Source organism: Malaya genurostris, chromosome 2 (assembly GCF_030247185.1).
Source record: "Malaya genurostris strain Urasoe2022 chromosome 2, Malgen_1.1, whole genome shotgun sequence".
Taxonomy (NCBI): domain Eukaryota; kingdom Metazoa; phylum Arthropoda; class Insecta; order Diptera; family Culicidae; genus Malaya; species Malaya genurostris.
In genome coordinates, this window is record NC_080571.1 from 218,807,756 (window position 1) to 219,321,704 (window position 513,949).

The following is a 513,949-nucleotide window of genomic DNA, read 5'->3' on the forward strand; positions in this document are numbered from 1 at the left end:
AAATTTGTAAGTTATTCAAGTTTTTGATTTTTATTCTGGGTTTATTGTTTAATATGTGAGATTTCGTTGCCCGCAGTAGAATAAATTTGTCCTAATTTCTGACATAATAAATAATACATAAGAAAGTTTGAACGGAAGAATTGAAACATTTTCACGAAAGTGTGTTTGGATACGCAGGCTTCACTTTGTGCTGTCTAGGAGTGTACGTCTAGAATCTGATATCATACCACCCCAGTATTCTAAAATAGAGTGTAATCAAGCTAAAATATTTTTTGTGTAAATTATTGATGTCGTACTCATGTGTAAAAATATTAGATGCTTTGACTCAAAAATGTTTAAGAAATGATTGCATAAACTGTAATAAATAAGTGTTGGTATTTGTATCTATTTAAAAATCTTTCGAACATTATTAATGTTTATGTATGACTGTTCTAATAGTTTGTGGCACAAATCGTGACACATTTAAATATAATCAAAAATCACGTTTTGATCAGCCTACCATCGTTAACATAGAGGGGCGAGTCAGTCGGTCGTTGAACAGTCGTTCGCACCGCACGCGTATAGCTCTTGGCTTTTGGAAATTTTTTCTGTCTACCTAGAGTTTCATTGATTCAAGGCTTCAGTCTTTTTCAAGGCTACCTCAATCACTAACAGTCTTTTTAAAGACTAACAATTAGTCAGCCTTTCTCAAGGTTATACAAAGAGTGATATTCTAATATAATCAGTTTTTTCAAGACTAAGAAATTAATCAGCCTTTTTAAGGCTAGCTATTCAAAGAACTACACTCTTAGAAAAAACGAAATTTACGCTTGACGTAAATTCAAGTATGCCGTAATTTCTTCGGTGATGACACAATATTACATCTACTAATATGTAAACACATATTTTGCGTCTGTATCGATGTGAATTTCAGCTAAAACAACTGTGAAGTTAATGATATGACTTATCTTTAGATGCTTTGTATTGTGAATGTAAGTAAATCGCGACGCTCCTTTTATGTGCATCTATAAAGACGTAACATTTTTTAAGTGTGTATTCTTCGAACTAATCAGTCTTTATTAAGACTACCACAAAATCAGTCTTTATTAAGACTACCACAAAATCAGTCTTTATCAAGACTTTTCCAAACTAGGAGTCTAATCGAAGACTAATTTAGCCTAGTTAATTTAATTTCAAATTTCATTCATTTCAAAAATGCCTGCGTCCAACTGGAAAGGCAACAAGCCTAAGGCTAAAAATAATTCAATACGGAATAAATCACAATCCGTTATTCAACAACGGATTCCCTTCCGTTGATTCTATGCCGTCTAACAATATTCACGAGATCCTTCCTGAATCCGATTGTAGCGACATAGAAGAAAATTCTTCAAAAATTCCCAAAATGGACGCTTGTCGTTCTGGGAAGAAACATCAATCTATGCCTCCAGTGACGGTGATGATTTCCGACTTCAAAGCATTCCGTACTGAGCTTTCTATTTTTCTCCCGGAAGTAAAAGTCTCATTTCAAATCGGACGAAGAGGAGAAAGTCGAGCTTTGAACTAAAGGAATTGCTTGGTTTTGCCCCTTCCCAAGAAATACTTATGAAAAAGAGAGCGAATGTTACTTCTAAACCACGCTCTGGAATTTCCCATGAACTTTACTTAATAAACTTTAGTAAAAGTACGTTTCATTTCCCACATTAAAATTCATTGGGAACATTATAAACGGCATAATCGTATTGCAAACTTAACGCAATGTCGTCGTTGCCAAGGCTTCGGCCATGGAACCAAAAATTGTCATATGGATATACGGTGTTTGAATTGTGGTAAATCGCATTCGAAAGACGTTTTTCCAATGAATGAAACCACTGATAAATTTTCATGTTCAAATTGCGATGGAAATCATAAATCCAATTATTTGAAATGTCCTGCCAGGGAAAAAATTTTAAACGCTCGTTCGCTTAGACAACAAGTCAAATCAACGACCTTAAATTTGCAGAACATACCTGAAAATCAAAAAACCGTTACAAATGCCACGCCTAATTCTTCTAAGGCACTTATTTCTTCGAATTTAAAACAGAAAAACAAGTACGTCTTCCAATTCGTCTTCTCACGAAAACAATTTATTGACAGGTTTATTGACATCATCTTCTACTAATGACAGTTACGCTTTGGTAACAGGTAGAAAACTATCACTTAATTCTTCTAATGTAAATAATCAAAACACAGGAACGCATTGCAGTTCATCTTCTAACGAAAACAATTTATTAATAGGTAAATCGGCCAAATCATCTTCTTTTAATGGCAGTTCTAATGGCAGTCTACTTACCAATATTCCTTCAATGCCATTCGCTTCTTTAAATGAAGTCGATTTAGGTGACAAACATTTCAACTTATGTGTTATTCAAGATGACCTACAGGATCAACTTTTTCTAATGATCATCCGAATGAATTCGACTTCATCACTTTTTGAAGCATTTCAAATCGGATGGCAACTTGCAAATAATATTATAATAAATTTAAAATTTAACAGTGATGTTAAATAATTATTTGAATATTTTAAATTGGAATTTCTCAAAGTTCACAAAATTCATATTGTCATTGTGACAGAAACTTTTCTTAAACCAAATGTCAAATTGAGAAGCAATCCAAATTATGTGGTTCATTGATTTGACAGGTTTACTTGAATGGATGGTGGAGTTGCCTTTTTTGTCCAACGGCAAATTAAACATCGAATTTTACCTTCTTTCAATACTAAAGTTATTGAAAGCTTGGGAATCGAAGTTGAAACCATTCATGGATTTTATTTCATCGCTGGAGCATGTTTGCCATTCCAATGCACCGGCGAACAATTAAATTTCTTTAAAGGCGATTTGCAAAAACTCACAAGATATCGACCAAAATTTTTCGTAATAGAGGACTTAAATGCTAAGCATGTCCAGTGAAATTGTAGACAAAATAACAGTAATGGTAAAATACTTCATAATCAACTCTCAGCGGGTTACTTCACAGTTCTTCATCCCAGTGATTCGACTTACTTCTCTTCGGTGAAAAATCCCTCTACAATTGATCTGGTTCTAACAGATCAAAGTCACATTTGTAATGAACCGATTACACATGCTGACTTTGCTTCAGATCATCTTCCTGTAACATTCAGACTTTCCAACGAAGCTATAATTAATCCAATTAGTTCTATATTCAACTATCATGAAGCTAATTGGTTGGATTACAGATCTCACATTGAAAATCATGTGGATCATGAAACTATTTTAGAAAATTCTGCGGACATCGACACAGCAATTGATAATTTGAATCATTACATTATCGAGGCTAGAAATCTTTCAGTTCCCAAAGCTCCAACTAAATTAAATTCTCCTATCATCGATGACAATCTTCAACTGCTCATTCGGTTGAAGAATGTTCGTCGACGACAATATCAACGTTCTCGTGATCCTGCTATGAAAAACATAGTTGAGGATTTACAAAAAGAAATTAAACAGATTTACTCTTTTGCGAAATGAAAATTTCGCTAAAGAAGTTGAACAAATTAAACCTTATTCTAAACTTTTCTGGAAACTTCCTAAGGTTCTTAATAAACCTCAGAAACCAATTCCTGCTCTCAAGGAAGGAAATCAAATACTTCTTGCAAATGGCGAAAAAGTTCAACATGACATTATTGAGACGAATTTTGATGAAATTAAGTCAATTATTAGGAATGAAGGCTCCTGGTAATGATGGAATTTTTAATATTCTAATTAAAAATCTTCCCGATGTTGCCTTGAGACTCCTGGTTAAAATTTTCAACAAGTGTTTTTCATTAGCTTACTTCCCAAAAAGATGGAAAAACGCTACATTAATTCCTATCCTAAAAACTGATAAAAACCCAGCAGAAACATCAAGTTATCGATCAATTAGCTTACTTTCTTCTATCAGTAAACTTTTTGAAAAAATTATCTTGTTGAGAATGATGTCATATAAATGAGAATTCATTTTTTTTACCACAGCAGTTAGGATTTCGTCATGAACATTCAACTACTCATCAACTTGTCAGAGTAACGAAATGGCGAATTGGCAGCGGTTTTTGGTTGCGTCCATACTTTCTGGGACAGTTTTTACTGGTAAAAAATTTACCAACATTAGCGAATCTCAAGTTTTTGATGAAAAATAGTCATTTTAACACGAGAATATAATTCTACAGATCAAAATAAATAAATTTTCTCGAGATATTCAAAAAGACATGAAAGAACTCAAGTTTTTTGTTGATGTACGTCGTTTAACACAACAACAATATCAACAACTTCGATAAACAAATGCCGGATGTGTGGCGGATATCCACAATGCTGTAAACGTCTTCATAAGATGATTTCGTCTTACCTGATATTGATAAGTGCCACGAGTATCCTTGTAAATCGCTGGAACTGCGAAAAATATCAGGTGTACAACTTTGCTTCCGCCGTTTTCTGATAGATGGCTGTACCAGCTGAGGCTGGTCAAAATACATAGATGATAATGCCTTTAAAGTGAGTGTGTACAGTGCCTAACAAATTGTCATCGCCGTTTCAGTGACAGTTGTTCTTGTTTTCGTATTATTCACGCTCAAAAATGTCTGTTTATGTGCCCAATTCTCGCCATTTGAGGGAAGTTTTATTTTTCTGTGATGAAAAGTGGGTTCGATACCATAATTCTAAACGCAGAAAATCATGGGGAAAGCCCGGTCATGCTAATTCGTCGAAGGTAAAACCGAATATTCACGGTGCCACGGTTATGATTTGTATTTGGTGGGATCAGCTCGGTGTGATTTACTACGAGCTCTAAAAGAAAAGCGGCCACAGTATCAAGAGCGAAATGGCGAAGTCATCCTCCAACACTACAATGCTCGGCCTCAGGTTGCAAAAGTGATCAAAAAGTACCTGGAAACGCTGAAATGGGAAGTCTTGCAACACCCGCCGTATTCCCCAGATGTCGCTCCTTCTGACTTCCACCTATTCCATTCGATGGCACACGGCCTGGTAGATCAACATTTTTAATCCTTCGAAGAGTTGGAAAAATGGATTGCGATAAAGCGACCACCGAACATGGAAAGCCTTTGTCTTGTAAAATATCAACTGCTCTCATTATAAATCAAGACAAACCCTTAGTGGGATACACGGATACAAATCCATTGCCGGTACCATGATTAAGAAATCATGAAAATCGTGAAACATTATTTCACATGAAACCATGCCTATTAATGATGATTTTTGAGCAAATTCCAGGAAAAATTTCATGATTTAAATCATTTTGCTCTTCATATCATTAATGATAGGAATGGTCTCATGAGAAGACACATTTAATGATTTTCATAATTTCTCAATCATAGTACGGGCAGTCAATTTTGTATCCGTGTACCATTTCCAATACACCAAGGAGCATTGAAGAAACAAAAAATAAAAACACAAAACGACACCTCTGGGAATACGAAAAACAACAAGAACAAATGAAACGACGAAGAAATGAACGAAGATTTGAACTGTGAAACAACGGAGCCAGTTTTATTTGTATCACCCGGTGGATTCGTGTTCCCTGACAATCATCGAAAACTAACAAATCATCTACAAACGACTTAAAAAATGAATTTCATACAAAATATAATATAATTCGTGTAAGCAAAACAATTAGGAAAACCAGTTATAAAACTTTGCCGATTTTCAATGATAGCAGTGCTAACGGATCGTCATATAAAATTGAAGACACGGAACGCGGGCTAATTGAGCTCATCATCACCATCGTGTCGAATAAATAAATGAGTTCTGTGCTATCCAATTCCTTCCTGTTTTGATTTTAATGATTTTTTTTAAATTTTATTTTCGCTGTTTTATGCATAAATAATAAATATGTTGCTGGGTACTGATTTCACATTGGGGTATTTTGAGGTTGTTGAGGTATTTTAAACCATGCAACGTTAGAAACAATAAAATTGTTTTCAGCTAAGTCAACCAATCTCAATATGAAACAGCCTCCAATATCCATTGAAAGTTTAGGTTTAGTGTATCCTATTGTCGATTACGCTAGCACACTCATGAATCATCGTGGTTTGGTCACATTCATCAACGCGTCTCAGTACAATGAGCACAGCGTTACAAAAGAATGTTTTCGGCACATAACCAAGGACCGAAAAATTCCGAACATATGTAACGACAACAAACATGCCCATTGTTCTCACCGGAGCGCGTCGATTGTGTTGTAGCAAGCGCCGGGAAAGTCCCCTAAACGTAGAGGGTAGCCTGCTGCGTTTGCGGATTGTAGCGGACCAAGTGTAAACCCATCGTCGACGGCGCAGGACATCCCTGAACCCTTAATTGACCTCCACCGAAACAAAACTACTATGGGTACTGTAGTCGCAATAACAATAAATCAAACCATTAATGCTTCTTTAAGGGTGTCACATTAAAAAACGCTTTTTTTTTCTTTTGTCCTTCATCTCCGCTATGCTCTATTGGCACGAAACATGAAGGTAGAAGAGCCGAGTGGAAAAAAGAAATCAAAGGTTCTGTCCTTCTCGTTCCGCGTCGGAGCGAGGTGTTTGATATAAACAGTAATAACGCGAGGTCCAACATAAATCATTTGGACAATTTCAACAAATTATTGTTTTTCCGTCTTTTGTGTCATAAAAAAGAATGGATTGATCAGGAGCGATGCGAATGCGCTCGTGCCGGAGTGTACGTGGAAGCAATTACTGGTGCCTATTGAATCGTTTCGGGTGTCTGTTGCAATGCAATGCAGACAGAAAGCAGTGCGGAACGGACGTGACCTACAACGGATCATTTTTATTGCCGAAAACGAGTTGGGTGTAGCAGAGATTTAGAGCTCCAGTGACAGATACTTCATGTATAAAACATGGTTTGGATGGAAGTAATCGTCGTAACCTCAATGTCATGTGACAACTTTGATATCTGTTTTTTCCAATGGAAGATTGTATCAAACTATACTTTTTCCAGCTTTTTAAATTTCGTGTTATATGATACTAGCTACAAGTGTTACTAGTCAAGAAAACCTGCGGTAAATATAAAACTATTCAAATTCACATTGCATTCACCGAAGACAAATGTACACTTTTATACAGTTATTTCCTCCAACACTGCTATCGAATTTTCAAATGCGTGATCAAAATTAAGTCAATGTCTACTTAATAAACGTATCAAAGCGACTCACAATAAATGAGACATATTTTTTGCATCCAAAAAAACATTCCTAACTGCAGACAGATAAAAGCGAACACAGATATATTGACTTTTACAACTGGTTGTATTTATTTCACTGAACATAAATGAATGTATGTGAGTTGTTGCAGTTGAATGTGAGTCACGTGTAGATACAAGAAAAAAAAATAACGCTCTCATGGGATTCTTTAAAAAACTTATCGTATGGCCTATTGGTGACAAAATCTGAACAGATTAAATTAGAAATGAAAAAATAAATTGCAGTTAGTTCAATTCAAGATGCATTGTTTATTCATTTAATCGTGCATTTTAGTCACTTTAAAACTAATTACAGTTACTTAATTCCGCTACATGAACAGATAACGAACTTTTGGGTTTATTCCAGCCATTAGGGTCTTCGCAGATTTCTCTGCAATCGATTAAGCTGCTTTTGTCAAAGATTTTCGAAGTTTTTCTATGGTTGTTTATATTGAGAGAGTTTTCTCTTCACAAGAGCCAAATACCGCTCGATAGGTCGAACTCCGGGCAGTAAGATGGATTCGCCTCTTTCGGTATAACATGGACTTCATTCACTTTATAAAGAGTGTATCGAAAATAAGCTATCCACATACATTTGTGTTGTACGCATGTATTTGTGATGGTTTTTTATGTTCAGATCACAGCATGCTGTGCGTTTTGCTGCCAGCTTTCGTTTATTTTCTTGTTTGTGCGGTTGAAATTCTGCGTTTCAAAATGTCGCGTATTGAAAAGAAAGTGAAAATTAAGCTTCTGGACACTTGGCTAAATGAGAACTGTGCGAAAATTGGCAAAGCGGTTTGGAATTCATCATGCCAGTGTTAAAACCATCATTATCAAGTTTGGGGAACACTGTTCTTTGGATGAGCTACCAAGAAGAGGCAGAAAACCTAATTCTCCCAACCCGAAACTGAACCAGAAAGAGGGTATCTCTAATCATGAAGAACAAATCAATGTCAATACGTGATTTGGTAAAAAAGCAGGAACAAGTGTCGGAATAATCTAACGTATCAAGAGGCAAAATCACCTGAAGACCTACAAGAAGCAGAAAATCTCGAAACGAAGTGTAAAACAGAAGAAGCGAGCAGCAACAAGCGCCCGGAAATTGTACTCGCGACTTTTGCAGTGTCCGGATGCATGCGTTTTGATGGACGATGAGACATATGTAAAGGAGGACTCAAAAATCCTTCCAGGCTCACAATACTTTACTGTCGTCGTTGGGGAGGATGTGAGCGATGCAGACAGGTCGATTCAAGTGGAGAAATTCGGTCGAAAGGTACTGGTATGGCAAGCAATATGTTCCTGTGGTTTGAAGTCAACCATTTTTTCACACTACAGGAACTATAAAAGCAGAAATCTATCGATCTGAGTGTCTTCAGAAAAGATTACTGCCTTTATATAAGAAGCATAGTACACCTCCACTGTTTTGGCCGGATTCAGCGTCGGCTCACTATGCCAAAACCACTCTCAATTAGCTTGCGGAAAATGGTACAAATTTCGTTGAGAAAAATATCAATCCACCAAATTGCTCTCAGTTTCGGCCTATCGAACGTTACTGGGCAATCGTGAAGAGGGTCTTCAAGAAGACTGGTAAGGCCGCTGGGAACATGCAGGAGTTCAAAAAAATTTGGGCTCAATCGTCTAAAAAGTGCGATGCAACACTTGTCCGGTACTTGATGAAGAGCGTTCGATCAAAAGTTCGAAAATTTGTGAAGTAATAACTAAAATTTCATCCTGTTTTCATTATGCACAAGTTTAACCTCGTACAATAAAGGATCAATTTTTAGTTTGAATAAAATATGTTTCTTTATCATAATTTGAAAGAAAAATTTGTGGATAGCTTGTTTTCGATACACTCCTTACTATTACAAAACATCTTTGGTCTAGTGATAAGATGCCAAATCACACCAGAATAGCTAGGGAGCGTCTATGCAATGTAGGAATGGTAACAATTGCTTCTTTAGGATTTCTTCACTGGTCTTTTTTAACGCGGTTTTCTTATTTTCGGCTCGGTTTTCTTTTTACGCAGCTTTTTTACGCGGATTTCCGAAGATACGCGATTTTTTTACGCGGATTTCCGAAGTAAGTTACGCGGTTTTCTTGCTTTGTCTTAAAAATGCATGAAACTCCGAGATCTGTTGTTAACCCGAAAAAAATTTTTTTTATGTCAGACACTTAGAAAATTTTCGATCTAAAAAAAATGTTCAGATTACACCAGATCTGTACGTTTCATGCATTTATAAGAAATTATGCATCAAAAATTTTTCTTTTTATTTAGCGGCTTTTTTCTACGCGGGTTGCCGAAGTGACGCGGTCTCAAATTCTTTAAGTTCGAAAGTCGATTTAAACAAAAAAAAATATTTAGATTACACCATATCTGGTCTTTTCATGCATTTCTAAGATATTTGGCATTAAAAAATATTTTTTCTCTAGTTTTGAGGTTTTTTTTAACGCAGATTCCCGAAGCTACGCGGTTTTTACGCGTATTTCCAAAGTTACCCGGTTTTTTTTACACGGATTTCCGAAGTTACGCAGATTTTTTACGCGGCACATATCCCCCGCGTAAAAAGGGACCTCAGTGTATTTTCTTTTTAGTTTTTTTTTAATTTCATACGGTTTATTTCCCTATTTGTTGTGCCAGTTATGATGAAGCTTTGGTTTGCTCGAGCACAGCTGCATATTGCCTGCTAAACTAAATATTTTTTGGGACGTGACTTTTTTCTTCGTCTTGAATTGCTTAAATTAAGTTTACGTTTCGTCTTCGACTCATCAGTGCGTCAGCAGATTATGCTGACGCAAACCCCCGGATCAACATAATCCGCTGAGCAGACGTAAAGTTAATGCTATTTGCAAGACACTTTTTTGTACACAAGAAGTGTAACGTCTAAACTGACGTCTCGAACGAAACAAGTTTCGGCTTACTGGCCGTACAGATTGTGATAATTTGAAGGGGAAAAAGCTTGCTTTTACCCCCAAATTTATGCTAGGTGCACATAACCATTTTAAATTAAGTTTACGTTTCGTCTTCGTCCATTATCAAGCAGGAAAAATTTCGTCAAATAGTGTTCCAGTTTCGTTCAGGAGTGTTCCAGTTTTAAATGCATAGTTTATGTTAGTTTTTAAATTTAGATCTGAAAATTATAACAAGAAAAACTGGCAGCCCCTGCAGCGTATTACTCGTGTTTCAAAAATACAAAAAAAAATAGAACGGCAGCTTATATCAGTTTTAAATTTGACAGTAGAACTGTTCGAATAATTAAAACTAAAACGGTTTCCTGGAGATACGTTTGTTCTAGTTCTAGTTCTATTATAGGTCGCCCATATAGAAACTTCCAGCTGCTGAATCTGCTCTAACGGTTTGGTACTGTTTTTTAATCTTGAACGACTTCATACTTTGTCGGTGCTTGAAAGTATGCACGACAGTTGGAGACATTTTTATTTTTCTAGTCACAGTACGTACTGAAAGATCTGGCTCTTCTGCAATATTTACTTCCTTCTGTGTCATAAATGAACGTTTTACATGAACACTTGTTCAAATTATTTCAACTTGCAAAGTGCAATTGGCATTTGAAAAAATTACAATTTTTGGATGAATTATCAGTCAGAATTGAAGAGTGGTTCGAAATTCCCCACTATCCCCTATACGATTCGATAGAATTCGAAAATTCCTAATATTTATCAGTAACGATTTTTTATATATCCTGAAATATAGAGCTTTGCGAAGAAAATTAAATTTTGCTATCATTGATTGTAAATTATTCGAAGAGATATTAAAAGTTCAGGATTTTAATTCGGTTACGTTTATTCTAAAAAACCTTTTTTAATCCACCTAGTGGTGTAATGATGACTTTCGCATATTACCTATATTTTCGAAAACATCACTAGAACATTCCTTCGGAATTTTTTTTTCAAACTCGAATAAAGTCAAAAACTTTCTCTGGTATAAACTACCATCACCTTTTCAATTTGCCCTAGCACAAAATAGGATTATTTCCTAAATGACGGTTTCGGTCAGTATTAGTCGAAACTTGTTTTCGTTCGGCACGTCAGGAAAGACTAACAAATAGCAATAACTTTACGTCTGCTTAGCGGTTCAAATTGAATTGTTTAAGCTTACAGTAACCAGTTCAATTTGAACTGCTCTGCACTGACGAGTCTAAGACGAAACGTAAAGATTATGTCAAGTCATAAATAAAATAAACCTACACACTTAAAAAAATCCCTGTGATTTCCCATCTAATTAGATGCACATAAATGGGGCGTCGCAGTTCACGCAAATTCACGTGGAATTAATATTGTGTCTAAAACTCCATGACATGAAATTCGTTGAAATAAAACAAAAAAATATTATAGCAACCGCCGCGACTTGAACCGAGAATCATTGGATCGCAAGTACGTCTGTTAATCGACTGAGCCACAGAAGCATGCATCTGCTTGGTTGGTAAAAGGTGCATTTAAATTCATACAGTCGCACCTGCTAGCAGAATGCAAGTTACAGTCGAAACCAGTAAAATTCAAGCTTATCTAACATTAAGTCATTACAAATGAAATTTTCCATCGTTTGACAAATTAGGTCTTTATGAATTACATCGTACGAGGAATTAAGTCACCTGTATTATTCAAATTTTTTTGGTGTGTAGATTCCCCAGTGTAATAGTACTGTAGTTGAGCAGCCCGTGACACCAAAAACGCCGTCTGGTGTAGAATGGGTGCGTGAATGCTCCTAAAATTCATGTACAAAGTTGCCTGCGCATTTAACACAACTGCAGTAGCTAACTTGAAGTGCTGTCATTGTCACCGTACAGTGGGAAATCTATGCTTACTTAATTTGTGGTCAAGTAGATTTAAATGTGGCAACCCTGCACGCAATACAAAATTGAACTAAGCACGCTGTGTGCTAGGCGGTGGCATTCTATTCTTCGGTACCAGCACATACCGATGCGTACCGATTTTCCATCATTTTTTATGACAGTTTGAGAGTTTGAATACGCATTGCCTTATAATTTCGGAACCGGAAGTAGGATCTGGATGAAATGTATGAATGCACATTATCTTTTAAAACACTGAGAGATTTAATTTGAATCTTGTTTTGTGAAAATCGGTTTAATTGTTGCTAAGAAATCGAAGTGAGTTCCGGTTTTGGAGCTTTGCTTCACTATTATCGGTGCTTCCGGAGTTGGAAATCTGGAACTAGTAGTCCCAAAATAGATTTATATTTCCACAAACTAACAAGATCGGCCAGCTAGATGAGTTATGCAGTAAGTTTTATAAAAATGTGCACCTCGTTTCGCCATCGGTTGTGAAAATATACTCATGAAATTGAAAATTTTCACTAATCGCTCTTTAATACCGAAACCGGAAGTCGGATCTGGATCAGCTTTTCGAGGACTTTTTAAAGAATATCAAGACCGTTTATTTGCATCTTAGTTTGTAAAAATCAGTTGAGAAATTTCCGACAAAAGTGAGTGCGCATTTTCTCATGGATTTGAACATATTGCCTTGTAATTCCGGAACCGGAAGTCGGATAAAGATAAAATTCAATAGCAATCTATGGGACCATATGGCCTTTCGTTTGAATCTAAGTTTATAAAAATTGGTCACGCCACCTCTGAGAAAAGTTAGTGACATTTTTTTTTCATTTTTTTTTTGGTGCGTATCACCCACTTTTAATTCCGGAACCGGATAAAATTCAATAGCGATCTATGGAACCGTAAGACCTTTCATTTGAATCTGAGTTTGTGAAAATCGGTCCAGCCATCTCTGAGAAAATCGAGTGACATTATTGACACACACACACACACACACACACACACACACACACACACACACACATACAGACATTTGCTCAGCTCGTCGAGCTGAGTCGAATAGTATATGACATTCGGCCTTCCAGGCCTCGGTTCAAAAGTCGGTTTCCACAGTGATTGTATAGCCTTTCTATATGAGAAAGGCAAAAAAGAGAAATTTTCTTTGTACTGAATGAAAAAATAACTTTAACTTTGAGTCTGCTGTTTAATATCATCGAACATAAATCATAATTTATTTTAATATTTTGATCCAATTTCTTACGACATGGTTCGATTATTCGACTTCTGAACTTCAATTTTCCTTGTAACGAAAAATGAATCGTCAAAATGTTTCATTCGAAAATCTGCCACCGCAAAGCTTTCTTTTCGCAAGAATTCCTAGTTTTTAGGTCCATACCATACGAGAAAAGCAGTAACCAGGAGGAAGCGTAGAATCCTTCGCATAAAATATGGAACAAGAATAAATGTAAATGTTCACATTCATTTAATAACCACCGGTCGGAGGAACGGTTGACGTCAGCAACTCCAATATAAAGTCGATGGAAGCGAAGGGTTAAGCCGAAAGCATAAAATAACATGAAGCGGCCGTATTTACTGATCGATATCCATTAGGAAAATTAAAAAATATGGAGCTGTATGGCATGTGCCCGCCCGCGATACGGAAGACTTTTCCATTGCAGCTGTTTTCAGCAGTGTGCGTTCGGCAAAGTTTTGCACGTGGGTGTGCGTGTTTTGTAATAGGTAAGTTTAGCGAGGGGAGCGAGGTGAGTTTCGTAGCATTCAACGTACCGTTTTTCATCATTTTCTGAGTCGGGATAAAGTTTCCTGTCGGTGATGAGTAAAGGTACAAACTGTTGGGCGTTGCTGAACGGAAGTTTCTTATGTCGTAAGGTGAAAGAAGGTATTGAATCTCAGACAAACAAACGCTGCAAATGTTGAGCTAAACTATTCGCGGAAGGACGTGGAGCTATTCGGTTTCTATCGCCAGACAACTGTCAAAATGTGATGTATTGCATCATCATCTACTAAGAAAAATGAAATTAACTAAACTGGAAAAACACATACTATGAAATTATTTATAAATATGTATTTATATTCATACTTTATGCGGTGCCAATCTATTCGAATTGTTGTTCTATGAGGAAATATAAGTTCGAAAAATTCTGAATTTATTCCAAAACTGCTTTTGAATCTATTTCTGTGGTTTAGTATGAATAAGTATAAAACCGAATCGTTAGTTGTAATGATTTATTGTATAACCGCAAAAAAATCGGTGTAGTTTTGAATCACTGATTCGCTTTTAATATATTTCAATTAAGAATTAGGAATTAAAAATTTTAGGGAATAAATCAAAAAGTAGGCTACAGTGGGAAGAGACTTTTCATTAAATTGAGATAAAATGAACCGTTACTATGAATAATTTTAAAAATACTAAAGGGTGATTTTTTAAGAGCTTGAGAACTTTTTTAAACAATAAAACGCATAAAATTTGCAAAATCTCATCGGTTCTTTATTTTAAACGTTAGATTGGTACATGACATTTACTTTTTGAAGATAATTTCATTTAAATGTTGACCGTGGCTGCGTCTTAGGTGGTCCATTCGGAAAGTCCAATTTTGGGCAACTTTTTCGAGCATTTCGGCCGGAATAGCCCGAATTTCTTCGGAAATGTTGTCTTCCAAAGCTGGAATAGTTACTGGCTTATTTCTGTAGACTTTAGACTTGACGTAGCCCCACAAAAAATAGTCTAAAGGCGTCAAATCGCATGATCTTGGTGGCCAACTTACCGGTCCATTTCTTGAGATGAATTGTTCTCCGAAGTTTTCCCTCAAAATGGCCATAGAATCGCGAGCTGTGTGGCATGTAGCGCCATCTTGTTGAAACCACATGTCTACCAAGTTCAGTTCTTCCATTTTTGGCAACAAAAAGTTTGTTAGCATCGAACGATAGCGATCGCCATTCACTGTAACGTTGCGTCCAACAGCATCTTTGAAAAAATACGGTCCAATGATTCCACCAGCGTACAAACCACACCAAACAGTGCATTTTTCGGGATGCATGGGCAGTTCTTGAACGGCTTCTGGTTGCTCTTCACTCCAAATGCGGCAATTTTGCTTATTTACGTAGCCATTCAACCAGAAATGAGCCTCATCGCTGAACAAAATTTGTCGATAAAAAAGCGGATTTTCCGAATGGACCACCTAAGACGCAGCCGCGGTCAACATTTAAATGAAATTATCTTCAAAAAGTAAATGTCATGTACCAATCTAACGTTTAAAATAAAGAACCGATGAGATTTTGCAAATTTTATGCGTTTTATTGTTTAAAAAAGTTCTCAAGCTCTTAAAAAATCACCCTTTACAAACATCACTTTTCAATTCAATGTATTTGTTCGGAGAAAAATCAATAATTCAGTTCGGTTTTACATCTCATCCAAGTCAGTCGATAAAACAAAACCGCTTACGTTCGGGACAGAAGAAACCAAGTACAGTATTGTGTAGTGAACAATAGAACGACGTCGAAATGAGTGAACCAAACGAACAAAAGCTACCGCCGACATGAAAGAATACAATTGTTGTTGACTTCAGGCAGTGCAAAATTCGTCCTTCGATACGAGAACTTGAAGGTTTGCTTAAAGAGCAAATGCATCTTGACATTAAACGTGTGCATTTACTTCAATGCAATAAGACAAATAATGTTGTTTACGTCCAGTTTTATAAAGAGTTGGATGCAATTCAATTCGCAAAAGACAATAGCAATGTGCACTATGTGGAGCACGAGAACATTAAGTACAACATTCCTGTATATATGGATGATAGTGCTATAGAAGTGCGTGTGCATGATTTTCACTCAAGCGTCACCGATTCTTATATTCGCAAAACTATGTCCTAATACGGAGAGATTCTCTCTATCGAAAAAGAAAAGTGGAAGAATATTTTCCCCGGTATTCTGAATGGCGTACATTTATTACGCATACACTTGAAGAGGCCTATACCTTCTTATGTGACTTTCGGTCAGGATACAAGAGTTCCGTGCAAATCACTTGTTACCTATGACAATCAGATGTCCACGTGTCAATATTGCCAAAAAGCTGTTCACTACGGTAAGCCATGTGATAAACTGGACAAGGAGACAACTACACCCAAGGACAACGGTGCTTCCTTCACACAAACCCCAAGCAACCCCAGTACACCTGTGACAGTCACCAACAACAGTGAAGCATCCCCTTCAACGAAACCATCAGTATCCTCTATAGAACAAAGTACACCGGCTGCAGTTAACAACTTACCCTCCAACCAACCAGCAACTGCAACCAATGTACAACAAGGTGCATCTACAGCAACTAGCAACGAAAAGAAGACGGATATCGACAACAATACCATCGATGCGGCAATGGATGACGAGACGAACCACGAACGAAGTGCCCCTCAATCCTCGCAGGAGGGAAATGGAAGCTCCTCTCCCCCTAGAAAAAGGGTGACAACGAGATCCAACTCAAAAAAAAAATATTTAAAAAATCGGCTCAATCGGTCACGTAAAGCTTGTACGCAAAAAGGCCTGAATAAAAAATATCTTTAAAAAAAAATTAATAATTATCATAATGAGTTATTGACAACAATGAAAAGAGCCGAGAAGCTGCTCTACAGGGTGGGATGTTGTTCGTTAACCATTTTCACAAAATGTAGGATCGAAAATTGAGAAGAAGAAACATTAAAAATTTCTACTGTCCTTATTCGACACATTTCATGGCTGCTTCTACACTTTGGGGTGACCGCAGATTTCGCATTACATTAGCTTGCCTTTTATATTGGGTACATAGAAAGAAATTATGAAATTTACACGACATGTAAATCAATACTAACACGGAATATAGACATGAATTGAATCAAAAGTTTGATTAAAAACCATCATCGATGCAAAACTCAATTTAATTTCATTGAATTTTAAATGAATAGAACTGTATCTTTCAATTAACGCTTAGTTTTGCGATTAAATTATATTGAAACGTACAGAATTGTATAGTAAATCTATGATTAATTGCCTGCTCCAAACATGTGCATGAAAATAGATGTAAATTCACAAAATATTTTTATCTGGGTAAGCTTTCTGCATGCTGTAAATAAGAAACAAAACATTCTTCGTATTAAGAATATGCGCAGTTTACGTCACGCGTTTTTCTTATTGAACAGGAGCAATTCCAGGAATGAGTAGACGAAAAAAGAAACAAAATCAGAATCGACCTTCTCCGATTTGGATGAAACTTTGCACATGGCTTCAGTATGGCAAACCATAAGATTTGAACCGATTGAGAGGTCAATCCGACTCACGACTGATTTTTAAAAAGGGCGTATGTATTTTTGCATTTCATAAAAATTGCCTTTTTCAAATCGTTGTAACTCGGAAACCCGTAATTGTACAAAAATGGCGTTCAGGAAGAAGTTGTAGGGAATCGATTGGGAACTCACTCGAAATAATATTCGCTGAAAAAAATTATTGATTTTTTTTCTCAATAATTACAAAATAATCCGATAAAATTTTAATTTATTTTTGATAATTTTTATTTTAAAGCTGTTATGAAAACCTACAGATTGATGGCTGTCCCATCCGTGCCTTTTGAAAAATGAAGAAGTTACAGCTAAAACAGTTTACGGGTCTCGTTGTAATTCTGAAATTGTTCGTCGTACAAAAATGACGTCCAGGAAGAAGTTGTAGGGAATCAATAGGGCACTTTAAAAAAATATATACACTGAAAATTTTTTCTCAATAATTTCAAAATGAACCAAAAAAATTAAATTAAAATAAAATCAGGGTTTCGATTTTTTTGATAATTTTTATTTTAAAGCTTTTATTAAAACCTACAGATTGATGGCTATCCCATCCGTGTTTTTTGAAAAATGAAGATCGTCATAAGACTGTATTCGAATGAAGATGCACGTAGTACTCATACAATTTTCAATAACTTCAAACCTTAAATATAATTAAGAATTATTCATGTACATGTAACAATTGTGGATATAGCAAGCAAATAAACAATTGATGGAAATATAAAAATTGGTGTTATAATTAAATATCCAAGTATCTCCAGAAAAGCTATTTTTAGTAGAAAGGATATCATGAATAAATTTTTTGCCTTTATCCTGTAGAATAATATTCTACTGTTTAAATGATTATCTTTCAACGAGAAATTGAAATTTCGAATATATCTGCAAATTGTTTTAGCTGTAACTTCTTCATTTTTCAAAAGACACGGATGAGATAGCCATTAATCTGTACGTTTTAATAACAGCTTTAAAATAAAAATTATCAAAAAAAATTAAAAGCATGCTTTTTTTTATATCACTTTTTCGGATTATTTTGTAATTATTGAGAAAAAAAAATTTTTTTATAGTGCTAAATCGATTCCCTACAACTTCTTCCTGAACGCCATTTTTGTACAATTAACGGTTTCCGATTTAAAAAAGCAATTTTGGTGAAATACAAAATACCCACGCCCTTTTTAAAAATCAGTCGTGAGTTGGATTGACCTCTCCATCGGTTCAAAACTTATGGTTTGCCATACTGAAGCCATGTGCAAAGTTTCATCCAAATCGGAGAAGGTCGAGTCTGATGATCTGCTAAGCATTTCTGGAATTGCTCACGTAGGCGGCATCCTTCCCATACTTTTTTGCGGAGTTTCTACCGATTTGGAGGTATAGACGGCGCCTAATTCCAAATGACGAAGAAAAAAATCAAACCACGAGGTGAATTAATACGGACGCTCACAACTCTAGATGCATTTCTATAACTACAAACTTGAAAATGCGGCAATTATCCCAGAGCGGTATCTCATCCTACTGTACTCTATCAAATCATAAATAATAAAATAAAATTGAAAACATTGTAATAAACAACGAAATTTTGCTATTTATCATAGACCTGTTTATTAAAAACTATGAATATTAGTCGGCATTTTAATTTCGGTAGAATGCTCGTACTTTGTTGACTGATTTTGCTTAAAACCGGTCTCTTTGTGCGGCAACAAAAACCCAGTTTGTGGGAGGATCTTGTCTATTATAGCAACTAAGTATATTTTTATTAATCAAGAATTCAATTGAGAAGAGTTTATGTCATTAAACAACTGTTGCATAATTACTTCTTTACTTCTTGTTTAGTTCTGAGGAAAAATCGGGAAAAGAGATAACCTCCACAACAATTTTACACAAATATTTATTTATTTTTAAATATAACATTTGATTTATTTTCATGCATGCTATTTTTTATTGTTTCTATACAAGGAAAATATTTTTGGTTCATCTTCCGAATCCGAATATCTTTCGGCCTCTACTGTATTATCAAAAGTAGGACATGGTTCTTAGGTAGAATTTACAGAAGCACGTGTGAATGAAAGTTGTTTCAAATAAACTTCAGGAACTTTATTCCAAATTCAACATAATATTAGATTGACACTTGCAATCGAATTGTCAAACAAAAACATAAATTGATGAAAATGCTTCGATGTAAATATTTGAAGGTTCATTCTTTTGTGAAAGAAATGTTAATATTTAATTTTCAGTTTTGTAGTAAATATGATTCATTTCAATAGATTCAAGTTTTGAAAAAAGTCAAAGTCTTGGCATTACATTCCTTTTGTGGAATTTGGCCTTTCTGTTTCAACAGACTTCGCAGCCGATTCTTAGCGTACAAAATCATTGTATCATTGAAGTATGGCTAGTACTATGGATTCTACTGGCACTAAGAACCCTTCCAGGACGGGGCTCGAACATACGACACCTGGCTTGTAAGACCAGCGTCCTATGCATTGAAAATTCAAGTTTTGAACTGCTGTTAAAACTGTTATTTTCGTTTTCGTTGACTGATTTCAATCCATGAACTGTTATTCATTATTATGCACAAATCGATTCATATCAGCATGGCCACGCTTGAGATTCAAATATAATGACACTCGCTAATGGCATATGGCTTCGCACTTTCATACGCGAAACATTTGAAACAAAAATAGTATGCACATTTTTTTTGACACACTTTACCCTATTATTTTGGAACTGGAAGTCGGATCCAGATGAAATTGAGAAAGTATGTAAAGGACTATTAGACCATTTGAATCAGTTTGTGTAAGTTTGTGGAAATCGGTCGCGCCATCCCTGAGAAAAGTTACTAAACAAATTTTATGTTTTTGCACATTTAACCCATAACTCCGGAACCAGTAGTCAGATCCAAACAAAATTCAGGAATTTGTATAAGACCTGAAGAGCTTTTTTAACTGATCCAAGTGTGTTAAAATCGGTTTATTCAACTCCGGAAAAAGTTGGTGTACTTATTTTCACATTTTGTACGAGACCTCAAGACCTTTCATACACATGCGCACATACAAAAACAGACATTTTGCGTACTCGACGATCTGAGTCGAATGGCATATGACACTGGACCCTCAGGGCCTCGGTTAGAAAGTCGGTTTTCACAGTGATTGCATAACCTTTTTGTACGAGAAAGGCAAAACACATTTAACAAAACTGTATTCAATTCTAAAGTTTTCTAATTTTTAGCTGTATATTTTAATCAACCGGCAGGTTTTTTGCAAATGTTTCTATTCTTTACGTATTTAATAGACCTGTTTATTAAAAACTATGAATATTAGTCAGCATTTTAATTTCGGTAGAATGCTCGTACTTTGTTGACTGATTTTGCTTAAAACCGGTCTCTTTGTGCGGCAACAAAAAATGTTTCTATTCTTTACGTATTTAATAGTACACAAAAAGCGATTTTTTTCAAAATCCTGACTCGAATTCCTGTTATGAAGGCGGTGAGGCATAAAACAATCTCACAAGCACATTTCCTACACTTAAACAATTAAGTTCCAGTTTAGACTGACCGATTTAAGAAAACGTACATCATATGGTTTGGCACTGTTTTGCAACGCACTTAGTTTTATCTCAAGATATTTGAGATCACTTTTTCTATTTATAAAAATTTGTTTAAAGCTCGGAGACACTTAACGTTATATATCATTCAAGTCAGCTCGATGAATGATGAACTAAGACATTTTAGTTCTATTTTTGAATAACCACAGTTTTCCATCCAAAAGCGTTCAGTATATGTTTGAAACGTCGACGACCGTATTAGAGAGTAAACACATTAATCAAATTGATTTTTGCAAAAACTCATTGAGGATGATTTTCGGACCTACCTTCCTGTACAATTTTGGCTATATAAAAGATTTACTTTACTATCACCTCCTTTTGTAACACCTATTACCAGTCACCATGTGTTACATATATAGATAGTGGAAGGTATCAATGGAGGACTATGACTTAACCCTCAGGGTACGGACTATAAAAAAGTTACGTTCAGTACGGACAGGGTTAGCCTAACCCGGCGACTTTGATTGGGTGTATATCGAGCTGTACTTTGTCAATTTGAATAATTTTTTTTTATTTTGTGTGAAATTGTCTCAAAAATATAATAGAATTGTCAGATTAATCATTTAACTGATTGAAAAAAAATTTTAATGAAAAATGTGAACGGGTCTTGAATTTTTTTTGTAAAAAACGTTTTTTTTTCAAAATGCTGTAACTTTTTGAAAAAAAAAAATATTAACATTGTATAACTCGAATTTGAAAGGTAAAAAGTAGTTCTTATAAATGTCCATAACGGTTTTTTGATTTATTCCAAAAACTATATTTTTTTTGAAAAATGAAAATACGCGTTTTTTCGAGTTAGCGAAGAAACGTTGTTTCGTTGATTTATGATGATAAAGGTTAAAATTAATTACTTTGTGGCTGCTCGGCCATCCATGGAAGTTGACCATCAATTTCAATTTCCCTCTCTGAGCAGCCTAGATAGCCGTGTAGTGCCGGTAGCGGTTTCCCAACTGGCTAAGAATAACGCTACGGTCCACCTGTACCGGTGGTATAAGTCCACCAAACAGGTAAGCCGTGTGGCATCCGGCGGAATTATTTTTTACCAAGAATTGATCCACTGGTTTCCTGTTCCATGTCGTAAAAGGCCACAAAAATAGGAACTCCTAAGTCAAGGTGTTTATCCGTGCCGATGGCTGAATGGCTGCAGGAGGTTAAACAATGCAGTCGTGAACGGAATAACTTGGGATTTTCCCTTACTGTGTTAAGCGAAGCTCTGGCACAGTGGACGACTTCTTTCTTCGCAACTCGTGGGATTTAAATGATTAAAACATTTAAAAAAATCCTTACATGGTTCGCTATAGGCGATTATAAGCCAATATATTTGGTTTCTTGTAGTTGTTGTACGGTAAGTGCTGGAGGTGGAGTGTTCGTTACTTTAATTGATAATGGTTAGAGTAGCACAAATCAATCTCCAGCATAAACGTACAGCAACTATGAATCTATCCAGACTTCTGCAAGAAGGTAAAGCTTCTTTAGCTTTGGTTCAAGAACCATATTTCCAAAAGGGAAACTTCTACGTTGGAAAATTGTTAAACCCAGTCTTTGTTGCCTTCAACAAGACCGGAATGACTAATCCACGTGAAATGCCTCGAGCATGCATACTTGCAAATAGTGCTCTCGATGTTTCTCTCATATCGGAGCTCACAACTCGGGATATTTGTGCTGTCACAGTTGGTATGACTATTGATGGCATAGACAGGAAATATGTCTATTGTTCGGCATATTTGCCGCATAACCAACCTTCGCCAAGCGATGACTTCAAAAAGGTTGTATCATACTGCTGCAAAAGTGATTTACCGCTTGTAATCGGCAGTGACATAAATGCTCACCATATCATTTGGGGCAGCACAGATATAAATTCGAGAGGCTCTGATATGATGGAATTTGTGAGCAGTACAAACCTGCACATAGTCAATGCAGGAAACCGTCCAACTTTTGCGAGATCTGGAAGAGAGGAGGTTTTGGACGTAACTCTCTGCTCTGATAGAATTGCGCATGAGTTGGTAAATTGGCTCGTCTCCGATGAGCTCGAACCTTCGTTGTCTGATCATAAGTACATCTTCTTCGATCATTCAAACGTTAAATTTGATATTATCACATATCGTAATCCCAAATCTACAAACTGGGACCTCTATGAAGAGGGCTTGGCGACTAGATTTTACGGGTACCAACCAACAATTGAAACCCCAATTGATTTGGAAAATGTTGTCGACGAGACAAATTCACTCATAGTTGCAGCATATGAAGAGGCTTGTCCACTTCGGATTGTGCGAGCTACTAGAGGAACTCCTTGGTGGAATGCTGAACTTGCTAGACTAAGGAAACTATGCAGAAGAGCTTGGAACCACCGACGCAGAAATGGGTCGGAGGCATTCGTGTCGGCTCGAAGGGCTTACAAAAATGCTCTTCGATCGTCTGAGCGAAGTGGTTGGAAAAGCCTCTGCACAAATGTCTCTAGTCTCAACGAGGCTAGCAGATTAAATAAGTTACTTTCGAAGTCTAAGGACTTTAATGTCAGTTTCTTAAGAACTTCAGATGGTGAACACTTGTCTGATGAAGGTGATGTACTTCACTATCTTTTTAACACTCACTTTCCAGGATGTATGGATCCATCACCGACAGCTCTTCCCGAGACTTTATCAGGTAGTTACGATTCTTGGGCCCTTGCTCGAAGCGTTGTGACGATTGAATCGGTCAAATGGGCAGTTGAGAGTTTTGCTCCGTACAAGTCTCCTGGAAAGGATGGAGTTTTCCCAGTGTTACTGCAGAAAGGGTATGAACATTTCAAACATGTTTTGAAGAAAATACTTACTTTTAGTCTTGCGACAGGATATATTCCAAGAGCCTGGCAGGAAATAATTGTCAAATTTATTCCCAAAGGCGGTCGCAACACTTATGAGGAAGCGAAGAGTTTCAGGCCTATCAGTCTAAGCTCATTTCTTCTTAAAACAGTGGAACGCATAGTCGATCACTATATCAGGAATGTTAGTTTGGGCGTGCATCCGCTACATGGAATGCAACATGCTTACCAGCGTGGAAAGTCCACTACTACCCTGTTACATGATGTTGTGTACAACATTGAAAAAGCTTTCTCACAAAAGCAATCTTGCTTGGGAGTTTTCCTAGATATTGAAGGTGCCTTTGATAACGTGTCTTTCAATTCAATTCTGGAAGCAGCCCGTGGTCATGGCATACCTTCAAGTATCACAAATTGGATACACGCAATGCTTAGCAATCGACTTCTTTGTTCATCGCTTCGGCAAGCAGAGATTAGAAAACTGAGTGTCTGTGGGTGTCCTCAAGGTGGTGTACTATCCCCACTTTTATGGAACCTAGTCGCTGATGGTTTGTTAAGGAAACTTAATAACCTTGGATTTCCGACTTATGGTTTTGCCGACGATTATCATATATTGATGACCGGTATAAGCATTAACACTCTCTTTGATTTAATGCAGCAAGCCCTGCGATCTGTTGAACAATGGTGTTGTCAGGTTGGATTATCTGTAAATCCGGGCAAAACATCAATGGTGCTCTTCACTCATCGTAGGATAATCACAGGAGCTCGTCCGTTGCAGTTCTTTGGTTCAGAGGTCACTGTGGTCGATCAAGTTAAATACGTCGGGGTTATTCTTGACTCAAAACTGAATTGGTCTGCTCACATTGATTTCAGGATTAAAAGAGCTTGCATGGCTTTCGGCCAATGCAGACGAGCTTTTGGAAAATCATGGGGACTCAAACCCAGATATATTCATTGGATCTACACAACTATTGTTAGACCAATTTTAGCATATGGATGTCTTGTATGGTGGCAGAAAGGAGAAGTCGCGACAGTTCAGTCAAAGCTAAATCATCTCCAAAGGATGGTCCTAATGGCGATGACAGGAGCATTCACGACAACTCCTACTGCTGCTCTAGAGGCGCTACTGTGCATTAAACCACTACATGTGTTCCTAAAACAAGAAGCATTATCTTGTGCATACCGTCTTAAGGTTACAGGGCTTTGGAACAGTAACCCATTAGATTATGCTACCAGCCACACTCGCTTGTGGTCTCAAATGGTTACGTGGGATGAGTATTTACTCGCTCCTAGTGACCTAACTCTCACATGCAGTTTTCCTTTCAAAACATTCAATGTGAGCTATCCTTTTCGTGAGGAATGGTTGTCTGGTTGTCTGGAACGACAACTTGATGAACACATAGTTTGTTATACGGACGGTTCTCTGTTGAATGGTCGTGCTGGTGCTGGTGTCTACTGTCGTGAAATGAGGCTGGAGCAGTCTCATTCACTTGGTAGATACTGTACTGTGTTTCAAGCAGAAATCTACGCGATTCTGTGTGGAGTACAATCGGCACTTCAGCAGAGGATCTGTGGTAAGCGAATTTATTTTTGTTCCGACAGTCAGGCAGCCTTAAAAGCACTCAGTTCGAATGACTCACGGTCGAATCTAGTGATCGCATGTCGAACTCAAATTGAAGACCTCAGCATTTCAAATGCTGTTTACTTCTTATGGGTACCCGGCCATTCTGGTATTACTGGAAATGAATGGGCTGATGAGTTGGCTAGAGCTGGTGCAACGAATGATTTCGTTGGTCCTGAACCAGCTTTACCACTTTCAACTAGTTGGATAAAGCACAAGATTCGTTCTTGGGCTGTATCCAAACATGCCAGCTACTGGCGCAGCTTGCAAACTTGCGCTCAGACAAAAGCATTTCTACCAGATTTAAATCTGAAAATGTCAAAGTGTCTACTGCATTTCTCCAAGCATCATTGCAGTATTCTGGTCAGAGCTCTGACTGGACATTGCAAACTCAATTATCACATGGCTACTATTCAACGTGCTGAGTATTATTCGTGTGATTTGTGTGAATGCGATTATGGTACTTCATATCATCTGATATGTAACTGTCCCGCATTGACGCAGCTACGTATCCGGGTTTTTGGTTCTCCATACATGGTTGAGTCTGTGTATGCGGAGCTAAAATTGAAGGATATTCTCTCGTTTCTTACCCAATGTGGTAAGGAGCTATAGTCAGAAGGGTTCATCGTTCTTCCTGGAGTGAATGAATCCCTTCTGTATTCACCTTAAATAGGGTTTAGCAGATTGTTTGGCATCTTTTAGGGGGTGCCGAATTTACTTCTGCTCGTACATACTGCGAATCGTTCTGCATTCTTCCGGGAGTGCAGAATGGTGTCGCTTTTGTAAGATCTTCAAATCCTCTCGGGGGTTGGAGGTTTTATTAAGAGCAGACTGTTCGGGACCTCGTAGAGGTTCAGAATTTACTTCTGCTTTTATGTGTTTTTGTGTCGTCAATTTTTCCCATCCTCCTAGTCCAACCCTTACCATTTCCTTTCAATCCTTCCCTCTTATATATCGGGAAAATGATGCTAAAAACAAATTGATGGCAAGGCACAAATCTCCAAATATCAAGGGGAACGTGCCATTTGAGCCAATTTGTTCTGATTCCTGATTGAGCAGCAACGCTTCGAGTGATTCGACGCGTTGCCATGTTTTTAATGCGTGTTCTTTAACAAAAAATTACAAAAAACAAAATTTAACGAGTTATAATTCACTACGAGCAGCAAAGATTTCGATATAAGACGTACGTTCAAGTGATTGAGATCTACTACAATACTTCGCTTACACCATGTACAACGCGTTATTTTGAGGTTAGAATCTACAAAATTAAGTAAAAAGTACGTATTCTTACTTACCTTTTTATTCCTCAGCGGCAAACAGACGAAAATGAAAACTTAATATTTTTGAAAATTTTGGATTTTGTAACGTTCGATACGGACTGGGTGTACCACACCCGAGCACAATGTTTATATGTGTCTAGCTCGGACACAAAGCGGAGACTGACTCTGCCGCTTGGGCCTCTAATAGTGTGTACCTATAAGTTTTTTCCCCCCCTGGTCCGGACCCCCCTCGCCGACTTCTCTTCGTATGGCGCTTCTTTCAAATTTCGCTCGGGTTACGGTAACCCAGTCCGTACCCTGAGGGTTAAACAATGAAAACCTTAGTTACTCAATAAATTGAGAATTAAATTAAATAATATTTGCAAAATATAGCCAACATAATTTTACATTACATAAAACATTGGACGGATTACAATAAATTTTTTATTCATCAAGTGTGAAAGTACTGGAGTACAGAGTGAAAGACTTGGATGTGATTATTAGAGGCACAACATGGTTTGTTTTAAGCGACTCTTCCCATTTCGAAAATATTAATACTATATAGGATACGATTAGCAATCCACTAATATTAAAACATTATTTTCTACACAATATGCACTAAATCAGCTCCGAAAATACCCATTATGTAAGGGTTTTCAAGGAATATCAATAAACCGGAAGTCGCCATCTTGGAAATTGATGCTGCTTAGAACATCCTTTTCCTGTAAATACTCATAATTTTCGTTCCATAACTATCCAATATATTATACATATCTAATAATACATATACATAAAGAATTCTTTTTTCGTTGAAAATTCCAAATAACGTAAACTTTTTTTACGTCATAATTCGATTTACGTAGTCCCGACTATTACGTAAATGGAGGTTTGGGTGTACTATAACAGATCGGCTGAAAAGTTCGTATCGTTTCTATGAGAGGGCGTCACTAGAATTAAATCCATACCATTTTCAGTTAGTACCAACCTTCAAAAGATACGTGTATAAATTTGACAGCTGTCTGATTATTAGTTTGTGAGATATTGCATTTTGAGTGAAGCTACTTTTGTTATTGTGAGAAAAATTGAAAAAAAGGAATTTCGTGTGTTGATGAAACACTACTTTTTGATGAAAAAAAGTGCCGACTACCTTGAAAAGGGAAAAACCATCAACAGTGACTATTATATAGCGTTATTAGAGCGTTTGAAGGACGAAATTTTAAAAAAAAACGGCCTCATTTGAAGAAGAAAAAAGTTTTGTTTCATCAAGACAATGCACCGTGTCACAAGTCGATGAAAACCGTGCTGAAATTGAACAAATTGGGCTTCGAATTGCTCCCTCATCCACCGTATTCTCCAGATTTGGCCCCCAGTGACTTTTTCCTGTTCTCAGACCTCAAGAGAATGCTCGCTGGTAAAAAATTTAGAAGCAATGAAGAGGTAATCGCTGAAACTGAGGCCTATTTTGAGCCAAAGGACTAATCGTACTACAAAAATGGTATCGAAAAGTTGGAAGATCGCTATAATCGCTGTATCGCCTCTGAAGGCAATTATGTTGAATAATAAAAACGAATTTTGACAAAAAAATGTGTGTTTCTATTAAACGATACGAACTTTTCAGCCGAACTGTTACTTTTTTCGGTTTATTTTATCTAAAACTTAACCAACGTAACTTTCGTCAGAAAGTTTATCTCAGAATTCAATGAACCCCAGTTTGTGGGAAGATCTTGTCTAATATAGCAACTAAGTATATTTTCATTGATCAAGAATTCCATTGAAAAGAGTTTATGTCATTAAACAACTGTTGCATAATTACTTCTTTACTTCTTGTTTAGTTTTGAGGAAAGATCGGGGAAAAAAATAACTCCCACAACATTATTTATTGAATTTTACACAAATATTTATTTATTTTTATATATAACATTTGTCTTAAAGCTATCTTCATGCAAGCTATTTTTTATTGTTTCTAAACAAGGGAAATATTTTTGGTTCATCTTCCGAATTAGAATATCTTTTCGATTGACTCTATTATAAAAAGTAGGAAATGGTTCTTAGGTAGAATTTTCAGAAGCACGTGTGAATGATCTAGACCAGCTCTAGTTCATTTTTAGTGGGTAGTAAACTAAAAATTGACAACAGGTGGGCAATGCATCGCCAATAGTGCGCTTCGCGCCAATCTATTGGTTGAAAGAATGATGTGAATAATAAATCACTGAATTCTTGTGAGATTTGTGAGTAAGCAAATGGAAGTGAGAAGATGAATGTTTGTGTGGTGTTGCGGATAAAAATTGGTTAAATAAGAATGAGTGTAAATAGTTTAAATGTTTCATTCAAATCATGACTTTTTTACAAATTGAATTTATACAACATACAGGAAAAAAATTTAGGTCCAGGTACAGAATTCAGAATTAGAATTAAGGTCCACATTCATGATGCCGAGGCTACGACTCGGATCTCAGTTGAGTTTTCAGAATTCGAGTCCAAAATCTTGTTCAAATCCAGAATTATAATCCAGAATCCTTCTTCTCGGATCAGAATTTAGGTTCAGATCTAAAATTTCTGCAGGAATTCAGACCCAGAACCTAGATCTGGGATAAGAATTCATGCCCAAAACCGAAGTCCAGGTTCAAGTTTAGAATTCAGGTCACGGAAATCGGATCGTGATTTCCGCTGAGTAATCCAGCTCCATGTTCTGAAACTATGTTCAGAATTCAGGCGAAGAGTCAAGATTCAGGATCTAGTTTCAGGTTCTGAAACTCTGTCAGGAGTTCCGGTCCAGAGTCCAAATCCGGGATCAGGATTATGGCCCAGAACCAAAGTCCAAGTCCAAGTTGAGAATTATTTTCCAGAATCCAGATCCAGAATCCAGGTAAAAACCTTATCAAGAATTCTGGTCCAGAATCGAAGTCCCGATTTTAGTTTCAGAATTCAGATACTGCACTCAGATCTCAAATTCATATTCAGAGGTTAGGTCAAGTTACTCCATTCAGGTCCAGGTCCTGAATCCAAGCAGAGAATACTAGTTCAGGGTCACAATTCAGAACTCAGTTCCAGAATTAAAGTCCTTAATCATGAATTCAAGTCTAGAGTTCTGTTCCTGAATTCAGATTCAGGCTCAGAATCCAAATTCAGGATCAAGTTCCAGGTTCATGATTCTGGTGCATGTCAAATTATCAGAGTTAAAAATCTTGTTTAGAATCCTGAATACAGGTTCAGAATTAGACTCAAAATCTACGTCAGTAGTTCAAGTCCAGAAACTAGGCTCAGGTCTAGAATCCGAATACATGCTTAGAATCCAAGTGTAGATTTCTGCTTCAGGTTCAGAATTTTTCTGTCACAATTCTGGTTCAAAATCCATGGTGTTACAGATCTAGAAAAACTTGTCGGGCCCTGGGGTTCAGAATCCTGGGCTAGGTTTAGAATCTCTGTCAATAAGTCAGGTTCAATCTCAGAATTGAGAAATCCTAGATAACTCAGGTCCAGAATCCAGTCCAAATCCATCCAAGGGCAAAATACTTGTCAAGAAGCCTCACGTCCACAGTCTAGGTGCAAAGTTTAGTTTCATAAACTCTGTCAAAAGTTCCAAGATCCAAGTCCAAGCCCATGTTTAGAATTTAGGTTCCGATACAGAATCTAGGTTAAGGTCTCCGTCAGGAGTTCAGGTTCACAAACTCGGTCCAGGTCTAGAATTCAGATCCATTTTCCGAATCCAAGTACTGAAATCTGCTTCATGTTCTTCCATATCCGAATAAAGAATCTCAGTCCAGAATCCAGGTTCAGATTCAGTATTCTGATTCAGAAACCTTGTTCGATAACCAGATGCTCTGCACTGACTGACAGTCTAAGATGAAATTTAAAGAAAAGTAAAAACGGTTATGTGCCCTAAGCACAAACTTAGATTAACCCCTAAATGACAGTGTTCAGGATCAAAATACCGATCTAGATATCGCTTATTTACTAATTGAGTGAGAGGACTCGCGAGTTTTCTTAACAATCAAAGAACCAAGTACTAACAAAAGTAATACACACAATCATTCACATCTTTATCCCCAAAACTTAATTTTTGTCTTCATTTTCTACGTGGAACCTTGTGTGTCGCAAATAAACTGTTTGATTTCACATGTTTTCGTTTTTGTCTCTTAACCAAAACCATAAATGACTCGAAAAGGTACTTTTGGAGGAACACCTGAATTCACAGTGTTGCCATACACACACCATAAGAAAACACACCTAAGGGAGAACTTTACTCTATTACTCAACGAAAAGACCGACTAAAATAATGACTGAAAAAATCATAAAAAGAAAAAAAAAACGAAATCGAAAAACTGACGTCACAAGCTCTCGAGACAGTTACAAATCGAATCGTTCTGGGAAATTGTTCTGAAACCGAACTAAGGAACTTGGTATTTAATCTGACTGTTCAAGGCCGGTATGGTTCACATTTTAGTCCATCTCTTGTGGTAGAATTTACCAGACGATCTCTCTTTAATTTGCCAATTGAGCAATTGTGTGTTAGATTTCGTTGTGACTCTATTGACTTCTGTTTTGCTTACCCAATGTTTGATCGATAGGATCTTGAATTAACAATTAATTTCCACCGCGTTGGGATCGGGAAGAAAATTATTTTTTAAACTTTTTCTATCTATTTTATATTTTAATCTTGAGTCAACTGTAAAATGATGATTCGATTGCAGGAGAATTTTAATAATTTTTTTTCTACTAGGTGGGAAGTAGAACGAATATTACTAGGTTTTCACGGAGATGGGATAACCGATTTTGACAAACTTAGATTCAAATGAAAGGTCTCGTGGACTCATACGAAATTCCTGAGTTTCATCGGGATCCGATCTCCGGTTCCGGAGTTATAAGATAAAGTGCATTATATATTGTATATCGTGACTTGAACCGAATTTTTTCTTAACTGGACTCAACACTACACAAATCGATAGCCATTATTAGTAGGCAACTAAACAAACCGATTCCAGCTATCCTGGCTCCCGGTTTTCGATTAATGACGGAATATAAGAGTCAAATGCTCCAAAATGGATCTTACTCACTTTTCTCAGAGATTACAAAACCGATTTTCCCAATATTAGGGTCAAATGAAAGGTTTTATGGTCCTACCAAAAACTACTACATATTTTCGGATTCAACAAAACTTTAAAGCGTCGTTTGGGCATTTGGAGTATGATGGCAAAATCCTATAAAATCTTCAAAATTTGAATAAGAACTGGTAGAGTTTGTACGTCATGTTAGTTGGTGGCCGTACGAATCGACTTCGATTGTACCGGTTCTCGGGTTCCGGTGCTGGAAGTACCTATAATAGTGAACCTACTTCGTTTTCTACTAGGTGGGAAGCGCGAGCAAAGCACTGTTTCATTCTGTATGTTATACTAGTTAATGCACAAACAATCCCTTGGATTCTTTCCAAAATCGAAGAGAAACGGTTTGAATAAAATATCACAGTATGATATATGAGAAAGGCATCATTACACCACTAGGTGGATTAAAACAATTCTAGTTTGTTATGAATATCTACCAAATTCGTTACTGATACTTTTTGCATGTATCAGGTAACTATCAGTTAGGAAACCTGTGAAATCTACACACAAATTGAATTCCACTGAATTCTGAGACGATTATGACTTTTTTTGCGAATAACTTTTTTCTTTTAGAAGTACCCACTTGAATTTTTGACTGTAGGTAGGGAACATAATCATCACTTATCTTGTTTTTTTTTGCAAATCGACTTTAAATTTTGAAAATCGATTTTTTCTTTGTTTAGGAGTCAATCAATGGAGTTTTTTCATTGAAAAACGTGCTTAATCCACCTAGCAGTGAGATGATACCTTTTTTGTCGTGAATACGACTTACTTTACTATGGGGCGCTTTTTCAAAATTTACCCTCTGAGAGAGTGATAAGTTTTTGATCGTGAATATCTCTTGTTGTATTTAATGAATCAACATAATTCTTGCTACATTCCATCGAAAATATGATCACAATTTTATGATAAAATACCGGGCCGGTACACACCAAAAACCATCCTCAGATCTAAATGCAGATCTTGTTGATTGTGACAATTCAAGGCACTTCTTAGTGCCTCAGATTATCAGTTAATTAAACTTTCAATATTTACTACCAAAAATTCATCAAGATGGAAGTTAAAATAATTTGCACCGTCACTAACACATTCAATTACGAACGGCAATGCGAAAGCGAAATTGATGATGTTGAACGCATCTTTATACTAGTATGCAAATATGCCGTGCAAAATAGAGTTGCCACGTATACAGATCAATATGTATTTTTGTCGTGAATATTTTAGTATGCGGCCGAAAACAAAAATGAACAAATTGTTAGAACAAAGGTTTCCACTTGATTTGCGCATTCTACTTTCCAGGCATATCAGAACTGGCTAAACTTAAAGCAATCTTAAATTTTTCTTTATCACAGTGATTTGGTCGTCCTGAAAATGACGGTGTTTTTGTTCAACTCCTTGTCGTTACGGATAGCCAGCGGCAGATAGCGAGGGATGATTCTCGTTTTCTTGTTGTCACGGGCAGCGTTACCGTCCAATTTCAACACTTCGGCAGCCAAGTACTCCATCACTGCCGCCAGATAGACCGGTGCACCGGCACCGACACGCTCGGCGTAGGATTCTGCCAACTGGGAACTGCAGACCAGCACGGTTTGAGCGGGACTTTGCCATGCCCATAACTGTTCCTCCTGTGTGCGTGTTTTTGCGTGAAAATTCCACGAGATGCTGTTAACAGCTAGACAGTCAATTCAGTATTACTGGCTGCCGCTCTACTAACTCTCTCTATTATATCGTCTCACTGTTTCCCGTTCTGCGAACAGGACAAGGAATTTTGGCAAAGGGGCTGTCCGTACACCGCTGCCAGTAGCAGGTATAAAACGAAATGTCATGTGAGAAATAGCGTCATTTAAGTTGAAGCAGCTACTCTGAACGCACGAGAAACCGTCAGCACAATGGCACCGACAACCAGTGAAAAGGCAGCCAAAAAGTCCAGCAAGGCCCATTCAAAGCACTTTTCAGTGCTTTTCAGACAATTCGAGGACTTTTAAGTGCTAAAGATCATCATAAAGAACTAGTTGAATTTTGTCGCTTTCTTGAATTTTCTAGCAACTGTTGCCGAAACAAGACACACACGAAAACCATCTCAGATATCAATATTTCCTACCAAAAGATTTATCAATATGGAAGTTAAAATAATTTGCACCGTCACTAACACATTCACTTACGAACGGCAATGCGAAAGCGAAAGTGATGATGTTGAACACATCTTTATACCAGTATGGGGTCGTATGAAAATATGCCATGTGAAACAGGGTTGCCATACAGATTAATCTGTATTATTATTATTATTATTATTATTATTATTATTATTATTATTATTATTATTATTATTATTATTATTATTATTATTATTATTATTATTATTATTATTATTAATATTATTATTATTATTATTATTATTATTTATATTATTATAAAAATTACTTTTGCGTACTCAAGATCGTCGATACATTTCAGAATCAGATATATTCGAACTTCATAGCTTCAATAAAAATAAACTCTAAATTTGTCGTACCTAGCCTATATTAGCAAATTAAAAAGGAATTGTTTCAAGTTTGGAATATATAGTTGTAGAATAGTAACTGTTTAATGTAACTAATCTGTACTTTAATGTAGGTGCATCGCTTCAAATTCTAGTAGTGAAAAAGGGAAAAGCTTTCACAATTCACACAATCAATCAATTAACAGATATTCGGAAAAGTGATGGAAGGGTGCCCGTTTTTTCGTATTCACGACATCCAGTTATGTCTCTGTGATTACCCACCCGCCTTTTATCAATCCGCATGTGTTTTTTGCATGAATATTCTTCGGTATTTTAGTTTTTATGACATTATTCCAATGACCGTCGTTTTGAGCGGCAGTTTGAGATTTTAATCACTCATTAATCTTAACGTGTGACAATCGATTGAACATTCTATGAGATGACGAAGTAAGTTCCATTTTAGAGTTTTTCGTCATTATTTACGGTACTTCCACAGCCGATATTCAGGAACCAGCATAACCCAAAACTATTCGTACGGCCATAAATTAATATGAAAATAAATTGCAATAGTTTTGAGTTCAACTTTTAAGCTTTTGATTATCATCTTCTATATCGGTTTGAGTTTTAAACACTCATCACCCTGTAATTCCAGAATAGAAATAAATTCCGAATAAATTTCATTAATTTTTTATGGGACCATGAATCCTTGAATTTGAATTTTTGTTTCTGAAAGTCGATTTGGCTATTTTTGAGAAAACTATTGAGCTTTGAGAAACGATTCGATACTGGAACCGGAATTCGAAAATCGGTGTTGTCGAAGTCAGTTAAATTCACCTGAGGAGCTGTATAGATTACAAGTGATTCAAAATGTTTGAAAATCAGTATTGACATCTTAGAGAAATCGTAGTGCGAATTAAGTTTTTGGGTACCTTCCGAATGGAAAACTGAATACCACTAAAAATGAAATAAATTTATTTGGTTATCGACTATCAAAATTTGCAAAGCTGATTAATTTATGTGGGATGGACACTTTTATACTATTCACCATGTATCCCCCAAACTGGAAGTTGGATCTAGATAAAAAGCAAGATGTTTTATAGGATCTTAAGACTTTTCATTTGAATCTTAGATCGATTCAGCCATCTACGGGAAATATTTTAATTTCGTTTCACATATCATCTTGTAGTTCCGGAACCAGAAGTCGGATCCAAATGTAATTACGACATACGACTATTTATATGAATCTGAGTTTGTAGAAAACGGTTGAGTCATCTCCGAGAACATTGAGTGAAATTATTTTTCACAGACACATTTGCTGACCTCGACGAACTGATTCGAATGGCATATGGGTGGTATGTTCTTCCAACATTTATTGAACATCATTTGGTTTACATATGTCATATTCGAATAATTATGTTGCCAAAAACGAACCGTTCTATAATCGGTCCGAGGCAAAATGACATGATAAAGGATGCTGTATACAGTCTTTTTGGTATTTAGAAACAATTGTATGTAACAGTATAAAAAATCGTGTTTCACGTTGCTCCCAAGCATTGCTTTATCATACAGCGCTCAAAATTCATACTGCTGGAATAAGGCGAAAATTCAAATACACAAAAATATCGCTATCTCCGTTGAAAATAGACGGATTCTTACAATCTATGCTTGTTGGATAGCCATTACCGTGCGGAATCTAAGTCTGAAAATATATTCTGTTTTCAAGGTCAATTGTGACAGATATTGTTAAAAAACTGAACACTTTGGCATAAAACTTCGTATAACTCAAAAAGTAAACATTCGATCTCAAAACTATTCGATAGCGTTCAGAGTGACGGGGAGACCTTTCATTTTTTTTTTTTTATCAAAATCGGTCCAGTCCTGTATGAGATCTCGACCTCCTTGTTGACAACACACAAACACACACGGACATTCGCTCAGTTCGTCGAGCTAAATCGATTGGTATATGACACTTGGATTTTTGGATACAGAGATACAGTGGACTCTTGAAATCATGATTTAAAAAAACGCGTCCTCTAAAATACTCCGTCACCGACTTTTTTCTCAATCTTTCTCAATATTTTTCCACGAAAAACTTACAAAACGCTGTTCGAATGATGCTTTGTATTATGCAAAATACTTGAATTTATTTTTTTGAGCTGGTGTTTTTTTCATCCGTTGGACTGTACTCCCTCCTTAGTTTATAACGGATGACCGCTCTAACTATTTAAATAAATTTTTTAATAAATTTGACAATTATTTCCTGCCAAGTTCTTCGAATATATTTGGAATTCAATTATTGGATGGTACCCGTAGTATCTGGTCACGAAACCATCTTGATAAAGTGTATCCAGAACTTCAATCCTTTAGTGAACAATGAGTACAATATTACCATTTTCTTCAAAATTTGATCGAAGCTCAAAATTTTAGGATTCTCCAACTGCAGGGGAAAAACTCCAGTTTACCAGTTAGTGCCTTCGGAAAATCTTTGTTGTGTTGAAAATTGAATTACGTTTCATCAAAGAAGCGTGTTTTCACATTTAAAATCTTCTTCCATTGCATGAGAAAGTAGTTGCCATAATTCAATAAATAAAGAATAATGGAAATTTGCTTTCACATTGTGCACCTTCACAGTTCCAAGGATCGGTACGGTAAGTGAAGAAGACTTCCTTATGTTGGTCCGATGAATAGGGATGGAGTTGCAATTCATTGCATGAACCATAAATTCAGATATTGCATTATTTGCTCCATTTGATATGGGTGTATAGCAAATACCGCACAGTTTCGAAATGACCGACACACCGTCACGTCACAAATTATGATGTTCATTTCATTAGGAGCGACTACTTGACAAATGGCACTCATTATTGGATAATGGAAAATCATCTGACCGTTGCAATATAGGTTATGCAATTGCATTTCCCTATTCCCATTTCATTAGCTCACTGAGTGTAGGACCCATTCCCGTGTTCGATTTGTTTGTCAGTCACTGTCTCCAAGGAATTCCTGCTGAAGTTGGCTTGTTCACATGTGATTCGTTGTAATCCGTTTACTCGCCAGCCATATGCGAAAGCAACACAAACCATCATCTGTGTTTTCCTGTTCCATATTGAACCACCAACCAGATGGACAGCTCTCACTGGACCGAGACAGATCCGTAAAAGGATAAACCAATCTGGCGTTCGGTAGCCACTCGATGGCTATGATGGCATGGCGCCTTCGTCAAGGGAGTAACCTGAAACCAATTTGCAATTTATGTTAAAATTTATGTTTCAGTTAATCTTCATCGTGATTGCCAGCAGTGTGGAACGTCTTGCTGGTCGTTGGTGCGGCCTACCAGGAAAATTCGAAAGAACATGGTAGGCTGTGGTTCGTTGGTTGGTGAAGCTGCCACAGACAAATAAATGAAGACGAAAACGAACCAAAGAAAAATCCCTGATCCATAAAATTGTTACATCGTAACTGGACAAACCTTTCGGTTCGTTACGACAGTGATTTTGACGCGTACCGGTTCAGATTCAAAAGTAGGTTTTTTGGCATTAAAAATGCCTTACTCTTCACTATATGGGGCCGGGTGTCAATTAAAAGTTTCAAAAATAGTCGCGTAACCTTTTTGTGTCATAATTTTGAACGTTAATAACTCGGTCATTTGTTGATGGATTGTTATAATTTAACAACCAATCGATTCGGAAACTTTTAACTTAAACATGTATGACGACGTCGTTTCAGTATTTCAATAGTATACTATTGAAAAAATGATTGGAATCGACCTATGTTTTCATCCACCAATCCCTGTTGTACAAAATGACGTCAACTTCTTGTTCGGCATAGGAGGCTTTGCGTCATGCATAAAAAACACCGCATCGTTATGCGTAGTATGAAGACAAATCTATAAATATAGGCTGCACAATATTTCTTTGCCTAGTTGATGTTTGACTGTGAATGAAACAAGTAGCTTGTCCATTGAGCTAATAACTGGATTGTATATGCGTTCACTTGCTGGATTGTCGCTTTTGCATTATGTGTTGGTGAAATTTCCTGTTGTCTGCACAACACCGCTTCGTGTTCGCTTGAATATCTTATATATCATCTAGCTATTGAAGAACCGAATCAGCGTGGTTATCGGTTCTTTTGAAATATCCCATGTATTTAGCAAATTGTTGGTCGATTTTGCATTAAAAATGCCTTACACTTCGCTTCTCGAGGCTGGGTGTCAATTTAAAACATGCAAAACTAATCGCGTAACATTTTTCTGTCATAATTTTGAACGCTCATACCTCAGTCATTTGTTGATGGATTTATATAATTCAACAACCAATCGATTCGGAAACATTTAACTTAAACTTATGAGATAACGTCATTTGAATATTTCAATTGCATACCATTGGAAAATTGGTTTGAATTGAGTATTTTATTTTGGTTTGGAATTATCGGCGATAGATTTTTCGGATCTAATTTGCAGCGCTTGTTCCTCGATGATTTGTTGATGGATTTTCCTCATTTAAATAATTCGAAATCTTCAATATTGTACGCTTAAAAATGTTTTAATTTATCAACGGATCGGTAGCATACTTAAATCTCCATTCCCATACGAACAAAACGGTGGAGCGCAAATGAATTCAGTATAAAGTTGTATTCATCTTTTTCATTGAATGTGACTGAACAAGTTTTGTCCCACCATGAATTAAACGCTTCAAAAGATTCAAAATTAAATTCTGAAACTTGTCTGAAAGCGGCCACCTCGGTTTAGTAGTATAAATGAGTTCCACAGGCTCACATATACAGTACAGTTAGATGCAATATCATATAGTATCAAAGATAAACTAAAGCTAAGTTTACCTGTGATTTTACATGTATCGTTTGAATAGGAGCCCTCGTAGAATTTGGTTAATGACCAGTTTTAGTTCAATTATTATTTGCTTCACAACAATAAGCGTCTGATGGCTACACGCGTTGTAACTATGACAATGTTCATTCATGTGTTAATAACATCAAGTTACAATATGAACAAAATTTCGGAATTTTGTTGCGTATCCATTCCGTATATTCCTAATATGCCAAAGCGAAAATCAATGTAAGTAACTAAATATTTTACGCGGACTGTTTCACATGTTTTCTTCCTGGTATTGTTGCCATATTATTTACCGACACTTTCCGAAGATTATCGACGATTTTGAAGAAGGATTAATACAATTACACTATTACTGAGTTTATTAGTACAACATTTTTCGTTAACAATATATAAAATATTCTCTTGGATCGATTAACTGTTTATTAAATTAATAAGTTTGTACGTTTCTCGAAAATTATTATCGTTAAATAAAATAGTTTCATTTGTTCAGGTTTGTATCTTTAGGTTGTTTGTATCTGAAATTGAGCTTTCAAGTAACTTTGAATTCTTCATGATTGACTTCTAGTTGAAGGACGTTATTCAAAAACTTAACAATGTAAAATTTTGTGGAAAGGGATCAAAATTGAATAGAATCAATTATCAAGAAAGAATCTAATTGTCAATTTTATCATTCGCTAACAATCTAAGCACTTAAACTAGAGCCAGTTTGTAATTAGTCAATTGAATAAGTTTTAGTTTAGTGTATCATCATCATTATCATCCTTTTTTGTATGTACGTTCCATTTTTAATGTTATTGTGCTCGGTCGTGTCTTGAATACAACCCTCTAATTTTTTTATTAATGTCATGAGTACAGTGTTCCATACTTACGCTTCGGATACCAAAATACTTATGCTTTTCGATAAAAAACATTGTATACAACATTTTATTCTCAGAAGTTGATTGATCAAATGTTAATTATTGGACAGAACAATAGATTTTCACTCATCAATAGTGAATAGAAAGTAATTTTTGTCGAAAGTTTGCTGAAAAATATTCGATTTGGTAAGCAATCTTCTCATGTGGATAGCGGATCACTCCAATTGTGACAACCGGGACGAATAAAGGAATGCCTTCAAAAGCATCTGCTTCCTTTGCTACCCAAGGAGCAATTAGAACTTGAGGATAAATTGGAAGGTGATTAAACTATCGCGTTGCAATTATAAGTCGTCCTAATTTAATTTAGTGTGCACATATGTTAAGTACGCTATGTCGCATGTTTCGGAACAAATATATGGGAAAAAGATTTTTATTTTTTTTTTCATTTAAGAGTTAGTCAAATTTGTGCTAGGGGCACATAACCGTTTTTAATATATTTACGTTACGTCTTTGACTCATCAGGGCAGAGCAGTTCAATTTGGATTGTCTAATGCTAAACTCGACAGTTCAATTGGAACCACTAAGCAGACGTAAAGTTTCTGCTATTTGCAGAATGCTTAATTTTGCAACGGAGTGCAATGTCTTTACTGATGTGCCGAACGGAAACGTGTGTCCGACTTTTTTATGGGTAAGCCAAATGTTGTGCTAGGGCACATACCCGTTTTTAATATTTTTACGTTTCGTCTTTGATTCATTGAACTGCTCTGCACTGATTAGTCAAAGGTGAAAAGTAAAAATATTAAAAACGGTTATGTGTCCTAGCACAAAATTTTGCTAACCCCTAGATGACCAAACCTGCGTCAGCCAGAAAATAATCGGAAAGACGTTTTCGTTCAGTGAAGACATTGCACTCCGTTGCAAAATATAAAGTGTTCTGCAAATAGCAGAAACTATATGTCTACTTAGCGGTTCTGATTGAACTGCCGAGTTTAGCATTAAGTTTTTCAGTTTGAGCTGCTTTGCACTGATGAGACATAGTTGAAACGTAAAAATATAGAATTTATATTATTTTGATTATAATTTATTTTGGTTAAAGGACATATGTTACAGCTATTTTTTGAAAATAAAATCGCGTAAATGGTCACATTTGGTCTTGAGTACAAAATGTACCCTGTTTCCGTCGTTTGCATCGTTTTGGCCAACGTATCAGTCGATATGGCGGCGATTTCACGTCGTATGTTGTCTTTGAGTTAAGCTATGGTTTTTAGTTAATCAGCATATACCTTGGATTTCAAGAAGCCCCACAAAAAAGTTTGGTGGCGTCAAATCGGTTGATCTCAGATCAATCACCGGCTTTCGATATGACTCGTTCGGGGAACAAGTCGATTGTTAGTCGAGCTGTATGGCATGTTGCACCGTCCTTTTGAAACCAGTAGCCATTCAAATCATTTTCACGAACAATGGGCATCAAAAATCATTTATAATAATGATAATAATCGCTCGATAATGATTGCCATTAACAGTTTTCGTTGCTCTTTCATCGTATTGGAAAAAACAGGAACCAATCAACATATCTGCACCAACACCACACAAAACTGTAATATTTTGGTCGTTGCCCGATGCTTTCACTTCAAATGGCTCACCTTGTAGTTCAATGAATCGTCCTGGACGAGTACTTGACTGCTCCGGGTGATCTTATGCCCATGGTTCAACATTCCCGATCAACACATAGTATCTAAACGATTACTCTTTTTGATACTTGTTACAAAATTTACATATTTTCACTACTAACGAAACCAGATTTATATCAGCAATTACTCTGAAAACAGCGTTTTGTTATAAACTGGTTACGGCTTGATGGTCAGGTTTCTTCACTGTGAAGAAGTGACAACTTGAAGAACATATAACTTATTACACTAACTGTTGGTTGTTACGCGATCAAGTTAGTGCTGGTGTGTAATGTAGTGAAATGAAACTAGGGTTATTTCTTTCAATGGATGATGTCGGCACCGCATTTAAAATAGAGTCCTTTGCGATTTTTCACGAGGCACTGACAGCTTTACACAGGCACGAAACTAGGCCCCTCCCGAAATCAGCCAATTGTTCTTTCACATCTTATTTATTCATACATATTTTATACGTATAAATTAAAAAAAACAAGGTTTTCGTTCTATCAAAAACATTTTCATGGGAGGCCAAACGGCCAAAAAACATAGAAAATGGTCCTTCAGATTACACCATCAAATAGTGGTTTCGAAAACTCCACTACGATAAGACAAGTACTGCCGAAGTGTCGTGAATACAACGTACCCACGCATCACCTATTCATTGACTTCAAAGCGGCTTACGACACAATCGATCGAGAACAGCTATGGCAGATCATGCACGAATACGGTTTCCCAGATAAACTGACGCGATTGGTCAAAGCAACGATGGATAGAGTGATGTGCTACGTCTGAGTATCTGAGACGCTCTCGAGTCCCTTCGAACCTCGGAGAGGGCTTCGGCAAGGTGTGATTCGAAGAGCGAGGATCGACACGAGTGGCACGATCTTCCGAAAATCCGTACAACTTTTTGGCTTCGCTGACGATATTGATATTGTGCAACGTAACCTTGACAAGATGATGGAAACCTACATCGGACTGAAAGCTGAAGCTGGGCGTATCGGACTGGCCATAAATGCGGCAAAAATAAAATACATGAGAGGAAGAGGCTCTAGAGAAGAAACACTACGCCTCCCACCGCGAATATTGATAGACGGTGACGATATCAAGGTGGTTGACGAGTTTGTGTATTTGGGCTCACTGCACTATGGTCCGAAACAGGAAACTAGCGTGACAAAAATATTTTCACTATTAAATATTAGTTTTTAGTAGTTGGTGTCTTCACAAAAGTTGTTTGTAATCAAATAGTTGTCTTCAGAAGATTTGTTGAACTTTGTTGTCCACAATTTTGCCAACCAAGCTTTTTCATATGAGCTACCAGTAAAAAGTTGATTGTTTTTTCATCGAAAGCTAGTCAAGCTTCAAATCAGGGGTGGAAATAAGCAAAGTTTTTGATTCACAGACTCATATGAATTATCCGATATCAATAATTTTAGGCTTGTTAAGTGAATTTATTTCGTCGGTCGCATCGAAATTTCATGTTTCGTGATGTATTTGAAATTTATTCAGTAATACCGTCATGGTGAAATAATATCATCAATAAAAACAGCTAATAATATTAACATACATGCTACAATGAATAATAATTATAACGATAAGAAAAACATACTGATGCTTTAAATCAAATTCATGTCAAACAGCGTTTCATTAGGTTTAATCTAAATAGTGCACGAACATCATCATCAGCATCAACCAACTGGAAGTAAAACAAAGTCTTCTGTCGCTACAATCATTATTTGATGTGGTGATTTTCTTCCACAATGCTCAAAGCTGCTTGAATCGTCCAGTAATTTGATCTTACAGAAATCAGTGATAATACTAGCTCAAAATCACCACCGATCTGTATTGATTTTGATCGATGTGATTCAAAGATCACTGATCAACTGATCCTAAAAAGATGAGATCAGTAGTGATCTTTATAGGGAGAGATCACAATCGACCATCTTTGCTAGTGATTACGATTTAATGATTGTTTACACTTGATTTTTCCTCTTCGAATAGGATAACTGGATAAAATCTTAGCCGGTACTTTCAGAACAAATGTGTTGATTTTTACACGGAAACTTTCTGCGTGTTTCCCTCGGCTGCGGAATTCGTTCCACATATTTATTGTTATGTATTTTATCGAACAGATTCAAGGTAGTTTGCTGTATTAATTAAACGTATGCGCTTGTAGTCCACACCTACATGTTGTTAGAGATCTAAAAGATTTTTTGTGTACAATTTTTTAATTCACGGTGCTCGGTTTTCTGATTCACAATCTGAAACCTTGATTCACATTTTCCTGCACAAAATGGGCTTACTTCCACCTCTGCTTCAAACATCAATATTCATTAGATGCCAGATCGATGAAAATGTATCCTATGCGGTTCCTGAAAGGTTATAATATAAGTAAAAATTTAAGAGAAAATTGTAAGGGTGTTATTTTTCTAACTTATTTGAACTAGTCTTAAAAACACCTTCAAAAATTCCAAAAATATTTCATACCTCTTAAACGCCTTAACGTATCAAAATACTTCCTTTAGCAAAATAATAGTATCCAAGTAGTTCTACAAGTGTTCCAAACATTGTCCTTTCGAGAAATGAGACACACAAAAACTACAGCTGAAAATAGATTTTTTGTACGTCAAAGCACTTTCTGAAATCCAAGAAAATCATTAGTTTGTTAAAATGAGTAGAATGTATTTATTCGAATCAAAACTCATTGTGCGTCGTTTTCCGGCTTTAACAGGCTATTCGGTACACAAGTGGATGAGAAAGAAGGGCCAGTGTCATAGGCGTCTTGGCACAATATGGATAAAAATATTTGCATTTTACTAACTTCCATCAGCTTGTTGGAATGGTTGTCGAGATCATGAAAATTTCTGTTGATAAATTTATCATGGCCAACTAGTTCGAAATAACCATACTACACAGTATCTCTAATCCTCAGTTGCTCAAACTCACTTGAAGTAGTTATTTTGGTAATAATTTAATTAAAATTGTTCTGCAATCTATTTTCGGCTGTAATTTTTGTGTCTCATTTCTCGAAAGGACAATGTATGGAACACTTGTAGAACTAATTTGAAACTGTTATTTTGCTGAAGGAAGTATGTTGATACGTTAAGGCGTTTAAGAGTTATACAATATTTTTGAGATTTCTGAAGGTATTTTTGACTACTTTGAATAAATTAAAAAAATAACACCATTCCAATTTTCTCTTAAATTTTTACTTATATTATGACCTTTCAGGAACCGCATAGGATACATTTTCATCGATCTGGCATCTAATGAATATTGATATTTGAAGCTTGACTAGTTTTCGATGAAAAAACAATCATAACTTTTTACTGGAAGCTGATATGAAAAAGCTGGGTTAGGCAAAATTATGCGCAACGATTAGTTCAACAACTCTTCTGAAGACTCTCCCGTAGAACGTTTCACAAAAAAGTTAGAACAAAAAAAGTGATAATTCAGGAGCCACCCTACTTTTACTCGGGAAAATTGATGTAACTCGATCAAATGAAGAGCTAGAAAGGTGCTTTTTTCAACAAAGTTTCTCAAAATAAAATTTCCTACAACTTTATTGTACAACAAAATCATTTTTGAGTTCAATTACGAAAGTTAGATTTCAGATTTCAGTCGAATTGAGGACCACCCTAGTAACTTTCTTCATCAAAAGGAGCGCCATTTGAATACAACAACTTTTATGAAGACACCAACTACAAAAAACTAATATTTAATAGTGAAAATATTTTTGTCACGCTAATTTCCCGTTTCGGACCGCTGTGACCGCCGACAATGACACCAGCAGAGAAATACAGAGACGTATTTTGGCAGGGAATCGTGCGTACTTTAGACTTAGAAAAACCCTTCGATCAAGAAAAGTACGCCACCGCACGAAATTGACCATTTACAAAACGCTTATTAGAACGGTTGTTCTCTATGGCCACGAGACCTGGACTATGTCGGCAGAGGACCATCGCACCCTTAGTGTTTTTGAAACAAAGGTACTGAGGACCATCTATGGCGGAGTGCAGATGGAAGACGGAACTTGGAGACGGCGTATTAATCACGAATTGCAACAGCTGCTAGGAGAACCACCCATCGTACGGACAGCTGAAATCGGACGTCTACGATGGGCAGGGCATGTCTTAAGGATGTCAGACGACAGCCCGGTGAAAATGGTTCTTGAATCTAATCCGACTGGTACAAGAAGAAGAGGAGCGCAGCGAGCAAGGTGGATCGATCAAGTGGAGGGTGATCGCAGAAGTGTCCGTGCCTTGAGTGGCTGGCGACAAGCAGCCATGTACCGAGTTATATGGTGACGTATTCTTGATACAGCAAAGGACACCCCAGGCCACTTGCTGTTAGGTAAGGTAAGTAAAACTCCACTACCGATCAAGCTCGCAGCGAAAGACCCTACAATGCGGTTTCATTAGATTGTATCGAAACTACTTCAAATGGAGCTGGATGACTCTAAACTGACTGCGCGAAAAAACAGATGCTACTAGGATTACTACTAAGCGCACACGTCTGTTTTCTGGCATTGTCATGGTATAGTTTTGGTAGACTAGCCTTGGAAGGTATAGTAGAAGTAAATTTGTTCTGCAAATAACCATAAATAATTGCAAACCTGATAGTTTTTGACAGCGTGCCGAGAATTAGATACATAAGCAAGATCATCAGTAAGACAGTTTGTTTTGGGCCCCTTCCGAAACGAAACCCTGGGTACGGGCCTGGCTCTATGTTTATGTCTATTTTTATATTCCCAAACAAATTTGCAAAATTCTAGTCATTCTACTATTCATGTAATATTTGTGAATCCGATACGTAGCTTCGTACCATTTGATATGCTACTGTCTAATAGTAACACAATTGCGAATTGAACTTTTCGGTTTCCCATACTAGGATGCCAGATGAGGTTAGGTCGTAATGGAAGAGATTCTCGAGTTCCTCGAAATTCTAGAATCTTACTCCGATTCAATTGTACAGTAATGTTGTCCCCTGTAATGCTATCTATCAGTGTTGGTGATTGCTGAAAATTTGACAGAAGCTGCTCGATTTTTATCTATATTGTATACAACATTTTCAATCCGGTAGAAGATGCTACAAGAATTCGAGTCTCTCAATGCATGAACCTCGAGAGAATTTTTCTACATTTCTTCGCTCCACTTCATACTCTGAGTATTTCATGGCTCTTAAAAAAAATTTCAGTCTGATAATGATCGCCGCTGTGTGGAATTTACCAAGAGAGAATCGCAAGTTGACAATTATCGCAGAAAATCGAATCGATGATTCGACTTGATGATTCTCATACTAGGTTGCAATATTTAAAAACCCTTGTGTGGAGCATTCACGTGCATTTTCATAGACACAAATTATACAAAGGTTATAAGCACATAGTTAGAATAAGCGGCAATAGTAAAATGATTCTATCGCAATTATCCACTGCCCATACAGAATCGGATCGCGAAACGAGAATAAGCGAGCGTTTGTTGCTTCAGAGAGAATCCCCACAGCAGCGTGCTAGCCGTTGATTCTCAGACGTTTCACCGAGAGAAATTCGCTCTCGCACTAGTGTCTATTCTATGTACCATGCCGGTTTTTTTTGTTGTTGCGATGATTTCCGATTCTCTTTGATGGCACCGATTTCATCGTGGACGAGTTGCGAGTGAGCATTCTTTGATACGATAAAAGCCATCCTTGCTATCTATTGTTTCTTTTATCTATTTAATTTCCCATTAAGAAATTATAACAAGACACGACAAAACTTAGATTTATTTTTTGAAAATTTTATTTCATTTGAGAGATTCACTGTTTCATATTTACCTTTTTAGTATAAAATGTTTGAATGTAATAGATTTATTCGAAATTTACCTGGTTATTAAAAATTGCTCAGTATTTTTTGTTTTTGAAAATGTACGAGTCCACTGTATTCGTCTATTACCCACCTGTTAAAAACTTAGAGATTATCGCTCACAAAATGTTAGTTAGCGCCCAGTGGTGGGCTGTAGAGATCATTTTGGGAATCACTGCTTCAAACAATGAATGCTAATCTCTGCGAGTAGTATAATACTGATCAGTACAATAAACCAATGTTATGGCGCCTAGTTGGCCGAAAACCTTTTCACTAGTTATATTACTTACGACCGACACAGTGGAGTACATATCTGACACCGAAAGTGAAACAACCCCGTTGAAACATAAAACACGAATGCAAGTAAGTGTCGTTACATGCATCATCTGCTGGGCGCAAGAGCATAACAAGCGCACATGGTGGTGGTGCCATTTCTGTCGGCATCACGCCACACGAATCAATCCTTTTATGTGCAGCATATGTATGTTTTAGTTCGCTCTTTCTTCTTGGAAGCTTCTCGGTCTGGTGACGAGTGCTTGCCCAGAACCAACGGTTGCTAGTTAGCTGGTTATCAGTCAGGGAACCAATGCTTCCCTGACAAACTTGACGGAAGAGTCTCTGATGGATCCTGGCCATTCTAGTCGATATAGAAAGAGCAAATGAACCAATTTTGATAATTCCTTATATGAAAACGCAGCTGTTTGTAACGGACCGTTCTAGCACCGGTTCACTTTATTATCCTTTCAGCGATGCATACTTTTTTTAAGGATCCGAAACAAGATGAACTGCTCGTTTGTCCTAAACTTAACGATCGATCTCAAGAGGATCACCGGTCGGTCGGCGTTCTTTTTCTTCTTATTTTTTCAGGGAGGCAGTAGTTTACGCTGTGTCGTTCGTCGTCGGGACAATAAAAAACGAGGAAAACATGAACGGAAAAGAATGCGACTACACTAAAATCAAGTAACGATGCCGCCACGACTCGGTACTTTTCAAGTGCCATAAAATATGTTCATGTTGTGGGAACCACTTACGATTGTACTAACCGGCTGGCTTTAGGTTTTTCACTATGTTAGTTCCTACCGTTCCCAAGTCATACTGCTCTCAATCTCGCTGTTAAAATCTAATAAGTAAAAGTCATAGCCTCTATTTTTTAACTGAAAATGTGCAATGGCAGTTCTAAAAATGTATTACAAAAGCGGTTTCGAGAAATTGCATTTCTTGAAACAAGAATATTCGCTATTACCCTTCCAAATTTGATTGACATTGTAAGCTTATAAATAAACCTACACAGATAAAAATGTTTTGTAAATTTACATCTATTTTCATGCACATATTTGGAGCAGGCAATTAAACATAAAATTACTTCACAATTCTGTACGTTTCAATACAATTTAATCACAAAACTAAGCGTTTGTTGAAAGATACAGTTCTATTCATTTAAAATTCAATGCAATTCAATTTATTTTTGCATCGATGATGAGTTTCAATGAAATATTCGATTCAACCCATATCTATTCCATGTCAATTCTGAATTACATGTCGTGTAAATTTCATTATTTCTTTCCGTGTAAGTTTATAGAAATTTGTTGAGCCATCTTTGAAAACAATCAGCCGATGAAAAATGAGCGGTTAGTCATTTACGTCACTTATACCATTGTATTACCGGAACCGGAAGTGACAACCTTTTAAGCTTCAAACTTGATAAATGGGACAATGGTACATTCTATAGCTCTTAAACGAACCTAAGCTTGTTTAAATCGGTTCAACCGTCTTCGAGAAAATTGGTTAATTTAAATAGTAGACGAGCCTTGGTTTGTTAAACTCGGCTTAGGAATCTCTGAAAAAATTGAGTGGTAAAAAACAACGTATTTTGTTGCTTACGTCACTTATAACGATATATTTACGGAGCCGAAAATGCCATTTGATCCAATTGATCAACAATTCAATAGTAGCTTTTTAATGAGCCTAGGCTTGCTAAAATCGGCTTAGGCATCTCTGAGAAAATTGAGCGTTAAAAAACAAGGCGTTTTGCCGTTTACGTCGCTTATAACAGTATATCTCTGGAACCGGAAATGCCAACCAATCAAAATCAAAATCTTGAAGAAATGGTTTGTATCCGATAGTATCCTAGAATTTCAGGAGTGCATGCATATCTGATTATTATAAGAGAAATTTTTTATTCAGCAAAGTTACTAGAAATTACAATGACTACAGTATTATCGAAGACAATCTGCTCTCTATCTGCTTCCAGTAAAAAGTTCGTTTTCCACATCACTAGAAGAATCTGTCAAGATTCTTCTTTCAAACTTGATTTAAAAAAAACCTTTCTCTCGTATAAACTACCTTCACCTTTTCAATTTGTAAACAGTTATCTCTAGTTAATATAAATTTTAATATGTCAAGTTAATATAAATTTAAATTGAACAAAGCACTCTGTGTGCTAGGTGGTGGATTTTTCTTCTTCCGTACCAGCACGTACCGATGCGTACCATCCAGATCCGACTTCCGGTACCCTATAATTTCGGATCTGGATAAAATTGCACAGTATCTTTTAAGACATTAGGAGCTTTAATTTGAATCATGATTTGATGATTTGAGAAAATCGGTTTTGCACCTCGTTTCGTCATTACTTTTGAGAAAATCTTCATGATATTGAGAATTTTTCACTTATCGAACTGTAATACCGCAACCAAAAGCCAGATCTGGATCAATTTTTTGAGCACTTTTTAAAGAATTTCAAGACCTTTCATTTGCATCTTAGTATGTGAACATCGGCTAAGGAATTTCGGAGAAAATTTGCTTGAATTTCACAATGGAGTACGTTTCGAACAAATGTATCCTAATATGGGCCGTGTTATTCATCCACAACTTGCTGGATGTGGTTGCAAAGTAGATTTCTTCGTATTTCACCTTGGACTCGAATAACTGGAAAAAAGTGAATTCGTTAGATGATTTTTGTAACGATAATATCAAAGAAAATAACAGTTTGACTCATGTCAACTAACATAAAGACTGTCCCAGAAAGTATGGACGCAACCAAAAACCGCTGCCATTTCGCAATGGTTCAGAATCTGTCAATTTTTATGGCTGCGTCCTTTTGTTTACACTCTTTTCTAACCATATGTGCAGTTGTTTATTCGTTTTCATTAGTTTGTTTCAAAATGCGTGGACTTTCAGAAGAACAACGTCGAAAAATTGTGTACAAATGGTGCACAGAACGCGGACTGTCACTGAGAAAGATAGCAAAAATGGAAGGAGTAAGTGAAAAAGCCGTGAGAAATGCAATCAGGAAGTTCGGTGAGGATAACACCTTTGAGGATAAACTGAAAACGGGTCGAAAAAAAGGTCCTGCTAACCCTCAGTTGGATAAACGTATACTGAAGGCGTTCGAGCAAAAAAAAAAGAGATTTCAGTTCGAGATGTGGCCAAAAAAGTGGGCCGAAATCAAATGTTCTTCGTGCTAAGGAACATTTGAATCTTCGAACCTATAAGAAGCAGAAACAACCAAAACGTAGTCCGAAACAAGAAGCATCGATCAGGTCGAGAGTTCGAAAGCTGTACAATACGATTCTTGCTGGAAATTTTAACTGCATAATCATGGACGACGAAACCTACGTGAAACTCGATTACAAATCCTTGCCGGGACCACAATATTATACGGTGCGAGAAGGGCAAGTGTTAAACCAGTCCGAGATTGAAGTCGAAAAATTTGGTAAGAAAGCTATGGTCTGGCAAGCAATTTGTAGCTGCGGTAGGATTTCGAAACCCTTCATCACCACTGCTTCAATGAACAGCGAAATATACATCAAGGAATGTTTACAAAAACGACTTCTACCCATGATTCGAAGCCACAAGGATTATGTTGTTTTCTGGTTAGATCTTGCTTCTTGTCACTACTCGAAATCAACGGTAGAATGGTATACTACCAAAAATGTCACTTTCGTCCCAAAAGACAAGAATCCACCAAATTGCCCACAACTTCGACCAATTGAGGAATTTTGGGCATTAACGAAGGCACATCTTAGGAAACATATCTCGGCAGCCGAAACCATTCAACAGTTCGAAAAAGATTGGAAAAAAGTGTCAAAACTTGTCGCCAAGAAGTCTGTACGGAATTTAATGAGGAACGTTCGCTAGTCTACAATGGCTAAGTAGCAAATGTTGAGAATAATATTCTGTTGTTGTATTCTAATATTATCAGTATATTGAATAAAATTTGAATATCCAACACTTGTGAATTGTTTACATCGAAATCAAAATGCGTCCACACTTTCTGGGACAGTCTTTACAATCGTAATGCAATTCCTTATTTGTCTGCTAGTCATATAAAGGGTGAAAGAAAATTAATTAAATGTGTTTAGGATTCATTTATTTTTCAATATAAAATTATGCAACATGTTCTATATTTCAAATTTAGTAACAAAATTTTCTCAAGGAGTAAAATGACAATAGTTGACATAAATTAAGCCTGATTCATGATGATTAACAAACAGGTAACTAATTTTTCAAATTTTTCACGTGTAAAAGGAATGTCAAGTTAATATAAATTTAAAGCTCACTGAATCTTGATTACATGGTCATTCAAATTGTTTTCTCATTCTCATTGGATTCTTCCATTATTTATTGCATTGAATGACATCTTTCGAAATCCTGTAAGCGTTTTCTTTCAGTGTAGGCCTCTGCCTCGTTTGTTAACTGAGCAAAATCGATATGAAAACTATGGAACATGATTTTCTTCACGAAATGGAACTTCAAAACAAACGCATACGTTTTCATTCCAGCATAAAGTGTTGAATACAAAAGGCAGATTACTGACAGTTAAAGCAAAGCAAAGTCTTGACATTACATTCCTTTTGTGGAGTTTTGCCTTTCTGTTTCAACAGACTTCGCAGCCGATTCTTAGTGTACAGAATCATTGCTGGGCTAGTACTATGGATCCAACTGATACTAAGAATCCTTCCAGATCGGGGTTCGAACATGCGACAACTGGCTTGTAAGACCAGCGTCTGACAGTTAAATAAACAGCATTGATTGAGTGGCTAAGATAAATAGAAATAATCAAAACTAGTAGCCAATTATTAAAACGCATTGATTTCGCTTTGAGTCTTTCAACGATGCTTGATAATCCAATGGGTTAAATAGATGGAAAAGAAAATTATATCTATGTATGGGCAGAAAAAGACTCTAAATCACAGTTATTTAAATTTGTCACAAACATTATCTAACCCATTCCCTAACTAATCCCATTTCAACTAACAATCGGGTTGTGCGTCTCCATGATCAGAAAGCAGCATCTTGTGTCATAGATAATAGAGTTGTTATGTATGTGTGTCCGATTTTGATTCCCAAGAGATTACACGTAATGCACACTTCGCGCTCGTCGCAATATTCTAGTGGAAGATCCTGGTGACGCATTTAATACAAAAGTTTCAACAGAAATAACTGGGATTGCTCTAAATCTCAGCCAAAGAAATTGTGCTTGCTTCGTATGCATGTGCCCAGTGACAAGATAGTTTTATGATTCTTGCACTTGAGAGTCGCTGTAAAGCAGACAGAAACAGAGGCAACGGAATGCAATTTTCATTCATTGTCTAATGTCTGTTCCGATGTATGGCACATTAAATCGGAACATCTTCACCAAGCTGTTCGGATAACGTCACATCTTCTTACAGGAAACACTGAAGGCCAAAGTAAAACAAAGCGAGGAAATCATAGAACAAAAAAAAGAACTGAATAAGCTTGCCGAACAAGAGGAAACAAGCACTAAAAGGTGATAGGCAAATAGTGACCGAGGATTGCGGGTACGATTCTATATCCTGCTGGGTGGCGCCTTTCGACTTCCGTTAGCCGAGAACAAAAAACTTGTGGATCGACTTTTCGCTGGCACTAGGCTAAAAGTTAAGCTGTTTAAAGTGGCAATAATGATTTTGTTTTAGCATAAACATAAAATCGGAACAGGTATACGACAGGAGCAAACATCCTGTAGCTTTCGATGCAGAGTTCGTTCATGAAATTCGACACATTTCGGGCATGCATCATTACTTTGGTTGGTGCTTGAAATACTGTGATGATTGTTTCTTATACAGTACGATAGGAATGGTTAAGATCAAGTTATCATATTAATTTCTGTGTCGATATTGAAATATGACAGCTACTGGCATGATAGAGCATTTGATAATTAAAATATTTTCAATAATACTTGATGAATAATCAGGCGCGGCAACTATGTAGGGCAAGGCACTTTTTGCCCCCCAAAAGATTTATTGGAAGAGATTTTTGCAACTGGAATAAATATTAGAAAATATGCTAGAAATATCTTATGATATAACACTTTTTTTCTGCTATCCCCATAGTTCGTCTCCGTAATCCTTCATATTTCTTAACTAAGTTACTACAATGTGAAATGTGCTATACTTTTCCACTTTCGACTATTGGTTATTACTGGAATAGTAGGGAAAATGTTTGTGATTTTTACTTGGTAGATTTTTATTTGTTCTAACCTCTCCGTTCCCTTATAAAAATGCTTTATTTATTGCAAATATTATCTGATAATATTATTGCTAAGTTTCAAAGACAAACTTTCGGAGATGCAGTTCTTGGAATTTGCACATGCCATGCCGTTCCTCTGAAGTACTAGAGAAGTAATCTATAAACTATAACAATAGAAAAACGACCAGTTTGTTTGGAGGATTTTTTCAAAATAAACTGATGACTTTTTCTTGAAGATTTATCAAGCAGTAACAGAGAAAACTGCGTTTGAGCCATTCCACAGCAAAGGCGCCAACTCAGAATCGACATTCTTCGAGACCAATTAGTCTCAAGACTGATTTTAAAAAAGGACAGATGTATTTTAATATGCACTTTATTCAAATCGTGGTCAAACTAAAAATAATACACAAATAATGCCCAAGAAGGAAGTGGTGGGAAATCAATTGAACACAGAAAAAACATTTTTTTATCCTCCTAGTAGGTAATGATACCTTCCTCATATTACTCATACCATCATAAATATTACAGTGGAGTTCTAAGCACAACTGTTCATTGAATAGTAAAGGGAAAGTTTGTTCGAACGTAATCTAGCAAAGTCTACAAATCAAAACACCCTATAGTTCCGGAACTGTAAGTATTCGCCCTTATTCTGAATAACGACGTATTGGTTTTTCGATCGAATATGGTTCCATCGAATCCTAGCTACCTTTGATTTTGCTAGCGTTATTGGGAATACAAATGAAATACGAGGGAAAAAACGATACGACGTTATTCAGAATAAGGGCGATTATCTACAACGAATTCAGGGATTCGTTATAAATCCGTAAGACTTTTCCTTTGAATCTATAAGTTGATGAAAATCGATTTGGCCATCTTGAAGAAAAGTAGGTGGACCCTTCATACAGCTTTTGACCACTATTTCTAATACTTCCAAAACCTAATTTCGAGGACTGGGATAGCCGAAGTTGGTTCGTATGGCCAGCAACAAACATGATCTACAAATTGGAGCAGTTTTGAACCTAGTTAAAAACATTTCCCTCTTTCACTTCGTCGCTTTACGTGGCGCTATAAAATTCAGGAATTCTTTTGGAATTATAAGACCTTCTACTTAAGCCAAAGTTCCTGAAAATCATCCAAATCTGAGGAAATGGTTTCATGTTTGAATATTCAAACACTATTTTCGATGATTTCGGAATTGAAAATCGGGATCCGGGATAGCCGGAATTAGTTTGTAAGACCGTCTACTAACAATGACTAACGGTTGGAATAGTTTCGAGTCCAGTTTAGATTTTTTTTTTTGGCTTCGCCGCTTAAAGTGACATAATACATTTTTTAACACTCTTCACCCTGTAATTCCGGAATCGAAAGTTGTATTCGGATGAAATTCTAAAGTTTTGTATGGGATCATAAGACATTTAATTTGAACCTAAGTTTGTTAAAATCGGTCACGCTATATCTGAGAAAAATTAGTATACTGTCTGTACATAAGATCATGGGTGGTCACGATTCCTCGCGATCGGTAAAGTGGAATGGTGTGATTTTTTTTTAACACAGTAGTGTGCAGTGCAGTAGTGTCCTTCATGCAATGCGAGAATAAAGCAGCTTACAGTTTACAATTCGATTTTTCAGCATTTTTCCAAAATGAATACCATGTACGCTTTGCGCTTCGAAGCAATTTTTTGTGCTCACACCCGAGAGGTCAAAAAATGATCCAAGCTGCCGCTGCGAAATACATCCAAAAGTCGAAACAGTTTGTGAGTAAGTGGGTGAATCGTTTTAAAGAGGTGAAAAATGACACTACTGCCCTCTGTTTAAAAAAAAATCACACCATTCCACTTTACCAATCGCGAATAATCGTGACCACACTCTTATGTAACAGACAGTAAGTAATCAGCATAGGTGTTGGTTTTCGTTTTCTTTATTGCGTGTACGAAATTGAACAATTACTGTGTGCATTGTTTGCAAAGGCGAGTTGTGTTTTTTCTTCCGTGCCAGCTTGTACCAGTGCTTCTTTGTTTTGTATCGTCATTTTATATGGTGGTTTGAAAGCTTCAGCACTCATCGCCCTGTAATTGCGGAAACGGAAGTCAGATCCGGATGAAATTTCACAGTAGCTTTTGAAACAATGTGACCTTTAATTAGAACCAAGATTCGTGAAAATTGGTTCAAGCGTCGCTGAGAAATCGAAGTTAATTCTGTTTTAGTAGTTTATTTTTCACTACCTTCGGTGCTTCTGGAACAGAAAATGGGGAACTATTAGTGCCGAATCAAGTTTATATGCCTACAAACTAACAAGTTCTGAAAACTAGCAAAATTTATCAGTCAGTTTTATTAGATTTGTACTTATTTTTGACATCGTTTGAGAAAATATATTCATGAAATTGAAAATTTTCCGCTTTTCATAGTTTAGTTTCGAAACCGGAAGTCAATCTTTTAACAGAAACTAAACAGTCGTTCACAGCTCCAATCAGCCGAAATTTGATATACTTTAGGATTCCTTCTTCACGTCCTCGGCAAACAGCGTTGTAGCAGACTTCACTGTACTTCTAACGATGACTTATAAAATTGTATGACGGTTGTTAAATCCAGATAAGCATTATAAGCAACAGTACGCATCGTCTTTTTTTCTTCAGTCAGTGTTACAAAAAGTAGCTGAAACGCCTTCTGAAGTCATCGGGTTGCTTCGTTCGTCATGAGTCATTCACTAGGCATGGATTCGAAGTCTCACCTTTTTAGAATCGAGTGGTTTGTGGATAAAGGTAGTTTGGCAATGGCCCAGTGAAATGGTTCTTTTCCGTCGCGAGCAGAATCTTACTTTTACTTTTAATCAAAACTCCCTCAGAAAGGCCAAAATTACCTTGCAATAGAAAAGTGAAATGCCAATAATACTGTCCAAGAATGCTACTGCAGCTTTTCTCTTCATCTCACGCGACGGTGGAATCCGGCGCCGCCCAACTTAATTGTGGCGCCAACCGGCTAATCTCAAACTTCTGAAAACTGTCACCTTGTAGCTGCTTGGAGGTCCTATATGCTCCTACGGTTTTCTTTTTCAGATTATATTGTGCTCCTATACAAAGCCATTTTGGAGCCACTTTCACGCATGCATCCAATCTTACGGTTCGGACTTCGTGGCGGTACCCGGGAATGTGGATCTTATCTCGGGTAGTTGACACTGATGCTGCAGGCGGCAGAAGCTACCCCACACAAAGCAAACGGGAAACCGCCGAAAAGCGATTATGAGACCGACATCGAACATACGATGCTGAACAACAGAAATGTAACAGAATGTTTTAAGCTCATTTGAGCTGATTAGTGGGATAACGATGCGAGTATTATTATCGTTCTTCTTTGGAGCATTGGCGCCGAATTTAACGCTGAAAAAGTTTGAATGGTTTCTCACGACGAATTCTCATACCCAGTGTTAGATACTTTTAGCAATGAGCTTTTCATCGTGTGACAAGTGGAATTACTCTAGTATACCGAAAAAGTCAACACGGCATAAAGTAGTCTCATCCAAACAGAGAATACCGTCCTTGCACCGCCTGTCATTTCAATTATCTGTAATCAAACATATGCGCTGAAATTGATCGCAAAACTCCTGCCGTGCATAAAAAGCGCAACATAACCCCTAACACAAACTCTTATCGGAACCCTAAAATCACAGGCATAAGCCGTAGATAGATAGATTGGATCGGACAGGGAGAAGCACTGCTCTTACCGAAGTTGCACCGTAGCGGCAAAAGCAGAAGCTAGAAGCAGAACCTTGCCAATGTAAATATTATATGACCACATCATTGGGTGCAATAACTTATGAATAAATTTGCCCGCGGCTGTTGGAATAGTAATACGAATAATAACAATAATCAACAAAGTATCATCGTCATCGTCATCTCCGTTCGATCGTCGTTTTCTGGTTGTCTAGTCAGCAACTTTTTCCCTTCGGAACTAACAGAACCAGTTCTGGGTGCGGAACTACCGGTAGATTATACTATACAGCACGGGGATCTGATGATGTAGGTAGAATGGAAAGTGAAATTAATGAATAGTTTTCTATTCAGTTTTACCGTTCCGATCGATCCTACCAACCGCATATTCCGCATGCAAAGGGAAAATATTTTCATACAAACAAAGGGCCCTCCCTGTACGCTATCGGAGGGGACTAGCGACGCACATCAGGTCGGGTTACAATGGAAGAGGTGCAAGGGAAGCCAAAGGGCACTGTAATTCCACTAGTCATGGATAATCAGCGGAAGTGAATTAGCAACGAATGATGTTCATCTAGTTGCCACAAAAAGGCTCGCTAACATGGGATTTTAATCTTGGATCATCGGTTTCCAGTTTTACTTGCAGTAATAATTTTCATCTAACATAATCTAACTCTCAGCACAAAGGTGATTATTTTCGGAAAACGACTAGCAACTCCTTCTTTTTTTTTGTAAAATTCAAAACTATTTCAGTCATGAATTGGTCGCAAAACCCCTTGAAGAAATGTGGTTTATCCATTTCAATCAAAGATTCAGTGAAAATTTAACAAAATTGGCATTATGTTCTCTCCAACAAGTTTGAATAAATAACGAAAACTATTTATCAATTCATTCGCATTGAGAAATTGAAGATTGTTTTTTTTGTGCTATTTGAAATCATGAGTTTTATTTAGAATCCAAAAAACATGCTTATTTCTAATTCTAATTTATATTTTTCACATCTCTAAAACGATTCACCCACTTACTCACAAACTGTTTCAACTTTTGCATGTATTTCGCCGCGGCTGCTTGGGTCATTTTAAGACCTTTCGGGTGTGAACAAAACAAACAAAACAAAACAGCGAAGCGTACGCGGTACTCATTTTGAAAAAAAAGGGAAAGATCGAATTCCAAACAATAGTCAGGTGATTTATTCACATGTAACACACTGTAGATGTAAACCCGGACTAGCGGTTCAATGCAAAGGGCGCTGGTCTTACAATCGTAATACTAGCCATACAATGCTTTACCACTTTCGAATATTGCTTATTACTGGAATAGTAAGGAAAATATTTGTGATCGTGTTAAAACATTCGGAAGAGGAACTAAACTGGCTTACTCGGTTGCTTTTTATTTGCTCTAACCACTCCATTCCTTTTATAAAAATCTTTTATATATATTGCAAAGTTTAATGATCTGTAGTAATAATTTTTTGTGTACCCTCTAAACACCCCCCCCCCCCCCCCATTGTTTCAGGAAACTTGCCGCCCCTGGTAATAGCTATCCAACAAGCCATAGATTAATAAAATCCGTCCATTTTTAACGGATGTTTTTGTGTAAGCGACTTTCCGCCTTATTCCAGTAGTAGGAGTTTGCTAGACAATGCTACTGTTACTGCTTACAACAATAATTATTGCAAGAACACAACTTCTTACACTCTTATACCATTCGAAGAAATTCGTCAATATATGCAAATTTGTGTGTGAAAAATAAATCATTATTTCTTTTCGTAAACTTTATAAAGACTTAGACTCATATGAACAGTCCAATGCTCCCATATAAGGTTTCTGAATATTATTTGGATCCAACTTCTGGTTTCGGGCCTACATGATGATTTATGTAATGAAATTAATATAATTTCAATAATATATCTTCAAAGTTGGGCTCAAAACTATTTCAATTTATTCGTCATACTAATTCATGGACATACGAACTATTTTTAGTGATTCTGGTCTCTTAATACCGTTTTTTAAGTACCTTAAATAATGACAAAAACTTTACAGAAGAACTCACTTCAACATTTAAAGTGAATGTTTGAACGATTAAAACGTGTGAAACACAAAGCACAAATAGGTCCACCTAAAAAATTGAGGATGCCGAATTGCTAGAATTTTTTTTAACAAAGACAATACCTAAAACCAAAAACCAATGGTGAAGAAATGTATCTTTAGTCGCCAACCTATTACTGATCGTCTGCAGATTCAGATCGTCGATTACTGAGTTCCTAATGAGCTGAATGATAAACAACAGCAAAAAACAGCGAGCGAAATATTGCTTTTCGGTATGAAACAAAAGGTTTTCTGGACCGGATCATTACAGGAGATGTGAAATGTTTTTATTTTGAGAATGATGAGAATGAACATTAGTAACGCCTCCCCTCCCCCCCCCCCCCCCTTCTCACACACACACACACACACAAACACAGTGAAAGCGGTCATAATCATTATTCCTAAGCTCAGATGGGATCTTTTAACCGCCTTACTATCCGGACTTCGCCCCTTCTGATTATTATTTGCTTTCGTCGATGTTTTACGCACTCGTTGAGCAAGACTTCATTACTTATGAGGATAAAGAAAAACATCTTCACGACTGCATCGCATTGATAGATGAACAGTGAATTCGACGTGGTATTCGAGAGTTGATGGAAAAAATGCATAGCTTCCGAAAGCAACTATTGGAAGTACGAATTAGTTCCGTCCGTTTTCAAAAGATGTCTCTGGCTGTTATGTTTATTGAACAGTAACAGCTAATGCCAATAGTTTCAAGAGGTTGAACATCTGTCATTAATAATTAATAATCAGTTCTTATTGCTTCGAGTTTTTTTTTCAAAAACCTGTATTTCACTGTGGTAATTATGATGAATTTTGTGTTAACTATGCAGCATTTGCGGGAAGTTTTAGTGCAAGAAAAGTGCATCTGAAGAGAATCAAACGATTGTGGATGTTTATGGTATCAAAGCTCCAACTGATAAATCATGTAGGGAATGGTTTCGACGTTTCAAGAATGGAGATTTCAGCGTTAAAGACAGGCACCAAAACAATTCGCAGATAAACAGTTGGAAGCATAACTCGATGAAGATCTGAGTCAAACGGAAGAAGAGCTGGTAGAATAATTGAAAGTGAGTTACCAAGTAGTTTCTGTACGATTAAAATTCATGGAAATGATTCAAAAGCAAAGCAGTTGGGTGCTTTATGAACTGAAACTGAGAGAAAATGAAAGGCGATTTTTCCCTTTCGAGCAGCTGATCCAAAGGTAACAAAGAAAGAAGTTTTTTTACATCGAATTGTTACTGGGGATGAAAAATTGATTCTCTATGAAAACCACAAGAAGAAAAATACTACGCTATGCCCAGTCAATATTCATATTCATTTCTGAGGTGTACTTTTTTCGAAATTTTCTACTTAAGTTATTTCAATCATCTACCCTTTTTGTATCTGTTATTCGCTGAAGACGTCTTCACGTCGTAACATAAAAAAGATTAGCTTTTCGGATTCGCTTCAAGAATAGAGTTTTAGTTTTCTGTTAAAGACAAAAGTTAAAGCCTCGTTCTGGTCAACCAAAAAAAAATCGAAGATAAACAGAGAGGTATTACCCGATGTAGATCCGAGTCAAGAGGAGCTTGAAGGAGGAATCATTGGAAGTGACTCAACAAGCAGTTTCTGTACGAATAAAATCGATGGGAATGATTCAAAAGCAAGGCAGTTGGGTGCCTTATGTACTGAAACCGAGAGACATTGAAAGGCGATTTTCCACTTGCGAGCAGCTGGGTATGGCTTTCTGTTCCGGAATTATAACTAACGCAGTAGTGTGGTTTCGTTAACTTTTGGTCTGCTTAACTCCCGATTCAAATTTTTGGATTTATGAACCTTAAACAGGCACGTACTCAGAAAGGCTGAGGTAAGGAGCTCTGGCCCCTCCCGAAAACAGAAGCAGAAACCAAATTGTATGATAAATATTTTGGGGCTATTGATCCTGCTAATTACACAGTGAAATAATTGTTTTAAGAAATCAAATCAAAACTGCATAAAATGGAGGCTAAAACCGGGGCCAAATAAATGACAATTATATTAATAATACATAAAATTGTATTGGATGACCAAATAGAAAAAGTGCGCGAGTATGCCAAAGTTGCTCAAGGGTCTGCAGAAAGAGAAAGATATCCAGCCAGCGCAAGCGCACTTCGAATACATGTTTGGCTGAATCCATTATTATATGCTAGAGAACAGAATGACTACCATACAATAGACTGAAGTCGGCACGAGTGCTTCCAAGCGGCACAAGTGCCTCAAAGGAGGCTTAATGGTCATTCAAGGGGGGGTTCAAATGGTGAGGAAGGCGCGAAAATTGGAAAGAAAAGTGCGTCATCCACAATATTGACACTGTAAAACAAATTCTGAGAACGAAGTATTAATTGTCAAGTTATTTGCCGTTTTATATAAAAAGGGCCTGTGATGCCGGTTTTCTGGGATTACCATCTGCCAGTATACCTTCTTTTGGAGGACTACTTCGAAACAGGAGTGCAAGTATTATCGCGCATTAATAGAGCGATTGAGGATCTAAATTGCAATGAAATGACCTTACCTGAAGCATATGAACATCGCTACCATAGTTAAAATCAACGGTTCAGTAATTACTTACCCATCCACCTTGCTTCCCTGATTTGGCTCGAACTATTACATGTGAGTTTCATTTTGGAATTGTTGACCACTACTTTCGGAACCTGAGACCAAAACCAATATAGCCAAAGTAAGTTTATTTTATAAGATATATCCCAATCTCCACGAATCAAAGTAAAGACGCTATGTGGGACCAAATCTATAGCATCATCAAATGTCTTGTAGATTGTTGTGTTCTATAAATCTGGAAATCTGGAAAACAATCTGGAAACAGTCTTTTATGTTTCCAGTTTTTAAAAGTGGTGATCGCCTGAATGTTCGAAGCTATCGTGGTATAACTAGTTTGCCAGCAGCGTCGAAATTATTTGAGCTAGTAGTTAGCGCTTCAATATTATCTCAAACGAAGACATACATATCCACCGACCAGCATGGTTTTATGCCTGGACGATCAGTGAATACGAACCTACTGGATTTTACATCGACATGTATTACGCGGATCGAAGAAAAGTCACAAGTTGATGCCATCTACACCGATCTAAAAGCTGCATTTGATCGAATAGATCATGGAATACTAATAGCAAAATTGTCTCGATTAGGCGCTTCGAGAACGTTTGTAAAATGGTTGAGCTCTTATCTATGCGACAGAGTACTACGTGTGCAGCTTGGCTCTTGTACTTCTTCTCCGTTCACGAATAAATCGGGTGTTCCTCAGGGCAGTAACCTTGGTCCACTACTGTTTGTGCTGTTCTTCAACGATGCTGCTTTACTACTTGGCGTCGGATGCAGATTGGTTTACGCTGATGACTTAAAGCTGTACCTGGCAGTCCGTGCTGTTGAAGATTGTGTCCATCTTCAGGAGCTCCTAGATATTTTCGTAGACTGGTGTCGACGAAACTTTTTAATAATCAGTACCGTGAAATGTCAAGTTATAACTTTTCATCGCAAAATAAATCCAATAGTATTTGACTATCAAATTGATGGACAAACGCTTGATAGAGTCGAATTTGTCAATGATCTCGGAGTTTTGTTGGATGCTAAACTCACCTTTAATCTACACCGATCAACTTTAATTTCCAAAGCAACACGGCAACTCGGATTTATTGCAAAAATTAGTCGGGACTTCAAGGATCCGTATTGTTTGAAAGCGTTGTATTGCTCATTGGTGCGTCCACTAGTTGAAAATGCGTGTTTAATTTGGAGTCCTTACCAACTGGTTTGGAATTTACGGATAGAACGTGTACAAAAGAGATTTATTCGATTTGCTTTGCGGGACCTTCCCTGGCGGAACCCACTGGATCTCCCACCGTATCCTGACCGTTGTCGCCTGATTGGACTGGAAACACTAGAGCGACGTAGAAAAATACAGCAAGCGTTACTTGTGGCTAAAGTGATCAATGGCGATATTGATTCACCAAAATTATTATCTCTCCTTGACTTCCGTGCTTCTCAGCGATCTCTACGCTCGACGAGTCTACTTCAACCAAGATTTCATCGTACTACTTTCGGACTACATGAACCAATGACAGAATGTATACGTGCATTTTCCAAAGTTGAGCATCTGTTCGAATTTGGGGAACCATCGCATAAGTTTGCACAAAAGTTATCAAGTGTTTCTTTTTTATAAATTGACCGTTTGTACCTTTTTCCTTTCATTTAGACTATTATTTGTCAGATGAATTATTTTAACAAATAAACAAATAAATGGATATTTTGAAGGTCTTAGTTATGTGGGACAGAAATAGCATAACTGTAAAGACTGTCCCAGAAAGTATGGACGCAACCAAAAACCGCTGCCATTTCGCAATGGTTCAGAATCTGTCAATTTTTATGGCTGCGTCCTGTTGTTTACACTCTTCTCTAACCACTTGTGCAGTTGTTTATTCGTTTTCATCAGTTTGTTTCGAAATGCGTGGGCTTTCAGCAGAACAATGTCGAAAAATTGTGTGCAAATGGTGCACAGAACGGTGACTGTCACTGAGAAAGACAGCAAAAATGGAAGGAGTAAGTGAAAAAGCCGTGCGAAATGCAATTAGGAAGTTCGGTGAGGATAACACCTTTGAGGATAAACCGAAAACGGCTCGAGAAAAAGGTCCTGCTGACCCTCAGTTGGATAAACGTATACTGAAGGCGTTCGAGCAAAAAAAGGAGGTTTCAGATCGGGATGTGGCCAAAAATGTGGGCACTTCGAAGTCAAATGTTCTTCGTGCCAAAGAACGTTTGAATCTTCGAACCTATAAGAAGCAGAAACAACCAAAACGTAGTCCGAAACAAGAAGCATCGATCAGGCCGAGGGTTCGAAAGCTGCACAATACGATTCTTGCTGGAAAATTGAACTGCATAATCATGGACGACGAAACCTACGTGAAACTCGATTACAAATCCTTGCCGGGACCACAATATTATACGGTGCGAGAAGGGCAAGTGTTAAACCAGTCCGAGACATCGATTGAAGTCGAAAGATATGGTAAGAAAGCTATGGTCTGGCTAGCAATTTGTAGCTGCGGTAAGATTTCGAAACCCTTCATCACCACTGCTTCAATGAACAGCGAAATATACATCAAGGAATGTTTACAAAAACGACTTCTACCCATGATTCGAAGCCACAAAGATTATGTTGTTTTCTGGTTAGATCTTGCTTCTTGCCACTACTCGGAATCAACGGTAGAATGGTATACTACCAAAAATGTCACTTTCGTCCCAAAAGACATAAAAAAAGTCCTGGCATTACATTCCTTTAGTGAAATTTGGCCTTTCTGTTTCAAAAGACTTCGCAGCCGATTCTAAGTGTACAGAATCATTGCATGGCTAGTACTATGGATCCCATACTGACACTATGAATCCTTCCAGGTCGAGGCTCGAACATACGACAACTGGCTTGTAAAGACCAGCGCCCTATGCATTGAACCGCCAACCCGGGACAACCCAAAAGACATGAATCCTCCAAATTGCCCACAACTTCGACCAATTGAGAAATTTTGGGCATTAACGAAAGCACATCTTAGGAAACATGTCTCGGCAGCCGAAACCATTCAACAGTTCGAAAAAGATTGGAAAAAAGTGTCAAAACTTGTCGCCAAGAAGTCTGTACCGAATTTAATGAGGAACGTTCGCAAGAAGGTGCGCCAGCTAGTCTACAGTTGCGAAGTAGCAAATGTTGAGAATAATATTCTGTTGTTGTAGTCTAATATTATCAGTATATCGAATAAAATTTAAATATCTAATACTTGTGAATTATTTACAGCGAAATCAAAGTGCGTCCATACTTTCTGAGACAGTCTTTAAATGTATAATATAATAACCTGATCCCGAACACAGTCACCAATTTTATTTAAATAATCAATAATGACACTTCCAGTTGGAAAAGCTTTGTCTGTTAAAAACGTAAGCTTCAATTGTCACACTACGAGAATCGCTCATCAACCCTTCGATTATGCGAAAAAAGACGAGCACTTCTTCAACTATATAAGAAGTCAATGAAGAAGCATAACACATGTGTATAACACATGGGCTGAAAATTCCCGTGCCTAAAACATAGATGGCGCTAATTTTATTGCTGTCGTATTTTTTTCAGTTAACACTAACTTTTGAAAGACAGCTGTTAAAATTGTATGATATTCCATATATTAGTGTGTGAACTATTGTGCTAAGAGTGATGCTACTTTTGTTATTTTCAAAACAAGGAATCAAAAACAATTTCGTGTTTTAATTTTACACTGCTTCTTGACGGGAAAAAATACCGTTCAAGAGAAGCAATGGCTTGAAAAGTGTTATGGAGACTCTGCTTCATTAGAAACAACAATAAAATGATGGTTTGCTGATTTCAAAGGAGGTAGTAGAGAAACCGATGATGCAGAACGCAGTGAAACTTTAAACGTAACAAAGCAGAGTTTTTGCGACGATATGTGACAATGGATGAAACATGGATTCATCACTTTACTTCGGAATCAAAATGATCGTCATCTAAGGATAGCAACTTGTGAACTTCGTCCAAAGCAACCGATAGCATATCAATCGGCTGGAATGGCCTCGGTATTTCGGTTTGTGCGTGATGTAATGTTTATCGACTATCTAGAGAAAGGAAATACCATTAACAGTGAATATTCTATAGCGTTATTGGAACGTTCGAAGGCTGGAGTTGCAAAGAAACGACCGCATATGGCAAAAAAATAATTCTGTTTTATCAAGACAACGCACCGTGAAACAATGGCAAAACTACATGAATTGAACTTCGAACTGTTTCTACAACCACCGTAATCGCCAGATTTGGCTCCCAGCGACTAATGGCTGTTCGCGAATTTGCAAAAATGCTCGCCAGAAAGAAATTTTTGCACGAATGAAGAGGTTATCGTTGAAACTGAGGCCTATTTTTGGGCAAAAGATAAATCGTTCTACAAAAGTGGTATTGAAATGTTAGAGCAGCACTGGAATTATTGCGTTGCTCTTGATGGAGATTATGTTAATGAATAAAGTTAATTTTGATCCAAAAAATCGTGTTCTCTTTGTTAGGCCTGGAATTTTTCAGCTCATGTGTTAACTGTTTGAGATTTTGAGCACTCAAAACTTCTGGAACCAGAAGCCGGATTCGAATGAAACCTTCCATTCAAATTCTACTTACCATTTGTGAAAATTTTATGCGTTCTGTTTTGGAATTTTTAGCCTCAATTTCCGGATCCGAAAACCGGTGATGACAAGTTTATATAAAAACCGTCTAACAAGGCATTTAAATTGAAACAGTTTTCATTCAAGTGGAAAAAATATTCTGTTTTTATGCATCTAATAATCTAATGGCGATTTGAAATTTTTAACACTCATTACCCTGTATTTCCGGGCCTAGAAGTTGGATCTGGATAAAATTAATTGAAATTTCATTTGAATATAAGTTCGTAATAGGCTAATTAATATCTAAGAAATCGGTGTAAGTTCCTTTCCAACGTTTTTGATAGCATTTCCCGGTTCTTCCGGAACTGGTAAAGTCAACTGACCCCTCCCGAAATGAAATCCTTGGTACGGGCCTGACCTTAAACGTACGGTCTCAAGCTCGATTTTTTGTATTCTGCACAAAAGTCTTGTTCTCATGTAACTTTTTCGTTCAGTTTTTATTTGTGATCGTTGTGTTTGACCTGACGCTTTATTTCCGGATCTTCGCTTCGCTTCACGAATGACTGTCAGATTTTCTTCGAAACATTTTATGTTACCACACACCGTGTAATTTTCGATTCTCAACTTTATTCCAACGGCGCGATGTGACTGATTCTCATTTTTAAAGTACATGTGCAAAACTTTTTCGCGTTAAATTATCAAATTATTGATTGGATTGAATTCGTATTAATTGGAATATTGGATCGAATTTGTCTTTGACAGATGATTCAAAATTGAAAATGTATTCCGCTGTGCTATACGCAAAACGAAGTAGACATATTGGGCCGTATGAATAAAATGTAGTAAAGTCTTTTGTTTGTAGTATCTTCTCAAAAACATAGTCCACATAGTAAAACAAGTTTGGTTTGGTTTTAATTTCTCTACTTCACTTCATCAGCAAACACACGAGTACCAACCTCTGTAGCTACCTACCGAAAAATTGTAGTAAATACTACATGTTCGAACGTTGTTGTGTAGTAAAGTCTCTGCTTTTGACAGGAACGTGATCCACATGTAGCATTTACTACCGAAATTCAAGCATGCTACGTTTTATTCAAACGGCCCATTATCCTTTGCTTACAAGAGAGCTTGAAAACTATGCTTCTTCAACTCATAAATGGTTGATCGGAAAAGCTTCAGCTTGACTTTAACCAAGCTTTTTCAAAACTACTCAGAAAAAATTCATGAATCATCAATTTTCACATCTGACATAAATTTGGCAGATTGAATTGTGATCAATAACACGATAAGCTACGCTATTCAACCCTAACCAAGTCCGCACATTGGCCATCCACAACAACCCCACACAGATCTGATAGTGCTAATCACGATAATACGTAATGTAATCAACTAATAACGTCATTGTAACCCCCGCTAGTTTCTGCCAGACAGTGGCTGCACTTGGAAGATCGTGGGCCTTCCTCAACCGCATTTTGCTTCGATTATTATCCAAAGTGTAAATCCGGATGCCTCGACAGAATGAAGGGTGCAACATTTCACTCGACTATAAAACTGCGAAGAGCTTTGGGTCGAAACATTGTCGTCGTCGTCGTCATCCTCGTCATCATCGTCATCAACGTACTCATAATCATTGTTGTTATCCCTTTAGCCAGGGCACCGCGATAATCAACAACGCGCTCGTATAATAATCACCGAATCCCACTCCCTGTCAGTCTGCACAGTGACAATCATGCACCAACTGACTCCTGCAGTCGACCGGAGACAGCGGAGGGCTCGCCACTTGGAACCTGGAACAGAGAAATAAAAATCAATCAATCCTGATTAAAAACACCCTCCGCAAGAACAACAACAAAAAACAACAACAACAACAATAACGACGTAACTGCCGCAAATGCAACAAACGCAGCGACACGGCTCGTGGTGCGATTTTAATCTACTATGCCCAGAGTCTCTGGAGATCTTCCCCTAGTTAACATTCTTTTTTTTGCTTTTGGTTACGGTTAGTACTGCACCTATGTTCGATTCGCCATGTACCAGTAAGGCGCAGCAGTACGGTGCTATGGTGGAAGATAGTTACAGCAAACATCCGCTTGCCAGACCTAGTCAGGACATACCGAACCAGGGAAATTCATTCGCAGTGAACTGCAGAGCAATGGTGGCGAAGGCGGAGGCGGGGGCGACTACGATGATGACTGCGGAACACGATACGGTGATTCGGACTGATTTCGTGAAAATTATATGAAATCAATTTAAAGCCCAAGAGAGCCATATGGCCTCGTAAAACTATTAGAAGAGCCGCTGTTGAAGGATGTAAAAAGCAGGCCGTACACTATTAGAGATCATTTGCCATTTAAATGTGTGTGGTTATTTTCAGAAACTATGAATGTTTATTCATAGAAACTTCAGAAAAACATTTATTTCGGATTTTAGGGTTGATAGCCAATGGTAAAAAGTATTTCCGATTTACTTTTAAATGTGATGATTTTTGTTCACAAAATTGTAGGTTTTTACATCAAGACCTCATTTGTTAGTATTGGATACTGCTTAAGTATTCACTGAATGTAATATAATAAACCTTTCTCCATTAATTCGGAAATACACCCAAACCTCCATTTACGTAACTTATATATGTATATATGTATTAATATACGTACGCATGTGTGCAAATATTTGTATTTCCTAATACATATAAATATTGGTGAAGTAAAAGCGATAATTTATATGTATAAATATATACACATATACGCAAACGAGTGAGTGTGTAAGCATACATACATACATATATAAGGTTCGTAAATGGAGGTTTGGGTGTATTACTAACGATTTCCATGCAAACATATAAAATGCCTGCTATTATATATCTGTCCAACGATATCTAGCTGCACCTAAAACTGCTTAACATTGACGAAATTTCTATAAGTAGTCCTTTTCTAGAACATCATATTTTGCCACAATTTTTTGTGTTTAAATTTCCAATCGACACTAATATTCGTTCTAATCATATGCACATCAGTCCGGTTATGTCTCTGGCATTATCCAGCCGCTTTGGAAAACATGTAAACTTTCATCTTCTGCGACCGACGTTATGATTTGCGAAAATGACAAACTTTTACTATTGCTTAAACACATGATTCTAGAGCAATTTATTTTGGATTCGAAGGACGATTTTTGCTGGTATTATTTTCTTATATGAGGCAAATTTCGCGACAGATATTTGCAGCAAACTCTCAGATTTCAATGAATCTATTTCCGGATGCCGGCTCTTCTAAAACACTCACTACACTGAACATAATTTGTACTCTAGCATCATGTGCAAAGCATTTGATTTATCACTGCTTGTAGAACACATGAAATTCATGAAAATATACACTTAACTCATAAAATGAGTGTATAAACTCTTGATATTTAGTGGAAATCATGCTACGTTTATATGAATTGCAAATAAAAACGATAAGATATATCGTTACCTCTAGATTATATATGCATTTCATGTGAATGTCACATTGTTTTCCACGTAGATTTCCATAGAAACAGAGTGAACCGATTCAAGTGTTTTGCACATACATTTGTGCTGAACTCATTTCCACTAAAAAATGAAGTATTTAACACATGTAGTTCGATTCAATAGCAGAACCAATCACATCCAAATGAAAAACACATCAAAGCTAAGTGAAAAATAATTCAATCCCGCATCTTAGTGAATTTTCACATGAAATCTTAAACAAATCGCTTTGGTTCTGTATTGAAATGAGAAAGCATATTAAATTGAAGTGGTGTTTACATATGAATCGATCGTGCAAATTTTTATAAGTGTAGTTCAAAACTCATAGACGTCTTTGTTTTGTCAGTCACGAAACATCTACAACTTGTTCTATAACAATAGTGCTAAAAAAGTGTTCGAGCAACGTTTTAGTCCCACTGTCAATGTATTCAACTCATCACTCACCTCAGGAACGTTTCCTGACATTTGGAAGAATTCATATATCTTTCCAGTATTCAAGAAAGGAAATAAGTCTGACGTTTCCAATTATCGTGGGATGGCGGCATTATGCGCAGTTTCCGAGTAACTCGAAATTTTTTTCCTGGATTTTATCACTGTAAGTATTGCAGTAACTACATCAAAGAATTCAAAGAATTTACTCTCCTACACATCTTTTATCATCCATTCTCTTGAAGCACATCTTCAAGTTGACGCAATCTAAACAGATTTCCGCAGCCTTCGACAAGATAAACTATCAAATAACAGTTACCAAGCTCGATGCGCTTGTTTTCAATGGATCTTTTCTGAACTGGATTCACTCATATTTAACTGGTCGCAAAATGTCTGTAAATATTGTAGACTGCTTGACGACACCTTTCGCCATTAGCTTTGGAGTATCTCAGGGCAGTTATTTGGGACCATTTTTATTTTTACTATACCTTAATGATATCAATTTTTTTCTAAAATGCTGTAAGCTGTTCTTTGCTGATGATTTCAAGCTATATCACCAGGATCAATCTCAAGAAGACACAATATTTTTTACAATCACAGTTTGATTCATTGATGCCAATTGGTGTCAAATCAACAGAATGGCATTAAACGCCTCAAAATGCTCCTATTTATTTCTCTAGCAGACAGTCGTTCATAAGATACGAGTACAAAATTACGGGAAAAGTGCTGAATTATTCTTGATGCCAAGTTAAACTTCAAAATCCAAATTGATTATATGATTTCCAAGGCCTCCTAGCTTTTAGAATTTATTTGACGCGTTACCAAAAACTTTGTTAATCTACACTGCCTTAAGGCATTATATTGTGCACTAGTTCGTTCTACGCTTGAATATGGCTCTATTATTTGGTCACCTTACTATCGACGATGAGCGTGTCGAAGTCACTTATCATTTTAGTTTTAGAATCAATGGTAATTTGTAAGTTATTTTATAGGCTTGGTCATGTTTACTTTAGTATTAATTATACGTGTATTATTTGGATGTAAACTATCTGTTGGTACAAAAGATCAGGAGGTTTTATGCCTGCTGGAGGCAGTGGTTTAATAATTCTCAACTCCAGCGGGCTTTTCCCTGCTCCTTATCTATATATATAAAAATGGATGTAAGTTTGTATGTTTGTAACGCGATAACTTCGGAACTACTGAACGGATTGCCACCAAACTTGGCACAGGTACTCTTGCATTTCAGAGATGGTTTAGGGAGTACGTTTATATGGTAGGGAGCGTAGCAAGTGTCATAAACAAGGGGGGGTGATGGAAAAATTCATATAACTTAACAAGAATCGATACGTTTTGAAGACCGTAGAACCATTTTGCATACCTTAGATATGACTATATGGGGGGTGGATGTAGCAAGTGCCTTTAAATAGGGGGGTGTAATGTTTAAAACGGCATAATTCCGAAACTACTGAACGGAATGCCACCAAACTTGGCACAGATACTTCTTGTTCTTCTGAAATGGTCATAAGGATATTTTAATGGGGGAGGGAGCGTAGTAAGTATTCTTAACAGGGGGAGGTCATGTAAAAATTTGTCTAATTTGACGAGAATCGATACTTTTTTAAGACCATAGAAACATTTTACATATATTAGGTAAGATTATATGGGGGGTGGATGCAGCAAGTGCCTTTAAAAAGGGGGGGGGGGGTTGTAATGTTTGTAATGGCATAACTCCGGAATCACTGAACGGATTTCTATCAAACTTGGCACATGTACTTCTTGCTCTTCAGAGATGGTCATAAGCGTATTTTTATGGGGGAGAGAGCGTAGCAAGTGTCATAACCAAGGAGGCGTCATGAAAAAATCCACACAACTTGATGAAAACCGACATTTGTTGAAGATCTTAGAAACATTTTGCATACCGTAGATTTAATTTAATGGAAGATGGATGCAGCAAATGCCTTTAAAAAGGGGGGTGTGATGTTTGTAATGGCATAACTTCAAAACTACTTAACGGATTGCTATCAAACCTGGTACATGTACATCTTGCTCTTCAGAGATGGTTATATGAATATTTCCATGGGGGGAGGGAGCGTGGAAAGTGTCCTTAACAAAGGTGGTCATTAAAAATGTTATCTAATTTGACGAGAATCGGTACTTTTTGAAGACACTTTTTGCACAACTTAGATAAGATTATAAGGATATTCTGTGGGGAGAGGGTGTAGTAAGTGCCTCTTAAAAAGTAGTGTAATGTTTGTAACGGCATAACTCCGGAACTATTGCACAAATTGCTATAAAATTTGGAACAGTTATTTCTTGCTCTTCAGAAATTGTCATAAAGGTGTTTTTATAGAGGAGGAAGCGTAGCAAGTATCATTAACAGGAGGGGCCATGAAAAAAAATATAAAATTTGACAAGAATCGATTATTTTTTAAGATAATGCAAACATTTTCCATACCTTAGATATGAAAGATATAGGGAGTGGATGTAGCAAGTGCATTTAAAAAGGGGGATGTAACGGCATAGCTCCGACACTACTGAATGGATTGCTATCACACTTGGCATAGCTGCTTTTTGCTCTTCTGAGATAGTTGTAAGGGTATTTTTATGGGGGAGAGAGCGTAGCAACTATCCTTAACAGGGGCCATGAAAAAATTTATTCAATTTGACGAGAATCGATACTTTTTGAAGAATATAGATACTTCTTGTGCAACTTAAGGTATTCGTGTGAGGTGGATGTAGTACGTCCCTCTGAAAAGGAGATGTAAAGTTTGTAACGGTGCAACTCCAGAACTACTGAACAGATTGCTATCAAATTTGGCACAAAGAAGCTCTTCAGAAATGATCATTAGGACATTTTCAGAGTGGAAAGTGTGTAGGAAGTGTCCTTAACATGGGGGGAGAGGGTCAATGACGAAATTTGAAGAGAATCGACTAGAATATTTAGACTAGAAGAAGGGGTTTTTGAAAATAAATTTTATTCTCCCATTTTTTATAAAACAAGAGAGTGGCAAGAACTTCAAGGTCGAATTTTTCTTTAAATAATTTCAAAAGATTTGGTTCCATTTTGCCGGGGAATTCAAAGAACTAAGGGAAAATAATCTTTGTCTGCCTAAGAACGTGAGTGTATTCAAGTCTCAGCATGTACCAAAGGTGGGAATCGATATTTTTTGAAAAGCACAGATACTTTCTATACTACTCAGGGTAATCATGAAGAAGATCTGTAGTAAGTTCACTGACAAAAAGGAAGTTAAATAAAAATAGATTATATGGTTACTTAGAGTGTGAGAGAGTGGGGTAAGTGCCCCGACTTGGATAGTGAAAGGGAAAATTAATCGGGTTTTACGAAAAATTTACGAGTACAGTATATTTCTAGCAACTAAGTGAGGTTCACAAAAATATTCACAAGAGTGAGGGGGAATAAGTATTCGCAACATTGATCTGAATTGACGAAATCATACAACCAATGTGCATTTTATTATGTAAATTGAAAAAATTGTCGACTCAAGGTAATGGAAATAAATTTACAACAACAATTGTATTAACTGAATCGTTATTCCATAAGTTTTCCTCCCTGATGAACGGCCAAAATGGTTAAAGCCTTGGTAAAATGAATTATATTAAAATGTTATTCTATAGTACGAATGCAGTTATGATGTTAAACAGCCTTTCGTTATGAAAATATCATTATCAGATGGATTTTTTGAGCAATGAATGATGTCATAAATATTTTTATAAAGAGGAGAGAGTAGTAAGTGTTCATAGGTATGGAAGCCAAAGGTATTGTAGATCGCATGTGACGAGGAAGTACGGAAGTGCGTTACAAGCACATATACATATGAAACTCGGAGGTTACTAAGAGGGTATTAATAGAGAGAAAGGTGTTTTAAATGTTTCTAACAAAATGGTTCAAATACAAAACTGACCCAGTTTGTCGAGAATACCATGAAAATTATGATTATTGTGAGTTCTGAGATGGGACACTGATCATTCGCCATCTGAACATGAACGGAGTATTGTTCAATCGAGTTACCGTCTAAGTTATGTTTCACTACAAGAGTATTTCACTAAGCAGGACAACTTCGAGAATTTTTTTCGGCCTTCCCTTCACGAAACATTTCCGAGCAACGCCGGGTAATTCAGCTAGTAAATAAATAAATCGTTCTTTCAGAACAGAAGTGGGAATAAATCTACATGTCCAGAAAGAAAGATTAATTGAAATCTACAATACGAACCGTCCTTAGAACCCAAAATAAATTGCTCTAGAACGCTTGAATCATGTGTTTTCCATTTGGTTTTATTCAAACGGATATAATGGACAAAATGAAAAATCCTGCAGAAAAGTTTTGTATAAGTGACTTTTCAGTTTAATTCAAGATGGTGAAAATCGGTTGAGTCATCTTTGAAAGAAGTTACTGACATTATTTTCATGTTTTTGGTGCATATCACCCTGTTATTCCGGAAGTCGGATTTAAATTAAATCCTGGAACTTTCATGGGACCATAATTTGAAAATAAGTTTCAAATAAATCAGTTCAGCCATCTCCGAGCGAAATTAGTGTTATTACATACATGCACAGGCATTAGTTTGTCGAGCCGAATCGAATGGTATATAACATTCTGCCCTCCGGGCTTCGGTTGAAAAATTGGTTTTTGTAGTGGTTGCATAGCCTTTCTGTATGAGGAAAACAACTAATAGGGGTTTTAGGGCATGTTCAGGAATGTTCTAGTTCTAGATGCATAATTTATGTCAGTTTTGAAATTTAAATCTGAATGATTATAACAAAATAAACTGGCAGCCCCAGAGCGTTTTATCTGTGTTTTAAATATAGAAAAATAGAACGGCAGCGTATACCAGTTTCAAATTTGACAGTAGAACTGTTCGAATAAATAAAACTAAAACGGCTTGCTGGGGATATTTAGACCACCCATATGAATCTTGCAGCTGCTGAATTTGCTCTTAGTCTTATTTTTTTTTGTAATTTCAATATTTTCGAAAAAAAATTCCTCTTTTTAGTGCATGATTTATGAAAAGTGTCCTATTAAATGTAATACCACTTTTTCCTGAACAATATTTCTGCACATTTGATAGTTTTCGAGCTACAACGGTTTGAAGAAAATGAATTTGCCCTATTCAAACATTGATTTTTATCAGGTGCGTATACAGGGGGGGAGGCATTTTATCCACTTAACCCCAAAATTATAAGGGGAGACAAGGGCTAGACCGGACACGTGGTTAATCTGAACAGCTTAAATATCTTATAAACATGAAATTAATTCGATTCATGGATTGACTTTGCTAATGCGCTTAGAGATGACTTGGGTAAAAACCCAGTTTTAATGAATGTTTTTTCCAATTTCTAAAAAGTGTCCGTTTTAGCCCCGGTTTCCCCTATATTATGAAAACACCCCCAAACATTTTTTTTGGGTGCGCGCCTGATCTTGATCCAAATCGGTTTCTCTGTTAGTGAATAAATTCTCGAACGCGGATCGTCGTTAAAAAATCTAGGTGTACTCCTAGAATCTAACTTGAATTTCAAGAAGCGTATTGCATTTACAATCTCCAAAGCCTTCAAACAGTTAAGATTCATTTTACGCGTTACTAAAGACTTTGAAGATGTACACTGCTTGTAAGCACTTTATTGCGCCTTGGTGCCCTTTTTTTCCATTTCCGACGCGATGTTTGCAAAACTGTTTTTGTAGCAGATCTTCTTCAGTTACTCGGTTACTCGGTTTGCTCTGAGCTCTTACAGCTGTTACAATTAGATGTTCATCGTCGTAATCTTTTCACCTATTCATTTCTTCGGATTCCCCGCGCTAGAACTAATTACGGATTCTACGAACCCTTTGCCAGCATGTGCCACGTGTTCAATCACTGTTTCAGTACTTTCGACTTTCATCTATCACGTAATGTTATTAGGAAACTGTGGCTCAGATTGCCTGAGATTAGATTAGATTTAGTTAGTTTGATTCTAATCAATATTAATATAATTTTAGTCTATATAGTATTAATAATATTAATTTATGTATAAGCAAAATGTGTCATTTGGATGCTTGTAATCTGTTGATGCAAAAGATGAGGAGGTTTTATGCCTGTTGAACAGCAAGTGTGACAGAAACTAACTCCAGTGGGCTTTTCCCTGATTCTAGATAAACAAATAAAATAATGGTTTGCCGAGCAGAAGTCGTGCACAAAGTTTCATCCAAATCGGAGAAACTCGATCATGATTTTACCATCATTTCTGATGTTAATTTCTGGAAATTTCGGGAAAACTGGTGGCAATTAGCTTTTTGTTCGAATTGTAATTTTAAATGAAACGAATCAATCGTTTTTGGGTTATACCACTGTGTTCTGTAAGGTAAGAAAAACTAGCATCCGTTAGTAACAAATATTTTTAAAGGAGGATTTCAAATCACCGTTTCGATGTCAGTTTTTGATACGTCAAATAGTTTTCAGTAGACGGATTTTTCGCTAAATTGTATTCAGAGTTTGCAGCACCCTCTCAGATTTGAATGGAACTTGATGTACATGAAAAACCATTTTGCATACTTTGTTTTCCCAAAACTGATCTAGACTGTCTTTAGAAAAGGGCAAAACTTTTTACAAAATTAGTAAGAATTTTTACGAAATTAGTTTTCGAATAAAAACATGGGAAAAAAACCTAATCGACTCCTACACTGAAATATATTGTATTCGAATATTTAAAGTCGATTTACAAAAATTTTTTTTTTTTTATTAGGATGAAATTTTGTTGCAAAATAAGTGTTTCTGTTCCCTACATACACTTTGGAAGAAAAGATGTTATATGAAAAAATCTTTCCGTTGCCTAAACTGATTTTTTTCGGTGTAATTTTAACGAAAACTAAACAAATGAAAGTTTATATCATTAAAAAAAATATTGAATTAGCATTTTTTTCATTTTCTTGTTTAATTCTGCGGAAAGATCGGCGAAAGAAATAACCACCACAACATTACGCATTAAATTTTTTACGAATATTTGTTTATTTTCATATATGGCATTTCTCTGAAAGCTATCTTTATGCATGCTATATTTTATTGTTTCTATACAAGGAAAATATTATTGATTCTTCTTCTTAATTAGAATACCTTTTCACTTCTACTTTTCCACCAAGAATAGGCACAAAACTGAAATTTCTGAGTGGCAGGTATTGATTTGGCATTTTTATGCAGTTGTTCGAGTTCTTCGGATATGTTGTTGTACTGTTCAGTGAATATGTAGCAGAAATTTAATTTCGTGATATTTTTATCAGTTTGTACAACTGCACAGTTATATAACTCTCGGGAGGTTGTTATGGTATTTCCATAGCCGCGAGCAAAACCGGCTCTTTTTGCCATTCGTTTGAGAGCGTCACCAATAGCATCACAGGGACCTTTTCCATGAGATGTGGCAAAAAAACAATGCCATTCTGCCCTTAATTCATACTTTGACGGGACTGGGGTTGCAAAGTTAAGTAAACTCAAAATGGGGATGTATTGTTGCTTGCGAATTATTCCAATGGTATCCTTGAGCAGAATTTCGTCTTCTTTTAATGGATCTTTTTTTATTTATTGGAAACTGTTCTGTTAGACTGTTCTCTTCGAATAAAGTAATGAGTTATAAATTTGTCAATTTTATCAACAAAGTGCGGAAAAAATTCTTTTTCTCAATCACTAGAACATTTTACTGGAACTGCTCTTCACAATTATTGACTGACTAGACTTCTTTAAAGCCGTAGTTTTATAGTAGTTTTATTGGTAAAATGAATATCAATGCAGGCAGTACCGTAGTGAAGGTGAGGCGAGTAAGACGATTGCCTTAGGCGCCAAAATCCAGGGGCGCCAAAACATGGAATTGGTAAAAATTTACTGCACGATTTTTTATTTATTATTTATTTATTTATCTCGTTAAGCAAATGTAGACTACATATAAATGGTATACAATGTTTACTTAGATACTACGCATTATTTCTTCGACTAAGCTGGAATTTCATTTCATTTTTGGACATGCCAAGGTAAAGATGTTTGCAATATTGATTGTATTAGCGCATTATTCGATTGATTGGGCTATATTTTGCATAATTTGTTCTAGTGTTTCTTTCTAAAAATAATTTCCTGGTTTGTAATTGACGGCTAGGTGTATAAAAATTTATTTGCGATAATAAAGAAGGTGATTGAATGCGTTGAGAAATAATGTTGCTGATAAAATAAAGCATTGCAAGGTCGCGGCGTTCTTTAAGTGTTTGAATATTGATGAGCATGCAGCGTGCTTCATATGATGGTAGAGGAAATGCTGTCCAGTTTAATTTACGAAGTACATATAAAAGAAATTGTTTTTGAATAGATTCGATGCGTTCTTCGTGAATAATATTGTATGGATTCTATACTAGGCTGCTATATTCCAAAATAGGTCTGACATATGTACTGTATAATAATTTAATTGTGTATGGGTCCTGAAAGTTATGACTGAAGTTCTTAATAAAGCCCAGCATGCTTTTTGCTTTTTATTTATTATGGTATTGTAGTGTTCCACAGAAGTGAGCTTGGAGTCTAAGATTACGTCTAAATCTCGCACAATTTTACATTTTTCTACAAGTTGATTTCCTAGATGTATTTTTATAGATATAGCTTCATTTTTCCTGCTGAAAGTTATTGAGTTACATTTTTTTACATTGAGCTGGAGAAGACTTTTGCAGCACTAAATGTGGAATAGATTGATTTCGTTCTAGAATATTACAGCGTCGTTGATATTTTTAATTTCCATGAAAAGTTTCATGTCATCTGCATATATAAGCACTTTCAGATTTTTGAGTATGAAGGAAATGTCGTTTATATGTAATAAGAAAAGGAGAGGCCCTAAGTGAGAACCCTGAGGTACGCTAGAAGTTACATTAATTGGTTCAGACAGTATATTTTGGAAGCGGACTACCAGTACACGATTCGTTAAGTATGATTTGAGCCATTCCAGAAGAGTATGTTGAATCAAAAAATTAAATAATAAATAATATATTAAGTTTAAGATTAGTATTGTACTGTTACATGAATCCGATGAGATGCCGCCGTATTTATAATCATTTATTTTCATGAAAGTGCAACTTTATAGCCATTTGGAATACAGAACAGCTATTCAGCGACGACCGTAACAATTATCTTTCATGACGGTTTTTTTTGTTTCGATTATAGAGGTTTTAACCATGAGGTCATTCACCTCTTCGGGCCAGAAAAACCTTCTGACCCTATGTGCGGGGTTAGGAATCGAACCCAGGTGGGATACGTGAAAGGCATCGACTTACCCATCACGCTATACCCGTCCCCAAATCATAACGGTTCTCTGTTGGATGGTCGTACTGCTTGTGTCTACTATCGTGAAATCAGACTGCCACATCTACTCGGTAGATACTGTACTGTGTTTCAAGCAGAAATGTACGCAATTCGGTGTGGAATATAATCGACACTTTAGCAGAGAATTTGTGGTTAGCGAATTTTTTTTCTGACAGCTAGGCAGCTGGCACTCAGATCGAATGATTCACGGTCGAATCTAGTGATCGCATGTCGAGCTCAAATAATTTAAAATACTTTATTTATTTATTTATTTATTTATTTATTTATTTATTTATTTATTTATTTATTTATTTATTTATTTATTTATTTATTTATTTATTTATTTATTTATTTATTTATTTATTTATTTATTTATTTATTTATTTATTTATTTATTTATTTATTTATTTATTTATTTATTTATTTATTTATTTATTTAATAAAACCTCCTCATCGTTTATATCAACAGATTACAACAATCCAACAGATACATGAACAGTACTTAATACTATCAATTGAAACTAACCCTAGCTAACTAACTCTATAGTAATTAGATGAAACTAAACCCATCGGGTAATCGATGGTGATTTTGTATTAAAACTAGAGAAGTTTTCTGTTTACTTTACTGTTTTCTTCTTATCGGTATTACTGAAAATAAATGATGCTGATGGCAAAGCTTTCAAACTTGCGCTCAAACAAATGCCTTTTTACCAGATTTGAATTTGAACATGTCAAAATGTCTACTGCATTTTTCCAAGCATTATTGCAGTATTCTGATCACAGCGTGCTGAATACTATTCGTGTGATTTGTATGAATGCGATTACGGTACTTCATAACATCTGATATGTAATTGTTCCACATTGACACAACTACATATCCGGGTTTTTGGTACATGGTTCAATTTGTGTATGGAGATCTTGAATTGAAAGATATTGTATCGTTTCTCACCCAATGTGGTAAGGAGCTATAGTCAGAGAATTCATTGTCCTTCCTGGAGTGAATGAATCGTTTCTGTATTGAACCTAAATGGTTTTTTTGTGGTACCGAATTTACTTCTGCTAATAAATATTGTGAATCTTTCTGCATTCTTCCAGGAAAAGTGGTGTCGCTGTTGTAAAATCTCTAAATCCAATTGGGAGCTGGAGGTTTCTTTAAATGTGTATTTTGGCACCTGCAGATCGTTCAGCATCCTTTCGGGGAAGCTGAACGAATTGTTGCTTTTTGTTTTGTGCTGTTTACCTATTTCGCCCAGTGTATAGTTCCTTTCCATATACCTTTCGTCCTTACCTTCTTATCAGGAAAATGATCAGAAAAGGCATAAATCTCCAAATAACGTGCGACTTGAGCCAATTACACCCATTTAGAATAGAGAACTATTATTCAGCGATGACCGTAAAAATTATTGTTCTTGAGCAAGAGACGCCCCCTTCTCGATTGTGGATGTACACTTGGACCTACCGAAGAGCAGATTCTCAAACGGGAAACCTTCGAACCACTTAAAGAGTGTTTTAGCAATAAGATTTTGTAAAAGAGAAAAATCCACCCTAAGCTTTGTGATAGATACAGCTCTAAACTAGGCATGATAAAGTGTACATCGAACATGGTCTACATCCTAGCCGTCATACGACTGGTCGTGTTTTAGAGCTGTGTCTATCACAAGGCTTAGGGTGGCGAAATGGTAGCGCGAGTTAGCAACGGAACTACCCGAACGAGGGCAGCGAGAATCGCTGACGACACGTTAGCATCGGCGCCGACCCGACGGGACAGACAGGAGCGCCGACGGAGCATTTTGTACCTGAGGGCATCGATCCGTGGGAGCGGAGGAGCGTCACGTTGACTAGAAAGTGCAATTCGGCAGTATGAACTGTAGACATAATCGAATGAAAGAATAAAGTTTAGTTTAATTCTAGGCAGGGAACCAAGTGGTTGTTCTTTTTTAAAAAGAGGTTTAGGTAAGGAATTATTTAACTGGAGGCTCCGGCGAGATACTCCGAAGCGGGAACAGGATAAAGTGATAGTGCAGTGCAAAAATCTTCAAATCAGTGTAACAAAAATCTTAAGAAAATCACTTGGAAAATAAGTGTTCATTGCTGGTTCAAAGAGCCAAGTTGCATATGCTGGTTAAAAGAGCCAGGTCTGGCTATCACGAAAGCGAGCTACGAGACACCGAGGATACCTACCGGACCCGATCGGCACCGCTGGCCCGAAGTAACGAATAGTAAAACGGATCCACCAAACGTGCCTGCTCGTAGATTCCCCCGTTTGCGGAGGACAGCCACAACAAAAGTCCAACCGATGTTGGCCGCAACTAAGACACGGTCTTTTATGTAAGTAATTAGTTATACAATATATATTAGTAATTTTTGTTCAGAAACGAACGAAGGAAATTTAGAGATATTGCTCAAAACCAACGGAAATAAATAGTGTTTTTGTTCGCATTGCCACCATTAAATTAATTGTGGAAAAAAAGCCAAGAAAATCCAGAATACTGGTAAAACAAGTGGAAAAAGTGTTCATCAGTCTCGGTTAAATTCTTATTTCACAAAATAATGGCAAATCCAGTACCGAATCCGGTTGCTGCACCACTGACGATGCAACAATTCATTGATCTGGGAAAATTACCAGATTTCATTCGAGATTTACAAAATTATGATGGCAAGCCAACAGAACTATTAGCATGGCTAACGGATGTTGAGGGCATTTTCTGTATGTACAGAGATGCACGAGCCACGGAAGCGCAACTTGAATTAATCGAGCGCTCCGTGAGACGAAAAATCAGAGGCGAAGCAGCCGATATCCTTAATTCAAATAACATTGTGCATAATTGGCAACAAATAAAATCTACGCTGCTTCTGTATTACAGGGACAAACGTGATATAAAAACGTTGGACTTCGAATTAACCACAATAAAAAAGAACTCAAACGAAACTTTAGGCAGTTACTACTCCCGGGTGAACGAACTACTTTCATCCATAGTAGCTCAAATCCAAACAGAAGAAAAATTGGCCCCACACGTTAATTCACATATCGATTACTTTAGAGAAAAGGCAGTAGATGCATTCATTCGAGGCTTAGAAAAACCTTTGTGTCAGCTACTAAAAACATTTAATCCAAAAACGTTAAATCAGGCATATCAGTTTTGCCTAGACTACTACAATATGGATACTAGATCGGCACCTTTCCGAAATGAACATTTCACCCCAGCTCCCAAACCAAGAGATTTGGAAATTAATAGACTTCCTCCCAGACCACCTCCACGGAGATATCCACCTCCACCAATTCCAGCCCCTAGAAACTTAGGCTTTCCACAGATGCCACTATTTGGCAGGCAATATTTCCAAGCCAATCCCTTCACCCAGACCAGGCCTCAGTACCAACCCAATCCGTTTCAAGCACCCCCACGACCATGGGCTGCAAAACCATTACCAAAACCCGAGCCAATGGATATCGATCAAAGTATGAGAACACACAATGTAAATTATGGCAACAGGCCATCAATGGATCTTAAAAGACCGCCGCCAATGTCGGGGCAAACATATCCGTACCCCTTCAAAAGGCAAGCTCACCCGGTTGATACAAATTTTGATGATCAAACAGATGATCTCTATAATTACGAATATGATTATTACAATGATCTATATCCATATTATGATATTCAACCTTCAGTAGAACCGGAACCAAAATTAGACACGCAAACCGAACAAGAACCGCAGCAAGATGAGGCTACAGCCTCTAATTTTTTAGAATGGAACCCAAGTTGGTGAAACCTATTTTGCTCTACATCAACTTGAAGACTACGAGTGGAGAGTTTCCCTTCTTAATAGATACAGGAGCGAACATAAACTTAATTAACCCAAAACTTGCCTGGGCCTACAAGGATAGCAGGCCGTACGACTTTAATGCCAAAGGCATAACTAGTGCTAACGGTAAATTTAACGCAACCTCTGCGATAGATATAAACTTTTTCTATCCGAAAATTAATTACATTACAAAATTCGTCTTACATAAATTCCACTCATTTTTCCACGGGATCATAGGGACAGAAATACTGAATGACTTAAATGCAAACATTGATTTTTCTAATAAGATTTTGACCTTGTACTCTGATAATCAGAAACTTGTCATTCCTCTTTGCGTATATTCTCAGACAAACTGTGCTTCTAATAGTGTTTTTCGAACTGCTCATCTTACTGAAGAGGAGCATACTAAACTAAAAGTCGTCCTCGACAACTCCAAAGAAGTTTTTCATGAAACCAATGCAAAATTAACATGCTCAACAAATGTTGAATGCACAATCAATACCACTGATGATACTCCAGTTCATCAGAAGGTATATCCTTACCCCGCTGCCTATGCAGACGAGGTAAAGAAACAAATTAACAAACTCCTGGAAGATGGTATTGTTCGACCATCTCGTTCAGCGTGGACGGCACCAGTATGGGTTGTACCGAAGAAACCCGACGCTTCAGGAGAAAAAAAGTTCCGAATGGTGATCGACTATCGGAAGGTGAACGAAAAGACAATTCCCGATAAATATCCAATGCCAGAGATAGGGTATGTTTTAGATCAGCTCAAGGGTCAAAAATATTTTACCACTCTTGATTTAGCGTCTGGGTTCCACCAGATTAAAATGAAGGAGAAAGATATTGAGAAAACTGCTTTCGCCATTAACAACGGGAAGTACGAATTTACTAGAATGCCATTTGGCTTGAAGAACGCTCCTGCGATCTTCCAACGGGCAATTGACGACGTACTTAGAGATCACATAGGGAAAATATGCTATGTGTATATCGATGACGTTGTCGTGTTTGGAAAGACCCTAGATGAACATTTGGAAAATCTTAAAATTGTTCTAGAAACACTAAGTAATGCAAATCTCAAGATTCAGTTAGACAAATGTGAGTTTTTGCATTCTGAGATTGAATTTTTAGGGTTTGTTATTGGAGCGGAAGGAATCAAACCTAATATTAAAAAAATCGATGTTATCAATAGGTATCCAGAGCCTACGAATCTCAAAGAGCTCCGTTCTTTCCTCGGAATGATGAGTTATTATCGAAGATTTGTAAAAGACTTTGCGAAAATCGCAAAACCTCTTACAAACCTTCTTCGGGGGGAAAGGAATCCCTCATCAAATAGGAAAATTTCGCTTTCATGTGATGAAAAACGATGCTTCGACAAGTTGAAAAACGTATTGAAATCGTCTGACGTCCTCATTTACCCGGATTATGGGCAACCTTTCATTCTCACAACAGACGCATCTGATTTTGCTATAGGTGCTGTCTTATCCCAAGGTGACATCGGAAAAGACAAACCGATTCACTTTGCTTCCAGAACTTTGTCTTCGGCGGAAGAAAAATACTCAGTACCAGAGAAGGAAATGCTAGCAATTTTCTGGTCACTGCAAGTATTTAGGAATTATTTATACGGGGCAAAATTCAAAATTTTAACCGACCACCAACCGTTAACGTTTGCTTTATCCCCAAAAAACACAAATGCCAAACTCAAAAGATGGAAGGCATATCTAGAGGAGCACGATTATGAAATCGTGTATAAGCCGGGAAAAGCAAATGTGGTGGCAGACGCCTTAAGTAGAATTGTATGCTCCTTAACAGCAACCCAACATTCAGCCGAAAATAGCGACGACTTTTATATACCCTCAACGGAATCGCCAATCAACGTATTTCGTCATCAAGTAATAATAAAGAAAGGACCCGATAAAACAATAACAGAAATTCCATTTTCAGGATACACAAGAATTACGGTTTACATAAATGAAATTAACGACAATTTATTATTACAGGTACTAAAAAACCACTTTAACTATTCTAAGGTAAATGGTTTGTTAACAGATGAGAACATAATGGGAAAAATCCAAGAAGTCTATAAAAGACATTTCGGACAACAAAATCTGTTAACGATTCGTTTCACTCAGAATATGCTCGAGGACATAACAGAAGAAGATGACCAATGGAATATTATTCGCACTGAGCATCACAGAGCGCATAGAGGTGCACAGGAAAATAAGCAGCAAATATTTCGGAAATACTTCTTCCCAAAATTAGCTCAAAAAGTAGGAGATTTTATCACTAACTGTCAGATTTGCCATGAGTGCAAATATGATAGGAACCCGATAAAGTTTCCTATACAAGAAACACCAATTCCAAAGGCTCCATTCGAAATAGCGCACATCGACATTATGTTTTTGGAAAGTCTTCACTTTCTAACATATGTCGACAAATTTTCAAAATTCGCTCAAGTCACACAAATTGAATCAAGAGCAGCCATCGACCTCATACCAGTAATAAAGGATATTCTTTTAAAGTACAAAGCACCAAGCACACTTGTGATGGATGGCGAGAAATCCTTTATGACGGGAGAGCTCGTTAATTTCTACAACATACATAAAATCAACCCATACGTAACCGCCACCGGACGGAGTGAGATGAACGGAATCGTTGAACGTTTCCATTCAACGCTCCTCGAAATTTATCGAATCACAAAAACTGAAAACCCGAATCTAGCAACGCCAGACCTGATCCAACTATCTGTACAGAAATATAATTCTTCTATTCACTCCTCCACAAATTTCACTCCTTTGGAAATAATTCTCCCCTCTTCTCGTACCCCAGAAATTATTGAAAAAACCTACAGAAATCTACTGCAAACTCAGAAAAACGCGTTGGAACACCATAATAAAAAAAAGAAACCTATACCAATCGAGGAAAATCAAGACGCATACGAGACGACACGACAAAGACTTAAACACAAGAAAAGGTACAAGAAAATAAAAATTTCGAAAATAAACAAGAGCACAATTACAACCGACGATAATCGACGAATTCATAAAGATGACCTAAAAATAAGGAAAATATAAAACACGACTTCTACTTCTACGTTTCAGATTGCTACTGCTATTATTCATTCAACCAGACCAACTACTATCAAGACACGATGTGACAGCCGACTTACGGGACGTAGGACGCCAGCCAGTCCTGATCTTCGATCAAGGCGAGGCACGGATCAAACTTGACCACACGTATTACATTCACTACTTCAATTTAACGACCATTAGAATGCAAGTAAAAAGCCTTAGGGATCAGTTCGAAAACTTTAGCCAAAATCAATTTTCTGACCTAGTAGAAGAAAAATTCAACGAAATAGATTTCGCATTAAAAAGCATAGACCCAATCAGACGGCATAAACGTTGGGATAGTGTAGGTACAGTTTGGAAATTTATAGCCGGCAGTCCAGATGCCAATGATTTGAGAATCATCAATTCTACCATAAATAATTTAGTTACGAACAATAATGAGCAGATCAGAATTAACCGTGAGATAAACCTACAATTGAAAGAAGCAATGTTCGAAACCAAAAAGGCGATTAATTTGTTCAACACAAGATCAATCGAAATGTATTCTACTAAGATATTGTTTCATCTGAATTACTTATCCAAGAAATTGAACCAAATAACTGATGCAATCATGTTGGCTAAACTAGGAATAGTAAACGAAAAAATTCTAAGCCAGCGTGAAATAGATATCTTAATTAATGATTTAGCTAGGGAAAATATAACAGTTCATACTGCTTTGGAGGCAACGAATTATGCGACGACATCAGTGGCAACTAACAATCTGGAAATTGCTCTCATGATAAAAATGCCAAAACTCGACCCCAGAATATTCAACAAAGTACGACTATACCCGATCATTCACAAAAATAAGCAAATTCATATAGATCATCGATTTTATCTAACTCACAAAGATGAGGTTTACTCCATAAACTCAATCGAACCTACTATATTCAATGCAAACGAAATCAACTTGGACAATTCAACATGCATACCGAAGCTATTGAAAGGAGAACAGGCAACTTGTAATTTCACCGTCAACCCAGTCGAAGAAGAAGTTATCTTTCTAGACAACCAACACTTGTTCATAAACACAATAAAAAATTTCACCCTATCATCAAATTGTGGCATAACAAACAGAAACCTGACCGGACCATTCGTAGTTTTCTTCAGAAATTGCCAGTTATACATCAATAACGCTTCATATAACTCAAGAATGAAAACCTTACCGGGAAACCCAATACAACTACCCTTAGACGGAATCGCGGTAAAAATGCACCAAGAGATCCTAAACATCAGCCTGGACCATCTACATAAACTCCATCTGGAAACGAGGAAGGAGTTAGACGTTATCCGACTATCAACCAATAGTATAAAGTGGCCAACACTGTCTCTTTTTGGGGGAATTATGTCCCTACCTAGCTTAATCGGTATAGCATTTCTCCTTAGATTTCTCATCCATAGATCATCTACAATAAACATACAACAGGCAGCCCCGACCACAACAGTCGAAGATCCAGTACCAGACATCCAACCCAACATTAGACATTTGACAATCAGAGAAGTGATTCGTACGGAACCTCATCTCTTAGGAAGGACGAGTTAGCAACGGAACTACCCGAACGAGGGCAGCGAGAATCGCTGACGACACGTTAGCATCGGCGCCGACCCGACGGGACAGACAGGAGCGCCGACGGAGCATTTTGTACCTGAGGGCATCGATCCGTGGGAGCGGAGGAGCGTCACGTTGACTAGAAAGTGCAATTCGGCAGTATGAACTGTAGACATAATCGAATGAAAGAATAAAGTTTAGTTTAATTCTAGGCAGGGAACCAAGTGGTTGTTCTTTTTTAAAAAGAGGTTTAGGTAAGGAATTATTTAACTCGCGTATGCACGGAATGCATAAGAACGCAGGTTCGAGTCTTGTCTCTGAGCATATCTTTTTCCAAAAAATCATCTTTTCTGTAGGTTTCTCATTCATTTGGCTTTTCCAATATATGTTTGCACTCAGTCATTCCAAAAACTGACTTTAAATTCTTAAAATCGATTTTTATTCGAAAACTTGACTACTTTTGAATACAGCTATTTGAAAAGAATTACTGAGAAAAGTTTCGCCCTTTTCAAAAGACAGTCTAAGGACCCGAATGACTTAAGCTGAAAGGTTCCATATAAAATTCTATATCATTTTTGGTAAAAAGGAAACAAAGTATGCAAATTGGTTTTTTTGGGACAAAGTCTTCATTTACAAAAAGCTTAATTAAAATCTGAGAGGGTGCTGCCAACATTTGTTCGAGTTAGCGTGAAATTCGTCAATAAGTTGCTTCCAGATTTGTTACAAAACAGACGACTACAACAGCTCGATTCTGAATGATAACATTATCACGTATACAAAATTGGTGGAGAGAGATCTTAGAACCGATACCGAACTAAACCATCGGTTTTTACTGGTCATTCCCGGATGACAAAAATTTATCTAAGACTTCGTACACTTAAAGTTAAATCAACTCGTCCCACAGAGCATCTAGAAAATAAAACGCTGCCAATTTGAATTAATTGCTTCGTTTGTAGTTTCCCGCCAAAAACAGTTCAAGTCAATTCCACAATCAGCCGCTTAAGACACAACAAACCAGAACAAATCACAATCACTACCAGCCGCCACTTATCTAGAATCTTAATTGAGCTAGAGGAAACACAAGATGAAAGCCAAGTTCCCTAAACTGGTCATTACAAGTTCCATCATTTAGCTTGTGGAGGCCATCGGCGGTGAAGATTTCTTTCGACTTTGCTGAAACGAACTTTAAAACAGTCGCCAGACAAGTCACGATTTTTGAACGAATAAAATGCGTCTGTGTATGAACATTTCGACGACGCTACGTGATAATATTATTTATTTTTATTGTCGATTAACGATTATTGTGGGAATTACTGCCCACCGCTTGCTGCAGAATAAATCATTCGTGAATTTCCAGCTGGTGTCTTCCGTCTGAAATGGTCACTGGTTGGCCCACGGTAGAGGTGGGTTCACGAATATGGTAGGTCTGCTAAAATCCGGTAGGAAGCTTAAATAGATGATAAAAATTTTGAAGAGCTGTATACTTTGAAAGAAACAAATTAGTATTTATAGAATTCGTTTTAAATTTTGGATGGAAAGTTGAAACATGTAGAGAGGATCCTTGAAGATAAGTAATTGGACTACTTATTTCTTATCCTTAACTTCAGTTTAAAGTCAGCATCGAAGTGCAAGTATTTTAGTTTTACGGTAGCTATAAAGACTTCTATCGCCTTTACTCGCCAATAATGCAACAAACTCGGAACGGAGCAGAACAGTACCGAGCCACGTGTCGTAAATGTCATACGAACTAAGGCTACTCCTACGCTTGCATTTTCGGGCACCCTTTCCGTTATTTCGCCAGAACCATCGGTGATTTAATGGTCATCTGGACTGTCATTTGCCGTTGTCCCTTTACGTTACACCTTTCTGTTTGAGCAACTGTGACCAGAGCGGAACATCTGATGGTCGATTTGAACAAGGGTTTGTGCCACTCGATAAGTAGCCGTTGTCGGCTCTGGTTTCCCACTTGGGTTTGAAGCTGATTTATTTTTACGACTTTTCAGTTAACTTCTTCTACTGATGAGTTAGACGCTGATGAACACATTCCCCCGAACCCGACAACCCTCATGATCAACCACTTCACTTGTTTACGCTCTCCATCCTCATGCACCGGGCAAAGGATACGAACTGGACAGTTCCAGTGTGAGTTGCATCTGCCTTTCAACCGAACAAGGGCTACAAGACAGGAGAAAAAGTACCCGAACATGCCATTCGGTGTATATTTATCTATTTGTGCTACATGCATTCGGTCCGTTTTTTTTTGTTTACGGCCGGACACTTTCCGCCGCAGCCAAAACAGTTATTAAATATGATTCCGGCAGGTTTGGTAGCGATAAGGGTTTCAGCCTGGTGACTGGCGACTAGCGTCGTAGGGTCAGTTAGACAAAAACAAAATACACACGGTCAGAGGATGAAAAAATAATTTCTGATTTCCACTGTTGACGATGACCAGTCGGGTTTCACCGCGTTATCCGTTTTCATTACCATATTTTTCCGGCCAGCCCGTGGTATGATTATCGTGAGTCACGATCAGCGTCATTAGTTGCAGTAGGAAAGGCTATACATTCTTGGAAATACCATTAGAGTTGTTCAATTTTTTTTATCTTGCACCAAGTCTACTCCTGGCGCCACATCATTTGAATTTTAACATATATTGTTTTTTTTTAGAGCGGGAGCCCTGCTTTGGAAGATTAAAGTACTCGATAAAAATGGCCCACCGGCCTTTAGAACAGTTTGTTTTAAAACCTGAAAATTTGAATGCATTTCATTCGTAGTGTGCTGTTTAACTTTAAATCCGTCATGTTTCACCACTTGTAGCTACAGTCATGTTATCGAAACAACAAATTGTCCGTACAAACTTGTCAATTCCAAGGTCCAAGGTGTTAATCGGTTTTGTACAGAAAAATAACAGAGTTTTGTGCGAGACACGACCGAACATAATGACATTGAAAATGCAATTTTTAAACTTTCTCATCAACAGATTAAATTTGAAAAAAAGGGAAATAAATGTGAAATACTAACGTTACTAATATATTATCGTCAACTGCGTTCAAGAAGTATATATAACAATATTCTTTACTTTTATGCGAACTTCGGCTTCCGTTCGTAAATAAAGATTTCTGATCACGGCCAGCGAAGTCGCAACCTAATCTAATGTTCATCAAGAAATAATATAATTCCATCTTCAAATCCTCTAAGAAGAAGAATTGAAAACTACGGTAATTCGATTTGTGCAACCCATTGGGTTACCACCTGAACGGCATTCGGCTCGGGCGCAACGGTTTAAGAGGGGCGGCAAAGTAATCTTTGGGATCTTTTTTTTGCTCGCCCAAGTCATTTATCCGGAGATGGAGTTCAGCTTTGTTTTTATTTATCACTAAACGCAAATGGGGGCGACAAATTTCTTATTTTGCCCCAGGTGTCAAATTTCCTCGGTACGCCACTGGGTGAACTTGTCAGTAAACAACAAATGTACCGAAATCAGCAAAACCGTTTACCGAGATTTCGAACAGTAAGATAGTTTTTACTGAAACTCGGTGAGACACTTGTCATCTAATGTCTCTTTTCGATTTTGCAAAGCACCACTTCGCCATTGCTCGTGGAGCTGGTAAACATTGGAAGAAGGAAAACAGATTTTTTATATTTCGTGACAAGATAAGTGAAATAAGGAAACTATCTGCTTCGCAAGTATAATTATTAATATCTTCTTATTTCCAGGTAGGTGCGTTAAGGAGTACAAGAAAAAATTGACTTTAGACATGATTTTTTTTAATTACTATTTATTGGAATATGAGGTAAAATTAAATTATTAAGATTTAAATTGGGTGTTCAGCCACAAGTGGTGACTTTTCAGCCCTATTATATATATATATATATATATATATATATATATATATATATATATATATATATATATATATATATATATATATATATATATATATATATATATATATATATATATATATATATGATTTGGTTATCACCATGAGGACATCATTTGCTTCCGCAATTCTGGGATTTTTGTGTAGGGAAAATTCTAAACCTACTTGTATTGTGTAATGGGGAAAAAGAACTTATACGAGGTCTGTTCAAAAAGTACCCGGAATTCTCATTTTTCTAAAAAAATATTTATTTATTCGTCTACATCTATATGGTCCCCTTCAAAGTAATCCCCCCTAGATATAATACACTTATGCCAGCGTTTTTTCCAGTCTTCGAAACACCCCTGATAGTCACTTTTTGTAATGCTCTGTAGCACTCTCAGCGATTCTGCTTTTATCTCTTCAATCGATGAAAAACGCTGTCCTTTCATGCGATATCTGGTGAATAAGGAGGTTGGGGCATGATTAAAGTCTTGTTTTTAGTCAAAAAATTACGAATAAAATTCAGCAGTTTTGGAACGAATTTTGCTGCCACTCGTTTCATGCCCAAAACATTTGAAAAAATATGATGGCATGAGCCAACTGATATGCCAACTTCATCAGCAACTTCTCTAATAGTGATTCGGCGATCATCCATAATCATTTTTTCCACTTTTCCCACATTTTCATCGGTTATTGACGTGCTGGGTCGACCGGAGCGTTCGTCGTCTTCAACGTCTTCGCGGCCATCTTGGAAACGCTTATACCACTCGTAAACACTTGTTTTTTTTCATAGCAGACTCACCGTAGGCTCTCTGTAACATTTCGCACACTTGGTTACACTTTATTTCATTTTTCACGCAAAATTTAATACAAATTCTTTGACTCTTCAATTTTTCCATTGTTTAAAGTAACAAAAATCGCCGAGCTCAAAAAAACACGTCTACACCAGCCGCTACAAGACAGGATGTAAACAATGAATACAGCTGAAAATTTCACCACACATTAGGGACATATGTACCAACAATAAAAAAAAATTTTTGACCACCGGACTCTCCAGACGCGCGCAATTAAAAAATTCCGGGAACTTTTTGAACAGACCTCGTATACTAACTTACTAGCTAATACAGAGAGCGATTCGATTCAATTGAAGATTGCATCGATTTTTGTCGGAATTTGCTTATAATATTATGTGACATTACATTTAATGGTTCTATATTTGTGAGTCTGTGTAACTCATTTGTACTAAACCTGGAAGGACGCTTCAAAATCATTTTCAGAATTTTATTCTGAATCCTTTGAAGCGTTTTGTTCCTGGTGGAACAACAACTTGACCAAATTGGTACTGCATAAAGCATGGCTGGTCTGAAAATTTGTTTATAAATTAATAATTTGTTTTTTAGACAGAGCTTAGAATTTCTGTTTATAAGTGGATATAAACATTTAATATATTTATTACACTTTGCCTGGATTCTTTCAATGTGATCCTTGAAAGTGAGTTTTTTGTCATACGTTAAACCTAAGTATTTAGCTCGATCAGACCATGTCAATTCCAAGCCATTCAATTTGAGAATGTGATTATGGTTTGGTTTATGAAAAGCTCTTGGCTTATGAGGAAAGATAATTAATTGCGTTTTTGCTGCATTTGGTTTAATTTTCTATTTTGACAGATAATCACTGAAAATATTTAAACTTCTTTGTAGGCGACTGCAGATCACTCTTAGATTTCTACCTGTGGCTAACAGACTTGTGTCGTCACAGAATAGCGATTTCTGACATCCAACGGGTAGATTTGGAAGATCAGAAGTGAAAATATTATACAAGATTGGAGCTACGCTCGAACCCTGCGGAACACCGGCTCGTACGGGTAGCAATTCAGATTTACAATTCTGATAGCTAACCTGAAGAGTACGATCAATTAAATAATTTTGAATCATTTTGATCAAATAAATAGGAAACTGGAAATCAGACATTTTTGCTATTAAACCTTTGTGCCAAACACTGTCGAATGCTTTTTCTATGTCTAGAAGAGCAACTCCAGTGGATAACCCAGAAGATTTATTTGCTTTTATCATGTTCGTTACTCTGACAAGTTGATGAGTAGTTGAATGTTCATGACGAAATCCAAACTGTTCTGGTAAAAGAATTGAATGCTCATTTATATGAGACATCATTCTCAACAAGATAATTTTTTCAAAAAGTTTACTGATAGAAGAAAGTAAGCTAATTGGTCGATAACTTGATGTTTCTGCTGGATTTTTATCAGGTTTCAGTATAGAAATTACTTTGGCGTTTTTCCATCTTTTTGGGAAGTAAGCTAATGAAAAACACTTGTTGAAAATTTTAACCAGGAGTCTCAAGGCAACATCGGGAAGATTTTTAATAAGAATATTAAAAATTCCATCATTACCAGGAGCCTTCATGTTTTTAAGTTTCCTAATAATTGATTTAATTTCATCAAAATTCGTCTCAATAATGTCATCTTGTGATAACACTTGGGTTGAAATATGTTCATATTTCAATGTTATGTTATGTTCAAATTAAAATTGTGGACACTCTCGAACTGCTGAGCAAGTTTTTGAGCTTTTTCGCCATTTGTAAGAAGTATTTGATTTCTTTCCTTGAGAGCAGAAATTGGTTTCTGAGGTGACTTTAGACGTGATGTTTTCTTCTTGTATGCTAGATTCAAATGAACATAATAACCACCATCTTTGTCCAACCGTTGTTTTAATGACTTATTTTACATACAATAATAAAGAAAAATCCATTCCACTTTCGGTTACTGATGACTCGGCAATTCATGATTCAATCCTGATCGCTTTTGCCGAACTAACAGTAAAATTTCTGCTGACAAGTTCGGCAATAATTGACAGTTAATAAATTGGTTTGGATTGCCGAGATTCTCAGTAATTATACATTTTGCCGAAACGATTACCGAGCACTCGGCTGTGCCCGGGCCTATTTTTAAAACATTAGTTTGACAAGTACAACTCGAATTTCCGTGTTGAGCATTCAGACGTTTCTAATCTCCAACAGTTTCATTGGTGTTCAGTTTCAGCTTTCCTCAATTCATGAAACATTCCTCCTCGCTTACGTGCAAATAGTTTTTTTCTTGCCGGGCGAGAGAAGTTAACATGGTGGTAACCCATGCAACCCAATCGCTCACCGGTGAAGCGAATTGAAATGCAGTGAATACACACACAAACGAACACATATTTGACATACAGCGCCACACTGCACACATGTTAAATAAGGCAAATCCATCAACAAATTACCGAGATACAAGCGCTTCAATTTAGGTCCAAAAAATCAATCACTGAAAGTTCAGAATTGGCCTGCTAGCTCCCGTAGAACAACAGCTGATAAACGTTAATGCGATGCAGAAGAGAACGATGCAGACCAACGATCGAAGCCGTCGGCCGTAACCGAAAAATCAACAAGATGACTTCATTTGCTCTTCTGTAATTTTTTTATGAAAACATAGGTCGATTCTAAACAATTTTTCAATAGTGTGCTATTGAAATACTGAAACGACGTTGCCATACATGTTAAAGTTGAAAGTTTCCGAATCGATTGGTTGTTAAATTATATTAATCCATCAACAAATAATTGAGTTATTAACATTCGATATTATGACAGGCTATTTTTGAAACTTTAAATTTACTCTCGGCTCCATATAGTGAAGAGTAAGGCAATTTTAATTCTAAAAATCGACTAAAAATTTGCCAAATACATGGGATATTCCAAAAGAACCGGTAACCATACTGATTCGGTTCTTCAATAGCTGGATGATATATAAGATACTCAAACGAACACGGTGTGCCGCAGACAGCACGAAATTGCACCAACACACAATACAAAAGCGACAATCCAGTGAGCGAACCCATATACAATCCAGTCATCGCCTCATTGGACGAGCTACTTGTTTCATTCACAGGTATGCATCAACTAGGAAAAAAATGTTATTCGGCATATATTCATATATTTATAGATTCCTCTTCATACTACGCAGAACGATGCGGTGTTTTTATACATGACGTAAAGCCTTCTATGCTGAATAAGAGAATGACATCTTTTTGGACAACTGGGATTGGTGGATGAAAATATAGGTCGATTCAAACCATTTTTTTCAATAGTATTTCATTTCAAACCATTTTTTCAATAGTATGCTATTGAAATACTGAAATGACGTGGCCATACATGTTTAAGTTAAAAGTTTCCGAATCGATCAATATTATATCAATCCATCTACAAATGACTGAGTTATTAATGTTTGAAATTATAGCAGAAAAAGGTTACGCGGCTATTTTCAAAACTTTTACTTGACACCCGGCCCCGTATAATGAAGAGTAAGGCATTTTCAATGCCAACAGATAAGCAGATACCTGAGCATCCCTACATTGTCTATTCTTATGCCAGCGAGTCCCTGTCTGTGCATAAAAACTTTCTTTCATATTTTCCCCACACACGATTTTCCGGAAGGATTCCCATCAATTAGAAATCTATTTCCCAATCTTGCTTTCCTCGTTATTCACCAGTCCGTTGGCGGTCAGTGGGACCACGGTTCGAAATCTTGCGTGACCAGACCTCATTGTCGTCGTTTGACTGCCGTTGCCGTCTCGCACGTCGTATAAGCAGTCTGACTTTTCAGGAAGTCGAAATCGGAAATGAGCTAACAGAGCATGGCGTGCAGCACGCACCGCGCATCACTCCCCGTCGTACGAATGGAATCAATTCAGTGGCGATCATTCCGAGTTTTTTACCACAAAAAGTGGTAAGCGAAAGTATAACACTCGTAAATTATGATGTTTTGCTTATTGCAGAACATGTTTCTGATCCAATGGGATTAGAAAGATGAAATCATTATCAGATAGGGATGTTTTGTCATAATAGAAACTGTATTTTGTTGAGCATTTGTGTTTATACACCTGTTTGCGATAGTACCTTGTAGAATCATAATTTTGCTACATCGTCACAAAAATATAATTTTTGTGTTAATATTTAATGTGATAAATTTCTATCACTTTTTAACGCTACAGATCTTAAACAATTCTCAACCGTCAAAGCTGTGAAATTCTTACGTTACGATCTAAGTAAGCAATAGTTACTTGTTCTCTCTCATTAAAACCGATTCTGTTTCATAACTATAGGAGAATATTTCTAATGTATTTTAATAAACTGATCCATGAGCTAATACGAAGGTCAACAAAGCAGACTAACTATGAAAAACCAGTCGATGAACGAAATTTCACGATCATCCTAAAATACTGAGGCCGTTTTCTGTCATAAATGCCATAAAAATGTGATCCGATTTTTTGCACAAAACGACCTCTTGAAATATATGCTCTGTCACATTTTCCAGCTTAGTCGGTGGCTGCCTTCATGAGAAGCGGATGATTGAAATTCGCTTTGCCATCCGCTCGACGAGTAGTCAACTGATCAGTGGGCAGAGTTACAATATTCACAGATTTTTCTGTTTTTATCACATTTTATATAAAATCATAAAAACTGACAGATTATTTAAATGTTTCAACAAGATATCCTCAGATTTTTATGCAGTTCATACTTCAATTATGAAAGGTTTCACCTTTTACGGAAGCAGTTGGAACAAACAGACAAGAAAGCGTAAAATTGGCAAGACGTAACGTATAGGACATACATTTTTCACACATAGTTATCTGTTGGATAAGACCGAGACACCACGATGTCAACTGTGCAATAGCATACTATCGGTTAAACATGTGATCGTAGACTGCGCAGCACTGACGGAAAAGCGTGAACAAAAAGGACTGTCACCCAACCTGCGGGAAGCCCTCGCGGATGACCAGGAACGAGCAAAAACAGTGATAAAATACTTCAAAGATATAGCAAATTTGATTACTAAATAGTACAAGCGAACTGTATTTATAACTTTCAACGGACCTAAATGACTTTGTTTAAAATGGTCCCTAAAAAAATAAAAAATGATGAAAGGATTTTTTATTTTGAAAAACAGATTTTTATATGGCAGCTCAGATGCGGGTATGCCAAATATATCAAGCATGTTCATGGACACTGTGTTCATTTGTGTTGGTGTTCATTGCACTACAAATCGCTATTAGGTTTTGCACGAACATGACATAACCTCACAAAAAAGAACAAAATGAATTAATTTTGACAGCTATCAGTGGTTTGTTTACAGTGGATAAGTTCATCGTTTGATTTCGAATTTTGCACGCTGCCTTACATGAAACGAAGGATCATCAAATTTAGCGATATGGATGCAGTTGAAAGCAAGCAAAATCACAAACTATCCGCATACGCACAAGGATTGTCCCCCGCTGACAGAGTGAACGGAAACCTGCACTCAGTCTGAGGGCTTCAATCCACTTCTCTCTCCTTTTTTCATTTAACCTATTCATAAAGAAATTTCTGCTTGGTAGTGGAAACGCAAACAGAGCAATTTTTTTAGTTCCTTTTACCGAGGAACACGATTTCAACAAACACTTTTTGGTCATTTCCGAACTTTGAATCTTCATCTGAAAATCAAAACAAACCACTGATAGCTGTCAAAAGGTGAACTTGATTCATCGGCAGTTCATTGGTGGTTCATTCGAGTGGTCATCGTGCAAAACCTAATTATTTTGATTCACCGGTTGCAGACAAAGCTGCATCAACAGAATTAGATTTTTCATCGTGACGTCACAAACGAACAAGCATTCATCCGTGACAGCTCAGCGGTACTGTTTACAAACAAGCTTGAACAAAAATCGAAGCAAACATCTTAAAGAATCATCTTTACACATTGAAACTAGTCACTTTTATTTCATAAATCTGAAAAACAAACCGTATCGAATCGTGAACAAATGTTTCAAAATTCTACTATTTAGGCGATATGAACCGTATATGGTCTCATCCAATTTGTCAACAGACAAACAAAAAAATCTCTGTTTACAAACAGTACTACTGAACTGTCAAAATGTGTTCATCCGATTGAGGTTAGCAGTGACGGTAAAAAACCCAATGGGCTCATAGTTACCGCAATCTCAAACGTTTATAACTATAGGACCGTTTATAAACCACGTAGACCAAAATTTGGAACTTTTTAAGAACTAAGGAGTGTATCGAAAAGTAGTTAGCAACATTGATTATTGAATAAAAAAGCAAAAAAAAACATATTTTGACATCAGTTTTCGATATATTGTAGAAAAATTACATTTTTATGCATTTCACTGATTATATTGAAGAAAATCCTAGTTTCTGTGAAACGCTCGCAGTTTGGACTTGACATTGTTCATTAAATTTTGCACAGTTACTTTTGTGACTTTCCTGGTGGCAGCTGTCCAGTTTTTTTTAACTCCTGCATGTTTTGGGACACTGTACCTTCCTTCCGAAAGTGCCGCTTGACAATTGCCCAATACCTTTCAATTGGCCGAAGATCCGGGATCTTCGGTGGGTTGATGTCCTTTTCCACAAATTGTACATTATTTTTTGACAACCACTGTAGAACGGAGTTGGCGTAGTGGGCTGAAGCCAAATCCGGCCAGAAGAGAGGAGGAGCCTTATGCTTTCTGTACAGTGGCAGCATTCTCTTCTTAAAACATTCTTCCTCGTACACCTTAGCGTTAATTGTGCCCTTCTTGAATAAAATCGACGACCGCAAACCACATGTACAAATTGTTTGCCAGACCAACACTTTTTCAAACGTTTTTACGAGATAAACGATAGGAAACAAAATAGGTTTTCTTCGGAAAAAGATTCAAAGGAACAATTTTACTAGAATGGCTCTAGTTCTGCCTTTGATGTGTAGTTTTCGCAAATTTGCACTTCCGCAATGCTGGACATTTATTTTTTTCGAATCTCTTTCCTAAGCTGATGAAACATTATTCTGACTTGGTTGACTAATTCTCGTAATTTTATTTTTAAGAATAAAAAACACAATCCACCTGAGTTCTTATGCCTTCCGTGCATACGCGCTACCATTTCGCCACCCTAAGCCTTGTGATAGACAACGCTCTAAAACACGACTAGGCATGATAAAGCGTACATTGAACATAATCTACAATATGTTCAGTAAAATGTTCAAAAAAATATCAACTCATGTCTGTCCCATATGCAAAGTATCCGCATATCAGTCCTAACCAGTGCAAATTTCAATAATTTCATTTGTTGCAATATTGGAATAGCAAAGGTGTATTACCGATATTTCATGTAATAACACCATGATTTAGTATTAGATAGCACAATAAATCAAAAAATTCGGAAATGAATTTTGATCGTCTCTTTCTCGACATGCCGATTTTCCATATGGGATAATGGTCAATTTTAGAAGCTAGTATTATTCTCAAGTCCCTAATTCTTTCGCATTTTGAAACTGTTTGACTTCCTAGAGTAAAGTCTGGCGTATTTCGTTTGTTACTGAATGTTATTCGACTACATTTTTTAAATATTTAGTTGAAGAAGACTTTTGTTACACCATGTATAAAAAGAAAGAAATTCTTCTTGTAAACCTTGGCATCCTGAGTTTTCTCTATTTCTAAAAATAATTTTATATCGAACTTTTATTTTGCTTAGAACAAAGGCATTTCCTTCGTTAATGAATAAGATAAATAAAAGAAAACCTAAATGAGATCCCTGGAGGAATTTTACAATTTGTTGACGATTTGTTAGATAAAATTAAAACTATTTAAGAAGACCTGGTAAGATTCCCAATTTTTGTAATTTGAACATAAGCATAGGTATGTCAACATGCTTTGCTTAAATCTGTATAAAGAGCTTCAATGTGATTTCCCTTGTCCATAGCGATCAAGGTATAGTGAACGAATTCAAGTAAATTAGTAGTAGTGGAACGTCCTTTGAAAAATCCATGTTCTATGTGAGTAATTCTATTTTTGTCGTGAATATGACTTACTTTACTATGGCCTTTTCAAAATTAGCCATATGGAAGAATGGGCAGAACTTAATCGTGAATAACTCGACTTGTATTAACGGCAGCAACATAATTCTTTCACCATTTCATCAAAAATATGATCAGGAATTTAGGATAATATTTTGAACAGTGTGAGATAACCACAAACAACTCAAAAATAAAGTTTTCTAAAACTTTGAAAATAACGCGGAAAAATCTTTTCGTTTGCTTGGCTTTTTCGCGCAAGGACGACGATTTTGAGGTAGTCCGGCACATATCTTCATCCGTGGTCGAAAATCGATCATTTCTTCTTGTGTATTGGATGGAAGCAGATGTCGTGAGAATGATTTATCATTTGTTTTCCGGTCGTCGAGGGAGCGATATCATCAATCAACAGCGACGGAGAGTGCACCTTCTGCGTGGTTAAATTCTCAAACACACAGGTAGCAACTCTCATTCGCATTCTGGAACTATATTCCAGTCCAGGTCCAGTTCCTTATTCCAGAAATCTTCTGTTCGGTTCTTTTTAGAATCATAATAATACTCCCAAAGAATTATGTCACATTTTACTGTACTCTATGCATCCCATTTTGGTAGTCGTGGCGAGAAATCGTTTTCAAGTTTCAGAGCTTAGTTCCGGAATATGGGTTTAGAATTCAGAGCCAGCGTGCTGAACTGGATTCTGGAAAAAGATTCCGGAACTTTGGTTTGAAATTGTAGTCTACTATAATCCAACTGAATTCTGAGTCTGTTCTAAGTTCTGAATCTAGTTCTTGAGCTCTATATTTCAACAATAACATATTTTTTCTACAAGCTATCGGTAATATGATCAGGAATTCGTGATTAAATTTTCAACAGTGTGAAAAAACACTAAAAATAATTGAAAACGAAGTTTTCTAAAACTTTTGGAAATAATGAGAAAAATTCATCACACATCATTTTCGCATCCGGACGACGGTTGTGAGGTAATCAGGCACATATCAGATTCTACTGAACAAATATAAAAGGCTTGATGAAAGGTAATCTTTGAATAAAAACTGTTCATTTCTCTTATTGCTACAGATGAAACTGAATGTCGAAGTGAGGTTCTCCCACCAACATCAGCAAGAACAAATCAAGTATAAAGCGTGAAACGCTCAGGTCGTCCTCTCATTTGAGCTTCGGTCGTCAGGAGGAGCAGTCGGCAATGAAAGTAGACCTTTCCCGCTCGTGAGGAATTCTGGCAACCGTCAGAAGGCTGGTTGCATTCCAGCTGCTGTCAAAATTTTACAGGCGAAATTGCGTCATTATCTCGCCGTACGTGTCTTGTTTATTCCCTCCTATTTTTTTCTTTTTTTTATTCGACTTCAACGGATATTCGTCAATCCCGCATGTACGTACAAAAAAAACGAATCTTGAGACAAGGTAAATGAGATTGAAATATGGGTACGTTTGGTAGTGAGAAAGCAATGTTATTGGCAATAACATTATCCATGATTAGTATATATGAAGGGCAATAACTTATTGCCTTTCATATGTATCTTTTATAAAAAAATAAAACCAAGACGCTTAAAATATAGAACCGATTCAAAACGGTTCTGCCAATCTTGTATGGCAAGAATCCGACAGAAAAGAACCGTTAATAGCCGCTAGGTAAAATTCTCTACCGGAAACGGTTGTCGCATTGTTACCAGACTTTTGCCGGAGTTCTGGCAGAACTCCGGATAACATGGCTGGCAGACATAGCCAGCCGTCTGGGGGCAAATCTGCCCGCCGCGTACAAGTGGGTTTGCGTGGTGTAAAGCCTCAAACGTTCAGGTCACAGAGTCAGTTTTCAGGATAATTTGATTAGCTTTGTGCAATTTTCACAGCGCAAAATTCGCAATAGTGTTTAATATTCTAGAGAATTACACAATTTGGCCCTTCTGAATGCCAGAATTTTATCTGGTACGGCATTTTGATGACTTTTTTCACTGCAATATTTAAATTCGAAATGAAATAATTGACATCAAAAATCTGCATATTTCTATTTAGAGCAATAATTGTATACCCAAAGAATTATGGGAAATTTTCTTCACTATACTGCATACGGCCCATTTTTCAACCACTTGTAGTTTGTAGTAGAACTTTCTGCTGATTTGCTATATAAAATGCATAACACCGGCTTAGAAGCCATTAATGAAAGGTTCCTTTCAGAACTACCATTATTTTATCATAAACTATACTGGTTATTTCGTAATATTTAATTGTGTGTCAGAATGTTTAATATAACTAATCTGTACTTTAGTTTAAGAGTATCGTTTCAAATTTTAGTAGTGAAAAAGAGGAAAGCTTGCACAATTCACACAATCGATCAACTAATTGATATTCGTAAGTATAAAGAAATAGTGTCAGTTTTATTCGTATTCACGACATCCACTTATGTCTCTGACATTACACACCCGTACATTTTTATTTAACTAAACAGCTTGCCATTAACTATCGCTTCAAAGAGCTGCGAAATGCAAGAAAGAATGGCAATCTCCCGAAAGTTGCTAATGTCTGATTTCTTCCCATTTTTGTAGATAGGTACAAGGAAAGAGTTTTTCTACGTATCTGGAAAAACTCCAGACTGAAGTGAATTTTTAAAAAGCCAGAACATAGGGGTTGCAATATCTAATGCAAAATTTTTCATAAATATGGGTAGAATTGTTTAGGGCATCTATTATGTCTAGCTCTTCGATCTGATTTACATTGATATCTTCAGTAAACTACGTAAAAAAAATTCACGATATTCACGATCATCTTCAGAAAACTTCGTGTACATTTGGTGAAAAAATTTAGCGAAAAGATTACAAATTTCCTGTGAGTTATTACCAATGTTTTGCTGTACAGCTGTTAGTTCACATACTTACCGGAAGGCCGAAGCCTCATTCTATAAGTGTCATGGAATTCGTGAATCAGTTGGCTAAAAAGTCAAGGATTTCTGTCTGAGCGTTTGGTTTATTAAATGTTTGGTTTATTAAATGTAATTAATAGTTTCTAATGTAGACTTTGGAAAAGGATTCGATTTGTTTATTTTGAATGCCTTAGGTTCGGAAACTGGTCACTTTCCAAGAATAAACTTTACTTTCCAATATATGGACGATCCTGAATAATCGATGGAATTTTAGCCGCCAAACAGACTTAAACACAACTCTTATTGCCAAACACTATTTTAAATTGATGAGAATATTTTTTTCACGGAATCAAGCCTGCAATTAAAAATAACTACGATTCGGTATGTTAAAAGAAACTAGAATTCATCGAATGCTTTTTCTACCGATGCTAAAGTTATCACATTTGAGACTGAATATCATAACAAATTACACAAGAACTTCGGTCTTTAGGCTTTGTTAAGTTGCAAATTGAAAGCGTAAAAGATCACCTCGGTTCTATGTTCGATAAACTGTTGATGCGAGTCGTCATCCTTCACTTTCGCTTGCATATGTCATGAATATTTCACTAATCATGCTAGATAGCAGGAACCGTTCCCTTGCTCCCATCTATTTAGGGGTTCGAAGTCACTCGTTCCACTCCCATCTGGAGTAGCTATCATAACATCAGAATCTGATGCGTCACAAAAGTAACACGCAACCCTCCTCGTCAATTCGTTTCAGCAGATCGCTGGTTGATTGTATCGATTGGGAAGTGCCACCCTCGCCCATAACGGTTTCTCGTCATTGTTTTACAACGCCCTGCACAGAGGAAGTTCCTGCCGTACCGCGTGCTTGTGCATTTCAGACACTCTTCTCTTCGTCTAAAAGCATAATGCTGTTTCGAATTAGAGAATAAATTTTCAATGTTGGATAAAATGTTGATGATACATCATCAACTTCTTAGCTTGGCTCGACCCGAGCAGATCAACGTAGTATAATCCTAACATGATTTGATCAAAAGCTATTTCCTTTCAATTTGTTAATTTGAATACATTTGAAGATACTTTTAAATCGAGTTTTCTATGCTGAAGAACCTGATTTGAATTGATTTATTTACTTTTAACTCAAATAACCAACTCAAATTGATGCAAATGTGTTATATCCATCTGATCGGGAACTGCATTGGTATCAAATAGTGTAGTGGAAAATGGAGTGTAGACGATATCACATTGGAAAGATCCAATCATTGAACTTTCTGACGCTGATTTATATAAATTGGGTAGTCTATCAAAAGCTATAAATATGTTCATTATAAATAGAAGGTTCTATTGACTAGATCTCTTCACAAATAAGTCAAATCGCCGAGTGATTGTATTTTTGTCTTTTTTATTTCGAGTTGTAGACGATTAGGATGCTTGTACACTTAATTGCATTTTAATGAAATAATTTATTTATTATACTTTCAGGATTATTTAAAAGTGTTGAAAAAAAAGATTTAATGCCGAAAAACACGAATCGAAACTTACTTCACAGCAAAAAAACAACAATCTGCATAAATTTCATGTTTCTAGGCGCACTAAGATGTCAAGTTAGCTTCATTTGCTTTTCAAAAGTTTAGCGTATGCATATAAAGTATGTTGTCACTTGGCAGATGCAAGAGTCATCACATTTGAATCTTAATTACGGGCATGTTGATATCGGATGCTTTGACATAAGACTTAAATGTATAACTTTCTGACATAGATCAATGTCATAACATGCCAGTTTGAAGTTATTATTTGACAATTGCGACAATTTCAAGTGTCATATAAATAAAAAGTTTCGAGAAAACTAGCTGCAAGAATCTTCGTGCTACTTAATGCTACTGAATTGATCTGAATGTGAACTATGTATTTTTGAGATGGTGGACTGTAAGTATTATCATATAGATTCCCGGCGAATTTGTCTAAAACCGGTATTAGCAAGGAACTGATTCGTTTTGTTTACTCTATTTTCTCACAACTCTTTGTAAATCAAAGGAAACCAGAAATCATCAAATCCTGGTTATTACTGAACAACGAATGAAAATCTTTGTGATCGCGTCACAACAAGAGTAAAGGAAAACTTGCTTGCTAATGCAGCCTTTAGTGAAATCAAGAAGTGTTTCACTTATATTTATACACTGAGGTATTTTTCTACGCGTTTTTTTGCGTTTTCTTTTTACGCACCTTTTTCACACGGATTATCAAAATTGCGCGGATTTCCGAAGTCACGCGGTTTTTTTACGGGAATTTCAGAAGTTACGAAACTAATCTAGTTAAATTAGTTTTGTGAAATAAATCATATATATCATGTTTTTTGAAACTAATATCTAATTGATGACATTTCAGACATACATTTATTTACATGGAAGTGTAGCTCTACAGCCATTTATATTGCAGAACCACTATTCAGTAACGAACGTAACAATTATTTTTTCATAAGGAAGAGACGCTCTCTTCTCGATTGTGGATGTATACTTCGACCTACTAATTCTCATATCGGATTGCACACTGATATCATTACAATTTCGTATACATAAGATAACTTTGCAAAGAAAAAAGAATTATTTGCTCATAAGCAAATAGACCTTCTATTGATTTATATGCGCCGTTCACCTTGCTCGAGAGGCAATAATATTTGTCGAAGAACTGCTGAATTTTCGCATTAGAGATGCTGAATGACACTAGGCATTATGCATCCAAGTCGAATAAACTTGTACGTGCAAGTGTTCGTACAATAAGTCTCAACACCTCTCATCATGAACATGAACAAACTAACTGTACTTTTCAAAAAATTCATAACTCTACAAGAATTTATCGAAAGTATATTTCGCCGTGATACAAATAAGGATATGAGGAACAGGAAAGAAATTTATACCCAAATGCTCGAAACAGAAATTAACAATGATTTTGACAACAGTTGTGTCGTCAATAGACGTCAGTCGACCAAACCCAAAAAATTATACCTTGTAGTGTTTCATGTTATGCACATGTAACATATACCCAAGTAACAATTCGAATATTTTTAAGTTTTATTTAAATATCATAAGAGTTCTGTAATTAATTCAGCAACGACTACTTTTTTCAGGGTAGCTAAAATTATTTCCTCTCTCGACAAGTAATATAATAGTTTTTAGGTCTATTGAAGCATTCATGAATCCTTCTGTACGGATCAACAACTTAGCAAGGTTTTTTTTGCCATACCATTGATTTTTAATTTTAAATTTCAGAATATAAAAAGGACGAAATAAGAGTAACTTTTATGATTCATTTTCGGAACGCTTGCACAAGTTTTGAAGTAGCGGAACGGATATATATCAAAATAACGATTTTAATTAATTAATGAATCATGCAGACTTTTGCTAGAAGCGCACTAATTCCAAGGCGATTAGTTATAATTCTATTTTTAATCTGTATATTCGCGATAAAAATGAAAGCGCGTATTTTATTCTTTAATACAGAGAAATTCTTACTATAAGGTTCATCCGTATAACTTTAATGTTTAGGGGCGAATATTTTTTTTAGTTCGCCTCGGGTGTCAGAAACGCTCACTACGCCTTTGGTAACATGTGATTAAGGTGCTACAGTGCCAATCATACAGTTGGAGCTTACAATGTTGAGCTATTTGAAACTATCAGAAAATCGCTGAATTCAGTGTAAAGGATTTGTGAGAAGAAATCTGGTTTCAATAGCTACTGAAATACTGCTACTGAAAAGTTCATTAATTTTTCATTAAGAAGATAAACAATTTTCAAGTGATATAGCTTCTATTGTTTGGTAGATCGCTTACATTTTTCACGTATCAAATTAAGCTCTACATAAAAACAGCACAACACGCTTGACGCCATGTTCAACATAGAGCATACTGTTCCGAGATTCCTGATAACGGAAGTCGACCTCCCGTACGTGCATACGGCGTGAATTGAGATGAATCAGAAACGATAAACTAGGTATTAATTTGTATATCATCGCCTTTGATGGTAGGATAAAAGGATATTCACAAACCCTCGTGATGCTGTTGAGATACGGTTTTTTTTACTTCCGTCAATCTGTCGCACTTCTGGGTGTGCTTTCTGCTATGTCCGTATATGCAAGCAGGATCATCATCGTGTCGCCCTTTTTCGAGTGGTGGATGATATTGTAAGTAATTGATTTTGATGTCGACGAGGAGATAAAAATCACGACAGTTGGTTACCGTGTCCTGTTTCAATTGGCTTTGGGCTCGGTCATTGTAATGCGGATTTCGTGAAACGCTTACCTGAAATTTAGTGATCTCGAAACGAAACCGAAATGCCGTTTTGTCGTGTTTAGAAATTTAATAACTACACTACTACTCTACAACTTGTTCATTGCGAGAAAGCATTTTCAATGCAGTAAACAACATCATGTAACAGAATTATAGTCAGTTCCCTCACTGATAACAATTTATATCTGAGCTGTCCCAAATGATTATAGTGTAATGCTTATATATGCAAAATTCCGTCACAATAGGTACCGAGCCCGACAACAAGTAGCGCTATTCGTGGCGAATAGGCGAAATAATCCTATCATAGTTTTGCATAGTTACCATTCGTCTACGCTAAATTAAATAATCGTAAATAGTTCAACGTTTCAATAAATTAATTATTGGTTGTTAGTTTTGAAGCTCGTATTTTCAATATAAATGGAGAAGAGAAGAACTTACGTTTACGTTTAATAATCACTCTACTCTCTCCATCTGCTTCAAAAAAAATATTATTTATATATTCCAAGCTAATCAGTCATTTTCAAGTCTAATAAATAAATCCACTTTTTTTAGGTTATTTATCCAAAGAATCATTCTACGAATTATTCAACCTTTTTCAATACCAACACTAAATCAATCTTTATTAAGGTATGCAATCGTGCGCCTACTAGTGTTATGGATTCCGATATTTCAGCTTCTCTTCGTCAAGTTTGTGGTCAAGTTTTGCATACATATAGTTATTTTGATAGCGTTATTTTGATATATAGTTATTTTGATGTCTCTTTTGAATATGGAACATAGTAATTTGTAATAGTGATAATCCTGCGATTTTGGTTGACGCGATAAACTTATTCTCAATATAAACCGAGTTCATCTTGTTTGAATAAAAAATCGATCTTAAGCACTTAAGATTCACCCTGGGTCAGTTGCAGGTTTCCCATAAATCACGCGCGTGCGAATTAATGAAAATTGATTAAAGCAAACCACTTAGAGTCAGGGTTGCCGCATTTAAATCTTTTATTTTCAGGTGAAACATCTATCAATCTGTATCGGGAGATCAAAAATCAGTACATGAAAATGATGAAAAATCACAGCACAACTAAATGAAAAAGTCATTTTAAGCCGAATTTAAAGATACCAACATTTTACTATGGAAATAATTTCTGCGTTTAGGAGTTTCGTAATGACGGTTTGATAATAAACAATAAAAATCCAGTTTTAAAATGACAAAATATTTCTCTTAATTTCCACTAAAGTTAAGTATAATGTATATGGCAATCTTTATGACAATATAAAAAATTACGCTATAATAATTTCAGAAAAGTGATCGTAGAAAAACCGTCATTAGCAGATGGGACCATTTTTAGTGTTTACCATCCTTATATGTATATACACAGAAAGAAAAGATGAAACTTACACGACATGTAAACCGATAGTACTACAGACGTCAGATGAAACGAAAATCTGATTTAAAACCATGATTGATGTAAAATTACATTGAAATGCATTTACTTTTTCATTGAACAAGGCTGTATATTTACAAATCGCTTAGTTTTGTAATGTAACTTTCCATTCAATTACCTGCTCCAAATATGTGCATGAAAATAAATGTAAATTCACAAAATATTTTTATCTGTGTAGAGGTCTCGACATAGTACGCTATTAATAAAAGTTCATATATAATTGAAAATATGTGGTTTGGTACATTTAAATCGACACGTAAAAATATTTCCAATCAAAAGGTTAAATAATACTAGTAATTAATACAAAATTAGTTCAGCTGTAAGTGTTCAAAACCTGATCACATTTCTACATGTATTTTTCCTAGAATTTCTAATTTGCAACCCTATACAGAAACCAAGGATGTATCCAAACTTCAGAACATCATAAAATACACGCAGGAAACACGCTTTGCACTGGCGTGCTGAACGAAAGCGAGTTCTCGTCCTTTTCTGGCTGATTTATAAGGATAACCCCAAAAAGGTCAAACATGTTCGAGGCAATTTACGTGAATTAGTCACATCATTCTCGTTGAAAGCCACAAAGGCTAGGTTTAAAAACATAAAAGTTCCTTTTATGGAAATCTGATTCTTAGACAAGAGCAATCTCTTCTTCATAAGTAACCATAGATGAGCTTGAGCTGATCGACCACTTCTGGTTGCCATTCCGTTACTGATCGGGGTCAGCTAGAATTGCATAGAGCATTTCCTGGGATTGGCAAATAATCTGTTAATGTACATCTACCACAGAATAAAATGATCAGTACCGGCGCAGGCCAGGTCCGAATGTAGTACGAGTAGGGGATAGGAAGTGCTGTTAGTCCAACGCTTGTTGTTACTAAATGACGTATACACTACTGCCACGAAAGAGGGATATTTGTTAGTAATTATTTCAGTAATGGTAAAATCAGTGTTATTTTATAAAGTAAATTCTACATAACGTAAATTTTTTGATTCGATTTTCGAACCTCCGGTTTTGGTGTACGAGTGATTGTCATTTGTGCTGTTCAATTGATGTGCTAAGAAAAGATGCTCCCTTCCTTTATTTGGTTTCTGAAAAGTATGCTGGGAAGTGCTCTCGGCTCAATATTCTGGAAGTTGTCCTTCGATAACGATAAATAATATAATCAACAACTGGCTAGGAGGCTAGGAAAATCAGTAAGTAATTACAGCTGCATGTATACCAATGACAATATGCAAAAACCTGTTTTAATACACATATTGGTGTGATAATGCCTTTCTCATATTACTCATACCGTCATAAATATTACTGTGGAATTCTTAAAAAAAACTGTTCGTTGAAACAGGAAAGTTTGTTCGGACGTTCGGACGAAAATCTACAAATCAAAAAACCCCGTAGTCCGAAACCAGAAGTAGTATCCGAAACAAATTTAGGAGTTCCGTATGAAACCGTAAGGCGTTTTATTTGAATTTAAGACGATCTCACTCTAATTAGTAACGGTATCACTAAGTATCACACCCTATATTCTCATTAACAAAATGAATTCGGCAGATATTTGATCACGATTGTCGCTTATTATAGTATTGAATGTAAGTCCAACTCTCATTACTTTAACAAATAATTATTTTATCTTTAATGATTTGTTTTAGACTTGTTAAGATGTAGACCCGCCTTGTGCTAGTTGTAAATTTGATCAGTATGTAACGAGGAAAATAAATAGATTTAAAAAGTAGAAAATGCGAGTGCATCCATGTAATAAAAACCGCGAAAACGTTATCGCAGAGACGGGACCCGTACCTAACTCCTATCCGGGGAACGACGTGTATGTGATTTCTGGCGGATGTATTTCTATATTTATTTATTTTTTATTTATTTGGGAGCAGGGAAAAGCCCGCTGGTGCTGAAATCTACAATCTCTCTCTCTCTCTCTCTCTCTCTCTTTCTCTCTCTCTATCTCTCTCTATCTCCAGCAGTTATCAAACCTCCTCATCTTTTTATATCAACAGATTATGAAAATCCATCCGATATAAATGTTACTTAATACTAAGCAATAATTTCGAATTGACTTCAAGCATATCGATCTGGTTGCGAAATGATAGTGAAAATAGGAGACTTTACTACATCACCATTCGCCGTTATCTCTGGAGTTCCTCAAGGAACTCATCTTGGACCGTTCATATTTGTACTTTATCTCAACGATTAACGCAGATCATCGGTGAAAGATCTGGGTGTCCTTCAAGGAACATATCGAATTTACTATCGTCTAAGCCTTCAAAAAGTTAGGATTCATTTTACGCGTTACTAGAGACTTCGAAGATATACACTGCATGAATGGACTTTATTGGTGCGCTCTCCGCTTGAGTATGCTTCGGTTGACTTCCAAAACGATATCCAACGTATTGAAGCCATCCAACAAAATTTGTCTGTTTCGCATTTCGTCGTCTTTCATGGAGAAACCTTTTGAGTCTTCCGAGTTACCAAGCCAGATGTAAACTGATTGACCTTGATTTATTATCTGTCTGCCGCGATGTTTGCAAGGCTGTTTTTGTAGCAGATCTTCTTCAGTCACGAATCAATTGCTTAGTGCAGACAAGCAGACTTTTTAAGGAAGCACTTTAGGTAAAGGCTAGAAAATTCAATTTTAAAAGCTGTTTGAAATTGTGTTTAAAAACAAGCTTTCTATGGTGTTGCGAGACAGGATAAAATCAAAAACACGACAACATCGATTGAATTGGTGAAAAGGTCATTATAGCCATAATTAATGTGAGTGGATTGAATTCTCAGAAATTGATAAGATTGAAGATTTCAAGAATGAATATCTAAACTTGGCTAACAATTCAGGGCAATCAGTTTACAGCGTCCCCGATAGCTTGAAAGGTTGTAAGGATCGCTCTAAGGAAGATTACGAAGAGCGAAGTGAAAAAATTTATGCTAAATATCTTCGATACGTTGGATATCGAGTTGATAATAGGGGACCTAGACGACAGAAGCGTATTCCAGAATAGAACGAACCGATGCGCAAATTGTGCTTGTAGGGAATATTTCCTTTTAAAAATCTTTGTGACACGAAAAATAAAATCAAGCGTTTAGGAAGCCTTAGAGATAATATATTCGTCTTAATTCTTGAAATTGAGTTCAGAATTTAGCAGTACTCCTAGATCCTTCACGATCGACTCCCGCTTGAGAGCAGTTTGGAAAATAGCGTAGGTAAATTCTACGGTTGTGCTTTTGTAAGTAAAAGAAATCACGGAACATTTTGACTTATTTAATAACATTCTATTAAGGTCGCACCAGTTGGAGAAAATATCCAACTGTGTTTGCAGGAGTCTGGCATCTGCGTGATCTTTAATAAGATGGAACAACTGAAAATCGTCAGCTAAAGATAATTTTAAACATCGTATCGAATGGTTCAAATCATTCAGATAAAGTAAGAATAAAAACGGTCCAAGATGATTGCCTTAAGGTACCCCCAGAGTTAGCTCGAAAAGGTTCCGCTGTACAGTCTCCGATTTTAGCTATCATACTACGACCAATCAGGTACGAATGAAGCCAATTCAAAATGATCCATTGAATCCAGGTATTTCCAGTATGGCAATAGCTATTTGGTGATTTATTTTGTCAAAAGCAGCAGTTTCCACAGAGATATGACTATAATTGAATGCTGTGATGCCCGAGTAAAACGAAGCATGCTTGGTTCTTCTAGTCAATTAGACTGTCTCTTCATGTGTTTTCATAAGCAGGCTAGTTTGATTGGCAAAACAATGTCCCCGGACAGGAGCTAGCTACGGGTTCGAGTCCCGTCTCAGCGGTAACATTATCGCGTTTTACCTTTTTTTTATAAATATAACAAATAGGCATAGAATTCGCTCTAACTTTAGAAAAATTTTCCGAGGCCAATCGATTTAGCTCGACGAACTGAGCAAATGTCCGTGTGTTGTCAACTAAGAGGTCGAGATCTAAGAGATGGCTGAACCGATTTTGATCAAACTAGTCGCATATGAAAGGTCTGCCCGTCACCCTGAATTTTGAGTTATACGAATTTTCAGTTTTTTGACAATATCTGTCACAATTGACCTTGAAAATAGAATATTTTAGTATTAGATTCCGCACGGTAATAGCTATCCAACAAGCCATAAATTGTCAAAACCCATCCATTTTTAACGGAGATATCGATATTATTGTGTAAGCGACTTTTCGGCATATTCCAGTAGTAAGAGTTTTGAGCTCTGAATGACAATATAATGCCTGGGAGCAACGTGGAACACGATTTTTTATACAATTGTTTCTAAGTATCAAAAACACTGTACAGTATACTTTTTCATGAAATTTTGCCTCGGACCGATTTTAGCACGGTTCGTTTTTAGCAACATAATTGTTCGAATATGACATATGTAAACCAGATGATGCTAGCTTTTTCGAATTGAAAACAATTCCATAATTATATTGATTTAAACTACTTACAGAAATAAATGCTGGAAAAACATAACACGCATATACCATTCGAATCAGTTCGTCGAGATCAGCAAATGCATGTGTGATAAATAATTTCACTCAATTTTCGCGGAGATGACTCAACAATGTTCTACAAACTCAGATTCATATGAAAAGTCGTATGCTCGCAAACAAGGTTCCTGAATTTGGATCCGTCTTCTGGTTCCGGAACGTGAAATAGTGTTACTCACTGAAACGAAATTGAAATAGTGTTACTCATTTTTCTCGTAGATGGCTAAACCGATCTAAGATTCAAGTGAAATCTAGGAACCATACAAGATTAAAATGTAAGATCTTAAGATCCTATAAAACATATCGCTTTTTAGTCCGATCCAACTTCCGGTGTAGTTGATATAGGGTGATTAGTGTAAAAATGTCACATTAATTTATCAGGTTTATCGGGTTAGCAGATTTGGATAGTCGATAACCAAATAAACTTATTTCAGTTTTAGCGGTATTTAGTTTTCGATTCGGAAGGTATTCAAAAATCGTACTACGATTTCTCAAAGATGTCTGCACTGATTTTCAGTGAAATTTCAACAGTTTGAATCAGCTCCTGAGGTGGATTTAATTGACTTCGGTTACACCGATTTTAGAATCTCGGTTCCAGTATCGAATCGTTTCGCAAAGCTAAATCGTTTTCTCAAAAAAGGCCAAATCGAATTGCAGAAACAGAAATTCATATTAAAGAATTTATAGTCCCATACAAAATTAATAAATTTTATCCGATTCTGGAATTACAGGGTGGTGAGTTTTTAAAATTCATACCGATATAGAAGATGATAATCCAAAAAAGTTTCAAAGTTGGACTCAAAATTATTGCAATTTATTCGTCATATTAATTTATGGCCATACGAATCGTTTTCGGTTATGCTGGTTCCGGTAATTCTGGTAGTACCATAAATAACCGTAAACTCGAAAGTGGAATTTACTACGATATCTCATGGAATGTTCAATCAATTGTCACACGTTTAGATTCAAATTTGATCCGATTTGCAGTTTCGACATTACAGAGTAATGAGTGATTGAAATATCAAATTGCCGCTTAAAACGACGATCATTAAAAAAATGTCATAAGAACTAAAACACCGAAGAATATTCATGCAAAAAACACATGCGGATGATAAAAAAGGTATCATCTCACTGCTATGTGGATTAAGCACGTTCTTCATTGCATAGTTGCAGTCGCAAGTCATTTTTTTATCTCTGTTCGTTAGGATGCATGAAATAAATTTAACTTTTTGTTAGATGTTGGCTGTTAATATTATCTTAGCTTCATTATAACGAATTTAATTTTGAATAAGTTTTTAGGTTGATTAAAATTGTAATTGTAAAATAATGGACGCTATCACGAAAGAACAAAAGCTTTTCATCTCTATGCTCCGGAGTTTAATTTTTTTTCTTGCCTACGCTGGGTTACCATGCTTGATGCTTGTGAACTCAGGCTAGCTTCAAATTGCAATTAGTCAGGAATCAAGTTCAGCTCATTTTTTTTCTCCTCGTTAAAATTACCAATGACCGCATCCTATCGATAGCTCACGTGCGCGAGATCTATCTTTATAACTCTTTCTCATTTTGGTGGCATTTATTCCCTTATTTATAAGCTCATAATTTATTTATTATGCCTTTCATGTTATATCCTAATCCCAAAACCGGTCAAAAATAAATATTCGGCTCATCGGCCTTCGTCTTGCGAATGTCGGTGTCTCTCTTGTTCTGTCTGCTCCATCGCGAATTCCGACGAAGATGCCATCTATCATCGCGGTTGATAACGGCCCGAGTTTATTATTTTATAAGACCCTCGGCTGTCGTCGTTCTCTGCCACGACCCGCCTCGGGGATTAGGAGTTTTATTTCGCAAAGACAATTCGGTCCAAACGGATTGAATAAACAAAAACAAACATCCAAACCTTTCAACACACAATTTAGAATCCCGGTAACCGGACAGCACTCGGATACCGGTTCAGCATTTTGGAAACATTTAATAGTGACAGCATGCATACACAGGAGAGAAAAAAATTGGCACGGGCTAAAAATCGGGAAGAAACAAAACTTCTTCGAGATAATCTTGTATTCCTTAGGATAGACAGTGGGCTAAATTTGTAATTTATATATGTTATAGGAAATCTTTTTTCCACAAATAGATATTTCCATTCTTTAATTTTTACATGTACATAAGCAAGATATTTCTTTTCTGATCAAACGTTTATTTGAATGCAAACAGTTTTTAAACAAAATGCAAAATTTTTGCAGCCCACTGTTTGCTATGTAGACGGTGACCGTCGCGTTTTTCATTTTACGACGTGGTGATGGGTTGAGACAGACAAGAGGGACGTTAGACACCTGCCCAGTGTCACTTTTTTGGGATATTTAATAGATAGTTAAAGCTAAATTTATTGCATTTAAATTTACCTAATTTGAATTAATAACCAACATTCTTTTGTTCCTTCAGTGGTTGCAATCGGGTTTACTATGGACTCATAACGACAATCGAATGAAATAGTTGAAGGATTTACTTGGTTGATGGAGTTTTTTCTTCTGTAAAATGTATTCAAGAATATTCAATAAACAGATAAGATTTACATTTACAGATAGATGGATGCGGTAACGAACCGACAGTAAAATTAATTAATCTAGTTCAAGTAAAGGAACATGGGGCAAGATGGCGAATCGAATAAAAAAAAATCTGTAATGAGCGCGAAAATAAAGCAGAAAATAGCGGATGGGTAGTTTCTGAGAAATAAATGGGTTACATCAATACAAATAAAACTGATATTTTCAAATATAGGTAATCGTTCTCAATAATTGATTGATCGTGTGAATTGTACAATAGGGTGGAACAAAATTTAAATTTCAGCTCCAAACTTCTCGTGTTCCTTTTCTGTCCCACAGGAACTAGAAATATTTGAGCTCGAAGTTCGTATGGGATTTATTATGGGTAAACGTCAAAGTCTGTCAAAAAAAAATAAGCGAGGACTTCATTTGTGACAACTAGTATTATCAATAGGCACGTATACTTAACGGACTGCCTCCAAAAGAGTCCACTCCCACTTCTAAAATGCTTTTCTGATAGGATTCATCTATCAATCCCCCGAACGCACCGGAACTCCGACCAATTGAAAAGTACTGGGCCGTCATGAATCAGGTGCTTCCGAAGCATCCAAAGGAAGTGAAATCGGAGGGAGATATGAAGAAAAAATTGATTACCTCACAAAACAACGATGGTCCAAATGTTGTACAAGACTTTATAGGAGGTGTTGAGAAAAATGTTCGTGCATTTGGATATTTTATTGAAATTGAATAAAGAAAACATGGAAAAAGTTAAATACTATCTTTTGAGCAATTGCATATAAAATCGAAGGTCGATTTTTCTTGCATTTTTTGATTTGGCTCAAATTTCGCATATGCATTCTTCAAAAATCAAAAGAAACTATTTGCATCGTAAATTTGATATTTTTACTCTAGCCTTACTTTTGAGAAGGGACTAAGGCAAAATCTCTTGAAAATTTTCAATTATATATATCCCAGAAGCGGTGAATCCGATCAATTTGGTTATTTAAAAAAAAACACATAAAATTCAATTCTCTCAAAAAACATATATATTTTTTTTGATATATTGTAGCTGAAGTCCAAAATAAAATACTGTTTTAGAATGGAGAATTTATATTCGACAAGGTCAATATTTTCAAAACAATGTACATTTTTAAAAGTAACAAAAATTGTTTTTTTATACATTTTACAAAAAAATTTTATGGAAAAATGCTGAATTTTCAATTAAAAAATGTAAATCAACATTTTGCTATTCTACCGGTCTAGAGATGCAGCGGTTTGGAAAAGAATCGGGAAATCGGAACGAGTTAATTAAAAAAACTTTATTCCCGAAAAATTTTATTTGAGGTTCTTATACAAGTTGCGAGAGTTGCGTTTATTAATAATTTTTTATTGTTATTATTATAGATATTATTAATAATATATACAACTTTTACGCATTGCAATTTAAAAATGTTTTAATTTCTATTTCCTCTACAGAAACTGAAATGAATGAATGGTGTTTTTGTGTTTCTTGAATAGTAAATATTGTTCATTAAGATTTTACTTGCTATTTTCATACTCTAATGCAGTTACATAGGAGAAGGAAATTCGTTTCAGTTGTTCCTACTTTTGCTTTTTAGTCCAATCGAATAGCTCTTTTGCATTTTTAATGTGATGTACACATTTCTTACCAAGACTTGCCCACTTGTCATGCGTTTTATTGTTCCTCGTACGACATCACATGGTTCCTTACCATGCGATGTTGCGAAAAAATTCCATTCAACATCTATATCATAGTTATTCTTATATTGGCAAAGACAGAAAAAGTTCTTTCTATTTTTATATCGTGATGCAGCTCAATCGGACATGAAATAAAGTTTGTTCGCATGTAACAGTTTCTCTTGTCGTATAAAATCATTCTTTTTTGAGATAAATAAGGTTAACGGAGTTGGCTTCTCCAATACATGTTTACACTAAGTCATTTCAAAAAATGATTCTACTGCAACATTGTCACATGTTAAACTATTTGTACACAATTTCAATTCATTAGATAAGCCATATTTTTTTAAGCTATGTATGATGAGATTAGCATTTTCGTAGATACACGTTATGAGTTCCTGAGTCTGTTAATAGTTTGCAGTTCTCAGGTCGAAGTTGAGCATAGGCTAAAAATCCAATTTGTATTTCAGAGTTCAATTTCTTAAATCGGTTGTAGGCTTCTCGCAATGTATTAATCATTAGCCTTTTTTAACAGCTTGACGTCCTCCGTCCATCCTAATTGTTACACAATCTCGTTGACCAGGCACTGGTCGGCTGATTTCATCATCCTCGTAAAATGTCATGACGGTGTCCTTAATATTTTCATTTAGTCCACTGACTGCTCTCGATCCAATAGTAGAATGCACACCGCTATCATTCAGTAATGTTTTTGTTTTCGTTGCTGTATATATCGTCCTATTGAATGTTTTTGCTTTTCTCACATGGAAAGGTTATGCAATCACTTGAAAACCCGACTAGCAAAAATTGGTCCGGAGGGCCAAATGTCATATACATGTGTGTGTGTGTTTTTTTTTTCACAAGGTGAAATACGTTATGTACTTTCCCAGCTCACGCGCTCGGTAGTTGTCAAGCTACCGCTATTGTATGAGCACAGCCTTCCCGCTCAATACTTCGGGGGAGGCTGCGCTCATGCACTTTTTTGTTTGGGAGAAAATGAGCTCTTGCGTTTCCCTCTTTATCCATCTCGATCCATCTTTGGCGCCTCGACGACCCAATTGCGGCTACGTCGCGCCAGAATACTCGACTGATCCCCGACGATGGATCTAGCCTACACCGACAGAGAGTTTCCCGGAGAAGAAAAATTCTCCCGCAACCGGCGCATCCGGTACCCGTCCACGGCCCGACTATAAGGATTCCTGGGTCGATCCAATAATGCCGATTGACGGATGGCTTTTGGTTCACTGGTGCCCCGACGATCTTAACTACGTCCTACGCTACGGTCTACTCGTCTAGTCCCCGACTAAGGACCTAGACTACCCCGACGGAGAGTTCCTCGGCGAAGGAATTTCTCCCGGCACCGAATCCCCTTTTACGCCACGCGGGACACCCGAAGGAGTGCCAAGGACGGTGTGTGTGTGTGTGTGTGTGTGTATGTCAAATAATCTCACTAAGTTTTCTCGGAGATGGCAGAATCGATTTTGACAAACTTAGATTCAAATGAAAGGTCTCACGGTCCCATACGGAATTCCTGAATTTCATCCGGATCCGACTTTCGGTTCCGGAGGGTGTTGAATATTGTACAACGTCACTTAAACCGGTGAAACAAAAACCGTAGAAAAATCTCTTAACTTGTCTCAAACTACAAACTACACAAATCGATAGTCATTATCAGTAGGCAACTAAACAAACCGATTCCGGCTATCCTGGTTCCCGGTTCCTGTAGCACCAGAAATAGAAAAGGATCTCACTCACTTTCCTCAGCGATGGGTTTACCGATTTCCACAATCTTAAATTCAAATGAAAGGTCTCACGGTGCCATACGGAATTCTCGAATTTCATCTGGATCATAGAAGTGGTGGAATTTACTGTCATTGAAGAGACTGAATTAGTACGTTCAAGTTAGTACGAAAATCATGACAAATTTATGTTTGCTATTTTTTTTATATGCATGTAATAAAAAAACTGAATATAAATATTGTTGAAATTAATTGGTAATATATGCTAGTTATAAAATTGTATAATAGTTATTATTATAGTTGATAGATTAAGAGTGGAGTGTAGATGGGAATTCAGTAACATTAAACTTCTACAAAAAATGTATTGCATCTTTGTATAGATTATACCTCTTGTTTTGTGTGGAAAGTATATTGTAACGTTTTAACTTTTATTGGATCCTATCTATTCTACTATTATTTAATTATTCTACTTGTAAACGTTTGAACATTTATTTTTGCAGATCTAATCTGATCCTCTTAGTGTGCCTGTTTATCCTCATAAATAACCCTCAATTCCTTTGTCAGAATTCATGCATGTAATTCCGCCAGTAAAACAGTTCTCATCAAAAAATACATGGTATGTACAATTCATGGGAGTTATAGTGAGTAGAATGTTATTGAGAAATGTTACTACCGGTTACAAACACGGATAAAGAAGAAATTATGCTTTTCTAATCTCTTACAATGAGATTATCGTTTCGAAAGTCTTTATATCTAAAGTACTAATTGCTAACTATTCAATCGATAGGATGGTAAATAGTGAATTGTGGTGTAAGGTTGAAAAATTTATTTCTATTATTTTTTACCCCCTAATTTCGCCCCTTTACTCCACTTCACCAGTCGGTAGCCATTATCAGTAGACAGCCAAACAAACCGATTCCGGCTGATCTTTGAATACTGGATTTGTCTAAATAATTTATTTACTGTTTCAAGAAAACTTGCTTCTATGTTAACAAGATTCAAAGATCATCCAAAAACGGTACAAAAATAAAAATTTCACGAATTCGTTTTTCAAACCGCTATATCTGGAGAAGTGTAGTATGCATATAGCAAAATTTTGAATAATATGTTTTTATTGAAATCTCAGTTTTCTGTCATAAAATTTCGTTAAAAAATATTAAAAAAAATTTCAGGGTTTTTTTCTTTAGTCGCTTCTCAAAAGTAAGGCTAAAGTAGAAATGGTCAACTGATGATGCGAATTGTTTTGTTTGGCCATAAATAACTCTTATACAAAATTTCAGCCGAATCAAAATTGCTCCTTTTTAATTACCTAAAAATTTGAAACTGATAGGTGAATTTTGGAGTATATTTTATGGGGATTCAATTTGAGTCCGGACACCCTTTAATTTTTTGCGATTTTTCCTTCATTTAGTTCGCAACTATATTTTTTCTTTAACATGGCTCCGGGATAAATCAGTTTCTTCTGGCGTCCAGATATTCAATGACTCAAGCTTTAAAAGCATTGCGTTTTGACGTAAATTTCGAATCAGTCAAAGAAAATCGTTTTTTTTTCTTGCCCCCCATGGACATGAATTGCTCTGCCAAGTTACTTTATAGAGCATTTAAAGCGATCAGGAGTAAAACGATTTCATTTGAGGTGGTAAAAATGAATATTTTGGAAGCAGGTATCTTTGAATTTTCCTTGGTCTTCTTTCGGTTCGGTTTTGTGATAAGATATAGAGTACGTGCTTCCGACATTATCTAGAAACAAGTTAATGACTCAATTTATCAGTTTAAACTTAATTCAGTAACTTTTAGGCAGCCGTTCATTGTTTCCATTTCCATCAAACGACCACCGACCTGTGTTTGCGTGACCGCATTATCGGATCCACCTGTTCCAGTTTGAAAGGAATCATAACCGGAAAAAAATAAAAATGACACATTTGGTGTTCTACTATACATTCCTTTTTTCAGGATGTTATTTTATCTATGGCATAGCCGAAGTTAATTGGCAGCAGCGCACGAGCGGCGCCATAGAAAGGTGGTACGCAGTGTTACCTGAACGGTGGTCGACACGTGTCTCGTCTATAAAAAAATAGAAGCGAACGTGCGAATCCCAAACCGCCATGCCGGCGAGGTGCGTAGCAGATGCGGTGTGACATTAAAGGTTAGATTTCGACACGTGACAAGAGCTACGGCTGATGAAACCTGTACACATAATATAATTTGGTAATCAATGTGACCAACAACTTGCGGTGTTTCTTCCCGCTCCCCTGGGACTGGAATAGTGCGAAGGTGTTGAATCTTCTATTTTTACCAGTTCAGTAATACAGGGTAAACTTGCGCAAAATGGCTTCTGTTGTGTCTCGAAGAAGATAAAAATGTTAAAACATATTACATGTATAAATAACGAAAATTGTACCAATGTATTACCCCTCTAAATCGCAAATTTACAGAATTGAAAACGATGGGATCTTTTTCTTTGTATTTTATGATCATAGAATCCTAAGAAACCGCTCATAAAGTTCTGTCCAGTTAGAATCCGGAATCATTTATTGCGTTGCAGCGGCTCAGAAAGGGACGCTGCAAGAATTTTTTTACAGCGGTTTGTTTACCTAGGACGCCACTTTCTGTGGTATAAATTTCACGGTGCTTTTTTGTACAGTGAGTCGAAAGTTATTCCAGATGGAAACGGAGAGGAGAGCAAAATTCTGCCGACCCACTTTGATAATCCAACGCAATAAAAATCGCAAAAACGTCGGAAATCGCCAAATCAACCGTGGATCGAGTGCCTCAAGGTAAGCGTCGTAGTGGGACATATGACCGCAAGTTGAACCAAAAGGTGTTGAGAACCGTTAGAGGAAACCCAGATAATGAAATAGCACAAAAATACGCTGCTGCTCGCAGTACCGTTTAAGTGTTTCTGATGTATGGAACTCTAACATATCTATTGCATATAACAGAGCTTAAAATTGTCACGCATTCTCAATGAAAGAAACAAATCCAATTTCTGTAGGGAGCATCAGCAGGATTTCAATTCTCATTCCTTCATCGATGTATTGAAAATTTGTAACGCTTGGCTGTAAAGAGTTACTAAAATATGATAAACCGAAGTAATTACACCCCAGAACCTCTTTGGAACCCAAAATTACTACAAATTCGAGCACCACCAGGTGAAAGTCATTGTGAAAACTTTTTCTGTCATTTTCGATTCTCAATGCTTCGGTTGAATACCGACACTGCATACTATTGGATTATACTGAAAACCGCAAATGACTGAAAGGGCAAATGAAAGAAAGAACACAATTTTGAAACTACTGTTCCGCTTATGTCATTGACTGGACATGGATTTCGTGCTCATAGTTTGCAAGCGAAGCTGAGAGTGACATTGATTTCTTGTCATTTTCGGCTATAATGACCGCTCGAAACTCATTGCACACGCAGCGAAATGGAGCATGTTTAAAATAACAAAACTGTTGGTAGATATTTAAATTTGATTTATAATTATTTCTATCTAGAATATGATTGTTTTTAATAAATTTCTTCCTTTATCAAATGTTATCTGAAATTTGAATCTGAAAATGTCAAAGTGTCTACTGCATTTTTCCAAGCATCATTCCAGTATTCTGGTCAGAGCTCTGACTGGACATTGCAAACTCAATTATCACATGGCTACTATTCAACGTGCTGGGTATTATTCGTGTGATTTGTGTGAATGCGATTACGGTACTTCATATCATCTGATATGTAACTGTCCCGCATTGACGCAACTACGTATCCGGGTTTTTGGTTCTCCATACATGGTTGAGTCTGTGTATGCGGAGCTAAAATTAAAGGATATTCTATCGTTTCTCACCCAATGTGGTAAGGAGCTATAGTCAGAAGGGTTCATCGTTCTTGCTGGCGTGAATGAATGCTTTCTGTATTCACCTTAAATAGGTTTTTAGCATGTTCCTTTTATTCTTCCCTTCCTATCAGGAAGCTGAAGCTACGGCAAGGCACAACTCTCCAAATAACTAATCAAAACTGTTTATAGCGTAAAATTCTCTTAAGCGATTGAGCGCATTTTTGGTTGAATTGATACGTCAATAAACAAAATGGCCGTATTTGGAGCAAAGATAATCCACACACCATTCAAGAAACTTTAGAGCAGAATTGAGCTCTCGTGAAGAGAAAATTCTCTCAGTATGAACAACAAACTACAATTATATGAAAAAATCTAAAATCCTGGACGACAGCAGCTAAAACGGTTCCAGAGAAGTCTGTACAGACTCTTATGGCTGGAGTAAACTCAAAAGTTCCTTCATGCAGCCAAATTAACTAACTGTAGTTAGTTTCAAGATGACTAATAATGCACAATTAAACGAATAAAAAATGCATCTTGGATTAAACTAACAGCAAATTTGTTTTGTTATATTGTACCCATTTTGTTACAATATATAAGTGCAACTTTCTTACGTTGAATATTCAAAATAACGACAAGTTTTTTTACGTCATGATTCGATTTACGAACCCCCGATTATTACGCAAAATGAGGTTTGCATTATAACAATTTAAGCACATGATCAGTTTCCAAAAATAGTTTTTTGTTTACAAATCCAAATTTGGCAGTGAAAGAGAAAATCATAGCAATCATTGTGACGGGCCGATATTGGTGAATTTCCCTCTATGAATACCATTTAGATTCTCACACGAACAATGCCTCGATGACCAACAATCGAAATCCGTTTCCGCACTCTTCCGGCGTTTTGAGAGATAGTTTTCCGCTCGGTCATAAATTTTTTTTTCTGCTTGATTCGGTCGATACTGGACGGGCCACATCCCGTTTCGTGTGTGTCATTCGAACATCATTTATATTCGTAAGGGCCCCAAACCAACCACCGTATGCGCTTCAAGGATTTCTCCGGCCGACGAATGCCTTGGCGAGCGATGGAGGGTGCAGACTCTCGAACTACAATAAAATACCGCATCGGCAGAGTTCCACATTCAGTTGCAAAAGTGTGTATTTCCTGTCTGGCTTCCGGTGAGGTCTGACTGCAGGAAACGCGTGTGCGATGGCAACGGTATTGTGTTGCCGTCTGTATAATGGATGGAAAAATTTCAATGGATCGTGAAATCTGGTTTCGGGTTCGTAAATATTCCTGATTCAATTTCGCATTCTGATTTCTCATGCATAGCTAGTCCGACGTCAAATGTGGACGTTTTCGAGGAACCGCTTGGTCGAACAAAACTCTACATTGCAATTATCTTTTCGGGTTAATTCTTAAATAACTCATAAGAATTTTGGAGTTTGAATATGAAAATGTATAAAAGTGATAAAAATATTCATGTAATTTCGATAAATATTGAATTTCAGAGTTATTTTCCACAAACAACTTCTTCAAAAATAGCTTATACTACATTTGCACAGGGAAAAATCTCATTAGTCGACGGTTGTTTTTACAATTGAATCTGAATCACCATTTGTACCGATCTAATGCATTTCCTTTCTATTAAAAATATGTTCAAAAATAAACACCAAAAAAATTTTAATTTTACAGGTGACTTAATCCCTCATACGATGTAATCCATAAAGACTTAATTTGTCAAATGGCGGAAAATCTTATTTGTAATGACTTAATGTTAGATAAGCTTGAATGTTACTGGTTTCGAATGTAACTTTCGTTCTGCTAGCAGTTGCGACTATATGAAGTTAAATGCACCTTTTACCAGCCAAGCAGATACATGCTTCTGTGGCTCGGTCGATTAACAGACGTACTTGCGATCCAATGATTCTCGGTTCAAGTCGCGACGGATGCTCTCAGTATTCCATTTTTTTATTTCAATGAGTTTCATGTATGGAGTTTTAGACACAATATTAAATGTTCTTCCACGTAAATTTGCGTGAGCTGCGACGCTCCATTTATGTGCACCTAATAAGATGTAAAATCACAGGTTTTTTTAAGTGTGTAAGCATACCGTATTTGCTGGAAAGATAACAGTATATTATAACCATTACAACGTAAGTTTGAGTTTTGTGTCTATTGCGCTGTGAAATTCATGCTTTTGGATGCAAATCTAAGTAAATTACGACGCTCCTTTTATGTGCATCTATTGATACGTAAACTTACATGATTGTATTGTAGATTGACACAACTGAGAAAAGATTCTTCATAACCTTCTTCTATTTTTCGTCACTCTCGCAATCCTCACCAATATTCAAGAATCTTCGTTCAGAACTCCGGAAATTCCACAAATTTCTCACACAAACTGGAATCAATTCCATACTATTCGAATACGATTTGTCGTTTTTTTGTATAATGTCAAACATTTCTTTGTTTATTTACGGAGTTGAAGACTGATGGCTGGAAAGGAAAGCGAAACCAGATTTTACCGAAGCCATCAAACGCAACCGAGGGTAAATTGTATGATTTAAATTTTAAATTTTATTACTTCGCACACACTTCTGGATACGAGCACATATTCATTTGAGTCACATAAAAACAGCCTCATTAGCTTTATGGCGTTTCAGGCACAAGCCAAACTTCTGATTCTGGCATTTTGGGATTTTTTACGTTCGAATCCAATTCGGTTATTTGTTCGATTCGAATGGCGATGGTTTTATTGCGCTGAAAAAAGTATTTCGCTTGAGACCATAAACCGTAGTTTGATCTGCAGAGATATCTCTTTGTAGCTTTTTCAAAACGCTGAATTTTCATAAAGATGCCAGAACCGACTTCGAAAATCATGGACACGTTTGATCAGCTACTATCAGGTTAACCGATAAGTTCACAATGCTCATGGCGAAGATTTTATGTTCCAAAGATATAATCGTATAAGTGACGTAGCCGATAGGTCACACTTTTTCTATCTGCGTTCTATTTTCCGAGCACGCACAGTGGTTCTGAAGCATAATTTAGCGCTCGAAATAGCTTCAGCAAAGGAATTTCGAATCTCATTTTGATCTTGTCTGATACCTCATCCGAAATACGAAATTTTTCAAAATTTTCGAAATAAAAATTGAACTAGAAGCGAAAGGCCATGTTTTAGGATTTTCCGAGGTTCCTCCCAACAGTTTAGAAAAAGGAAATCGAAAAATTTGAATGCTTGAACCCGCCTGATGGTTTGTTTGAGAAGAGCGCGTCAGACTCATTTCGAACCTAGAGAAGGAAACAAGTTTCCTTCAAGTGACTTCGGTTGCCTATCCCCAATCCCTCGTTCAGTCATCAATTCGACCGGTGCTCTGAAGTTCCCTCCCATTACGTTCTCATGATAAATGTTTTATAATAATATAATACAATGTAATGCAATATAATATAATATAATTTAAGATAATATACGATAACATATTTGATTACATAAGTTCCATAAGTTCCTCAGTTGTACGGATGTCCTGGTGCTCTCACTCTAATCGATTTAGTATTGTAAGATTATAGAGAAAATGTGTGTGCTCGATTGCGTGATCCGGTGGATACGTGATTCCATACAATGTCATCATTTTCACGTACATACGACATAAAATATGCAACTGATGATAAAATTACAACACAATTTAAATAGGCTATTTTCAAACCTTTTTTAACTACAACAGGAACAGAAAGATAAAAATGATATTGGTTTCATGTCATGTCGCTACTAGCGTTAGAAATAGTTACGCATCGTAACCATTCTGACTCATTCAAAAAGTGACGCATGTAACGTTCCTCAATTTCTAATCACCAAAATAGTAACGCATTCGCATCATCTATAACTTATAATAGAGCATTCATTCATACCGTGTTACATTTTGTTACAATCATAACAAATCTTTGTAAAATCTATAACTCATGAAAAAGCATGTAACACTTCGTAACACCAATAACTTACATAAAGTAATGCATGTAACGCTTCGTAACGCCTTCAATTTTCAAATTATTACTATTAATGTTATTTTATTTCACCCCTATCACTTACAAATATGTAACGCATGTAACGCTTCGTAACACCTACAACTAACAAAAATGTAATTCTTCGTAATGCCTATAACTCAAAAAAAGGAAAACATGTAACGATTCGTGAAGCCTGTTACTCACAAAAATATAACGCATGTAACGCTTCGTAACGCCTATTACTAATAAAAGTGTAACGCTTCGTAACGCTTATATCTCACAAGAATGTAACGCGTGTAACGCTTCGTGTAACGGTTAGTAACTCCTGTAACTCACAAAAAAGTAACACATGTAACACTTCGTAACGATTATTACATAAAAAAGTGTAACACATGTAACGCTTCGTAACTATTATAGCTCACAAAAATATAACGCATGTAACGCTTCGTAACGCCTACAACTCATAAACATGTAACGCATGTAACGCTTCGTAACACGTATAACTAACAAAAAAGTAACACATGTAACCATGAAGTGTAACAAATGTAACGCTTCGTAACGACTATAACTCACAAAAAAGTAACTCACGTAACGCTTCGTAACGCCTATTAATAATAAAAGTGTGACACTTCGTAACGCTTATAACTCACAACAATGTAACGCATGTAACGCTTCGTAACACCTATAGCTCACAAAAAGTAACACATGTAACACTTCGTAACGCCCATTACAAATTAGTGTGACACAAGTAACGGTTAGTAACTCCTGTAATTCACAAAAAAGTAACACATGTAACGCTTCGTAACGAATATAATTAAAAAAAACAGTAACGCACGTAACTCTTCGTAACACCTGTAAGTCACAAAAAAGTAACGCATATAACGTCTCGTTACGCTTATTACTAATAAAAGTGTAACGCATGTAACGCTTCGTAACACCTACAACTAACAAAAAAATAAGACATGTGATAACTCACCAAAAAGTAACGCATGTAACGATTAGTAACGCCTATTACTCACAAAAAAGTAACGCTTCGTAATGTAACTAACAAAAATACAAAGCTATAGTTCGTAACGCCTATAACTCATGGAAATGTAACGCATATATCGCTTCGTAACACAAATAACTCACAAAAAGTAACGCATGTAACGCTTCGTATCACCCAATACAAATAAGTGTAACACAAATAACGGTTAGTAACTCCTGTAACTCACAAAAAAAGTAACACATGCAACGCTTTGTAACGCCTATAACTAACCAAAAAGTTACGCACGTAACACTTCGTAACACCTGTAACTTACAAAAAAGTAACGCATATAGTCTCGTAAAGCCTATTACTAATAAGGTGTAACGCACGTAACACTTCGTAACACATGTAACTCACAAAAAAGTAAAACTTCGTAACGATTATTACTAAAAAATGTGTCACGCATATAACACATCGTAACACCTATAACTAACAAAAAAGTAACACATGTAACAATTCGTAACGATTATTACTAAAAAAAAGTGTAACACGTGTAACGCTTCGTAACGACTATAACTCACAAAAAAGTGACGCATGTAACGCTCCGTAACACCTATAACTATCAAAAAAGTAACACATGTAACGCTACGTAACGTAGATAACTCACAAAAAAGTAACACATGTAACACTTCGTAACAATTATTACTAAAAAAACATGTAACGCTTCGTAACGACTATTACTCACAAGAATGTAACGCATGTAACGCTTCGTAAGGCCTACAACTCATAAACATGTAACGCTTCGTAACACGTAGAACTCACAAAAAAGTAACGCTTGTAATACTTCGTTACGCCTTTAACTTACTAAAACGTAAGGTGTGTAATCCTTTGTAATACCTTTAAAATAATTTAAAAAAATAATTAAGTTACGCATATAATACTTAGTAGCGCCCATAGCTCACAACAAAGTAACGCATGTAATGCTTCAAAGCACCCATAACTCACAAAAAACTGACGCATGTAACGCTTCGTAACACTTATAACCAACAAAAAAGTAACACATGTAACTCTACGTAACGCCCATAACTCACAAAAAAGTAACACATATAACACTTCGTAACACCTATAACTCACAAAAAGCAACACATGTAACGCTTAGTAACGCCTAAAACTCATGGGTAATGGTAACAAATTTAACTCACAAAAAGTAACACATGTAACGATTCGTAAGGCCCATTACAAATAAATGTAACACATGTAACGATTAGTAACGCCTGTAACTCACAAAAAAGTAACGCATATAACGTCTCGTAACGCTTATTACAAATAAAAGTGTAACTCACAAAAAAGTAACACATGTAACACTTCGTTACGATTATTACTAAAAAAACGTGATTAATCCACCTAGCAGTGAGATGATACCTTTTTTTTATCAATACGCATGTGTATTTGCATGGATATTCTTAGGTGTTTTAGTTCTCATGACATTATTTTAATTATCGTCGTTTTAAACGGCAAATTGAGATTTTAATCACTCATTACCCTGTAATGCCGAAACTGCAAAACATATCGAATTTCAATCTCAGCGTGCGACAATCGATTAAACATTCCATGAGATGTCGAAGTAAGTTCCACTTTAGAATTTTTCGTCATTATTTATGGTACTTCCAGAGCCGGTATTCAGGAATTAGCATAGCCCAAAATGATTCGAATGGCCATAAATTATTACGCCAAACAATTTACATGAAATTTAAAAACTCATCATCTGTAATTCCAGAATCGGATAAAATTCACCAATTTTGTATGGGACCTTAAGTCCTGTAATATTTGTTTTTGAAGTTCGATTTGGTCTTTTTTGAGAAAATGATTGAGCTTTGAGAATCGATTCGATACTGGAACCGGAATTCTAAAATCGGTGTAGCCGAAATCAGTTAAATTCACCTGAGGAGTGTGTGAGATCTTTGAGAAATTGTAGTGCGAATTAAAATTTGGGGATACATTCCGAATCCAAAAACGAATACCGCTCAAACTGAAATAAATTTATTTGGTAATCGACTATCCAAATCTGCAAACCCGATAAACCTGATTAATTTATGTGAAATGGACATTTTTATACTAATCACCCTGCATTTTCTAAACCAGAAGTCGGATCTGACTAAAAAGTAAGAGGTTTTATAGGATTTTAAGACCTCTCATTTGAATCATAGATGATTCTTAGATTTCATTTGAATCTTAGATCGGTTCAGCCATCTACGAGAAAAATTAATTGCATTATTTTAATTTCGTTTAACATATCATCCTGTGGTTCCTCAATCAGAAGTCGGATCCAAACGTAATTCAGGAACCTTGTTTGGGAGTATACGACTTTTCATATGAATCTGAGTTTGTAGAAAACGGTTTAACCATCTCCGAGAAAATTGAGTGAAATTATTTGTCACACGCGCATTTGCTGATCTCGACGAACTGAGTCGTATGGTATATGGAAGTCATGTTCTTCCAGCATTTATTGCTGTAAATAGTTTAAATCAATATAATTATGGAATTACTTCCAACTCGATAATGCTGGTATCATCTGGTTTACATATGCCATATTCGAAAGATTATGTTGCCAAAAATGAACCGTGCTAAAATTGGTCCGAGGCAAATTGTCATAAAAAAGGATGCTGTACACAGTCTTTTTGGTACTTAGAAACAATTGTATGTAACAGTATAAAAAATCGTGTTTCATGTTGCTCCCAAGCATTGCTTTTTCATACAGCGCTCAAAATTCCTTCTACTGGAATAAGGCTTACACAGAAATATCGATATCTCCGTTAAAAATGGACGGATTTTAACAATCTATGGCTTGTTGGATAGGTATTACCGAGCGAAATCTAAGTCTGGAAACATATTCTGTTTTCAAGATCAAATGTGACAGATACTGTCAAAAAACTGAAAATTTTGACATAAAACTTCGTATAACTCAAAAAGTAAACATTCGATCTCAAAACCATTCAATAGCGTTCTGGGTGACGGGGAGACCTTTCATTTGCGACTAGTTTGATCAAAATCGGTCCAGCCATCTCTGAGATCTCGACCTCTTAGTTGACAACACACATACAGACACACACACATACACACACACACACAGACATTTGCTCAGTTCGTCGAGCTGAATCGAGTGGTATATGACATTCGGCCCTCCGGGCCTCGGAAAATTTTTCGAAAGTTTGAGCGAATTCTATACCTATTTTATATATATATATATAAAAAGGTAAAAAGTGTAACACATGTAATGCTTCGTAACAATTATAACTCACAAAAATGTAACGCATGTAACGCTTCGTAACGCCCACAACTCACAGACATGTAACGCATGTAACGCTTCGTAACACGTAGAACTCACAAAAAAGTAACGCTTGTAACACTTCCTTACGCCTTTAACTTACTAAAAAATAAGGTGTGTAATCCTTTGTAATACCTTTAAAATAATCAAAAGTAACTCATATAATACTTAGTAATACTGATAACTTACAAAAATGTAACGCTTCGTAGTTCCTATGATTCACTCAAAAGTAACACGAGTACTGCTTCGTAACACTTATACCATACTTCATGACTCGTATAGCTTACAAAATATAACGCATATAACACCTATAGATTGTAACACCTTCAACCTACTACAAAATTACGCATCGTAACATCTATGACTTATGAAAAAGTAACACCTATGAATTATGAAATGGAACGTTTCGTTACACCTATATATAACAAAAAAATAAGACCTACTTTATCTTCAAGAAGTAACGCATGTTATTTATTTTTTGTTACTAGTCAAAGTGGCAGCAGTTCCTTGCTTCAGTTCTACACTGGGCCCTTGATAAGATTAGCTTCTATGAGCTTCTACTTTAAATCAACACACAGACGTTGTAGTTTTTGTAATGACAACCCGATCAACATATTGTATCTAAACAAATTTTGATATTTTAGCTACTAACGAGACCAGATTTGTATCAGCGCTTGCTACGAAAACAGGTGTTGCAATTCGTGATACATACGCCGTCTACACGTTTCGTCTTCCATCTGCACTCCACCATAGATGGTCCTCAGTGGCTATGTTTCGAAAACACTGAAGGCGCGTTGGTTCTCTGCCAGCATAGTCCAGGTCTCGTGGCCATAGAGAACAACCGGTCTAATGAGCGTTTTGTAGATGGTCAGTTTCGTGGGGTTGCGTACTTTTCTCGATCGGAGGGTTTTTCTGAGTCCAAAGTACGCACGATTCCCTGCCGAAATGCGTCTATGAATTTCTCTGCTGGTGTCATTATCGGCGGTCACCAGTGAGCCCAAATACACGAACTCGTCAACCACCTCGATATCGTCACCGTCTATCAATATTCGTGGTGGGAGGCGTAGTGTTTCTTCTCTAGAGCCTCTTGTTCTCATGTATTTTGTTTTTGACGCATTTATGGCCAGTCCGATACGCCTAGCTTCAGCTTTCAGTCCGATGTAGGTTTCCGTCATCTTCTCAAGATTACGTGTCACAATATCAATATCGTCAGCGAAGCCAAAAAGTAGTACGGACTTTCGGAAGATCGTGCCACTCGTGTCGATCCTCGCTCTTCGAATCACACCTTCCAGGGCAATATTGAACAAGATACAAGAAAGTCCATCACCTTGACGTAGCCCTCTCCGAGATTCGAAGGGACTCGAGAGCGTCCCAGATACTCGGACGTTCATTCTTCTTTTTCAAGTTTTAGAGTTTCTCTCAGTTCGATTCTTCAGTTTTCTCAGTGTGCATTAATTTCATATGGAACAGAAATGTTGAGTTAGTAATTTTTTTACACATGCAATTTACATACATATACATATGCACGCAAACATACTCACACACATATGTACATGCATACATGTACTCCACAAGCAAACATCGTAACAGTGAGTTCTAATTCTAATAGATTCTAACTAGGGCTTATGTACCAATAGTCATCTCATTAGTAGAGTCACCATGTTATTTTACCGATTGCTCGACTTTCAATCAATGAATTGTGATAAAATCGAATACAATATTGTTGCTTTGATTCTAGGAAGCAAAACCGCAGTAGTTGGAGTCAATCTATTGAATAGAGAGAACAGATCTCACTCTAACTAATGGTTTTCGTATATGAGATGACTAGTGGAGCTGAGATAAAGGGGGTACCGTTACCCTACTTTTATCTCTACTATTGGTCGATCGCTAGTCCTGAGTAGAAACGGTGGCCTTTATTACCGTTCTTGCATGCACTTCTTCTTACACTTCACTCACAGATCATCTCACCTATCAGGTCCCACATGAAAACGACACAACCTTACAAAATAAACTAGATGAACATCGTTTGACAGCTATCAGTGGTTTGCTCATTTGTTCAGTCTGTACTATTTTATTCTATTCTACAATATTCTATCGCATTTCACAGTATTCCATGGTAATATCAACATTTGAATAACATATGATTCCTCATCGGGAAATTCGGAGAAATTTTAAAATGTGAAATGGAATGTGATTGAATATTGTGGAACAGAATAAGATAATATAGACTGAACATGTGAGCAAACCACTGATAGCTGTAAAACGATGTTTATCCAGTTCACAAACCACAAATAAACGTCAAAGATAAACTTGATTCACAGTTCATTTGTTGTTATCGTGTGAAACTCAATTGGGATACGTTCACTTCACTTAATTTCCACTTCACACTGGTAATAAGGGCCAGTAGAATGAAAATGAAACATAAAACAGAGCTCAGTTAAACCCCTGTTAGCTTAGAGCGAAATCAATCTTTAGTTCAGTAACGCCATCGCACGGCATCACATTCAATATATCATGTCAATTGTATGGGTGTACTTCTATGTACGAGATTCGATGCGGACTCGCCTGAGGGCTCCATGTTCGCAAAAAAGGATGTTGCCAATGATTTGTTCGGGAAATGTGAGAATTGGATGTCTTGTTGATATGATGTCTTTGGTTAAATCCTACCGGCCTCTCCAACTCTGGATGTTGTAGCGTAATGCAATCAACATCTTATTCAAGTCGTTCCATATCTTATTAATTTAGTTCAATAATGAAGATAAAAACTGTACCACATATCTTTATCAAATTGTAATGCTAATTAATTGTATCTAATGATGTTTGCAATACCCACCAACTATAATGCAATTGTCCTTTTTTGGTCATAAAAAATACTTATGCAAAATCAATAAATACGAAATTGAAGTTCAAGAAAAAAAAAGTGATTTTCGGTGACGAGTACAACTATGCAATGAAAAAGCTACCGCAAAGACGCAACCTGGAATAAGTTCAAGACGGTTTTGTGTATTAACAAGACTGAAATAAATCGTTAGGTATTATAAACCCATTTTAAAATTTCCCGATCAGAAATCATATGTTATTCAAAAGTTAATACTACTTTTCGTAGTGCCATCCGAACGTTATCAGCAGAGGAGTAGTAGTGCAAGAGCGATGTTATGTTGATAAATATTGACGTTTGAAACATTACTGAATTGAAAAATCGAAATTGTGGCTAATTGCCACACGCTTCCACAAATCCCGAGTTTATGATCGTTGTGATACCAACTGTTCCTGCACGTGTCTTGCTTCGACAATCAGTGATAAAATATCGATAATAAACAGTTCGGTCAATATTGCAGCTATTCACTGGGATTTATGCACTAATGTGGCCTTATGGTTCCACTTTAACAAACAATTGATAAGGTAAACTTTATCAAGCTGATATAGAAGTTGATGTTAGCTAAGCTAAGCCAGCAGCAAATGTTTGAATATCATTATTTCAAGCGGTAGTGATCTAAAGAGTGATACGATTTAAAATGCGTCGAACGAGAGTATTTGAAAATCGGTTAAATATTTTATTAAAAAGTCAATTCATGTAATAGAATTGCAAGAAAAACCGACTTTTGGTCGAAGCTCCGGAGAACCCTAGTGTTATATACCATTCGACTCAGCTCGACGAGATCGAAAAATGACTGTATGTATGTGCACTTTTTACAGATTTTCAAATCCACTCACTTTTTCGAGGATGGCTGAATCGATTTTAATAACCTTAGGCTCGATTGAAAACTATTCGTAGATTATGCAATGAGTTCGAATATGAATTTGCTGTCACTTCCGGTTCCAGAGATATAATGATATAAGTGACGTAGCCGACGCTCTTCTTTCCGTTAATCTTTCTCTGAGATAGCTGAACCGATTATTACAAGCTTAGGCTCATTTGAAAGTATCTTTTGGGTTGTAAATCAATCTCAAAGATCAATTGGCAGTTTTCGTAAATATGATTGTATAAGTGACGTAACAGACAAAACGCATTTTTTCTCTCCACTGAATTTTCTCGAGGATAGCTGAGCTAATTTAAACACACTTGCAATGCGAATAGAAGAAGTAGGATACTGGTGAGATCGTTCCTTAGAGGTATTATTTCCTTATTCACAATCTTTTGTATCGTGCTAGTCCGGACAAAATTTGAGTATTTCGTAATAAAAAAAGGATTTGAATCCGTACTTTGACGACTCGACGCAGCCACACAGCGAGATTTTCGCTAGTTCAGTGAAAATAAAGTCCATTGTACTATAAACGAAAATTAACTGGCAATATAGCCTAAGTTGCTGTGCCATCAAATCGGCGTCATCTCAAGTGAGGTGACGCCAACCAGAAAATGAAAAAGAAGCAGATATATCTCCTTACTTAAAATCGCTAAGTTCAAGACACGTGCGTGAAGTTTATTACCGTGCAGAATAGGTACCAGTAAAGAAGATGACAAGCGATTATAAATGCACTCTCCTACTCAGTGCTTGAGCGGAAAATAAGTATAGAGCAAGAAGACTAGTGTTTGATGAACAGAGAAGATTTTTGGATGTATGTTATCGATCGAGTGACGGCCAGGATGTAGACCATGTTCGATGTACGTTCTACCATGTCTGACTGCGTTTTAGAGCTGTGTCTATAACAAGGTTCAGAGTGGCGAAATGGTAGCGCGTATGCACAGAATGCATTAGAACGCAGGTACGAGTCCTGTCTCTGAGCGTATCTTTTTCCAATAAATCATCTGTAAGCTTGAATTTTCCTCTTTTGATTTAACTAAATCTACGGATAGTCCACTACCGAGATAATCACAAAACGGTTAAGCAGTGCCAGTGACTTAAGCGCCACCCTCCTAGGAGGGGTCACTAGACCTTTTGAACGTCCGGCAAAGACTCTTAAACTTCGGGCGGGTGAGATATTTCCCAGGTACTGTACCAATGAGATGGAACAAATTGATTTGTTACACATCTTTTCTGTTAAGTTTTTCATTCATTTGGCTTCTCCAATATAAGTTTCCATTCAGTCATTGCAAAACAGAACATAATGAATTAAATGTATGAATTAATAGCGAACCTCCCGACAGCCGGCTGTCCGGAGTTTTACGAGTTTTGAAAGGTGCTAGTTAATGTGTGCTCATTAATACAAAGCGAGATAAAATTGCAACGAATTCTCGGTAGCCGGCTTCCCAGAGCAATGAATACATTCTAATATTATAAGTTATAAGAAGATAACATTATCTACCAAGACAAGTCCTGATCATTTCCTCGTCTCACTAACACCACTCTTTTCTTGTGACACTTGTGATGATTCGAATTCGTATCCGGAATTGTCGAAAGGCAAGACAAGACAAGAGAAACCACACCGCTAAGTGGATTAAGAAGAGATGATTTTCATATTTCATGTAAACTAAAGCCAAATTGTCGCTTTTCGATGTTTTATTTGCACAGTAAGATTCTGGAATGGATGCAGTAAGGTTCTTCACCGATGGATCTTGGATGGTTATCGAATCGCGGTTTTGAAAATGTGAAGAATGTTCATTATTTGACCGACTCGAGATTCCAGAAGCAAATGAAAGTGGTTCCAATGTCAGGAGTAGTTTCTATACGAGAAAGTAAAAAACTGAACAATCGCAAAAAGAACACTGATCATTTATTTAAGGCGGAACTCGAACTTATTCTTACCTGCTAGAGAAAGAATGACATTCAAAATACATGTGATACTGTGACTAACATATTTCAATTTTTGGCCACAATATCGCGGATGATAGTAAAGTTCAGTTCTGACATCCCAGCTCTATTTAAAAAATATTGCAGTTCAAAGGCATGCCGAATATATGTTCTACTTTCCCTTTTATATTAGCCAAAACACGGTAACGGTTGTCACCACTCATCATAACGTACGGCAGTGGTCACGTGTCCCGGTAAACACATCCATTCAGTGGACGCAAACCGACCGCTCTTGGGGGAGTTAATAAATTATTGTTTATTTTCTATCGCTCGCCCGCAACGCCAAGCAACAGAGCAGCAACACTTTTCCCACTGTTGCGCCAGTTCAGTGACTTCAAAAGGACAAAAGTCACCATATTTTGACAATTATCTGTGGATCATTCGTGGTTTCAAATCGCATTATTTTTCGAGTATCAAATGGGCCACAACCGAGGCAGAACCGGTGCCGACGAGCGACGATGTCATCGCGATGAGAAATGGGAGCTGCACGCGTTTTGTCACACGTACGCGTTCCATGGCATTCGCTGTCGCAGCGGTGAAGGAGGAAACAACCCAAATTGTGCCAATTGTTGCCGCCACGTGTCACGCACGGCACACCGCAACGGTACCCGTGATGCGTCGATGACTTTGCTTGCAAACACAAAGCGTTTCTCGCACGTGCATTGATTGTAGACTACATCGATCGTTTTTCGGCGTAATTTATCTCAATAAATCAAACGTTCGACTGCGAATGAAGTGAAAAACACCTTTCAAAAAACAAACTGTTGAAAACTATTGACTTGCGACTGTTAAATTCATGTTCGAACTAAAGTATTGCACTGATCTTTTTTTCTCTTCTATTGGTTTACTCATCTGTTTTTATTCTGTTCGTTCTGTTCGTTCTGTTCGTTCTTTTCTTCTGTTTTCATGTTTTCTGTTCTACTGTTCTGCTCACTTTCTGTTATTTTATAGATCAATTAATTTATTTAAGAAAGTATTTAACCTCCATATAATGTACCATCGATGAAATTATCAAAGCGGCGCACTTCAAACCGCACGCAGAAGGCTCAGCTAGAACTCGAGTCGAATGCCAAGCACACAAAAACTCACAGACAGACAGCAAGAGTCGCACACAAAGGCGGGGCGGTCTCTGGGATTCCAAAATCAGATTAAGATGGAGCGATATGTCAATATCACTGACATAATGTATCTTAATTTTCACAAAAAAAATATAACAAATATCGCCGCTGGAAATCTCTGAAGAAATTTTATATGTTCACTTCTAAGCCGCATTTTCTCCCCCGATTCTGTCATTGTTCGTGTTCGGAAAGCTGTAGCTTCGCCGTAGTTTGATGCGATCTACTCTGTTCCCGCAGTCAGGTGTGATTCGCTTCTTTGGATCTACAAAGAAGAGAGAGACAGAGAGAGAGACAGAGAGAGACATTATCCATGTCTGCCTGTCATGCGAACCAGAAATTCGAAACAATGGCATTATTTGCCTCTTTAGCATCATTCTTCGCACTCCCGTACATGAAACGGAACGGGCCGGCTTGGTGAGTATGGCGAGCGGGTTTTCGGCCATGGCATTTCACTGTCGCAGTTCCTGCCAAACGTGTCGGGCTTATGCAGCCAAGCGTATCATTTTCCGAAGTCGCCATTGTTAGGAATGTCTTTTCATGGGAGATATCATCTTCGGCTAGAAGAAATGGCCTGTTGCTGGGAAACCTTATTCTAGCAGAATGCTGCTTATTGTATGTTCGAATTGCTACATAAACATACCAAAAACCTAAACTGCCAATACTCGCATATCTGTCCCATATTAATCCTGGCCACTTTTGAGTTAGCTCGACGGGTAAAGTCTATTTTTGCGTTACTTTCAGAAAATGCAAAAATAGTTCAGTTCAGTAAAATTTAAAAAAAAATATCAAGTCGGATCTGTCCCGTATAAAAAGCACTTGCATGTCTGTCCCACGCATGAAAAATCACGTTTTAGTAAATAAAAAATGAACAGGTTGCATTAATTTTCTTCGTCTAACCACTGCGCCAACATTTAGCGCTAGGAATGTATGCAAAAATTTAGATAATGTAAGATAAACTACACAGAAAAAATATATGAATTTTATATGTGGCATAAACCTTGAAACGATATAATTCATAACTACTTGATTTTTCAAATGACGCAATATTCCACGCGCACAAAATTATACACGCTTCGACTGTAATTTGCACTCGACTACCAATTACCGCAGTATGTGTATCAATTATTCAACAAGCACATATGTGTCTCTACGGTTCAGTCGATTAATCAATGTGCTTTGTGATCTAATGTTTCTAGGTTCAAGTTCCGCTGTTGCTATCGATATTTTGTTTTTTTATTCCATTCGAGCCATGTAGTTTTCAAATCACACAATTTTACATGTTCTTGAATATAAATTTGTGTGAAATACGACGAAATATTTTTGAATCGATCTTTGGATATCGTCGGTATGATAATTCTTCTTGGTTATTTTGCGTTCCGATCTCTGTGCTGAACGAGAGATTTCAGAATATTTCTCTCGGATATTGGTGGCATTGAAACCCCACAAAGTCACTGTTTGAATTGTCTTCCGTGGAAGAGTCTCCACCATACAATTTAATTGCATCAAGACCTGACATGATATCACAAACTGAATTATATCGAACGATTAAAAGTTTCACACGAATGGAAAATCAAACATGAAATTTTACCATGTGCGAGAGAAGCATAGCATGCTAAGATGGGACCGGTATGCGAATATCTTTTCAGTAGCTTGAAGTTTTATCTGAAAGATCTATAGTAGAACCGACGACACGACCTGCCACTCGTCTATCGAAACTGTATCGCAAATTTAACTACCCATCAGTAACTGGTAATGTCAAATTGAAATCGTTGGAAAAATTATTGAAACTGGCAACACAAGATGATGATTTATTGATTTTGAATAACAGTTATATCAGCTTGGTTACTGCATATTGAAGACTTGAGAAATGTAAACAAATACTAACTACCTCGAAGGGATTAGTTGCAAGTTGTCCTGTTTAATCACCTGTTAGAGCCGTAGATCGATCAGTTTAATCAGATAGAGGCTTTCTTGAGCGCTGGTTGGGGCTCGAACATGCGAAAAATGTCTTTTGAACCCAGCGCAATCAGATTGCCGTATGTGGCCAAGATTTATTGTATTGGATAGTTTCAATGTATTGTCGGTAACAGATTACGTTTTAACGACTTAGATTTATCAAGACTATCTGCTTTGTTAATAAGTTTTTAAAATGTGGTGAAGTTTGAAGTCGTCTGTCCAATAATCAGAATTTAGTACACATAAATTATAAAGCGAAGTAAAATCGGTATATCAATACTATTCTACGCAATGCAAAGAAAATTCGTTTACAGCGAATCAAAAGTACTTTAAGGTTTGGCTTTATTTTTTAATTCTTTCCAGAGAAGCACGCCATCGGTACAAATACAGAATTTATATTTGTTCTTTTCTAATGACTAATGACTGAAGAGTAGAACGATTTCAATTGTTCGCCAAATCATTATTCATTCGCCACTTCTTTATTTGTTCCAAATTAATCATACTATTTCCTTTTTTCAGTAGAAATATTTTTTCTCTACCGCCAATAGCATTCTTCGTCGATTTATTGTCCTTAAATTGTGTATTTCTTCAGAATAAATAATGAGTTTTTATTAAATTTTGCGCTGATGAAACAAAATTTAAATTTATAGAACTTCTTCAAATGGTTTGTTTATTTATTGTGGGACACCTAGGTAACTAGTTCGTAGCAACTTAAACAGTGTTGCTCAAGAACATTATTTTTATCATTATCAAGGGGTCGCAATATTTCTGGTAACTGACGGTAAATCGCTCACGATCACTTTTTATTCTGATTGTCCTTCGAAGTGCCTGGTCGTGTCGTCGATAGAACTGAAACTGGAAAAAACGTATCTCCAGCAAGCCGTCTTAGTTTTATTTATTCGAACAGTTCTACTGTCATATTTAAAACTGGTATACGCTGTCGTTCTTTTCGTTTATATTTTTGAAACACGAGTAGATCGCTGCTGGAGCTGTCAGTTTTTCTTGTTATAATTTCCAGATTTAAATTTTAAAACTGATATAAATAATACATCTAGAACGGGAACACTCTTGAACATGCCCTAACAGAAGTACTCGCATATTACACTGCTAAAAATCAACACTTTTCTCAAAAGTGTTTCTCTACATGAATTTCATGTTTCTATTTGCACTAAACAATCAAGCACGCTCCGTTCGTTTTCCAAAAGTATAACACATAAATATAAAGTGTGTCGTCATATGACCTATGTGAGTGTCATCTCATTTGAATCTTAAGTGTGGACATGTTGATATCGAATGCTTTGAACATGAAACTAAAGTGTGTAACTTTATGGCTTAAATCAATGTCATAGCATGTCAATTTAATGTTTTCTTCGTACTGATGTTTATATGTTTCCTTATAAATCTTTATATTCTCTGACAATTGCGGTAATACTATATGCAAAACATATGTATAAGAAGTCCAAAATGGCTGCAAGAGTATTTGAGCAACTGATTGCTACTGATGAGTCGTTTTGTTTTTTTTTCTGGGAAAATAATGAAAATGTAAACTTGCTTGCCGTTTTATTTTCATGTAGATGACTCATATAATGTGTTTGTGTTTTCAGGCAATGGAATTGTGGATCGTCAAACAACATCATACTGTACGGAAAGGATTTTTGTCAGTTTTAAAAAACATAACCTGCATAGAATAATTCTATGAAATAAATCATATTTAACGCGTTATTTGAAGCCTAATGAATGACATTCCAAAAACAAATCAACACGCATTCAATATGGAAATTTATTTTTCATGATACTTAATTCTAAAATGCATCGAATGCTTTCAGAAACTTACGGTGATGCTGCTCTGAGTAAAAGAACGTGTCGGGAATGGTTTTAACGTTTTAAAAATGGTGATTTCGATGTCGAAGACAAACATGATGGTGGAAGAGAAAAAACCTTCAAAGATGAATAACAATTTACTACGAGCTCTTAAAACCGGGTGAAACCATCACAGGAGATCGCTACCGAACGCAACTGATGCGCCTGAATCGCGCGCTAAAAGAAAAGCGGCCACAGTATCAAGAGCGAAATGGCGAAGTCATCCTCCAACACGACAATGCTCGGCCTCACGTCGCAAAAGTGGTCAAAAAGTACCTGGAAACGCTGAAATGGGAAGTCTTGCCCCACCCGCCGTATTCCCCAGATGTCGCCCCTTCTGACTTCCTCCTATTCCGTTCGATGGCACACGGCCTGGCAGATCAACATTTTCAATCCTTCGACGAGTTGGAAAAATGGATTGCTTCATGGATAGGGTCAAAAAAGGACTTCTTTTTTCAAGCCGGGATCCGAAAATTGCCGGAAAGATGGGAGAAAGTTGTCGCTAGCGACGGACAATACTTTGAATAATACATCTGTAAGCACTTTTTCGCAATAAAGCTTTAAATTTTGGAAAAAAAAACGGCGGAAGCAAAGTTGTACACCTAATAGAACCATGTACACTATATTGTGTCATCACCGAAGAAATGTCGGCATGCTTGAATTTATGTCAAGCAAAAATTTCATTTTTTCTAAAAATGTAGCCATTACATGCTGTCACTATTGAATCACTTACATGGAATACATCATAAACTTTTCATTTGGAATGAAATATTGCATTTTTTGTCATTCGTTTATATAAAATCTATTACGCAACAACTACACTACACTGACTACACTGATAAAAATCGACACGTTGGGCTGAAGTATTTTACACTTAATTTCGCCGCATATGACTTCGCCGCATATCACTTCGAATCTTATTTAAGTGGAATCGTATTAAAACCTATAGATATGACATTTAAATTCAATAAATCAAACAGCAGATATATTTTAAATGTATTACACTTATGATTTAATTAGCTGACACTTAAAACTTAATTTTCATAAAAATACATTTAAATTTATGAAACTTCTTAGATTTCAACAATTTTAGATTTAAGTATCATGAAAAATAAATTTCCATATTGAATGCATGTTGATTTGTTTTTGGAAGTTAATGATATGACTTAATTTCACATGCTTCCAATTGTGAATATAAGTGAATCGCGACACTCCTTTTATGTGCATCTAAAGAGATGTAAATATTTTTAAGTGTGTAGCAAACACTAGCGTATCAATATTTCTCGGGTAATGACAGAATATTACATTCATTAGCATGTAAACATAATTGTTGTATCTGTTTCGTTGTCAACTTCACTTACATTGTCTGTAAAGGTAATCATATGATTCAATATTACATGTTTTGAAATGTAAATTTATTTGAATTGCGACACTACTTTTATGTGCATGTATAGAGACGTAAATTGACACGATTTTTTATAAGCGTGTCTAAAGTTCTTCATCCGTTTGGAATCGGCATTTAGGTTTATCAACTAAAAAATCCCGGAATACACAGAATAATACTTAGAACGGTTTACCGTTGCTTTAAGCAGCTAAATTCGTGGTTTTTATTAGATCAAACATGCGACACAATCGAACAGAGAGCTGACTGTACCAGGAACAAACGAAGAAAACCAATATTTATCCATCAACGGAACATTGTTAAAAGGACACAAAGGCAATCAAAGGTTCATCCCAGGGTATTAGTTTTCGATCTGTTTGACAAACGGTCCGGCGGAGGCCTACCAAAGAGAAAAGGTCATCCGCGTGAAATATGACTCCAATGTTCAGTTTGGAGTTACGCCTTATGCCATTTTCCTACTGCTTCACTGCGGTATTCGTTGAGGATAAACATCGGTCCTATGATGGGTAATCTAACAAGCCAGTTGTTCCCGATTTGTGTCGAATAAATAAAGTCCTGCAGCTTTCGGTGCTGCAGTAATTTGAGCTATATGGTGGTGGTAAAAACAATATTTTCAGAATCGGTAAACAAATCGACAGGAGCTAACGGGACGGAACCCTGAATGTGTTTGTGGCGAACTGAGAAAATAGCTGGAATACGTCAGACATAGAACAAGTTTATTTAATTTAATTCAATATCATTATATTATTTTCGTAACTATTTCATTAGAGTCCTAGTGGCCAATATTTTTCCTGATGTTAACAAAACAATATGTAAAAGCGATTCACACGTGGTATCAGGTGACTATCACCGGCATGGAACAGTTACGCAACAACAATATTTATTGTAGGCAATTCATATGAAGGGACACTACGTCAAGTTCACGGAACATTTTAACGTCGGGTACGTGAGCAATATTCGGCTAAAAAGTTATTAACGCCGATTAAAGTTGATTGATCGTCTGAATCGTGCTTAATGCAGGCGTTTCCTGATTAGAACAAACCAATCTCATTTGCATTTGTGGTTGTAAGGGAGCTGTCAAAACATCAATACTCGCTTTAAATTCCACACAGATAAAAATATTGTGTAAATTTCCTCTATTATCATATTTCATGTACATATTTGAAGCAGGAAATTAAACATAAAACCTTACAATTCTGTACGTTTCAATATAATTGATTCGCAAAACTTAGCGTTAATTGAAAGACACAGTTCATTTTATGGAAAATTCAATACAATCCAACTTAGTTTTGCATCGATGATGGTTTACAATCGAACTTTCGATTCAGCCCATATTTATTCCATGTTACTAAAGCTTGCTTCATATAGAATTGGATCAAAGATAATTGCCTGTTTTTCAGTTATTTATTATTGAGTTCAAGATCTTTTTTTATACAAATGTGGCGTTTTCTTCATACTTTTAAGAAAAAATACGGATAAAATTATTCGTCACGGTTTCGAAGGAATTTTCGAATTTTTCCTGTAACACGGCTCATTAGGCGGCGCACACCTTCTTCGTCCATCGTTTTGGCTATCTTATTCCACCAGGTCGTCATCTGATTGATGTCTTTGACAACCTTTGCCTTTGCCTCGAGTCTCCTCTTCATGATTGCCATGAACTGGGGGCAGTTGGGTGGGTTACGGTTTTTCGGAACAAACTGGACCCCTTTCTCTGCATACCATTCTTGAACGACGTTGCTATAATGACAGCTTGCCAAATCTGGCCAAAACATTACGGGATGGTCGTGAGATCGAATGAACAGTAAAATTCGTTTTTGGAGACACTCTTTTTGGTATAGTTCCGATGTCATTGTCTTATTTGTAACGAAAACTTTCGTTTTTTTGCCACAGCTGCAAATGCCCTGCCAAATCATAAATTTTCATGCAAATTTGTCGGCAAAAACAAATTTAAATTTGGCTGGAACATCCCCCCGAGCCGTTGCCAAGTAAAATTTTTGACCTGGGATTTTCCCGAAGTCAGCCTTGACATAGCTTTCATCGTCCATCAGAAGACACCCGTCGAACTTGGTCAGCACCTGTTCATATAGTTTTCGAGCACGACTACACTACTCTGTTTTATGGTCCGATTTGGCTGTTTGCTAGCTCGATACGACTTGATTCCTTCCCGGAGTCGAGTTCTCCTCACGGTACTATGGGCAGCACCGAATTTTCTCGCCAAATCATGGTCCGACAGATTAGGACACCTCTTAATCGTCTTCAAAATCTTACCACGCAGTTTCCGGTCGACAGTTCCACTCCGACGATTGGATTGAGGCTTCCGAATCATCGTCAATGTTTCCTTATACCGTTTGATAACGCGCCATACGGTATTTCTGGGCAACTTCAGCTGTTTAGTTAGCCTAGATGCAGACCACAATGGATTTTCCAAATAACTGCACAATTTTTTCCCTTCTTTAGGCTTCCATGTTGATTGTTTACAAAGTACAGTCGATTTGCGAAATGTCAAAAATCATACGTGAAGCTGACAAAATTCCCGACACGTGGGCGCCAAGAACTTCCAAATCCGTCTACCAGGAGCGCCACAATATGAGCAAAAGTTCGTTCCAATTCTAAATGAAGCAAGCTTTATTGATTTACATGTCGTGTAAATTTTATTATTTCTATCTTTGTAGTTCAAAATTCAGTTGCATCGTAAATATCTTTTAATTTAGAAGAATTTTTTTGTTATTATTGCTTCAGTTGATACAATTGTTACGCCTTATTGTGTTAAAATGTGCAGCTTATCATGATCGAAGTCACAATTGAGTTCTAAAATAACTTCTTTTCGCTTCACTTATCATAACCAATACTGCAAAATGAAATGCGTTGGTGACAGCGTTAAATTCTTTGAACGTTTTACCGATATTTTTAATAGACTGAAATATTGTGTTTCTATTCTAGATTTGCTTGATACATTTATACAAAAATAAGAAGAAAACAATTCTTAATCCACCTAGTGGTGTGATAGTGCCTTTCTTCGGTCATTGACAAAAACTACGAAACATTATTTTTAACATTTTTTTTACAATTTCTGATTTCTGACACGCATTTAGGCTGTATTTTTATACAAATATTCATTCAGATTGATTCGAGTAGAATCGAAACAATTAGTCATGTGATCTTCGAACATAATCCGTAACCTGATAGTAGCTTTCAAGCGAGGCTAAGCTTGTAAAAATCAGTTCAGTCATTTCCGAAAAAATTGAGCGCAAAAAAGTACATAGATTTATCAGTTACGTCACTTCTACGATCATATCTTCGGAACCGGAAATGTCAGCCATGTGATCTTCGAACTGGATCCATGATCCAATATAAGCTTTCAAACGACCGTAAGTGTGTTGAAATTGGTTCACCGTTTGCCAAGAAAATTGAGCGGCGAGAAAAATCGTTGAAAGGTGCATACATTTTCTGATCTCATCGACACGAGTCGAATAGCATATAACACTAGGAGTCTCCGGAGCTCAGATCAAAAGTCGTTCTTTGTATTTCTGTATATAATTGCTGGAAAAACCGACTATCGAACGGAATTTCGGAGACCCATGTTGTTATATACCAATCGACTCAGCTCGACGAGATCGGAAAAAGTCTGTGTGTGCTTTTACCGAATTTTTTTAACGCGCAATTTTCTCAGAGATGGCTTAACCGATTTCAACAAACTTAGGCTCGTTTAAAATCAAGTATTGGGCCATTGATCAAGTTCGAAGATTAAACGACTGCGACTTGTGGTTCCGGAGATATGATGGTATAAGTGACATAACTGACAAACGCGATTTTAACAAGCCTAGGCTTGTTTGAAAGCTACTATTGGGCCATTTTTCAATTGGAAAAATTCAAGAAAATCGGTTAAGTCATGGAGTTTTCAGCACTATTTCCGGTACTTCCAAAACCGGGTTTCAGGGACCGATATATCCGATGTGAGTTTGTGTGGTTGTCAACTTGTCAGACCTGTGCAACAGAGAAATTTTTTACTATTTGTGAGAAATTAGTTCTTCTTTACAAAATCTTCTATGAAAGCAAACTATCAATTTCTCAGTTTTTTTTCACGCCAACTCGAAGAAAAGAGAGCTCATTTTTTGCCACATACACACACTTCCATACACAGATTTGCTCAATACGTCGAGCTGAATCGAATGGTATATGACACTCGACTTTTCGGGTCTCGATTCAAAAGTCGGTTTTCACAGTGATTTCAGAGTATTTCTTTATAAGAGAGGAAAAAACATGTGAAAACTCATAATCATAAAGGAAAGTGCACTGAAAACTAAATGTCAAATAAAATTTTCAATTTCCATAACTGTTTTGAAATTGATAACACACGAAAAATCTATAAAATTTATGGCAATATAATTTTTATATTCATTAGATTTATCATATGGATCGCATGCAGGTTGTATTTCACAGAAACCACATGAAAACTTATACCCTTTTGTTTTACATCTGTCAGAAATTTGCAGCTGCTCTCCTTTGCTCGCTTATTTTTATCAATATTGAATTGAAGATGCAGGGTTCCTAAATACTGTATGTTAGGGTGCTACATAAAAATTGAGGAATATTAGGAGACAATTGATTAAAAATGCATTTTTTGGCCCGGCAGTGTCGGCTTTAATTAGATGGTTTGAGTACTTTCATCGCAATGATTATTGGTTTTGAGTACTTTTATCGAAATAGAGTTCAACATACTTGGTTCATATTTGGATTATTTCTGCCTTCTCGAGTAGATTGAAGAACTCGGTGAATGTTACAATTAGTCAGATTAGTCTCACATTTCGAGAACTAAATGTCTTCACTAATTAGCACACTACCCGTCGGGGTGAAAAATTGTTACTAATGGCGTTTTCCTTTTTAATTTGCACTACACCAGTGCAGTGCTACACTGAGGCATGAATAAACGAACAAAAATGACGAAAACATAAACAGTAACCATTGACTACAATAAACGATTCCATTGCACAGAGCTACACCAAACTTTTGATGAGTGCTACACCAGTGGTATCGGTGCAGAAAAAGTGTAGCACTGGTGTAGTGCAATTGGTAAAAACGAACGGTTTAGGTGCAGCTTTCGCTACACCGGTGTAGTGCAATTTTAAAAACGAAAACGACATAAGCCAACTGAGACAGAACCATGCGCATCTCTTATGCATCGTAGATCTTCCGGTAATTAGATCCCTAGCTAAATACATACAGCTCTACTAAAGTGCGAATAATATGGTGCAATGAATCAAAAAGTACGTCTCCAGGATCAGGTATTACAGTACAATTTTTTTTTATAATTGCAGCTTAACACCTGAAAAAGCAACTCCCTTCAAATGTATGATCGTTTTTCATTCAATTATTGGCGGGCGAGGAATGCATCCGAGGTGGTAAACCTAGTTTTAGTTGTGACTGCTAATTTTTCTAATAGTATTTTGATAGAACTTTCAAACGTTGTGAAAACTTATTCCTCATATTTCCACGTTTTCGAGATATTGATACCTGAATATGTAGTATTTTTAATAATTTTTTGTTTTATTAAGAAACTTTTCACTGAGGTCCTTTGATTATTTTGATAAAAGACTATTAGTTTGAGAGCCGAAAAATATGGAACCTTCGACAAAAACATGCCTTTTGATAATTAAAATATATTTGTAAAACTTTTTTTTCCATAAATATGTTATAGGTAGTATAGGTAGTATATATAAGTTTTTCTTCGTCGTGACATCCACAATACATAGTACTTTAAACCTAATACATTTAGAATATCATATTAGTATTTTGGTATTTATTTGTTAATCTAAACAATGTTTTTATCAAGCTACTTGCGTTTATAAATTACATTAAATAAAATACATTCATTTTGTACATGATCTTATAACTATTTCAAGTTTGTTTGTTTAAGTTCATCATTTTTATTCAATATAAGATAGCTGGCTATTGGTTGAACTCATGGAAGAGAAAACAGTCTAACATAATATAAAACTTAAATTGGAACTCCAATAGACTTAATAAAATGATAAAAAAGTTTCATGAAAGGAAAGTCACGACAAGCAAGAATGTCGCCAACTGGGACATTGGATAACCTACCTTGGGTACGCAAGGAATTTATTAGTTGAGATCTGACATCACGATACTACACGCATGTCTAAACGACATGATCAATATTGCGATAACCTTCGCCACAAGCACAATGATTAGCCTCGGAAAGTCCAATTCGAAGGAGATGAGCATCTAACGTGTAGTGATTAGACATGAGTCTGGACATAACACGAATCATCCAGTCCCCTGAACCATGCCTTTGTTGATATTTTAGGAATAATTGAGTGCATCCAAGTGTTCTTTGGCGAGTCGCTCTATAGAATTCGTTGAAAGCAATCGGTCTCTCATAAATTTCACCCTCAATAGCACCACTTTTGGCTAAAATATCGGTTCTTTCATTGCCTGTTTTATTTTACCCAAGAAAAACGATTCATTATTGCCAGCAGTGTTTGAGCGAATGGCTTCGATTGCACTCAAACTATCTGTGAAGAGAAAATAATGGTTTGAAAATAATGTGACGGTTACACTAAAACTATAATGAACTGCATGTATGTAAAACATTTGAAAATTCTAAAAAAGAAATTGAAAAAGGTTATTTTGTGAGTCTTCAAAAACAATGTTTCATATCTCAACACCAATGCATTTTAAAGAGTTCGAATCTTTGACATGTTTCCTTGTTTCAATGTAGTCTGCAACTTTTCTGAAGGCTTGAATTCTCTGTCTCCTAAGTTTAGAAATTTTTTTCCACTTGCTTTTAGGTGGAGTTATATTAAATTAAATTTATATTGTAATCAAACATTCGGACTTTTCCAAACAAGCTTTTGACGTAGGACTACGTCGTTCTTTACTATGCGCATTTTCACAAGTTCACAAAACGAAAGTGATCTTTTTTTATCTTTTGATCTACTTTGTTTTCTTTCGATCTTTTGATCTACTTTGTTCATCGTTCTCTTGTTTCGAAGTGCGGCTTTCGCTTCAAACAAGTGCGGAAAATTCATCAAAGTATGAACACAACGGAGAGAATACATATACAAATCGACAGTTCTAAGGGCCATAAATGATAGTGTTATAATCCTCAATTACGGTCAAATCATTTTCAGTGCCTTCACATCAAGTAAAGAGGTAATTGAATTTCCTCATATACATTAATTTGATTTTATAAAATCGATTTTCAATCAGAACAAGTGTTATCACGAATCCATACGACGTCCAACGTCATGGGTACCGCCACTCGGTGCGGAACATTAGCGCTGTAGGGAAGGGCACGCAAGCAAGTGGCAGATTTACTTTGTGCGCCGTTCGACAAACGAGAGGCAACCTATTTGTTCGGAATTTGCTCGTGGAAATAATTATAAACTGGTTTTAAAGCTGGAGAAATAATAACCTTCGGTTCTTCTCGGAATCCCAAATAATTTACAACGAAGTAATGAGATTTTTAATTAAATTGATGATTTATTAGTAGAACAATGTACTAGAATAAATGTGGATTTTTAAAGTGATCTACCCTTTTCGACAGCAGTCTAACGTCAATCTCGTGGTTATGTATCTAACATTGCCTGCAACGAATTTTTTTTTCTGAAGACATGAAAGCTCCACAATCACCAAATAAAAAAATCCACACTGAAGCACAAATAAAAAAATGCGTGTTTTTATATGATTGGGACAAATTGTAAATTACTTCCTATTCTTCATAATGAAAAAATATTAAAAATAAAAGCACATTTGGCATGTGATTTATTTTGTTAAGCAAACATATTCAAAAATTTCCAAATTCCACAATATTCTCATACCAGCAAATTTTGAAGAAACTTCTCATGCAATCCCCCCGTGCCCGATTTTTCTCTCGACAGTCCTGCTACTGTGCATAGGCACTGTTATACACACTTTTTAACTTATCCTTCAAACATTCGTTATTGATATCATAGTCTTCAACAATTTCAGAAATATACAAGGGCTTGTGAAGCAAGAGTTAAACATGTAATAATTTTCTTCGTATAATTTTGATACCATTCAATAAAGAACCTCGATATTTCCAATCGAAAACATGCATCTGGTCTTATTCGAAGGTTGTTTCGTTGAAAGTTCTTTCTTCGATTTTCCAAGCCGTTAATTCTCAACGCACAGCTCTCTTCTTGTTCCGAAAAAAAACTTCTCTGTTAGAGTGTTTATTTATTGGCTTGGTTGTGCTCACTTAGGTGGCACTTGAAAACACGGCACCCTTTTAATGCCGTCGGTTTGGGGAACCTTTTTGTCAGCCCGATATGTCCGCAAGGGCTCAGAATAAATATGTATGCTCTTGAAGCATGGTGACGATGAGAGCCGAAAGAAAAGTGTTGTGTAAATATGGGCGACACCGCGTTTGAACTCTGCGGAAGACACATTCTTATGAACTGCGACCTATGGGTGTTTCATGGTGAAATATGCTGCTGTAGCTCTTTTGGGCTTCTACTAGTTTTGTAGTATAACGTATGTGATAAAACAATGAATTGGACTTAGCTTATCTGTGTTAATGACGATGCGTTCATCACCAATCAAAAGTTTGTTCGGCGGACAAATTACTAGTCCCTGGACGCGAAAGCCGCTCATTCACTATTGCATACAGAAATGACTAATCACTCACATTACGCAAAGTCATTATTCAAATCGGCAAACGTCTGCTTTGTTCGTTTGCCTTCAGTTTCAACAAGAAGCAAATCCTTGTACGTTTGTGTGTGTATGTGGGAGTTAATTGTCGCCTAAAGTGCGGATCAATTCCCACTCGCCTGAAGGGTGCGAGCGCCTCTTTGGAGTCCAAGGCGCTGGGAAGCGTCACTAAATGAAGTCAATAATAATCAACGCTTGACGCACGTGAGCAATTCACCAAGCACCGCCCCGACAATGGGAATAATCATCGATTGTGACATGAAATTAGAATTCTAAAGCACCGACTGCCGCTTTCTGGTTGCTGCGTGGGACATTTTTTTCTCCGATCGCCGCCCTGCGTAATTTGTTTTGATATTAATTTAACCGAAATGGTCACGTGCCGATGGGTGGAAGAAGTGTGCGGCGATGACTTCACGGAATAGAGCAATCATTTTATAGCTTCCTTTTTCGGAGATCCTCGTTCCGTTGCGAGGTTATTTTTTTGCGCCGTCCCCGTTTGTGTGTCCCTTTCACGTTGGGTGGAAAGAAATAACATTGACATAGTCCGGGACAGTCGGGTGTGCAAGAAAAAGCATGTTTTTTTTCTCGCCGGATGACGACAGGCATCCGAAGACTGACATTAAGGATAGCGTCGTTGCAGAGGGTGACAAAACACAACAATAATATTTATGAATACGATTCATGAAGTGGAATTATTCTTTGGACTTGGGCTCTTGAAAACTTCATATTAGGTAAAAAGATTATTACAGTTCATTTCCTTCGTCAATTTATATTCAATCCTAAATATCAGAGTATAAACTGAAGAATTCGTAAAAGTAGTGGTAAAGTTTGTACTCATAAAAGCACCCAATCCTCTATTTAAGATAGCCTCGTCTCACCACTGACAATGCTGTTCAACATGTCCCTCCAGTTGGGAACATTTCCTGACCTCTGAAAAAAATCTTACATTTTCTCGGTTTTTAAGAAAGGCAACAAATCAGATATTACAAATTACCGTGGAATAGCCTCCCTAGTGCTGTTTCCAAGTTATTTGAAATCATTGTTCTCGACTTCATAACTCATAAGTTCAATGACTATATATCTGAAAAACAACACGGATTTATGCCTAAACGGTCAACATCTACTAACCTAGTAACTTACACATCTTTTATCATGCAATCCATGCAATCTCCTTTTCAGGTAGACGCTATCTACACTGATTTTTCAGCGGCATTTGATAAAATAAACCATCAAATAACAATTGCTAAACTTGACAGACTTGGCTTTGGTGGTTCTTTACTGAATTGGATGCATTCATATCTTACTGGTCGTGAGATGTCGGTAAAAATAGGAGACTGTACAACATCACCGTTTGCTGTGAGTTCTGGAGTACCTCAAGGAAGTCACTTAGGACCAGTGATGACCCAGCACACGAGCCAACTCTCATACAGTCCGTGTGCTGTACCTTTTCAAAAACACGCACACGAAGTCTGAAGCACACGCTCGTGTGCCGTGTTGCTACTAGATCGAGAGTCGTATGCTTCGAAGAACCAGCTCGCGATTCAACTGGTGTGCTGGCTCATGAGCTGGAATGGGGAGCTAGCTCGTGAGCTGACTCATGTGCTAGCTCACGAGCTGAGTTGAGTGTCCGTTTTTTTTATTTAATAATATAATATAATTTTTAAGCACACAATGTCCGCTCTTGTATTGTCTCTTGTCAGTAGGTGGACTACACAAATAGCACACGCTCATGAGTCTGGTTTGAAAAGCACAGCACACGAGTTTAATAGGCACGCACTGCAGGTATAGAGCAGCTCGTGTGCTGAGCTCGGACATCACTGCTTAGGTACGTATAGATTTTTACTCTACCTTAATGATCATCACTTCTTACTGAAATGTTTAAATACTATCATTTGTGGATGACTTCAAACTCTACCATCTGATCAAAGAACAAGAAGATGCACACTTTTTGCAAGCTCAATTGAATACATTCGTTGAATGGTGTCACTCCAACAAGATGGTATTAAACGCCTCTAAATGCTTCGTCAAATCATTTTTCCGCAGGCACTCAGTAATAAGATATGACTACAATCTTTCGCAAAATGTTCTTAAGCGTGAATCGTTCGTGAAAGATTTAGGAGTTATTCTTGATGATAAGCTTAATTTTAAGAATCACATTGACTACGTGATTTCGAAGGCATCGAAACTCTTAGGCTTCATATTTCGAATTACCAAAAATTTCGCTAACATACACTGCTTGAAAACTCTTTATTGTGCACTAGTTCGATCATCGCTTGATTATGCGGCTGTCGTTTGGTCACCTCATTATCAAACTGATATTGATCGTATTGAAGCTGTTCAACGCAAATTCATTAGGTTTGCTCTCCGAAATCTACCATGGAGAGATCCATTAAACCTTCCAAGCTATAATGATCGTTGCCGACTGATCGAACTGGATCTGCTGTGTATTCATAGAAACATCTACAAGGCTGTTTTCATCGCTGATTTAATACAATCACATATTGATTGCCCTGATCTCCTACGATTGGTCAACTTTGACATCTATCGTCGCAATCTTCGTTCACATCCATTTTTACGAATCCCTCGTGCTAGAACTAACTACGGATATAATGAACCGTTTCTCAGTATCTGTCGTTTGTTTAACAGTTACCTGCAGGTCTTTGATTTTCATCTCTCGCGTAATGCGATAAAACGCTTATTCAACGATTCCTTAACTATCCAGTGAATAAATATTCATCATCTTTATTGGAAACTAATTAGATTCGCCGAAACTAACCTGTTCGTCCTCCCTCTCATTTTCTCCGTCTTTCACCATCTTTTTGTTCACTAATTAGATCTACATGCCGGTTCTAACCCCGTCGTTCGTCCACGCTCACTCACTGCTTTCTCAACTAACCTTCTTCTTCCATCTTTATATCCACTTTTCTCTTCTATCCCGCCTTTCAAGGAAGCTGCTCTGTAATGCTGTAATATTGTGTCATCAACTAGTTATATAGTTAGTGGTTTAGCTTTAACTGTTAGTTTTAAACGTAAATGTATCTGTTGGATCATTGTAATCTGTTGATACAAAATATGAGGAGGGTTTATGCCCGCTGGAGAGAGAGATTGCTATATTTCATCTCCATCGGGCTTTTCCCTGCTCCCCAAAATAAATAAATAAAATAAATAAATAAATAAACTAATTTCGCAATACTATTTAAGAAGTAGTCGATTAACGTAACTCTTTTCACGAGCCAAATACCAAACCAAGTAATTTTTTTTTCGAAGTAAATTCCAAATATCGTAAGCTTTTTTTTACTAACCTATTCCGTGAAAAGAGGTTATTACATAAATAAGAAAATATATTCTAAGACAATATTCGTATCCCATATTTTTGAAACTGACCGAAAACAATTTTTGAACTTGTTTCAAAATCCAAGATGGCGGCTTCCGATTTCACAATATTCTTTGAAAACCCTTACAATATGACTATTTTCGAAACTGATGCAAACAGTAGATACCAAAAAACGATGTTTGGGGTCGTAACGAAATCCTAACGTTTGCATTAAAACTAAATGGAACTTTTTCGGATGGTGATTAGCTAAGACAGATAATTACTTTTGATAAATTGTCCATGGGAGGTAATTGTTAAAGCTCACTACGCTTCAGGTTGGCCCAGAAATGCTCGATGGAACACATTTGGGGGACGTGGGGCGCGTTTGCTGACTTGGGTACGGCATTGATATTCAGTCGCTCCATCTCTTTCAACGATCGCTTCGAGTAGTGGGCCGACGGTAGATTCGGTCAGAATACCGCGACTTCGCTCTTATGGTATTTCTTGATGAACGACGCAACTTCCGGCAAGCATTTCGTACTACAAATGTCCCCGTTCACAAAACAAAGACAAGGATTTAGCAAAATTTTATTTAATATCAGTTCGATTGAAAATTCAGTGCATTTTTACAAAATTGTGTCGGAAAACATTTAAAAAAATATTGGAACAGTTTTCATAAATTTAGTTCCATTTTAATGGATATAACTTTTTGGAGTATGATTGATCTATTTATTTAGGTTTTATTTCCATATAAAAACAAAAGCACACCCCACTTCCCTATTGTATACTTTGTCTATATACACAGAAAGAAATAATGAAATTTACACGAGATGTAAATCAATAGTAACATGGAATAGACATGAGTTGAATCGAAATTTTGATTGAAAACCTTCATCGAAGCAAAAATAAATTGAATTGCATTGAATTTTCAATGAATATAACTGTATCTTTCAATTAACGCTTATTTTGCGATTAAATTGTATTGAAACGTACAGAATTGTAAAGTAACGCTCGGGTAGACCTGTGGAAGCCGTTACACCGAAAAATGTGAGTGAAGTGACAAAAATTATAATGAAAGATCGTAAAGTGAAGCTCCGTGAGATTGCTGAGATGACACAGATATCATATGGAAGTGTATTTACTATCCTTCATGAAAAATTGAGCATGAAAAAGGTTTTTTACAAGTGGGTGCCGCGATTGCTTCCGATGGAACAAAAACAGCAACGAGTCGATGATTCAGAAAGCAGTTTATCGCTATTTACTTGCATCAAAAAAGATTTCTTGCGTCGTTACGTGACCATGGACGAAACATGGATACATCACTACACTCCAGAGTCGAAGCGGCAGTCATCTGAGTGGCGCACAGCTGGCGAAAGCCGTCCGAAGCGTCCGAAAACGCAGCAGTCAGCTGGCAAAGTCATGGCGTCGGTTTTTTGGGATACGCATGGCGTGATTTTCATTGACTACCTCGAAAAAGGTAAATCTATCAACAGTGATTATTATATTGACTTACTGGTGCGTTTGAAGGAGGAAATCGCAAAAAAACGACCGCGCATGCAGAGAAAAAAAATCCATTTTCATCAAGACAATGCACCCTGCCACAAGTCGATGAAAACAATGGCGAAATTGAACCAATTGGGCTTTGATCTGCTTCCCTACCCCCCATACTCGCCAGATTTAGCCCCCAGTGACTACTGGCTCTTTGCTGATCTTAAAAAAATGCTCCAGGGAAAAAGATTTGGCTCAAATGAGGAGGTCATCGCTGACACTGAAGCTTATTTTGAAGTGAAACGTTGGAATCATTGTATCACCCTAAAAGGTGATTATGTTGATGAATAAAAAAAAAATTTTGCAAAAAAAATGTTGTTTCCATTGTTAGTCTCGGGACTTATTGATCCATGTGTTACTTGTGTAAAAATTGGATCAAATAAAAAAGTAATAAAAACAAATAAAAAAATAATAAAAACAAAAAATCATGATTCCCGATGGAACCGGTCAGATGTAAGCTCGTACGCACGATCACCATTTTAAAAAAGAACTGGAAACGTGTATGAATGTTTCCAAATTTTAGAGAATTTACAATTCACTAAAGTGGACCTACGTACCTGGGTTCGACTCTCGACTATGGCTGGTCAGATAGTTTTTCTGGGCCGAAGAGACGAATGACCTTAAGGCTGAAGCTTCTAAAGTCGAAACAAAAAATGGCAAAAGAGATAAAGTGGTTTAGTTGGAGCAGCCGCAAAACGACGAAATACAAAGGATCGGGTAAGTATAAATAAAACCTTGGTATTACATTCCTTTTGTAGAATTTGACCTTCTGTTTTAACAGACTTTGCAGCCGATTCCTAGCGTACATAACCATGTCTGGATCCTACTGACACTAATACCGTTTTCGTTTTTGAACCTACACGCGAGCTACTCTGACTCCGAGTAAAACGAACACATAACGCCCTAGACAACAACTCATTAAAAAAAGAAAAAATAAACAAACTCATGGATGTCGTGGTACGACCCGAGAAAATATTCAGAGCGAAACTACGCGATTGGACTCTGATCTAGAGCGACCCCAGGTTGCTGAAACAAATATCTCAAAAGTTGTTTGGGCAACTCTGGGTCAGCTTTCGGGCTGCTCTGATCAATAAACAAAAACGGTATAAGAATGCTTCCAAGCCGGGACTCGAACATACGACAACTGGCTTGTAAGACCTGGCAACCTTGCATTGAACCGCCAACCCGGGTAGATATAAGAAGGTTTTGATTTCTTCATAGCATTTCTTCATAGCATCATTTCTTCTCAGCTTCAATTTCCATCTCATTCCTTCATCTCATAACTTTGAACATTAATCATACCTGATCAAAACTGTGGATCGTTTTAAAACATTTATTCTAGGTTTTGCCACACTTTCCAATTGAAAAAAATAGTAAAAAACCTTAAACGATCGCTTTTTTCATTTAAAATAAACTCACTTTTTGATTTAGGAACCACTTTCATCTGAAGTTTTACATGTTTCTGAATATTTACTAATCGATTCGTCTCAGAACATGATCACTATTTCACATAATTACACCACTATTAAATGTTGGATGACTTTATAGTTAGTTATGTTCACTTTCCACTTGTTTATTCAACGATTAAAGACTTCTGAAATTACCTGATAAGCAATAAAAGCAATGAAAACTTTGAGATGAAAATTTGCACTTAATTCACTTGATTGCGGTTTGTTTTCATCTCATTTCGTATCGCAAGGTTGCAAGTTTTCTCATAATGTTAAATAAAAAAATATTTTTTCTTCTTTAAATTATCATCAACAAGTATTTTTTGGTATCCGTGACATTAGTTTAATTATATCATTGATATTTATATATAAATAAAACTGTTTCGGATTCTAATATTACCAAATAGAGCGTGTTAAATACTAATCAAATAACCATTGTGGCAAATCTAGTAGCACTAGGTTCATTCCGCTATACGTCACCATAACACTGTTGAATGTGTGCACAGAGATGCCAGATATTTTCAGCTGTGCACAGAGATGCCAGATATTTTCATAGAAAATATGTATCTGCTCTATCTGTTTTCACTAATAAAATTAATCAAATTCGAATTCAAATCAAATTCAAATTTTTTGGAAATTTTAATATAAATGTTTATCAGTGTTCATCATCAAACATTTGCACAAAAGATTTCCATTTTAACATGTGATTTGTCCGTTGATTAATAAACTTTTAAAGAACTACTGTAATCAAATACTAATAGATACTCAGAGAGAAAAGTCTAACGTTTTACTTTTCACTTGTTAAGAACCTTTACAAATCTGTATTAAATTTAGAAAATCTGTAATCTGATTTAACGAACGCGAACGCAAAAATCTATACAATACAGATAAATCTGTATGAATGGCATCTCTGGTTCTACATTTTGTTTTTAGAAGGGCTAAAGCCTAAACAGTAACAATTCTTATTTTGTGTTTTTTTTTTAATTCTCCAAATTAACTGCAGAGTAAAATTTTAAACTTGGAACGAAGGGTAATAAAAACGATCCAAAAAATTCGTCGAAATGATTCCAACCTGTTTTTTTAAATATCGTGTGTTGTGTCATAGTTGGCATTAGGCCCTTTTTAAGGAAAATTCTTACATTTTGAACCTGATTGTAATAGTGCAATATTTTGGTTTTGATTGCTGTCGCCATTGCTAATTTATGGGATGAATAAAGGACCAACGATAGGATGAATACAAAACCTTTGAGATGAAATTAGGAGCACAGTAGTGAACATATCAGAAGTGTTTTTAGCTGATTTTTAAATTATTATTTTAATTTCCAAGGAATGTGAATCAATTTCCAATGTGGAGCAAGGCGAATTGAGCAGAAATATGAAAAAATCGTAGTGATTTTGGTGGCTAAATCAGGTTTTTAAGGTAACGTCCTTACAAATGAGATGAAATAGGGATCCCTTACCCTATTTCTGGAAGAAAAGTTTGGGTTATCATCGTCACAAAGATTAACAACGTCATCCGGCGAAACAAATCAGTGTCCAGAATGACTGCCATATGGCCTTTTCAATTTTTTAATTGCCTGGTGTTTAACTGTAGCGGTATAATTTGCCGAAGTATCTTATTAAAATTATCAACAATTATCTTGTAGATATAGCATTCCAGGTTTCTCTGAATAATGCACTTTCAGATAGATGTACTGTTCCTGCTGGTGTACCCCAACAAAGCAGCATTGGTCCCATCATGTACAATATTTTTTCATCTGACATACAATCTATTTCGGGTGGTGGCGTTCTGTCCTAATTTGCTGATGATACTGTCATTCTTGACAAAGGTTGTGTCATTAATGCTCTGAGGAATAAACTACAAACAGGACTGGACGCTCTAACTGAATATTTTACAAGCTAGAAAATTGTGGTCAATGCAGCAAAAACTCAGGTCATCTTATTTCCACATTTAAGATCTCTAAAACTTGTTCCATCAGACAAATACCGAATACGATTCGGTGATGATGTCATCCAATGGTCCGACGAAGTTATCTATATATGACTCACCTTTGACAGACATCTTCAGGTCACATGTTGACAAAATTGTTAACAAATACAGCATACTAAACAGGTCGCTGTATCCGTTGATCTGTATAACATCTAAACTGTGCCTGAAGAATCAGAAGACTTCTTATAAACAAATCATCTACCCGGCAATCCAATACGTAGTCCCTGTTTGGCGGGGCTGTGGTCGAACGCACAAACTCATACTCCAGCGCAGTTAAAGTAGGGTATTGAAGATGATCATGAATCTGCCCTCTTAAATAAGGACTAGTGAAGTACATGAGATGGCCTCCCTAGATATCCTAGAATATTCGAACAATACTACACGAAGTTTAAAGAGAGGTGTTCAACTTCAGAAATACAAGTAATTCAAAACTTGTTCGCATTAGGTTAAGGATAACTATAAGTAGGTAGATATTTTACCCTTGCACACTTTGTAGCGCAATAATATTAGATTAGATGTGAATAAATCAATACTTCTTTCAATCCATTTTAATGGTTATTGTCAATAAAAAGGAGCCTTTTTATATCGCGGACCACAGGTTGAGAACAGCTACTCTGCGATAAAAAAAAACATTTTTTGTTTCTCCATTTTCGGTTAAAGTATGTTTGCTAATACGCGAACAGGCAACATACAATTTTCTATGTAAAAACTAAAACTTCATGACACAAACTCCCTACGATTACTCTTGTGCTTTATTGATGATAATATGAAAGCCAAACGGATAGGAAAATGACGTTTAAATTTGAATGATATGTCAGTGGGTATCATTGGAATCGTTCTCTCGACAACATTTGCCATTAACCTTTTAATTTTAAATTTTTTTTTCGCACTTGCTCCTGTAATTTCTGTACTTATCGTTGTACTTTCTGAACCTATTCCTGTTATTTCTGTTTTTGTTTCTGAATTTTATGTATCAGTTTCAGTAGGTGTTTCAGTACTCTGTATTTCCCTGTGCTTTCTCTACATGTTCCTGTCCTCTCTGCACTTGTTCCAGTATTTTCAGTATTTGTTTCACTACACTTTCCTGTACTTTCTGTATTTTTTTTCACTTTTTGTGCCTGTTACTGTACCTTCCACACTTGTTGCTGTGAGTTCTGCACTTGTTCTTCTTATTTCTGTGCCTACAGCTCTCCAGGCGAACTTCGCACCGCTGAAAAATTATCTTTGGATGGAAAATATTTCAAACACTCACAAAATCAGAATAATCAAACGACCTGAGCGAAATTCGGTTTCAGAAGAATGTGGTCATGATTGTTCGCGATCAGTGGAGTTAAAAGATAAAATGAGTCTCAGCAATTTCTCAATTTGTGAGAAAGTCGATGAATCGTTTCAAAGAGGTAAAAAATGTCAATGTGATGATTCCCAAACCCCGTTCTATCCATGATTTCCACCTATTTTCAACTTACTCTGAAAGTCAATCTATCGAACAGAGATAGCAGATCTCACTCTAACAATTAGTTTTCGCTTATAAAATGACTACTGGAGTTGCGATGAACGGGGAAGCCGTTACCCTTACAAAATATATTCGCATTTCACTCCAAATTTATTTCATTTATCAATTAAATGTACTTTTTGTAACAGTTTTATTTGGGTTAATCTACTGAAATTCAAGAAGTATGACTGCAACTGGCCCCAACTGGTGATGTTGATTTTACTTTTCGGGCATTTGTAATGCTTATGTAAAATTTAAGCCGAAAAAACATAAAACAACCTTTGGATTCAAATGGAATTGTTCCATTGCACACTTCAATATTGTTGTTTTTGGATGAAAGTTCAGTGCGTTGTGACAACAATCATTACATGCATCGTGAAGATAGAGATTTACATTTCTGAAATTTGAAGAAAACAATGAATCATAAAATAACGTGCTCTCGTCAATCACTTTCTTTTTTATTTCGTTCTTTAATTTGAATTGACGGCATTGACGGCGTCAATTCAAAATAAAGAACGGCGTCAATTCAAATTCGAACATGTGGTTCGAAATAAATGAACACGTGAGTCAAGTAGGCTCAATAAAATTTGAACACAAATCAGCTCATTTGGCGACAAACGATATTATCAATAATCTAGTATTCATATTTTGCTCTCCAGCGGGCAAGCATTGCACAACTTGATACGCGCCAAACAATCATTGTAGATCTAGCATGCGATTGAGTGGAAAATTTCCAAGTACATACAAAACATTTTTTAAGATTTTCCCCACTTTCCCGAATGATTTTGCTTATGTAATATAATCTAAAACCTCCACATAAACGTAAGCTTTCGAACAAAAAAAAATAATTTGCAGATCGACCCACGTATACCAGAGAACATTAGCTACACACACTTTTTCCAATATTATATATATATATATATATATATATATATATATATATATATATATATATATATATATATATATATATATATATATATATATATATATATATATATATATATATATATATATATATATATATATATATATATATATATATATATATATATATATATATATATAGATAATGAAAACAAATATCATGATTAAGCATGAGTATGTAAAATAAGAGTAACTACAACACCTATAATTAATAACGAATCATATGAACAACGAAGCTGAAAAGCCAAAAGGTCAAAACACTTGTAATGTGAAACGTTGATGTAATACACACAAATAGAATTAATAAACAGATATTTAGTCAACATAATCATAACAGAAATCGCTTCAAATCTCCACATTTCGGTTTCAGCGCTTTCGTTGTTTTCAGCATTTTCAAGATCACAACAAACGCATACATTTTTTCACAGCGAGAGAATGCTTAGTCATCGTAGATAAAAATAAGGATTTGATATCTTTTGGAATCATCTTTTCGAAACGAAATGACACTTATACACATTAACCGTTAATATTTCCAAAATATCTACCATTTTGGAAATTATTTATTATTGATCTCAAAATTTTAAAATGATCAGAAAAATTCTCACATTTATCGCAAGTTTATGTTAACTCTCAATCTTGCTTATGAACTCCTACTAGATTTATAAAGTAACACTACAGACTAAAGTTATTTGTTAAAATTGAATACGTTAAAAATAGTACTTGAGTCACAGAGTGCTGATAAATATGGTGGAAAAATATTTGTATATTTTGAATGATGCAATGCAAAGATTAATAACTTTTTTACAGAAATTAATTTTTATCTATCAAGATATTCTTCATTACAATTGAAATCTCGTAGCTGGGGAATTTCTTCTAGATTCAAATTAAACAACCAAGTAATATAACAAAATTAGAAAAGGAAGACTCTACAAACATTTACGATACATTACAAAGTATCCTACAAACCTTCCAATATACATTGTTACTGCTGCTGACGCCAAGTAAAAAGTGCGTCTCGCTGGTAGCTCCTTCCTGCTTTTCGATTCCCGTCGATACAGACCAGGAAAACGAATTATCACCCCGGCGAAAATGCATGCATCAGAGTTTTGATTTACGGTCCTATAAATTCCATTCCCGTTCCATTTTCACAATGCATTTCTACTGAACTAACTGATTATCTCACTCTCGCTGCACTGGAGTCTCTCTGCTTAAAAAGTTAATGCATTTCGTTTACAACCTCCATTGCAAGTGCCAACTGAAAAGTATACAGTGGCACATCGTCTGGCAGGCCGGACCAAAAATGCATTAGCTCCTTATAGCGTCGGCTACCGGGAGCGACCATGGCGTTAAATAGTCCAAAGAGGAAAGCCGCCGCGACAGGGAAATGAATCGCTTTTCGATCCTCTCTCGTTTTTCCACCGCCTCGCGCCAATGCCTCAGTCGGTCGGCGGTATTCGGTGGGTAGAACAGTAGAAAAATGCAACCTCGGAAGTGCTCTTTGCGGAGACGAAAATTTTAGAGCATTGTTAATTCATAAATTTTGAATGTGTTGACTAATGCATATTATTTATATCGCATCGTTTTTCCTTTCCACGGCGATAAAGAAAACTTGTTTCACTTTAACGGCACGGCGCGGGTCCATTTAAGCCCGGAGGAAGCACTTTGCTTCTGTGCGAGAGCTGTTTCTTGTGGGTTCTTATTGTTTTATTTCTTTATTAGTGAGAACACGAGAATCGAGTGACTCGTTTGCGGACTACTTTTTAGCTGCTGGGTTTATGGCGCTGATGGAGAATCGTTAAGCAGATTTTGGTGGCAGGTGAAAAAAAAGTGTAACGACGGCTTCTGCAGTCCAACTGAGACAAAACACGACACATCAATCGCAATGCGACTATTTGACTATTCAATTAGATTGAAGATTATATTGCTTTCAGGTCAGCATTCTCACGTTTTGATTGTAGTGCATTAACCGTAGCTAACGTATGAATCTTACGACAGAGGCAGTTGAAATATGAAGCGATGCTAAATAAGTCAATTCGCATTCCGCATAACGAACTCGAGCACAGGACGTCTGTGAATGTATGAAAATGTGTGAAATCCGAGTAGAATCGAAGATGAATTTTAAATAGCGCTCAAGCTCTTCAAATTCCTCAAACAACACGTCGGTCAATAAATTCCAGGTCTGACAGAAAGATGGCGTCATTAATTGAAAGTTCTTATTATGTTCAATGGAGACATCCTTTAGACGTCATCTGTCAAAACTTCATGACTTACGGTTCATTAGTTCATTTATGGGTTTTTGATTTGTATAAAAAATACATATTTCGTTTCGATTTCTTTGCATTTCGCCTTCGGCTCATCAGTGCTTAAAGTAGTTCAAACTGAACCGCCATTTCCGTCTAACAGTTCAATTTGAACCGCTAAGCAGACGCAAAGTTCGCACAATTTTTGTGACCCTTTAAGTATATTACACTATGACACTTATCTGACGTCTGAAGAAATAGAAACGAAATAGAAATATGTACTTTTTGTTCAAACCAAAAACCCCTAAGTGTTCAAATTCTTTGGCTGTCACTCGTTTTCGCCCGAGACGTCAGATAGGATAGGATAATATCCTCAAAGGGTCACATAGGGTAACAGAGGTATTTTGGCCCACTTTAGGATTGATTCTATTTTGGCCCACTTTATAAAAATATCCACCAAATATTGTAATATATTTAAAAACCCCTTCCACAATAGGTAATTTAATGTGATTAGCTTCAAATTGATGCAAAATGAGTTACTTAACATCGATAAAATCCGATGAAATCGATAAAGTTTGTTAGGTGGGCCAAAATATATGAAGTGGCAAAAATACCTCTGTTACCCTAAATTGTGTGAACTTTGCGTCTGCTTAGCGGTTCAAACTGAACTGTGCTTTCAGTGACGGTTGTTTTGGAAAAATAGAAGCAATGGAGAAAAATGAGCGTCGTGTGCTACTAAAGTACAGGTTTTTAATGAAAAAACCTATTATTAATCCACCTAGTGGTGTTATAATGCCTTTCCCCTGTTATTGACATAGTCTAATTAAAACTATTTTTATTTTTGGACTCATTATTGATACAAATTTATTCAAATTGATTCGGACACAAAATAAAACTATGCATCAGCGCTTACGACACATATTTAGCAACATTCCTTAAACATAATATATTGCAAATAATACATTTGAATTTAATCATTGGTGAAATTGGATATAATTGTGCAGATAGAAAAAGTGCTTTTTGTCGGTTGCGTTACTTATACGATTGTATCTCCAGAACCGTAAGAGTTATTTATATTATCATCGATCTTGATCCACAATCCAATAGTAGCTTTCAATTGAGCCTAAGCTTGTTGAAATAGGTTCAACAGAATAAATTTTCGAAAGATACACACACACACATACAAACACAACCATTGATGACTGAAATGTAGGATTTAACCGTGGTCGTGCTAAACGCTCTGATCGTTCAAAAGAAGCTGTTGCTACGGAAATCATCCCAAAAATTAATTCCAACGTAATGGAAAATCAAATAGTGAAGGTACAGAAGATAGCTGACAATTTAAAGATATTAAAAAGAAGTATATTCATAATTTAGCTGTATCAAGCATACGTCTCCACATAACTCGGTCCATGGCTGCTCGTCGCCAGCCACTCAAGGCACGGATGCTTCTGAGATCACCCTCCACTTGATCAATCCACCTTGCTCGCTGCGCTCCTCTTCTTCTTGTACCAGTCGGTTTAGATTCAAGAACCATTTTCACTGGGCTGTCGTCCGACATCCTTATGACATGCCCAGCCCATCGTAGACGTCCGATTTTAGCTGTCCGTACGATAGGTGGTTCTCCTAGCAGCTGTTGCAATTCGTGATTCATACGCCGTCTCCACGTTCCGTCTTCCATCTGCACTCCGCCATAGATGGTCCTCAGTACCTTTGTTTTGAAAACACTGATGGTGCGATGGTCCGCTGCCAACATAGTCCAGGTCTCGTGGCCATAGAGAACAACCGGTCTAATGAGCGTTTTGTAGATGGTCAATTTCGTGCGTTGGCGTACTTTTCTCGATCGAAGGGTTTTTCTGAGTCCAAAGTACGCACGATTCCCTGCCGAAATGCGTCTATGAATTTCTCTGCTGATGTCATTATCGGCGGTCACCAGTGAGCCCAAATACACGAACTCGTCAACCACCTCGATATCGTCACCGTCTATCAATATTCGTGGTGGGAGGCGTAGTGTTTCTTCTCTAGAGCCTCTTGTTCTCATGTATTTTGTTTTTGACGCATTTATGGCCAGTCCGATACGCCTAGCTTCAGCTTTCAGTCCGATGTAGGTTTCCGTCATCTTCTCAAGATTACGTGTCACAATATCAATATCGTCAGCGAAGCCAAAAAGTAGTACGGACTTTCGGGAGATCGTGCCACTCGTGTCGATCCTCGCTCTTCGAATCACACCTTCCAGGGCAATATTGAGCAAGATACAAGAAAGTCCATCACCTTGACGTAGCCCTCTCCGAGATTCGAAGGGACTCGAGAACGTCCCAGATACTCGGACGTAGCACATCACTCTATCCATCGTTGTTTTGACCAATCGCGTCAGTTTATCCGGGAAACCGTATTCGTGCATTATCTGCCATAGCTGTTTTCAATCGATTGTGTCGTATGCCGCTTTGAAGTCAATGAATAGGTGATGCGTGGGTACATTGTATTCACGACACTTCTGGAGTACTTGTCTTATCGAACATGCGATCCGTAGTGGCGCGGGCTCCTGTAAATCCCGCTTGGTACGGCCCTACGAATTCCTTAGCTATTGGTGATAGACGACGGCAAAGGATTTGGGAGAGTACCTTGTAGGCGGCGTTCAGCAATGTGATTGCGCGGTAATTGCAACAGTCTAGCTTATCGCCCTTTTTGTAGACGGGATATACCACTCCATCCATCCATTCCTGTGGTAGAATCTCCTCCTCCCAAATCTTAGAAATCATCCAGTGCAGCGCTCTAGCCAGTGCCTCTCCTCCATGCTTGAGCAGCTCGCCTGATAACTGGTCATTGCCCGCGGCTTTGTTGTTCCTCAGCTTGCCGATCTCCTTACTTATCTTCGACAGATCAGGGGCTGGGAATCTGTCGTCCGCTGAGCGTGCACCCAGATTGATTCTTGTGCTTAGCCATTCAGATGCTCGTCATAGTACTGCTTCCACCTGTCGATCACCTCACGTTCGTTCGTGAGAAGGTTACCACTGGTATCTCTGCACATTTCGGCCTGTGGCGTGTAGCCTTTACGTGAGCGGTTCACCTTCTCATAGAACTTCCGTGTGTCATTTGCGCGGTACAGCTGTTCCATCGCTTCGCGATCTTGGTCTTCCTGGTGGCGCTTTTTCCTCCGGAAAACAGTGTTCTGTCTGTTCCGCGCCTGTCTGTATCGTTCCTTGTTCGCTCTCGTGCGGTGTTGCAGCATCCTCGCCCTTGCTGCATTCTTCTCTTCGACCAACTGCTGACATTCGCCGTCAAACCAGTAATTTCCTCGATACGATAACCTCGTACCTAGAACGGTTGCAGCAGTGCTACTCACGGCGGACCTTATGTTCCTCCTGCCGTCTTCAAGAGTCGCCGCACCAAGCTGCTCTTCCGTTGGTAGCACTAGCTCCAGTCGTTGCACGTATTCCTCTGCAGTACGAATGCTACGTAGCTGCACGAGATTGAATCCCGGCGTTCCTGTGCGACGAGTGTTGTGCACCGTCGATAGTTTTGAGCGCATACAAACTGCAACAAGGTAGTGATCTGAATCAATGTTGGCACCGCGGTAGGTGCGGACACTGATGATGTCGGAGAAAAATCGCCCGTCGATGAGAACGTGGTCGATTTGATTTTCCGTATGTTGATCAGGTGATCTCCAGGTGGCTTTGTGGATATATTTGCGGGGGAAGAAGGTGCTTCGAACTACCATTCCTCGGGAGGTTGCAAAGTTTACGCATCGTTGACCGTTGTCGTTTGTTTCCGCGTGCAGGCTCTCCAGCTCGATCACGGGCCTGTACATTGCCTCCCGGCCTACCTGAGCATTTATGTTGCCGATGACGAGTTTTACATCCCGCCGTGGACAGCTATCGTAGGCTCGTTCCAGCTGCGCGTAAAATGCTTCCTTCTCGTCATCGGGTCTCGTCTCATGTGGGCAGTGCACATTGATGATGCTGTAATTGAAGAAACGGCCCTTGATCTTCAATACGCACATTCTATCACTGATTGGCTGCCAACCAATCACGCGCTGGCGCATCTTGCCCAACACTACAAATCCCGTTCTTAGAACGTTGGTTGTGCCACAGCTCTGGTAGAAGGTAGCCGCTCCATGCCCACTTTTCCACACCTTCTGACCCGTCCAACAAAGTTCATGTAGTGCTACGACATCGAAGCCGCGGATTTGAAGCTCATCATGTAGCATTCGGTCGTATCCTGGGAAGCCAAGCGATTTGCAGTTCCATGTGCCAAGCTTCCAATCGTAGTCCTTATTTCGTCGCGTAGGTCTTTGCCGATTTTTCCGAGTCGTATTTATATCCTGATTATTCGTAACAAGTGTTTTCCGGGCGGCTTGTTAGGCCTGCACCAACCTCCTGTCTCGCCGGAGGGCCATCGTGTCAGCACTGTTTAGAGTCCCACACTGACACAAGGACGGTAATCAGCCGCTCCTAACATGGAGAACAGACGTTGTTTCGACAGACGCTTGGGTAGACTCGCTCTCTGTAAAGAGAAGGCAAGCCCCCCCCCCCCTTGCCTGTCAGCATACGACCAAGGTCCCACCGGGGTTGGTTACCCGATCTTTCCTATGGTTACTCGTATCCCAGCCGGCACCGCGGGGAGATAGGGATAGGAGTTACTGGACAAGAGGCTTAAACCCACATTGGGGCCTGAATTGCGCATTGTCCAGTCATTTACTTTGGGAACTAGTAGTCCCAAATTTAATTTATATATCCAATAGATGAATTTACCAGTAAATTTCATAAAAATTTGCACCTCGTTTCACCATCACTTTTGAAGAAATCCTCATGAAATTGACATTTTTTCACTTATCGTGCTTTAATACCGGAAACAAAAGTTGGATCTGGATTAACTTTAGAGGGACTTTTCAAAGAATTTCAAGACCTTTCGTTTGCATCTTAGTTTGTAAAAATCGGTTACGAAATTTCCGAGAAAATTGAGTGCACATTTTCTCAAAAATTTTGCACATATTGCCTTATAATTCAGGAACCGGAAGTCGGATAAAAATAAATTCAGTAGTAAGCTATGGGACCATGAGACCTTTCATTTGAATTCAAGTTTGTGATAATCGGTCACGCCTTGTTAACACCTGTTCATTTTTAACGTAGATATCTATTTTTTGTGTAAGCGACTTTTTATTATATTCCAACAGTAGAAGATTTGAGCATTGTATTTCCCAATTCAAAATAGTTTCACTGCTTACAGCAATAAATACTGAAAGAACATAACTTTTTACACCCATATGACATTCGAATCAGTTCGCTGCGATCAGCAAATATGTGTGTGCCAATTAGTTTCACTTTATTATCTTGGAGATGGCTCAACCGTTTTCTTCAAACTAAGATTCATATGGAAAGTCCTATGCTATCATACAAGGTTTCTGAATTTCATTTGTATCCGACTTCTGGTTCCGGAACAACAGAAAGACATGTGTAACGAAATTGATGAATTTTATCCGATTCTGACTTACTATTCTGGAATAACAGGGTGCTGAGTTTTTTAAATTCAAACTGTCATAGAAGAAGACGATACCAAAATATCTTCAAAGTTTGGCTATTCCAATTTATTCGCCATATTAAGTCACAGCCATACGAACCGGTTTGATTTAAGCTGGTGCCAGTTCCAGAAGTACCGTAAATAATGATCAAAAACTTTACAGTGGAACTCACTCCGACATCTTATGGAATGATTAATCGATTGTGACACGTTTAGATTCAAAGGAATAACACATGGGCTGAAAAGTACCAGGCCTAACACATAGATGGCGCTAATTTTATTCCAGTCATCCTTTTTCAGTTAATACTAACCTTTAAAAGACAGTTGTTAAAATTTCATGACATTCTATTCATTTGCTTGTGAGTTATAGTGCTAAGAGTGACGCTACTTTTGTTATTTTCAGAACAATGGATCAGATTCAGAACAATTTCGTGTTTAAAGTGATATGGAGACGCGCCATAAGAAACAACAATAAAACGTTGGTTTGCTGACTTGAAGATGTCAAAAGAACATGTTGGTTTTATATTGCATGAACATTTGACTATGGGAAAGCTCTGTTCAAAGTGGGTGCCGCGTTTGCTCACTGTTGACAAAAAATGAGAACGTGTTGATGATTCTGAGCAGTCTTTGGCCATGTTTAAATGTAACAAACCGGAATTTTTGCGTCGATATGTGACAATGGATGAAACACTCCGGAATCAAAACGATCGCCATCTGAGTAGAAAGCAACTGGTGAACCTCGTCCAGAGCGCTCGAAAGCACAACAATCGGCTGGAAAGGTTCTGGCCTCGGTATTTTGGGATCTGCGTTGTGTAACATTTATTGACTATCTTGAGAAAGAAAATACCATTAAAAGCGAATATTACATAGCGTTATTGGAGCGTTTGAAGGCTGGAATTGCAAAGAAACGACCGCAAATGGCAAAGAGAAAAATTTTGTTTTACCAAGACAACGCACCGTGTCACAAGTCAATCAAAACAATGGTAAAACTACATGGATTGAACTTCTAATTGCTCTCACATCCACCGTATTCGCTAGATGTGGCTCCCAATGACTACTGACTGTTCGCAGACCTGAAAAAAATGCTCGCCGGTGAGAAATTTCGCATGAATGAAGAGGTTATCGCTGAAACTGAGGCCTATTTTGAGGCAAAAGATAAATCGTTCTACAAAAGTGGTATTAAAATGTTAGAGCGGCGCTGGAATGATTGCATTGCTCTTGATGGAGATTACGTTGATGAATAAAGTTAATTTTGAACCAAAATCGTATTCTCTTTGTTTGGTTCGGCACTTTTCAGCCTATGTGTTAATTTTATGCTTTTATAGAATTTCTCTTTTCGATCCGACTTGCAATTCCTATATTAATGGGTAATGATTGATTGAAATTCCAAACCTTCACTTAAAACAACGGTCATTAAAATAATTTCATAAAAACTTCATACATAAAACACATGCGGAGTGATAAAAAAGGTATCATCTCACTGCTAGGTGGATTGAGCACGTTTTATCTAGCAAACTAACTTCGAAATCGAAAACAAAACAAAACACAGTGTACCGTACGTCATCATTCAACACCATAATAACCCGAAACTATCGAATTTCTAGTTGCCATTGCAAACCCATCGCATCCGTCAAAACATGATCGGCGTGGGTGGCACACCGAGACCACCGAAGCGTATGAAATATCTTCTGTTTATTTTGATTTTTGCTATAAATATCGTTCACCCGAAGCAACGGTCCGTTTTGAATCGTCTCTGTCAAACCAAGTGAAAGTTCCAGTCAACTTCAATGCTTTCTATCCTTTCGGTCACAGGAAACAACAAGACGAAGGCCACGTGGACCAAAAACCACAAACGCAAGCTGACATGTGATATTTTTCCAAAAGTATAGATTTCCATCTACCGCAAAGGGGATTGGTAATTAGCCTTTTATGAAACTACCATGGCAGCAACGTGGTATCCATCAGCGGACGGGGAGCAGCCCCGAGTGGCAGTCGGTATGCTGTTTTGGCACGAAGGCATGATTAATTTATAGCTATTAAAATTCCTATCGCTGAATTAATAACTGATAAAACATGATTTATGGCATGTCGAGATGAGATGTTCAATGTATCACGATGAGTTCCGTCATGCATGTAATGTACTTTTTTTTCTCTTCAGTTGCGTGCGTGATGTGCGTTGCGTGTAAGTGATCTCGTTGTACAGAAATCGTGGAGATCGAAACCAAAAGATCCATGACCTTTTAAAATCCATGTAGGGCTATTGTAGTAGTATAGATGTTGTTTTGCCAAATATTCGACTGTCAATCAACGAATTGTGATAAGGTCGCTTGCAATAGCTCTGCTTCGACTCTCATAAGTAATATCGCAGAAAAACAGTTTGAAAATTGTGTAATACTGCGTTATAGCTGTGCGAAAAATCGATGTGAATGCTCCTATTCTCATCTTACCTTTAAAACCAATCTTTCGAACAAAGACAGCAGATCTCACTCTAGCTAATGCTTTTCGTATATGAAATGACCACTGAATGAGGATACCATTATCCTATATTATTGATCAGAGTAAAAATTTCTTCTGGTTGCTTGGGTGAGTAATTCGATAGTTTTAAAGCCTGTTCGCACTATACCGGGACGACCGGGACGGGCACATCCGGCACAATCCGGCCACCGATATTCCTCGCCGAGTTTTTTCCAGCGCCGACGGTGCGAAAAACTCGGCGAGGAATATCGGCAGCAACCAAATGGATTTTATCCCGGATCCGGGATTCCAATACATACACACGCCGGCAGCTCAGTCATCGCCGATGAGGAAAAAACAACGTCCCGGATAGTCCCGTCCCGATAGTATAGTGCGAACAGGCTTTTAGATTACGTCATTACCGAGATCGCGGCCGTTAAAATTTTGGAAAAGTTATGCCTAGAAAAAGAAGTCTCCGGTTCTTTGGGCGAACTTAACTTTCTTCGGAAGGACACTAACTGTTTGCCAAACTAATTCATTTTATTTAAAATTTTATATGATTTGCAACGAATTTGAAAATTACTAGAAAAGGCCATAGTGCTTGAGAAGTACACCAAGAGAAACCTTTTTTTAATCCGCCAAGTGGCGTGCCTTTCTCTTGTCATTCGAACAGTCTTATTTAAACATGAGTAAAAATTTTTAAAGCTACCCCACGCCCCCCTTCCTCCACTTATTTTTCACGAGGTAACCGATTTTTCAATAAGTGTTATTGTTTTGTAGTATTAGTATCTACGAACATGTTCGTGAAATATTTCGTCAATATTCGATTATTTTTACTATTATTAGACAAATATTTATATACCTTTTCATTGTAATGCTTCCTGAAACTCAAGTTCTTTTTCGAATTACACGAAGCTTTGAAAATGGATAAACAACTATTTTTTTCATAAAATGAAGAAAAAATTGTTGAAAAATGTTCAATTTTACTACATTTTTACTAAAATTTTTCAAAGAAATTGATATTAAAGTACCTTCACGCGATTTTTGTTTCTGTTAGACTTTAAAATGTTGCATATATCATTGGTTTTCATAATCAGCAAAAAAGTTACGTCACTTATACCATCATATCTCCGGAACCAAAAGCCACAGCCATTTGATCTTTGAACTTGATCAATGGCCCGACAGTGGCTTTCAAAGGAGCCCAAGTTTGTTATAATCGGTTCAGCCATCTCTGAGAAAATTGAGCGCGAATAAATATAACGCGTTTTGTCGGTTACGTCACTTATACAATCATATCTCCGAAACCAAAAGTCACAGTCATTTGATCTTTGAACTTGTTCAATGAACCGTCAGTAGCTTTCAAACGAGCATAGGTTTGTTAAAATCGGTTCAGCCATCTCTGATAAAATTGAGCACGTAAAAATATCTTCGAAAAGTGCACACACACATAGTCATTTTCCGATCTCGTCGAACTGAATCGAATGGTATATAACACTATGGGTCTCCGAGGCTCCGTTCAAAACTCGGTTTTTCCAGCAATTCTAATACCTTTCTATAGAGAAAGACAAAAACACTATTCTTTGTTTGAATGAAATTTTGTCCCAACATAGATAATTATATTCCCTGCCAACCTTCCACGTATTGTCAGATGGGTGTTTTGAAGGGAAAGAAGTTTTCCTAATAAAACCTTTTTCTTATCCAGCTCTAATACTTTCTGCAAATATCGGGCAACTAGCAATAGGGTATTCGGAGAAATTTTCTCAAAATTTGAGATACATTGGAATCTGGGATGATTATGACTTCCAGTTTAGTTAAAGTTTAGATAAAAAACTCGGTTTGGACAAGAAATAGTATTTATTTGAAAAACTTTATCATTTTCGACAATAGATCTATGAAAAAAATTCGTTAAAAATGTTTAGCCCTTTTCAAAAGACAGTCTGGATCAATTTTAGAAAAATAGACTATGCAAAGTGACCCTTTGACACAAAGTCTACAAGTCCAGAAAGTTTCATTCATTTGATCAAGTAGGCGCGAAATTCGTCATATTCATAGAGAATAGTTTCAAAAAACCACTCCTTTGTATACGTGCCTGCAAAATGCACTTCAAAAATTGACCCAATGTATGTTTTGTGATCATCTAATAGTAGTTATAAAGTGCGCTAATAATTTTGAATATATCTGGAAAACTGTATCGCAATTTAGCTACCCCTCAGTAACTCGTAATGTCAAAATGAAGTCTTCTGAAAAATATTTTAAATTGGCAACCCAGACCGATTAGCTGTTGAATTACTCGAAATTTTGGTTCTAATTACATCATTAATTTGGTAAGAAACATATAGGAGTAAAAAAATCTTGATCTTTGACCTGCTTTCAACAGAAATAGCAATTGGAATAATGAATAGAATATGATTAGAAAGAAACCTATAAAACAAACCAGTGCAATGGAATAGCATTGAAAATTACGTGACATCAACAAAAATTTCAATCTTTCTTACTTATCAATAATAATTTGGAGCTCAATGAACAGTATACAGCAATACAACATTGAAACTATATTTTAAAGCTCAAAGCTATAATTTCATTATCTACTCAACATTACGGGTACTCATGTTAAGTTCCTTTATCAGGTACAATCGCATAACTTGAATCAACGTCGGATCGCAATCATGTCTCATATCGTTCTTTTCATTCTGCATTAATTTCAAGACCTCTTCGAAGGTTTTTACGATCATCTGATCTCTCTATTATATGCATTTTGTTACCGTTAAATCAATCGTTGGATCTGAATCGAGTCTCACGAAGATCAAAACGGTTGCATGTCCTGCTGAAGGTGAGCTTTCAGTTCAGTCGACGACACGACCAGGCACTCCGAAGAAAAATCTGCATTAAAATTGTCCGTTGACGATTCACCGACAGTTACCATAAATATAGCGACCCCTTGAGAATGATCAAAATAATCTTCTCGAGCAACACTGTTTAAGTTACTAGGAACAAGTTACCAAGAAACCCAAGAATAAATAAACAAACAATTTGAGAACGTATAGCAGATTCAGCGTAAGCGTAAGCGTAATAGGAATGAAAAGAGAATCAATTTGTCTTTAAAATAATTAAAAAAATTAACCAATGTTCCAAGAAAAGATGTAATGGCTAACTAAACTTTTACCTTCTACCAGAGGAGTTGGGCTTAGGCATCTGAACAATGCGAATCACCCAAGTCTCTGGTATGTCGGAAAGTAGTGATAAAGGTCTTTTACCATTTACTATCCGAATAGCCGGTTCGGATAGTAAATGGTAAAAGACCTTTATCACTACTTTCCGACATACCAGAGACTTGGGTGATTCGCATTGTTCAGATGCCTAAGCCCAACTCCTCTGGTAGAAGGTAAAAGTTAAGTTACTAGAAGATTTCTGCTTGCTTAAAATGACCCTCTGTCACGTCTCACTTTTCCGTTCTATATTTTCACATCCTTGCTCTCCCTTGAGTACTATCATTCTATAATTTTCATTGTCTGTTTCTACAAAAAAAAAATGATCTCTGGTTAGGAGAATATCGCAAAAAAGAAAAAAGAAATATTGACTACTAAACTTAGTCGTTAAAAAAAGAAAAAGAGTTTTATAAAACTTTTCAGATATTTTGCGTTGTATTGCTATTTCTGAAAGATTATTCCCGTGCTGTGCTTGGAATCTGCGTTGATTATTGGTACGTCATGTTTCGTATTTGGTAACGGTCCGAAAAACTGGTTGCTTATCTGAAGTACTCGATTTATGTGGTGATCTAGGCCCTAGGGTTTCAACGGCATATGAAAGACGAGAACACAGTGAGTGATTTTAGAACAGTTGCCAAAAGAGAAGACAATTCGTATAATTGAGATAATTTACAAAGGATGTGAGAGAGTCGTTAGTCGTAGTTCTAAACACTGTATCCTCTGTGACACTTGGGTGAATCAGAGAGCACTAATGAATAGGGATCAACCAATTGCTTCAGCCATTATCACTGCAAGTTATAATAAAGAACAGTAATGAATTACATATTTTCCATTTTTAATATACTTGGTTCCTTATTTTTAACTAACCGAATCAACCCCAGCTTCAACGAGGTCTTCCAGCGAGGGGAAAAATGATAGTGAGTAACCACAAACGAGTTCCATATCCACCAATAAGTTCCCATAACTTCTCTTTAGAGTGCAGAGTGGCCAATCGATCTACTTCTCAGAAACTTAATAATGTTGGAGCACTTTTCCAACTTATCGCGAGAATACGAACCAATTTAAATTTTCTGCGATTTGCGAAACGATTCGGAATTCATTTTGTTTACATTCATTTGGTCTTTGATACACAGTAACCAAGGTTATAGTAACTATTATTCAAAATCAATAATTTATCAACTTGTGTTGCCAGTTTTCGAAAATTTTCAGGCAATTTCGTTTTGACATTACTAGTTACTGAGGGTTAGTTAAATTTGCGATACAGTTTTGAATGGCGAGTGGCAGGTCGTGTCGTCGGTTCAGTTATTCGAAAAACTTTTTGAGATTGGTTGATACATCGCCATTCAGTTGTGTATATTTTGTTTTACACTGATTCAAAGCCAGTAGATCTTCGTCTTACCTTTCGGAATGCTTTGGTGAAGTTTTTATTCTGCTGACAAAACCGAGAGTAAATCGTTTTATGGACTGAGAACGATAAATACATTTGCTACGTCTTTGGAAACAAAAAAAGTATAAACTTACTTGCCCTTGCAAATTAATAGTGGTTTTACATAATTTTCGGCAGTGGCTATTGTTTGCAATAGAATTTTGCCCGTTCAACAATTCTAATTGAACTATTTAGACTAGTATTTTATATAGATAAAAATATATCAAATCAGTTTTATTGATAATTACCAAGGGTAATTTTTTTTTCAATATTGTGGTAACTGGAGGTGAATCACTCACGGACACATTTCGGGACAAATTTTGTTCGGAGTATCAGGTCGTGTCGTTGGTTTTATCTTAAATATTTGGCATGATATTGAATACACCTTGTACACTAAGGTCTCTTTTTACACGTTTTTTTTCGCACGGTTTTTTTATACACGGCTTTTTTTAAACGGATTCCGGAATTAACACGGTTTCTGATGAGAGTTTAAAAAGAACTGTCATTTGTTTTTTTTAATTATAAGAAATGGAACAGGTTGTCTGTAAGAAAACGATTATGAGAGTTAATTTAAGGTTTGAAAGTTAACTAAAATCATTCATTCAACAATTCACGGGAGTATTGTCTGTCGTTCCATAAAATGATTAATCAGTCTTCAGATCTTGAACCCCTGTCGTAAATTACATGACAACGTCTCTCCGCTCAGTAGTGGTGTATGATGTCAGCTTCGTCATTGATATCATCGAGAATTTCGGAGCGTTGAAGAATTAGTCAAATTTACTTCAACTCTTCATCATATCGAGCAGTACAGTATTTCATACACATTTGAATGATATAGCTCTAATAGTATTATGATTTACGCCGATAAAATGAGTTGCTTCAGCATGACACATAGTTAACGCTCGTATTCGTACTGTATTTTACAGTATTGTACTGTATTTTCGACTCAAATACTGTGTACTGTTTTTTACCCTCAAATCTACTGTATTTTAATTTGTATTGTATATTTACACTGAAATGTACTTTATTTTTCACACTAAAATTCAATACAGAATTTTAAATCTTCAACGCATCGAATTTCGATCTGTGGCAGTACAAGAACAGTAACAGCACGTAGCGAATGTGAATGAGAATACAACAACTACACACACAATTTTTTTATTAATAATTCTTGTTCAGAGCGCGTCACAACAATCAAGCGAAACTTTCATGATTAAAAAAAAGAAAGATATCTCAACCAAAAAGAAAATATAATCTAAATCAAAATCATTATCAAAAATATCCGCTTCTCAAAAAATGTTATTGTTACTTTCGCACATTTTTCAGTTTTTGACGAATTTTAGAATGCCCTAAAAAGGAAATAAAAAATAATTGAGTTTATGAACTTGCTTTGATCGATTTGTTTAGTCTTGTTAAGACGTAGAGCCGTATTGAGTAAGTTTTACATAATATGCGAATACAACTGTGTGATGAAAACCGCGAAAAAGCTACGGCAGACACGGTACTCGAACCCGAAAATAGTTCCTATACTCCTAAATCGTTTTGCCAATTAAGCTATCCTGCATGTGAAACATACAAAAAAACGGACTAATTGAGGGCTGAAACATCTTGCGGAGGTATTGTTATTGAGAAATGACTACAAATGAACGCCGTAGGGCCCGAGCACAGCTGAACATACTCGGTTCTTATGTTCAATTAGGCTGTTTGTATGTGTGTCTTACATGCAGGATAGTTTAATAGGCAAAACGATTTACCCGTATTTGGCTTGCTACGGGTTCGAGTCCCATCTTTGCGGAGGCTTTACATAGTTGTATTCGCGGTTTTCATTACATAGTTGTATTCGCATGTCATTTTTTCAATCTGTTACTTTTGTAAGATACTTTTGTTTTTTATTCACTATTTTTAGAAAAAAGCGTACTGTAAAATGTACTGTATTTTCAAAGCCGATGTACTGTATTTCCTTGATTTTTACGCCAAATGTACTGTTTTTCGTAAAAAAAATATACGAGCATTACACATAGTAATACCTTTTTTAATTTGATTTATATTCATCTCTATGAATTCTTCCCCTTTAATTCTGTCTCTGCGTGCATAGATCTTCATCCAATACCTATGTCTTCCCACTCAGTTTAGTTGAAAATGACTGTTAAGATCGTTAGTGTTTACTACACATCGCACCTTCGGCAAGGATGGCTTTTATCGTATCAAAGAACGCTCACCAGCAACTCTTCATACGATTGAATCAGTGCCATCAAGGAGAGACGGATATCATCGTAACAACAAAAACCCGGCATGGCTCATTTAACATACAATAGACACCAGTGCGATAGCGAATTTCTCTCGATGACCTGTCAGAGAATCAAAGGTTAGCTTGCTGCTGTTGGGATTCTCTCTGAAGCAACAAACGGTCGCTTATTCTCGTTTCGCGATCTGATTCTATACAGGCAGTTGATAATTGCGATAGAATCATTTTACTATTGCCGCTTATTCTTACTATGTGCATATAACCTTTGTATAAGTTGTGTCTGCGAAAATGTCTGTGAATGCTTCACACAAATGTTTTGAAATTTCGCAACCTAGTATGAGAATCATCAAGTTGAATCATCGATTCGATTTTCTGCGATAATTGTCAACTTGCGATTCTCTCTTGGGAAATTCCACACAGCAACGATCATTATCAAACTGTAAATTTTTTAAAGGGCCATGAAATACTCAGAGTATGAAGTGGAGCGAAGAAATGTAGAAACATTCTCTCGCGGTTCATGCATTGAGAGGCTCGAGTTCTTGTAGCATCTTCTACTGGATTGAAAATGTTGTATACAATATTGATAATCATAGAGCCGCTTCTGTCAAATTTTCGGCAATCACCAACACTGACCTTCGGAAATGAAAAGAACTGATTCTCAAGCTTGATTTGTAGTGAAAGTGTTTATTGGTGGTATTACTAGCACTTCTTTAGTCGAACGTTCTAATTTGAAATTATTATCGGTTTTTTGAAAACTGAATGTATTATACAGAAGGCATGGGCCGTTTAGATTAATTTGCTTGTCGTTTAACGCGTCTTCTAAGTGTTCTAATTTTAATTTATCATCCAATGTATTTTATCAAGTATGACTGGACCCTTCGCGTAATCTCTGACTGTTTTTTAGATTTCCGTTTTTTATTGTGAAATAACAGTTACATTTTCACAGTTATGTGCACCTTGTATAAATTTGGGAATAAAAATAAGCTTTTTCCCCTTCAAATTATCAAAAGTTACATTTTATCCAAAACAAAACTAACAAATAATCAAATCTACGGTTTTTGGAATTATTACGTCAAATTTTTCACGCGGTTCCGCAATTAACACGGTTTTCTTTTGCACGGATTTTTTAACACGGTACGTAGCCCCCGTGTAAAAAGAGACCTTAGTGTAGTTTTTTTATATATCATTTATTTTACCCCGGCTTTAACCATTTTGGTCGTTCACCGGGGAACCTTGTAGTTTTCATTGGAAATGCCAACAGTCAAAATACATTCGAATATCATATAATGTGAAAACGATAATTTAGCTCAGTGTAGTTTCTACGTGGTATTCCGAGTTGGCAGAGATTAAATGCAGTTGAATTTAGATGCATGTCGCATGCAACAATGACGAAACATTTTCCAGATGGATAGAAATCATTGTGACAAGCTGCGACAGTTGAGAATGATTATTATGTTCTTTCAATACAGTTCATAATAAAAGTCGTCGCATCAGCATTGGAGTGAAATGAAATGAGACTATCGCATTGTCGGTGTTCTGTTCCGAAAAATCAACTTCAATTCATCATCATTCATACCTATGCCAGTATTGTCCGCAACCCCGACAATGTAATGCGTAATGACAGGGGAAAGATATTTCTAATTAAAAGTAAACAAAAAATAATCTGTCGCTCCCCTTCTCATGTGACAACGAAGGATTTGGACGGATGACAACACGCGGAGGTTCGAAATATGAGTGGGTCGGTACTTGACAACTACCGTTGCGTTGTGACACATTGTGCACAGTTCCGTTACGAGTTCTTTCCTTCATTCATTGAAAACCATATCACAAGCCACACATTCTTACAGTAGGCTACAGAAGCGAGGAAAACTTTCTGTACGATTGTCAACATATTTCCGGGTACCAATCTACTCTCATCATGCGCCGATTATTAAGTACATTGTGTACTTTGACAATGGGATAAACATCAGAAACCATCGTCGTTCGATGTCATAGGTATGTAAGCATCGTCGTTCTTTCTCCGTCATCTGAGAGGATGAGAATTGTAACCAAACATGGTCTTAATGCTATAACAACAACGGCACGAACTGCAACGATGAGGAACCGCGTTGCAAAACTGGATGACTTGAAGCAGAACGACTCGAGTCAATTGAAATGGTTTGACTTCTTTTTAATTTTCGGTCCCTTCTCAATTTCTTCATTCCTGGAGCAGAAGATCACTTTGTCAATCGTAAGAAATTAAAAAAAAATGCGGGTGGAAGGAAAATAATCAACGGGAGCAGCAGCTCTCTGCAATTATGATGGTGGTCTTCTGGTTGTTTGCAGCTCTCGGGGGGACAGGTCGTATTTTAATCACTGAAAAGTTGGGTTTCCTATGAGTCAGGTGCGAACCGGTGGCAGGTGTGAGAAATGTTGAGCCATTGTTTTCAATTGTGTGCAGCCTGCATAACCGCCCGGGAGGACTCTGAGAATAAGAGGAAATAGGCAATGAACAAGCCTTGGGAATCGCTCTTTACACGAGAGTAACTTTTCGATACCCGCGTGGGAAGGAATGTTTTGTTTTTTTTTTGAGAAATGAACCACGAAATGAAAACTGAGCTTGTCAATTATAATGGAATGGGGAAATCACTTACCTGCAGAAAAATATTTTTAATTTTTAGGCATTTAAAAAATAAACTGTAGATGTTTTCTTATTAGACTCTAGCTTTGATAAAATACAACAAGCTATAATTCAGTAAGAAACGATTTTGTTAACGTTCGAAAATTATTTTAGAAAAAAAAGAGAACACTTCTCCGACGTTCTTTGATAACTTAAAACTGCCAACAGAAAGTGTAAAATACAATAATGGAAAACACCACGCAACGGAACGGCGTTTGTCGGGTACATAAATTACGAGTAAATTAAATTTGGAGAAAAGTTTTCCATTTTTCTCTTCCGCACAAGCGTCGTTGACGTTTTCGAGCGGTTGGCGACTGCCGCCTGGTGAAAAATGACTGCTGAATGTTGTGAGTGTGGTGGGGTAGTACACCGGGAAAATTGTCGGCATGATTCAAAGTGTTTCATTATTTTCACTGCATCTAACTGCTAACAACCGATAAATCACACCAAAGTGGTGTTACTAGGCCAACAATGCCTTATAGTGGAGTGAAAACGTATTCAATTCACTTAACGGGTGCCTTGCCATCCTTGCTTCTATCAATTCACGGACATTAATTATGATTCGTTATGTTATACAAAGGAATTCTGTACAGCTTGATAACATTCTCAAAAATGAACCTTATTTGGAAATCAGGGATGTCGGACTTTGTATGTTACTGGACTCATTATTTAACTATTTTGGTAAATTTCTGAACGTCCATCAGTTATGAATGGACATCTCCGAAGTGAGGTTCGTTTGAGATGCGTGAAGCGATTTTCACAAACTTAAATTAAAATGAAAGTCATTGTGGTCCGATACAAAATTCCTGAATACACTGAGGTCTTTTTATACGCGGGGGATAAGTACCGCGTCACTTCGGAAATCAGCGTAAAAATTTGATGCCAAATATATGAGAAAGAAGGTTGGTAAACGACTGGACAATGCGTAATTCAGACCCTAGTGTGACTCTCAGCCTCTTGTCCAGTAACTCCTATCCCTACCTCCCCGCGGTGCCGGCTGGGGTACGAGCAAACATAGGAAAGATCGGGTAACCAACCCCGGTGGGACCTTGTTTGTATGCTGACAGGGAAGGGGGTCCGCTTTAGAGGATGACGGAGCGTCTGTACTCCATGTTAGGAGCGGCTTCAAACAGCGTCTGTTCTGGTTTCCAGCGGCTGAGTATGAAATGCTGCATCTTGTCCAGCTAAATCCAAGATGGCTACCCCATAAACGAGATCGTTCTAGTGCTAGTTGGGACGTTAAACAGAGCAAGCACGATGATCCTCCGGCGAGACAGGGGGTTGGCGTAGGCCTAATAAGCCGCCCGTAAAATAATCATAACAAATAATATAGGAGAGAATACGACCCGGAACAATCGGCATAGACCCACCCGACGAAAAACGACTACGATTAGAAACTTGGAACATGGAACTGCAAGTGCAATATACGACGAACTAAATCCTCGCAACTTCGACGTCGTAGCACTGCAGGATCTTTGTTGAACGGGACAGAAGGTGTGGAAAAGCGGACATCGAGCGGCTACCTTCTACCAAAGTTGTGGCACAACGAACGAGCGTTATAGTGCTGGGCAAGATGCGTCAGCGAGTGTTTGGGTGGCAGCCGATCAACGCTAGGATGTGTAAGTTGAGCATTAAAGGCCGTTTTTTTCAATAACAGTATCATCAACGTACACTGCCCACACGAAGGGAGACCCGTTGACGAGAAAGAAGCGTTCTACGTGCAGCCCACGCAGAGACGTAAAAAATGTCATCGGTGACATGAATTCCCAGGTAGGAAGGAAGGTAATGTACCGACCGGTAATCGAGCCGAACAACCTGCATGCCGCAACGAATAACAACGGCCAACGATGTGTCAACTTTGCGGCCTCCCGAGGAATGGTAGTCAGAAACACCGTCTTTCCCCGCAAGGATATCCACAAAGCTACCTTGAGATCACCTGACCAACAGACCGAAAATCAAATCGACCACGTTTTGATCGATGGAAAATTTTTCTCGGACATCAACATTGTTCGCACCTACCACAGTGCGAATATAGATTCGGGCCACTACTTGGTTGCTGTATGCATGCGTTCAAAACTTTCGGATGCTGGAGTAGCCCAAGATTACGCGCAGCGTTTGGCAGTGGCACTACCAACGGAAGAGCAGCTTGACGCAGCTACTCTTGAAGATGGCTGGAGAGACATCCGTTCTGCCATAGGTAGCACTGCATCAGCAACGCTAGGTAAGGCGGCTCCGAACGTAAGGAACGACTGGTTCGACGACGAATGTGAACAGTTAGTGACCGAGAAGAATCCAGCTTGGACGAGCAAGCTGCAACACCGGACGAGAGCAAACGAGGAGCGATACAGACAGGCGTGGAACAGACTAAACTCGGTATCCCGTAGAAAATGGCGCTTTTTTCTACGGGATACCCGAGTTTAGTCTGTTCCGCGCCTGTCTGTATCCCTCCTCGTTGGTCTCATCTGAGATCGCGAAGCGATGGAACAACTGTCCCGTGCAAATGACACAAGGAAGTTCTACGAGAAGGTGAACCGTTCGCGCTGAGGCCATGTGCCACAGGCCGATATGTGGAAGGACACCAACGGGAATCTTCTCACGAACTACGGCAGTATTTCGACGAGCACTTCAATGGCGATGTGGCGGAATACGAAAGTGGCGGCGCGGTAACGAACTTGGGAACGCGTGCGGAGGACGATAGACTGCCGGTCCCAGACCTCCAAGAAGTGGAGGAGGTGGTAAGCCGGTTGAAAAATAATAAGGCCGCTGGCGTTGACCAACTATCAAGCGAGCTACTAAAACACGGTGGTAATGCACTAGTGAAAGCACTGCACTGGTTCGTTACCAAGATCTGAGAGGACGAGATTTTACCGGAGGAATGGATGGAAGGAATCGTGTGTCCCATCTAGAAAAAGGGCGATAATCTGGATTGCTGCAATTACCGCGCGATAACTCTGCTGAACGCCGCCTACAAGGTACTCTCTCAAATCTTATGCCGTCGACTTTCACCGATTGCAAACGAATTCGTGGGACAATGTCAGGCAGGATTTATGGGCGAACGCGCTACCACGGACCAAGTGTTCGCCATCCGCCAGGTGTTGCAAAAGTGCCGCGAATACAATGTGGCCACACATCACTTATTCGTCGATTTCAAATCAATCGATCGAGATCAGCTATGGAAAATCATGCACGACTACGGATTCCCGGACAAACTGAGACGATTGGTCAAGGCTACGATGGATCGAGTAATGTGCGTTGTTCGAGTATCGGGGATAAACTCGAGTCCCTTCGAAACTCGCAGAGGGCTACGGCAAGGTGATGGCCTTTCGTGTCTGCTATTCAACATTGCTTTGGAGGGTGTGATAAGAAGAGCGAGGATAGACACGAGTGGCACGATTTTCAGAAAGTCCGTCCAGCTACTTGGTTTCGCTGATGATATTGATATTATAACACGCAACTTTGAGAAGATGGAAGATACGTACATTGGACTAAAAGCTGAGGCCAAGCGGATCGGACTAGACATCAATGTGTCAAAGACAAAGTTCCGAGTTGAATGGAGACGCCTCCTGTATACAGCAGAGACCCGCGTGGTCTACGACTGAAGGAGTAAGAGTAAGTATAAGAAATTCGCGAAACGCCCAGATCAGGTGCAATCTAAAAAAATATCATAGTGCCAGAGATTTGACTTTAAAAAAAATCGGAATAGCACCAGATCTCGACGTTTCATGCATTTCTAAGAGAAAACAAGAAATTCGTGTTGAAATAACCGCGTAACTTCGTAAATCTGCTTAAAAAACTTCAATCTTCAAAAATCCATGTAAAAAGCTGCTTAAAACCGTTCTTAATCCACCTAGCAGTGAGATGATATCAATTTTTTATCAATCAGCATGTGTTTTTCGTGTGAATATTCTTCATTGTGTTTAGTTTTCATGAAATTATTTTAATGACCGTCGCTTTAAATGAATTGTAAATAAAATTTTGGCACTGCAACACGAAACGAAGATAGAAATTGTATGAACTTTAAAATTATGCCTTTCAATCTAAACGTTTGACAACCGATTAAGCATTCCATATGTTGTAAAAATGGGTTCTTTTCAAAGTTTTTGTCATTATTTATGGTATTTTTTAGTATCGTCATTTTGAATTTTTAAAAACTATACCCTGTAATTTCAAAATTGGAAGTTGGAGCCGGATCAAATTCACCAGGATAAATTTATTTTAATATTTATTATTTGAATAAATTTGTTTTTCAGTTCGATTTCACATCTCATCTAAGTCAGTCGATCATTCAGTAATAGCCGTTCAACCGAGAAGGTTGTGTATAGAAGCGTACAGTTTAATAACGCTGGTTAGTTTACACGCGTTAAATACGACAACGGTTGAACTACAGGTAGAGACCTGTTGGCAGCAGCCGTTAAAACGTATAGTCGTGCTGCATAAGAGAGCCCTAGTGCTGGGCCAAGCTGGTGAAGGAAACAACAAAGGGCGTTTCCCAAGCTCTACCCAGGCCACAATATACAGCCACAAGTGCTGAGCAGGAGAGTGCAAAGGCACATTGAAGAAGAAGAGTGCAAAGGCACACAGAAGCAGGAGAGTGCAAAAGCACACCGGTGCGAAGGCACTTCGGTGCAGAAGCATATCGGTGCGGAGCACAAGGAAGAAGGAGACAAGACAACTCGGTCTTTCCACTGCCATACAACACGCAGGTATACACCGGTGACCTGCGCTGGTTACAGCTGGCGAAGACAAAAGTAAATCGGAAATCGAGTGGTGCTGGATGTCAGGTAGCAGTAGCATCACATCCAACAATCAGCAACCAACAAGAACATCTAGAGCAACGAGGATCTACACGGCAGTGCAACGGAGATAGACAACAATTTCAAGGTAGAAGTTTTTTTTTTTCCTTTTAATTGAGTACTGTGTAGTGTTGGTTTCATTTTTTATTTTAAAGTTTGATTAAAAATTTTAATGTGATGGATGAATCCATGGACGTAAATCCTAGCATGAATCCGATACCCCCACGAACGAAAAAATATCAGGAGAGCTCTTCTGGGCCTTGGATAGTCTTTTTTAGACGTATATCAAAGCCATTAAACATTTACCAAATTTCTAAAGGTTTGACATCACGATACTCTTCAATCAAAGAGATCATAAAAGTAAATAACGATAAAATTCGTGTTGTGGTAAATAATTTGAAACACGCGAATGATATTGTCTCTTCGGAACATTTCATTAAAGAGTATAAAGTTTACATACCCTCCAAAGATGTCGAAATTGACGGTGTTGTTACCGAAGCGAGTCTTTCGGTAGATGATTTACTCAAGCATGGTGTTGGTCGTTTCAAGAACTCTATGCTTGAGGGTGTGAAAATACTGGAGTGCAAACAACTGTACTCAGTAGTTTATGAAGAGGGAAAAAAAGTTTATCGCCCATCAGACTCGTTTCGAGTGACATTTGCCGGATCTGCGTTGCCGTCCCATGTCTATGTCGATAAAATTCGCCTCCCTGTTCGGCTTTTTGTTCCAAATGTAATGAATTGTACGAACTGCAAAAAATTCGGACACACAGCTACTTACTGTAGCAATAAACCAAAATGTATTAAGTGTGAAGGACCTCATAAAGATAATGATTGCAACAAGGAAATTGAAAAATGTATTTATTGTGGGGAAAGTCCTCATGAGGATATTTCAGTATGCACTGCATTTAAAGTGCACAAAGACAAAATTAAGCTTTCTTTAAAAGCACGGTCTAAGCGCACATATGCAGAAATGCTTAAAACGGTCATTGATGTCCCCCCTTTGGAAACCGAAAACGGGTTTTCAAATCTAGAGGAAACAGAGGACTCTGACTCTGACGAAAATAGTGAAGGTAATTCGTTTATCACTACCCAAGGTTCAGTTAAGAGAAAGAAGTCTTCTTCCAAATTACCAAAAAAGACACCTAAAGTTTCATCTTCAAAAAAAGATCCCCGTGTTAAACAAAAAAAGTCAAAACCAAAGACTGTGCCTCCTGGTTTGTCAAATTCACAAACCAATCCAGGATCTAGCACAGAAAAAGGTAATAATCCTGTGGGCTCCATTTCACAGCAACCAACAGGATTACTGAAGTTTTCGGAAATTGTTGAATGGATTTTCTCAGCATTCAATATATCTGAACCCTTAAAGACCCTCATAATGGCATTCCTTCCAATAGCTAGAAATTTTTTGAAGCAGTTATCAGCTCAATGGCCAATTGTCTCAGGTTTTGTATCTTTTGATGGATAATTTATCACCCGCCGCAAATGATACAATCACTGTCCTGCAGTGGAATTGTCGAAGCATCATGCCAAAACTTGATTCATTTAAAATTTTATTGCATAGTCAAAAATGTGATGTATTTGCTTTATGCGAAACATGGCTTACTTCAAACATAGCTTTAAATTTTAATGATTTTAACATTATACGTCTCGATAGAGACTCTCCGTATGGTGGAGTGCTTTTGGGAATTAAGAAATGCTATTCCTTTTATAGATTAAACATCCCTTCAACTTCTAGTATAGAAGTTGTTGCTTGCCAAATAAACATTAAAGGCAAAGATATTTGCATAGCTTCGGTTTATATTCCTCCAAAAGCACAAGTTGGACAGCGACAGCTTAATGAAATGGTTGAAGCCCTTCCTGCTCCACGATTGATTCTGGGGGATTTAAATTCGCACGGAATGATGTGGGGTTCCGTTTACAATGATAGCAGATCATCTTTAATACAAAACATTTGTGACAATTTTAGCATGACGGTATTAAATATGGGTAGCATGACACGGATCCCAAGACCTCCTGCACGCCCAAGTGCATTAGATCTATCTCTTTGCTCAACATCAATTCGACTAGATTGCACCTGGAAAATATTGCCTGATTTACACGGTAGCGATCATTTACCAATCATCATCTCAATTAGCTGTAACAAATGTATTGCTAATTCAGCTAGTATTCCATATGATTTGACAAAAAATATCGACTGGATTAAATACCAAAGTAGAATCTCTAGTATTTTGAATTCAATGGAAGAGCTCCCTCCACTTGAAGAATATGACTTCCTCATTTGTTCGATTCTGGAGGCAGCAGAACAATCCCAAACTAAACGCTTTCCTGGGCCAACGACTAACAGAAGAGTGCTCAGAGGCTAAACTCGCAAAACAAAATGCTTGCAAGACGTTTCTAAAACGGGGAGGAGGAACTCCTCAGAATTTTGAAAAACTTATGGTTTTAGAAACCAAGTACAAGAGCATTCTTCGAGCCAAAAAATGTAGCTATTGGAGACATTTTGTCGAAGGTTTGTCAAGAGAAACCTCAATGAGCACTCTTTGGAATACGGCCAGACGAATGAGGAATCGTAACGTGGGCAATGAGAGTGATGAATACTCGAACCTATGGATATTTGACTTTGCTAGGAAAGTTTGCCCAGATTCTGTTCCTACGCAAAGCATTATACGGGAATCTCCTCCAAATAATGGTTTTATTAATAACCCATTTTCAATGATGGAATTTTCTATAGCACTCTTGTCTTGTAACAATAACGCCCCTGGGTTGGACAGAATTAAATTCAACTTGGTGAAGAATCTGCCCGACCTCGCAAAAAGACGTTTGTTGGAATTGTTCAACAAGTTTCTTGAGCAAAATATTGTTCCGCCTGACTGGAGACAAGTGAAAGTTATCGCCATTCAAAAGCCGGGGAAACCAGCTTCCAATCACAACTCATATAGACCCATTGCGATGTTGTCCTGCATCAGAAAATTGTTCGAAAAAATTATTCTACGACGTCTCGACACTTGGGTCGAGACGAACGGTTTGTTGTCAGATACTCAGTTTGGCTTCCGTAGAAATAAAGGGACGAATGATTGCCTTGCATTACTTTCGTCTGACATCCAAATTGCCTTCGCTCAAAAGCAACAAATGGCATCTGTATTTTTAGACATTAAAGGAGCATTTGATTCAGTTTCCATTGATGTTCTTTCAGACAAGCTCCACCAATATGGACTTCCAGCGGTTATAAATAATTATTTGCACAACCTTTTGTCAGAGAAGTGCATGTATTTTTCACATGGCGATTTGGCAACATTCAGAATTAGCGACATGGGTCTCCCGCAAGGCTCATGCCTCAGTCCGCTCCTCTATAATTTTTACGTGAATGACATTGACAGCTGTCTAGTAACCCCATGTACACTAAGGCAATTGGCAGATGATGGCGTGGTTTCAGTTACTGGACCCAAAGCTATTGATCTGCATAAACCATTGCAAGATACCTTAGATAACTTGTCCGTTTGGGCTGTTCATCTTGGTATCGAATTCTCTGCGGAGAAAACAGAGTTAGTCGTCTTTTCAAGAAAGCATAATCCCGCGCAGCTTCAGCTCCATATGATGGGAAGAATGATCCAACAGGTTTTAACTTTTAAATACCTCGGGGTGTGGTTCGATTCCAAATGCACGTGGGGAGGACACATTAGGTATCTGATAACGAAATGCCAACAAAGAGTAAATTTTCTTCGAACAATAACAGGATCTTGGTGGGGTTCTCATCCGCAAGATCTAATAAAATTGTATCAAACAACGATACTTTCAGTGATGGAATATGGATGCGTTTGTTTTCGTTCCGCTGCAAACTCTCATTTTATCAAACTTGAGCGAATTCAGTACCGTTGTTTGCGAATTGCCTTAGGCTGCATGCACTCGACACATACAATGAGTCTTGAAGTTCTGGCGGGAGTTCTTCCATTAAAAGATCGATTTTGGGAGCTTTCATCACGCCTGCTAATAAGATGTGAGGTGCTGAATCCCATGGTAATCAATAATTTCGAACGACTAGTCGAGCTTCGATCTCAAACAAAATTTATGACAGTATATTTTAACCATATGTCACAGGAAATCAACCCTTCAAGATATATTCCTATCCGTGTCAGCATTCTAAGTGCCCCTGACTCAACTTTATTTTTCGATACATCCATGCAGCGTGAAGTGCGTGGAATCCCGGATCATCTACGCTCGACGGAAATCCCAAAAATATTTTCAAGTAAGTTCAGGCATATTGACTCTGAGAAAATGTTTTACACGGACGGATCGCGAATTGAAGAAGCGACAGGGTTTGGTATGTTCAACATTAATGTTTCGGCCTCATTTAGGCTTCAAGAACCTGCATCTGTTTATATAGCAGAGCTAGCAGCAGTTCATTATAGTTTGAGTGTAATCGTCACATTATCTCCAAACCATTATTTCCTCTTCACAGATAGTCTGAGTGCAATTGAAGCCATTCACTCAATCGCTGCTGGCAAAAATGAACCGTTTTTCTTGGGTAAAATAAAACAGTGTCTGAACGACATATTGAATAATAATTATCTAATCACTATAGTCTGGGTCCCGGCTCATTGCTCCATTCCAGGCAATGAAAGAGCCGATAATTTAGCCAAACGTGGTGCTATTGAGGGTGAAATTTATGAGCGACCGATTGCTTTCAACGAATTCTATAGTTCGTCTCGCCAAAGAACACTTGCCAGCTGGCAAGCATCTTGGGATAGAGATGATCTGGGTCGGTGGATGCACTCAATTATTCCGAAAATATCGACAAAGGCATGGTTCAGGGGACTGGATGTGAGTAGGGATTTCATTCGTGTGATGTCCAGACTTATGTCCAATCACTACACGTTAGATGCACATCTCCTTCGAATTGGGCTCTCCGAGACTAATCATTGTGCTTGCGGAGAAGGTTATCGGGATTATTATCGGGTTATTATTCGACCTTCGATACGAGAACTTGAAGGTTTGCTTAAGAAGCAAATGCATCTTGACATTAAACGTGTGCATTTACTTCAATGCAATAAGACAAATAATGTTGTTTACATCCAGTTTTATAAAGAGTTGGATGCAATTCAATTCGCAAAAGACAATAGCAATGTGCACTATGTGGAGCACGAGAACATTAAGTACAACATTCCAGTATATATGGAAGATAGTGCTATAGAAGTGCGTGTGCATGATCTTCCCTCAAGCGTCACCGATTCATATACAAAAGTATTCTAAATGGCCTACGTTTGTTACGCATGCGCTTGAAGAGGCCTATACATTCTTATGTGACTTTCGGTCAGGATACAAGAATTCCGTGCAAATCACTTGTTACCTATGACAATCAGATGGCCACATGTCAATATTGCCGAAAAGCTGTTCACTACGGTAAGCCATGTGATAAATTGGACAAGGAGACAACTACACCAAAGGACAACGGTGCTTCCTTCACATCATCCCCAAGCAACCCCAGTACATCTAGGACAGCCACCAACAACAATGAAGCATCCCTTTCAACGAATCCATCATCATCCCCTATAGAACAAAGTACACCAGCTGCAGTTAACAACTTACCCTCCAACTAACCAGCAATTGCAACCAATGTACAACAAGGTGCATCTACAGCAACTATCAACGAAAAGAAGACGGAAATCGACAGCAATACCATCGATGCGGCAATGGATGACGAGACTAACCACGAATGAAGTGCCCCTCAATCGGCTCAATCGGCCACGTAAAGCTTGTACGCAAATAGGCCTGAATAAAAATATCTTTTAAATAAAAAAAAATTATTTAATTTTTTTGTTTATTAAACTCGTTTTGCTTATCTTTCAGCTTCTCTATTTCCGATGCTTTCGGAAATCGGTGTAGCCGAAGTTTATTTAGTCGTCGACTCTCCAAATCTGTGAACCCGATCAACCCGATTAATTTATGTGAAATTTTTACACTAATCACCCTGTATCTCCTGAACTGGAAGTCGGATCTGATTAAAAAACAAGCTGTTTTTATGGGACCTTAAGGCCTTTTATTTGAATGTTAAATGAACTAAATCGATTCAGTCATCTACTAGCAAAATGAGTGACATTATTTTAATTTCATTAAATATATTATCCTGTAGTTCTGGAACCAGAAGTTGTATCCAAATGAAATTCAGAAATCTTATATGGGAGCATAGGACTGTTCACATGATTTTAAGTTTGTAGAAAGCAGTTAAGCCATCTCCAAGAAAAAATATTGAAATTTTTTTTGCACACATAAATTTGCTTCTCTCGACGAACTTTTTCGAATGGTACAAAAGTGTAAAAATTTATGTTCTTCCAGCATTTAATGTTTGCAAGCAGCATCAATCAATATAAATACTGAATATTGTTTTGAATTTGAAAATACCGCCATCTTTCTAATACATAGGACAAGTTCGAACAATTATGTTGCCAAAAACGAACCGTGCTAAAATCGAAACGTCATGAAGAAGGTTGCTGTGAATATTCTTTTAGGGGCTAAGAAACAATTGCATAAAACAGTATTGAAAACCGTATTTTACTTTGCTCCGAAACATCGTTTTGTCATCAAGCGCTTAAAACTCCTACTACTGGAATTACGCGATATGTAAGTAAGATTATTACTTTTATTATTATTATTGACATCATTACACCACCGGCAGGGTATTACTGCACTACCGGCTGTGAATATTTCATATTTTTTCAAATAAATTTGAATTCATTGACATTCGTTTATTCTTTCGGGTGTAGTGATCCGAAAATAGCTGTAATTTTTATCAACTGCAGCACCGTCTTTTACCAATATTACACACTAGTAGCAGACATCCGTAACCGTTTCGATTTCTTCATAGCGTGTACGAAATAGAATAAAGCACGCATCGTTTGTTTTGTGTTTTCTTCTTCTTTCGGTGTGGTACATATTGCCATTCTATATGACGATATGTAAACTTTGAAACTAGATTCTGAACCTTGATTCTTCACCTGAATTCTAGACCTAGTTTCAGAAAATGGACTGGGATCGAAATTCTGGGCCTGTATTCTAAACCTGGGTTCTAGACTTAAACTTCCGACAGGAATTCATAGATTTTCGTGATCTAAATTCTAAGCATGGACCTGGACTTCAGTTCTGGACATGAATTCTGATTCCAGACCTAGATTCTGGATCTGAATTCTTGAAGAAACTTTGGATCTGAACCTAAAATCCGGGAATTCTAAATTCTGAACCTGCACCTGAATTTTCTTTCTGTATTTTGTATGAATTGGATTAGAAAAAAATACAACTCTTCAGCATTCATCTTTTCACTTTCGTTTTCTTACTCATAAATCTCATAAGAATTTAATGATTCTTCTAGTCAATTGGTTTTTCTCTTCATGTGTTTTTATATGCTGGGTAGTTTGATTGACAAAAAAATTTCCCCGGTAACATTTTCGCGGTTTTCATTACATATTTGCATTCGCATGTCATTATTTCAATCTGTTTTCCCCGTCAGATACTGATCAAATTTATAAAATGATGGCATTTACCAATAGAATATTTCATTGAGTTGATATACAATCTTAGACATATCTAGTAAGCGATGTTCATGTCTGCATAGTCGAGAGTTACCCTTCAAAGTTGTCGAGAAAAAGTATAAATCTTAAAACAATTTTTATTTTTTAACAGTCGCTTTTATGGAGGAGTCATTTCGACTTTATTGCAAGGCGTCTGTAATTATTTCAATATTATTATTATTATTATCAGATTACTTTTTTAAGCCCGGCACTAACCTTTGAAGTCCAGCTCAATTATAACAAAGTTTGTAAACTCTCTTCTACTCAATATACAAATAGCAACTGTTTCGATTTCACAATTATATTACACTAAATTACCAACTCTTCCACGATTGCTTGGTGAATCTTTTGAAACATCACTGAGGCTCTTAACTTTAATTATATATTATACGTATCCCTAGTTGCATGACGCATTACTTTGTATTGTACAAGAACAAAAACAAGCAATACCAGAAGACAAAACAACGAACAGCGACAAAGGTTGAAGCAGCAGCAACGAAACGCCTCTGCCTACATATGTGCAGCAGCAGCAGCAGCAGCAGGAAAAGCAAAGCCGTGGAGGGCCGTTCCATTCGTGTCGGCGCTTGATGTCCCTTGAAGTATTCACCCTTCAAAGGCCAGCCCGAGCGAACACCGAGCGGATAGTCGCCGAAAATGCAAAGCGAAAAAACAACTCTACACATCAGACACAAGATGACGTTCACAAATCGTGCCTATAAATAGTAGAAAATTGGTATTAATTTATGAAATGGACTTTAAAAGCTTTTCTATTTTCTCTCTTCGACTGCTTCCCTTGCTATACAGACGTATGCTTCTTCGAGATTCGGCCCTTCAAACAAAAGATCTGCGTACGAATGAGCTGACATTAAAGAAAATCAACGAAGTGGGGAACGAAGATTTTCCCTTTGCCTTCTATAGCCTACGTCTGCTGGAGTTTGTTTTTGTTATTGTTGGTATTCGAAGTAACAAATCTATTACCCCTAATTAAAAGGTAATTTGGCGAAATTCATGCTGTTTGCATCGCGGTGTCGGTTTGGTTTGAAGTATTATTACGTATCAGCGAAATGTAGCTGCACAAAACGTGCGCAAAAAAAACAGTACCCAATACATGCAGCAAACAGTCATGACCAAATATTACAACTTAATTTGACAGGCGTAGGGACCGAACTATATAACAGTTCATTAAGAGCAAAGCTAGGGGTTGGGCAGATAGCATGAATAAATTTAATCAATAAATTAATGAACAACAAGAGCATATTTTTAGTGTGCCGTGCAAGATGCTTAATAAATTTCACACGAACATGACATAACATCGTAAAATAAGCGGGATAAACATCGGTTGACAGCTATCAGTACACAGAAAAAAATTACGCAATTTACAAGACAATGCAAATCAATAAAACTTTGCAATGGACATCAGTTGAATCAAAAATCTGATTTAAAACCATGAATGAAATGCTTTAATTTTCCAACAAATAAGACCTGTCCCAAATATGTTCACTGCTAACCACAACTCATTTGACAATTTAGCATTACTGTGTACTTGGTTCAAATGCTGAACTTTTAAGGATGAACGCTTGTTCATTTTCGATGCCACGATGAAAAACTTGATTGGCATTCCATAAGGTTTTACACGATGACGACACAAATGAACTGCTAATAAATCAAGTTCATTTTTGACAGCTGTCGTGTGTTTGATTTCACAGTGAAAAGATTGCCCTGGGCCCTGTATGCGTTTCCAGCATCGAGGAGCGATATTTGTATAAATCTATTTAGTGTGAGGCGATTTGTAATTTTTAAATTCAAATGATGAAACTCCGATGAACTTTTAAACTGTAAACAAACACACGGCGGCTATAAAAAAAGTTCATTCTGTTCATTTTGTGAGGTTATATCATGAAAAATCTAATTAGATTTTTTATCGTGACGTCACAAACGAACAAGCATTCATCCTTGACAGTCCAGCGGCACTGTTTACAAACAAGCTTAAACAAAAATCGAAGATCGCATCTTAAACAAACAGTACTGCTGAACTGTCAAAATGTGTTCTTCCGATTGAGGATAGCAGTAACGGTAAAAAACCTACACGCTTAGAAAAAGTTACTCAGAGTTTGAGTACTAGTTACTCATTTTCAAATGATACATGGAAACGTCAAAAATTGAGTAGTTATCATCAATGATATTGAGTAACTTCTACTCTAAATTTGAGTTTAACGCAAGAACTCGTTTTTTTGTCACTATTCGCAAGATTAGATCAGTCTAAAAGTTGTAATAACCATTTGTAGCAACAGGTTGTATTTTTTGTTAGTGAGATCGCGTGTTTCGAGGGTGAGTCGCTTAACACAAACGGTGTTGTGTCTGCAAAAACCGGAATGATAAACTCCGTGTTGTGCTTTAGAATGGAAACGAATATGCTCAAATGTCATTTATGAGGAATAAGTGTATGATTGGTGCCTGAGCATAACTGACATGTATGTTAATTTGCGATTGACACACAACTCCAAGCGACCACCACTTGATATAGTATTGAGTTCAATTACTTAATATTTTAATACAATACACTCAGAAAAGGAGCAATTTTTTTGCAAATTCGGTATATGTGAAATAAAATTTCACTCAAAATTTGAGTGATAGTTACTCTATTTTTGGTATACGTACAAATTAAGTATTACTCAGTAAATGAGTAGATTTTACCCAAATATCGTTTCCAGTGGAAGAACTCAAATTTGAGTAACTTTGGAGTTACTCTAAATTAGAGTTGTTCCACTTTTTCTGTAGATGAGTGGGATCTTACTCATATTTTTAAGCGTGTAATTGCATAGTTGGCATGGCTGTCAAAGATGAACTTTATGCATCGAACATTGATTACATTATTTTTTAATCTGAGAGATGTATTTGTCTCTATTCCACGAAATGAGCTTGTCTGTTGATATATATGCAACGCTGACCTCATTGCTGATTTGGCACAATCATATATTGACTGCTCTACACACTAAGATTTAATTTGTATGCGAACCAAGCAAAGTTTGCTGTCAATTAGCGATGATTTTATAATGTGTTTTACGAGTGAGCTATTACTTAAAAGTTTAAACGAATTTTATTAGCAGCAGACAATCACTCATCAAACAATTAGCCCGATTAGCGGTGAATGCATAGGGCCCTGGTCTTACAAGCCAATTGTCATATGTTCAAGCCCCGACATGCACAGATAAAATATATATATTTTTTAATTTACATTTATTTTCATGCACATATTTGGAGCAGGCAATTGAATGGAAAGTTACATTACAAAACTAAGCGGTATGTAAATTTACAGTCTTGTGTAATGAAAAACTAAATGCATTTTAATGTATTTTTACACCAACCATGGTTTTAACTCAGATTTTCGTTTCAACTGAAGTCTATTTCATAGTACTAATGGTTTACATGTCGTCTAAGTTTCATCTTTTCTTTCTGTGTGGAAGAATTCAAAGTGTAAGTAGGATTTTAGCACTAGCCACACACCAAAAAATTCTGAATAATACAGGCGACTTAATTCCTCATACGATGTAATTCATAAAGACCGAATTTGTCAAATGACGGAAAATTTCATTTGTAATGACTTAATGTTAGATGAGCTTGAATTTTACTGGTTTCGACTGTAACTTGCGTTCTGCTAGCAGGTGCGACTGTATGAATTCAAATACAGCTTTTACCAGCCAAGCAGATGCATGCTTCTGTGGCTCAGTCGATTAACATACGTACTTGCGATCCATTGATTCTCGGTTCAAGTCGCGGCGGTTGCTATCAGTATTCTTTTTTTATTTCACCGAATTTCATGTCACGGAATTTTAGACACAATATTAAATCGTCTTGCACGTGAATTTGCGTGAACTGCGACGCTCCATTTATGTGCATATTTTAAGATGTAAAATCACAGGGATTTTTTTAGGTGTGCATGCAATGATTCTGTACGCTAAGAACCGGCTGCGAAGTCGGTTGAATCAGAAAGGTCAAATTCCACCAAAGGAATTAAATGCCAAGCCATTGCAACACAATTAGAAAAATTCACATTATTATAGATGCACATAAAAGGAGCGTTGCGATTCATAATACAAAGCATGTAAAGATAAGTCATATCATTAACTTCATAGTAAATTCAGCTGAAGCTTACATCGATAGAGACGTTAAATTTATTTTTTCATGTAAGTAGATGTAATATTGTGTCATCACTGAATAAATTACGGCATGCTTGAATTTATGTTAAGCGAAAATTTAATTTTTTCTAAGAGTGCATATTCGATGTTGGAGTAGTTTTTTGGCCGATTTAGAATTTTTTCACGGTTTCTGTTTCTCGTGTTGGTATAAAATTTTCAACACACTTTCCCTTTAATTCCGGAAAAAAGTGAAAATTTGTGAAACCATCACTGAGAAAAGTAAGAGGGGTCCGTTTGAGAAAATATGACCACTATTTCCTGTGCCTCCGGAACCGGGAACTGGGAACCAGAATAACTGAAATCAGTTTGTTAGGCCGTCTACTGATAATGACTATCGAATGGAGCAGTTTTGGGATTAGTTCAGATTTTTTTTCTTCGTTTTTTGTCTCGCCTTTCTAAGTGATGGTATTAAAATTTTTTCTATAACTCCGGAACCGGAAGTCGAATCCAAATGAAATTCAGAAGGTTTGCGTGTGACCATAAGTCCATCCACCATCAAAGTTTGTTGTAATCGGTTACGCCATCATCTCTGAGAAAAGCGATTAAGTAATTTTAAATCTAAATTTTTTTACTATTTATCGTATAATTCCGGAACCGAAAGTTAAGTGCAGATGATATTCGGAAATTTTGTGAAGGACCATGAGACCATTCATTTGAATCTAAGCTTATGAAAATCGGTCACGCCATCTCTGAGAAAAATTAGTACACATATTTTTATTTTTTTTGCACATTTTACCCCATAACTCATACATAACAGGAAGTCTTACCATAAGAGCTTTCATTTGAATATAAGTTTGTGAAAATCGGTGTAGCCATCTTTGAGAAAAGTTAGTGCGAAAACACGTTACATACATACATACGCACACACCAACATTTTGCGTATTCGACGAACTGAGTCGAATGGTATATGAAACTCGGCCTCGGTTTAAAAGTCGGCTTTCACAGTGATTGCATAACCTTTCTATATAAGAAAGGTAAAAATAGGTTTGATTGACATATAAGGATTCCCACACATTTTGAAAAATCATGTAAATTTACGTGTCCATTGATGCACATGAAAGGAGTATCGCAATTTTACTTAAATTTACATGTCAAAGCAAGTAAATATGAATCATATCATTAACTTCTCAGATACTTCAACTAGAATTGACACCAAAACAGACACAATATTACTTTTACATGTTAAAAGATGTAATACTCTGTCATCACCCTAGAAATTGCGGGATGCTCGAATTTACATCAAGTACAAATCTTATTTTTTCTAAGAGTTCTTTTTTAAGCATTTGTCCAACTCCCTTCTATGGATGTTGACTCCAGAAGCCAACTCTTTTTGTCGTGGTGGTGTTGTTGTGAACAATATATAAACATTTTTCGGTATTTTAACGATATCATACTAACTAGAGATTATAAGAGGAGAAAGAATATGAAATCATAGAGCCATAGTACTCAAGGAAGAGCAAGGATGTGAAGAATAAAGTGCGGAAAAGTGAGACGTGACAAGGGTCATTTAAGTAAGCAGAAGGCTTCTCGTATCTAAACTTTTACCTTCTACCAGAGGAGTCGAACTTAGGCATCTTAAAGATACGAGTCATCCGAGTCTCTGATATGTCAGAAAGTAAAGGCAAAGGTCATTTGCCATTTACTTTCCGAACCGGTTCGGAATTTTTAAATCATTTTCCCCACTATTTCCGAAACCGGAAGTCGGATCCGGATGAAATTCAGAAATTATGTATGGGACCACAGGAATCTTTTGAATCTAAGTTTGTGAAAATCGAACGCACCATCAATGAAAAAAATTAGAACACATTTTCATTTTTTTGCACATTTTACCACATAACTCCGAAACCGGAAGTCGGATCCAAATAATATTTAGGAATTTTGTATGGGACCACAGTTCCTTTCATTTGAATCTAAGTTTGTGAAAATCGGTTCAGCCATCTCCGAGTTAGTTCAAAAAACGTAACATACACACATACGTTTTGCGTACTCGACGAACTGAGTCGAATGGTATATGACACTCAACCCTTCGGGCCTAGGTTCAAAAGTCGATTTTCACAGTGATTGCATAACCTTTCTATATGAGAAAGACAAAAATCGAAAAAACGGGACTCAAAATTACACAAGTCGATAGCGATTATCAGTAGGCAGCTAAATAAACCGATTCCAGCTATACTGGTTCCCGGTTTTTGATTTACGACGGGAGATAATCTCCTGTCACTGTTTGATTACGATGTGGTTGAATATTAATCAAGCAGAAGTCCGATGACTTTTTGCAAAGCACAATGAACTTTTTCAATTTATGTTTATGTTTGTACTCTCATGGGATTTTTTTACTTTAACAGGGAAAATGAGAATGAGAGAGAAAATAAAAAAAATCGTCTGTCTTTGACTGAGTATACTTCTACTTGATCGTAGAACTATCGAGTATCTCATTCGACAGACACTTTGACCGTACCGATTACAGTTGACGATGATTGTAGTCAGTCTGTCAAGATCATTTGACATGACTGACAATTTGCAGCTCTGATTACAACATATCAAAAAAAGAAAATATTGAGATAGTCCCTTTTCGAGTACCCCTTTTTGGTACTGAGTTGATATTTTCAGAATATAATGAAAAAGCATTTTTTGTGTATACAATTTTTATACAGCTTTAATCATTATCTGAAATATTACTTAAAATACCAAATTAATCACGAGATCAAAATTACCTAAGATAATTTATAAAATAAATCCTCTTTTTCTGGTACATCATGTCACTTTTAGGAGGATCGAATATTTTTCCGTATAATATCAAGATATAAATAAACGGTGATTTTTTAAGAGGTGTAGGATTTGATTTGAAAACAAAACACAAGAAATGAGAAAATTTGAATATCTATTGGAATCGATAGAACGATGAATATAATTTAATGTTTGAAGATGATTCCATGCAAATGTTGGCCGCGGCTTCTCTTTAGATGGCCCATGCGCAAAGTTCAATTTTGACACAATCTTTCTGCAACATATCGGCCAGTATTTCCAGTGCGTCAATTGTTGCAGGTTTATCCTTGTAGACATAAGCCTTAACATGGCCCCACAAGAAATAAGGAGTTTATCGATAAGTTAACAACATTCAAACAGTTATTACTCTGAAATGGCTTAATTTTTTGCAGCGTGTTTTGCGGTGACATGTTTGTTTACATGTCAATAGCAGCTGCGCAATCGATTGGTTTCGGTACGGTTTATCGTTTCAATGATAAGTCGAATTGATCCGGAAACGCGAAAGAAAATTCTGCACACTTGGTGCTCAGAAAGTGATGTCACGTACAACGAACTTGCAAAACGGGTGAAAGTGCACCACACCAGTGTCAAAAATATTATCGAGAAGTTCGGTAAGACTCTTTCCATGAAGGATTTGCCCCGATCCGGTACGAAAACGGGTCCCAGCCAGCCCGGCTGGAACTTAAAAGTGGTTGAGTACATCAGGAAAATCCCATCGGCGTCGACGCAGGACTTGGAGAAGCAGTTCAACACCAGCTTCGGGATGATTCAATGGATCAAAGTTCGGAACTCCATGAAAACGTACAAGAAACAGAAGGTGCCGAAAAAGTCCCTGGTACAGCAAGTTCAGGCCAAAACAAGAGCGCGAAAACAGAATAAAAACATCCTACAGAATAAAGGATGCATCCTGATCGACGACGAAATCTACACCAAGGAAGACTCTCGAGCGCTGCCCGGAGCGCAATATTATACGAAATCGGTGTACCAGGACCTGGAAGACGCTGACACCACGGTGGCGATGGAAAAGTTTGGGCAGAAAATGTTGGTCTGGCAAGCAATTTGTACCTGTGGTTTGCGGTCGTCGATTTTCTTTACGAAGGGCACAATTAACGCCAAGGTGTACGAGGAAGAATGTTTGAAGAAGAGAATGCTGCCTCTGTACAGAAAGCATAAGGCTCCTCCTCTCTTCTGGCCGAATTTGGCTTCAGCCCACTACGCCAACTCCGTTCTACACTGGTTGTCAAATATTAATGTACAATTCGTGGAAAAGGACTTCAACCCACCGAACTGCCCGGATCTTCGGCAAATTGAAAGGTATTGGGCAATTGTCAAGCGGCACTTTCGGAAGGAAGGTACAGTGTCCCAAAACATGCAGGAGTTAAAAAAAACTGGACAGCTGCCACCAGGAAAGTCACAAAAGTAACTGTGCAGAGTTTAATGAAGAATGTCAAGTCCAAAGTGCGAGCGTTTCACAAAAACTAGGATTTTCCACAATATAATCAGTGAAATGCATAAAAATGTAATTTTTCTACAATATATCGAAAACTGATGTCAAAATATGTTTTTTTTTTTCGCGATACACTCCTTAGTCCAAAAGCGTTAAATCACATGATCTAGGCGGCCAATTGACGGGCCCAAAACGTGAGATAAACTGTTCATCGAAGACGGCTCTCAATTCGGTCATTGTTTCGCGTGCTGTGTGGGATGTGGTACCGTCTTGTTGAAGCCACATGTCAGGCATGGCCAATTCTTCCATTTTTGACAATTTAGCGGTTTAAGTTGAACTGCTAGGCACGAGATGGCAGTTCAATTTGAACTGCTTTAAGCACTGACGAGCTGAAGGCGAAACGCAAAGAAAATTGAAACAAAATATGTGCTTTTTGCACAAAACAAAAAACCTCAAACGTTCAAATCTCTGCGGCGACCAGTAGCCAGTCGTCATTCGTTTACGCCCGAGACGTCAGAAAGGATATTGCACTTCTGTGTAATATCCAAAAGCGTTACATAAGTTGTGTAAGCTTTGCGTCTGCTTAGCGGTTTAAGTTGAACTGCTAGGCACGAGATGGCAGTTCAATTTGAACTGCTTTAAGCACTGACGAGCCGAAGGCGAAACGCAAAGAAAATTGAAACAAAAATCGTCAATCATCACGATAGTCCTCGCCAAACAGTGACTTTTTTGGGATGCATTGGTAGCTATTCCTATGCTTCTGGCCGGTCTTCACTCCAGATGCGACAATTTTGCTTGTTGACATATCCATTCAAACAGGAATGAGCATCGTCACTAAACACAATTTTTCGATTAACACTCTATTAACCGAGCATGAATTTGGTAGTAAAATTCAATAATTTGCAAGCGTTGTTCGTTCGTAAGTCGATTCATGATTAAGTCTAGCTAAATTATAAATCAAACTGAACAAGTTTGACAATGACGCAAGACACGATTCACGCGTGAACTGTCAATAACAGTGTTGCCAAAAAGATACCAGCAAATAATCACCCTCTATATTCATAAACCTCGAATGTTCAATAGAAACTCAATCAGCAGACGTTTATCAAAATATATAAGTGAGGGAACTAATTCGAAATACAATTGAATTCCATTAATTTTACGTACGTCAATATACGAAGTATAACAGGCGTAATAATAGAGTGGCGTATTTCGGATGTTAATTAAATCCTTCTTAAGTAATACTATTTAGAACTCACTTTATTCACAGTCTATTCGTTCGAGTTAAAATTAGTGAATATATATATATAGGGTTTTTGTCATCTTTTGTATGGAGAGGCATCACTGTGCATCGTTACAACGCAACGCAATGCATTCAAGTGTCAAGTATAATTATAAATGAGAAAGTAATGCATATGCTAATGAGAAAGGTATCATCTCTAAATGGATTGAAACAAGTAATAATCGCATATAATGTTTCAAACTATAATCTAGTATGAGTAGTTTTACAAACCATATGAGTTCCACGTAAATAATATTGCTTATCACGTATATAGAACAATTTATTAAATTTATGCGAGTTCGATCATGTATATAGCGTGTTCGTACAAATGGTTATGCGATTGTAGTTTATTACAGTGTTTCTGAACGATGCAGTTCGTGCCAGCTTCTACGATGTTTGGTTGCTATGCTAGAGCGCGGTCAACCTGTAACTCCGGAACAGTAACACAAATTCGGATGATTTTTATCGACTTGCTGAAAAAACAGAGCCAAAAAAACTAACGGAAAAAATACTATTGTAAATTTAGCCCGTAGATTGTCGGTTTCACCCCTGGTAACTAGTACAAACTTGTGACTGTAGTAATGATCCAAAACAAGTCATTAACCGAAACAACTCAACTATGATGTCCGGCAGTTAACCGAATGCCGATAACATTACGCGAATATATCGTTAAAATAAATGTGTCACATTCGCATGACTTACGTTCCCCTCAAACACGGGCTATGCAAGCTGACATTTTATATCTTTGTAATAAAACAAACACAATTTTCAACATTATGCTAATTCCGGCAATTCTTGTTTTCTCACCCCGTCGTCATCTGGTGCGGCGCTGACAAAGGTTTACCTTTCACCGAACTCATTTTTCAAGGCGATCCAAATAAAGCCTAGCTAACACGGCAACTTGTTCCTGCTGTTCGAGCCGAACAGCAGCAAACAGCGTCCTGCCAAAAAGAATCATCGGGAATTTGCATCGAGGTAGCGAATGTTGCACGATGAGAAATTTGTTCGCTTCCCACTTGACGACGGTGACCCATAAATCATTTCACATCGGTTTTTATTGAGCCTGCCTACGATGGCTTGGGGCTGATAAATGCGCATTCTTAGCCGGGCGCACCTTGACTTCCTGCATTTGAGTGAACCGGGCTGATGTTGAGCGGAACGACACGCGACAGGAACAACTGGCCAACGGTTGCCCGGGTAAGAAGTTTCCAGAGATAATGAGGAATAATATTAATTTGATTATTAGTGCAGTAATGAACTAATGCACCCGGCATAAACCTGAAAGCTGAACCAGTTAGGTTTGAAATGATATGCTAGTGTTGAAGCGATGTTTCTACTCTCTTTTTTTATTCGTTCAAACTTTTTCCTTGTGCACTTTCAAGTGGATAAGATTGATTGAATTAAAGCTTCCATCCGAGGTACTCGTATATCTTTGGTCATTTTTTTACCCAATTTTCTCAGAAATTATGTTTCGGAAATCGCGCTATCAGCTTGATGCTCCCATCAGTTGACCAACGGTCCTTACAAGTCCTTGAGAAGGCATCATCTATGAATCCATTCAGTGGAGCCGCCAATGGAATGATGATGAAAAGTATATGGGAAAAGATTTTAAATTCGATGATATGCAAGAGTGGCTGAAAACATACAGCGTATATAATTAGCGAAGATCAACGCGTTTTCCGATCCGATCGGCAATAGAAAATCCATTAGGCAGTCCGAGGCGCATCATGGCATGCATGCTGCCACAGCTTTTCGTCTAAATTCAATTTGAGTCTAGGTTTGACGATTATCATCGTCGTTCTTCTCCAATGTTCGAAAATATCTATCTTGACTTTTTTTTGTTCTCCACCCGGTGCTCTTCCCTTTGCCGTCAACTCGATGCCGGGATCTGAAAGGCCTTTCCGTCATCTATTAGTTTCGATTTAATTAAATTAGCTCTAATGCACTATCACCGCCGAATTTGTACGCAGAAAAGAGTGAGTGCCGTTCCATACGGTTCAATGGTTTCACTACGAGTGTTAATAAGTTTATAGAATTTTCTGATCCCGAATCCGCCTCAGCCAAATGCTTGTATTCGTCCGGATTAGTGTAGTCAGATGTGCAGATTCAAATGGGTTTTCTTCATTCGTTGTTTTTTTTGTTAGGATAAGGTTTTCGATAAGAGTGGAACACATTTTTGTTTCCTATACAGAGCGAGCGTAGTCAGGGTAAGGCGAGTGACGCGATCGCCTCGGGTGCCAACGTCCAGAAAGTGTGAAAACATAATGGAATTGGTAAAAAATTGTTGCCCAAATAGTTTATGAAAAAATGATTTTCTTGCGAGTTTTTCCGGGAAAACTATTTAAATAAGATTAAGTTATGGATTTTTATGCGCCGTTCGTCTTTCATGAGAAGCAATAATTTTTGTCGGAGTTTTCTTGATTTTTCACCTTCGAGGTGCTGAACGACCTCGATCATCGCATGCTGATTTTGATTAAGGGGCGGTGATCAGACCATGTCAATTTCAAGCCATTCCATTTGAGAATGTGATTATTGTTTGGTTTAAGAAAAGAAGCTCTTGGCTTATGAGGAAAGATAATTAATTGCGTTTTTGCTGCATTTGTAATTTTAATTTTCATTTATATGAGATATCATTCTCAATAGGATAATTTTTTCAAAAAGTTCACTCAGTGTTGGTGATTGCCGAAAATTTGACAGAAGCTGTTCGATATTTATCAATATTGTATACAACATTTTCAATTCGGTAGAAGATGCTACAAGAACTCGAGTCTCTCAATGCATGAACCGCGAGAGAATTTTAATATATTTCTTCGCTCAGAGTATGATCTGAGTATTTCACGGCCCTTAAAAAATATTACAGTCTTGTAATGAACGGTTCTGTGTGGAATTTACCAAGATAAAATCGCAAGTTGACAATTATCGCAGAAAATCGAATCGATGATTCGACTTGATGATTCTCACACTAGGTTGCAATATTTCTTGTGTTGAGCATTCACATACATTTTCATAGACAACTTGTACAAAGGTTATATGCACATAGTTAGAATAAGGGGTAATAGTAAAATGATTCTATCGCAACTATCCACTGCCTATACAGAATCGGATCGCGAAACGAGAATAAGCGACCGTTTGTTGCTTCAGAGAGAATCGCCACAGCAGCGAGCTAACCTTTGATTTTCAGACAGGTCATCGAGAGAAATTCGCTCTCGCACTGGTGTCTATTCTATGTTAAATGAACCATGCCGGTTTTTTGTTGCTGCGATGATATCCGTCTCTCTTTGATGGCATTGATTGAATCGTGTGAAGAGTTGCTAGTGAGCGTTCTTTGATACGGTAAAAGCCATCCATGAGTTTACTGATAAAAGAAAGTAAACTAATTGGTCGACAACTTGATGCTTCTGCTGACTTTTTATCAGGTTTGAGAATAGGAATTACTTTAGCGTTTTTCAATCTTTTTGGGAAGTAAGCTAATGAAAAACACTTGTTGAAAATTTTAACCAAGAGTCTCAAGGCAACATCGGGAAGATGTTTAATAAGAATATTAAAAATTCCATCATTACCAGGAGCCTTCATGTTTTTAAGTTTTTCCTAATGATTGACTTAATTTCATCACAACTCGTCTCAATAATGTCATTTAGTAATAACACTTGAGTTGAAATATGATCATATTTCAGTGAGACTCACAACTTCCAAATTAAAATTGTGGACACTCTCGAACTGCTGAGTAAGTTTTTGAGCTTTTCCGCCATTTGTAAGAAATGTTTGATTTTCTTCCTTGAGAGCAGGAATTGGTTTCTGAGGTTTCTTAAGAACCTTAGAAAGTTTCCAGAAAAGTTAAGAATATGGTTCAATTTGTTCAACTTCTTTAGCGAAATTTTCATTCCACAAAAGAGTAAATCTATGTTTAATTTCCTTTTTGTAAATCCTTAACTATGTTTTCCATAGCACGATCACGAGAACGTTGATATTGTCGTCGACGAACATTTTTCAACCGAATGAGCAGTTGAAGATTGTCATCGATGATAGGAGAATTTAATTTAGTTTGAGCTTTAGGAACTGAAAGATTTCTAGCTTCGATAATGTAATGATTCAAATTGTCTATTGCTGTGTCGATATCTGCAGTATTTTCTAAAATAGTTTCATGATCACATGATTTTCAAAGTGAGATCTGTAATCCAACCAATTAGCTCTATGATAGTTGAATATAGAACTAATTGGATTAATTATAGCTTCGTTCGAAAGTCTGAATGTTACAGCATGATGATCTGAGTCAAAGTCAGCATGTGTAATCGGTTCACTACAAATGTGACTTTGACCTGTTGGAACCAAATCAATCGTATACGGGTTTTTCATGGAAGAGAAACAAGTCGGATTACTGGGATGAAAAACTGTGACGTAACCAGCTGAGAGTTGATTATGAAGTATTTTACCATTACTGTTATTTTGCCTACAATTACACTGGACATGCTTAGCATTTAAGTCCCCTATTACGAAAAATTTCGGTCGATATCTTGTGAGTTTTTGCAAATCGCCTTTAAAGAAATTTGATTGTTCGCATGGTGCATTGGAATTGTAAATATGCTCCAGCGATGAAATAAATTCCATGAATGGTTTCAAATTCGATTCCCAAGCTTTCAATAACTTTAGTATTGAAAGAAGGTAAAACTCGATGTTTAATTTGCTGTTGGACAAAAATGGCAACTCCATGGCAATTCCAGTAAACCTGTCAAATCGATGAACCACATAATGTGGATTGGTTTTCAATTTGACATTTGGTTTAAGAAATGTTTCTGTCACAATGGCAATATGCATTTTGTGAACTTTGAGAAAATTATAAAATTCATCTTCACTCGATTTTAAAGATCGAACATTCCAATTTAAAATATTCAAATAATTATTTAAAATATTCAAATAATTATTTAACACTTTTAAATTTCAAATTCATTATAATATTATTTGCGAACTGCCATCCGATTTGAAATGCTTCAAAAAGTGATGACGTCGAATTCATTCGGATAATCATTTGCAAAAGTTGATCTTGTAGGTAGATCATTTTATTTTCCGTTATCTCGCCTAAATCGACTTTGTTTAAAGAAGCGAATGGCATTGAAGGAATATTGTTAGGTAGATGTCTACCTGTGTACCTGTCTACCAGTTACACTAGTGTAACTGTCATTAGAAGAAGATGATTTGGCCGATCTACTTATTAATAAATTGTGTTCGTTGGAAGATGAACTGGAAGGCTTTCCTGTGTTTTGATTATTAACATTAAAAGAATTAAGAGGTATAACAGGTTGTCTACCTGTTAGCAAAGCGTAACTGTCATTAGTAGAAGATGATGACGAGGTCGATCTACCTGTCAATAAATTGTTTTCGGTAGAAGACGAATTGGAAGGCGTACCTGTTTTTTTTTTTGTTTCAAATTCGAAGAAATAAGAGCCTTAGAAGAATTAGGCGTGGCATTTGCAACGGTTTTTGGATTTTCAGGTATGTTCTGTAAATTTAAGGTCGTTGATTTGACTTGTTGTCTGAGCGTTTAAAATTTTTCCCTGACAGGACATTTCAAATAATTGGATTTATGATTTCCATCGCAATTTGAACATCAAAATTTATCAGTGGTTTCATTCATTGGACAAACGTCTTACGAATGCGATTTACCACAATTCAAACACCGTATATCCATATGACAACTTTGGTTCCATGGCCGAAGCCTTGGCAACGACGACATTGCGTTAGGTTTGCAATACCATTATGCCGTTTATAATGTTCCCAATGAATTTGAATGTGGGAAATGAAACGTACTTTTTCTAAAGTTTTCAAAATGTTTACATCACTTCGATTGAAGTGTATTAGGTAAAGTATGAATAAAGTCTTTATTCAAGAGTAGCCTTTCTATAACAAAAACGGCAATTAACGTTATCATATTTTATTTGCCTTTTTTTAAACCAATTCCAATTATGATAATAAGACAATTGAAGGATTCGACAAAATGTATTTCGGCGAAACGACCCTTTCGGCAAAATGACCCTAACACGTTCAAGATTAAACACTTTTTTGGGAATTCAAGTTTCTTATTATTTTTATATTACAGTATCAATTGAACAAACGAATTTCAACCATCAACTTCAATCCGCGAAACGTGATTTTTTACAACATATCGATGTTTGCAGTCGAAATATGCACATATTGTCTGCGCAGCTTTCCACGGTGAGTCTTGACGATTTCGGATTTCCTTGCTTATACAGATTAGATCTCCCCCTTGTGAAATATGTTGAAAAAAAATCCACAAACGGAAGAGCCTACGGCGGAAAAATAAACAAATTTCGAAAAGGATATCCTCTTTTCTACCCATGTTCCGGTAAATCCCGATAATAAAATTCATCTAATCATCGCCGTCACCTCCGTTAGATGCAGAGAGAAAGTAAACCGGAACAGGCAGCACAGCTGGAAGAAAATCTCAACCACCCTCTCAAGCATCCAGCGATTGGGGTGCAAATTTTGCACTTATACCAAATCACCCCTAGGCTTACGCATGAATGTATCGGAAAATAATAAAAACATATCGTCGTTCTCGCCGTACGGGACGCGATTGCACTTTTCGCTTCCATCACTTAATTCGATAATGAGAGTGATTAGATTATAATCTCGTTTTTCCTCGGTTGCCGGGAGCGGATTACACGCGTGACCCTGTCTGGAACAATCCGGTGGCGTAATTCAACTTGTCGTTGGCTTTCGTTGTTTTCGAACAGGCGATAAATCTGGTTCCAGCATAGGACTTTTAACAATTCGGCATGCAGTTGCATCGAATGGTTTATTCTGCGGTTGGTTTCTCCAGGAATTAAACCAGGGGTGAGCAGCAGCCCAAGATCCGGACTCGGACTGGGCATTAACGTATTTCGCGTTAATGTGAGATGGCCTGCCAGAGCTCATCACTCATATGATCAACTAAGTATAGGAATTAACAGGAAAATGACCAATTAAAATTTAATTTTTCACACTTCTGCCTTACCCGTTGAGTGCAAAACTGGACAATGATGAATAAAACGCGTGGCTGAGATTATAAAGAATATTGCCCACGGTACAGGATTTTCGGACAATGCACATCACATCACAGTAGCTTTGTTACAAAGTTCGTCTATATTACAGTAATTATGTACAATCTTCAATACTACAAAGCAATTGTATACACATCTTACCATCCCTGTCTTTTAGTAATGTTAAGCCAATTCGTAAATTGAATACGACTAAAATAAGTTAAATTGACAACAGGTGAAAGTTGTTCGAATACTCATAGAAATACTATGAATTGATCCAATGTTATTGTAGTGGATTACAAAATAGTTAAAACTAATTGCGTACTATGTAATGACTATTTCTGAGTATTAGAAAGCATGCTACAACAATAAATGTCGTCTTTTGATTCGGAGTTCTTTCCAGATTCGTATGTATTCAAAGAGTCTACGGAAAACATATTATGAGAAGGGTTTTTGAACTTTGATCATAAATTTATGGTCCGAACCGAACCGATTTCTTATAAATAAAAAATTTGGATTACATAAACTGAAACAATGAGAATTATTCTAGTTTTTCTTATATTCTTAGTTCGATAGATAACGTTTTACGTTAGCTTTCCTGATTTTAATCTAAGTACAAATTGCGCTCGAATCCTAATATGGAAGGATTCTTCGAACAAATGGGACGGTGCTAGTAGCCATGCAATTGCAGGTCATGAGATTTACTTATACCGTCAATTAATTGAGTCTCTTTACGACAAAAAAAGTCACAATTTGGTGTGGTGTTTGTGCGGATGTGGTGATTGGTCCCATTTTTTTCCAAGACGATGATGAAGCAACAAAAACTGTCGATGGCGATTGTTATCGAGCCATGATAAATGATTTTGTGATCCCCATTGTTCGTGAAAATGGTTTGAATGGCTACTGGTTTCAACAGGACGGTGCAACATACCATACAGCTCGACTAACAATCAATTTGTTACGACAATTGTTCTCCGGACGAGTCATATCGAAAAACGAAAATTTTGACTTGCCCCTGAGATCACCCGATTTGACACCACTAGACTTTTTTGTGGAGCTATTTGAAATTCAAGGTATACGCTGATAAGCCAAGAACCATAGTTCATCTCGAAGACAACATCGCCGCCATATCGACCAATACATTGGCTAAAACGATGGAGAACGCCGAAAAGGGCACATTTTGTACTTAAGGCCAAAGGTGGCCATTTACGCCATTTTCAAAAAATAGCTGTAACATATCTCCTTGAATAGAAATAAATTGACTGAGTGGAAGCTTACATTGAAAAAGCCAAATGAATGAAAAACTTTAACAGTAAAAGATGATTTTTTAGAAAAAGGTACGCTCAGAGACCGGACTCGAACCTGCGTTCTTATGCATTCCATGCATACGCACTACCATTTCGCCACCCTGAACCTTGTGATAGACACAGCTCTAAAACACGGTAAGGCATGATAGGCAGGTTCGAGTCCTGTCTCTGAGCGTTTTCCAAAAAATCATATTTTTCTGTTAAAGTTTTTCATTCATTTGGCTTCTCCAATATATGATTCCACTCAGTCATTGCAAAAAATGAACTTAGTTATGACGAATTTACGTCAAACCAACTAAAATTCGAGGAGAACGACACTTAAAAACTTCACTTTCAAACCAAAAGGATGAATTGTCTTTTTGATGGTATATTTTCTTGCAGCCGCTTGTTCATCTTTACTGCGCATAGTAACGGATTTTTTTGGATTGATCGTCTTTTGCTGAGTTTTTTTCGAGTTAGTAATATTACCATGGCTATTTATACGTTGTTGATAACAATATTTGTTTTTATAAATGAAGCTACTACTTAGTAGAAGAATGACGACTGAGCTGAATGTTCATAGTTTACTTACAGTACTAGAGATGGGCAATTTGTTCGCGAACGGCTCAAAAGAACTAGTTCTTTTAATAGAACTCTGCATTACTGAACGGTTCTTTGAAATGAACTGTTTTGCCCATCTCTATACAATACGGTACAGTTTACTTGATCCAATTTGGTTTATTCCAGACGAGTAGAGAGCAATCTCCCAACATGGATTTCGAGGCAATGCATTGTTCGGTGACTATAATTACACAACCCATCTGAAGAACTTACTCCAGATTACTAATGAACTATAACATGCTGGATCACCAATATTTCTTTCCAGTCATGCCACTTTCAAATCAACTTCATATTCGACACAGAATTGAAGTGTGGATCTCCGGTACGGTATGTGATGTTTTCACATTCAGTACAATAAAATTTAAGTTGTGTCCAAACCGAGTCCAATATTTAATAGTAATTCTCAAATCCTTAATAAATATTGTTCAATATGTCTAAATTTTTCGTAAAAAAGCAACATTCATGTCATAAACTAATATAGGGCACTTTCCTCAAATGCTAAGATTATAACAGTTTCAATAATGCGAAACCAATATTATTCTACTCTCAGCATTATGTGTGTACATAGTTTGATTTGTTATCGAACTTTAACTACTGTATTATAAAATTCATTTCAAGGATCTTGAAAGAGAATAAATGTATCGGGTTTCCCAGATTTTCAAACGTAATAAAATATAATCATTACCCAAGCTGATTCATACTATTTCTCTATAGGTCCTTGCACATGATCATTGTTCACGTTTTCTAGTAACTATCAAGAACAAACTTTCTTATGTCCAATGTACTCACAAGAGTTACGAATTGGTCATTATATACATAAGCTATATCCTTTACCTAAAATCCTACAACCACTTCTGAGAAGTAACGTTTGCATTAAAAAATGGACAAAATTTGTTAATTTTTCATGGGTTTACCTCCACCCGCACAGACGAAACTACCTATGCAGCATCAATCATAGTAACCCATGAGTCAGCAGACAAAACTTCCATCAGTCAAACTCTAACCGTGATGGCAAAAACAGTGAAGCAACTCCATTCAGAAGTGTACGTATTCAAAGAACGGCATCCCGCCGCGTCGAAAACGGCCCTCGACGACTGTTTCGGAATCTACATCATCTTGGAAGTATTAGACAACTTTCAAAGCATCGAAAGAAGGCCCGATTCCGGACAACCGACGACCCTAAGCGACAAGAAGCTCCAACGGAAGCTGAAGAGAAAAATCGAGTGAAAAGTGACGACAACGCTGCGTGCGCTTGGCCGGGAGGTCGGTGCAACAGTTCAAACAGTGGAAAAGTACCTGGCGAACATGAACATACACGCGAGAAACTCGATTTTCCGGCGAATCGCGACGTGGGATGATGGACGACATGACCTATCTCACCCTGGATGGCAACGGCTGGCAGGGCACTTCGAATTTTACTTCTCCCACGGAGGAATTGAGCTCCAAGGTGAAGCTCATTTCACACACCAAGTTCCCCAAGAAAGTGCTGCTGCGGCTAACAATCAGCGAGAAGGGGATGTCAAAGCCGCTCTTCTTTCGCTCCGGACTGGCCGTGAACGTGAAATATATGGCACAAAACGCATGCCGGAAGTTGCGACGTTCATCAATACCATAAGGGCGAAGATGCGTTGTTCTGGCCGGATCTGACGTTGGCCCACTATCCGAAGGGATCGTTGGAGGAGATAGAGCGATTGAATATCGATGTGGTACCCAAGTCGGCGAACCCGCTCAGCGTCTTCCAGCTGCTTTCAATCGAGAATTTCTGGGCCATCCTGAAGCGTAAGATCCATCTACTCCAACAATTTTGTCGCGAAAACATGAACGGATGAACTGATAAATAAGAAAGAACTCAAAAACCGATCTACACGCATATTTTCGTCCGTCATAGCGAATGTTCCGTTTAACTGCCGGAAGGCGTAAGACTTTTTTGCAAGTGAGCTTAAATAATTGCCTTCCTTGGGACATTTTTCAAAAGCAATTATCTGTCTTAGTTATTTTCTATCACCATCCGAAAAAAGATATTTATTCAATGCAAACGTTTAGAAGTATCTGTGATTGTCAAGGAATATTGTTTCACGCCCAATTCGATAAGTTTCACCTTAGACAAACTAAACCACACACCTTTCCCCCAATGCACATCTATGTTACAAAAATACCCAACACTGGGCCCTTATTACCGTTCTCACTTCACTTCATTCACATATTACTTCACTTGATTTTACTTATTACCGGTATCACGCATAGTGAGGTGATTACTGTAGTGGAAAAAAACTCATTTCCTCAACAAAATGTTGATGGTGTGATGTTCATAATGACATCAAGTTCATCTAAGCAATTACTTTTATCTCTGAAACGTATTCCGTAAAAATGACCTAAATTCACTTCACTCGATTTTCACCGTGATACCGATAATAAGGGCCATTATCTTAATATGTTTGTCAGATGTTCGTTTCACGGGAAATCAGAAGAATTAGACTTTTGACCACTCTACCCCCCCCCCCCCCCCCCCCCCTTGTTAGGTACAGTTGCTACATATTTTCCCTGAAAATACTCATGGAACCTTCTCTGATATAAGAATAGTTTATCTGTACTCGTCAGGAAGATTCAATTCTTGTCAAATTCGATCAATTTCCCCTAAGATCCTCCTGCTCGCCACTCCTTGTCCCCACATGAAAATACCTTTATGACTACTTTTGAAGTCCAAGCAGTATATGTGTCACGTTTGTTTGAAATCGGTTGACTTGATAAGGAGTTACCAATACTCATGTGGTATTGGTGTACACAAACGAGTTCAATTTGCTCTGATAGGTTCATATTCATATAAAACAACGTGAATTTTATCAACCTGATGGAGAGGAACCAAATTTGACATTTGACACAGGATACCATCGAAAATTTTTTTCGTTGATTTTATAAAAACACAGCACGATCCAAAAACGTAAATCGAAATATTTATCACTTTTATTTTACGTGAATACGTCTTGCTTTACTATGGGCGCCTTTCTAAAATTCACAAAACCTTCCTTTGAAAGTAAGTTGAGAAAATCGGTTCAGCTATCTCCGAGAAAAGTTAGTTCAAATAAACATTACATACACACAGACATTTTTCGTACTCGACGAACTGAGTCGTATGGTATATGACCACCATGGTCAACAACAACAAGCACATCACACTCAGCATTCACATATCTCGCTTATGAATAAGTGGTACACAGCTCATGCCAAAGATTTTGATCTGTAACAAAGAAGGAATAATTTCGCTATAGGAAGGAGAATCAATTATGAGAGCATGTTGGTTATAAATTTTATGACTAAATTGGCCATCTTAAACAACATGCACAAACATGTCTCCCTCATATTAGTTAATTATAAATACTCATGAATCATAACCATCTATAGTTAGTGTCCATTTTACTAGCGAACCAAACGTGTAGTGAGCCCACTGCGCTCAATCGTATTTCTATTTGTCAGTTTTGCCCGAGACACTTTGAGCGAAGATTCGTTCAACTCAGGTGGTTGAAATTTTGCGCACCTTAGTTTGGCACACATACCAAGTACACATACCAAGTACACATACCGAAAAATTTAGAAAATTTAAACTTATGTTGCTACATACCTAGAGATATTCACGACTAGACCCATTTTTTATACATGTTAAATTTTGAAAAGGCACCCCATAGTCAAGTAAGTGGTATTCACGACAAAAAACACTTACTTTAAACCGGTAGATCCATCTTTATATAAACCAAACTGTATTTTTTTCGTTTTCCTCTCAACAATACCATACAAATTTCAGAGAATCACTATGAATATTTAAATTCCAGTACAAACGATTCGTTCATCTGTCACTTTTTATTTTCACTGAGTACGTCACTGTAAGTCAGTCACGGTAGTATTACAAATACGTAGGGGAGACCGAGGCTAAACCGGACACGAGGATTAACCGGACAGCTTAAATATCTTATGACGCTGAGTCAGTTCAGTTTGGCGTCTATAGTGCTCATGTCAAACAACGGTCTGATTAGTGCTTTCTAAAGGCACAGTTTTGTCCGATGTATATCGAACATATTTCTGCGGACACAGATAGATTGCGTGAACGGCATTGTGCTTACCCATCAAACCTTACCTGTCCCCCATCGTACCAAGTTATTGGAGTACAAGATTATTCTATATAGTACACAAAAATTCTATTTCACAGTAGCGCCAACTATAATGAATGCATACATCATGATGACAAGGTGCACGGCGTGAAATTGAACTATCAAGTCGCAAGCGCATGATGCTGCAGCACCTGCTAAAAAGCTTACGAACATTAATCATCGTCAAGTGCAAATTTCACGACAGCTTTTGCTCAAAACAAACAGCTCGAAGGAGTTAATGTCCACCAACCATTAGTATTGATCAAACGAACTAAAAAAATACAAAAAAAAACACACACACACAATTCTTCGGACAATTAAGCAGCGCATCAGCCCGCGTCCCGCAAAGAAACTCAACTCATTAGGCGTCAATAAATTTTGTGCAACGCCAAGATCGATACAATCTCTGGTGCGAAGGCCTGTTGTGGCGCACGAATCCTCCTGCCAAAAGACGACATTATTGCTGACTTTAATCACTGCGCTTTTATGTCGCAATTTTATTGATTCCACCTTATTCTCAGTATTTATTGCTTCTGGCGGTTATCTGCGGTTTGCGGCTGCGGTTGACCGGGTCCATCGCGGTCCAGTCTGGCAGGGCAGGATACGTTATAGTGCTTGCCATGCTGTCGAGGGCAGAGGAAAAGGCAAACAAACTGAAACTACTCCGCCTTCGCCAGCAATGACACGATTCTGTTCTTCTTCGCCAAGTCCGACTTGCTGTACTCCTCCAGTGACTGTTTCGAAAAATAAGACAAACAGGTAAAACCAAACATTAAGATCTTCATTAGCGATGTCCGAGGTTTTTGTTTCGAGTGTCATAAAACGACAAATGGCGACAGGAACGGCGGGTTAAGGGGGTGCATGAACGAAACAATTATAACTTACCGCAACATCGAAATCTTTGCTTAGCACGGCTTTGGCATCGGAATTCTCGTAGGTGACGGTGACTAGCGTCGGATAGATGACCATATCGAACTGTTTCGGTAGCTTGGTCAAGCTTTTGATTATCACTGACAATTGGTCCGATGTAAGCAGATCCTGAAAAGAAGTAACGATTTTTAGATTATTGAGGATTACAGCGGCTTCTCAGAGGTTATGTTATACAATAGGTGCAAAATTCCACATACTTCTCGTTTAACTTTTGGCTTTAAAAATGCCGATTCGAAAACTTTTAACTTAAATACATGCAACGTCGTTTCAGTTTTTCAATCGCATACTATTGAAAAATTAATTACTGTTTTCACGAATCAACCAAAGCAGGCCATAATGATGTCATTCTCTTGGTTCCTCGTGTACGGCCGACGGTTTCGATCGTTGGCAGTGCACAGTGGTTCGAAAGCCCAACTTCACGTTCTTAATTGATAAGACTCATAGCTTGGGTTGAATACCGACACTGCATACTATGGGATTATCACTGAAAACAACGAATGATTGAAAGGGCAAATGAAAAAAAGAACACAATTTTGAAACTACTGTTCCGCTTATGTCATGGACTGGACATGGATTTCGTTCTCATATTTTGCAAGAGAAGCTGAGAGTGACATCAATTTCTCGTCATTTTCGTCTATTTTGAGTCAATGACAAAGACTTCTATTAGCTCTGGTGTAGAGTAGTCGTTCCCATTTCCGATCATTTTCAATATTTGAATCCACTTGACGAAAAATATTTCTTGTCGTTGTGAGTAAACAATTTGTTATGAAATTGTATAGTGTGAAAACTGTTACTAATCCTGTTTATCTTATCGTTGCCCTGAATAATATGACCCCAAATATGAGCAAAACACAAGTATTTTCTCAAGATGACATTACTGAGACAAATTATAATGAAATTAGTAATATAATTTGATCTAAAACTGCTATTAAACCCTTAAAAAATCGTTGGACAAGACATGGGCTGATGACGGGTATTTTTCATCGAATTTAGTCGATTTAGAATTCGATTGTTTTGGTTCCACAATGTCACTAGTTAAATCTTTCTACTTTATCACATGAGAAATACTATACCAAATACTTGAGGAAAATTGTTATTACCTGATTGTAACACGAATTATTATTTAATTGAATCATTGTTTATTGGAGTATCATATTCAATATAGCGTAAAACTAAATAGGTACTTAATACACTTAATACACATAATAATACAATTGTCAAACAAATACATAAATTGATGAAAATGCTTCGATGTAAATGTTTTAAGGTTCATTCTTTGGTGAAAGAAATGTTAATATTTAATTTTCAGTATTGTAGTGAATATTATTTATTTGAATAGATTCAAATTTTGAACTGCTGTTAAAACTGTTTCGTTTTCGTTGACTGATTTCAATTCCTGAACTTTTGATTAGTGACTTATAATTTCATTCCGGTGAATCACAACAAAACTAATGAGTCAAACAATTAGATTCTAAAATGATTCTGGTGACTTTTTCACAGACCTGAATTAGCAACTCACAGTTCCTCTTCATATCGTTCCATTTACAACGAGTAGGGAAATGAGCCTGCGAACAACTTTGTATTAGAAAATGAAGAAAACAAAGAGGAACTATTATTTGCTGAAACTGTTTTTTGAAATTTTTCCGAGAATTTACATAAATATACTTGAAGTCCGAAATTCTGATGCATGTGGTTTAAATAAAAAAACATCAATCAAGGCTACGAAGTTTTATACACCCATTTTGTTTAAAAATATTCCATTATATGTTTGACAGTTAGTATTGCCGCAATTGTCAGAGAATATAAATAATATTAATTGAACATATGTACATTAATACAGAGACACTTCAAATTGACATACATATCAGCATGGCCACACTTAAGATTCAAATATAATGACACTCGCTAATGGCATATGGCGACACACTTTCATACGCGAAACATTTGAAACAAAAATGGTGTGCACATGTTTTTTGACACACTTTACCCTATTATTTTGGAACTGGAAGTCGGATCCAGATGGAATTGAGAAGGTTTGTAAAAGACTTTTAGACCATTTGAATCAGTTTGTGGAAGTTTGTGGAAATCGGTCGCGCCATCTCTGAGAAAAGTTAGTACACAAATTTTATTTTTTTGTGCATTTAACCCATAACTCCGAAACCAGTAGTCAGATCCAAACAAAATTCAGGAATTTATATAAGATCTGAAGAGCTTTCTCAACTGATCCAAGTGTGTTAAAATCGGTTTCTTCAACTCCGGAAAAAGTTGGTGTACTTATTTTCATATTTCGTATGAGACCTCAAGACCTTTCATTTGAATCTAAGAGTGTGAAAATCGGTGCAGCCATCTCCTATAAAATTTAGTGTAATAAAACGTTACATACACATGCGCACATACCTACACAGACATTTTGCGTACTCGACGAACTGAGTCGAATGGCATATGAAACTCGGCCCTCCGGGCCTCGGTTAGAAAATCGGTTTTCACAGTGATGGCATAACCTTTTTATACGAGAAAGGCAAAACTGTTTTCAACTCTAAAGTTTTCTAATTTTTAGCTGTATATTTTAATCAACCGGCTGGTTTTTTGCTATTGTTTCAACATTCTTTACGGATTTAATAGTACACAAAAAGTGATTTTTTTTTCAAAATCCTGACTCGAATTCCTGTTATAAAGGCGGTGAGGCATAAAACAATCTCACAAGTACATTTCCTACACTTAAACAATAAAGTTTCGGTTTAGACTGACCGATTTAAGAAAACGTACATCATATGGTTTGGTACTGTTTTGCAACGCGCTTAGTTTTATCTCAAGATAGTTGAGATCACTTTATCACATGATACAACTATGCATGGAAGCAAAATCTCCACGTCATTTATGAATATATATAGTCTTATTTAATTCATTGAATGCAATTCAATTCAACATCTATTTCGATTTTGATCACTGTTGAGTCGTATAAATTCCATTATTTTTGCATTTCTCTATAGAAAGAATATAGATTTGAAAGAAAATAAAAATTTGTTTAGAGCTCGAAGACACTTAGCGATATACATTTCAACTCAGCTCGATGAATGATGAACTAAGACATTTTAGTTCTATTTTTAAATAACCACAGTTTTCCATCCAAAAGCGTTCAGTGTATGTTTAAAACGTCGACGACCGTATTAGAGAGTAAACACAATAACCAAATTGATTTTGGCAAAAACTCATTGAGGATGATTTTCGGACCTACCTTACTGTACAATTTTTGGCTATATAAAAGATATACTATCACCTCCTTTCGGGTGTAACACCTATTACCAGTCACCATGTGTTACATATATAGATAGTGGAAGGTATCAATGGAGGACTATCACTTAAACAAAGAAAACCTTAGTTACTCAATAAATTGAAAATTAAATTGAATAATATTTGCAAAATATAGCCAATATAATTTTACATTACATAAAACATCAGACGGATTACAATAAATTTTTACCTTTTTTATAAATATAAAAAATAGGTATAGAATTCGCTCAAACTTTCGAAAAATTTTCCGAGGCCCGGAGGGCCAAATGTCATATACCAATCGATTCAGCTCGACGAACTGAGCAAATGTCCGTGTGTGTATGTGTGTGTGTCTGTGTGTGTGTCTGTATGTGTGTTGTCAACTAAGAGGTCGAGATCACAGAGATGGCTGGACAAACTAGTCGCAAATGAAAGGTCTCCCCGTCACCCAGAACGCTATTGAATAGTTTTGAGATCGAATGTGTACTTTTTGAGTTATACAAAGTTTTATGTCAAAATTTTCAGTTGTCACAATTGACCTTGAAAATAGAATTAATTTTCAGACTTAGATTTCGCACGGTAATACCTATCCAACAAGCCATAGATTGTTAAAATCCGTCCATTTTTAACGGAGATATCGAAATTTTTGTGTAAGCGACTTTTTCCACTATTCCAGCAGTAGAAGTTTTGAGAACTGTCTGGCAAAGAAATACTTGGGAGCAACATAAAACACGATTTTTATACTGTTACATACATTTGTTTCTAAGTACCCAAAAGACTGTGTACAGCATGATATTTTGCCTCGGACCGATTTTAGCACGATTCGTTTTTGGCAACATAATCGTTCGAATATGCCATATGTAAACCAGATGATGGCAGAATATTCGAGTTGAAAGTAATTCCATAATTATATTGATTTAAACTACTTACAGCAATAAATGCTGGAAGAACATAACAGCCATATACCATTCGAATCAGTTCGTCGAGATCAGCAAATGCGTGTGTGACAAATAATTTCACTCAATTTTTGTCAGAGATGATTCAACCGTGTTCTACAAACTCAGATTCATATGAAAAGTCGGTTCCTGAATTATGTTTGGTTCCGACCTCTGGTTTCGGAACCACAGGATGATATATGAAACGAAATTAAAACTGTGTAACTCATTTTTCTCGTAGATGGTTGAACCGATCTAAGATTCAAATGAAATCTAAGAATCATCTAAGATTCAAATGAAAAGTTTTAAGATTCTATAAAACATCTTGTTTTTCAGTCAGATCCAACTTTCGGTTAAGGGGATACAGGGTGATTAGTATAAAAATGTCTATTTCACATAAATTAATCAGGTTTAACGGGTTAGCAGATTTGGATAGTTGATAAACAAATAAACTTATTTCATTTTTGGTTGTATTCGTTTCGGAAGGCACCCAAAAGTTTAATTCGCACTACGATTCCTCAAAGATGTCTACATTGATTTTCAAACATTTTGAAACAAATGTAAACTATACAGCTACTCCGGTGAATTAGTCTGACTTCGACTACACCGAATTTCGAATTCCGGTTCCAGTATCGAATCGTTTCTCAAAGCTCAATCGTTTTCTCAAAAAAAGCCAAATCGAATTTCAGAAACAAAAGTTCAAATTAAAATAAATCCAATTTTATCCAATTCTGACATCCGATTCTTGAATTACAGGATAATGAATTTTTAAAATTCAAAGCGATATAGAAGATGACAATCCCGAAAAGCTTTAAAGTTGAACTCCAAAATATTGCAATTTATTCGTCATATGGCCATACGAATCGGTTTGGGTTATGCTGGTTCCTGAATACCGGCTCTAGAAGTACCTTAAATTACCCTAAATTCTAAAGTGGAAATTACTTCGACATATCATGGAATGTTCAATCGATCGTTACACTTTTAGATTCAAATTCGATCCGATTTGCAGTTTCAACATTACAGAGTAATGAGTGATTAAAATCTCAAATTGCCACTTAAAACGACGGACATTAGAATAATGTCATGAAAACTGAAACACCAAAGAATTTTCATGCAAAAAACACATGCGGATTGATAAAAAAAAAAGGTATTATCTCACTGCTACGTGGATGAGCACGTTTTTATTCATCAAGTTACTATTAACACTTCCGTTTTCATGAAGTTGCACAGGTTGTGGCACACTCAGGCTCTCTTTTGACAAGCAGCTGGAGTACAGAGTGGAACTCTTGGACTCACAGTATATCACGTGATTTTTAGGGACACAACATGGTTTGTTTTAAGCGACTCTTCCCATTTCGAAAATATTAATACTATATAGGATACGATCAGCAATCCACTAATATTCAAACATTATTTTCTACGCAATATGCACTAAACCAGCTCCGAAAATATCCATATTGTAAGGATTTTCAAGGAATATCAATAAACTGAAAGTCGCCATCTTGAAATTTAGAACCACCTCAAACATCGTTTTCCGACATCTACTCATCAATCTCGTTCCGAAAATACCCATATTGTAGTAATTTCCATGAAATATAAATGAGCCGGAAACGATTTTCATTGTACGCAAAAACCTCTTTTTACGAAGTAGGTTCGTAAAAAAAGTTTAAGTTATTTGGAATTTTCAACGTAAAAAAAAATTACGTTATTTGGTATTTTTGTCGTAAAACGAGTTACGTAAAAAGAGGTAACGTTAAAAAAAAGTTAACGTAAACGGAGGTTTGAGTGTACCATACGAAGCAATCTTCATTGGGAAAATTATTTGCTTTATGAAAATATCAGACAGCATTTTTTCAAGATTATACCTAAACATAGTTTACCAGATAATCCTTCAAAATGATACAGAGAAATTCTACTAGCAAATATCCGCGAACAAAGACTTAATACTGTGGATTAATTTTAATCTATTTTGCCATTCTCATACAGAAAGGCTGTGCAATCACTGCGAAAATCGACTTTTGAACGGAGGCCCGGAGGTGTGCAATTTCATCCAGAACCAACTTCCGGTTCCGAAATTATATGACGATGAGTATCAAGACTCTCAAACCGTCATACTAAATGATGATGCAAAAACCACTACGTGCTAGTAGGTAGCTAGAAGAAGAAAACAGGAGAAAATATGTAAATTGTATCAGGAGATCCAAATATGAAAATGATAAAAATGATAAGAAATTTTTACTATTAAATCGAATCTAATGATTGTGATGTAATTGGCAACCATTTCTTTTTACTATCATATACTACATTATGGCCAAGGCCAAGGAAGAAATTTTAGAAGAAATAATTGCAAAAAATATAGGTTGCTATTGATTTTATGCATGCTTTCTGGGGTAAAGTGCGTTTAAAATTGCACACCGTCTTTTAGAACTCAGATGCAAAAAAAAAGGTAAAATTCTTCTAGACTTGGCTAAAAACTGATTTAATTTGTTAGTTACTTACTAAACGAACTGAATTCAGTTATACCGATTTCCAGCTCCTGGCCCCGGAAGTACCAGAAATAGTGATCAAAAACTTTAAAACGAAACTCACTCAATTTTCTCAGAGATGACTGGATCGATTTTTACAAATTTAAGCTCAAATGAAAGGTTCTGCAGTCTTAAAGATTACTGTTGAATTTGATTCGGGTTCCGGTACTATACGGTAAAATGTGTTTCAAATTTCAATCCGTCATTTAGTGTGACGATGCAAAATAAAGAAAAAAAATTATTAACTGGGCATAACTGCTCACAAAGTATCTAATTTTATCCAAGTTTGAAAAAAAGATTCTTGACAGAACTTTTATAGCCATATTTTTGAAAATGTAAGTAATACGCGAAAGGCATCTTTACACCATTGGGTGGATTAGGAAGGATCACTGCTCGATTGGTCCATACAACATAATTACAGTCCGTTCTCTTTCTCTGTGCGTTCGAGACGCGAATCTTACCCAATCTCGTTACACCGATGTCACTGCGTACGTTGAAAGTTCGGAATTCAAGTGGGCGTTGAAATTTTTGCCAAATCATCCCAGGAAAAAAGGCATTATTTCCTCGATGTTGAAGCAAAAAAAAAACCGAGAGCAAAACAAATGTACGAAAATCACTGCAAACTACCAACCATTAAGACATCAAACTCAGCCCCTTTTTTCGGATGGCCGATCATCGAAGAGGCTCAATACGCCCCGGTCAAAAGATGCCGGCATCGGCATCGGCTGACAGGGCAAACCCCTGTAAGAAGCAGTGTGTTGTGTTCCATTATTTGCCGCGTGGTGCTCTATATTTACCAACCGGAGATAATTGGCCGTTTTCAACAGAAAAAAGTATCAAAATATTTTGCTGTAAATTTTAAACTGTTTATCATTCTGCAGCATCTAAATGGAAAAAAGCAGCATACGGCAGAGCAACGATCGCGAATACTTTAACGATCTGCTCTGGAAGAGGGAGGTTGTAGAACGGAACCCCTGAACAGGTTAGTGATGCTTCGGAATGTTTCGATTTGGTTGTTGTTTTTTAGCAATGTCATAGAAAGCTTCTATTTCAAATATTAATTGCTAAGTACCAGTCGTTTGTTTTTCGAGAACATTTTTCTTTAACAATAACGGACCTCGACAGTTGCATAAAACCCGTATGGTGGCTTTGCTAGATTCGACCGCCGTATGGCATAACCTTTCCAACCTTGCAACTGGATTCAGACTACCTATAATTTGTATCCAAATCTGTAAAAGTAAAATAATGTTACACTTGCTTAGCACTTCTAGTTTAACTACCAAGTATACACTAACAGTTCAATATTAACTGCTAGGCTTCAACGAATCGAAGACGAATCGCTACAACAACAAAAAAACAAAACTGATTTCATGCTATCGATCCGAGGCAAACTTGAACATTCCTACTAGTAAGCTATGGTAAACCGCGCCCGACTCAAGACAGTCGGATTAGTGTTCCCAAATGCAGGCCGGCCGGAAGATGGCACCGAAAGCAAACCACAGATAATAATACGTTTTGTTGCGATGATATGACTGGTGCTTTTCTGCGGCTCCGATCAGAATGATTGTAACGCCATGCAAAAAGCAACATAAAAAACCCAGAAATCAGAAAGATATGACCGCCGATAGGGGCAACGGGCGATGGCTCGGAGGCCCTTGATAGTCTGTGTTTTTTTACTGTTTTTTTTTTCAGGAATGGCCGGCTCGGCTCGTTGCAGAACCGATGTGTGCGCCCCCGAAGCAAATACCCAAATCAGCAATCGGTTTGCCCGGAAAGGAAAACTGGAGAGAACATAAACTAACTAGAATACACAAGTCATAAAAGCAATTTAGATCAGAAAATCATTGCGGCGCGCGGTAAAAGCTAATGGAAGAGGACACGCGTTTTCCCAGAACAAAAGAAAGCGGGAGTCTTTTTTTCTTATTTCGTGGTTGGCCAAATTCGTTCCTTTTGGACGAATGGCTCGAGCCACAGAAGCATAAAAATATCCACCATAATAAGCAATCTTTTCGAAGCGGGTCAAGAAATATGGTTGCATAATGTGTGTGTAAAGAGGAAAAAATGGCGTCTCGGAAAGTTGGATTGACACATTTAGAGATATATGGCACGATATTGTTTCCTAACGTACCTGATTAACTCTATTATTGGCACAGAAGAAACCTAGAGTGGCTATTAAGTCGATTATCACAGCTTGGGTTTCGCCTTTTTCCTCCGATTTGGGAACGCAGTACTGCAACAAGATGCTCACCACGTCCAGAAACTTGAACGAAAGATTCTCATCCGATAAAACGTCCTGTGAAAGAAAAATATTTTATAATTAATTTTATTCTTCATATTTATGTTCAAAAAAGTTATTTTTTCCCGTTCTCATATAAAAAGGCCATGCAATCACTGTGAAAATTGTCTTTTGAACCGAGGTCTGTAGGGCCGCGTGGCACACACCATATGTACAGGGTTTCGCTAAGGATCCTGACACATTTTGTTCTCCGGTTGCACTGGAAGCGAACAAGGGAAGGAGAAACCGAACACGGCATCGGAAAGTAAAAGAATGAAGGTTTATTTTTATCTAGTAGTTTTCCATCATGGAGCACTGGAGTGTTGCTCACCGCGTTTTTATTTATAACTCGTTTTTGAAGAATTAGTCATACGTTACAACTATTCGTGGGATAAAAAAAACCGAAAATGCCGGTGCCTTCGCATAATTCTGATGGATTTTTGTAAAAGATGATTTGAAAAAAAAAATAACCTCAATTATGCGACGACGAAAAAAAATTTGGGGTTTCAAGATTTTTTATCGTTAAATGAAAAAATGTATGTTTTTTCTTCAGTTTTACAGAGAATAATGATTTTATAGCTTCCATTAAACTTCGCAAGTTGCATTTTTTTGCCTTTCTCATATAGAAAGATGCAATCACATACAGGGTCCGCCATCTAACTTTTTTTTAACCAGCGGTTATTTCGACATTGGTAACCTTAAAATCACTTCTGACAGAAACTTAGTTTTATCCTTCCGCTGAACGAAAATGTTGTGTATACGCTTGAGGAACGCGTGAAAATAGTGCAGTTTTACTTTGAAAATCAGCTTGAAGAAGACGCCGATTTTTGCCAAAAAAACATCTTCTCGGATGAGGCACATTTTCATCTCGGCGGGTATGTTAATAAGCAAAATTGACGCATCTGGGGGACGGAAAACCCGCACGTTATCATGGAGAAGCCGATGCATCCTCAGAGAGTGACGGTTTGGTGCGAATTATGGTCTGGCGGCATCATTGGGCCATTTTTCTTCGAAAATGAGGCAGGAGCCGCCGCCACGGTCAATGGCGAGCGCTACCGCGCCATGATTAGCGATAGGTTCTTCCCGTTACTTGAAGAGAAAGACTTGGACACCATTTGGTTCCAACAAGAAGGCTTCGTGCCACACAGCCAACGCTACGATTCGAATTATCAGTCGAAATTCGGATGTCGTTTGGCCGCTACGGAGCTGTGATTTGACGCCGTTAGACTATTATCTTTGAGAGGCTGTCAAAGATAAGTATTATGTGGACAAGCCAGAGACAATTCAAGCCTTGAAGGACAACATTCGTGCAAATAAAAGGTCCCGTGGTCCCATACGGATTTCGAGAATTTTATCCGGATCCGGCTTCGGGTTCCGGAATTACAGGGTAAAGTATGTTAAAAATGTTATATCGTCACTTAAGGCGGCGAAACAAAAACGTAAAAAAATTCTAAACTGCCCTAAAAACAACACCAACCGGTAGCTATTATCAGTAAGCAGTCAAACAAACCGGTTCCGGCTATCCTGGTTCCCAGTTTCCGTTTCCAGAAACACCGGAAATAGATGTCATATATTACCAAATGGATCTCACTCACTTTTCTCAGCGATGATTTGACCGATTTCCACAAACTTAGGTTCAAATGAATGGTCTCGTGGTCCTATACAGAATTTCATCCGAATCCGACTTCCGGTTCCGGAATTATAAGGTAAAGTGTGTCTAAGAAATCTAAATTGGCCTAAGAACTACTCAAATTGGTAATCATTATCAGTAGGTAGGCAAACAAACCTATTCCGGCTCTCCTGGCTCCCAGTATTCGATTACCGATGGGAGATAATAATCATATGCGTAAAAATGGATCTTGCTCACTTTTCTCAAATATATTATAAATCAATATGGATCACTTTAACGAATTCAATACAAATCGAAAAAGACATCACAGTAACAATATCCGGTGACGGCAAAGGCTATTACTTCAGTCATGTTTAATAGTTTGCGTTTAGCGTGCACCCAGAAGTGAAATGTCAAAAATAATTGAGCATGATGCCCACATAGAGGTGTGAACAATTTCACATTAAAATGTGTTTTTTTTCTGACGAAAGTAAATGTAGCCTATAAATAATTTAGAGTTACGCTCTTTTAGACCAAAGTGAAGATTTTCAAGAATTGCTGAAAAGACGAAAGCTATAGGCTGTGAAGGCAATGTTTGGCAGATCACTTCTGATATATAGAACAAAATTAAAATGAAATAAACGGTGTATTATAAGATACTTTGATCGCGATATTTTTTTTCATTTCGTTCATGACATTGAATTTAAATTAGCTGCACATTATCTTTTCTCTCAGGAAAAGTTAGAATGTTAAAGAAAATTTTCATTTTTATAAATTGTCTATGAATTGAAAGTGCATATACTAAGCAATCTGCTTTTTCTGTGAACTGTTTTGCGAATAGTTTAAACTTTTAGTCAAAATTTGAAAATTCGATATTTGTTCTCTAAAAAGTAATTGAATTTCATTCAACAGACGAACCATTCCAAAATTCGACAAATAGAAAGCTTTTTCAGCACTGAAAAAATGTTAATAAATAGTATGATATGTGCAATACAGTTAGCAAAAGAGCAAGTTATACTTCAGTTTTTGCAATGACTGAGCGGAAACATATATTGGAGAAGCCAAATGAAAGAAAAATTAACAGAAAAGATGAATTTTTTGGAAAAAGATACGCTCAGAGACAGGACTCGAACCTGCGTTCTTATGCATTCCGTGCATACGCGCTACCATTTCGCCACTCTGAATCTTGTTTTAGTCACTCTAAAACGCCAGACAGACATAGTAGAACGTACTATAGCTCTCGTTGAGGCGAATTACGGTTTATTCATATACTAAATTGTTTTGTTTTGAAGCATTTATTTATTTATCAAATATCCTGATATTGTACCATGTTATATCACCGTAGCCGTTATTTTTCAAATCAAGAAATTATAGTACATAATTCGGAAATGTTGGTAGAATTCTGGAATTAACATTAAGATTAATTTGTTTAGTTCTGCGTGCACATTTCACACATATTTATATAAACAGGGATTTTTATGAAAACAAAATGTTCTCATCCGAGTTAGTATCAGATTGCGATTCTAAACCGTATTTACAGCTTGTTTTTTCTGTCAGTGTATATCGAGAATTATTCCATATATTTGGAGTTGTTTGGTTCAGTGTACTGTTTGGGAAAGCTGCCTTATATGCAATGAAAAAACTGTAGTGTATTAGTAACCTTTGTTGCCACGGTTTCAAAGGAATTCTCGAATGTTTCCTGTAACACGGCTCATTAGGCGGCGCACACCTTCTTCGTCCATCGTTTTAGCTATCTTATTCCACCAGGTCGTCATCTGATTGATGTCTTTGACAACCTTTCCCTTTGCCTTGAGTCTTCTCTTCATGATTGCCCAGTATTTCTCAATAGGACGGAACTGGGGGCAGTTGGGTGGGTTAAGGTTTTTCGGAACAAGCTGGACCCCTTTCTCTGCATACCATTCTTGAACGACTTTGCTATAATGACCGCTTGCCAAATCTGGCCAAAACATTACGGAATGGTCGTGGGATCGAATTAACGGCAAAATTCGTTTTTGGAGACACTCTTTTTGGTATAGTTCTTATTTGTAACGAAAACTTTCGTTTTTTTTTTTGCCACAGCTGCAAATGCCCTGCCAAATCATAAATTTTATTGCAAATTTGTCGGCAAAAAGAAATTTAAATTTGGCTGGAACATCCCCCGGAGCCGTTGCCAAGTAAAATTTTTGACCTGGGATTTGCCCGAAGTCAGTCTTGACATAGGTTTCATTGTCCATCAGAAGACACCCGTCGAACTTGGTCAGCGCCTGGTCATATAGTTTCCGAGCACGAATTTTGACCACACTATTCTGTTTTATGGTCCGATTTGGCTGTTTGCTAGCTCGATACGACTTGATTCCTTCCCGGAGTCGAGTTCTCCTCACGGTACTATGGGCAGCACCGAATTTTCTGGCCAAATCACGGTACGACAGATTAGAATTCCTCTGAATCGTCTTCAAAATCTTACCACTTACCAAGTTTCCGGTCGACAGTTCTACTCCGACGATTAGCTTGAGGCTTCCGAATTATCGTCAATGTTTCCTTATACCGTTTGATAACGCGCCATACGGTATTTCTGGGCAATTTCAGCTGTTTACCTAGCCTACTATGAGCAAATTTATGGATTGAGCTATGGAATCAATCAAACAGTTTATGTTGAACGGTTATGCCACCTAACAGTTCCACATAAACCGCTAAGCAGACGTAAAGTTAATACTACTTGCAAAACACGCTTTTGTGCCAAAAATACAATGTCTTTACAAACGTACCGAACGAAAGGGGGTTTTCGATCAACTGGCCGAACTCATGTTATATTGAGGGGTGAGCTTTTTTGTGCTCAGAGCACATACCCGATTTCTTCTTCTTTACATTTCAACATAAACTGTTAGTCGCTGACGAGTCGAACACGAAACATTAAGAAAACAGAAATCGGTTATATTAGTTATACAATACTTTTGTAGTGCTCTCTTGATTTCCTGTAAGTTCTACTTAGACACCATAATAGTAAAATTAATAGATTTTGAGTTACAATGATTAGAAGAAAGTACATCCAAAAAATCCCGGGTTTGTGGTTCAATACATAGGGCGCTGGTCTTACAAGTCAGTTGTCGTATGTTCGAGCCCCGACCTGGAAGGATTCTTAGTGTCAGTAGAATAGTAGCACAAGCCATGCAATGTTTCTGCACGTTAAGAATCGACTACGAAGTCAGTTGAAACATTAGGTCAAATTCCACACAAGGAATGTGAAACCAAAGCTTTGCTATTCATGCAACAAATACATACACTTATTAAAAATCAGCCTTGAGTCGAATCATCAATCTCCATACATGAAAAACAAATCTTTTTTTATTCTGGGACATCCGTGATCCGTGGACGTGTGATCCAAATTAGAACATGTGAAATCTGATTACTTTTTATTCCATTCCATTTGCATAAAAACTTTAAAAATCACCAACTTAGCTCATTTTTTCTTCACAATTTTGTATTTGACCACTTAAAGGAATGAACGAGTTGTAAGTTTGAATTCCGTACGTAAGATAAATTAGTTTTAATAATCACAATTATCCTCTTGCTTGAATGTAAAAAGTTCAACTAAATTATTTCTACGTTTCGTCTTTGACTCATCAGTGCAGAGCAGTTCAAATTGAACTGCTTAGTGCTAAATTCGGCAGTTCAACTTGAACCGCTAAGCAGACGTAAAGCTTCTGCTACTTACAGATCACTTTTTGTTTTGCAACGGAGTGCAATGTCTTTTCTGACGTGCCGAACGAAAACGTGTTTTCGACTATTTCTGGCCGATGCAGGTTTGGACATTTAGGGTCATTTGGTCAGACATTGCACTCAATTGCAAAACAAAAAGTGTTCTGTAGGTAGCAGAAACTTTCATCTGCATAGCGGTTCAAATTTAACTGCAGAGTTTAGCACTAAGCAATTCAATTTGAACTGCTCTGCACTGATGAGTCAAAGACGAAATGTAAAATTAATAAAAACGGTTATGTGCACTAGCACAAAATTTAACTAACCCCTAAATGAGTTCAACTAAAGCTAGATTTAAGAGACGGTAAACTGAGTTAAAATATGGTTTGTGGTGTATTGGGAGAGCAATTTAGTTCGGTCCGTTTTTATTTTTGGATCAAAAAAGCATTTATTTCAAACTAAGAAGAATTTAAAGATTAATCAAAGTCGCTAGTTACTACTTTTTTCAATCTCTGAGGCAATTTTTCGAATTCAATTCAATGTAAAAAAAAACCCTTTTCTCCATTCAATCAGAGTTTCTTTTACAAGCCAACAAAACGTGTGGTTAGACCACTGCGCTCAATCACTGAAAATATTCCTGGTTTCTATGTGTCGGTTTTGCCTGTTGTTAGGCCCGTACCCAGAAAAATTTTAATATGAAGATTAATTTCTATACGCTTGAAAATATGTATATGTGAAAAATGTTACTTGAAATTTTTCTGAATAAAGTTGTTTGTTGAAAATTATTCATTCTATAAATGACTTAAGTATGACGAATTTCGCGGCAAATCATATTCGCGGCAGGCAGAATTCTCTCAGATTGGAATGAAACTTTCAGGACATGTGGACTTTGTCCTAAAATGACACATTGCATACTTCGTTTTTTTTTAATTGATCCAGATTGCCTTTTAAAAAGGGTTAAACTTTGTTAATCTTTTTTTTTAACAGTTGACGAAAAATTACAAAGCCAACAAAAAAAAAAAGATTATATTAGTGATTTTCACAAAATCAGTAAAATTTTACAATAAAAATACTAAAAAACTTCTAAATCAAATTGACTTCAAAAATTTAAAATCAATTGACAGTTCGCTTTCACATCTCATCCAAGTCAGTCGATTAAACACAAAACCGCTTACGTTCGAGACGAAAGAAACCAAGTATAGTATTGTGTAGTGAACAATAGAACGATCTCAAAACCAGTGAACAAAACGAACAAAAGCTACCGCCGACAAGAAAGAATACAATTGTTGTTGACTTCAGGCAGTGCAAAATTCGGCCTTCGATACGAGAACTTGAAGGTTTGCTTAAGGAGCAAATGCATCTTGACATTAAACGTGTGCATTTACTTCAATGCAATAAGACGAATAATGTTGTTTACATCCAGTTTTATAAAGAGTTGGATGCAATTTCAATTTTCAAAAGACTATAACAATGTGCACTATGTGGAGCATGAGAACATTAAGTACAACATTCCAGTGTATATGGAAGATAGTGCAATAGAAGTGCGTGTGCATGATCTTCCCTCAAGCGTCACCGATTCTTATATTCGCAAAACTATGTCCCAATACGGAGAGATTCTCTCTATCGAAAAAGTAAAGTGGAAGAACATTTTCCCCGGTATTCTAAATGGAGTACGTTTATTACGCATACACTTGAAGAGGCCTATACCTTCTTATGTGATTTTCGGTCAAGATACATCGTCTCAATCGGCCACGTAAAACTTGTACGCAATTAGGCCTGAATAAAAATATCTTTTAAATAAAAAATATCAATTGACAAAAAAAACGTTTTATTCCAATAAAAAAAATTTACAGTGTCTTTTTCATCGAAAACTAAACTAAATTAAAAGTCGTTATCATCCAAGAACTCAATGAAATTCAATTTGAGAGGAGATTTCACAAAATACTGGTTGCACGATATATGCAAAAAGTATTGGTAATGCACAAGAAACAGTTTTGGTAAAAAACACTTAGTCCATTTCAAAAGACAGTCTGGATCAATTTTGTCATATTTACTGAAAAGAGTTTTTATAACATAATTATTTCTCTAAGTTTCGGGAGGCGGTTGAATCCCTTAAATCTCTTCTTGTATATGCGCCTGGCTGTTATGCTTTGTGCGACGATTCGTTCATCTTATCATTTCTTACGTAAGTATTATTAACTGACCATCAAAAAAACACCCATAACCATTAGAACACGAGGTTTTTTTTGAGAGCAATCCAGTGAAGCATACCATTGGGAAACAATAACAAAATTTATTAAAATAAACTTGGCCTAGGGAGCGAATTCAAATGGATATGTTTCATGGAACAGAATAAATATTTGCTGAGAAGCTCCTTATAATAAAATAGCACTGAAAATTTGAATTGTACGTAGAAAGCAATATGAGCGTATTATCATATTCCGCAAACATCATCAGCAGATGGCTTCTCGTCATTCGAGCTTTCAGCTTTGATTGCTGAACTTTGTTCTCGAAATGGTTTCATCCGCTGTCAGCATTTTATTCTGCCGAAAAGCATACAGTGCAAATAAGATATGCCCATCTCTGAAATATTATTCGCACCAGAACCAATCACGAAATCGTGATTGTGTACTCTCTATCTCTCTCTGTCTCTTGTTATAATAAACGAAAAATCTCGACAGAAATTTTACTCGTTTTCAACAAGTTTCGCACACAAATCTCACCATCGATCGATAAGTTTCTCCAAATACTCGATGTTGGAAGTATCTCCCGCCCGTCAAACCTAATTAAATTCTTCACACAAGAAAAATATTTACCCAGTCGTTGAAAACTTGAAATGGAAACTTCTAATCAACGTAGGTCGAATCGAGAAAATTTCGTCACGCCTTTCAACCGGTTAAGATAGGACTACCCTACAGGCAAATATCATCGAAAAGGAACGCTATTCGGCTCACCCTTTGTTTGAAGAAAAAAACGTCGTCACGCAACAAGTCAGTTGGATCCGTTCGGGCGACTGGTGGCCGAAAAGCAGCCACCATCCGATAAATAACAGAGATTTGTTTCGGTTTTGATTACTGAAGATGCTACTGTTGAATTTTAAATCAGATCCCTTATTGAGCAAACAACCGGAAAATCTATCGAAGCATTGTGAGGGCTGTGGCCCAAAATTATCTTTCGTGATAGTTCCAACTTTTTCACCAAACATGACTCCCGTTAGGCATTCAACGTTGTCAATTATTCATTTCTAATCTAACTTTCCAATCGCTATACCCTTGTTGAATGAAGTTGTTTAGGTGTTTCATTTGCTCTATTGACAGTTCACGTTAATATGTTTGTCTTTTTCCGTGAGTTTTTCGTGGTATTTGAACTTCGTATTGATGATCTTAAAAACCATTCTCGCACATGAGTAGTCTTGATCCAGCTTCAGTATCGATTAAATAATTTGAAATGAGAAGAAGTGATATGAGTTTCAGAAACAAGAAGCAATATGTTTAGTAAATATTTATTTTCGGATACCACGAGAAGCTCTAGCTCCTGAAACTTATCCTAAAACTTGTTCCGTCTACTGTTAATTCAATTTGCTCGAAAAGTTTATCTTAACATGTCTTATCGCAGTTGGGAACTATCGCAAGACCGGAGTCAAACACGTCGGAATGAAGAAGATAGTTAGATTGGCTCCAAATGTTGTGATCTTTGCCGAATTAAAAAAAAACTGCTTTAATCCATCTATAGATGTAATGATGCCTTTCTCATAATCGCTTATAAGAGAATATAAAGGAATTTTCATTTTAGATGTGTTTCATGCACTCTAGATCGAGATGAAGAAATAATGGTCAGAAAAAAAGAGATTAATCCACCTAGCAGTTAGATGATACCTTTTTTTATCAATCCTCATTTGTTTTTTTTGCATGGATATTCTTCGGTGTTTTAGTTCTCATGACATTATTTCAATTATCGTCGTTTTAAACGGCAAATTGAGATTTTAATCACTCATTACCCTGTAATGTCGAAACTGCAAATCGTATCGAATTTCAATCGTGTGACAATTGATTAAACATTTTATGTTATGTCGAAGTAAGTTCCACTTTCGTCATTATTTATGGTTCAGAGCCGGTATTCAGGAACTAGCATAACCCAAAGTGATACGTATGGCCATTAATTCATACGCCAAACAATTTACATTTTCTATATCGGTATGAATTTTAAAAACTCATCATCCTGTAATTCCAGAATCGGATTAATTAACTTATTTTTCCTTCAATTTGAATTTTTGATTTTGATGTTCGAATTGACCTTTTTGAGAAAATGATTGAGTTTTGAGAAACGATTCGATACTGGAACCGAAATTCTAAGTTCGGTGTATCCGAAATCAGTTAAAATCACCTGAGGTAATTTATGTGAAATGGACATTTTTATACTAATCATCCTGTATCTCCTAAACCGGAAGTCGAATTTGACTAAAAAGTAGAATGTTTTATAGGATTTTAAGACATGTCATGTTCGAACGATTATGTTGCCAAAAACGAACCGTGCTAAAATCGGTCCGAGGCAAAATGCCATGAAAAGAGATGCTGTACACCAGGGGTTCCCAAAGTGGTCGATATAGACCCCTTGGGGTCGATATCCTTTTTGCGGGGGTCGACGTGAACGAAAACTGACTATGGGGGTCGACGAGGTCTAGAAATCGACCCCTATTGTTTGATATAAGTTGTTATTTGAAATATTTACGCTAAAAAAAGTTGTGTTTATTTCACCATCCGCAGAAATTGGTAAGTATTTTACATCAATATAAAAAATGCAAGACATTGAATTTTCAAATGAATTTGTTGATGGAGGTCTACGGCCTAAGTTAATTTTAGTAAAGGGGTCCATGACTCAAAATAGTTTGGAAACCCCTGCTGTACACAGTCTTTTGAAACTTAGAAACAATTGTATGTAACAGTATAAAAATCATTTGGCTCCGAAACTTTATCATCAAATGCATAAAACTCCTACTACTGGAATAAGGCGAAAAGTCGTTTACATAAAAATATCGATATCTCCGTTAAAAATGGATGCATTTTATTCGTCAAAACTGAAGGAAAATATGAAATACTATCGCGTAACAAATAATAACTTCCCTATTTTTTCTAAATTGAAATACTTGCTACAAAATAAACGAGCGAATAGGATTTAGACGAAATAGTTGATTCATTGTAGTGACATATTCTAAAATTTTTTATAAATTTATTTTAAATCACCAAACAAAGGTCAACAGATTTCACGCGCGACTTGATTTCTTATTATTTCCGCTTTATTATTTCAATTATGTATTGAAATTATTAATCGATTATATTGGTTGATCTGAGCAGCCGGCTACCGAGAGAAAATTATTTATTCATCAAACAAACAATTATTTTTTACTATTTATTCAATATACCGATATATGTTATCTCTGTTATTAGCTTTGTAATATTAACGAATTTGCGCAATACTTAATTTTTATCATTAAATTTATAATTGAAAGACAAGCAAAAACATAGAAGAAGAAAACATATCAAATAAAACTTCTATCCAAAGCTAGTCGCAAATTGTTGATTGAAGAGTTAATTTAGTAAAATAGAGCAATCAGAAGTGAAACGTTGAAAATATCAAATAGCTGAAAGGAAAAAGGAGCTCCTGCAATTGTCGCCTTTACGACATGGAATCAGGAACCCAGTGAATCAATTCTTGGCTCATTTTTTTCCGCCGGATTCCACACGGCATTTAGGCTGGTACTGTCCGGAGAAAGATAATAGGTACTATCAATCTCCTAGTGGACCCCAGCCCCTGCAATTACCTCAGTAAACCTATTTTCAAAAAACTATTACTTGTTTATTCATTATTTCTTCATCTTGCCCTAGATATCAATAAACCGCCTTCTTTTATCAGTTACTCATTTACTTACTTTAAGGGTGCACATCTCGTCTCCGGAACATGATTGAACAAATTAAAGACTGTCCCAGAATATATGGACTCACTTTGATTTCGCTGTAAATAATTCACAAGTGTTAGATATTCAAATTTTATTCGATATACTGATAATATTAGACAACAACAACAGAATATTATTCTCAACATTTGCTACATAGCCATCTGGCGCACCTTGTTGCGAACGTTCCTCATTAAATTCCGTACAGACTTCTTGGCAACAAGTTTTGACAAATTTTTCCAATCTTTTTCGAACTGTTGCATGGTTTCGGCTGCCGAGACATGTTTCCTAAGATGTGCCTTCGTTAATGCCCAATATTCCTCAATTGGTCGAAGTTGTGGGCAATTTGGTGGATTCATGTCTTTTGGGACGAAAGTGACATTTTTGGTAGTATACCATTCTACCGTTGATTTCGAGTAGTGGCAAGAAGCAAGATCTGGCCAGAAGACAACAGGATCCTTGTGGCTTCGAATTTTGGGTAGAAGTCGTTTTTGTAAACATTCCTTGTTGTATATTTCGCTGTTCATCGAAGCAGTGGTGATGAAGGGTTTTGAAATCTTACCGCAGCTTAAAATTGCTTCCCAGACCATAGCTTTCTTACCAAATTTTTCGACTTAAATCGATGTCTCGGACTGGTTTAACACTTGCCCTTCTCGCACCGTATAATATTGTGGTCCCGGCAAGGATTTGTAATCGAAATTCACGTAGGATTCGTCGTCCATGATTATGCAGTTCAAATTTCCAGCAAGAATCGTATTGTACAGCTTTCGAAGCATCGGCCTGATCGATGCTTCTTGTTTCGGACTATATTTTGGTTGTTTCTGCTTCTCATAGGTTCGAAGATTCAAACGTTCTTCAGCACGAAGAATATTTGACTTCGAAGTGCCCACTTTTTTGGCCACATCCCGAACTGAAACCTCCTTCTTTTTCTCGAACGCCTTCAGTATACGTTTATCCAACTGAGGGTTAGCAGGACCTTTTTTTCAACCCGTTTTCGGTTTATCCTCAAAGGTGTTATCCTCACCGAACTTCCTGATTGCATTTCGCACGGCTTTTTCACTTACTCCTTCCATTTTTGCTATCTTTCTCAGTGACAGTCCGCGTTCAGTGCACTATTTGTACACAATTTTTCGACATTGTTCTGCTGGAAGTCCACGCATTTCGAAACAAACTAATGAAAACGAATAAACAACTGCACAAGTGGTTAGAGAAAAGTGTAAACAACAGGATGCAACCATTTAAATTGACAGATTCTGAGCCATTGCGAAATAGTAGCGGTTTTCTGTTGCGTCCATACTTTCTGGAACAGTTTTTATAGATTTGCAGCATACTCGATCTTGAGTCGCCGTTCTCCAGCCGCTCTGTATTCCTTCTGCGCGCGCATCTTCTTCGATTGCGCACACCCAGCGAGTGTGAGGTCTACCCCGCAGTCAACGACCCCTCACAGGTTCTCTGCTGAGCATCACCTAGGCCATTCTCTCTTACGGCAGGCATTCTTTGCTACATGTCCAGCCCACTACCGGGTTTTATAAGCCATCCTATGTTTGAATGTTAGTATACTTGGTACAGCTCGTGACTCATGCATCTGCCCAATTCTCCATTTTCTTCAGCAAGCCAACAGGTTTCAACTTTGTCTTGGTAGAGCTTATTGTCAACCCTGTTCTCAGAGCTTCTTTCTTGGAGAGCTTCTTCGTGCGCTATATTGCGCAACAAATTTGAGAGCGCGTCACCTTACTTCGATCCATCTAACGTCACGAAAGCGTCGGATGTCGTACCAACTATCTTGATGCTGGATTTCAAAACATCGATCAATTATCAGCTACAGCATTTCAAAAAATGGAGTATATAAAACATATCTCTTTCGAGATCGTTTTTTATGTTTCGTTTTTAACAAAAATACAGCCGTTTTTTTTACAGTGTATACTTTCTCCATGTTGCCGCAATAGTTACCCACAACATAGCCAAAGATACCAAATCAATCGGACTTACCGTGTTGAAAACGAATGTTTTTGAGATTTTTCATGTAATTTTTGCCAAGGCTCTTTTAAAAAATTAGGCTGATGATGCAAATTGTCGTTTCTGGTTATGAAGAACACTTCTATAAAATTTGAGTCAAATAAATAAATATCAAAGGAATCGAAGTGATTTCCGTAATTTTGGATGACTATTTCCAGCACTTCCAGACCTGGAAGTCCGGAGCAAAACGCATCCAAATTGCTGTAGATATAAATTTTTCATATGTGGATGAATAAAAAAAAAACACTATTATATTGTTATTCTGAGTAATTTTGGGCGTTCGTTCCATTCTTTTATTTAATTAGTTTCTTAGCCCATCTTTCGTTTTTCTAAATTCAATTCTAGTACAGATGCTGTATTTACAATTAAACTGAATAATCGTCTCGACGTTTCACGTTTTCGTTCAGCACGTCATTATAGACATTGCATTTCGATGCAAAGAAAAAAGTGTTTTGCAAATAGCAGAAACTTTCCGTCTGCTTCGCGTTTCAAATGGAACTACAGAGTTTTGCATTAAGTAGTTTAATTTAAACTGCTATGCACTGATGAATTAAAGACGAACCGTAAACATATCCTCTCATGTTAATGGAGGCGAAATGACCCAAATTGCTTAAGATTTTGTTTTAAAATATTATGTATTAGTTATCAGTTTAATGCATAGTAGTGAACAATTTTCTTTCTAGAAAGTATTTCATCAACGAAAAAATTAAAACTTTTTTTTCAATTTTACGATAACGATGATGCATTTCGCCTGTGTGTTTTGTCTTGTTGTTTTGATGAATGTTGACCCGTTGTTGAACATCGTTCTGCTTCCATTTTCAGATACCCGTGATTTCGCGTAATTTAAAATGCATATTTTTGATGTTTTTCAAGATCGGGACTTTTGCCCCAAGTATAATTAAGGCCTGAGGCCAGTGTGTTTCAGGGTGTTCTAGAGGGCTATTTTCACGCTTCAAATCTGATTGCCTCAGAAACGGTGACGAATATCAAAAAACCCAACTGACAATCTCTGAGAAATTAGTTTAAATTATTCTTTAAGAATGATTAAATGACTTTAGTGGTCGGGAAAGTCTTTTTTCTGAAGAAAGAATTGCAAGGCTGAAAACGCCGTTTTTCAACTTGTTCATTGAATATCTCGCCTTCAAAAGCATGGATAAAAAATCTATCCTGTCAATGTCTAGGTAATTTAGTTTATATGCGATAAGTGCATAAAAACATAGAGGTTATCGCGATAAAAATGAAGTGAATGTTATTTTTGTGAAGGTAAGTCGATTTCTATGTACATACACGCTATTTTTTCTGCTCCAGTTTTCTGGTAACGAAACATGAGCAAAGCTTCCAAACAAGCGGTAGCTGCAGACACATTTTATGCAAACTTGTAACCGAAAATATCGAAACTTTTCTGGTCACCCGGCCCATCGAGAGTCATTTTGTACATATGCGAGAGAGCATGGAGAGAAATGTAATACGCAGAGCGAAACACCTGGTTATACGCGACTTACTGGCCTCAGCCCTTAAAAGAAAATTTTCATAAGTTTCGAAAAAACTAGAAATTCTATGTATTTTTTAATGCATACAGCGAGTAGTTTTTCGTAGTTATCAGAAATTATGATGACTGAAGGTAGCAGGAAACTTTCACGTTTTATTTTCTTTAGTTAAGATAAAACAAAATTTCTTTAGTTAAGATAAAACACACATTCCCTTAACGATATTAACAATACTCCATTTACCACTATATCATTTGACAGTTATCTCGTCTTAGATTCGGAAATTACGTGTGCAGATAGACCACAGCACATCGTCCGAATTTTCGAATGAACCAGTTGTGCCGCAAGGTAGTAATTCAGAATCCTAGCTAGTCGTATTGTTCTTCAACGCTGCAAGTAAATTAGTCTACGCAGATGATTTGAAGCTATATCTCGTTGTTCATAGTATAGAAGTTCTTGTTCTTTCAGTTTAGATTTTGATTTTTTAGACATATCAATGAAACATTTCATTCACAAAACAACGGAAACTCTACACTTTATTCCATGCTACAACATTGTCGTGTCTTGTGTCATTGTATCAGGTGTACAACTTTGCTTCCGCCGTTTTCCGATAGGTGGCTGTACCAGCTGAGGCTGGTCAAAATACATAGATGATAATGCCTTTAAAGTAAGTGCCTAACGAATTGTCATCGCCGTTTTAGTGACAGTTGTTCTTGTTTTCGTATTATTCACGCTCGAAAATGTCTGTTTATGTGCCCAATTCTCGTCATTTGCGGGAAGTTTTACTTTTCTGTTACAATTCGAAAAAAATGCAACTGAAGTGCATCGAATGCTTTCAGAAACTTACGGTGATGCTGCTCTGAGTAAAAGAATGTGTCGGGAGTGGTCTCAACGTTTTAAAAATGATGATTTCGATGTCGAAGACAAACATGGTGGTGGAAGAGTAAAAACCTTCAAAGATGAACAACTAGAAGCATTGCTTGATGAAGAAGCTCTTGAAACCGGGTGAAACCATCACAGGAGATCGCTACCGAACGCACCTGATGCGCCTTAGTCGCACGCTAAAAGAAAAGCGGCCACAATATAAAGAGCGACATGACAAAGTCATCCTTCAACACGACAATGCTTGGCCTCACGTCGCAAGAGTGGTCAAAAAGTACCTGGAAACGCTGAAATGGGAAGTCTTGCTCCACCCGCCGTATTCCCCAGATGTCGCCCCTTCTGACTTCCACCTATTTCGTTCAATGGCACACGGCCTGGCAAATCAATATGTTCAATCCTTCGAAAAGTTGGAAAAATGGATTGCTTCATGGATAGCGTCAAATGAGGACTCCTTTTTTCCGAGCCGGGATCCGAAAATTGCCGGAAAGATGGGAGAAAGTTGTCGCTAGCGACGGTCAATACTTTGAATAATACATCTGTAAGCACTTTTTCGCAATAAAGCTTTTAATTTTGGAAAAAACGGCGGAAGCAAAGTTGTACACCTGATATTGAATCGAACTTGTTCAGTTTGGTCTACAGTTTTATCATAAATCGTCTTTCAGTCCATAATTAAATCATGAATTTTTTCACTGGGAAAGTTGAAGAAATATCCACTTTTTGTCGAAAAATTGTGTTCAGCGACGAAGCACATTTCTGGTTTAATGGATACAACAAGCAAAATTGCCGCATCTGGAGTGAAGACCAACCAGAAGCATTGCAAAAACTACCAATGCATCTCAAAACAGTTACTGTTTGATGTGGATTATGGACCGCTGGCATTATTCGAGAAAAACCGGCCGATATGTTGGAGAGACTGTACCAAAATTGGACCAACATTTGCATGAAATCATTGTCAAACATTAAAATATATTAATCGTTCTATCGACTTCAATAAAGATTTCATCAATTTCCTCAGACTTTCTGTGTGTGTGTGTGTGTGTTTTTTGAAAATAAAATCCAATATCTCCTAGAAATCACCAGTTATTTGATCACTTAGGGGTTAACCTATCTTTGTGCTAACCAATTTCATTGATGCTTTCTTGTTAAAACGTAGAGCTGGCATGAGCTTGAATAATTGTAAATTCACTAAATTTCTGTTTTGAGCTGTTAGTGGAATGTTTTCACTAATACCCGCATATGCATGGCTGCCAGATGGCTGACTAAACGCTACCAGCTGGAAAAATATGGCTGGCAGACATTCTGGTGACCGACTGCCTCACCGCTGCCAGGAATACAACTCAAACGATACACCCATATCCACCAGGATTTTTCCACATTGAAATCTTTGACATTTCCAGCGAAGGTGAGAAGATGAAAACGCTCGGCTAACTTAGATACAGACGACTTTGTTTTGTCAAATTGGATTTGACAACCGTCACTGAATCAATTTTGGTAGCCGTCTGGTGGCCATGGCTGCCCAGGTAGCCAAAACGCTATGCGGGTAGTACTGTTGTTGTACCGTTGAATTCCACTTTGTTATATCACGTCATTATACTCACAAAGTCACTATTTTCACAGTCACTATTTTTCCGAAAGTGTATCAAACGTTATAATACAGATACGTATTTCGGAATGCTATTTGCATCCTTCTTCAGTGTATCGGTTTTATAAGTTTTATTGTAAATGGAACGAAACCTGAAATTATCTGTTATTACTGGGGAATAAATGAGTATGTTAGTGATGGACTTTTTTTCTCTCTCTATGGATTAATTTATATATCAATCCGATAGACTTAGTTTTAAATTATTAAATGAGAGAATCAATAAACAAACGAATGAATATGAGACGGCAAAATATATGTATCATAAAAATATCTATCCTGTATAAAAATTAACGAATCGTCTTTTGTTACTTAAACGTTAGAGAAACAGCGTTCTAATAACCTACACCTACTCCTTGACATAACAAAATGTTCGCCTCATTTGAAACAACTAATTCAGCAGGTATCCGAAATAGCTCCCCAGTTGAATATTTTGCCAACACGAACATCGGTCGGCAAAATCATTCAAGCACAAAAGACATAACAAAATATGTACAAACCTTATAGAAAAGGGGTGTGTCTGATATTCGAAAGCTTACCTGAAACGTGGAAATGTCCAGATTGGCGAGTGTTACCAGAAGATTAAAGGTAGCTGCCGCCAGTGAAATTGTTCTCGGTGGAATACATTCACCTGCAAATAGGGAAATAAACATATTTGAAGTGTTTTCCATGGCAACGACCTAAAATTGCTAATGACATAAAATTGTGTTTTTTTTTTCAATTTCGACAACCAGAGATGTTAATAGCATGAATGAAAAAAAAAATCGAGACCACCAAAACAGGACATACGGCATAGTAGCAAATAAGTCTGATAAGTGGCTACCGTCGAAATAAACGGACGCGGTCGGCATTCGTGAAACAGTTTTTCTGGAACATCAAAGACGTGATGATGGACTCTTTCTAGTTTGCATTCGTATAGGTTACACCTAAATGAAAGACCTCCATAGGTACGAGATAGGATGAGAAAAGTACACACCAAAACGTATCGGAGTTACTGAAATTAAGCTATTCTCACGTTCTTCGATCCGAGCGCCGCCGATGGTGCAAATAGAGCTTCCCGTGGGTGCGAGTATGTTTTCGTTTGCACCCCGAGCCGCATAAAAGTCAACGGATTATGCAAACAAAAACCGAGCAAACTTGAAAGGCAAACAGTTCGAAAGTATATATTTATCTCCAGAGCCAGATGGGAAAAACAAAACATTGAACTTTGGTAGTGCATCAATGCGCTCTGCTTTGAGCCTTCGTATCCGGCTCGGGAGGACTTACCGATAGGCACGATGGTGGCGTATAGCAGCGAGATCGTTCCGAAAAGCTCCGTCGTTTTGACCGTTAGTAGAAATTTGGTAACGTCAGGACCTGTGCATGAAATGGAAAGCAGATCGTATTACGCGACTCCCGTTCCGACGTAGTCCAGATAAACAACTTACCCCTCGGACAGAGTTCCGCCAGCTTCGTCAGCAGACCGAGTGATGCCAGCAAGGAGAGCACCAAACTTTGCTGATTTTCCACTGATTCTCGTATTGTGTTGAATTTTTTAACTAAAGTATCTATCAGTCCTAAGCATACGGTATAACTGCAAGCAAAAAGCAATGGGATAGTGGTAAGATTTAGATTGCTATCAGACAGATGTTATGAATTGTTCAATATTATATTTCATACTAGGAGCACTATGTTAAAAAATGGTTTGAAAAATATTTAAACATTTAATTCAACTTGTAAATGTCGGTACGCAAATGATTACGGTTTGACACTGCTATTCAATAAAAACTTTTAATCGGTTAAAAACATATGAAATTTCCAAAATAATCGCATATTGTCTACCAACACAAAAAAGTTATTTTGTTAATTTGTACATTTGATGTTGTAACACAATAGGGTATGAGATATTATGCCAGAATGTCCGCTTCAAAAATATAAATGGCTTTTGAATAGTAACGGAGTAGTACTCCTAATTACGCTTTTGATTGACTTGATAATTTCTAAAATTTTAGAAGCTAAAGGGTGATTTTTTAAGAGCTTGAGAACTTTTTTAAACAATAAAACGCATAAAATTTGCAAAATCTCATCGGTTCTTTATTTTAAACGTTAGATTGGTACATGACATTTACTTTTTGAAGATAATTTCATTTAAATGTTGACCGCGGCTGCGTCTTAGGTGGTCCATTCGGAAAGTCCAATTTTGGGCAACTTTTTCGAGCATTTCGGCCGGAATAGCCCGAATTTCTTCGGAAATGTTGTCTTCCAAAGCTGGAATAGTTACTGGCTTATTTCTGTAGACTTTAGACTTGACGTAGCCCCACAAAAAATAGTCTAAAGGCGTCAAATCGCATGATCTTGGTGGCCAACTTACCGGTCCATTTCTTGAGATGAATTGTTCTCCGAAGTTTTCCCTCAAAATGGCCATAGAATCGCGAGCTGTGTGGCATGTAGCGCCATCTTGTTGAAACCACATGTCAACCAAGTTCAGTTCTTCCATTTTTGGCAACAAAAAGTTTGTTAGCATCGAACGATAGCGATCGCCATTCACTGTAACGTTGCGTCCAACAGCATCTTTGAAAAAATACGGTCCAATGATTCCACCAGCGTAAAAACCACACCAAACAGTGCATTTTTCGGGATGCATGGGCAGTTCTTGAACGGCTTCTGGTTGCTCTTCACTCCAAATGCGGCAATTTTGCTTATTTACGTAGCCATTCAACCAGAAATGAGCCTCATCGCTGAACAAAATTTGTCGATAAAAAAGCGGATTTTCCGAATGGACCACCTAAGACGCAGCCGCGGTCAACATTTAAATGAAATTATCTTCAAAAAGTAAATGTCATGTACCAATCTAACGTTTAAAATAAAGAACCGATGAGATTTTGCAAATTTTATGCGTTTTATTGTTTAAAAAAGTTCTCAAGCTCTTAAAAAATCACCCTTTATTTATTCTTTCATGCAATGTACTGATTGTTTGACGATTATCATGCAAACAATCTACTAGGTGTGCGAATTTTAGATAAAGAAGTTCACGTGGTTTGCGACTTGCAATGGCAGAAAAAAGAGTGCGATTTGTTCATCATAAGACCAAAATACACTGCTTGAATACTCTTGACTGTGCACTAATCCATTCATCGCTTGAATATGCGGGTGTCGTTTGGTCATCTTATTATCAAATTGGTATTGATCACGTTGAATTCATTAGGTTCACACTCCGCAATCTACCATGGAGAGATCCATTAAACCTTCTAAATTACGAGGATAGCTGTCGGCTTATTAAGTCAATTCGTAGAAACGTTTACAAGGCCTTTTTCATCGCTGATTTGATGCAATCTCGTATTGACTGCCTTGATCTCCTACAATTGATCAATTTCTGCATCCATCGTTGCAGTCTTTGTTCTCATCTATTTTTACGAATTTCTCAGGCTAGGACACATATAATGAAACTTTTTCTAACATGTGTAAATTTTTGGGTTTCAGATGTTTAGAAACAGATATCTGTTCGAGGATTTTTTAATGTGAATATCAACACTCTCTGGTCCTTTCAAGATGAACGGCAACAAAAATCTACTGTACGAGGAAATTGTCTGCCAGGTCAGAATTTTTCTACCAGAGTGTTTCTTCATTCACAGAAAAGGTTTCGAGCTTGGAGCATTCTTTTCACAGAAACGGTTTCGAGCTTGTAGAACGGTATCGTAACTAAGCCTCTGATAATCGTATTGAGTCAAAGTCTTGGTATCCCATTCATTTTGTGTAATTTAACCTTCTGATTTAACGGACTTCGAAGCCGAGTCATAGCGTACAGAACCATTGCATGGCTAGTGCTACGATCCTACTGACACTGAGAATCCTTCCACATCAAGGTTTGAACATACGACCAGCTGAGTTGGCCGCCGACGATGCCGCTGGAACAAGACAAATACCGCTCTCGGTCTCTGCCAGAGATACATTTTTTTCGAATAACACTCGATTTTTAAAATAACAAATCTCGGCGAAAAATGCCGAGATTTGCAAAGGATTTTGCTTTTTACTGATAAAATAATGAACACAAAAGCTAGGGTTGAGGAAGAAAAGTGCTTCAACAATCTTCATTTTAATTTCAAATGGAAAAATTAAAAGAATTGCTCAAAGTATTTGTTTTAGTACTCAATGCCTCAACCATTAAATACACACAGTTCGTAAAAAAATTGCGATTCCGCATCTTATAAAATGCACATAAATTCCGGCTACCGTGATTCCTGTTTTCCGATTCCAGCAGCACCGAAAATAGTGTAGAAATACTCCAAAACGAAATTCACACTATTTTCTCAGAGATTGTTTGGCCGATATTCACGAACTTAGGTTCAAGTAGAAAGTCTTATGATTCCATATAAAATTTCTGAATTTCGTCTGGATATGACTTCCGGTTCCGAAACTACTGGGTTAACCGTTAAAAATTTTAAACAACGAAGTAAAAGGGGGAATTTTTTTTAACAAGGTTCAAAACTATTCCCATTTGTAGGTCATATTTGATACTGGTCATACAAACGAATTTTGGCTATTCCGGTCCTAGAAATTAGGTTTCGGAAGTATTAGAAACAGTGGTCAAACCTTCCAAAAGGATCTCACTCACTTTTCTTCAAGATGACCAAATCGATTTTCACTTCTACTCATAGATTCTTACTTAGGTTTACGGTTTCATACAGAATTCCTAAATTTGTTGTGGATAATACTTCCGGTTCCGGAACTATAGAATTTTTGATTCGTAGAATTTATAATGGTATGAGTAATATGAGAAAGGTATGATCACATCTTTAGGTGGATTAAACAGGTTTTATAAAATATTTTCCTATGTGTGAAATAGGAAATATAATATTCAACAATTTGTTTAACTTACTTAACGTCTGCTGACGTTAGCAGTTCAATAGAAACTGAGAATATACTGATGAATCGAACACGAAACGTAAAAATATAGTCATGTACACTTTTTTTTATAAAAAAATTTATTCAGGCCAATTTGCGTATACATAAGCTTTGCGTGGCCGATTGACCCATGTTTTTGTTAGATAATATTTTTATTTTATTGTTGGATCTCGTTGTCACCCTTCTTCTAGGGGGAGAGGAACTTCCATTTGCTTCTAGCGAAGATTACAGGTCACTTTGTCTGTGGCTCATATGATCCATTGCTACATCGTTGGAGTTGTGAGTGTTTTCCGTTTTCTTGTTTTCATCGTTGATCGCAGTCTTGGGTTCATTGCTAGTTGCTGTAGATGCGCTTTGTACATTGATTGCAGTTGATAGTTGATTTAAGGTCTGAGGACAGAGGGTCGCGTGTTGAGTTTTAAATCGACCACGTGACTCGCTCAATTCCTTTTGCGCATCGTATTTCTCTTGTACTCTCTCGTATATGAGCAAACTGTACCGGATTGCCAGCATACATGTTATTATTTTAATGAGAAATTTTATCACATAAATCTATCGTATCTATTGAACATTACATAGATTACAATGAACAATGAAAAATTTTTGCTAAACAAAAAATGTGTTTATATACAATGACACGTCTGTGTGTTTGGTAGCCTTGTCGAACCAATTTTATTTCTCTCTCCTTTTTCAGAATTCTATCAGGAAACCGAAGTGAAAAAATGGCAGATGCATTGAAACTTGCATATTTATCGCGATAACATATATGATTTTTTGTACTAATCGCATCTAAACTAAATTATCTAGGCTTTGTCACGGTAGATTTATGATACAAGCCTTCATAGCCGAGATATTCGATGAGCAAGTAGAGGTATGTATTTCCGAGTGTTCCAATTTTCAGCAGTTCTTCAGTTAGAAAAAGATACAACACGACCGCTAAACTCAATGAATCATTCTGAAAATTTCACAGAATATTCTCAACTAAATTTCGAAGACATTGTTAGGTGGGTTTTTCTATATTCTGCACCGTTTCCAAGAAAATATAATTTGAAACGGGAAAATAGCAAAAAACCTACCACTTCACGGTACTGTCCTCAGCCCTTAATGGTGAAAATGTTTTTGAAACAGGAGCCCTTGTTTTTTGTTTGAAGATGTCCTTTTCGCAGTTTCAGTGTAAGGTTTGCCGTAGTGTGCAGGTTGCTCACAAAACTGACATGTAACCAGTTGATTTTCATACGTAATCAGCGTTTTACACGGATGTATCCCGTCTTGATCACAAATGATGTAAGATGGAATTGCTTTACGTAGTTGCAGTCACGTATCCAGAGGGGAGGCCGAGGGGCCCTGGCCCCTTCCGAAATCAAAAACATATAATTATTTAGAATGTCTCCGACATGTGTTACAGAACTAACAAGACAGTAAACGTAATGAAATGTATCATGTATGTATGTACAATATCAGTTCCAGTGGAAAAGTTTCAAGTGTAGGTTAAAAACCGCCATAAAAGGCACACCGAGAATTAGGCACATTATTTTTTAATCTTTGGGCCTCTCCCGAAATGAAATCCTGGGTACGGGCCTGCGTAGTTGCATACCTACCACTCGCACACCATTCCGGATACCCGGGAAAAAATTCCGCCATACTTCCATTTTGATGGAAAGAACTTCACCGTACTGCGACATACTTTCCCGAACGAACTGATCGTTGGTCTGCTGGGGAAGGTCATGCACGCGTACTTCTATGGCATTGTCCACCATGTACACAGGGATTTTATATTTAACATTGTCTTGATCAACACTGTGCACCCCGCTATTTACCGAAGCAAATGCAATTGCATCTCTTTTACGTTAAAACATAATGTACGCACAGTTAGACGCCATGTTGAATTGAATCTCACTTACATCATTACCGTTTAGATGCATTCGTTCCTCGAGCAAGATTAAAATTTCGGTTGCTGCTGCTAACTTTGCAGCGCTTGAAATCAATACAAATTGAATTTGGTCTTGTAGGCCAAGTTTCGGGCTTTGTTAAATCGTATTTTTCACTGCACTGTATTGTCTTTTTTTTTTTTTTAATAACTATTTATTGGAATATGAGTTAAAATTAAATTTAAAGATTTAAATTGGGTGTTCAGCCACAAGTGGTGACTTTTCAGCCCTGTTTTATATATATATATATATATATATATATATATATATATATATATATATATATATATATATATATATATATATATATATATATATATATATATATATATATATATATATATATATATATATATATATATATATATATATATATGATTTGGTTATTACCATGAAGACATCATTTGCTTCCGCAATTCTGAGATTTTTGTGTAGGGAAAATTCTAAACCTACTTGTATTGTGTAATGGGGAAAAGGAACTTATATACTAACTTACTAACTAATACAGAGAGCGAATCGATTCAATTTAAGATTGCATCGATTTTTGTCGGAATTTGCTTATAATATTATGTGACATTACATCTAATGGTTCTATATTTGTGAGTCTGTGTAACTCATTTGTACTAAACCAGGGAGGACGCTTCAGAATCATTTTCAGAATTTTATTCTGAATCCTTTGAAGCGTTTTCTTCCTGGTGGAACAACAACTTGACCAAATTGGTACCGCATAAAGCATGGCTGGTCTGAAAATTTGTTTATAAATTAACAATTTGTTTTTTAGACAGAGCTTAGAATTTCTGTTTATAAGAGGATATAAACATTTAATATATTTATTACACTTTGCCTGGATTCCTTCAATGTGATCCTTGAAAGTGAGTTTTTTGTGACTGTATTGTCTTTGTTTCTGTCGTCTCGACCGTAAGAATTTTTCGACTGTGTCGGATGAGATACTAGCACGAACTGTCATGTACACTTAGCACAAACTGGTCTTATGTGGCAATAAAACCCATAAATGACATACTTTTGTGTTCAATTGAATATTTATCATCAATGGTTTTGCAAATGCATTCAAATTATTTTAGCTGTAACTTCTTCAATTGTGGAAAAGCTATCAACAAATTACCGTCCAATTTTTACAGGAAGGGGTTGTTTGTTAAAAAATTTTCGAATAATATTATCATATTATCATCAATATTATCGTTTTTTGCTCTGGGTAGCCGGCTTCCGAGAATACGTTGTATTTTATCGTGTTTTTTCATTTAAATGTGCTTCCTACTAAAATCTGTTCCCCGAATAATCGACGGAGATGACACACCACTACTGGAGAAATAAAATAAAATAAACACTCATGGATGGACTTGCTGCAAGTAAATTTTAGATTTTCAGCTTGAATCACACGATTGACTTGTAGATTTTCACACATTCCATATAAATCTGATAACACCGACAATGATATGCGGATGGCGCTTCGATCGGTTAACATCGTTTAATTTTGGGCGGTAAATTCTAAGTTTCCGTTGCTTGAACATTTTTTAGTTTCTCGAATGAGCATTATTTAATAAATAACACTGATTCAGACTGAAGGTCTAGGCTTGGTCTGCAGCGGACCCATTCGCGAGTGTTTTGCCTTTCTCATATAGAAAGGTTATGCAATCACTGTGAAAACCGACTTTTGAACCGAGGCCCGGAGGGCCGAGTGTCATATACCATTCGACTCAGTTCGTCGAGTACGCAAAATGTCTGTGTGTGTGTATGTGTGTGTGTATGTGCGTATGTGTGTATGTAACGTTTTTTTGCACTAACTTTTCTCGGAGATGGCTGAACCGATTTTCACAAGCTTAGATTCAAATGAAAGGTCTTGAAGTCCCATACAAAATTCCTGAATATTATTTGGATCCGACTTCCGGTTCCGGAGTTATGGGGTAAAATGTGCAAAAAAATGAAAATATGTTTTCTAGCTTTTCTCATAGATGGCGCTACCGATTTTCATAAACTTAGGTTCAAATGAAAGGTCATGTGGTAATTCCTAAATTTCATCAGGATCTGACTTCCGGATCCGGAAATATAGGGTAAAGTGTATTAAAAATTGTATACCATCACTGAAAAGGACGAAAAACCGTAAAAAAATTTCTAAATCGACCTCAAATCTTCTCCAATTAATAGTTTTTTATCAGCAGACGGTCAAACAGACCGATTTCGGTTACTGTTTTTAGGAATCGAAGAAAATTATTTTGAAGAATATAACAGTATTATATATGATGATATGATTGATATGAGAAAGGCATCATTACACCACTAGGTGGATTAAAACAGGTTTTTATTTTATTCTTTCAGTGGTCGTGTTTCATCTCGCGTTGCTGACAGCAGAGCGAGCAGGAGAAAAGCAGGATACTGGTGAGATCGTTCCTTGGAGATATTTTATATTTTTCTTACTTATTATATTTCTCCTGAGTATCGAAAATCAGGTTTTGTTGAGATCATATTGTTTACCAAATCATATCCGGATCTCTTTCCCTCCCTACTAACAAATCTCCTATCCCGTGATCCTCGTGGAGATACAGTGGTACCCGAGGTCTCTAGAAACAACGAGTATCGGACTAACATTCCTTCCTATCCCTCAGTAGCACAACCTTTGGTCGTAACCAGCGTCGTTATTGATCATTTAATAAAAAGTTAGGAATGAGTGGGTATGTACAGTGAAAATGATTTGCTTCTCCCAAGCTTCATTTTCTTGGTTCATTGTACATTTCCACTCATTCGGTCAATCACGAAGTGCAACTACGGGCGATCTACTTCAGCTCAGCTCAGCTCAGAGCATTATTTAATAAATAACACTTTTAACACTAAAACCCTCCTTAATCCACCTAGTGGTGTGATAATGCCTTTCTCTTCTTTCATAACAGTCTCATGAAAATGTATTTCATAATTTTGTTAAATAATTTCGGATACTAATTTCGAAACTAATTCATTCAGATTGATTCGAGTAGTTCACAAAAGCATGCTTCAGTGTTTATGTCACACAGTCAGCATCATTTTTCCAAATTAGTGCTTGACATTTGCGTTGCCTATTTGTAATCAGTGATGCTAATCTAAAGAAATCCTTCTTAGTCCACTTAGTGGAATTTTCATATATCTTGAAAAATCACCATAGGGGGGAGTACATGAAATTTTCGAAATCGAAAAAAAATTTTTGATGCCAAAAGGCTTAGAATTGCATGAAACGTCGAGATTTAGTGTCATCTCGAAAAAAAAATTTTTTGAAAAAGTCGACTTTTTGGGACATAGAAAAAATATGAAAATTTTTCAAGTCCCAGAAAGTTGATTTTTTCAAAAAAAATTTTTTTCGAGATAACACTAAATTTCGATGTTTCATGCAGTTTTAAGAGTTTCGGCATCAAAAAAAATTTCGATTTTGGAAATTTCATGTACTCCCCCCTATGGTGCTTTTTCAAGGTCGAAAATTGTCAAACCTTTACCACCGGGCAGCACCCCTTACGCATGTCCGATTTAGGTCAAATTTTGCATGAAGGCTTTTTTCGAGGTGCTTAAACTTTTGAGCACTAGAACTTAACGAAAATAGAGGTGATCCTAAAATTTTGGCACCCATATATATATAAGAGCGGTAAAAATCAATGTGTTTTGTCGGTTACGTCACTTATACCATCATATATCTGGAACCAAAAGTCACAACCATTTGATCTTCGAACTTGATCAATGGCCCGACAGTAGCTTTCAAACGAGCCCAAGTTTGTTAAAATCGGTTCAGTTATCTCTGAGAAAATTGAGCGCGTTCAAATACAACGCTTTTTGTCGGTTACGTCACTTATACAATCATATCTCCGGAACCAAAAGTCACAGCTATTTGATCTTCGAACTTGATCAATGGCCCGATAGTACCTTTCAAACGAGCCCAAGTTTGTTAAAATCGATTTAGCCATCTCTGAGAAAATTGAGCGCGTTCAAATTCAACGCCTTTTGTCGGTTACGTCACTTATACAATCATATCTCCGGAACCAAAAGTCACAGCCATTTTATCTTCGAACTTGATCAATGCCCCGATAGTAGCTTTCAAACGAGCCCAAGTTTGTTAAAATCGGTTGAGCCATCTCTGAGAAAATTGAGCGCGTTCAAATATCTTCGAAAAGTGCACACACATACACACACATACACACACACATACACACACATACACACACACACACACACACACACACACACACACACACACACACACACACACACACACACACACACACACACAGACATTTTCCGATCTCGTCGAGCTGAGTCGAATGGTATATAACACTATGGGTCTCCGAGGCTCCGTTCGAAAGTCGGTTTTTCCAGCAATTCTAATACCTTTCTATAGAGAAAGGCAAAAACAGATACACATTGAAATTGGACTTTTTTGAGCGCAACATCTAGGCACCGCATCGTACTCCCAGTGATGCCCACAGTTGCAAAACAATAATTGCAAACAATCAACTAAGCAGATTTAATTTATAAATGAATAAACTAATTCATCAGGTCATTTAGGGGTTAGCCAAATTTTGTGCTAGGGCACATCACCGTTTTTATTATTTTTACGTTTCGTCTTTGACTCATGAGTGCAGAGCAGTTCAAATTTAATTGCTTAGCGCTGAACTCTGCAGTTCAATTTGAACCGCTAAGCAGACGTAAAGTTTTTGCTACTTACAGAACACTTTTTGTTTTGCAACGGAGTGCAATGTCTTTTCTGACGTGCCGAACGAAAACGTGTTTTCGACTATTTCTGGCCGATGCAGGTTTGGTCACTTAGGGGTTAGCCAAATTTTGTGCTAGGGCACATAACCGTTTTTATTATTTTTACGTTTCGTCTTTGACTCATCAGTGCAGAGCAGTTCAAAAAGGCGTCAGAAAAGACATTGCACTCCGTTGCAAAACAAAAAGTGTTCTGTAAATAGCAGAAACTTTACGTTTGCTTAGCGGTTCAAATTGAAGTGTAGCAAAAGCTTACGTCTGCTTAGCGGTTCAAATTGAACTGCAGAGTTTAGCGCTAAGCAATTGAATTTGAACTGCTCTGCACTCATGAGTCAAAGACGAAACGTAAAAATAATAATAATTCATCAGGATTTTCATACAAATGTATATTTGCATTCGAATCACAAATACAATAAAATCATTTGACCGAATTAGAAAACCAAAAATTTCGTTTACAATGGGAGCTGTTAAGTTGTACCCCGGGTGTCTAGAATGTACCACAGCTTTTGACAGCGTTACAAAAAAACTGCAATTTGAACAGAAGCCAGTGTAAAAAATGCATATGGAACTCGAATGGAGAACGTAAATCGCAGTTGAAAGTGAAACTAGACGATGGACGAGACTAAGGGCGATTCCGATGGCTCCAGCATAACACTCTCAAGCATTCCGAACTGAGCAACCTCCTCCATGTGCATGCATGTACGGACGATAAAAGCGGGATGCGAAGGAATTCCGAAAATATTCTAGATAAGACTGTCTCGGCATAGTGACGCATTTTATAGCATGAAGCTACGGTCGGCATTCTGGGCGGTAAGATTCGAGAAGGTTTAAAATTCCGTTGTGATGACTGTATACGAAGGATTTGCAGTATGTATTTGATGTGATGAGGTGTTTAGAATAAGTGCTATTGTTTTTAATCTACCAGAGATTAATCGATTATTTTAATTAAAATACGCTGATGAACGAGTCGTCAATGGATAGCAAACTAGATATTTCAATTTGCATCTGAACATTTTAGTGGCGATCTGTGCCAACTTTTTTTCATTCCATCCAGTTTCATTTCGCAAATCACACGTCAGTACAATCAGCATCGATGAATCGGTGTGTACTTTTGTAATTGGCAAACTGTCGCCTTCATAATACATATTTTGGATTGAAACTATCAACCATACCATACCGGACTGTTCTAACGTCATCTGACACTTACAAGCTCTGACAGTTGATACTTGACAGCATCACGATGAGCTGTTTGTACGCAGATGAAATTACACCATCTCATTTCGGATCGTGCTACCACTTTCCGTCCATCGCATCCGAAAATCTACGGAAGGGAAAGCCAAAAATCACTGATGATCGACCCCTTCTTTTTTCTCTTTTTGTGCAACGTTACACGCCGATTCGCTTTTCCCCGGGATGGTGACACTGTCAGCTGTAATCAAGTGGAACAAGTGGATTGCCAAACAACATAATCAGTCCTGAAAAATTAACATATGACACAAGTAAACAAGCGAAGCCCGAGGGCGACTGCATTTCAGTTGATGTTGATGGACAGATTTCCGGAGTTTTTTTTAATTCGCCTCCTGTTTGATTTCGCACCGATGTCCTAGCTTAGAGTCCATGCCGGAGTTTATGATTGTTTCGTCTTGCATCAGAACAAGGATTAATGCTGAGCACCCCTTTTGCAGTGGCACATGTTCGATTATCAAATCATTTCAAAGCCAGTACCTGTTCCAACAGATTGTTGAAATTTCAAATTTAGGAAAGGAACTTCGATGATCCAACCGAATACTGACACTTTGTGACTACATTGTAGCTAATTGAAATTTTGAACACAATAAACATTAGCTAGCGTGGGAATGTGTATTCGGTTGGAATCTATTCCAAATAGAAATTCTGCGAAATACATGACACCGGACAACCTAATCTGTCTGTCTAAATAGATTCCAATTGGCTAAGCAACGGCGCAAAGCTCCACTAAACAAATTCCCATCATGGCTTTCAAATACCGATAGAATGGCCTGAATCATTAAAAAGAAAACGAATTTAAAATTTGTGTTTAGGGTGTTTCAACAAAATTGGCCAAACAATACAATATTTAAAACACGAAACTGAGAAAAAATACTACAGTGAAATTCACATTCCAGGAAATTTAACGAAACAAAAAACCACGACACAGTACAGGTCATTCTAATACACATACTGTTTACACTTTGGAAGTCCCGAACACCGTCAACGGTCAATCTGCCGCTCTAACCCTTTTTCTCTCGCACGCTCGCACCCACAAGCGCAGATAATGGAATGGATGATTTATTTATATTTAGATTGGAACTGAATTATGTGTGCTCGAGTATTACCAATGTTTGTTTGCTTTTTACCAACGGTGATAAATTCAGATTACTGCCGCGCTATGGGCCACGTGAGAAAACAAAACAAAAACAAATGCGTTCAAACTAGACTAAGGTCACAAATAGAAACCGACGAGCTTTCAGTGGCGACGGGACGAAAACGGCTGGTGTTGGCTGGCTTCAAGGACGGAGACTCTGCACCGGATTTTCAAGCCCCAAGCCATGGGCCACGGGGTCCATCATTTCGATACAGCACCGCCAATGAATATAAATAAACATTGAGTGACAATTGGTCACAACAAGCACTGCGATGAATAAAACCCTTTTTTGCATCTGTTGACGTAGATCGTTGTTTGCATTTCATATTGAAATGCATAATATTTCTCTACGAACAGAGTTTATTTATCATAGCAAAACACGTAGATCCTATGTGGGAGTGTGAAATGCATAAAAGTGTTATTCAGTTAATGTTTATGATTACTGCAGTTGTTTCGAATCAATATTGTAAATTCTCTGTGTGTGTATGTGAGTGCATTTTTCACAAATTATTTTATCGCTCGATTTTCTCAGAAATAGCAGGACGGATTTCAACAAACTAGGGCTCGTTTGAAAGTTACTATTAAGTCATTGATCAAGTACGAAAGCCAAATGCCTGTCACTTTTGGTTCCGGAGATACGATGGTATAAGTGACGTATCCAAACAAACGCATTTTTTTGTCCTACCGCTCACTATTCTCGGGGATGTCTGATTCGATTTTAATAGACTCAAACTTTAACTCATTTGAGAGATACTATCGAGCCGCAGATTTTGTTCGAAGATCAACCAGCTGTCATATCCGGTTCCTGAGATATAATGGTATAAGTGACGTAAACGACAAAACAACATTCGCCTTTTTGCCTTTCTCTATAGAAAGGTATTAGAATTGCTGGAAAAGCCGACTTTCGAAAGGAGCTACGGAGACCCATAGTGTTATATACCATTCGACTCAGTTCGACGAGATCGGAAAATGTCTGTGTGTGTATGTGTGTGTGTATGTGTGTGTATGTGTGTGTGAACTTGTCGAAGATTTTCTCAGAGATGGCCGAACCGATTTGAACAATCTTATGCTCGTTTGAAAGCTACTGTCGGGCCATTGATCAAGATCAAAGATCAAATGGCTGTGACTTTTTGTTCCGGAGATATGATGGTATAAGTGACGTAACCGACAAAACACGTTGATTTTTACCGCTCTTATACATATAAGGGTGCCAATATTTTGGGATCACTTCTAATTTCGTAAAGCGCTAGCGCTTAAATATTTAAGCACCTCGAAAAATGTCCTCATGCAAAATTTAAGCTAAATCGGACATGCGTAAGAGGTGCTACCCGGCGGTTAAGGTTTGAAAATTTTCGATCTTGAAAAAGCACCATAGGGAGGAAATGAAATTTCCAAAATAGAAATTTTTTTTTGATGCCGGAACTCTTAAAACTGCATGAAAAGTCGAGATTTAGTGTCATCTAAAAAAAAAATGTTTTTTGAAAATATCAACTTTCTGGGACTTGGAAAAATTTTGATATTTTTTCTAAGTCCCAAAAAGTCGATTTTTTCAAAAAAATTTTTTTTTCGAGATGACACTAAATCTCGACGTTTCATGCAATTCTAAGACTTTTCGCATCAAAATTATATTTTCGATTTCGAAAATTTCTTGTACCCTTTCCCGCCCCCTATGGTGATTTTTCAAGATATATGTAAATTACACTAAGTGGACTAAGAAGGGTTTTTGCCTTTCTCTATAGAAAGGTATTAGAATTGCTGGAAAAACCGACTTTCGAACGGAGCCTCGGAGACCCATAGTTTTATATACCATTCGACTCAGCTCGACGAGATCGGAAAATGTCTGTGTGTGTGTGTGTGTGTGTGTGTGTATGTGTGTGTGTATGTATGTGCACTTTTCGAAGATATTTGAACGCGCTCAATTTTCTCAGAGATGGCTCAACCGATTTTAACAAACTTGGGCTCGTTTGAAAGCTACTATCGGGGCATTGATCAAGTTCGAAGATAAAATGGCTGTGACTTTTGGTTCCGGAGATATGATTGTATAAGTGACGTAACCGACAAAAAGCGTTGTATTTGAACGCGCTCAATTTTCTCAGAGATGGCTGAACCGATTTGAACAAACTTGGGCTCGTTTGAAAGGTACTATCGGGCCATTGATCAAGTTCGAAGATCAAATGGCTGTGACTTTTGGTTCCGGAGATATGATTGTATAAGTGACGTAACCGACAAAAAGCGTTGTATTTGAACGCGCTCAATTTTCTCAGAGATGGCTGATCCGATTTTAACAAACTTGGGCTCGTTTGAAAGCTACTGTCGGGCCATTGATCAAGTTCGAAGATCAAATGGTTGTGACTTTTGGTTCCAGATATATGATGGTATAAGTGACGTAACCGACAAAACACATTGATTTTTACCGCTCTTATATATATATGGGTGCCAAAATTTTAGGATCACCTCTATTTTCGTTAAGTTCTAGTGCTCAAAAGTTCAAGCACCTCGAAAAAAGCCTTCATGCAAAATTTGACCTAAATCGGACATGCGTAAGGGGTGCTGCCCGGTGGTAAAGGTTTGACAATTTTCGACCTTGAAAAAGCACCATAGGGGGGAGTACATGAAATTTCCAAAATCGAAAATTTTTTTTGATGCCAAAACTCTTAAAACTGCATAAAACATCGAAATTTAGTGTCATCTCAAAAAAAAATTTTTTTGAAAAAATCAACTTTCTGGGACTTAGAAAAATTTTCATATTTTTTCTAAGTCCCAAAAAGTCGATTTTTTCAAAAAAAAATTTTTTCGAGATGACACTAAATCTCGACGTTTCATGCAATTCTAAGCCTTTTGGCATCAAAAATTTTTTTTCGATTTCGAAAATTTCATGTACTCCCCCCTATGGTGATTTTTAAAGATATATGAAAATTCCACTAAGTGGACTAAGAAGGGTTTTGCCTTTCTCTATAGAAAGGTATTAGAATTGCTGGAAAAACCGACTTTCGAACGGAGCCTCGGAGACCCATAGTGTTATATACCATTCGACTCAGTTCGACGAGATCGGGAAATGTCTGTGTGTATGTGTGTGTGTGTGTGTGTGTATCTGTGTGTGTGCACTTTTAGAAGATATTTGAACGCGCTCAATTTTCTCAGAGATGGCTGAACCGATTTTAACAAACTTGGGCTCGTTTGAAAGCTACTGTCGGACCATTGATCAAGTTCAAATGGCTGTGACTTTTGGTTCCGGAGATATGATTGTATAAGTGACGTAACCGACAAAAATCGTGCTATTTGAACGCGCTCAATTTTCTCAGAGATGGCTGAACCGATTTTAACAAACTTGGGCTCGTTTAAAAGCTACTGTCGGGTCATTGATCAAGTTCGAAGATCAAATGGTTGTGACTTTTGGTTCCAGATATATGATGGTATAAGTGACGTAACCGACAAAAAGCGTTGTATTTGAACGCGCTCAATTTTCTCAGAGATGGCTGAACCGATTTTAACAAACTTGGACTCGTTTGAGAGCAACTGTCGGACCATTGATCAAGTTCGAAGATCAAATGGCTGTGACTTTTGGTTCCGGAGATATGATTGTATAAGTGACGTAACCGACAAAAAGCGTTGTATTTGAACGCGCTCAAACTGACGCTGACTTTTGGTTCCGGAGATATGATTGTATAAGTGACGTATTTTAGATTAGCATCACTGTTCTCATACAAATAGGCAACGCAAATGTCAAGCACTAGTTTGGAAAAATGATGCTGACTGTGTGACATAAACACTGAAGTTGTGAACTACACTGAGGTCTTTTTTTATGCGGTCTTTTTTATGCGGTTTTTTTACGCGACTTTTTTTATGCGAATTTTCAGAGTTATGCGGTTTTTTTTTATGCGAAGTTTCAGAGTTATGCGGTTTTTTTTATGCGAATTTTTAGAGTTATGCGGTTTGCCCTTCTGCGGTCTTTTTTTATGCGAAGTTTCAGAGTTATGCGGGTTTTTTTATGCGAATTTTCAGAGTTATGCGGTTTTTTTTATGCGGTTTTTTTATGCGGTACGTAAATTCGCATAAAAAAAGACTTCAGTGTACTCGAATCAATCTGAATCAATTGGTGTCAAAATCAATATCCGAAATTATTTAATAAAAGTATGAAATATATTTTTATGAGACTGTTATGAAAGAAGAGAAAGGCATTATCACACCATTAGGTGGATTAAGAAGGGTTTTTTAAATCAGTCTTGAGTCAAATTGGTCTCTCCATCCGTGCAAAACAAATGGTTTGCCATAGCCGGGCCTTCGTAGCCTGGGGGTGTTTCCCGCGGACCCACGCGGACCGAAGGATGCGGCCAACATGGATCTTCGCCAACGGCATATGGAAGACCCTCATGCGATATTCAATTCACCGGCCACTACCGATAGCTTCTCGAGAATCCGCTACCGCTACATTACATAATGATACTTTTCTAGTTTTAAGTTAGTCGTAATTAAGATTAGTAAATACCCTTGGCATCTTAGAGCTTAAGCAGTGTGCCTTAAAATTATACTATAATATTGAATAAAAAAAAAAATGGTTTGCCATACTGAATAAGCGCGCAAAGTTTCTTCCAAATCTTTGAAAATAAATTGCCACTTTTTCTACGGTCAATTTCTGAAATTGTTCTTTAACCTTACTTTTGAGAAGGGCCTAGCAGAAAATATACAAAAAGCCCTTCTTAATCCACTTAGTGGTGCGATAATACATTTCTCTTGCCATTTAAATAGTCTCATTGACACATTTGCAAGCTATTGTGAGCTTATCAAATAACCTACTAGGGTAACTGCTCCCTATTTCATCTCATTTGTAGGGACGTTACCTCAAAAACCAGATTTAGCCACTAAAATCACTATGATTATTTCAATTTCTGCTTAATTTGCCTTGCTCCACATTAGAAATTGATTCACATTTATTGGAAATCAAACTAGTATTCAAAAACCCGCTAAAAGCACTTCTGATATGTTCACTATTCTGCTCCTAATTTCATCTCAATGGGTTTTTAATTTGGGAAAATTTCGATTTAATAAAAGTCTACTCTACAAAAATGGATTCAAATGAAAATCAAAGGAGAGTAGGAACAATCACTATGAAAAATAACCTGGATGGGAAAAAATTTATTCAAAAAACAATAATCTTTTTGAATTTAATCTGAATATTTTAAAATTGAAATTGAAAAGAGTGAGTTGAAAATCAAAAATTTTAGATCGCTGAAAAATTGTTTGAATGAGGAGAATAAAAAACAAACTCTGAGAAGGATTGAAACTTTGAATATTGCAACAAAAGATCAAAATAAAAAGACAACGGGTTTCTTCGATTACGTCACTTATACCATCATATCTCCGGAACCAGATCTCACAGCCATTTGATCTTCGAACTTGTAGCTTTCAAACGAGCCTAAGTTCTCTGAGAAAATTGAGCGCGCAAAAAAATTGTTGAAAGGTGCACACACAGACATTTTCCGATCTCGTCGAGCTGATTCGAATGGTATATATCACTATCGATCTCCGAAGCTCCGCTCGAAAGTCGGTTTTGTCAGCAATTCTATTGCCTTTATAAAGCTTGCTTCATTTAGAACTGGAAACAAACTTTTGCTCATATTGTGGCGCTCCTGGTGGACGGATTTGGAAGTTCTTGGCGCCAACGTCTCGGGAATTTCGTCAGCTTCACGTATGATTTTTGACATTCCGCAAATCGACTGTACTTTGTAAACAATCAACATGAAAGCCGAAAGAAGGGAAAAAATTGTGCACAGTTAATTGGGAAATCCATTGTGGTCTGCACCTAGGCTAGCTAAACAGCTGAAATTACCCAGAAATATCGTATGGCGCGTTATCAAACGGTATAAGGAAACATTGACGACGATTCGGAAGCCTCAAGCCAATCGTCGGAGTTGAACTGTCGACCGGAAACTGCGTGGTAAGATTTTGAAGACTATTAAGAGGAATCCTAATCTCTCAGACCGTGATTTGGCCAGAAAATTCGGTGCTGCCCATAGTATCGTGAGGAGAACTCGACTCCAGGAAGGAATCAAGTCGTATCGAGCTAGCAAACAGCCAAATCGGACCATAAAACAGAATAGTGTGGTAAAAATTCGTGCTCGGAAACTATATGACCAGGTGCTGACCAAGTTCGACGGGTGTCTTCTGATGGACGATGAAACCTATGTCAAGGCTGACTTCGGGCAAATCCTTGGTCAAAAATTTTGCTTGGCATCGACTCGGGGGGATGTTTCAGTCAAATTTAAATTTGTTTTTGCCGACAAATTTGCAAGAAAATTTATGATTTGGCAGGGCATTTGCAGCTGTGGCAAAAAAACGAAAGTTTTCGTTACAAATAAGACAATGACATCGGAACTATACCAAAAATAAAGTCTTCAAAAACGAATTTTGCCATTCATTCGATCCCAACGAATTTTGCCATTCATTCGATCCCACGACCATCCCGTGATGTTTCGGCCAGATTTGGCAAGCTGTCATTACAGCAAAATCGTTCAAGAATGGTATGCAGAGAAAGGGTTCCAGTTTGTTCCGAAAAACCCACCCAACTGCCTCCAGTTCCGCCCTATTGAGAAATACTGGGCAATCATGAAGAGGAGACTCAAGGCAAAGGGAAAGGTTGTACAAGACATCAATCAGATGACGACCTGGTATAACAAGATAGCTAAAACGATGGACGAAGAAGGTGTGCGCCGCCTAATGAGCCGTGTTACAGGAAAAATTCGAGAATTCCTTCGAAACCGTGACGAATAATTTTATCCGTATTTTTTCTTAAAAGTATGAAGAAAACGCTACATTTGCATAAAAAAATTCTTGAATTCAATAATAAATAACTGAAATAAAGGCAATTGTCTTTTTTCCAATTCTATCTGAAGCAAGCTTTAATTAATAAAAAAATTGTTATTTGGATGTACTTACATTCACATTCCCTACGTGTTATCACTGTCGTTTCTGACGTTTGGTACTACCACAAATCGAAATTCGATGCGTTAAAGATTCAAAATGCTGTATTAATTTTTGGTTTGAAAAATACAGTACTTTTCAGTGTAAAAAAACAGTACATTTAAGGGTAAAACACAGTTAGGTATACCCAAAATGTTTATGCTATCGACTTACCAGACCTGCATAATTCAAGAATTGTGCGGCTGGAAGAATTCAGCGCTTTTCTTCAGTGTCATGTGTATGAACAGATGATCGAAATATTTTTTTTTTGTTTTTATCAACCTTTAGGTAGTTCCGGAATCTAAGATTGCGGAAATCGATCAAGCGGTTTCTGAAAAAATCGTGCACACATATCTTAATTTTTAAGAACATTTTACCCCGTTACTCGGGAGTCGGAAGTCGGATAAAATAAAATTCAATAGCAGGTTATGAGACTGTATGGCCAATTATTTGAATTTTAGCGAGTCAAAATCTTTTAAAGTTCTTTTAAAAAACCGAGTGCACATTTATTCATTCATTTTGCTCATTTTACAACGTTACTCCGGCAGTCTATGTTGGCGAGCATCGGTTCCACCATCTCCGAGAAAATCGACTGCACATTTTGGTTACATACACACATTCCTATAAACAACCGCCCAGACATTTTACGATCTCGACGAGCTGAGTCGAATGATACATGGCACTCGACCTGCTGGGTATTAGTGCGAAAGTCAGTTTTTACAGTGATTGTATAGTCTTTATGAGAAAAGCAAAACTGTTGATAGGATTGATTTCGGGTTCGATAGTCACGTAACCAAACATTCAAAATGTCGGTGCTTTTCTCGATTAACAAATGACATTTAAGCAACTCATTCTTCACATTGTCATCACATAGCTGCCCGTGGTTTAGGATGTGTAATGAGCATGGTTAGGTACGTACAGAAATAGACTGTTAAAAATGTCGAATTAAATTTTACTAAAATGTCAATGCTTTGAACCAACTTAATCAGAATAATATAAAATCGGTACTAACCAACGTGCACTGTGAAAAACCAGTTCATCGGTTGCATGAAATAAAATCTTTGACAATTCCCATTAAATACTCAAATGGATTACGAATCGTGCGATAATTGAACAATAACAAATCTAAATTTTATGCAACGAAAACAGCAGTAATCACGTGGTGCTACTTTCCTCGATAAAGGAAAAGCGTCCTTCGAAGTTTCACCTCGTAATCACTTTCCAATCAGCGTCTGGCCAGATTAGCTGCATTAATCCGGCGAGACCTAATTAAGTAACAATTTGAAAGTATTCAAAGAAGAAGGGTGCACGAACTGACATCTGAGTTTAGATTCCAGTTATTTTATGTGCCCCCTGAAAAAGTGGCTTCTGTATGTGCCACACCCTATTGAAATCTACAAGAGCCGTATCAACAACAAAAACCTGCTTTCCCTTCAGCATTCCCACTGACAAGGAGTAAAAAAGCATCAAAAGACACACTCGAGTTCGACGTCGGGAATAAATGAAAAAGGTATTAACACTTTGCGTTTGCATATACAAACTCACACACCGAACCCCAGCCTCGGCAACGGACAACGGATGGCACGTGTAGATGCAACACTTTGTGCTCAGAAAGTAATGCAATTTTTCCCTATTTGCTTGATTTTCATGCAACCATTCCTGCTAGTTCTGTCCGAGTCCTACCCATCGCTGAATGTGATCAGCTTTCAGTTTCCACAAGGCCACTCACCGATGGACTAAGTGAAGGGTTTCGAGCCGACCGCTTCGGCATACAAATTACGGGTTTATTTTTAAATCCTTTACGAAAATAAACAGTCTGAATGACCCCTGGCGGTAAAACACAGGCGAATCCTATTCCGTTGCCTCCGTTCCATCGACGGACACAGGGCTGGCAATGCTGATGGATTGTGTCGAGTATTTACACCACACTTGTCATGCCGATGGGTGGCTTTTCCCCTCTGCTCACCGTGAGCTCCATTCCCCCAAAACAAGCAAAGGATTCACCATTTAACGAGAAATAAGTGTTGGAAGGATTAAGTTTATGAGTAATTGAAATTTAAAATTCAAAGATGAGTGTTGTGTTATGAACTGGAAGAGGTCCGGAGGATTCTGTAAGATATTAAAAAACGTTCCACAAATGCCCCGGGGTTGTGATGGAACCGTGCCAGGGTGACTATGGAAATGTATTATTCTTTTATAACAGGTTTTTGAGTCATAGAAAAGTTTGATTTCGAGGCTGCCGACAGGTCACACGGTAAATACTGTTTGTCTGTTGTTAAACAAGGTGCACCGCAGTGAACATTGTTCAGTGTTCATTGACAGAATAGACACGTGGTTTGTTGATTTTCGTAGGTAACCAGAGATTGACATGGTCACCTTTCTTCATGGTTGAAAGCCACTTGACAGGGGATTTGGTTTTATAGAGCGTACGCGTAACACACGCACACTATTCAGCACACCGAGCACTTTTAACTTCCTTCGTTCTCCTCCCCGTCATCGAATCCCTTCTCTTTTCCATTTACTAAAGGGTGATTTTTTAAGAGCTTGAGAACTTTTTTAAACAATAAAACGCATAAAATTTGCAAAATCTCATCGGTTCTTTATTTTAAACGTTAGATTGGTACATGACATTTACTTTTTGAAGATAATTTCATTTAAATGTTGACCGCGGCTGCGTCTTAGGTGGTCCATTCGGAAAGTCCAATTTTGGGCAACTTTTTCGAGCATTTCGGCCGGAATAGCCCGAATTTCTTCGGAAATGTTGTCTTCCAAAGCTGGAATAGTTACTGGCTTATTTCTGTAGACTTTAGACTTGACGTAGCCCCACAAAAAATAGTCTAAAGGCGTCAAATCGCATGATCTTGGTGGCCAACTTACCGGTCCATTTCTTGAGATGAATTTTTTTTTTTTTTCAAATAAAATTTTTATTAGGCTCATTTGCTTTAGCTTAACGTGGCCGATTGTCTTGTTGTTAGGGAGAGAGAAAGGGATGCCGTATTACGGGGCGGCATACTCCCCAGTTAGTAAGGGGACATAGGGAGGGTGGGACCTACACAGTATTGAATTGAAATTTGAATACATCATTGGTTTGTGGCATACATCTTTTAGACACATTTTGCGTTCGATGAATCTTCATGTTTTTCAGCTTGTAGCAATGAAGAGATTATTCTGGATTGGGATGCTTCGTTGGTGTGTTCTGACGTTGATGTGACGTTTTTGGGTAGCTTCCAGCAACTCAGTCAGTTCAAGGCAGGTGCATGCTCCGAAGCATCGTTTACACAGGCCATACTTCCAGCAACGTAAAGAAGAGTGCGGTAGAGCTGTAGACGAGAAAGAGATAGGGAGAGCACTAAATTTGAGCATTGATAGTTTTCAAGAAGTTATAGATGAGAGTCATATAAGGAAGATTTCGAGTTGCCAAGACGTCGCGGACTGGTACGAAGGGTGGTATACCTCGGGCCCGAAGGGAACCTATGAGTTGGGACCTGGCATCACAATACTCGACACATGTCCAAACAACATGTTCGATGTCATGATAACCCTCACCGCAAACGCAGACACCACTCTCAGCGAGCCCCACACGACGGAGATGCGCGCTGAACATATAATGATTAGACATGAGCCTTGACATTACACGAATAAAGTCTCGGCTCACGTCCAACCCCCGGAACCAAGCTTTCGTCGATACCTGTGGGATTATTGAGTGTAACCATCGTCCCAGAGTTCCACTATTCCATGTATTCTGCCAGCTAGCTAGAGTTTTCTGACGACAGCAACTGAAAAATTCATTGAAGCAGATTGGTCTTTCATAGATATCACCTTCTAGTGCGCCCACCTTGGCTAACGAGTCCGCCCTCTCATTGCCCCGTATGGAACAATGTGAGGGGACCCAAACCAAGGTAATCTGGTATGATTTTGCAGATAAAGCACTCAATTGTTCCCGTATTTTCCCCAGGAAATACGGTGAGTGCTTTCCAGGCTTCACTGAACGGAGAGCCTCAATGGAACTGAGACTGTCCGATACAATGAAGTAGTGATCTGTGGGCAGAGTGTCAATGATCTCAAGGGTATACTGAATTGCAGCTAGTTCTGCGACGTAAACTGAAGCTGGATCACTGAGTTTATAGGAAGCGGTGAAATTTACATTGAATATACCGAAGCCAGTGGACCCGTCTAGATATGATCCGTCAGTGTAAAACATTTTATTACAGTCGACTTCTTTAAATTTGTTATTAAAAATTTTTGGGATCTCTTGAGGGCGTACAGGATCCGGGATTCCACGAATTTCTTCTTTCATGGATGTGTCGAAAAACACAGTAGAATTAGAAGTATCCACAAAATGAACACGATTGGGAACAAACGAAGAAGGATTTATATTCTGAGCCATGTAGTCAAAATACAAGGACATAAAACGGGTTTGTGAATTAAGCTCGACGAGCTTTTCAAAGTTTTCCATCACCATCGGATTCAAAATGTCGCATCGGATTAGCAGTCGATATGAGAGATCCCAGAACCTGTTTTTCAACGGTAAGACGCCCGCCAGCACTTCAAGACTCATCGTATGGGTTGATTGCATGCAACCCAAGGCAATACGTAAACAACGATACTGAATTCTTTCCAGTTTAATGAAATGAATATTCGTAGCGGAGCGGAAACAGAAACATCCATATTCCATTACTGACAATATCGTCGTTTTGTACAACCTGATCAGGTCTCCTGGGTGAGAGCCCCACCAAGTTCCGGTTATTGTACGAAGGAAATTGATTCTCTGTAGGCATTTTCGTTTCAAATACCTAATGTGACATCCCCAGGTACCTTTGGAATCGAACCAGACCCCGAGATATTTAAATGTGAAAACCTGAGCTATGGTTTCACCCCCTAGTTGAAGCTGTAATTGCGCAGGTTCTCGCTTCCTTGAAAATACAACCAGCTCAGTTTTCTCCGTAGAGAACTCGATACCCATTTGAAAAGCCCATGTCGACAAGTTGTCGAGGGTATCTTGCAATGGTCCTTGGAGATCGGCAGCTTTGGGTCCTATAATAGACACAACACTGTCGTCGGCAAGTTGTCTTAGCGTGCAAGATGTGTTGATACATTCATCAATGTTATTTACGTAAAAGTTGTATAAAAGGGGGCTTAAGCATGAGCCCTGAGGAAGACCCATGTAACTGAATCGCTTTGTTGTCAAATCACCATGCTCAAAATGCATGTGTTTCTCGGACAATAGATTATATAAAAAGTTGTTCAAAACTGGTGAAAGACCATGCTGATGCAACTTCTCAGATAGAACGTTAATGGAAACTGAATCGAATGCCCCCTTGATGTCGAGGAAAACTGATGCCATTTGTTCTTTACGAGCAAATGCCATTTGAATTTCTGTTGAGAGCAACGCTAGACAATCGTTCGTTCCTTTGCCCCTGCGGAACCCAAATTGTGTACCTGAAAGCAATCCATTTGTTTCGACCCAATTGTCTAGACGGAAGAGAATCATTTTCTCCAACAATTTCCGAATACAGGAAAGCATAGCAATCGGCCGATACGAATTGTGATCGGAGGCTGGTTTTCCAGGTTTTTGAATAGTAATAACTCTCACTTCTCTCCATTCGTGTGGGACAATATTACCCTCGAGGAACTTGTTGAATAAATTCAACAAGCGCCTTTTGGCAGAGTCGGGCAGATTTTTCAACAAGTTGAATTTAATTCTGTCTAACCCCGGGGCTCTATTGTTACACGACAAGAGCGCAAGTGAGAACTCTACCATCGAAAACGGTGTTTCGTTTGTATTCAATGTCGCGACGCGGGATATCTTCTGTTCCGGAACAGAATCAGGACATACTTTCTTAGCGAAATCAAATATCCAGCGGTTAGAATATTCCTCGCTTTCGTTCGCGTGATTTCGATTGCGCATGCGACGGGCCGTATTCCAAAGAGTGCTCATTGCTGTTTCTCTCGTTAATCCGTCAACAAACCTTCGCCAGTAACCGCGTTTCTTAGCTTTAATCAGACTTTTCATTTGAAATTCTAACGCCGCGTATTTCCGATAATTATCTGGAGTTCCGTTCCTTCTAAACGAGATGAAGGCTGAAGCTTTTTTCGTTTTCAGCTCTGAGCACTCTTTGTCCCACCATGGGTTGGGAGAACGCATACTAGTTTGCGCGCTAGGTACTCGTTTCGTCTGAGCTTGAATTGCGGTGTCAAGAATCAAGCCAGCCAAAAATGTATACTCTTCCTCCGGAGGAAGCTCCTGTGATGTTTCCAGTTTCTCAGACATCGAGCTCGCGTAACGTTTCCAATCAATGTTTCGTGTGAAATCGTACGAAACATTGATTGTTTCCGATGGTCTTCCACGGTTGGTGATAGAAACTATGATCGGCAAGTGATCGCTACCGTGAGGATCACAGATTACCTTCCACTTGCAATCTAACTGTAGCGAAGTCGAGCAAAGGGATAAATCCAGCGCACTTGGTTGTGCTGGTGGTCTAGGGTTCCGTGTCATTTCTCCCGTGTTTAGAATTGTCAAATTGAAGTTGTCACACAGATCTTGAATTAACGAAGAACGATTATCATCATATAAGCAGCCCCATCCTGTACCATGCGAGTTAAAGTCCCCTAAAACCAGCCGCGGTGAAGGAAGAAGTTCTATGATGTCTGCAAGCCGACGATGCCCTATCGAGACTCTGGGAGGAATGTAGATAGAAGCTATACATAGATCTTTGCCTTTAATATTAATTTGGCAAGCAACAACTTCAATTCCCGGTGTCGAGGGGAGGTTAATACGATAAAATGAATAGCACTTTTTAATCCCTAAAAGTACCCCTCCATAAGAGTCTTCTCGGTCCAGGCGGATTATGTTAAAATTATGGAAGTCGAGGTTGATGTTAGAAGTAAGCCAAGTTTCACTCAAGGAGAATACATCGCAATTATGAGTATGTATTAAGTGTTTGAAAGAATCAAGTTTTGGGATGATACTTCTGCAATTCCACTGAAGCACAATGATCATATCTTCGATTCTCAGTGGTAAATTATCCATCAAAAGATACGATCGCTGCAAGGAGGGGCCATTGTTCAGTCAACTGTTTTAAAAATGTCCTTACTGTTGGCAGCAGAGCAGTTAGGAAGCTTTTCAGAGGATCAGTAATATTGAAGGCTGTTAATATCCAGTCCACGATATCAGAAAATTTCAATAATCCAGCGTTTGTTGGATTTTCTGGTTGTGCTTTGGGGTCATTCGGGGTTTTTGATGCCCCAGGAAGTGCTGGGTACTCCTTATCATCCCTAAGTTTTTTGAACCCAGGAGGTGTTTGCTTCGGTTTTGAGTCAGCACTTTTTGTTTCCGTTTGGTTCTTTTGTGACGAAGAGGACAATCTGAGGCCTTTACGAGGAAGCTTGGGAGAAGCCAGATTTTGTCTTTTCCTGCTTCCTTCAACCTGTGTGTAGGAAGGTCCTTCGCCTGGGTCGTCAGAGGTATCCTCTTCAACTGGCAAGATTGCAAACGGGTTCTCAGGGGTCGATGGAGTGGTTCTTTTTAAGATTTCCGCATAAGAACGTTTGGAACGTTCTTTCACGGATCGCTTCAATTTCTCCGCACGCTGTATGTACGTAGGGCACACCGAAAGATCATGAGGATTCTCCCCGCAGTAGCAACACTTTTCCACTGCTCTTCTGCAGAGATCGTCCTCATGGGCCTCTCCGCATTTGCCGCATCGCAGTTTGTTGCAACAATAGGTTGCCGTATGACCTAGCTGTTTGCAGCTTGTACAATGCATTACCCGCGGTACATACAGCCGAACAGGTAGACGAACTCCACTCACTACCAAATAATTTGGAAGTGCAGATCCGGCAAAAGTCACGCGAAATGAGTCCGATTGGTAAAATTTACCATCTATCGATTTGGAGTGCAATTGCTTGCACTCCAAAATTTTCACTGGTTGAAGGTCGGGGTTTTTGAAACGGCCTACCCCGTCCTTCATCAGATCTTCGATTGTCAGACTTTCGTCACGGACCACACCGTCGATCTCCACCACATGAGACGGGACGTACACGCGGTACTCCTTCGTGAACAACTCGTTGGTAGCAATCCCGTTTGCTTGCTTCAGGTCGGACACAACAACGCGTTACTTGTTTGGCGAAACCTTATCTATTGTTTTTATTGCCGAGTAATGTTTTTCCAGGTCCCGAGCAATATTTAAAACTCTGAGAGACTTTAATTTGGGCCGGAAGTATACCACCCACGGACCCCCCGAGCCATCGTCTTGGTAAACTTTTTGGCGAGCAGGCAATATCTTAAAGGGAGATGGAGGCATCGGAGAGGGAAATGGCATCGGAGAGGGAGATGGTATCGGAGGGGGAGATGGTATCGGAGGGGGAGATGGTATAGGAGGGGTAGATGGCATCTCGGAAGCAAACTCAGCCTCTAAATGTTCTTCGTTCATTCGTTCAGCTTCGCCCTCCTCCGAGACACCCCCACTGTCATCAATATTCATATTTAAAGTGCGGGAGTAAAGAAGTCTCCCGCACTTGAAATGAAAAAGAAAGAAATAAAATGAAAAGAAAATATATGAATAGTAAAAGTTGAAAGAAAAAGTTTGAGAAAATACTTAACAGTATGTCACGGTAAGCTGTTAGGTGAGTTGCTCCTTCACTCCTTCGTTGTGCTTCAGCGTGACCTTGACTCAGGATTTGGCTGCTGTGATGCGGGTAGCAAACAATAGAAATAACTGCTGCCCGAGGATAGCACAATAGCGTCTACTGTCGATATTGATACAAAACCGGTGCACAGACAGAACTCACTTGCGGGGATGCTACTTTTTATCACTTTTATTTAATGCCTATACTACAGCCTCTGCTGTGATAGGCACCTTCGTCTTACCGATGTCGATTGTTAAAAAACGCGTGTGCTCACTTCGAACATTCGGTTACGAAATGATGAGATGAATTGTTCTCCGAAGTTTTCCCTCAAAATGGCCATAGAATCGCGAGCTGTGTGGCATGTAGCGCCATCTTGTTGAAACCACATGTCTACCAAGTTCAGTTCTTCCATTTTTGGCAACAAAAAGTTTGTTAGCATCGAACGATAGCGATCGCCATTCACTGTAACGTTGCGTCCAACAGCATCTTTGAAAAAATACGGTCCAATGATTCCACCAGCGTACAAACCACACCAAACAGTGCATTTTTCGGGATGCATGGGCAGTTCTTGAACGGCTTCTGGTTGCTCTTCACTCCAAATGCGGCAATTTTGCTTATTTACGTAGCCATTCAACCAGAAATGAGCCTCATCGCTGAACAAAATTTGTCGATAAAAAAGCGGATTTTCCGAATGGACCACCTAAGACGCAGCCGCGGTCAACATTTAAATGAAATTATCTTCAAAAAGTAAATGTCATGTACCAATCTAACGTTTAAAATAAAGAACCGATGAGATTTTGCAAATTTTATGCGTTTTATTGTTTAAAAAAGTTCTCAAGCTCTTAAAAAATCACCCTTTACAATATTCGCTTATCTCTTTTTCTCTCCTTCTTTTCTGCAAAACTATCAATCACCGTTCTTCGAAGGCCGCTCACGAGGTCTAGTATGTCACCCGCCGTGTTTTCGTAACAGTTTCCCGCGGACCCACACGAACAGGAGAATGCGGCCTTCAACGATGCGTACAACTTAGTAAAAAAAAACTTAGTATCTAGCAACAATTATATCTGTTGGATTATTGTAATCTGTTGATATAAAAGACGAGGAGGTTTTATGCCTGCTGGAAAGAGAGAGAGAGATTGTAGATTGCAGCTCCAGTTGGCTTATCCTCGCTTTTGAATAAATAAATGTATAAAAAAGTAAATATAGAAGTTTTAACCCAAGATAGCGACTTCTGATTAATTAATATTTCTTGAAACCTCCTCCAACATGCGTATTTTCGGAACGGGCTTGATTATTGGATGCAGGAAACCGAGGTTTGAGGTAGTCCCGATAGTCAAAAAGGTGACTTCCGGTTAATTGATATTTCTTGAAATCCCTTATAATATGGGTATTTCCGAGACGGGTTTGATGAGATGGTGATTTGATGATGACCTAAAATGCCATTTCAGAATATACAATGGATATCTCGGTTTAATCGAAATAATTAGAAAAATTAAAATATGGATGTATTTGAAACGGTGATTTACCTAGAACTAAAACACAATTTTTCATTGCTTACTTATCAAATCCGATTCAAAAACATGCATACTGTACCCCAATTAGCTATGCGCCACTAGTTCTAACACGACTAAGTCAAAACTACGTTGCAACAGTAGCACGAACATACTTTGTATTTTTACTAGTTAAAACAAGATGAAAGCAATGTCATCAGGGTCATTTCGCCGAATCAAAGCAATTGCATAGGTGTATCTACCAGGCAAATGAAGGTGGTATTTTCCGTTTATTAGGTGAAAATGAAAAAATACTAATGCGGCTACGCCACATCGTTTTGGTTCGTGTGCTGTCCGACCTCGCTACCGCTTGTTCGGACCTAACTAAAGCAAAGAAACCTAGCTTTAATTAGACCGGGCAAACAAGGCGGTTACAGGTTTGTATGCAAGAGGCCGCCGCTTTCGACGGCGGGTCGGCGGCCGACATGCAGGAAATATGACCCTTATGGCGAAATTACTCTTTCGGCAAAATGACCCTTTCGGCGAGATGACTCTTTCGGCGAAATGACCCTTTCGGCGAAATGGCATTCGGCGAAACGACTTTCGGCGAAACGGCATTCGGCGATTTGACCCGCTCCCGTTTTTACATAATATAATTTGTTGCCAAAAAGTTATTTAGGTTTCCAAGCACATAATTTTGTCATCACATCAGATCTTGAAATTTTATGCATTTTTCAAACATCCCCCTCGAGATGATTTTTCGATTTCGAAAATCTTCAAACTTTAACCACCTGATGGTACCACGCGCTCTTGACCGATATAGCTCAAATTTAGCATAGGGACTTTTTAGGTACTCAATCTGTTACTCACTACAGCTTTAGCACTGATGAGCCAAGGCGAAACGTGAAGAAAAGCAAACCATATAAAGAGTGTATCGAAAAGTAGTGAAAAGTAATTAGCAACATTGATTATTGAACAAAAAAGCGAAAAAAAAAACATATTTTGGCATCAGTTCTCGATATATTGTAGAAAAATTACATTTTTATGCATTTCACTGATTATATTGAAGAAAATCCTAGTTTTTGTGAAACGCTCGCACTTTGGACTTGAAATTCTTCATTAAATTCTGCACAGTTACTTTTGTGACTTTCCTGGTGGCAGCTGTCCAGTTTTTTTTTGAACTCCTGCATGTTTTGGGACAGTGTACCTTCCTTCCGAAAGTGCCGCTTGACAATTGCCCTTACCTACCTTTCAATTGGCCGAAGATTCGGGCAGTTCGGTGGGTTGATATCCTTTTCCACGAATTGTACACTATTTTGTGACAACCACTGTAGAACGGAGTTGGCGTAGTGGGCTGAAGCCTTAAGTTTTCTGTACAGTGGCAGCATTCTCTTCTTCAAACATTCTTCCTCGTACACCTTGGCGTTAATTGTGCCCTTCGTGAAGAAAATCGACGACCGCAAACCACAGGTACAAATTGCTTGCCAGACCAACACATTCTGCTCAATCTTTTCCATCGCCACCGTGGTGTCAGCGTCGTCCAGGTCCTGGTACACCGATTTCGTATAATATTGCGGTCCGGGCAGCGCTCGAGAGTCTTCCTTGGCGTAGGTTTCGTCGTCAATCAGGATGCATCCGTCTTTATTATGTAGAATCCGGTTATACAGTTTTCGCGCTCTTGTTTTGGCCTTTTTCGGCACCTTCTGTTTCTTGTACGTTTTCAAGGAGTTCTGAACTTTGATCCGTTGAATCATCCCGATTCTGATGTTGAACTGCTTGGCCAAATCCCGTGTCGACGCCGATGGGTTTTTCCTGATGTACTCAACCACTTTTAAGTCCCGGCCGGGCTGGCTGGGACCCGTTTTCCTACCGGATCGGAGCAAACATTCATGGAAAGGGTCTCACCGAATTTCTCGATAATATTTTTGACACTTTCACCCGTTTTGCAATTTCGTTGTACGTGACATCACTTTCTGAGCACCAAGTGTGCAGAATTTTCTTTCGCGTTTCCGGATCAATTCGACTCATCATTGAAACGATAAACCGTACCGAAACCAATCGATTGCGCAGCTGTTATTGACATTTAAACAAACATGTCACCGCAAAACACGCTGCAAAAATATTAAGCCATTTCAGAGTAATAACTGTTTGAATGTTGCTAACTACTTATCGATACACTCCTTATAACCAAAAACCTCTAAATATTCACGTTCTGCGGAGACCAGTCAGTCGTTTTTTGTTTACGTCCGAGGCATCAGGAATATCCTTGAAGTGTTACATAAAGTGTGTCTTTGCGTCTGCTTAGCGGTTTAAATTGAACTGCTAAATGACAATAGTTGAACTGCTAAATGACTGCTTTAAGCATTCACGGAGAACCATTCGATCATAAAATTGCGATATCGCAGTTTTTGATTTTTGCGATAGTTGATTCAACTAATTTCTTTTTGATTCAACCAATATGGTTTTTGATTTGCATATATCCAAGTAGTTGAAAAATATGTTGTTTTGAATGCTGTCAAATGCCGGAGACAGTTGAAAGCAAAACAATAATTGCAATGCAAAATCAACAACGTTTTTAGTTGAAATCTGTTCGCGTCACTTCAAAATGTCAACAAAACAACATCGATGATTAAAATGTTTGGTGAAATTGTGTTCATTTGATTTGAGAAATTTATGATTCTATAACAAGTGTTTATCTAACAGCGGTGTTGTGATAAAGTTAACCTTGTTTAAGATGAAAAAGATCTGGTGATAAATTAGAAAATGTTGATGAATGATCTTGTAATCTTTCAGGTATGCGCAAAAATTGTATGGTTCAAATTCGATCATTGATTTACTTCCAGCAGACTGTTTTACTTCCAGCTGTTTGATACCGATGATGATGTTCATGCATTAGCAATAAAACGCTTTTTGACATGAATTTAATTTATAAAAGTAACAGGAGCGAAGGGTTTCAAACACACAGAACGCGCTGTGATTGAATGGCGCGTTTGAATTGCCTTCGCAAAATTCCAATTTCCAGCGGTTGATGCACCCAAGCTCATATAAATTGACTAAGATTATCAGTGCATAACTTTAGTTCAACCGTTTGATGGCATCATCTTTCAATACTCATTTTAGGTAAATTTAATAATTTCGCTAATTTACTCGCCCCTCCGGGCACTTTTACTGATTAAAGACGTTTTTCTACATCAATCATTTCTGATCGAATAAGAAGTATTTTTTTAGAATTTAGATCTTTATTGATCTCGACTTGACATGATCATGATCATGATCATACACAAATCAAAATCACTTAGAGATCAGATCAGTTCTGATTTCGTAATGATAATTTATTCCTCGGTTAAGATCACTTGAAATCAGCAGTGATCGGTGGTTTTCCCAGCCCTAATGATATTACATGTCAATATGAAATACTGTTTATATTTTAACAACGATATTTATTTCATGAATCTCAACATACCGAACTTATTTCAAAAAGATCATGACGTGTATCAGTAAGTATATTTTGACTATTTTCGCAAATCAATAACATTGTTCGAGTTGATTCAACTATTTGCAATGTCTAAAACAAATAAAACCGATTTATTTTTCAACTAACAGAATTTTGTTTCAATAACAACACCAGTTATTTCAACTAAAATATTCGTTGAAATTGAAAGGTATGTGTCCTCACTAATTGACAGCATTTTTCTTCAAACAGTTAAATTAGTTGTTTCAACCATCATTTCTGCTAATCGAAAAACAAAAATGACAGTTTAGTTAAAACAACAATCGATTAGTTGTACCAAATTTTAACCAATCGAAATCAGAAAATCAACTAATATTCTGGTTGAAATGGGATCGCGGGTGGTTCCGTGGCTTATGAGAAGAAGGTAAAACCTGAAAAAAATGAAAACAGTCGCCATCTTGGAATTCAGAACCACCTCATACATCGTTTACCGAAATCTACTCATCAAACCCGTTTCGAAACTACCAATATTGTAGTAATTTCCATGGAATATGAATGAACTGGAAATGATTTTCGTTGTATGCACAAACCTCTTTTTACGAAGCAGATACGTGAAAAAAGTTTACGTTATTTAGGATTTGGCTCGTAAAAAAAGATTACGTTATTTGGGATTTTGTTCGTAAAAAGAGGTAACGTAAAAAAAGTTCACGTAAACGGAGGTATGGGTGTACCAGTATGATGTACTTGAAATTTTCATTCTCAGCATAATGCTCGTCGATATTGTCATCTGCTAATTTAGAAGAATTGAATATATATTGCACTTTTACTTTTATTCAGTTTAACATTATGTACTTACTTTAGGTTTAGGGCGACGTGCATTTACTCCTTTTTTCTCGCGTTAGGTTTGCTCATCCACAAACCGTCTTATTGAAAGTGAGGGCTATCGAACCGATTTGATTAGTAAACTAAGAACATAATGCATTTATTTAAGAGTCACGTGACGGAGTTTGTACTGGCGATTTGGATGAGACAATTGAATTCGATGAAAAGCATTTAATCAGTTACTGATGCTAGATGGATACATTGGAAAATTGAAGAGTTGTGTGGGAGTGAAGAACATCATGACGGAGTTGTATATGTTAGAAAAATATGATCCGCAAAATTGTGAAATTATGAACTCCACTGCAGAGAGCTTATTGGAGTTGAAAAAATGTCCGAAGCAAATAATTCGACTAGTTTGTGAGTTCGTTCTGTAGTGGGGAATAGTAACGTACTGAAGCTCGCCACGCAAGTGTGAAAATTATCGTTATGATTATTATTTCGAAGTGGAAATTCCCTTAAAAAACAGTACATGATATGGCAAAAGAGGGGTAAAATAAGTGAAAGTATAGTGGTGACCATTGAAGAGGAAAAAATTACAACCCGAAACGGTAAAGTAAACCAGGCAATATGTTCCACTACAACCTATAATAATGGTATTAACTGTACTTAACAGAACTGTATCCATGTGGTGATTACAAATCAATACGAATGCCCGCGTGTTTGCAATTTCCAAAAATCTCTGAAGTGCGTATTCATTGCCAGAACCGATTGTGTTAATACTTCTTGGCTGGCACACGCACAATAAAGCAGCCTCGTCATCGGGACCCCGAGTCGCATTGTTTGGCCATCGAGGACACTCTGTTTATTGAACCTGACTGAAGCGCAAAATGCGTCCCCTTCGACAGGGGCGAAATAATTTTTGCTGGAAATTCCCCGTGCCACCGAGATGAATCTACTTCCCGTATTGATTTACAATTACAGCATGTGCTATTTTACCGCCGAGTGAATTTCAAGTGCCAATCCATTGTGTTCGGGCTACCATGGGATGACGAGCGGAGCGGGGAGACGCAGTGGATGATGATGGAAGAAGCACATTCAAGTGGATAAACATCCAGGCCAAATCATCGGAACGCGAAAAGACCGGGGAAACTCGGTGACGCACAAGCTGCCACAGTCACTGCATTAGGTGTGTGTATGTATGTGTCCCCTGCAATAATCGGAGGAGGGAGACAACATAATACAGGACGAAAACATTTATTGAATCTGACCGACAATAAAAAGCGACAGCAGCAGCTCGCTATTCAGTACAAAGTAGGAAAAAAAAATCTCAAAAGAGGAAAATTGGCGAAATGACAATGAACAGTGGAGTGCAGAGGAAAAAAATGGTAAAATTAAAGAGGACCCGAGTAATAACAATAACAATTGAAGTCGAAAATTTATAAATAATCATAGCGACAGAAAACTAAGAGTACCTCTGGTACTGGCGAGGGAAAACTGAGTAATGTGACAATGCATTTGAACACGGGGATAGTAAAATGATCTGCTTTGGGTAAGACATCTGTCAAAGCTACCGATCTCTTTGATAGCATTTTAGGTGTCATTTGACATTCGGATACAATAGATTATTTTGATCTGAGATGTAAGAATGTCAAATCTTTTCTTTACTATTTGACATGTATGACACTGCCGTTGATTTTTTGATTCGTGATATTTAGCGTAATCAATTAGTAAACTGAGTACTTAGCTTCACTATTGAAAATGGCCTCCTGCCAGACACGACATATTCGGCTTCGATATTTCGGATCAGTCTGTTTTAGAAAAAATCAATTTCTAGCATAAAAAATTATATTTCAAACATCTTTTCTGCCGTATGCATATAGCTTTGTTTGTAAATTGTGAGTATCAAATTTAATTTTGAGTATTTTGGCTGCATTCAAACTCTTCGGAAACATCTCCAAGAAACCAATAACCGACTATGAGAAGCACCTCCAATCACGGAACAAAATTGGTTCTGTTTGCTAACTAGGCACGCTCCACTCGAGCTCACGACCAATGCTTATGCTTCTCTGCTCAGCTCAGGCGTTTTTTTCACACGGGCTGCGCTATCTAGCAGTTTGTAGTTTATAGAACCATATTCTTGTAAACGTCGCCTAATCATCCCGATCAACAAGGAAAAACAAAATTGTATCTGGGGTTGTTTAGTTTTTTCCATCTAAATTAGTCATAATCTTGGTCTCGTTAATAGTTAAAATAACAAAAATTTTAACTCAATTTAAGCTAGATGATAACAGAATTGTTACAAACCTTGATATGTTAATATCAATATTATATCTAAATTTGTTACAAATTTAGTACGACTTTTCAGCTGTTATTATCTATGTTGTGGGAGGAAGGCTTTACCGTACAAATCTAAAAATTGATTTTGCGAAGTAAGATGAAATTGCATACCTTTAGGCGATTTGAATTGCCATAAAAAAGTCAATGGCGACTGGTTCCAAACCGGAAAGTTTTGAGTTGCCAACATACGCTACGATTGCATCGGGGCATGAGAACCAACTGAGGGTGTCAGGTTATATTGGCATCATGTAATAACTAGTGTAAGTCCATTTTTCTACCAAAATAATCTTCCGCTCTCCACCTCTTCCGTCGTTTCCTTCCAACCGGCATATTAATGACAAAGGGACTATTTTAGAACTATGAGCAAGCTTTTTTTGGTACTGAAGAATAGTTGTAAATGAACGGAAATGACTAAATTCAGTGAAACAAGACTACCTTATAGAATCTGAGGAAATTAACTAATGAATGTTAGCTTTTCAGTTTTTCTTCTTTGTACCAAGAGGGCCGACATTCCAATAACATTCGAATCAGTTCGCTCGTTCAGTTGAAGTAGTGAATTGTCTGTACGTGTATGTAAGCCGATTGGCGGGCATATTTGATTAAAATATGTGCACTTAAATTTCTCGGAGATGGCTGAATCGATTTTCGTAAATTTAGATTAGACTAAAAATTCGTTTGAAAGACTGTGAAAAATCAGATATATAACATCGATTCGAATAGTAAATTTTTATGATTGATGATCAACCCATTGCCTATTTGTCACATTAGTTTGCGATATCCGCAGCTAGAAGTCCCGCAAGTAATGTTCAAAAACCATCAAACTTGAACCTTTATTCCGGTTTGATTGTTTTATATACCTAGATTGATTCACATAAAAATTATTCAAATAGAAAGTCTTATAATGAAGGTGGGTTGCTTTAAACTCTACATAGCAAATGCAGTAATGAAAATACTACGAAATGAGACTATCATAAATTTTTCAGATATGGATAGATAACTTTTCGAATCGAAGGTATTATGGTGCGATAAATCGTTGTTGTCTGATTCATTAATGTAAAAATATATTAATGCAATGATATAGATGACAACGGGTAAAATGCGATATCTGCAATTTGTAGATCTTATTAATTGATGACCAAACCACCTCATTTCAATTTTACTGGTTTTGAATCCAAAAATTGTTAAAGTGATTCGATATTACATTAGTTTCCTTTAGGCCATGATGATATCATCAGCGCGTCAGTAAACATTTTTCAATGTAATATTAGCAAAACTTTTTATTTAATTTTATTCAATCCACATATGATGCCAATCAAAAATTGAGTAAAAGAGAATTAAGATTTATGAATGGGAAAGATAAGTATGTAATATGCATCTCTAAAAAATCGGTACATCATAAATAGTGAATAATATTCATATTACGCCTAAAATCAATCGACCCACCACAACTACATAAAGAATCATCATTAGTCGAGTTTTAGAGCTTTTGCCTAACCTTTCTTTGTTCGTAAGAAAAAAAGCGCAAAATCATCTTGAAAAATATTATTTTCAATTTAAAATTATTATTTGAATAAAAACTTTACACAACTTAAGTAGGAATTACTTAGGAACGTTCTTAAATTTAAAATTTAGGCCGTCATTTCAAAATCAAATGTCAAGTTATTGATTTCAAAAGTATCTTCAGGTATATGAAATTGGAAAAAATGTTTGTTACTGCTCTTTATTGAAGCTTAGCATTTTTCGGGTTGAAAGTCAAAAACATGATCAACAAAAGTGTTTGAACTCTTTTTTTCTCAATTCTCTATTATAATTTTACCTGATTAAACGGCCCTTAATATAATATCTGGATTTGCTATAATCTCAATAAAATCTGAATGTTTGCTTCTGATTTGGAACTATATTTATAACAGAATGAGATATAAATATTAAGATCATATATAATTTTGATAGAATCTTGTTATGCTCTGTTGATCGGGATGTTGAGACTGACATGAATTCATATTATGGAAAGCTTTATTTTCATTTCAAGCAGGCGCAGAGTAGGGTTATTCTTAAACATGTGCTCTTTCATTAACTCATGTTTTCCAAACGTCACTTTTGTTTTCACATGTTCGGAAAATTCATAAACATTTTTGCCTCTTTGTACTTTTTATCCATATTTTAAGCATTTCGCATACGTGAAATTGTCTATACATAGTCGCTCTTTTTTATGTTTCAAGTATCTCGATTCGATCCTAAGATTATCCAGAGCCGGAATTATTCAAATTGATCAGACATTTTCTGTTTGCCATGATATCTGTAATTGTGGCTGATTCAGTCAACCCATCATGGCGTACCATCAACGAATAAATTTTCAAACAGATATGCCTCCTACTGCCCTGATGTTCCACTGTTATAGTTAGATTTAGCATTCTACAATTACGCTTAGTTCGTCTAAGACTTGAACGTAAGATCTTGCTCTTTTTATACAGAAAGATTATGCAATCAATCTGGAAACCGACTTTGAAACCAATAATAGGAAAGCTTATTGTCATACCATTCGACATTTTCTAAGAGATTACCATTTCCTTAGAAACCACTTAACCAATTTTCTTAACCTTAAATTCAATGAAAGTCTCCTATTCGTCTCCGTATCCGACTTTTGGTTCCGGAGTAATGGACTCAGATGTTTAAAAAATGACCTTTCATCAGAGAGCGGTTGCCCGATTTCCAAAAACTAACGTTCAAATGGAAAGCCACGTTGTCACATAGCCTGTTATTGAATTTGATTCGGATCCTACGGATACTTCTGAAATAATGAGGCAAAATATGCAAATTGAAAAATGCATTCAATTTACTATAAAACCACTTGACAGATTTTCCAAAGCCTCAAATCAAATGGAAAATCCCATAGCCTGCTATCAAGTTTTAATAGAATTCAACTACTTGTTCCGGATTTTGGAGGTAAAATGTTCAAACATTCAAAAAATGCATTCAATGAACTTAGATGCAAATAACAGGCCCAGTTGTTTCCTAGAGTACATGCCAAAAAAAATTTCTGAGAGTGCTTGACCGATATACCTAAAAATCCATCAAAAGGAAGATTCAGCCAAATCCAATAATCCGATCAATAAGGAAAATGGTAAAGGAACACGAGATCAGTGATTTTACGGCACGGAAGATCGTGAAGGAAGACTTCTGGTTCCGGAGTAATAAGGTACCATGTACAGAGAAATTTTAATAAATGCACTCAATTTTCTAAGTTTGCTGAGTCGATTTTCATAATTCGATTCAAATCCCCAAGCATGGTCGAGTAACAAGGAAAGTTTTCACTACCTTGTGCTAATGACACCGCGCTTCGGACAAAGCTTATGTGAGGCAGCCTAGTCTAGCTTTTCCGTTATAAGTTCATCTATTAGTTTCATATTTTTCGCTTCTCTGAGTCAATATTTGGCGGAAATATTCAACTAAATCGATATAGAAGAAATTAAGCTGCGATTAAAAGCAAGTAACATAAATGAAAATGTACAAATAAAATTAATTCCTTAAAACTAAACAGTAATTTCTACTGATTTGCAGGATTATTTGATGGAAAAGCAAACACAATTCACATTCAATTTGAACTGCATCAAGCACTTATGAGCTGAAGGTGAAACGAGAAGAAAGTTGTACTAGTGATATTTGCAAAAGCAGTTGAATTTTCGTATCAACATACTGAATACCCAATATACAATATACCCAATCGAGTCCTACATTGACAAAAATTTGGTTTGAAAATTTAAAGTCAATTTACGAAAGAATGTAATTTTTTTATATGAATGAAATTTCTTCAAAAATTGAGTTTCATTGAACTGTTGGATGATCATTACTTCTAGTTTAGTTTAGTTTTCGATGAAACTAAATTTCATCAAAACCATAAATGGCGTATTGAAAACGTTGTTTTTTTTTGTAAAATGTAAAATAAACTGTAAAATTGACTTTTTTCAGTGTAGGAACTTTTTTCAAGTTTGACTGATTTTGTGAAAGTCTTTGATACTACACTTTTTAAATAGAATTTGTTTTTTTTATTGTAGAGGTTTTAACCTTAAGGTCATTCCCCTCTTCGACCCAGAAAAACTTTCTTACCCTATTGCGGGGTTGGAACTCGAACCCAGGTGGGCTGCGTGAAAGGCATCGACTAACGCTATACCCGTCCCTTTGTCATTTTTCGAAAATAACCATTTGAAATAGTTCATTCAGTAAAAACCATTCAAGCGAAGAGGTTGTGTTTCGATTGTACTGGCTCGTGAGTTAACGGCTGCTACCGAGACAATTCTAAGCTTCAGGTAGTTAAACTGCCCATAGCAAACGCAATATTCGGGGCGTTTCCCGACTGGAAAGCTAGCAACGAAGGCCATCCCGTTCATACGCACAGAGGTGTAGAGACACAGAGGTGCGAGAGCATAGAAGTGACGAGTCACAGAGGTGCCATCGCATAAAGGTGCGAAGACGAAGGGGTGCAAAGGCACAGAGGTGCTAAAGCAACCCAGTGCTGATCTACCAGGTACCAGAATTTGTACGCTGCGTAGGATCAAAAGAGACGGCATATATCGCGAGGTGCTACACTGCAAGCATCGCATTTGATCGCCACCAAGAGCAAAAGCACTGTACCTGGAGTCAGGTACAGCAAGTGCAGTGGTGTTCACAACGACGGCAGAGCAACTGAGATAGCAGTAAACGACAGAAGACTGCCAATTGGAAACAGCAAAAGACTGCCAATTGGAAATCGTTGGAAGAGCTTCACGTCGTTCTTCACGATAAAGGAACAGAGACATCAGCTACAAGGTAGATTTAATTTGATTTATTTTTTATTTCTTATATCTGAAATTTTACTAAACATAAGTTTTTATTTTGGTATTATTAATTTACAAAAAAAATTTAATGTAATGGATGATCTTATGGAAGATCATCCGAATCCGATTCCGGATACTAGTAAAAGTTTAAATACTCCGAGGGCTAAACATTATCCACAGGGTACCACTGGGCCATGGATAGTCTATCTTCGAAAAAAAGAAAAGATTTTAAACTTGATGCAAATTACAAAGGATTTGACATCACATTTCTCTGAAGTTAAAGAAATCTGTAAGGTTAATAGAGATAAAATTCGAGTTGTAGTTAACGACTTGAAACAGGCAAACGATATTGTAACCTGTAAATTATTTGCTATTGAATATCGAGTTTACATTCCATCGAAGGAGGTAGAAATTGACGGTGTTGTGACTGAAGCAAGTCTGACAGCAGATGATTTACTTAAAAATGGAGTTGGCCGTTTTAAAAACTCCATGCTTGAGGGAGTTAAGATACTCGAGTGCAAACAATTGTACTCAGCATCTATTGTCGATGGAAAAAAGTCTTATCGTCCCTCAGATTCGTTTCGCGTAACATTTGCCGGATCTGCATTGCCTAGCCATGTCTATATCGATAAAATTCGTCTTCCTGTTCGGCTTTTCGTACCGCATGTTATGAATTGCACGAACTGTAAAAAATTCGGACATACAGCTACTTACTGTAGTAATAAGTCCAAATGTATCAAATGTCAAGGGCCTCATAAGGATAATCTTTGCGATAAAGATGTTGAAAAATGTGTTTATTGTGGGGAAAGCCCTCATGATGATCTTTCAGTGTGCGCTGCATTTAAGCTGCGTAAAGACAAAATGAAGCTTTCTTTAAAAGCACGGTCTAAGCGCACATATGCAGAAATGCTCAAAACGGTCATACATGTCTCCCCTTTGGAAACCGAAAACGGTTTTTCAAATCTTGCGGAGCCAGAGGAATCTGACTCTGACGGAAATAGTGAAGATACCTCGTTTGTCACTCCTCAAGGGTCTGTTAAGAGGAGATTAACAAACCACAAAATACCAAAAAAGACACCTAAAATTATACCTTCAAAAAAAGATCCCCGTGTTAAAGCTAAAAAGCCAAATTTAAAACCAAAAACTGTGCCTCCTGGTTTGTCAAATTCACAAACCAATCCAGGAACTAGCTCAAGAAAAGACAATAATCCAGTGGGCTCCATTTCACATTCACCAACAGGATTACTGAAATTTTCGGAAATTGTAGAATGGATTTTCGCTGCATTCAATATTTCTGAACCTCTAAAGACCATCATAACAGCATTCCTTCCAATAGCTAGAACTTTTTTGAAACAGTTATCAGCTCAATGGCCAGCTCTTACAGGTTTTGTATCATTTGATGGATAATTTATCATCCGCCGCAAATGATTCAATCACTGTCCTGCAGTGGAATTGTCGAAGCATCATGCCAAAACTTGATTCATTTAAAGTTTTGTTGCATAGTCAAAAATGTGATGTATTTGCTTTGTGCGAAACATGGCTTACATCAAACATAGCCTTAAATTTTAATGACTTTAACATTATACGTCTCGACAGAGACTCCCCGTATGGTGGAGTGCTTTTAGGAATTAAGAAATGTTATTCCTTTTATAAATTAAACATTCCTTCGACTTCTAGTATAGAAGTTGTTGCTTGTCAAATAAACATTAAAGGAAAGGACATTTGCATTGCTTCGGTATATATTCCTCCAAGAGCTCAAGTTGGACAACGACAGCTTAATGAAATTGTCGAAGCCCTTCCTGCTCCACGTTTGATTTTAGGAGATTTCAATTCGCACGGAATGATGTGGGGTTCCGTTTACAATGATAGCAGATCATCTCTAATATATAATATTTGCGACAATTTTAGCATGACGGTACTAAATATGGGTAGCATGACACGGATCCCAAGACCTCCTGCACGTCCAAGTGCATTAGATTTATCTCTTTGTTCGACTTCAATTCGACTAGATTGCACCTGGAAAGTATTTCCTGATTTACATGGTAGCGATCATTTACCAATCATCATCTCAATTAGCAGTAACAAAGGCATTGCTAATTCAGTTAATATTCCATATGATTTGACAAAAAATATTGACTGGATTAAATACCAAAGTAATATTTCAAGTGTCTTAACTTCAATGGAAGAGCTTCCCCCACTTGAAGAATATGACTTCCTCGTTTGTTCGATTCTGGAGGCCGCAGAACAAGCCCAAACCAAACGATTTCTTGGTCCATCGTCTAACAGAAGACCTCCAAATCCTTGGTGGGACAAAGAGTGCTCAGATGCTAAACACGCGAAACAAAATGCTTTCAAGACGTTTTTAAAACGAGGAGGAGGAACTCCTCAGAATTTTGAAAAATTCTTGGTTTTAGAAACCAAGTACAAGAACATACTTCGGGTTAAGAAATGCAGCTATTGGAGACATTTTGTGGAAGGTTTGTCAAGAGAAACCTCAATGAGCACTCTTTGGAATACGGCCAGACGAATGAGGAATCGTAACGTAGGAAATGAGAGTGAGGAGTACTCGAATCGATGGATATTTGATTTTGCGAGGAAAGTTTGTCCAGATTCCGTTCCTACGCATAGCATTGTTAGGGAGTCTTCTTCAAATGATGATTCCATTGATAGCCCCTTTTCAATGATGGAATTTTCCATAGCACTCATGTCTTGTAACAATAACGCTCCTGGATTGGACAGAATTAAATTCAACTTGGTGAAGAATCTGCCCGACCTCGCAAAAAGACGTTTGTTGGAATTGTTCAACAAGTTTCTTGAGCAAAATATTGTTCCGCCTGACTGGAGACAAGTGAAAGTTATCGCCATTCAAAAGCCGGGGAAACCAGCTTCCAATCACAACTCATATAGACCCATTGCGATGTTGTCCTGCATCAGAAAATTGTTCGAAAAAATTATTCTACGACGTCTCGACACTTGGGTCGAGACGAACGGTTTGTTGTCAGATACTCAGTTTGGCTTCCGTAGAAATAAAGGGACGAATGATTGCCTTGCATTACTTTCGTCTGACATCCAAATTGCCTTCGCTCAAAAGCAACAAATGGCATCTGTATTTTTAGACATTAAAGGAGCATTTGATTCAGTTTCCATTGATGTTCTTTCAGACAAGCTCCACCAACATGGACTCCCAGCGGTTATAAATAATTATTTGCACAACCTTTTGTCAGAGAAACGCATGCATTTTTCACATGGCGATTTGGCAACAATCAGAATTAGCTACATGGGTCTCCCGCAAGGCTCATGCCTCAGTCCGCTCCTCTATAATTTTTACGTGAATGACATTGACAGCTGTCTAGTAACCCCATGTACACTAAGACAATTGGCAGATGATGGCGTGGTTTCAGTTACTGGATCCAAAGCTATTGATCTGCAAAAACCATTGCAAGATACCTTAGATAAATTGTCCGTTTGGGCTGTTCATCTTGGTATCGAATTCTCTGCGGAGAAAACAGAGCTGGTCGTCTTTTCAAAAAAGCATGATCCCGCGCAACTTCAGCTTCATATGATGGGAAGAATAATCGAACAGGTTTTGACTTTCAAATACCTCGGGGTGTGGTTTGATTCCAAATGCACGTGGGGAGGACACATTAGGTATCTGATAACGAAATGCCAACAAAGAGTAAATTTTCTTCGAACAATAACAGGGTCTTGGTGGGGTGCTCATCCGCAAGATCTAATAAAATTGTATCAGACAACGATACTTTCAGTGATGGAATATGGATGCGTTTGTTTTCGTTCCGCTGCAAATTCTCATATTATCAAACTTGAGCGAATTCAGTACCGTTGTTTGCGAATTGCTTTAGGCTGCATGCATTCGACACATACAATGAGTCTTGAAGTTCTGGCGGGAGTTCTTCCATTAAAAGATCGATTTTGGGAGCTTTCATCACGCCTGCTAATAAGATGTGATGTGCTGAATCCCATGGTAATTAATAATTTCGAACGACTAGTCGAGCTTCGATCTCAAACAAAATTCATGACAGTATATTTTAACCATATGTCACAGGAAATCAACCCTTCAAGATATATTCCTATCCGTGTCAGCCTCCTAAATGTACCTGACTCAACTTTATTTTTCGACACATCCATGCAGCGCGAAGTGCGTGGAATCCCGGACCACCTACGCTCTATGGAAATCCCAAAAATATTTTCAAGTAAGTTCAGGCATATTAACTCTGAGAAAATGTTTTACACGGACGGATCGCGAATGGAAGAAGCGACAGGGTTTGGTATGTTCAACAATAATGTTTCGGCCTCATTCAAGCTTCAAGAACCTGCATCTGTTTATATAGCAGAGTTAGCAGCAGTTCATTATAGCTTGAATGTAATCGTCACATTATCTCCAAACCATTATTTCCTCTTCACAGATAGTCTGAGTGCAATTGAAGCCATTCGCTCAAACGCTGCTGGCAAAAATGAACCGTTTTTCTTGGGTAAAATAAAACAGTGTCTGAACGACATATTGAATAATAATTATCTAATCACAATAGTTTGGGTTCCGGCTCATTGCTCCATTCCAGGCAATGAAAGAGCCGATATTTTAGCCAAACGTGGTGCTATTGAGGGTGAAATTTATGAGAGACCGATTGCTTTCAACGAATTCTATAGCGCGTCTCGCCAAAGAACACTTGCCAGCTGGCAAGCTTCTTGGGATAAAGATGATCTGGGTCGGTGGATGCACTCAATTATTCCTAAAATATCGACAAAGGCATGGTTCAGGGGACTGGATGTGAGTAGAGATTTCATTCGTGTGATGTCCAGACTCATGTCCAATCACTACACGTTAGATGCACATCTCCTTCGAATTGGACTTTCCGAGACTAATCATTGTGCTTGCGGCGAAGGTTACCGCGATATTGACCATGTTGTTTGGACATGCGTGGAGTTTCGTGATGTCAGATCTCAACTAATAAATTCCTTGCGTACCCAAGGTAGACTATCCAATGTCCCAGTTCGCGACATTCTTGCTTGTCGTGACCTTCCATACATGAAACTTCTTTATCATTTCATTAAATCCATTGGAGTTCCAATTTAAATTTTATTTTATGTTAAACTGTTTTCTCTTCCATGAGTTCAACCAATAGCCAACTATAGGATATTGAATATAAGTGGTGAACTGATACAAACAATCCTGAAATAGTTATAAGATCATGTACAAAATAAATGTATTTTATTTAATGTAATTTAAAATAGCAACTCGCTTGATAAAAACAGTGTTTAGATTAACTAATGAGTACCAACATACTAATATGATATTCGAAATGTATTAGGTTTAAACTACTATGTATTGTGGATGCCACGGCGAAGAAAAACTTATGTATATTGCCTATGAAATAAACGTATTTATGAAAAAAAAAAAAACCATTTGAAAAAAAACCGTGAAGAAAAGGTTTGACCTATTCAAAAATCTAGATCAAAGTAAGAAAAACCCTTCTTAATCCACCTAGTGGTGTGATAATGCCGTTCTCTTCTTTCATAACAGTCTCATGAAAATATGTTTCATACATTTATTAAATAATTTTAGACGCCAATTGATTCAGATTGATTCGAGTAGTTCACAAAAGCATGCTTCAGTGTTTATGTCACACAGTCAGCATCATTTTTCCAAACTAGTGCTTGACATTTGCGTTGCCTATTTGTATGAGAACAGTGATGCTAATCTAAAAAAAGCCTTCTTAGTCCACTTAGTGGAATTTTCATATATCTTGAAAAATCACCATAGGGGGGACTATATGAAATTTTCGAAATCGAAAAAAAAATTTTGATGCTAAAAGGCTTAGAATTGCATGAAACGTCGAGATTTAGTGCCATCTCGAAAAAAATTTTTTTGAAAAAGTCGACGTTTTGGGAACATTTTTCTAAGTCCCAGAAAGTTGATTTATTCAAAAAAAAATTTTTTTGAGATGACACTACATTTCGATGTTTCATGCAGTTTTAAGATCGGTTCGGCCATCTCTGAGAAAATTGAGCGCGTTCAAATATCTTCGAAAAGTGCACACACACATACATTCACACACACACAGACATTTTCCTATCCCGTCGAACTGAGTCGAATGGTATATAACACTATGGGTCTCCGAGGCTCCGTTCGAAAGTCGGTTTTTCCAGCAATTCTAATACCTTTCTATAGAGAAAGGCAAAACAAAGTATGCAAAGTGGCTTTTTGAGACAAACCTACATGTACAGAAAGTTTCATTGAAATCCAAAACCGTTCTGCCAACACTTCTTCAAGTTGACTTATTTTATGCAAAGTTTAAGAATAAGACGGATTTTTTATGCGAATTCTCAGTTATGCGGTTTTTTGTAGGCAAGTATTCGAAGTTATGGGTCTTGTTTTAACAAAATTTTGAGATCAGCATTTTTCACGAAGTAATCTATTTCAAGTCGACTCTATGGATTTTTGTTTTTTATTTTCGAAGTCGAAAGTTTTTGCCTTTCTCATATAGAAAGGTAATGCAATCACTGTGAAAACCGACTTTTTAACCGTAGCCCGGAGGGCCGAATGTCATGTACCATTCGACTCAGCTCGACGAACTAAGCAAATGTCTCTGTGTGTGTGCATGTGTGTGTACATGTTTGTGCGTACATGTTTGTGTGTACGTAACAAAAATGTGCACTCGATTTTCTCGGAGATGGCTGGACCGATTTTCACAAACTTAAAAATTCAAATGAAAGGTCTGGTCTCATAGGGTGCTATTGAATTTTACCCTGATCGGACATCCGGTTCGGGAGTAACGGGGTAAAATGTGCAAAAAAATGAAGAACTCGACTTTCTCAGAGACCACTCAACCGATTTTCTTCCGACTTCCGGTTCGGGAGTTATGGGGTAAAATGTGAAAAATGTACTAAAAACGTGCAAACGAATTTTTCAGAGACAGCTCATATAATCCTACCAAATTTCATCCGGATACGATATATTATATATATGGTCATATATTCCGAACTGGATCTCACTCACTTTTCTCAGCGATGGTTTGACCGATTTCCACAAACTTAGATTCAAATGAAAGGTAACACGGTGCCATACGAAATTTCTGAATTTCATCCGGATGCGACTTCCGGTTCCGGAGTTATAGGGTAAAGAGTGTTATGTATTGTACACCGTCACTTAAACCGGCGAAACAAAAACCGCAAAAAAAATTCTAAACTGGACTCAAAACTATACAAATCGATAGCCATTATCAGTAAGCAGCAAAACAAACCGATTTGGCTATCCTGATTCCAGGTTTTCGATTCACGAAGGGAGAAAATAGTAACGCTCAAAAGTGAATCTCACTCACTCTTCTCAGAGTTACCAGAACCGATATTTTCAATCTTAGGGTCAAATGAAAAGTTAGATCTTATGGTTCCACCAAAATTACTCCATATTTTCGGATTCAACAAAAATTTAAACCGTCGTTTAGAGTACGATAGCAAAATCGTATAAAAACTTCAAAATTTGAATAAAAACTAGTAGAGTTAGTTGGTGGCCGTACGAACCAACTTAGATTATACCGGTTTCTCGGGTTCCGGTGCAGGAATTACTTATAATAGTGAACCCACTTCGTTTTCTAATGGATGGCCTAACCGATCAGAGAACTGTTTCATTCTCTATGTTATACTAGTTAATGCACAAACAATCCCTTGGTTTCTTTCAAAAATAGAAAATAGAAATATTTTGAAAAGAATATCGCAGTATTATATATGTGAGAAAAGCATCATTACACCATTGGGTGGATTAAAACAGGTTTTTTAGGGGAGACGGGGGCTAGATCGGAAAAAACCGAACATCTTAAATATCTTCTAAACTAGTAATTTTCTCGATCCACGGATTAACTTTGTAAACGCGCCTTCATGTGATAGACAAACGTTCAGTTAGATGGATGACGTGGAGTTAATTTAGTTTAGCGTCAATCATGTTCGTGTCATAATGATTTTCACCGAGATTCCTGATTTTCTGATTTTATATATTTAATATATTACATCAGATTATATTTGATTTCTGTACATTGTAATGAAGGTCTTGTTAGTGGTTTCAAAAGTTCGCTTTGTGCTGAATCCAGTGATTATTGAGTGCTTTATAATGGGAAAAAAATATTATTGCTTCTTAAAAATGAATTGTCTGTGCCGGTCTAAATCGGACAACAAAGTGGGGCTCAACCGGATACAATATTTTTGACCTGCAATTCTTAATTTTTTATCTTCTTCTTCTTTTTGAGGTATGATATCTATATTTCTGTTCTACTTCTTATCACTTATTATAATTAGTTTTCCTATAAATTTAAGCAAAACTTTCATTACATGTAGAAGAAACAATCGAATAGACTTCAATAAATACTTTAAGGTCATCAATAATTTAATACCGCAGGGCGTGGAGTTTCAAGACAATACCTTTATAATCAGCGAGCAGGATTATATCTCACGCAGGTTGAAACCAACAGGCAACATACTTTGATACTTTTTTCCAATCTTTTTCGAAATATTGAATTGTTTCGGCTGCCGAGACATGTTTCCTAAGATGTCTTTTGGGACGAAAGCGACATTTTTGGTAGTATACCATTCTACCGTTGATTTCGAGTAGTGGCAAGAAGCAAGATCTGGCCAGAAGACAACAGGATCTTTGTGGCTTCGAATCATGGGTAGAAGTCGTTTTTGTAACCATTCCTTGATGTATATTTCGCTGTTCATTGAAGCAGTGGTGATGAAGGGTTTCGAAATCTTACCGCAGCTACAAATTGCTTGCCAGACCATAGCTTTCTTACCAAATTTTTTGATTTCAATCGATGTCTCGGAATGGTTTAACACTTGCCCTTTTCGAACCGTATAATATTGTGGTTCCGGCAAGGATTTGTAATCGAGTTTCACGTAGGTTTCGTCGTCCATGATCATGCAGTTCAAATTTCCAGCAAGAATCGTATTGTACAGCTTTCGAACCCTCGGCCTGATCGATGCTTCTTGTTTCGGACTACGTTTTGGTTGTTTCTGCTTCTTATAGGTTCGAAAATTCAAACGTTCTTTAGCACGAAGAACATTTGACTTCGAAGTGCCCACTTTTTTGGCTACATCCCGAACTGAAACCTTCTTCTTTTGCTCGAACGCCTTCAGTATACGTTTATCCAACTAAGGGTTAGCAGGACCTTTTTTTCGACCCGTTTTCGGTTTATCCTCAAAGGTGTTATCCTCACTGAACTTCCTGATTGCATTTCGCACGGCTTTTTCATTACCTCCTTCAAATTTTGCTATCTTTCTCAGTGACGATCCGCGTTCTGTGCACCATTTGTACACAATTTTTCGACGTTGTTCTGCTGAAAGTCCACGCATTTCGAAACAAACTAATGAAAACGAATAAACAACTGCACAAGTGGTTAGAGAAGAGTGTAAACAACAGGACACAGTCATAAAAATTGACAGATTCTGAACCATTGCGAAATGGCAGCGGTTTTGGTTGCGTCCATACTTTCTGGGACAGTCTTTATGATGTGCAACAAGTTTTTTGTTTAATATATTTCATAACAGTAATATTTGTTAAGTAGAAACCGAAAATGAAACTGCTCAAATGAACTAATTTTTGAATCAGTCAAATAAACCGATGTGGAACTTAATGCTTTTAGGTTTTTGAATTGGTTTTACAAGCAGTAATATGAATGATTTTCACATTTGTTACAAAAACGTGTAAAATCATATGTCCAACATATCTAACATGAATAATTGTGAAACATGTCAATTTTTTCAAGTTTTAATCGCTACTTGGGTTATGATTTGGCGCCCTACTGTATACATTTTTGTGTGAAGCTTTATAATCCAGTTTAGCTTTATAACGGCGTCTGGTTTAGCCCCGCGGTTTCTGAAATTTAGGATTTTGAATTAGTCACTTCATCGTGACTTTTTACGAAAACTAATGCATATTTTTCCAAACCACAAACTGGGATTTGTAGCTAAAGATTGAAGCTACCCAACGGTATGAACAGCTCGGGTTAAAATGTAATTGTAATATCTCCAATTTTCAAATAAGTTTCCGGCTTATCATGGGTCTCCCATATGAAAGAAGCTAGATATAAACTTGGAATTTAAAAAACCGGTCAAATTGTGGCGTGGAAATGGTAACAATCGCTTCTTTAGTTATATTTCACGATGTATTTTATTGTTTACTGTTACGGTAGTTAAGAAGCTTTCTCGACTAGCTTGCTCAACCACAGCTGCATATTGCCTGCCAAATCAAATATTTTTTGGTAAACTCGGCCTTTGCCTTCGTCCTAAAATAATTCGTTATAAAAAGACGCTCCTGGAAGTTGCATAAAGTCTTCCAGCACACAAGTTTCATCGTCCATGATCACGCAAGAAAACTGAAAGTGTTTGAAAATATGCACGAAAGTTGGATACATTTTTGGTTCCTTAGCCACAGTACGTACCGAAAGATCTGGTCGCTTTTGCAATATTTACTTCACCTTAGCGTCAATCTGGAGATTCTTGAGATCCATTTTTGTTACGCTCCTAGCTGTTATTAAACGTGTATCGAAAGAATTAAGAACGTTATGGACAGTGCCTGCAGGAAAACTCAAGTTTTTCTTACTAATAGATCCGGATTTTCATTTCGACCGCACATAATTGATTTTTACACTTGCTCTTCTTTCGACGCCATCTTCGCCATTAGAAACTTGTGGTATCACAAATTTCACACGTTGATGAAGTATTTTCAGAGGAATACGTATTCAGCAGTGTCCAGATTTTGTCGCGAACAAGCTTTATAACATTAATACTTACAGTCACAGCACGAGAACCAATCTGCCGTAGGTTCCATATATTGAAAATATTCAAAAACCGCAAGCATCAGCAGTTGAACGGAATGCAAACGGCTGGATGGTCTAGGATGGAAATTCTGAAATTTCAATTAGCGAACAGTAACTCAAGACAAATATTTGCACTGATGTTCAGTTCTTGTGTTACGCGCTCTAACCTTGCATTGTGCTGTTCGAATAGTTACTACGGCGTTGCTGCGTGTGCTGAATTTTCCGTTTTCCAACAAGCAAACAAACAAACAAACAAGACAAGGGGGATGCGCCTGTGCCTATGCAAAGACGAGATCTTCTCCCACATCCACGTATGGACTGCGTGGAGAGAAGGCACCGATAAATCGTTTTGGTCACTGATAATGATGATGGAAAACAAACTCTTGTCGGAATGACTGGCCTTCTTCGTCTATCCCAGAAGGTACCTGCCTACCGACCCGTTCTGTGGACGCTGAGGGGCCCTCAAAGTATCCTAATGGCCATTGGTCGGGTATGAATTTCGCTGAAATTACGGATGAGCGACCACCGCAAGCCATCAACATAAGGGGTTTGCGAAGCGTGCACAAAACCGAGCCAACCTGGCCAACGATCGGTGGAAGTACCGTGTTTGTCTATTTGCATATCGGTAAATCAGTACAAGATAAACGAACAGACCCTGGGGCGTTCAAAGAAAAACTAACCGCCGTGTCTAAATAAATTATTATTAATTAGTCAATTTTGTTTGCTCTTTGTCTGTTTGCGGCTGGTTCGGGAAGTTTGCTGGCTCATACACCTAACGAGCTTTCCGACACCGTATCAATCTCGATCTTGTTAATTAAAAAGTAGGAAAAAACGAGCTCATATTATAAGACGGTTGTAAAAAAATGCCATCTCAAGCACTAAAATCTTTATTGTTTTCACTATAAAACAACTCGAAGCGTTTTTATTTCCAACCATTTTTTTTTCTTTTATTTCAAAACTATCTACTGCTCACCAGAAACCCTGCCCTGCTATCTTGAGTCCGAGAACTAGATATGCTGACATTCATCACGGAACGGTCAAGCGGCATCGAATGACGGAGTTAGGCCATAATTTAGGTTTCTGCATTGCCGGGCACGTCCCAGCCGTAAATAGCACCCAGCTTTGAATAGCCCGTGTCACTCGAGATTCGAGCAAGCGAGATTTATTTAGCCAAATCCTTCGTTGGCACGCAACAAGGATATTCGTTCCGACAGAGGGAAGGAAGGCTTCCGTGTGTACAAGCGATGATGATGCACCCAACCCTCTCGCTCCCGCGTCGGTTCACTATTTGATTGGGATATAAAAGAAGCACGGATTGCCGCTTCGGCAGCAAACTAAGATCCGTGTGTATTTGACACTTGTTATAATATTTACTCACGATATTTACGAGCTAGAAGAATAAGAATAGGTTCATAGGGAGCTTATGGTGGTAAGGATGGGTTCATTTTTCGGAACAGGACTATCGAAGTTGTTCGGCGAAGAAATTCCGCTACCGATTGTCGTACTAAAAGTATTAGGTTCAATGTAATAACAAACCAATAACAATGGATTACCACAATGCAACATTTTGGTTGACTGTCACAATTGATATTTTAAAAATTCCGTGTAGTTGTACTTTTACGACTATTATGTTATTAAACGTGTTGATTGAGTTGTAGAGGAATTCATGACCGGAACTCTTGATTCACAAAACAAATTTGGCAAGATTAGGAATATCTAGTGTACTGTAATCAAGTAAGATATTTCGAAAAAGTTATGTTTTCTAGATAAACTTCCTCTCATCTTTTGCGTATAATTTGTTTAGCCGTTTTAGATAAGGTGAAAGCCGATCTCCAAAAACAATATTATCTAGAATAATTATCTAAAATATTAGAGTTGACCATTTTTGGGTATTTTACACCATAGGTTGGAGCCAGAGTTGCAATTTGCCAGTTACGTCGAATGACCTGACCTTGACAGACTGACTACAATCATCGTCAACTGTAATCTGTATCGTAAAGGGGACTGTCAAATGAGATACTCGATAGTTCTATGACCAAGTAGAAGTGTACTCAGTCAAAAACAGGCGACAGGTGGTTTTCTCTCTCTGTTGAAGTAAAAAAAACAAAGAGACTACTAACTTAAACATGAATCGATGAAGTTCATTATTCTTTGTAAAAATTCATCGGACTTGAAATTTATTGGAGTAAATGGATATATTTCAATATTTATGCTGTTCGGGTATTATTTAGTCACATCGTAATCAAGCTGCGACAGGAGAAACGAAGATAATATCAATTGCATCGGCAATCAATGAGCGTCCTGACGAGTTATATATCGAGAGAATCTCAGATTTGACATACCGGCTCTCTGACATTCAATACATGGTGATTTGTAGAGCCTGGTTGGGAGCTGTCAAGTCACATAAACTCCATCGTACAATGTTTAACTTTATCTTTATTTCTATCGTACAATGTTTAGCTAGAGTGGAATGTATACAACATTGTTAGTTTTCTTCAGTTGAAGCGAAGGCACTTGTTTTTGATCGAGATGCATTCGCTCCTGTATTCCTTACTCGGAAAATGAACAAACATCAAAACAGCCCAGCTAGGAGTAGATATAACTATATGTGCAATGTTTCAAGACGTATGAACTGTGATCAACTTAGTTTTAGCACTTGAGTAATTCCGCCGCAAATGGCACGTTTATTTTTTAATTTAATTTTTGTATTTTTTTTATTTCGCTCAAATTGAACGGTGAGTCCCATCGATTTGGCAATACAGAAAGTAGTATTACCGAATTAGTTGAACTAAGATTTATTGAAAATATCAGCTTACCAAAAAATATAAAATTTGCGATCCATGTCGTTTTGAGTTGAACGAACAATCTGCTCTACCTAGTAGCGAGGACTTATCGAGTAGTGAAGAGGAAGATGCTTGTATGCAGGATTTCGTTTCGGGAGGAGCCCACAAATAAGAGGTGCGCCTTTAGTATATTTTTTTTGAAGAGTGAGTGCAAGTAATTAGCAATTTAAGTAAATACTCACATATTTTGGATTGGACAATGAGAGATTGAAGCAAGAAGTTCTATGTGTCAAAGAGAAAGGATCGATTTTTTTACATTTCTTTTATCATATAGTCCCATAGTTTAGATTCATCTTCTGGTTTTGGAAAACTGAATGAAGAGTATTAAAACCTTCAATTTCAAGGGTGTGTTCTTATAAGAGACAATGTAAAAAGGAGCAAATATTTTGAAACTATTCAGTAAGCTCTTCTAGTTTGCAAAAATTGTTGATTGTTTGTCGAACAGATGATCGAACCGATTTTAACAAATTTATAAATAAAGTGCCTTATAATCCAACATGATCCTATTTAATTTCATCAAGTTAACTTCCGGGTCTGGATCAGCGATGCCAAACCTGCAGATGTGTTTATAAATCAGCAGATTTCGAAAATAAGCTGCAGACATGTTTTAGTTGCAGACTTTAGAAAATCACGTCTTTCATAGACGTTCGTAAAAATTTACAGACATTTGAAACTGTCGCGGTCTTTATATTTTGTTCGTTAAACCAATTCCGTGCATGATTTTTGTCCGCCAACTTTTTTTTCGAGTTTACAGACTTTTTCAACCATTCATGAATATATTTGAAATTTTTGCCTTGCATCTCTGGTTTGGATATACAAGATGATGAGTATTCAAAATTGTGGCCATTCAACAGTAGCGTTCAAGAACTCCAAAACGGAATTCACATAAATTTCTCAAAGATGACTAGGACGATTTGCACAAATGTAAGAATAAATTCAAATGAAAGGTATTAAGGTTTCATAGACTTCCATGCTGCTTCAACCAAATCCGGTTTCCGGTTTCGGAACAGGTTCCGGAAGTAGCGGTCAAGGCTCCAAAATGAAGCTCAACAGTAACCAACCGACACCAATTTGCATCATCCTCTTTTTAATCCTGAGCATCCAGTGGCAAGACCTATTTTTAAAACGCGGAGTCTTGCTCAAACTACGCCATGTTTGTTCAGCACTAATCCTTATGACACTTTTTTCTGGTCATCCAGTACCATTTCCTTTAATTTTGACATTGATTTTTGTAATCGTAATGGATGGCCTGCCACTGCGGGCATCTCCCGAAACTATTTCAAGGTGTAGTCTGCAGGAGCAATATTTATTCAACTTGTGCTTCCCAAAAAAAATTAGTTTAAGAACGAAAACCTTTTTGGCTTTCTCTGGGTATGTAATAACAATGAAAACCGACTTTTGTGCCGAGGCCAGAGGGCCGAATTCCACATACGATTCGAAGAAGTTGGTCGAGATAAACCAAAATTAAACTTCAAAACAAACTTAAATTTAGTTGAAAGATCTTGTGGTCAGCTACGACGTTCAAGAAATTTATCTGGCACCGACTTCCGGTTTTGGAATTACAGGGTTATTAGTGTTGAAAAGTGTTAATATGTACACTAACTACACTAACTTTTTTCAGAGATGGCGGAACCGATGTTCACAAACTTATGTTCAAATGAAATGGCTTAAGGTCCAACAGAAAAACCCCAAATTTCATTTCAATTCGACTTCCGGGTCTGAAGTTACAGGGTGATAAGTAAAAAACGGTAGCGAAAAGAAGCGGGTTATTTAAAACTGGTTGATAGAAACTTCTAATTAGCAGATCTTGTTAGTTGGTTCGCCATAAAACTCATTTCTGTTCCCGATCCGGAAATAGTGATTAAAAATCCCAAAATGGAAATAACTTTATTACGATTTTTCGAAAATTGTTCGGCCGGTTTTCACAAAATTATGTTCAAGTAAAAAAATTTATCATCCCTTAGATTACTATGAAAATTTATATGTATCCGACTTCCGGTTTTGGAATTAAAAAACTTTTCCAAAATATAGGTCCTATTAGTTGATGGTCAAACAGGTTAATATTGATATTTTCAATGAATCAATCTCAAGTATTGCTATGGCCTCAATTGTCAAAAAAATATGGAGAAATATCACGACATAACGAGAAATATCACGACAGTTTTATAAGACATATATTTGCTCTAAACAAAGAAGCTAGTTTTGATAAAGGAAAAATCGACGAGTTGTATGAACTAATTGAGCAGCTCAAAGAAGTTTTTCAGTGAAAGTACACCAAGGGCTGAAAAATTTCAACTCTTAAGGTCTGAGGACAGAGCGCCACGTGTTGAGTTTTAAATCGACCACGTGGCTCGCTCAATTCCCTTTGCGCATCGTATTTCTCTTGTACTCTCTCGTATATGAGCAAACTGTACCGGGTAGCCAGCATAAATTTTATTATTTTGATGAGAAGTTTTATCACATTAATCTATCGTATGAGTTGGACATTACATGGATTCCAATGAACAATGAAAAAATATTCAACTTTCACAAAGATTGAATGTCTGTGTGTTTGGCAGCCTTGTTAACCCATTTTCATTTCTCTCTCCTTTTTCAGAATGCTATCAGGAAACCAAAGCGAAAAAAAATGGTGGATGCATTGAAACTAAGAAAAATAGAAGACCTTATTTTTATCGCGATAACATATATGTTTTTATGTACTTATCGCATCTAAACTAAATTATCTAGACTTTATCACGGTAGATTTATGACACAAGCTTTCAAAGCCGAGATATTCGATGAACAAATAGAGGTATGCATTTCCGAGCGTTCCAATTTTCAGCAGTTCTTCAGTCAGAAAAAATACAACACGACCGCTAAACTCAATGAATCATGCTGAAAATTTCACAGAATATTCTCAACTAAATTTCAAAGACATTGTCAGGTGGGTTTTTCTATATTCTGCACCGTTTCCAAGAAAATTTAATTTGAAACGGGAAAATAGCAAAAAACCTACCACTTTACGGTACTGTCCTCAGCCCTTAACTGTACTGCTTAAGACATGGACAGCTGAGGATATAAAGAAAACATTTAATACATTATATACGACAACGGAACCAAAAAGATTACTGAATGAGAGCAGTGTGCATTCTACTATTGGATCGATGGCCAGTCGATTAGATGAAAATATAAAGAACACCGTTAAACAATTTTACGAGGATGATGAAATCATCCCACCAATGCCTGGTCAACGTGATTGTATAACAATTAGGAAGCACGGAATACGCGATTGCACAGTGGTCCGAAACCGGAAATTAGTGTGACAAAAATATTTTCTTTATTAAATATTAGTTTTTTGTAGTTGGTGTCTTCACAAAAGTTGTTTGTAATCAAATGACGCTCCTTTTTATGAAAATGTTACTAGGGTGGTTCTCACTTAGATTGAAATCTGAAATCTAACTTTTTTAATTGAATTCCAAATGGTTTTTTTGTACAATAAAGTTGTAGAAAATTTTATTTTTAGCAACTTTGCCGAAAAAAGCACCTCTCTAGCTTTTCATTTGATCGAATTACATCAATTTTCCCGAATAAAAGTAGGGTGGCTCCTGAAAATTCATTTTGTTGTACTAATCATTGCGCACAATTTTGCTCAACCAAGCTTTTCCATATGCTACCAGTAAAAAGTTATTATCATTTTTTCATCAAAAACTAGTCAAGTTAAAAATAGCAATATTCATTAGATGCCAGATCGATAAAAATGTATCCTATGCGGTTCCTGAAAGGTCATAATATAAGTAAAATTTTAAGAGAAAATTGGAAGGGTTTTATTTTTTTAACTTATTTAAATTAGTTCAGAAAAACTCAAAAAAATGCATAACTTTTAAACGCCTTAACGTTTCAACATACTTCCTTCAGCAAAATGATTGTATCAAATTAGTGCACAAGTGCTCCATACATTGTCCATTCGAGAAATGAGACACACAAAAACTACAGCCGAAAATAGGTTTGTTGTAAGTCAAAGCACTTCCTGAAAACCAAAAAATCCTTAGTTTGTTAAAATGAGTAGAATGTATTTATTCGAACCAAAACTCATTGTGCCTCGTTTTCCGGTTTTTACATGCTATTCGGTACACAAGTGGATGAAAAAGAAGAGCAAGTGTCATAGGCGTCTCGGCACGATGTGGAAAAAAAATATTTGCATTTTACTAACTTGCATCAACTTGTTCGAATTATTATCGAGATCATGAAAATTTCTGTTCATAGATTTATCATGGCCAACTAGTTCGAAATAACCATATTACACATCATCTCTAATCCTCCATTGCTCAAACTCAATTGAAGTAGTTGTTTTGGTAAGAAATTAATTAAAATTGTTCTGCAATCTATTTTCGGCTGTAGTTTTTGTGTGTCTCATTTCTCGGAAGAACAATGTATGGAACACATGTAGAACTAATTTGATACTATTATTTTGCTGAAGGAAGTATATTGATACGTTAGGGCGTTTAAAAATTATGCAATGTTTTGAGTTTTTGAAGATATTTTTAAAACTAATTTAAGTTAAAAAAATAACACCCTTCCAATTTTATTATAAATTTTTACTTATATTATGACGTTTCAGGAACCGCATAGGATACATTTTTATTGATCTGACATCTAACGAATATTGATCTTCGAAGCTTGACTAGTTTTTGATGAAAAAATAATCATAACTTTTTACTGGTAGCTCATATGAAAAAGCTTGGTTGTGCGCAATGATTAGTACAACAACTTTTCAGAAAACAACTTTTCCGTAGAACGTTTCACAAAAAGGTTAGAACAAAAAAAGTGAATTTTCAGGAGCCACCCTACTCTTATTCGGGAAAATTGATGTAACTCGATCAAATGAAAGCTAGAGAGGTGCTTTTTTCGGTAAAGTTGCTCAAAATAAAATTTCCTACAACTTCATTGTACAACAAAATCATTTTTGAGTTCAATTAAGAAAGCTAGATTTCAGATTTCAACATTTTCATAAAAAGGAGCGCCATTTGATTACAAACAACTTTTGTGAAGACACCAACTACAAAAAAAACTAATATTTAATAGTCCGTTTCGGACCATAGTGCATAGCGAGAAGTCTACAACCGGTTTGGGGAATTGAGCATTGAAATACTAATTAGATTTTCATCTTTTACTCAATTCCGACCTAAGAACTGCAAACTATTTACAGGGCCAAAAACGTATGTTTATGTTTATGTTGTACAAACCAAAAACCTCTAAATGTTCATAAAAATACCATTCATTATTTCCAGTTTTATAAGATAAAATATAAATAATATAAAATATAATAATAGCATAAAAATGTAGATATGATTAAACAATAATAAATCTTTGATGAATGCGACTGCTAAACATTGTATAAGAACTTAAAATAAAATTCTTTTAGGTGAAATTTTTTTTAATGATCTCAATGATCATCCGAAAGTCGCTACATAAATAAAATTTTTTTTCGGGTCGCTGTATCTCTGGAACGGTAAAAGAAATTTTGATTATCAATTTTTTTATTGAAAATTCAGTGTTCCTTCGAAAAATTTGAAAAATATATAAAATAGATTTTGGAGGATTTTCAAAAATATATATTTTTTTGAAAATACGTTACTGCTTCAAATATTATTTTTCGATTCTAAAAATTTGACAATATTTTATTTTGAGGTTCAGTACAACATATTAAAAAAGAAAAAAACAAATCAGAGTGCGGTTTTTAGGTATTTGAATTTTAGGTGTAATTTTTAAAACAAAAAGATCAAATAAAATTTCAACAGCACTACATTATTTTTAAATATGTCCTTATAATTACCTATAATATAGCACAAGATATCAAATCGATCGGACCCAATGTTTCTGGGATATAGGTATATTATTGAATATTGTCAAGGGATTTTCTAGTCCTTTCTTAAAAGTTACGACTAGAATTGAAAAGGCAAACCAATGATGCAAATTGTTTCATTTGGCCATAAATAACGCTTGTATTGAAAGAACTTAACTCTATTACCATTTTTTTTCTTCGTTTCAGTACGTTAGCAATTAACATTGAACTGCTAGTGCTACTTAGTTGTGATTATTTTTACATCGTCAGTAAGTAATTTAAATAAAAAAAATATTTCAGTTTTCCAGGGATTTGGCTAAAAACCGTATTTGTTCTAAGGACACATAACTATTTTCACTATTCGTTACTTCAAACTGTTTAAGTTTGCTTCAAGTGATTCAATTTGAACTGCTCTCCACTGACGAGTTTCATCAAGTTATTTATATTATCCTTTTTTGCAAACTTATTGCATCGTTTCAGCAGGTATATTTGGAGAATGATTCTAGAGTTAAGTATTGGTGGTATTCTTTAAAGTAATATCCACATGACACTTTGTTATGGCACTTAATTATTTTTTTTATGAGAACAGAGCAATTCGTGGGAAAAGTAAAATACATTCGACGATTTTTTTTCGTCTCACTGCAACGAGAAATGCATTTCCCCTACTTGAAAACACATTCGCACCTCTGAAAGCAATGTACATAAAATAGATGACCCGCGGAAATTGATTATTCACAGACCTGGTTCCGGGGCACGGTATCGGAGCGTAGCAAAACTTGATGATCTAACAGTCGTTCGTCAATTTTTGCCATTTCCCCTAACCCACCCAGGCTGGTTCTCGGAATCATACCCCAACCCTGGATGATAGGTCCATTAGTGATGCGGCCGACGATGCACCCGCTCACGGATCAAAGCGGCTAGAATTTATTGTCTGTTCCTGGTTAACACATGTTTTTCAACAGCTCATTTTCACTTTCACACCGCGGCCTCACGTCGTACTACCAAAGTGCGGTGAGAATTGAAGTATGTTTTTATATTCATCCCATTTACCGTCTCCCGTAGACAGCCAATGAAATAAGGAAGAAGCTGCTAGTCACACTTTTCCATACTAAAAAAAACGTATCAGATGGTACCGTAAAGTAAGTGTAACGGATTGGAAAATTTCCGAAGTAGGCTATTTAGGAAATGAGGGAGACAAACTGGAAGACGGGGAAAAAGGTTACGATGTTGGTTATAATGATGGAGTAGTCATTTGTCAACATGGTTGGCTTGTGTCCTCTCTGAAATTTACAGAGGTCACTTATTTTTTAGCCCATTCAATGGTCTCTTGGAACGAATAAAAAGGGTTGTTTATTAGAGTCATCTACAGTTTGTGTAATCAATGAAATAAGTAGCTTGTTGTTTTTTGTAAGGATGCTGTTTTTAGCACAAAACAGGAAAATATAAGTAATAAGAAAAAAAACCTAGTTATTATTAATCTTACTTTTTCTGTTCATAAATCATGCATGTAAAGACTGGCATATCAAACTCAAATCCCGTAAAGATGGTCGTCTTATTAACCACTTTTTTCTCATACGACGAACTTGTCCCATACACAACGCATCATGGTTGTTTTTTTTATATTTTCCATTTATTCACATCTCACGACTTCTTTTATTCCCCATCCCGATACGTCGTGCATGTGTTATGATTTGCGATCACGTTTTTGATTAATGATTATCCGCAGAACATTCCCTCCGAATTCGGTTACGGCTCTTTCAGAAACAAAAAATATGGAACCCAAGAAAAGGAGATGATAAGTAATATCCTCTACGCAAAGTAGTATAAATGATCCTAAATGGACGATGGTGACACCCGGAGGCTGCTTGCGAACAATGGATGATTTATCTTTTGGGGACCTGAGTAACGTAAGTCCGACAGCCTGGTAGTGTTCGTATTGGTGATTTTGGAGCTACGGTATTATATTGCTCTGGCTTGGATGGAACTGCAATTCTCGTGACGTATGATAATCACATAAAAATCTATATGGCATGATTAAGATTATGATTTCATGGAGTTAGACATTTCACAAGAGACCAATTTTACTTGTTGCTGTTTTTTAAAAAAGGCGAATTTCACCAAAAAAATTATTTGAATGAAAAGTAATAAATTTTCTCGTAGTTTTCTTTCTCCTAAAGCCTGTCCACGATAAATTACGGACATCAACGTAATTTACACACATAGAAACTCAACGAAATCGGTTGTTTATTTCAAAATAGTAGTCTTTTATGTACATCAGAAAGAGTTTACTAAAATGGGGAATCTTTCTTTCTGTAAGAACTTCCTCTCAATTAGATTCCGTACAGTATCCTCAACTACACCCGCAGTAAAGATACAAAATTAAAATACTGTACACTGAAAAAAAAAACGGCGGATGGCTAAAATCAATGACATAACTGGAGAACGTAAATACGAATAGATGCTTCATTCGTGCTTTCCAATAATAATCGTTCGTATTAGTTGATTGATTATGTGAGTGTTGCAACTATTTCGCTTCCAGAATTGCAACGGTGCATCTATACAAAATATGACTCATTTCCAACAAACATATTCTACCACACAAATAACGCTGAACAAATGAATTTGTGGATTTATATACTTAGTGGAAGAAAAATTAGCATATTTTATTTAAGAATCAAGTTCTAAAATAAATCGATTTGTGAAATTTATCCGAAAAAACAACTAATGAGTACTTTTTACCACCATTTATTTATCTACACCAGAACCTGATTTTGTTCATTCAGGAACTGGAATTCAATTGAAGAACTAAATTTGAAACCAGGGGCTGGCTCCGATTTCAGTTGCAAAATTCAGGTTCGAAGTCCAAGAAAAATCAAGAATTGAATTCTGAAACTGAATTTAGGAATAAAACTCTGAAATAGAATTAAGAAAGTCAATTCTTAAACTGAACTCAAGGATTAAATACTAGTTGAGAAGTTCCAAATTTCCAAAATTCTGGTTCAAATTTCAAAGCTAAATTCTTGTTTCAGAATCCAAATCTAGCATTCATATCGTGAATTTTGTTCCGGAATTCTGAAGTTGAATTCCTGAATCAGAATTCTCACTGCGAATTCCGAATTGATTACATTCGTCCAGTTGAGCATCGGGAATGATATGTGCCAGAATACCTCAAAAACGTCGACCGAGTGCGATACCTTGAGATTGAGGCAAGCGGAATGAGATTTTGTTGATGTTTCTTAAAACAATTTTAGTTATATATGGTTATCTCACACTGTTGAAAATTGAATCATAAATTGCTGATCATATTTCTGAGGGCATGGAGAAAGAATTATGTTGTTGTGTTTAGTACAGCTCGAGGTATTCACGATTAAGTTCTACCCATTCTTCCACACTGCAAATTTTGAAAAGGTGTCTCATAGTAAAGTAAGACGTATTCACGTCAACAAGTCGAATACTTTTTCAAGGATTAAAAAATCAATCTAAAAATCAAATTAAAAATTCAATCGAAAAAATCAAATAGAAAACGCCTCCTTAAGTTTTATTTTAAATACACTCAAATCTTTTTGTGCGAGGGATACGTGTCGCAACAATCGCAAAAAACCTCATAACTTAAAAAATTCGTATAAAACATCCACGCATCTTTGAAAATTCCCATAAAATATTGACTTTTGGACTTGGAAATATGTTGTGGCTGGCTCAACTTTTCCTCGAAACCACCGTTTTTCAAATGGGTGTCACTCTCATTCCGAAACGATTGCACAGATCAACATGAACCGAACGGTATTTACTCGTTAGTTGTCTCTCTATGGTGGGATCTACAACCAAAAATAATAATTATTTAAAAAAGCTATAAACAATTGAAAGTGCTAAAAGGGTCTAAAATCGAAAATAAATGGAAATTTTTCATTCTATTATCGATCATAGGCAATTTGATGCAGAATATGAAACTGTTTCGCTTTTTGGTTTCCAGTAATTGGTGTCCAAGAAATAATGGCATTCACCAACAAATCGAACGAGTTTGAGTAGCTGTTTTTATAGGTGCCATATTGGGAAAATAAAAATAGAATGGTTTTAATGAAGGTTTATATATTACCTTTGTTTTGTAATAAGTTTAATTTTGAAATATTATTAAAACAATAAGTGAAATAAAAAAAACAACTTTTTTGGCCTTGAAACTTGAACTTAAAATTCTGGAAAAAATCGCAGCTAAAATATTTTTTATACATTTCTTAAGCTTTAAGTTCCTGATCAGTTTTTTAAATAATAAGTTATGATTCTACAAATAAACAGCAACAAATTTACACTTAGTGATATTCCCCCTAGTAATAGCCGTTTTCAAGATATTTATACGTGAACTCAAGATATTTAATACCACTAATGAAACTAACTTCAAATGTGGATTTAAAGTGTATGTATGAGAGCTAAAAAAAGTCATTTCCATTGACTCAAAATAGACGAAAATGACGAAAAATAAATGTAATTCTCACCTCCGTTTGCAAATACATCGACAGGAGCAGAATAGTACAGGATTGCGCAAAGGAACCTGACAAATTTATTATGTAAATTGACAAAAGCTGCTAGACGAAAAAAACTAATCAGCAATAAAAAGTAGTAATAAAAACGCAGTGAGCGACACCTCCATGATGGAAAACTACGACATGAAAATAAGCCTTCATTCTTCTACTTTCCGATGCCGTGCTCGGTTTCTTCCTACGTTGTTTGGTTCCTGTGTAACCGGAGAACAAAATGTGTCAGATTCCTTTGTGCAATCCTGCAATTTAAAAATAGTATTTTTTTCTTTCGTATACCCTTTCTGTCATTTTCAGTTTTCAGTGAAAATAGTATACTGTGCAGTTTCGATATTCAAGTGACGTTGGCATGGATACTCTTTTTTGTTGCAGTGAAAGACGGAAATGATTTGTATCTCTACGATTGTTTTGGATGAACTACGAATGAAACAGTATAAAAACGAAAACGGGGATTCATTCAATAAAAATACATTTAAATCCCATATAATCTATTTTTTTGTGTTTTTATTTTAATCAATTGCAATACTTCTTGAAAAGGTACCTTTTATTGTGCTATTTTTCTTGAATTTCAAAAGGCCCAGAATATGACAAGATCAATTATCAGCAAATAAAATCGAAAGTATTAGCAATTTGAAAAAATCTCCTGAGAAAAAAAAGATACTGGTTGAAAAGGTTCGACATGTCGGTTATGTCACTTATAACACATGAGCTGAAAAGTCCCAGGCCTTTTTTTTGCGTTTTACATAGATAACGCTGGTTTTATTGCAGTCACCTTTTTTCAGTTAATATTAATCTTTAAAAGACTGCTCTTAAAATTTCATGATATTCTATTCATTAGTTTGTAATATTTATCGACTATCTTGAGAAAGGCAATACCATTAACAGTGAATATTATATCGCGTTATTGGGACGTTTAAAGGCTGGAGGAATTGATAAGAAACGACCACATATGGCAAACAAAAAAAAATTGTTTCATCAAGACAACGCGCCGTGTTACAAGTCAATCAAAACAATGGAAAAACTATATGAATTGAACTTCCAATTGCTCCCACATCCACCGTATTCGCCAACTTTGACTCCCAGCAACTACTGGCAGTTTGCAGATCTGAAAAAAGAACCCGCCTGAAGGAAATTTCGCACGAAAGAAGAGGTTATCGCTAAAACTGAGGCCTATTTTGAGGCGAAAGATAAATCGTTCTACAAAAGTGGTATTGAAATGTGAGAGCAGCGCTGGAATGATTGCGTTACTCTTGATGAAGATTACGTTGATGAATAAAGTTAATTTTGAACCAAAAAAAAATCGTGTTCTCTTTGTTAAGCCCGGGACTTTTCAGTTCATGTTTCACGACTATACATTCGGAACAATATGCGTTCGCCATAAGCATTGTAAATCAATCGAGATGCATATTAGTAGCACAGAAACGTATATAAAATTATTGAAATCGGTTTCTCCGGCTGCTCGGCCATCCATGGAAGTTGACCATCAATGTTAACTTCCCTCTCTGAGCAGCCTAGATAGCCGTGTAGTGTCGGTAGCGGTTTCCCAACTGGCTAAGAATAACGCTACGGTCCACCTGTACCGGTGGTATAAGTCCACCAAACAGGTAAGCCGTGTGGTATCCGGCGGAATTATTTTTTACCAAGAATTGATCCACTGGTTTCCTGTTCCATGTCGTAAAAGGCCACAAAAATAGGAACTCCTAAGTCAAGGTGTATTTCCGTGCCGATGGCTGAATGGCTGCAGGAGGTTAAACATTGCAGTCGTGAACGGAATATCTTGGGGTTTTCCTCAAGGTGGTGTACTATCCCCACTTTTATGGAACCTAGTCACTGATGGTTTGTTAAGGAAACTTAATAACCTCGGATTTCCGACTTATGGTTATGCCGACGATTATCATATATTGATGACCGGTATAAGCATTAACACTCTCTTTGATTTAATGCAACAAGCCCTGCGATTTGTTGAACAATGGTGTTGTCAGGTTGGATTATCTGTGAATCCGGGCAAAACATCAATGGTGCTTTTCACTCATCGTAAGATAATTACAGGAGCTCGTCCGTTGCAGTTCTTTGGTTCAGAGGTCACTGTGGTCGATAAAGTTAAATACGTCGGGGTTATTCTTGACTCAAAACTGAATTGGTCTGCTCACATTGACTTCAGGATTGAAAGAGCTTGCATGGCTTTCGGCCAATGCAAACGAGCTTTTGGAAAATCATGGGGACTCAAACCCAGATATATTCATTGGATCTACACAACTATTGTTAGACCAATTTTAGCATATGGATGTCTTGTATGGTGGCAGAAAGGAGAAGTCGCGACAGTTCAGTCAAAGCTAAATCATCTCCAAAGGATGGTCCTAATGGCGATGACAGGAGCATTCACGACAACTCCTAATGCTGCTCTAGAGGCGCTACTGTGTATTAAACCACTACATGTGTTCCTAAAACAAGAAGCATTATCTTGTGCATACCGTCTTAGGGTTACAGGGCTTTGGAACAGTAACCCATTAGATTATGCTACCAGCCACACTCGCTTGTGGTCTCAAATGGTTACGTGGGATGAGTATTTACTCGCTCCTAGTGACCTAACTCTCACATGCAGTTTTCCTTTTAAAACATTCAATGTGAGCTATCGTCTTCGTTAGGAATGGTTGTCTGGTTGTCTGGAACGACAACTTGATGAACACATAGTTTGTTTTACGGACGGTTCTCTGTTGAATGGTCGTGCTGGTGCTGGTGTCTACTGTCGTGAAATGAGGCTGGAGCAGTCTCATTCACTTGGTAGATACTGTACTGTGTTCCAAGAAGAAATCTACGCAATTCTGTGTGGAGTACAATCGGCACTTCAGCAGAGGATCTGTGGTAAACGTATTTATTTTTGTTCCGACAGTCAGGCAGCCTTATAAGCACTCAGTTCGAATGACTCACGGTCGATCTAGTGATCGCTTGTCGAACTCAAATTGAAGACCTCAGCATTTCAAATGCTGTTTACTTCTTATGGGTACCCGGCCATTCTGGTATTACTGGAAATGAATGGGCTGATGAGTTGGCTAGAGCTGGTGCAACGAATGATTTCGTTGGTCCTGAACCAGCTTTACCACTTTCAACTAGTTGGATAAAGCACAAGATACGTTCTTGGGCTGCATCCAAACATGCCAGCTACTGGCGCAGCTTGCAAACTTGCGCTCAGACAAAAGCATTTCTACCAGATTTAAATCTGAAAATGTCAAAGTGTCTACTGCATTTCTCCAAGTATCATTGAAGTATTCTGGTCAGAGCTCTGACTAGACATTGCAAACTCAATTATCACATGGCTACTATTCAACGTGCAGAGTATTATTCGTGTGATTTGTGTAAATGCGATTATGGTACTTCATATCATCTGATATGTAACTGTCCCGCATTGACGCAGCTACGTATCCGGGTTTTTGGTTCTCCATACATGGTTGAGTCTGTGTATGCGGAGCTAAAATTGAAGGATATTCTCTCGTTTCTCACCCAATGTGGTAAGGAGCTATAGTCAGAAGGGTTCATCGTTCTTCCTGGAGTGAATGAATCCCTTCTGTATTCACCTTAAATAGGGTTTAGCGGATTGTTTGGCATCCTTTGGGGGGTACCGAATTTACTTCTGCTCGTACATACTGCGAATCGTTCTGCATTCTTCCAGGAGTGCAGAATGGTGTCGCTTTTGTAAGATCTCTAAATCCTTTCGGGGGTTGGAGGTTTTATTAACAGCAGACTGTTCGGGACCTCGTAGAGGTTCAGAATTTCCTTCTGCTTCCACTAAATGTGATCCTCAGCAGATTGTTCAGCATCCCTTAGGGGTGCAGAATTTATGTGTTTTTGTGTCGTCAATTTCTCCCATCCTCCTAGTCCAACCCTTACCATTTCCTTTCAATCCTTCCCTCTTATATATCGGGAAAATGATGCTAAAAACAAATTGATGGCAAGGCACAAATCTCCAAATATCAAGGGGAACGTGCCATTTGAGCCAATTTGTTCTGATTCCTGATTCCTGAAGCATTGTGAATCAATCGAGATGCATATTAGTAGCACAGAAACGTATATAAAATTATTGAAATCGGTTCAAGCATCTCAAAAGAAAAAGTGTTTTGGAAAAAATGCAGTTTGTCGGTTACGTCACTTATTCCATTACATCTCCGGAACAGAAAGTATCCGCTACTTGATCTTCGAACTCGATAAATAAATCAATGGCAGCTTATAAACGAGCCTAAGCTGGCTAAAATTACTTAAGCCATACTCGTGAAAATTGAAAGGGAAGTAAAAAGTGCGTTTTACCGATTGCGTAATTTATACTATCATATCTCAAGCATCGAAAATCATAGCAATTTGATCTTCGAACTTGACAAATGAACAAATAGTAATTTGCAAACGAATCTAAGTTTGTTGGAATTGGTTTTTCCATCTCCGTGAAAATTACGGCGGAAAGAAAAGATGCGATTAGTCGGTTACGTCATTTATACCATCATAACTTTGGAACGGGAAGTGACAACCATCTTTGATCTTTCTCAGGTAACCAATAGTACCTTTCATTCGAGTCTAAGCTTGTGAAAATCGGTTTATCCATCTTCGGAAAGGTTCAACAGTTAGAAATTTCATATAATCACACATTTTCTGATCTCGTCGAGCAAATCATTCTTTTCCAGACTTTTCAGTGCCTACAGTGAAAGGTTAAACTTAAATTAAAATTTCCAGCCAAATCAGGATAACATCAGAAACAGTTTTGCCATCAAGAAGTTGTGTACTTCTTGTCACTTTGTTCGTTTTGATGAAGCAATAATCGTCCGATTTTATCTAAGTTTGACACAAACAATTCTAGAGCACTTAGAGTTGCATTTCAGGAAGAGGCGACAATTCAGAAAGAGGCGAAATTATCATTGATATTTTCTGTTAAAAGGTTTAGACACTTCGTCTTCATCATTTAAATGTACTCTGTAAGAGTAAGAGATATATTTACGAATAAGTTGAAGGATGCATAAAGGCAGTTTCATGACTGTATCACAAGTGCAATTTTTCATCGTCAACTAAGGGGACTAGAAGAAGGCTGATCTAATATATTATGCATCATACCAACGCGCTCCAACGTCAAGGATTCTAGAGTCAGTAAAATGTTTGTATTTCCCTAGCTGTTCAACTCACTGACTATAAGGCAGGAAGTGAAAGCCTTGTGTAATATTTGTGCAATTTACAAACGAGATTTTTAATAGATGAATTCAGTGGTAAATTTTTCTCGAAGCAATTTACGATTGCCAGCGAAAATTCCACAACAACCCAACCAATCGACGGTCCAAATCCATAGGAGTAGCAACCGCACCGAATGTTAGGACATTTCATTTTAATGTTGACGATTATGACCATGCCACGAAAAAATGTTGGAAAAACAAATTCTCAAATTGCTTCACGCGGACGGACGTTCGGCCATTTTCGGTGGTTGTAGAAATAACGACTCTATTGCTATCGCATCGGGCTCTCGCAGCAGTCGTCGGGCCGACTTGTAACAGTGCCTAATGTGAGAATAAAAGTTTCGTGTCTCCCCGGGGGGCCTTTCGCGTAGCAACCTTAAAAAAATGAATCACTCCCATATATTTTCGGTAGCTCTTCAGAACGAGGGTTACTCAAAACAAAACCAGCATGAATCCCTTTCGTTCCGGCCCGTTCTACCCGTGCGTTGCTCTTTATTTATAAATTAAGATGATTTCTCCCGATTGGATAAATAAAAGGACTTAATCTCGTAATGGAAAAGAGCCCTCTCCGAAATCACTTCGACGACGACCCAGCGGGACGCATCCTTTCAACTCTCGGCCCGGTAGAACTGGCATCCCGCGGTGCAAAATCACCACAATCGGTGTAACACAGGAGGCTATGGACATTACGGCAATGGACGGTAGGCCGCCGTGAGTGGGCTTTTGATATTTGATATTTTTGGCTGGGATGTACGAACCGCATTTCAATTTGATCTGGAGTATGCCGTGTGTATGTATGTGTGTGTGTGCGCCCCTACCGGAAAGACCCAGCAGGAGAGGATGCTGCTCAGGGTGATTATGTTGATATTAATGGTTATTGGCAGCTGAGGCGGGATGAAAGCGTGGGGCACTGTAAACAAGTGACTTCCAGGCGAAGGTAGCTCTGGGAGGCGACTTCGGGAATTATAGGTTTCCGATCAATTAATCAATTCCGCTCAATCAACGATGTCGTGGAGTTTCACCACATGAGAGTCTGCGGTAGATTGAAATGATTATCGTTGGGCCATATGGGGCTGTTTTCGGTACTGGATTTAATTGTACATTGGAACATTTGGGCATTTTGATTTAATTAGCATAAATAACTAGCTGTCAATCAAAAAAAAAATGTTGCATATTTGGCATATGTTTGAAAATTGTAATATTCCGCTTTATCATCTTTGTTTGAATCATAGGACAAAACTTGTAGTATTCGGGTTCCATTTCTTTCAAGCCGTTATTAAACTTGCAATTGGATGGCTGACTGCAAGAAACGGATAATTATATATAACTTACTTTCCCATGGACCCACACGAACAGAAAGATGCAACCGACCACCAGTCGAAGACCAGATCTCTCAAAGCAGATCTCCTCGATCAAAATCATTTAATATACAAATCGAAGAAAAAACCCTAATTTTAAGTAAGGGAGACCGGGGCGAAAATGGTCACGGGTTGGAAATGATCACTCGCAATAATTGGAACACTAAATGTCACATCCTATCGGTTAAATTCTCCATACGTTAACTAAATGTCACATACTATCGGCTAAACTCTCTATAATTAACTAAAATTGGCTTATGTTGAGCCTCAGTAGTCGGTGAGTGCGAAAGTGTCGATTTTTTCGACAAATGTAATATTTTCTAAATCCAGAGGGATAGAGTTGGCATCATTGGATTCATTCATTGGCATTTGGATCATTCATTGCTCTCAAGAAAGTCTAATTTCACTGTGTATCAAACAACTTAAAGTTATGTCCAGTTAGAATCCGGAATCACTTACTGTGTTGCAGCGTCACGGAATGTGACCACTGCAAGAATTCTTTCACAGCGATTTGTTTACTCAAGTGCCCCGTTTATGTGGTATAAATTTCAAAGTGTTTCAGTGAGTCAAAAGTTATTCCAGATCAGTTACGTACCCAAAGGGGGAGGGTGGGGGGTTTGGGTTGAGGTGCCCTGGCCCCTCCCGAAATCAAAAGTAAAAACAAAAAAAATTGATACGAAGCGAACAGTATCAAAACTAAATAGAATTAAGGTTAAAACCGGGGCGAAATAAACAAAAATAATAAAATTGTACTGGATGACCGGAAAGAGAAAGTGCACGAGCTTGCCGTAGTTGGGCAAGATTCTGCAGAAGAGAAGTATATGCCGCCGCTGGATCCCGCACATATTTATTTATAACTAAAAAGACGAACGCAAGCGCACTTCGAGTACATGTTTGGCTGGATTCATTAGTAAACGCCAGAGAACAGAATGATTATACGATAATGTACTGAAGTCGTAGGATGGAAGGCTCAATGAGTCGGAAAGATCATGATGCCGGTTTTCTGAGATTGTCATAGTATACTTTTGGAGTATACCTTAGCGTGCATTAATAAAGCGATTAAAGACCGAAATGAACCGGCCTTACATGAAACCTATGAGCATCGTTACCATGGTTGAAATCTTTGGCTTACTTGAACTATTATCTGTTCCCAAACCTGAAGTTATATCTGAGAAATCGATGTGAGTTTCATTTTGGAATTTTTAACCGCTAGTTTCGGCACCTGCAATCGAAACAAGTATAGCCAAAGTAAGTTTGTATGGCCATCAACAAATATGACCTACAAATTTAGAAGATGTTTTCTGTTATCCACGAATCAAAGCAAGGGAGCTATCCCGGCCCACTTCTCAAAATCTTTCACATCATCACAAGTATTGTGGATTGATTGAAGTGCCCCAGAATTGGACGTTTAGAAGGTTTTGATAGAAGCGAGACAGAAACGTTAAGTTAAACGGTAAGAAATGTAATACAATAACCTCCTCTCGGTCACAGTCACAAATTTTATTTAACTACTCAATGGTGTCTGTTAAAAACGCCGGTAAAACGAGCATCGAAAATTATTTACATAAGAAATATTCAGTAACATTTTTTTTGTTTGACGGCCCCTCCCGAAACTAAATCCTGGGTACGTGCCTGTTCCGGGTGGAAGTCGAGACGAGAAAAAAAAACTCTGCACACACACTTTGATAACCAAATCGCAAAAATTAAAATTAAAATTAAAATCGCAAAAACGTTGAAAACCGCCAAATCAACCGTGTATGATGTGCTCAAACTTTTCAAGGAGCGAAAGAGCGTGAATCGAGCGCCTCAAAGTTAGCGTCGTAGTGGGACATATGACCGCAAGTGGGACATATGACCAGAAGGTGTTGAGAGCCGTTAGAGCAAATCCTGGATTATTAGATAATGAAATCACACAAAAATACGCTGTTGCTCGCAGTTTCGTTCGAAGAATTCGTTTGCGAGTAGGATATCGTTCTTATCGAGCCAACAAGCAACCAAACTGAACTTTGAAGCAAAGTTTCGTCACCAAAACTCGAGAAATTTTTTTTTTGTTTCGATTATAGAGGTTTTAACCTTAAGGTCATTCGCCTCTTCGGGTCAGAAACATTTTCTGACCATATGTGCGGGGTTGGGAATCGAACCCAGATGGGCTGCGTGAAAGGTATCGACTTACCCATCACGCTATTCCCGTCCCCCGACGAGAAATTGTACCTGCAGGTTTTGACAAAGTACCTTGGACACCTGCTCATCATCGACGATAAAACCTACGTCAGCTTCTTGACCAAAAGTTCTACATAGTGACGGTACGAGGAGAAGTACCAGCGAAGTTTAGGTTTGCTTTTATGGACAAGTTTGCCAAAAAACTGATGATTTGGCAAGGGAAATGGATATGCAGCTGCGGAGCAATGACCAAAGTGTTTGTGACGAATAAGACGATGAACTCGAAGCTGTACAAGGAAGAATGCCTCAAAAACTGCGCACTATCTTTCATTAAAGCCCTTGAAGGTTCCGTGCAGTTTTGGTGAGATTTGGAGTGGTGCCACTATAGCCGGAAAGTCATTAATTAATCGACCCAACTGCCCGCTGTTTCGGCTCATCGAGAGATTTTGGAAAATAACGAATCGGAAGCTTAAAAAAAGTAGAAAAACGGCTTGGGACGCGACTCAGATGACCAAAATATGGAACAAATGTGCCAAGGAAGTTGGTGGTGTGCAGCGTTTGATGGAAAAAATCAATAAGAAAGTGCGAATTTTCATTAGAAACGAAGAGAAAAGATTTGTATTGATATTTTTTCTTTAAAGTACAGTGATTTACCTTTGCTTTGATGTATTAACCTAATTTGTATGTCGATTCGTTACCGAGATACAAATGATTTTATTAGTCCGGATTCTAAATGGACATAGTAAAGTAAAGTAATTTTGAGTGATAGTGCAGTTGTGTCAAGTGCAGTGCAGTAAAACTTCAATTGAATTCAATTGAAACCGAATATGAAACACACTGACAATCTCTCTACTGCAGTAACTCGACACGATAAAAAACGATAAACGTTGCTTTTGTACAAAGTAGCTTTGCCGTATGCAACAGTCCACATTCTGAATGCATCCGCGCACTTGAAGTTGTTCTTCACACAAAATTTAATACAAATTCTTTGTTCCATTTTTGGAACAGACGAAAATTGTAGATAACAATCAAGAATCGACTGGACATACAAAATGGCCGGAATTGTCAACATAAGTGAGGGTCATGAGCAGTGCAGTAAAACTTCATTTAATTCAATTGAAACCGAATGTGACACACACTGACGATCTATCCACTGTAGTAAACTTCACACTCTGACACACACACAACGTTCGCTGACGTACCGAACCGGCAACATTCAGTTCTTCTATCGATTGTCTTCAAATCAAAGCTCAGTTTAACCACCGTCAGTTGATCTCTTGAAGTAACAAAATATCTCTTTCAATAGTGTGAAAGCGGCCTTCAAATGAGGTTTATGTAAACATTCGAATTCGTTCAAGATAATAGATGAAAGACAAACCAGATAGCTGAAATATCAATAACAGAATACACATAAATTAATAGGTCCTCCTTCAGTTTTCATTTTTAATACTTTACTTCTTTTATAATTCTATTCATTCGAACTTGCTCACTACCAACAGCGAAGACAATGAAGCAGCTAGTTGATTTGTGTGTGTGTTGATAATTCGTGAAACTAAAAAATGTTCAAGCGATGAAAATTGCGAATTTACCGTTTAAAATTAAACGATGTTAACCGATCGAAGCGCCATCTGTATATCATTGTCGGTGTTATCCGATTTACATGGAACATGTGAAAATTCACAAGCCAATGCTGTACAATTCAAACTGAAAATATAAAATTGGTCTTCAGCAAACCCATCCGCGAATGTTTATTTTATTTTTTACAGTAGTGGTGTGTCATGTCGCGTTTTATTCCATTTTTTTTTTGTTTTGATTTACAATGCCTTATTATGTGTCTCGTTAGTAAATTTCGGGATAGACTGAACTCCGTCGATTATTCGGGAAACGTTTGATCAAGGGATCTAGTTTTCTTCGGGTTAAAGGCTAAGACGCGCGCGTGCAGTTTCAGTGCCTAACTAGGACGAATGTAAATATGCGAGGAGGATCCATTTGGTATTTTTTTTTATTTTGGCAAGAGAGCAGATATCGCCACTACTTCGTATCGCGTAAGGCGTTGTTGTTCGATTGATAATGTCTATTAAAAAAATAGAACACAATGCATTAAATGTTTGAATTGATAGCAAACCTCCCGACATCCGACTGTCCGGAGTTTTGCGAGTTTCGGAAAAAGTTTCGTATTTTAGTAGGAAGCACATATTAATGCAAAACACGATACAATTGCAACATATTCTCGGTAGCCGGCTACCCAGAGCAATAAACGCATGATAACATTATCCGAAAATTTACTAATGGCGCTTTTCATTGAAAAACACTGGTGGCGTGGATTGCTCTGGTTTTGCACTTTCGAGCAGAAATGGCAATTAAATTCCGTCAGAATATTGCATTGAACTAACAATCCTGCTTTCCCAAGTAGATCTGCATTCGGACGTAGCCGGCGTCGGTATTGATACTCTGCGTGCTGATCATCGGTATTGATCAATGTAGTTAACACAATGTGAAACTACGTGCTATTCCCAAGCAAGTTGTTAAAAAAACATTTTGCAAGCCTAATTGGTTCTGGTCAATAACGGAATAGCAACACACGGGCTGTCTCTAATGTTAATGGTAAAGTAAAATTGTCTAAATCCAAATTTTTTTAACTGTAGAATATATTGCCAGGGACAAAACATACTCGGTGAGTGTTTTCAACTAATTAAGATTCTCTGAATCGAATTGTACTAGTGGTTTTTACGATAAAATATAAAATAATTTTTGTTTGTCTTACAACTTCGCCAAATCGAAACGAAGCGGTGGGGTGAAAATGGCCACTTTTTGATGAGGCGAAACCGGACTTTGTGTGAGTCGTAAATTTGTTGTTGATTGTTACAAAAAACTTGCTAATTTCATGAAGCTTGACACTTATTTCGAGCCGGTACCAACGAAATAGTCCAAAAATTCCCAAATCTCGAGTATAATCAAATTGAAATGATTGTTGAACGAAGACAATACCCCAGGGATTGTCGCCGAACCATTTCTAATCGTCTGCACACCATGGGAAAGATTCAAAGTGTAGGAAAATGCGTTCCTCATGAGCTGAATTCTGGACAGCTGGAACAGCGTAAAACGGTAAGAAAAATTCTGATTTCTCGGCATGCAAAAAGAAAAAGATTTTCTGCACCGGATCGTGAAATGGATTTATTTTAGCAATCCTGGCCAACCATCGACAGTAACTGCAAAGCTTTATCACTTCGAAAAGAGAACGATGCTGTGCAATTTTATGGGATCAAAAAGTTACCTTGTACTACGAGCTTCTCAAATCAGGGGAAACTGTAAATACTAATCGCTATCAAAAGCAAATGATAAAACCGAATCAAGAATTGCTCGAAAACCGCACACACAGCGAAAGCGGTTAAAAACATTATTTCTGAACTCAGACGAAAGCTTTTGCCCCATACGCCCCAGACTTGGCCTCTTCCAATTATGGTTTGATTTCTTCGATGTCTCATGCTCTTGTTGAGCAGTACTTCAATAGTTATGAAGATGTAGAAAAGTTGCTTCGCGACTGGATTGCTTAAAAAAATGAACAGTGCTTTCGACGTAACATTCATGAGTTTGTAGAAAAATGGAAAGAATACATAGCTTTCGAAGTTGCAAGTTGAATTCTTGCTAATTCAAACTAGATACCAGATGCGCATGTTTCCAATGCACATTGGTCCGAAACAGGAAATTAGCAAGACAAAAATAATTTCGCTATTAAATATTATTTTTTGTGGTTGGAGCCTTAACAAAAGTTGTTTGTATTCAACTGACGCATCTTTTGATGTAAAATGCTAATGGTGATCCATGTTTGGATTCAAATCTCAATTCCAACTTTCTAAATTGATTTAAAAAATTATTGCACTTTACAGCAAAGTTGTAGGAAATTTTATTTCCGAGTTCAATCGAATCAGTCATCTTGGAAATAAATTAATCGAAATACCGGCAAACGACTAAAATTAGGTTAACCCGGCTTTAAATAAATAAACGATAAACGATAAAAAAATTGAAACTAAGTGAAAAATCTATTTACGACTGTAGTTTTATTGTTTATCATTTTTCGGAAAAATGATATACGAGACACTTATAGGGCTCATTTGAAAACATCGTTATGCTGAAGGTAGACGGTTTTATCGCAAAAAAGGTCACAAAAAAGTTAGAAAAAAGGTGATTTCTTAAAACCACCCTACTTTTACTCGGAAAAATTTTGGTAACCCGATCAAATGAAGAGATAGGAAGATGGCTTCTTCAGTAAAGTTGTTCAAAATAAAATTTCCTGTAACTTTGCTGTAAAGTGCAATAATTGAGCTTGAGCGACCACCCCTGGTTGCTACTCCGTTACTGATCGGGATTATCTGAAATTGTACAGGGAATTTCTAGATGATCCGACCTGGGACTGGTAAATCATCCTTCAATGTACATCTTCTGGTAATCCCAGAATTCATTGATCAGTGCCGACGCCGGCCAGGCCCGAACGTAGAACGTCTAAGGAATGGGAAGGGATGTTAGTCCAACACTTGTTGTTACTAGAGGTCGTATATACTACTGCGCACTCCACAAGTGTCACGGGAGAAGGATATTTGTTAGTAAAATTCAGTATAGGTATTATTCGCGCGCGACTCAGTATGTTCCGGTTTCAAGATGCTCGGATGAACCACTAAACTCACTGACTTCCCGAGTGAACGTTTCAACAATATCGTATATTAAAGTCCCGGGAAAAATTTGGAATACTATCGCGTAAAAGAATAAAAACTTCCCTATTTTTTTATAAATGAAATTACGTGATACAAAATGAACGAGTGAATAGGATTTCGACAAAATAGTTGATTTATTGCATTGACATATCCTAAACAATTGTTATAAAATCATATTAAATCACCAAATAGAGGTCAACAGATTTCACGCGCGTCTTGATTCTGTATTATTTCCGCTTTATTATTTTAATTTAATATTAGTTTATTGTTTGAAATATTAATATCAAGAATTTTTGGCTATGTATTCAATATACCGATATATGTTATCTCTGTTGTTAACTTTGTAATATCAACGGATTTGCGCAATAGTTGATTTTTATCATTCAATTTATAATCCTGAAGGACAATCAATAACGTGGAACATACCAAATAAAACTTTTCTTCGAAGCTAGACGGAAATTGATAGGTTGAATGAAGATATAATTTAGTAAAATAGAGTAATCAGAAGTGACACATTGAAGATATCTGATAACAGAAAGGAAAAAGAAACTCCTGCAATTGTCGCCTTTTACGACATGGAAGCAGGAACCCAGTGGATCTATTCTTGGTTCATTTTTTTTCGCCGGATTCCACACGGCATCTAGGCTGGTACTGTCCGGAGACAGCTAATAGGTACTATCAATCTCTTAGTGGAGCAAAGCCCCTTTTGCTGTGAAGTGCAATAATTTCAATTAAGAAAGTTAGAGTTCTGATTTAAATCCAAACATTGATCACCCTAATGATCTTCTACATCGAAAGATGCGTCAGTTGAAAGCAAACAACTTTTGTGATAGTAATATTTCATAGCGAAAATATTATTGTCTCGCTAATATCCCGTTTCGGTCCACTGTGCAAGGTCGTTTATTTAATCAAAAATACTCGAGTGTTTCAAAAAATTGAGAAAATATATTGTATTCAAAGCATTGTCTCTCGTTTGTCAAACATTCTGTCCATCACTTTGGCAATTGATGGATACCATCTCAAAAAAAATCTACATCGGGATTCATCGATGAAAAGAGGTGATAAATAGAAGGTGCCAGATCTGGTGAATATAGTGTGTGTTGTAATCAAGCGCAGACATTGTTTCATTGGCTGCATGTAAAGGAACGTTATCATGCTGCAAAATGACTGATCATTTGTTGACGGTAGCGGCGATATTAACTGTTTCATCGAGTTTATGAAGCTCACAATACCCTATTGACGAATTTCACTCCAAATCGTATGCGCAGTTGGCAACACTCTCTCAGATTAGAATGATACTTTCTGGACATATAGACTTTGTCACAAAAAAACACTTTACATCCTTTGTTTTACCAAAATTGATTCAGACTGTCATTTAAAAAATGCCAAACTTTTTCAACCATTTTTTTTCAACTAGTTTTTGTCGAAAAATTACAAATCATACAAAAAATGTTGTACTAGTGATTTTTACAAAATCAGTCATATTTTTGAATAAAGCTTGCTTCAAATAGAATTGGAACAAAGACAATTGCCTGTATTTCAGTTATTTATTATTGTATTCAAGATCTTTTTTATACAAATGTAGCGTTTTCTTCATACTTTTAAGAAACAATACGGATAAAATTATTCGTCACGGTTTTGAAGGAATTCTCGAATTTTTCCTGTAACACGGCTCAGTAGGCGGCGCACACCTTCTTCGTCCATCGTTTTAGCTATCTTATTCCACCAGGTCGTCATCTGATTGATGTCTTTGACAACGTTTCCCTTTGCCTTGAGTCTCCTCTTCATGATTGCCCAGTATTTCTCAATAGGGCGGAACTGGGGGCAGTTGAGTGGGTTAAGTTTTTTCGGAACAAACTGGACCACTTTCTCTGCATACCATTCTTAAACGGCTTTGCTGTAATGACAGCTTGCCAAATCTGGCCAAAACATTACAGGATGGTCGTGGGATCGAATGAACGGCAAAATTCGTTTTTGGAGACACTCTTTTTGATATAGTTCCGATGTCATTGTCTTATTTGTAACGAAAACTTTCGTTTTTTTGCAGCAGCTGCAAATGCCCGGCCAAATCATAAATTTTCTTGCAAATTTGTCGGCAAAAACAAATTTAAATTTGGCTGGAACATCCCCCCGAGCCGTTTCCAAGTAAAATTTTGGACCTGGGATTTGACCGAAGTCAGCCTTGACACAGGTTTCATCGTCCATCAGAAGACACCCGTTGAACTTGGTCAGCACCTGGTCATATAGTTTCCGAGCACGAATTTTGACCACACTATTCTGTTTCATTGTCCGATTTGGCTGTTTGCTAGCTCGATACGACTTGATTCCTTCCCGGAGTCGAGTTCTCCTCACGGTACTATGGGCAGCACCGAATTTTCTGGCCAAATCACGGTCCGACAGATTAGGACTCCTCTTAATCGTCTTCAAAATCTTACCACGCAATTTCCGGTCGTCAGTTCGACTCCGACGATCGGCTTGAGGCTTCCGAATCGTCGTCAATGTTTCCTCACACCGGTTGATAACGCGCCATACGGTATTTCTGGGCAAATTCAGCTGTTTAGCTAGCCTAAATGCAGACCACAATGGATTTTCCAAATAACTGTGCACAATTTTTTTTCCTTCTTTCGGCTTCCATGTTGATTGTTTACAAAGTACAGTCGATTTTCGGAATGTCAAAAATCATACGTGAAGCTGACAAAATTCCCGACACGTGGGCGCCAAGAGCTTCCAAATCCGTCCACCAGGAGCGCCACAATATGAGCAAAAGTTTGTTCCAATTCTAAATGAAGCAAGCTTTAAAAATACTGAAAAAATCCTCATCGAGTACCACACTGAACAAAATTTATTTAGAAATTCTAAAATCGATAAAATTTTTTTTTCTGATTTAGATGAAATTTTGTCCCAAGAAAGGTGATTATGTTCCCTATCAACCTTTCATATATTGCAAAATAGAACAGGTTTGCTAACAAAAACTATTTCTTGACCAAACGGAATTTTATATCCAGTGTATTCTTATCGAAAATTAAACTTAACTGTTATTATTACGTTAAGTTTCCAATAAAACCAAATTTGTGAGAAAATTACCCCGAATACATTGTTGCTAGTTGCCCGATATTAGCAGAAAGTATCAGTGCTGGATAAAATTTCCCTTAAAAATGTCCATCTTGAAACGTATGGAAGGTTGACAGGAATCATAATCATTTACGTTGCGACAAAATTTATTTGAATTCGAAAATAGTATTTTTTTGTAAATCGACTTTCAATTTTGAAAATCGTTTTTTATAGTGTATGATTCGAATAAATGAATTTCACGCCATATCGTATACGGAATTGGGCACACTCTCTCAGATTTAATTGAAACTTTTTCGTCACATAGTTTATCACAACATGCAACTTTGCTAACTATTTTTTACGTTTCGTCTTCGATTCGTCAGTGCAGAGCAGTACAAATTGAACTGCTTATTTCAAACTTAAACAGTTCAATTTGAACCGCTTCAAAGCAGACGTAAAGTAAAGGCTATTTGCGAAACACATATATTGCGCCGAAGTCCTATTCGTTTCCTTTGGGACGTCAATACGTATAAGTGTTCTGCAAATAGCGCTAACTTTACTTCTGCTTAACGGTTCAAATTGAACAGTCCAAGTTTGCAATAAGCAGTTCAATTTGAACTGCTCTACAATGACGAGTGGAAGACGAAACGTGAAGAATACTGAAAACGGTTATGTGCCTTTAGCACAAAAACGGTTTTTATCCAAACCCCAAAATAAAACTGCATTCTTTTTCCAAAATTGATCTAGACTGTCTTTGGAAAAGGGCCAAAAATTTTTTTTGCAATTATTTTGCAAATATTTAGTCGAGAAATAACAAATCCTACAAAAAATTGTTGTTCTAGTGATGTACATAAAATTGGTCTACTTTTCGAATAAAGATACTGAAAACTTAGATACTTTTTCCCTATGCAAAATTTTAGCTAAATCGGATAAGGGTAAGTGGTGCTGCCCCGGGTTCTGTTGCTTTAAAACAAAAATTACAGTTTACAAAAAACAAAAACCGATTAGTTGTACCAAATTTTTAACCTATTGAGTTTAGAAAAAAAACTATTTTAGTTCCATTAAACTGAAACTAACCTCAAACTGACTACAATATTATAACTAAACTCTTCAATCTCAATTTATTTGCATCACTCACGAAAATATTTCGATATTTTTGTCTACCATTAAAAGTTTTGTCACAACTTACAATTCTTCAATCGCCCTGGGCTCACAATAATCATAAACAATCCAAGGGGAATCATCCGCTAATGAATATTTCATTATCGTACCCATATTCCTAGATAATAAAATTAAGCAAAAAAAAACGCGTACGCAAAGTGCACATTTGCCGCGACCCAAACTATCGGCAGAAAAAAAACATGCAACATGACTTTATTTGAAACGATTGCCACCGCCAGTAACCCTCATCATTGCCGTTTGATTGACTCATCTACCTATTGTTTGCATATGTCATGGAAAATATTTTCTAATGCAGATACGTTTCATTTTGCATATATTTATGCTGCAGCAGAAAGTGGAACGATGGCAACAAACATGGGTTCAACGTAAAGCAGAAAACAGCGAGCGTCAAAGCAGACACGAAGGGAGAAGTGTCAGGCGCAGATTTGTACACGCAGGCATGTGCAGAGTAAATATAAACAGTTGTTGGTCTTCCCTAAACCGTGTTGTATCTCACAAAACCCGTCCTTCCCCTTCGCCGTAACGGGTTGACACATAGCGAAACTTGTTCGCTAAATTTAACCAGCCCGTGAAAATTCCAAACCCATTCCGTTCGAGGGGTTTACAGATGTTTACTTTGAACCCTAGGCCTCTGCCTTACCAAGCACAGAACACTTCCGCATTTCAAACCGCCCAGAACTCAATCTGGTTTGATGTCTCAATTTCGGAGTAGATTCTAAAAGTATGACAATTGTTCCGTGCATTATCAATTCCACGAAGGGGTGATTCCTGGTGGCATCGAGCGCACCATGAAAAAATTAATTTCATTTAATTTGGATATTGACGTAATGGCCTGAGGTATAATTAACGAAGATTTATCAGATCGTTGGGTGTATCCGGGAAGTATTAGAGAGCATGTGCTTCTGTTCACCCACCCACGAAGATTGATTGTACCGGCAGTAACTGGCAATCCGAGAGCTACCCAAGTCAAAGGGCACACCGCGAATGTGTACCCGCTGTTTGAGCGTTTTTCTTGTTGAGTCGTCAGATAGTGAAAGGAAATCCTAAAGCAACGTTCGAGTTAAGAAAACACTATCAACTTGAACCGGGAACACCCATGCCGCCTGCAAGCCTACTTGAAACACTTAATTTTACATCACCGAGAAAAAATGAGAGGAAAATGAAATGACATTTGCTAAGACCTTACATCTGTTTCGTCTCGTGGTATTGTTGGTGCAATATCTCTTTCTTGTCGCTTTGCCAGAGACCGATGCAAGGACTGTTTCTTTAAAGTAAAAATTAACCTTTCGCTTTCTGGGTGACAGTTAGTAGCGGGAGTAGGTGAAGTGGTGTGTTCTAGAATGTTTGACAGTTTTTGGCATACTTCATACGATACGTTTGCTGAAGATCAAATAAAAAATTCCTGTCCCATTACTGTCACTGATCATAGGAAAACTACAATATAATGATTATATTGTAGAGTAATTGTATTTAAACAGTAAACCATAGAAAATACAACAATTTTTCGTGAAAGCGCAAATCAAAATCAAATGATTTGTTTTCATTTTGGCATTAATAATGCCTTACTCTTCACAATACGGGGCCGGGTGTCAATTAAAAGTTTCAAAAATAACTGCGTAGCCTTTTTCTGTCATAATTTTGAACGTTAATAACTCAGTCATTTGTTGATGGATTGATATAATTTTACAACCAATCGATTCGGAAACTTTTAACTTAAATATGTATGGCAACATCGTTTCAGTTTTTCAATAGCATACTATTGAAAAATTGATGTCATTCTCTTGATTTTTCGTGCACGGCGGACGGTTTCGATCGTTGGTCTACACCTATAATTTCATACAGTGGATCTGCTTAGTTCGGCATAGGAGACTTTGCGTCATGCATAAAAACACCGCATCATTCTGTGTAGTATGAAGCTTAGTAGAAATAGGAATCTATTCTAAACCACGCTCTGGAATTTCCCATGAACTGAATGAATTTGAAAACTTTAGAAAAAGTACGTTTCATTTCCCACATTAAAATTCATTGGGAACATTATAAACGGCATAATCGTATTGCAAACTTAACGCAATGTCGTCGTTGCCAAGGAACCAAAAATTGTCATATGGATATACGGTGTTTGAATTGTGGTAAATCGCATTCGAAAGACGTTTGTCCAATGAATGAAACCACTGATCAATTTTCATGTTCTAATTGCAATGGAAATCATAAATCCAATGTCAGGGAACAAATTTTATACACTCGTTCGCTTAGACAACAAGTCAAATCAACGACCTTAAATTTACAGAACATACCTGAAAATCAAAAAACCGTTACAAGGCACTTATTTCTTCGAATTTAAAACAAAAAACAGGTACGCCTGTCAATCCGTCTTCTAACGAAAACAATTTATTGACAGGTAGATCGACCCCGTCATCATCTTCTTCTAATGTCAGTTATGCTAGTATAACAGTTAGAAATCTACCACAAAATTCTTCTCATGTAAATAATCAAAACACAGGACCGCCTTGCAGTTCATCTTCTAACGAAAACAATTTATTATTAGGTAGATCGGCCATACAAATATTCCTTCAATGCCGACCTACAAATATTCCTTCAATGCCATTCGCTTCTTTAAATGAAGTTGATTTAGATGATATAACTGAAAATAAAATGCTCTACCTACAAGATCAACTTTTTCAAATGATCATCCGAATGTATTCGACTTCATCACTTTTTGAAGCATTTCAAATCAGATGGCAATTCGCAAATAATATTATAATGAATTTAGAATTTAACAGTGATGTTAAATAATTATTTGAATATTTTAAATTGGAATGCTCGATCTTTGAAATCGAGTGAAGATGAATTTTATAATTTTCTCAAAGTTCACAAAATTCATATTGTCATTGTGATAGGAACTTTTCGTAAACCAAATGTCAAATTGAAAAGTAATCCACATTATGTGGTTCATCGATTTGACAGGTTTACTGGAATGGGTGGTGGAGTTGCCATTTTTGTCCAACGGCAAATTAAACATCGAATTTTACCTTCTTTCAATACTAAAGTTATTGGAAGCTTGGAAATCGAAGTTGAAACCATTCATGGAATATATTTCATCGCTGGAGCATATTTGCCATTCCAATGCACCGGCGAACAATTAAATTTCTTTAAAGGCTATTTGCAAAAACTCACAAGATATCGATCGAAATTTTTCGTAATAGGGGACTTAAATGCTAAGCATGTCCAGTGGAATTGTAGGCAAAATAACAGTAATGGTAAAATACTTCATAATCAACTCTCAGCTGGTTACTTCACAGTTCTTCATCCCAGTAATCCGACTTGTTTCTCTTCCGTGAAAAACCCGTCTACAATTGATCTGGTTCTAACAGATCAAAGTCACATTTGTAGTGAACCGATTACACATGCTGACTTTGACTCAGATCATCTTCCTGTAACATTCAGACTTTCCAACGAAGCATTAATTAATCCAATTAGTTCTTTATTCAACTATCATAGAGCTAATTGGTTGGATTACAGATCTCACATTGAAAATCATGTGGATCATGAAACTATTTTAGAAAATTCTGCGGACATCGACACAGCAATTGATAATTTGAATCATTACATTATCGAAGCTAGAAATCTTTCAGTTCCCAAAGCACAAACTAAATTAAATTCTCCTATCATCGATGACAATCTTCAACTGCTCATTCGGTTGAAGAATGTTCGTCGACGACAATATCAACGTTCTCGTGATCCTGCTGTGAAAAACATAGTTAAGGATTTACAAAAAGAAATTAAACATAAATTTACTCTTTTGCGAAATGAAAAAAATTTCGCTAAAGAAGTTGAACAAATTAAACCATATTCTAAACCTTTCTGGAAACTTTCTAAGGTTCTTAAGAAACCTCAGAAACCAATTCCTGCTCTCAAGGAAGGAAATCAAATACTTCTTACAAATGGCGAAAAAGCTCAAAAACTTGTTCAGCAGTTCGAGAGTGTCTACAATTTTGATTTGACGTTGTGAGTTCTATTGAAAATGAAGTATCACTGAAATATGATCATATTTCAACTCAAGTGTTATTACAAGATGACATTATTGAGACGAACTTTGATGAAATTATGTCAATCACTAGGAAACTTAAAAACATGAAGGCTCCTGGTAATGATGGAATTTTTAATATTCTTATTAAAAATCTTCCCGATGTTGCCTTGAGACTCCTGGATAAAATTTTCAACAAGTGTTTTTCATTAGTTTACTTCCCAAAAAGATGGAAAAACGCTAAAGTAATTCCTATCCTCAAACCTGATAAAAAGTCAACAGAAGCATCATGTTATCGACCAATTAGCTTACTTTCTTCTATCAGTAAACTTTTTGAAAAAATTATCTTGTTGAGGATGATGTCTCATATAAATGAGAATTCAATTTTTTTACCAGAGCAGTTTGGATTTCGTCATGAACATTCAACTACTCATCAACTTGTCAGAGTAACGAACATGATAAAAGCAAATGAATCTTCTGGGTTATCCACTGGAGCTGCTCTTCTAGACATAGAAAAAGCATTCGACAGTGTTTGGCACAAAGGATTAATAGCAAAAATGTCTGATTTCCAGTTTCCTATTTATTTGATCAAAATGATTCAAAATTATTTAACTGATCGTACTCTTCAGACTAGCTATCAGAATTGTAAATCTGAATTGCCGGTGTTCCGCAGGGTTCGAGCGTAGCTCCAATCTTGTATAATATTTTCACTTCTGATCTTCCAAATCTACCCGTTGGTTGTCAGAAATCGCTATTCTGTGACGACACAAGTCTGTTAGCTACAGGTATAAATCTAAGAGTGATCTGCAGTCGCCGACAAAGAAGTTTAAATATTTTCAGTGATTATCTGTCAAAATGGAAAATTAAACCAAATGCAGCAAAAACGCAATTGATTATCTTTCCTCATAAGCCAAGAGCTTCTTTTCTTAAACCAAACAATAATCACATTCTCAAATTGAAGAGCTTGGAATTGACATGGTCTGATCAAGCTAAACACTTAGGTTTAACGTATGACAAAAAACTCACTTTCAAGGATCACATTGAAGGAATCCAGGCAAAATGTAATAAATATATTAAATATTTATATCCTCTTATAAACAGAAGTTCTAAGCTCTGTCTAAAAAAAATTATTATTTATAAAAAAATTTTCAGACCAGCCATGCTTTATGCAGTACCGATTTGGTCAAGTTGTTGTTCCACCAGGAAGAAAACGCTTCAAAGGATTCAGAATAAAATTCTGAAAATGATTTTGAAGCGTCCTCTCTGGTTTATTACAAATGAGTTACACAGACTCACAAATATATAACCATTAGATGTAATGTCACATAATATTATAAGCAAATTCCGACAAAAATCGATACAACCTTCAATTGAATCGATTCGCTCTCTGTATTAGTTAGTAAGTTAGTATATAAGTTCCTTTTTCCCATTACACAATACAAGTAGGTTTAGAATTTTCCCTACACAAATATCTCAGAATTGCGGAAGCAAATGATGTCCTCATGGTAATAACCAAATCATTTATATAATAGGGATGAAAAGTCACCACTTGTGGCTGAACACCCAATTTAAATCTTAATAATTTAATGTTAACTCATATTCTAATAAATAGTTATTTAAAAAAAAAATTAAAAAAAAGAGGAATCTATAAATATATGCTGCATAACATTTCTTTGCCTATCAACTAGGCTTGCCTATAAATGAAACAAGTAGCTCGTCCAGTGAGGTGATTTTTTCCATAAATACTAAATTTTACTTCACCATGGCATCCACAATACATTAAACTTTATCTACTTCAAACCAACCTTCAACTTTGCGAAGGAAAATGTGAACCAAGATTTCCGATTGTGAATCAGAAAACCGAACACCGTGAATTAAAAAATTGGGTAAAAAACTGAAAAGGCGATTAGTTTTTAAATGGTGGGAACTGTATATTACACAGAGTAGCAGCAGACCTTATCCATACGTTTATTTATTGCGAGACAAATTTGTTCTCAAACTCAGAAGACAACCATGCGCAGGCGAAGAGCATTAGCTGCTCTCAAAAACTCGTTCGCGCATTTAAGTACTGCGGCAGAAATGGATGTACAACGCTTCGGTCGTTCTCAGCGCATTTAGCCAAGAACGGAGTTCGAGTGCTCCATTCGCATGAGAACAGGTGTAGCAACTTTGTGCTAATTAACTCTCCGAGAAGTCCCCAATCACAAAGTAATATTCATACAATTTTGTAATTATATTAAACCCTACATTTTTTGGTAGTTGTGATTTCTGAGACTTGTTCAATTACTTTCCTTGGTGTACGGCACAATTGTTAATAATTAGGTTTTCTAAAGCGGGAAAAAATACACTAAGGTCTTTTTTATGCGGTTTTTTGGCGTCTTTTTATGCGAATTTTCAGAGTTATGCGGATTTTTTTTATATGAAGTTTCAGAGTTATGCGGTTTTTTATGCGAATTTACAGAGTTATGCGGTACGTAAACTCGCATAAAAAAAGACTTCAGTGTATCTGTAACTATTCAATCAATCTCAAAAATCCTGAGGCGATCTTGCTGAACACCACCTTACAATTTATTAAATATGATCTAGAATTATATATAGTAATCACGTAAGTAATTTTAATTATATTAAACTATCTTTTAAACCTGAAAATATCGATAATTGAAGTAATTTTTTACACTTTTATGAATTTTGATTCCTAAAAATATTCTAATAGGCATATATTATCGAACTTAATTCGTCAAGATAAAAATATCTGAATTCTATACAATTACATTAAAATGAAAGGTTCGTCATCAGTATCCAGTACGCAAAACAACATGTAGGTTAAAAAGTGTACTGCAAGCGCATACGTTTAATTAACACAGCAAACTGCTTTAAATCTGTTCGATAAAATACATAACATTCAATATGTGGAATGAATCCCGCAGCCGAGAGAAACACGTAGAAAGTTTCCATGCAAAAATCAACATATTTGCTCTGAAAGTACCGGCTAAGATTTTATCCGGTTATTCCATTCAAAGAACAAACAATCAGAAAATTGTAATCACTAGCAAAGATGATCGATTGTGATATTTCCCAATAAAGATCACTACTGATCTAATTTTTGTAAGATCAGTTGATCATCTTTGAATCACATCGATCCAAATCAATACTGATAATTACATCAAATTAGTGCTGATTGATGTACATCTAAATTCGTTGATCCCAATGAGGGGCGTGAAAATTAGTGACAACAGTAATCCTACAGTAATTTTTAACTAAGGATAACGCGTGTCAATTGGACTTTTAAAATCGTGGAAAATTGCAAATTTTGCATCTTTGGGAAGTTTAGTGATGGGTGGGTGATAAGGAATATTAAAGAAGTTTGGACTTCAATGATTTTTGTCCATTTATATGCATGAGGGTGCTCAAATTGGAGAAAATTGTCAATTTGTAACTTTCAGGAATGCTCGTTTAACAGTCTTTATCACCAGAGTTGGGAAAAATGCCAGTTTCGTTACGGCACGGTTTACGAAGTTTCAACACATGTTCTCCTTTGATATAAACCGTATTCTATTTCGCAAGCTGTTGTTTAATTGCAGTAAAATGAATACTAGATGAAAGGAATTGAATGCTAGATGAAGGTTTTATGAAAATAATCATATTGGATCGTAATCTAATTGATAATGTTAATTTTATAGTTTTCGCAACGCAATATCAACACACAATGCAAAATTAGTAAAACAAGATATACCTCACCAAATAGTGATTATAGCGACCAAAGACTTTGTTTTACTTCCAGCTGGTTGATGCTGATGATGATGTTCATGCACGATCTAGATTAAACCCAATGAAACGCTATTTGACATGAATTTGATTTAAAAAGGTGACTGGAGCGCAGCATTTGATGCAGCGCACAGTGATGCCAAGGTGGCAGCAATCCAAAAAATAAATTTATTTTTTTCCTGCACTGTATTAATTTTTTTAAATTCTCAGATAAGTAAAGGATTACAGCTTGAAGTATAAAAATTTTTGAATAAGAAATAATTTCTCTATATCCTTTCAAAGATAGGGTATTGTAAAGTTTCTTTTCATCCTTCCATACAAAATATATGGCGCAATGATGATGTTTTGCGATTAGAGTTCTATATAGGTAGGAAAGGGCTGCAACTGTTCAAACTGTATTTGATTTTACAGCATTTTTTCTCTACTTTTCAAAAACCACAATACGATCCTGCACATCTCGGCACCTTAAAGGTTATTTTGAATTGTTTGAGGGGTCGACAATAAAAATCACAAATACAAAGGCTATACTTTTGTAAATGAAGTCGGTGCGAGTAAATTTAAATAAACGGCTATATGATAAGAAGAATCATATTATTTAGACATACATAACAAAAAACACCTATATAAATGTCGTTATATAAATCTATTTAAAATATACCAGGCGTTGGAATAAATTAGTAGCGTTTTTTCTGCTAAGTTTCATGATTTTTAGAGAAAGTGTCATTGCAGTATAGGTTTTCAAAGTATAGTCAATCATTGTGTACCACTTTCTGTCACCTTTCTGGTAAGACTCGGATACCACGTTTGAATAATTCCTTTTCCTTAGACTCGACGAATGAATCGATCCAATTTTTGGTGGTGTCGTAGTTTTTTTAACTAACCTGACTAGTTATGCGCCATGGATTGGAGCAAATGGCAACCGTATGGAACAATATCTGATTAAAAAATTGCGGCTGGGCAGAACTTTTCATTACATCGATTACAAAAAAAAAAGCTTTTACAACTTTCGAAGCATGGCGTCTTGCATTGTCATAAATCAAAATTATTATGCAATGAAGATTTTCATATTGCGTCCTCTTTTCATGCAATGCTCTATCCAAACGCAGCAAGTGTAATATGTATATGGAACCCGTGATGGTATCACCTAATTTGAGTAGCTGATAATAAATAGCGCCCATAGAGCACTTTTTCTATTGTTCGGAACTTTCTTGTAGTCCATATAAAAAATACCCAATTTTGAACCACGAAAACCACTTTATGTGCATGTTCGCTCAGTGTCATTTTTTTCGTCATTTTTCATTTTACATAGTTTACTTTAACATAATAAAAACTTGTATTTTGTACTTGTGTTTTTGTTCTTTCATAAGTCGAATAACTTAAAAAATACAAAATGCAGAGCATTTTCCCAATATTAATATTTTTGTGAAAAACAGAAATAAAACTTTTTTGATTGTTACTCTCCCATCTTTACTCATAGTGCAATAAACTTCATCAGTTGTAGGTTACAACATATCAGAAAATAAAAATATTAAGATAAGCTTTTCTGAAGATAAGTGATTTTTTCAAGATATAAGGAAAAAGTTCGTTTTCTAAGTGTATACATTTTCCACACCGGTTTAATCATTATTTGAAACATTATTGACAGCTCCTAATCAATCATGAAACAAATAAAAAAAAACACTTTAATTTATTAAAAAATCGTCATTTTCCGGTCCGTAGCGAACGGTGCATCATGTTACTTTTAGGTGGATCGAATATTTTTTCATACATTATCAAGATGGAAATATATTCAGAGACCTTAAATTATTTATAAAAAATCATCTAGCTGAAGTTTATCGACGTATTTATGGTTTTTGCCAACTTTTGTACGGAGAGGCATCACTGTGCAGCGTTTCAATGGTGAGTTTGAATTGACGTAGTCAAATCCTGCACTCCTGTTACTTCTGTGTACGATATTCAAGCTAAATAGGGTAATATTAATCAACTCCATAGCACGCTTTGTGATGCTTTGACATGTTTTTCCTATAGTTATAATTATTATTCATCGCAGCATGTACAGGGTCCGCCATCTAACTTTTTTTTGTTAAACTAGCGGTTATTTCGACATTGGTAACCTTAATGTCACTTCTGATTTGACAGAAACTTAGTTTTATCCTTCCGTTGAACAAAAATGGTTGTGTATACGCTTGAGGAACGCGTGAAAATAGTGCAGTTTTACTTTGAAGAAGACGCCGATTTTTGCTAAAAAATCATCTTCTCGGATGAGGCACATTTTCATCTCGGCGGGTATGTTAATAAGCAAAAAGCCGATGCATCCTCAGAGAGTGACGGTTTGGTGCGGATTTTGGTCTGGCGGCATCATTGGGCCATATTTCTTCGAAAATGTGGCAGGAGCCGCCACCACGGTCAATGGCGAGCGCTACCGCGCCATGATTGCGATTGGTTCTTCCAGTTACTTGAAGAGGATTTGACGCCGTTAGACTATTATCTTTGGGGGGTTGTCAAAGATAAGTGTTATGTGGACAAGCCAGAAACAATTCAAGCCTTGAAGGACAACATTCGTGCAGCCACAGCTGAAATAGAGCTGCAGACAATCGAAAATGTACTAAAAAACTGGACCGACCGTATGGCTTACTGCAAGGCCAGCCGAGGCAGCCATTTGAATGAAATTATATTCCACAATTAAACGGAAGGATTGTACTTTAATATGAAAAAATAAATTTTGAAATCGGATGAACCGTTTGTGTTTTATTGCATGTTTAAAAAAAACTACAAGGATCAGCCCCATGGTGTTGTTCGAGCCATTGATGTGGAACAAGGCAACCAAAATTTCTAATGATCTACATTTTCAATTGATCGTCACACTTTTGAATCCGCAAATGCACGAGAGTCTGCTTAGATTGATCTTTATTAGAAACAAACACCGAACACGCGAACCCAGAATATAGACTCTATTTGTCGTGTTTTGTATTTGTTTTATAGCTGACGAAATTACATCAATAGCCAAAATGTATGCAATTATATGTTAGTACATGCTTGCGATACGGATATCGATATTTAAGCTTCTCTTCGCCAAACTTGTGTTCAAGTTTTGTATGCAAGCAGTTATTTTTATAGCGTTTCTCTACCATTACTACCATTCTGCGATTTCGGTTGAAGTGATAAACTTTTTCTCATTATCAATCGAGTTCATCGTATATAAATTAGAAATTAATCTTAAGCACTCAAAATTTACCCTGGGATAGTTGTCAATTCCTCAGACGAAACGACATAACATGGAATTTCATCCAATCTTTCATGACACAAGATCAGAGCATAGCAATTAAAGCTTCAAATCGTTTTATGGCACTTTTTATCTTGCTGTCTAGCAACCTACCTCTAACAAGCTACGCGTAGGACTGAAACGTTAGCTATAATTTCGCTTCTATTTATAGATTCGCGTGATTCCAACAGCTTCGCTTTTGCATCGATTGACCAATCAGATTGATGCTTTCCCTTTGATATATCGCTTACTCCTTCAATACCGTCGACTGTGGCAGGGAAATCCGGTATGCCGGATATTGTTTGCAGATAAAATAGAACACTGGTAGCTTTTAATCAACATTTCAATGATACACAATTGAAAATACATGGCTATGAACATTCAAATCAATACGTAGAAATATTTCCAAACAAATGGTGACATAATATTAATAATTGATACAAAATTGACTGAGCTGTAATTGTTCAAAACCTGACCACATTTTTAAGTGTATTTTTTCTTGAGTTTCTAATTTGCACCCCTATATAGAAAACAAAAATGTGTTCCACATTAAAAGTTACATGGTGGACCCTGTATGGTAATAACTGTTTTTATTGATGATATTACTCCACCACGACGGTATTACTGAATAAATTTCAAATAAATCACGAAACATGGAATTTCGATGCGACCGACGAAATAAACTCACTTAACGAGCTTAAATTTTTTGATATCGGATAATACATATCCGAGAAAATTGAGCGGTAATCAATTTTGACGTTAACGTCACTTATACCACTACATCACCGGAACTGTAAGTGACAGCCATTTGAACTTCAAATTCTTTTAATGAACACAGAGTTGCGTTAAAACGAAAGTCACGACAAGCAAGAATGTCTCGAACTGGGACATTGGATAGTCTACTTTGGGTACGCAAGGAATTTATAAGTTGAGATCTGACATCACGAAACTCCACGCATGTCCAAACAACATGGTCAATATCGCGGTAACCTTCGCCGCAAGCACAATGATTAGTCTCGGAAAGTCCAATTCGAAGGAGATGTGCATCTAACGTGTAGTGATTGGACATGAGTCTGGACATCACACGAATGAAATCCCTACTCACATCCAGTCCTCTGAACCATGCCTTTGTCGATATTTTCGGAATAATTGAGTGCATCCACCGACGCAGATCATCTCTATCCCAAGAAGCTTGCCAGCTGGCAAGTGTTCTTTGGCGAGATGCGCTATAGAATTCGTTGAAAGCAATCGGTCGCTCATAAATATCACCCTCAATAGCACCACACTTGGCTAAAATATCAGCTCTTTCATTGCCAGGAATGGAATAGGCCTGGCTATTTGTAGGCTGTAAAACACCACTAGGTGGATTAAAACAGGTTTCCTTCAAAATGCTAGAAATAAATATTTCAAAACATTACAGGAGAACAATATCTACAATATGGAATGGATGGAAAAATGAAATAAGCCAAACTAAAATATCTCTTAGCTAAACATAATCAACCTGAGAACCAACTATCAAAAATAATGCTTACCAAACAAATGAATTCTAATATTTATAATCCAAAATAATTAGTGTTGCTTCAGTATTTAAGTACTTTAAACAACATCAATCACGAGTCACATAACAGATCACAACGTTAGTGACCATCCGGGACCAAATTAATTAAAACAAATGTTTTGTTTACAAGCGGCTGCCAACTGAACCAATTCTCGGTGATTGATTCGACTTGGGTGGCAACCGGTACGAAATGGAAGCACGCTGAACTGCAAGCCGACCGGGACGAACCGAACGGAAAACCACCCAAGCGATCAAACGGCAAATCGAAGATGCTCAACTTACCGCTTCCTACCGCAACGGATATTGGTAGCGCGGTTTTTCATCCAAGATCTTTTTTGGTGTCAACAAAAAAAAACGATTCTTCCACCATATGGAGATTTTCTACACGGTGAAACCGGGTAAACATGTCTTGCCCGTCAGCTGAGTCGACGAGTCACCTCTCGTTGATGTGATGGATAAATTTTATTATTCTCGAAGGCCACCACGAACGACGGCAGCTACTGACGAGAGCAAAATGTTCGAAACGTAACACACATGGTTTGCCTCTGCTTTGCCTGGGGAAAGGATACCGAAAAAACGTGAAAATTGTACACTTTGACTCTCAGTGTCACTTTAAAGTGCGTCTAAGAATAACAACAGGTACCCGTGGTACCACCCTGCGATGACGATAGTGTTGAAAAACACTTTCGTTAGACAAACAGGAAATTTGTTCATTGTTGAACAGGAAACGTTAATCGATGACAAATCAGAACAATCTCTTGCGAAGATTTACCAAGTGATTGATGGAGTACAAAAATTTCTGGAATAAACTGAAAGTAAGAATATGAATTTTGGCATTCTACATATTATCTGGTGATTGCGGTAGTCTGTTACATGAAGTAAATATTTAACAACAACGATAGATGTATGAAGTGAATAAGTTTTACTTCACTACGAGGTGCCTTTCAAAATGTAGCATATGGAAGAGAAATAAATTTTTTAATATCATGAGTTGTATTAAAGATAACAAAAATATTCTTTCTCCATTCTTTCGGAAATATGATCAAAAGCTTATGATATTCAGCAGTGTGAGACAACCATAAATAATTTAAGCACTAGTTTCTCTCAAACTTTTTATTTCAAGTAGAAAAACTTGAACAATGTAGTAGATTTCTGAACGGATTCTGTTTTTGAAATTTAATCACAAATTATCAATCTCGGGATGACCTTATAGGGTTCACCTTCTTAACATGGTAAATTCTCGAAAGTGTTAACCTTTGTAATAACAATTGACCCACTTACTTGCGAGCAGCTTCAACTTCCCTAAGTATTTAACAGCAGCTGCTTTCTTCAATAAGGCGCTCGTCGAAAGCTAAGATCGTCAAGTCCTCACAAGCTCATATCTTGTCAATATAAAATGCCTATTCTCGACTCCGCGATTCAAGCTCAGACGAAACGTGTACCCGGCGCAAAAACTAACATCAGTCCTACCAATCCGTGATGGGACAAAGAGTGCTCATCACTGAACGCGAAAAGAACCTCAGCGTTCAAACAGTTCAAAGCCAATGGAACACCTGATAATTATCGTTATTACGCGACGTTAGACACGCAAATGAAGAACTTAATTAAAGCAAAAAACGCGATTACTGGCGCGTGTTTGATGACGGATTAACAGAAGAAACATCGATGAGCACTCTTTGGAACACAGCCCGACGAATGCGCAACAAAAACACCACGAACGAAAGCGAAGAATGTACTAACCGCTGGATATTCGATTTCGCTAAAAAAAAGTATGCCCAGACTCTGCTCCGGACCAGAGAATCTCCCGCGCCGCGACGTCAAATACAAACGAAACACCGTTTTCGATGGTAGAATTCTCACTTGCGCTCTTTTCGTGTAACAATAAAGCTCCGGGGTTAAACAAAATCAAATTCAACTTGTTGAAAAATTTGCCTGACTGCCAAATAACGTTCATTGAATTTATTTGATAAGCTTCTTGAGGATAATATTGTCCCGCATGACCGGAGACAAGTAAGAGTTATTGCCAATTAAAAAACCAGGGAAGCCAGCCTCCGATCTTAATTCGTATCGGCCGATTGCTATGTTTTCCTGTATCCGGAAATGATTCTGTGTCGCCTAGACAATTGGGGCGAGACTAATGGCTTACTTTCAGAGACACAATTCGGATTTCGCAGAGGCAAAGGAACGAACGTTGCTCTCAACCGAAATTCAAATGGCATTTGCTCGTAAAGAACAAATGGCGTCAGTTTTCCAAGACATCAAGGGGGCTTTTGATTTAGTTTCCATAAACATCCTATAAGTTGCAGCAGCATGGTCTTTAACCAATTTTGAATAACTTTTTGTATAATCTATTGTCCAAGAAATACATGTATTTCGCGCATGGTGATTTGTCGACAATACGATTCAGTTACATGGGTCTTCCTCAGGGCTCATGTTTAAGCCCCCTTTTATACAATTTTTACGTAAGCAATATTGATGAATGTCATCTTGCACGCTAAGACAACTTGCCGACGACAGTGTTGTTTCCATTATAGGACCCAAATCTGCCGATCTCCAAGGACTATTACAAGATACCCTCTACACCTTGTTGACATGGGCTCTTCAAATTGGTATCGAGTTCTCTACGAAGAAAACTGAGATGATTGTATTTTCAAGGAAGCGAGAACCAGCAAAATTACAGCTTCAACTAAGGGGTGAAACCATAGCTCAGGTCTTCATATTTAAATATCTCCGGATCTCTCCTATCAGTTGCTTATCCGATGCGATATCTTCAATTCGATGGTGATTGAAAACTTCGAAAGGTTTGTCAGCTCAATTCTCAGACCCGTTTCATGTCCTTGTATTTCGATTACATGGCTCATCATATTAATCCTTCTTCGTTTGTTTCCAACCGTGGCCATTTCTTGGATACTTCTGATTCTACTGTGTTTTTCGACACATCCATGAGAGAAGAGATTCGTGGAATTCCGGATCACGTACGCCCTCGAGTGGCCCCTAATATCTTTTATAATAAATTTAGAACAGTCAACTGTGAAAAGGTGTTTTACACTGACGGATCAAACATCAACAGGTCCACAGGCTTCGGCATCTTCAATCAGAACATCACCACGTCGTACAAACTCAGTGATCCGGCTTCAGTTTACGTCGCAGAATTAGCTGCTATTCAGTACACCCTTGAGATCATTGAAACCTTTCCCAAAGACCATTACTTCATTGTCACGGACAGTCTAAGTTCAATAGAAGCTCTCCGGGCAATGAAGCCAGGAAAGTACTCCCCCTATTTTCTGGGGAAAATTACGAGAACACTTGAGAGTTTCATCTGGACGGTCTTATTCGATATCGTTAGTTTGGGTCCCTTCGCATTGTTTCATTCCGGGAAATGAAAAGGCAGACTCATTGGCTAAGGTGGGCGCATTAGAAGGTGATATTTATGAAAGACTAATCTGCTTCAATGAATTTTTCAGTATCTCTCGTCAGAAAATTCTCGAAAGTTGGCAAACTTCATGGAGCAATGGCGAACTGGGACGATGGCAACATTCCATTATCCCTAGGGTATCGACGAAACCTTGGTTCATGGAGATTAACACGCACATCTCCGGCGTGTTGGGCTTGCGGAGAGCGGTCTCTGCAGCGACGGTTATCAGGACATCGAGCATGTCGTGTGGCCGTGCGTAGAGCATCGCGACGCCAGGTCGAAGCTACTGGAATCTCTTAGGGCCCGAGGTAGACCGCCTGAGCATCCGGTTCGAGATGTGTTGGCGAGTCGGGATAGTTCATATATGCTTCTCATATAGCATTTCATCAAACACATTAATATCCAAGTGTAATGTGTTATTCCTCGCTCAGAAAGTATAATCTCCACCTACAGGTTCAACACTAACATCCGCTCGATTCTCTCGATCCTCGTCCCGGTCCACCGCCCGCTTCAGTCGATGACCAGCATGCGGACGTTCGTAGCCTGGTGGTGTTTCCCGCGGACCCACACGAACCGAAGGAAGCGGCCATAGATATTAAACAACGCCATCTGGAAGACTCATGCAATTTTCAATTCACCGACTACTGCCGATCGCCAGCTGAAAGCTGGATTTTCGATGATCCGAGACGACATCATCTAATTATACTATTCTAGTTTTAAGTTAGTCGTCAATTAAGATTAGAAAATACCCTTGGCATCTTAGAGTTTAAGCAGTGTGCCTAAAAATATATTATATTATTGAATAAAAAAAATCTTCGAAACATGAAGTGTCAGCCATATGATCTTTGAAATCGAACCACAGCCCAATTTTAGTCTCGAATGAGCCTAAAATTATTGATATCGGTTCATACATAGAAAATTGGGCGATAATGAGTTATGATGTTAACGTCACTTGTATGATTTGATCTTCAGACTTGATCAATGACCCAATAGTAGCTTTCAAAAGACTTTAAGATATTTTCAACATTTCACTTCTGATTACTCTATATAACTGAATTAGCTCTTCATTCAACTTCATTTATCTTATCAATTTGCGGCTAACTTCGGAGAAAAGTTTTATTTGGTATGTTTTCTTCTTCCATGTTATTGCTTGTTGTTCAAGATTATTAATTTAATGATAAAAATGAACTATTTCCCAAATCTGTTAATATTACAAAGCTAATAACAGAGATAACATATATCGTTATATGGTATAAATAGTAAAAAAATACTTGTTTGGTTAATTAATTTTTTTTCTCGGTAGCCGGCTGCCCAGATCAACCAATATAACCAATTGATAATTTAAATAAATAATTAAAATAATAAAGCGGAAATAATAAACAATCAAGTAACGCGTGAAATCTGTTGTCCTTTGTTCGGTGATTTAAAATAATTTTCTAAAAAATGTTAGAATATGTCACTACAATGAATCAACTATTTTGTCTAAATCCTATTCACTCGTTTATTTTGTAGCAGGTAATTCCATTTAGGAAAAAATACGGAAGTTTTTATTCGTTACGCGACAGTATTTCAAATTTTCCTTCAGTTCTCACGAATAAGAACTGTGAATCAGACTTCCCGGGATTTCAATATAGGATATTGTTGATACGTCCGAGCATCTTGAAACCGGAACATACTAGGTCGCACGCGAATACTACAATTACTGAAATTCATACTAACGAATAACCTTCTCCCGTGACACTTGTGGAGTGCGCAGTAGTATATACGGCCTCTAGTAACAACAAGTGTTGGACTAACATTCCTTCCCATTCCTTAGACGATCTACGTTCGGGCCTGGCCGGCACCGGCACTGATCAATGAATTCTGCAGTTACCAACAGATGTACATTGAAGGATGATTTACCAGTCCCAGGTCGGATTATCTAGAAATTCCCTGTACAATTTCAGCTAATCCCGATCAGTAACGGAGTAGCAACCAGGGGTGGTCGCTCAAGCTCGAGCTCGGTTCAGCCTTCTCCGATAAAAATGAGCGGTAAGAAATAAAATGCGTTTTATCGGTTACTTCACTTATACCATTATATATCCGTAATCAGAAGTGACAACCATTCGATCTCCGAATTGCTCAATGTAGCTTTCAAACGAGCCTAAGTTTGTTAAAATCGGTTCAGCCATCTCTGAGAAAATTGAGCGGTAAAATCGCTAAAAGACGAAAATGTGAAGCGAAATAGAAATAAATTCGTTTATGCTCACATGTTCGCCATAACCAGTTTGGCAAGCGGTTTGCATCTGCGAACGAAAAACTCATGTTTCCATTACAAATAGACCTATCAACATGAAGCTTTACAAGCGTGCCTTAAAAAACGCATTCAACCCTTCAGCAAATCACACAAACCTACTATTTACATATAGTTAGTACTCCTCGGCAAATGGCTGACCAGAGAAACGATAACGAACTAGTATTCAAATCACTCAAATATACCTCTACCTCTACAATTAGAGATGATCGGATAAGCATTTTTTCAAACCCGACTCGTACCTGATCGAAAATAAAAAACTTTTACCCGTTCCCGATCCTAACCCGAGATTGATTTTTCTTCCAAAACCCGAACCCAACCCGTACCCGATGAAAAAATAAAAATCTTTACCCGTATCCTGAAAAACTCCCGAAACCTGACCAATTTTTTTCAATACGAACCAGAACCGTAACGGGAGAAAATGAAAAAATTGGCACCAGTACCCGACTCTAACCCGACAAACATATCCTTTTCTGTACCCGACAAACATATCCTTTTCTGTATCCGAATCAATACCCGTCGGGTTTCGGGTACAAATAGGCTAAACCCGACCATCTCTACTAGTCATGCAATAATTATGTGCACTTAAAAATCGGTCGCAAAGTCTGTTGAAACGAGATGCCCATCGGAACGTAGTACCCTGACTTTACTCTGCTTTCTTTATTTATGTGTCTGGGCTGCAAGGTGATGGCACCTAGGAAAGTTTCATTGCAAACACCGGTTAAGTATTACCCAGTTTCGCTTTAATTTTTTTTTGTCCGCCGATGATAATATAATTAAATTATTTAAAATCCAAGTACAGCTTTTGTAATCAAAATTTCAATTCGGTGAAATAGTTAAATATACCACGGTTTTGAAAAATTGCTTCCACAGAATTTTTACATGAAGAATTGTGACAATTGTTTTTTGTTGTTTTATTTAAAGATGGTGGTAGTTGCGCCCGTTTGAGAATGGCAATATGATGTTCAATTCAAAGGATTTTTTTTCCCACCCAACTCCATGTAGATTTCGTATCAGATGAGCATTACAATAATAATAAATAAATAATACTTAAATAAAAACTGCTGGATAACAAAACAGTTCAACATAAACTATTATGACCTGATGAGTCGACTGAGTTATGCACTGAGGTAAACGGATAAAAAAAGTGTTTGTGGAACCAAACCACCAAATGACATTTTCCGATTACTTTCGAAATATTGTTAGCATCACTCGTGAAAAAATCAATTTAAAGGATTATCAAAAAAAGAACTCGGTGACTGATAAAATCACTTCCGATATTTCCATTCATGAAACAAACATCCACAAAATTTTGAACCTCAAAGTTCACAAGTGATTTTTAGTGTCAGCGAAACTTGATGTCACATTTTCACCCACATAAATATCGCTAAAGATATAATCGAAAAGGAGACAAACCTCCGGTGATATTTCAATGCTGTATTTCCACTACGCTTCAGTTCGACACCGAAATGATTCGTGCAAGATTTAATTATTATATCTACTGAATAAATTCGCCACTAAACCGCAATTGAGAAATAATAACTGCGATATCATCGACGCACTTAGGGTGGTCAATATGAACAAACATACTTTGTGCCACGTTCCAAATAGTGATTATAGATACTAAAGGCTGCTTTAATTGTAGCTGGCTGATTACACTGTACTATTTAAATTAAACCTAATAAAACGCTATTTAGCATTAATTTGATCCATAGAAGTAATAGGAGCGCAGCATTGTCAGCATTTTTCAAACACACAGCAGTCATAGTATTTGAATTGGTATAGCGGTAGCCTGCGCTCCTGTTAATTCTGCGGATTACATTCAAGCTAAATTTGCTAATATTTTTTAATCAGCTGTACAACATGATTTATGATTGTTTTTATTATAATTCTAACTATTATTAATCACAGCACTTGCTACTTTTATTAATGATATTACTACCACGGTAGTTCCGAATTTAAAACACATCACCACTATTGATTCACTTGTCACCCACCCTACGCACAATAAACATTTTCAGAAAGGTTCAGTTTATTGTTTATCGGCGAATTCATTCAACATGTATTCTGCGAAGTGTTGAGATGCTATGAAAACTCATTTTCCAAAAATCTTCTGGTCGAGAATCATATCAGATATATTAAATGTGCGAACTTTTTCCTCAAATATCATCGAACAGAATGTTCGCCAGTAACTATTCACAATTGATTTTTTGCCATGTGAAAACAGTTTCTGTTAGAATCGCGCTGCCATAAAATCATTAGTGAACTTTTCAATTGTAAGTTTTCTGATCGATGATTTTTCTGTCTAAAAATCACTTGTGAAAAATTTTAGTCGCGATTTTTGAAATTTTGATTTTTCCCAACACTGATTGTTAGTAAATTTTCGTTTTTAAAGAGACCATCAGCCGAAGGTTGATTCATCTCTGAAAGAAATATAACCATCAACAATTTAAACATAATATTTTACCGAGGGGGATGACAGTAATTCATTTCACTGTTTCTAATGATAAATATGCTAGCGTTTTACTCAACTTCGCTTAACTTGATTCTCGTACGCATTCATTTAATCTGATATACGAGGTCTGTTCAAAAAGTTCCCGGAATTTTTTAATTGCGCGCGTCTGGAGAGTCCGGTGGTCATTTTTTTTTATTGTGTTGGTACATATGTCCCTAATGTATGATGAAATTTTCAGCTGTATTCATTGTTTACATTCTGTCTTGTAGCAGCTGGTATAGGCGTGTTTTTTTGAGCTCGGCGATTTTTGTCTTGGTGACGTTGGGTGCTTCCACATGGACAATTGTGCTTTTGTTTCGACATCATAACCGTACACCCATGTTTCATCACCAGTTATGACCCTTTCAAGTAAATTTGGATCGTCGTTGACGTCGTTTAACAGCTCCTGAGCGATGGTAATGCGTTTGTTTTTTTGATCAAAATTCAGCAGTTTTGGAACGAATTTTGCTGCCACTCGTTTCATGCCCAAACCATTTGAAAAAATATGATGGCATGAGCCAACTGATATGCCAACTTCATCAGCAACTTCTCTAATAGTGATTCGGCGATCATCCATAATCATTTTTTTCTCTTTTCCCACATTTTCATCGATTATTGACGTGCTGGGTCGACCGGAGCGTTCGTCGTCTCCAACGTCTTCGCGGCCATCTTGGAAACGCTTATACCACTCGTAAACACTTGTTATTTTTCATAGCAGGCTCACCGTAGGCTCTCTGTAACATTTCGCACACTTGGTTACACTTTATTTCATTTTTCACGCAAAATTTAATACAAATTCTTCAATTCTTCCATTGTTTAAACTAACAAAAATCGCCGAGCTCAAAAAAACACGTCTACACCAGCCGCTACAAGACAGAATGTAAACAATGAATACAGCTGAAAATTTCACCATACATTAGGGACATATGTACCAACACAATAAAAAAAATTTGACCACCGGACTCTCCAGACGCGCGCAATTAAAAAATTCCGGGAACTTTTTGAACAGACCTCGTATTGAGAATATGAAAACTAAACCTCTCTTTTCAGATCTTTTTAGGTATATCATCTATTTTTCTATATCGCCAGGAGATTTTGCGAAAAAATTGTTTTTTTTCAATCTTGAATAAAATAAGAAACTAACATAACTCTTTCAAATTGTAAACAGTTGTATCAAGTTAATAATAATTTTTCTTTATTTTGCAACGTCGCACTAAATGATTAAACACACTTTACTCTATAGTTCTGGGATCGGAAATCGGACCCGGATGAAATTAAACAGCAACCTATGACACCATAGGATCTTTTATTTTAGCCTGTTTGTGGAAATCGATCAAATCATCTCTCAGAAAATTAAGTGAGTCTTGTTTTAAACTTTTTGACTACTACTTCTGGTACTTTTGGAACTGGGAACTTGGAACCAGAATGCTCTATAATATCGGAACTGGAAGTTGGATCTGGATGAAATTGCAAAGTATATTTAAAGACAATGAGAGCTTTAATTTGAATCATTATTCGTGAAAATCGGATTAACCGTTGCTGAGAAATCGAAGTGAGTTCCATTGTTGAAGATTTTCTCCACTATTATCGGTGCTTTCGGAAGCAGAAATGTGCTCCTCGTTTCGCCATCGCTTGTGAAAAAATACTCATGAAATTGAAAATTTTCATTCATCGCACTGTAATACCAGAACAGGAAGTCGAATCTTGTAATTCCGGAACCGGAAGTCGGATCCAAATGAAATTCAGGAAAATTATAACAGTTCGGCTGAAAAGTTCGTATCGTTTAATAGAAGCACACATTTTTTTACCAAAATTCGTTTTTATTATTCAACATAATTGCCATCAGAGGCGATACAGCGATTATAGCGATCTTCCAACTATTCGATACCATTTTTGTAGTACGATTTGTCCTTTGCCTCAAAATAGACCTCAGTTTCAGCGATTACCTCTTCATTGCTTCTGAATTTTTTACCAGCGAGCATTCGCTTGAGGTCTGAGAACAGGAAAAAGTCACTGGGTGCCAAATCTGGAGAATACAGAGAGCAATTCGAAGCCCAATTCGTTCAATTTCAGCATGGTAGCATGGTTTTTCGTTGTTGTTTTTGATCGATTGTGAGCTCACGCGGCACCCATTTTGCACAAAGCTTTCTCATATCCAAATATTCGTGAATAATATGTCCAACACGTTCCTTTGATATCTTTAGGGTGTCAGCTATCTCGATCAACTTCACTTTACGGTCATTGAAAAAAATTTTGTGGATTTTTTTCACGTTTTCATCGGTAACAGCCTCTTTTAAACGTCCACTGCGTTCATCGTCTTCGGTGCTCTTATGACCAGTACGAAATTTTGCAAACCACTTACGAATTGTTGCTTCGCCCGGTGCAGAGTCTGGATAACACTCATCAAGCCATTTTTTGGTATCGGCGGCACTTTTTTTCATCAAAAAGTAGTGTTTCATCAACACACGAAATTCCTTTTTTCCATTAACAAAAGTAGCTTCACTCAAAATGCAATATCTCACAAACTAATAATCAGACAGCTGTCAAATTTATACACGTATCTTTTGAAGGTTGGCACTAACTGAAAATGGTATGGATTTAATTCTAGTGGCGCCCTCTCATAGGAACGATACGAACTTTTCAGCCGATCTGTTATGATGCAATAATACCTTTTATTTGAGTTTAAGTTTGTGAAAGACGGTTCAGCCACCTCTGAGAGACGAGTGTGACTATTTTTTTCCTTTTTTTTTGTGCGTATCACCCTGTAATTCCGGAACCGGAAGTCGGATCCTAATGAAACTCAGGAACTTTGTATGAGACCTTAAGACCTTTCATTTGAATCTATGGCAACATCATTCACATGTAATTCGAAATATTAGAAAAAAAATGTAAAAAATAGTGTGTCGTAATATTATTTGAATAAAATAATATGTTGTAGAGATGCATGTCGATGTATCATCTTTAGTTTGCATTAATAAAGAATAATGCGCATTTCGAAGAGTCAATATAAGTGAATTTTCATCAAAAGACTAACTTCTCAACTGGAATCGGAATTAACTCAACACTGTCATCTCCCTTGTATTTCACATCCATGCGATCAAATAAAGCCGGCGGCGCGGTAACCTTTTTTTGATAGTTTTCTTGATTATTGATTCTTGCCGTATCTACCAAGAAAAATTGTGATCCATTTCTCGTCATATTCATACCAAATCTTTCCAATGTCAAAAATAATGTTAAGCTCTTGAACTGAACACCCTGTTAGCTAGATATATAAAATATGTAACAAAAGTCCAAAGGCTACCTTTGAATTTGAATCTTCAACCCAAAATAATTAACCGCACCAGTTCTGCTCAGCTAACTACTTCAGAATGAAATTGGTAGCTCATGGATCTACAACAAAAATCAAATCAATACCGGAATGTCTCATCCCATTCATTCTCACCCCTTTGGATGTAATGTCGAGGAGCTTCCTAAACAACTCTAGTGATTGATGGAACATCAAATCCTAGCAGTGCCAACTTTTGCCATAAATAATCCATCCGAGCGAATACATAAGTCAAAATTAAATATTCAATAAATAACATACAAAACGATCCGCACACCGGACTTATTCCGTTGGTGGACAATGAAACCGTAGCTTCGAGACAGCTTAGCCTAAAAGCTTTAGCCTTGAACTCAGCGGTGGTTTCGTCGTAGACACAGCAAGGAAGTTAGATGAATGTGCTGGAGGAGAAGAGTGGGTTGCGAAAATTTTACGACTTGCAACGTTTCTCCCGGTAAAAAGCGTGCGGCTGCTGCTGCTGCCGGATTGAATTCATCGTGATCTCCAGTTTACATACACGATAGGCCAGTCAGAAACCACACGAAAACGACCGCAGCACGACAGCCCACACCCTTATCCCATCCCTATGAAGCACTAGCCGTCCGTGGAACTTCATCACAACTCCTGTGTCCGATGCTTACATATGTATGAGTTTGGTTGGCGCACGAAAATGCATTCCCAGCGATCGAAGTGGTTGTCCCGCTGAAAAGTAACCTTTCTTCATGTGAAATCCCCAAAGCATCTGCGATATCACCACCACAGCGGGACACCAATGTACTACAAACTCTTCGCTTCGCATATGCTGACATCCGAAAACGAGAATGTATTGTGTATGAGAATAAGGATCTTTCACGCAAACATACGAACGACGAAATCGAGAAACTGTTGCACTGTAAGACACACATCGCCAGTGTATGCGAGATGAGGTTGGAAAGAAAGGCCCTAACGGAGTGAGAAATAGATCGCACTCGCTCACACCACTTACCTTATGAGATCCGGAAGGCGTTCCACAACCTTTGGGTGTGTCTGCTTGAGAGAGTTGGTCGGTGATAGAGCCACGGTGCAGGCAAGTATCAACTCGGTGGAGAGCTCGACCGGATAGAGAGGACTCTTCTCCTCCGGCGTCTGTCGAAAAGAAACAAAAGAACAGACGTTAATAACTCAGCATAAAAGTTAGATCAAATAAAAATTCTTTCCAAAAAGCCGACCCGGGATCTAGCGAGCGAGGCTTTAGTTACGGTATCGCTTAACGCAGACACCGAATCACCGCTTCGCAGACTGGAACAATCTGCGGGGGACGGGGCAGAACGATTAGACTGACTCGAACGTGTCAGAGCATAAATTCCCTGTCAACATTCTACCGTCCCACGTAGAACCCCGTCTATATACTAGGCCACCCCAACGCAACCCGAATCCCGAGCAAAGAATTATTGATTTTCAATTTGTGCTCTTTACGGCGGAAAATTTTCCCTTCTAAATGTGTCCCATCAAGGGTCACGCGGAAACAATGGCATCGTATGAATACACGGAACGACCCGTTTAGGCTCCTCATTTCCACTTGTCAGCACCTATCACTGTTGCGTAGTACTGTACATAACGCCACTGGCACGACGGTATATGTACATAAAGTTCCTGTTAAGGGAAAATTGAAATGGAAAATCTCGAATGACTCCACGGTACACAAAGTGTTCACTGGATTGAATGCTCGCAAATCGGAGCCCTCGGAAATGGCAGCTTTAAGTTGGTCTATTGTTATGTGTTAAAGTATCTCTCTCGTTTTCGAGACGTGATTCGTTGGAAGCAAGCGATTTTTTTCGCGAGATTTCCATTTCGGTACAATTAGTATGTAGTGCTGAATGCAGGTTCAACTTTTACGGCATCCAGTTCAGTGGTTTACGTTGAACTGCTATGATGCTCTGGATGCTCAATTTGAATATCTATGCGCTGACGAATCGAAGACGAAATGTAAAGGATTATTGAACACCCGGTTAACGCATTCCTAAAATATTTTCTTTTGTAGGGGAAAGTATTATAAAGCCCCCTACCTTTTTTAAACAATCAAGACTTTTCTAAACAAAAGGTTTATCTGCTCGTAGGATCTTTTTGATATGCAAGTTTGGTAGTTGAAAATATGAAAAAACTGAAAAAAATATTAGGCAGCTTTTCGATGTAAGGTTTTGCTTCGACTAAATAAACATTTTATCCGTATAAAACGTCTACTGGTCGGTTTCTACTTAGTAACTAACTCTTAGCAGTAACTTTACGGACATTATGCCCCACTCTCGATTCAAGAGTAAGCTTCGATTAAAAAATAATGTTTTATAGATTTATAACGATTATTCAAACATTGGGAGAATCGAAAATGTTGTTTCCCGATTGCAATTAGTTGATTACGCAAATAATTTGTGATGCAAATAATATTTCTTTTTCTATATTGACATTCCAAGTGGCATAATGCAGCATTGTTGTGGGGCATATTATACGACGACTGGGGCATTATGTCTAAGGCAAACGAAAAAATTGTGAATGTGGTCGTTTTGCAAAATGTGTTTACCTTCAGATCAAAATTAATCCAATCGGTACATTTTTTCCTATTTTATTTCAACCTTTTTGCCTTTCTCTATAGAAAGGTATTAGAATTGCTGGAAAAATCGACTTTCGAACGGAGCCTCGGAAACCAATAGTGTTATACACTAAGGTCTCTTTTTACACGGTTTTTTTTCGCACGGTTTTTTTATACACGGCTTTTTTTACACGGATTCCGGAATTAACACGGTTTTTATTTACACGGTTTTCGCAATTAACACGGTTTCTGATAAGAGTTTAAAAAGAACTGTCATTTGTTTTTTTGAGAAAAATTTATAAAAAGGGAACAGGTTGTCTGTAGGAAAACGATTATGAGAGTGAATTTAAAGTTTGAAAGTGAACTAAAATCATTCATTCAACAATTCACGGGAGTATTGACTGTCGTTCCATAAAATGATTAATCAGTCTTCAGATCTTGATTCCCTGTCGTAAATAACACGACAAAGTCTCTTCCGCTCAGTTGTGGTGTATGATGTCAGCATCGTCATTGATATCATCGAGAATTTCGGAGCGTTGAAGAACTAGTCAAATTTACTTCAACTCGAGCAGTGCAGTATTTCATACCCATTTGAATGATATAGCTCTAGTAGTATTATGATTTACGCCGATGAAATGAGTTGCTTCAGCATGACACATAGTTAAAGCTCGTATTCGTACTGTATTTTACAGCATTGTACTGTATTTTCGACTTAAGGTAGCGCTTCGCCGTGGTCACGGGAGTTCGCTGCCTATCCCGGGGTTTCACGCACTTTACCCAAAATTGTGAGAAAACGGTAAAGAAAACGGAAATTCCAAGAACATACGATTCTAGATAATTAATTTTTCTATCGATTCGTATATAAACTGTGCCTGATAAACGTTTTTATCGAAAGATTTCGTGCGAGTTTTAAAAATAAATGAGTTTTTCCTTATTCTTTCGCACGCACACAATGTCAACGCATGCATTGGGGTGTGAAAAATGCCACATGCGGTAGACGCTAACAACATTTCTTTTGTTTTCGTTGTCCGTTCTCTCTGTGTAAACGTTGAATAAAGATGAGTAGAAAATGTAAGTAAGTGTTACTACTTTGTAAAATAATTTCTATTCATGTTTCAGTAGAACCAGAAATCAGTAATGATTTTCATCGCTACTAGCTTTGAAGCTTTGTTGAAAACGTAGCACATCCCTACATATGCGAGTTGTTTATAGCGAGAAATGGAAAAAAGAAAACAAAAGGTTTAACAAAACTCGCACGAAATCTCGCGAAAGAAAAGCTTTCTAACTAATATTTTTCGCCAAATGCATAGTAAAATCATTTACCTACAATCGTATGTTTTTGATTTTTCGTGAATCGGGTTAGTATTGGAGAAATTTGCCATTTTGAGTGAAATTTCGGCGACAAAGCAAGAGGAAGCAGTGAGTTGTCTCGCTTCGACTTGACCACGGCGAAGCGCTACCTTAAATACTGTGTACTGTTTTTACCCTCAAATCTACTGTATTTTAACTTGTACTGTATTTTTACACTGAAATGTACTGTATTTTTTACACTAAAATTTAAAACAGAATTTTAAATCTTCAACGCATCGAATTTCGATCTGTGGCAGTACAAGAACAGTAACAACACATAGCCAATGTGAATGAGAACACAACAACAACACACACAAATTTTTTCAATAATAATTCTTGTTCAGAGCGCGTAACAACAATCAAGCGAAACTTTGATGATTAGAAAAAAGAAAAATGTCTCAACCAAAAAGACTCTAAATCAAAATCATTATAAAAAACATCCTCTTCTCAAAAAATGTTATTATTACTTTCGCACATTTTTCAGTTTTTGACGAATTTTAAAATGCCCTTAAAAGAAAATAAAAAATAATTGAGTTTATGAACTTGCTTTGAACGATTTGTTTAGTCTTGTTAAGACGTAGAGCCGTATTGAGTAAGTTTTACATGATATGCGAATACAACTGTGTGATGAAAACCGCGAAAAAGCTACCGCAGAGACGGTACTCGAAGCCGAAAATAGTTCCTATCCTTCTTTTTGCCAAATAAGCTATCCTGCATGTGAAACATATAAAATAAACGGACTAATTGAGGGCTGAAAAACAAATGGACGCCGTAGGGCCCGAGCACAGCTGAACATGCTCGGTTCTTATGTTCAGCTAGGCAATTTGTATGTGTGTCTCACATGTAGGATAGTTTTATAGGCAAAACGATTTACCCGTATTTGGCTTGCTACGGGTTTGAGTCCCATCTCTGCGGTGGCTTTTTTGCGATTTCCATTACATAGTTGTATTCGCATGTTATTTTTTCAATCTGGTTTCCTCGTAAGATGCTGATCAAATTTATTTGCTTTTGTTTTTTATTCACTATTTTTAGAAAAAAGCGTACTGTACAATGCACTGTATTTTCAAAGTCAATGTACTGTATTTCCTTAATTTTTACGCCAAATGTACTGTTTTTTGTAAAAAAAAATATACGAGCGTTACACATAGTAATACCTTTTCTAATTTGATTTATATTCATCTCTATGAATTCTTCCCCTTTAATTCTGTCTCTGCGTGCATAAATCTTCATCTAATACCCATGTCTTCCCACTCAGTTTAGTTGAAAATAACTGTTAAGATCGTTAGTGTTTACTACACGTCGCACCTTCGGAATTGAAAAGAACTGATTCTCAAGCTTGATTTGTAGTGAAAGTTTTAGTTTATTGGTGGTTTTCCACGCGGTTTTTTTTTGCACGGTTTCCGCAATTAACACGGTTTTCTTTTACACGGATTTTTTTAACACGGCACGTAACCCCCGTGTAAAAAAAGACCTTAGTGTATACCATTCGACTCAGTTCGACGAGATCGGAAAATGTCTGTGTGTGTGCACTTTTCGAAGATGTTTATACGCGCTCAATTTTCTGAGAGATCGCTGAACCGATTTGAACAAACTTATGCTCATTGCCGTTTCAACCTTCCGAGCGAACGGACGTGATTTGGATTTACTGCGAAAGCATTGAAAACCAGTTGTGTGTGTGTGATAAAGTGGTCGGACGATCGAAACGATATTGTGTGATAGACAATAGTGCTTTTTCCTCTGAGAGGTTTTTTTCGCATTATATAATAGAACAGTGCCTTATTGTGAGCGGTGGATCGAAACGGTACCGTTAGCCGGTTATTGTTTCGGCGATCAAGGCCAAGTGTGCGGATTATAAACAAGCGGCCATTGTGTGAGGATTATAAATAAGTGTGCTTTTTCCTCTCGGAGGTTTTTTGCACATCATCAAAGCGGCGATACGCCGACCGACGAAGACCAGCTTGGTGTCCCCCGTTGGATCTTAAGTTAAGTACCGTTACTTCGATTATTCGTTTTTGACCATTATATTTCCCCCCGAATTACTTGTTTCTGCGCGGAAGTAGTTCCGCGACATGTCTAATTTAAGTCCTGGCCCCCCCGCTCCCGATGTTCAAATGGAGACTTCCCTTGTCTGTAAAATGTCCCGCATAAAGAGCTATTCTGATGGGCTCGCACTACCGGCCGGGCCTTACGCGGTCTATTTCCGGACCAAATCAAGAGAAAAAAATTTAAATATTTTAAAAATATCGCGAGACCTGTTTTCGCGATATAATACTATAAAAAGTATTGATAGAATACGGCCAGACAAGCTCAGGGTCCTGTTTACCAGCTCTAAACAGGCTAATGAGCTTGTTCAAAAGGATCCCTTTACGCAGGAGTACCGCGTCTACGTGCCCGCTCGCGAAGTAGAAATCGACGGTGTGGTCACCGATGCGAGTTTGACTTGCGAGGATATTCTTAAGTACGGGGCGGGTTGTTTTAAAGACCCCTCACTTAAGAATGTCAAGATACTGGATTGCAAGCGATTGCATTCAGTATCGATCGCAGGGGATGGAACAAAGTCTTATCCCCAATCAGACTCTTATCGTGTGACCTTCGCCGGCACTGCTTTGCCCAACTACATCCTCTTGGACCGGGTTCGTTTGCCTGTTCGTTTATTTGTACCCCGGATAATGAATTGTACCAATTGCAAACAACTGGGGCATACAGCTACTCATTGCAGCAATAAGCCACGTTGTGCTAACTGTGGGGAAGCTCATGCGGACGGCTCTTGCGGTAAGGATGCTGAAAAGTGTCTCTACTGTAAGGAGGGTCCACATGACCTCTCTGATTGTCCCGCTTACAAACTGCGAGGTGATCGAATGAAGCGTTCCCTAAAGGAGCACTCCAAGCGTTCCTTCGCAGAGATGCTTAAAAGTGCCACCCCTCCTAAACAGACAACGAATCCATATGCCTGCTTGTCGACTGACGAGAGCGATTCTGACGACCCTTTGGAAGGTCCATCTTCTGCGGTCCCTCATAGCTGTAGGAAAAGAATGAATAAATCTTCTCATAAGCTACCTAGTAAGGGTTCGAAGGTGTCTTCCGAAGGGCTTCGAAAAGTTACAGCTAACGGGAATCGGGAAAAATCACCGAAGCAAAAAGCTCCTGGTCTCGGAAAACTCAATTCCGAGATGGAATTCCCACCACTTCCAGGGACTACAAAATCCCCAAGCGTCCCTAAAAATCCACCAGAGAACCAACTAGGTGCTGGACTTATCAAGTTTTCTGATGTTGTGGACTGGATTTTTACAACTTTCAATATTTCAGACCCTCTTAGAAGCATTTTAATTGCTTTCATGCCTACAGTAAAAACATATTTGAAGCAGTTGACTGCAAATTGGCCCCTTCTTTCAGCGATTGTATCTTTCGATGGCTAAATCATCCACCGAGGTCACGGATCTAATCACTGTTTTACAGTGGAATTGTAGAAGTATTATCCCAAAAATAGATTCATTTAAATTTCTAGTAAATAATCTGAAATGTGACGCATTTGCATTGTGCGAAACTTGGTTAACTTCTGAAATACCCTTAAACTCCCACGATTTTAACATTATTCGCCTGGATCGAGATGATCCCTACGGAGGAGTACTTTTAGGGATCAAAAAGTGCTATTCTTTTTATCGAATTAACCTCCCCTCGATACCAGGTATTGAAGTTGTCGCATGTCATGTTACAATCAAAGGTAAGGACCTTTGTATTGCTTCCATCTACATTCCCCCAAGAGCCTCGGTTGGGCATCGGCGACTCAGTGATATCATTGAGCTCCTTCCCGCACCGACGTTGGTTTTGGGAGACTTTAACTCACACGGTACGGGATGGGGCTGTCTTCACGATGATAACAGATCAGCTATGATCCATGATATCTGCGATAACTTCAATATGACAATATTGAATACGGGAGAAATGACACGGATTCCTGCACCACCAGCAAGACCAAGTGCGCTGGATTTATCCCTTTGCTCGACATCGCTACGGTTGGATTGCACGTGGGAGGTAATTCCTGATCCCCACGGTAGCGATCACCTACCGATCGTAATATCAATCACCAGCGGCTCAAAACCATCGAAGACAATCAATGTTTCGTACGACCTCACACGAAATATTGATTGGAATAGCTATGCGACCTCGATATCTGAGAAACTTGAAAGAACTGAACAACTTCCTCCGGAGGAAGAGTACACGTTTTTGGCTGGCTTGATTCTCGACACCGCGACTCAAGCTCAGACGAAACGTGTACCCGGCGCGAAAACTAACATCCGTCCTCCCAACCCGTGGTGGGACAAAGAGTGCACACATTTAAACGCGGAGAGAGCCTCCGCGTATAAAATATTCAGAAAAAATGGAACACCTGATAATTACCGGAATTACGCGGCGTTAGACGTTAAAACTAAGAACTTGATTAGAGCCAAGAAACGCGGTTACTGGCGTCGGTTTATAGACGGCTTAACGAAAGAAACATCTATGAGCACTCTTTGGAACACAGCCCGACGAATGCGCAATCATAACACCACGAATGAAAGCGAGGAATATTCCAACCGCTGGATATTCGATTTCGCTAAAAAAGTATGCCCAGACTCTGTACCGGAACAGAAGATCACCCGCGCCGCGACACCAAACACAAACGAAACACCGTTTTCGATGGTAGAGCTCTCACTTGCACTTTTGTCATGTAACAATAAAGCCCCGGGATTAGACAGAATAAAATTCAACTTGTTGAAAAATCTGCCAGACCCCGCCAAAAGGCGCTTGTTGAGTTTATTCAATAAGTTCCTTGAGGACAACATTGTTCCACATGACTGGAGACAAGTGAAAGTGATCGCCATTCAAAAACCAGGAAAATCAGCCTCCGATCACAATTCGTATCGGCCGATTGCTATGCTTTCCTGTATCCGGAAATTGTTCGAAAAAATGATTCTCTTCCGTCTAGACAATTGGGTCGAAACTAATGGCTTACTTTCAGATACACAATTTGGTTTCCGCAGGGGTAAAGGAACGAACGATTGTCTTGCGTTGCTCTCAACAGAAATTCAAATGGCATTTGCTCGTAAAGAACAAATGGCGTCAGTTTTCCTAGACATCAAGGGGGCTTTTGACTCAGTTTCCATAAACATCCTATCTGAGAAGCTGCATCAGCATGGTCTTTCGCCAGTTTTGAACAACTTTTTACATAATCTATTGTCTGAGAAACACATGTATTTCGCGCATGGTGATTTGTCGACAATACGATTCAGTTACATGGGTCTTCCTCAGGGCTCATGCTTAAGCCCCCTTCTATACAATTTTTACGTAAACGACATCGATAAATGTATCAACACATCTTGCACGCTAAGACAACTTGCCGACGACAGCGTTGTGTCTATTATAGGACCCAAAGCTGGCGATCTGCAAGGGCCGTTACAAGATACTCTTGCCAACTTATCCACATGGGCTCTTCAAATGGGTATCGAGTTCTCTACGGAGAAAACTGAGCTGGTTGTATTTTCAAGGAAGCGAGAACCAGCACAACTACAGCTTCAACTAGGGGGTGAAAACATAGCTCAGGTCTTCACATTTAAATATCTCGGGGTCTGGTTCGACTCCAAAGGCACATGGGGATGTCACATTAGGTATATGAAACGAAAATGCCAACAAAGAATCAACTTTCTTCGTACAATAACCGGATCGTGGTGGGGTGCCCATCCAGGAGACCTGATCAGGCTGTACCAAACAACGATATTGTCCGTGATGGAATACGGATGCTTTTGCTTCCGATCCGCGGCGAACACTCATTTCATCAAGCTGGAAAGAATTCAGTATCGTTGTTTGCGTATTGCCTTGGGTTGCATGCAATCGACTCATACGATGAGCCTCGAAGTGCTGGCGGGCGTTCTCCCATTGAAAAACCGGTTCTGGGATCTCTCATATCGTTTACTCATTCGATGCGACATTTTGAATCCTCTGGTGATTGAAAATTTCGAAAGGTTAGTTGAGCTCAATTCTCAAACCCGTTTTATGTCCTTGTATTTTGATTACATGGCTCAGAATATTAATCCTTCTTCGTTTGTTTCCAACCGTGCTCATTTCTTGGATACTTCTGATTCTACTGTGTTTTTCGATACTTCCATGAGAGAAGAGATTCGTGGAATTCCGTATCACGTGCGCCCTCAAGTGGCCCCAAATATTTTTTATAATAAATTTAGAACAGTCAACTGTGAAAAGGTGTTTTACACTGACGGATCAAACATTAACAAGTCCACAGGCTTCGGTATCTTCAATCAAAACATCACCGCTTCGTACAAACTCAGTGATCCGGCTTCAGTTTACGTCGCAGAATTAGCTGCTATTCAGTACACCCTCGAGATCATTGAAACCTCGCCCAAAGACCATTACTTCATTGTCACGGACAGTCTAAGCTCAATAGAAGCTCTCCGGGCAATGAAGCCAGGAAAGTACCCCCCTTATTTTCTGGGGAAAATACGGGAACACTTGAGAACTTTATCTGAACGGTCTTATTCAATATCGTTAGTCTGGGTCCCTTCGCATTGTTCCATTCCGGGAAATGAAAAGGCAGACTCATTGGCTAAGGTGGGCGCATTAGAAGGTGATATTTATGAAAGACCAATCTGCTTCAATGAATTTTTCAGTATTTCTCGTCAGAAAACTCTCGAAAGTTGGCAAACTTCATGGACGAATGACGAACTGGGACGATGGCTACACTCCATTATTCCTAAGGTATCAACGAAACCGTGGTTCAAGGGGATGAACGTGAGTCGTGATTTCATTCGCGTTATGTCACGGCTCATGTCAAATCACTATACATTCAACGCACATCTCCGGCGTATCGGGATCGTGGAGAACGGGCTCTGCACCTGTGGCGACGGTTATCAGGACATCGAGCATGTCGTGTGGTCGTGCGTAGAGTATCGCGACGCCAGGTCGAAGCTACTGGAATCCCTCAGGGCCCGAGGTAGACCGCCTGAAGTTCCGGTTCGGGATGTGTTGGCGAGTCGGGATAGCTCATATATGCTTCTGATATACGAGTTTCTCAAACACATTAATATACAAGTGTAATCTGTTACATCTGGCTTAGAAAGTTCCTCCTATTTATCGACGTTGTTTCAACTGTGGCTAAGAATTATTTCTCAACTGCAGGTTCGACACTAACTTCCGCCGATTATCCCGATTCCTCATCTGTCCACCATCTTCATCGGAACTAACAAGATCTTTGTGCTGTCACTAACCTTTTCGCTTCCCCCCTCCCCGTCTCTTCACCATCTCGATGTCAACTAATTAGATCTCTGTCGTTTTAGTCAATTCATTCCCATATCCCCTTTTTACTCCGTTTTCCGCAATATTTACTTCGCTATTTTTTTTTTCTCATTTTCTTCTGTAACAACACCATCATCGCCCACGGAAACTTACCAACAGCATGCGGGCCACCCGCCGGGTATTCGTAACCTGGGGGTGTTTCCCGCGGACCCACACGGACCGAAGAATGCGGCCAACATGAACATTCACCAACGCCATATGGAAGACTCTCATGAAATATTCAATTCACCGGCCACTGCCGATCACCAGCTGAAGGCTGGATCTGCCAAAGTCAACCATTGCGACCCAAATATGACATTACTCAATGATACAACCCTAGTTTTAAGTTAGTCGTAAATTAAAATTAGTAAAAGCCCTTGGCATCTTAGAGCTTAAGCAGTGTGCCTTAAACATTATATTCTTGAATAAAAAAAAAAAAAAAACTTATGCTCGTTTGAAAGCTACTGTCGGGCCATTGATCAAGTTCAAAGATCAAATGGCTGTGACTTTTCGTTCCGGAGATATGATTGTATAAGTGACGTAACCGACAAAAAGTGTAGTATTTTTACGCGCTCAATTTTCTCAGAGATGGCTGAACCGATTTTAACAAACTTGGGCTAGTTTGAAAGCTTCTGTCAATTGAATTGATTAAGTTTATAGATCAAATGGCTGTGACTTTTGGTTCCGGTGGTATAACGGTATAAGTGACGTCACCGACGAAACACGTTGTTTTTACCGCTCTAATGTATATAAGGGTGCCAATATGTTGGGATCACTTCTAATTTCTTAAAGCGCTATTGTTCAAAGCACCTCGAAAAGAGCCCTCATGCAAAATTTGAGCTAAATCGGACATGGGTAAGGGGTGCTGCCCAGCGGTTAAAGTTTGGAAATTTTCGATCTTGAAAAAGCACCATAGGGGGGAGGTACATGAAATTTCCGAAATCGAAAATTTTTTTTGATGCCAAAAATCTATCCCTATGATGATTTTGGCTTTCTCTATAGAAAGGTATTAGAATTGCTGGAAAAACCGACTTTCGGACGGAGCCTCGGAGACCAATAGTGTTATATACCATTCGACTCAGTTCGACGAGATCGGAAAATGTCTGTGCGTGTGCACTTTTCGAAGATATTTATACGCGCTCAATTTTCTCAGAGATGGCTGAACCGATTTTAACAAACTTATGCTCGATTTATTAATTTTAGTTGGTTTGATGTGACGATTTTAGCCGCCGTAACTAAGTTCAGTTTTTGCAATGACATATATTGGGGAAGCCAAATGAATGAAAATCTAACAGAAAAGATGATTTATTGGAAAACGATACGCTCAGAGACAGAACTCGAACCTGCGTTCTTATGCATTCCGTGCATACGCGCTACCATTTCGCCACTCTGGATCTTGTTTTAGTCACTCTAAAACGCCAGTCAGACATAGTAGAACGTACATCGATGTAGACGGAAATGAGCCCAAATTAGTGTCACAAATTATTTAATAAAAAAATAAAAAATGTTTTTATGGCACTGTTTTGAAGAAACAGAAAGACATCATCACACCACTAGGTGGATTAAGAAGGGATTTTGACATTCCTGTTAAGTTTCAGCGAGATATGTTAATTAGTCTGTGTGTTTGACAGCTGTTTGTTTAAGCCACGGGAAATTTTGCTGGTTATTTTTACTATGGAAAAACGTTCTTAATCCACCTAGCAGTGAGATGATACCTTTTTTTTAACAATCCGCATGTCGTGATGAAGAATGATTCTGCGTCTTGCGTTTGTTTTCCTTATTTCACAAAAACGCCTAACAAACAAATGGTGATATACCAATCAGAATTCTGGGACGTAATTACTTTTATTTATCATATTTTTAATTACTTTATTTCTCATTTTTGTCATATGCAATGAGGCAGTAAAAAATGAATATGATGATGTTGGATTGAATTTCTTCAATGAAAATACGTGATAATTTTGAGCTCTGTCATCATTTTCAAAACTGGATCAATTCAGTTCTTTATTTGGTGGGAGTAGTGGTATATCATGAGCTTCTAAAACCTGATGAAAATGTTAATACTAAACGCTGCAGACAACAAATAATCGATTTGAATCATCACCAGTTCGTGCTCGCATCTCACCCGATACAGTCGAAAATCGTTTACGGTCGAAACAACAGAAACAAAGACAATACAGTGCAGTGAACAATAGAGTGTACGGAATGGTCAAATACGATTTAGCAAAGCCTGAAACTTGGCCAACAAGACCAAAATTCAATTTGTATAGATTTCAAGAGCTGCAAAGTTAGACCAGCAGCAAATGAAATTGAAATCTTAAAGAACGAATGCATCTAGACGCTAATAATGTAAGTGAGAGTCAATTCAACAAGGCATCTAACTGCGTGTACCTTATGTTTCCTCCGATTTTCTTCAACTCAGATTCAAATGAAAGGTCCTGTAGTCCCATAGCCTGCTATTGAATTTAATCCCGAAGTAACGAGATAAAATGTGCAAAAAAAATAAAAAGTGCACATGAATGTTCGACCACAAGCTTCACAAGCTTAGATGCAATGAAAGGTCTTACAGTTCCATAGAACCCTATCAAATTTCATCCGGATACGACCTCCGGTTCCGGAATAACAGGCTGATAAGTATGAAAATTCAATAGCGTGTTTTTACATGTTACACTGAAAAATCGAACAAAATACTTACAACTAGCCGTATAATTCTTCAATTGAACAGGTTTTATTAGTTGATGACCAAATATGTACAGTGATTTTGGGTTTACCGGATCTTCGTTCTCGGTTTCGGAAGTCCCGAAAAAAGTGATCGTGTACTCCAAAGCGGAAATCACTCCAATTGATCAGAAATGGCTGGACCGATTTTCACAACTTTGAAATAAAAATGAAAAGTATTATGCTCTCATAAGTAAGTGTAGAATTTTGTCCGAATCCGACTTCCGGTTCCGGAAATTCAGGGTTTAAAACAATAATGCAAAAACAGAAAAAAAAATCTTCTAAATTGTTTCAATTTGTAGGTTGTATTAGTTGCTGGTTAACCCTTTCACGACCATAAGATGTCCAGGGCAAAATATGTGAGTACAACACAATATTTCAGCTGTTTTGGGTGTAAAGTAAAAGAAATCACCAGAGTGCATAAGTTTCCTATAATTACATAGGAAATATTTTTCCCTATGATCCTCAGAAAAAACTTGTGTACTTGTTTAGCACAAGTGGACGTTGCACATAACACATTTATTGTGTGTTCTATTTTCTATACGTCGTTTTGCACGAACTTTTTTAGTGCGATAAAGACTGGCAGTTTTTTTTTCTAACAAATTATTAATGAATTCACAACGAATCTAAATAGTAAATGAGATTTCCGTGCATAAGTTTTGTTTATAAATGAAAAATTATGTTATTTGAAAATTTAAATATGAGATTTCACTGAACATGTAGGGGTCGAAAACAAACATGTGCTTTTTGCACAAACCGATGACTTTGTAACCAAAAAAAAACCCTTAATTTTCGCATTCTACGGTGAGTAGCCAAAAGTCACTCATTTGCGTCCGAGACATCAGAATGGATATTGCATCTCGGTGTAATATCCCAAAACATGATATGCCATATAGCATTTTTGGGCGAACGATACGGCTCATCCACGACAAAATCATAACAGATTAAATTTAGAATGAAACAAATTTGCTGTTAGTTTAACCCAAGATTTTTTATTTACTTGATTGATCAATATAACTCATCTTAAAACTACTTACAGTTACTTAGTAAGGCAGCATGACAATGCTACGAATTTTTGCGTTTATTGCAGGCATTAGAGTCTGTGCAGACTGCCCTACAATTGATTTAGCTGCTTTAATCCAGGATTATCGAAATTTTTCTACAGTTGTAGCTTGTTGTTTATATTGAAAGTTTTCACTTCAATAGAGCCCAATACCGCTCGATAGGTCGCAGGGACTCCATTCATCTCAAAGCATACAAAAACAACTTTTGCGTAGTGACGAGATGCCAAATCAAACCATAATTGCGAGGGAGCGTAATGGCTACGTAGGAACGGGAACAATCACTCATGAAGGCATTCTTCATGGTATGTTTCCTTGTTTATCGTTTCGCTTTGACTTGCTCGACCACAGCTGCATATTACCTGCCAAACCAAATATTTTTTGGGAAACTTAACCTTCTCCTTCGTCCTGAAGTGCTCCTGTACGCCGTTTCATAACACGGTAGTATAAAAAGACGTTCAGGGAAACTGCTTTAAGTCTTCCAGCACATAGGTTTCATCGTGCATTATCACGCAGGAAAACTTCGTCAAATATTCGCGATACAACTTACGAGATCAAGTTTCAGCCGTTACATTTTGTTTAGCATTGCGGTTCGGTACAGCTTTCACCTTGAACGAATTCATACCTTGCCGATGCTTGAAAGTATGCACAAAAGTTGGAGACATTTTTATGTTTCTAGCCACAGTACGTACCGAAAGATCTGGTTAATGCTGCAATATTTGCTTCTTTTTCAAGTCCTTCTGATGGTTCCCGTGATCCGTTTTTGTTCCGCTTCCAGCCTTCCTGGTTGTTGTCAAACGTGAATCGAAAGAACATTCAGGGATTTTTGATTTGTACAAAAAGTACATATTTCGTTTCGATTTCTTCACGTTTCGCCTTCGGCTTATCAGTACTTAAAGCTTGTTTGAACTTTTTGTACAAACCAAAAACCCCTAAATGTTCAAATTCTGCGGCAGCCAGTAGTCGATCGTCACACGTTTCCGCTCGAGACGTCAGATAAGATATAGGACGCCTAGTGAAATATCCTTGAAGGGTCATATAAATTGTATGAACTTTGCGTCCGCATAGCGGTTCAAATTCAACTGTTAGGAGGAGATGGCGGATCAGTTTGAACTGCTTTAAGCACTGATGAGCACGAAGAAATTGTGTATCGAAAGATTTTAGAACAATTTTTCTAATTGACAGATCCAGATTTTTATTACGACCACGCATAATTATTTTTCACGCTTGCTCTTTTTTCGACGCCATTTGCGATCTAAAAGCTTGTAGTATCACAAAAAAATTATTTTACACAATTAGTAGAAATACGTTCATCAGTATGCGAAATATTTCACGCGTTGATGAAGTATTTCCAAATATATACGTATTTAGGGATGTCCATTTTGTCGCGAACAAGCCCTAGTAACGAACACATATCGATTGCTTATGAAACATATAATATAAGAAGCATAAATCTACACAACATTAAAAGCATAAATATAGGACGCTCTTTTCAATCAAATTGTCTTCTGAGATGTGCGATAATTGGAGAAAGTTTTGTAAGTTAGAGCCATACCTCTGAAGAAACCGTTTTTCTATTCTGCAAACCCATCTTATCATCTAGCGATTTCTAATCCGTCTTTAGTTAGGTATCGATTAAATGTTAAGCTAAATTAAAATGAATCTTCCGAAGCCGTCGATTGTACTGTGGTGTGACTTAACTTCCGTAAGTTCGGCAGCTTCTGCTAGGCTCGACGCTGTCAGGTGGGGTCCGTGCAGGTGATACCCCTAGCCACAAAACTGTTTTTACAATATGCAAAAAAATATTAAGTTTTGCGTATTGTCCGCACGCATTCGATGCAAAAACTGCGTTAAGGGGCGATTTCGGAACCCGTTTTACTCTGTATAGGAAATAATTCATCGGATTTCGAAAGAATTGTCTACCAAAGTTCTGGAATTTGCTTCTATAACTTAAATTCATAGAAATGTGTATTTTATGTGTACCACTAATAGTCAGTGAAGCTGGTCGTCAAATGGTGAGATAACTAAGTCCTCACAAGTCCCTATCTCATGCCTCCCCGAGCGTCTATGATGACATTTGGTCAATAGAACGGCGTCGACTGGGTGCTATCGCCTTCTGCGTTAGTAGCAGAATGAGAGGGTGCGAAATGGCTTGTAGGTTGAAGCCCATCCTAAAATGCAGTGTTTATCATAGTATATTACAACATATAATTCTGTTGTTTATTACATCATGTATTATTATTATTATATTAATTATTATTATTATTATTAATATTATTATTATTATTATTATTATTATTATTATTATTATTATTATTGTTAGAAGAGCGTAGCTTACACTGCGACATTAACTGTTATATTGTATCGTAGCATATTATTTCATATATTATCGTCTTACACTATTTTATGTTATTATATACTATGTTGTATGGTATTATACTGCATTGCATTATATCACATTATATTATGTTATATTATAATATATTTTATTATATTGTTTATATTATATTGTATTCTATTATATTATGTTATATTGTATTTCATTATGTTGTATTATATTATATTATATTATAGGGTTTATTATGAGTAGTACTACGTACCTCTGCGCAAAATATAAATTTGTTTTCCTTATAAGTTATCATTTTTAAAGTAACTTTCAACTAAATATCAAGGTCGTCACAAGGTGAGCTTGGTTCTCACTGGTTCCTGTTTCATGCCTACACGTGTGTCTGTGGTGACAATTGGTCTATGGAATGCGTTGATGGCAGAATGAGAGGATGAGAAATGACATATAAATTCAAGTAATATAATATCATAGCATCTGGGTCCCGGCTCATTGCTCCATTCCAGGCAATGAAAGAGCCGATAATTTAGCCAAACGTGGTGCTATTGAGGGTGAAATTTATGAGCGACCGATTGCTTTCAACGAATTCTATAGTTCGTCTCGCCAAAGAACACTTGCCAGCTGGCAAGCATCTTGGGATAGAGATGATCTGGGTCGGTGGATGCACTCAATTATTCCGAAAATATCGACAAAGGCATGGTTCAGGGGACTGGATGTGAGTAGGGATTTCATTCGTGTGATGTCCAGACTCATGTCCAATCACTACACGTTAGATGCACATCTCCTTCGAATTGGGCTCTCCGAGACTAATCATTGTGCTTGCGGAGAAGATTATCGGGATATTGATCATGTCGTTTGGACATGCGTGGAGTATCGTGATGTCAGATCTCAACTAATAAATTCTTTGCGTACCCAAGGTAAACTATCCAATATCCCAGTTCGAGACATTCTTGCTTGTCGTGACCTTTCATACATGAAACTTATTTATCATTTCATAAAGAAAATTGGAGTTTCAATTTAATAAAGGCCCCTTTTAAGACTTAGTTCTGATCCCAGCTGCGTCCATGAGTTCAACCAATAGCTAAATTAGAATAAAAATTATGTAATGATACAAACAAACTCGAAACAGTTTATGAAATTATCAACAAAATGTCTGAAAATAACAGCTTATTTTATAATTTATAGAAGTTAATCGTTTGGTTCAAATAATATTTCCGAGTAGATTTCATAATTAATGACGAGTTACCTAAGATGATATTTAAGCTATAAGAGAATATGTTTTAATAAATTCAAAACGTTGTGACTATGTTAGAATTAAATTAGGATAAGAATATTATGTAAAAGTGATGCTACGGCGAAGAAAAACTTATGTAAACTGCCTTAAGAAATAAACGTATTTATGGAAAAAAAAATATCATAGCATATCGCAACATATCATTTTATTTATTCTATTATTTATTATATAATTCATTGTACTATATTATATTGTTTTTTATTGTTATTTTCATAATTCTATTTATTGTTATTATTATTAATTTGTCATCAATAATAATAACATATATTATTTTTATAGATGTAGATATTATTATTATTATTATTAGAAGAGAAATATTTTACTTACTGCAGTATTGCGAAGATAGAAGAGCATAACTGACACTCTACATTAACTGTTATTTTATATCATGTTTCGTAATATATTATATTATATTATGTTATATTATATTATCTTGTAATCTATTATATCATTTTATGTTATATTAATTTCATTACACTATGTTTCATTGTATTTATCAATATAAAACATTTTGCACGGGAGCGTAAAGAGGAGGGAGCATCAGGGCATCGGACGAATTGATGACTGGACGAGGGATTGTGGATAGCCAGCCCAAGTCACTTGAAGGAAACTTGTTTCCTTCTGAAGGTTTGACATGAGTCTGACGCGCCCTTCTCAAACAAACCATCAGGCGGGTTCAAGCATGTATAGCGATATGCTTCATCCATGCACTGGATATTATGGTTGGAAGAGCATCTTTTATTCCCGCGGAATACGAGTAAGTGACTCTACTTACGTATCCGCCCAACCCTTTTTGTTCGCTTTTCGGTAACAGCTATAGTAAGAAGGTGAATGGATGAGTCATATCGGGGCTACTGTAAGTCTACCCGCATCCACTGGCAAGTCCTTGAACTGATGGTGGCTTCACTTTACATCACATCACACACCACTAATAGTCAGTGAAGCTTAATTCATTTGTAACTAGAACGTTTGTTAAGATCTTTGTAGAAATCAGTAATAAGTGTCATTATTTCACAGAAACTCAAACGTTATTCTTGAATATACGTTTTCAGACTAAATGCCTCTTTCTACGAACAAGACAAAATTATTGGCTCCGGAAATCATTGCCAACTTTTCGTTCAATTGTAACGCTCCTAATATGAATATCAGAATCGTGAATTTCATCCAATAACAACACTACAGGGCGTCTCCAGGAAACATCGACTGAACAGTTCGATTCTTTCGCGTGCCTGACCACTTAATTCCTGTTCATATAAAAACAAAAGGAACACTCCGAAAGTATCAACCCAAAACCACATAAATCGTCATTAGCAATTTATTACTTGAACCCCATGAACTCTTGTGCAAAAAAAACTGATTGCGAGCCGGCTGACCGGCAGACTCCGGCATATCAACAAGTCATCACCATTACGGGCCACATACTTTACGACCTTGACGCAATCAATCAAACACCGCCCGATCCATCTTACTTAAAGCTCGATGCAACCGAAATGTGCAAACGCAGGAAGAGGAAAAGGAAGAGTAACGAACCACGTGAGAAGGTAAGAGTCGAATGCACCGCAGGAAGAATCTTTACGAGGATCCAAGCAACATAAAAGTGATGTGATGCCTAATCTAGACAATTCTTTCAATCAGCACGTGAGTCCATTAGGACTCGTACTTCGTCTGCAAAAGCTGATATTTTACTACATCACTCGAACGCCACACAAATTCCGAGACATCCTGTCCACCCATCGAGACAAAAGGGAAGATATGCAAAAAATAAAAAAAAAATAAAGTAAAACGCATCGGATTACGACGTGTTTATGAAGGAAGTTAACGTTCCGCTAGCTTGCGCTCAGTTTTATGGCTGAGATAAATCGTTTCCAGCAACGCAAGGCACTCCACACCACAATAGATATCGGAACGAACCAAGGCGTAGGTAGGTAGGTAGGTAGGTCTATTGGTGAGTCAAAGAGCCCTACGCTGCCGACGATTTGCTCAAGTGTCCGCCCAATTGCTCGATCTGCAGCTGGAAGTGTCGGCATTACATGCCGGCTGCCCGTTTTATGATTGTTTTTGCATTAAACGCAAAGCGCTTGCGAATGATTTCTTCTGGAACAGCCCACACTTTTTCTTACACGCAACAATCGACGGGGAAGACGAGGGCGGCTGCTCAGTTGAATGTTATGACTTATTTTCGCTTGTTGAGGTATTTTGTTATGGCAGATCCATCGGCGCATTACAGGTTCTTGAATAATATCCCCGCCGGTCTACACTCTCCGCCGACAAACAACCGAGTTTGAGTAAAACGATACTAAGGGGTTAAGGGGTTATATATATAAAATATGGAGAAAGAGAGAAAATCTGAACAAAGTTAGTGATTTTTTAAAGGTTCTATGTAAAATTTGATTAAACAGTCGGAAGACAGAAGGATGAAAGTTTGTATGTTTGTAATGACATAACACCGGAACTACTGAACGGATTGCCACCAAACATGGCACAGATACTTCTTGGTCTTCAGAGATGCTCATAGAGCTATGAATAGATGATATGAAGACCATAGATACATTCTGCACAACTTAGATATGATTATATGATTGTGGTATTCGTGAGGGGCGGGTTCAAGCATGTATAGCGATATGCTTCATCCATGCACTGGATATTATGGTTGGAAGAGCATCTTTTATTCCCGCGGAATACGAGTAAGTGACTCTACTTACGTATCCGCCCAACCCTTTTTGTTCGCTTTTTGGTAACAGCTATAGTAAGAAGGTGAATGGATGAGTCATATCGGGGCTACTGTAAGTCTACCCGCATCCACTGGCAAGTCCTTGAAAATACAGTCGATTTGCGGAATGTCAAAAATCATACGTGAAGCTGACAAAATTCCCGACACGTGGGCGCCAAGAACTTCAAAATCCGTCCACCAGGAGCGCCACAATATAAGCAAAAGTTTGTTCCAATTCTAAATGAAGCTTTAAAACATAATTGAAAATTTCTCGTGATAAAAAACGATCCAGATTGAAAACGTATAACTTCCCAAAGCACGATATACGACAAAAACCTGTGGCTAGGAAGCTCTACACGGAGATGTTGACCAGTTACAATTACTGTTTCGCCATCCAAAATATTAGTCAAAAACTGACCTTCAAATACCAGGTAGAAAATGAATCCAAACAAATGAATGAATTAAATTATACTACTGAAAAATTTATCATGAATTACTGCCCTTATTTTCGATGAAATAGAACAAACATTTTGTACTGTAGTGTACAGTACAACAAAAGTAATTCATGAATGAGTTCTACCAAATTTTTTGAAAAGGCGCCCCATATCAAAGTAAGACGTATTCACGTCAAAAATGTCAAAATTTGTTCCGAAATACTTCATTTTGCAGGCTTCTTGAACCTGTAGAAAGCGAGGTTCGCAGGCAACAAGTCACCATTACAAATAGGTCCATTTTTAAAAACCCTCAAGAACGTATTACAACGAAAGACCTCTTTTTTGGCCGAATTTAGCTTCAAGTTATTATTCTAAACGCGTGCTGGAGTTTGATTCGATGAATTTTATCCCCAGCAAAATGAATTCTCCGAACTGTCCTGATTTACGTCCATCCGGAACCAAGCTGCAGCGAGAAAATGAAGAATGCAAATGCTTACGAAGTAGATGAAAAATGAGAAATTGTTACCTAATACGGCTGTACTTGTTACTATATATGGTGTAAAGCTAAGCCGTCAAGTCATTGAAACAATGGTTGTAATCTAAGCACAATATATGTAGAAAACTTTCCTGCTCAATTGGTTTTCATCCGATGAACACACAAGATTTTAAAAGTAAAATAACAGCGTTGCAATCATTTCGTGTTCGGAATTTAGAACAAAAAAATAAGTTTACAATGAAACATGAACTCAAGAGCGGATTAGTTTAGCGCAATGCTTGGAAACCTAACTTGTCAAATGACCAAAACTCCATCTGGAAAGACTTTAAGTCGCATTTGATTAAATTTACTGGCACTGACTCTAATTTGCACTTGGAGGCTGAGTACAGCTGTAGTAATTTATATGTATCAAGATGCTTCTGTGGCTCAGTTGGTTGACGAGAGTGTTCTATGATCGAATGGTTTTCGGTTCAAGCCGCGGTCGCACCAGATTTCTTGTTATTTCATTGAATTTCAGGCTAGGTTATTTTCAATTTATCAGAATTGTACATGTTCTTGAACGTACATTTGCGTCAAAAGCGACGCTTCATTCATGTGCATCTTATAACATAAGATGTATGACGTCTATTCGAATGAAGCACATTCCAAGCGAATTTCTACTTAAATCAATTTTTTTTCAGCCAATTCCCATTCAAAAGCTCCAGGTTAGTTCAGCCAGCACGCGATGGGAATTCAATTTTATCACACTCATTAGACAATCGCATTAAAGTACGTAAAAAGTTCGTGTCTTTTTTATGCGAACCATTGCCAATCCCGTCACGGCGATTGCCAGCACCATGCGACATCCGGGAAGCATCCAGTTCGAAACCATATTATCGGAGTGTCCGTCAACACTGCGTGATGGCCGTGTTGATTACAAACACACCCAAAATCAGAGGAAACATCACTCAGCGGACAGAACTGAGATAACAGCGGGCTTGGATTCATTGGCACGAATGCAAAACGGTTTGCTATCAGTTTTGCGGGCGTGAAATGCACTGTTCATCTGCAGTGATTTTATTGCCGATTCGATTGCTTTCATTAGTCCTCGTAAATTAAATATTGGCTCGTTCTGCATCCCATCATTCAATCCACCAGAGCCCGCTGCTGCTGCCAAAGCGGTACCAGAATAATCGCAGAGTATGTGAGTCAGGATAATCTACTGAAATTCATGGAGGAAAACCTTTTTGGTTTTGCTTTAATTAATTACGAACATTCCCATGGAGGCGGCTTCCTTGCGTTATGTTTTTATTCATACGATATGCAAGCGTACGAATATGTTCAAAGAGATTTTTTAATGAGAAAACAGAGCAGTTGGTAGATTCTTTGTTTCATCAAGTTTACATATATCTTCCAGTGTTTCGTGTGTTGCTAAATTTTCTTAATCAAAGTAAAATGAATCGACTTTGCTCATCCCTGAATCTTGAACATCTTCAACGAATCAAAATATATCGAATAACATTATTGACGTTGGATTAGGTCTCGAGAAATAAAATTATTCAACCAACGATTTATCATTAGACCTTCTGCTTGAGTAATTAAATCTATATATTCCAGATAACTGGTGGTCGAAACTTCAATAAATAACGAGCAACGTGTAGTTTTTCCTATTTTCCAAGCCATCGTCAAACCCTTCTCACAAGCAAAATTAAAGCTTGCTTCAGATAGAATTGGAACAAAGACAATTGTTTGTATTTCAGTTATTTATTATTGAACTCAAGATCTTTTTTTATATAAATGTAGCGTTTTCTTCATACTTTTAAGAAAAAATACGGATAAAATTATTCGTCACGGTTTTGAAGGAATTCTCTAATTTTTCCTGTAATACGGCTCATTAGGCGGCGCACACCTTCTTCGTCCATCGTTTTAGCTATCTTATTCCACCAGGTCGTCATCTGATAGATATCTTTGACAACATTTCCTTTTGCTTGAGTCTCCTCTTCATGATTGCCCAGTATTTCTCAATAGGGCGGAACTGGGGGCAGTTTAGTGGGTTAAGGTTTTTCGGAACAAACTGGACCCCTTTCTCTGCATACTATTCTTGAACGACTTTGCTGTAATGACCGCTTGCCAAATCTGGCCAAAACATTACGGGATGGTCGTGAGATCGAATGAACGGCAACATTCGTTTTTGGAGTTTTTGTCATTGTCTTATTTGTAACGAAAACTTTCGTTTTTTTGCCACAGCTGCAAATGCCCTGCCAAATCATAAATTTTCTTGCAAATTTGTCGGCAAAAACAAATTTAAATTTGGCTGGAACATCCCCCCGAGCCATTGCCAAGTAAAATTTTTGACCTGGGATTTGCCCGAAGTCAGCCTTGACATAGGTTTCATCGTTCATCAGAAGACACCCGTCGAACTTGGTCAGCACCTGGTCATATAGTTTTCGAGCACGACTACACTACTCTGTTTTATGGTCCGATTTGGCTGTTTGCTAGCTCGATACGACTTGATTCCTTCCCGGAGTCGAGTTCTCCTCACGGTACTATGGGCAGCACCGAATTTTCTGGCCAAATCACGGTCCGACAGATTAGGATTCCTCTTAATCGTCTTGAAAATCTTACCACGCAGTTTTCGGTCGACAGTTCATACGTGAAGCTGACAAAATTCCCGACACGTGGGCGCCAAGAACTTCCACATCCGTCCACCAGGAACGCCACAATATGAGCAAAAGTTTGTTCCAATTCTAAATGAAGCAAGCTTTAGTATTAAACCGATTTGCACTCTGTGCGATAGAGATGGTTCAAATATTTCTCGGACTTGGATGGGAGAGGAAATTGTATCGTTAATACGACTTACTTTACTATGGAGCATAGTGACATAGTCTCAAAAAAAATCAAAATTAAACATTTCTGAAATGTTTGGTATCAACGAGTTTCAAAAAGAAAGACTCATGACGAGTGTTTGCCTTTCTCGTATTTCGAAAGCCTAAAGCTATTCAGGAGGCATATTCAGGAGTGTTCTAGTTCTAGATGCATAAATTATGTCAGTTTTAAAATTTAAATCTAGAAATTATAACAAAATAAACTGGCATCCCCAGCAGCGTTTTATCTGTGTTTCAATTATAGAAAAAATAGAACGGCAGTGTATACCAGTTTTAAATTTGACAGTAGAAATGGTCGAATAAATAAAACTAAAACGGATTGCTGGGGATACGTTTATTTCAGTTTCATTTACATTATAGACCACCCATATGATTCTTGCAGTTGCTGAATTTGCTCTTATATATGTATGTATGTATGCTTACACACTCACTCGTCTGCATATATGTGTAAATAGTTATACATATAAATGATCGCTTTTACTTCACCAATATTTATGTGTATTAAGAAATACAAACATTTGCACACATGTGTACGTATATTAATACATATATACATATATAAGTTGCGTAAATGGAGGTTTGGGTGTAGAAGGATTTATATAATCTAACTACCAATAGATTCGAATTTTTTAACTTGAACGTGTATTGCAACAACATTGAAGTGTTTCAATAGTATACTATTGAAAAACCTATCTGATTTGACCCATGTCAGCCAATCAGAACGTGTTCTGAGTGCGAGAACAAAATATCTGCTGCTGCATCGGTTTAAAAAATGAACATTCCACTTTTTCCCATCATTTTCTGAGCAACGGTTGTCGAAGCAAGACAGACGGGAAAGCAACATCGAAGACCTCACACTTTTGGAATAAAGCGAGCGCCGAACAGCAGAATTGTGCGGAAGAACAGTCGTAGCCGGGCACTCAGAAAAACCACACCAAAGGCCTGCCAGTGTAAGTCGTCGGTTAAGTTGTCCGGAATTTGAGTCGAAATTCATTGTGAGTTCCAAATGAACCTACTGATTCCGCCCGAAATGAATTGTTTCATCTTCTTTGGAATCCAATTGGAAATAACAATGAAAATCAAATTCCGGACGAGTATACCGAGTGTACATGCCTAGTTCTGTCTAAATACTGATCTTGTTGGTCGTGATGATTCAAGGAATTTTTCAGTCCCACATATCATGAAGAATTAATTGGATTTTCTTCATTTGTTACCAAAAGCATTAAATTGATCAAAATGGAAGTTGAAAAAAAGTTTGTGTCGTCACTAACACATTCTATTACGACGTGCAACGCTCTCACGCAATACGAAAATGAAAGTATTGAAGTAGAACGCATCTTTTTACTAGTATGGGTGTCGTTTCGAAATATGAAGTGCGAAACAGGATTGCCACATATACAGATTATTTCTGTATATGTCAGCAGCATCCATCGGAATTCGAATTCAACTCGACACTCTCCAACACGAACACCTTCATAAAAGGTTTTTTTCAAAACCACCATTATTTAATTGTACAGAACTATAAAAATTACTCGTAATATTTGTGTGTCAGAACGTTTGATGTAACTTATCCGTACTTTAGTAAAGGTGCATCGTTTCAAATTGTAGTAGTGAAAAAGAGGAATGCTCGCACATTTCACACAATCAATCAACTAACTGATATTCGGAAGCGTGAAGAAAGCGTGCCAGTTTTATTAGTTCACGATATCCAATTGTGTCTCTGAAATTACCCACCCACCTTTTGCCTTTCTCGTGTAGAAAGGTTATGCAATCACTGTGAAAACCGACTTTGGAACCGAGGCCCGAAGGGCCGAGTGTCATATATCATTCGACTCAGTTCGTCGATTTTCACAAACTTAGATTCAAATGGAAGGTCCATACAAAATTCCTGAATATTATTTGGATCCGACTTCCGGTTGTGGAGTTATGGGGTAAAATATGCAAAAAATTGTGAAAACAAGTGCACCAACTTTTTTCGGAGATGGCTAAACCGATTTTCACAAACTTAAATTCAAATGAAAGCTCTTTAGGTCCCATACTAAATTCCTGAATTTCATTTTGATCTAACTTCCGGTTCCGGAGTTGTGGGGTAAAATGTGCAAAAAAATGAAAATTATTTTTCTAGCTTTTCTCAAATGAAAGGTCCTGTGTTCCCATACGGAACTCTTGAATTTCATCCGAACCCGACTTCCGGATTAGGAAATATAGGGTAAAGTGTGTTAAAAATTTTATACCATCACTTACAAGGGCGAAAAACCGTAAAAAAAATCCAAAATCGACCTCAAATCTTCTGAAATTGATATTTTTTTTATCAGTAGACGGTCAAACAAAACCGATTTCGGTTATTTTTTCAAGAACCGAAGAAAATTATTTTGAAGAATACCACAGTATTATATATGATAGTATGATTGATATGAGAAAGGCATCATTTCAGTTCGCTTTCACATCTCATCCAAATCAGTCGATAAAACAAAACCGCTTACGTTCGGGACGGAAGAAACCAAGTACAGTATTGTGTAGTGCACAATAGAACAATCTCTAAATGAGTGAACCAAATGAACAAAAGCTACCGCCGGTACGAAAGAATACAATTATTGTTGACTTTAAGCAGTGCAAAATTCCTTCGATACGAGAACTCGAAGGTTTGCTTAAAGAGAAAATGCATCTTGACATTAAACGTGTGCATTTACTTCAATGCAATAAGACAAATAATGTTGTTTACATAAAGTTTTATAAAGAGTTGGATGCAATTCAATTCGCAAAAGACAATAACAAATACAACATTCCTGTATATATGGAAGATAGAGCTATAGAAGTGCGTGTGCATGATCTTCCCTTAAGCGTCATCGATCCTTATATTCGTAAAACTATGTCCCAATACTGAGGGATTCTCTCTATCGAAAAATAAAAGTGGAAGAACTTTTCCCCCGGTACACCTGTGACAGCCACCAACAACAATGAAGCATCTCCTTCAACGAAACCATCAGTACCCACTATAGTTGGGCGTTGAGCGTTTGTTGAACGACATACTGAACAAAATACGCGTTTAGTTTGTTGGAACGGTTTGTTGTTGTTTTCTTTCCTACAAAAATAGTGTGAAAATTGAGTGTTTACTTTATATAAAAAGAAAATTTATTGTTATTCTACGTGAAGTAGATGTATTCTACAGGTATGTAGTGTTTATTTCAAACATTAGGTGGCTAGAAACTTCCACCATTCTCCAGTAAAACTAGTCCACTCCTCATATTGAAAATAGCATAACAAAGGACCTCTGTCAGCCGGGTTTGTTGAACGAAAAGTATGGCACCCGGTTCCATGGTCTGTTTCAAAACTGGCAAACGGAAGTCGACTGTGACTAGAAAAATGAAAATGTCTCAAAGTTCCGTCCTCATTTTTAAGTACCGGCAAAGGTATGCAATCGTTTAAGGTGAAAACTCTACCGAACCGTAATGATATAGCGAATATTTGACGAAGTTTTCCAGCATGATAATGGACGATGAAAATTATAAGATGGAAGACTTCACGCAGCTTCCCGGAATGTTTTTTTTTTTCATATTGCCATGCAACGGAACGGCGTACACAGAAAGAAAAGATGAAACTTACACGACATGTAAACCGATAGTACTATGAAATAGACATCAGTTGAAACGAAAATCTGATTTAAAACCATGATTGATGTAAAATTACATCAAAATTAATTAATTTTTTCATTGAACAAGACTGTATATTTATAAACCGCTTCGTTTTGTAATGTAATTTCCATTCAATTGCCTGCAAATATGTGCATGAAAATAAATGTAAAATCACAAAATATTTTTATCTGTGTAGATGAGCATTTTAGGACCAAAAAAAACGTCGTTTCCCAAAAATATTTGATTTGGCAGGCAATATGCAGCTGTGGTCAAGCAAGCCAAAGCTCCAGCACCCTTCCTATGCAGTCACGACGCTCTTTCTCGCTATTCTGGCCTGTTTTGAAATCTCGTCTCTACACCAAATATAATTTGAAATGGTATAAAGCGAATGGAGTCCATGTTGTACCAAAAGAGGCAAATCAACCTCACCGCCCAAAGTTGCGACCTATCGAGCGGTATTTACATGTCATGATAAGAGAACTTTCTTTTCGAAAATCTTGGACAAAAGCAACTAAATCCGTTGCAGAGACGTCTGCACAGACCATAATAATCAAGTAATTGTAATTAGTTTTGGGATGACTAATAATGCAAACTGAAATGAATGAAAAATGCATCATGCAATGAACTAACAGAAAATATATTTTATTCAAAACTAGCTGACCCGTCGAACTTCGTCTCGTCCAAAATTTTTTTTTCGAATTTATGTTTTCGGACAGCAGAATTGTCAAACGACTAAGTACTTCACGTATGTCTCCATTGTTTTCTGATTACCTAACCTTCAATCAACGGAATGCGACACACACACTTTAGCTCAAAAAAGGAGTATCACAAAAAATTAATGTAAAAATGTGAAATACTTATATTAAAATTGAGCAAATGCACTGGTTGTCATCTCATACTTTGAGTCGAGGAACTGAACAGAGATCCTTCTCTAACGGCTTCGACGGAATGGATATAACATAAGGAGCCACGTTTTCCGTTCCAGATGTGACTCTTACTTCCGGTAATCGATAAAAAAGCTCACTAACCTTAATGTTGGATTGATAAACTTAACACAATGTTGCAGAGCTTCTCTTCTAGAGTTGTTCATTCGGTAGAGTAAGATATATTTACAATTTTTTTTTAGCCCAAGTAACCAAAAGTTCGTAGAAAAGGATTTGGCTTAAGTAGCATACATAACATTCCCAACAGTCCGTTTTTAAGGAATTACTCAAACTTGAATGTTCACCCGACGCAACAGAAGAAACTTTGTAGAAGTTCCTTGTACAGCTTTAAAGCAGCGAGAAAGTTTTCCTGGAACATTTTCTGTACGTTCTAGTTGCTAAAAAGTACCACGCGTACATTAAAGCTCTAATAAAGTCGATACTTTTCAGGTACTGTGGAACTTTTGGTTGCTTGGAGAGACGACGCTTAAATTTTATACCGTTTTCGATTATTGATCAGAGCCGCCCGAAAGCTGACCCAGAGTCGCCCAAACATCGTTTGATATGTTTGTTTTAGCAACTTGCGGTCGCTCTAGATCGGACTCCAATCGCGTAGTTTTGCACTGAAAATTTTCTCGGGTCGCACCACGCATCCTTCCAATTTGTTCTTTTTTTATTTTTTTCATGAGTTGTTGTTTAGGGCGCGTACCACGTGTTCCTTTTACTCGGAGTCAAAGTCGCCCGCGTCTAGGTTCAAAAACGAAAACGGTATTAATTTGGTATTGATCTTACCAATTTTAACATTCTTCACAGAAAATGGCAGTCTCAATCCATTATGGTAATCACGTTGCATGGGAATTCTCCACACAAAACATCTCGTTGCGCGCCAAAAAATTTATTCGACGATCTAGTATTCTTTCCGTCGACGGCCAAGCACTTATGCAACTCGTTACGCGCCAAACATCAATCGTAGATTTAGCAATCATTGGCGACTTTTTTCAACGGAAAATTCCATTGTCCATACAAAACAACTTCATGGATTTCCCACTTTTCCGGTAAGTTTTCCTAATTTTTTTAATTTTTTTTTAACTGATCAAACAAAAAAAAAAGCATCTCAATATATATATATATATATATATATATATATATATATATATATATATATATATATATATATATATATATATATATATATATATATATATATATATATATATATATATATATATATATATATATATATATATATATATATATATATATATATATATATATACATATATATATATATATATATATATATATATATATATATATATATATATATATAAATATATATATATATATATATATATATATATATATATATATATATATATATATATATATATATATATATATATATATATATATATATATATATATATATATATATATATATATATATATATATATATATATATATATATATATATATCTATACATATACATTTAATCTGTCAGCTATCGCAAACGAGTTGGCTTCAATTGACATCTAGTGATCGATGTATGGAGTGAAAATGTTACTGCTTTAAGAAAGCCATCAAAAAATCGAAAATTTATTCGAAAATGTGTAAAGAACTGGAAAGCTGGTCTCACCAAATACAGATTATATTGCCAAATTCTATCACCTTGACATTCTGTTCATAAGATTATCGTAATGGACCCATTTTCGACACCATCCCAGAAGTAAAATGAAGAATTCCTGCAGTGTTTATTATAACTCTGTGAATTTGAAGGGAAATCTCGATAGCATGACAAAATACCGCCCAGTATTCGTTCATATTTGGTCGCAAGGTTGAATTATGATTGGAGTTAGTGCTGATTAGAACATTAGCAGCATGCATTCACTAATGTCGTTTTCGCTTGATGTCAAACCTAACCCAGTTTCCACCCTAACTATTGTCAAACCGTATGTTTGAAGCTAGTTTTAAACCTAGTTTTAACGTTGTTGAACTGAACATCGATTCAGTTTCGAACCTGGTTTTAATATCGCAGGTAGTGCGAAACCAACACAGTTTCGTGAAAAGTGTTTGTTTGATGAAACTACACTGAGCAGCTTCAGTTTTCTCAAGCGAAAACGACATAGGTATCCTTCTTTCGGCACTTCAGTAAATATATGGCACTTCGGTGCAAAAAAAAGTTTTGCGAATAGTACTATACTTTTGCTTAGCCTTTTATATTGCACCGTCGGGTGACAATTTGCAACGAATACATTAGTATCTTCTGCAGTAAATTCATAAGGGAATTTGACACTTGGGCAGGAAATGGGCTTTACCCGGTCGTCAGTCAAGCATTGGTTCGTACGTCTGTATCGTTCAAACGTCTTACATGTTTTACATACAACTTACAAATTACAAATTATCAATGACAAAACTAATTTGTTGCTACTTATCGGATTTATCATGCATTCAATTCACGTTCTCGAAAAAATGGGTCTGCTGGATTGTTTTTTATGTAGGACTACGATTGATATGATATGTTGAATGTGATACCGTGACAATTGAATTTCGCTCCATGCAGACAATGTCTGACCTAAGTTAATCCATGAACGGAGAAACATCGAGTGCGCAGACCGCCATCTACGTCAAGATAGTGAAACTACATCCAACATTAATCAATGGTAGGTTCGCGTTCAAGAATAATATCAACAGCATTAGACAACGGAGAATACCAACAAATCGGGTAACCGAGAAGAACATTCCGTTAATTTCACAGCCATTCAGCTACTGGTCGTTTGCATTCGGGAAAAATTTACCGAAAAGTGAACGTCGGAGAAAAATTAATTTATCGGTCCTTCTAAGGACTATAAACGTTTTCCAAAAAACTTAGGATTATATTTCAAATGAAATATGCAAATCTGAAGTAAAACTAATCCGCTTAGAGGTAATCTGTAATAAAATAATTAGTTTAGTGCACCGTGTGCAATGCGAACTTTGCAACAGACGAGGGCAAACAAAACCAACATACATACTTTGACTGCCGCCATACTTCCTAGAACACAAACGCAATCGAAACCAAATGGTCCTTTTCAGGACTCCAACATCTCCTCCTCTTATGAACTCCAAAATCTCAAAAGTTACTTTTCAGAACTCGAAAAAGTGACATAAAGAGCTTCATTAGAAAATTCAAAATATCCTCGCAGGATGTTGATTAGTATCAAGTCACAAAATATTCGTACTAAGCTCGAATGCAGTCCTACGTTTATTTCGCAATTATGTTTCTGACATTGCCTACTCCTAACTTTACAAGCCTTTTAGTGGAATAGAAATAAGATAATTCCATGTATCATGCATAAACTACTACTAGATGCTATTGGATGATATGGTCCACGTGAACCGTAACTCTTCGGAGACACCTATATCACATTTTCAGTCAGCAGATGAAATCAGTGCCGGTACCGAACCGGATCGGGAACATTTCTTCACGATTCATAGGCTATTAATTCACCCCCTTATTCCTGATAATTATATGTCTCATTTTCGAACTGAATGCATCAGCTCAGGACTTATTCTTAAGATTCATCCCAGCCGTATCAAATTCGAATTTCTAAGCATTAAGTGGTTAACTTCAAACCACCTAATGGCCAATTGTCTATTTCAAGCTCTACCGGTCAAATCTAATCCGCGATCGATCCAGAGTGCGCTGTGGTTATTTGGGTACCACAATAGAATAGAAACTGCTCAGCGTGATTTTTTTTTTATTTTTTGAAAGCATTTAATGTATATTTTAAGAATCATTTTTGTACAATTAACATTTTTAGAGCAATAGGAAAATGGCATACAAAAATTCATTCGCCCATTTCAAAAGTCAATCTCGAGTCGGCCTGCAACACCTTCAGATATCATAATTTAGATACACACAATATTCAGCAATCGAGATTCTGTATTTGCAATTTTCATATGTCTATATTTTCAAAAAAAAATTGACGTCCTCAACAATTAACGTATACACAACTTTGTATCCATCCATGCGAGTAATTCTGTTTATAAAACTGGTGTAAAGGTTTTCCAATGCAACCTGTCAATCAATGTGTATTATGCAGTAGCATTTTCGCATATGATGAAAGAGACCGAAGCATAAACAACACTTCGTGACACAGTCGTAATGGACTTCCTTATTTATTACCGAATGTATAAACAATTTATCGCATCGAGAATAACAGCTGCGGTCGTTTAAACAACCAGCTGGTTGAATTGTTCAACGCTGCTAGTAAAGGGATATACTTGATTTGCTTACCTTCAAACTGATCTGCAGTGCATCTAATAATACTGTTATGGTGTTGCCCAGAATAGCGTGACGGGATATTTGCGGACATAAAGAGCATGCATTTCGATACAATTGGACCGATATGACAACCGCACTGTAAACAAATGTGAAAGTGAATTCATGATACAGTTCGAACGGAAGAAAAATATCCATACCGCTTCGAAACCTCCGAGTTTGGTTCCATGCCCATCTGCACCAAATCAGAAATAGTTTTCAATCCATCCAGCAACCACATCGACTGAAAATCTACCACTTCTGCCTTGGCCATCAACCGCAACAGCTGCCCCAATGGACGTTCAACTCCCAGTGGACCGCCACCTCTGACAATGGTGCTTAGGAGCTTCGGAACTTGACTTTGTTTGCGAATTTGTGGGGTCAACGGTTGCATTTCTGCCAGATAGTCTTCGGCTTCTTGAGCCATTCGCTGTCGCAGCTTTTTCAAGCGTTTTTTGTTAGCCTTCGCATTACCATTATCTTTACCTTTGTCACTGACACTAAGATTGTCGTCATTTTCTTGCTCTTGTTTAGTTGAATTGATCTCGTCAGCATTGCGAATTGGAATAGTTAGCTCAGCGGCCCGTTGCCGAATGTGTTCGATATTTTCCTCGTGTCTTCGAGCCGACTCTTGTTGCTTCTGAATTATCTTTCGCTGCAGTTCCTCCGTTGTTGCTTGCTGTTGAGCCTGTAGAGCGAGCAACCGTTCTTCCCTGTCGCGAGCCTTTTCTCTTGCCAAAGCTTGTCGCTGTTTTTCCTTTTGCTCCTGCATCTTTCCGACACGCTTCTCTCTTTCGCGGCGGTTTTCGCTAATGATCTGTAGCTTCTTTTGACGCTCTTGTTCGATTTCTTGTCTTCTTCGTTCGACTGCTGCCTCCTTGGCAGCCTTTTCCTCTGCCCTTTTCTGCCTTTCAGTTTCCAATTCCTGTAATCTACCTTCCTGTTCCTTGCACGATTCAATAAAATCTAGCCGTTTGTTTTGTGCTTCCAAGATTTTAATGAAGGCTATTTCCTTTAGCTTTTCCTCTTCGTCGTGAGCTTTTTTCACTTTGTCCTTCAGATATTGGTTCCGGTTTTCTGCGGCCCGCTGTAACCGTTCTTCCATACGCATGCGCTTTTTCTCAATCAGTTGCTGTTTGGCGGTTTTAACATCTTCAACTCTGGCCAGCAGCTGTTGAATTTTCAGTGCCTTCTCTTTCTGCAGCGCCTGTCGTTTCTCCAGCGCACGAGTTTGCTTGGCTTGATATTTCTTGAGCGTTTCATGCAATGACCTACGCCGGGAAGGGCTAGAAAGCTTTGCGTGTAATTGTTGAGCCCTACCGGGATGACGAGCCACCAGGGCCTGCAAGGTGGCCAAAGTTTGAACTCTTTCTACCCATGACATTTCTAAAAATAATGGGAAAAATATTTGATCACGTTTTTTTTCTCTCTAACAATAAATTCCGGCAGAACTTACCTGCAAGCACAGATTCGTATCGCATTTCCAAAGTCATTTCCTCCTCATCGACCAAACCGTTGACGTTAACTATTTCCAAATTCTCCGCACTACTTTCGTTGTCCTCCAGATCGATGATGGCCTCACAATCCGTTTCGTCCGTTTCGGTATCAACGTCGATTTCTGCCGTAGCAAGTATTCAAGTATGAAAAGATTGTAACCGAACAAACAAACGGCTAGCCGAAAAATGGAACCTACATGATAGGGCATCGATTTTTGCTTTTGCTTACTACTTCTCATCGCATAGCAAAAACACAATAATTTATGCGCTTTAACGCGTGCGTAATCAGTTTCATTTTCGCTGCACTTGATCAAGCGGCACCCAGCAGAGCCGTCCGTGGTGTGCGCTTTAATAGCTGTTGAGTAATGCACAGCAATCGAAACAATAAAAAAACCTTTCTCTACGACCTAAAACATGAAGGCATGCGCTATGCGGAATCGATCCCGTTTTGTTTTTAAAGAAAAGATTAGAAAATTTTTCGACGCAAGCAAAAAATCGATCGAGCCCCAAAGATTTACAAAGTTCCATTTTTCGGTTCCTCCGATAAACCTCACAAACTCACCGGTATTTTGTAGTTCACGAATTTGAGCTTCCAGCCGTTCCTGTTCCTCTAACAACTTCCGTTGATCTTCATCGCTTTCCATATCTTCTCGTTCTTCCAGTTCGTCGCAACTGGACAAATTGATATCGGATCGAGGCACGTGTTTGCTTAAAATAGCAGCACCATCGCCACAGCCGTCTTCCCCCGTTGAGCCCAAGCACGTGACATACAAACTTTGAATTGTCGAAGACACCAAATTTGTCTGGATGTTCATATCAACTTTGTTAAGCTGTGAACCCAATTCTTCTTGCGGTGGAGGTACTTCGCAAGTTGAATCCTCTTTGCTAGGTTCCGAAGTTGGTTTCAGTTTTAGTTTTTCGTTGCGTAGGAATTCTTTGTGAAGTGTTTTCAGCTTCAACCCGGTAAGATCGGACTTTTGTCGTGAGACTGCCGGTCCGTTGGTCATCGTTTTGATTGGTTGCATTTGTGCGGTTCCATTCGGGTTGGTTTTTTTCGTAGCTGCTGGGGCGGTGGTAGGCCGCTTTGGAATAGTCGCGGGAGCAGTTTTTATAGCCGAAGTTTTCGATTTACTATTGACAGGTGCTGCCTTGGGTTTTGTTTCCAACTTCGGAACGGCAACTTGTTGTTTAGATAGTTTTTGTTGAGTTTGAGGTTCTTTATTTATGTTCTCACACGATTCTTTCTTATCGCTCTCCTCGGTGTTGGCATTCTCATCTAGCAGAGCAAGTGACGGTAAACTGGCATATCCGCTCGGTTGATTGAAACGTGTTGCCCAATGAAGGCTAGATCGTCGCTTCGTTTTGACTGTGTACCAGCCGTCATTGCTACTAGCTGACTCCGATGGGAGACACTTCGGCTCCGATCGACGATTGCCGACGGGACCATTTTGAATACGATTTTTAGATGGTTCATTGATCGAGCTTCTCGAGCCCAGTCGATCTGTGCTGGCTTTCAGTGTTGAGGTGGAACTGTCTATATCATCTCGGGAGGTTTTACGGGAAAATGACAACCGTGATGTCGGGGGAGTAGCTTTAACCTCATTCCTTCGATTGTTAATCTCAATCATGGTTTTGGATCTCGCCGATAATCTCGATGAGGTACCATGTGGATGGAAAGCTATCGTTCTATTTCTTGCCGCACCGGTGACTGGCCGAACACCTGGCTTAGCTCCAACAGAATGGAGATTCGAAACAGTAGCACTCTTGGCAGGAAGTGAAATAGTTTTCGTTTGACTCTGGGCCAAGCTGGAAAGTGTTGCAGATTTTCTCACATTACCCGAACTCTGAGACGATTTCAGCACCTTCGGTGGCAATGCTCTCGTCGGTAAGACAGTTTTATTCTGTGTAACAGGGCGTGTAACTGGTTTCACTGTGCTGTTAACAACGGCCGCGTATTTCGTCACGGGAATTGTTTTTTTGACATTTATTTCTAACTTCTCCGTTTTCGTTTCATCTACCAATTTTTTATCTTCCGGGTCTCTCGAAGATTCCACATCTTTTACTTCCGGTTGAAGTTTTTGAGATTCTGTACCCGTGTCAGTTTTAGCATCCACAAATTGATCTTGTTTGTCTGTATCTTCGACGTTACAATATTTTTCCATATATTCCGCCAATGTTAGGTTTTCATCTTCTAAATTTGTTTGAGTATATTGATCCAGTTTTAGCACATAATTATCCATAATTGACGTAATCGAAGTGTCACCCTCGCCAGGTAAGCTTTTGACTGGGTTCTGCGGCGTCCCATCAGGACCACTATTCTCGACCGCTGCAGCAGTCGTTTGCTTTAGAACGCTCATTTTGCCGATACATGGTTTCTTGGTTGTGCTGAGACTTTCCGTCGAGCTGAAGTGTTTCTTCGGAGAGCACTTGTTCATTTCCTCCAGGGCGTGGCTGGGACTGTTTTTACCGGAAAAACTGGGACTAGACTTTCCCGACACACCCGGGCTAGAGATCGGTTTGCGCACACCTACAAATAAAGACAGATAAGAGAATAAAATACAATAGAGTTTTTATCATGCTATCAAACAAAGAAAGAGTGTGGAGTGAGATAACTTTTTTATAGCTCTATCTGAATGGATCCGAGCGATATAAAGTGACAATAATGCGACATAGACGTTTTTCTAAGCTATAATCGTGAAGTTGCGTTTGACGAATAGAACATTCATTTCTATCCATATGGAACATCTGAACAGCCAATGCGAACCGCCCTATCGTACGGAAAGACGACGACTCATAGAAAATAGGGATGGTACTCGGAAGGCAAAGTATCGATACCTAGGGTATCGGGATACCGAAATTTTGGGTATCGATACAAGGTATCAAAAGGCAATAAAGTATCGATACCTGTAAGTATCAATTGATACTTGCGCAGCAATCATTTCTAAATAAAATAAAATTGTCGACTGTGGCGTTATTCTATAATGTACAGAAAGGTTTTTCCATAAATTTGTTATGCCAACAGAACACGCATATTTCTTACCACATAGATTGCACTTCGCCTTTCGCGACTCTTGGTCCACGTTAAAGAATTTCTACAAATTTTGCCACGTCAAAGAATTTCCGCAAACCACTTTGTGTTGGAGCCATGATGATTTCACATTTCACATATTTTTTCAAAAATTTTCATGTCATAACCTTTATGTCGATACACGAATACTACACTAAAAGCCAATTCCTACTGAACATTTAGGGGTTCTGTTGGTTTGTGCAAAAAATCACATATTTTGTTTCTGTTTCTTCGCGTTTTGCCTTAGACTGATCAGTGCTAAGCTAGTGGTTTAAATTGAACTGCTAGGCGCGAGATGGCAATTAAATTTTAACTGCTTTAAACACTGATGAGCCGCAAGCGAAACGCGAAGAAATAGAAACAATTCCTGTTGCTATTACTATGGGACCAGGGACGGACGGAACGGAAGCATCAGGCTCGCGCATGTATTGGTATGACGTGGACTAGTCGTTGTTAGAATTCTTTCTCAACAATCTTGCGTCGTCCCATAGGCGCACTGAGAGAGAGTGTAATGAGTGTGAAAAATTTAAATGATTGAATCCTCTGAGAGTATGACCTTTATGTGCGTGTTTTGTTGATGGTTTTCTCTCATTGCACTCTCTTTCAGTGCACTTGTGGGACGAAGCGAGATTGTCGAGCCAAAAAAAAAGTTCTACTGGGGACTGATATAGCGTGATGGGTCAGTCGATGCCTTTCACGCAACCCACCTGGGTTCGATTCGCAGTGCTTTTTTGTGAGTGACGATGAAACACCGAGCACTCCTATCGTGCATATTCCACCGCTCACTCTTTCGTCGGCCAACTCATTGGCGTGCACACTTTTACTGGGTCTATTCCAAATAGATAGTCGCACTTCTGCTCCCACTCATACTCTCATACCGTATTTGGTTTTGATCCTATGCTTAATATGCAATCTGATCAAGCTCGAAGCATGTTGCATACAGCAGTTTAAAAAATATTTACACTATTTACTTGAATTTCATTCACAAGAGTAACAGGAGCGCAGTACTTGGCTAGAGCGAACACAAACAAGCGTTCAAACCCGCCCGGTGGCAAGAATAGAGCGTTCTTTGAAGTGCTATTGTAGCTAACATCTCGAACGTTCGGCGAGTGATTAGAATGCTCAAAAATGGTAAACAAGATATCGAGCATTAATCAAATGAAGCTTTTATTTCTTGATCGTAGTAAGGTACTGAATGAATATTAAGTTAGTAATGACAATTTTTGTTAGTTATTATTCTTAGTTGCTATGGTTTTTCAGGAAAGATGCTTGTCACAATTACATGTTAGTTCTATAAATCAAATTCATGTTTAATCGGTTTTAATCTAATTAGACCATGGGAGTAAATCAACCCTGGAATTAAAACAAACTCTTTTGTCTCCATAATCAATATTAAGAAAGTATTACTTTTGCGCTGAATTTGCATTGCATATTGCTTTTGCATATTGGACTTCCGACATTTAAATATCATCATCTGCCAATGAACATCGCTGCATGACGGATAATCGTGAAAATGATCATTCAAAATGATGTGTGAATTCAGCAAAACTATACAGCAACTGCCATTTCAAACTCAAGTTTCAATTTAGGTTAAAAAGCACCCACGCACTACGAGATCTCTAGAATAAAATTTATTTCTTTCTTTCGTCATTGGCAATTTTTTAAGATGAAAATTTTTAACGGTACCATTTGTCCATTTCAGATTCAGCACAAGTTATGCATTAGGATATATTACTATCATACAGAAGAAAACATTACTCGATGAACATTAGGAAAGGTCTCAAGATCAAATTACAGTTATTCTCTTATTTTACTTTCTCTTTCAATTATTACGGCAGATTCCAGTAATTCCAAATCAATTCTACATTGCATATCGAAAGTTGATGGTTTTTGTCATTATCCTATGAACTGAGAACCCTTCGATCATAAAATTGCGATATCGCAGTTTTTGATTTTTGCGATAGTTGGTTTAACTAATTTCTTTCTGATTCAACCAATATGGTTTTTGATTTGCATATATTCAAGTATAGGGTGATTTTTTAAGAGCTTGAGAACTTTTTTAAACAATAAAACGCATAAAATTTGCAAAATCTCGTCGGTTCTTTATTTTAAACGTTAGATTGGTACATGACATTTACTTTTTGAAGATAATTTCATTTAAATGTTGACCGCGGCTGCGTCTTAGGTGGTCCATTCGGAAAGTCCAATTTTGGGCAACTTTTTCGAGCATTTCGGCCGGAATAGCCCGAATTTCTTCGGAAATGTTGTCTTCCAAAGCTGGAATAGTTACTGGCTTATTTCTGTAGACTTTAGACTTGACGTAGCCCCACAAAAAATAGTCTAAAGGCGTCAAATCGCATGATCTTGGTGGCCAACTTACCGGTCCATTTCTTGAGATGAATTGTTCTCCGAAGTTTTCCCTCAAAATGGCCATAGAATCGCGAGCTGTGTGGCATGTAGCGCCATCTTGTTGAAACCACATGTCAACCAAGTTCAGTTCTTCCATTTTTGGCAACAAAAAGTTTGTTAGCATCGAACGATAGCGATCGCCATTCACTGTAACGTTGCGTCCAACAGCATCTTTGAAAAAATACGGTCCAATGATTCCACCAGCGTACAAACCACACCAAACAGTGCATTTTTCGGGATGCATGGGCAGTTCTTGAACGGCTTCTGGTTGCTCTTCACTCCAAATGCGGCAATTTTGCTTATTTACGTAGCCATTCAACCAGAAATGAGCCTCATCGCTGAACAAAATTTGTCGATAAAAAAGCGGACTTTCCGAATGGACCACCTAAGACGCAGCCGCGGTCAACATTTAAATGAAATTATCTTCAAAAAGTAAATGTCATGTACCAATCTAACGTTTAAAATAAAGAACCGATGAGATTTTGCAAATTTTATGCGTTTTATTGTTTAAAAAAGTTCTCAAGCTCTTAAAAAATCACCCTGTAGTTGAAAAATATGTTGTTTTGAATGCTGTCAAATGCCGGAGACAGTTGAAAGCAAAACAATAATTGCAATGCAAAATCAACAACTTTTTTATTTGAAATCTGTTCGCGTCGCTTCAAAATGTCAATGAAAACAACATCGATGGTTAAAGCGTTTGGTGAAATCGTGTTCATTCGATTTGAGAAAATTATGATAACGTGTTCATCTAACAGCGGTGTTGTGATAAAGTTAACCTTGTTTAAGATGAAAAAGTTTTGGTGACAAATTAGAAAATGTTAATGAATGATCATCTCGTAATCTTACAGGTATGCGCAAAAATTTTATGCTTCAAATTCGATCATTGATTTACTTCCAGCAGACTGTTTTACTTCCAGCTGTTTGATACCGATGATGATGTTCATGCATTAGCAATAAAACGCTTTTTGACGCTTTGATTTAATCTATGAAGGTAACAGGAGCGAAGGGTTTCAAACAAACAGAACGCGCTGCGATTGAATGGCGCGTTTGAATTGCCGTCGCAAAATTCCAATTCCCAGCGGTTGATGCACCCAAGCTCATATAAATTGACTAAAATTTTCGCAAATCAATAACATTGTTCAAGTTGATTCAACTATTTGCAATGTCTAAAACAAATAAAACCGATTTATTTTTCAACTAACAGAATTTTGTTTCAATAACAACACCAGTTATTTCAACTAAAATATTTGTTGAAATTGAAAGGTATGTGTCCTCACTTATTGACAGCATAATTTTTCAAACAGTTAAATTAGTTGTTTCAACCATCGATTCTTCTAACCGAAGAACAAAAATGACAGTTTAGTTAAAACAACAATCGATTAGTTGTACCAAATTTTAACCAATCGAATTCAGAAAATCAACTAATTTTCTGGTTGAAATGGGATCGCGGGTGGTTCCGTGTGTGAAGTGTTAAATGGGCTCTATACATCCTCACTCGGTAGCGGTCTTTTATATATTTTCGAAGGATCAGCCATACTCGTGCGGCTATGATGATGCTACTATACACTTCGATTTACGAAAATGAAAGCTAACCTGTGCACCACACCGCTAACGTACTGAAGGAGTGCTTGCATTTCGTGTATATTAATGGGGCTCTCTCTTGGAGTGAGTACGGGTATGATCTGAAATAGAGCGAGCTGACTCGCAGTAGTAACCAACTAGCAGTAAGTGTTTACTCCTACTGACTCTTACTCATCGTACCCTAGAAAAAACATCACTCATGTTTAAAATGCACCTTTTTGTGAGTGACTCATAAGCGTGCGTGGAGGAATGCGAGTGAAATAGAGTACGTCTCGCACTCGCTCGAGAATGTGCTTTATGCACTGGGTTCTCGCTCTATTAGCAGCACTGGGAATTGACCTTAATTCGTTGCGATACTGTAAGTATCGAAACCAAAAGTATCGATACTAACAGTATCGCTCTGATGTGATATCGATACCAAAAATACCCGATTCTTGAAAGAAAGTATTGATACCTCAAAGTATCGACTCGGTATTGCACATCCCTAATAGAAACTGACTGAGCAGGAAGTCATGCAAGTGCATCTTAAGCTTTTTTATTTACGAACAGAGTTGTATACGTCCATGCGGATTTCATGCAGGATACAAATTTAACTAAATACAGAATTGTGCCTACTTCTCATCCTCTAACGCAATACAAAATCGAACCCATGTTTTGTTACGATATTTACTTGCTTCTGTCCTGCTGCCACATAATTTCGGATGATAATTACTAACACAATCAACAATAGCCTAGATGGCTACAAGTTTATTTATTTGATTTAAAAAGAATATCGGTAGACTTCAATCCAAACATTGCACATCCTTTGAAATCAAAACTAAATAAATTTGGTTTGGATTTAGTATTCAGCAGCAAGAACTGTCAATTGAAAAATTTACTAGGTTCTACAAAAGATCCTACGGATAATTTGAAAAAATCTGGGGTATACAAAATCTCGTGTTCTCATTGTGATAAAATATATATTGGACAAACAAAGAGAACTCTAGACATCCGTTTCAAAGAGCACGTCGCTGAAATAGCGAAAGCATCTAAAGAATTAGAGAAAGGACTACCACATCATTTCAAGTCAAAAGTAGCTGAACATGCCTTTTCTGAAGATTATGAACTCACTACCAACGACATAAAAATCATAAGACAAATTTTCAACCCATGGAAATTAGACACAGCTGAAAGTTTAGAAATCTTCAAAAATAACTCCATTTCTTTATTGAATCGTGACCAAGGAAATAAGCCCTCCTGGCTATTCAAGCTATTACCGACAGATAAGATACAAATAGATTTAGGTAATACTTAATCTCTTAATATCCCACTTCTTCAGTTTGTTACCCTCCGCTGACAATCAAACTACCGTCCTACCCGTCTGTTACTACCTGTTTCTTCCCGTTTTTACCCGTTGACAATAAGACATTTCGTATAAAAGGAGCAGCATTACAGCATTCTTTCAAACAAACTTGTAAAACCGATACACTGAAGAAGGATGTAAGTAACATTCCGAAATACGCGTATCTGTATTGTAACGTTTGTTATGCTTCATTGAAGTATAGTGACTTTGTGAAAGTGTAATAACGTGACAGTGAAATAGTGGAAACAATGGAAGGAACGAATGAAAGAAAAGATTCAAAAGAACTCAAAGTAAAGTAAAAAGAACTCAAATAATAGGTATTTTTTCATTTTCCGTGTGTAGAATAACATAAGAGCTAACTGTAAAGCAAGTTTTCCATGTACATTTCGTTGTTTAAATTGTGAACGATTATCATTGAAACTTTTCATTTTCCGTTTAGGGTGTATGTCATTGCTCAACTGTAACGATTCGTTACTCGTTTGAAGTGTGTGTCTTCGCTGAATACAATTGCTAAACTGCCAGCACGATAAATACAAAATCATTTAATGACAGTATAGTAAAAACAACAATCGATTAGTTGTACCAAACTTTAACCAATCAAATTCAGGAAAACAACTAATATTTTAATTGTTTTGCGATCGCTAGCTTTTGCGTACAAGAAGGTGCTGCTGTGGCTGACAATCAACAAAAGGGGATGTAAACGTCGCTCTTCTTTAGCTCCGGACTAGCAGTTAATGGGAAAATTTATAGTACGAAATACTTGCCGGAACTTGCGTCGTTTATCAAGAAATACCATAAGGACGAAGATGCGGTGTTTTGAAGCGATCGTTGGAGGAGATGGAATAGCTGAATATCTATGTGGTACCCAAGTCGGCAAACCCACCCAACGTCCCCCAGCTGCGTACCATCGATAATTTCTGGGCCAACGTTTGGATACTTTTAAGATCGCAATGGAAGAATTGTGTTCAATGCCGTATTCAAAAACAGGCACTAATTAGGAGACGAGCTTTGTCAGTAATTTGTCTCCGTTATAATTTTTGTATGTCAAATCTCTCATCTAAAGAAGTACACATTTTGTTACGATTTCTTGACGTTTCGCCTTTGGCCAGTAATAAGTCGTCACAATATTATAGTGTTACATACATAGTACAAGCTTTGCATCTGCTTAGCAATTTAAATTGAACAGCTAGGCGGAGATGACGGTTCAATTTGAACTAATTTAAGCACTGATGATGGGAAAACGTGAAGAAATCGAAACAAAATATGCACTTTTTGTACAAACCAATAAAAACACTGCACAGCAAACCACCTCAGCTGCCAGAATACTTACGCGGCGCAGGATTGCTTTTCCGCACCTCCCAGGCCAACGAATGCGGCCGCTGTGGCAGTGGGGTAGCCTCATAGTCCCAGGAAACCTTGAACCACTCGGCTAACGCACGGAAGTCTCGTATATAATTTTCTAGCACCAAAATTGCCTCCTGGCAGGACGGCAGATTCTCATAGCACTCTACGGTTTGATATATTTCATTCACCTAGAAAAAAATACAGTACAGAAATTAACGCAGCTTTGACCAGTGACGAAATTTGCAATCGTACCGATCTTTGCAGATTCCCAAACAGAAAAGCCCAATATCGAGCTTGAAGTTCAGATTTTTTATCTCTTCCAGTTGAAGCGGACCGGACTCTCGGGGCCAACTTGGCCGATTTATTTTGGGAGGCACTCTGAATGGAACGTGGTCTCAAATTTACCGGTGGCTTCCTAACACTGTGACACTCTGAAAATAACATCAATAAATTCAACCGAAACTAACTCTCACCAAACACCGTCAACATCGAGATGCGAGAATGATTCATCACAGACAAATGACCACTGCCTGAGCAGACGAATCGTACAGCATTCATATGGAAACGATTGCTTCCTACAGAGCTCCCACGCAATTCGATGATAGATAATAATTGTGTATCTTTACACTGAACTTACTCTCCTCACCATCGTCGGACAGATGGTAGAAATTCCTCGCCTCTTTTCCTTCCTGATTAAAATATCGTCGATTTTCCATTTTCATTACATCGAATCTTCATTGATTTTTATTGTGCAGTAGTAGGCACTCAAGTTTTAATTCAGTTTATCTGAACAAGAGCTTGAATAATTGTTACTAATTCAGAAGAAACTTCTGAACACACTTAATTTTATTTTACCGTGAACCCGGAAGTCCTCTAAGAACTTCTTCGTTTTATGTTTTTCGACCGATCAATATAGTCTGATTATTTGCAAATGATCGTTAGAGCACGCGATTCACAGGAACACCCAACAGATGACAAAGACCGTAAAAATACAAGCGAGAATCGAAACAATCAGAATGCGACATTCACAGAAGAGCAAAGACGCGAATAAAGCATGAACCCATTAGTCCAAAGACCTTTCGTACACCTTCTTCACCAAAGTGACTGATGAGCAAATTGTGTTAAAGCGAATTTCCGTAGCAAAACGAACAACAAAAATGAATTTGTTTTGTTTACATTCTCGCTAATTTTGACATTTCTTGTTAGTAGTGTTTCCAATTTCTCACACTTTTCACAGCTGATGCATCACGAGCTCGCGTCATGGAGTTTTTTCAGTCATGGTTACACTACACATACACGATTCATGAAAAAAGACAAATACTGAAGTTTACTTTTACTTACGCTTGGGTTATGAAAAGCGTTTTAATGCAGAACCTGAATTGGCTTCCAAATGCGAAACTCAAAACAATTCAGCGCCTTCTATGTTTTAGTTTATGCACCAAGAAAACGATGATTTTAGCGAATTATCACAAAGAGTGATATAGGAATCGAGTATCGATTGCGGAAATCACTATAAACAATGTACTATTTCCTTTAACAATCTTTCGGAATGTGTTAGACTTGCGCATTCATATACCACTTTAAAATTAATGACATTAACGAGAGCTTCCAAGTTTCTAACGAAAACGGATAGTATTAAATGTGCTAGTGGCTGTTGTCACTTGTAAGGTTAGGATGCAATGGAAAGAATCAGCACATCTCAAAAAAGTTTTCTTCGATGATTTTGTGTGAATACGACTTACTTAACTATGGGATCCCTTTTTAAAATTAAACTCCGTACAAGAATGGGTAGAACTTAATCATGAATATCTCTTGTTGTATTCATCGCAGAACATAACAATCGATCAGACAGCACGTGCGATTATCAATATTCGGATGTGTTGAAAAAGCTTGTTTTCGAATGTGTTGAAGAAACAGTTTTATTCGTATTCACGTCAATCAGTTATGTCTTTGACATTACATCCCATCTTTTTTCCAGTTTGTTTAGTGCACACACAATTCACTCTAAAATCATATCGCACCACGCCCACATTCTGCTGATGGGTTCAATCATTTTAGGCAGTACCGGGTAAGTTCCGCTTTTTTCAGATGTTGTTCGGAACCCTTATCAAAGATAAACTCAAGATTACAAGATGTTCCATGCGATTCAGTGAAAAATGTTGGGTCAGTAATCGTGAACCAGTTTCTTCAGTAATAATGTAATTTTATCGACTCTCCGTTAACTCCGTTGACTTTGATGCTTCATGGGCAATAACAAACTAAATAAATTCTAGGCAATGGTTCTTAGTAGTTTTTACATTCTTATTGTAGGAATCACTGGATATAAGGCAAAATTGCTCAATATCGATCATAATGTAACTTGATATTATTCCAAACGTAAACAATCATTGTCATAGTTACGACGCATCTAGTAATCCCTTATTGTTTTGCTTCAAAAGACTGAAACTGGCAGTGAACCGAGCTCTTCGAGGGATCCTATTCAAATGATACATAGGAAATCGCAGACCACTGTATCTTGAGTTTATCCGACGACACGACCAGGCACTTCGAAGAAAAATTGGCAATGAAATTGTCCGTTAACGATTCACCGCCAGTTACCGCAAATATAGCGACCCCTTGATAATGATAAAAATAATCTTCTTGAGCAACACTGTTTATGTTGCTACGACCTTGTTACCAAGGAGGTCCAGAGTAAATAAACAAACAATTTTAAAACGCAAGATATGCGAAAGGTACACATTTTGTACATATGTTGTTCAATATAGTAAAAAATATGGATCTGTTAGTGCTTCAAGCATGAAACCAGTTACTTCTACTATGAAATCCAAAGAAGGTAGCAAATCTCTCCATTTTACGCAATTGAATTACTAATCAGTCAACATGTTCTAGCTGCATGCGGTGGTGGACTCTCAAAGACAGGAGTTGCAAAACGTTTCGCAAAAAATCGAATTCATGATCGAGAAATAAAAACAATTTATCGATCGAGCGTTTTTTGATGTTCTAGCTATAATGATGTAGAATACGGATACAAAAATCAAACAAAAGATTGTAAAAGTAGGTAGTAGCTCACAATCTTATGCAAGATAGGGACCAACAACACATTTCGTCGCTCTAGAATCAAAGATCTCCGTCGTAAAATTTGTTCCCGACAGTCTGGATAGAATTCTAGAATGTAAACAGCCCAGTCCGCGCCCTGATTCAAACATAGGTGCCCCCATTCTCGTTCGATAGAATGGCGCACCATTCGTAGATGATCCCCTTCGCATAAAGATGTGAGATAATGGTTCTTGATAGATACAAACAGGATTATTACGCTCGGCTGCATGCTCCAATTTCAGTAATTCAATTTCGGGAAGGTCCCGGTACGACGGTTATTCACGGTAGAACGTGTACGATCGCTATTTTTTCCGCATACGAATTTTCTTTGCTTTTCTCAGCGAGCGAGATAAGACCAACGGATTTATTCATACCGAGATAAGACCGACGGATTTATTCATGGACCTTAACTCTATTTTACCCTCCACTGCAGATCAAATACTTCGGTATGAATAAATCCGTTGGTCTTATCTCGCTCGCCGAGAAAAGCGAAGAAAATTCGTATGCGGAAAAAATAGCTAGTACAAGCGAATATGCCCTTCTACTGTTTTCTAATCAATCTGCGCCCGATGGCAATCCGATCGAATGCTATATTTTCTGCCGCCCGTTCACCTTGCGCTATGAACATCTAGTCAAATAACTGCCTTTTCGGGGTGTTATAGGCGAAGGTAATTGCTAAAGCTGATCCTATTTTTTCCATATTTCTTTTGGTTTACAGATATAACTTGTTTTTATTTTGTGGTTATTTATATAGTACGTTCCATTACAAAAATCATACGTAGCCATGGTTCTGGTAACTGTTATCTAAAATAAACAGTTTTCGACTTTTGTTGCCAGTTTCAATAGATTTTCAAGCAACCTCGTTTTGACATTACCAGTTACTGAGGGGTAGTTAGATTTTCGATACAGTTTATATAGACGAGTGGCAGGTCGTGTCGTCGGTTTATCTTTGCCTTCATGTCTTATTAGTTATCTTTGGTATCGATATGGCAAATTTCTATTGGCCTTCTAATGACAGTTCGACAAATAGATAGCGCTATAGTTCAAACAATTATGTTTTCGATTGAAGCTGTCCAAATAAATAGGAATGTTTATTATTATGTGAATTTTCATTTATTTGCGGTTGAATTTCGAATGATCGAATAATATTCTTTTAGAATTGGGGATAAAACATCGATTTATTTTAATTAGAGTTTCAATCGATTTATTTAAATATTTCGCTTCAGAATAAATCTTATTTTTTCGCATTCGGAATCGCCTACAGATCGGTAATGTTGATTTTCCTTGTTGACTCTGTACTGGGATAATAGGTCTGGTCGTTTATTCCACACAGTCGTTCTGTAGTAGTAGATTAGTTTCAATTAGATTGGTTACATAACCTCGCTTAGCATCAATATCTACATATAGTTCAGTATTAAAAGAGTCGTCGGTTTATTTTTTACGCAAAAATTCTAAAGAACTTGAGAATTAGAAATTTGGAAGCTCTAGTTGATGTTATTAATTTCAAAGCGGTAGCTTAGAAAAGAAAGTTACCTCATTATAACAACCCGAACACAAACGTCATTATTACATGTGACCATTTTGGCAGAGTTTAATCGACGACACGACCTGCCACTCGTCTATCAAAACTGTATCGTAAATTTAACTACCCCTCAGTAACTGGAAATGTCAAATCGAAAACGATAGTGAATTTTTTTAAACTGGCAGCACAAGTTGATATATTTATTGATTTTGAATAACAGACACCATAACCTTGGTTACTGCATATCGAAGGCAAGATGAATGTAAACAAAATAAATTTCAGATCGGTTATTATATTACGGAACATTTTAATGGATCTACCTGACTCGAGCGGAATGCAAAAACTGAGGAGTATGAGTTATGTCTTTTATAAAGTCAAGTTCAAAATTCAGGTCTTGACTTGAAACCGTTGTGTGAGAAGGAAGACATGGAAATGACCGACAACGAGCTGAGCGAGGCTAGTGCTCTGCGGTACCGGCATAACGCACGGTAAAATGATTTCTTTGTGGAATTCCACTAGTAATCCTCGAATAGTGGCCAACAAGGTGAAATACTGTTTCCACTGCTGCGCAATCAACCGACACAAAACAATTTTGACACCGGAATATTACACCGAATCCTACTGCCCAGAAAAGCTAGCAGTTGAAGTGTTCGGATGAATCGCTGGAAGCAGATCAATGTCCTCATTCGTTGGTTTCATCCATAGTTTCGATTAATTTCCGAAAATCGAGTTCATTTAAATGCATTTCTGCTTAATTTGGACAAAGTTTAACACTAATAGAACTGTTCCACCGCTTTCAAAACATGTTTATTTGTTTTGGGGTTCCTTGGTAACTATAACAAGTCCATAGCAACTTAAACAGTGTTGCTCGAGAAGATTATTTTTATCATTCACAAGGGGTCGCTAGATTTGTGGTAACTGGCGGTGAATTTTTAGCGAACAGTTTTAATGCTGATTTTTCTTCGGAGTGCCTGGTCGTGTCGTCGGTTTAATACTGTTTTTGTTTTTGAACCTACACGCGGGCGACTGACTCCGAGTAAAACGAACCCATAGTACGCGTCCTAAACAACAACTCATAAAAAAATAAAAAAAAATAAACAAACTCGCCTGGATGTCTAGTGCCACTCCAGGTTGCTAAAACAAACAGCTCAAATGTTGTTGTGGGTCAGCTCACGGGCTGCTCTGATTATTAAACTAAAACGGTATAAGTGTCATTGTTCCGTCACTACTAGATTTTGTTAAAACTATGTCCACGGACATTATCCAATCTGTCGATTTTGGAAACGCCTTCGCTTTGTTTAGCTTGAGTGCAACGAATCTCTAAATGTACTCAGACCTAGATTTGCAGTCTCTCGCAGTGAAACCGAAGAATCAGACAACAAACTGAAGCCCACGATAAATCCGTTTTATGATCGACAGATTCATCACGAAAAATTCACGTTTCATTGAGCGAAACCTGTCAGCTTGGAGCGAAATCAATTTTCAGTTCAGCAACACCATCCAACGTCATCTTATTCAATATATCATGTTAATTGCATGGATGCACAGTGCTGCTATTTTGGCGCGCACGAATGTGAGATTTCTCCCCCCTACTCCTATGTACAAGATTCGATGCGGACTCGCCTGAGGGCACCATGCTCACAAAAAAGGATGTTACCAATGATTTGTTCGGGAAATGATGTCTGAAAAAACTCAATTCTTACGAATTTGTTTTAGAGCTATCGTTCAAAGAACTAACTTCAAATGTGTTGCATAATACAAAGCATCATTCGAACACAACGTTGTGTATTTTTGGTGGAAAAACATTGAGAAATAAGTCCGTGAAGAGGAAATTTCCAGGACGCGTTTTATAAACCATGATTTGCAGTGTCAGCTGTCTCTCAGGGGAAAATTATCAGAAGTAAAAAAATCAATTAATATAGTCGTACAGATATTTCACAAGACATCTACGTGTTTATGTGATATTTTTTAATATATTGAATTTTTGTTTAAATCAAAACTGCGATTTTTCACGTCAATATCTGCAATTGTGCAAAGCGCTGGGGTTGGGTATTTTATGTATAAAAAGTGTGTGCAAAATTTGAATATAATTATTAAAGTAGTTTTTAAATGACGATGGACACGGACAATTTAAAACGTGCTTTCGAGAAAAACACGTTTTGTCTATAAAATCGAAGGAAAGAATTTATTTTTTATGGGTGCGTTTTGTTATAATAAAACATTTCAAGAATGTTTTTCCATATTTCCAAGTCAATCGAATCAAAACTCTCGGACCTGTGCGCCGAGCTCTTGTTCCTTCGTAGTATGAGCACAGACTAACAGACATGACAGTATGAGTAAATTCTTATAAAAATAATTTTTCGTGATGCACTAGTTCCACATATATTGTACTGCGCGAACTATTTACTATCTGTACACCCCTTGTGTTACGTAAAAGTTTTTTTACTAGTTGGTTTCCCCTCGTTTGTCAACACCGATCAGCTGCTTGCAGGGATGCCTGATTTCATCAAAATATTTGAAAATGAATCGTCACAATAAATTATTCGATTACGTTGATAATATATTTAACTTTTTCGCGATGTTAGAAGGTAACCATCTATTTTTCTCAACGGTGCTCATCTAGATTATTTTTTATTGTGTTGGTAATTTTCACCCGAAATTAAGTGGCGGCTGACAAGAAGCAAGTAAATATTGTAACAAAACGGGTTCGATTTTGTATTGCGTTGGAGGATGAGAAGTAGGCACAATTCTGTATATAGTTTAGGCTAGAGTGCCTATAACCAGAGTGACGACATCTCATCCGCAATTTTGGCAACAATTCCAAACATTCCATTAGCTTTACATTGAATTGACAGGTCGTTTGCTCGTTTGGAACTGGGAGCTGTCATTCCAAACGAACAGCTGTCGCCACTCTGATTATAGTCACTCTAGTTTTGGCAATATGTATTAAATCTGTATCCTGCATGAAATTCCCATGAACGTATACGAATCAATTCATTACAGGTAATTCTGTATGAATGGCAACTCTGTTGGTAAATGAAAAAAATAAACACAGTCTAGATGACAGATAGGATGTTTTTGATAGGGTAACGTGGCGCCATCATGACACATGTGAGTACTGTCCCAAATAAAGGAATATTCGAAATGACCGTTGAAATGATTGAAGAATCTAATTTGAGTGTCCTGTCTGTTAGTCTGTGGTATGAGATATAAGAAGATTAAATCCATAACTTCCAGAGGCTTGAAAATTTGACAAAATGTTCGTGAAATACCTCAAGAAAATATAAAGAAAAACTTGGATTGAATTGAAACAATCAAGTTTTTGATCGAATCAAACAAAGTATTAGGATTTTTACCGTCACTGCAAACCTCAATCGGATGAACACATTTTGACAGTTCAGCAGTACTATCTGTAAACAGAGATTATTGTGTTTGTCTGTTGACAAATTGGATGAGACCATTTTCGCTCCATATCGCCTAAATAGAATTGTAAAACATTTGTTCACGATTGGATACGGTTTGTTTTTGAGATTTATTAAATAAAAAAAGTGTAAAGATGATTGCTTAAGATGTGCTCTTCGATTTTTGTTTAAGCTTGTTTATAAACAGTACCGCTGAACTGTCAAGGATGAATGCTTGTTCATTTGTGACGTCACGATAAAAAAAATCTAATGTTTTCATTTGTTTTGTTTTAACTGAAACCATCGAGTTTTCTCTGTCTGTTCTACTGTGTAACCCGACCTGAATACATTCCGCGTATAAGCACTGCAGCAGTGATGGCAGGTGCAAAAGTAATAAATAACTTGAAAAGATTTTCTTGAAAATTTGATCAATTCTGTTGGTTATGAGTTCATCAAATGTTGTTTGCAGTTACTCATCGAACACATCAGAGGAATTTAAATATTAATTTCACTTTTATTACGTCAATTAATGCAATTATTGTCAATTTTAGTTGTTGATAACTGACAATTTTTTATAAGTTTTTAATTTTTATTAGTTTTTAATAATTTTTTGCAATCATTTAATTTTTTTGCGAATTTTTTCCTGGCATCAATGATTCTAGATGACGTTTCTGACGTCCAACTGACCCAGCTCCTGGTCGTTTCTGTGAGTGAATTTTCCTTCATTTTCATACCGATTCCGATCCGAAAAGAAAACTTTCGCCAGCCCATCAGTCATAGTTTTTTTTTTCGTTTCGCTCTCGTATGTATCGCATACCTTCATCATCAATCGGAATTTTCATTCCCAGTAGCCACCGCGGCGGGCAAGGTACATCAGCTATCAGTTTTCGTTTAGACTCGCACTTTTCATGATGTGTCGCTGAGCTGGATAAAATACCAGTAGATTGTTGGGTAGTGAAAATTAGGGCTCTGTGTTTTTCGGTGCAATAAATGGCTCCAGCGGAAAAGTGACCGATCTCTTTTGTTTCATTTGTCAAAATTTCAGTATCAGCACAATTAAACGGTGTACGTGGAAAGTGGTGACGAGTTAGGTATGTAAATTATCAGTTTGAGTTCCACGTCTAGACGACCATAACGCAATCAAGCAGAGAAGAAAAAAGCAATTGTGGAATGGTTTGAATGAATTCGGAAATATTTTTCTCTCGCAGCACTAAAAGAAGAGATCGTCCGGAAGTGATAGTGCATCTTCATTGTGTTACTGATTTGAAACCAAAAAAAAAAAAATCTTGCGGTGAAATTTCAACCGTCTGGAAAATCCGGGAAAGATGGCAGCGCCCATAGAGCTGGAAGATTTGCGGGCGGAGATCGAACGTCTCAACCGGGAGCTCGATCAGGCCAGCAGCGAAAACATCCAGTCGGCCAAATATGGACTGGGTTTGCTGGAGGAAAAGCAATCGCTGCAGTCCAAGTGCGAGGAGCTCGAGGCGCTGTACGAGAATGCGAGACACGAGCTGGATATCACGCAGGAGGTATGATCATGACAAAACTTCATTTATTGTGGCAATCATTGATAAAGTCGATTGTTATAATGATGATGATGATTACGATGATGATAGTGGTGGATTTGATTGATGAGAAATGATGAATGTGCGCTCAGGTGTACGAATGAATTTCCACCAGCAGATCACGTCATCTGTCGGCTAGGTTGGTCGCGTTCGTGATGCAGAGTTGCCAATTATGGGTGATTTTGATCAGATCTTTTATTTTCTGGTATCGATATATGGTATTATCGATTATACTTAATGATTTGTTCAATTATTTTGTTTTTATACGAACTTTACACCGACAGAACTGCCGACTAAATAGATTTAAGTTGTGGGTGACGTATTAATCAACTGATTCTGTCTATTCGAATTGATGGATCGATTTAATACACCTAAAAATCTAATAATGAAATCCGGTTGTATGTGCTTAATTCACATAAGAGTAGTTTCAACAGTCTAGTAATTCGTCTTTTTCAAAGTCGGTAGATTCACTCTACCAAATCCGAATTAGTCCAAGGGATAATCGGAAGGTTTTTATTATTGGGTTGGTTAAAGCGTCATTAACGTCTGTTCGATTTCCTTTTTCAAAACAAAATTTTGTTGAACCTCAAAACTAATTTGGAACACTCACTGGGAAAATCTATAATTCAACTGTTTCAAAAATACTAACAATGTTCAAGAGTCGGCTGACTAAAAGAAAAAGCGGCAAAAAGAAAACTGTGAGAAACAGGTAGGATAAAATGTTCTAAGCCTTCTCAAATTTTGGTGAACGACAGGAAACTGTAGTCAAGATCTACTCTAGGAAGCTCTACACGGAAAAGTTGACCAGATTCAGGTGATGTGCGTAGGGATGTCGGAATGTCGATCAAGTAATCGATTAATAACGCACATAATCCACTGATATTTAATAGATTAGTTTGAAACTAGTGTTCGATTATTAAGATTATCAAAAAATCTAACAATAATTGAATTATTAATCGGGTAATGTCCCTGAAGATCGAGTTAAATTTAATAGTTTGAAAATTATACTCGATTATTGAATTATTGAAGAATCCGACGTCTCTAGATTAAGGATTCTAGGTCATTTTTTGTTTAAAATCTCTGCAAAATATGTGCACACTTCATTGCTGTCCAGCGATATCAGACCTACGAAAATCTCCGTAGATCTACGTATTCGAAGATTTTGTACGGACCTACGGATCCGTAGATAAAATCTACGGAAAATTTAATTTATACTAACTACGAAAACTACGGGAACTAGTTTTGTCTGGCGAGCAAAATAAAAAATATATGAGAAAGGCTAAAACTCCACTGCTAGAGCTTCCGAGAAAAACGCTAATCTACGAAAATGACACTACTTTTATCTGGCGTCGCTGTTGTGGACCGGAATAATTTGGGTGAAAAAAAAAACAAGATCTCGCCACTCATTTCTATTTTTGCGAGCAAAAACAAAAAAATAAGGTTTCCCTACTATCAAACACTGAAGACTTTTAGGAGCTCATTGACAGTCTGTGATCGATTTCAGAAATCTGTGAGATTTTTAAAATCTGTGTAGAATATTAAAAAATTGTTAAAAACAGATTTATCTGTGAACCTGGCATCTCTGCCCTAAATGCATGATGTATGACCAGGGATGCTAGATAGTTTTTTTTTAGAAATCTATGCTAGATACAAAAATCATTATGTGCAAATCTGTGTCCATTTCCATAAAAAAAATTGTAGAACGAAGAATACATTTTTGCGTCGATTTTGCTAGCAATTTGAAGAGTTTGGAAGAAATCGTTTGTTTCGAGTTCGACCGACGGAACTGCTGACTAAATCGAGCTACGTTGTTGATGTATGAATTAACTGATTACGTCTCTGTGAATCTAGGAACCGATTTAATATAGCGGAAGATCAAATAAAATGAAATCCGGTTGCATCGATAGGTTGTAAAATATTTCGGTTATCGATTTTGTAGGCTGCCGCGTTGATAGTTGTTTGTATTAAATGCACAGAGTAGGTGCAACATTTTTTTTAGAATTTTGATCTGATTTTCGGTTCCGTTTTTTTAGATTTTAGATCTGACTTCCGATTCTGGAATTATGGGATAAAACGTGCAAAAAAATGATAAATAACTAACTTTCCTCGGAGATGATTGAATCGATTTAAAAAAAATCAGATTGAAAAAAGGCTTTATGGTCCCATAAAAAACTCCTGAATTTCATTTTGTTTTTTGTTTTGTTCATTTCCGGTTTCGTAATTACAGAGAGATTAGTGTAAAAATTTATTCACTTTGCTCAGAGACTGCGTGACCGATTTTTACAAACTTAGGTTCAAATGAATGGTCTTATACAAAACTTCTGAATTTCATCCGGATCCGGCTTCCGGCTCCGGAATTATAGGAAAAGTGAACTAAAAATTTTATACCATCACTTAGAGGGGCGAAATAAAAAACGTAAAAAAATTGTATACTGGCCTCAAAACTGCTCCATTCGATAGTCATTATAAGTAGATGGCCAAAAAAACCTATTCCGATTATTCTGCCAAGAATCGAAGAATTTTTGGCAACACTGTTTTTGACAGATCACGTGTGAATCGTGTCTTGTGTCATTGTAAAACTTGTCCAGTTTGGTCTATAGTATAATCATAAATGGGCGCTGGCAAAGTTTGAGGAAGATCCACATTTTTATCGAAAAATTGTGTTCAGTAACGCAGTTCATTTTTCTGGTTGAATGGCAACGTCAACAAGCAAAGTTTCCGCATCTGGAGTGACGACCAGTCAGAAGCATTGCTAGAGTTACCAATTCATCATAAATAATTCACTATTTGGTGTGGATAATGTTCCAAAATCAAATCCTGTACCTCTTGAAAAATCACCCTTTATATATGATAGTTTCCAATTTAGAAATCATTTTTGTCCCAAGTTTTACAGTTCGTCATGTTTCTCAGTATTTACTAATTGATTCGTCTCAGATCATGATTACTATTTCAAATTTTCAAATTTCTTCAATTTACTGTTTCGGCTTCGAATATTACTAGATAGTGCGTGTTAAATATTGATGAAATAATCATTATGATAAATCTAGCAGCACTGGTTTCATTCCGATGTATGTCAACATAAAGCTATTAAATGTGTGTGTTTCATCGGTTGTGCATCTATTTTCATATTTTTGAAAGGGCCAAAGATCGAGGTAACGTCCTGACAAAAGAGATGAAATAGAGAATCGTTATCCTAGCCGTCGATGAGGTTGGAAAATGTCTGTGTGTATGTGTGTTTTGATCAATTTTTCACCAACGTTTAATGGAAAATTGGTTACATTTTATGAATGTAAATTGAAATTCTCTAATAAAAGTTAGCAGCACTGCTTTAATGCATTTGTATTAGATTGCGCTACACAAAATAAACAAAACTAAATATTTTCTGTAACAAAAGCAGTTTTCCGGAAAAATAACTAGTTTAACGACAACATTCCATATCCATTGCCTTTCGCGTGTTAAATTAAAGGTTTCTATTTTGCGGGTTTACCAAGAGGAAATCCACATTTTTTTCTGCAAGAGGAAATCCATATAGGAATGTGTTTGTTGCTAATCAAATGTGTCAGTGGAAGTAAGCTGAAACTGAAATAATTTTTCTCGAGCAGTTTTAGGGAAAACGAAAGAGATTTAGACTAAGATTTTCGCTTTTCTTGAATTGCAATTTTAAGCAGAATGAACTGATTGGTTTATTTTTTACCCCATGGAAGATTTATTGATAAAAATCAGGAAAAGAAGCGCCGGAATTTGTTTTTACGCACACATTGGTGACACTACTCATACGCTTGCAAAGAGTCTTGCTCCTAAGACTGTTTGAATGGCTAGAGAAAGGAATTATCATACCACTGAAATGATGCACTTGCTTTACTTTCTGCTAAGTCAACTGCGCAGGCTAGAATGAACGAATTTGATCAAATGTGAACCTTTTATGCCTTTTATCTGAAAAACCTCTTCATAATTAGAGGTTTTTTAGATAAAAGGCATAAAAGGTTCACATTTGATATAATTCGTTCATTCTAGCCTGCGCAGTTGACTGAGCAGAAAGTAAAGCAAGTGCATCATTTCAGTTGGTTCAGGTCCAGAGCTTAGTTCCACTAGCAAGAATTCAGGTTCAGAACTCAGTTCCAGATACAGAATCAAGCATTCAGTTCGACTGCGGGACGGATTTTCTTTTGTTCACCGTTCGCAGTGTGAGTTTCGTTTCAAACAAGGGCAATTACAACAACATTCAGCTGCTGGTCGTTGGCATCGGAGCAAAACACATCGAAAAGCAAACAACGACCGTGAAAATCCTACAAACCAGTTCCTTTAAGGGCTTGGAAAATTTAACAATTCGCCCTCCTGAAAGCCAAAAATGAATTCCGTGTAGCATTATGATAGTGTCATTCGTTGCAGTATGCAAATCCGAAATATAATAATCAACATCAAATTTCAGTATGTTGCTATTTTGCCAACTGTTAAGACCACCCATTTGTGAAAAAGTTGCAAATCACGTAAAAAGAAATTCCTTCACAAAACTTGATTCAGTATTGAATCAATCCGCATAGAAAGCAATTCTGCTGCGGGACGTTCGTAGTGCGAGTTTCGCTTCAAACAAGAGCGATTGTATCATCCAGCTGCTGGTCGTTTGCATTGCGAAATGCACCGAAAAGTGAACAACTAGCGTGGAAATTCTACAAATCAGCCCTTTTAGGGGTATAAATGTTTACAAAAGAACTATTAGAATTACTTATCTGTGGAAATTAGTAATTCGGAAGTGAAAATATTCAGGTTTACTGTCTGATAGATTTTAACTAGAAAATTTTCGCATACTTTTTTCTCCACTGGCGTCTCGTCCTCATGTGCACCTCGTGCACTGCACAACCGATCAAATTCAAGGAATTAATTACATTCCCATCCGCGTTCAACTATTATTTAGATCCTCAATTTATACGATGAAAACAGATCGGATGGTGGCGAATATAAAGTAATGATCGGTTTTGATTCACCCTAAGCTTCTTATGCTTGCTGGTTAATGACAGCCAAACGATGTTTTCATATCGCATTCCCGTGGCCATTACGTGGCGCTCTGAACTCGAGCACTTTGCCTTGTGCACGGGAATTGCGTGTTTACACGCATGTACTTAAAATTTCCAGCATCTCTTCTTGCAGTGTAAGTGTTTTTTCCGTGCACATGAGTTACTGCACCGATTCAAGAAAACAAGGAATTAATCAGCTCAGTTCTGAGATTTGTGGTTCTGCCTGTCACGTTTGGCTTTGTGAGAACTTGTACGCACACCTTTAGAAGAGGCTGCGGTGGCTTATGCTTATGGCAGTTGAAAACAAATTGCTGTCTCCAGAGATAACTCGTTCACAGATTAATCTGAGATTTGGAATGTGCTGCACAGATTTTCACAAATTCACATACACAATCACAGACTGACAATGAGCCCCTAAAATGTTCAAATTACTAGGGAAAACAAAGTGTCCTACAGAGCGTTTGAAAGTGGCGAGACCTTCTTTTGTGCTAAGACTGATTTTTAGTTCGAACACCAATTTAAAAAATATGACCTGGCATCCTTGGCTGTCTTAGTTGCAACGGTTTTATTGATGACATTCTTGAGAGATTTGCTATAAAGCTGCTCCAAAAGAATATCGATATTTCGTTGCATAGAAAAACACAAGCGAATATCAATTCCTAAATGTTTAGTTTTCACTTATAACTAACTGCTACAACTGATATAATCAGCGCACAACCCGTAAATTTTATCACGAGCTGCCACTGATCTAACATTATCCACCCATCTTTTTTGCGATCTAAATTTATCAGTGACAGTCTTGAATTTGATCAGTATCTAACAGGAAAAACAGATTTTAAAAGTATTGACATGCAAATGCAACTATGTAACGAAAATCGCCAAAAAGGTTGCCGCAGAGACGGGACTCGAACCCGTAGCTAGTTCCTAACCGGGGAAATTGTTTTGCCAACTAAGCTACGAAAATTCATCTATTTCAATATTTTTTTTGAAGTGGAACACATCTTTATTTTCTATACAGGGGTGCAAATCAGAAACTCAAGGAAAAATGCGCGTAGAAATGTGGTCAGGTTTTAAACACTTACAGCTTAGTCTATTTTGTATCAATTATTAATATTATTTCATCATTTGATTGGAAATATTTCTAAGTTTCGATTTGAATGTATCAAGCCATGTATTTTCAATTACATACCTATGGCCGAAATTTTGATTAGTAGCGAGCGGTGTCCTGTTTGTCTGTTAAAATTCTCCGGCGTACTGGATTATCCTGCCACAGACGACGGTTTTGAAGGAGTTAGCGATATATCAAAGGGAAAGCATCGCTCTGTTTGGTCAATCAATGCAAAAGCGAAGCTGTTGGAAGCACGCAAATCTATATATAGAAGCGAAATTATAGATAACGTTTCAGTCCTACGCGCAGCATGCTAGAGGTAGGTTGTTGCTAGACAGCAAGACAAAAAGTGCCATAAAACGATTTGAAGCTTTAATTGGTATGCTCTGATCTTGTGTTATGCAAGCTCGAATGAAATTCCATGTTATGTCATTTCGCCTGATAAATTGACAACTACCCCAGGATAAATTTTGAGTGCGATTAATTTCTAACTTATATAAGATGAACTCGATTGATAATGCATCGCAAAATGGTAGAGAAACTTAACGCTATAAAAATAACTGCTTGCATACAAAATTTGAACGCAAGCTTGGCGAAGAGAAGCTTAAATATCAAAATCGTATAGCAAGTATGTACCTTTGTACCTTTGTACCTTTGCATACATTTGGGATATTAGTGTAATTTCGTAATTACATGTAATTGTAAACAAACAATGTTCGGTGTTGGTTCCTAATCAAGATCAATATAAGCAGACTCTCGTGCAATTGCGGATTCAAAAGTGTGGCGATTGATTGAACTGCTTGATTGTAGATCATTAGAAATTTTGGTTGTCTTGTTCCACATCAATGGCTCGAACAACCCCATGGGGCTGAAAATTCTTCTTCGTCAGGGCAACATAACCTAGCATATATCCTCATGTTTTGATCGAAAATACCAACACTACAAAGAAATGATCCGACAATGGTCAATTTACAATTTACATACGAATTCCTATAACAATTGTTGTTTCTCTTTTTGCTGAAATCTCCAGCATCCTTGCAACCAAAGGAATTTCAAATATACACAAAGTCTCAAATTTCCGCTGTTGTTTGACTTTCCGTTTCCCATATCAGTCAAACGTCGACAGCGAGAGCTTTTCTCGAGGTCAAAAAAGAAAAAAATAGTTTTTCCAACAACAATAAACTGCAATATAGGCTTATCAAAGAATGAATATTTTCATGTTTGGCTCGTAGAATTTCACCCAGCTTCAGTTAGCTTGAATCGAGTTTTCCCATGCCTCTCTCAGTGTTTGACCGCCGCCGAGATGCAAAAGCGGCTCGCGTTGTGCTGGGTGGGTGCAGTGCGGGTTAATTGTATTGATTTTTCCCGAGTCCCAACAACTTTTTCCCGTTTGAGGATGAAACTCGGAGCATAACATGTTGTTAGTTTCTGTGTTGCGATGCAGCCTTCTGCTGTTTCGCCTGGCAGCTCCGATGGAGACCCCAGGCTCGTGGTCCGTGGTCTCGACATTGGTCCCGGTTAGTAGCGTTCTTCTGCTTCGGTTACCCGCGCAAAATTTCACCCCACTCTGGATGCAGAAATGCAGGCTGAACGAACATGTGCTCAGCAGAGCCGGTTAATTGCCAGCCAGCCGTTTCTGATTTGAATCTTGCTGATGCTGGATGCTGGGTGCATCGTTTTGCTAATTCCTTCTGCCTCACTTCTCTTCTCTCTCTCTCTCTCTCTCTCTCTCTCTCTCTCGTCTGACGGATGATGAAAATTGATTTTCGCTGAGAAAAGAAATTAGCGCAGTCGAGTGAAAGAAAGTGGTTGTAAATGAATTATGCAATTAATTCTGGTCGTTCCGGACACGTTTGGAGCAATTTAAGAAATTCGCGAAGAAAAGTTTTTATTTTTTTTTTCAAAAGTAAATAAATGAAGAAGAGATTGCGATCATACGAAACGATTCCAGCTGGAAAATGGCCCCGTTTTCGATTTCGCTTTCTGTGGTATTTTTCTTCCGTTTCGATTTCGTTTGATCGAGAAAACGTCGTCGATTGATGGCGCCCTCGATTGCAGTGATTTTTAGACGGATTTTACGCTACAGGAGGTACCTGTTGACTATATTAAGTATCTCTGGGTCGGGCATCGATAGATTGGGATAAAAAATGAGTCGAATTACAACTCGAATCCTGGACTGGAGTTTTCGTTTTTATTTGACCATGGGAATCAAATTAATACAAAATCTAGCAGGATTAAGGATTCAGACCAATTGGCTCAAATGGCTCATTTTTCTGACTGTTCGGCGGTTTGAGCTTTGTCGCGGCTTCTTACAATGAAGACTGTTTGGTATCCAAATCTGGAAAGAATCTAGGTCGAGTGTGGCGCGATGGGTAAGTAGATACCTTTCATGCAGCCCACCTGGATTCGAGTCCCAACCCCGAATATAGGGTCGGAAAGTTTTCCTGACCCGAAGAAGCATGACCTTAAGTTTGAACCCCCTATAATCGAAACAAAAAAAATCCTGGTCCAGATTTCAGTTCCAAAACTCAGGTCCTGGTCCATAACTCAGTACTTAAATTCAGGTCTCGAAGTCAGTACTGAAATTCAATTTAAGGTCCAGAATTTAGTTATAGGTTAAGAATTCAGGTACAGGTCCAAAACTTAGTTTCAAAATTTCGAATTCATTTAGAATCCTGGTTTAGAATTCAGTTCTAGAATCCAGGTTCAAAATTCAGTTAAAAATTCAGAGCTTATTTCCGAAATCCAGTTCTGAATTCGGCACCTAGAACTCGAGCTCAGAATTCAGTTCCAAAATCCTAGGTCTAGAATCCAGGTTCAGAATTCAGTACCAATTCCCGAACATAGTTCCAAAATCCAGGTCCAGAATTCAGTTTCAGGTTCAAAACTCAGTTATAAAATCTAGGTCCAGAATTCAGTTCCAAAATTCAAGTTCAGAAACCAGGTTCAAAATTCAGTTCCAGAAACCAGGTCCAAGATTCAGTTCCTAATCCAAGTTCAAAGTCCTGGTCCAAAGTTCAGTTTCAGATTAAGAACTCAATTCCAAAATCCAGGTTCAGAATTTAGTATCCAAAAATTCAAGTCCCGAACTCGGTTCCAGAAACTAGGTCTATTCTAATTCAGAATTCAGGTACAGATCCAGAATTCAGTTGCAAAATTCTGAATTCATTTCTGAATCCAGGTTTAGAATTCAGTTTCAGTTCCCAGGCTCAGAATTCAGTTCCAAATCCAGAACTCATTTCCGTAATCTAGATTCAGAATCCAGGTTCAAAATTCAGTTCCAGAAACCCTGTTCAAAATCCAGTTCCGAATCCAGGCCCAGAATCCTGGTTCAAAGTTCAGTTTCATAATTCAGGACCAGAAATCGATACATTAAACCAAGTTCAGAATTCTAAAACCCCTAGTACAGAATTCTGTTCTAGAATCTAGGTTCAAAATTCAGTTCCAGAAACCAGATTCAAAATTCAGTCCCGAATCCAGGTCCAGAATCCTGGTCCAAAGTTCAGTTTCAGAATCCAAGACCAAAGTTCAGTTTCAGGTTCAGAATTCAATTAAAATCCAGGTTCAAAACATGGTTCCAGAAACTAGGTCTAGAATTCAAATTCAGAATTCAGATCCAGATCCAGAACTCAGTTGCCAAATTCCGAATTCATTTCAGAATCCAGGTTTAGAATTCAGTACCAAATCCGGAACTTGATGCCAGAATCCAGGTCCAGAATCCGATTTAGATCTAAAACCCAGTTCCGGAAGCCAGGTTCCAAATTTAGTTTCGAAATCCACGTTACAAATTTTTTTCCGGAATTAAGTTTTAGGTTCAAAACTCAGTTCCAAAATCCAGGCTCAGAGTTTAGTTACAAAATCCAGATCCAGAATTCGTTTTCAGCAACCAAGTCTAGAATTCAAGTTCAGAATTCAGGTTCAGAACTCAGTTCCAAAATCAAGGTACAGAATTCTGTTCAAAATTCAGCTCCAGAATCCAAGTCCAAAATGTAGTTCTGGTCCAGAATTTTGGTCGAAAGTTTTGTTTCAGAATCAAAATACAGATTCAGATGCAGAATTTAGATCCAGAACTCAGTTCCAAAATTTCGAATTCGTTTCTAGAATCTATGCGCAAAATTCAGTTCCAAATCCAAATCTTATTTTCGAAATCCAGTTCAGATTTAGTTTCCTAGAACTCAGGCCCAAAATCCCTTGTTTAAAATCAGGATTCAGAATTCAGTATCAAATCCCGTACTTAGTGTCAGAATACAGGTCTAGAATTCAGTTTCAGGTTCAGAACTCACTTTCAAAATCTAGGTTCAGAATTACAATTTTAAAATCCAGGTCCAGAACTCGGTTCCAGAAACTAGCTCTAGAATTCAAATTCAGAATTCAGTTACAGAACCAGATCTCAGTTCCAACATTTCGAAGACTTTTCAGAATTCTCTCTCAGAATTCAGTTCTGGAATCCTGGCTCAAAATTCAGTTCTAAAATCCTAGGTCTATAATCCAGGTTCAGAACTCAGTTTGAGATCCAGAGCCCAATTCCGGAATCCAGGTTCCAAATTTAGTTCCAAAATGAACGTCTCTAATTTTGTTCCAATAACCTGGTCCAGAACTCAGTTTCATGTTCAGAGCTCAGTCCCAAAATCCAGGTTCAGAGTTAGTTTCAAAATCCCGGTTCGGAATTCGATTCCAGAAACCAAGTCTAGTATTCAAGTTCAGAATCCAAGTTCCAAATTCAGGTTCAGAATTCAGGCTAAGAATTCAGTTCCAAAATCCAATAACAGAATTCTGTTCTAGAAACTAGGTTCAGAACTCAGTTCCGAATCCAGGTCCAGAATCCAGTCCAAAGTTCAGTTTCAGAATCCAAGATCATAGGTTCAGAACTCAATTCCAAAATCCAGGTTCAGAACTAAAAAAAACAAGGTCAGAACTCGGTTCCAGAAACTAGGTCTAGATTTCAAATTCAGAATTCAGTTCCAAATCCAGAACTCATTTTCGAAATCTAGATTCAGAATCCCGAGCTAAATTCCTATTTCCAGGTCCTGTAGTCGGTTCCAGAAACCAGGTCTAGAACTCCGGTTCAGAATTCAGGTCCAAATCCAGAACCGCGTTCCGAAATCCAGATTCAGAACTCAGTTCTAGAATCTAGAACCAAAAATCAGTTCCTGGTCCAGAACTCAGTCCCAGAAACCAGGTCTTGAATTCATGTCAGTTCCAAAGTTTAGTTTCAGGCTCAGAATTCAGTTGCAAATCCCGAATTTAATTTTGGAATCCAGTTTCAGAATTCAGTTTTACGTCCAAAAATCAGTGTCCAAATCAGGCCCATAACTCAGTGCCAGAATGCAGGTCCAGAATTCAGTTTCAGAGTCCAGGTTCCGAGTTTAGTTCAAGAATTCAAATTCCATTCAGTTCTAAGTACAGAGTCCAATTCCATAATCCAGATTAGGAATCCAGTTTCGGTATCTTGGTTCCGAACCCAAGATTTCACCTACAAGGGAAATTTCACCAACAATGTAAAGCATCAAAATGATTTTTATTATTCGGTTCTTTATAGATCCAATGAACTGACTGTGATACTTTTTTCACATTTTGCCGATTTTATTCGTGCGACTTTCGCCCCTCACGTGATGCATTTTTTTCATTATTCCACAGATCCTCCGCATTCAAGAAAAAAAAGTATTCAACATTAAATAATCGGCTCTTTAAAGTTACCTGTAAATTACCGATTAAAGAAGTTATTTTCTACCACTGAAAAGCTTCTTTCAGGCCCCATAAGTACTGCTTGATATTGTCTTTCTTCATAAAAAGGATATAGATTTGCTGAAAAACACGACTTTTGGTTGAAGACAGCGGAGGCAAAGCAACCTCGTGAGCGCAAGAGTTGCTTTTCTTCCGCTCACGCACTGAAATTAGACTTTTTTGAAAGCAACACTTAGGTACCGCAACGTAGTCCCAGTGATGCCAACTCTCCGTATGAATTATTTTTTTCATTGGGTGGCATTATGGAATGTTATGATGAAACTAATGATTATCAACCTATCTTTTTTATGCCACTCACCATTTTATCTTACAAACTTTATAATTTTCATTTGGATTTCAAAGAACATTGTTTATGAATTGTTGAACATTTATTATTATCATGAAATAAAAGATAATCAGAAGCAAATAATTTACTAAATAATCGGAGCAATGAAATTTTCAGCAAAATTTTCTATCGAGTCAGAAAACGTAGACCGAAGAACACCGGTACCGAATTGGAAAAACTTTTTTTCAGGCTCGAGGGTAACAATTGTCGCATTTACTATACCCTGCGAAATGAAGAAACTAACAGTAATAATGTACATCATTAGTTCGAAAGTGTATTATAACACTTACGTTTCGTTTGTGCCAATGTTTCTCCAAGGACCATAATTACCTTACCTCAACTTTCGGTTTCGCACCACTATTGATTGTTGCGATAAACTTGCTTTCATATAGTTTCAAGTGAATTGTTTTGATTTCTGCACCTGTAGTTATTTTTTACTATAACAATGTTTTTTTGGCAGCACTGCACCGTTTCAAGTTGTTTACTCGTTGTATCAGTGAACAAATTTTGTGATTTTTTGTTTTTCGGATGGTTTAAATGCACACATTACTGTCGCACAATTGTTAACAGTAGAGTCAGTATTCGAACAAGTGTGAAGATCAGTAATAAAATTGCTAGTTTGTTGTTGATCAACTAGTTATTGTGCCGTGCATCTTGTGTACATTGTTGTTGTTGTTGCTTCTGCTGTTATAAACTGCTCACGCACGCAGTCGACCCGTTTTGCTAGCAAGCCTTGGTATGGATGCCTGTTGCTACCACTGTTCAGAGCCGATAAAAAATCTCAATATAGTCAAATGTCACTATTGCGAGCGAGTGGCTCATATGAAATGTTTTGGCTGGGTTCGTTCTAATTTGGACTTTGTCAATGGGCAGACCAACTTGCTTTGGTTTTGCGATGACTGCATTGTTACGGTAAACCAATTCAAGGCTCATGATGCAACCCCTGCTGTTGTCGAAAATGTTGCACGCACGATCTCGGAATGCTTTAACAATTGCTTTAAAAACGTACAGGATGAGCTAAGTAAAACCAATAACCTAATTCAAAGAGTATCGGAAACGTTAACTAATCAATCGTCAAAACAATGCTCGCCTCTACCCAACAAGAAACGTCCTCGTGAAATGTCCAACGATTCTCTCACGGAAAACCCCATGCTTATTGGAGGAACGAGACAATTAGATAACTTACCAGCAACATTTGAAACAGTACCAAAAGCAGCTGATGTAAAAGTGATGCTACGGCGAAGAAAAACTTATGTAAACTGCCTTAAGAAATAAACGTATTTATGAAAAAAAAAAAAAAAAAGCAGCTGATAAGTTTTGGATTTACCTTTCCCGTATTGCCCCTCAAGTCTCTGAAGGTGATGTTATAGCGCTTGTTGAAAAGTGTTTACCCGAATCACAGCCGGTTGTTAAAAAGCTCGTCAAAAAGGAAACCGATTTGAAAACATTAGCGTTTGTGTCCTTCAAAGTAGGAGTAGACATGAAGTTAAGCGATATAGCCTTAGATTCTTCTATTTGGCCGAAAGGGATTTACTTTCGTGCTTTTGATAACCGCCAACGCCGTCAGGATTTTTGGGGCCCGAACGATCCAAAAATGCCTCGAATCGACTAGATTGACTCGATCTCCGCTTACAGTACATCATCGCGACCTTCAAAGTGTCGTCGTTCATCCATTCAGATTTATTATCAGAATGTCGGCGGTATGAACTCACTCATTGATAGCTACCTGTTAGCTTGTACGGACGAGTGTTACGATATTATCGCTATCACGGAAACATGGCTCAATGACAATACATTTTCGGCGCAAGTATTTGGATCGAGTTATAATGTTTTTCGTACGGATCGTAACTCTAGCAACAGTACTAAAGCTACAGGTGGCGGGGTGCTTGTTGCAGTTCACCAACGTTTAGAAGCTGAACGGGTGGAATATTCATCTGACGACTGTGTCGAACATGTGTGGGTAGCAATTAAATTGACTGGATATAAGCTATTTCTCTGTGTGATCTACCTGCCTCCGGATCGGACATACGACTTGAGTGTAATCAACGCGCACAATGAATCGTTAGAACAAATTTCGACTCTCGCAGCACCCATCGACGAAATTTTGATTGTAGGAGATTTTAACTTCTCAAGCCTGAAATGGTGTGCGACTACGGATGGCTTCATGTATGCAGATCCCAAGGAATCCACCTTTCAAGCCGGCATCACAAGTTTATTGGAACGTTTATCAGGAACGAAAACAATAGATTACTTGATCTTTGTTTTTCGAGTATTTCCGATAAGGCTCCCAAGATTGTACTAGCTCCTTCGCCTCTAGTAAAATCGGTTAGGCACCATCCACCGCTGCATATTGTGCTTGATTCAGAAAATAAAACGTACTGCGACGTTTCGAACACCGTCAGCTATAATTTTTATAAAGCTGATTATGATAGCATGAATAATTTTCTTTTTACTATTAATTGGACTGAAGTTCTTAACAATGACGATGTCAATGCTGCAGTACAGACTTTTTCTAACATTATGAGCTATGTTATCGATCGCTTTGTGCCTAAGCGATCCAGTCGGAAATCAACCAAACCGAATTGGCAATCCACCGAACTAAGACGTTTAAAAACAGTAAAACAGGCAGCATTGAAGCAATATTCTAAGCATGGAGGATTTGTCTTACGGCAAAATTATGTGCAGATAAACCGAACGTACAAGAGGGCCGTGAAGCGTTGCCACGATAATTATTTGCGGAACGTACAACGTAAACTAAAGTCGGATCCCAAAAAATTCTGGAGCTATGTCAACGAGCAAAGGAAAGAATCTGAGCTACCTTCGTCAATGCGTTACGGAGAATTCACAGGTTCAAGTCCGCAGGAGATTTGTCAGCTATTTTCTCAGAAGTTTGCTAGTGTTTTTTCTGATGAAAAATTGTTACCGCATCAAGTATCCCTTGCGGTGCAAAATGTGCCATTTCTTTATCAGTCCTTAAATGCGATCAATTTGGATGAAAACACTGTTCTGTTGGCAATCCGTAAAACAAAGGCTAGCACCAGATGGTATACCGGCGATTGTTCTGCGAAAATGCTCTGCTAGCTTAGCAGCACCTCTTACGTCTTTGTTTTTCAAATCGCTAACTGCCGGAATATTTCCCGATCTGTGGAAGTCCTCTTTTATGTTTCCAGTTCATAAAAAAGGAAATAAAAAACTAGTTGACAACTACCGTGGGATTGCATTTCTCAGCGCCATTCCAAAGCTTTTTGAAAAGATCGTTCTTGAGCCAATTTTCAACCATTGTAAGCAGTATATTGTACACACTCAGCATGGATTTATGCCAAAACGTTCTACTGCTACAAATCTGCTTTCGCTTACGAATTATGTTACAAATTCTATGTCCGTTGGTTATCAAACAGACGTCATTTACACGGATCTGTCGGCAGCCTTCGATAAAATAAATCACGCTATCGCCATTGCTAAACTAGACAAACTCGGTTTTGGCTCGAACGTACTTCGCTGGATTAATTCATACCTAAGCGATCGACGTCTTGCCGTAAGAATCGGTGACTGTGTATCTGATGAGTTTTGCGCTTCCTCCGGAATTCCACAAGGCAGTCATCTAGGACCACTGATATTCTTGCTGTACTTTAACGATGTGAATTTTGTCCTGGAAGGTCCGCGGCTTTCATTTGCTGATGATCTAAAAATGTATAACATAATCCGGAAAATAGATGATGCTGTATTCCTGCAACGCCAACTGTTAATTTTTGCTGACTGGTGTGAGATCAATCGAATGATTCTAAATCCCCAGAAATGTTCGATCATAACATTCATGCGAACGAAAAATCCAGTTCGATTTGAATACTGCATTGGTGACACTCCAATTGAAAGGACGACATGTGTGAAAGATCTTGGCATATTCCTCGATGAGCAACTGACGTTTAAGCAACATGTTAGCTACATAGTTGCAAACGCTTCCCGATGCTTGGGATTTGTAATACGGATAACCAAAAATTTCAATGATATTTACTGCCTGAAAACTGTTTACTGTTCGCTAGTACGCTCTATTCTTGAATATTGCTCAGTGGTATGGAACCCTTACTACCTCAACGGTGTCAATCGGATCGAATCGATGCAACGCAGATTTATTCGCTTTGCACTGCGCCGGCTGCCTTGGAATAATCCTCAACAGCTCCCGAGTTATGAAAGTCGAGCGATGTTAATTGGAATTGACACACTGCATGTTCGACGTGATTTATCACGAGCAATGACAATATCTGATATTTTAACTGATAGGATCGATTGCCCCGCACTTCTTAGCGAAATCAACCTCAACGTTCGATCACGTGTTCTTCGTAACAGTTTGTTCCTTCGCTTACCATTTCGTCGCACTAATTATGGAATTAACGGTGCTATTACAGGAATGCAGCGGTTCTTCAACAGAGTTTCATCAGGATTTGATTTCCATCTGCCACGCCGTGCCATACGATCTAATTTTTTATATATACTAAGAAATAATCATTTGGACTAAATTATGTCTGTTGATTCAAATAAAAAAAAAAAAATAAAAAAAAAGTTGTTTTAATTTAATTGTAGTAAAAGTACCTTTAAAATATCCAGATAGATCACAGAAGCTTTTGTCGGTCAAGTATAACGCTAGCCATTTGCGTTATTATTTCTAGATTTGCCTTATTATTTATTCATATTAGAGATGGATATAAAAATCATAAGGCGACCCAGTGAAATACACAGCATGTCCGAACTGTGCCTTATTTTTCGGCTATGGAAATCATACAAGTGGAATGAAATTCATATGGTTCTTATGAAAACGAGTTTGAGTATTTTATTAAGGTATCCTAAGTCAAATTTGCGTAGTATCACCAGTCCATTTATCTGAGTGTTATGAACAACTTTTTCAAATTTTCCTTCATTATGTAAAATCAGTTATCGCGTAAATGAAAGTGAAAATCGCGTTATTCCAAATAAAATTGGAAAATTAAGCCCTGCTAATCAAATCGTGGATTAGGATTTTTGTGTACCCGAAGGAGGCCCGGGTTGGCGGTTCAATGCACAAGGCACTGGTCTTGTTTCGTTTTTTCTATCTAAAATAGTCATAATCTTGGCCTCGTTAATAGTTGAAATAACAAAAATTATAACTCAATTTAACCTAGGTGATAACAAAATTGTTACAAACCTTGATATGTAAATATCAATATTATATATAAATTTGTTACAACTTTAGTAAGACTTTTCAGCTGTTATTACCCATTTTTTGGGGGGAAAGGCTTTATCGTGCAAATCTAAAAATAGAATTCGCGAAGTAAGATGAAATTGCATACCTTAAGTCGATTTGATTTACGTTAAAAAACATGAACAGTTAAGCGAGTTGACAAATAATGTTACATACGCTACGATTGCATCGGACATGTGAACCTACAGGGTCCGGCACTCGAAGTGTAACCAATTAAAAAGGCCATAAATTCAGTTTGGAAAATTACTTTTTCTTAATTCAAAGTACAAAATGTGTAAAAATAATACAAAATTCAGAATCAATTCACTTTTGCTCGATATGACCACCCCATGCCTTGACTTGATGATTTGAGAGAGCGAAGGAGTTGCTTCGTTTGGCCGAATGTGACTTGCAGGTATTTTGGCCCACTCGCGGACAATAACTTTTTTCAGCGCCTCGAGACTGGTGTATCTTTTAGTTCGGACTTTGCTCTTCAAAATGGCCCAAAGAGAATAATCCATTGGATTCGCATCTGGTGAATTCGAGAGCCATTGTGTGGACGTGATGAAGTTCGGAACGTTGTTTTTCAGCCATTCTTGGTTCACTCGAGCTTTGTGAGACGGTGCCGAGTCCTGCTGAAACGTCCATGGTCTGCCACCGAAATGTTTGTCTGCCCACGGCTTCAAAGCAACCTCCAGAATACTTTCCCGATAATATGTCGCATTTACCTTGACGCCAGGCTCGATGAAAACGATTGGAGAGCGCCCATCTGCTGTTACAGCGGCCCAAACCATTATCTGTTGCGGGTGCTGCCTCCTGGTGGCCAATCGATGACTCAAATTCTCGTATGAACGGTCGGTCAAGTAAACCCTATCGTTTTGAGAGTTTACGAATTGCTCAATTGGAAAAATTTTCTCGTCAGAAAATACAATGTTCGGAAATTGACCGCTTTCGGCCAAACGAAGCAACTCCTTCGCTCTCTCAAGTCATCAAGTCAAGGCAAAAGGTGGTCATATCGAGCAAAAGTGAATTGATTCTGAATTTTGTATTATTTTTACACATTTTGTACTTTGAATTGAGTAAAAGTAATTTTCCAAACTGAATTTATGGCCTTTTTAATTGGTTACACTTCGAGTGCCGGACCCTGTATAAATCGAGAAAGTTTTGAGCTGAGTTTAGATTTTGTTTTTAAGCTCAGTTCAGATTTTGTTTTCCGTTTATTGCAGCGTCACTTTTGAAGACGTTTTGAAATTTTTAACACTTATCACTCTGTGTTTGCGGAAACAAAAATCGGCCACCGATAAAATTAAAGAATTTAAGCATTTATTTTACTCCAAGCTTGTGAAAATCATCTCTTAGGAAACATTGCGGATTCAAGGAACTGAGTCGAATGCTATATCACTATTTTCAATATTTTTTAGTCGCAAAATCATCTTGAAAAATATTTATTTTCAGTTTAAAATTAATATTTGAATAAAAACTTTACACAATTAAAGTAGGAATTACTTAGGAACGTTCTCAAATTTAAAATTTAGGCTGTCATTTCAAAATCAAATATCAAATTATTGTTTTCAAAAGCATCTTCAGGTATGCGAAATTGGAAAAAATGTTTGTTACTGCTCTTTATTGAAGCATAGCATTTTCGGGTTAAAAGTCAAACACAGGATCGAAAAATGTTTGAACTCTTTTTTTTTTCAATTCTCTAGTATAGTTTTACCTGAAATATAACGGCCCTTAATATAATATCTGGACTTGCTATAATCTTAATAAAATCTGAATGTTTGCTTCTGATTTGTAATCATACTTATAACATAATGAGATATAAATATTAAAATCACATATAATTTTGATAGAATCCTGTTATGCTCTGTTGATCGGGTATTGGAGACAAAAATTGAGAATTTGAGCAACTTAGAGTAAGCCAGTTTTTTTCGTACTCACGACATCCAGTTATGTCTCTGACATTACCCACCTGTATTTTGCCTTTCTCATATAAAAGGGCTATGCAATCGCTGTGGAAACCGACTTTACAACCGAGGCTCGGAGGGCCGAGCGTCATATACCATTCAACTCAGTTAGTCGAGATCATAAAATGTGTGTATGTGTATATATGTATGTATGTATGTATGTGACAAATAATGTCACTCGATTTTCTCAGAGATGGCTGAACCGGTTTTGACAAATTCAGATTCAAATGAAAGGCCTTATGGTCTCATAGACTGCTATTAATTTTATTCCGATCCAACTTCCGGTTCCGGGATTACAGGGTGATATGCACAAAAAAAGAATAAAATAATCACACACGTTTGTCACAGATGGCTGAACCGATTTTCTCAAACACAGATTCAAATGAAACGTCTTACGGTTTTATACAACTTTCTTGAATTTCATTTGGATCCGACTTTCGGTTCCGAAATTACAAGGAAATATGTGCAAATTTATGAAAAAATGCGCCATCATTTTTCTCGGAAATTTCTCAACCGATTTTCACAAACTAAGAACCAAATAAAAGGTGTTGAAACTTTTTCAAATTCCCCGAACAGTCCGAGTTCCGGTTGCGGTATTTCAGTGCGATTAGTGAATATTTTCAATTTCATGAGTATATTTTCACAAGCGATGGTGAAACGAGGTGCATATTTTAATAATACTTACTGCTAAATTCATCCAGTTGGCAGATCTTGTTAGTTGGTAATATATATAACTACTTTGGAACTACTAGTCCCCGGTTTCCGCACCGGGTACGAAAGCACCGATAATAGTGAAAGTTTTTTTTTCAAAAACGGAACTCACTTTGATTTCTCAACAACGGATAAACCGATTTGCATGAATAATGATTCTAATTGAAGCTCTTATTGTTTTTTAATATACTGTGCAATTTCATCCAGATCCGACTTCCGGTTCCGAAATTATATGGCGATGAGTGTCAAAACATTAAAACCGTTATTCAAAATGACGATGCAAAACCGGTACACCTCGATACGTGCTGGTACTAAAGAAGCTTTGGTAATTCTCTCAAAGTGAACATGTTTGCCACATTTAAATCTATATTTTTCAGGTGAAAAAATGTAAATTATGTAAATTTGTAAATCTTTTATTCAATTTTTACCTACTTATTAGTGTTATTACGAAATCTTGATAACAATCCTTCTCTATTAAAGTACACTTATTGCCTTTCTCATATAGAAAGTTTATGCAATCACTTGAAAAATTGACTAGTGAAAATTGGCCCAGAGGTTTAAGTGTTCTATATCATTCGACACAGTTCCTCGAGCTGAGCAATGTATGTGTCTGTGTGTAGGTGTATGAGTATGTGTCAAATGATGTCACTCATAAAAGAAAAAATATCATAGTCTCATAGGTTGCTATTGAATTTCATCATACTTTCATAAAGTAAAGGGGGGGTTTAAAATTGCACACCGTCATTAAGAGCGACGATACAAAAAAGGATAAGATTCTTCTAAATTTAACTTAAACTCTCACCTAAACTCAAACTAAACAAACCGATTTCGGTTATCCTGGTTCCAAGTTCCCGATTGCAGAAGCATCGGAAAAAAATGTTCAAAAACTCTTAAACGAGGCTCACTCAATTTTCTTGGAGATAATTTGATCGATTTCCACAAACGGGCTCAAATAAAAGGTCCTATAGTCTAATAGATTGCTGTTGAGTTTCATCCTGGTCCGACTTCCGGTTCCAGATCTATATAGTAAAGTGTGTTTATTCATTTATTCTTAGTAACTTCAAATGAAGAAAATAAATAAATAACGGTTTACAAATTGAAAAGGTTATGTTAGTTCATACCCAAAGAAAGTTTCTTCTTCTTTCATTATGAGAAAGGCATCATTACACCACTTGGTGGATTAAACAAGTGTTATTTGCATACGGGACTAATTCAGTGATACTAATGTCGTTAATGTTTTGAGATTATTTAACATCGACTGTTTCATTTGTTTTGTTTATTGAAAATGATTGACCAACTTGTATGAAACTGTTCATGAGTTTATTTCGTAATGGTAGTTACAAAACTTTCGAATATCGCTTGAAAAATAACCGACTCTTCAACATTTGAAACTTGATTACCTTTCTGCGTACTGAAAAATTTCGGGATTTTTGGTTGAATTTGTTTAAATTTTCATGTACCCTGACTGTTTTAAAACGGCAAGACGCTCTTGCCGGAATAATAGGTACAGGAAAACTAATCGGAATGTTCAACTTCAAATTTCAACAATTTAGTCATTACCACATGTTCGATCACGTCGACGTTGACTGCGGCTACAAAGCTATTTTTTTACCGATGAAAGCTCAATGTTCCTGAAACTTTTCACATGAAAAATAAACAATTCGTCGAACAAACATTCGCTATAGCTCGAGTGACTATACGACTGAACGTAGTTTCGGTTGTCAATGAGCATTTCGAGTTCTAGTCTAACAAAACAGAATGAAAAGTTTCCGCTGTTCCACACAAAAACCGTTCGTATTCACAACTGCCGTGGTTTGGTGCTTTGCCAAGAATCACTTAACCGATTAATGTTAATTGATAGCGAACCGCGTGCCGCAGTGTATTGCATATGCGGTCACGAAGGAAAACAGACAACTATCTAAAACTATTTATATTTATTAATAAATAGGAGTGGTTTCAGTATCAATTTTGGAGTGCCGCGTCGGCTCTGTTTGCTCCGATATTTATAAAAGAAAAAACTCGATTGTTTTTGGGCATTATATATCGCCAATGTTTCAATAGGGTGGCACCTGTTTTTTTGGCGAACCAACATCCGAACAGTTTTTCGTCGATGCGGGTAACCACCCTTCGCTGCGTGCCCACCGACAGCTGACTGTTTTATGACTTTTCGCTTATAACTATGGATGTTAGTCCCACATCCAGTCGACCGAGACTCAATCAACCATGATGCTGATACTTTCATCAACATGCCAATGAACGATGTTATCCACCTTTCCTCAACCTTCCAGCTTCCAGATCCAGCAGTTTTCCACTTACTAGGCTGCAATAACAGATTTTCCGATCGAAAAAAAAATTGGTATCGTTATGAACCTTCGTTCTTTTTTCGTCATAATAGATCACTTGCCGAGAACCATCCAGTTTCGGAGCAGCTCAATGTTGCTGGCGAAATGAGAGAAATTTCGTAATGAAATATGCCTGGGAATGCCTCATGTTCATTTGAATTTTTCCATGGATGCAGAACAGAGCGAAAGCAAAGAAAAACTAGAACGTTCATAATGGTGCTTGTCTCAAGTGTTCCTGCAGATCGTTCGTCACATTCGGTGGCCTGGAAGAGTTTTCCACCGTAGCAAAAGAATCTTGGTAAAAATTTTCCCCCATCGACGGCTTGTGAAATAGTGCACGGGGAAACGTCAGATAATGACTGCAAGTTGATACGGATCGGGTGACTCCATCTCGGCTACGATTGAATTGTGATGGATTTTTTTTATTCCTGCTGATTCCATTGTATTTCAAATTCATTTGTTTGGACGATGCTGCAAACTTTGGATGACAATTATCCAGCTTTTTTTTGTAACGTGTTCTTTGATAATTGAGTTGCCGCTTCATGATAAATTCCGAAATTATTTCGAATAATGATGTGCAATATGCAACCATTGGAGATGATTATGTTTACGGGACTATCCGAAAATAGATACTGAAGTATGGATTCGTCATAAAGGTTGATATCGTTTCCACTTCAAGACTGTATTGGAAAGAAATGGAACAGACCAAAGTGATCACAAAACCCTCAGTAAATAAATGAACATATTTTAGCTATGTTTTTTCAAAGTTGGTTTATTTAACCCCCATCCTAGGCTAAATCTTGAACGGCATCTTGGATTTTCCCGTCAAATCCTGTGCAACACTTGCGTCATCTTTCCTCAACACTTTCATCAACTCTTCAAATCCTTTCCGTTTCTGAAGGCCTCTCCTGTTTTTCGGAGCTTGCCCTCCACAATCGCTCGAAAGTTTTCTAATGGGAGAGATTCTGGCGAGTTTGGTGGGTTGGCCTTCGTACAACTCCATCAGCGGATTCGTGTAATGGCACGATGCCAGATCCGGCCAAATGAGTGTCACTTTTATGGGATCGGAGGAAGGCGGTAACAGGCGCTTTTGGAGACATTATTCTATCTATATTTGTTCCTTGATGGTGCCAACCGTTATGATGGCTAGCTGCATTTACAGCACCTTCAAATCGCCTGCTACACCAAGTATTTCATGGCGAATTTGCCGACCTTCATCTTCCGAAACTTCTCAACATGCTCAACGGGACTTATCGATAAAAAAACTCCTAGCCAGAGATCTGCTTGGCGTTCTCTTTTATGTTCGCATCGTCGTCCATTGCCATGCAATTTGGCTGGCTTGGTATTCTGTATCGGTTCGGTTGACCTCTTCGTTACCTTAAAGACATGAATTTTGGTCCGCTTCATAGTCCGTTAGATGAACCAGACGGACGAAGTCCCCTTCTTTGAAACATTCCGGATCGAAAGGTTTGGATTGCGCTTGAAATCATTTTCCCTGCGTTCACGGCGTTGCTATTCTTCCGCTGCCAGCTAGCTAGCTGTTTCGAGATCCACCTGTTTGACTACCCTGGATTTTTCGCGACCGCACATGTTTTGTCCAATGACAGATTGGAATGCAAGTTAACATCTGTAAACCAATGTTGCTTGAATATCAAAAATGCAAACCGGGAAAAATATTACTAGCTCACCTATGAGTAACAGTTGTTAGCATAATGATTTTTTTTCAACAATTCAAAAGTAGGAGACAATACCCAAGTTTGCGTTTGAGCGAAATGTTCAGTACAAGTGTTGGAATAACTTATTGTCCATTGGAAATTGGGCCAACACCCCATGTCTCGTCCAACGATTTTTAGAGGCTTGCAGGCAGTTTAAAATAAAACAGGAAGCATCAAATTTTTTTTAGTTGTTATCAATAACAGCATAATGAAAGCTCATTTTGAAAAATAAGGATAATTTGGATGCTTCTGTTTGATTTTTATTAAATTTTTGAATAAGTATTGAACACACTTGCAAAATTTATAGCAAAATCGAAGGGTAACATAGGGAAAATTTTTAATAAAATTATTGAACATTTTTAGGAGCCTTCATGTTTTTGAGTTTCATCATAATTTGTCTCAGTAATGTCATCTTTAGGCAATACTTGTGTTATGCTCATATTTTTCTGTGAGATGTCAAAAGGACTCGCAAGATTGGAAGAATTGTCGACTTTGATCTTATTCACCGTTTACAGGAAGTATTTGAGTTCCTTTTTGAGAGTTGAAACTGGTTTCTGAGGACTAGAATCTTAGAAATATTTAGAAAATGGATTGATTTGTTCAGTGAATCTATGTTTAATTTTCTTTTAAAGGTCCTCAACTATTCCATAGTAGTATCACAAGAACGTTGATATTGATGTAGATAAAGGTGAATTGAATTTAGTTTGAGCTTTTGGAACTTCAATAAGGTAATGGATTAAATTATATACGGCCATATTCATTTTTTCCAAAACAATTTCAGGGTTTACATTCGATAGTATTCTAGTCGATTAGTTCTAAGCTGGTAGAATGTATAACTAATTGAGCTAATCATTGCTTAATTTGAGACCCTGAATGTTATTGATTGATCTGCTAGAATCAGATCAATTGTAGAAAAATTTCTCATATAGATAAATTAGTTGAGCTATTGGAAATAAAACTGGTTTAAAACCAGCGGAGAGTTTATCATGAAGAACTCGTTCTTTCTGATTACTCTACGAGCATTTAGAATCATATTAGGAAAAAACAGATCGATATATTGTGCATTTTAACTGCTATCATTTATTTTATTTGCCCATCAACGCATTAAAATCGTAAACATTGTTTATTGACTAACAGATACATTAGAAAAAATTGGTGTTTTAAAAGAGCAAGTCGTGGCAGCCGAACGGTTTTGCGAACTCTTCTAATTCACACATCTAATACATCTAATGATTTTAAATTCAATTATATTACATGAAAATTTAAAATTTTTGGTCTGACAGGACTTTGTTAATAATTGGTTTTATGGTTTTCATCACAATCACAGCATGATAATTCATCTGATGGTATCGTTCATGATGTGCTTGCAAGCGACATACTTTAAACAGTACGGCAATGACGATATTTTGTTAGATTCGTGCCATCATCAATGTTTGTTATCGCCAATAATTTGGCAGAAAGTGGCTCGATATTTCTCTACATTGTATACAACATTTTCAATCTGGTAAAAAATCCTACAAGAACTCGCTGTCTCTCAATGCATGAACCGTGAGAGAATTCACTCCACTTCATACTCTGAGTATTTCACAGCCCTTAACAAAATATATACAGTCCGGCAATGATCGGCGAGGTGAGGAATTTACCAAGAGAGAATCGCAAGTTGATAATTATCGCAGATAATTCGACGTGATTTTCATACTAGGTCACAATATACAATATTTCAAAACCCTGGTCTGGAACATTCACAGCTATTTTCATATATCCAACTTATACAAAGGTTAAATGCACATAGTTAAAATAAGCGGCAATAGTAAAATGATTCTATCGCAATTATCCACTGCCCGTATAGAATCGGATCGCAAAACGAGAATAAGCGACCGTTTGTTGCTTCAGAGATAATCCCCACAGCAGCGAGCTAACCTTTGATTCTCAGACAGGTCATCGAGAGAAATTCGCTTTCGCACTGGTGTCCATTCTATGTTATATGAACCATGACGGTGTTTTGTTGCTGAGATGATATACGTCTCTCTTTGATGGCACTGATTGAATCGTGTGAAGAGTTGCTAGCGAGCGTTCTTTGATACGATAAAAGCCATCCTCGGCCATCATACCGTTTATAATTTTCCCGCCGAACTGAGACTTCCACTTTCACTTCCGGAAGGAGCGAAGAAAAAAAATGTACAAAATGATTTGAAGTTGCAAGCATAGATTGTTGTTGTTTTTTTCTGAGTGGCAAGCGTCCGTTTTTGGGATTGTTGTTCCTTATTGATTTATTTTCAATCATATGTATACCAAAAAAATAAAATAAAAACAGTAATGTGCACTCGGAAGTAATCGGTTACGTGTAACCCAAACCCATGAATGACTTGAAAAAGGCTTCATACTTTTCTTATATACACATGTTATAATGAATATTTTCTATTTGTACATCGAAATGACTGGAAAGTATAAGAATCCTCAATTAGCGGGCCTATTACAATGATCCTTTTAGAGCATGGGATATCTGTTTAAAGTTTGAATTGAAAAATATTAAAAAAAAACTAACCAGGAGCGATTTGAGCCTTTTCCAAAAACCGGGAATTTTTATCTCAAAAACGTGATTAATCCACCTAACAGTGAGATGATACCTTTTTTTATCAAACCGCATGTGTTTTTTGCATGGATATTCTTAGGTGTTTTAGTTCTCATGATATTATTTTAATTATCGTCGTTTTAAACGGCAAATTGAGATTTTAATCACTCATTACCCTGTAATGTCGAAACTGCAAATCGTATCGAATTTCAATCTTAGCGTGTGACAAATCGATTCGATTGAACATTCCATGAGATGTCGAAGTAAGTTCCACTTTAGAGTTTTTCGTCATTATTTATGGTACTTCCAGAGCCCGTATGCAGGAACTAGCATAACCCAAAATGATTCAAATGGCCATACATTAATACGCCAAAGAATTTACATCTTCTATATCGGTATGAATTTTAAAAACTCATCATCTGTAATTCCAGAATCGGATAAAATTTACCCATTTTGTATGGGACCTTAAGACCTTAACTTAAGTTTTTGTTTTTGAAGTTCGATTTACCTTTTTGAGAAAATGATTGAGCTTTGAGAAACTATTCGAGACAGGAACCGGAATTCTAGAATCGGTGTAGCCGAAATCAGTTAAGTTCACCTGAGGAGTGTGTAGACATCTTTGAGAAATTGTAGTGCGAATTTAAATTTGGGGGTACATTCCGAACCCAAAAACGAATACCGCTTAAACTGAAATAAATTTGTTTGGTAATCGACTATCCAAATCTGCAAACCCGATAAACCTAATTATTTTTGTGAAATGGACATTTTTATACTATTCACCCTGTATCTCCTAAGCCAGAAGTCGGATCTGACTGAAAAGTAAGATGTTTTATAGGATTTTAAGACCTCTCATTTGAATCATAGATGATTCTTAGATTCCATTTGAATCTTAGATCGGTTCAGCCATCTATGAGAAAAATGAGTTGCATTATTTTAATTTCGTTTCACATCCTGTGGTTCCGCAATCAGAAGTCGGATCCAAACGTAATTCAGGAACCTTGTTTGGGAGAATGCTATTTTTCATATGAGTCTGAGTTTGTAGAAAAAGGAATAGCCATCTCTGAGAAAATTGAGTGAAATTATTTGTCACACACGCATTTGCTGATCTCGACGAACTGAGTCGTATTGTATATGGAAGGCATGTTCTTCCAGCATTTATTGCTGTAAGTAGCTTAAATCAATATAATTATGGAATTGCTTTCAACTGGAAAATGCTGATATCATCTGGTTTACATATGCCACATTCGAACGATTATGTTGCTAAAAACGAACCGTGCTAAAATCGGTCCGAGGTAAATTGTCATGAAAAAGGATGCTGTACACAGTCTTTTGGGTACTTAGAAACAAATGTATGTAACAGTATAAAAAATCGTGTTTTATGTTGCTCCCAAGCATTTCTGTTCCAGACAGCGCTCAAAACTTCTACAGCAGGAATAGGGGGAAAAGTCGCTTATACAAAAATGTCGATATCTCCGTTGAAAATGGACAGATTTTAACAATCTATGGCTTGTTGGATAGCTATTACCGTGTGGAATCTAAGTATAGAAAAAGATACTGTCAAAAAACTGAAAATTTTGACATAAAACTTCGTATAACTCAAAAAGTAAACATCCGATCTCAAAACCATGTAATAGCGTTCTGGGTGACGGGAAGACCTTTTATTTGCGACTAGTTTGATCAGAATCGGTCCAGCCATCTCTGAGATCTCGACCTCTTTGTTGACAACACACATACAGACACACACACATACACACACACGGACATTTGTTCAGTTCGTCGAGCTGAATCGATTGGTATATGACATTCGGCCCTCCGGGCCTCGAAAAATTTTTCTAAAGTTTGAGCGAATTCTATACCTATTTTTATATATATAAAAACCTGTTTTAATCCACCTAGTGGTGTAATGATGCCTTTCTCATATCAATCATACTGTCATATATAATACTGTTGTATTCTTCAAAATAATTTTCTTCGATTCTTAAAAACAAAAACCGAAATCGGTTTGTTTGACCGTCTGCTGATAAAAAACTAATAATTGGAGAAGATTTGAGGTCGATTTAGAAAACTTTTTACGGTTTTTCGTCCTTTTCAGTGATGGTATACAATTTTTAACACACTTTACCCTATATTTTCGGATGCGGAAGTCGGATCCAGATGAAATTCAGGAATTACGTATGGGACCACAGGACCTTTCATTTGAATCTAAGTTTATGAAAATCGGTCGCGCCATCTATGAGAAAAGCTAGAAAACATATTTTCATTTTTTTGCACATTTTACCCCATAACTCCGGAACCGGAAGTCGGATCCAAACAATATTCAGGAATTTTGTATGGGATTACAAGACCTTTCATTTGAATCTAAGTTTGTGAAAATCGCTTCAGCCATCTCCGAGAAAAGTTAGTGCAAAAAAAACGTTACATACACACATACGCACATACACACACACCCACACATACAGACATTTTGCGTACTCGACGAACTGAGTCGAACGGTATATGACACTCGGCCCTCCGGGCCTCGGTTCAAAAGTCGGTTTTCACAGTGATTGCATAACCTTTCTATATGAGAAAGGCAAAAAAGGTAAAAACCGGGAAAACCGGGAAATTGAAATCGGCAATACACTTGCCACCCTGGAAATAGACATTTTTATACTAATCATCCTGTATCCCCTAAACCGGAAGTTGGATCTGACTGAAAAGCAAGATGTTTTACAGGATCTTAAAACTTTTCATTTGAATTTTAGATCGGTTCAACCATTTACGAGAAAAATGAGTTACACAATTTCAATTTCGTTTCACATATCACCCTGTAGTTCCGGAACCAGAAATCGGATCCAAACATAATTCAGGAACCTTGTTTAGGAGCATACGACTTTTCGTATGAATCTGAGTTTGTAGAAAACGGTTGAGTCATCTCCGAAAAAAGTTGAGTGAAATCATTTGTCTCACACGCATTTGCCGATCTCGACGAACTGATTCGAATGGTACATGGTTGTTATGTTCTTCCAGCATTTTTTGCTGTAAGTAGTTTGAATCAATATAATTATGGAATTGCTTTCAACTGGAAAATACTGCCATCATTTGGTTTACATATGTCATATTCGAACAATTATGTTGCAAAAACGAACCATGCTAAAATTGGTCCAAGGCAAAATGTCATGAAAAAGGATACTGTACACAGTCTTTTTGGTACTTAGAAACAATTGTATGTAACAGTATAAAAATCGTGTTTTACGTTGCTTTGTCATACAGCGCTTAAAATTCCTACTGCTTAAATAGGGGAAAAAGTCGCTTAAACAAAAATATTGATGTCTCCGTTAAAAATGGACGGATTTTAATAATCTATGGCTTGTTGGATAGCTATTACCGTGCGAAATCTAAGTCTGGAAACATATTCTGTTTTCAAGGTCAAATGTGACAGATACTGAAAATTTTGACATAAAACTTCGTATAACTCAAAAAGTAAACATCCGATCTCAAAACCATTAAATAGCGTTCTGGGTGACGTGGAGACCTTTCATTTGCGACTAGTTTGATCAAAATCGGTCCAGCCATCTCTGAGATCTCGACCTCTTAGTTGACAACACACATACAGACACACACATACACACTCACTCACTCACTCTCTCTCTCTCTCTCTCTCTCACACACACACACACACACACACACACGGACATTTGCTCAGTTCGTCGAGCTAAATCGATGGGTATATGACACTCGGCCCTCCAAGCCTCGGAAAAATTTTCTAAAGTTTGAGCGAATCCTATACCTAGTTTTTGTATATAGAAAAAAGGTAAAACTGAACGTAAGACAACGTATCGTTTTTTTAATCCTCGCTCGAAATGAAGAAACCAAAAACTCCGTTCACCGGAAAAAATTCCTTTTAAGATTTGGTTTCAAAACGAGTGTTGTCTGTTTAAACTCTGATTATTACAAGCTAAAGACTGTACTCGAAAAAAATGTAACATTTTCTTTTGTGTAGGGTAAAAATTGAGGATTTTTCTGATAAAATTAGTTTAGAGTGTAACGTTGATTATCGAGGTGTTTTCGAAGTGAGAAATGCTTGACCAAAGCAAAATATGGAAAAATCCAGGCCAGTCCCACAGGTGGATCGCAAAACAGTTGAGACCTTGTCCCGTGTGGTAAAATCGTTCCAGGAGACCTAGACTACTCAGCGGCGAGTCGGAGGTGGGAGAAAAGCGAAGAAACGCAACGGTAACCAAATCTCGCTCCACAAAGCTGAACCGCGAGTAGTGGTTGATGCAGCCGAAATGAATCGCAATGGACGATGAGACGTACATTAAAGCGAACACCAAGTAGATCCGCGGCCTGAAGTTTGTGTCGGCAAGGTGGGTACCTGTATGTTCCGAAAGAAGATAATCGATAAATTTGCCGGAAGTACTTGGTGTAACAGGCGATCTGTAGGTTCGGCAAATTCAGGACACTGTACACGATAACCTCCACCATTAACGACCAAACATGTGAAGAAGAATACCTCCAGAAACGCCTACTGTCCTTCTTCCGGTCCCACGAAAGTGATTTTCAAAAAATTCTGATTTTAAATAAAATTTTGGTGATCAGATTTGTCTGTTACATTTTTTTCATGCAGTCTTCACCCGTAAATTGATAAATTGCTAAATCAATAGTTAAACGGAGACATATGTAACATAGTAGCAGCAATACACGAAACTCAAGTCCCCAAAGTCCTGTTGATGTTCAGTTAATCGACTTACCTTTGAACCTATCGAGTGAGATCAAAGTCACCCCGAATAACGACATCAAGCAAACCCTTCGTTCGACATTCGTTTCCAGGACGGGGGGCTTGGGGTTCTCTCAGGATTGGATATAGGCTTTGCTGTTTCGTATGGGTGCGGCGTGCACGGCTGAATCGATCGAAGAGTTTGAAGTGCGTGTGCGTGTGCGTGTGTGTGTTGTCTGCCTGTGTCGGCATAGTTTTATGGAACGACCCGGTACAAAGGTGTGGCCACTGTCGGTCTGGCTATGATAGGAGAGACGGCTGAAAGGTGAAAATCGAGCATTTAATTATGGCTAGCATTTGAATTCGTGTGCGCTTTCGCGTTCGCTAGAGCCGGAGAAAGGGGGGAAAATAGAGAAACGTTCCGTCCCGGTGCCATATCGATGTGATGCAGAATGAGTATACCGAAGAATCCAATATCAAAGGTGTGTCCTTTGATATATATTCTTAGTGTCTGGAATAAAATGCCGTAACATCTTAACGAGAATTACTAATTGATTGCAAATTTTTAGTTTCTGCTTTTCATACATAACAGCCACAACTAACAATATAATGCAAGTCCATTCATTTTTTTTAATCTGTTGGTTTTACACGGCTCGTTTCCTTCGTTCAACTGATGCGTGGGCCTTTTATGCATTCACAGATAAATAAAACAAAACGCAAATAGCTGATTATTTTGATTCTACTCGCATTGCGTACGAAATGCGCCAGTCATTTTTTGTGTTGTATCGACTGATGCTACCGAAAGATGATTTTATCAGCTCTCATTGTTCTTGGCTTCATCATTTTTCGACCCTGCATAATCACTGTACGAATCACATTTGCTTTGTTCGTAGTTTTAAACGATTTATTCATTTCAGTTGATTTGACGTAAAGTCGCCAAAAGTTGATTTTTTTGAAAAAGAATACGCTCAGAGACAGGACTGGAACCTGTGTTCTTATGGATTCCGTGCATACGCGCTACCATCTCGCAACCCTAAGCCTTGTGATAGACACAGCTCTAACACACGACTGGGTATGATAAAGCGTACATCGAACGTGGTCTAAATCGTAGTTTTTGTTCTGAGCCTATTATTCATTGTTTATAAATTCCTTAGACTAAATACATTCAAAAATAAACCTGAACAGCTAAAGAATATTTACTGTCAACTCGAAGACAGGAACCAGGGACGCTATTGAGAAGTTGAAGCACTATTGTGGTTACAGTTGATTACCCTAAGCCGATCCTTTAGACTCGGCTGCGGACTTGAAGATACTGAAGCTTGAGAATTTTAGGTTACAAAACACAAATGGCACCACCATAAAATGCAAAAACTGCTAATGTACTGATGAGTCGGAGACGAAACATTAAACAAATGGATTTTCTTCAGATAACAGTATGCTTAATCTGTAGGACGGTTGCACATTGGATTGGGAAGTTTTCCTGCCTCAAAAAGTGAATGCCTAAAACATCTGAAACAAGTTGCAATCACAAAACACGTTATTTGGTGGCCCAGGATGCACTGTTCATGTAGATTTTGAATTGTTGGAGTGGTACAGTTTTTGCTTTACCCATGTGACACTATATCGAAAGCAAGCATTTACAAACCTGAACCTGCTAGTGATTCATTTCTTTATAAGATTTAAGATTTACGTTCAAAGTATTGACGTAATGTTCATTGAATTAATCTGGATATGTGAAGCAAAATTCATGCGGTTACCAGATTGAGCAGAACCCCATGCATTCAGCAAGGTTCCAATGGGATGTGCAAAATTTGAGCTAAACCATATACATTATGATCAAAAAAGAACCGGAATTTTCAATTTAAAATTTCCGCGCTTGTCCAATCGGTAAACTTCTATTCTCTCAACGTTGGCAACACTTTTATACACATTCTGTCAAATTTTGACGCATATCGTACGATTAGTTTTTGTTTGGCGTCTATACAAAGAAGTTGAAAAATTTTCGTGTGGCGATTTTTATAATGGATGAAAAATGTAAACAACGGCTCGCCTTCGAAGCGCCATTCGGTCAATTGTTGTGCGGTTTCGACGTCATATCCACAGATCCACACCTCATCACCAGTTATGATGCATTCGAAGAATGTGGCGTCACTATCTGCGTTGGAAATCATTTCTTTGGCCACATCAACACGACGCTGTTTTTGAATGAAATTCAGCTTTTTGGCACCAGCCGAGAAGCGACGCGTTTCAAACCCAAAACATCAGTTAAAATGTGTTCGGCTGATCCATAAGAGATGCCCAAAAACACAGCAATCTCTCTAATCGGTACAGAACGATTTTGCAACACGATTTGCTTCGCCGATTCAATGTTTTCTTCAGTAACAGTATTGTTGGGCGGCCATGGATCTCATCATGATCCAAGCTTGTACGACCACCTTTGAAGCGTTTATACCACTCGTATGCCTGTGTTTTTCCTAGACACGATTCACCAAAGGCCTTTTCTAACATTTTCAACGTTTCGGAACACTTCAATCCATTTGCAACACAAAATTTGATGCACTCACGTTGTTCTAAATTTTCATTTATTATAAAAATCGCCACACGAAAATTTTTCAACTTCTTTGTATAGACGCCAAACAAAAACTAATCGTACGATATGCGTCAAAATTTGACAGAATGTGTATAAAAGTGTTACCAACGTTGAGAGAATAAAAGTTTACCGATTGGACAAGCGCGGGAATTTTAAAATAAAAATTCCGGTTCTTTTTGATCATAAGGTATGAAAGAGTGGTGACATTTCCAATTTTCGGTTTTTTTTTCTCGATGAATAGATGAATATGATATCTTAGAAATGCATAAAACATTTATTTTCACTTTGCGTAAAGTCGACTCTTTGGGAGTTGAATTTTTAAACTGATATAAGACTGGTGTTTAAAATTGCAGTATTTAATTATATTAACGTCTTCAAGGTCTCTGAGATTATCTTGAATCATGATGTAGAGTACATTTGGTAATATTATTCTTTTTTTTTTTTTTTTCAAATAAAATTTTTATTAGGCTCATTTGCTTTAGCTTAACGTGGCCGATTGTCTTGTTGTTAGGGAGAGAGAAAGGGATGCCGTATTACGGGGCGGCATACTCCCCAGTTAGTAAGGGGACATAGGGAGGGTGGGACCTACACAGTATTGAATTGAAATTTGAATACATCATTGGTTTGTGGCATACATCTTTTAGACACATTTTGCGTTCGATGAATCTTCATGTTTTTCAGCTTGTAGCAATGAAGAGATTATTCTGGATTGGGATGCTTCGTTGGTGTGTTCTGACGTTGATGTGACGTTTTTGGGTAGCTTCCAGCAACTCAGTCAGTTCAAGGCAGGTGCATGCTCCGAAGCATCGTTTACACAGGCCATACTTCCAGCAACGTAAAGAAGAGTGCGGTAGAGCTGTAGACGAGAAAGAGATAGGGAGAGCACTAAATTTGAGCATTGATAGTTTTCAAGAAGTTATAGATGAGAGTCATATAAGGAAGATTTCGAGTTGCCAAGACGTCGCGGACTGGTACGAAGGGTGGTATACCTCGGGCCCGAAGGGAACCTATGAGTTGGGACCTGGCATCACTATACTCGACACACATCCAAACAACATGCTCGATGTCATGATAACCCTCACCGCAAACGCAGACACCACTCTCAGCGAGCCCCACACGACGGAGATGCGCGCTGAACATATAATGATTAGACATGAGCCTTGACATTACACGAATAAAGTCTCGGCTCACGTCTAACCCCCGGAACCAAGCTTTCGTCGATACCTGTGGGATTATTGAGTGTAACCATCGTCCCAGAGTTCCACTATTCCATGTATTCTGCCAGCTAGCTAGAGTTTTCTGACGACAGCAACTGAAAAATTCATTGAAGCAGATTGGTCTTTCATAGATATCACCTTCTAGTGCGCCCACCTTGGCTAACGAGTCCGCCCTCTCATTGCCCCGTATGGAACAATGTGAGGGGACCCAAACCAAGGTAATCTGGTATGATTTTGCAGATAAAGCACTCAATTGTTCCCGTATTTTCCCCAGGAAATACGGTGAGTGCTTTCCAGGCTTCACTGAACGGAGAACCTCAATGGAACTGAGACTGTCCGATACAATGAAGTAGTGATCTGTGGGCAGAGTGTCAATGATCTCTAGGGTATACTGAATTGCAGCTAGTTCTGCGACGTAAACTGAAGCTGGATCACTGAGTTTATAGGAAGCGGTGAAATTTACATTGAATATACCGAAGCCAGTGGACCCGTCTAGATATGATCCGTCAGTGTAAAACATTTTATTACAGTCGACTTCTTTAAATTTATTATTAAAAATTTTTGGGATCTCTTGAGGGCGTACAGGATCCGGGATTCCACGAATTTCTTCTTTCATGGATGTGTCGAAAAACACAGTAGAATTAGAAGTATCCACAAAATGAACACGATTGGGAACAAACGAAGAAGGATTTATATTCTGAGCCATGTAGTCAAAATACAAGGACATAAAACGGGTTTGTGAATTAAGCTCGACGAGCTTTTCAAAGTTTTCTATCACCATCGGATTCAAAATGTCGCATCGGATTAGCAGTCGATATGAGAGATCCCAGAACCTGTTTTTCAACGGTAAGACGCCCACCAGCACTTCAAGACTCATCGTATGGGTTGATTGCATGCAACCCAAGGCAATACGTAAACAACGATACTGAATTCTTTCCAGTTTAATGAAATGAATATTCGTAGCGGAGCGGAAACAGAAACATCCATATTCCATTACTGACAATATCGTCGTTTTGTACAACCTAATCAGGTCTCCTGGGTGAGAGCCCCACCAAGTTCCGGTTATTGTACGAAGGAAATTGATTCTCTGTAGGCATTTTCGTTTCAAATACCTAATGTGACATCCCCAGGTACCTTTGGAATCGAACCAGACCCCGAGATATTTAAATGTGAAAACCTGAGCTATGGTTTCACCCCCTAGTTGAAGCTGTAATTGCGCAGGTTCTCGCTTCCTTGAAAATACAACCAGCTCAGTTTTCTCCGTAGAGAACTCGATACCCATTTGAAAAGCCCATGTCGACAAGTTGTCGAGGGTATCTTGCAATGGTCCTTGGAGATCGGCAGCTTTGGGTCCTATAATAGACACAACACTGTCGTCGGCAAGTTGTCTTAGCGTGCAAGATGCGTTGATACATTTATCAATGTTATTTACGTAAAAGTTGTATAAAAGGGGGCTTAAGCATGAGCCCTGAGGAAGACCCATGTAACTGAATCGCTTTGTCGTCAAATCTCCATGCTCAAAATGCATGTGTTTCTCGGACAATAGATTATATAAAAAGTTGTTCAAAACTGGTGAAAGACCATGCTGATGCAACTTCTCAGATAGAACGTTAATGGAAACTGAATCGAATGCCCCCTTGATGTCGAGGAAAACTGATGCCATTTGTTCTTTACGAGCAAATGCCATTTGAATTTCTGTTGAGAGCAACGCTAGACAATCGTTCGTTCCTTTGCCCCTGCGGAACCCAAATTGTGTACCTGAAAGCAATCCATTTGTTTCGACCCAATTGTCTAGACGGAAGAGAATCATTTTCTCCAACAATTTCCGAATACAGGAAAGCATAGAAATCGGCCGATACGAATTGTGATCGGAGGCTGGTTTTCCAGGTTTTTGAATAGTAATAACTCTCACTTCCCTCCATTCGTGTGGGACAATATTACCCTCGAGGAACTTGTTGAATAAATTCAACAAGCGCCTTTTGGCAGAGTCGGGCAGATTTTTCAACAAGTTGAATTTAATTCTGTCTAACCCCGGGGCTCTATTGTTACACGACAAGAGCGCAAGTGAGAACTCTACCATCGAAAACGGTGTTTCGTTTGTATTCAATGTCGCGACGCGGGATATCTTCTGTTCCGGAACAGAATCAGGACATACTTTCTTAGCGAAATCAAATATCCAGCGGTTAGAATATTCCTCGCTTTCGTTCGCGTGATTTCGATTGCGCATGCGACGGGCCGTATTCCAAAGAGTGCTCATTGCTGTTTCTCTCGTTAATCCGTCAACAAATCTTCGCCAGTAACCGCGTTTCTTAGCTTTAATCAGACTTTTCATTTGAAATTCTAACGCCGCGTATTTCCGATAATTATCTGGAGTTCCGTTCCTTCTAAACGAGATGAAGGCTGAAGCTTTTTTCGTTTTCAGCTCTGAGCACTCTTTGTCCCACCATGGGTTGGGAGAACGCATACTAGTTTGCGCGCTAGGTACTCGTTTCGTCTGAGCTTGAATTGCGGTGTCAAGAATCAAGCCAGCCAAAAATGTATACTCTTCCTCCGGAGGAAGCTCCTGTGATGTTTCTAGTTTCTCAGATATCGAGCTCGCGTAACGTTTCCAATCAATGTTTCGTGTGAAATCGTACGAAACATTGATTGTTTCCGATGGTCTTCCACGGTTGGTGATAGAAACTATGATCGGCAAGTGATCGCTACCGTGAGGATCACAGATTACCTTCCACTTGCAATCTAACTGTAGCGAAGTCGAGCAAAGGGATAAATCCAGCGCACTTGGTTGTGCTGGCGGTCTAGGGTATCGTGTCATTTCTCCCGTGTTTAGAATTGTCAAATTGAAGTTGTCACACAGATCTTGGATTAACGAAGAACGATTATCATCATATAAGCAGCCCCATCCTGTACCATGCGAGTTAAAGTCCCCTAAAACCAGCCGCGGTGAAGGAAGAAGTTCTATGATGTCTGCAAGCCGACGATGCCCTATCGAGACTCTGGGAGGAATGTAGATAGAAGCTATACATAGATCTTTGCCTTTAATATTAATTTGGCAAGCAACAACTTCAATTCCCGGTGTCGAGGGGAGGTTAATACGATAAAATGAATAGCACTTTTTAATCCCTAAAAGTACCCCTCCATAAGAGTCTTCTCGGTCCAGGCGGATTATGTTAAAATTATGGAAGTCTAGGTTGATGTTAGAAGTAAGCCAAGTTTCACTCAAGGAGAATACATCGCAATTATGAGTATGTATTAAGTGTTTGAAAGAATCAAGTTTTGGGATGATACTTCTGCAATTCCACTGAAGCACAATGATCATATCTTCGATTCTCAGTGGTAAATTATCCATCAAAAGATACGATCGCTGCAAGGAGGGGCCATTGTTCTGTCAACTGTTTTAAAAATGTCCTTACTGTTGGCAGTAGAGCAGTTAGGAAGCTTTTCAGAGGATCAGTAATATTGAAGGCTGTTAATATCCAGTCCACGATATCAGAAAATTTCAATAATCCAGCGTTTGTTGGATTTTCTGGTTGTGCTTTGGGGTCATTCGGGTTTTTTGATGCCCCAGGAAGTGCTGGGTACTCCTTATCATCCCTAAGTTTTTTGAACCCAGGAGGTGTTTGCTTCGGTTTTGAGTCAGCACTTTTTGTTTCCGTTTGGTTCTTTTGTGACGAAGAGGACAGTCTGAGGCCTTTACGAGGAAGCTTGGGAGAAGCCAGATTTTGTCTTTTCCTGCTTCCTTCAACCTGTGTGTAGGAAGGTCCTTCGCCTGGGTCGTCAGAGGTATCCTCTTCAACTGGCAAGATTGCAAACGGGTTCTCAGGGGTCGATGGAGTGGTTCTTTTTAAGATTTCCGCATAAGAACGTTTGGAACGTTCTTTCACGGATCGCTTCAATTTCTCCGCACGCTGTATGTACGTAGGGCACACCGAAAGATCATGAGGATTCTCCCCGCAGTAGCAACACTTTTCCACTGCTCTTCTGCAGAGATCGTCCTCATGGGCCTCTCCGCATTTGCCGCATCGCAGTTTGTTGCAACAATAGGTTGCCGTATGACCTAGCTGTTTGCAGCTTGTACAATGCATTACCCGCGGTACATACAGCCGAACAGGTAGACGAACTCCACTCACTACCAAATAATTTGGAAGTGCAGATCCGGCAAAAGTCACGCGAAATGAGTCCGATTGGTAAAATTTACCATCTATCGATTTGGAGTGCAATTGCTTGCACTCCAAAGTTTTCACTGGTTGAAGGTCGGGGTTTTTGAAACGGCCTACCCCGTCCTTCATCAGATCTTCGATTGTCAGACTTTCGTCACGGACCACACCGTCGATCTCCACCACATGAGACGGGACGTACACGCGGTACTCCTTCGTGAACAACTCGTTGGTAGCAATCCCGTTTGCTTGCTTCAGGTCGGACACAACAACGCGTAACTTGTTTGGCGAAACCTTATCTATTGTTTTTATTGCCGAGTAATGTTTTTCCAGGTCCCGAGCAATATTTAAAACTCTGAGAGACTTTAATTTGGGCCGGAAGTATACCACCCACGGACCCCCCGAGCCATCGTCTTGGTAAACTTTTTGGCGAGCAGGCAATATCTTAGAGGGAGATTGAGGCATCGGAGAGGGAGATGGCATCGGAGAGGGAGATGGTATCGGTGGGGGAGATGGTGTCGGAGGGGGAGATGGTATAGGAGGGGTAGATGGCATCTCGGAAGCAAACTCAGCCTCTAAATGTTCTTCGTTCATTCGTTCAGCTTCGCCCTCTTCCGAGACACCCCCACTGTCATCAATATTCATATTTAAAGTGCGGGAGTAAAGAAGTCTCCCGCACTTGAAATGAGAAAGAAAGAAATAAAATGAAAAGAAAATATATGAATAGTAAAAGTTGAAAGAAAAAGTTTGAGAAAATACTTAACAGTATGTCACGGTAAGCTGTTAGGTGAGTTGCTCCTTCACTCCTTCGTTGTGCTTCAGCGTGACCTTGACTCAGGATTTGGCTGCTGCGATGCGGGTAGCAAACAATAGAAATAACTGCTGCCCGAGGATAGCACAATAGCGTCTACTGTCGATACCGATACAAAACCGGTGCACAGACAGAACTCACTTGCGGGGATGCTACTTTTTATCACTTTTATTTAATGCCTATACTACAGCCTCTGCTGTGATAGACACCTTCGTCTTACCGATGTCGATTGTTAAAAAAACGCGTGTGCTCACTTCGAACATTCGGTTACGAATGATATTATTATTCTTGTCTCATATCGAATCAAAAATCTCTGAAAGTCGAATAATTGCTAATTGTTTTCGATCTTTTTTCTATATAAAAGGTAATTTCAATTCTAAAAGGTAAACAAGGCTAGGTTTTGAACACTTACAGCTCAGTCAATTTTGTTCGAGTCACTAATACTCGCCCTTATTCTGAATAACGTCGTATCGTTTTCTTCCTCGTATTTCATTTGTATTCCCCATAACGCTAGCAAAATCAAAGGTAGCGATGATTCGATCGAACCACATTCGATCGAAAAATTAATACGTCGTTATTCAGAATAAGGGTGACTATTTCACCTACTGATTGAAAAAATTTCTTCACGTCGATTGGAATGGATGAAGCCACGTATTCTTAATAACATAAAATTGAAATTTTGATCAGTACCAAGCAGTGTCTATGTTACTACCTACTACAAATTTAGGACGCTATATTTTTGTAATGGCTTTCCCTAATGGGTACGATGATTTTGAAAGAGTAATCAGTTTGGTAGCATTACATGACAGGGTCCAGTTTTGTTGACGTTGAAACTAGGTTTGACAACACTTTTTTTGGAAGCTGAGTTAGATTTGGTCTACAAGCGAAAACGACATTTCAGGAGCAGAGTTCTGATTCTGCAAATGATGAAAAGTTCTTGATTCGTGGGCTATTTGATCATTTTTGGCTGAAATTGAAGCGTAACGAACCTTACACTAATAAACATAACTGTAGGAGTATTTTTTTATAGATATTTTTATTCAGGTCTATTGGCGTACACGCTTTACGTGGCCGAATTAGCCGATTTTTTAAATAAAGAATTTTTTGAAGTGGATCTCGTTGTCACTCTTTTTCTAGGAGGAGAAGAGCTTCCATTTCCCTCCTGCGAGGGTTGAGGGGCACTTTGTTCGTGGCTCGTCTCGTCATCCATTGCCGCATCGGTGGTATTGTTGTTGGTTTCGTTGCTAGTTGCTGGAGATGCGCTTTGTTGTACATTGTTTGCAGTTGCTGGTTGGTTAGATGGTAAGCTGTTAATTGCAGCTGGTGTACTTTGTTCTATAGGGGTTACGTTGGATGGTTTCGTTGAAGGAGATGCTTCACTGTTGTTGGTGACTGTCACAGGTGTACTGGGGTTGCTTAGGGTTGGTGTGAAGGAAGCACCGTTGTCCTTTGGTATGGTTGTCTCCTTGTCCAGTTTATCACATGGCTTACCGTAGTGAACAGCTTTTTGGCAATATTGACATGTGGCCATCTGATTGTCATAGGTAACAAGTGATTTGCACGGTATTCTTGTATCCTGACCGAATGTCACATAAGAAGGTATAGGCCTCCTCAAGCGCATGCCTAACAAACGTACGCCATTTAGAATACCAGGGAAAAAATTCTTCCACTTTTCTTTTTCGATAGAGAGAATCTCTCCGTATTGGAACATAGTTTTGCGAATATATGAATCGGTGACCCTTGAGGGAAGATCAGGCACACGCACTGCTATAGCACTATCTTCCATATATACTGGAGTGTTGTACTTAATGTTCTCGTGCTCCACCTAGTGCACATTGTTGTTGTCTTTTGTGAATTGAATTGCATCCAACTCTTTATAAAACTAGATGTAAACAACATTATTCGTCTTATTGCATTGAAGTAAATGCACACGTTTAATGTCAAGATGCATTTGCTCCTTAAGCAAACCTTCAAGTTCTCGTATCGAAGGTCGAATTTTCCACTGCCTGAAGTCAACAACAATTGTATTCTTTCGTGTCGACGGTAGCTTTTGTTCGTTTGATTCACTCATTTCGAGGTCGTTCTATCGTTCACTACACAATACTGTACTTGGTTTCTTCTTTCCCGAACGTAAGCGGTTTTGTTTTATCGCCTGACTTGGATGAGATGTGAATACGAACTGAGTCAATTTTCTGTCAGTCGGCGATTGAAAGTTTAATTTCCATTTATCAAAGAACTTTGATCGGAATCAAGTGAACAATTTGAATAGTGTTTTTATACCAATGTCAGCTTTTCGTCTTTGCATTAATCTATCACACAATCCGTCTCATTATCACTTGATTCAGAAGGTTCGAAGTGACATTCGGGAAGAAAATTGGAGTCATGTGTTTCGAATGAAATAGACTCTAGTAGTAACTTATTTTACGATTTTTTTTCTTGGGATAAATGTTATTACTCATGATTTGAATCACCCTGATCATAAAATCATGAATAATTGTCATGGCTAATATAAAATGTATATTTATTAATCATAACAAAAGCATCGGATTTCTTACCGTGTAAACATTAAACCAAGTGATTATGTGAGCTCATTTTCTCGAAATCCATAATCTAATGAATTTTACAGTTTTCGATAGCAGTCGAATTTTCCATGTAGAGTAGATGATAGAATTGATGTAAGATAATCATTTCATCGCACTTCATCTCAGAGTTGTTATGGAGCAGCTTCAAAAATCGTATGCTTTATAAACACGATATAACCAGAAATTGAAGGATATAGATACATAGCTAATTAAAAAAAAACATGAACCTTTTCGATGCAATAATGCCCAATCCGATTTTAATCATCACTGAACGAGCCCCTGGTCGAGTTTGCTCCATCCGATGACGTTTCGTAAGCTTCATACTCGCTTATAAGTTCTCGCAGATTTTGTTCGGCTGCGGTAATTTCACTTTCCTCCATACCTTCTCCGGTGTACCAGTGGAGAAACGCCTTCCGGCGGTACATTATTCCGAATTGATCCAGCAGCCGCCCGAACAGTTGCGTGATGGCGGTTGTATTCGCAATGAACGTGGCTGCCATTTTCATTCCCAGCGGTGGAATGTCGCAAATGGCCGACTTCACATTGTTCGGAATCCACGGGGTGAAACAGTTGTTGTTTTTCTGCTTGATGTTCGCCATCTGTTCCTCGACGTTGCGCGTTGAAACGCGACCTCGGAATAGTGCAGCCGCCGTAAGATATCTGCCTTTCGTGGGACTACACGCCGCCATAAGATTTCTTTCGTCGAATAACTGGTAAACCAATTCCGATACGGACAACTGTTTATAGCACTGATTTTCCTTCGACGTTAGCGGAGCAATTCCAGGGACGAAGAAATGAAGCTTCCGGAAGGGAACCATGTTGGTTAATAGTTTTCGGAGGTCCGAGTTGAGTTGACCTGGGTAACGGAAGCTGCAGGTGATTCCCGCCATTGCCATCGATATGAGGTGATTCAAATCGTCCAGGTCAGGTTTGTCAATTCTCAGCGTCATCATGTTGATGTCGTAAAGAGCTTCGTTGTCCAAGCAGAAGGTTTCGTCACTACAATCGATCATTGTATTTAAAGTAAACACCGCATTGTACGGTTCGACTACGACCTCGGAAACCTAGTAAAAAATATACCAATGGAAGAAATTGATTTTCAACGAAATTTTGTGTTGAAATATTACCTTTGGAGATGGTATCACACTGAATGTGTTTATTATTTTCCGAGGATATTCATCCTTCAAATTTTCCATCAAAAGTGTACCCAATCCGGATCCGGTGCCGCCTCCAATCGAATGCACCAGCTGAAACCCTTGAAAGCAATCGCAACTCTCCACCATCTTCCGGGCGACATTCATCACCCTGTCCATCATTTCAGCGCCCTCCGTGTGATATCCGCGGGCCCAGTTATTCCCTGCTCCCAGAACTCCACTGATCATGCTTTCCGGAGAGAAGAGTTTCCCAAATCTGCTACTTCGCAATCCATTGAGGGTACCCGGTTCCAGGTCCGCAAATATGGCCCTGGGTACAAAATTACAGCAAGGAGCCTCCTCGAAATAAACGTTGATTCGTTGCAGTGGCAGGAAGTGCTTACCTACGAACTGACCGCGCTCGTTCAGGCAATGCTCGTCGCAAACCGTTTCCCAGAAACTATTCGCAATTTTGTTACCACACTGCCCAAGATGTAGGGCGACAATTTCACGCATGACTAAACACGGGGAATTTAGGTAATTTTGATTTTGGCCAAACAGGTATTTATGGATTTTTGAGAGAAATTTTGTAATGCCACATGTAAAACTCGACGGCGCCTACTTTATGAAAAATAAAGTGTTTTTTGAAACCATTAAAATTAGATTTTTTTCATGACATCACCAATGAACAAGCATTCATCGAGGAACACATTTCAAACGATCATCTTTACACTTCGCAACTGGACACTTTTATTCAATAAATCTTTAAGACAAACCGAATCGAATCGTCAACAAATGTTTTTAAACTCTATTTAGGCGAGATAGATCGTTAACGGTCTCATCCGTCTGTCAACAGACAATCAAACAAAAAACTCTATTTAAAAACAGTACTGTTGAACTGTCAAAATGTGTTCATTCGATTTAGGTTCACCTCACCGGGGATTAAAAAAAACATTTCATTTCACAATTTCATATCTCGTAAAAGTGTTATTTTTTATTGCTATTAGACTCTGATGAGGCCGCGGGGAATATCCCCGAGGGCGAACCCAGGACAGCTTCACTTGCAGTTATTATTTATTTTGGTTTGCAAATATTTTATGCCAAACCTGGACGTTTTGACCAAAGTCACCTTGATCTGCAAGATTCAAAATGATATCCATCGAAGTTGTGATTGGCGATGGTTAGGGATAGAATATAGAAGGGTTTCTTTCCAAACTCCTCAATAATAAACGTGTATCGCTTTTTTTATGATTTCTCAAAAGTTTGTAAGCCGAAACTCTTAGAATTACATTAAACGTGGAGATCTTATGTTATGAGAATTTTATGCAATGCTAGGGTAACCGACAACAAACAACAATGTCGATTTCGGAAACTTTAAAGCTTTTTCAACTCCCATCGAGTCGAATTTTTCCAAAACAACAAAACATTGCGAAATGACACTATATCTCGACGTTTCAGATAATTGTAAGGTAAAAACATTTTTTTTCCATTCCGGAAATTTCATGTACATCCCCAGCCCCCTCCCCCAACCCCAACCTTTTCAAACTTTGACCACCGGACGGTTCCTCTTACCCATACCCGACTCAGCTCTAATTTCAAAATTAAACTTTTGAGCACTACCGCTTAACGAAATCAGAGATGACCCTGAAATATTGGCACCTTAATAATTAATATATAGAAGCTGCAACAATCTGTCGAGAGGAGAGAGCAATTGAAGGAAAATAAGAAGCATGAGTGTATTGAATGAGAGGAATACACAAAGCTTCAACTTGTGATGTGATGTGATGTGAAGTGAAGCCACCATCAGTTCAAGGACTTGCCAGTGGATGCGGGTAGACTTACAGTAGCCCCGATATGACTCATCCATTCACCTTCTTACTATAGCTGTTACCGAAAAGCGAACAAAAAGGGTTGGGCGGATACGTAAGTAGAGTCACTTACTCGTATTCCGCGGGAATAAAAGATGCTCTTCCAACCATAATATCCAGTGCATGGATGAAGCATATCGCTATACATGCTTGAACCCGCCTGATGGTTTGTTTGAGAAGGGCGCGTCAGACTCATTTCAAACCTTCAGAAGGAAACAAGTTTCCTTCAAGTGACTTGGGCTGGCTATCCACAATCCCTCGTCCAGTCATCAATTCGTCCGATGCCCTGATGCTCCCTCCCCTTTACGCCCCCGTGCAAAATGTTTTATATTGATAAATACAATGAAACATAGTGTAATGAAATTAATATAACATAAAATGATATAATAGATTACAAAATAATATAATATAACATAATATAATATAATATATTTTAATTTAATATAATATAATACAATGATATAAAATAACATTTAATGTAGTGTCAGTTATGCTCTTCTATCTTCGCAATACTGCAGGAAGTAGAATATTTCTCTTCTAATAACAATAATAATATCCACATCTATAAAAATAATATATGTTATTATTATTGATGACAAATTAATAATAATAACAATAAATATAATAATGAAAATAACAATAAAAAACAATATAATATAGTACAATGAATTATATAATAAATAATAGCATAAATAAAATGATATGTTGCGATATGCTATGATATTATATTACTTGAATTTATATGTCATTTCTCATCCTCTCATTCTGCCATCAACGCATTCCATCGACCATTTGTCACCACAGACACACGTGTAGGCATGAAACAGGAACCAGTGAGGACCAAGCTCACCTAGTGACGACCTTGATAGTTAGTTAAAAGATTACTTTAAAAATGATAACTTACAAGGAAAACAAATTCATATTTTGCGCAGAGGTACGTAGTACTACTCATAATAAACCCTATAATATAATATAATATAATACAACATAATGCAATACAATATAACATAATACAATAGAATACAATATAATATGATATAATGCAATGCAGTATAATACCATACAACATAGTATATAATAACATAAAATAGTGTAAGACGATAATATATGAAATAATATGCTATGATACAATATAACAGGTAATGTCGCAGTGTAAGTTACGCTCTTCTAATAATAATAATAATAATAAAAATAATAATATTAATACATGATGTAATAAACAACACAATTGTATGTTGTAATATACTATGATAAACACTGCACTTTAGGATGGGCTTCAACCTACAAGCCATTTCGCACCCTCTCATTCTGCTACTAACGCAGAAGGCGATAGCACCCAGTCGACGCCGTTCTATTGACCAAATGTCATCATAGACGCTCGGGGAGGCATGAGATAGGGACTTGTGAGGACTTAGTTATCTCACCATTTGACGACCTCCCTACCCTTTACGACCCCGTGCAAAATGTTTTATATTGAAAAATACAATGAAACATAGTGTAATGAAACTAATATAACATGAAAAGATATAATAGATTACAAAATAATACAATATAACATAATATAATATAATATATTTTAATTTAATATAATATAATACAATGTCATACAATATAATATAATATATCATAAAACAATATATAAAATAATATTTAGTGTAGAGTGTCAGTTATGCTCTTCTATCTTCGCAATACTGCAGGAAGTAGAATATTTCTCTTCTAATAACAATAATAATATCCACATCTATAAAAATAATATATGTTATTATTATTGATGACAAATTAATAATAATAACAGTAAATATAATAATGAAAATAATAATAAAAAACGAATCTAATATAGTACAATGAATTATATAATAAATAATAGAATGAATAAAATGATATGTTGCGATATGCTATGATATTATATTACTTGAATTTATATGTCATTTCTCATCCTCTCATTCTGCCATCAACGCATTCCATCGACCATTTGTCACCACAGACACACGTGTAGGCATGAAACAGGAACCAGTGAGGACCAAGCTCACCTTGTGACGACCTTGATAGTTAGTTAAAAGATTACTTTAAAAATGATAACTTATAAGGAAAACAAATTTATATTTTGCGCAGAGGTACGTAGTACTACTCATAATAAACCCTATAATATAATATAATATAATATAATATAATACAACATAATGCAATACAATATAACATAATATAGTAGAATACAATATAATAAAATATAATATAATTATATAATATAATATGCTATGATGCAATGCAGTATAATACCATAATAACATAAAATAGTGTAGGACGATAATATATGAAACAATATGCTATGATATAATATAACAGTAATGTCGCAGTGTAAGTTACGCTCTTCTCATAATAAAAATAATACTAATAATACATGATGTAATAAACGACAGAATTATATGTTACAATATACTATGATAAACATTGCACTTTAGGATGGGCTTCAACCTACAAGCCATTTCGCACCCTCTCATTCTGCTACTAACGCAGAAGGCGATAGCACCCCGTCGACGCCGTTCTATTGACCAAATGTCATCATAGACGCTCGGGGAGGCATGAGATAGGGACTTGTGAGGACTTAGTTATCTCACCATTTGACGACCAGGAATACACAAAGCTTCAACTTGCGCAGAAATGGTGATGATTTGTCAGCAATGCTACCAATTTCCATTAGTTCATATCTCATTGCTAACTAAAATTGTGTCGTAATTTTATCATCAACTGCATATTTGCTGTCGTATGTACGCGGAAGTGATGACATTGTAAGGGAACACGTATCCACCGGGTGACGCCAATCGAGTCCATACTTTTTCTAACTTAACAGGCTGTTTTGATGCTTGGTTTAGTGTTTATATGACCAAATAGGGATCTCTCAATGAAATACCAATGTAATAAGGAAGAACGAATTAGTTAGTCTGAGCAGGATTCGCTGGTTTGTCGAGTATGTAACTAAAATAAATGACAATGAAATCAAAAAAATTTCGATTGAACGAACTTATTGTGATGTAGAGAAATATATTTAGCGCAGTTTCATACTTCGAAATGCCACATTTGCAGGAGATTTTTTTTTCCCAATTTTGACTACCAGGGTTTCTTAGTGTTTCAATTTGGTAGTTTCTATTAGACTTTCCCTTCGTTCAACATACGTATTGAAAAATATGTATTCTTAATTTTTCGAGAGAACTCTTTCTTATCAATTTCTTTTAGTATCTAAGAATTGAACTATTTTACTAAGTTAATTTTCTTTTTACATGTTATTTATAATCTTCAGTTTTACAATTTGATTGATAAAAAAACATCCCACGCGAAAATTCATTAAAATTACTATATTAGGAATGAAATACATCTGCCTCACTGCCTTTATGATATGTTGAATAAATAAGAACGTAAATATTTGATCTGATTAATCATTTCCTATTTGATAACAGGTTATAGATCGTCAGTTAGATTACTCGTCACACTTCACACTACTACAAGAAAAACCAAGGATTTTTTCCGGCAGGTTCGCAGATAAACTTATTTGAATATATTGGTTTTAGAGTAGGTTTCAAAATATTTTTTCATCGCGCTTTATGTTAATTTTTGGTTCTACAATGAATTACTATGAATTATGTATAGACAAAAGTAGAAAAATTGACAGATGAATGATGTGACAGATCTCCTCTAGTTTTACTAGTTCTAGAAGTTTGTCGTTCCGTACACCGTATTTTCTATTGAGATGTAATGAAAAGTTTTGAGTGGGTGTGTATGCACAGTGAAAATGATTTGCTTCTTCCAAGTATCATCATTTTCAGCTGAGCTCAACTGCGTTCAACTTGCGCAGGTTTTCAATGATTTAACCTAACGAGATTTATCGGCCGGAATCGGTCCGTTCCTCTATCATGACATTATAAAACAGAAAAAACTTTCTGTGATATTACATTGGTGGAAAAACAACGATTTTCTTAAAAATCTGTATAAAATCAGTATTTTTTGCAAAATCCGTATGAAATTCAGTAATTTTTTCCAATGTACTTGAAAATCAGTAGAATACTGAAAAATCCGTATATCTGGTAACCCTGGCACAGACCCGTTTTTATTATTTTTACGTTTCGTCTTTGACCTATCAGTGCAGATCAGTTCAAATTGAACTGCTTAGTGCTAAACTCGGCAGTTCAATTTGAACCGCTAAGCAAACGTAAAGTTTCTGCTATTTACGGAACACTTTTTGATTTGCAACGGAGTGCAATGTCTTTTCTGACGTGTCGAACGAAAACATGTTTTCGACTATTTCTGGCCGATGCAGGTTTGGTCATTTAGGGGTTAGCCAAATTTTGTGCTAGGGCACATAAACGTTTTTATTATTTTTACGTTTCGTCGTTTTTCTGTAAATAGCAGAAACTTTACGTCTGCTCAGCGGTTCAAATTGAACTGCCGAGTATAGCACTAAGCTGTTCAATTTGAACTGCTCTGCACTGATGAGCCAAAGACGAAACGTGAAAAAAATAATAAATGAAAAATATGGTTTAAAGCAAAATTTCACAAAGAATCTGCCAAAAGGCAACTCAAAATTGTATAACTTTATCCAAAATAACCGGAATTTGAATGTCAAGTGAATTCCATAAACTTGTCATCATTTTCTATATTGCACGCGCGCTATGGTGTGAGAAGTTCACAGTGGGTTCGGTGGCGTTATATTGTGAGCAAAAAATAACAACGAGTTGAATACTATAAAATGGGTATCATAAGAAATCGGTCATTTTCTGAGGCCAATGACGTTTATAATGCTAGTAATGTCCAACTCTGATTAGCTCAATGCATTGATATTGCTTTGTTGTGTAATATCACATAATATATATTACATCAGATTGTAGCAAAACTTAAAATTTAACCTAGGCAGGCTACTGAATGAAGTGACCACAAGTCAAGTATTATCGTTCATTTAGAACATTGAAACATATAACATTATTTGTTACATTTTCCTAGTCTAGTGAATGTCTAGTAATTTCAACAGTTTTTCAATCGATAATGAAATTCGACCGCGCTCTATCATGCGACGAATTACTATTTGGTTCTGGTAAAGATACCGAAATATTTTGTCGAGTACGCAAAATGTCTGTGCCTGTGTTTGTATGTATGTGTGCATATAACAAAAATGTGCACTCGATTTCCCCAGACCGATTTTCACAAACTTAGATTCAAATGAAAGCTCACTTGGTCCCATTGGTTGCTACTGAATTTTACCCGTATCGAACTACCGGTTCGGGAGAAACGGGGTGAAATATGCAAAAAATGAATGAAAAACACACTCGATTTTTTCAAAGACCACTCAACCCATTTTCTTCAACTTAGATTCAAAAGGTCTCATAGTCCTATAGGTTCCCATTGAATTTCATCAAGATCCGGAGTTACGGGGCAAAATGTGCACTCGATTTTCTCAGAGATCACTCATCCAATTTTCGCAAGCTTAGGTTCAAATGAAAGGTCTTACAACCCCATATAACCCTACCGAATTTCATCCGAATAAGATTTCCGGAAATCACTCCAATTTCTCAGAAACGGTCAGACCGATCTCCGCAAACTCAGATTTAAATTAAAAGTAACGGGTGTTTTTAGGAGGTTTGTTTTTTCAATCGCGATTACTGTATTGTCTGAAAGTTTTTATGACAGTGTAAAGTGACGTCCCTATTCAGTATTGTTTGGCAAATCATCATGAATAGGGGAGCAATCCAGAGCAACGCTTCAAATTTTGGAAATTTATTTTCAAAATCAGTGTTCAATTTAAACTGTTTATAGCGTAAAATTCTCTTCAGTGAGTCGATTTCCTCAAATTCAAACTCAAATAAAAGGGTCAACGTCTATAAGAATAGACTGCTATTGACCTTTATTCGGATCTCACTCCGGGCTCCGGAACAACAGGGCGAGATGCGTTTAAAATTATAAACCGGAACATACTGAGTCGCGCGCGAATAATACCAATGCTGAAATTTTTACTAACAAATATCCTTCTCCCATGACACTTGTGGAGTGCGCAGTAGTATATACGGCCTCTAGTAACAACAAGTGTTGGACTAACATTTCTTCCCATTCCTTAGCCGATCTACGTTCGGGCCTGGCCGGCGCCGGTACTGATCAATGAATACCAGAAGATGTACATTGAAGGATGTTTTACCAGTCCCAGGTCGCATCATCTAGGAACTCCCGGCACAATTTCAGCTAGTCCCGATCAGTAACGGAATAGAAACCAGGGGTGGTTGCTCTAGCTCAAGCTCAAGCTTATTAAATATTCAAAGAAATATTATATGGAAAATTCTCTCTATGGAAAAATAAGTGAGGAAGAACCCCGGTATTCTGAATGGCGCACGTTTGTAACGCATGCGCTTAAAGAAGGCTATACCTTCTTATGTGACTTTCGGTCAGGATACGAGGATTCCGAGTAAATCACTTGTAGCCTACGACAATCAGATCAGATGGGCACCTGCAAATATTGCAAAAACGCTGTTCACTACGGTAAGTCTTGTGACAAAGAAGACATCTTCACCGAAGGACTACGGTGCTTTCTGTACACCGGCCCCAAACGCCTGGACAAACAAAACGTTATAACGATTTTCCCGCCAGCAACAGCGACACCGAAACAATGGACGAGATCCTGCAGTAAAAAAAATAATTTCTATTATTGTTCAACATCCACGTTAAGCTTAAGGGCAAGCGAACCGAATAAAATTATACAATAAAAAAAATTAAAAACTGTATTGGTCTGATCTAGCATTTTGCCACTACACTCGAGACATGTTGCGGTGATATTGAGTCAACAGAGTAAATTTTGGTCCAAGAACCACCAAATTCTCCAGGCTCAATTGAAAATAAAAATTATGAGGACGAAACTTCGCAAACATCCCGAAACTATTGAAACAGAGCTGGAGTTGAACAGAAATATTGTGAAAACAGCTTAAATACAGGAAAACTAGCTGTGCAAAATTTGGCGGGCGGAGTGAAAAGGAAGGAGTGATCATTCGGAACGGGAGATGAAATTGAACAAAACGATTTTTGTAAATCGTTGCTCATCCGAAGTGAGAAAAGAACAAAATTCGATAATCTGTTTAATTTTTATTTAGTGAATAGGAGTGTGCCATTTTTATCGAATACACCCTTTAAAATCAGAGAGATGTAGATACGACTTTTAATATAGAATCTTAGTTCTACGCCACATATTTACATATATTTGCTGAATAAAAACTGTCCCAGAAAGTATGAACGCAACCAAAAACCGCTGCAATTTCGCAATGGTTCAGAATCTGTCAATTTTTATGGAGCGTTCTGTTGTTTACACTCTTCTCTAACCACTTGTGCAGTTGTTTATTCGTTTTCATTAGTTTGTTTCGAAATGCGTGGACTTTCAGCAGAACAACGTCGAAAAATTGTATACAAATGGTGCACAGAACGCGGACTGTCACTGAGAAAGGTAGCAAAAATGGAAGGAGTAAGTGAAAAAGCCGAGCGAAATGCAATCAGGAAGTTCGGTGAAGATAACACCTTTGAGGATAAACCGAAAACGGTTCGAAAAAAAGGTCCTGATATCCCTCAGTTGGATAAACGTATACTGAAGGCGTTCGAGCAAAAGAAGGAGGTTTCAGTTCGGGATGTGGCCAAAAAAGTGGGTACTTCGAAGTCAAATTTTCTTCGTGTTGAAGAACGTTTGAATCTTCGAACAAACAGAAACAGCAGAAACAACCAAAACGTAGTCCGAAACAAGAAGCATCGATCAGGCCGAGGGTTCTGTACAATACAATTCTTGCTGGAAATTTGAACTGCATAATCATGGACAACGAAACCTACGTGATAACTCGATTACAAATCCTTGCCGGGACCACAATATTATACGGTGCTAGAAGGGCAAGTGTTAAACCAGTCCGAGACATCGATTGAAGTCGAAAAATTTTGTAAGAAAGCTATGGTCTGGCAAGCAATATGTGCTGCGGTAAGATTTTGAAACCCTCCATCTCCACTGCTTCAATGAACAGCGAAATATACATCAAGGAATGTTTACAAAAACGACTTCTACCCATGATTCGAAGCCACAAGGATCCTGTTGTCTTCTGGCCAGATTTTGCTTCTTGCCACTACTCGAAATCAACGGTAGAATGGTATACTACCAAAAATGTCACTCTCGTCCCAAAAAACATGAATCCACCAAATTGCCCACAACTTCGACCAATTGAGGAATTTTGGGCATTACCGAAGGCACATCTTAGGAAACATGTCTCGGCAGCCGAAACCATTCAACAGCTCGAAATAGATTGGAAAAAAGTGTCAAAACTTGTCGCCAAGAAGTCTGTACGGAATTTATTGAGGAACGTTCGCAAGAAGGTGCGCCAGTTAGTCTACAATGGCTAAGTAGCAAATGTTTAGAATAATATTCTGTTCAGTTTTTGCAATGACTGAGCGGAAACATATATTGGAGAAGCCAAATGAAAGAAAAACCAACAGAAAAGATGAATTTTTGGAAAAAGATACGCTCAGAGACAGGACTCGAACCTGCGTTCTTATGCATTCCGTGCATACGCGCTACCATTTCGCCACTCCGATCTTGTTTTAGTCACTCTAAAACGCGAAACAGACATAGTAGAAACGTACATCGAACAGGGTCTACATCCTGGCCGTCACCCGACCGATACCTTCTATCCAAACATCTTCTCTGTTCATCAAACACTAGTCCTCTCGCTTTATACCTATTTCTCCGATCAAGCATTGAGTAGGAGAGTGTATTTATAATCGCTTGTCACCTTCTTTTAATGGTGCCAGTCGCTGGCTGGACATCGTCAGCGACAGACCCCTATGAAGGTTGTATTGATTGTCTGCCCTTTCCTAATAGAAGCAGAATATTCTGTTGCTGTAGTCTAATATTATCAGTATATCGAATAAAATACGAATATCTAACACTTGTGAATTATTTACAGCGAAATCAAAGTGCGTCCATAGTTTCTGGGACAGTCTTTAAAATATAGATTTAACTGGACAGCCCTGATTCCATGATGAACTGTTTTTCATTAAATTCGAATACGCCTTAAAATGGTTTGTTCTCTCGAGTAATCCTTCCATTATCCTGTTTGAATATGCAAATTTTCTGCTCTAGCAAAATGTAAATTATTCATGCACATCAAAGTTAAGCATTGTCAATCCTAAAAATCCAAGCACTATTTCACAAAACCAGCTACCGGCAACATGCACAATCTCTATTTATAAGCAGCAAATTACACACAGTGCATTTGACAAACGTGAAATGTATCTCCTCCCCGCATGCTAGAATCCTTTTGTGATTGCATCCTTTTTTTTCTACCTTTCCTTTCAAGAGCTATCTGCAAGTTGCAGAAGAGGGAGGGTGTAGGCTATTAGCAAGTACGATTGAGAAGGCGTCGAAGCACATGCTCTACCTTTTCATTAAGTGATAAACCGTTCCAGTTGTGTAAGAACTATCCAGCGGAAGCATTATTCCGGATATCAAGTGGAAGAACATTCATCATCAACATCATCGTTATTTCACAAACCGTTGTCCTAGCGGAGAAATGCGCAACTCATGTGTTCTGTTTTTTTTCCGTTTATGTTATTTTCCTACAGGCACTACAAAAGTTTCAAAAGACACAACAAGTTACCACAAAGAGTGGCATCGAACAAGAGGATGCCCTGCTCAACGAGTCCGCCGCGATGGAAACCTCGCTCAATCTGCAAATCGTGGACCTGGAAAATGAAACCAAACAGCTGCGACATGAGCTGGAGCGTGTGACAAACGAACGGGACCGAATGCTCCAGGAGAACTCCGAAATTGGTCGCGATAAATCCGGAGCAGAAGCCGAAAGGGCTCGATTGAAAGCTGAACTGAAAGACATGAAGTACCGGGAAACCCGAATGCTCAGTGATTACAGTGAGTTGGAGGAGGAAAACATTTCGCTTCAAAAGCAAGTGTCCAGTTTGAGGAGTTCTCAGGTACTGTATCTATTACCATACAAATGTTCCCGGCATCCAAAGCTAACACTTGATTCCATTGATTTTAGGTCGAATTTGAAGGTGCCAAACATGAAATCGGAAGGCTTTCAGAAGAAATTCAGCTGCTGAACTCACAAGTGGAGGAGTTGGCCAGTCTGAAGAAAATAGCCGAAAAGCAGATGGAAGATGCATTAACCGCGTTGCAAGTAATTCTCATTTAGATCTACTGATATTTCATACCCATCGTTTTTTGTTACATTTTCGCTACCACCAATCAACAAACAATCGCTTCCATTGTAGATTGAACGTGAAAATAAATATGCACTGAAGAAGGAGCTTGATACACATATCAATCGGGAATCGATGTACAACATTAGCAATTTGGCAATCAGTATACGGGGAATGGAGGAGAGTACACTGAATAGCAGTGATTGTGAAGATGATATTCCCGCACTGAAGTATGGACGTTGCACGGCACTGCCCCGTACTAACATACTTATATAGCTTTTTTTCGCATCACAGAGACTCAACACTGAAACGGTTGGAAACCTTGGAAGCGGAGACGGCCGATTTGAAATCACCGGACGGTACCAAAGTGGATCTGTTCTCAGAGATTCATCTGAATGAGTTGAAGAAACTCGAAAAGCAGCTGGAATCCATGGAAAACGAAAAGATATGCCTGACCGCTAACCTGCGCGATGCTCAGCAGAATCTGGACAAGAGTCAAAACGAACTCCAGAATTTCATGGCTAAACTTATGTTATTGGCAGCACACGTGGATGCTTTACAGAACCTTAAGAAACAAATTGCCGCCGAGGATAAATTTGCGAGTAAGTATCACATCAAATTTCTTTCGAACATTTACCGATGAATTTATACCAAATTCTTCTTCCCACAGACGTGTCCAATAACAAGGACAAGGTAATGAACGACAAACTGAATGAAGCTATTATGATGTATTCCAACTGGTTTGCGCTCAGTGCAAAGGAAATCGATACGCTAAAGGCAGATCTAGTCGATCTACAGAAAGGTCTCAACTGTTCAGATGCCATGGCAGTGCTGCGAAATGAGATTACGAATCTGAAAAATAAGGTCTCTCTCTGAATTGATTGTCAACATATGTTCTCGCGACAATAATTCAATCATTTTTTTCCAGTTACTTTCCTCTGAGCAAAAATCACTCGATCTGCACAGCGATGTGCAGGTACTAACTACCTTGTCGCAAAACGCTGGTCAGAGTCTTAATTCTACTCGCAGCAATCTAGTCTCGCTGAGTGACGATCTTGCTCAGCTGTATCATCTAGTTTGCACCGTCAATGGCGAAACTCCTAACCGTGTCCTACTGGATCACAAAAACGATGATTTGAGGTTTGTTTGTTTTTCGATGAAATAGTTGGGAGGCAAAATCTTGTTAATCTTATCATTTCATCCATAGCTTTGATAACGATTCGTTATCTGCAATTCAATCGCAGCTAAAGTCTGACATCTTGACCTCTCGGCCACATGTTTTCGAGGACCTGCAAGCGCTGAGCGATGCCGTCGAGATCAAGAAGTACGTTGACACTATCAGCGATCAAATAAAGTACCTCAAGACGGCTGTCGAGCACACAATCGAGCTCAACAAAGACAAGGTGTCCGATGTTGCTGCTGGTGACAAGGATGCGAAGGAGGAGATTGCTGATCTGCACGAACAGATCATTAAACTGAAGAGTCTATTGTCGACGAAGCGAGAACAAATCGCTACTCTAAGAACCGTACTTAAATCTAACAAGAATACAGCTGAAGTGGCGTTAACAAACCTCAAGTCCAAGTACGAGAACGAGAAGCTGGTAGTAAGCGACACCATGTCGAAGCTACGAAATGAGCTGAGGATCCTGAAGGAAGATGCTGCCACTTTCTCCAGTAAGCCCGATTTCGGTGGCCTCTGATTGGTGGCAATAACCGTAAATCAATTTTTCTGTTTTTGTTTTTAGGTCTACGCGCAATGTTTGCCGCCAGATGCGAAGAATACGTGACACAGGTCGATGAGTTGACTCACCAGCTATCGGCTGCCGAAGAAGAAAAGAAAACTCTCAACCAACTACTCCGATTGGCTGTGCAGCAGAAACTGAGCCTTACCCAGAAACTGGAAGAACTGGAAATGGATCGGTGAGTGATTATTATTTATTTGCTGGTTTTTAAATGACCCCGTACAGTCCAACAAGTCTAACACAAAAGTAGCTCGTGAGCAATAAAAAATAAACCCTCCTTGATAATGGAGCGGGATGTCTTAATCGAGCCAATCTCGAGTAGAAACTTATCTAGCTGCCCAAGTAGTAATTGCAACTTGTTAAAAATTTTCAAGTTGCACAATTAGTTCGCAATGATTCTTTTTGTTCTATATGTTAGAAAAGTTGTAGCACCCGTATTCTTATCGATTTTGCAACTCACCATTTTATAGTTACACATAATTATGTTGAGAAAATATGATTGATTTGTTAGGTTTGATTTCAGATCTTAGTTCAGATTATTGCTTATAAAACCTACATCTGACATGTTCTAAAAACAATCGATTCATATAACTTGTGTAATGTTTTCCTTCGCAGATTTTCAGTAAACGTATATTACTATTGGAAAACTTACCGAGATGTTCAATAAGTTGCATAGTAATTGCTGACAACAGTTTCAGAAACATGAACTTGTTGCATTACATAAAAGCAAAATTGCTCTCTTGCATGGACATGATCCAACAACAACGGCTGCTCGGCCACCAATAGGAAATTGATCTTCAATGTCAACTTCTCTTTTTAAGCAGCCTAGCTGGTCGTGTAGTGTCGGTAGCGGTTCTTAACTGGTTAACAATAACACTACGGTCCATCTGTCTCGGTGGTATAAGTCCACCAAACAGATAAGCCGTGTGGCATCCGGCGGAATTATTTCAACCAAGAATTGATCCACTGGTTTCCTGTTCCATGTCGTAAAAGGCCACTAAAACGGGAGCTCGCCAGTCATGTATTTCCGCGTCGATGACTGAATGACTGGAGGAGCCTTAAAAAGACAGTCGTAAATGGAACATTTGCGGCTTTGCTCTTGCGGAACTCGAAATTACGTGTCTCTGTTGGATTGACTAATTGAAAGCATAGACAGAAAATATGTCTATTTTTTATATCTTTTTTTTACCCCGGCTTCAACCATTTCGGTCATTCAGCGGGGAGCTAGTGAAAATATGTCTATTTCGCTTATAACCGGTATTTGCCGAGCGATGACTTCATATTCTTCACATTGTATGAATTCCAGTGGATCTAATGCCATCAATAGTAAGTTCATTTCTATTTTTCTGCTCTCATACAATACTAAGTTGTTTATAGTACTAGTTCATCATGCTGCCAAGCAAAGTGTGATATCCTATATAATATTTCTTATCTCTCTTGAACACTGACGATTACGGGTCGTTTGTTGGTTTTGCAAAGCAAAAAGCTTTTGGCAAGGCTTGTTTTGATGGCTACGTAATTCACTCAAGTATCTGAATGTCAAATGCGGGATGATGTAACTATTGCAGCTTCCTCATACGAGACAGAAAATTAAAATTCGGATGCTGGAAATAGTCAGTCATCAAATATTTCGGACGAGTTGGCTCGAGATGGTACCACGAATGAAATATCCAGCTTTAACACTGTCAACTAGTTGGATAAAGCACAGGACGTTTTTGGACTGCATCTAAACATGCCAGATATTGCCGCAGTTTGCAAACTGGCGCAGCTTGCAAACTTGACAACAGCATGTTTACCAGCCTTGAGTCTGAAAATGTAAAAAGGTCTATTGCAGTTTTCCTAGCATCATTATAGGATTCTTGTCAAAGCTCTGGCTGGACATTGCAAATTTAACTATTACATGGCTACTATTCAGCGTACTGAGTATTATTTTTGTGATTAGTGTAAGTGCGTACTTTATAGCATCTGATCTGTAACTGTCTCGCATTGACGCTTTTTGGTTTTTGACGGTTTTTGGTCACCCATACGTGGTTGGATTTGTGTATGGGGAGTTAAATTTGAAGGATATTCTATCGTTTCTCACTCGATGTTTCAAGGATATAGTCAGAGGAGTTCATCGTTCTTCCTGTAGTGAATGAATCCTTTCTGTATTGGATATTCCGGGAATGCAGTCGCTTTTGTAAAATCTCTAAATCCTCTCGGGGGTTGGAGGTTTTATTAAATGTGCATTTTGACACCCACAGATCGTTGAGCATCCTTTCGTGGATGCAGAACGATTTATTTCTTTTTGTTTTGTGCTGTTTTTCCATCTCACCCACTTCACATTTCCCTTCCATGTTCTTTTTATCCTTCCCTTCTCATCAGGAAAAATATGAGAAGCCACGGCAAGGCTCAATTCTCAGAATAACTAGGGGAACGTGTTACTTGAATTCTGATTCCTGATTCTTGATTCCTGACACCATGGATACGTGAGGATCCAAATATACTGTGTATGAACAAGGTGTGCTACATGGGTACTTAGAGTTCTAATTCTCAGCATTAGGTTCCTTCTAATCCTGCTATGCACAAAATATCATTTCCCAATATCTGAACACTCAATACCTAGAAGAAGAATTTATATTTAGAATTATATAAACAATTGTAAGAGCTTTATGTAGGTATCTTCTTTATACTTTTTCCTATGTACAATAAAAAAAATCAAGGGATTTGAAGGTGTGTGGGTGATGGCAGATACTTAACTGGATGATGTTAAAAGGAATAAAATTGATACATTTCCTTCACACTTCCGGCGGAGCTATCGAGAGGAATTACAACTCAAGGAAATTTCTTCATTGATTATTCTAATCTAGATTCGCTCACTTCAAATAAAGAATTAAGGCTTGATCTCTTCTTGAAATGATTGAATTGGAATATGATTGAACTAAATTGAAGTACGAAAACGATAAACACGTGTCATGACATTTTCTCTTTGATGCTCTTTTATACCTGAAACTCTCATATTACCGAAAATCTGTATCTGATCAACTGTATTTTCGTAAATATATAATACATTAGGTACATTCTAACTTACAAGTCTTACAAGCCAGTTGTCGTATGTTCGAGCCCCGACCTGGAAGGATTCTTAGTGTCAGTAGGATCCATAGTACTAGCCATGTAATGATTCTGTACACTAAGAATCGGCTGCGAAGTCTGTTGAAACAGAAAGGCCAAATTCCACAAAAGGAATGTAATGCCAAGACTTTGCATTTTTACATACCAACCTTATGTACCTTATGATCAAAAAAGAACCGGAGTTTTATTAAAAAACGCAAAATTTCAATTTTTAATAAATTTCTTTATTATCGCCTTCAAAGTACTCTCCTCCTGCGGCAATACATGCATGCCAACGCTTGATCCAATTTTCCATACAAGTTTTATAGGCCGCCGAAGGTATGGCCTTTAGCTCACGCAGCGAATTCTCTTTTATGGTCTGTATGGTCTCAAAACGCGTTCCCCGCAATGACAATTTGAGTCTGGGGAAGAGGAAAAAGTCACACGGGGCCATATCTGGAGAGTACGGTGCTTGGTTGATAATATTGGTTGAGTTTTTGGCCAAAAACTGCGACACAACCAACGCTGTGTGAGCCGGTGCATTATCGTGGTCTAAAATCCATGAGTTTTTTGCGAATCGCCTCACGCAAACGACGCATAACGGCCAAATAATATTCCTTATTAACCGTTTGACCGTCCGGAAGGAATTCCGGCACCACACCACGAATATCGAAAAAAACAGTCAGCATAACTTTGTTTTTTGATCCAAGCTTGTACGACCACCTTTGAAGCGTTTATACCACTCGTATGCCTGTGTTTTTCCTAGACACGATTCGCCAAAGGCCTTTTCTAACATTTTCAACGTTACGGAACACTTAAATCCATTTGCAACACAAAATTTGATGTACGAACGTTGTTCTAACTTTTCATCCATTATAAAAATCGCCACACGAAAATTTTTCAACTTCTTTGTATAGACGCCAAACAAAAACTAATCGTACGATATGCGTCAAAATTTGACAGAATGTGTATAAAAGTGTTGCCAATATCTGAGAGAATAAAAGTTTACCGATTGGACAAGCGCGGGAATTTTAAAATGAAAATTCCGGTTCTTTTTTGATCATAAGGTATGATTGTTCTCTATTTTGTATAATGAGCCCAGTGATGAATCAATTTAATCATTGTTTTCGTGACAATCTCGATTTTCAGAAAACAAAACAAAGGTTGCACTGGAAACCTTTTTGCAGGGTTTTGAATACCCTTTCCAATGGTACCACGTTTTCGGAAATCGGATGTAAATTGATCCGCGTTACACGTGCTTATTTTACAAAAAACAGAAATGTACTCGCCAGTGCTTAAAAAAGAACAAACATGCTTATGTATAAGCCACAACGTTGCCAACGATTTCCAAAAACGTGGAGCCATTATAAAGGGTATTGAAAAGCCTGCCAATTGGTTTAACAGTATGCAGTGTAACCGTAGTTTACAATGATTAAATTGATTAATCTCTGGGCTCATTATACCAAACAAAAAAAATTTTCTCAGAATATGCGGCTCATTTTGAATTTCAGATCCGTTCAGATTCAGATATACATACACTAGTTATCACCCTATTATTAATTTATTTTATTGTCTGTATTCATACTTGCTATTACTCTTTCAGTCATAGGCCACACGGGTCTCAGCTGTTATAGTAGACGTTTCCATTTATCTTGATTCATGGCTGTTTGCCAAATTCATGTTTGCAATGAAGACCGTCTGTTGTTAATTGTTCTACCATTTGTATTTGCTAAAGTTGGAATACAACCGAGACTGATAAAAACAAGAGATGAAGAAATTGGAACCGTTGCCATGTATGACAGCCATGTGTCCCACATAATGAAAATTAATGTTGGCAACACGTATGTTTTATGTGAATTTCACTTACCTTTTATTAGTATATCACATGTGTCTTATTTGAAATTCATATATTATTTATCTGTATTTCATTTAACTTCCATGTATTTTTCCAATGGTAATCAAATGCTAGTCTATTGATTTATTGGCTGTATGGCTGATGTTTATTGAATGAAAATGATTTTACGTTTTCTGTATATATTTAAAATGAGTTTTTCTAATTTTTATTATAACGAATATGTAAGCTAAATTGATACTTATAATAACTGGCACACTGTAGCGTCCATATAAAAGTAGCATTCCGTTGCCTACATGAAACGAAAAAGTCGCTGTTGTCCGACCATATTGTTCGCAGTTGAAACTAAAAAATGTGAAATATAATTATTTTTTGATAGCTCGTATAAACTTACGTAAAAGCTCAAACAAACAATTTCTAATTCTAAATCTGCGAGCACTCTCTTCTTCGTTACTTACCGCCATTTTTATTTCAAACAATTTTCACAGCTTACAATCACGTAACTTATATTTGCTTTACACATGAAGTCTACCCACGTGCTTCACACATAAGGCGTAAGTGCTGTACACTTAAAAGTTATCGAGATTTCATTTAAATATTATAAATTAACATAGAAATGTAACATGATGCATATGAATATAATGTGGTGGGCTTTTTCCAATAAGCATGTGATTTTTCACATAAATCCAATGGGAGATTTTGGCTCAGTGTGGGACGCGATTTTACTGACTATTTCGTCTTTCAGCTCAGCACAGACCGATTACATTTTTTCAGCAACAGCTGTCATCGCGCAACCTAGTGATGAGATCGTCTTCCCAAAAAAAAAGTTAGATTACGAAAATTTGACTTATCAGCAAGTCCCTTCAAGCAAAGACATCATACTAACAAGATATTCAGCTCTCACATTCTCCGAACAAATCATATGAAAGATCCTTTTTGCGAACATGGTGCCCGCAGGCGAGCCCGCATCGAATCTTGTACATACAAGTAATTGAGAGAAATGTCAAATTCGTGCGCGCGAAAATAGTAGCACTGCGCACCCATACAATTGACATGATGTGTTCAATGTGATGCCGTGCGATGGCGTTGCTGAACTGACAATTGATTGCGCTCCAAGAAACTAAGATTTCAGTAGACCGGGCAAATGAGGCGGTTTGTATACAAGAGCTCGGCGCTGTAGCTTCAAGTGAAATGACCAACTAATTGTGCTCTCATACAAGAAAACCGAAATGATTGTGTTCTACGGTTGTTAAGATTACCGAAGCTCGAAGATGTCAGCTGAGAAGTTGGTGCATAAGTGCAAAGGGATGAAGCAGTTTCTATTTTTTATTCAATAATATACACCCTCATTCTTGTTTACGTCCGTATCGGCAGTACGACGAACGGGTACTTTCGAACGAATACGAATAAGCCATTCTTGTTTTCACTCGAATGAATTTGAACGCGACTCGTTTGCCACAAAAAATCAAATATCAGTAAACTTCTTCAAATAAATGCTAAGCCTTGATGAAATCAATCCAATTCTTGTGATTAACCATATGCGAAACGCTAAAATGTATGGCAGTTTAACTTAAAACGATACGTGTATTCGAACATCATTCGTACGAACGGAAAGTCCCATTCTCGTTTACGGACGAATAGACGAAATGACGTGGTTTCGATTCGTCAGTTTTATGTTGCGAATCAATCGTTCGAACACATTGAAAAAAGTTTAACCGATTTCTAACAAATTTATTTTCGAGTCTAAAGGTGATTTGCAATCAAATCATGAATTTGTGTATTGCAGAAAACATTTAGAAAGCATAGCAGTATAGTAAAATGCTGTTTTTTTTTTCTGGCGAGCCTTCAAATATATGCGCGGTTCCAAGTTTTTACGCATCAAATTTTACATCCATTAGGCACTGAAAAATACGCCATGGGCAAATATGCTTTATTTTATATTAAATGCATGATTTTACCAATGTAATAAATATGAAGACTATCGAAAACATGACAAAATTGCAAGAAAAATGCAACACATTTTTCGCAGATAATACTGATCGGACTGCTTTTTTTACTTTGCACGAAGTTTAATTTGAAAATTTCATTTACCGAGTTGAATAAAATTGGTCCTGGGTGCGATATTTTTTTGTTATGTAGCATTCGTCACTTCCTTGATGCTTGGAATCTTCCTAAAAACAACTACCCGCGCTGCCGATCCTTCTTTTGTACAGGAGTCGCGTACGTACACGTTCGAGTGAAAACAAGAATGGCTTGTTCGCATTTGTTCGAAAGCATGTGTTCGTCGTATGGTCGATACGGACGTAAGCAAGCATGATGATACAAAATCAGCGAAAAAAACAAGTCAAATAACAAATGATAGCAAAGATTTTTAATTATAACTAAAATCTGTACTAGAACTGATAGTTTAAAGTTTTAAATAGTGATTGATTCGAACGTAAACGGGAATACGAATTTGATATACTTTCGAACGTATCGCATACGGCCGTAAACCAGAATGAGGGTGATAATATAATTTTGCAGGCACACTGCTTAAGCTCTAAGATGTCGGTTTTTTCTAATTTTAGTTAACGACTAACATAAAACTATAATAGTGTATTGGTGTTGAAATTGTCGATTTTCGAGAATCCAGTGAGTCTTCCAGATGACGTTGGTAAATATTTATGCTGGCCGCATCCTTTGGTCCGTATGGGTCCGCGGGAAACACCCCCAGGCTACGAAGACCCGGCGAGTGGCCCGCATGCTAGTCGTCGATTGGAGACATAGACTAGTAAATATTGTAGAAAAACGGGGTAAAAAGGGGATTTGGGAACGAAATGCCTAGAAAACGACAGAGATCTAATTAGTTGACAACGAGATGGTGAAGAGACGGGGAAAGGGAGAGCAGAAAAGTTAGTGACAACAAAAAGATCTAGTTAGTTCCAATGAAGATGGTGGACAGGACGAGGGGTCGATAGAATCGGGCGGATGTTTGTGTTGAACCTGCAGTTGGAGATTATTCTAAGCCATAGTTAAAATATCGTCGAGGAATGGGAGGAACTTTCTTTGCAAGACATAATGGATTACACTTGTATATTAATGTGTTTAAGGAATTGGTATATGAGAAGCATGTATGAACTATCCCGATTCGCCAACACATCCCGAACCGGAATCTCAGGCGATCTACCTCGGGCCCTAAGCTTCCAGTAGCTTCGACCTGGCGTCACGATACTCTACGCACGACTACACGACATGCTCGATGTCCTGATAACCGTCGCCACAGGTGCAGAGATGTGCGTCGAATGCATAGTGATGTGACATGAGCCGCGACATAACACGAATGAAATCGTGACTCACGTTCATCCCCTTGAACCAAGATTTCGTCGATACCTTAGGGATAATGGAGTGTAGCCATCGTCCCAGTTCGTCATTCGTCCATGAAGTTTGCCAACTTTCGAGAGTTTTCTGACGAGAAATACTGAAAAATTCATTGAAGCAGATTGGTCTTTCTTAAATATCACCTTCTAATGTGCCCACCTTCGCCAACGAGTCTGCCTTTTCATTGCCCGGAAAGGAACAATGCGAAGGGACCCAGACTAACGATATTGAATAAGACCGTCCAGATAAAGTTCTCAAGTGTTCCCGTATTTTCCCCAGGAAATATGGGGGATACTTTCCTGGCTTCATTGCCCGGAGAGCTTCTATCGAGCTTAGACTGTCCGTGACCATGAAGTAATGGTCTTTGAGCAAGGTTTCAATGATCTCAAGGGTGTACTGAAGGATGAAGCAGTTAAAAGCATTTCTAAACGTGGGAAAACACCAGAAGTGACGTGCAAAAATCATGACGAAATGTTGAAACAGAGAAATATCTCTGCGCCTGCGTAAAACTAAATGCATCATATTATCAAGATATCCAGCTCTCACATTTCACGAACAAATCGTAAGCAACATACCTTTTTGCGAGCATGACGCCCTCAAGCGAGTCCGCATCGAATCTTGTACATAGAAATGTAGGGGAAAGAAATGTCACATTCTTGCGCACCAAAATAGCAGCACTGCGCACCCATATCATTGACATGATATGTTCAATGTGATGCCGTGCGATGGCGTAGCTGAACTGGAGACTGATTTCTCCCTTAGTTGACAGGGTCTGGTAAAACCGAGGTTGAACATACCAGAAAGATAATTCATGCCAGCCTCAACACGATCGAACGTCGTTCACAAGAAGCCAACCTGCAATACCGTTCCAAATGTAAGCTTAGTGCATGGATTTTTTTTCGATGTAGTAACTTTTTGGTTGTTGGTTCGAGTGAAACGTGCCTGCTTGAGAAACGGTAACGATTTCATTCAGCGCACCGGCAAGATCCGGTAAAAGTAAATGTTTCGGGGAGAATTTGGATGCTTGTAATTTTTCACGCTGAATTTGAACGCAGCCGAAAGAGGCTTAAAATTTACAATCGGTGCCTTGTGGAGTCGGCCGAGAAGATGTTAAGTCCAGATTACAGAAATTCTAGAGAACAATTTACCCAATGCATCGAAACCGTCTATATCGCCCATGCAAATTCTATCGAGAATGTCAGAGCTATCACGCCCGGAAAATTTATCGTTTTTTTTTTTCAATAATCTATGCTGAGACCTCCAAAGCATGGTTCGAAGATGCCACGTCATTCTCAATGGACTGCACTATCTACTAATTAATTGCGCATTTGGCATAATGCCAATTGTCATAATAATTATTGGCTAGCAATATTTTGATCTAATGTTTTCATGTTGATGTTTTTCGTTTGTGTTTTGATCAAGTGATGTTTATGTGTGAATTTTATATTCGATCGAAATATTTCGATGATATTAGGTGAAATAGCGTTATGCTTTTATTATGCTTTTATTTTATTTAATTTTATTTAATTCTATAGTAAATTCGTTTAGCGCCCTCGCAGGAATCACCTCTATCTAGCTGCGGGAGTTTGCCCGGATTACCTAAAGCTAGGGGCGAGCGGCAGCGAGGTCGGACAGCAGATCATCAAAAACGATGCGGCATAGTAGCATAGTTCAAACCTAGGTTAAATTAGACTTGTTTGCTAAATTTAATGAACATGTAACGTCTATACTTCAGATCAACATGTTGCTTAATACAATTTGTTCTAATTAATTTTTTATTTCGAAAAGTCTTATGCGACTACGCCGCATCGTTTTTGGGGCCTGCTTTCTGACATCGCTGCCGCTCGTTCAGGCTTAACTGAGTGATAGCCTCTAGCTTTGGGTAACCCGGGCAAACACTCGCAACTAGATGAAGATAGGGCTGCCAAACGGTACTATGTCAAATGACCTATGCCAAACAAACCGCCCTCGTATTGTACTGTGAACAATAATTGAAATAAACACTTTCATTGCATTCAAAATACTCCTTAAATAAATTAATTGCTGTATTTTTATCCTTTCCAGCGAAATGCGTCACGTCCGGCGACCGGCGATGCCAGCGCGTGGTGGTGGCAAGTCGGCGTTCAGCCGCGGTATTCCCGCCCGCAGCAGCAACCAAAACCCGAACAACAGCAGCAACAATCCGAACCAAGCATTCTTCTAACATAAGGTTAGCGTACAGCGTAAGATCTTAGCCTTTCTTTATACAATGTTGAAGCTGTAAACGTGCTGGTCAGCTTCCGTTGACAGCGCACCGTTTAGTTAACCATTGACGAGCACGTTCTGCCGACAAGCACAGCGGCACAGCGAATCCTTCCATCCATCCATTCAGACTATGTTTGTTCGCCTGGCCGGCCCGCGATACAGCGGACGCCATTCGATCGAAGCGTCGAATGGATTTATATCTCACCTGCTCTTTTTTGTACTATACACAGTCGTTTGTAGGTGAACCTAAAACAAGCCAGACTAATGAGCTAATGTGCGTATATGTGTGTGCGTGCGTGTGTTTGAAGAGGCATATATTTTTAATAATATTATTGCGCGGATCCGAAATTAGGGAAAGTCCCACGATGGAAAATGGGACACACGGAATAGGGCGAATGTGTGAATGTATATCGTTAATTTATTTTGATAGGATTATTATATATTGCAGTGGATAACCAGGAACATTAAGAATATGATGATTATTGCTATTATTTAATACATGAATAAGGGGAAAGATCTAACTGCCTCGAGTCAAAACGAGCAAACAGCTGTACGCGATCAGAAGGAATCGACAAAATGAAGCAGTAATGAAACTTTTATTGTAACTGAGACACTTCCGGGTGGTGTCAAATGTGAAATTATTCTAGACCTGTTTCCAAGGGACAAAGTGAACAAATTATTATTGTCAAACAATAACGTTATTGATGAAATCGAATAAACGTAGATGATCTATTCTCAGAATTTATGTTTGTAGATTTGTGCAATATAAGATTTTTTTATATATTATCAAAAGAACAATTCGTTTATTTTTGCAATGTGGTAAAATTATTGATGATTAGAATTCAGACGAGTGATAAACATTTCTCTGTCCCTACTTTGATATTGGACCAAAACTATTTTAGAAACAAACAAGTTTTGCAAAAAAAACGGTTCAAGTTATTTGCACTGGATGTAGCCAGATTTGCCAGGGGCATCTCATTACGGAAGCATGTTCTTCGTTCGCACTTTTAGAACGTATTTTATGTATTTCGAATGGAACTAAAAACCGAAAAACTAAACTCATAGATCGAAACGCTTAGCGGCTCAAGCATTTTTTTGCACTTTTAGCTCACTCAGTTTGAGCGCGCGGCGTTGCGACGAATCGAACTTCCATAAGGCAGTCTGTTGTCTGACATTTGTAGCAGCATAAATTTACTAGCTTTTTAATCGTAGGGGCACTTTGTAGTAGTAGTTCAAGTAGAACATTACTATCCGCACTTTAAACCACTAGATAGCTTAGTTTAATTTCCTAACACTGGGCTCAGAACCTGATAAACGCATGCAAATAGACTCTGTGCTAATATCCAGCACACAAATTGACTATTCCTTGGAATTAAAATACAAGCTTTTCTGGCGGTTAATTTGCAGTAGTTAACGTACAGTAATGCAATTTTTTTTGGCTGGAAATGTTCAATTGCAGAATGAATCTAACCTAATAACAACAACAAAATCAACACATACTTTCTAATCAAATAATTTTACCATCGTTTTCGTTTCATAATCGGTTAAGTTTTCGCTCCCAAAATGGAATCGTTATTCAAACACTGTTGATAATTAAGCTGAATGTTTGAAGTCGTAACATCATTAACTGTGAAAACAAACAAAAAAATTATGCATCACAATTCTGTCCTAACATTACGAACGATATTTTTTCTATCATGAAAATTGTTAAATAAGCACTAATCAGGAAGCGTCCAAAAATTAACTGACAAAGTAATAAATTTCCGACTAAGAGCTAGGAGTAAAACAAATTAGTTTGTGAGAAAAGCACACAATAAGAGAATAAAACGAAGAAAATTACCGAGCCATTTATTTATTTCAATAACGTTAAAAGAAATCTGAATTTAAACTAAGTGTAAAGAGAAACAAAAACCGAGAGGAAAGCAAATTCGGAAATGTCAAAACCAATTTTCCTAAATCAAACGGTCCATCAGATAATGTTTTGCTGACAAAAACAAAAATGATAACTAAGCAAACCAATAACGGAAATAAATTAATCACCGTCCCTTTTTACGAGAACGAAGAAGTAAAAGTAAAACATAAGATACGTGTGTGTTAGTAGAACAAAAAAATCAATTATGTCACTTACTAATTGTTTGAGTGTAACTGTTAATTGTTGATAGTCAATGCGTGGAATGTTAATAACTACGTTCGGCTTAGCATTCGTTCTGCTTCGTTGTAAGACCACATGAATACGTGGGTCCGATTGTTTATTTCGCTTTGCTTCAAAATCACAAGTTTAGTTCGCGATGACTCATTGAATATTCAGGAAATTAAGCTATGTTTATGGTACGAATATTAGTCCGAAAGGTGGCAGTCAGTTCGAAGAATAACTAAAAGTAAAAGTCTCCCAACGATCTTGATATGAATTTTTCGCAATAAATTCGTCTTATAAAAACAAAATATGTGTGGAAATTTCATAATCGGTTTAGAATTTCTACGAAACGTTGGTGATGATTATTGAAAAGCCAAGGCAGAACTGACGGTTATAACAGATTTGTTTCGGAAAAGTATAGAAAGGCAATCATTTTACGGGGATCCTCTGATCGGAAGTTGTTCCGAAAGTATTAGAATCCACTAGAGAAGTTGAAAATAGTTTGAACGAAAAGGCAATGTTTTCTTTCCAAGGAACCTGTCGCAGGACATAGCAATGTTTTAATCCAACAATCAGACTAAACTAACCAATCCCATCTGTAATAACAACAAAAAAAAAATAACGAACAAATAACCTAGCTGTCCAGTTTAGTGAAATAGCACATTCTAGAGATTTTTAGCAGCCATAACCAATCGGGATATGTAGGAAATAAGTTTGACCTGGGAGAATATTTGTAGTGTTATTCGTCTTTTCTCCGGTCAAATAGAAATAGCTAGCCTAACAGTATTTCGAACCTTACACAAAAAAAATTGAAACAGTTCATGAGATTCCGTTATTGTAGATAAAGTATTAGGTGCGCGAATTATTAGCTTCCGTGAGCGACCAACTGACAGGTCGTCCGCTCATCGAAGGCTGACAGGTCGTCTGAATTGAGCTTTAGCGGACAAAAATATCCTTCAATTAGTGGTACTGAAATTACTCACCTAACTTCTAATTCGTTCCCAGCTTTTAACTGATCTGTTATTTGAAAATTACAAACTACTACCATAGCATCAACTGACTATTCAATTCGACTGTAGAATGCAAACCAAACTGCAAATTAAAAAATATTCTGCAAACAATAGTAGCATAGTAGACGTTCCATGTTTTAACCTTTTACCCAAAAAAAAACAACACGGTTCACCATATTATGTACAAACCGGAACTAGCCGTTCATTTGCATGTCGGTTAGATGCATCTCCCCCGAGCCATCTAAACTACGATGCCGATAGCTAGAAGATGGAAAGAGAACATCGGCGAAAGAAAAAACAATCCTAAAATTGCAGCTTTCTTATGTGTGGTGCTAAGTTTTCAGTTTAGGCAAACTAAATTTGTTGCGATTTAAATATCTGCTAATGACTCGTTTTCTAGATGTAATCAATCGATTCATTCTATCAATTCTTGATTTTTTTTTGACGCTAGAGCAATAGAAGTACTCTGTTGATTCGCTTCGTTTGTTTGTTTGTTTGAAGCCTTTCCCCATAGCAAAGAAAGACAGTTCGGTTAAAGCACCGTTCTAGCTGAGCACGGAAGCGAAATGTAATTTGCTAACTTATGATAATTTATTGTATCTCATTAGAAGCGAACGTAATATATACTAAACTATATTGTAAAAGTCTTACAGAGAGAAAGAAATAAAGTAACTTAAAATACAGGATAATAGTGGGCTTTTTCAATATGGAACTGAAAAGAAATATCACAATAATGTGTGCTGTCGAGTCCAGTCGTGGTCGATCCGCGCTCAAAACACGTCTACTCACGTCCGCCACGTATCCATGAATGATCCGATTGTCATTACACTACTAACGAGGAATACACATTATCGAGTTAATATTTTGCAGCTGAATTCAGCAGCCGTACACTGAAACAAATGATCGTTTTATTTATTGTCAGAACTCTACATTCCTCTCCTTCTCTAAAAAAAAATGAAACGAAACAAACAACAACGAAAGAATCGAAAGAAAAGAAAAAAAAATCCAAATGATAAGTTTTATTACTCTGCAAAAATAATCACTTCATGTATCGTGAAGGAATCTTCTTATTTCTCGATGGTCGTTTTAGTTCCGAATGTTGATTACTTGCTGCTTTCTCTTCTTCGACTTTCCAATTTTTGTCAAACTTCATTGGATGTTTCTCTCGCGTGGGTGATTCTAACTGCTGGGATTCTGGATTTAGGTTTTCACCACGTGTTGAGGGGTACTTCCGCAAATGTGTAACGGACCGCCGGTACATTACGCCTTCTTCATTTGCGACAATAGTATCATTGCCAGTTTTCTTGACAACTTTGAACTTTTCAAGACGGAACTTTGGTTCCAGCTTTCCAGTCTCATAATTCCGAAGCATAACCATATCACCCTCCTTGATGTCAGATGACTTTGCCTGTCTGCGGTCATCTGTATAGAGTTTTGCTCTCATCTTCCGCATTGCATCCTTCTCACGCACATCAGCATCTCTGAGCCAGTGAGGATCGGTTCGTAGAGATGGTAGTAGATCTTTCACCGGCCGGCCGGTTAATAACTCCATTGGAGCTTTATCGGTAACAGAATGTGGTGTCGTGTTATACATATAAACGTAATCTTGTACTGCTTTCCTCCAATCAATGTTGGTTGCTTTGGCGATGCGCAATGCCCGGAGTATTCCTTGATTTTGCCTTTCGACGAGGCCATTCATTTGCGGCCAGTAAGGAATAGTGCGCACCAACCTGATATTTTTACTATTGCAGTAACTCAAAAACTCCTCACTTGCAAATGGAGGGCCGTTATCGCTTCTAATAGTTTCAGGGTAGGTTTGTTCACGGAATATCCCTTCTAATGCGTCAATTGTTTTGGTCGCAGTTGTACCAGTCATTTCGATCACTTTCAGGAATCGACTGAAGTAGTCGACCACCACCAAGAATGTAGCGATTTCCTTGGCAGAGAAAAAATCGACAGCAATTTCCTGCCATGCTCTCTCTGGCATTTCTTTACGTGTCAATGGCTCCGGTGGATGTTGTCTACTCACAGCGGCGCATCCCGCACATTCTTGCACTGTGTTAGCTACGTCGCGATCCATACATGGCCACCACATCTTATCTCTTAGGTTCCTTTTCATTGCGACAATTCCAGGGTGACCTCTGTGGGCAATGTCCAATGCTCTTTGTCGTAATTTAGCTGGAAGCAGAATTCTGTCGTTTCTAACTACTATTCCATCGACAATCCCAAGTTCCTTGTCGAAAGCCTGATAACGGTATAGTTCAATAGGCCAGTCTCGAGTCTCAAGGCATTTTATCACTGACAAGAGCGTTTTGTCACTAGCAGTTGCTTCCCTTATTTCCTTCAAATTGATTGCGTTCAGCCCATTTTCTATGGCAAATAGAAAATGATCAGCGTGGTCATTGAAGGGTTCATCAAATTTGGTTACTAGTCGAGAGAGTGCATCGGAAATATTTGCAGACCCGGGAATATGCTTGATTTCGAAAGTATAGGGTTGCAAACGAAGTGCCCAACCCTCTGCCCTGGAGCAAGCGCGTTTTCCATTTTGGTGTTTGCCACTATATATGTATTCGAGAGATTTGTGATCCGTAAAAACGGTGAACTGCAGGCCAAAAAGCATCAAGTAAAATTTCTCGACCGCCCATACAACCGCTAGTGCTTCGCGTTGTGTTTGCGGATACACCCTTTCGGTTGATGTGAGGCCTTTAGAAGCGAAGCTTATAATTCGCGGCACACCGTTAAGATCTCGCTGCGTCAAAACAGCCCCCAACCCCACCGGCGAAGCATCAACGTACAGCTCAGTAGTGTCATTAGGATCGAAAAAACCTAATTTACGGACATTGTTAACCAACTCGAGTCTCAAATCATCAAAAGCTGTTCTCTGTTCCTCGCCAAATGATTCGACATCACCACGAATAAATGCTCGCAGAGGTTCACTTCTAGTGGACAGATTTAGAATAAACTGTCCTACAAAATTAACTAGTCCAAGAAAACTTCGTACCTCCTCTTTGGATGAAGGCAAACGAAAATTTTTGATAGCAGAAACCTTCTCTTCCGATGGGCTGATGCCATATTCGTTTACCTTGAAAACCAATATATATATAATTATTTTACTCCGATAACACATTTTGTTCGATTACCTTGAATCCCAATATCTGAAGTTCTCTTACTCCGATGACACATTTTCTCTCATTGAGCATTGCATTGTTACGTTTTAAAATACCAAGCACATGCACTAATCGCTTATCGTGTTCCTCTTTCGTCCGCCCCGCTACGACAATGTCGTCAATGTAAACAATTACGCCTTCAGCACCGGCCAGCATTTCTACCATGATTCTTTGAAAAATCTCGGGCGCACAATTTATCCCGAACATCAAGCGTTTGAACCGCATCAGACCTTTTCCAGTCATAAAAGTTGTGACGCCACGTGACTCGGGATGTAATTCGACATGGTGATACGCTGACGTTATATCCAATCGTGAGTAAAATTTCGCTCCCCGTAATCTGTTCAAAAAGGTGTCGATAACAGGTAGCGGATAATGCTCGCGCTGAATTGCTTCGTTCGGGTGCTTCATGTTGATGCATATCCTAATGTCATCTTTCCCTTTTGGCACTATCACCATTGGAGATATCCAATCAGGAGACTCGATTACTCGCTCAATGACATCAGTTTGCAACATCTCTTGAATCTTATCATCTACCCTTTTTTCCATTGCTGCAGGAATCCGAAGGTATGCCACTTTTTTTGGCGGTACTGCTTGGTCGATAGCCAACTTCACTAAGATTCCCGGAAACTTTGGAAAAGGTTTTAAATGCGTATCGACGTGGAAAACATCCAAACCAACTCTGAGAATTCGTAGTTCCTCAGATGTTTTTTTACTCAACAGGCATCTACGCGCTTTCTTAACAACAAAGAACTCGGCGAAGGATCTGGGCTTCGATGAGTTTACAAATATCAAAGCTTCAAACATGGCCAACACGTCTAAGGGCTGATTGCTGGCGTAAGCATGAAACTGACGATCACATTTATATTTTGTTTTAAAAATGCGTGCATTTTTTGTATGTAATTCATTCCAAACATTTTCTGTAACGGTATTTATCGAAGCTCCCGAATCAATTACAAATTCTACCTCTACCCTATCGATCTGGCAGAGTATGGTCCCATTATTTACATCCAGGGATTGCGTATTCACCTAGTAAAATAAAGTTTATTGCTCAAGTTTTTTATTTAAAACCGTTAATTAAAAAAAAATGGTCCTTGTACAATACTTCAATGGACCTATAATAAAAATAAGAACCCTACTCTACCTTAGCCACATCATCTGCAGTCGGACGGTGAGGTACATTTTCTTCCCATTTTTCTTTTGAGCTTTCCAAAGAGTTAGTTACATCTTCATCATTTGCACGTCTGGCATAGCGAGACTCTCGTTGGCTGCTACTATTTGCGATGCATTTCCTGGCATAGTGTCCCCTATGTCCACAACGATTACACGTCGCACCTCGAGCGAAACACTCACGAGAATCCCTTGCATGTCTTGTTGATCCACAGCGGTCGCATTGAACTCCGAAACGGCCATGCTGTTTCCTTGATTCACCTTGTCTACCGTAAGGTTGTCTTTCAAATTGACGATACCCTTTCGAATCCCGTTTTAGACTTGCATTTCTGTTTCGATTTTGTCCCGAACTAACGTGGTTTAGTTCCGTTTCTCCTCGGAATGGTTTTAGCTTCTCCCTTTGGTTCACGAGAATTTCGCGATTTATAGCATAGTTGATAACCTCATCCAGGGTCATTGCATTTTCAAGTCCTTTGTCCCTTACTTTGTCGTCTCGGGCACCCATTGTGATCTGTTGAAGGATCTCAGTTTCTTCACGGCTGGAAAACTCACATCTCGAGGCTTGAGAGCGCAATCGCAGAATGAAATTGTTGAATGACTCCTGGCTTGACTGCCTAATCGAACGAAAAACCTCGAGTTCCACCCGTTCGTTTCTCTTGCCGACGAAAAATTTCTCCAGACGCTTAATGGCATTGTCATACTCTGGAATTTCCGGTGGCATCAGTGGGATCTTCACGGGTTCTGGTGTAATTTCCTCCGCCCCAGGACGCAAATTGAAAAATATACGCTGCAGTCCTCTTCCTCCAACTGCCAGCATAGTTACCAGCTTATCGTGCTGTGCTTCGATATTTCGCATTTCAAGGTAAAGTTCGAAGGCTCGGTGCCACTCTTCCCATTCTCGGCGCAAATCATGGGAATCAGCTTTGTCATTGAACGTGCCTAACGGCATTCGGTACGTTTCATCACCATTTATCTAAAATATAACAGCACAGAGAAAAGAAAAAAAAACACATTACTTAACGGAGATGCAACCATTCAATTTCGCCACACTACGGCTGGCAGAAGATTTGCCACTTGGTTATTTACACACTCAGCGCTGCGGTAGTTTTTTTTTTTTTTTTTACCGGACTCGCTATATTTGCATAGCATTTGGTTTTCTAATCGGACTCGCTTTTGAGTAGCGCTACGATTTACAGTGATCACTTCAGCGCTTCGATTTGAATCGGACTCGCTTCGATCAGCGCTACGGATTTTACTTTACCGGACTCGCTTTTGATTACGGCTGATTTTTTTTTACTGTGATCACATCAGCGCTTCGATACATATCGGACTCGCTTCATCCAGCGCTACGGTATTTTCTCACCGGACTCGCTTATTTAATTTTGTTGAACTTTGGAAGCCGCCATCTTGAGAAAAAAAAACCCTTTCTCTCATTGTTACTACAGCCACCAGTATTAACTTTTGCACAGCGCAGTTTTATTCTTCAAATTGAATTTATTTGCTCGGACGCCGCCCTATAAAGAGATTCTTTTGATTGATACTGACCATTCTACCGGCTGCGCCAAATTGTCGAGTCCAGTCGTGGTCGATCCGCGCTCAAAACACGTCTACTCACGTCCGCCACGTATCCATGAATGATCCGATTGTCATTACACTACTAACGAGGAATACACATTATCGAGTTAATATTTTGCAGCTGAATTCAGCAGCCGTACACTGAAACAAATGATCGTTTTATTTATTGTCAGAACTCTACATGTGCGATCTCAAAAAGCTTAGGCTCGTCCTGGTTCTGAAGATATACTGGTATAAGTGATGTAACCGACAAATCAAACTTTTTCAATTTTCTCGAAAGTGGCTTAACGAATTTCGATGAACTTTTGTTTATTCAGAAGCTACATAAGTCATTGATCAGGTTCGAAAGGGTTATGGTCAATATTTCCGGTGCAAGAAATGTAATTCCATGGGTAACGTAAACGACAAACTGTATTTTTCCAATGCACTAAATTTTCTCTGTGATGCCAGAACCGATTCCGTAATCTTAAAACACATTTGATAGCTACTGTTAGATTATTTGATAAGTTCACATTGCGCATCGCTAACACTTTCTGTTTTGAAGATAAAATCGTATAAGTGACGTAACCGACAGGTCGCACCCTCTCTATTCGCATTTTATTTCTCAGATTTGATCAATGATCAAATTCAAATGTAAAGTCATCGAATCGTTTTGTTTCTTGTTGTCTGGCAGCCAGGAGCGGTAGGTTCCATGAAATATCATAAAACTTTGCAATATATAAAACATTTTTATGAAGGGAACGGAGAAGTTAGAACAAATAAAAAGTAACCAAATAAGCAAGTTTAGTATCTCTTCCGAATGTTGTGACACGATCATCAACATTTTCCTTACTTTTTCAGTAATAACCAAGTGGTAAAGTATAGCACATTTAACATTGTAATAAATTTTAGTAACTTAGTGAAGAAATATGAACGATTACGGAGACGAATTACGGGGATAACAGAAAAAAGTTTTATATCATAAAATATTTCTAGCAAATTTTCAAATATTTATTCCGTTAGCCAAAATATCGGGAAGGCATGGCCACTCCATTAAATCCCTGCTGGTAGGAAACTCCCTCGTGAAACTGAAGCATTTTTTTGCCTTATTTCTTCGGAAATCTTTAGATTTAGCATTATTTCTCGAGATATTTACGAAAAATCATAAAATCGCACGCTTTTCCTGATAACGGCCAATAAGCATGTAAAAATTCACTTGAAAGAATGACTCTGGACGATTCGGTGCTCACTAAGTGTCTTTTGTCTGGTGTTAAAATCAATACTTCAGAAATAATCACAAAGTTGATCTATTCGCCACCGATCACTCATGTCTGCCAGCCAGAATTCCGGCAAAAGTCTGGCAATGCAACAACCGATTCCTGCAGATTATCTCGCCTAGCGGTTATAAACGGTTCTGTTTCTGTCGGATTTTTGCCATACAAGATTGGCAGAACCGTTTTGAATCATTTCTACATTTTTAGCGTTTTAGTCAAGTCCCTGCTAGGCCGCCATGTTTTCGTGACCATCATCTTTTCCGCAAAGACGAAAACAACGAAGAAGTATATAAGTTCGTTGTTGCTAAATATCTGTGATATTTAGCTGTGAAAGTTGATTTTTTTTATGTTTGATTATAAATGTGATATCGTTATGAAACGTGCGCTGCCAAATTGTAATACTGACTTTCACAATCAATGAAGTGTTGTATTTTACTTCATTTTGTTTACTTTGCTCTCACTGACTTGCTAGCTTTGATGGCCCCGAAGGACTGAGATGTTGGTTACGATAGCACTAGCTGGAGCGCCTTATTGTTGCCACCGGGCTGGTTTTAGTTTTATGTTTTCAATAAAAAGTACATACGAAAGGCAATAAGTTATTGCCCTTCATATATACTAATTATGGAAAATGTTATTGCCAATAACATTGCTTTCTCACTACCAAACATACCCATATTTCAATCTCATTTACCTTGTCTTAAGATTCGTTTTTGTATGTACATGCGGGATTGACAAATATCAAATGAAGTCGAATTAAAATAAAGAAAAAAGAAGGAAGAGAGAAATAAACAAGACACGTACGGCGAAATAATGACGCAATTTCGCCTGGACAATTTTGACAGAGGCCGGAATGCAGCCAGTCTTCTGACGATTGTCAGAATTCCCCACAAGCGGGTTAGAGCTACAAGCTGTTAATTTGAAATATACAATAATAAGTACACTTCAAACCAAAACTACGAATTTTACCTCAGGGAAACCTGGCATCACTGCACAGACTAACAGACAGGACACTCAAATTAGATTCTTCAATCATTTTAACGGTCATTTCGAATATTCCTTTAGTTGGGACAGTACACGCATATGTCATGATGTCGCCACGTTACCCTATCAAAAACATCCTGTCTGTCATCTTGACTGTGTTTATTTTTTTCATTTACCAACAGAGTTGCCATTCATACAGAATTACCTGTAATGTATTGATTTGTATACGTACGTGCGAATTTCATGCAGGATACAGATTTAATACACATTGCCAAAACTATATACATAATTGTGCCTACTTCTCATCCTCCAACGCAATACAAAATCGAACCCGTTTTGTTACAATATTACTTGCTTCTGGTCTACCGCCACTTAATTTCGGATGAAAATTACCAACAAAATAAAAAATAATCTAGATGAGCAACGTTGAGAAAAATAAATGGTTACCTTCCAACATCGCTAAAAAAGTTAAATATATTATCAACGTAATCCAATAATTTATTGTGATGATTCATTTTCAAATATTATGATGAAATCAGGCATCCCTGCAAGCAGCTGATCGGTGTTGACAAACGAGGGGGACTCAAGTAGTAACAAAACTTTTACATAACACAAGGGGTGTACCGATAGTAAATAGTTCGCGCAGTACAATATAAGTGGAACTAGTGCATCACGAAAAATTATCTGTGCTTTACTATGGGGCTCCTTTTCATGGGCAAAAATAAATCCTCAATATCTCGAGTTGTACAAAATGATACAACATAATTCTATCTCCATGCTATCATCAACAATTTATGATTCAGTTTTCAATGGTCAACAATTTGTGATTCAGTTTTCAATAGTGTGAGATTACCATAAATAAATTAAACTTTTGGAAACGCGATTTTACGAATATAAAAGGTAAACCATGGTCGAACACTGATCATTTCTTTCTTGTGCGTTAGACGGGACTGAACGTATGGGTGAGTATCTTCCAACAGGTAATTTTTGAACTGAATTCAGAACCTGGATTCTGATCCACCTGAATTTTGAACTTAATTAAGTTTAGTTTCAGAATCCAGTTTCAAAAGCCAAAAATAAGATACTAGAATTGAATCATAATTATAGATTCTGGAATTCGATTCTTGACTAGATTTTGGAACTGAATTTAGCACCTTAATTTAAATTCGTAACCAAAATTCTGATTCAGTAACAATTCTGGAATAAAATTCAAAATATGAGTTCTAAATCTGGATTCTGCACCAAAATTTTAGATCTGAACTCAGTACCAAAATTTTTGAATTGTCTTCTGAACCAGTATTTAAGTTCCAGAATTAAATCCGAAATTTAGTTTCAGAATTAATTTCCAGAATTCAGAATCTGCATGCTGAATTGAATGCGGATCTTGGGTCTTCTGGAACTAGATTTCGGAATTGTAATCCAGGTTCAGAATTGATGTTGAGCCTGTTGTGAATTCTAGAACTAATGTGAAATAATGTTTCTTGAAATTCGCGCGAAATCCGCGCCGTTGTTCTAAAATCTGAGCAGAAACCGTGCGAAATCCGAAAGTCGCGAAATCCTTTGTACCACCAAATCCGGCCAGAGCACCGCGTCTTCGCCCTTATGGTATTTCTTGATGAACTATGCAACTTCCGGCAGGCATTTCGTACTATAAATTTCCCCGTTCACGGCCAGTCCGGAACGAAAGCAGAGTGGCTTTGATATCCCCATCTCGTTGATTGTCAGCCACAGTTGCACCTTGGGGAACTTGGCGTGTGAAATGAACTTCATCTTGGAGCTCATTTCTTTCGTGGGGGAAGTAAAATACGAAGTGTCCTGTCAGTCGTTGCCATTCTCGTCGTCTATCACACCCGCCACGTTGCTATTCGCCGGGAAAATCGAGTTGATTATCTTATTCAATAACCGCTGTCGCTGCGTCATTGCCTGCAGCTCTGAAACCAGAGGACGTGACTTCCGCTTCCTGAGATTCCTGATGTATGTTCATGTTCACCAGGTACTTTATCACTATTCGGTTGGTTTCAACGACCTTCCTCCTTCTCCTTAGTTTGAACGCGCACAATTCTGATCGGAGTTACTTCACTGTTTTGGACACTACAATTAGAGTTCGACTGCTAAGCGGCCCTTACACAAGAATTATTACTGTCATTTTTAATGATCACTAAGTAATGATATTCCAAATTTGCATAGAGAACTCGTCATTACTGCACCTTGCACGTTCATTAAAATGACATTATTTTTTAGTAATGACACTTTTAATGATCGTGTAAGGTCCGCTTTTGAGCTGTCCCTCAATGATGATGGGAAAATTGTTAAAACCGTTTTCTAATTCAAAACTTCTCATACTACCTTGATCAAAATGTTCCCGGAATCACCACCGTGTGGCGCTCTCAGTCACCCGATTAGTGTTTTTAGGATGCCACATATGCCATTGATATTCTATCAAATTTTCGGTTTGATACCTGGACATTTGTGAAAGTTACGCTGTATTGAGTACATCTGCGATTTTGCACGTCCTCGACTTTGTACAATTTTCAAAATGGAATTGAATTTTGCGTTAAAAACGGTGCCAATGGTGCGAGTGTTTCGGCAACGATACTTTAAAGAAAACAGTCGTTTATTAGTGGCACGAATGTTTCAGCAGTGACAAAATCAAAGAATGGAATGGAATTTGCGCGAAGCAATTCGCGGTAAAATACCAGATTTGTGGACAAACAACTCGTGGATCTTGCACCGCGATTACGCACCGTCCAACAATGCCATCGTTATCCGTAAATATTTGGCTAAAAACGAAACGAATACCATTCAGCAACCACCGACTTCACCCTGTGACTTTTTCCTATTAGGACGACTCAAAAAACCGCTCCGTGGAACGCATTTCAGTTCCAGAGATGAGATTATGGAAAAATCGCAAAGGACTCTGATGGCCATACCGAAAACTGAATATAAACAATGTTTCGAGGATTGGATCAAGCGTCATAAGTGTGTTGTAGTCGATGGGGAGTACTTTGAAGGGAACAATATCGATTTTGATGAATAATCTTGTATTTCGCATTTTCTGAATAAATTCCGGAAACTTTTTGATCAAGGTAGTATGATCCGTAAAAACTACAAGGGGTACTCCATGGTGGAGGACTGAGCTTGTGAAACTGAAAAAGGACATGCGAAGAGCTTGAAACCGGCGTGGGCATGACAACTCGAGAGCGTTTAAAACTGCTCGAACTGCGTATAAAAAATGCCTTAGATCTACCGAACGAACTGGGTCGAAAAATCTTTGCACAAATACCTCTAGTCTAAATGAAACAAGATACTCTCGAAATCAAAAGTTTTCCAGGCTAACTGTCTAAAAAACATGGATGGTGAACTGGTTTCTAACGAAGAGGACGTTCTTAACTGTCTCTTCGAGACACACTTTCTAGGTAGCAAGGTTGTTGACCCTGATTTTCTAAATGCTCAATTGACAGTTTTTCACCAATCACTGGACTATGCATTGCAACGCTATTTGATCTGATGCAACAGGCTTTAAGGGTTGTGGAACAATGGTGTCAACAGGTTGGATTGTCGGTGAATCCAAACAAAACCTCAATGGTTCTTTTCACTAAGAAGCGCACAACAACCGGGGTCCGTCCTTTGCAATTTTTTGGGAGCGTGCTGTTGTGTACCGATCAGGTCAATTACGTTGGAGTAATCCTGGATTCCAAACTTAACTGGACTGCTCACATTGAGTCTAGAATCAAAAGAGCATGCATGGCCTTTGGCCAATGTAGACGCACTTTTGGTAAAACGTGGTGTTTGAAACCGAAATAGTAGTTACAATTCAGTCGACGCTCAATCATTTGCAAAGAGTGGCGCTCATAGCAATGACTGCAGCTTTTACAACGACTCCGACTGCTGCTCTGGAAGCTCTTCTCAATATAAGACCACTTCATGTGCATCTAAAGCAAGAAGCACTCGCTAGTGCCTATAGACTTCAAGCTACCGGTCTATGGAAGGATATATCAATAAATTCAGAAACAGGTCATACACGTCTGTGGTCCCAATTGGTTGCATGGGATGATGTTTTTCTTGCCCCTAGCGACTTAAAACTCACGTGTAGTTTCCCGTATAGAACTTTTTAAATAAAAATTCCATCTAGACAGGAGTGGCTGTCTGGATTTATGGAAACACTACAGCAAGAGCACGTAGTCTGTTACACTGAGGTTCACTGATGGAGGGCCGAGCTGGTGCGAGTGTTTACTGTCGTGAATTGGGGTTGGAGCAATCGTACTCACTTGGTAGATACTGCACCGTTTTACAGGCTGAGATCTTTGCAACCATGTGTGGAGTACAGTGTATCCTCCGGCAAGGCATATCTGGTAAAATAATAGATTTTTGCTCCGACAGTTAGGCTGCAATTGAAGCGCTTAGCTCGGGTGACTCACGTTGAAAACTTGTGATCGCTATATTTCACTTGGAGCTGTTAGCGGAATATATTCAATAGTGTCACTATTTATGTACCATTTAATTCCACTATTTCACTGTCACGTTATTACACTTTCACAAAGTCACTATATTTTAATGAAGCATAACAAACGTTACAATACAGATACACATTGTTATGCTTCAAAAAAGTATAGTGACTTTGTGAAAGTGTAAAAACGTGACAGTGAAATAGTGGAATTAAATGGTACATAAATAGTGACACTATTGTGATCGATTGCCGTAATCAGATCGAAGAACTTAGCATTTTCAATGCTGTAAATATAGTCTGGGTAACATAATTGGAAATGAATGGGCGGATGAACTGGCCAGAGTGGGAGCAGAAAACGACCTTGTAGGTCCTGAACCAGCACTACCAATTTCCAAATGCTGGATAAAACAAAATACTCTGTCTTGGGCTTCGTCTGAGCATGCAAACTACTGGCGAAGTTATGAGACTTGTCGTCAAACAAAAATATTCTTGGAAAATCCATGCCCTGGAGTTTCGAAGAATCTTTTACATTTTTCGAAGCGCCATTGTGGTGTTCTGGTTAGGGCCGTGACTGGCCACTATAAACTTAATTATCACATGGCTACCATACATCTTGCTGAATCATTTTCATGTGATCTCTGTGAATCCGATTACGGGACTTCATATCACCTAATATGTAACTGCCCTGCAGTATCTCAACTACGGTATCGGGTTTTTGGTTGTTTTTACATTGAAGAACCTATGTTCAAGCAACTGAAACTCAGAGATATTTTTGGGTTTTTAACCCAATGTGGAAAAGAGCTTTAATTACTCTCGCAAACGGTTTCTACGTCTCGTAAGTTGCGACTGGTTTCTGTACACATTTATGTTGTGTGCGTGTTTCATTCCGTATTCCTCCCGTTCCTTTATTTTCCATCCTCCTCTATTTCCATCATTCAGGATCATTTACCAAAGTCACGGCAAGGAACAAATCCCCGAAAATATGGGGAACGTGCCGTTATGAACCAATTTATTGTGATACCTGATACCTGATGATGTTTACGAATCCATACAAATTTCTCGAACCAACTTTACATATCCAAAAAGTATTTAGTCATCCGTTCTTTTTCAACCTGTTAGCATATCTGAAAATATTCAGACCTACCTAAAAGAAGCCATTACTTTAGATAGGGTTTCGGACTAGAGAAAAAAAATGCGCCGAAGTGATTTTTTGTTGTAATAATTACACCAAATACAAACGATTGTAACGACTTAGTCGAGTTGATTATTATCGTCAAATTCCATGATTCTAAGTTCGTATTTACCAAGCTTAGCATACTTCACAGGAACGTAAATAAAGAAGAATACCGCGTAGGCCATGAAGAAGGTAATAAATAGCAAACGATCTAATGTTTTACAGAATGATAACCAGACCGTTCTGTTTTCAGTCGTTCCCGAGGCACTGCTTGGAATCGTTCCCGTTCTCTGTAACCAAACGTACACGATTATTAATAATTGCAAAATATGGACTTTAGATTTACCTTGTATTCAACGTTCATGTAGTTACTGGCCAAGATTAATTCGCCAAATTTATTTTTCACTACTGTCCCTGTTAACAGTAAAACTATGCTGGGCGGTTCTCGATCCATTCGATTTAAAGCTGCTCCTACCATTGTATGAACTATCAGTAGACAAGTAATAATCATGGAGTTGCGGAAGAAAATCACTGTAAAATGGAATAACCAATTAAATCATCTTTCCACCTCTGCAGTGTGAGCAAAGAAATACTTAATCCGGGAACAGTTTCCCCATTGGACGGAACGGCCCATTGAAGTATTGCCATGAACTTGAAATGACACAACGTGGACACTACCAGTAGCAATTTTCGTTCCGTGGAATCGGTGTTGAGCCAGGTTAGAAATAGGTTCAGTGCAATCAACACTACAAAGAGAAACAAACTCAAAATTTCTGTTCAAAACCATCCGAAATATGATACTCACTAATAATGGGCGTCAAAAGTGCCGCCAGATGGAAGCTAGAGTGCCGTTCGATAATGTAGTCGTAGATCAGCATCGGGTGGGTTTTGTTTTCCTCCGATTTCAGCGCCTCCCGGGATACTTTGGCAGAAACAATCCGCCACTGGATGTGGGCGTTGGTTTGTGCTGAACCGAGCCAGCTGTTTCCCGAATGAAAGTCCACCTCCGATGATGGTTCCATCCAGGCACCGTAGTACATGTGACATCGTTGCGAATCCAGCGGCCAGTTAGAGTAGTCAGCCTTGCAACGGGCGTCGAAATCACACGACGGAACACAAACAACTTTCCCATCGGATTTCACCATACATCGCGGGTTTGTGCAACTGACCTTCGCGTCGGGTTTGCTGTAGCTGCGGGTTGGATTGTTCAAATTTAATCGACAGGACACTTTTTCGAACAACAATTATGTAACAATTGAAGGCACACTTACGATGAATACAGTTGTAGATCAGGGGTCCACATCTCGTCTGTGTTAATTGCGAGTGAGGTTATATTACTGAAAGTTTTTGGGTCCCAGACTAGGAATTCGTCAGTCCATTCCTAGAAGGCAAACACGTCACTTGTAATAATTAGTATTTTTTTTCATTTGCTCCAATTATTTCTACGAGTGAGCTTCCTACAGCGCCATTTCTGGCATCAATGTGAAATTGTTCTTTTATTCTTTCTTTTCCGTTTGACTAAAGCCAATGAAATGTTTGGTTTATTGAAATTTCTATCGAATTCCAAAAGTTGACCAGTTTGTTCTTTGCACAGATTTCTACTATTAAACTATGACGTTCATGTTAACTAAATCATATTGTTAATATGAACGTGTTTTGGCTCAGAATGAAACTAAATCGAACAGGTTGATAAATGGGTTCCACACAAACAGAACAACAAGCAGATTAAGTTTCGAAAAACTCAATGTTAGAAGCACCTTATACAGTAAACTTTCGAGGAAGTACGGAAGTGGATGTCAATGAAAGATGAAGACAGTGTTGGTGATTGCCGATATATTGGCAGAAAGCGACTCGATATTTCTCTACATTATATACAAAATTTTGAATCTGGTATATGATGCTACAAGAAGTCGCTGCCTCTCAATGCATGTACCGTGAGAGAATTTTTCTACATTGCTTCGCTTCACCTCATACTAGGCCCTTACCAAACAGATACAGTTTTGCAGCGATCGGCGCTGTGTATAATTTATCAAGAGAGAATCGCAAGTTGTCAAATTATCGCCGAGAATAAAATCGATAATTCGAATTGATAATTCTCATAACAGGTTGCAATATTTCAAAAACCCTTGTGTCTACACAACTAATACAATATAACAGATCGGCTGAAAAGTTCGTATCGTTTCTATGAGAGGGCGCCACTAGAATTAAATCCATACCATTTTCAGTTAGTACCAACCTTCAAAAGATACGTGTATAAATTTGACAGCTGTCTGATTATTAGTTTGTGAGATATTGCAATTTGAGTGAAGCTACTTTTGTTATTGTGAAAAAAATGGAAAAAAAGGAATTTCGTGTGTTGATGAAACACTACTTTTTGATGAAAAAAAGTGCCGCCGGTACCAAAAAATTGCTTGATGAGTGTTATCCAGACTCTGCACCGGGCGAAGCAACAATTCGTAAGTGGTTTGCAAAATTTCGTACTGGTCATATGAGCACCGAAGACGATGAACGCAGTGGACGTCCAAAAGAGGCTGTTACCGATGAAAACGTGAAAAAAATCCACAAAATGATTTTCAATGACCGTAAAGTGAAGTTGATCGAGATAGCTGACACCCTAAAGATATCAAAGGAACGTGTTGGACATATTATTCACGAATATTTGGATATGAGAAAGCTTTGTGCAAAATGGGTGCCGCGTGAGCTCACAATCGATCAAAAACAACAACGAATTGATGATTCTGAGCTGTGTTTGGAGCTGTTATATCGAAATAAAAACGATTTTTTTCGTCGATATATAACAATGGACGAAACATGGCTTCATCACTTCCCTCCGGAGTCCAATCGACAGTCAGCTGAGTAAACTGCACGCGATGAACCGAACCCAAAGCGTGGAAAGACTAAACAATCGGCCGGTAAGGTTATGGCGTCTGTATTTTGGGATTCGCATGGTATAATTTTCATCGACTACCATGAAAAGGGAAAAACCATCAATAGTGACTATTATATAGCGTTATTAGAGCGTTTGAAGGACGAAATTTCAAAAAAACGGCCGCATTTGAAGAAGAAAAAAGTTTTGTTTCATCAAGACAATGCACCGTGTCACAAGTCGATGAAAACCATGCTGAAATTGAACAAATTGGGCTTCGAATTGCTCCCTCATCCACCGTATTCTCCAGATTTGGCCCCCAGTGACTTTTTCCTGTTCTCAGACCTCAAGAGAATGCTCACTGGTAAAAAATTTAGAAGCAATGAAGAGGTAATCGCTGAAACTGAGGCCTATTTTGAGGCAAAGGACAAATCGTACTACAAAAATGGTATCGAAAAGTTTTTTTTTGTTTCGATTATAGAGGTTTTAACTTTAAGGTCATTCGCCTCTTCGGGCCAGAAAAATTTTCTGACCCTATGTGCGGGATTGGGAATCGAACCCAGGTGGGCTGCGTGAAAGGGCATCGACTTACCCATCACGCTATACCCGTCCCCAATCGAAAAGTTGGAAGATCGCTATAATCGCTGTATCGCCTCTGATGGCAATTATGTTGAATAATAAAAACGAATTTTGGCAAAAAAATGTGTGTTTCTATTAAACGATACGAACTTTTCAGCCGAACTGTTATGTACATAGTTAGAATAAGTGGCAATAGTAAAATGATTCTATCGCAATTATCCACTTCCCGTATAGAATCGGATCGCAAAACGAGAAGGAGCGATCGTTTGTTGCTTCAGAGAATCCTCACAGGAGCGTGCTCTGTGATGCTCGGGTCATCGAAAGAAATTCGCTCTCGCACTGGTGTCAATTCTATGTTAAATGAATCATGCTGGTTTTTTGTTGCTGAGATAATATCCGTCTCTCTTTGAAGGCACTGATTGAATTGTGTGAAGAGGTGCAAGAGAGCGTTTTTTGATACGATAAAAGCCATCCTTAGATGAAGATTTCATTTGGGATGATATCCATCAATTGTCCAAGAATACTTTTAAAAAGGAAATTCACCATCGTTCTTGAATACTGAATTATTTTTGATGCAGATGTAAAACGATATTTTAAACATGAGCAACCGGTATGGAAATCGCTTTCATTATGATCAACAAATGAAAAATTTATTAGATAACAAAAAAAAAGAATCGTTGTCCATGGTGTATGGAAAACTATCATTAATTTTACCCTTAATATCTTTGTGCTATAGATTTGAAGTAGATATAATTAATTCAAACAATCTCGAATGTCGATGTCGATCTTTTTGAACAGGGAAATATGGACCAACTGCAACTTAACACAAACGTTGCGGAAAACTTGTTTGGCAACTAGCGGTAAGTCACACTAGCTCCGCCTCCTACGTTTTTTTGGATTACATAACAATGTCGCACACATTCTTCGTGTAACCAATGGATGCATCCATCTTCAGCGCGAACCTCTTTATATAACTGTCTCACCCGTTTAGAGTAACGTTGAACTGTTCGCCGCACAGAAATGTGAAAAGTGAAAATGAATAAGCAATACTCGTGGAGAACCCGAATCTACAAATATATTCTTCATTGCTAGTGTTCAGTTACTCACAAAATGGATCATACACACATATGATGCTTCATTTTATTGCAAATTGTCTTCAGCCAATCCTTTATTTATTTTCAAATGATTTTGCTATGATAATTATTTTGAAGCATAATTGAACGAAAACTTGGATTAAAAGTGTTTTGTTGTTAGAAATAATCTATTAATAGGGAAATATATGCTCAGTATTCCGCAACCATCAATCAGCTCAATTTTAAATATACTCACCATAATTAGCAACATGTTGGTGTCAAGAGTACCTTCGTTGTCGTTCTGAATAGACAAAAATTGTACTTATAATAAGACATCTATTATACGCTTATGTTGCAATTCAGACTCACGAAGTCAAAGTTCATTAAAACGGGTGTAATTGAAACGTTGACAGCGAATTTAAAATCCTTCACAGGACGCATATGGGAATTGTAGGATCCGCACAGAAGTTGTTTCTTCAATTTAATTTCCACGTTATTCGAGTCCAAATCGCAGTTGACACATTCTAAATAGAGTAAAATTAAGGTCTACTAACTATATGGAAACACCGAATTCCATTATTACCTCCTAAATGGGCTACAATCGCTATTAAAACTGTCACATATATTGTATGCATGTTTCGGCTATGACGCGAGACGAACCAACGCTCGATTTGAACTGTTGTTTGTTTAAGAAATTTGTTGGTTTAATTCTGCAGGGGGCGTTTGATTGTTGTGCCGTTGACTGATAAGTAATTTGGTATCAACTTAGGTTTCGTTTATTGGCTTACATTAGTTTCTGCTTCGCTGCACTTTTATGTTGGAGTAGAAGCTATAGCTAAAACCGGTTTAATTTTTTCATTATTTATTTACCAAATCACTAATAATTTTATTACATTATTTTTCAATTCATATTTCACAATTCGCTTTTTAGACTGAATGACTGGATATAATCTTCACTCTCTTGTGAAATGATAGCCGGAAGTACACCCAAACCTCCATTTACGTAATAATCGGGACTACGTAAATCGAATTATGACGTAAAAATAGTGTACGTCATTTGGAATTTTCATCGTAAAAAAAGTTTTCCTTATGTATATGTATTATTAGATATGTGTAATATATTGGATGGTTATGGAACGAAAATTATGAGTATTTACAGAAAAAGGATGTTCTAAGCAGCATCAATTTCCAAGATGGCGACTTCCGGTTTATTGATATTCCTTGAAAACCCCTATAATATGGATATTTTCGGAATGGATTTTATTAGTAGATGTCGGAAAATGATGTTTAGAGTCATTTCAAAATCTAAGATGGTGTTTCTAGAAACCCGTAGCGAAACGAATGTTTTTGGAACGGGCCTAAAGAAAAGTTCTTAGTAAACGTTGTTTGAGTAATTATGACTTACTGTCGAATACTTCATAATATTGTTACTTTCGGAATGGATTTTACGAGTCAATATTAGGAAGAAAGTTGTTTCAAATAAACTTCAGGAACTTTATTCCAAATTCAACATAATATTAGCTTTACACTTACAATCGAGTTGTCAAATAAATACATAAATTGATGAAAATGCTTCGATGTTCGCCTCGAACAGTCATCGGGCGCGGTTCGCTTTTTCGAGCGCTCCGCAAGTAATTTATATTTATTTATTTTTTGACGCGTAGCCTACGTCGCGCGCGGGCTTTTTTCATAGCCTTTCGGACAAATTTTATCTAGAATAATGAAGTGCGGTGTAAAATCGTGTGTTAATATTGACGATCGCTTCCTTTGGAAATGCGAATTCTGTGAAAAATCGTACCATTCAGCCTGCATCGGCGTGCAGCGGCATCAAGAAAATTTTATTCTGGCATTTATGGTACCAGTGTGTGCCGACTGTCAACATTTAATAAGGACAGGAGCTGAAACTCTAAAACTACTTCATCTACAGGAGCAACTTCTAAAGCACACGAAAAATCAAACGGAAACGTATCACCGGACCACTGCAGACATGAAAACCCATTACCTGGAAATATTCGACAGTGTGGAGCGCTTGCTCATCGACGTGAAGCAGTCATTGTCCAGTATCAGCAGAAACGACCACAACATTTGCGGTAAAGTAGGTCAGCGCATGCAGTCATTCGAGGCCTCGTTACACAGTGCCATAAAAAACGTTAGCAATTTTAGTAAAGTCAATGACCAGCACATCAAGGAAATGAGCGAACGGCTTCTTCGCCTCGAAGAAAAATTCTTACTACCTACCAAATCTGAAGTCCCTGCAATAATACCTAACACTATTCTGGAAGAATTGAGAGATGAAGTCAAAGCAATATCGACTTCAATCTCCAGTATCGGAACCAAAGACCAAAATACCAAACCTAAGTCTCTAGCTGAAGAACTCAAAGAGAAGGAAATTCAAACATGCGACAGAGCTGGCGCTTCATTGGAAGTAATAAAATCTGGAAACGAGACTGGAGTGAGTATGACAAGAAACAGCGTACTCGACGGCTGCAAGAAAAACAAGCTGAAAAAGCAAACCTCAGACGAAAACATCGGAAGCGGAAACAACAAAATAATCCAAATTACAGTATACGCAGTAAAAACAACAACTACACCAACAACAGCAAACACGACAACAACAACAACAACAACAACAACAACAACAACAACAACAACAACAACAGCAGCAGCAACAACAACAACAACGACAATAATGTGCACTACAACAGCAACTTGAACACTAAAAGTAACAATACCTGCCACAACAATAACAATAATATGTCATTACAATATACCTTACCCTTGGACAAAGACCTACTAGCAGCTGCACGGGTTCAATTCTCCGGGAATCCAGGTGCAGATATTGCCTCAAAATTCATAAATTTTCAAAAAGGTGAAACCATCAACCCTTACAAAGAAACAAGAAGTATTCAAAACAACACTACTCCGGACTTAGGAAGTAATGACATCGAAGCTGCACCATCCACTAACTATGTGAACACATCTTCAATATCACAGAACGTAAATACATCTACAGTATCACATGACATGAGTACAGACAGCCAATTCGAAATTGATCCAATGCGTCCTCCAATTGTACGTCTTACTTCACAATCTGCAAATGGCGACGAACGCTTCTTGAAAGCAAGACTTCGTGACCCGAAAATAATGCACGTCGTCCGTCTGTATTTGTCATACATGAAAAATCAACAATCTACAGTATGCATCGAGGGTATGACACCAACTAGTATAAAAATGCTATTAGCATCAGAAGGCCTTCCAACAACATCTGACCACCTCCTACGAATCTTCATCGAAGTGCATCAGGAATATGGAATGAAACCTAAGGAAGCGCTGGCCGACCTGGACTCTTATGGGAAATTTTTGACAAGTGAACGTATCCGCCGACTCCAACTAATCCGGGAAGCCGAACATAATTTTACAAGGCCGAATTTTCGGAAATAACGACGCCCTCTGATGAAGGAATAGAAACAGGATTTAGTAATGTAAGTATTTCAGAATTCTCAAAAACTTCTTCGCTTCATAGACAAAATGTGAGTGAAATTTTGGTCTATTGCCAAAATTTCAACCGCATGAAAAGCCCGGCCAAAATGAAAGAAATTCATCAAAATTTAATAACCTCCTCTTTCGACGTAATCCTTGGAACTGAAAGCAGCTGGGATGAAAGTGTTAGAAGCGAAGAAGTATTTGGAAATAATTTTAACGTATTCCGGCACGACCGAAATTTATCTCTCTGTCAGAAAAAATCTGGAGGTGGAGTCCTCATAGCCATAAACTCTTGCTTTACTTCTGAAGAAATTATTACTCCTAAATATAAAGAATTTGAGCATGTATGGGCAAAAGTCTCAATATTGGGAGAAGAACATATTTACTGCTCTGTCTACTTCCCACCAGAAAATGCGAACAAATTCTCTTTTGAATTATTCTTTCAATCTTTAGACACAATTATTTCGAATATGGAACCCGAAGTAAAGCTACATATTTTTGGCGACTTCAATCAACGTAATGCGGACTTCATTTCTGACATTGAAAATGAATCAATCTTACTCCCAGTCGTTGGAGAAAACGAAACATTGCACTACTTTTTCGACAAAATTTCTAATTTTGGCCTACATCAAGTAAACTCCGTAAAAAATCAACAAAATGCATATTTAGACCTTCTTTTCACAAATTGCACAGAAGACTTTTGTGTGAATGCATCAAACCTGCCATTATGGAAAAATGAAGCATTTCACACCGCAATTGAATATTCATTATTTACACACAATGCATCCCTTCCCTACGACTTGGAATATGAGGAAGTGCCGGAATACAATAAAATTGACTTTGAAGAAGTCAAGTGTAGACTAAGTATAATAAATTGGCGGAACATACTGAGTACAGAAGGAAATGTCGACGTCGAAGTAAACAAATTCTATCACATTATAAACAAAATATTATCCGAAACTTTGCCCATGAAAAGAAGAAGAAAAAATCATAACAGCAAATTACCTGTATGGTTCAATTCACAACTAAAACATTTGAAAAATAGGAAACAAAAAGCACACAAAACTTACAAACAAGAAAAAAGTGACGCTCATCTTCAAAATTACTTAAATCTATGCAATCAACTCAAAATAGCCATTAACACAGCACACGAAGAATACAACCGCAAAATTGAAAACGAAATAAAGACTTGCCCTAAGAACTTTTTTAACTACACAAAAACTAAACTAAAAAGCAACAATTTTCCATCTCAAATGCACCTCGACGAACATGTAGGGAAAAATAGTACAGGAATCTGCAATCAATTTGCAAATTTTTTCCAAGAAGTATATACATCTTATTCAGAAACTGACCGTGACCGTGAATACTTCTCTTTCATACCTGCATTTTCTAGCTCCATCTCTGTAAACTATCTATCAGAACATGACATTTCGACAGCACTGAAAAACTTAGACGCCTCAAAAGGGCCTGGACCTGACAGTATACCACCAATATTTTTAAAAAATCTTGCTGAAGAACTTACACTACCACTACAACTACTTTTTAACTTATCACTTAATAAATGTACTTTTCCTAAAGCATGGAAATCTTCCTTTCTTGTACCAATATTTAAATCTGGTGCAAAATCTAACATTCGGAACTACCGTGGAATAGCCATTATCTCATGCATTCCAAAATTATTTGAAAAAATTGTAAACGAAAAACTTTTTCATCAACTTAAAAATGTAATAGCAAACAAACAACATGGCTTTTTTAAAGGCCGCTCAACTACAACAAATCTTTTAGAATTTATGACATTCACTCTGAATGCAATGGACGCCGGCAACTACGTAGAAACTCTTTACACTGACTTTAGCAAAGCCTTCGACCGTATTGACATACCTTTACTTCTACACAAACTACAAAAATATGGCATAAAACATACTCTTCTTGAATGGCTCAAATCATACTTAACGAATCGTGTACAGGTAGTCCGCTTCCAAAACATTCTGTCTGAACCAATTAATGTAACATCTGGCGTACCTCAGGGTTCTCACTTAGGGCCTCTCCTTTTCATTTTACATATAAACGACATTTCCTTCATACTCAAAAATCTGAAAGTGCTTATATATGCAGACGACATGAAACTCTTCATGGAAATAAAAAATATCAACGACGCTGTAATATTCCAGAACGAAATCAATCTATTCTACATTTGGTGCTGCAAAAGTCTACTCCAACTTAATGTAAAAAAATGTAACTCAATAACTTTCAGTAGGAAAAATGAAACTATACCCACAAACATACATCTAGGAAATCAACTTGTAGAAAAATGTAAAATTGTAAGAGATTTAGGCGTAATCTTAGACTCCAAGCTCACTTTTGTGGAACACTACAATACCATAATCAATAAAGCAAATAGCATGCTGGGCTTTATTAAACGCTTCAGTCATAACTTTCAGGACCCATACACAATAAAATTATTATACACTACATATGTCAGACCTATTTTGGAATATTGCAGCCTAGTATGGAATCCATATAATATTATTCACGAAAAACGCATCGAATCTATTTAAAAACAATTTCTTTTATATGCACTTCGTAAATTAAACTGGACAGCATTTCCTCTACCATCATATGAAGCACGCTGCATGCTCATCAATATACAAACACTTAAAGAACGCCGCGACCTTGCAATGCTTTATTTTATCAGCGACATTATTTCTCAACGCATTCAATCACCTTCTTTATTATCTCAACTAAATTTTTATACACCTAGCCGTCAATTACGAACCAGGAAATTATTTTTAGAAAGAAACACTAGAACAAATTATGCAAAATACAGTCCAGTCAATCGAATAATGCGCCATTACAATCAATACTGCGAACATCTTGACCTTACTATGTCAAAAAATCAAATCAAATCTCAGCTTTGTCGTAGAAATAATGCGTCGTATGTAAGTGAACATTGTAAACAATTTATATGTAGTCTACATTTGCTTGACGAAATAAAAAAAATAAATAAATAAATACGAGTAAATATGTTAAGGTTCATTCTTTGGTGAAAGTAAATATGATTTATTTGAATAGATTCAAGTTTTGAACTGCTGTTAAAACTGTTATTTTCGTTTTCGTTGACTGATTTCAATTCCTGAACTGTGGATTAGTTTCCCCATAATTTCATTCCGGTAAAACACAAAAAACTAATGAGTCAAACAATTAGATTTTAAAATGATTTTGGTAACTTTTTCACAGAGTTAAATTAGCAACTAACAGTTCCTCTTCATATCGTTACACTCAAACATCGTTTTCCGACATGTACTCATCAAACCCGTTTCAAAAATACCCATATTATAAGGATTTTCAAGGAATATCAATAAACCGGAAGTCGCCAACTTGGAATTCAAAACCACTTCAAACAACGTTTTCCGACATCTACTCATCAATCCCGTTTCGAAAATATCCATATTGTAGTAATTTCCATGGAATATAAATGAGCCGATTTTCATTGTATGCAGAAACCTCTTTTTACGAAGTAGGTTCGTAAAAAAAGTTTACGTTATTTGGAATTTTCAACGTAAAAAAAGATTACGTTATTTTTGTCGTAAAAAGAGTTACGTAAAAAAAGGTAACGTAAAAAAAGTTTACGTAAACGGAGGTTTGGGTGTACCTTCTTCTCTTACAAAGATCTCCATAAGGCAAAGATTCCTTTTCAATGGTAAGTGGAGATAACTTGATCGATGAATACGAAACCCAATAGACTTTCTTTCTGATCTATGGTAAATACTTTTTAAACACAAAAAACTTAGAAACCTACTTTACTGGATTTATTTTTTCTGAAAGAACCTATAAGCTCACTTCTAGTACGATTCGCTTAATATCGTGACGTCACACAGTGGTCGGAAACTGAAAAAAGACGGTCAAAAGTCTGTACTGGTTTTCATTGACGTTCAAGAGCTTAGGTGTCTTAACAAATGTTTCTCGGTATTGTATGACGCGTTTGTTAGAGGAGATCCCTTAATTTTTATTAGGAGGGTAGTACCAATTTCGAATAAAAACAAAATTTTATTCAATGACTACCCTTAAGTTTTGAAGTAAATAAGATTTTGAATGTTTTTACTTTTCACGTAATTCTGTACAAAAATTATTTTCTGAGATATACCATTTCTACTGTAAAAACAGTTTTTCGAATTTATCTTCGCAGAATCTATTTTTATTACATAAGTATCTATTAAACTTTGTGAACGTTATATGATTCTCCGTAGACTATAATACAAGTTGTGAAAGTTTTAGAATCGGGTCATTTCAGGATTTTACAATGTAAAATCGATTGTAAGCATCTGTTTGGCAAGAACCGGGAAAATTTTATTCCGAGCCTCCGGAACAAATGTTTTTAACCGGTTCTTCCTTTCCCGTTGCAATCAGCTAAAGACTGTCCCAGAAAGTATGGACGCAACCAAAAACCGCTGCCATTTCGCAATGGTTCAGAATCTGTCAATTTTTATGGCTGTATCCTGTTGTTTACATTCTTCTGTAACCACTTGTGCAGTTGTTTATTCGTTTTCATTAGTTTGTTTCGAAATACGTGGACTTTCAGCAGAACATCGTCTAAAAATTGTGTACAAATAGTGCACAGAACGCGGATTGTCACTGAGAAAGATAGCAAAAATGGAAGGAGTAAGTAAAAAAGGATAAGACCTTTGAGGATAAACCGAAAACGGGTAGAAAAAAAGGTCCTGCTAACTCTCAGTTGGATAAACGTATACTGAAGGCGTTCGAGCAAAAGAAGGAGGTTTCAGTTCGGGATGTGGCCAAAAAAGTGGGCACTTCGAAGTCAAATGTTCTTCATGCTAAAGAACGTTTGAATCTTCGAGCCTATTTATTTATTTATTTATTTGGAGCAGGGAAAAGCCCACTGGAGTTGATACTTAGTAAGAATCTCTCTCCAGTAGGCATAAAACCTCCTCATCTTTTGTACCAACAGATAATTACATCCAAATGATACATTAATTAATTATAATAAAATACAAGGTACACTTACAAACTAACATAATATACATAGAACTCACAAACTTAAATACAAATAAACGAATTATAAGTAATGTCATTCTTAGGTCAAGTTCTTGAAAAATACTATAAATGAGCGTCTGAGAGTAGTACGAGACAGATTAAAATCGAAAATAGTATAACAACGATTAAATATACGAATCATGCTTGATACAGGTTCGTTCTTCGCATAATTCGTTCTAGCAAATTGGGGAACAAGAAAAGGGTTATTCCGGAGAGTTCTACGTCTGATATTTATATCGCGTTGTCCGAGAAGGCTGGAGCAGTCGATGTTTCCCAAGATTAAATCGGTAACAAACATTGCTTTCGAAACATTGCGTCGATCACTAAGCAACTCAAGTCCAATGAGATTACATTTAAGTTCGTATCTGGGAAGGTTATGGGGGTCTCTCCAAGGCAGCTGACGTAAGGCAAAACGGATGAATTTATGCTGCACAGCTTCAATGCGTTGTACCCCGTTATGGTAATAAGGTGACCACACAACTGCAGAAAACTCGAGAACAGAGCGAACCAGGGCAATATATAATGCTTTCAAGCAGTGTATGTTACTGAATGATTTCGTCATTCGGAAGATGAATCCGAGTTGTTTGGATGCCTTAGAAACGTTATATGATATATGATCGCAAAAAGTTATTTGCTATCAAGTAGGACTCCTAGATCTTTAATGCAGCTTACTCTATTTAGCTCGGTCCGAAGAAGCGAATAGTTGAAAATGATCGGTTTTCTTTTGCGACTGAACGTTATGATAGAACACTTTGAAGCATTTAGTACCATCCTGTTGACCTGACACCAATTACCGAAAATATCAAGAGAAATTTAGCATCGCTTTGGCTATCAACTTTTAAAAACAGTTTAAAGTCGTCTGCATACGAGAGCTTCAAGCACTTCAGGGAAAGATTAACTTCGTTGATGTAAACCAGGAACAGAAGAGGTCCAAGGTGACTACCTTGTGGCACACCAGAAGTAATGGAAAACGAATTAGAAACAGTGTCACCAATTTTTACCGACATTTTGCGGTCAACGAGATAGGACTTTATCCAGTCTAAAAATCTACCATGGAATCCAAGGCGGTTGAGTTTCGCTAGAGCGATATCATGATTGATCTTGTCGAAAGCAGCTGATAAATCGGTATAGATAGAGTCAGTTTGATGACCCTTCTCCATCTCAGAAATGATGTGTGATGTATAACAAACGAGATTTGTATTTGTTGAACGCTTGGGAACGAATCCATGTTGGTCGGTAGATATGTACTGTGAGCTACAACGGTGCATGAAATCCATGACAATCAGCTCAAATAATTTAGAAGGTGCACTTAATGACGCAATACCACGATAGTTAGGGATTATATGTTTATCACCTTTTTTGTGAACGGGGAATAATAGCGAGGTTTTCCAGATGTCTGGAAATATGCCTGACGACAGCGAGCTATTGAAAACGTTGGCCAATGGAGCTGCGATACTGGGAGCACATTTTTTAGCACAATTGACGGGATACCATCAGGGCCAGGATTCGATGAGCATTTAAGACGCTTGCACACTTCGATCACATCACAAATCGATATAGTGTTCGGAGAGCCGACCGATGGAAAGCAAGGTACATTATTAGTGGCTTCAGCAATGGAATCGATGTCGAGTTTCTCGTCGCTGAAAACGCTGCTGAAGTGATCGCGGAAAAGACTACAAATACTATCAGTCGATTTTGCTTCAATATCACCGTTTACCATAGTTTTCGGCAGCCCACTTTCTTTTCTCTGTTCGTTAACATATTTCCAAAAAGCTTTCGGGTTGTTTTTTAGATTATCCTGTGTTTTCTGTTGATAAGCTTCAAATAACTGTTTATTCAGACGTTTGTATGTGCTATTTATCGCCACATATCGTGAATGAAGGTAATCAGTTCTATTTTTCGAATATTTTCTCAGAGCGGATCTTTTTGCAGTTTTCAATTGTTTGAGTCTCTCGCATGACCATTTAGGCTGAAGGGTGTGAGACTTTATAACTTTCGGCACAAATTGATCGATGGCATAGAGAAAGACGTGGCTGATTTTTTCAGCAGCTTGGTTGGCATCGCAATCAAAGAGTACGTCATTCCAATTTACGCTATCAAAAAATTGATTCATAGACACGAAATTAGATTTTCGATAATTGTATGACACTGCTTCAGTTAATTCACGAAATGCGATAGGTTGGCTAGAATGAAGACTGATGAGAAGCGGTGGATGATGAACACATTCTTTAACTAGAGGAACAGGGGCTTTCAAAACTGAAATACCATTTGTGATCTCATTGCTTGAAAAGCAAAGATCCAAAATGCGATTATTAGCATTAGAAACTCCGTTCAATTGTACTAATCCGGCGGTGCTGTAATCGTCTAACAGCTCAGTGGCCGTAGTTCCGATAGTTGATCGGCCAACGTCAGGAAAATAGTAGCGCGGTGGCTGGAATTGCCATGATATTCCGCTGAAGTTGAAGTCACCCAGAATGACGATATTATCCGTTATCTGCATTTGAGAAATGATCCATGACAATGATTGCGAGTGCTCGTTGATAAGTTGGGAGTCATTAGTACGATCAGGCGGAATGTACAAGACACAAACGAAAAGAGTGTATTTTTCCAGGCTTATTGCAACCCACACATGTTCAACACCTGATGATCCTGGAGGAATGATTAAACGACTTTCATAGCCAGAGCGAACAGCGAGTAGAACACCCCCACCACGACGTTTAGAACTGTTCAAGCTAGAACGATCCTGACGATAGACGTTATAGTTATTACTAAATATTTGGCTCGAAAATGTGTCACTATTTGGCCAGGTTTCAGTAAAAGCGTAAATGTCAAATTCATCGTCACAGCAGGCAAGTGAATATTCAGCAATGGATGAGTTGATGCCGCCCACATTTTGATAGTATAATGTGATAAGTCCGGTGTCCATATTAGGTCGTTTATCTGGAACGCAAGGGGGGCTATTTGAAACGGTGCAGTTTTCTGACCCAGCTACGACTGGACATATACGTGTAGCAAATTTACCTGAGAAACTGTGCTCAGTATCAGTTTCTTGAACATGTTCCATTGATGCTTCATCGGGCAGAGAAATGGCGACATCGTCGGGCAGATTGTATGCAGGACTTAGTTGGTTGAACCGAAAAGGTACAAAATCATTCGTCGAATCGGAATCAGCAACAGAGAACTGGAAGGGTATTCCGCTTTGAAAGTGCGTAGTAACTACCATAGCCTCGGAAGGACATATACTGTTCTTGTGTTTACCTGACAGAGCAGGAGAATCAACTGACTCATTACCAAATATCTCTTCTGATGAAGCAACGTGCATTGATTGCTATGTAGAATAGTCGATCCTGAGCTTGGCTTTTTCCAACCGGGGGGAACTGCGTACTCCATGCGTAGTGATTGACTTCGAGTACATCCTCGTTTGATAAATTTTTAAGAATAAGATGCAGAAACAACCAAATCATGGACGACGAAACCTACGTGAAACTCGATTACAAATCCTTGCCCGGACCACAATATTATACGGTGTGAGAAGGGCAAGTGTTAAACCAGTCCGAGACATCGATTGAAGTCGAAAAATTTGGTAAGAAAGCTATGGTCTGGCAAGCAATTTGTAGCTGCGGTAAGATTTCGAAACCCTTCATCACCACTGCTTCAATGAACAGCGACATATACATCAATAAATGTTTACAAAAACGACTTCTACCCATAATTCGAAGCCACAAGGATCCTGTTGTCTTCTTGCCAAATCTTGCTTCTTGCCACTACACGAAATCAACGGTAGAGTGGTATACTACCAAAAATGTCACTTTTGTCCCAAGACATGAATCCACCAAATTGCCCACAACTTCGACCAATTGAGGAATTTTGGGCACTAACGAAGGCACATCTTAGGAAACATGTCTCGGCAGCCGAAACCATTCAGCAGTTCTTTAATCACGAATGACAATTGACCTTGAAAACAGAATATGTTTTCAGACTTAGATTCCGCACGGTAATACCTATCCAACAAGCCATAGATTGTTGAAATCCGTCCATTTTTAACGGAGATATCGAAATTTTTGTGTAAACGACTTTTTCCCCTATTCCAGTAGTAGAAGTTTTGAGCGCTGTCTGGCAAAGAAATGCTTGGGAGCAACATAAAACACGTAATGACATGTATGACTGTTACATACATTTGTTTCTAAGTACCAAAAAGACTGTGTACAGCATCCTTTTTCATGACATTTAGCCTCGGACCGATTTTAGCACGGCTCGTTTTTGGCAACATAATCGTTCGAATATGACATATATAAACCAGATGATGGCAGAATTTTTTTTAATTATATTGTTTTAAACTACTTACAGCAATAAATGCTGGAAGAACATAACATCCATATACCATTCGAATCAGTTCGTCGAGATCAGCAAATGTGTGTGTGACAAATAATTTCACTCAATTTTCTCGGAAAATTTCTTTTCTACAAATTCAGATGCATATGAAAAGTCGTATGCTCCCAAACAAAGTTCCTAAATTATGTTTGGTTCCGACCTCTGGTTTCGGAACTACAGGATGATATGTGAAACGAAATCAAAATTGTGTAACTCATTTTTCTCGTAGATGGCTGAACCGATCTAAGATTCAAATGAAATCTAAGAATCATCCAAGATTCAAATGAAAAGTTTAAGGATTCTGTAAAACATCATGCTTTTCAGTCAGATCCAACTTCCGGTTTAGGGATACTGGGTGATGGGTATAAAAAGGTCTATTTCACATAAATTAATCAGGTTTATCGTTTTTAGCAGATTTGAATAGTCGATAACCAAATAAACTTTTTTCAGTTTTAGTGGTATTCAGTTTTCGATTCAGAAGGCACCAAAGATGTCTACACTGATTTTCAAACATTTTGAGACAAATGTAAACTATACAGCTACTCAGGTGAATTTATCTGACTTCGACCATACCGATTTTAGAATTCCGGTTCCAGTGTAACATCGTTTCTCAAAGCTCAATCGTTTTCTCAAAAAAAGCCTTATCAAATTTCAGAAACAAAAATTCAAATTAAAACAAACTTATATACAAAATTAATTAATTTTATCCAATTATGACTTCCGGTTCTCGAATTACATGATGATGAATTTTTAAAATTCAAACCGATATAGAAGATGACAATCTCGAAAAGCTTCAAAGTTGGACTCAAAACTGTTGTAATTTATTCATCATATGGCCATACGAATCATTTTTGCTTATACTGGTTCCTGAATACCGGCTCTGGAAGTACCCTAAAAAATGACGAAAAACTCTAAAATGGAACTTACATCGACATATCATGGCATGTTTAATCGATTATCACACTTTTAGATTCAAATTCGATCCGATTTGCAGTTTCGACATTACAGAGTAATGTGTGATTAAAATCTCAAATTGGCGCTTAATACGACGGTCATTAAAATAATGTCATGAAAACTCAAACACCGAAAAACAGTCATGCAAAAAACACATGCGGATTGATAAAAAAAAGGTATCATCTCACTGCTAGGTGGATTAAACATGTTTTTATCATAAGGTATACACGCAAAAGCCAGCGATCGCTGGCGATGTTGGTTGTTTTCTTGAATTTGATTGGATAAAATTTGGTACAACTAATCGATTGTTGTTTTAACCACACTGTCATTTTTTATTTATCGTGCTGGCAGTATAGCAATGACACCCCGCATAGACACGCACCACAAACGACTAATAAAACGTTAAAATTGAGCAATGACATACACCCTAAGTGAAAAATGAAACATTTCAATAAGGTGTCATTCCTGCAACTAAACAATGACACAATCCAAGCAAAGTTACATGTATGCATGAAAGCTAAAAATGTCTCAGTTGTTTTAACTAATTGTTCAGTTATTTGAACTCAAGACGTCTATTGCAATAAACATTTTTTTACTGCTTGTCTCTTCGGGAGATCTGGACACGCACAAAGTAACACGACTGAATAATTTGTTTGTAGTACTACTTCCTTTTTCCAACTGTAAATGAACAGATATCTATAAGTAGTTTTGAAAAGTGGATCCTTAAATTCCCATTTCACTTACTCGGCAGACCGAAAAATCTCCTTTGCTTATATTGAGTGTCCTGCCAAGTACTTGTTATTTATTGATTAGGGCAGCAAATTTTTATGCCAGAATAAATTTGGATTAATTACCAATTTATTGGTTGCATTGACGACTGTACAACGCGCAATTAAGGGCCCCATGTGGTTCTTAGCCTCTTGTCGAGTAACTCCTATCCCTACCTTCCCGCGGTGCCGGCTGGGGTACGAGTAACCATAGGAAAGATCGGGTAACCAACCCCGGTGGGACCTTGGTCGTATGCTGACAGGGAAGCGGGGGCTTGCCTTCTCTTTACAGAGAGCGAGCCTATCCGAGCGTCTGTTCCCCATGTTGGGGCGGCTCGAAACAGCGTGTGTTCTCCATGTTAGGAGCGGCTGATTACCGTCCTTGTGTCAGTGTGGGACTCTAAACAGTGCTAACACGATGGCCCTCCGGCGAAACAGGTGGTTGGTGCAGGCCTAACAAGCCGCCCGGAAAAAGGAAGTTACGAACAATCAAGAAAGAAATACGACTCGAAATAATCGGCAAAGACCTACG

General features: G+C 37.5%; 6 protein-coding genes across 7 annotated transcripts; 2 read left to right on the forward strand and 4 right to left on the reverse strand.

Moving 5' to 3' along the window:
- Positions 1 to 68,844: 68,844 nt before the first annotated feature.
- On the forward strand, positions 68,845 to 88,814 carry LOC131429132 (uncharacterized). The gene is made up of 5 exons (XM_058593177.1): positions 68,845 to 69,039; positions 83,206 to 83,533; positions 84,397 to 84,975; positions 86,335 to 86,514; positions 86,942 to 88,814. The coding sequence occupies exons 1-5, from the start codon at positions 68,845 to 68,847 to the stop codon at positions 88,528 to 88,530; spliced, it is 2,871 nt and encodes a 956-aa protein (XP_058449160.1). The 3' UTR covers positions 88,531 to 88,814.
- Positions 88,815 to 217,183: 128,369 nt separating this feature from the next.
- LOC131427641 (calponin homology domain-containing protein DDB_G0272472) lies at positions 217,184 to 400,708 on the reverse strand. Its single transcript, XM_058591023.1, has 14 exons — positions 400,155 to 400,708; positions 399,770 to 399,948; positions 399,504 to 399,705; positions 390,337 to 392,301; positions 389,735 to 389,896; positions 388,440 to 389,664; positions 388,255 to 388,378; positions 355,247 to 355,386; positions 247,448 to 247,593; positions 247,287 to 247,376; positions 246,560 to 246,651; positions 228,598 to 228,762; positions 219,695 to 219,847; positions 217,184 to 219,543 (listed from the first exon to the last, which is right to left on the reverse strand). Exons 1-14 carry the CDS (start codon positions 400,237 to 400,239, stop codon positions 219,469 to 219,471), a joined length of 4,803 nt encoding a protein of 1,600 aa, XP_058447006.1. The 5' UTR covers positions 400,240 to 400,708; the 3' UTR covers positions 217,184 to 219,468.
- A 7,549-nt stretch (positions 400,709 to 408,257) lies between these two features.
- On the forward strand, positions 408,258 to 481,197 carry LOC131427642 (protein bicaudal D). The gene is made up of 10 exons (XM_058591024.1): positions 408,258 to 409,065; positions 464,486 to 464,851; positions 464,920 to 465,057; positions 465,152 to 465,309; positions 465,374 to 465,681; positions 465,750 to 465,943; positions 466,008 to 466,219; positions 466,287 to 466,753; positions 466,825 to 466,999; positions 477,185 to 481,197. Exons 1-10 carry the CDS (start codon positions 408,862 to 408,864, stop codon positions 477,321 to 477,323), a joined length of 2,361 nt encoding a protein of 786 aa, XP_058447007.1. The 5' UTR covers positions 408,258 to 408,861; the 3' UTR covers positions 477,324 to 481,197.
- Positions 451,830 to 453,637, reverse strand: LOC131427643 (tubulin beta chain-like). Of its 2 annotated transcripts, XM_058591026.1 has the most exons (3): positions 453,404 to 453,526; positions 452,994 to 453,330; positions 451,830 to 452,930 (listed from the first exon to the last, which is right to left on the reverse strand). In XM_058591026.1, the coding sequence occupies exons 2-3, from the start codon at positions 453,246 to 453,248 to the stop codon at positions 452,124 to 452,126; spliced, it is 1,062 nt and encodes a 353-aa protein (XP_058447009.1). In that variant the 5' UTR covers positions 453,249 to 453,330; positions 453,404 to 453,526; the 3' UTR covers positions 451,830 to 452,123. The 2 variants fall into 2 exon arrangements, with proteins under 2 accessions (XP_058447009.1, XP_058447008.1); XM_058591025.1 differs by having other exon boundaries at positions 452,994 to 453,637.
- Positions 481,198 to 483,618: 2,421 nt separating the features above from the next.
- LOC131429133 (uncharacterized) lies at positions 483,619 to 486,166 on the reverse strand. Its single transcript, XM_058593180.1, has 4 exons — positions 486,140 to 486,166; positions 485,198 to 485,815; positions 484,898 to 485,142; positions 483,619 to 484,354 (listed from the first exon to the last, which is right to left on the reverse strand). Exons 1-4 carry the CDS (start codon positions 486,164 to 486,166, stop codon positions 483,619 to 483,621), a joined length of 1,626 nt encoding a protein of 541 aa, XP_058449163.1.
- An 8,166-nt stretch (positions 486,167 to 494,332) lies between these two features.
- On the reverse strand, positions 494,333 to 499,517 carry LOC131427646 (neuronal acetylcholine receptor subunit alpha-5-like). Its single transcript, XM_058591029.1, has 8 exons — positions 499,374 to 499,517; positions 499,160 to 499,314; positions 499,047 to 499,091; positions 495,544 to 495,653; positions 495,078 to 495,463; positions 494,866 to 495,018; positions 494,619 to 494,803; positions 494,333 to 494,562 (listed from the first exon to the last, which is right to left on the reverse strand). The coding sequence occupies exons 1-8, from the start codon at positions 499,423 to 499,425 to the stop codon at positions 494,350 to 494,352; spliced, it is 1,299 nt and encodes a 432-aa protein (XP_058447012.1). The 5' UTR covers positions 499,426 to 499,517; the 3' UTR covers positions 494,333 to 494,349.
- Between the last annotated feature and the right edge of the window lie 14,432 nt (positions 499,518 to 513,949).

Coding starts and splice junctions, on each gene's coding strand:
- LOC131427641 (XM_058591023.1), bottom strand. CDS start 400,239: ATGAAAATGGAAAATCGACGATATTTTAATCAGGAAGGAAAAGAGGCG. Junction 247,594..355,246: donor CGCCTTCCGGATCTCATAAG/GTAAGTGGTGTG, acceptor TTTTGCTTGCAG/TTATACCGTATGCTTAGGAC. Junction 219,848..228,597: donor CCAATAATAGAGTTAATCAG/GTACGTTAGGAA, acceptor ACTTCTTTTCAG/GATCTGCTTACATCGGACCA.
- LOC131429132 (XM_058593177.1), top strand. CDS start 68,845: ATGTTCGATTCGCCATGTACCAGTAAGGCGCAGCAGTACGGTGCTATG. Junction 69,040..83,205: donor TGACTGCGGAACACGATACG/GTGATTCGGACT, acceptor ACGTTAAATCAG/GCATATCAGTTTTGCCTAGA. Junction 84,976..86,334: donor CAAGATTCAGTTAGACAAAT/GTGAGTTTTTGC, acceptor AATTCGCTCAAG/TCACACAAATTGAATCAAGA.
- LOC131427642 (XM_058591024.1), top strand. CDS start 408,862: ATGGCAGCGCCCATAGAGCTGGAAGATTTGCGGGCGGAGATCGAACGT. Junction 465,944..466,007: donor TTACGAATCTGAAAAATAAG/GTCTCTCTCTGA, acceptor ATTTTTTTCCAG/TTACTTTCCTCTGAGCAAAA. Junction 467,000..477,184: donor GAAGAACTGGAAATGGATCG/GTGAGTGATTAT, acceptor TATCCTTTCCAG/CGAAATGCGTCACGTCCGGC.
- LOC131427643 (XM_058591025.1), bottom strand. CDS start 453,515: ATGCGTGAAATTGTCGCCCTACATCTTGGGCAGTGTGGTAACAAAATT. Junction 452,931..452,993: donor GTGTGATACCATCTCCAAAG/GTAATATTTCAA, acceptor ATTTTTTACTAG/GTTTCCGAGGTCGTAGTCGA.
- LOC131427646 (XM_058591029.1), bottom strand. CDS start 499,425: ATGCATACAATATATGTGACAGTTTTAATAGCGATTGTAGCCCATTTA. Junction 495,654..499,046: donor CCAACATGTTGCTAATTATG/GTGAGTATATTT, acceptor TTTGCCTTCTAG/GAATGGACTGACGAATTCCT. Junction 494,563..494,618: donor ACATGAACGTTGAATACAAG/GTAAATCTAAAG, acceptor GTTTGGTTACAG/AGAACGGGAACGATTCCAAG.
- LOC131429133 (XM_058593180.1), bottom strand. CDS start 486,166: ATGTATCGAAGCGCTGATGTGATCACA. Junction 485,143..485,197: donor GAGAAACGGAACTAAACCAC/GTTAGTTCGGGA, acceptor GGGATTCGAAAG/GGTATCGTCAATTTGAAAGA. Junction 484,355..484,897: donor GACGTGCAAATGATGAAGAT/GTAACTAACTCT, acceptor ACGAATTCTCAG/AGTTGGTTTGGATGTTTTCC.